Source organism: Pongo pygmaeus, chromosome 13, assembly GCF_028885625.2.
Source record: "Pongo pygmaeus isolate AG05252 chromosome 13, NHGRI_mPonPyg2-v2.0_pri, whole genome shotgun sequence".
In the NCBI taxonomy this organism is placed as follows: domain Eukaryota; kingdom Metazoa; phylum Chordata; class Mammalia; order Primates; family Hominidae; genus Pongo; species Pongo pygmaeus.
This window is the reverse complement of record NC_072386.2, coordinates 100,160,290-100,737,005: the sequence shown is the minus strand read 5'-3', so window position 1 is coordinate 100,737,005 and position 576,716 is coordinate 100,160,290. Positions and strand designations below refer to the sequence as shown.

The following is a 576,716-nucleotide window of genomic DNA, read 5'->3' as shown; positions in this document are numbered from 1 at the left end:
TTCTGCCTCCAGGGTCCCAGCGATTCTAGTGCCTCAGCTACCCGTGTAGCTGGCATTACAGGCACGCGCCACCAAGCCCGGCCTTGGAAGAGAATGAAAAGGATTCAAGAGGGGTCTATATGAGAACTCTCTTTACTTTCTCCTCAATGTTTCTGCAAACCTAAGACTTTTCTAAAAATTAAAGTCTTATTTTTTAAAAAGTGTACACACAGAAATAAAACTAAGACTTTTAAATTTTTTTAAATAAATTAATCTTCTCCCTGGGTAAATCAAGGTTATTTAATTCTGCATTCCCTAGACTACCCTAAATCACCAAAATTTACCTGAAATTACCTCCAACAGTAACAATAGTCCATGGCCCACATTTTGTGAACTCTGCTAAGCTGAAGTTTGAAGAAATAAAATAAAAATAAAAATAAGAGGCCAAGCGCGCCACCCCATCTGGGAGGAAGTGAGGAGCGCCTCTGCCCGGCTGCCCCGTCTGGGAGGTGAGGAGCGCCTCTGCCCGGCTGCCACCCCGTCTGGGAGGAAGTGAGGAGCGCCTCTGTCCAGCTGCCCCATCTGGGAGATGAGGAGCACCTCTGCCCGGCCGCCCCATCTGGGAGGTGAGGAGCACCTCTGCCTGGCCGCCACCCCGTCTGGGAGGAAGTGAGGAGCGCCTCTGCCTGGCTGCCCCATCTGGGATGTGAGGAGCGCCTCTGCCCGGCCACCCCCTCTGGGAAGTGAGGAGCGCCTCTGCCCGGCCACCCCCTCTGGGAAGTGAGGAGCGCCTCTGCCCGGCCACCCCCTCTGGGAAGTGAGGAGCGCCTCTGCCCGGCCACCCCCTCTGGGAAGTGAGGAGCGCCTCTGCCCGGCCGCCCTGTCTGGGAGGTGTACCCAACAGCTCCGAAGAGACAGCGACCATCGGGAGCGGGCCATGAGGACGATGGCGGTTTTGTTGAAAAGAAGGGGGGGAAGTGTGGGGAAAGGAAGGAGAGATCAGATTGTTGCTGTGTCTGTGTAGAAAGAGGTGGGCATAGGAGACTCCATTTTGTTCTGACTAGGAGAAATTCTTCTGCCTTGGGATGCTGTTGATCTATGGCCTTTCTCCCAGCCCCGTGCTCTCTGAAACATGTGCTGTGTCAACTCAGGGTTAAATGGATTAAGGGCGGTGCAAGATGTGCTTTGTTAAACAGATGCTTGAAGGCAGCATGCTCTTTAAGAGTCATCACCACTCCCTAATCCCAAGTACCCAGGGACACAAACATTGCAGAAGGCAGCAGGGACCTCTGCCTAGGAAAACCAGAGACCTTTGTTCATGTGTTTATCTCCTGACCTTCTCTCCACTATTATCCTATGACCCTGCCATATCCCCCTCTCCGAGAAACACCCAAGAATCATCAATAAATACTAAAAAAAAAAAAAAAAAAAAAAAAGAGGCCAAGCGCAGTGGCTCACGCCTGTAATCTCAGCACTTTGGGAGGCCAAGGCAGGCGGAACACCTAAGGTCAGGAGTTCAAGACCAGCGTGGCCAACATAGTGAAACCCCATCTCTGCTAAAAATACAAAAATTAGCTGGATGTGGTGGCACACGCCTGTAATCCCAGCTCCTTGGGAGGCTGAGGCAGGAGAATTGCTTGAACCTGGGAGGCGGAGGTTGCAGTGAGCTGAGATTGTGCCATTGCACTCCAGCCTGGGCAGCAAGAGCAAAAACTGAAAGAAAGAAAAGAAAAGAAAAAAGAAAAGAGAAGAGAAGAGAAGAGAAAAATGAAAAGAGAAGAGAAGAGAAAAAAGAAAAGAAAAGGTGTTGTTTGGATGGTTTCCTATTGATGGCAGAAAGAAATTTTGAATGGTTCACCTTCCTGCCAAATCCCTTCATGACCTGGCGCTCACATTCATTTTTTCCCTCCTCCCATTGCCCACACACCCCGGGCATTATTTCCAAACTCTATGGTCTTCCCTGTGTCTGAAACTTTCTTCCCCCATCTCTGCCTGTCAAATCTTTTTTTTTTTTTTTTTTTTTTAGAGTTTACTTTTTTTTTTTTAATTTTATTATTATTACACTTTAAGTTTTAGGGTACATGTGCACAATGTGCAGGTTTGTTACATATGTATACATGTGCCATGTTGGTGTGCTGCACCCACTAACTCGCCATTTAGCATTAGGTATATCTCCCAATGCTATCCCTCCCCCCTCCCCCGACCCCACAACAGTCCCCAGTGTGTGATGTTCCCCTTCCTGTGTCCATGTGTTCTCACTGTTCAATTCCCATCTATGAGTGAGAACATGCGGTGTTTGGTTTTTTGTCCTTGGGATAGTTTGCTGAGAATGATGGTTTCCAGTTTCATCCATGTCCCTACAAAGGACATGAACTCATCATTTTTTATGGTTGCATAGTATTCCATGGTGTATATGTGCCACATTTTCTTAATCCAGTCTATCATTGTTGGACATTTGGGTTGGTTCCAAGTCTTTGCTATTGTGAATAGTACCGCTATAAACATACCTCTTAATCATCCTTCAAGATCACCCAGCAAGCTCATAATTCCTACTAGCCAGCCCACGCAGTGCTATGAAGCCTAAGCTGGCACTTCCAGGCAGGGAAAAGTGCTCCTTCCCTTCAGTAGCTACAGAGACACGTACACACCCTTGACAGCAGCCATCTTTTTGTCAAGTGTGGTGGATGTTTATGACTGCCCAGAGTTGCCAGATAAAATACATGGTGCCTAGTTACATTTGAATTTCAGTTAAACAGGAGATAATTTTTTACTATGTCTCGTGTAATAATTACCTGAGTGTCCTGTATTTTTTTACTTGCTAAATCTGGCAATGCTATGCCTTTCTCCAGTGAGATTCAGCTTCCTAAAGACAAAGACTGTGGCATTCCAGCTTTGTGTGTGCGGTACCTAGGACATTACCAGGGACTTAGTGAAGATTTGGTTATGAATCATTGCATGAATGACTGCACCGAACTCACCTATGAGATAATATAGGATTTCAACTAAGATCATGAGTACAGTTCTATTTCTACCTAGAAATGCAGGTTTGGAAGGGAGAAAGATCATGTGTTCAAATAGAATATATTCATAATCTATAGACTGGTCCTGAAGGAAGGAGCAAAGGTGTCTGTATTATTCTCTATCTTGTCTTTAACACATAGAATAACAACTCACACACTGCATGGTTTCCCTATACTTCACAAGTCTACAATCTGCTCCCACACAGATTGCATTATGAAGGTGAGAACTTACATTCAGTCCAAAGCCAGGCAGAATAAATAGCAACAGCAGCCAGGAGCGAATCTACTCCATGTTGAGACTTGTTCTGTCTCTATTAATCAGGCTGATAATTAATCACTGTGTTTGGATTTAAAGCTTTCCTGTGAGGGCAGAGTGCAGTAACGGAAGAGTCAATCACAGGCTCTGAAGTTGGACAGACCTAGGTTTGCAGTTATGACTCAGCTACTGCCAAGCTAAAGACCCCTCTGGAGCTCAGCTTTCTTACCTGTAAACCAGGTTATAATGGCTACCTCCAAGAGGTCACTTTGAGTATTAAATGAGGTAAGGTACATGAAGTGTTTTGGATGGTCCCTGCCAATAGCAGGTGTTCAAGAGCGGTAATGATGATGGTGATAAGGATGATTGTATTTTCATTTCTACTTTTCCAGCTAGATTTACAATCTCCTTTAACATATTAACTGCTTTATTTGTTTTTTACTTCCTTTTGTTTTTTGAGAAAGGATCTCCCTCTGTTTCCCAGGTTGGAGTGCCTCAGTGTGATCATAGCTCACTGCAGCCTTCACTTCCTGGGTTCAAACAATCCTCTTACCTCAGCCTCCTGGGTGGCTGGGACATGCCACCATGCCTGGCTAATTTTTTTATCTTTTCTAAAGATGGGGTCTGACCATGTTGACCAGGCTGGTCTTGAATTCCTGGGCCCAACTGCTCCTCCTGCCTTGGCCTCCCAAAGTGCTGGGATTACAGGCATGAGCCACTGTGCCCAGCCTTTTACTTCTTTTATATTCCCCAGAAACCTCTAGTGTAAAATGCAACAAAGAGTAGTTATCCTGTATACATCCAAAAAGACCAAAGTTTAGAAAATTCTCAGCGTTCTGCCTGCCTCAGCCTCCCAAAGTGCTGGGATTACAGGCGTGAGCCACCGGACCACTTGAGGTCAGGAGTTCAAGATCAGCCTGACCAACATGGTGAAATCTTGTCTCTACTAAAAATACAAAAATTAGCCAGGCATGGTGGCGCGTGCCTGTAATCCCAGCTACTTGGAATGCTGAGGAAGGAGAATCGTTCAAATCCAGGAGGCAAAGGTTGCAATGAGTCGAGGTGGTGCCACTGCACTCCAGCCTAGACAACAAAGCAAAACTCCGTCTCAAAAAAAAAAAAAAAAAAAAAAAATTCTCAGTGTTTTAGTGCCTTTCATAAAGCTGAGAATATTTAACCACTGTAGAGTAAGGTATGAACAAAAATTAACCCCTTTGTAGGTGAAGAGTGGACTGCAAATTGTCTTTCCTAAATCACTGATAGACTGAGTTTGAGCAGATAAGAGACATGAAAGAAATAAAGAAGTAGGCACTTCTTAAAATAGAGAAGGACGATTTTGGCATAAAAACTCCTCTTCCCACATTTCCCACCAAGACATTCTATTGGATACACGCCCTAACCACAGGCACCAACTATTGCAAACACATCTCAAAATAGATGGTGGTTGCCCAGCCATTCAAGAAAAGAGTTCGAAGTGATTGATAGTCTACTCTGGGCAAACGAACACTCACCATGGATAAGCTAGTCTCCAGTTTTAGTCCTTATTCGTTCCTAGCTTAAATTAACTGCAGCTATCATTACATTTGTTTTTCCATAATAAAATAACTTAACCCTAGCAAAGTCCTCATTGGCACCTGCCAATGTCACTCCTGCCCCAAAGCCTCTTCTTGGAACTCTGTGGCTTTGGACGGTTTACTTTGCCTGTAAGGTAAATTTTTAACTGAGCCAGCTTCTCCCCAGTGCTAAGTGTAAGTCTAGGAAAGACTACAGTGGTCTATTTTTTCTAGCCATTTTAGCACCCGTTATAGCTCAGCTTCTATGTGTACTCAAGCTGATGAAACTAAGAAGGATCCAAAGGTTGAGGTTTGGCTCTCATTAGCCAGAAAATCCACTGACATCTTCCTTTTTACAAGACTTGGAAACTGAAAGGAACTTGACAGCTGGAAGACATTCAGTAATTGTTGGTTGTGCCATTGCTGTTGTACTGGTTATCACAGCCATGGGGAAAATGAACGTATCAGAATTATTCCATCCTTGTCTCTGTCTTTGATTGGGCCTAGCAATGCCATCTACCCTGCCACTCTCTCTGTTTGGTGAAGAGAAAACCAAGACACAGGAAGGGAGAGGAAAAAGGATTAGCTAAGAGTAATGGCCTGGATTGTTCTATATGCAAAATAAGAATGCAGAATTAGAGCTTCCCAACTTTTCTCTGCTGTTTGCTTATTCGATCACCCTGTGTATGTAGTTTGTATGAGGAGCTTAGTCATCTTACATAATTTAAAGGGGTCCAGATGCCTTAAATTATATGAATAGTTATTCATTTCCCTATGATAAACACTGTCGGTTCCCGGTGGTCTTTAAGATGCAAACATCCTACGTGTACCATAAATCTCTAACACTTTTTTAAAGCTAAGTTCCTTTAGAATAAAAGAAAGAAAGAAATATCTGGAAAACAATTTAAAGTTGGAGATCAAATGGAAGAAAGGTAGTAGTGAAGTGGGGACAGAAAAGGATGCTGAGAGGTGGTGGTGAGGCAGGGACAGAGAAGATACCCTCCACTGACTTTATAGTTTCACCTGTGGGCTACCCCCTGGAAGTGAGGAGTCAGTGGATTCCATTGGGAGCCAAATCTGCCACATACAGATCAAAAAATCTCTGTACCTGTGGCAATTGTGGCTTCTCACAGCATCTGATTGCCCTGTTCTCAGGAGAACTGGAAGAAACAGCTCTGAGTCTACTCTAGGGATATTACTAAGAACATTGCAAATCATACCACAACAGAACAGATTTATCCTGGTTTCAGCAAGAGGAATTCTTCTTCTTCTTCAGAGTAGCTGGTTTTTACTTCGTGGACGCTATGAACCATGAAGCTGAGCACGATTCTCATAGTGGATGCTGTAATGTTCCCTAAATCCCCAGTAACAAGTAGAAGGTCTCAACCACTGCTTACTGTGGCTATTGGCTGCTAATGGCTCTCAGCTGCCCCACATCTCCCAGGAATGACCCCCTTGTCTGATGGGAGTGCTTTGTCTAAAAGGTTATGACACTTCCAAAGGCATCCATAGTCAATGACTCATTTTGGGGTACAAAAGGCCCCCATTCCTTTCAGGCTGGAGACTACAATCCTTAACATGGCTACAGGGCCATATGTGATCTTATCTCCGTCTACTTCTCTACCTTCATCTTACAACCCTCTGACCCCCACCTACACACACACACACACACACACACACGCACACACACACAGGCACACACATGCACACACAGAGACATGCCACACTGGCTTCTTTCTAATAAGGAAAGGTGATAAGTTTGGTTGGGCATGGTGGCTCATGCCTGTGATCCTAGCACTCTGGGAGGCAGAGATGGAAGGATTGCTTGAGGCCAGGAATTCAAGACCAACCTGGCCAACATAGTGAGACCCTGTCTCTATTTTTTTTAATTGAATAAATAAAAGAAAGGCAGTAAGTTCTTTCCTACCACAGGGCCTTTTTTACATGCTGTTTCCTCCTTCTGCTATGCTTCTCCCTGTACCCTGTTTGCCTATTTACCTTTAGCCCAAAGGACTCTCCCTCCAGGAAGCCTTCCATGATTCCTCAGGTTATAAAAGGGCCCCTCGCTTTTACATTTTAACGGCACAATGTAGCTCTCCTGCCACTTACTGCACATTTGCAGCTTGACATTTACTCCCGGGTTTTTTTGTTTTTGTTTTTGTTTTTTTCTGAGACAGAGTCTCATTCTGTCACCCAGGCTTGAGTGCAGTGGTGTGATCTTGGCTCACTGCAACCTCCACCTCCCGGGTTCAAGCTATTCTCGTGCCTCAGCCTCCTGAGTAGCTGCGATTACAGGCATGCACCACCACACCTGGCTAATTTTTTCGTGTTTTAGTACAGATGGGGTTTCACCACGTTGCCCAGGGTGGTCTAGAACGCCTGAGCTCAGGCAACCCGCCCACCTCAGCAATCCAAAGTGCTAGGATTACAGGTGTGAGTCACTGTGCCTGGCTCTCCTGTTGTTATTTGATTAAGACCTATTCCCTTTTATTAAGCTATGTACTCCACAAGGCTTTACTTTCTTTCTCACCACTGTACCTGTCCCCAAATACATGCCAATATCGGGCACGTGGTAGGCACGCAACTTACTCACTAAGTAAGTAAATCAGGCTGTAGTAACCTCCCTCAGCCAGCTGCATTTATACTGACAGGCAGCATAATACAATAGTTAACTGAATATGTGGACTCTGAAATCATGCAGTTCAGGATTAGGTCCTGGCTCTGCCATCTCAAGCTGTGAAGTTTGGGGCAAGTTAATTCACATTATTGTGGCTCAGCGTCCTCCTCTGTAAAATGAGGTAATAGTCCTGTATTTCATTGAATCTAGAATGCCTTTGATTACAATACACACCATGTACTACAAAGAAAAACAATCCTGTTACATTAGAATCCAATGCTTACTCAGGCTTTTTCCATACAAAACTACCATCTGTTCCATCGATAGGACTGGTGAAGCCACATTTCCTAGAGAAATGCTCCACTGTGCATGCCTCATCTAACTCCCAGCTCCATCTTGGAGACTTTCTTCCATGCCGTTGGCACCCATTCTGCAAGATGATCTGAACAGCAGGTGTCAACAGAAGGTTTCAGACAAGAACCAGGAACATATAAACAACAAGTAACCCAACACATGCTGTATCAGCAATGTTCATAATTCACCTGAACTGCTGAAAATATGAACTGCTCTGGCCAAGTGCAACACCCCCAGTATCTCCATCGGCATTTCCACTCTACTGACAGTAATAATAACAGACCATGGCTTGTAAGATGCATCTCAATTTCAGAAAAGTTAAGATATGAAAATAGTCGGTAAATGTATGAACTACAGTAGATCTTAGGTTGTTGTGAGAATTAAGTATATTAAAGTATATAAAGTTTATATATTCAAAATTTGGGATCCATGGAGAGTTCCTTTGGGCACAATCTGTTCCTATGAAACCTTAAACATACAATAACAAATCATCATTATCTCCAAGCAGATATTACTGCCTCTGCCAGGCAGTCTTCCACCAAGTGTCCTCTCTCTTGGCACCTCTAGAAGGACCAAGCCAACTGATGTCTCCCCCAAACACTCAGCACAGCTATCGGAGAAACCTATTCTCTTTTTTTTTTCTTTTCTTTTTTCAGACAAAGTCTCTCTCTGTCGCCCAGGCTGGAGTGCAGTGGTGCCATCTCAACTCACTGCAACCTCTGCCTCTGGGGTTCAAGCGATTCTCCTGCCTCAGCCTCCTGAGTAGCTGGGACTACAGGTATGTGCCACCGCAACCAGCTAATTCTTGTGTTTTTAGTGGAGAAGAGGTTTCACCACGTTGGCCAGGCTGGTCTCGAACTCCTGACCTCAGGTGATCCACCCACCTCGGCCTCCCAAAGTGCTGAGATTACAAGCATGAGCCACCATGCCTGGCTAGATGAATCTATTCTTTCATTCTGTGTAGTAATGGAAACAATTTGGAGCCTGGAGACATTCAGGCTTGTTCAGTTGTGCAGTGGTGGGATTACAACTGCCCACTAGAATATCGGTGCCATCAAGAAAGGAATTTTCACCTGCTTATTCACTGCCATATCCTCAGTGCCCAGAAGTGTGGCTGGCACTTGGCACCAACTGCATAAAGTTGAATGAATGATGGAATAATTTCATAATATTTGCAAGAGTTAATAATGGTGGGCTGAGATAATTCACACTGTAGAGGATATGACTCATAGCTTAGTCAAATATAAAAAAGGCTTTGATCTTTAGTCTCTCCTTTTCCATGGAAGCCTTTAAAATATCCCAGTTTTATGGGACGATCTTAGTGGAAATTAACTTAGTAAGTTGAAATTATATAATTAATTATATACTATGTCAATTATAATTACTTATTGATCCAAGGCTCATCATGGATCACCTGACAACAGTGAAAGGAAAAAAAAAAAAAAAAAGGTAGCAGGTGTTTGGACTTAGTTCAGGCTTGCTCATTCATTAGAGGAGGATTCCCGCCCCCGCACCCCCACCGCCCACCTGGAAATCCTAAGCAGTTTTATTTGGCTCAGAAATTGAAAGCTGCAATCCAAGGGCTTCAGACACCTCTGTTTCTCTTTCTGGCTTCTGGCCTGGAAGATATTTTATTGTTAAGCTGCTTTTCCATATATCTAATCCTATTTATTAGAAGTTGATTTTATATTTTAAGTTTCAGTCTTCTAATGATGCAGTTTTACACAATGGATAAAAAACACAGACTGAAGTCAGCCTCTCACAGCTTGGATCGCAGCTCCATAATTTACTAGCTGTGTGACATTGAGCACATTACTTAACCTTTCTGTGCTTTAGTTTCAGAATCTGTAAATTAGGAATAAGTACTTACATTACTAGACTGTAATGAGGATTAAACAAATAAGCAATGCCCTCAACACACTAAGTGTCACATAACTGGTAAATGAATAAATAAACAAAATACACTTCAGTTCCCAAAAAGCTTTTGTTAACAATTGATTATAAGATAGTTTAGGCATGTGATAGAAGTTACTATAAACTGGTTTATATCAGACTTATATTTGCACATCTAGTAAAAACATAAATGTAGCTCCTACATAAAGGCTTGATTTTTTTTCACAGACTGTTCTGGTGGAGTATGGGCTAAGGTCTTTGGTGGCATACGACAGAAACTCACACTGGCTACCTTAAGCAAAGCCATTAGAGGGGCTGGCTAGAATCAAGCCACACAGAAAGAACACGAATCAGGTATTTCCATTTCTGGGGATTTCAAGAACAGGGATCCATGGAGAGTTCCTTTGGGAATAATCCCAAGAAGATTTTCCCTCTTGCATCACTCCCTTGGAGATCTAAAATCTGTAAGAAATTACACGCCTACCTTCAGGGCTAATGGTTGAGAGCAGATGTGGGACCTGGGTGGCTGATCCCAACAGGATTGCAGGGCATGAAGGAGAGAGTTATACAAAGGAAAAGCAGAATGCTATTCTCAAAGAAGTGGGGAAAGTTGCTAGGCAGGCCAAAGTAGCAGCTGTCCACCATATGAAGAAAAACGGAGGGAGGGCAGTGTTCTCTAAAATCCTGTTTATGTTTGCACTGTAGGCCTTTCCAAAAATTTAAATATGTTTCTCTCCTCAGAAGGTACTCCCTGAGAGGCTGTCTCATGTTCCTCATTCTCCAGGCATTCATGCAAAAAGAGCAAGAATCTGGCAATCATCATAAATTGCTTTCTCTGGCCTAATGAAGCAGATCTCCAGTTGTTTCTGTTGCATTAATTTAAATACTAATCTTTGAAATACAGTTTCATAATATCAATAATTTCTAGTTCAACCAAAACAACATTATGCTAAACTTTCAGAATTCAGCAAATGATAAGGTTACAAAAGCATTTCACATATTCATGAATCTTCTTTTTAGTTGGGTTGGTTTTGGCTGTAAGTACCAGAACACCCAACTTGAAGTTGCTTAAGCCAAATAAAAATGAACCTGTGTACATAACTGGATATCCAGATGGCGAATAGGCTTCAGGGAACTTAATCCAGTGGTCCCAGATCCACACCTGAGCAACTACCAGGATGCTTTCTGCTCTTGTTTTCTCTTTGTGTTCTTCATCTCTGGCTGGAAGCAGGATGGCTACAAAATTTCTAGATCTCGCCACTACACACAACAATATCTGGAGGAAGATAAGATCTTTTCTTTCTTATTACTATTATAAATACAGATGAGGGTCTCACCATGTTGCCCAGGCTGGTCTCTTAAGTCCTGGGCTAAAGCCATCTGCCCGCCTCGGCTTCCCAAAGTTTTGAAATTACAGGCGTGAGCCACCACACCTGGTCAAGATCGTTTCTTTATTCTGGTATCAGGAATAAGGTAACTTTCCCTGGAATCCTCCAGCAAACCTTCCTCTCATCTCATTGGCCCAGACTGGGTCATGTGCTCAGTCTTAAAATAACCCAGTGGCCAAGGCAGTGTCATCTGCTAACTGGCTTGATGAAATTTTATTTTATTTTTTCTTTTCCTTTTCTTTTACTTTTGAGACAGAGTCTTGCTCTGTTGCCTAGGCTGGAGTGCAGTGGCGCAATCCGGGCTCATTGCAACCTCTGCCTCCCAGGTTCAAGCGATTCTCCTGCCTCACCCTCCCAAGTAGCTGGGACTACAGGCATTTATTACCACCACCACATCTGGCTAATTTTTGTATGTTTAGTAGATACGGGGTTTCACCATGTTGCCCAAGCTGGTCTCGAACTCCTGACTTCAGGCGATCTGCCGTTCTTGGCCTCCCAAAGTGCTGGGATTACAGGCATGAGCCACTGCTCCCGGCCTTGCTAACTGGCTTAGATATGGGTTCTTGAACCAGTCACTGGCAAACACACACACACACACACACACACACACACACACACACAAATCATGCCTGGCCCCCATTCACAGGCCACTAGACAGTAAAAAAGAGGAGGGATATATGTTAAAGAGAAAATAGGCATTTGTCTTCCCCACCAGCACCCCAATATCTGGACCTCACTGCTGCCCAGCCCCATGTTTGAGAAATTTAAGATTCAGTAGAAGACCGGGGCCACTTCCCACCAACAATGCCGAAGACACCATGAGCTTTCTGCTCCCTCGAATCAGGGGCTTGTAGCAGAGGCTACACCGATCACACATACCTGACTCAGGTTCTTTTCAGAACCCATGATGCAAAGAGCCAGGAACCACCTGGAAAATCCATTTGAGTGGCAGGTGGTGGCTAGTTTACAGGGACAGCCATGGCAGTAGCAATAGGACATCCAGTACAGGGTTGCCAGATTTAACATGAAAATACAAGAGGTCCAGTTAAATCTGAATTTCAGATAAACAACTTTTTCTTTTTTTTTTTGAGATGGAGTCTCGCTGTGTCCCCCAGGCTGGAATGCAGTAGCACCATACCAGCTCACTGCAATCTCCACCTCCCAGGTTCAAGCGATTCTCCTGCCTCAGCCTCCCAAGTAGCTGAGATTATAGGGACCCACCACCATGCCCAGCTATAGAGACAGGGTTTCACCATGTTGGCCAGGCTGTTGTCAAACTCCCAAGCTCAAGCAATTCACCCACCTCGGCCTCCCAAAGTGCCAAGAAATCCACCCACCTGGGCCTCCCAAAGTACTAGGATTACAGGCATGAACCACCATGTCCAGCCTAAGAACAAATATTTTTAGTACAATTTTTTTAGTATGAGTATGCCTGATATATTGCACAGAACATATTTATGTTCAAAAATATATCATTTATTTAAAATTCCAATATAACTAGGTACCTTGTATTTTATCTGACAACCCTTATCCAATGGCATCCAGTTTCTGGTAGCAGCAGAGTGTTGAGTGGTAAAGGCAGGAGAGCCCTCATCAGACTGGGTTTATCAGGCCTCTTCCAGGCTGCTAAATACCTTCCTGTCTTCTGCTTGGTTTCCAAGCCTACTTATGCATCATTATCAGAAATTCTGTGAGAATAAATCATACAACGTAAGCTTCAGTTGTCTGCCACTATAAACCCTGGTCATATGAACCTCAACATCCTCTATAAAAATGTGATCCTGTCTTATAGCACTGAGATCTGTATAAAACACAAAGTGGGGGAAATTTTTGTTTTAAAGCATAAGTAGCATGGTGCAGGCTTCTGAAGTCTGGGCCTCAGGAGAACAGGGTTGTTTGCAAGTTTCTGCTTTGTCAGTGGTTGAAGGAAATTCATGCAATGCTTCCTGCTTCAACTAAGCTAAATGTAAAATGAAAACAATTCTGCAACACTAGATGACTTAAAAATCAAGGATTGTAAAATTCTGGAATAGATGAAACCTTTCCCTTACTAGGACTGTTCCTTTTCCTTTAGCTCTCTCAACTAATACAACTAAATTCTTCTAATAAATGATAATCTCGTTATTATTAAGTTTAAGACTATGAATACATTGAAAACCTGTAGTGTGAAAAGCATTGTTAATATTTTTGGCTCCTAAATCATATTGCCTTCCTATTAACTGTCTTACTGCCCCAGAATAATATATCTTAGTGGTTTTAATTCCCTTTGGATCGAGGGATGATGCTAATTTACCAGTTGTCATGGAATGGTGTGATTAAGCAATTTAATTAACTAATGGCTGGCAGACTGGAAATACCGTCCTTCTGTCCTCTCTAGATCATGAAGGAAGCATGCTGGTTCTTGATCATGAAATTAGCCACCTAGCACACATGCCAGGGAGTGGTAGGTCTCTTGAGCTAGTGGCTTATTAAGTGAAAATAAATGTTGTTTGCTGAGATTGAGTGGTGCTTCTAAGGTGGACACAGCCTCTCTAGACTCTTCCAGCTTCATCGCCTCACAGCTGGAGCTGCTGACATGGCTCTAGAAACCAAATCTGCGGCAAAGATTCTCCCAATTGAGAACTTCAAATATGAACAAGCTGCTAAAGTATATATGGGTGGAGGGTTGTTTTTCCACCCAGCATCCATCCTTCTTTTCTCACACAGCTTGATTTCCTTACACAAAAGTATTGCTCCCAAACTATGGGAAAGTTTAAAGGAACAGTAAAACCAAAGCCTGCCTTTGCGGGTTTCTCTGAAGCCTCTTTATGCAGGATGCTACAGAATCTTTGATTCTGCAGAATTGCCTCCAGCCTAGTCAAAGTGGAGGAGCAAGTGACCAAGGTCTGGTACAACATGTGGCCATAGTGACATATGTTACCAGTCACATAGTGACTGATCCACTCAATTAGAGTCAATGGGACACAAATAAAACTTGGGCTGGGACTTCTGGGAAAAAAACAAAAAAACATTTTTGCTCTTTTTTTCACTGGATTTGAAGTGATAGAAAGTTAGGTTTGGAACTACAGCAACCAAACTGCTACCACAATGAAGAAGCTTGGCTGAAAACAGGACAAATCAGAGAATGTAGAACAAAAAGACAAAAGAAAGACTAGGTCTTGGTAACATGACCTACTTCATTAAGCCATCACTGAAGCCACACAGTAATCCCCTTTTTAAAGTCCCCTTTTCTAGGTCAGTTTGGTTTCTGGTCTTGGAAAAGAGAGTTCTAACTGATACCATTGGCTTTCCCCCACGTGTAAGGATGAGGCTGCCCTGAATGAATAGTCACAGCCAGGCTCAGGGCCAAGGCCTTAGACTTCTGGATGACGATTAGGCCATCTTATTTAGGATCTCCTGCTAAGGTAGCATATAATTTCAGGCAATCACTTCACATGAGTGTCTCTGTCTCTTTCCCTGCAGAAGGAAATACTCTTACTTGCCCTAGAGACTTGCATGGTCATAATGGGGATAGCAATATGCAAGGAGCAGGTATGGAAAAGCACTCGGTACAACAGGATTCTGTTCTAAGGTAGTATTCTTGTATTTGCTTCCGAAGCAGCCTGGGAAGCTTTACCAAAAGGAGTAGCTTCATTGTTTTTGTTTTTCCTAAAGGGCATGATTTGTTCCAAAATCAGAGCATTTACAAGACAAATTACCTTTGAATTCATTCAACTTGAAGTTCATTTTTTGCTTCATATTTAAGTTTTTTGTGGTCAAATCATGTCTTCCACTAAGAGCTCATGGTTTGTTTTGAAGGAGGAATGGTTAAAAGCTAAATATATCTGTTTGAGTTCTATGAATAATTTAGATACTAATGTTCAACAAGTGTTATTTCACAAAACCACACCCTCAATTTAGGATTACATTGACTTGCTGGTTTGTTTATTTTTCTTGGGAGGAAGGGGCAGTGCTAGATTGTGTTTTGGTTAATCATATTTCTCCAGAGAAGCTGACAATTTCAAAATGCGTGTCTTGAAAAAATGACTAAATGTGAATAACACTACATTTTTTTGTAAATTACAAAAGTGATAAATATCCTATAATTTGCAAAGGTGATATTGAAGGAGAGAAAAGTCTCGGTGTCTTCACAATTGTTTAAGAATTGTGTTAACAAGGCGAGGCACGGTGGCTCATGCCTGTAATCCCAGCACTTTGGGAGGCTGAGGCAGGTGGATCACTTGAGGTCAGGAGTTCAAGACCAGCCTGGCCAGCATGGCAAAACCCCATCTCTACCAAAAATACAAAAATTAGCCAGGCGTGGTGATAGGGAGGCTGAGGTGGGAGGATCACTTGAACCTGGGAGGTGGAGGTTGCAGTGAGCTGTGATCACGCCACTGCACTCCAGCTTGGGCGACAGAGCAAGACTCTGTCTTAAAAAGAATAAAAAAAAATAATTGTGTTAACAACGTGCCTGGTACCATAAAACAACCCTTTTTACTATTACACAAAGTAGTAGCTTGTGAAATCAAAAAACAAGCAAACAAACAGAAAAAGGCCTGAAGTAAAGAGAGATGAAACTCTATGCCTCAGTTCTTGTATTTCTACAAGAAAATGTTGGCTCCCAAGAAGGTCTGATTATAGCTGCACATCTAAACTTGTTCTCCAACCCAGTGCTTTTAAGAATAAAGCTGATATTTTTATCTCTGTCAGTCTGACCCTTGTGTTTTCTTCCTAGTTGATTCCAAACTCATGAAAGGAGGCTGGGGTGTGATCACTTACCTCTTATAAAGCCCCCAAAGGAGGAAAGTGCTTGGAGAGACGACCTGAGGGAAGCCTGGTGTGCCTGGAGATACAGTGAGTGCAGGTGGAAAGCAGAATGAGATGAGTTCATGGGATAGATGGAGACCAGATCATACATGGTCTTGTGGCCATGGTAAGTATTAGTTTTATTCAGAGCCAATGAAAAAAACATTGAAAGGTTTCAAGTAGAAGAGTGACATATGAAGATTTTCATACAGTTGTGTAAAGAAAGGCTTACAGGGGATCAAACACAGTAGAAGGGAGATGAGTTACGAGAGTATGGCTGTGGTCCAGGTAAGAGATGAGGTAATCTTGTTAAAGCCCAATAGGTTCTTCTTGCCCACTGCACAGATAAAGCCAATACACTGAGATAGCAGAGAGTTTAATTATCGCAAGGCAGCTGAGCAGGAGGACAAGAGAGGTTTCCCAAATCCGCTCAGAGGCTAGGGTTTTTAAGGATAGATTGGTGGGTAGAGGGTTAGGAAGTGAAATGTTGTTTGGCTGGGGCAGGAATGAAATCATAGGCACTGAGTTCATTCCTGGGTGAGGGTGACCAGACAGGTGGTATCATTTGTTCCATCAGAATGCAAAGTCTGAAAAATATCTCCAACACCAGTCTCGGGTTTTACAAGAGTGACGTTATCTATAGGGGAAAGTAGAGAAGTTTTAAATCTTTTGAACACCAGCTACATGACTCCTGAGCAGTAAGCACATTAGGAAACCATGACTAGTTATCATTTAACTATGCATAGGTGTTACAGAATTCAGGCCCCTCCAAAAATTCTAATTTTGTGGACTCTATTAGTTTTACAAAGGTGGTTTTGGTCCCCAAACAAGGAGGGGAATAGTTTTGGGAAGCAGCTATTATCATCCTTGCTTTAAGGTTAAACTATAAACTAAATTCCTCCCATAGTTAGCTTGGCCTACGCCCAGGAATGAGCAAGGGCAGTTATCTTGTGAGGTTAGAAGCAAGATGAAGTCAGTTATGTTAGATTTCTCTCACTGTCATAATTTTTGCAAAGGCAGTTCCAGTCTGACTCAGGGCAGTAGTAGTGGAATTTGAAATTAAGAAATGTGGATTAGGTGAAAATATTTTTTGGAGTTGAATCAGTACAATATATTCATGTATTATGTCTGGCAGATACTATTGGTTTTTGCCCCACCAAAATCCAGTCTTCTTTTTCTACAGTACACAGAACTCATGCTTTTTACCTGGGCACTTGGCTACCTAGAACAAAGATTGTATTTCCCAGCCTCTTGTAGCTTGATGTGGTCATGTAATTAAGTGTTTGTTTGTTTGAGACAGAGTCACTCTGTCGCCCAGGCTGGAGTGCAATGGCATGGTCTCAGCTCACTGCAACCTCCGTCTCCTGGGTTCAAGCAACTCTTCAACCTCAGCCTCCCGAGTAGCTGAGACTACACGTGCATGCCACCACACCCGGGTACTTTTTGTGTTTTTAGTAGAGATGGGGTTTCACTGTGTTGGCCAGGCTGGTCTTGAACTCCTGACCTCATGATCCACCCACCTCGGCCTCCCAAAGTGTTGGGATTACAGGCGTGAGCCACTGCACCTGGCCCTTAAGTTTTAATCAATGATAGGGATATAATATGTGCAACCTCTGGGACATATCCCTAAAGAGAGAGGGAATGCCCTCCTTTTCTCTTCCCCCATCCTGATGCTTAGAACATGGACTTTATGGCTAGAGCTGTCTCCTGAGCCATGAAAATAAGGACTAGAGTAGATTGCTTACAAAGATGGTCCCAGTGATTCATCTAATACTTATAGGTAAGCACCTTTGCAATATAACTGTGATACTTTTTGAATAAAGAGATGTAGTCTATTTCCCCATCCCTTGAAACTGGACGGGCCTCGTGACTTTTTCTGACCAGTAGGTACAGCAGAAGTAATACTGTAGGACTTACAAACCTAGACCCCAAGAAAGCTTGTAGCTTCCATTGTCACCCTCTTCAAACACTGCCCTGAAAAGAAGCTCAGTCTAACCTACTGGAGGATGAAAGGCCATGTGGAGGAGACCCAAGTGCCCAGCCGTGAGCCACCAGGAACTACTCCAAATACAAAACTAGATTCTTTAAAAATTTCATTTTCTGGTTTTATTTATTTATTTATTTTTGAGGAGTTTCGCTCTTGTTGTCCAGGCTGGAGTATAATGGCATGATCTCAGCTCACTGCAACCTCCACCTCCCGGGTTTAAGCAATTCTCCTGTCTCAGCCTTCTGAGTAGCTGGGATTACAGATGCCCGCCACCACACCCGGCTAATTTTTGTATTTTTAGTAGAGATGGGGTTTCACCATGTTGGCCAGGCTGGTCTCGAACTCCTGACCTCAGGCGATCCACCTACCTCAGCCTCCCAAAGTGCTGGGATTACAGGCGTGAGCCACTGTGTCCGGCGAATTGTCTGGTTTTATTATTTAAAAGTTACCAGACTTGGAAGTTTACAATGAATCAATATAAAAGCTCTTACATTTGAACTTTTTTTTTCCAAAAATCAAAAGACGAGCAAATCAGAGCTAAATCTAGATTGAAAATTGCCAAAGTGATTTTTTCACTTTCTCCTTACTTTATTTATGTGTTTGTTAGTTTATACAGCATCTTGCTCTGTTGCCCAGGTTGGAATGCAGTGGCCCAACTGCAGCTCACTGCAACCTCCCCCTCCTAGGCTCAAATGATCCTCCCACCTCAGCCTCCCAAAGTGCTGGGATTACTTATAGATGTGAGCCACTGAACCAGGCCTCTCCTTACTTTAAATACCTTATCTTTAGGGCATTTATGCTTCTTATCTATTTGACTACAGTCAAGTTTGATCACTATAGAAGTTAAGCCATGATGGAGAACAAAATTGGTGGTTTAAACACAATTCAAATAATATCAGATTTCGTACATTTTAGCCAGAATGCTTTCAATCAATCAAAAGTTCTTCCTTTTTGCCATTAAAGCTTTACATTTCCTATTAAATATTTCCTAATTTTTTGGTCAGGAGAGTGTTTTTGCAAACTACCAATTGTGAACTCTCAGAAACACTTTCGTTAGCTCAATAAATTTACAGCATCTTTTTAAGAATTAGGCTTTCCAAGCACTTTATTGGAGTAAAGGCATCATTTATTAGCAAAGCAAAGAGGACCTCATATCTGGCAAAAGTTACTTACACTTTTTAATCATGTTGTCTCTTCTATTTCCCTTTGCTGATAAAGATTCTTATTCAAGCACTGACCCTGTTTCCTTAGGAGGAGGGTTATGATAGAACATATGCTTTATAAACATGCCAATTTACAATGATAAAAGCTCAAGGCCAATACAACATAAAAATCTAGTGATAACATGTTACATCTTGGCATATGCCACCTTGACTGTGCCCTCAAAATTGCCAACATCAAGAAAAATTTTGAGTCAGCCAGGCACAGTTTTGGTGGCACACACCTATATTCCCAGCACTTTAAGAGGCCAAGGCAGGAGGATCGCTTAAGCCCAGGAGTTTGAGACCAGCCTGGGCAAATAGTGAAATCCCATCTCTACAAAAAATACAAAAATTATCCGGGCGTGGTGATGTGTGCCTGTGGTCCCAGCTAACCCAGAGGCTAAGGTAAGAGGACTGCTTGAGCCCAGGAGGCAGAGATTGCAGTGAGCCGAGATTGCACCACTGCACTCCAGCCTGAGCGGCACAGCAAAACCCTGTCTCAAATAATAATAATAATAAATTTTTAAAAAGAAAAAAGTGTGAATGTACTTGGAGCATTTAATGACTTTTTTGCAGTCAAGTGATTTTTGAATGGTTCTAAGGTTAGACATCCTTGACAACCATGCATTTTAATGGAACTTTTACATTTTTTTATGTCTGAAAGATCCAATCATGTAAAAAGTCTTTTTTGGGATCAGTCTCTTTTCCTTAAAGTTTATCTGTTCATGGCTGGGCGCGGTGGCTCACGCCTGTAATCCCAGCACTTTGGGAGGCTGAGGCAGGCGGATCACGAGGTCAGGAGATCGAGACCATCCTGGCTAACACAGTGAAACCCCGTCTCTACTAAAAATACAAAAAATTAGCTGGGCGCGGTGACGGGCGCCTGTAGTCCCAGCTACTTGGGAGGCTGAGGCAGGAGAATGGCGTGAACCTGGGAGGCGGAGCTTGCAGTGAGCCGAGATAGCGCCACTGCAGTCCTGCCTGGGTGAAAGAGCGAGACTCTGTCTCAAAAAAAATTTAAAAAAAAAAAGTTTATCTGTTCATAAAAATAATTGTGCATGATTGCATTGTTCATAGAGTGCCACAGAAAGATTCAGAACACCAACACCCATATGGGTAAGGAGCAGATTAGAAATATACACTTACTCGTTAGTAGACATAGATAAGCAAGTTGTCCTCCCACCAGAGCCAGGCTGTCTCCTGGCTTTAGACCAGTTGTTAATGGTACTGGGCAAAGATATTCTTCTGGTATTCACTCCTTTAGGAGTGATAAGGTTTCCAAAGTATGATTACAAGGAACTGGTCTCACCTGGCTTCTATGGGAAAGCTTTCTCTTTCTTTTTCCTTTTTCTTTTCTCTTCTCTCTCTCTCTCTCTTTTTCATTACAATTTGCAAAGCATATTTATTTACATTAGATTATTTGGTAAAGGCAGAATATATATCCTTATCCTTATTTTTAACAGTTTAGTAGTTTTTTAGCATATTCCCAAAGTTATGCAACTATCACCACTATCCAATTCTAGGATTTTTTTTGTTTTTGTTTTTGTTTTGAAACTGAGTCTCGCCCCGTCACCCAGGCTGGAGTGCAGTGGCGCCATCTTGGCTCACTGCAACCTCCGCCTCCCAGGTTCAAGCAATTCTCCCACCCAGCCTCCCGAGTAACTGGGATTACAGGTGCACGCCACCCCGCCCAGCTAATTTTTGTATTTTTAGTGTTTTTGTATTTTAATAATTTTTGTATTTTTAGCCCGGCTAATTTTTGTATTTTTGTATTTTTAGTAAAGACGGGGTTTCACCATGTTGGTCAGGCTGGTCTCGAACTCCTGACCTCGTTATCTGCCCGCCTCAGCCTCCCAAAGTGCTGGGATTACAGGCGTGAGTGCTCCCAAAGTGCTGGGATTACAGGCGCGCCCGGCCCAATTCTAGAATATTTTCAAGGCCTCAAAAAGAATCTGCTACCATACCATTACTAGTCACTACCCATTCTCACATCCCCTGGTTTCTGGACCACTAATGTATTTACTGACTCTCTGGATTTGCCTGTTCTGGACATTTCATACAAATGTGGCCTTTTCTGTGTGGTTCATCATGTTGTGGCACATGTCGGAACTTTATTGCACTTTATGGCTGAATAATATTCCATCATATGAATATATGACCTTTTGTTATCCACTCATTAGTTAATAAACATTTGGGTTGTTTCTATCAAGGCTGTTAAGAATAATGCTCCTATGAACACTCACATGCAAGTGTTTGTGTATACGTGTGTTCAACTTTGTTGGATATATACAGAACAGAATTGTTAGATCATATGGTGACTGTGTTTAACTTATCAAGGAACTATCAAACTCTTCCACAGATCTGCACCATTCTTCAGTCCCACTAGCGATGTAGGAGAGCTCTAATTTCTCCAGATCCTTACCAATACTTGTTATTGTCTGTAGTTTTTATTATAGCCATCTTAGTGGGTACAAAATATCTCATTGTATTTTTTTTTCTTTCCTTCAACTTTTAAGTTCCAGGGTACATGTACAGGATCTCATTGGAGTTTTTATTTGCACTTTCCTAATGTTGACCTTATTTTCATGTGCTTATTGTCCATTTGTATATCTTCTTTGGATAAATGTCTATTCAAATCCTTTGCCTATTTTTAAGATAGGTTATCTTTTTATTGCTAAATCCTAAGAGTTCTCTGCGTATTCTAGATGCAAGTCCCTTATCGGATATGACTTATAAATATGTTCTCCCACACTGTAGGTTTTTTTACTTCCTTCTTCTTCTTTTTTTTTTTTTTTTTTTTTTGAGACCAAGTCTCACTCTGTTGCCCAGGCTGGAGTGCAGTGGTACAACCTAGGTTCACCACAACCTCTGCCTACCAGGTTCAAGCGATTCTCCTGCCTCAGGCTCCCAAGTAGCTGGGACTACAGGTGCGCACCACCATACCCAGCTAATTTTGGTATTTTTAGTAGAGACGGGTTTCACTATGTTGGCCAGGCTGGTCTTGAACTCATGACCTCGTGATCCACCTGCCTCAGCCTCCCAAAGTGCTGGGATTACAAGCGTGAGCCACTGTGCCCAGCCCTTTTTTTTACTTTTCTACAGTAGAATCAATCTTTTTATTTTCTTGATGGTGTCTTTTGAAACACAATTTTTTAAAAATTTTGAATAAGTCATAATTTTATCTATTTTTTATATGGTTGTTCTTTTGGTGTCGTATCTAAGAAATCATTGTCTAATCCAAGGTCATAAAAATTTACACCTGTATTTCCTTTTAAAGAGTTTTAATTTTATGTATTTGATCCATTTTGAGTTAATTTCTGTTACTGGTGTGAGGCGGGACCCAGTTTCATTCTCTTGCATGTCTACGTACAGCTGTCCCAGCATCATCTGTTGAAAGACTCTGCTTTCCCCACTGAATGATCTTGTACCTTTGTTAAGGTCCATTGACTATAGATTTATGGGTTTATTTCTGGACTCTCAATTCTATTATGTCTTTCTTATGCTAGTACCATACTGCGGTGTTTTGTTTGTTTGTTTGGTTGGTTTTTATTTTTATGGATACATAATAGTTGTGCATTAATATCATACTGTTTTGATTACTGTAGCTTTGTTGTAAGTATTGAAATCAAGAAGTGTAAGTTCTTCAACTTTGTTCTTCTTCAAGATTGTTTTTGGCTATTCTGTGCCCCTTACATTTCCATATAAATTTTACAATCAGCTTGTCAACTTCAGAAAAAAAAAAAAAAAAAAAAGCAGCTGAGATTTTGATAAGAATTATGTTGACTCTGTAGGTCAATTTGGAGAGTACTGCCATCTTAACAATATTGTCTTCCAGTCCATAAACATGAGATGTATTTCCATTTATTTAACTCTTTAATTTCTTTTTCTTTTCCTTTTTTTTTTTTTTTTGAGACAAGGTCTCACTCTCACAGGGTCTCAGGCTGGAGTGCAGTGGTGCAATCTTGGCTCAGTGCAACCTCCGCCTCCCGAGTAGCTGGGACCTCAGGCACCCACCACCATGCTCAGCATTTTTTTTTTTTTTGAGACGGAGTCTCGGAGTCTCACTTTGTCGCCCAGGCTGGAGTGCAGTGGTGCAATCTCGGCTCACTGCAACCTCCACCTCCCAGGTTCAAGCAATTCTCCTACCTCAGCCTCCTGAGTAGCTGGGACTACAGGCGCACGCCACCATGCCGGCTAATTTTTTGTATTTTAGTAGAGACGGGGTTTCACCATGTTGCCCAGGCTGGTCTCGAACTCCTGAGCTCAGGCAATCCACCCACCTTGGCCTCCCAAAGTGCTAGGATTATAGGCATGAGCCACCGCGCCTGGCCTTGGCTAATTTTTGTATGCTTTTGTAGAGACAGAGTTTCACCATGTTGCTCAGGCTGGTCTCGAACTCCTGAGTTCAAGCAATCCACTCTCCTCAGCCTCCCAAAAAGCTAGGATTACAGGGATGAGCCACCATGCCCAGGAACTCTTTATTTCTTTCAACAACGTTTTATAGTTTTTGCTGTACAAGCCTTGTACTTCCTTTATTAAATTTATACCAAAATAATTCATTCTTTTTGAATTTTATATATTTAGTTTATATCCTGCATCCTTGCTGAACTTGTTTATTAGTTATAATAGTTTTCAAGTTCCTTAAGATCTTCTATATACACCAAGAAACTATTGATTTACTTTCTGTCACTATAGACTTACCTGTTCTAGAACTTCATATGAATGAATTCATTTAATCCTTAGTGTCTGGCTTCTTTCACTCGTGTCATCTGCAACCGGAGACAGTTTTGCTTCTACTTTTCCAATCTGGATTCCTTTTATTTCTTTTTTTAATCGGATTTTATTTTTTTGTTTTTAGACATGCCCAGGCTGGAGTGCAGTAAAGCAATCTTGGCTCACTACAACCTCCACCTCCCGCCTCCCTGGTTCAAGCGATTCTCGTGCCTTAGCCTCCCAAGTAGTTGGGACTACAGGCACGAGCCACCAAGCGTGGCTAATTTTTGTATTTCTAGTAGAGACGGGGTTTCACCATGTTGGCCAGGCTAGTCTCAAACTGCTGGCTTCAAGTGATCCACCCACCTCGGCCTCCCAAAGTGCTAGGATTACAGGCAGAAGCCAATGTGCCCCACTAGGATCCCTTTATTTTTCTTGCCCAGTTGCTCTGTTGAGAACTGGTAGCACAACATTGAGTGGAAATAATGAGAGCAGACATCCCTGTATTTTACCTGATCCTAGCATATAAGGAGGATTCTTACCCTACCTTTCTTAGTTATGTGCAGCTCTTGAAGCATTAATGTGGATGGCTCCATCTCCTTTGTAAAGAGGACACCAAGTTCTTTTTACTTGTATGCTTCCCTCAGTGGTTCTCCACGTCTCAGCATTTAAGGTAAGTTTGGTAGATCACCCAATTAACTTGTCTATGTTTAACATCTGTATCTTATTTGAAGGCTGCCATTGCTGTAAAAGGCTTATCAACTTTCGCATGCACTTTCACTTAGTCATGCTTAGAATTTTTGTGGCCCAAGTTAGAGCTCTGCTGAAATGTTTCAACTTATCTTTGTTGCCTTATATATTTTTATGTCTTTATGTATTTTAATGTCTTTACAGATGGTTTTTGTGCCTAGACAGGATTATTCAAAGACCACGTTTTACAGTTTAAATAAACTTTATTGAGGGTATTATTTGTATCCATAATAAAATGTACTTCTTTTTAGTGCATTTTTCCATGAGGTGTAGAAAATGTACAGACCTACGTAATCACCAAAAAGTTTCCCACCAAAAAGTTTCCCGTGCCTTTCTGCAATCCTCCCACCCCAACACCAAGAAACCATCGATTTACTTTCTGTCACTATAGACTTACCTATTCTAGAACTTCCTAGGAATGAGTTCATACAATCTTTAGTGTCTGGCTTCTTCCACTCAGCGGTGCTTTTTATATTTACTCATGTTATTGTGTATATAAGCATTTTGTTCCTTTTTGTTGCTGAGAAGTATTCTATTGTATGGACATATCACATTTATTATTATTTCACCTGTTGGTGAACATTTGGGTTGTTTTTAGTTTAGAGCTATCATGAATACAGCTGCTCCCAACATTCATATGCAAGTCCTTGTATACATGTGTTTTAATTTTTGGAGGGTAAATGCCTAGAAGTGGAATTACTAGGTCATATGGTAAATGTGTGTTTAACTTCATTAAAAACAAAAACAAAAAACAAAACTTGCCAAACTGTTTTTCAAAGTGGGTGTACAATTTTATAATCCTACCAGTGAAGTATGAATTATTTCCGATGAGTCCACAATCTTGCCAGCATGTGGTAGTGTCTGTGTGTGTGTGTGTTTTGTTTTGTTTTAATTTTACCAGCCTAGAGGTCGCATAGTGGTATCTTATTATGGTTTTAATTTGAATTTCGCTGGTGACTACGGATGTTGAGCAATCCATCTGTTTATGTGCTTACTGGTCATTCATATATCTTCTCTTTCTTTTGAGACAGAGTCCCAGGCTGGAGTGCAGTGGCACCATCTCGGCTCACTGCAACCTCCACCTCCTGCATTCAAGCGATTCTCCTGCCTCAGCCTCTTGATATATATCTTCTTTTAAGAAGTATGTGTTCAAATCTATTGCCATGTTTTTACCCGTTATTTGTCTTCCCATTATTGAGCTGTAACAGATCCCTATACATTCTGAATGTAGGTCCTTTGTTAGAAGTATGTATTGAGCATACTTTCTTCCAGTCACAGACTGGGAGAAATTTATTTATTCATTTTCATTTATTTTTAAGCAATGGTTTTCAAAGAGCAGAGATTTTTAGTTTTTATAATTTATTCTATTTATTTTTATTTTCTTTAGATGATTGTGTTACAAGTGGAAGAGATCCAAGTTACCCTGAATTATTAGCAGCGAATCTGTACACATCTACAGCAACTTCGTCCTTGCCTCCTCAGGAGAATTCGACTTCATCTCAGGACTTTATAGGCTTGCCTCTTTCCCATGATTCTTCCCTCAGGGTGGGCTGCCTGCCTGCCTAGTGCCTGCCCCCTTACCCTGGGGAATTGAGCACACACAGTGTGTTTAGGAAGTCATATGCATGCCTATCTGAGACTTTCTTCCCTTTTTCGGGAAGAGCCTGCCTGGAATGTCTTATTTTGCCATTTTGTCACTTAGTGCACATGCCCAGGCAGTTTCTCCTCCCGGGCATCTGGATTCATTTAACACTTTAATGTTAACCGCTGTGGATCACCAGGAAATGGCCTCTCCCTGGCACCCTGGGTAGGCTGCCACATTATCGTTTTTAGAGTGGTGGTGTGATAATTGTCCAACTGTCATCTGACATTCCTAGTGGGTGGGTGGAGAGCCCTCTCCTGCCTCACTCATGCCTATCTAACTACTTATAACAATACTTAATATAAAGTAAAATCCACCCACTAGAGCATACATCCCTTCACAGGGGATGCAAGACTGCTAGCTTCCCCCATTTTTAAAAAATTATTTTTTAATTGACAAGTGAAACTTGTATATATTGATGGTGTACAACATATTTTGATATACGTATACAATGTAGAATGGCTAAATCAAGCTAATTAACATATGCATCACCTCACATATTTGTGTGTGTGTGTGTGTGTGTGTGTGTGTGTTGTGAGAAGCCAAATTTATTAACTTTTTCATTTATAGCTAGTGATTTCTGTGTTCTGCCTAAGAAATATTTGCCTACCTCAAGGTTGCAAAGATTATCTCTAATGTCTTCTTCCAGGAGTTCCTTGGTAAATTTTAAGTAATTTTATGGCATGCTGTAAAGGTCAATTTCCTTTTTCTTTCAAAAAAAAAATTTTTTTTTACTTTCTAAAAATCTGTGGGATTTTGGAAGGAGAAAGAAACTGGATGCAGCAAAGGGAAGCACTTGCCTTACCGCCTGGCCGTGACATACGTGGAACATTGTATGTCATGCAATGATATACACTGAGAGGGGCAAAACTTTCGGTTAAAGCAAAAGAAACATCTGGGAATACAGTGGTGCTTGCTGAATCCAGATGATTCCATGCTACATGGTGAAAGGGCTCAAGGGGGCAGCAAGGGTGACCACTGGACCAAATTAAGGGCTATAAGGAGCAGTGATGTGCAGGGTAGGTTACTCACAGGGGTTATTACATTATCTGAAATTTACATTAAAATACTTGGCAATTGAAGTGTGATATATATTTATGCATAAATTAGTTTTTACAATCTAAAGAGTTAACATTTGATGTGTTGTAATATACAGAACATTAGCATAAGGGATGTCAGATATTTTTCACTGGTGAAATGAGGGGTACTTAATGTATGCAGATGGGCTTGAAAACTGCGCTGATACTTCCCACCCTTCATGGACAGAGTATAAGAATTAGCGAACATTGGATATGACTAGGTGACCTCTTTGAATCTCAATTTCCTTCTCTGTAAAATAGGAAAAATAATGTCTATCTTCTAAGGGATATTGAGAGGAATGATAAGACACACCCAGCTCTAGGCTTGGCATTTAATGATTGTCCCACCCAGGTTAATTTGTTCCTTTTCCTTCTACCACTTTTTTTACTGTAGTACTTCGAGCTCCTGATTTTATGTCACTTACCACATTCTCTTTTGAGTCTCCATCTCAACTGTCTTGCTAGACACAGTCTTGAAGCTTAACTAATGCTGGCCTCCCTCTGAAGGTCCCATGGCAAAGCTCATCAAATCTTAGTGTACCCAATCACCTGAGATGCTTTTCAAAAATGCAGATTACAAAGACTTACCTCAAAAGACTGATTCTGTATGTCTGTCTGTGTGGTCCAGGAACGTGCAGTATCATCGAGCACCTTTGGCTATGATGAATTAGGTGGTCAAGAACCACTCAGAGACACCTGGGATGTGAGAAAAACTTGTTTCAGAAATCCTACAATTGCATTTTCTTCAAATTCGAGTTGAGACCCAAACAAAGACAGCTGACCCAGTTCTCCAGTCCCATGTGGAGGCTGGACTCAGCTGGCCCAGGCCTGAAGCAGGCCCATCACGCTTGTTACATGTTTCCACCCTTCTGGGTGACATAAAAACATCATTTTTGCTGGTCCGGCAGCAATCTCCCCTTTTTCTGGTAACCCCCTGGATTTTCCCTACTCTTAGCCCAAAGCTTCAGGCAAGGCTAATAATCCCTTACCGCGCCATGAAAGTGAAAGTCAGCCTCTCAGACATTTACAAGAACAAGGAAGAGGAACACTCTTCCTGTAGAGATACTAAACTAGTAAGAACCTAAGTCTGGAGCTGCCTATTCCACTCTTACATAGAGTGCCTACTTGTGAATGAAACTAAGAGAGATGGTGCCCTGTGACATCATTAGGCCCCTGGGGTTCTTGCTAATCTGAGTTACTAATTCTCTTTTTGCTTTACATCAGTTTGAGCTAGAATTTCTCCTTGCAACTGAAAATTCTGACTAGTACACAGAGCCTCCACATTTCTCTGCACAAATGAACCCTTCCTCTCTGGGCAGTCCCAAATAATTCCCCTGTACCTCAGTCTCCTCAAAGAACATCACCTCCTTGCCACAACTGCAGGGAACCTGCTCCTTGGGACCAGGTCCAGCCCACTTTTCTTTCTTCCTTGCAGGGAAAAAAAGGCCTTTTCCTTTGAGGCTTATGTTACAGAGCTCACTGTTCATTACTATTGTCTTCATTACTTAATTCATTTAAGACTGACACCTGTTTTATAGTCGCTCCTTCCACCCTAGCTCTGCCATCATTCCAGATGGATCTCATCATTCATTTAACAGCCTATAATCATAGTTCATGTAGCATTCACTACACACCAGGCACGGTTCTAAGCATTTTACATATATTTTAGTTAACTCAACCCTTATAATAGCACAAGCTATTATTATGCCCACTTCTCAGATAAGGAAACTGAGGCACAAAAAGGCTATTTAGACTTGCCTAGAGTTACCTAGTCATGAAGTGGTAGAGTAGGGATGAGGACAAGGGAGTCAAATTGCAGCGTCCAGACTGGCCTCCCAGTTCCTTATAACTGTACCATCCTCCACATCTACTCTGCATTGGTTCTGTGGAGGTGGGAGAGAGGGAGTACCTCCTTCACTGAGTCACTGGACATTTGGAAGGTCTTTGGAGAGAAGTCAGCTGAGGATGGCCTGCATTGCCCCTTCCTGGAACTCAATGATTTGTTGTTATCACCCATGCAAATTCACCAACAAACAGATAAAAGTCAGGAAGCTGGGATGCAGCTGAACTGAAAACCCAGCAGCAGAAAAGCAGGTTATAGATTCTGCTCTGGGTGCTCCGTACAGCTCCTCCCTCTCTTTGGGAACATTGCTGCATTCAGGGCAGTCTGTCTTCCCTCCCTATGGGCTGTCTTTCGAATGTATCCCTTGCCTATATCCATAGTCATGCTCCGTGCTCCTCAGCCCCCTCGAAACTTTGCACAATAGATTCAAAACCTCTGGTTTCCTCCCTTCCTCTGTCTGAAAGAGTGAAAGAAGGAAGCCAGGGGTTTTAGGGGGCAGCCAGGCAGCAGTATCACCACCCCTAGGCAATCACACCTAGTTGCAGCTTCATCGGGAACAGCTCAGCTCTGAAAATACAGACCTGGGACTCTCCCTCCCAGCCTTCTGGCTCTCGTTCCTGTGAGCAGCTTTTCAACCTCCACTTCCAGCCGCTGACAGGCCCTCCTGGCTCCACAAGGCCAGCTAACATACCCACCTTCCACAATCCCCAGCCCTGCCAGACGTAACCTGCAACAGGCATTCCTGGATCAATGCAAACTCCGACTTCTGTTCCAGGAGTCTGCCTCTGTTAGAAGAATCTCACACAAATGTGCGTGCTGTGCTATTGTAAATGCTGTATAAGGTGGCCAGGCCCAATCAGTCCCTGCAAGACACCGAATAGTAAGAACTATCTATGGAGTGTTTACTATGTGCCAAGCACGGTCCTTTGCAAGCACTATTAACCCTCAAAATACCACCACCGTGAGATTGAGACCATCATGATTCCCGTTCTACAGAAGGAAACACTGAGACTTTAGGAGGTCAGGACCTTTCCAGGGTCACAACTGCGTAACTAAGTTGCAGAGCTCAACCCGGTGGCACTTCCATCTCACACGCAGCTGTCTGATGGTCAAGAGCTCAACCAGTCCCCCAGTCGTTTCTACCGCACTAAACCGCTGTGTCAAGCTGGAGCAGCGGGCTCAGCAGTGAAAATGAAAGAACAGAAGGAGGTTACAGAGAAGAGAACGGTCACGGTAAATTCCGGAGAGGAGGCAAGGACGTACACACCGAGATACTTCCCGGTCATCGTTACTCAGCACTTTGTGGGGTTCACGGGGCTGGGCAGGCCCCGGCGTGGCGGGCCTTTCCGAGGAATCCAGCCCTGCCTGGGCGGTCCCAGGACTGTCCCCATCTCGATCGTGGGCGTGTTCGATTCAGGCCCGGCGGACGCATCCCCAGGTGACCCGGGAGGGACCCTGTGTCTCTGGGGGTGACTGTCCGTCTCCCCGCCTCCCACCGTCACGCATAGAGCTGACCCCCACTTCCAGCTGGTGTGCGAGCTGGGCTTGGGGGCGCAGGAGCGGAGGCCCTGGAACTCCGCCCCACGCTTGCGCCAGCCCCGCCCCGATCCCGCCTCGCAGGCTCCAGGGGCGGGGCGTGGCCGGGGCGCAGCGACGGGCGCGGAGGTCCGGGCGGGCGCGCGCGCCCCCGCCACACGCACGCCGGGCGTGCCAGTTTATAAAGGGAGAGAGCAAGCAGCGAGTCTTGAAGCTCTGTCTGGTGCTTTGGATCCGTTTCCATCGATCCTTACAGCCGCTCGTCAGACTCCAGCAGCCAAGATGGTGAAGCAGATCGAGAGCAAGGTACGCGCTCCCGGGGAAGGCCAGGGCGCCGGCGCCGCGCGCGGCCTCTGTAACTGGGGAAGGCGGTGGCGGGAGGTGCGGAGGCCGCCCCTCTGCATCGCCAGGGGAAAGGGACGCGGCGTCTCGGCCTGGGACTGAGGGAAGCAGCGGCCTGGGCGCGCCCGAGGCGGTGGAGCCTGCCCTGGGGGAAGGGAGGAGAGGGACGAGGGTCCCCTGGAGGGCGGAGTGGTGGTGCCCAGCGTTTCTCGCACCCTGTTCCCCGGGGGATTGCACGCACGCGGGGAGCGCCCGGGGGATGTGAGAGCGCAGACAGCGTGAGGGGTCCCCACGCTGCGCCTCCTGCACCCTCCCGTCCGGGCAGCCCCGACTGGAGGAAGATGAGGGAATGGAAGGGGTCCGCCCTTGGCCCCCCTTCTGTATCCAGATTCAGGCCCCAGGCAAGGATAGGGAGGGCCCTTGCAGAAGGCACGGGTCGCTGGCCGCCGCTGCCTTTCCGTATGTGAAGTGATCCACCCGCAGCGGGGGTAGTGATCTCCCTTGGGAGCGGGTCTAGGCCGGAGACCCCCGGCTGCCTCCACCCATGCCCGGCCCCAAAGGTGACGCGTGCTGTATCCGCACTAAGGGGGCGGATTGCGGCTGGAGACCCCCTGGCACGTGCAGGTCTGTCCAGGAGGCCCGAGGGCCCCAGGTGACCGCGAGGAAGTGAGGTCCGGGCCGCGCCCACGGGACTCCTGTGGCGCAGCGCGCGTTTCCGGCAGCAGTGGCTTTGGAATGACTCAGTCCCCAAGGTTGAGCCCGGGGGCCTCGGCTGCCCTGCCCGTCCATGATTCACCCTCAGTCGGTAGGTTTTGCTGGAGCCAGGGTTCCTCCTGGGAGCAGCCGCGCCCTGCTGCCTGCTCGCCGACCTATCGGTACCCCGATCGTTGTTTTGTCCTCTTAAAAATGCCCAAGGCAAAACAGCCTTCCCATGTTTGAAAGTTATTGCAAGCCTAAAACCTTCTAGACTGGGAAACCCAGAGCCTAACGCGCAGTGTCTAGTCTAATGTAGCCACTCCAGAAATACTTGTTAAATGCAGCGTCAGAAAAGTGAGTGGAGGAAATTGATACTGTTCGAACGGTAGAAGACCCCTCGCCAGCGCCTACCCTGCGATTACTCCTCCCCACCTGCGGGAAGCAGAGGAGGGCGGGTCCTCGCCCACCTCGGGTGCCCTGACCTGTTTGGTGCCGGGTGGGCTTCGGAAACAGAAGTGTGTCTGCAGTGTGTCCCCGATCCTTTTGTTCCTTTGATTATTATTGACTCTCAGTATTTTTTTCTCATATGTTGATTGCCACTGTCATCTTCTATCTTCCTCTCAATCAGTTTTTTCTTAGTGGGATTCTCATTTTAGCAGCCCTCATGTGTTGAAAAGATCCTTAGTAGTGAATTGTCTTTCATATACTTTTTTCCAAGCACCTATTGTGCGACAAATTATTAGTCCATTCCTGGGGAAGGGAGTGGGGCTGGGATTCTGTTTTCCCGGGTCTGGCAACCTCAGTATAACCCAACTGCTAAGAACCCCCTCCACTGAGCCAGAAGACCTTTGAGTGGTCTATGTTAGTTGTCACAAAAAACAGACACTACAAACAAAGTTGATTAGGATTTCTGGAGCACACAGTTTAGTCCTCCCAGTTGTCAGAGCATGGTGGCACCTTCCTCCTCTACCAGTGACAAAGGTGTACAAGGGTGACAGGAACTTTTAAAAAAGCACTACAGCCTGGGGCCCAAAGGCCCTGATAATCAATTAATCCTCAAAATAACAATCCAAAGTCATTGATCGAAAGTTACACTAATTTGATTGTTATTTGTTCGTTAGTTTGTTTTTTGAGATGGAGTTTTGCCCTTGTTGCCCTGGCTGGAGTGCAGTGGCGCGATCTCGGCCCACTGCAACCTCCACCTCTCGAGTTCAAGCGATCCTCCTGCCTCAGCCTCCTACATGGCTGGGATTACAGGCATGCGCTGCCACGCCCAGTAATTTTGTATTTTTAGTAGAGATGGGGTTTCACCATGTTGGTCAGGTTTGTCTCGAACTCCTGACTTCAGGTGATCCACCAACCTCAGCCTCCCAAAGTGCTAGGATTACAGGCGTGAGCTGCCACGCCCAGCGTGTTATTCGTAAATGTTGAATACATGTTACATTTTCATCCTGATGGGCTAAATTGGCACCATTCGCCATTCAGAACAATTCTGTTTCTGAGGCACTCTGTTGGTGCTTTAGGGCCAACTGGGATCTATTTCAGAGAGGAATGGAATTTCCAATTGATTGTAAATGTGATGAGGAAGAAATAAACACTTCTTTAAAAAAAATGACACCTACCATTTATTGAACTCCCATCTACAGGGCATTTGGCTAAGTACTTCAGAAACCACTCACGATTATTACCCTCAGAGTAGGTATGTTTAGGCAACGAGATCTTAGACTCTTGCTGCTATTTACCCCAACTACATTGTTTTGCTTCCCCCAGATTATTGGTGTCAGTGATGGAGACATTTATTAATCCTGTTAGTTTCTGGGAGCTAGAAATTGTGATTCTTCTTAGTAATACAATCTTGAATAATTTTCAAGCTGATACCCGTTTAGAAGTATCAGAAGAGAATTTGTATATGAAGCCTGCACATACGTGGGGTGTAACTCATGTTCAGTTAGGCTAAAAGTTATTGTTGCATGCCTCTTTTCAGAATTTTAGGTACTTGTGCTTAAATTTGATTCAGAACTGTTTTGGAAAAGCCTTGAGTATGTTTGAAATACCTTCCCTCTTGAAAGTAATCTCGAGTTTTTAATGAGGGTCAATCATGTTAAAAAAACAAAAATGTCTATTCAACCAGACATTGGCATTTCTTGACCTTTTTTCCTGTCTTACCTGGATCTTGCAATAAAGGATGCCTGGTTTAACTTTCTTGAAAATCACATTAGGGAAGGCTTTGAATGAAATTGATCTGAAACAATCAGTGATGATTTGGAAAAACAATTGCTATACTTCTATGTACCCTGCTGCAGCTCTCCCCATGTCTCCACCTCTAGAGGTGGGGTTCAGGGATTTGCATAACTAAAAAATTTATGAAAGTGTTGTCCCACCTTTCTCAGGAACACCATTTGTGAATTATTTTCCCAAAAACATGAGGTAGAAATTAGAAATCTAGAGAAGTAACTATTACTACGTGAGGTCATATTAGTGTTTTCTTGTTGGGTTTTTTTGTTTATTTGGTTTTTTATTTATTTGATTTCTTTCTTTATGAGACCTCTTGTGGCGGCGGGGGGCAGGGAATGTTCATTTTTTATTAAACCTATTTGACCAGCATTGTTTCCTTGAAGAAAACCTAGATTTCAGATATAGATATTTATGTTTTGATTTATCTTAATTGCTCTGGTTTGGTTTTTGGGTTTGGTCAGCACTAACATACTAATGTGGTTAAAATGAGTCCTTTGTTTTGGGAGGCCAAGGCGGGTGGATCACTTCAGGTCAGGAGTTCAAGACCAGCCTGGTCAACATGGCGAAACCCTGTCTCTACTAAAAATACAAAAATTAGCTGGGCCTGGTGGCAGAGGCTTGTAATCCCAGCTACTCGGGAGGCTGAGGCAAGAGAATCACTTGAACCCCGGAGGCAAAGGTTGCAGTGAGCCGGGATCAGGCCTTTGCACTCCAGCCTGGACAACAAGTGAAACTCCGTCTCAAAAACAAAACAAAACAAAAATGAGTCCTTGGTAACTAGAATATTCGGTTCCCAGGGTTACAGTATCTAGATAGTAAATAATTCAGGGAAGTTAGTGGTAAGAGATTTCTTGATCATTTCTACTGAGAATTTAACAAGCATTCCTTATGAAAAATAATATCTAAGAAAAATTTCCTTCATGAGGAACGAAAACTTTCATTTAATGAATGATGAGGATGTAGTTTTAAAATAAAGGGCAAAAATCAAAGGTTGGTAAACACGTGATGTCAACTCTGGAAACCCCATTATGCTTATGTCAACAGTGATGTCTGAGTGTTGAGGTTTGGGGAAGGTAAGTTTCCTGGACTATTCAAAAAATTTTAGATTTTCGTATGGTCTACCATAGACAAATGAGTTTAATCAAGTCATAGCTTTTTTTTTTTTTTTTTTTGAGACGGAGTCTCCCTCTATTGCCCAGGATGGAGTGCAGTGGCACAATCTTGGCTCACTGCAACCTCCACCTCCTGAGTTCAAGCTATTCTCCTACCTCAGCCTCCTGAGTGGCTGGGACTACAGGCGTATGCCACCACGCCCAGCTGGTTTTTTGTTTGTTTGTTTGTTTTTGTATTTTTAGTAGAGACAACGTTTCACCATATTGGCTAGGGTGGTCTCGAACTCCTGACCTAGTGATCCGCCCACCTCGGCCTCCCAAAGTGCTGAGATTACAGGCGTGAGCCACCATGCCCGGCCAACTTTTATTTTTAAGTAACTTGTGATGTTTCAATTGCAAAATCCTATGCCTTTGTGACTTCCAGTGACCCCTTTCATAATCCGTGTTTAGTGAATATCTACCATATACCTAACCTTGACATGGAAACACTTTTAATACAAATGTCTATTTTTATTTTCCTTTTGTTTGGTGTAGAGAGAAAATAGCCAGTTCAGAATATTTTATAAAATAGTCATGAGGACATGAATGTCGGTATACTCTACACATTATATCTTGTTTCATCTTATCAAGCAACACTACCAACAATGTATAGAATTTCTTCAAACTGAGTGTTTTATTTGCCTTGTTCGGGGATTTTTTTTTGGGGGGGGGGGGTGGGCACTAAAAAGGTAGGTCCTGAAAGGGGGACCTCCAGAATGTGCTTTGTGTCATTGTGTCGAGTCTTTTGAAGTTTTAATATTTAACTATTTATTTAATATAAGCTTTTCTTTTGCTGTTAGACTGCTTTTCAGGAAGCCTTGGACGCTGCAGGTGATAAACTTGTAGTAGTTGACTTCTCAGCCACGTGGTGTGGACCTTGCAAAATGATCAAGCCTTTCTTTCATGTGAGTATTAAACAATGTCTACTTTGTAAGAGATTTGTGTTTTTTGGGTTGGTGGTCACAACGGTAGGAAAGAAAGACAGTTAAAGGATTTTGGTTTCGGTGGGGGGGGGGTTTCTTTGGCTGGATCTTTGGTCTAAAAGTAGTAGTATAACAAATAATTTAGGTTTGATACATGTAGCCCATTGAAAACAAATTTTTGAAGTTAATTTTGTCTTAAATAGTTCTTTTTTTCCCCACATTGAAACATGGGCCTTATTTGAAATCCCAGCCTTAGAGTTTGTTATGCCAAACTGTTTTATACTAAGGAAAATTTGATTTAGAGAAAATTTATGTCTCTTAGATCTATATCTCCAAAGATCTAAATTTTTGGATCTTTAATTAGTCTCTACTTTTATTAAGTTTCCATTTAAGAAGCTTGAGTATGTTGATTGCCATTACCTAGTTCTAAATCTTTTCGGATTTTTCATTTTAAATTTTCCAGTCCCTCTCTGAAAAGTATTCCAACGTGATATTCCTTGAAGTAGATGTGGATGACTGTCAGGTACGTAGCTGGAAATATGAGATACTGCTGAACTTTTCACATTGGCCTTTTTCTCTGAATTGCACAGTGCTTTTTTCCATAAATATGTCAAATAATTCTAGAACTGTAATCCTGTCTAAAAAGTTCTATCTCAGAAGAGCAGGCAAGTTAGGAGCTTAATCCTAGCTATCAGGAGCTGTATATCACATACTAAAGTAAACAAAAATAAATGAGTGAAACTTCTGAATCTTATCGGCCACCCACCTTTCTAAAATCCTACATTCTACCTTACACTCTGAGATGCGCAATAAATAGAGATTGAATTTAGCTATGATCATTACATCCATAGGCTCGATGGAGTCACCAAATTATGAGACCGCTTGTAGGGCTCTTTGTGAACTTGCAGTAGCATGAGAACCTGCGTTTGCAAGCCTATTCTAGTCTTGGTTGATTTTAGTCAATTAGAAACCACAAATGTTTTAACAAATAAACACCAAGCTACCTGAGAGAATAATTTGGAAGAAATTCCAGGGTTGGTTTTATTTAACAAATACTTGTTTTGCACTAGGTATATACCAGGCACTTTTCTGGGTAGTTTTTAAGTATCAGTTCATTTAATCCTGAGTGCTGGTATCATCATCCCTATTTTATAGATGAGAAAACTGAAACACAGGTTGTTCGTGAAGTTTCAGTGAGTATGTGGCTGAGCTAGGATTTAAAATGAAGTGGTCTGGCTTCCCAGCCCTTGACCTTAAGCACTACCCATTAGAGGATGTTCTGTCTTATGGTGGGTGTAGATCCGGTGCTTAGCACATGACCACAGACCTAGGAGAGCCTGTTGAGGCGGTATCACTTCTGGACTCTTTACAGATACGTGAGCATTTTCACTTTGCCCCAGTGGAGAAGGAAAGGCGATGGGGGAGGGGTGCAGTGTGGCAACAGAGGCGCTGGACCTGGCTTCCAGTCCTGGCTCACTGGCGTCTGCTTAGGCCAGTCACTCCTCTTCCTTGAGCCTTAAGACCTGCCCCAGCAACCTCCCAAGGTTGCTTATTCATTGAGCAAACATGGAATATCCAATAAAGGCTGAAGGGTCACTTAAAACAGGCATATGGCAGTGCTCTCTAAACATGGGAGGGTGCAACAACCCCAGATTGCGTATTCTTAGCTGGTTTTTGACTCTGTGCCTTGGGCAACCCCTGCCTTGGCTTGTGCTGTCTTCTCCATCTGGCCTGTCCTTTCCTTTCCTACCTGACTAACTCCTTGTCATGAGCTTCACCCCTTCTCCACTTACCGCCTTGTGTGCCCTAAGTACTCAGTAAATCTTGGCAATTATAATGATCTTTATGTCTGTCCTTTACCATTAGTCTCAGTAGATTCCTAGGATCAGGGACCCTGTCTTAATTCACCTTGGTTGCCCTTCACCTAGCACACCTGCCTTGCATGTAGTATAGGTGTGGAATGAATGAATGATGACTGTGATATGGTTGTTAAGTTACTGTTCTAGATGTGTCCCAGAGTTTTTTTTTTTTTAGAAAGAGCGTAATTGCACTTTTGTGAAAAATCCTTATTCCTTGTTTTAATCAAACTTAAGTCTCATTTCTTCTATTAAGGTCAATTTAGCTAGGGGAAAATTGCACCTGGAATAGAGAAATTCTAACTGCCACTGATCCTATCAGATAGCAACTTGATTTTTTTTTTTTTTTTTTGAGACGGAGTTCTCTCTGTCACCTGGGCTGGAGTGCAGTGGCATGATCTCGGCTCACTGCAACCTCTGCCTCCCGGGTTTAAGCAAGTCTCTGTCTCAGCCTCCTGGGTAGCTGGGATTACAGGCATGCACCACCATGCCTGGCTAATTTTGTATTTATACAAAATTAAAACCCCAGTAGAGACGGGGTTTCACCATGTTGGTCAGGCTGGTCTCGAACTCCTGACTTCAGGTGATCCACCTGCCTCGGCCTCCCAAAGTGCTGGGATTATCCACCACGCCCGGCCTTGATTTTTATTTGAAAGTAATAATAGGTGCCAGATGCCATGATAAGCCCTTTGCATGCACTATGTCATTTAATCCTCACAATAACTATAAGAATATTTTTTATTAGCACCCTCATTAAACAGGTAATGGGACTGCAGCACAGAAGGTGAAGTCAGTCTCTTGAGGTAGAGCAATGCACCATACTGTACTGAGGACAGGTGTTCTTACTGCCTTTGGGAAGTACAGTCATGCATCACTTAATGATGAGGATACTTTCTGAGAAATGTTAGGCAATTTTGTTGTGCACACATAGAGTGTACTTACACAACCTAGATGGCATAGCATCCTCTACACCTAGGCTATGTGGTAAAGCCTGTTGCTCCTAGGCCACAAACAGGTAAGGCATGTTACTGTACTGAATACTGTAGGCAGTTATAACACAACAGTAAGTATTTGTGTATCTAAACATAGAAAAGGTACGGTGAAAACATGATATAAAAGATTAAAAAATGGTATGCCTGTATAAGGTACTTGCCATAAACGGGACTTGCAGGACTGAGAGGTGCTCTGGGCGAGTCAGTGAGTGTGGTGAGTGAATGTGAAGGCCTAGAACCTGTAGACATTATAAACGCTGCATGCTTACGAAATTTTATTTTTAAAATTTCTTTTTTCAGCAATAAATTTATTGTAACTTTTTTACTTTATAATTTTTTTATTTTTTAACTCTTGTAATAACACTTAGCTTAAAACACGAATGCATTGTACAGCTCTACGAAAATATTTTCTTTATATCCTTAGTCTATAAGCTTTTTTAAAAAAGACTTTTTAAACTTTTTGTTACAAACTAAGATTCAAACACATACATTAGCCTAGACCAACACAGGGTCAGGATCATCAGTATCACTGTCTCCCATCCCCACATCTTGTCTCACAGAAAGGTCTTCAAGGACAGTAACATGCGTGGACCTTTCATCTCCTATGATAACAGTGCCTTCTCCTGGAATGCTTCCTGAAGGACCTGCCTGAGCCTGTTTTATAGTAACTGTCTTTTTTAAAAAATAAGTAGGAGTACACTCTAAATTAATGATGAAAGTATAGTAAATACAAAAACCAGTAACCTAGGTGTTTATTATCAAGTAGTATATACTGTCCATAATTGTAGTGATATGCTTTTTTAAGTGAAAGCAAGTTTATTAAGAAAGTAAAGGAACAAAAGAATGGATACTCCACAGGTAAAGCAGTCTGTAGCGGTATACTTTGTATGTAATTGCAGCGCAGATTTGTTTGCACCAGCTAATGCGATGGGCTATGGCATTAACCCATCACTAGGTGAGAGGAATTTTTCAACTTCATTATAATCTTATGGGACCACCACATATATGCAGTCTGTCGTCGACCTAAATGTTATATGGCGCACTATAGGTGTGCAAAGCACTCGAGGACTTCTGTATGACAGAGCTCCTCCTTCGTGTCTGCTTGGTGCACCCTCATCACCCTGAACGTATCTTTTTTTTTTTTTTTTGAGACAGTCTCACTCTGTCGCCCAGGCTGGAGTGCAGTGGTACCATCTCTGCTCACTGCAACCTCCACCTCCCAGGTTCAAGCGATTCTCCTGCCTCAGCCTCCTGAGTAGCTGGGACTACAGGCATCCGCCACCACACCAGGCTAAATTTCATATTTTTAGTAGAGACAGGGTTTTGCCATATTGGCCAGGCTGGTCTCGAACTCCTCACCTCAGGTGAACCACTCGTCTTGGCCTCCCAAAGTGCTGGGATTACAGGCATGAGCTACCGTGCCTGGCCTGAAAGTGTCTTTTAAAACCTTGAAGTGACCCTCTGACAAACTGAGGAACTTTAACTTTGCCTCCATAGATTCATAGAAAAGTATGAGTAGTAGCCCTTTTGAAAATGATAAACCAACCTTATTTCTCTGACAGCCAACAGGGTTATGATACTTATTTTATAAATGGTAACCTCCCTCTGACCCTTACTTGGAGTGAGTTTTCAATAGTATGCATTCAATAAACATTCGCCATTTTTATTCCAGCCATTACTGTCCTTGTGCCTCTTACTGGAACCTGTACTTTCATGTTCAGCAGGTGTCCAGCGTTAAAAGAAAAAGTAAAGATTACCTAGAAAGAACTCCTCAACAGTAGTGCCACCCACCATCCTAGAGGTCGTCATAGTGTTTGTAGCTGGCCTTTCTTCCCCTTGAGAATTCTCCATTGGTTTCCATGATTTGGTTATCAACAGTCCTGCCTGCTCGCTTGCTGTCTTGTATAGCTTTTGCTGCTTAGGTGCTGAGTGGTTCTATATTCTTTCCCAGTCCTCTTTTGAGTGCCTGGCTGACATTTTCAATCCCTGTTGGGCTCCAAACCAAACCAGTTTCGTGGTATTGTCCTCCAAACCTTGCCCTCTTATAGCATGAACAATGTGTTGAGCATGGGGTATTATAAGAGTTCTCATTTAGCATTCTACAGTTGAGGAATGTCTGTTACTTCAATTACCTTTGAGCTGTAGAAAAATCTTTAGCTGTGGTAACAGCCACTTCTAGGAGAGGAGAAAATACGGATCAACTAGCCCAATTTGCAATGTTCAGAATTTGTCAATTTTCTTAGGATGGCTTTCAAAGGTTAGAGCATCAGAGTCACCTGAAGCCCGACTTCAACTGTAATGGTTTAAGATGGGGGTTGATGGGGAAACTTGTAGTATCCCTCAGGTGATTCTGATACTGCAACAAGGTTTGAGAATCCACAAAGTCTTTTTATTTTTCCTCCCGAAATAGTCTCATTCTGTCGCCCAGGCTGGAATACAGTGGCATGATCTCAGCTCACTGCAACCTCCGCCTCCCAGGTTCAAGCAATTGTCCTGTCTCAGCCTCCTGAGTAGCTGGGATGACAGACGTGTACCACCATGCCTGGCTAATTTTTGTATTTTTAGTAGAGATGGGGTTTCTCCATGTTAGCCAGGCTAGTCTCGAACTCCTGACCTCAGGTAACCCACCGGCCTTGGCCTCACAAATCAATTTTTAATTAAAAATAAGCAGGACGCTGGGCGTGGTGGCTCAGACCTGTAATCCCAGCACTTTGGGAGCCCGAGGAAGGCGGATCACTTGAGCTCATGAGTTTGAGACCAGACCAGCCTGGGCAACATGGAAAGACCTTGTCTCCACAAAAAAAAAAAAAAAATATATATATATATATATGTGTATATATATATGCACAAAAAAAATTAGCCAGGTGTGGTGACGTGTGCCTGTAGTCCCAGCTACTGGGGAGGCTGAGGAGGGAGGATGGCTTGAGTCCGGGAAGTGGAGGTTGCAGTGAGCTGAGACTGTGCTCCTGCATTCCATCCAGCCTGGGTGACAGAGCCAGACCCTGTCTCAAAAATAATAATAATCAGTAAACCCAGGGTGGAGTTATTCCTTTAGATTACTATTATTTTGTTCTTGAACAATTGTTTTTTATTTTTTTAGACTTTAGCCTTTATATATAATCATTCTGTGTACTCTGCCTTCATAATAAAACTGGAAAAATTATGAGCAGGAAATAAGAGGTACTAGTTCTGAGGAATAGTTAAGATTATAATACTGAGTCCAATTGTAGCAGAATTTTTTGTTTCTTCTTTGTATGATACTTAAAATAGTTGAGAATTTGATTGGATTAAACAGCATATTGGATCACTGGAGTAATCTGATGCTAGTAACATTCTGAATATTCTGCCTGTTAATGTGCCCGTCAAAGGAAGTAAATATTAATAAAACTTCTTCATTGAGAATGTAACCGGTTTGGCTTTTGTACTGCCGTTATATTCATTATATTAATTTTCATATGCTGAAAAATGTCCTCATATGGAAATGTGGGGTACATGACAGGGAAAAGATTCTGGTTTTGGATTACTTCTGTCAAAGCTCAGTACTCACAGTCTTGTATTTAATCCTCTCCCCTTGCTACTTTCCCTACCAGGATGTTGCTTCAGAGTGTGAAGTCAAATGCATGCCAACATTCCAGTTTTTTAAGAAGGGACAAAAGGTACGTACATCTGACGTTTAAAACTCTAACTGGGCAAAAGGAAACCCAGTATAAGTGAATAAATCACTGGAGTGATGTTCCCTTTAAAGATTGAGGCATATCACCAAGTTCTGCTTTTAAGAATTTTTAAATATGCCAAAATTCATTGGCTTAAGTACATAATGTGACATCTACTTGAAAATCAATCTTTCCTAGAACTGTCCTATTTATATCATAAAGCACATAGAATTTCTTAGACTTGGGCAGTTCATTTGTTGTTAAGTATTGTGTAAAAGAAAATTTGTACTTGAGCCTTTTGACTTTTCTCTGATATTTTTTCTTTGTTTATAACTTAAATGAACTGTATGTTATTCAGGGAAGTTTATTTTAAATAAAATTATACCTCTTCTTCCCTCCACCCCTATTCTTCCTTAATTCTATGCTGATATGTTATGTATAAAACAGTGCTACAGTGCTACATCTAATGTCAATTCAATATTCTCTTAACAGGTGGGTGAATTTTCTGGAGCCAATAAGGAAAAGCTTGAAGCCACCATTAATGAATTAGTCTAATCATGTTTTCTGAAAACATAACCAGCCATTGGCTATTTAAAACTTGTAATTTTTTTAATTTACAAAAATATAAAATATGAAGACATAAACCCAGTTGCCATCTGCGTGACAATAAAACATTAATTCTAACACTTTTTAAAACCGTCTGGTGTCTGAATAGCTTTCAAAATAAATGCGAAATGGTCATTTAATGTATTTTCCTATATTCTTAATCACTTTTTATAACCTTGTAGGCCACCGATTATTTTAAGATTTTAAAAATTATTATTGCTACCTTAATGTATTGCTACAAAAATCTCTTGTTGGGGGCAATGCAGGCAATAAAGTAGTATGTTGTTATTTGTTATCTTTTGACAGAGAAAATAGCATTCTCTGTTTTAGCAGGTGAATCCTCTATGCTCTCCAAAAGATCAGCATGACCAAAATTGATGTCCACTCATGAAGGACTTGTTCGTTTTGTTTGTTTGTTTTGCCACGAGGATTGGATCTTGATTCTCCTCGAAGTATCTGAGAAAGTCTAGTTGTATAGGCCAGACATAGGTTCTGTCTTGAGTGGTAAAAGTTGTGGGAAATTATTAGTTATATCATTCAAAGAACATTGTTTCTTGTGTTCTAAGCACAGTAAGGGGTTGGGGGGTTGAATAAATTTTTTGAGTTTACATAATAATGAAGAGCAGAATTATCATATGCCAGGCATCATCTTTCTATTAATTCATTTAATCTTTGTAACAATCCTATTAGATATAGATACTATAATCCCCATTTACCAGTGAGGAAACAAGACAGAGGGTGGTAATTTCCCCAGCATCACAACTAGTCATTGGAGGAGCTGGGATTTGAACCAAAGAAGTCTGGTACCAGAATATGTGCCTTTAACTACTACATTGCCCTCAGTGCAACAATCTGAGTAAGTAGGAAAATGATGGGCCCTTAGTTGAGTTTCTTTCCTCATGTGAAATTAGGATGCCAAACTTAGATGATCTCTCAAAATACTAATGGAATGCCTATTATGTGCCAGGCATCATGCTAGGCTTGGGATAAAGCTGTGACTAAGACACCCTCATCCTCATACAGCTTACATTCTAGAAGCAGAGACAAACTAGTGAATAATAGACTGGTATATTCTACAAGGCAAAACCAAAAACTGGGCGCAGTAATGAGAAGAATAGGGGAACCTGCTGTGCATCAGGTGGTTCCTGGGTTCTTTGAGGTGACTGTAAACAGAGCTGATGGATAAAAAGTACTCCAACCTGCTGAGAGCCAGGGAATCAGCTTTCAAGCAGAGAGAATGACAGACACAAAGGCTTGAGTCAAGAAAGAGCTTGGTACCTTGTAGAATCATCAGAGGAGCATGAAATAAAGCTCGATAGAGTGGCAGGGCTAGGTCAGCCAGGGCATTATTTGATCTAGAGGGGATGAGAAACCATTGAAGGGTAAGTCAGGGTACATGCTTTGATAACAAGAGTTATTTTCGCACCTGTATAGAAAATGGAAACTTAAAAAGTGGAAAACCAGTTAGGCTTGTTTGTTTTTTGAAATGGAGTTTCGCTTGTCACCCAGGCTGGATTGCAATGGCGCGATCTTAGCTCACTGCAACCTCCGCCTCCCAGGATCAAGCCATTCTCCTGCCTCAGCCTCCTGAGTAGCTGGGATTACAGGTACCCACCACCATGCCCAGCTAATTTTTGTATTTTTAGTAGAGATGAGGTTTCACCATGTTGACCAAGATAGTCTCAAACTCCTGACCTCAGGTGATCCACCCACCTCAGCCTCCCAAAGTGTTGAGATTACAGGCGTGAGCCACCACGCCCAGCCCCAGTTAGGCTTTTGCAATTACCTATATCAGAGATAATGATGGGAGGACAGTGGGGAGGTGATAGAGATGGAACGAAGTCTAAGGGCCTGTGAGAGGAAGACCCAGGAGTGAATCTCAGGTTTCTGGCGGAAGCCCTGGGTGGTCGGGGTATGATGTGATGTCATGAGTGAGGTGAGGATGGGAGGGAGAAAGGGGTGGTGGTGAGGGAGTCAGTCTCTGGCCCTTCTGAGTTGGGTGCTTCTGAGGTGCACGTTCCACTGAAGGTGCTGTGCAGGCTGTTGAATACCTAGTTGAGAGCTCCAAGGACAGGTCTGGACTGGGATAGAAATTTGCAAGACATTGTCATGTAGATGGCATTTATAAACAAACATGACATCACCCAGGAAGAGTCCAGAGTGAAGAGGGCTCAAGATAGCCTGAAGGACTCAATATTTGGAGATCAAGTAGAATAGGAACCAACAAAGTAGACTGAAGGGTGGCCAGAGGGGAAAGAAAAACCAGAAGAGGGTTTTATCCTGGAAGAACAGAGGAGAGCATTTCAAAAAGGAAGGAGTATCATTTACCAAATTCCCTTGGAGCTAAGAAAGGTAAGGTTGAGAAAACAAAATGGAGGTTGGTGATTGCAACACAAAATTCCTATGGAGTGATGGGGAAGGAAGCCAAATTGGTGGGAACAGAAATCACACTTCTCATATCTGTCAAGCAATCCGGCCACCTCAGCCTCCCAAAGTGCTGGGATTATAGGCATAAGCCGCTGTGCCTGGCCCAAACTTGTAGTTATAAAATGAATAAGTTCTGGGGAGCTAATGTGCAGCATGGTTACTATAGTTAATAATGCTGTATTGTTTACTTGGAATTTGCTAAGAGTAGGTCTTAAGTGTGCTCACCCCACCCCCAACACACACAGACACAAATGGTAACTGGTGATATGTTAATTAATGTGATTACTATACAGTGCATTCATATTTCAAATAATTACATTGTACACCTTAAATATAAGCAGTTATTGTCAATTACGCCTTAATAAACTAGAAGTTAAAAAAAAAAAAGTATAGATTCAGAGCACAATGGGAGAGATTGGTGTTGGCTCTGTCTTTCCTCCACCATAACCAGTGGGACGAAAGTGAGCACAAGGTTAGAGAGCATTGTCGATTTGGGGATGGGAAGATGGTATTTCCATCTGATAGTCTGTTTTCCAAGCAGGCAGTTTTGAGGAGAAGGTATGAAACTTATCTTCACAGTGGCAAAGCAGAGCGTGGTTTCTGGGCGTAGTTGAGTGCCCACATGAGGTTTGTTAGGACCTCAGAGCCCTGCTGTGTGGGCAGGCAACCGAAGGTGGAGAGTTGAAGCCGGGGCAGGATTGGGTCTTGGTAGTTGAGTCCAGTAGCGAGTGGGGATGCAGAGAAGCTGACAGTACTTTCGAGGGATTGATTATACTGATGCAGTATAGAATCAAGGCTGGAGAAGTAGAGAGGAGAAGCCAAGAAGAGGCTGGTGAGCCAGAAAGAAAGGGATGTCTGAGGATTAGAGGTCTTGACAAGGTCAAAGAAGGGTGGCAGTGGGAGTGACTGAGCAAGCAAACTTTAAGAGGATAGGAGGTGATGAGCAGAGCAAGATTTAAAAACAGATTTGAGAAACAAATTTCCAGGGAAGACAAAGACTAGGGTGACCATGAGAAGTAGGTGAAGTGGGGTAGAGGAAGATTGGAACTCAGCAGGTCAAGGACTTGAGGCCAGGAGCATACATGGGTTTCAGGGAAAGAAAATGGGAATAGGGATGGAAAGAGAAGTCTGTGAGGTGAACCATATTCAGTGAGTGAGGAGGTTGATAGCAGATCAGTAAGGAAGGTAGGAAGTTGGTACAACTTCATGAATGAGTTTCAAAGAAGTAGGAGATTTTGCAAGAAGGAGAAGTGGTTTGGAAGGGGCCTTAGGTGGGGAGGCAAGCAAAAAATCCAGTCACCTCCCGACTTGGGTATGGGGAGTGTAAAGTGTAGGGGAGGTGGAGCCCTTAGGATATTTCTGTTAAGAAAGGAGTTGATGTTCCAAGAACACATTAAAGATACAGAGACGGTTCCTGATCCAAAGCAAACCTCCAGCAGGTACTGTGAAAGGGACTGGGAGGGAGGGTTTGTTCAGGTTAAGGGCATGGCTCTAAATTTTGGCAGCACTTAGAATCAACTATGGAGTTTTCCAAAAACAAAAGTGATGTTGGGATTCCACTCCCAGAGATTTTGCTGTAAATGGTCTTGGGTGTTACCTGGACACTATCTGATGTGCATTCAAAGTTGAGAACCAGCAGTTTAAGGGGTATACAATATGGCCAGGAGATGATGGGTGACCAGTTGATCACCTGTCTCTGGCAGTGATTGTGGTCAACACAATGAAATTCATTGATAGTCTCTTAGCATGAGATGGGAAACGTCCTAATTGTTGCAGAAGGTAGTTAACAGATGCTTTTTATTTCTTGATTCAAAAGCAGTTTAAGAAATGAACATAAATACCGTGGTGTTTCTTCTCATTCATATCGTTTCATAGCTCTTTACTGCCAACCTCCAAAAAATTCACAGATGCTAAACTTGGTTGCTTTGTTATGGAACAAGTGTTTAGAGTAGATGCTTCATAACTTGAATATATTATTACCTATTTAAAATATTAAAGATATTAGAGGTAACTAAAGACCATACTTCATAAAAATCTCAGTAACTGCACAGCACAATTCAATGTCACAAATTCTATTGTCCCCAAAGTGGATTACTAATATTAATAAATCTAGAAATATTATTAGTGAGCACTTTTTACTTGTCAATACATATAGTAATGAAGGTAAATATAGGATTTATAGTTCCATAGAATATAGACTAACTAGTCATTAAAATAAGGCAAATATTGGCTGGGAGTGGTGGCTCACACATGTAATCCCAGCACTTTAGGGGGCCAAGGCAGGGAGATCACCTGGGGTCAGGAGTTCAAGACAAGCCTGACCAACATGGCAAAACCCTGTCTCCACTAAAAATACAAATATTAGCCGGGCTTGGTGGTGGGCACCTGTAATCCTGGCTACTCGGGAGGCTGAGGCAAAAGAATTGCTTGAACCCAGGAGGCGGAGGTTGCAGTGAGCCGAGACCGAGATTGCGCCACTGCACTTCAGCCTAGGAGACAGAGTGAGACTCTGTCTCAAAAAGAAGGGAAGGGGAGGGGAGGGGAGGGGAGGGGAAGGGAGGGGAGGGGAGGGGAGGGGAAGGGAGGGGAGGGGAGGGGAGGGGAGGGGAAGGGAGGGGAGGGGAAGGGGAGGGGAGGGGAGGGGAGGGGAGGGGAGGCGAGGGGAGGGCAGGGCACGGCAATGGAAGGGAGGGGAGGTGCAAATATAGTATTCCGTTACATGACTACTCCAAAATGTGTGGTATAGCACACTACCCTAGAGTTGTTCGTGGTCATCCAGAAGAAGCATGAGCTTAATGGCATGGCAGTTACTTTGGAGGAAGGCAAGGAATCCAACAGCTAGAATTTGAAGCGGAGCAACAGATGAAGCTGCAAGTGAAGGTTGGAGCTTTGAACGCCTTGGAAATAATTTGGTCTCTAGTTCCCTGCATCACAATGTGTTTTATGTCATGGCACACAAAGAAAACAATATTTGAACCCCCCACTGGGTTACAGTGGAAAGGATTTGGGAACATCTATATGTGGCTTAGTGAAAAAAATGACATTTTTACTTTAAACCATTTTAACACAAAAACCAAATGGAAACTATTACAGAGACTGTTAACTACTGAATTTGTATCAAACTTCTGCAAAAATATCTTACCTAACGTTTTAGTGTGAAACTTCAAGCTCATTTTCATGAATGTAACCTCTCTAAAAATGTTTAATTGTGAAATACAGAAGAATATATAAAACACATGCACAATTTTAGAAATATCAGCAAAATGGCTAGCTGTGTAGTGATCACCCAGGTTATGAAATAGAACATTGCCAATGTCTTAAAAGTCCCCAGTGTATACCGATCATACCTTCTTCCTCCACCTGCCCAGAGATAACCCCATATGGCTCTTGTGATAATTATACCCTTGCTTCTTGCTTTTTTCTTTCTTTTTTTTCTTTTATTTTTTTCCTGGAGACGGAGTTGTACTCTTGTTGCCCAGGCTGAAATGCAATGGCACGATCTCGGCTCACCGCAACCTCCGCCTCCCGAGTTCAAGTGATTCTCCTGCCTCAGCCTCCCGAATAGCTGGGATTACAGGCATGTGCCACCACACCCAGCTAATTTTGTATTTTTAGTAACGACAGGGTTTCACCATGTTAGTCAGGCTGGTCTCGAACTCCTGACCTCAGGTGATCCACCTGCCTCGGCCTCCCAAAGTGCTGGGATTACAGGCGTGAGCCACCGCACCCAGCCCATATTTGTATATCCTAAACAAGATAATTAACCTGGTTTTGAATGCTATGTAAGTGGTATCATCCTGTGATCTGCTTCTTGCACTCAACACCATGCTTGTGAGTGTCACTGTGTTAATGTGCATAATTGTAGTTCATTTGTTTTCCCGATCCATAGTATTCCATTATATAGCTGCACCACAATTTGTCCATTCTGCTGTTAATGGACTAGAGTTAGACTCAGTTTTTCTTTACAAAACAAAATGCTGCCACAAACATACTTGATCACATCACTGGAACACATGTGAAAGAGGTTCTTTAAGGTATGTGTTTGGAGTAAAATCTCTGGGTCATGGAGCAGTGCTTCTCAAACATTAACACGTGCATGACATTCTGATTCAGCAGGTCTGAGGCAGGGTCTGAGATTCTGCTTTATTTATTTATTTATTTATTTATTTATTTATTTTGAGACAGAGTCTCTCGCTGTCACCCAGGCTGAAGTGCAGTGACGCGATCTCAGCTCACTGCAACCTCCACCTCCCAGTTCAAGCAATTCTCCTGCCTCAGCTTCCCAAGTAGCTGGGACTACAGGCGCACGATTACGCATGTTTAACAAGCACTCAGGAGATGCCAGTGCTGCTGGTCCAGGAACCACATACGGTGAGTGGAGTACAAATTTGACCAATGTTATTAGATAATGCCACTTTTCCCAGGTACTTACAGGAATGAGTCCCTGCTATTCTACATACTCCGTAGTATCATTAGACTTAAATTTAAATGAACTGAAATCAAATTTAGCGGATGTGTAATTATATTTCCTGGTTTTATCTTGCATTTCTTTCTTTTTTTATTTTTATTTTTTTGAGACAGTCTCACTGTGTCACCCAGGCTGGAGTGCAGTGGTGCAATCTTGGTTCACTGCAATCTCTGCCTCCCAGGTTCAAGTGATTCTCATGCCTCAGCCTCCCGAGTAGCTGAGATTACAGGCATGTGCCACCATTCTGGCTTTTTTTTTTTTTTTTTTTTGGTATTTTTAGTAGAGACAGAGTTTCATATGTTGGCCAGGCTGGTCTAAAACTCCTGGCCTCAAGAGATCCTCCTGCCTTGGCCTCCCAAAGTCCTGGGATTACAGACATGAGCCACTGTGTCCAGCCTAATTTTGCATTTCTGTAACTACTAGTGATGCTGAACATTTTCAATATGCTATTGATTATGTAGATTTTCTCTTTTGTGATCTGTTTAAGTCTTTGTCCCCACTTTCCATTCTTTGAATTGTCCATTCTTTACTAAGTGAAATTGTCCATCTGAATTGTCCATTTACTATTGAATTGTCCATTCTTTACTCAGTGATTTGTAGGCATTCTTTATCCATTGTAGATACTAGTTCTTCATGGACTTTTTGGTTGCAAATATATTCTCAGTGTGGCACTTGTGTTTTCACCCACTTTGTGGAGTTAAGTAAACAGAAGTTCTGAATTTTGATATTGTTGAAACTTTGAGGTCAGGGAGATAATTGCTTTTAATATTGAAAACACTTTTTATGATGATAGCTTATGCCAGACACAATTCCTAATCAAGCTTTAAAATTTTATCTTTGTATTTTCACTAATAACCAATAAAAGAAAACTTTAATCCAGCTACTCACAAGGCTGAGGCAGGAGAATCACTTGAACCTGGGAGGCTGAGGTGGTAGTGAGCTGAGATCACACCATTGCACTCCAGCCTAGGCAACAGAGTGAGACCCTGTCTCAAAAAAAGTTAAAATAAATAAATAATAATTTAATTTTTGTTTGTTTGTTTTTGAGACAGTCTCACTCTATTGCCCAAGCTGAAGTGCAATGGCGTGATCTCAGCTCCCTGCAACCTCCACCTCCTGGGTTCAAGCAATTCTCCTGCCTCAGCCTCCCAAGCAGCTGGGGCTACAGGCATGTGCCACCACGCCCGGCTACATTTTTTTATTTTTAGTAGAGACGGGGTTTCACTATGTTGGCCAGGCTGGTCTCAAACTCCTGAACTCGTGATCGGCCTCCCAAAGTGTTGGGATTACAGGCGTGAGCCACTGCACCTGGCCCAATAATAATTTTTTTAAAAAAGAAAAGTTTAATCACACAAATAGGTGACAAAAATTTAAAACACTTTGACAGCCAGCATCTGATTGTTAAACCAACATCTAGGAAAAAGCCAAGATGGTCGAATAGGAACAGCTCCACTCTACAGCTCCCAGCGTGAGCGACGCAGAAGACGGGTGATTCCTGCATTTCCAACTGAGGTACCGGGTTCATCTCACTGGGGAGTGTCGGACAGTGGGTGCAGGACAGTAGGTGCAGTGCACCGAGCGTGAGCCAAAGCAGGGCAAGGCATCGCCTCACCCGGGAAGTGCAAGGGGTCAGGGAATTCCCTTTCCTAGTCAAAGAAAGGGGTGACAGAGGGCACCTGGAAAATCGGGTCACTCCCACCCTAATACTGCGCTTTTCCAACGGTCTTAGCAAACGGCACACCAGGAGATTATATCCCGTGCCTGGCTCAGAGGGTCCTACGCCCACAGAGCCTCACTCATTGCTAGCACAGCAATCTGAGATCAAACTGCAAGGCGGCAGCGAGGCTGGGGGAGGTGCGCCCGCCATTGCCTAGGCTTGAGGAAGTAAACAAAGCCGCCGGGAAGCTCGAACTGGCTGGAGCCCACTGCAACTCAAGGAGGCCTGTCTGCCTCTGTAGACTCCACCTCTGGGGGTAGGGCATAGCCAAACAAAAGGCAGCAGAAACCTCTGCAGACTTAAATGTCCCTGTCTGACAGCTTTGAAGAAAGTAGTGGTTCTCCCAGCATGCAACTTGAGATCTGAGAACGGACAGACTGCCTCCTCAAGTAGGTCCCTGAACCCCAAGTAGCCTAACTGGGAGGCACCCTCCAGTAGGGGCAGACTGACATCTCACATGGCCAGGTATTCCTCTGAAACAAAACTTCCAGAGGAATGATCAGGCAGCAACATTTGCTGTTCACCAATATCCACTGTTCTGCAGCCTCTGCTGCTGATATCCAGGCAAACAGCATCTGGAGTGGACTTCCAGCAAACTCCAACAGACCTGCAGCTGAGGGTCCTGACTGTTAGAAGGAAAACTAACAAACAGATAGGACATGCACACCAAAACCCCATCTGTTCGTCACCATCATCAAAGACCAAAGGTAGACAAAACCACAAAGATGGGGAAAAAACATAGCAGAAAAACTGGAAACTCTAAAAATCGGAGCGCCTCTCCTCCTCCAAAGAAATGCAGCTCCTCACCAGCAATGGAACAAAGCTGGACGGAGAATGACTTTGATGAGTTGAGAGAAGTCGGCTTCAGATGATGAAACTACTCCGAGCTAAAGGAGGAAGTTAGAACCCATGGCAAAGAAGTTAAAAACCTTGAAAAAAAACTAGACAAATGGCTAACTAGAATAACCAATGCAGAGAAGTTCTTAAAGGACCTGACGGAGCTGAAAACCAAGGCACAAGAACTACATGACAAATGCACAAGCCTCAGTAGCCAATTCGATCAACTGGAAGAAAGGGTATCAGTGATGGAAGATCAAATGAATGAAATGAAGTGAGAAGAGAAGTTTAGAGAAAAAAGAATAAAAAGAAATGAACAAAGCCTCCAAGAAATATGGGACTATGTGAAAAGACCAAATCTACATCTGATTGGTGTACCTGAAAGTGACGGGGAGAATGGAACCAAGTTGGAAAACACTCTGCAGGATATTATCCAGGAGAACTTCCCCAATCTAGCAAGGCAGGCCAACATTCATATTCAGGAAATATAGAGAACGCCACAAAGATACTCCCTGAGAAGAGCAACTCCAAGACACATAATTGTCAGATTCACCAAAGTTGAAATGAAGGAAAAAATGTTAAGGGCAGCCGGAGAGAAAGGTCGGGTTACCCACAAAGGGAAGCCCATCAGACTAACAACTGATCTCTCGGCAGAAACTCTACAAGCCAGAAGAGAGTGGGGGCCAATATTCAACATTCTTAAAGAAAAGAATTTTCAACCCAGAATTTCATATCCAGCCAAACTAAGCTTCATAAGTGAAGGAGAAATAAAATCCTTTACAGACAAGCAAATGCTGAAAGATTTTGTCACCACTAGGCCTGCCATAAAAGAGCTCCTGAAGGAAGCACTAAACATGGAAAGGAACAACCAGTACCAGCCACTGCAAAAACATGCCAAATTGTAAAGACCAACGAGGCTAGGAAGAAACTGCATCAACTAACGAGCAAAATAACCAGCTAACATCATAATGACAGGATCAAATTCACACATAACGATATTACCCTTAAATGTAAATGGGCTAAATGCTCCAATTAAAAGACACAGACTGGCAAATTGGATAAAGAGTCAAGACCCACCAGTGTGCTTTATTCAGGAAACCCATCTCATGTGCAGAGACACACATAGGCTCAAAATAAAGGGATGAAGGAAGATCTACCAAGCAAATGGAAAACAAAAAAAGGCAGGGGTTGCAATCCTAGTCTCTGATAAAACAGACTTTAAACCAACCAAGATCAAAAGAGACAAGGCCATTACATAATGGTAAAGGGATCAATTCAACAAGGAGAGCTAACTATCCTAAATATATATGCACCCAATACAGGAGCACCCAGATTCATAAAGCAAGTCCTTAGAGACCTACAAAGAGACTTAGACTCCCACACAATACTAATGGGAGACTTTAACAACCCACTGTCAACATTAGACAGATCAACAAGACAGAAAGTTAACAAGGATATCCAGGAATTGAACTCAGCTCTGCACCAAGCAGACCTAATAAACATCTACAGAACTCTCCACCCCAAATCAACAGAATATACATTCTTCTTAGCACCACACCACACCTATTCCAAACTTGACCACATAGTTGGAAGTAAAGCACTCCTCAGCAAATGTAAAAGAATAGAAATTATAGCAAACTGTCTCTCAGACCACAGTGAAATCAAACTAGAACTCAGGATTAAGAAACTCACTCAAAACCACTCAACTACATGGAAACTGAACAACCTGCTCCTGAATGACTACTGGGTACATAACGAAATGAAGGCAGAAATAAAGATGTTCTTTGAAACCAACGAGAACAAAGACACAACATACCAGAATCTCTGGGACACATTCAAAGCAGTGTGTTGAGAGAAATTTATAGCACTAAATGCCCACAAGTGAAAGCAGGAAAGATCTAAAATTGACACCCTAACATCACAATTAAAAGAACTAGAGAAGCAAGAGTAAACACATTCAAAAGCTAGCAGAAGGCAAGGAATAACTAAGATCAGAGCAGAACTGAAGGAAATAGAGACACAAAAAACCCTTCAAAAAATTAATGAATCCAGGAGCTGGTTTTTTGAAAAGATCAACAAAATTGATAGACCACTAGCAAGACAAATAAAGAAGAAAAGAGAGAAGAATCAAATAGACGCAATAAAAAATGATAGAGGGGATATCACCACCGATCCCACAGAAATACAAACTACCATCAGAGAATACTATAAACACCTCTATGCAAATAAACTAGAAAATCTAGAAGAAATGGATAAATTCCTCAACACATACACCCTCCCAAGACTAAACCAGGAAGAAGTTGAATCTCTGAATAGACCAATAACAGGCTCTGAAATTGAGGCAATAATTAATAGCTTACCAGCCAAAAAAAGTCCAGGACCAGATGGATTCACAGCCGAATTCTACCAGAGGTACAAGTTGGAGCTGGTACCATTCCTTCTGAAATGATTCCAATCAATAGAAAAAAAGGGAATCCTCTCTAACTCATTTTATGAGGCCAGCATCATCCTGATACCAAAGCCGGGCAGAGACACAACAAAAAAAGAGAATTTTAGACCAATATCCCTGATGAACATCGGTGCAAAAATCCTCAATAAAATACTGGCAAACCAAATCCAGCAGCACATCAAAAAGCTTATCCACCATGATCAAGTGGGTTTCATCCCTGGGATGCAAGGCTGGTTCAACATACGCAAATCAATAAACGTAATCCAGCATATAAACAGAACCAATGACAAAAACCACATGATTATCTCAATAGATGCAGAAAAGGCCTTTGACAAAATTCAACAACCTTCATGCTAAAAACTCTCAATAAATTGGGTATTGATGGGAGGTATCTCAAAATAATAAGAGCTATTTATGACAAACCCACAGCCAATATCATACTGAATGGACAAAAACTGGAAGCATTCCCTTTGAAAACTGGCACAAGACAGGGATGCCCTCTTTCACCACTCCTATTCAACATAATGTTGGAAGTTCTGGCCAGGGCAATCAGGCAGGAGAAGAAAATAAAGGGTATTCAATTAGGAAAAGAGGAAGTCAAATTCTCCCTGTTTGCAGATGACATGATTGTATATCTAGAAAACCCCATCGTCTCAGCCCAAAATCTCCTTAACCTGATAGGCAACTTCAGCAAAGTCTCAGGATACAAAATCAATGTGCAAAAATCACAAGCATTCTTATACACCAATAACAGACAAACAGAGAGCCAAATCATGAGTGAACTCCCATTCACAATTGCTTCAAAGAGAATAAAATACCTAGGAATCCAACTTACAAGGGATGTGAAGGACCTCTTCAGGGAGAACTACAAACCACTGCTCAATGAAATAAAAGAGGACACAAACAAATGGAAGAACATTCCATGCTTATGGGTAGGAAGAATCAATATTGTGAAAATGGCCATACTGCCCAAGGTAATTTATAGATTCAATGCCATCCCCATCAAGCTACCAATGACTTTCTTCACAGAATTGGAAAAAAACTGCTTTAAATTTCATATGGAACCAAAAAAGAGCCCGCATTGCCAAGTCAATCCTAAGCCAAAAGAACAAAGCTGGAGGCATCATGCTACCTAACTTCAAACTATACTGCAAGGCTACAGTAACCAAAACAGCATGGTACTGGTACCAAAACAGAGATATAGATCAATGGAACAGAACAGAGCCCTCAGAAATCATGCCGCATATCTACAACCATCTGATCTTTGACAAACCTGACAAGGACCAGAAATGGGGAAACGATTCCCTATTTAATGAATGGTGCTGGGAAAACTGGCTAGCCATATGTAGAAAGCTGAAACTGGACCCCTTCCTTACACCTTATACAAAAATTAATTCAAGATGGATTAAAGACTTAAATTTTAGACTTAAAACTGTAAAAACCCTAGAAGAAAACCTAGGCAATACCATTCAGGACATAGGCATGGGCAAGGACTTCATGTCTAAAACACCAAAAGCAATGGCAACAAAAGCCAAAACTGACAAATGGGATCTAATTAAACTAAAGAGCTTCTGCACAGCAAAAGAAACTATCATCAGAGTGAACAGGCAACCTACAGAATGGGAGAAAATTTTTGCAATGTACTCATCTGACAAAGGGCTAATATCCAGAATCTACAATGAACTCAAACAAATTTACAAAAACCAACCCCATCAACAAGTGGGCAAAGGATATGAACAGATACTTCTCAAAAGAAGACATTCATGCAGCCAAAAGACACATGAAAAAATGCTCATCATCACTGGCCATCAGAGAAATGCAAGTCAAAACCACAATGAGATACCATCTCCCACCAGTTAGAATGGCAATCATTAAAAAGTCAGGTAACAACAGGTGCTGGAGAGGATGTGGAGAAATAGGAACACTTTTACACTGTTGATGGGACTGTAAACTAGTTCAACCACTGTGGAAGACAGTGTGGCGATTCCTCAGGGATCTAGAACTACAAATACCATTTGACCCAGAAATCCCATTACTGGGTATATACCCAAAGGATTATAAATCATGCTGCTATAAAGACACATGCACACGTATGTTTATTGTGGCACTATTCACAATAGCAAAGACTTGGAACCAACCCAAATGTCCAACAATGATAGACTGGATTAAGAAAATGTGGCACATATACACCATGGGATACTATGCAGCCATAAAAAAGGATGAGTTCATGTCCTTTGTAGGGACATGGTTGAAGCTGGAAACCATCATTCTCAGCAAACTATCGCAAGGACAAAAAACCAAACACCACATGTTCTCACTCATAGGTGGGAATTGAACAATGAGAACACATGGACTCAAGAAGGGGAACACCACACACCGGGGCCTGTTGGGGGGTTGGGGGAGGGGGGAGGGATAGCATTAGGAGATATACCTCATCCTAAATGACGAGTTAATGGGTGCAGCACACCAACATGGCACATGTATACATATGTAACAAACCTGCCCTAAAATTTAAAATATAGTAAAAACAAACAAAAAAAAACATCTAAAATTTTATTTAAAAGAAACGTGAGTTTTTTTCTTTGTCCAACGTAGTATTAAAATTTACTGTTATAATGCTGATAGATTTCAAATCCAATTTTATGTCTTCCAATCAAATTTTTATTTCTTTTTTAAAATTGTATTTTGAGACACAGTTTTGCTCTGTCATCCTAGCTGGAATGCAAGGGCGTGATCATGGTTCACTGCAGCCTCTAACTTCCAGGCTCAAGCCATCCTCCTGCCTCAAACTCCCCTGCCATTCCCTCTAACCTGCAGTAGCTGGAACTACAGGTGTGCACCTCAGCCTTCCCAAAGTGCTGGGATTAAAGTCATGAGCTGCCACTCCCGGCATCAAATCGTTCAAAATGATAATGCAACTAATTCTAAAAATGCACATACACTGTTAGATCAATCACCCTGTAGCCACACAGAGGGCACTTCAGTGATTATTGAGGAAAAGAATCAAATACATGTGAAGACAGAAATTTGGACCAGTAAGCCAGTTTGCAGCATACCCCCTTCCCCAACCAGCCATACCTTGGGTTGAGCTTCTTGGACACCTGGGCAACATTCTCCTTCTGCATCTCTATGGGTAACACATCTGCAGTGGGCAATGGAGGACATGGGCAAACCTGGCCCAACTCAGGCTACCATCCAAGAAGCCTCAGAAGCTGCTTTTACCTGAAGCTGATAGGCCCAGGAGCAGCCTGGATCACTGGCCAATTGATGTTTTGTACCACACCTGTAGCCTGTTTCCCTTCCCTGGGATACAGGCTGGGAAGCTATGCTCTAGTAAAGAAGAAACCTTAGAATACTTTAGGGTGTAGTAAGAAAGACCACTGGAGGCAGAGGATGAATGAGAACAGCTGTTCTCAATTCTGGCTGCATAGTCAAATCTACCAAGTTGCTTTAAAATTATCCTGGTAGCTGGGGCCTCACTTCCAGGGAGTCTGATGTAATTGCTATGGGTAAGGCATAGACATCAGTAAATTTTTTTGAGATGGGGTCTAGCTATGTTGTCCAGGCTAGTCTCAAATTCCTGGGCTTAAGTGGTGCTCCAACCTCAGCCTCCTGTGTAGCTAGGATTACAAGTGTGTGCCACCCTGCCTGGCCAGGCATCAGTAATTTTTTAAGAGTTCTCCAGATGATTTAAATAAGCAATTGGTCATGAAAATTGCTAGATTCGTGTGCTCCAGGGCAGGGATATCATTGGGGAGCATATGCATTAAGCAAGAAACTGGAGGACCTGGACTGTGTCTGCGAAGTTGAAGCAGGAGTGCTGGTGTAGACCAGTATTTTTAGAGTGTAGTCATCCGAACTTCTAACACATATAGGTTCCTCGGCCTCATCTATATAATTAGAATGTCTCGGGTGGGACCCAGTGATCTGCATTTTAAATAAGCTCCCCAGGTGATTCTTAGAACACTGATATTTGAAACATGATAGATAATTTGCAGATAGAACCTACACCATTCTGTCATTACCTACAGGTAATAATATAAAGATTTTAAAAACTGACTTCAAGAATTCACTGGAGTGTCATATACCCAAATGAAATACGTGAATAATTCACCAAAAGGCATGTCTTAGAATAAGCCTCAGTGAAACCAGCAAAAGAACATATCCAGCCAACTTTCAGAAAATTAATAAATCATTGCTATTATAAGCCATGGTTTTGAACTTGTTTGTTACATAGCAATATATAACGAACATAGCTGTGAGTGGTATTCAATTTGCTGCCCATGCGGGAGATGAGCATTACTTCAGAGTACAGAAGGAAATTGAGTGGAAGAAGCAATAGTGTATTAGTCTGTTTTCACTGCTAATAAAGACATACCCAAGACTGGGTAATTTAAACAGAAAAGAGGTTTAATGGACTCACAGTTCCACATGGCTGGGGAGGCCTCACAATCATGGCAGAAGACAAAAACAAGCAAGTCGCATCTTACATGGATGGCAGCAGGCAAAGAGAGAGAGAACTTGTGCAGGGGAACTCCTCCTTATGAAATCATCAGATCTTGTGAGACGTATTCACTATCTCACTCACTATCTCACTCACTCACTCACTATCTCACTCACTATCATGAGAACAGCATGGGGGAAATCCACGCCCAAGATCCAATCACCTTTTACCAGGTCCCTCCCTCAACATTGGGAATTATAATTCAACAGGAGATTTGGGTGGGGACACAGAGCCAAAGTAAAAGTGAGATAGAAAAGAGAATTATTCATATCAAATACATAATTCAGAAGGAACAAATGTAACTCTGGGATGCACCTTGCAAATTGAAATATTGAATTTGAATATTTGAAAACAACTACACATCATTATTTAAGCCTTTAGATCATTGAAAAGAGTACAGGTCAACACCATAACAGAAATAGGTAATATAAAAGTAAAGTTCATGGCCAGGCATAGTGGCTCATGCTTGTAATCCCAGCATTTTGGGAGGCTGACAAGGGAGGATCCCTTGAGCCCAGGAGTTCAAGACCAGCCTGGGCAACATAAGGAGACCTTATTTCTTTTTTAAAAATGTTAAAAATTAGCCAGGTGTGGTGGCACATAGTCCCAGCTACTCAGGAGGCTGAGGCGGGAGGATTGCTTGAGCCTGGGAGATTGAGGCTGCGGTGAGCTGTAATTGTGCCACTGCACTACAGTCTGAGTGACAGAGTGAGACCCTATCTTGAAAATAAATAGATAAGTAAATAGAATCAGAAGAGAAACAAACTGCAACGGAAAAATAGAAAATTTTCAAATAAGAGGCTATTTAAAATTTTAAAACTGGCAACAAAAAAAACTAGCAGACTTTATTGAGTATAACTCATGTAAAGTTCAGAAATAGGGCATTGTAAATTATGAATGAAGATTACTCATGAAAATGAAACAGGTATTTATTCTTACCAAATTCACAACTTGAACTTCAAGTCAGATTCAATCTTAGCAACTTCAAATTATTTGGTAAATGATTCTTTAGCTACTGTATTAGTCCATTATCATACTGCTATAAAGAACTACCTGAGACTGGGTAATTTATGAAGAAAAGAAGTTTAATTGACTAACAGTTCTGCAGGTTTAACAGGAAGCAAGGCTGGGAGGCCTCAGGAAACTTACAATCCTGGTGGAAGGTGAAGGGGAAGCAAGCACCTTCTTTATGTGGTGGCAGGAAACAGAGAGAAGGAGAGTGAGGAGGGGAGGTGCCGCACACTTTTAAGCCATCAGATCTTGTGAAAACTCACTCACTATCATGAGAACAGCATGGGGGAAATCCACCCCCAAGATCCAATCACCTCTTACCAGGTCCTTCCCTCAACATTGGGAATTATAATTCAACAGGAGATTTGGGTGGGGACACAGAGCCAAAGTAAAGGTGAGATAGAAAAGAGAATTATTCATATCAAATACATAATTCAGAAGGAAAAAATGTAATTCTTGGCTGCACCTTGCAAGATAGAGAAAATTATATCCATGAAATCAGCAAATTGGTCAAAAAGTTAGAACCTCTGGAGTGTTACTAGGTTTGTTGGATAAAGATTCTGGAAATTGGTCCTACTCCTTTTGACAGCATGAGATTCTTTGCAGCAAAACAAAGTGTGCTTCAAATTAATCATTACGATTTTTCCTTAGATAAACATAACAGAAAATTTGGTATTTCATCTGTATTAGCCCGTTTTCACACTGCTATAAAGAAATACCTGAGACTGGGTAATTTTTAAAGGAAAGAGGTTGAATTGACTCACAGTTTTGCATGGTTGGGAAGGCCTCAGGAAACTTACAATCATGGTGGAAGGCAAGAAGCAGGCACTTTCCTCACAAGGCGGCAGGAGGGAGTGAGAGCAAGCAGGGGAAAAGGCAGATGCTTATAAAACCATCAGATCTCATGAGAACTCACTCACTATGACGAGAACAGCATGGGGGGGAATCCACCTCCACGATCCAATCACGTCCCTCCCTGTTCACGTGGGGATTTCAAGTCCCTCCCCTGACACATGGGGATGACAATTTGAGATGAGATTTGGGTGGGGGCACAGAGCCAAACCACATCATTATCTAACACTAGTTCTTCTAAAAAGAGAGTATTAAAGCATTACTTTTTATTCTGTTGTTTTGACATCTAGGGTCTTACTGACTGTTGGGAGACTGGCCCTCCACAGCCTAGCCATCCAATTCCTAGGGAGAGTAAAGGACTCGTCTGTGAGCTGTCTTTCATATGCAAACCTACTGATCCAGAGCCCATATCCTACATCCTGCTCTTACACTCAAGGCCACTATCCACCTACCCTGGTCACCCCAGAGCCACGTACCAGGCAACTAGGGACAGCCCCTATACCCCTAGAGACCGCTGAAATTATTCAAACTAGCCAATCCTAAACCTGCTTACCCTGCCTCATCTGTGCCTTCCTGTAGAAACCACAGTACAGGCTCTTGCATATGTTTTCTCCTCACTCCTTTTGCTTCTTGACCAACCCTGGTGCTTACCTGTGTGGCATGTCCTCTTGTATTAGTCTGTTCTCAAGCTGCTAATAAAGACATATCCGAGACTGGGTCATTTATAAAGGAAAGAAGTTTAATGGATTCACAGTTCCACATGTCTGGGGAAGCCTCACAATCATGGCGGAAGATGAAGGAAGAGCAAAGGGAAGTCTTACATGGTGGCAGGCAAAGAGGGCTTGTGCAGGAAAACTCCCATTTATAAAACCATCAGATCTCGTGAGACTTATTCACCACTATGGGAACAGCATGGGAAAGACTCACCCCCATGATTCAATTACCTCCTACTGCATCCATCCGACGACACATGGGAATTATGGGAGCTACAATTCAAGATGAGATTTGGGTAGGGACACAGTCAAACCATATCACCTCTCTTCTTGGAACTGTGAATAACAAACTATCTTTTCAATGGCAGTCATCTCCTGATCTGTTGGCCTTAGCATACCTGAATAATAAAAACTACATTTTAAAGCACAGAGAAAGACCCTGTAGAAACTGGCGTTTTATATTCTAAGTCCAAGGAAAAGCATTTTTGTATTCCCATTATGTGTCTGACAAACCTAGTTTTCAGGATTATCTTTGGCCAAGGTGTGTATTGATGACTACCTAAACTAGATTCTGCACTAGAATTTAGTAATCTAGATTCTTCATTAAAGGAATATGAAACATCACATGTACATAAAAAGGAAGCACATATGCAATTACTAAACCTGGGGGGAAAAGGTGAGTAGGTTAGTCAACAGTTAACAATTGATGATATTGAAAAATAATAAGTCAATACTGGCTAGGAATATTGGCTTAAGTTTCTTGAAAAACAACAGTATTAAGCCAAGCATTTCTGTGTCCTCTTTAAGCAATCTTTGCTTAACTGACTGCACAATGTCTAAAGAAAACAATGGAAAGTACTATAAATGCTTTTGAAATTTGGTGCTAGAATGGCCAAACAGATAAAAACAAGGAGGCAAATGATTATCTCAGATGGATAATATTGATAATGATTGTAATAGGAAAATATTACAATCGTTCTTTACCTATAAATTCAAAGTAGAATTTATAGGTAGAAAAAAATGATTGTAATATTTTCAAAAAAGAAATTTATGTTTGGTTCAATGTGATCATCAGAGACAAATGTTATTTCAACTAACAGTTATTATATGTATTGTTGAACTACCAGAAAAAGAAAACAAGAAAGTTGATGTGAATATTTTATTCATTTTATACCTTTTGTAAAAAGCATAGCTATTGTCTTTAGTGATGTGGGGAGTTGAGCACCTTTCCATATGCTTATTGGCCTCTTTTTTGAAGTACTTGCTTGTGTTCTGACAATTTCTGTATTCGATGTCTATTTCTTTCTTTTTTGGTTTTTTTTTTTTAGAGATGGGGTCTCACTGTGTTGCCCAGGCTGGTCTCAAACTCCTGGGCTCAAGCAGTCCTCCTGCTCAGCCTCCCAAAGTGCTGAGATTACAGGTGTAAGCCACCATGCCCAGCCTAGATGCCTATTTTTTTATTAATTAGTTCTTTATATATTCTAGGTACAAGTCCATTGACTGACTTTTTATATCTACTCAGTGCCTTGCATTTTTAGTCTTAGTATCTGTGATGAGAAATTCAGAATTTTAAAATTTTAATGTAGTCCATTTTATCAATCATATCCTTTATCATTGGTAGCTTTTCTGTCCCATTTAAACCATCTTTTTCTTCTCTGAATAAATAAAAATATTCTATGATTTCTTTTAGAAGATGTATCGTCTTTTTAGATGGGGACCTACAATTTATTTAGAATTGAGTTTTGTTTATGATGTGAGGTAGGGGTCAAGATGTGGATATCCACTAGGCTAAATACTGTTTATTGAAAAGGTCATCTCGGCTAGGCATGGTGACTCATGCCTGTAATCCCAGGAATTTTGGAGGCCAAGGCAGTTGGATCACTTGAGTCCAGGAGTTCAAGACCAGCCTGGGCAATGTAGTGAGACCCCATCTCAAAAAAAGAAAAAAGAAAAGGTCATCTCTTCCTTCCTCATTGCTCTGAAGTGCCACCTTTGTCATAAACATATTATGCTGTTTTATTTCAAGGGAGTTTTCTGTTTTGATATAAATTTGTACATGGCTTGAAATTGACTTCTCTTTGATTTAGATTCCCCTCTCCTTGGGCCCCCATGTGAATTCAATACAGGAGTTGTTTGGGGGTTTAATTATTGTCACTAGATCATCAGAGAGTGTCTTCACGTAGTATATCAATTAGCTTTCAAGTTAAAGTACAAATTCTGATTTCTGGATGGATCAGAACTTTCTTCCAACTCTTACCTCATGCCTTTCTCCTGCAGACTGCAGCTATGAAGATGTCAGGACTGTTCTAGTTGGTTATCTGTCTTCCATGTTCACAAACTTCCTAAAGGCCCAAATTGCTTACCTTTTTGTCACAGTTTTATTGATATTTTCTTTTGCCTTTGACCGTTCAAAAGAATACCCACTCTCTCAGGAGGGCTGAGCTAAAGCTGGGGACACATGAGCTAAATAGAGACACATAAAAGACTTATTCCTTAGGCTAGGCATGGTGGCTCATGCCTGTAATAATTCCAGCATTTTGGGAGTCCCAGATGGAAGGATTGCTTGGGGCCAGGAGTTCAAGACCAGCCTGGGTTAAATGGTGACACCCCTATCTCTACAAAAAAAAAAAAGTTAAAAAAAAAATAGCCAGACATGTTGGTGTATCCCTACAGCCCCAGCAGCTCTGTAGGTTGAGGTGGGAGGATCGCTTGAGCCCAGGAGTACAACGTTATAATGAACTGTGATAGTGCCAGTGCACTCTAGCCTGGGCAAAGGAGCAAGTCCCCATTTTTAAAAAATAAAAATAAAGACTTATTCCTTAGTGATTTTCCAGTGAGGAAGTGGGGAGGCCATCCAGGTCTGTCTCCACCCAGAGTTTCTGGGAAGAACCCAGCAGTTGAGGACAAATGAAAACTTCCATGAGGCTCAAAGTCCAGCAAACATCTAACTTAATTCCAATTCTTAAAGTTCCTTTTGTTCTTGGGCTTATCACATCCCCAAATCCACCAAAACACAAACATAGCCAATTAGAATATCAGAAAGGGCCAAATTAAGTGCCAAAACCCAAGAGGGAAAGTATGCCAAAATGAACAACTTTTACCTGTCTAGTTCAAGTTGGGTAATTTCTATAAGTCCAGGAGTCATTAACAAAACCTCTTGGGACCCAAAAGTTATTCTCCAAAAGACACAGATGCAGCTGAAATCTTTGGTAAAAACCAAAACAGAAACTAGTAGGACTTTTTAATTTCTCTGGTGTGTAGTGCACACATGCAGATTTGTGCACAAATTAACATGCTCTTCAGATGCGTCCAGTGTAGGCGAGCAACAGAGCAGAGGCCCACACTGGGATAATAGCCTAGGCAGAAGCTCACAGCCTGAGTAACAAGGCAGGGCAAAATTTACAGTTCAGATAGCTATGGGTAAAGTCCAGGCTGAAAATCTGTGAAATTGGATTCACTATTCTTTTCTGAATCTGTGTGACAGGTTCAAAGTTCAAGGAGCAGTGCAGACGGTTCACATCTACCTATGTGACAACGGGGCAGAAAACTCAGAGCCGGGAATCTAGGAAGATGGAGACTGGAAGCAGAGCCCTTCCCCTCCCACTACTACTCCAGTATAAATGCATTTCTGCAAACAGACCAGCCAGGACCATGAACAGAAAAAAAGGTTTCTCTGGGCCGGGAGCAGTGGCTCACGCCTGTAATTCCAGCACTTTGGGAGGCCGAGGTGGGTGGATCACGAGGTCAGGAGTTCAAGACCAGCCTGGCCAGCATGCTGAAACCCCGCCTCTACTAAAAATACAAAAATTAGCCAGGCATAGTGGTGCGTTCCTGCAATCCCAGCTACTCAGGAGGCTGAGGCAGGAGAATCCCTTGAATCTGGGAGGTGGAGGTTGCAGTGGCCGAGATCATGCCACTGCACTCCAGCCTGGGCGACAGAGTAAGACTCTGTCTCAAAAAAAAAAAAAAAAAAAAGGAAGAAAGAAGAAAAGAAAAAGGAAAAAAAAAAGTTTATCTGAAAGTAGGTAGCTTGACACGCAACCATTTAAATAGCTCAGTGGTTCTTGACCTTGGCTGCACCCTGGCAAGTTTTGAAACAGGGTCTCACTCTGTTGCCCAGGCTGAAGTGCAGTGATGCGATCTCGGCTTACTGCAACCTCTGCCTCAGGCTCAAGCGATCCTCCCACCTCAGCCTCTCAAGTGTCTGGGATCTCAGATGTGCACCACCACACCCAGCTAATTTTTTGTAGTTTTTATAGAAGCAGGGTTTCACCATGTTGCCCAGGTTGGTCTGAAACTCCTGAGTTCAGGTGATCCTCCTGCCTCAGCCTCTCAAGGTCCTGGGATTACAGGCATGAGCCACTGTACCCAGCACCCCTGGCAAGTTTTAAAAGTACTGACGCCTGGGCTCTACCTGCTCCTGTGATTTGGATTCAATTGGTGTGGGATGAAGCCCCAGTGTAAGTAATTTTTTTAAGTTACCCATGTGATTCTTAATGTGCGGTCTGAGTTGAGAGCTCCCGAATTTAATTTAAGCAACTTAAGACAGCAGTCATCTGACTACAGCTTAAACAGAGAACAGTCCCCAAGAGTGTGGGCCCAAACTGCTGGAAAAGACTTTTCAATGATTAGATTCAGGGTGAGTTGATTAAAGGAATACTCGAAGATTATGCAGCAAAAGATCAAGTTGTTCCTAGGTGTTCACTTATTTTAAAGCTTGTACAAAACATTATCTGACAACTTGACTAAAGTTGTTTAACCTAGTAATTTTTTTAAAGAGGGTTTTGTTATAATAAAACGTGGGGAGAACATCTCATGACTCCAATAAACTCAGGCTTCAATACCATGGGATAAGAGGTATGGGGTAGTGGAATAAACACGAGCTTTGAGAACAGAACAAAGTAGGTATAAAAACCTGTGCTGCCAGTTTTTAGCTGCAGGACCTGAGGTGGTTCACTGAAACTTTCTGAGCCTGGAGTACTTCATCTGTAAGATGGGGATGATAATACCTGTTTTTTAGGAAGCTTGTAAGGATGAAATGGGATGGCGTATTTAAAGCATGTTTGTTGGTTAGACTCTTTGATGTCAGAGCCACCTGGGTTAATTTGGGTTTATGGTGAAGATGCTCAGGGAAGGTAACAGTCATGAGCCCTAGCTGGAATTCCTTGGGGCTACTGTACTGTCTTTGGGATGGGAGGCAGTCCTGGCCACCTCTGCATCAGGCTTCATTCATTCTGGTGTTCTGTCAGAATCATGGTTCATATACTTTCTATGTCTTTTCTTTGACTGTGGATGAAGGGTCTCTTTCCTGTTTTATTTTGAAAGTCCAATTAGCTGGACCTGCTACCCTCCTGTATAGGAGCCCTGCTTACTAAAGCTTCCACCCCAGGCCACTTCACAGGCTGCTGGCTGACCCCAGATGGCTGCTCAGGGAGAGTGGTGAGGTCACATGGCACTGAGCTTGCATGGGGAGCCTTTGTGCTTCCCAGAAGGGGAGTCGATGGCAGGCAAATGTCTGGTCTGGCCTGTCTGGTTCTGTTTGGCGTGTTCCAGCCCTTAGGAGCTCACTAAATAGCAGCTGGGCCAGGCACAGTGGCTCACATCTGTAGTCCCAGCACTTTTGGAGGCTGAGGCCAGAGGACTGCTTAGGGCCAGGAATTTGAGACCAGCATGGGAAACAGCTCAAGTGATCCACCTACCTAGGTCTCTCAAAGTGCTGGGATTATAGGCATAAGCCACCACGCCCAGGTGGCAGTTACAGTACATTGTGTTTTATCATTGGTAAAACTGTTTTTAACTTTTGTAATATCTGTTCTTAGGTATTTTAGATTAAATATTAAGTTTGGTTGTTCCATAGTGTTCCTTCAATATCTTTTATATGATATCTATTGGGGAATAGAGAAGCCTCATCTCTATTAAAAAATAAAATTAGGCCGGGCATGGTGGCTCATGCCTGTAATCCCAGCACTTTGGGAGGCCTAGGCAGGTGGATCACGAGGTCAGGAGTTCAAGGCCACTCTGGTCAACATGGTGAAACCCTGTCTCTACTAAAAATACATAAATTAGCAGGGCACAGTGTCAGGCGCCTGTAGTCCCAGCTACTCGGGAGGCTGAGGCAGAAGAATCACTTGAACCCAGGGGGTGGAGGCTACAGTGAGCCGAGGTCGCACCACTGCGCTCCAGCCAGGGCAACAGAATGAGACTCCATCTGTCTCAAACAAGGACAACAAAAAAGCAGCTGAAACGTCAAAACCCCTTTTTTTGTCTGGCTATGACTCAAAGTCCCCACTAGAGGGCAGGAAACTTACATTTAAGATGGATTTTATGTTGTAAAGGTTAATAAACTGGATAAATTATAATGATTATTGAAATCATAGTCATAGGTAACAATTGTCGCACACTAAGATCCAGGCACTCCTCTAAGCACTTTATATGCATTATAGTATTTAAGTTATTTACTGTATTCTCTTTACCTAGTTCTTACCATAAATTGTAGCCATACAATTATCAGTTAACTTGCTCTTCACTTCTGTCCCCACCACTGGACTGGAAGTTCCATGAGGATAGTGTCTGTTTTATTCACTATTCTATACTTAGTACTGTGTCTGGAATATTGTAGTGGCTGAATAGTACTTGTTGAATGAACAAAAGAATCCTGACTTCAAAACCAAAAGACGGGGGCTGTTATTTTTATTTATTCGTTTATTTTTTAGTTTTTGGGACAGGGTCTAACTCTGTCCCCCAGGCTGAAGGGCAGTAGCACAGTCATGGCTCACTGCAGCCTCAGCCTCCTGAGCTCAAGCGATCCTCCCAAGCAGCTGAGACTATAGGTGCACACCACCATGTCCGACTAATTTTTATATTTTTTGTAGAGAGGGGTTTTGCCATGTTGCATAGATTGCTCTTAAACTCCTGGGCTCAAGTGATCCACCTACCTCGGTCTCTCAAACTGCTGGGATTATAGGCATGAGCCACCACGCCCAGGTGGCTGTTATATAGTACATTGTGTTTTGTCATTGGTAAAACTGTTTTTAAATTTTGTAATATCTGTTCTTAGGTATTTTAGATGAATTATTAAGTTTGGTTGTCCCATAGTGTTCCTTCAATATCTTTTATACGATATCTATTGGGGAAATCTCTGTTCTTTTGTAGAAAATTGATAGGCATTGTCAAACTAAAATAAATAAGGACCTCTTTATAGATTAAGAGCTAATTTATTATCTTGGTAATAGGTATTGTAATTATCTGGAGGAATTTGTGGATTTATATTCAACAAACGCTGACCTCATGCCAGACACTGTTCTAAAGACTGCATCCTTACAAGGTTTCTATTATTAGCTCCATTTTATGGATGAGGAAACTGAGGCACAAAGATAGTAAGAATCTTACCCAATATATCACAAGTAGTAAATTGAACAGCTGGAATTCAAACTCAGGTATTCTCGCTGCGAACTCCAAATATATAATTGCTATGCTGCCTCTAAATTTCACTTAATGATTTTATACAATTATTACAAAAAGCAATAGCTTCATTGGTAATGATTCTGATAGGACACAGAAAAATAAATCTGGGAGAACTTCTGTGCATTTTTTCTAATTGACTTTCAATCCATTTGAAATAATAGGGATGGGAAAAGAATTACAAATAGGTCAGAAGCTGTTGTTTCCTGTCCAAATCTTGTTTCTAGCCAGGGAGTTATTTTGCCAGTACATGATGAAAAATTATAAACTATAATCCAAAAAGACCAAACACACTAACCAACTAAGTGTTAGTGTGTTTCAAAAAGACCAAACACACTAACCAACTAAGACACAAAAGCCAGCCTGCTCTAGGGCAGAGCTCTTGGAATAGTAACAGAAAAGCCAAAACATACAATGCAAAAGTCTTTCGGTATCATCAAAATGCAACACAATTTCAGCCAAGTAAGTTTTGCAATAAAAATAACATACAACAATCATATGACCCAGTAATTCCATTCCTGAGTATATACTCCAAAGAATAGAAAATAGGTATTTAAACAAAAACTTAGCATGAGTATTCATATCAGCACAATTCACAATAGCCAAAAGGTGGAAACAACTCAAATGTCTATCGGTGAATGAATAGATAAACAAAAGATATATCCAAACAATGCAGTATTGTTCAACCATAAGAAAGAGTGAAGTGCTGATATATGCTATAACATAGAATGAACCTTGAAAACATTATGATGAGTGAAAGAAAACAGAACAGAAAGTCACATACTGTATGGTTCCATTTATTTGAAATATCCAGAGTAGTCAAATGTTTAAAGGAAGAAAGCAGAGTGATTGCCAGTGGCTGGGAACAGAGGGAAGGGAGAATGACTTCTTTTTTTTTGGAGTCTCACTCTTTCACCCAGTCTGGAGTGCAGTGTCTCCATCTCGGCTCACTGCAACCTCCGCCTCCCAGATTCAAGAGATTCTTGTGCCTCAGTAATCCCAGTAGCTGGTATTACAGGTGTGCACCACCACATCCCGCTAATTTTTGTATTTTCAGTAGAGATGGGGTTTCTCCATGTTACTCAGGCTGGTCTCAAACTCCTGACCTCAGGTGGTCCACCTGCCTCGGCCTCCCAAAATGCTGGAATTACAGGCATGAGCCACTGCGCCCGGCTGAGAATGACTTCTTAATGGATATGAGGTTTCTCTTTGGGGTGATGAAAATGTTTTAGAAGTAGAGACAGTGATTGTACAACATTGTGAATGTACTAAATGCTGCTGAACTGTTTATGTTAAATGGTTAAAATGGTGAGTTTTCTATAATGTGAGTTTTACCCCACATAAATAAAAAACTCAACCTACAACCAATTTTAAAATAAAATTTACCTGTGTTTTAAGACTATAAAATATTCCATTTTTATGTACAATGACAACCTACAAAGATTTCTGCATCCTTTTGGTTTAAAATGTAACCAATCACCAAGTGCTATCATTTGTTTCTTTTGCCTTGTGTATTTGCTAAGTGGATAGCAAAGATCAAAGAACTTTCAGAAGAGATGTAGAAATTCAGCTAGATACAGCTAAGATCTCTTTGAACATGATAATAATTGAGTGTGCTGAGCTGTGTCCCAAAGATCTATAGAGTAATAAATGCAAAAGATATTTTGGGTGAAAAGACTCCGAATTATGCAGCATAACTTTTTTAAACTTTCCCTCTATTTTCTTGAGTCTTGCTATTGCTTGGTTATTTAGGAATTAGGATGGGTGGCTGTACTGTGGATTGCTTATTTCAATATCCATTTAAATCTTTTATCTTACAAAGGCTGGGGAGCTTTTAAAAGCTACATTTCCCAGATTTCCTTGGAGCTAGGATTCTGGACATGCTTTGGGTTGAGCAATCAGCTGTGCTTTCGTAAGATTCTATGGGCAAAGAGGCAGGATGCAGGCACCCATTTTGTAGGTGTGGTTCATGGCCCAGGTGGTGTAGTTTGGGGGCAAAGAGCTGTCTTGGAAGTTTCCTAATTTGGCAGGTGGTTTTCCTGTTCAGCAGCTTCAGCAGCAGTGGTAGTATACTCATTCATAATCAAAAATATTCCAGTTATCTGTTGCTGTCTAATGAACCATCCCCAACCTTAGTGACTTAAAACAAAATTTATTATTATTTCTCATGGTCTAAGCATAAACTGGGCTCAAGTAGGTAAGTTTCCCTTGGGCTCTCTTATGAAGTTACATTCAAATGTGCACCGGGCTACAGTGATTCAACGGCTCAACTGGGCTGGATTACCTGGGGGCTCACTCTCTGGCAGTTGAAGCCAGCTATTGGCTGGAAATTCACCAGAATTTGGTGGCTGACACACCTACCGTGACACGCCTCACTGTGTTGTTCAGGCTGCCCATGACATGGTGTCCAGGCTCAGAGGAGGCACATCCCAACAGTCAGCATTCCAAACAGCAGGAATCAGAAGCTGCCAGAAGCCGCAGTTAGGGCTACACCAGGAACAGACACAGAGTCATTTCTACCACATTCTGTTAGCCAAATGATACCACTCAACCAACTCACACTTAAGAAAGTGATATAGGCTCCATCTCTTGATGAGGGAATGGCAAGCTCAGTTGCCAAAGGGTACAAGAGATGAAAGATAGTGTTTATCCATCTTTGGAAAAACTACAAGGGTAAGAGAAAGAGTGGTCTGGAGGCCTAATGTTGCTCTTTCTGCTCTGCTAATAATCTTACCAGCACCAGTTCCCCATGTGAAATCTCTTTCTGCTTAAATTAGCCAGACTGGGATCTGTTGACTACACCTGGATCCTGATCAAGGCTGGAGGCCAGGACTTTACTGTCCCCAGGCAAATAGCATTCCAATATATTACTCTGTATGTAACTGGCATAGAGCAGTGACGCTCTGGAGAGGAAAAGCATTTGGAGTTGGAAAGTCCCTTGCTGAGTTTCAAGTTTCCCATCTGGAAAATGGGGATGATAATAATAATAATTTGGCATCTGCCTTATAGAGTTAAACAGATTAAATGAGTCAACACATGCGCAATATTGTCACGTGCTTAGCACCTGGAAGGCAATGCTTGATAAAGTCCGTTTTGCTTGTTTGCTCAGCTCAAGCCATCTTCCTCTCTTTGGTAATCGCTCTGTCTGCAGGCACAGTGAAGTTAAGTAACTGGCCCAAAGGCATACTGCTAAGAGAGGACATCTTAGGCAGGGTGTGGTGGCTCACACCTGTAATCCCAGCACTTAGGCCGAGGCAGGCGGATCACCTGAGGTCAGGAGTTCAACACCAGCCTGGCCAACATAGTGAAACCCCATCTCTACTAAAAATACAAAAATTAGCCGGGTGTGGTGCCACGCAACTGTAGTCCCAGCTATTCAGGAGGCTGAGACAGGAGAATCATTTGAACCCAGGAGGCTGAGCTTGCAGTGAACCAAGATCACGCCACTTCACTGCAGGCTGGGCGACAGAGCAAGACTCCAGTTACTTAACTAACCCAAAGGCACACTTGACTCTAGAGAGCAAGAGGAGAGTAGCTAAGAATAGGGAAGATAAAACACAAACCCGCATAGTCTAGCTTCATAGTTCATGCTCTCAATCCTTACACTGTACCACTTTTTAAAGCTGAGAACTGAAGGTGTTTACAAGTTAGCTAGGGGACATGTGGGTGCTGCCAATTATGGAAATATAATGAAGATACGGTTGAGGTGAAAGTAAGTAAAAGAGTGCTCTAGAAGACAAAGAACAGCACATACCAAAGCTCCAAGGAGGGAAAGACATTGGTGGAATTCAAGAAATTCCTTTAGAGAAGGCTAAAGCGGTGAGAATACTTTTCTCCCCTCTTTCACATCATGGCACACCTAGAAAATGACACTATTTGTATAGATCACTGAAATAAATGCAGAAGATGTTTGTGGCTGGAGACACCTGGCCCAGGAGTTGTGGGTCTCAGTCATAGGCATATCTGGAACCCACTTATAGGAAATCTTGTCTAGAAAGTAGAGAGCAAGGGGAAAGTTGACACAGAGACTGGAAAGGTGAGACAGACCCAAGACAGGCACAACCCCCTGGGCCATAAGAAGGATTTGAATGTGAGTTTGAGTGTATTCGGAAGCCACTGAAGGATTTAACTGGGAGAGAAGCCATGAGATGCAATTTACTTTGTGTCTTTTGGAGAACACTAACTGCTGTGAGGTCAATGGATCAATGGATGAGAGGACACGTGTGGAAGTGGGAGGGAGGGGACAGGTAAGAGGCTGTTGCAGTGGTCTTGGAAAAAGAAATGAGGACAGCATAGGCTAGGTGGATGACAGTGGAGGTGGAGAGAAATACATGGATTTCAGGTATCTTTTTTTTTTTTTTTTTTTTTTTGCATTTTCTTCCTCCTAGTTCAAGTGATTCTCCAGCCTCAGCCTCCCAGTAACTGGGATTACAGGTGCCTGCCATCACGTCTGGCTAATTTTTTGTATTTTTAGTAGAGACTGGGTTTCACCATGTTGGTCAGGCTGGTCTTGAACTCCTGACCTCAGGTGATCCACCCACCTTGGCCTCCCAAAGTGCTGGGATAACAGGTGTGAGCCACTGTGCCTGGCCGGATTTCAGGTATCTTTTAGAGCTTGAATCTCCCAGGCCTAGAGATGGTTTGGGTGTAAAAGGTGAAGGAGAAAGGATAGTAATGTTGCTTCTCTCACAGTGTTCTCATGAGAAATTAAATTTAATTTTGTCCAGATTCCTCAAAAAAGCTAAACATAGAATTATTATATAGTCCAGCTTTTCCAAAAGAATTCACAGCAGGAATGCAAACACACACTTGTATACCAATGTTCATAGCAGCACTATTCCCAATAGCCAAAAGGTGGAAACAACCCAAATGTCCATCAACAGATGAATGGGTAAACAAACTGTGGCCTATCCATACAATGGAATATTATTCGGCCATAAAAAGGAACGAAGTTCTGATGAATGTTTACAACATGAATGGGCCTTGACAACATGTTAAGTGAAATAAGCCAGTCAAATATATTACAAATATTGTATGATTCCACTTACGTTGGGTACCAAAGTCATAGGGACAGGAAGTATAGTAGAGGTTGCCAGGGATGTAGGGAAATGGGGAGTAGGGAGTTATTATTTAATCGGTACAGAGTTTCTGTTTGTGATGATGGAAATAATGGTGATTGTTGCAGGGCACTGTGGATGAATGCAATGCCACTGAACTGTACACTGAAAAATTGTTAAAATAGTCCATTTCATTTACACAAATATTACCATAATGAAAAAATTGATCATTTACACAGAGTGATTAGCACATATCTGACCCATTGCAGTTTTAGCTCAACAGTTATAACTATTGTTTTCATATGTCTAGCCTAGCATCTCTTTTTTCAGAGAGGAATCTCCCTTACTCTTAAGGCTGAGAGCTTTGAATTTTTGAGTCTGTCTGCCCTGAAGCACTTCTTGACATCCTGAGTCCTTCTTCGTCATACTTGGCTCTCCTGTGGACACTGTCATTCATACACCTGCAAATCACAGTCCACTCCATAGGACAAGGTCCCCTCCTCATTGGAACCAGAGAGAAGAGAGCACAGGGAAGCCTCCATCCCTTGCAATCTTGCCCTCTTGGATTCTCTAAGGCTAGATCACTAGGCTTTAGGGATGGGATAATCTCAGAGTGAACTTATTACAAGGGAGAGGAAAAGTGAAAGAACAGGGTAACTCAAGTTTTCCTGGAGTCTCCAGTGGAAAGAACCCCAAACTGAAGTTCTTCACAAGAACAGGATCCACCACTCCTGTCCTGCCCCCACTGTATACTGGGCTGATCCAGCCTGCTGCTCTCAAGCCAGCTCCCTAAGGGATTCCTTCTTCAAGTCTCTGAGTCTCTACCCATCAATGACTGGTCTTTGCATGGACAGGGTTATTGTCTGAGTCATTCTATCTGGAGTGGTGCCCCAGTTGTGAGTGATACCTGTTACCACTCAAGTCTCACAGAATAGCTGGATCCCTTGGATAGGAGTGGACCTGGAACCTCTGGTCTAAGTTATTTTACTGGAAGCTCCAGGGAGGGCTGTAGGGATGCTGGTTCCTGTAATGAACTAACCTGCTACATTAAGCACAGTCTTATCTTTCAACCAGAATGGGACATTTCAGGTTCCATACAGTTTACATACATACAGGAAAACAAAATATTCCCTAGAATAACAAGACATCTTATTCCTACTCCAGCATCTCGAGCCCTGAACAACTTTGAAGCTTATTTCCAGTTCCTCTGGAGGATCTACCTGGATAATGAAAGTCACCCATTTAGTGGCAGCCACCCAGAACAAACTCCAGGCTTGATCATCTTTTCTCATTTATTTCTAAAGACTCCCTGGGATGAGATAGAGTTGCCAATTTTTTCTTATACTATTGTTATTGTTATCACAGACCAAGGGAAAGGAAAGTTTATTCAGTAAGTGCTGTTGAAACAACTGGTCAATTATTTGGAGGAAAAAAACCCCTAGATCCTTGCCTTATACCTTACACAACACTAAAATAAATTTCAAATGGATTAAAGATTTGAGTTTTAAAAGAAAGAGGAACTATATGAACTAAAAGAGGGAATTTAAGCTCCTAAAAGGAATTCAATCAGCAGTAGATAGCTTCAATTTACTTCTCATCAAAATATCCACAAACACGCCCATATAGAAAAAGACAAAAACTGTTAATGCTAAAAGATGAAGGCTGACAAGTAAATGCCAAAATACAGTAGAAATTTCTACTGCCATTATTTCTCTCCTCTCTTCTCTTCCCTTCCCTTCCCTTCCCTTCCCTTCCCTTCCCCTCCCTTCTCTTCTCTTTTCTTTTCTTTCCTTTCCTTTTCTAAGACAGGAGCTCACTCTGTTACCCAGGCTGAAGTACAGTGGTGCAATCATGGCTCATTGCAGCCTCGAGCTTTTGGGTTCAAGCGATCATCCCACCTCAGCCACCTGAGTAGCTTGGACTACAGGCATGTGCCACCATGTCTGGCTAATTTTTATAGATACAGAGTTTCACCATGTTGCCCAGGCTGGTCTTGAACTCCAGGGCACAATCAATACACCCACCTCAGCCTCCCAAAGTGCTGGGATTACGGTTGTGAGCCATTGTGGCCGGCCTACTGCCATGATGTCTACTGCCATGATTTCATGGCAGGTGCAGCTGATCCAGCATGGATGGGTTGCTCTTGCCTTCATGATAGGGCGACCTACCAATAAAAAGGTATAAGGAAGCTTTGGCATCTCTCTTGGTATGTTTTTGAGACAGATTGAGCTCTAATCCAATGTGATTGCTGTACTTATAAAAAGGGGAAATTTGGGCACAGAGACACCCACATAGGAAGAACATCATGTGAAGATAAAGGCAGAGATTAGGCAATGTTTTTGCAAGCCAAGGAATACCAGAGATTGCTAGCAAACCATCAGAAGCAAGGTGAGAGGCATGGAACAGGTACTCTCACACAGCTCCAAGAAGAAACCAACCCTGCTCACACTTTGACTTTGGACTTCTAACCTCCAGAACTCTGAGACATTAATGTTTGTTGTTTAAGACATCCAGTTTGTGGGATTTCATTATGGCAGCCCCAGCAAAACTAACAAACACTACCCAGTGAAGATTTGCCCTCCATCTTCCACGGCTCCCCAACATCAAATGACTAGATCTTGTCTGGTTAATGTCCAAAATGTCTTGTAGGTTCAGGCTCTACTCTGTTTCCATTGCCTCTGTAGACATATTGGGTAATTGGGTAATCAGTAAGCACCGTGATAGGAGAAGATAGAAAGGGACTTAGTTGACCAAATGCAGCCAGACTAGGTCAAAGCTGGTATAAGAGGGAGAGGGTCTGGGATTCAAAAGCGATGTGGAAAAGTTGGGGCTGGCAAACAGAGGGTGAGGGGATGCCTAACTTACCGCTTGGTTGGAAAATGCTGAGACAGCCGAGGCTACGCCAAATGTCCAAGGGGTAGGGCTGGCCAGAGGCCAAGATTCCCCTGGGCTCTGTCCCATGGCTGACTTTGGGGATGGATTTTCACCTGGGGTGTGTGTTGGGGTGTGCGTGGAGATCTTGGGGAGATCTTTGCTACTGGGTTTCTTTAGGGCGTGGCCGCGGGGCACACATCCAGAGGCACCGACCTCGTGAAGCTCCCGAGGGTGTTCTTTGAACTACTGCAAACCCAACCAGCAGGTTTGCTGAAAAGTGGCCACGTTCCAGTCCCAAATGTGTGAGCAGAGCGGGAGCTTAGCACTCCCCAGCCCCAGTCCCAGCTCTGCCAGGAAATGGGAGATTTCACCGTGGCCCTGGGAACTGGATTCTAAACTTTAGGATCAAGCAATGGAAGGACCTGGAATAAGACACCTTCTTGACCCACCTGAAGGGGTCTGAGCAGCTGGGCTTGCCTTTCTCTTTGCTCCTCCTGTCCTCCCCTTACTTCTCAGTCTCCCACTCCCCATCACTCCTTTCCCTGCCTCCTCCTGCCTGTCTCCATCTTCCTCCCTCTCTTTCTTCTCTCACCCCATTAATCCCCCCTTGTCACTATCACCTCCCTCCTCCAGTCTTTCTCCCTTCACTGCCCCTTCTTTCTTCCATCATTTCCTTCTCCTCTTACTGCCCCTGTCTCCCACTTTTCTCCTCCCCACCATTTCTCCCTATCCCTACCTCCTCTTCCCCTTCATCTTTCTCCTTCCCCCTTATTTTTCTATCTCCTTCCTCAGTCCCACTCCTCTTTCCACCCTCCTTTTGCCTGTCACTTCTCCTTCTCCCTCACTGCCCCCTCCCTCTCTCTCCCCTCCCCAGGACCTGCCCCACCCAGCTCTGTTTGCTTTTCTCCCGGATCCGGATGGAGGGGTTGCCCTGCCCATGCCCAGCCCTGCCCCACTTCTGGCAGTTTAGGTCTCACTTAATGGCTGAGGGCTCCAGGACTCAGGCCCCTGGGAAAGGGCCCCCACTCAGCATCCAGTTCCTGCGAGCCCAGTATGAAGGCTTGAAGAGGCAGCAGAGGACCCAGGCCCACCTCCTGGTGCTTCCGAAAGGTAGGGATGGACAGGTGCTGGGGAAGGAGAGACTTACCATGGGAGGCCTGAGTGGCAAGAGCTGCAGGGAGGCAGAGCCAGGGCTTTGCCAGCCCTCCCTCCCAGTGGGGAAGAGCAGGGGAGGTGGGCTCAGGGCAGCTCTGCTCAGCTGTCCCACCTGCTAAGGGAGCCAGGGGCCTCAGCCAAGCACCTGGCTGCCAGCACTGTTCCTGGCCTCTGCTCTGATGTTCTAATCTTGCTAGACTGGTCAGCCTGGTGAGCCAGGCTTGGCCCCCCTGCTAGCCCAGGTATGGTGATAGGAGCTCTGCTTCCTGGCTGGGTCTAACTAAGGCACCTCCTACAAACCAGAGGAATTCACTCTGGAGGTAGAAGACATGGCGTTCCCAATAGCCTGGGAACTGTCTGGTCCAGAGGACATCTAGGGCTCAGAGACCCATGAGGCATCCCAGGCTCATCCAGCCTCAAACATCAGGCAGGGAGGTGTGATTGGACACAGAAACCCCCTCATGGGGAGAAACCTCCTCCCTTTGGGAACTCAGATTTCATTCCTGGAGGGAGTTAGAGGCACAGGGCTCAGAAAGCAAGGGCATGTCAAATCCCAGCCCTTCCTCCTTGAACAGAGGAACAGGTTGAGGGAGAAGGGAAGATGCCCTGAATGGTCAAAGCTGGGCTCTGTGGGATTCTGTGGTTATTTGTAGAGTTCAGTAGACTCTTTGGGCTGCCCTTTGCCAGGCCAGACTGGGCAGGAATCAGGGGCCAGAGGGACCTCTCTGTCTAGGGCAGGAAGTGCGCTGCCTTTTGGGAACAAAAGTGGCACCACTGAGCTGAAGGAGCCCATCTCTCATTACCTGGGCTGTTGCCAACCAATGGAATCCTCATTCCTGGCAGGAGTGAACTGGCACAGTCAAACAGTCACCATCTCTGCAGGGCATAAACTGAAAGGTTCCAAAAGCTCTATCCCACCCTTGAGGGTATTTGTTCATTCAGTTATTCAACAAACATTTATTAATTTAAATCCCTATCAAATGGAAACACCAGGCTTAATACACCTGCAATTCAGACTCACAAATCTAATTGCTTAGTGGGGATGATCCAAAGACATCTCAAATTCAACATGCCCCCAGAGAATTCACTACCCCCTGTGCTCGTCCTTTCTCCTGCTCTTGGTAACTCAGTGCCCCCTTTCCCATCATTACTAGGTGCTAAATTATGGTTCATGCAAGGAGTGCCCAGGTGTGGCTTTCTCCAAGAAGACTTCTGACCTCCCAGCTAGGTCAGGATCATTCAGAGCACTTTCAGCAGTTTGCAGTTCCACATTTTTTTTTTTTTTTTTTTGAGACAGATTCTCGCTCTGTCGCCCAGGCTGGAGTGCAGTGGGGTGCAATCTCGGCTCACTGAAACCTCTGCCTCCCAGGTTCAAGCAATTCTCCCTGCCTCAGCCTCCTGAGTAGCTGGATTACAGGCACCTGCCACCACGCTTGGTTAATTTTTGTATTGTTTTAGTAGAGACGGGGTTTCGCCATGTTGGCCAGCCTGGTCTTGAATTCCTGACCTCAGGTGATCCACCCGCCTCGACCTTCAAAAGTGCTGGGCATGAACCACCATACTTGGCTGAGTTCCACATTCTTTATCTAACTGTGAGAGGCAGCATACTGTGTAATGGAGTGGTCATGTACTGGGTCTTGGAGCACAACCTGAGTTTGAGTCCCAGCTCTGCTATTTACTTAATATGCAGCTTTAAACAAGTTACGTAAATTTTCTGGGGCTCAGTTTCCTCACCTGTCAATTGGGAATAACTGTAGTACCCAAATCATAGGGTTGTTGTAGGAATCAAATGAATTAATATGTATAAAGCTCATCAAGGCTTTATGCACTGATTGGCTGAGGACAAGATCACGTATGTCACATGCATCTAAGTAGGAAGGCCACTTGAAACACTAGCACTGAATGTGAAGGAGTAGGTAATTCTCCAGGGAGAAATCAGGGTAAGGTGAAAAAATAAGGTGAAAATGACACTAAGGAGGCAAAAGAGCAATTAATTGTCCCCTATACTTTAGCAACAGGATAGCTGGTGGTATCTTTCCTTGAGAATACAGGAGAAAAAGGTTTTTAGTAGAGAGAGATGAACTTGTTTTTGAATATACTGCATTGGAGATAGTTGCCTGTAGACCTTCCATCCAGCCTGGATCTCATTTGGGCTGGAGAGCTAGATTTGGGGTCATTCATCTATAGATGGTAGCTGAAGCCATGGGCATGGATAAAACTGTGGGAAATCCATGTGTAAATTGATAAGAAACTGGGATGAAAATTACAGTTCTGGAATACTGAAATATTTAAGGAACAAGAGGAGGAAATGAAGCCAGGGAAGATGGAGAGAGCAGTCAAAATTTGAGGAGAGGGATATCATTCAGCCATAAAAAGGAAAGAAATTCTGCCATACGCTACAACATGGATAAAACTTGAAGACATTATGCTAAGTGAAGTAAGTCAATCCCAAAAAGACAAATACTGTATAATCCCATTTACATGAGGTATGTAGAGTAGTCACATTTAAAGAGACAGAAGGAAAGCAGAATGGTGGTTGCCAGAGGCTGGGGCATGGGGAAGGGGGCGTTATTGTTTAATGCTTATAGAGTGTCAGTTAGGGAAGCTGAAGAGTTCTGGAGATTGGTTCCACAATAATGTCAATGTACTGAACACTACTAAACTGTGCACTTAAAAATGGTTAAGATGGTACATTTTATGTTCTATGTATTTTACCACAATTAAACATATTTTAAGTGGTAGAAGAAAATCAAGAGCAATTAACGTCATGAAGCCAAGCTGGTAGAAGGATTTTAGAGGACCGTGATCCTCAGTGCCCAGTGCAGCAGAAAGACCCAGGAAGACAGAGTAAGCATTGAGACTGGGCTCCTACTAAAGCTAGAAGTCAATGTCTCAAGACATTGGGTTGCATTTAGAAGCTCAGAAATTCTAGGAGCTGATCAATGAAAGGAAGTGCTCCGAAATTAGCTTTCTTCACCCTGTCTTAGCATTATGCAATGGATCCAGGCTCTGGAAATGCAGTTACAAGTAGCAGCGTGCCTTCCCTGATGCAACATAAGTTCCCAGGGGACCTTGAGCTACTTTCAGAAGTCTGTGGAGCCCCAATTACCCCCAGTGATTGGTGTCCAAAAGGAATATGCTTTTGTCACAGTCAGACACTGTGTGACTTGCCTTATGTAGAAAAAGGGATTAGGGTCGGGACTTATATCTGGGCTGGATGTTTTATATTACATTTCACTGAACATTCCTGGCAGCCTTGTAAGGTAGCTCCCTTTTTAAGATCTCCATTTTATAGATGAGGAAATGGAGGCCTAGGGTCTCCTAGTGAGTCAGTGGTGAACTCAGGACTAGACCTCACGTCTGCCTGACTCTGGCTTGATGAGAGAGGCTCCACCAAAGGTCTCAGGCAGTTAGGGTGAATTTCGATTCTTCTTTCCTCCCTGAGTCTCTCTACCACTCTCTTCGCTCTTCTCTCCATCCGCTTCCTTCATCCCCACTGAAGAGAGAAATCAAGGAGGGGCTCAAAATACCCCTTCTCCAATTTGTATCTCCTAGCAAAGTGAATCAAGGGTGAAGAATGAAGAAAGTATTATAGACAACGAGTACATTTCCTTCATCTCCAGTCCCTGACTGACCAAAACCAAAACAAAACAGATAAAAAACATGATATAAAATGTCCCTATACTCTTCAGGCAATTACCCTAATTCTCTTTCACTTGTACAGTGAAGAGCAGGCACCATCCCAAGATGTGGAGGGTACTGCTGCAGAGGGCTCATGGTGATTCTCAGCAGAGGCTGCTCTGGGGTGGGGTCCCTGGGTACCTCCCAGCCTAACTCTTTTTCCTTTCCTCTGAACCGCAGGCTGGGACTGACAGTTGAACAGGCCTGTTCACCTTCAGTCCTTTCCTTCTATACTCGTGCTGGGAGAGGATACCACTTTCTAGGTTCTCCCATTGTGTCTCCCTCCTTCCTTGTTCTCAAATAAGTACATAACATGTTGGATATTTTTAAAGTTTCCTTACAGCTCACGCCTGTAATCCAAGCACTTTGGGAGGCCAAGGCGGGCGGATCACCAGGTCAGGAGATTGAGACCATCCTGGCTAACACGGTGAAACCCCGTCTCTACTAAAAATACAAAAAATATTAGCCAGGCTTGGTGGCGGGCGCCTGTGGACCCAGCTACTCGGGAGGCTGAGGCAGGAGAATCGCTTGAACCCGGGATGCAGAGGGTGGAGGTTGCAGTGAGCTGAGATGGCGCCACTGCACTCCAGCCTGGGCGACAGAGTGAGACTCCATCTCAAAAAAAAAAAAAAACTTTCCTTCATTTCATGCTGGAAAATAATACTAAGGAACTAATGCAGTTACAAAGCCAAAACAAATCTTGAGAGCCTCACACTAGAGTTAGTGTTGACAGGAGAGTAGTTGTTGGCTGAGATGGCTGCAGCTGGTCTTCTGTTTCTTTGGGATCCCTGAATTGGAGCTCAGGGGCTTCCTTCTGACTTTATTCTTCCAACATCATCTCCCCACTCTTGCTCTGCACATTGTCACCTCCAGGGCCTCCTGTGATAACAGGTGCTGGAACAGACAAGTGAACCTAAATGACACCTCTGAGGAGCTCCAAGCTGGTCACACACCTGCTTTCTATAAGGAAAATGCCTTTCAGTCATTCCAATCCCTCTCACTGCCACCAAGAGTTAACAATGAACTGTCCTATTCCACTAGGTAGTTTAAAAAGAAGTCCCCAAGAAAGAAAAGAGACATTGGTCTGCCTCTTCCACCCTAAAGCCAGTTCTGAGAAGCCATAAATGCTGCAGATGGCCTCCCAGAGCAGTGCCTGTGGACTAGGAGAAGGATAATGATTGGTTCTCTAAAAGGAGCTGCTTCAAAACATAACTCCTCCGTCTTCTGCCTTGGGTGGTAAACTCACTAACAGAATCCCAAGACACAGCTGAGCGCAGTGGCTCACACCTGTAATCCCAACACTTTGGGAGGCTGAGGCGGGCGGATCACTTGAGGTCAGGAGTTCAAGACCAGCCTGGCCAACACGGTGAAAATCATGTCTCTACTAAAAATACAACAAGTAGTTGGGCGTGGTGGCAGGTGCCTTGTAATCCCAGCTACTCGGGAGGCTGAGGCAGGAGAATCGCTTGAACCCAGGAGGTGGAGGTTGCAGTGAGCCAAGATTGCACTACTGCACTCCAGCCCGGGCAACAGAGTGAGACTCCGTCTTAAGAAAAACAAACAAACAAAAAAGAATCCCAGAACACAAAACCCCACAGACTCCGTCTTAAGAAAAACAAACAAAAAAAAGAATCCCAGAACACAAAACCCCATAAGTTAAGAATAATCTTTTCCACTGGTGAGCATATGTGAACCCACATTTGTGAGTCTGTGTGTGCTCTTGTTCCTTGCCTTTCTTTTAGTCCCAAATGCTAGTTCCCTATCTCCTCCCAGAGTTCACTCTTTCACTTCAGTGTTTGACCCTCTATTATGCTTGAGATTTTCCATTGCATTGATTGCCACCTGAAATTTTACTATAAATATGCATTTTTGTCTCTACTCAACTAGGACACACCCAGGAAGGTGTGGGTTTTGTCTCAATGTTCATTGCTGTATTCCCAGGACCTAGAATAAATAATGCCTGGCACATATTAAGTGCTCAATAAATATGTGTTGAATGAATGAATAATTGTGTGCGTGTGAGTATATATGGGTGAGGTGTGAAAGGGCATGTGTGTGAGCATGCAAGTGAGATCTTGTGTGTGGACACATGTACACACATGCAATGTACCAGGAATCTTCTGGGGATGGCCTTCCTTCAGCTTGAAAGCAATGAGACCCCCTAAGTGAGAGCCACCCCTGTCCCTTCCAGTGATGACCCTGCTGGTGCTTTCTCTTTTCAGGAGGAAACACACCTGCCCCTGCAGAATCGATGGTCAATGCTGTTTGGATTAACAAGGAGAGAAGGAGCTCACTGTTCCTGGAAGAGGCAGATTCCGAGGTGGAGGGGAGGCTGGAGGAGGCTGCCCAGGGCTGTCTTCAGGCCCCCGAGTCTCCATGGCACACGCACCTGGAGATGCATCGTTTGGTTGAAACCTTCCCCCAGGACACCAGTCATCAAGTACATCATAGGGGTAAGCTTGTGGGATCTGACCAAAGGCTCCCTCCTGAAGGAGACACACACTTGTTTGAAACCAATCAGATGACTCAGCAAGGAAACAGAATCCCAGAGGCTGCCCAGCTTCCATGCCAGCTGGGCAATACCCAAACAAAGGCAGTGGAATCTGGCTTAAAATTCAGCACTCAATGTCCTCTTTCCATAAAGAACCCACACAGGTCTGGCAAACCAGCTTACTATCCATTTCCCCGGAGGAAAACTCCCAGGATCTCCCAAGCTGCCCGGAACCTGGGCTTATATGGCTCAGCCTGAAGCTTTCTATTCTGCCAGATTTCTTGACCTTGAGGCCAGCTATGGCCTTATAGGAGAACCAAGGAGGCAGAGACACACGAGGTCTCTAGCTATGAGCAAGAACTGGACTAACCTAATTATAGGAATTGTGGGAGATGAACTTCACAGTGGTAACATGGTTTTACCCTTCCAATAAGAAGAGACTTCCCAGGCCAAATTGCCCACAGTTTAGGATGAAGACGACTGTCTGGTCAGTGCAGCCCCCTTCTGACATTACTATGAGGTCCTGGATATCCATTCCTTGGGGAGGACCAGTAAAACATCTGCTCCATCCCTGGAACTGGAGAATTTTGGAACATAAACCAGGGACTCTAGCCAACAGAATGCCTTAGCAATGCCCAGGGGTCAATGGGCATGGGCATTCTTGTTTTCAATGTCTTCTGATGATTTCTCACATATTCTGGAGAAGACAAGCTCTGAGAATTTAGACGCTTTTTCTGGTGGCTGTGTCTGGGGGGCCATCTCACTTAGAAGTCACAACACTCATTGGCAGTGATCACATCATTTCAATTTGGGCTTCCCAAAGTATGGTCACCCTGGGTATGAAGGTCAGATCAATGCTACCTACCATTTTGTGTCTTTAAGGGGTCTTTAGAAAGGGCTAATCATCTGTCACTGCTCACTGAGACATGTACATTCCAGCATCATCACAGAGTTATCTCCTTCCTTCCTTCCGTCTCTCCCTCCCTCCCTTCCTCCCTTCCTTCCTTCTTTCTTTCCTCTCTTCCTTCTTGCCTTCTTTCCTGCCTTCCTACCTGTCTATCTTTTCCCTCTCTCTCTGCGAATTAAGTTCTTATTAAAAACTGCCAATCATTGACGATATATAATGATGAGATCCTGAACAAAAGAAGCAAAGAAATGCTCCTGCTTGAAAAATACGCATTCCCTATAGACTGCCTCCTGTTTAGTCCAACTTGGATCACTCAGATCCTTCCTGGGATCAAGTACATATTTTTAAACCTAAGACAAAGCGAAGCAGGTGTCACTTGGGTGATAGGGAAAAGAGCTTGTATTTCCTGGTTAATGTTTAGCTTTTGTAATGCTATTTAAACACACCTAAGGTGCCTTTCCCTCATCTCATGTGCTTTCTCTGTAAAGTTTCACTCCCACCTTTCTTTTCTCCGTATGGCCGTCCAGTCTTGCCCATCTACATCCAGAGCTGTTAACTAGTAGTGTCATTACCTGTGAAAAACATGTAGAAGCCTCATTGAACCACCCAGAAATCCACTCAAATTTGGGAATTGTCATTCCTTTTGTGAATAATTAATACAATTCAGTTGTTTTTTAAATATTCTAATAAAAAAGGAAATTTTCTCAAAAAAATTTGTCCTTTGCTTTTGTTTTTAAAGAAGTGTCCCACAAGTAACGTATCTTTCTATAGGTTTGCTTTTGTTTCCTGTTTTTGGAGATGGAGTCTTGCTCTGTTGCCCAGGCTGGAGTGCAGTGGTGCAATCTTGGCTCACTGCAACCTCTGCCTCCCAGGTTCAAGCCATTCTCTTGCCTCAGCCTCCCAAGTAGCTGGGATTACCGGCATGTACCACTACCCCAGTTAATTTTTTGTATTTTTAGTAGAAACGGGGTTTCACCATGTTGGCCAGGCTGGTCTTGGGCTCCTGACCTTGGGTGATCCGCCTGCCTTGGCCTCCCAAAGTGCTGGGATTACAGGTGTGAGCCACCACAACCAGCCAATAATTACATCTTTTTTTTTTTTTTTTTTTGAGATGGAGTCTTGCTCTGCCTCTCAGGGTGGAGTGCAGTGGCACAATCTCGGCTCACTGCAACCTCCACCACCCGGGTTTAAGCGATTCTCCCACCTCAGCCTCCCCGGTAGCTGGGGTTACAGGCGTGCGCCATCATGCCTGGCTAATTTTTGTGTTTTTTTTGTACAGACAGGGTTTCACCATGTTGCCTGCCTCGGCCTCCCAAAGTGCTGGGATTACAGGTGTGAGCCACCACACCCAGCCCTTTTTTTTTTTTTTTTTGAGACAGAGTTTTGCTCTTGTTGCCCAGGCTGGAGTGTGCAATGGCATGATCTCAGCTCACCGCAACCTCTGCCTCCCAGGTTCAAGCGATTCTCCTGCCTCAGCCTCCCGAGCAGCTGGGATTACAGGCATGCGCCATCACACCTGGCTAATTTTGTATTTTTAGTAGAGATGGGGTTTCTCCATGTTGACCAGGCTGGCCTCAAACTCCTGACCTCAGGTGATCCGCTTTCCTCAGCCTCCCAAGATGCTGGGATTACAGGCGTGAGCCACCGCACTCAGCAAAAGATAAAACCTCCACAACCGCGGCAGGACTCGAACCTGCAATCTTCTGATCCGAAGTCAGACGCCTTATCCATTAGGCCACGTGGCCACCTGATTCTCTAAGACCTTGTTCAAAATGCCAAGAGCCTGGATGGTCTCCACCGATAACATTAGCAGAAGAAGGTTTTCCTCTTCTCTTCCTAAGGTAGAGAAAAAAGAGCTCACATTGTAAATCCTGCATCAGGCAGGCCACCTTTACCTAGGGTTCCCCAGGCTTCCACTTCCCAGTGTGGACTCCCCATGTGGCTGCCTGGCACACACCATGCTTCAGTCTCCCCTGGCAGAGGAGGACGGATCAGGCTCTAGTCTGGGCACTGCCATTGGTAGAGGTGTGACCTTTGTTGGGTGAATTAAAGCCAGAGATTTCAGAGCCAAATCTCAGAGCCACAGATTTCCCAGTTTAACTGAAGGCAATAATCTTCCCCGGGGTGGTGAGGGACGCAGAGGAGTGACGTTTTCCCTAAGCTAGGAACAGAAAAGGTCTTTTCCAAGAATCAATTCAGCTGGATCCAACAGCTTCTTCCCCACTAGGGGACAGGCTGCCCTCACACTATCTCAGTCGGATTCCCTAACTTTTCAGTCACTCTCTGACATTAAAGCCATTCATTTCAGTTGTTAAAGCTTGGAACTGTTCAAATGTTAAAGTTCATCTCATATTCAAGTCAGAGTCAACCAGGCTCCACCTCCTCCCAGCACAGCCTTGATTGATGCCTTTAAGGCTGGAGGGAGAGGCTCATTCCCACACCCTTCTGTCTCTGTTAACACAGATTTTTGACAATGGAGTAGGAAGGATGGAGAGGAAGCACAGATAGCCCTTTATGTGACTGGCCATGGTGTAGTTTTGGTCTCTCCCTTGGCCGTTTACGCTGGCCTGGCTTGTCATCTATAGGCTTGGTATAGACAGATGGTGGCCCTAGTGGGCTCCTGCTGAGGAGGGACTCATCCCAAGCAGCCCGCTAGCATGGTGTGGGGGGCGGGAGGGTACCTTGGGAAGATGGCTATGCCTGGTCAAGCTGCCTCCACCCCATTGCATCAGGAGCCCATTCTTTTTACCCTTTGCCCCAAGTTCATCTACCTCTGCTAGCCCAGCTCGGCCTGTAGACCCACAGGCAGGAGGCATTTTCTGCACCTATGTGAGGTGATCATCCCTGCACCTTCTCTATCTGGCCATTCTATACTGTCTTGTTTCCACTGAAGTCTCCCCTTTCTCCTGAGCAATCATCTAGTGGGGGGATAATGTGTCAGCCCTCCTTCTTGCAGACACTACTTTATTAATTTATTTATTTATTTATTTATTTATTTATTTATTTATTTTTGAGGTGGAGTTTTGCTCTTGTTCCCCAGGCTGGAGTGCAATGACACTATCACGGCTCACTGCAACCTCCGACTCCCGGGTTCAAGCGATTCTTCTGCCCCAGCAACCCGAGTGACTGGGATTACAGGTGCATGCCACCATGCCCAGCTAATTTTTGTATTTTCAGTGGAGACGGGGTTTCACCATGTTGGTCAGCCTGGTCTCGAACTCCTAACCTCGGGTGATCCACCTGCCTTGGCCTCCCAAAGTGCTGGGATTACAGGCGTGAGCCACCTCTCCCGGCCAACGCTACCATCTTTAAAATAAAGGTTCTGCTGGGTGCGGTGGCTCACGCCTGTAATCCCAGCACTTTGGCGGGCCACGGCAGGTGGATCACCTCAGGTTAGGAGTTCCAGACCAGCCTGACCAACATGGTGAAACCCCATCTCTACCGAAAATACAAAAATTAGCTGGGCTTGGTGGCTCGTGCCTGTAATCCCAGCTACTCAGGAGGCTGAGACGAGGAGAATCACTTGAACCCGGGAGGCGGAGGTTGTGGTGAGTCAAGATCCTGCCACTGCAGTCACTCCAGCCTGGGCGACAGAGCCAGACTCTGTCTCAAAAAAAAAAAAAAAAAAAAAAGAAATGTTCTTTTTGCCCTCCCTCTTTCCCCTTTGGCTTTGAGAAGAACTAGTCAAGTGGGCTATGTGTGTATGTGGTGTTTTCCTTTCTTTATTTTTTGAGACAGGGTTTCACTCTGTTACCCAGGCTGGAGTGCAGTGGTGCTATCACAACTCACTGCAGTCTCAACCTCCCAGGCTCAAGCGATCTTCCCACCTCAGCCTCCTGAGTAGCTGGAACTATCTGTGCATGCCATCACAGCCAGCTAATGTTTGTATTTTTTTTTTTTTTTTTTTTTTTTTGAGACAGAGTCTCTCTCTGTCGCCCAGGCTAGAGTGCAGTGGCGCGATCTCGGCTTACTGCAAGCTCCGCCTCCCAGGTTCACGCCGTTCTCCTGCCTCAGCCTCTCGAGTAGCTAGGACCACAGGCGCCCGCCACCACGCCTGCCTAATTTTTTGTATTTTTAGTAGAGACGGGGTTTCACCGTGTTAGCCAGGATGGTGTTGATCTCCTGACCTAGTGATCCGCCCGCCTCGGCCTCCCAAAGTGTTGAGATTACAGGCGTGAGCCACCGCGCCCGGCCATGTTTGTATTTTTTGTAGAGACAGGGTCTTAATATGTTGCCCAGGCTGGTCTCAAACTCCTTAGCTCAAGTGATCCACCTGTCTCAGCCTCTTAAAGAGCTGGGATTACAGGCGTGAGCCATAGCATTCGGCCTTAGTCAGGTGTTTAATTCCATGGAGAGGAGAAAAGGGAATGAGCTCCATACAAACACTGAATGTCCCTATTATGGCTCAGAAAACAGTGCCCCCAAGAGAAGGCCTCAGAAGCAAAAACTTTTCTCTGACCTTCTGCCCTCCCGTCTCTCAGTGCCATTCTCCCCCAGGGCTAGCCACAGAAACTAGAATGCCTCTTCCCTAAGGTGGGTCATAGAAACCAGAACCCTGGCCTGGTGCGGTGGCTCACGCCTGTAATCCCAGCACTCTGGGAGGCCGAGCTGGATGAATCACCTGAGGTCATGAGTTTGAGCAGCCTGGCCAACATGGTTATAACTCCATCCCAACTAAAAATACAAAAAAATACAACACAAAACTCCAGCCACTTTCTAAGTCCAGAACTTCTTTCCTGGGTCTTTTTTTTTTTCCCTCAGTGGCGCCATCTTGGCCCACTGCAACCTCCGCCTCCCGGGTTTAAGCGATTCTGCTGCCTCAGCCTCCTGAGTAGCTGGGACTATAGGCATGTGCCACCATGCCTGGCTAATTTTTGTATTATTAGTAGAGACGGGGTTTCACCATGTTGGCCAGGCTGGTCTTGAACTCCTGGCCTCGTGATCCGCCCACCTTGGCCTCCCAAAGTGCCAGGATTACAGGCGTGAGCCACCGCGCCCGGCCATTTCCTGAGCATCTTGATTCCAGGCAGAATATGTAGAGAAAATATTGCCGCTTGCCTGTGGCTGTCTCCTCGCCCTCCCTCTAGGCATTCAGGCTCCTGGGGGGATAGCAACTTAAGACCCTACCTTAGGAAAGGACTTATTCCAAGGTCCCTGCTCACTCACAAACTAGGACTTCGTTAGTACTTGTGTGTGCATGTATGTGTGGAGGGAGATTCCCCACAGCGGTCAAGGGGGAGGTTGGTGGGGATGAGTAGAGAGAAGGGAACTCCTTACCTCTTTGGGGAGCTAGAGTCAAACTCCCTCGGAATGCCACACCCATCCAGGACATGTCCCCATGGTGGTGGGAGAAACTGCCTCAGAGAGGGGTTGGGTCATGGCCACTACTTAATGCTGTGAAAGGAAATGAAAACTCAGGACCTCGGCCGGGCGCGATGGCTCACACCTGTAATCCCAGCACTTTGGGAGGCCGAGGTGGGCGGATCACGAGATCAGGAGATCGAGACCATCCTGGCTAACACGGTGAAACCCCGTCTCTAATAAAAATACAAAAAATTAGCCGGGCGTGGTGGCGGGTGCCTTATAGTCCCAGCTACTAGGGAGGCTGAGGCAGGAGAATGGCCTGCAGTGAGCCGAGATTGCGCCACTGCACTCCAGCCTGGGCGAGAGAGCCAGACTTGTCTCAAAAAAAAAAAAAAAAAAAAAAAAAAACGGCTAAAAGCTGAGTCATACAATGAAACTGCCTTTCCTTTTGTTCCTAAACAGATAGCACAGATAAACGGTTAAATATCTCCACAGGCAGCTACTCTACTTTCACCTTATCTTATGTAAACACTGATTTACTGATTGAGAAACAAATCCATAATTGACTATTCCCCTACCTTCTCCTTTTCCCTTGCAACTTGTGGATTTCCAGACCCTCCCTTTTTCCCCTCCAGCCGCTTTTCCCCTTTAAATAGTGAAGTCCTGGAAGTCATCTTTGGAGAAAGGCACAGATCACACAGACTGTGTCTGTGATTCCATATTTTTCCTTCTGGGCATATCCTTAACCTTGGAAAAATTAACTCATAAATTGATTCAGACCTGTCTCAGAGCAATACTTTATGTCTGGTCCCTGTTTTGATCTTTCATATTTGAAAAACATTAATTTTTACTTGGTTTTCTTGGGTTTTGAGAGAAGCATCTGCAATTCTTTTAGTCCAGAAAAACTATAAATCGTCTCCAGTGGCACCTCCAGCCTCAGGTTCTTCCTGAGAGGATGCCTCTTCTGTTCATCTTATTTGTTTAAAAATCCCTGCACCCCAGCTTGTGAGTAGGGTGCCCCATAATGAAGGTAAAAAGTCTAACAAGGTGATATCACTTGCTTAAGGTGGCACAGCTAGCAAATTGCACAAGGAAACAGCAAACTCAGGCAGCCACAAGCCATATACCAGAGTCCAAACTCTTTTTTACTATTATTATTATTATTATTGAAGCGGAGTCTTGCTCTGGTCTGTGGCCCAGGCTGGAGTGCAGTGGTAAGATCTTGGCTCACTACAACTTCCGCCTCCCAGGTTCAAGCAATTCTCCTGCCTCAGCCTCCTGAGTAGCTGAGATTACAGGCACGAGCTACCATGCCCGGCTAATATTTGTATTTTTAGTAGAGATGGGGTTTCACCATATTGGCCAGCTGGTCTCAAACTCCTGACCTCAGGTGATCCACACGCCTCAGCTTCCCAAAGTGCTGGGATTATAGGTGTGAACCACTGCACCTGGCCTTTTTTTTTTTTTTTTTTTTGCAGAGTCTGAACTCTTAACAACATTAAACTATCTTCTCCTGACTCCTTCCCTTCACTTATTTTTATAACATCATAGCTGGGAAATCCACCCTCCAAATGTTTTTGAACTGAAACTGCCAATGGTGAAATTGCTGCTTCTAACTGGAGGCCAGAGAGAATCCTGACTTTTCCTAAATTCTTCTTCATAAAACCTCACCTTCCCCAGCCTCTCAGGTGCTGGTTGACCCTCCACATTCTTCACAAACATTCCTTCAGACCACTTCCTTATTGAGAAAGACTCAGTAGTGACTTCCAGCATTTTCTGTCTGCACATAAATTCTGAAAGCTTTCGCCAGCTGTGACTGTGTTTCTCCCACAGCTAATGAATAACACACTTCCTAGAAACAAAAAGTTCAAGGAACTGAACTTGTAATATTTTTTCTTGGCCTTGTGTTTGTGACAATTACATTAAATTTCCCCCTCCAATTCCATCCAATAAGATGATACACCCACTGAAGTTGCCCTCAGTCTCTTCCCAGTAATTAACCATGATTTATTCTGTGTTATTAATCCTTGTATTTCTCCTCTGTCTGCTGGCTGATAACTCCCCCATCCTATGTGAATCCACCCCCTGAATTCCTCAAGTCCAGGATCATAATTAAGACTTGGTAGCACACCAGCCCCCAAGCCCTGGCTGAGAAATAGGAGAAGGAGGAAAAAGCTGGTCATAGCAAATGCTGTCTTCTGCCAACCCAAACCCCAAATGTTTTTAAGGGGGGGGCGAGCTGGCTCTCAAAATCAGTATCAGCCCCAGATCCAGATTAGCACATTTTCTCCCAATGCAGGAACTGCTTCTCTTTACAAGAAATGCAGGTGCGATGGGCATGGTGGCTAACACCTGTAATCCCAGCACTTTGGGAGGCAGAGGCGGGCAGATTACCTGAAGTCAGGATTTCAAGACCAGCCTAGCAAACATGGTGAAACCCCATCTCTACTAAAAATGCGAAATCAGCCGGATATGGTGGTGTGTGCATGTATTCCCAGCTACTCAGGAGGCTAAGGCAAGAAAATAGCTTGAACCTGAGAGGTGGAGGTTGCAGTGGGCCGAGATCTTGCCACTGCACGCCAGTCTGGGCAACAGAGCGGGACTCCACCACACACACACACACACACACACACAAAAAAAAGGGAAATGCAGGTGCTCTCGTGGTGGGAGGGTTCTAAGAGCGAGACCTGTCTCTCTCTTGCCATGGGTCCCTTTCTCTGCCAGTTTCAGATTCCACTTGCTGGATTCTCCCCCAAGGCTGGAGCCTTGCTCTCCTTTTAAAGCACTGTTCATGATACCAGTGGCTGCATTCACAACCTGAGGGCTGCGGGGATGCCCCACTTAAATCCCAGGATCCTCTCTGCTGAGCATTGCCACAAATTAACAAGATCAATGAGAAGACCCCTGACCAGTCAGGCACCACCACCAGTCCCCAAAGGGTGCATGTGCAGAGGAAATTCCAAACAACTGTGTACTATGGTAAAACCCTGATGAGTCCAGCCAGTCTTAGATGGCCTACAAGGCCTCTTTTTGTTTCGCTAGCCTCAGGCCCAGACCAAGGTGGCCCTATCCTCTGAGATGGTGTTTTTCAACATTGATTGCACAAGAGAATCATCAGGAAGCTTGGAAAATATTCAATTAAATGACAATCTCTGAAGTAGATAGGGCTTGAGCACTGGTATTGTTTCTGTTGATCAAGGCATAAACTGTGTAAAGTGTGGGAAGTGTGTTAATCTTGAGTACAGCTTATGTATTAGTTATTATGTATTATATATGTATTAGTCCATTTTCATACTGCTATGAAGAAATATCCAAGACTGGGTAATCTATAAAGAAAAAGAGGTTTAATAGACTCACAGTACCATATGACTGGGAAAGCCTCACAATCATGGCAGAAGGTAAAGGAAGAACAAAGGCACGTCTTACATGGCAGCAGGCAAGACAGCAAGTGGAGGGAAACTGCCCTTTATAAAACCATCAGATGTCATGAGACTTACTATCAGGAGAACAGCACAAGAAAAACCCACCCCCATGATTCAATTACTTCCCACTGGCTCCCTTCCATGACATGTGGGGATTATGGGAGCTACCATTCAAGATGAGATTTGGGGATGGGCATGGTGGCTCACAGCTGTAATCCCAGCACTTTGGGAGGCCAAGGCAGGCAGATCACTTGAGGTCAGGAGTTCAAGACCAGCCTGGCCAACATGGTGAAACCCTGTCTCTACTAAAAATATAAAAATTAGCCAGGCGTGGTGGCCTGTACCTGTAGTCCCAGCTACTCGGGAGGCTGAGGCAGCATAATCGCTTGAACCCAGGAGGCGGAGGTTGCAGTGAACCGAGATCACACCACTGCACTCCAGCCTGGGCAACAGAGTGATACAGTAAGACTCCATCTAAAAAAAGAAAAAAAAAAGGTTGACATTTGGGTGAGGACACAGTCAAACCATATCTGTATCTATATCTACATCTATATCTGCTTATTTTCACAGATACAGATACATACACACATGTGTGACACAGACCAAGATATACATTTTGAGCATTCTAGAAAGTCACCTTCAGTCTCTTCCCAGTAATTAACTACAATTTATTTTTCCATTCTCCTGTTTCTACTTTTTTGCCATATGCATACATCAAGCATTGTTCATTTTACACATCCTTTCGTGGACATTTGCTTCCATTTCTCTTTAAATCTCCCCACCCCTCTTTTTTTACAGATGCCTGTCTGGGTGACCTGGTTTCAAGCATGGGTAGTTTTTGAAAGCTCCCCCTGGTGATTCTAGAATTCTAAGATTCAGCATTGAGACCCACTGCCTTAGGACCACACTGATTATAAACTGAGGCACAAATGTGCTCAATGGATAGAGGCTTCTTTGCGAGGCTGAGTACAGAACTTGTGGGAATCTTCATGTCCCTCCTCCTTTGGGTGCCACTCTTATATTCCACTTGAGTTCCCATGGTGGGGAGAAGGGGTTGGGGAGGGTCCTATGGGGGAGGCAGCCCCATGCGTATTTTATCACACCAGCTCTGTGAGTAGCAGGCAAGGAAGTCACCCAGATGAGTCTTTGAAAAAGACTGTAGGCCAGAAGACCCTTTTTGTCCCTCCTACCAACTGGTAGGCCCTGCTGTATCCTTGAGAACCATCTCAGAGGACCCTCTTTTGGGATGCAGCTTCCTCATCCCAAAGCTTTGGAAAACCCTGAGCTTCTGCACTAGGGCTGACCTGTCTGCCTTTCATCATTACATAGAACCAGAAGTGTGCTGATGACTTCATGTCTTGGAGTTTCTCTAATTTCAGCATTATTCTTGAGACGAACTGGAAGTCATATGAAGATCAGAGAGAATGCAGTGATTACAATGAGGCAGGCTTCAGGGCAAGGGCCTGGAATGATTTGGGCAAGAAACTCCTGAAAAACCTCTCTCAGGTATGTAGCCAGAGGTGACGAGGGTGGGCAAAGAGTTATTTTCAGGGTATTTTTCAGACACTTTAAAAATTTTAGGGTGGTTAATTTCAGAGTGATTTCGAATCCCAACAATTCTCCTATGTCTCACTCACTGACGCTAAAGTGTGTTCTGCAGGCCAGCAGCATCGGTGTCACCTGGAAACATGTCCAAAATGAAAATTCTTTGGCCCCACCCAGACCTGTTGACTCAGAAACTCAAGAGGCGAGAGCCAACAGTCCGTTTTAGCAAGCCCTCCATAGGATTCTGATGCACACTCAACTTTGAGTACCACCATTTGTGATAGAGTCTACCCCCTGCCTTAATGGGTGATCAGTATGGAGAAGTCACATTTGGTAGATTTTCCCTTGCGAACATTTTTTCTTTTTTGAGTTTAAAAAAAAAAAAAAAAACAATCCGCCTTAGTGACCCAAGCGTTTGGACAGACACAGAGAATTGCTTACTAGTTTTGGGGAGATTATGACATTTTTGCAAGATAAGTAACTTTCAGCTCCATTTTCCTATCCAGTCTACAGAATGTCCATTCTGTTGGTCTCTGCTGATGGGGGAAAGGAGGTGGCAGGGTAAAAGATTCACTCCCTACCTATCCCCATAGGAAGGGCACAGAACGTCCCACCCTTTGCTGCAGTAGCCTCCAGGCCTAGGGCTGTGAAGCACGCCTTGTGTTTGCTTGCTGAGTTCCAGCTGGAATGCTTGATGAGGAAGTAAACAGAGTTTATGCACAAAGAGAGAACATGTACTCAGTGTCTCCACATGCCAGACTCTGGTATAAAAGCAACAGATACAGAGGAAGTCACGAGCTTTGTTCTTAAGGAGGGTAAGTAACAAAAATTTAACCACTTGGAACAGGTACAACTTCTGGGATATGTCTGAGTCAGTTCAGGCTGCCATAATTGAATACTGTAGACTGGGCGGCTTATAAACAGCAGAAATTTGTTTCTGAAAGTTCTAGAGGCTGGGAAGTGTAAGATCAATGCACTGGTAAACTCAGTGTCTAATGGGGGCCCGCTTCCTGTTCATAGATGGACATCTTCTGACTGTGTCCTCACACGGTGGAAGGATCAAGAGATCTCTCTGGGGTCCCTTTTTTATTTTCTTTTTTTTTTTTCTGAGGTCTCTTTTATAAGAACACCAGTGCCATTCATGAGGGCTCCATCCTTATGACCCAATTACCTCCCAAATACCCCATCTCCTAATATCACCAGATTGGGGTTCAGGATTTCAACATATGAATTTTGGGATATGCAAACATTTACTCCATAACAGGAGATAATTCATTATAAACAACTTCATTTTTACCTTCCAAGGCCTTGGATGAAATTCATGGCTGGGTGTGTCACTCACAGGAATGAAAACCACTCGTTTCAGTTCAGAACTTAATAAGTCCTGCCCAGCACAAGTTTAAAAACAAAAAAGGCTTCCAACTTCTTTCTCAGGAGCTCTGGGCTGGATGTCTGCAGTGAGGAAAGACGGGAAACTTGGTTAACTGCTCTCCCAACTTGAGCTTCTAGCTCTCATCCCAAGTTACTTAGAGAAGTTTCGTCCTCCCCAGGGTTGGGAGTGTACAATAACTGGGAGGGAGGTGGGGTAGGACCTTACTTGAGTAATACTGTCATGAGATGCATGGGGAAGGAATTAAATGCTGACATTTTTCTTTCCTGGTTTTGGAAATTCACCCTCTAGCGGATGGGATCCTCCCTGGACATGGGAGGAGGCATCTCTGCTTCTCCTGGTTGCTTAGAACCCATCTGCAGCTCCTCCGCATGCAGAAGTCAACCTCCAGCTCGGTTTTGCTCTTGCTCTGCTTCTCACCCCTCCAAGGCAGTGGTTGTAACCAGGATCTAAGAAAATCTTACACCATCCCTCTTAAATGCGAAGCCCCTCTCTGCTCCATGGGTCCCACACTTGCTTTGTGCTCACAAACTCAGGAGAGGAGGCCAACCTCATGCAGCCATTACGGACACCATCAGCTACGACCTGGAGCCCTTTGGAGTTCTCAGGTGTGTCATGTTCTCCAATTTACAAGGAACAAATAAAAGCTGCTTGAGGGGCACCTTTGAAAACCTCTTTCCCACAGCTTGAAATGAGGCAGGCATCCCCTACTGCCCCCTCTTTATGGGGATAGGAATCTCAGCTGACTGACAGTTCTCTCCAACAACCTTCTTCTAATTGCCAGCCGCTGATGCAGCTGAGCTTGAAAGTGATGTATGAAGTTAAACGGAAAATTACCATATGACCTCACAATTCCATTCCTAGGTATACACCCAAAAGAATGGAAAAAAGGGACTCAAATAAGTACATGTACACCCATGTTTTCAGCACTGTTCACAATAGCCAAACAGTGGAAACAACCCAAGTGCCCACCAACAGAGCATGGAGAAACAAAATGTAGTCTATCCATATGATAGGATATTATTCAGCCATCAAAAGGAATGAAGTACTGATTCATGTTACAACATGGATGAACCTTGAAAGCATTATACTAGGAGAAAGAAGCTCATTCACAAAAGGGCACATATTGTATGATTCTATTTACATGCAATGTGCACAATAGGCAAATTCATAGACAGAAAGCAGCTTAGTGGTTGCCAGGAGCTGGAAGTGAGGGGAATGGGGAGTGACCATTTACAGGACACAGCACAGGATTTCTGTTTGGGATAATGAAAAGGTTTTGGAACTAGAGGTGGTGGTTGTATAACATTATGAATGTACTGAATTATCTGCTTTTCAATGGTTAATGTTATGCGAATTTCCTCTTAATAATTTATTACTTTTTTTGTTTGTTTGTTTTGAGACAGAGTCTTGCTCTGTTGCCCAGGCTGGAGTACAATGGCATGATCTCCGTTGACCGCAACCTCTGCCTCCTCAGTTCAAGCAATTCTCCTGCCTCAGCCTCCCGAGTAGCTGGGATTACAGGTGCCCGCCAACGCACCCAGCTAATTTTTGTATTTTTAGTAGAGATGGGTTTCACCATGTTAGACAGGCTGGTCTCAAACTCCTGACCTCAGGTGATCCCCCCACCTCGGCGTCCTAAAGTGCTGGGATTACAGGTGTGAGCCACTACCCCCGGCCAAGTTATTCCTTTTTGTAAAGTTATGTGTGCTTGCCCTCTGGCTCCCCTCTGACCTTTCTGCCTGAATCGTTCTGTCTCATCCACATGGCTCTGTCCCAGGTGCTCATCCCATTTTTTTGTCTGCATTCCTCCTTGGCGAGGTGGTTCATGGCGTCACCTCTCACATCTATGCAGGTGATTCCCTGGGGAATATCTTGCCCTGCTCACTCTATTGAAACCCGGGACCCATTTTAAATGGGCTTCTGGAATGCTATGCTTTAATGTGAACCCCTTGCACCAAATTCACTCCCACATTTTTGCTCCCCAAACTTATTCTTCTCCACTTTTGATGTAGGCTCAGAAGGAACTGGATTAAGCCTACCAATGATAAAGCTTCCAAGGAGGGGTCTGATGTCAGAAGATGATTCATACTTGCCTCAACCCTCCCAGTGCTCACTTTCCTCTGTCTGCCTGGAGTGAGCTTTGTGCTGTGGCACCTCACACACAGGTGGAAAAGATAACCTGAATTCTCTTTGGTGATGTTTATGGAGTCCAGAGAGTTACGGTAGAAAACCCTCATCATACCCTTGTAATGAGACTGTACCTTTCCAGTGTACCAGACTGATGGCCAAGGACCAAGTAAATCACTTAATGGTTTGGGTGACATTATATAAGTATGCAGGTGTATCTAGAAGAATATATGCATTAATTACACATTAATTACCTTAAGTGTTATACTTAAGGTGCTGAGTTTATACTCAGACAGCTTTATTATAGGTAAAGGGTACAATACTGCAACCACAGGAGAGAGAAGAGTATCAAAAGGGATCTGGAGCTCTTAGGCACAGGCTTCTTTGTCTTCCCATTGCTGAGTCACACAAGACATGCTTGGTTTCTAGGTCTCAGACACCATCAGCGTTCACACAGAGAATTTGAGAACTGGAAACCCAGGTCTACTTGCTGGGAGGGTCTCTTCTAGTGAGCTGGTCCCCTAGGCCATTCCAGCTACATGGCCAGCCTTAAAGGTCAACCCAGGCTCCACCAACATCAGATGCATATAATAATTATGATTACTAAACATTGCAGGTAGACTGGTACATCCTTTCGGGAAACTACTCATGAACTCATGGTTAAAACACATTATTTATCTTTAGTGAATGCATTCCATAGTTTTAGCTAAGGTCACTACCGCGCACCAGGTAGCTCTGGAGATAAGCACGCAGTCAATCCAGACCAGCTGAAATGAACCCAGACTAAACCACATGGCAAACGTGTTTGACAGCCACAGCCGTTTTCTTCAGGTCAGTCTGCAAGGCTTGCAAACTCAGAATTACAGAAACTGCCACAAGTACAAACACCCGCATGACCCTGAGAGGCTCTGAAAAGCCCTCCTTAGTTGCCCTGGAGTGAGACATAGGTCACGTGGCCAAGGGACTTCTGAACATAGTCACTTTATTTTTACATGTATTTTTATGTGTCTGTGATGGAGCCTTCTTAAGCACAAGAACACTGCTCCCATGAGATGCAGGATTTGTGGGTTGTGAGCATTCAGATGATAATGGTGTCTGGTGTGCATATAGACGATCTCCTGATCAACCCAGAGGCCTTTCCAGGATTAACGGAAAGTTCCTCTGTGTTTCTCCTATCTGTCCTTGGAGCTATTCTCCTCATAGCTTTTGCTGTTGTAACTACGGGAAGGAATAAACTAGGTGCGGCCTGAATAATGAGGGAGGATGTGCACCCTTAATCAGCTTCTAACGGTTTATGCCTTGGGCTTACTTTGAGTTGTTCTTTTGCCAGCATCTATGGTAGCAGCAGGAACCCTGGCATGGCTGTTCCCTAATCTTCAGAAGTTGGTCAGCTGTCTGTCCCAATCAAGGCAAGGAAGCTACAGCTACTGGTTCAGGGAATGGAACCACCTGTATTTTCAGTAAATGCTTTACCGCACCTTACAGTTTCCTAAGGCTAGGCCATGCTCATGACAACAAGGTTGTGGAGGTAACAGAGCAATCGGGTGGAAAGAGCTTGAGCCTCTAAATGACTGCTTAGAACAAATCTGCCTTCAGACCTCAAATGCTCCCCTTGGGCTGTAACGTGAGATAGAAACTTCTATCTTCTTTCAGCCACTGAATTATTTACTGGGTCTCTTTATTGGCTGTTTAACTTTATTCTACCCAATATAGAAATGGGCACCTTAGTACTGGGGTGATTCTGTAAGATGTGTGTGTGTGTGTGTGTGTGTGTGTGTGTGTACTTGTGAACAGCAGGAGGTCGGGAAACAGACAATGCAACTGCAGGATGGGGAGCTGGAGATTGTTCTTATGGCAGGCCAGAATATTTGCATAACTCAGTAGACATTTGTGATAACTTAGAAGGCAGGCCGCATGCCTATGTGCTCTCCAGACAGCAGCTGGGAAGAGCCAGAATTTTAGCATGTGTTGGCTCTTAGGGACAGTGGGTGCTTTTTTTTTTTTTTTTTTTTTGAGACGGAGCCTCGCTCTGTCACCCAGGCTGGAGTGCAGTGACGCGATCTCGGCTCACTGCAGGCTCCGCCTCCTGGGTTCACGCCATTCTCCTGCCTCAGCCTTCCGAGTAGCTGGGACTACAGGTGCCCACCACCATGCCTAGCTAATTTTTTTTTTTTTTTTTTGTATTTTAGTAGAGATGGGGGTGTCACTGTGTTGCCCAGGCTGGTCTCGAACTCCTGAGCTCAGGCAATCCGCCCGCCTCGGCCTCCCAGAGTGCTAGGATAACAGGCATGAGCCACCGCGCCTGGCCCAGTGGGTGCTTTTATCAGACACTATCAGCACCCCACCCTTATCCCCATGCCTGAGCCACTTCATTGTACACGGCCTAATTTCCAACTCAGTTGTGCCATCTCCCTTCTTGGCACTGGTCTGTGCTGAAGGTAGGCGCCACTGGTCTGAGAAAAAGCAGATCTGGCCCAGGACCAAGACTAGGTGTTTGTTTGCTATTGAATGAAGTTGATGAGAAGGAAAGTTTCGGAGGTAAGAGCACAGGCTTTGGCTCCGACTGCCTGGGTTTGGATCTCTCCTTTCATGCAAGTTAATCAAACTCTCTGAGTGAGTTCCTTCCTTTATAAAATGGAGGTGAAACTAGTTGTATGTATCTCAAAGGAGTACTGTAAAAATTTAATGGAATAATCCATAGCAGACGCTCAGCACAGTGCCTAGTTCAGAGCTAGCCCTTAAGAAGGATGAGCCATGATTGACAGAAGCATGCAGGTATCCTCTGCCATCTGGCAACAAGGTCAGTTTTCTATTTAAATGTGTGTAAGTGCCACATTTGATCTACAGATAGGACTGCACACATGCAGGTGTTCATCGTAGTGTTTTGGGAATAGCTATATGTACATCTCATGGATTCCTGGTTAGTGTGAAGGGTAAGAAAAGTCCTCCTGGCCTCCTAGGAAGGCTCCTAGCTATAGAAGCTGCTTTTACTTTAGGGACCACTGCCACCTCCTGGTCACATTCTATACTTGCAGGTAAAGGTGAGCATCTTGATGTCAACTGAAAACATTGAAAGTAGAACCCTTTCCATTATCTTTAAGTACCTGTAGATTTTAATCCATTAAAGAGGGATTGTAGCCACCTGGGGTTGAAGCCAGCATTTTCCCTGAGCCTTTCAATAATTTTGATTTGATCGTTAACCCTTTCCATTATCAATGAAGGAGCTTCTGCTGCCTTCATGCTTATCTTGGGAGGTTCCTTCCTAAATTTCTCCTTTAGAGCACCTGGAACCTTGTGATCCTCTACTAAGGAGTTCTGAAATAATTCTTGTTTTTACTAAACATCTTATCACCTAGCAGTCTCTCTCATGTCCAGAAGAATACACAGTTAGATGAATCCAATAGTGAGTGGAAAAATTAAAAGCATGCTAAGACAGTACAGGTTCTCACTGGATGGCCTATTTAATAGTTAAGGAAATGCAGGTGTGAAAACATTGCCTGACTTCAGAGCAGCTATGTTCCCAAACTCCCAGTGCTAAGAGAGAACTTAACATACTTCCCCGATTCCAGTTGAAACCATCCTAAGAACCCCCCTTTTTAATTTGTTCCTTATATTCATAGAACTTGACACATAGTAGGCACTCAAATAAGTATTCCTAAATGTAGGAATTTAGAAGGAATGAACTCTAAGGACATCTGTATCAACCTCTCACCAAACACTTCGCATATGACATATGGTTTAATTCTCATGGCAACTTTGTAAGTCAGCAATCTGATCTAAAATACGCAAACTGTCAATAATTCCACAGAAAACATGTCAGGCCCCTAATTTGAGTTCCCTGCCCAATCCCAAAAGTTGAACCCTTGTGAGAAAAGACACCAACCATCTAGCAGGGGCAAATTAAAGTCTGGGATCCAAATCTGGCCTGCCACTTGCTTTTGTACATCCTGAAGGGATTTTACTTTTTGTTGTTGTTGTTGTTGTTTTTGAGATACAGTCTCATTCTGTTGCCCAGGCTGGAGTGCAGTGGTGTGATCTCGGCTCACTGCAACCTCTACCTCCCAAGGTTCAAGCAATTCTCCTGCCAAGTAGCTGGGATTACAGGTGCCCTCCAACACGCCTGGCTAATTTTTGTATTTTCAGTATAAATGGGGTTTCACCTTGTTGTCAGGCTGGTCTCAAACTCCTGACTTCAGGTAATCTGCCTGCCTGGCCTCCCAAAGTGCTGGGATTACAGGTGTGAGCCACCGCGCCCAGCCCAATTTTACATTTTTTAATGGTTGACAGAGATCAAAGAAAAATATTTTGTGATATGTGAAAATCATATAAAATGAAAATTTTAATGTTCAGAAATATAGTTTTACTGGAACGCAGCCACACTAGTTCATTTCCATGTTGTTTATGGCCACTTTCAGGTGACAGTGGCAGAATTGGGTGGCTGTATGACCCACAAAGGCTAAAATATTCACTATCTGACCCTTTACTAAAAAGCTTTGCAAAAAAAAAAAAAAAAATTAGAATGAACCCAGCTAGTCACATAAACACCTGCTCTGTGTCGTTCCTAACCAGTTTTGGGTCAAAAGATATAGAGATTTGAAAACACCTTTGCAAAGATTATGACAGTGAGAGAAATCTAGCATGGCTGGCTCCATCTTGCCCCTAACCTCACAGGCTAGCTGTTATCACTCATTCCTGGGTGTAGGCCAACCTAACTGTGGGAAGAATTTATTTTATAGTTTAAAACAAGGATGATAATAGCCCTTCCCTAAACTAAATCACCTTTGTAAAACTAATGAAAGCCCACAAGATTAGGATTATGAGAGAGGCCTGAATTCTGCTAAGATATAGGTGTAGTTAAATGATAACCAGCTGTTAGGTCCGGGGTCCGGTTCCAGCCCATGCTGAGGTCTGGAGGGAGTGGATGGATAAATGGCAGATAGCTGAAAGAACATTTGGGGGGCCATAGGTAGGCGAAATACAGGTTTATTCAGCAGCTGTCTCATCACCCGCTCTCTTACACTGTCTGCTCTGTCTTGGCTGCTTGTTCTGGCAGTTCCCATGCACAGCTGCGTGGCCAGCTCTCCCTTCAGGGTCAGTGGCTTAACTCTTTCTCTCTCTTGGCACCACCAAGCTGAGCTGTGTCCTGGCTCCCCTCTGTCCATCTGCAAAGGTAGCTTTGACTCTCTCTCTTTCTCGGGGTGTGAGCATCTGTACAGTGTCAGCAGGGCAGTTATACCTTTTACAGACAATAGTGGCATAGAGCCAAGTGATGGCCTTCCCATGTTATGGCTACATAGCTGTGTTTACATTATAACAAGCAGAGTTACGCACCTGCACTACAAACTCGCTGAGTCATACAGGATGTAAACATCCCACCTTGGCCTATCCTTGCCCAAATCACATCCATTAACTTACGCCAGCCATTGTTCTGGAGGCCACAAGATCTGTAACTTCTCCAATCACTCCCATAAGTAACATCACTATTGTAGAACCTAAGATTGGCCTTTGAGATGTTTTTCAGAGTTTTGCATTTCTGGCAACCGACTGACTCTGCCTGGATCCACGTGACTTGTGACTCAACAGTTACTGTGGCCCCTGCCCAGAGGTGAACTCAGTGCACAAGGACCATTTTCCACATCCATATTATTTCATCCCCAACCAGTCAACATTCCCCATTTCCTAGCCCCCTGCCCACCAAACTATCCTTGAAAAACCCAAGCCTTTGGGGAGACTGATTTGAGTAATAACTCTATCTGCTGCATGGCCAGCCTTGCATTAATTACACTCTTTGCTGCAATACGATGGTCTCAGCAAAATGGTTTTTTCTCTGCAGTGGGCAGGAAGAATGTGCTAAGCAATTGCAGATGCTACAAAGACACTTAGAATTGTAACTAGAGGTTTTCCTATGCATCCTAGCCCCCTTACTATTTTTTTTTTTTTTTTTTTTTTTTTTTTTTTCTTGAGACAGCCTCATTCTGTCACCCAGGCTGGAGTGCAGTGGCACAATCTCAGCTCACAGCAACCTCCAACTCCTGGGTTCAAGTGATTCTCCTGCCTCAGCCTCCTGAGTAGCTGGGATTATAGGCCCCCACCACTACACCCAGCTAGGCTGGTCTTGAACTCCTGACCTCAAGTGATCCACCCATCTCAGCCTCCCAAAGTGTTTGGATTACAGGTGTGACCCATGGCACCTGGCCCCTTACTACCTTTAGAGAGATGATAGGCTCCAGGTGTAATAAGCTCAAGCTCTTCCCCAAACCACATTCTTAGTATGAAGAGAAATTGTGTTGTTCTCAACACAATACAGAGGATAGGTGACTATAGTCTCTTGTTTGAATGTATAGCTTTATCACAAAGTTAAAATGTCTTTGCCTCACTGATAATTCTCTTTAGTTCTGTAGTTAAGAACTCTGACTTTGGTAAGACTGCCTAGATATGGATGACTTTATGCGAGTCATCACTGCAACTATTTGTGCTTCAGTTTCTTAACAGTGAAAAAGGAGGAATAACATGACTTAGCATATAGTTGTAATAAGTTGTAGCTGCCTTATTACCACATTTCATCAAATCTCAGATGCCATCAATCGGAATTTGAATTTCTAAATATAACCATTAAGAAAAAGCACTGCTATTTAGACCACAACCCAATACCCTCTGATCACTGAGAATGTTTATTTTGTACCCATTGAATAGCTCCTTTGGGCTTATTTAAATATAGATATTTATGATACATCACTCTTGTGCATGCACAAAAAAGGAAAGTACAAACAAAATAAATTGGCCAAGGTATTCCTAAGACATGTTTATGTTTAAAGTCTAGCTCTCCTGAGTTCTTTTTCCACATTTTTATACACATGATCATCCTCTGTGGCCATGTGTGTTGGTGCAGTATTTCTTTTCTTTTTTTTTTGAGACAGGATTTTGCTCTGTTGTCCAGGGTGGAGTGCAGTGGCATGATCATAGCTCATTGCACCCTTAACCTCCTGGGTTCAAGTGATCCTCCTGCCTCAGCCTCCAAGTGGGACTACAGGTATGTGCCACCATGCCTGGCTAATTTTTTGCTTTTGTAGAGAGGCAGTCTCACTCTATTGCCCAGGCTAGTTTCAAACTCCTAGCCTCAAGCAATCCTCCCGCCTCAGCTTGCCAAAGTTGTTAGGATTACAGGCATGAGCCACTATGCCTTGCTGGCACAGTATTTCTTAAGGGGGTACTCCACTATTGAATCTGGTGTTTCCTTCCAAGTTAGCCATACACATTCTGTAAATTTCGTGACTGGCACTTTCCCACTGGACTAAGCTCATAGTTAAATAAGCAGGCAGCTTCCATCAAACTCATGCTTGCCATCCTAAAAATGATCCAAATGATGAACAAATTATTTACAATAGCTTCTCATTCTTTGAAATGTTTAAAATCTATTCTAAGGCTTGTCCATTCCTCTTGCCTTCCATTGCATGGGTTAGTATGTAAACAACACATGCATGGCCAGCAAGGCTGAAAACTCAATTACGGTGACCCCAATAGAAATAGCCACACCCAAGTTTCCCCTTGCTTAGGGCAGGCCAGATACATCATGTCTGTGCCCACGCAGCAGGGATTGTAAGACACATTCTGATTGCAGAGATAATAAAATGTTCAGAAGTGAGACCCTTAGAAACGGTGGCATGTGATGCTCTTCTTTTATTGCTTCTCCTAGTATTGTCCCTTTTATGATTCTACTTTAACTCAAACTGTCAGAAAGGGTGTAGCAATGAGCAATATGACTGTGGTGCCCAGGATTCCAAAAAGAAACCTTCAGTGTTACCATGCCAACCAGCATCCATCCCAAGAGTTGCCTATGAATAAGCTGGGTCCACCTGCGGTGTGTCAGCCACTGGCAAACACCAGACGCTGCAGGGCACAGAAAAAAAACCCAACCTTGGCTGTACTCCTCCCAATGCCCAGCATTCTTAGGTGTGGAGGTGACAGATGAGTCAATCATAGGGCAACAAAGGATGCATCCTGTGGCCTGCAGAACCTTAGGGAAAGCTCATATCCTTCCTTTGAATTTGGAGGGTCAGGTGAGGATGGGCAGACATTTGCAAAAGTAAAGTCCATTTGAGGGTCCTGTCCAGAGACCTCTGTGCAGGAACTAGTTGCCTGCTTCCAGGTGAGACTTAAAAAAAAAAAAAAAAAAAAGAAAGAAACAGCCAGGCGCGGTGGTTCATGCCTGTAATCCCAGCACTTTGGGAGGATGAGGTGGGTGGATCACAAGGTCAGGAGTTCAAGACCAGCCTGGCCAACATGGTGAAACCCCATCTCTACTAAAAATACTAAAAAATTAGCTGGGTGTGGTGGCACACTCCTGTAGTCTCAGCTACTCGGGAGGCTGAGGCAGGAGAATCATTTGAACCTGGGAGGCAGAGATTGCAGTGAGCGGAGACTTGCCATTGCACTCCAGCCTGGTGACAGAGCAATACAAACATACATTTGTTTGTATTTACCTGTATTATCTATTTAAATATTTTGTTTTATGGCACCACCTATTAACATTCATTTAATGTATTTTATATGTATTTGATGTATGCTGATCAATTATTTCACCACATTTTATATTCTTTCTTCTTTTTTTTTCTTTTTCCTTTTTTTTTTTTGAGACGAGAGTCTCGCTCTCTTGCCCAGGCTGGAGTGCAGTGGCATGAGCTTGGCTCACTGCAACCTCCACCTCCTGGGTTCAAGTCATTCTCCTGCCTTAGCTTCACAAGTAGCTGGGATTACCAGCGTGTGCTACCATACGCATGTTCACACTCATATCTGAGACCAATTCAGATTAAATAAATTAGAATATCTGGGGCTGAGGCCCAAGCACCGGTTTGTCTGTTTATTTATTTTTGAGACAGAGTCTCATTCTATTGCCCAGGCTGGAGGGCAGTGGCATGATCTTGGCTCACTGCAACCTCCGCCTCCTGCGTTCAGGCAAGTCTCATGCCTCAGCCTCCCAAGTAGGTGGGATTACAGGCATGTGCCACCACACCTGGCTAATTTTTGTATTTTTAGTAGAGATGGGGTTTCACCATGTTGACCAGGCTGGTATTGAACTCCTGGCCTCAAGTGATCCGCCTGCCTTGGTCTCCCAAAGTACTGGGATTACAGGCATGAGCCACCACACCCAGCCAGCACTAGTATTTTTAAAATCACTTGAGCTGATCCTAATGTAAGCACAGGTTAGAGCCACTGCACAGGGTGGTAATGCTCAAGGCTTGCTGCATATGAGTCACCTGGGATGCTCTTAGAGCATATTAATACCTGGACCCCAACCCATGTCAATTGAATCCAAATTTTAAAGCTCTCTGGGTGATTCTCATGTGGAGTCAGAATTGAGATGTGCTGCTCTCGACCAAATAAGAATAACTTCTTATTTTGCATCTCATCTCAAATTATGTAACTATGTCCCTCAAACAAACTTATGTTATTGGTCCTTATGTTATTAAGTCCAAACTTATGTTATTGTGCATCAGCCCACACAATAAAAACTTCTTCCAGTGGTCAAATGAATTCATTGATCTTACCCTGAAATTAAAGTCTGAACATACAGAGATATTTTCCTCTTTCCCCCACTGTCTTCTTAATCTGTTTAGCCACAGTTGGAGGGGCCTCATTCGAGAATCTAAGTGGAGTCAAAGTTCTGCTTCACCAAGGCCCACAAAATGGTGAGTTGATAGGCTGCACAAACACACAAAAGCCCCCAACAAATATTCAAAACACCCCAGAACCACATGTGGCGTGTTTGCAGCTTATCAGTCATGTATCAGTTCCCTCGTTTTCAAACCTAAGTGGCAGGCCCAGACCTGTTCATTTCTTATACTCTAGACCGATGGTTCTCAAAGGAGGTCCCTGGACCAGCAGCAGCAGCATCTCCAGGGAGCTAGCTAGAAAATTCTAGGGCTTCGCTCCAGATCTACTGATCAGCAACTCTGGGATGGGACCCAGAATCAGTTGATCTGATTCAGTAGATCAGAAATGGGGCCCAGATTTGTAACAAGCCCTCCAGGTGATGCATAACTCACTCCAGTTTGAGAGCCAGGGCTCACCAGAGGCTCTTTGATATAAACAGCTGAAGACCGCTGCAGAGACTGAATGTTCCATACATGAGCAGACAGAGAAAAACCAAACTGATTTGTGCTTTTACTTGTCTCGGGTAGCAGAAGACTCATTCCAGCTGTTCAGAGTCCACCCACTTTGAACTTAGAACAAAGATAACTCTCCATCCAGAGTTTGGATAACTCTCCCATCAAGGTTAACTGACACTGAGATCACCATGTCTTCGCAACATGAAACAATGTGCATCATGCAAATACTCTTCTTTCTCCCGCAGAAAGCATGTGAATGCTTGGGCAACATTTAGAAATTGCCGGTGTGGCATCTCCAGGTATTTCCTGAGTCCCCATTTTTTCACTTGGTGTCATCTTGTACATTTAAAACCTTTTGCATTCTCCTTTTCGATTTCCCATTTGTTCTCTATGTCCCTAGCAGCTCAATTCTGAATTTGGTGTGGGTTCCGTGTAGGGAGGAGTATAGTCACCGCCCTCTCATGGCCCAGGAATCGCATAATTAAAATGAGCAGTGCTCCAAAGTAACCTCCTGGCCTTGTGTGTCTCACAATGACAGTCTCTGTCACAAATACAAAACAGGGGAGATGAGCCTGGGTAATGGACACAGGCCCCCGTCCCTTCCCACAGATACACATCACAGAGCAAAGAGCCTGCATAACTGCCCTCTACTGGGTAAAGGGTTAATGCCTTTTAACATTGGTAGTTTTGTGGTTAGAGCCTCCCAAAAAATAACTTCTATTGTGAGTGTTGTATCCTCCTCTACCATTGCAGGAGACTTGCTTTTTCACACATGGCCTGAATTTCTTCCTTCCCAGCACACCTGCCTGCCAAATCTCATCCCTACCTCTGCCTGAGGCCTCCAGATGTTAGTAGGGATGGATGGAAACAGGACCAGGACTGAATCCATAGGTGGTCACAGCACCACTGCCCCTGGTTCCTGGAGGCAGCCTGGAGAGCAAGCTTTCTTCCTCATTAGTGACAGAGCTGATGGCTACATGTTGACATGAAGGACTCCTTTTGTTGTATTCAACATAAAGCCCCTTTCCCCAAACTCTTACTCTGGTTTCTTTATTTTCCTACTCCCTCTGCTACCTCCAACTCTTTTTCTTTTCTTTCTTTCTTTTTTTTTTTTTTTTTGCTAGAACTTTATTGTGGTATAATTTACTTAACAAAATTTACTCATTTCAAGTGTATGATTCTCAGTACATTTAAAATTGTGCAACCATCACCATAGTTTAATTTTATCACATCTTTATCACCCTATTTGCAGTCAGTTTTGGGTCCTTTTTTTTTGGCAGCTGGGATGCCTGGGCCGTCTGCTGTCACCATCACCTGGGAGAGATGATCTCAAAGAGAAGAGCCCAGAGAAAGTTCATCCAAAGGAAGAAAGTTCTTTGTTGTTCCCACCAAAACCCCACTCTTCCCCTAGACTTGGGCTCCTATCACAGCCTTGGTTTTGATCCCTGAGAGCCCCTTTCCTGGACAGTACAGTGCGGGGAGGTGGTGCAAGCCCATTTCGACTTCACACACATGTGAAGCTGCCAATGTGCGCTTCTGTGGGAAGAGCGGTTAAGAGCTGGGGTTCAAATGCAAGCACTACCATTTACAAGCTATGCATTGAAAAACTAACCTCCCAGGGCTGCAGTTTCCTACTATGTAAAATGGAAATCAATATAAATATAAATATATGGCAGTCATGGAGAGCCTGGAGTGCCTGTTACCGTCTCAGCGACATTCACAAGTGTTATCCACTGTTACTAGACTTTGATCAAATTTTTAAAGGGGTGCCCCCACTTCCAAATTCAGAACTCTCACCACTTAGAGGTTGAAAGATGTCATCCCCGACAGGTGCCACAGAACACCCCCAGATGCTCAGAACAGGAAGATACGGTTGGAAATCCTGGGGAGAAAAAGGCTGGAAGAGTTACAAATGGGAAGAGAGAGAAAAAGGCAGCTGGAAAGGAAGTACCAGGAAGAGGAGGGGTTGAGGGAAAGACTAGAAAAACTGATGGTCAGGGGTCAGGGCCCCAGGGCTCAGTGATGGGATGGAGTAGCTGAAGGGGGAGGGAGAAAGTAGAAGGGAGGACAGGCGGAAATGTGGGAGGACCCTTCCTGATAAACTTGTGGTCTTCGCATGCTCTTGGAATGAATAAATTTTGTTAAGTAAATTATACCACAATAAAGCTCTAGCAAAAAAAAAAAAAAAAAAAAAGAAAGAAAAGAAAAAGAAAAAGAGTTGGAGGTAGTAGAAGAGTAGGAAAATAAAGAAACCAGAGTAAGAGTTTGGGGAAAGGGGCTTTATGTTGAATACAACAAAAGGAGTCCTTCATGTCAACATGTAGCCATCAGCTATTCCTTGCAGAGGAGAGCCAAATACAGGTGCTCCGAATGTATTCTTTTTTTTTTTTTTTTTTTTTTTTTTTTTTTTTTTTTTTTGAGACGGAGTCTCGCTCTGTCGCCCAGGCTGGACTGCAGTGGCGCGATCTCGGCTCACTGCAAGCTCCGCCTCCCGGGTTCACGCCATTCTTCTGCCTCAGCCTCCCGAGTAGCTGGGACTACAGGCGCCCGCCACCGCACCCGGCTAATTTTTTGTATTTTTAGTAGAGACGGGGTTTCACCGTGTTAGCCAAGATGGTCTCGATCTCCTGACCTCGTGATCCGCCCGTCTCGGCCTCCCAAAGTGCTGGGATTACAGGCGTAAGCGACCGCGCCCGGCCAGTGCTCATAATGTATTCTAAAGGTTAGAGCTAAAAGCTACAGGCAAGGCTGGAGTTTACGTTTCGTCCTGCTGTTTGTCCAGCTCTCGCTGTGGCTTCGAGTCTATGTCCTTAAGAGGCACTTGCAGCTTCTGGCATCTAGCCAGGGTGGCTGGGGGCAGCATTAAAAAGGGGGCTGTGGGAACAGCCTGGTGCAACAGTGCCCCCTTAGCTCGGATTGATTCCTTTGTTGCAAACACGAGGAAGCAGAAGCTGTCACACAGCAGTGGCCAAGTCGGACGCTGGCGTGCCACTGTTTGGCCCAGTCTTCCACCCTCCCTCATGGTCAAACAAGCAGCCATTATTTATAAAAACTCAACACACATTGGATTTTAATGAGAAAATAACTGTATACTTGCATTGAATGCCTCACAATCACTATAAAACCAAAGCAGGATAATAACATTTAAGTGGTTAACATACACAGGAAAGCCAGATACAGAGTATAATTTCCAAACACAGTATTGCTGCTTTTTCCCCCTCCTCCCCCAAAAAAAGAAAAACAAAGAAAAAATAATTTGGGTAAAGAGCAACACAAAATCAAAATTGGCAGCTCACTGAATGCTTAAAATTCAGGAAATTGGTTCTTTAACTAAAATGGAATATATTCACCATCTCTAACACTTAGGCTACGTTTTCAATACATAGTTTAATTAAATCCATTCTTTAGTTGGGAAAAAAAAGGTTTATTTGTCTTCAGAGACAAGAATCAACACTGGTTTAGTGTTCCTTGTTACACTTTATATATATATATGTGTGTGTGTGTATATATATGTGGACATTGATCTATATACGGCTTATATGTCATTGTCTAGGGTGAGCAGCATGCATGGGTACGAAGAGGCAAGTAAATTGCATTGTGTCATCCAAGTAAAACACAGCCCGGCCTCCTGCCACTGACAGACCCTGTTTCCATAATTTCTGGATGAGAAAGCCAAGGCATGTCAGTAGTTAATCAGCTCCGGAGGAAAGTGAACACCTATAAACACGGCAGAATGCAATATTCCCAGAAAGGCTTTTAACATCTACAGAATCTAAACATTTTGTAAGAGATGGGGTTAACAAGCTTGCGCGCTATTTGGGGGTGGGGCTGAGCATCAGAGGCAAAGTTTTTCGTAAGCCTCTTTCTCTCGATGGATTAGGCAGGAATGACTTTCCTCCAGGGGATGGTCCCATCTTCAGAAAGTTAAAAGGGTCCATTTGGGATCCCAGAGCCTAGCACGGTGCTTTGTACAAAGTGGTGGCCCAAGGTTTCTTGAATGAATAAAAAACTCAAGAGCACAGAGAAAATCTGGCTCTCCCAAGTAAACTGTAATTTACACTTTCATGGGATTATAATAGGATCTTCAGTGAGTGGAACAAGAAGATAGACAGCAGTAATCCGGAAGGCAGCATAGGAGTAATAGCAAAAGTTAAGAGATGTAGGGGCCATAGTGAAAACAGCTTTGTGACTGTGGGAGAGTCCCAGAAACAGTATTTCTTTCCTTATCCACACACGGAGCATGGCCCAAGAACCCCCAGCTCTAGAACTCTGTTATTCTTTAAGCAATAAGTGCTCTGGTTCAATCAACTGTGGTCAAAGACCACTTCATCTGCCTCTAAAGCCATTCCGCGAATAGTGTGGCCTCTTAAGCTTTTCTCTTATCTGTACATTCTCTTGTCAAATGTAGGTTTCATGTAGCACATGGTTTCCTTCAAAACAGAACAAAAAACTTTAAGGTAAGTCATAAGGATGGTTTCCTCTTGTGAAAAATGGGGAAGTTAGTCTATATCATGTCTATGGTCTCTACCAGATCCATGAGTCAGAGAAAACATGAAGCACATCACATTTTTTGTGCAACCCATAGAACTATTGAGTAGTATCCTACTCTCTAGCCATCCTAACTGCCACTGTGCCTGGGGCTGTGCAACGATGCTGCCTCCTCTGTTCTTATCCCTGTGTCTGCCTTGGGAACCTCCCCTTATCACTGGGTTCTCAGCCCAGGCATCTGGGACCTCTGGCTAGAAATCCTCAGGTAAAGACGATCGTCCTTCCTGGGTCCTCCCATTTCATGTCGGGACTTCTTATCTAACACGGATCTCATTTTCCTGAAAATGTTAGTCTCCATGCCAGGCTCCCTCACTATAAAATGAATTTCTTGCAACAGGGATCTTACTTGTTTTATGTCCCCAGTGGCTAGCACATTTTGAGAATTCATTCAAAATATTCAGGAGAATCAACCATATAAAGATGGTGCCAATTGCCCATGTGCTATTTGGGCTGCCATCTGTAGAATGTGGCTTCAAGTTAGAGCTTCCCTTGGCAGTTTTAAAGGATCCTTGTTAGCAGGTTCCATTTTTTACTTTGTGCCTACTTCTCATCTGTGAATAAATGTCCCCCCCAAAGTCAACACTAGTCTAATAAAAGAAGCAAAGGAAATGTGCGTTAACATCTACATACAAATTTTGTGAAATTGCTACTTGTTAGAATAACATAATAGAGCTTATGACATAACAATATAAAAACAAAAATGATTTTTAGTGAGGTCTGAGTTAATTATTGCTTTTTTAAAAACCACAGTTTTAAAACAAAGGAAAAAAAAAGAAGGCTGGTTATTTTTTTTTCTTTCTCATGGCCAGAATTGAAAATTTTCTCATCCAGAAATTTAGGGCACCCAATTATTGAATACCCTTATCATATTGCTTTAAATGACAGAAAGATTAAAGCTGGCATCCTCTATAGTATACTAAGCATGAATGTCAAGTATGAGAATAAATAGGAGACTTTCCTAAATGTCAAATTACAAAACCACTCAAAACTTTGTAATTGTGACTCATGCAAATACCTTGTTAGGTCAATTTAATATTACAAATACTGCATCAGCTCGGTGCCTTTATATCCCTTTTCATAAAAAAGAAATTCTCACTCCACTCCTGAAGCCAGCAAACAGCTTTGGAGGAATTACCTGTACACTCAAGTGCCACAGTCACTCCGGAATTTTAATCCACATCCACACACACACACACACACACACACCCTTACTCACGAACATACACATTTTACACAAACACACAATGGTGTACACACACACACATCCACACACATCCCATCTTTAGGATTTGTAGCTGATTCCAAGCCTGCACTTAAATTTCTATTCTCTATTTTTCTTTGTATCATCCTGAAAAACACTGGTTGCTCAGCAAAAATAGTATCTCTTACCTCCTTATTTTGTTCCCATTCTTTCTCCCTCCCTCCCTTTTTCTCTCTCTACCTTCATGACTTTTCTTTCGTGTTTCCTTTCTGATTGATCCAAAAAGAATCCATCATTCTTCTTCCTATTTCTAAGGCCCACTTTATAGTACAAAATAGTTATAAACACCTTTTTATTTCTTATCATCTACCTCTCCAAGGCAGAGTTCGCCTTTTTTTCAATTATTGCTGCTCTAAAAATGCCCCCACCATCTTGAACCAAGTTGTTCGATGTGTACAGATTCTATACATGTATATATTCCCCCATCCCATCATAAAAATAGTTGTTGCCCACTAAATATAGTTTTCCTGTGAAGAAACATAACTGTGAAAATGTGTTCTCATAAACTGCAGATCAGTGAATATTATAAGCAGACACGATCCTAAAGCTAACATCATCCATTTGGTTTGGTTTTCTCTTCCCCTTTCTCAGCCTTCTCATGCAGAATAGATTGTGTTTGTGACATGAAGAAATATTGTCTTAAAATATGGATTTTATGAATTGTGATCATGAGTTGTTCTCAATTAAAAATAATTAAATGTAAGAGAAGTGGAATCATAACTGCCTCTTCTGGGCAAATATGGAGAGAAATGCCATTCATTTTATGGCTGCTGGAGAAAATGGAGTTAATGCAACACCCTCTGATGCTGCGAGCGACAGGTGGGAAACTGGTGCGGGGAAATATCCTGTGCCATGTAGGCTGCACCAGCCTGGGCCCTACTGCTCTCTAAGTGGCCCTATCACCATTGTCCTTCATCGCCCAGAGAGGCTGGTCTCAGTTCCGCCTGTAGCAACTATGTTGATTTGCTTGTAACATGTTTTGTCCTTTTGTTTTGTCCTTTTGGATCTACTGTAGATTGGCCCAAAACCAGACACTGGGATTGAATCACCAAAAAAGTCCTTTCTCTTTTGACTCCTGGGTGTCCAGAGTCTGATGGGTGGCCTTCCTTTTCGTTTTGTTTTCATCATTGTGTATTGTAGCTTCTGGTCTACATAAGGATTGCTGAGTTTGTTTGCACTTTAATAAATAGTCCATTAAAATGCTTTCAGTTGTTAATTTCTTGGTTTCTTGGTCTCCCAAGCACCAAAGATGCTTCCTGGGTTGAAGGAAGTTTATTCGTTGTCTTCTTCCTCCTGGTTGGCATAGATCCCTGCTTCCCAGCGCAAAGCCAGTGCGCTCTTTCTTCGATTAACCCGTGTGGCCTCAAGGACCTGTAAAGAGAGGGAAAAAAATTATGCAGAGTTCATGGATGTTAATTATGAACATAAACCAACTTCTCTGTTTCTTTCTTCCTTTCTCTTTATCAACTTGAGAGGAGAAAGTGATAAAGCACTGTTGGGAGATACGAGAGACGCTGGAAAAAGGGGAATGGGAGGTTCTGGTTATGCATTCATCTCATAGCCAGTATTCATCTGCTACTTGACCCCTAGTTTTCACCATAGAGAAATTTAATTTTCATGAAATGTTCTGCAAGTTTCTTTGAACTAGCCATGATTCTGCATCAAGTTTTCAGATAAAGCAGATCCCTACACACAACAGATCAGTGCTGTCCAACTGAACTTTATGCAATGATGAAAATGTATCTCTGCTATCCAGTATGGTAGCCACTAGCCATACGTGCCTATTGAGCACTTGAAATAGGGCTAGTGTGGCTGAGAAGCTAAATATTTAATTTTATTTCATTTTAATTAATTTTAATTTGAATAGCTCCATGTGACTAGTGATTACCATATTAGAGAGCACACTATATAGATGGTCTTAGTCTCTTCATAAACAAGCAACCAGAAAATAATTCCAAACAATGGGACCAGTGTGGATTCAGTCCATCAAGCTTTGCAAACCTATATAAGCCATGACGATATTTATAGTATAAAAACCTACTTTGGCAAAATTAAACTAAAAAAGCCATTACATGAAAAAAAAAAAGTTCTTGGATCAATAGAAGCAATCTCAGCATTCTGATACAACTTCAGACCCTACATGCTAATCAATGAAATGAAAGGTAACAACATTAAGGACAAGTAGGCTCACCACCACTGAGGGAGAGCCTCCCTTCCTCCCATTCACTAGGGCAGGCCATGGACTCCTAAGAGGAGACTTCAGCCTATCTGGTCCAGTTTCAGTTTGATCAAGAAGAGATTCCAGATTAATGGCATTTAGGTTGCCAACATATGAAAAATGGTTCTATTTCATGACAATGCAGCAAAAACAAGCCCAGGCATTCTTACCAATTGCTCTGGCATTTGCTTAGGATGTATAGTTTCTGATTTTAAAGAAAAGTCCAGTAGAGCCAACATTGGTTGATTATCCAAACTGCAATGAAGGCATTGCTTATTCTAAATATAATCAGTTAGGCAAGGGACAGTGATGTTGGTGATATGGATTGGCTGTGTCCCCACCCAAATCTCATCTTGAATTGTAGCTCCCATAATCCCCTTGTGTAGCAGGAGGGACTCGTGGGAGGTAATTCAATATTTGGGGGGAAGTTTTCACATGCTGTTCTTGTGACAGTGAATAAGTCTCACCAGACCCGATGGTTTTATAAAGGGCAGTTCCCCTGCACACACTGTCTTGCCTGCTGCCATGTAAGACGTGCCTTTGATCTTCCTTCACCTTCCGCCATGATTATGAGGCCTCCCCAGCCATGTGGAACTGTGAGTCCATTAAACCTCCTTTTCTTTATAAATTACCCAGTCTTGGTTATTTCTTCATAGCAGTATGAAAATGGACTAATACAGTTGGCAACTCCAGAGAAGCAAGGAGGTGCAGTTACAGGCAGAGGTCAGAGCCCAGACATAAGCAGATTCTGGGTAGATGGGAGATCAGGGGGTCCATCTCAACCTGCTTCTCTGCACCTTTGCCAAATGAATGGACCACCCAGAGCTTCAATGTATCTCCCTCTGGGAAGCCTCCCCTTTTCCTCCTCAGTCATGTTTGCTGAATGAATGATGCATTGTTAAGCACATAAGCCATGTATGTTTTGCATAATGTGTTTTGTATATAAGCATATCATGGTCACTCACTCAATATCCACAGATATCTAAGAATAACAAATTAGTAGGAGGAAAGCACGCTTCCAAATCTGCTATAGTTAAATAGAGAAATTTTCTAATAGTCTAACGTGTGGTAGCATGGAACTGAAAAACAGCACTGGACTGCACGTGGAAGTCCTGGGCTCTATTTCCAGTTTTGTCCTTTGTTGTTCATCTTTTATCTCACATTTCTTATCTATAACATGGAGAACACAGCTACCCCACTTCACAGGCTTTCTCAGAAGGCACTGTGGACTGTGAAGTCCAGTTAGGTCTACTTTAAATCCTCATGACCTTGGAAAAGTCACTTACCCTTGTGCTTCAGTATCCCCATGTAAAATGGGGATCATAAAAACTACAGCATAAAGTTGGACAGATAAATCAATGAGGCAATGTATGTAAAGTACAGTTCCCAGCGTATAGTAAGCTCTCACTATGATGGAATAATTATTTCTATCATCATGTGAAAGGGATTTATAAATTATGAAGTGGCATACAAATAGGGCATTTTATAAAGAACTCTACATTGTATGAAAGGATCATCTCTTTGCCTTTCAGATTGCAGATACAAACAGAAAGGTTTACCTCAAAGCTAAAAATAAATCTAAAGTTCTAAAAACTACGGTCCCCATCCTCTTGGAATGTTCTTTGTCTTGTTATTTAAACCCTATTTTAATTCTCAAACAACTTGAGCAAATTGAGTTGGTCTGCTCTTTAGGAACTCTTGTTACAAGCCATCTATCGATCCAATTTACACATATTTATTAGTTTCCTACCAAGTATAAGGCACAGTGCTTCGTGTTGAGGATAGAATAGTCCCTTACCTCATGGAGCTTAGTGACCAAAAGTGTAATGGGCAGAAAAATAATATTCATAATTATGGAAATGTTTAGCATAGCTTGGGTTTGGACATCTACTTGTCAAGAGCCCAAATAATTCACTTATACCAACAATGAGCTCTCTTTTCTTAATTCATTCCCCTAGTTTGTACGCCCACTTACCATGGTCATACAATAAATTTCTAGTGAAATCTAAAGCCTCTAGTAATGGCACAGACAAGAAAATAAACATCATTACTGAAATACCTGGCAACCTTGATATAAAGCTGTCTTTGGGTTCATAAGGCTTATGACCCAGGGCTATCTGGGAGTAAAGCCGCCCCACAACTGGTCTTCAGAAGATTCAAAAATCAAGGTATTTGAATAAGCATCTGTTCTGTAATTAATTCAGATGTGTGTGTGTGTGTGAATCTCTAGCAAATTTAGAGCTTTTATGACTTGTTTATTACTGCATATTAACTTTACTTTCTAAAGTTCATTCCTTTATTTTCTGGGCAAAAAGGCACATGTCTCTGGGGCTCTAATAATAGTCATACTCACATCCTAAGTACGATGTTACTGTTTGAGTCCTCACTACTAGTCTATGAGATTTATGCTGTTATTACTCCCATTTTTTATATGAAGAACCTGAAGCACAGGGAGGTTAAGTAACTTGCCCAGAATTAGCCAGTTAGCAGAAGGCAAAACCAAGATTTGAACTCCGCACTCTGGGTGCAGAGTTGATGCTTGAGGCCACCAAACTATATGGCTGCCCAATGGCTGTAAGGAGTCCAGAAGGAGACACATCAGAGAAGAGCAATCAACACTCCCCATGGAAATGGAAAAGGGAAAACAAAAAAGGATCTGATTTAAAGTTTTATTGTGGCTGGGTGCAGTGGCTCAAGCCTGTAATCCCAGCAGTTTGAGAGGCCGAGGCAGGCAGATTGCTTGAGACTAGGAGTTCGAGACCAGCCTGGCCAACATGGTGAAAACCTGTCTCTACTAAAAATACAAAAATTAGCTGGGCATGGTGGCTGCCACCTGTAGTCCCAGCTACTTAGGAGGTTGAGGCATGAGACTCACTTGAGCATGGGAGGCAGAGGCTGCAGTGAGCTGAGATCGCACCACTGTACTTCAGCCTGGGCGACAGAGTGAGACTGTGTCTCAAAAAAAAAAAAAAAAAAAAAAAAAAAAAAAGTAAACTAAATACATAAACAAATAAAGTTTTATTGTTTTCACAAATTCACATTCAGGTCTGGTGGGGAATAAAAAACAATTATCTCTCAACAACCCTTTAATATTAATTTTTCTCTCGAATGCTTAGGGAATTCAAGTGAATTGCTTAACTTTGAAAGCAATCAATATAGAAAACTTTAATTTGGACATATGAAACAAAAGACAGATATGTTAAAGAATATCACCCTATGCATATTAATGTTTATATTTCATCTTCCAATCTGCTTTTAAATTGAAGACAGAGTGGGCCCAACTCTATCTTCCTTGGATATATTTGACCAGATTTTCATTGTTTTAAATGGACTCAAAGGGGAGATGGGCTTAGTCCTAATTCTCAAACTGCCATCCTCCAGATGAGAACCACAATTAGACATTAAAGAAGGTACGGAATGATATTCCCAGTATTCATTTGATATCTTATGAAAGAAAATTACTGATAATCAGCAGGTCAGCTCTATATTTAAATATAATTCTTTGGCTAAATAGAGAGACCAAAACTTATTATGCTACAGGTTAATTCAACCAACTTGAAAAATAATTTACAATATCTAGTAAATGTTAGGATGTATCAGGCTAGTAGCCAGTGCTTCTACTCCCAGATATAGAGAGAGGTTCTTCCATAGGTACATAAAGAGACATGTATAATAACATTCATAAAAGTATTATTTCTAACGGTAAGAAAAACTGGAAACAGTCTACATTTCCATAATAGAAGATTGAATAAATAGTGATATATTCATTCAATGGAATACCATACAGCAGTTACAAAGAATGAACCACAGCCACAGTGATCAACAAGGACACATCTAAAAACAATGCAGACAGAACAAAGTCAGGAGCAGAAGATACTGCAACATGATTTACCATTTACAGAATGTCTTTAAACATGCAAAAATAAGGTGTTGTTTATGTATATACACATTTGTAGTATAAGTATAAAACCATGCATGGAAATGATGAACAACAAGCTCAAAAATAATTACCTCTGTGAGATTGTAGGGGAAGAGGGAACTGGGAGAAGTAACAAGAGGGCTTAAATCGTATTTGCAATATTAATTTCTTTTAAAAATATTAAATATCATGAAATGATAACAATGAACAAAGCTGGGTAGGTGGGTTTTATTATTTTATTATCTTATATTATTCTGAATGCCAGTTCCATGATATCAGGAACTTGTTTTGTTGACTGCTGTATTCTTGGAACCTAGAACAATGCCTGACACATAGTAGAGCCTCGAAAATTGTTAAATGAATGAACGAATGATTCTCTCTACAATTCTGTATATTTGAAATAATTCTTTTAAAATCAAAATAAAATACAGAAATAAAAATATGAAAAATATTGTGCTTTCTCAGCAAAAAGAAAAAATGGACAAAATAGAAAAAAAATTAAAAGAGAAAAATATTATGCCTTCTCATAGCACACATATTTATAGCACATATATTTGTGAAATCTGTGTAAAAGGAAAGAAGACTTTTGGGGACCGAGAACAGTGGCTCACACCTGTAACCTCAATGCTTTGGGAGGCTGAGGCAGGAGGATCACTTGAGGCCAGGAGTTTGAGACCAGCCTGGGCAACATAGCGAGACCCCTGTCCCTACAAAAAATATATAAAGTAATAAATTAGCTGGGCATAATGGCACACACCTATAGTTCCAGCTCTTTGGGAGGCTGAGACAGGAGGATCGCTTGAGCCCAGGAGGTTAAGGCTACAGTGAGCTATGATTGCACCACTCTACTCCACCCTGGGTGACAGAGTAAGACCTTGTCTCTTAAACAAGGAGGCTTTTGGAGAAAACAAGGCTTAGAGTTTCTAAAATAAAAATACACGTTTAAGATTGGAGGGAGGGAGGTCTGGGATGGTTTACGTTTGATAAATCTATAGATTAGGATGGTTCATCTTAAATCTATAGAATGGAGCTTTCTAGCTTTATGTTAAGGTAAACAAAGAATGGGTGAAAATCAATAGCTCAATCTGCATGAGCTGCACTGTTTTCCAACCAGGCCAAGTATACTTGCTATTAATGCCTAAAGAAACTTTAAAAACCAGAATAGCCCATCACTTGTGTCCTCTGGTCCAAACGTCTTCAAGATCCGTGAGCAGGCAAGGTCTTCCCCAGTACCCTCCCACTCACCCCCACAGCACAGCACAGCAAACCACACCATCGTATATCACTGTTGCATGGACTCCAACATTTTGAGGCAGTCCCATAATTCAGAAAAGGCACAAAAAAATACATACGGAGACAAGTCATTTTTCTTGCCATTTTCGTTTAACTCATCAGGAAATGGCAAACCACAGCAGCATGCACCTGGATCATGCATTCAGTAAGACCAAGACAAACAAATTGAAAAGTACCTCGGAAGTCACCTTGCAAGACAGTAACTTAGAAGTGTACTGGCAGAGAGGGAAAAGACCAGGGTTAGTACATGGCAGTGACACACTTACAGAACACCCCCTAGCTGGGAACAGGCACCACACCAGAAGAGGATGGGAGGGGAAGTAATACCAGGAGACCACTCTACACCCATGCCAAAACTTTCTCCATCTGATATTAGTTTATTTATAAGTCTATTCTTTGCAGCAACTAGATACCCTATTGTTCACTAATAAAAATATCAGATAAGCCATACTTTGTTAATTCAAAACGTTGCTTTCAGTTTCTGTACTTTGAATTAACAAGATTCCTTCCCCTCTGTACACAATCAGCTGCCCACCAGCAAGGTCATTGGGGGCCATTTTGGATTTGCTAGAATCTGTAGCCAAACAGCCTTTTCTCTTCCCGTAGGGTTCTCTGAACCCCAAAGCCGTCTTGTAACCTGTTGTTCCATTAAAAGAAGATCCTAATCACAGCAGTTGGTTTGTGTAGTCAGATTCTCTGAAACCGGCCTAAGGGTAGTCTTGCCTAGGGAGACCACACAGCCTCCCTCGTCAGAACCCTGGAGGCCTGGGTAAGTTCCTGAGAGTGGGATCATCCTTTGATAGCAATTTCTGGTGATTATATAGGATTATTAGTATGAGCACTTAGGAACTGAAATGATCCTTTAGTTCCTAAAAGTCTTACTCAAAGTACAGAAAAAAATGGCCTGACTATGGAAAATGAGATAGCAGGACCAATTTGGGACATCCCTCTCCAGAATTATGGTAATGAGCGTACATTTACACTGCTTGGGGCATTTAAAGCATTTATTGGTTTGGGGCATTGATAGCCACAGACTAGTTAGGTGGGATCACACATCTGTGATTGCTGACTGCTTCTTATATATAGCACTTAGGAATTATAGTTCTGTCATGATTGGGCTAATGGCTGGGAGTTGACAAGTCAGGAGCTCTTCTCTCTCCTTTGCATCTTCACTAGGGTATGAGTGAGAACCTAAGAGAGAGTTAGGGAAGCACAAGGCATCACTGAGCTTCCTGTAGCATCTGGGGGAACAGGAGGCAGATAGGCTTCCTTCACGCACTGAGCGAGAGTATGGCCACAACTCTCAATGCATGTCCTGGTCTGGAAGGGTAATGTGTGCCAGGAACTCTCAGCTTTGACGTAGCCCAGGAAAACTGACGAGGTCTTCTCTTGTTCTAAGATGAGACAGAGTGGTTGGATGACCTCTCAGTAATGAAGTCATGGGATGAGAAAGAGAGTGAGAGAGAGCACACAGGAAAACCCCACTGAGAGCAGATCCTGTGCTTGAAGTAAAGATGGGGCTGAACATCCAGGAGGCTATGATTTGGACTCTGGTCAGCATCCCTTCAACTGAGAAAGGCAAAGCAAACCCTCGAGATGTTTATGAGCACCATTGACTCAGTGACCCATCATCTTCACTTTCTGAGGCTCAGGTCAGGTTAGGGAAACAATTGGCTGGAAAAATACTGTTTGCCTAAATACAGTCATGTCACTCAGGACAGACTGATGAATCATAGCTTCCTAGAGGGGTTCTTCATGCCTGAAGGAAAAACATCCAAATAGCCTATCACTTGTGCCCACTGATCCAAATGTCTTCTAGATCCATGAGTGGGCAACCCCACCTTGGAGGCAGTCCCTTTGCAAGGCATCAAGAAGCCCTTTAGAAAACTAGGATTCACTAGTCCATTATGAATTGCATGACTGAGCAGAAATGGTATGAGACCCAGATAAGCAGACATTTCCACATAAGAGAACATTTCCAGATAAGAGAAACCCACAACATGAATAGGATTGCTGCATCTGGGTGTGTGGTGTGTGCACTGCACAAAAGCGTCAGACTAAAGGAATGAATGGCACTAAAGCCCAGTCCCCTACTCTACCCCCCAAATATGTGGCTGGTGCAGGGCTGCATCTTCATAGAGGAACAAGGGTGTTTTTTTTCCTAATTCACACAAAGGCCTTGCATAGGTTGGTAAACAGCCTTGGGTAAGTGCGTAGGGGTGGGGTAATCCTCCTGCCCCCAGAATTAGCCAAGAGGTCCATTAATAAGTAAGGCTGGAGACACTCTTTGGTGACTCCAATATACAGGACAAAGAAATCAGCCCAGGTGGGTGAAGACTGTGGCAACTAAAGGGAGTACTTTGCTCAAGTTCTGAGCTAGGAACAAATATGGCCGGTTGGGGATAACCTTTGGATAACACCACTCCCTGACTCCCATAAGCCAGGGGCCTCGCTGCATATGACTTTTTATAAAGTGGAAAACTGGATAGAGCAGGGCCCTGAGCTGAGTCCCTGTGGACAGGACCCCAGAGGCCACCACAACTCTGATGGGGGCTTGGGGGACACTGAACTTGTTTTGATGGCAAAGATAAGTTTTTCTCACTCAGCAAAACTTCAGCCATAGCTACATTCTATCTTTCTCCTCTGTCTTTCACTCTCCTCAATATCATTGTGTCTAACATATCACACTTTATACACATTCCAATGATCAGCACCTGTCTTGTTTTTAACTCTGCCTTCTCCTTAGAAAGAATAAAAAATAAGAATTATTTTTGCTCAATTCACAAACAACTGTTATTTTCGATGGGCAAACACACGGTTGTGTTCTAATCACGTGACAGGCATTGATTCTCAGGTGTGGTTTATCGTCTCCAAAACGACATGCCAAAATACTGCCAAGTGGCTTACTGGAAAAAATATTGGCAAATGGAGGTGCCAGGGGTGATGCTGCATAACATGGGGGTGATGCTGCATAACATGGGGAGATGCTGGGTGTGTAGGTGTGAGCCACTGAGGTGCTTAGAGGGTGGAGAGTCTAAGAAGCCATGTTTCTCCATGAGAATAGTGTATGTAAATGGAGGCTGGAGATCAGAATTACTTAACCTTTAAGAGAATTAACTTTATGCTTCTACGGATAGGTAAGCCAGTTACACAACTCCACCCCCCAGCAATCCATCTGTTCTCTATTACTATCCTTCTGGTATTAAAGAAAAAGAAAAAATGGAAAAGGGGCCACAGATTGGTTAGGAAACAAATGAATCTTTGTCCATCGCTACAGGTAAATTTCAACACATTCACCAGTGATCGACATAGACACAGGAGAAAAGTTTCCCTGAATTGGAAGGGCTAGGAGAGGGCTCTTATTTGAAGCCTGACTGATGATCATATCTTTGCTTTAGAAGCAATCTGAATTTGTTGTTTTAGATTTGGGTCTCTTAAATGAGCATATAGTGGATTGGTAGATTTTGTCCTGATCCTAAGAATTTTCAACAACAGCAAACTTGTTCTGTTGTAATAGCAATAACAGTGCAAAACATTTGGCTTTGAATCCAAGATCCAGGGATATTAACAGCTTAATTAGTTAGGTCTCTTTCTTTTTCAAAATGTTTATTTACTGGAAAATATAGAGACAGGAGGCTGCCTCTTTGCTTCATAAGTGGAGGGCAATCAGCATATTAAAACGCTCATTCCAAGCAGCTTCATTCATGCAGAGGAAAAACCCAGCCTGGTTGGCATTTGTTAGGTGGCTGCCAGAGTGTCAGCGTGTGCACGAAAGAGCTTCCAGCCCTCTGCCTTTATGAAATGAGTGAGAACTGCCTCTACCCTTCTGTATGGAGTATTTTTCTCTATCATCTGCACTCCAACACAAAAGACATACACAAGTGACCAGTAGAGTGTGCTCAGCAAACACTCACGTGGGTCACATGCTAAGTGGTTCTACTTGTTCTTCCCCATCCACATCAGAATGTGGGGCATCCACTTGGCTAAATTCTACCAAAGCTGCTGATGTATAGAGCAGAGTCGCTAGGAGAAAAGAAACCAGACACCTAGAGCACCAAGTTTCAAAATGATTTAACTTCCAGAAAATTCTTAAGGCAAACTTTATCCTTTCTTCAGGCATGAAGTGGGGCTTCAAAGAAGGGCTGGTAAAGTGACTGAGTAGCCAGGGAAAAATCCTACAGGCTCACAAAAGGAGCTGCTGGCTCCTACAGGCTCACAACAGGAGCTGCTGGCTCCCCTACAGTGAGGTTCAGCAGTGGAAATGTCTGCAGCAGCTACCCAGGGCTGGGCATCATCCCACTGTCTAATACAGTGAAGAGCCCAGTAGAATAGCTGCAGCCTAATACAGCAGCTGAGCCAGTGCTCCATGCAGTTCAGGTGTAAACACAAGGGAAAGCCTGGGAGATGCCAAGTGAGAAGCCAGGCTGCCAGATATCCATTTGCTTTCTTCCTTTCTTTACCACCATATATTTTGAAAGCAACTTTCAGCATCTGGGCTTCAACTCCAGAAATCCTTTAAGTTAGCCAGCTAGGATATAAAAGGCAATAAAACAGCAGGGAATTCTTCCTGTGAACTTCATAGCATTCAAGTTTAAGGTGACCAGATGGTTTATCACCCAAACTGGGACACTTTCGAGAGTGAAAGGCAGGCTGGGTGCAGTGGCTCATGCCTGTAATCCCAGCACTTTAGGAAGCTGGGGTGGGAGTATCCCTTGAGCTCAGGAGTTGAAGAACAGTCTGAGCAACATAATGAGACCTCCTTTCTACAAAAAAGTTAAAAAATAAGCCAGGTATGGTGGCATACGCCTGTGGTCCCAGCTATTCAGGAAGCTGAGGCGGGAGGATTGCCTGAACCCAGGAGGCCGAGGATGCGATGAGCCATGATTACATCAACGCATTCCAGCCTGGGTGACAGAGACAGACCCTGTCTCAACAACAACAACAACAAAAGAGTGAAAGGGGATATTAATAATCACAACACCACAACAGGCGTAAGCCAGGACTGTCTCAGGTAAACTCAGCAGGATCCTCAACCAACCCAAGCTATTTGTGACTTAAGTGCAGTCAGGGGAGGAGGTGATGACTTCAATATGTGCTAAGAGACTGGTGCCAGAAGACCCATAGGAGGTTGGCATGAACCCTGAGGCTGATCTCCAGGCTCCTGGGACTGTGTAGAGCAACAGTTCCTATGTCTCTAACCGGAGAAAGAAACCACAGAGCAAATGACTTCCTTCACAGTTAATTTGAACGTTATGTGCAAAGTTCTGAGGGCTTGGGGGTAGCAGAGTAGCCATGTGGTTTTCAACGGTCACTTTAACTGGCTCTTTGCTGTCAAGCTATGCACATGGGCTTGTTAACAGCCCCAAACACACTCAGTCTTTTAAGCACCGTAACATTGTTAGGGATTGCCTAGAGGGTCGGCTTTGAAGGAACAGCATCTTCATCCTTGTCTAGAGAAATAAAATCTCTACTGGGCAATGGTAGAAATCAGCTCGCAGGTGCTTAGGGATGATTTCAGGGCACTTGCAACCTTCTCTCTGCGTGGCCCTTGCATGCTGTCTTTCTATGCACCAAACATCTTACGCACTAGCCTTGCTGGTCGACTCCAGCTATACTTGGCCGCAAAGGACCAGCTCCCTGCATGATCAACATTTTTTTTTGAAACAGGCAAAAACCCAAACCCAGTTCCAGGCATGTGAAACCACATATTTGAAAACTGATATTGGAACCCTAATGCTGACCAGACAACCACATACACATTTGTGCCTGAACTGGAATGCCACACGCCACACCGATGGCCGCACTCAGAGAAGTGAAAGAGGAAAGGAGGAAAAACTTACACTACTATCATCCATTCTCTCGCGCCTTTTAGATTTGTGTGTCTCATAGTCTTCCATGAGGGTCTGCATCAGATTCTTGGGCCGCTGGGTTCCGGCAGCCTCTTCAGGGGCTAAGTCAGGCTGCAAGCTGGGGCCTTCAGTGGTGGGGGATGGAGGAGGTTTGACTTTCTCTATTTTCCCTGAAACAACACGAAGAGAATACCCTTTCTAAGCTTGTCTGCTCATGACTGCTTTTAGAAAGAAAACTGGCAAATAAAAGAGCAACAACCTCTGACACAGAGAGTGGTACCAGAATGATGGTTAAGTGTAGGCCATTTTATTATATTACAGGGATCAAAGAACTTAAGGTTAATGCACAAACCCATCCAAAGATCTCAAGGACACCAAGTTCCAAAAAGTCAGTTAGATCAAACAGGCCCAGCACGCATTTTGCAAATATATGTTGGACAGACCGACAGTGGCTCCAGTTGTTTTGAGACATGTATTCTATCACAGATCATAGAATTAGACTGTCACAGGTGGTGGCGCCTTGGAGACTCACAGACCCACTTCTTAACAGATGAAAGAGCTTGAGGCTCCGCCAAGGGAAGGCTGTACTCAAGTCATAGGGAGCCAGTGATGGTACCCAGGCCTCCTGCTTTCCTCACCAGGGTCTATCCTCTATAGCAGAGGAAGCCAGTTGTCTGCTGACCTGCCCAGGCTTTTTGTGCGGACAGCCCAGTGTTATAAAACCTTTGAATAAGGATGAAGTTTGTTCTTCTCAGTTCGCCCCGGTCTTACACTGGCCAGCTTTATTCATTTACTTCACCTGCTGGGGTCCTGAAACATTGGGGTTTGAGGCCTCCCAGACCTTAAGAAGTGTACACCAACAAAGGCAGTGGAAAAGGTGCACACCAGCCTTGGGAATGAGGAGATCTTAGCTCTTGCAATGTCCTCCAAGAATCCTCAGGATGGAGAGATGAGGTCAGTGATTAATTCAACAGTGGTTGTGGTGACTCTACACACCCTCACCAAGACCATTTCCATCCCTCCCTCCCAAGAAATGCCCGGCCCTGGCTTCTGGCCCTTCAGGGGGTGGGTTTATTGACACAGAGCCCCAAATGCACTTCTGGGAAGTATCTTCAAGTGCAACAATTATGATTTTTCCAGTTATGCCCTTTGTGGTTGACGCAGCTAGAACCTGTGAACAAGGAATGTGGAGAAAACACACAAGATAAATGGGGCTTGCATGGCCCCATTTGGGAGGGGAAAGGGCCATTTGACCTCTTCCAGTTCCAAGCCGAAGGGGACTCACCTTTCTTCATCTTATATCCCAGGCTTCTAACTTGGCAACTGCCTGATGTAGCAGGAATCACAAGTAAAGCCTGGTGTCCATGTTTCCATGTGGGCTGCTTAGCCCTTTACTGGCACAACCTCCTTCTGATGAGAGATACAAAGGCCTGGAGTCCAGGAAACCCAGGTTTTTAACTCCTGCTCTTCCAGTACTTGGCTATGTGACTGACTACAGATCATCATTTCATGTTCCCACTTCAATCGTGGGCTGATCACTTAAATTCTCCTAGCTTTAACTGCCATAGCGGTTAAATGGGAATTTTGGAAGAAGTTATCTTTGTGGTCTCTTCTAACTCAAACATTTTGCTATTCTATCAAATACATTTGGCAGGATACACCCTTCTTGATTTCTTTTTTAAGGTATTTAGCTGTCACACTTGGGGATTAGGTGGAAAATAGGTTTTAATATACAGAAAAGGGCACTCCATTTCATGGCCACATTACATTAATAACAGTGAAATTTGTTGCTTTGATCTAAATTACCCAGATAACTGAAAAGTCTTTTGATATTAACAGTACAATAATAAGTATTTCAAAATCTCCAAGTTCACTAGAAACCGTTTCTATTTTTTATTGCGGAAATGAGGGAATGCTATAATGACCCCTATAAACATTATAAATATCACCCAGAGTAAACATTTATCAAGATTTTAGCATAATTGGCTCTTCCTTCCTTCCTTAGACTTGCTGAATTATTTTAAACCAATCCCAGACCTCAGGTCACCTCACTCCTGCACACTTAGTATGTATCTCTGAAAATTCCAATTGACTTTTTAATTGAAGGCTTAAGAAACAATATAGCACAGTGGTGAGCGTGTAAGCTCTGGAGCCAGCCAGTGCACTTGAATCCATGACTTGGCAGCCAAATCACTTTGGGCAAGTTACTTACTCTTTTGATATCTTAGTTCCCTCATCTGTAAAATGGGTATGATGATAAGGGTACCTACCCTCAGATAGTTATTATGAGGACAAAGTTAATATTTATAAGGTTAACATTCAGAACAGAAAGCATCTAATGAATCTAGCTACCATTTAATTGGGATCTCAAAGAATAATATGACTATAGGGTGAGATGAAAAATTTCATGCATATTCTGCATAAAATGTTTGCGTCATTTTATGACACAATTACCAGGTTATAGACACCAATTACCAGGTTAATTTTCATCATTTTCCAGTTGACCTCTCAAGTGTCCAGATCACTTCCCACCAGCCATTCTTCCATCGTTAAACACCTAGAAAGCACAGCCTATATTCATTGCTTCTAGCTTCTCCCTTTCACACACAGCACAGTGGAACTCCTGTTTATATTTCTGTGAAGGCCATTTTCACATACTGACTTGAATCTTATCTGGTTATTGAAGCTTTTGTCTTCTCATTTAAGCTATAATGTCATCCTGAGGACAGGGGGGTATGTTCCACCTGTCTATGAATCCCCTTAATTCATTTGAATGTAAACTCCATTCAAGTAGAGCCTTGCCTGTCTGATCATTGCCAGATCCCAGCAGTAGCTGTGGTACATGGCACGAGGTAGGCGATTCATGTTTGTTGAGTAATCAGTAAGTCCATTATGAAATGTACATAACAACCACAAGTAAATGCTTATGGATTGGGACAGAATCTCCCATAGAGAATCAGAGGAAAGGGCTTAAATGCCTTCACCAAAATATGTGAATTAAAACATTTTAGGTTTACAGAATCACAGACTCAATGGCTTTGGAGTAACAAGCAGATTTATATATCACTTCTTTTGTAGGCTTCATGTCATTTGAGCCTTGCAACAACCCTGGAATGTAGTTATTAGGGTGGATGTTGTGACACCTGGATGTCATGACCACAGAGGCTCAGACGCCAACTCCAGCCCAAGTTACATGAGATAGTAACAGTCACAGTCTGGAGCCCAAACCCAGTGTTGATGATGGCTGAATTAAATGATGGAATGTATGCAGAAAGAATGTTGTAAAGAGGGTGAAGGACTACTATAGAGAAGTGGTCAGCCATTAAACATCAAAGACATTTCCTGCTTATTGATGATTTCATCCCTTGAGTAAGTTTTTCCAGTTCTAGCCACTAGAGGTCAGAGAAGTAGCAGGAAAGGAAGGCTGGCTTAGCAGTTCTGGAGCAGGGGCTTCCAGAGACAAGGGGGCTGAGAATGGTCGCTTTGGATAACTGAGCCCATGTTCTGGTTCTATCTACCCCCTTAGGAGAGGCTATCACAGGTCCCCAGAGAGAGAAGACACTATGCCTCATCCCCAGACTTCCGGCCATCATTCTGGTCAGTATCAAGGGAAGCTAGCTCAGCCAGGCTTCTTTGCTGGGCACTGTGATCTCTGATGATCCTCCCCAAGTATGGTTCACACCAGGCACCAGAATTCTGGGTGCCATCTTAGGAATCACACAGGCTGCCAAAAGGCTGGAGAGAAACCTGTTCCACACCTGACAACTTCCTCAGAGGTCCAGAGTTTGCAGCCAGAGGTCCTCTCCATTAGGATGGTGACAGCACTCCGGATGCTCTTCCCCCAGTAGTGGACACTGCGGACAGCACCACTGTTTGGGTCTCAAAGATCATTACATGAATGTGATGCAAATAGTCTGTGCCACAGGCCTGGGAGCTCAATCACATCCTTTTTCATGACCCCATAAGGCCCCTTGAAGTCCCTTGGCCCAGAGGACATGCCCCATTAGACTCCCCAAACCATGATGGTTATCTTTGGTACTTCTTTTTCACTGCTCCAGTGTACATCTCACCCAGCACTTCCCCAGTAACCCCAGGTCCAGCTTCGCTTACTCCCTCAAACTTTGCTCTGCTATCGGTTTATTTACCTGTAATGATTCAATAGCTTGTGATGCCTGAAATTTGCCCCATTTTCAATGAGAACATCCTGCCATCCAGTTCCTCACCTGCACTGAACACTCTATAGAACACTTTTTTTTTTCTTTCATTTTTTTGAAACGGAGTCTTGCTCTGTCGCCCAGGCTGGAGTGCAGTGATCTTGGCTCATTGCAACCTCTGCCTCCCAGGTTGAAGCGATTCACCTGCCTCAGCCTCCTGAGTAGCTGGGATTACAGGCACCCACCACTATGCCCGGCTAATTTTTGTATTTTTACTAGGGATAGGGTTTTACCATGTTGGCCAGGCTGGTCTCGAACTTCTGACCTCAAGTGATCAGTCTGTCTCAGCCACCCAAAGTGCTGGGATTACAGGCATGAGCCACTGTGCCCGGCCAGAATGGCTCTCTTGAAGGACGTCAGTCGCTATCCCTAAACAACAACATGAACACACAGTGCCATGTAGACCTCAGGGCAGATCTGTATTGGTCTCGGCTGATGGCCAGTCCTGACATTTACGGAGCAGGGAACAGGTATAATGTGACCTCTATAATGAACATAAGGAACCACTAGAACAATGTTAGACTGAAATTCTGAGTGGAGAATAGGAAACATTTGAGTTTATTTCATAAATGTGATTATATTTAAACTATTCCATCTGGAGTAATTTTAGACTTAAGCCTTTGAAGGAGTTTGAGGGTAAGTGGCTTCACTTGTTTGACTCCAAAGATGTGTTTCTAACATTGTGTCCTGTGACCTTAGCTTTGTAGGATAGTACTTGATGCCTCAAAGAAAAAAAATCTTTGGTCAAATTAAGCTTGGGAAACACTGGGTTAAAGAAAACAAGGATGGAGAGAGGGATTTGTTTACCAGAGGACTTCTGGTTTTAATGTGAATATGATTGTGAAGCTCTAATTCAGGAATGGGAGTGCAGCATTTCTCAAGTTTAGTTAACCAGAAAACCTCACTTCATAGAATCTATTAAATACCTCAAGAAAAAAAGCCAGGTGCCGAGGCTCATGCCTGTAATCCCAGTACTTCGGGAGGCTGAGGTCAGAGGATCACTTGAGCTCAGGAGTTTGAGACCAGCCTGGTTAACATAGTGAGACCTCATTTTAAAGTAAGTAAACGAATACAGAAGAGGAAAAAAATTTTAAAGTAAGTAAATGAATACAGAAGGGGGGAAAAAAAGAAAAACTGTTTAGGAAATACCGTTGTCTAATGTACAGTAGTTAACCAGCTTCCAAGGAACTTTTCTGGCCCAAGTTCATTTAGTAATTAAGTATGGGCACAAAACTCATGTACAAGAATGTTCAGCACTGTGTTTTTTTAACTACACCAAGATCTCTTCCTATTGAAGAATGGTTAAGTTAACTATGGCTCATTTAGGTAATGAAGTATTATTTAGCCATTACAAATCACGTTTCAGACTCTCAAACTTAGAGGAATGGTTAAGGTCACCAGAACATATTCAAACTATATTAAGAGAAAAAGCAGACCGCAGAAGTAGATATATTGCAGGAGTTCAAGAGTGCAGGCGGGAGAGCCAGACTGCCTGGGTTCAAATCCTAGTTCACCACTTATTAACTGTGCGAAAGAAAGCAAAAGTGCATGGCACTTGGCAGACACTCAATCAGCATAAGATGAACACTATATATTGCCTCCTGTGGTGGGCAGAACAATGGCCTCACCAACAGTGTCCAAGTCCTAATCCCCAAAACCTGTAATACGTTGCTTTACAGGTAAAAAGAACTTTGCAGTTGTGATTAAGTTTAGGTACTTGAGATGGGAAAGCTATCCTGAAATATCCAGTTGGGTCTGATGTAATTGCAGGAGGGAACTAGGAAGGTCAGAGAGAGAGAGAGAGAGAGAGAGAGATCTGAAGATGCTGCACTGCTGGCCTTGAAGATGGAGGAAGGGGCCATGAGCCAAGGAATGTAGGCAGCATACAGAACGAAAGAGGGAAGAAAGTGAACTCTTCCCCAGAGCCTCTAGAAGGAACACTACCCACTGACACCTTGATTTTAGCCCAGTCTTAGTTTGTTTGAGCTGCCATAAAATACCATAGACTGGTTGATATGAACAACACGCACTTATTTTCTCACAGTTCTAGAGTCTGGAAGTCCAAGATCAAGGTGCCAGAATGGTCAGTTTCTGCTGAAGGCTCTCTCCCTGGATTGCAGACAGCTGCCCTCTCACTGTGTCCACACACAGTGGGGAGAGAAGCTGTCTGATGTCTCTTCTTACAAGGGCATTAATCCTATCATGAGGGCTCCAGTCTGTGACTTCATGTAAACCTAATTATATCCCAAAAGGCCCACCTCCAAATACCACCACACTGAGGGTTAAGACTTCAGTATATGAATTTGCGGGACGGGGGTCTCAATTGAGACCAGCCTGGTCTCAATCCTCCTTCTGGATTTCAGGTCTAACTTTTAAAAAGCCAAGAATGGGGATTCCAAAAGTTCTGAAAGTTATTTTGGTCAGATATTCATCCATAGCAGATGAATTTCAGACTTCTGCCTTCTAAAGCTGTAAGATAATGCATGTGTATTTTTAAAAATTATTATTATTAGAGACAAGGTCTCGCTATGTTGCCCAGGGCTTGAACTCCTGGGCTCAAGAGATCCTCCAGCCTCAGCTTCCCAAAATGCTGGGATTACAGGCATGAGCCACTGTGCCTGGCTAAATGCATATTTTTTAAGCTACTATATTTGCGGTAATTTGTCACAGCAGCAATAGAAACGAATGCAAGTATCAACCCAGTATTGACTTCCATGCACCTATGGGCGTGGAGAAAATCTAGAAAGGTGGCTACTCCTAGGGGAGTAGGATTATGAATCACTTTTGATTCTTCTTACATTTTTTTCTACAATAAGCACAAATTAATTTTAAAATATAAAACAAACCAGAAAAGTTTTCTTGTAAATATTATTAGCCCATGCTGAGAAAAGCAGATAAACCTGCTTGCTTTAACCTTTATGGACTAGGCAGATCCACAAGCCCTTCCATCATCCCAGGCAGTGCATACCCAGAGGAGCTCAGAAGGAAAAAAACTGTTCATCTCTGCAATGGTGGTGCTCACAAGACTGTAGCATTGCAAGGTACACTAAGGAGCAAGGAAGCCCAAAGAGTTTCACTCCAAACTAGCTAGTTTAGTCCCATCATGAGTGGGAAAGCATAAATTGGTGTTTCCTGTTTATTTATCATAAATAGTTACACCACTCTGTGGTCCAGAGAAAGCAAGCCATGCCTTGGCTGTGCTTCTGGATTTTCCAGGCCAGACGGATTTCCCTTGGGCATCTGTGGCAGGCTGTGCTGACAGGAGGCAGAGAAAAGAATCTGCAATTCCTCCCACCCAAAGAACCCAAGAAAGGGCTGCATGCACTCAGAATACAGCTGTTATCCCTGACAGCCCAAATCTTCCTTCTGGATTTCAGGTCTGACTTTTAAAAAGCCAAGAATGGGGATTCCAAAAGTTCTGAAAATTTTGGTCAGATATTATGATTTGGGTGATTATTACTCTCTCTATGCATGAAGTCTGAGGTCTTAAATCAAAGAGTCTTTGTTTCCACATTTCTCAAAAGAAAAGAAAAAGCCATCACCCACTCGTATTTAAAAACCAAACTGAACCGAACAAAAGCACCCACCAGAGGACACGCCTAAGCCGGGGCCTCCTTCAATGACCTCCTTTCTTCATACAGCATTGGGATAAGGTTGCAAACATCTAAAGCGACCCACAAGTCACCAGAAAGAAATGAGCTCAGACTTGCATTTTCAATTTCGTTTCCTCTCAGTACAAGGGAACATCCTGCTTGTCAGCCCCAGAGTGCATGGACTTGTGCGGTTCCAGCTGTGACCTGCACACCAAGAGCTGGTCCCTTCTTCTTTCATCTCCTCCTTTGAAGGCCCCAGGGGTGGGAGAATGTGATGATATGAATCTTCAGATTATAAACCTAGCTGAGAAATGAGAAATACCCCTGCTTGGTAAACAAGTCTGAGAAACTGTCAAATATTATTGCTTAAAGGTAAGTCGGTTGTTGGATGAGTTGCTGATATTGGGTTTATCCCTATGAACACAACTGGAAGATGATGAAAACTCTAGAAGGAAAGAAAGAGCTCTGCTCTTACAGGGCAAGCAGAGTTTAAGGCCAAAAAGGAAAAAAGTTAATTAAAACAGTAAGAATGAAAATTTTGGTGAATAGTAATTCTCCACCAAGATCCTTTCGTTAAATACATTTCTACTAGCATGGTGGGCTTGGCTGTGTGAAGATTACCTCCCCCAAAAAGGAAAACATTTTTATGGTAATACATGTAATTTTATTCACTCAGTATATTTAATGATGGACTTTTTTAATCTTTAGTTTTTCGAATCATAGTAGACTACTGAAAACTCATTATTCCTGACCTCAAGTTTCTAAGAGAAATGTTAATTCTAAGGAAGTAACTGAAAAAAATCCCAGCTAGGAATAGAAAGCCATTTTATCATGTGTGTTCTGTTATTCATTTCAGGCTCACAACTGCTGCAAAAAAGTAACTCATAAATAATTCTACTAAGGCTTTCTGGCCTTTTCTTTCTTTTTAGAGACAGGGTCTTGCTTTGTCACTCAGACTGGAGTCCAGTGGCATGACCATAGCTCACGGCAGTGTTGAACTCAAGCTCAAGCAATCCTCCCACCTCGTTTCCTGAGTAGCTAGGACTACAGGTACATACCACTAAATTCAGCTTTTTTTTTTTTTTTTCCTGTAGAAACAGGGTCTCACTATGTTGCCCAGGTTGGTGGTCTTGAACTTCTGGTCTCAAGCAATCAGCCTCTAGGCTTTTTCTTAAAACAAAAGAGCAACTGTAATGTTGTAATGTTGTAATGACAATAACAATAATAACTCTTACTGGGAGCTTTTTATGTACCAGGCCCTGTGTCAACTTTTTTATGAGGTTGGTATAACTTTATTCCTATTTTACTGAGGTTTACAGCGGTGAAGTAAGTTGGTCACAAAGCTAGTAAGCGGTGGAGTCAGGAATTAAGCTTGAGATATGAATCCAGAGAAGTGACTGTCACATTTTAGCATGTATTCTCCTTGACCATCACATGTGATTTTTTTTTTTTTTTTTTTTTTTTGAGACAGAGTCTTGCTTTGCTGCCCAGGTTGGAGTGCAGTAGGGATTGTAGCTCACTACAACCTCCGCCTCCCAGGTTCAGGCAATTCTCCTGCCTCAGCCTCCCAAGTAGCTGGGATTACAGGTGTGTGCCACCACGCCTGGCTCATTTTTGTATTTTTGGTAGACATGGGGTTTCACTGTGCTGACCAGGCTCGTCTCGAACTCCTGACCTCAAGTGATCCACCGACCTCAGCCTCCCAAAGTGCTGGGATTACAGACATGAGCCACCTCGCACATAAATTTATACTTGAGTAATGGGAAATAAAAGAGAGACTGGTAATACTTGTGAGTTAGATACACACACATTTTGGGAAGCCTTTAAGTTTACCTTCAGGGCCATGAGAAAGAAAAAGTCATTACAAGAACCACACATATATTCTTCGGTGCTCTAATTGTCGGTCCCATACACTTTCTCCCTGCCCCACATCACCTCCTAGTCTTCCACCCCATAAGTATGCAGCACACAAAGATCAAATAGATCTGAAATGCCAGTCTCCTTAGGGAAGTACACAGCAAGTAACTATGGCTAGTAAAAGACAGTCATATTCTGCCTTGAACCCCAGCAGTCACAGAGGACATCCTGCTCCCAAGCCTGGTTTTGATTAGTTCCTATTTCTTACCAAGGAACTTGCAAGAATTAGGTTCTTTGATTCACCTCCTCTTTGTCACCTGAAAACTATGCATCTGTTTTTGTGCATGGCTGAGTCTGATTCCTCATAAGATGCTCCCCTAACTAACTTGCAGCATGGAGAGGCCATGCAGAAGTAGGCAATGAGGACATCACATGGTGGCCCAGCACCAGCAGGAGCCAACCCAGACACATGGATCTATCTGAAGACGCAGCACAATCAGCAGGATCAGCAGAACCTGCTTGCACCAGGGAATTCAGCTGGTGGGGAACGTTCTGCTTTTTCCAAAGTTCTGCTGCCCAGAAGCTGTGACCGCAGGCTTGTCACAGAAGAAAGACTTCTGGACCCATGGGATCTCAAGAGTGAGGCTGGGCTGGGCATGGTGGCTCACGCCTGTAATCCCAGCACTTTGGGAGGCCGAGATGGGCGGATCACTAGGTCAGGAGATCGAGACCATCCTGGCTAACACAGTGAAACCCCGTCTCTACTAAAAATACAAAAAATTAGCTGGACGCGGTGGCGGGCACCTGTAGTCCCAGCTACTCGGGAGGCTGAGGCAGGAGAATGGTGTAAACCTGGGAGGCAGAGCTTGCAGTGAGCCGAGATAGCGCCACTGCACTCAGCCTGGGCGAAAGAGTGAGACTCCGTCTCAAAAAAAGAGAGTGACGCTGACAGGCAGGTTTAACCACGGCAGTTGCCTTTTCCAAAACTTTAAGGGTAATATCTAAAGAGAATGTGGAATTCTATACTTTGAAAAGTCCTGATTTCATTGCACACCTTCACCCCTTGCCAAACACAGCTTCAACATAGTCTTTTCTTACCAGTTCTTTTCCAAATGGCATGCATTTTTCAAGAAAACATGCTTGCTGGATTTAGATAAAGAGAACACAGGGAAGTTCTGGGCCAAGGGAGAAAGATCAATTTTCAAAAGGCAAGGAGAATAGTACGTAGTTATGGTGCTCAATGATAATCAGTCAACTAACTTAGTTGACTTTGACCCTAGTACACCAAAAGTGTTCATGTTTAGTTAACAGAATAACGAACACTTATCCCTGCTTATCCTCAAATTTAAAAATTGCTTCCTTGCTTGATTACCCAGTTCTTTTGAAGTTTTCAAGGAATGAACCTGTTTCTGGAGTTAATGGCAGAGCTTCTTCCTGGGAAATAAACTTTCAAAAAGAACTCACAAGAGCAGCTAGGCTAGATGGCTGATGTGGACTAAGTCAGTCCCTTGGCTATCTGCTCAGATCTTTGGACAGCCCGAGCGCTTTTGCCTACTGTAACTTGAGGCATTGGAATTGAGTTCTGAAAGCAGAAAGGAATCATCCTGGGTCACTAGGGAAGCACTGTTTCATGGCCCCTGAAAGTCAAATTTATACACCCAGGCCACTGCAAGAGAAGGACTGCAGAGCTACAGTGGCTCCTAAATGGAGGATCAGGAAGGACCCAGGAAAATGCAGGGGTTGGGCATGAGACTGGGAAAGGGTAGAGGGAATCTGAGCTACAGGTTGGAGAGAGAAGCTATTACTGTATACCTCATAGAGCAGACTCAACAGACGGGAAGAAGGTAGGGGAAAGAAGATGGATTTTGAAGACAAATGAGAGCCTGAGTTTGAAACCAGGCTCTACCATTTTCAAGCTGAGTGACCTTGGGCAACTTAATCTCTCTGGGCTCTAGTAGTAATTCTTTGAAAAAGAATAATAGTACAGGTCCACAACTCTTCACGTATAATTCCCAAATCCAAAAAACTCTGAAAAGAAAGATTTTCATAACTTATTTGGCAGCAAAACCTGACATGAGCTGACATGAGGGTCTCCTAGTCTTTACCCACTTAATGTAACTAATTCTTCTTCTCAAGTTTTAGAGTAGAAATTTAATTTGATCACAGTGTGTTGACCCAGAACTTGCCAGTTGTGTTAAATAACAGTATGTTCATTGTATTACTTTTCTAAATAATAGCATATACTTTATAAATTCTCTAAAATCAGAAGAAGTCTGAATCTAGAAATATATCTGGCCTCAAGGGTTGAGGTAATTTGTATCTTAGAGGGCTGCTGGGAGGATTCAGTGAGAAAATGAGAAATGAAAAGTGTGAAATAACTAGTATTATATGCAGCATTAAGGCCTTGATAAGTTGTAACTACCATGATTAGACTTTTGTAACCAGAGAATGTTTTAGAGACATGGTGGTGGACAATAACCATCTGTGGACACTCCACAGTAAGCTTTAGCTAGCTTCACACAGCCAGAAGGGCTTCTACGAGCTGCACAGTTGGTGCCTGCCTTGCAGGAAAGAGAGGCACTGTGTACTACTGATGGAGAGCTCTCTCATCATCAATCCTTCTGTTAGATGCCAACACAGGGACTTCCCCCATGGAACAATGAGGGCACCTCAAATGAAACTGTGCTTCATGTGGCTCTAATTCAGCATGGCACACTCCACCAAGCTCTGCTTCATGAAGAGTGTGTGGACAGTCACAAATATATTTTTCCTAAGACTTTCCTTTGTGATATTTGCAGATAATGAAGGGGAAAGAACAAAGACCCAGTTAAGAATCTTTATAATAATGTTATGATCACCTCATGTCTAATCTTAATCTAAACAGACAGCAGCAGAAGTCAACACTTCCTGTACATCTTACAAAAGTAAGATTTATAACTATCACATCTTTCCACATATTAGAAGACATGAACAGATACCCCAAGTTGTGGAACTTAATAGCAACCTACACCTTCTCTTTTGCCACTCTCCATAATGTAGGTCTCATGGGGTGAATGATCTGACTTGGTAAATAAATTCAACATCTGGCATGAAAACAGAAACTTTCAAAAAATCAAACAAATCATCACCTAACTGGGTTTCTCTGGCATGCTTAGAACTTGGAAGTGAAACCAGGATATCTAATAATAGACACAGATACTAAAGTGAGAACTGTTGGCAACCCCAATATGAAAAGACATTTGAAAAGGTCTTAAACTGCAACTTCAATACAATGTTTGGATATCCGACCCCCTAATTCTTTCCTCAAGGGTGTTTTACAGCACTGTGTGAGTTACCCCTTCAAATCAGGCTCATGTACCTGCAAAGATGCTTCCTTTATTCTCTCTCTCTTTTTTTTTTTGAGACAGGGTCTCACTTTGCTGCCCAGCCTGGAGTACAATGGTTTGATCATAGCTCAATGCAGCCTTGAACACCTGGGCTCAAGCAACCTTCTTGCCTCAGCTTCCCAAGTAGCTGGGACAAAAGGCATGTGTCACCACACTCAGGTAATTTTTTTTTTTTTTTTTTTTTTTTTTTTTAGAGATGGGGACTTGCTATGTTGCCCAGGCTTGTCTCAAACTCAAGCAATCCTCTTGCCTCCACCTCCAAAAGTGCTGGGATTACAGGCATGCACCACCACCCTGGCCTTCTTCCTTTTAGTCTCTAATTCTAAGTGCCATCAGCAGAGGGCACACATGCACACACTATTGGGAGTATGGCCCCTCTCACATAACATACAGGGTGTTCACCAAGATGGCGCCTCCCTTCGGAAGTGCTCATAAGCAGGAAGAGCTCAATCCAAGCCTATGAAATGGATGCATTACAATAGGAAGACATTTAGTCCATCAACTCACAGTGAAGGCAGGACAGCTTGGGGTTGTGTTCTGATAATTACTCCTTTAAAAACTCTCACTGGCTTCTCACTGACCATAGGGTAAATTCAACCCTTAACATGATTGATAGAGCTCTTGGTTGTCTGGCTCCACATCTATTTCTGTTTTGTTTTAAATCTCTTCCTTTAACTTACTTTTAAATATCTCAAATGTGCCAAGTTCTCTATTCCTTTTGAGCCTCTCTTAGGTGCCCTTCCTTCTCCCCTACACCCTGAGCCCAACTTTACCCCTTCAGTTCTCAGCTTAGACAGCAATTTCCTAAGGAAGGAAGACTTTCTTTATCCTCCAAATGATATGGTCTTCCTTGTTTGTGCTCCTACAGGTCTCTGTGCTTCTCTGTCATAAAATTGCCTCATTTGTTTAATGTTATTTCTCTTACTGAACCATTAAGTTCCCTGAGAGCAGGGACTATACATTTTTATTAACCTCTGTATAAACAAATGTCACTCAACTTCTATTTAAGTGGAGCTTCTTCTTCTTTTAAAAGTCAAATAAGGGCCAGGCACAGTGGCTCATACCTGTAATCCTAGCACTTTGGGAGGCCAAGGCGGGCGGATCACCTGAGGTCAGGAGTTGGAGACCAGCCTGGCCAACATGATGAAACTCTATCTCTACTAAAAATACAAAAAACAAACAAACAAAAAATTTAGCTGGGCATGGTGATGGGCACCTGTAATCCCAGCTATTCAGGAGGCTGAGGCAGGACAATCACTTGAACCTGGCAGGTGGAGGTTGCAGTGAGCCGAGTTTGCTCCATTGCACTCCAGCCTGGGAGACAGAGCAAGACTCTGCCTCAAAAAAAAAGTAAAATAAAATAAAATAAGAACCAACAAGATAATTTCTAGATACCTGGTCATTAACAATGACTATATCCTTTTCAAAACAGAACTTCTATCATTCATTGTCCATCTTTTAAAAGCAAAGTCACTAAAAGCAAAAACAAATGTCATTTCCACACCTGGGGGATGGGGTTTCTGTCTAGATAACTTTTGTATGGAAAGAATTAGAAGATTTCTCCTTCCTTACCACATCTTGGCTCTCAGTGGATTTTACTTGCTTTAAGGTTTTAGTATTCCAGCATGCCACCAGCATGATTTCTACCAGAGAAGTTAAAAATTATATTTTTCATCACCTAGTATCCAATCATCAATCTGAGTCACACAACAAACTAGTGGAGTCACTTCTTCTGGCATGAAATATGAAATGTGCTGCAGGAACTTGGTAATACCTCCATTCACAAAACCACTGAAGCCAGGAGTTCTGACCCTAGCCATGAATTGTCTAGTTTGGCTGCTCAGAGTCATGTGTCAGCCTTCTCCCTGATCATGAACTTGGAGGTTGGCCAGCCAAGCAATACTCCAAAGATTTCCAGGCATGAACAGGAAGAAAATTGTATTTTACATTCCGTTTCTTTCAACTCATGTTGTGATTCTGGGAAGTCCGGGTGCCTGCTTTAAATGTTCTAGAGATAAACATGAAGGAATGACATGTATGCATATCATTATCATGATTGTACTCAATATGACATCAAGATTGGAACAGACTTGCACAGATGAATTACCATCCCCTTGTAGGGACCAGAAATCAATCCTATGGGGGTGGGATATGGGAGAAGAGATCAGCATTAGGATAGAGGGAAGTACTGGGGAGATTGATACTGGGTTGCTGGGATGCCAGTGGCAAGCCTTAGGATGCTGACTTGTTTAAGGCAACCTCGGTCCTGGTGGAGAAGCCTGATGGACAACAGCTGGTGGGGGAGTTAGGAGAAAGCATTGAAATGTCTTTATATTAGACAGTTGTTTATGTGCTAGAAATAAAGTTGGAGGTAATATGGTGAGGAGTTCGATTAAGAGATAGAGCCAGAGAAGCCTGAAAATACTCATGCTACGGTCTGAATGTTTGTGCCCGCCCCCCCATTATTCATTTGTTGAAACTTTATCACCAATTTGATGGCATATATTAAGAAAGTCACTGCGCTCTTCCTCTTCTTCCTCCCTTTCCTTTCCTTTCCTTCCCAAACAATTCAGTCCAAAAGTCACTAGGCCAGGCTGAATAAGATGGTACCTGCTGTAGTGCTGGAGCCCAGGTAGGGTAAGGAAGGTGTTGGTGAAGGCGGGTGGCAGTGGCCACCCAGAAAATGATGTTGGAGCCCAAGTTTGGTGAGGAAAACAGGAGACTGGTTATACTGGAGTGTGGGGGAAGGAGGGCTAGTTAAATAATAAACATATTATAGATAATAAAAACTAAGTATCTTGTTGTCAAGAAGGTGGTCACAAATATGGAAAGGGAGAAAGTATGAATGAACCTTTTATTAAATAAGAATTAAAAAGCATCAGGGCAAACTCATGACTTCCAAGAGAGATGTGTATAATTTCTAATTCTGTACACTGAGAGTGCCTGGGGCTAGCGACAATGCAATAACAATGAGCACAGCTAACACCTAGATCTTTGTTTCTAAATACCATTCTCCATCATCAGAAACTAGTGCTCCTCGGAGAGACGACTGATTTCAGGGTTGGGAAAGTATAAGTTGAAACTGGAATATCTCGTGATGCCAGAAATTGAGGAAGCATTCAAAGGATAACAGGGACATCTCCAAAGGACATATAAGTTAGCTAGAAAGGGATCCTGTGAGCTGTAACTGAACAAGTTGAGGATAAAAATAATAAAAGAAATGGATTATAATCCATTGAATATCATAGGAATGCACTGAATATCACAGGAATCCATGAGATCATACTGACATAAATAAATGAAGTTTGATAAGAAATGGGGTGAAAATTGCAGAATACCACAGTATTGCCCTACAAAATGTATATTAATTACAAAAGAAAAAATTAACTACTGTGCAGAAGGCTGGCAGACACTCCCTCAATGGAGTGATCATAATCAATATTAAGTGATCAGAGTTGACACCTGTCACCATAATGGGACAAACTAATACCATGTGCTACCTGTTTGGATACAGTGACAACACAGCATCAATTTGGTGGTATTCCTACTAAAGATGCACAACCTGAAAATCATCATATGAAAGCATCAGAGACCCACATTAGGGAGCAGTCTACAAAATTGGGGGTGATGGGGCATCATGTTGGCAATTTACTCTCAAATGATTCAAAACAGAAAGACATTTGTACTGTACTTGGGAACTTTTCTTTAGGTTGGAGATTCTTTCCAAATTTAAAAAGTTAATGAGAAGAGTGACCTTGTGTCATTGTAGATTTGATGGAAGCCAAGTGTCAAGATAAGATTAAGATCTGGACTGGAGCAAGATAAGTGTCAACAATTATCCTTTAGGGTAATGATTCTTAAATTTTCTCTGGTGAAGCATCAGTTTTTCCCCACCAGTCCATTATGAAGCAATAGTTTTGTAAAATACAAAAATCCCACACTTGGATTTCAGGACAATATCACATTGCAATAAGAGTTTTCAAATGCTTACTCTCAGTGTCTGAACTTAGAACGAACCAGTAGCAAATGATTCCTGGACTAGCTTGGACCACGCTTTGAGCAGTGTTTTCTATAGTTGAAGATCTGTGGATCCCTGATTGCCATCACATTCACGTGGAAAATAAAAACAACTGGTCACACTGTTATCCATATGGTAGCAATAATAATTAGCACCCTAATTAACATCAACCATCTATACAAAGTATTCAAAAAAGGGACCACCCAGGCAATATGAAGGGATTAAAGACCTGCCTTTGTGAAGAGTAATTCAATTTCTCCAAATGGGTCACATGACAAGAATAGATGCGTCCACCCCTGATTCCAAAGTAGTTGCTTTGTGGTGACTTCAGAAGAAAAACCCAGTTACACAGAAGATGAACAAAAACATTTTGCATGGACCAGTCTGCAATGCCAAGCCATGACTATCATTGCTGGGAAGGGAACCAGCATTCAGAAGGGGTTAGTTAGTAGAGGACATCTCCCAAATCAGATGGGTTTGATTTAACTAGATACTGAGGGTCAAGCTACTGATTCCAACATAGTCCACACATGGGTCCACTCTGATTCTATGCCACAAACAGCCTCTCCTCAGACAAGAGGCAGGCTTTCAAGTAAAAGAGAACAATTCTTTATAATAAACCAAGGCTAAAGCAGAACAACAAAGAAGGAGCTATTGCATCCTCTGGAAAGTGGCAAACTCCATCCAAGCTCAGGGTTCTTCTAGAGGACACTCTGACACTTTTGTTGCATGTCCCTGTATGCTGGAATTCTCATGCCAGTGTCCCCCCAACACTTATTCCAGACACACACAGAGGAGGCTCCACATAGAAACCCATGAGCTGGAATCAACAACAACAGACTGCTGTGGCGTCTGTCTCTCATGTAAGGCACCTCACTTACCTGGGGCAGTTTTGTAGCATGTTCTGGAGGGCAGCGATGGGGCATTCTTTGTCCTGGGGCTCTGCGTACTCTGCAAGACTTGTCTCTGCCTCTTCAGCTCCTCTTCCCTTTCCTGAGCTGCTCGGATCTCTTCCTCGATCATGGACAAAGTCCGCTGTTTCCTGGACCTCAGCTTGAAAGGCCCAACCATCACGTCGGATTCTTGAGTGGCCAGGATGGAGGCTGTGCTTCTCAGCTCAGCTGCCTCTGAGTACTTGCTGAAATAGCTTCCTTCGGGCCTGGTCTCCTCCATGTTAATCGGGCCACTGGACTGCACAGCTGGCAGTGGCTGGGGGGGCCCCCTTTCCCTGAGCGCCCTGTCTTCAGCAGGCAGAATCTTTGGTAATACATCCCTTTTCTCTTGAACAGGAGAAGACACCTGAGGTGGCTCAAACATGCTCTGAGGCTTTTCTGAGCCGAAAGCCCCGGCTTCAGCTTCCTCTACAGTCGCTTCAGGTCCCTGTTGCTCTGCTCCATCCCTGCTGCTTTTGGACACAGCTTTATCCACCTGCTCAGCTATGGCTTGTTGAATGGCATTCTGCACCAGGAGGCCAGCCTGATACTCCAAGGGATCATCAACCGACGGAGAGTCCCCCAGCATGGAGGAAGGGGAATAGAAACCATGATCACTAAATGACTTGGAGACGCCTTCTCCTCGGCCCTCTGAGGGGTTGTCAGTTTGTGGCGTCTGGGGCAGAGAAAAATCAGCCAGTGAATTTTCCTGGAGGGCATTGGTTGTCTCATTGGAGGCCCCGCTGTCACTGATGTTGTCCATGCTGAAATCATTGGATAGGGTCTCCAGGACTGTGGTATCCTGAGACCTCACTGACAATTCATCCAGACCAGAGTCAAGCTCCTCTTGGGTCAAGGAGACATTGACAGATCTTGAGAACTGATCCAAAATCCCATGGTCATCATCCTTGACCACGGTGAGGATGGCCCGGGCGCTCGTAAATTCTCCATCCTCAGCCCACAGTTTAGATAAGGGCCCACGTTTAGAAGGCTCGCTGTAGGGCCCTTCCTTCCCCTGAGGGGCTGTGTTACCCTGGCTTCCTGCTGCCGATGGGGTCTCCAGGGCACCGGGGGATTTCTGTCCCTTGGCGGCTGAGGCACCACTATCTTCTGGAGGTCCCCCAACAGAAGGTGGTCTCGGATTAGTCAGTGGCTTGTCTGAGTTGACTGACCCCAGAGGCCTGTAGAAAGGCTTGATGGAGAACAGCCTGGGTGTACTCTGGCCCTTGGCCACCGCTTGCCTGGAATTCTCCATCAGCTGAAATTGTTTGCGAGCAGCAGAGAAATCTATCTGCTCTGTGACAATGTCCTCCTTTGCTTTGTCAATCATGCTTGCGCGTTCATGAGAAGAGGCAGGGGCTGTGCAGAGCTGCGATGGGGGCTGCTGCTGCTGCTGCAATTGCTGCTGCTGCTGTAACTGCTGCTGCAGCAGCAACTGTTCCTGCTGTGCCCTTCTCTCCTTGCGCTCCTTGTACTTTTTGTGCGACTCCAGATGTTCCTCGTCCAGCTGCTCCTCAATGGTTTTTTCCTGCGGGGGATTCCACCATTTTGCTGCAATGCCAGGATTCTTCTTGACGGCCTGGCTGCGGATGAGCTCTCTCCTCTCCTTTTCCAGCTCCAGCATCTCTTCCGAAGGCCTCACTTTTCTAACGCAGTATTGTTCTTTCTCATGCTCATCATCCTCAAAGAGCTTGGAGGGCTTCTTGTCTTCATGGAAGGCACGCAGCTCAAACTTGGCCTCCTTCTTCAGTGTGGTGAGAGTGAACTCTCCATCTCGGGAAGAACACCGTGAGCTGGTTGTGGAGCTGGGGCTGACAGGTGCCTGCAGGCTGTCCCCCAGCGCATCTTTAGGCTGGCTGGGGGAATGGCCATTTGTTCTTTCTGCCTCTGCCATGGGGTCAGGGCTGCTATTACTGAGCTCGATGTGAGGAGGTGCCTGCCGGCTAGCTGTTCTCTCAATAGGTTCTGGCTGGGTCGCCTCGTGGACAGGGGGGCTTAGGCTGCCCACCAGAACCACTGCACCAGGCTCTGGGGAGGATGTTCCATTGTACGTTCCATCCACAGCAGAATCACAGCAGTTGGCCTCTAGCACCTCATCTAGATAGCGGATCTCTCTGGCGACATCATTATCCAGGGATTCGTGGTGATCAGTGAGGAGGCCATTATGGGGGGGTGAATAGAAAGCGGAGGGGTGGTCCATGGGATGTGGGGTAGAGGTGATTCCAGGAACACTTTTACATTCTGCAACAGACACCTCAATTTCCATGTTTTTGTGATCTGGGGAAAGAGAGCTGGCAGCAGGCTCCAGGAGGGTGGCACTATAGTTGTCTCCCTCGCTTTTCAGCCGGATATCATCCTCAGAAAGCTGGGGAGGCTTCTGGAATAAAGAGTAAACAAAAGTCAGGGTTAAATACTGCATCTCTTATGGATGTGAATGCTGACAAACTGACTCATAACTAAAAGGAAGGAAAATGGAAACCACAGTGACAAATTCTTTTGAATAGAATTTTCCTAATAATCCCTTAAATGTTCATTTTCTTGTAGTAACAGGTGCCCAATCCTCTCTAATTTATCGATTCCAGTTTGTTTACATGCTAGTGCCATTTTTAAATTTTATCTACTAAGGTGGAAGAGATTATATCATTATTGTACCAGAGTCTTCCCAAGTATTTTATAGCAAATGATTGCAGGCTATACAATAGGACTATTAATAGGATTGCAAAAAGAAGGTCCTTTTGTATGAACAGATCTTTAAAACATATGACTCTCTGCCAGATGTAATGCAGTTATTCTGGAGACAACAAACTTTTTGGAAAATCTCTCCAGAATAAAATACTGGAAAACAGTAGATCCCTTTAATGGCAGAACACAGGCTACAGTGCCTCACTGCCATGGCTGTAATTGACGATGTGCCTTATAAACACCATCACCAAAGCCACTGACTGCACAGCTCTGTTTTCTGGGATTGCATCAAAATAATAACTCTTCAGTTAAGAAGTCAGCATTGCTTTGAAAAACTAATGGCCAGTGGTACCTCTCCTCCAGTTTCTTAACTGCTTTATATGTGATATCTTCAGTTTGTGATTCAATAAGAAAACCCTATCTTCTTAATATTTTAAAATCCATCATATTTTTCTTTTCTTTTTTTTTTTTTTTTTTTTTTAAAGGAAGGAGGTTTTTTGTTTTGGGGTCTTTTTTTTTTTTTCTTTTTTTTGAGATGGGGTTTTGCTCTATGGCCCAGGCTAGAGTACAGTGGTGCCATCTTGGCTCACTGCAACCTCCACCTCCCGGGACTACTGGTGTGTGCTATCACCCCTGGCAGATTTTTATAATTTTTTTTTTTTTTTTTTGCAGAGACAGAGTTTCTCCATGTCTTCCAGGCTGGTCTTGAACTCCTGTACTCCAGCAATCTGCCCGCCTCAGCCTCCCAAAGTGCTGGGATTACAGACATGAGCCACCACGCCCAACCTATCCATCCTATTTTTCTACCAGTTATCTAGCCTATGTAATTTTGTTATTTGGCATTAGAAACATTAATTTTCAAATTATAAGATGATTTTCCTTTTCATATCAAAGGACTCTGGTTTATCTTAAAAAATTCCAGTAAAGTGTAAACTTAATTTGAGTTCCCATCAAGGACCTTACTAACACCTAGGTCGGCTTTGTTTCCCTGTCTCAAGTTTATAATGTGCCTAGTATTATTGACATAGGACAATGCAAAATTGCAAGAGGGTCTAATTTTCATTTATCTAAGGTTTCAACAATTTTAAATGCTTAGAATATGAAAACACCACCTTAGGATGATTCTCAGGAAATTAATTTCAAAATCCTTCCCAAAAAAGTAGATAATTATGGATTTGTTCTTGAGACCTAAGAAAACACGGGAGTTCATCGTAAGTGCTCTACACTGCCGTCAGAATGTTGAAAAACTCTCCGAGTTATCCATGAACTGGGGGGTTTCCTTCACTCTTCACTTTCCACATTTCCTTTCAGACTTAAATTATTCTAGTAATATATATGTCTTCTCCATTAACAGGCACAAATAATGAGTGTTCCTCTTTTGTCAACATCTTCTGTTCTCTGATTTTCTTCCAGTCTAGGTCTGGTCTTTGTTAAAGAGTGATACTTAACACAATTAATATTTATAATTGCTAACATCTTTATTTTTTATTTTTGACCATCATTAAATAGTAGCTTTTGCTGCCACTTTCCTTATTTTTTTTTTTAGAGACAAGCTCTTGTTCTGTTGCCCAGGCTGCAGCACAGTGATGTGATCATAGCTCACTGCAACCTTGAACTCCTGAGCTCATGGGATCCTCCTGCCTCAGTCTCCCTTAGGACTACAGGTGGGCATCACCATGCCTGGCTAATTTTTAAAATTTTTTGTAGAGATAGAGTCTCGCTATGTTGCCCAGGCTGGTCTCAAACTCCTGGACTCAAGCAGTCCAGCCAGCCTTGGCCTCCCAAAGTGCTGGGACTACAGGCATGAGCCACTCTGCATGGCCAGCCCTTTTAAAACTATTAACTAAACTTTTTGTTGGATGAGGCACGGTCAGTAACTTCTACTCATATATCACTAGAATTACACAAAATTTGAATGCTGAAACTTACTGGCTGCCATTCAGTTTCAAGTAAACCTAGGCCAAAATTAGCCCACTCCATGGAAAATTATTATTGGAATAAGAAGACAAAGAGAGATTCATGGTACTGCTAAGATGAGTCAGATTACCTACGGCACCCTTACACCGCTGGCTTCTTTTGGCCAATGACTCACTGCTAATATTCTGCATGGGAACAACAGAGCTCTCCTTCTATCCTTTTTGGCTTTGGGGCCGGGGTGGGTGGAGGGGAGTGGGAAATCAGTAGGAAGCTGGTAGGACTGAAATATGGTTAGAAAACACTGCTCTCCTGAAACACAAGATGCTTTAGAATACTTGAGGAGAGGAAGAAGGGCAACGTAATAGTAAAGGAAACTAAAAGGCAAATAATTAGTTCTATAGTTTAGTTAATTAATCCGTTCATTAAACATGAGGGGAGCTTATTCTGCAGGGTCATAATGAAATTAGCAGCAACAATAAGCTCCAGAAGACAACACCCTTAAAAAAAAAAAAAAATTAGTTCCCTGTACTTCCAAGAAAGCCCTAAGTCTATTTTAGAGTTTTCTTAGTCTGAATCAGGCAAGTGAAGAAATTGCTTCTCTTTGTCTCTTGTTGCTAATCACAGAGGAAGGGGTGATGGGGCTTATCTCCAAAGCCATTTCCCAAGAACACTTTTCCGCTCCTCACATCAGCATTGTCCCTTTCTGTTGAATGTTTCACACTTCAAGTGCTCGATGATGAATGAGCAGATGCCTTTCCATGTTTTCTTTTTAGGATTCAAAAATTGTATCAGCTCTTTCCAAGGCACACTTTTTGAACTAGAAATAGTTGTTTTGGTACCAAATTTTTAAAATCTAAGATGACAATTTGACAATATACTTTTGCAATTGTCTGAAAAAAAAATACAAAACTGCCATTATCTTTGAATCAGAAATTATTTTACAAGTAGTTATGTCTTCTGTAATCGGTCAAACTGAGATTTTAAAATATGCTAGTTAGTTGGCAGGGTGCAGTAGCTCATGCCTGTAATCCCACACTTTGGGAGGCCAAGATGAGCGGATCACTTGAGGTCAGGAGTTTGAGACCTGCCTGATCAACATGGTGAAACCCCCTCTCCACTAAAAATACAAAAGTTAGCCAGGCATGGTGGTGTACACCTGTAATCCCAGCTACTTGGCATAAGAATTGCTTCAACCTGGAGAGCGGAGGTTGCAGTGAGCCAAGGTAGTGCCACTGCATTCCAGTCTGGGCGAGGAAGTGAGACTCTGTCTCAAAAAAGGCTGGGTGCGGTGGCTCACACCTGTAATCCCAACATTTTGAGAGGCCAATGTGAGCGGATCACTTGAGGTCAGGAGTTTGAGACCAGTCTGACCAACATGGTGAAACCCTGTCTCCACTAAAAATACAAAAGTTGGCCAGGCATGGTGGTGTACACCTGTAATCCCAGCTATTTGGCAAGAGAATCACTTGAACCCGGAGAGTGGAGGTTGGAGCATTCCAGCCTGGGCGAGGAAGTAAGGCTTGGTCTCAAAAAGAAAAAAAAAAAAAAGCAGCCCGCACGGTGGCTCACCCCTGTAATCCCAGCACTATGGGAGGCTAAGGCAGGCAGATCACCTGAGGTAAGGTCAGGAGTTCGAGACCAGCCTGGCCAACATGGTGAAACCCCGTCTCTACTAAATATACAAAAAATTAGCCAGGCATGGTGGCAGGTGCCCCTGTAATCCCAGCTACTTGAGAGGCTGAGGCAGGAGAATTGCTTGAACCTGGGAGGACGAGGTTGCAGTGAGCCGAGATCGCGCCACGGCACTCCAGCCTAGTCAATAAGAGTGAAACTCCATCTCTCTCTCTCTCTCTCTCACACACACACACACACACACACACACACACAAAAAGGCTAGTTACTTGTTAAAAGTCAAACTTTGGGGGTTCCAGTGTAATTTGAGATGATTCCTTTCCGATACATTTTTTTAAACCTCTAGACACTGGAGGGTGTAAACAGGAAAGAGGCCCTATTTCTTGTGAGCTATATGGCATCCAGTCCCCCTTTCCCCATAAATTCAGAAAATTCTTCCTGACACTCAATTCCGTCTACTCAGGAAGCAGCAGGTTTAACCTCTAATTGGCATGGAAGTATTTAAAGAGATAAACAACTCTGAATTACTGATTCACAATCATGCACCAGAGGTCCTGAGGTTTTGTAAAGTTAGACAACAATGATAACAAAAGAGCGAATTCCTGAGTTCCACTGTCAGCAGTAAGAATTTGCCTTCATGCATGATGGCCTGATGGAATCAAAGCCACCGGCAACTACACCAGGTAAATGGAAATGGGCTGGAAATCCAACCTATCTGGATTGGGCAGGAATCTGGGCTTGGTATCGTCAGATGATGTCTTGTTTAAACCAACAAATGCTTATTGCTGTCTTTGAAGATAAGAAGGTCCAGAATTTTCTCCATGCTTCAAATTAGGTGAACGTGATTCCAGATTCAGATAAGATGCACATTAATTCAATCACCAGGAAAGCCCTTTTTGAAATGAACTATGCCGCAATGCAAAAACAGGAGGATATGAAAGAATCATCAAACTGGGTTTTCTAAGGTCAGAGAAAAACTAGGGTGCAAAGGGGCTGTGGGAGCTTTTTAGATCGGCCCAGCTCACCCTCCAGGTAGAGCCCTAACACCACGACACAGAAACCTGCCCTTCCCACTAAATTCCTAGAGTAGTTAACAGCTGGTTAGGATGTCTACCATTTACTTTCAAATACTTGATCGGGGCAATTTAATACAGCTGTGTGCTTCTGAAATTAGTTTAAATTACATTCCAGGGTCTGACAACCATCCTAACTGGGAATATAAACTCAAGGGATGGTCATCTAGGATCTAATGAGAGAGCCCACGCCCCACAGGTGGCTTCCTCCAGTACTTAGCTCCCTTTAACTCCCAAGAACCCTGAAGCTTTGCTAATTGGCATAATTAAGGTGAGAAATAGGTTTTCATTAGTGAAATTAGTGGCCTGTCAATTAGCATAATGAATGTTAGAAATCCGTGAAATTGGTGGTGTTTAAATTTGTGAATTAGAGATCTTCCTCACCCTTTCATAAAGGGGATATGCCAATAGCGTGAGCCCTTTGGTTTATACACCCTTAGGGATGGTGTTTGAGGTTTGAGAACTAAACAATCTTGTTTCTAGCCTTTGGCTCAGGGGACTTCGGTTGCTTACCACCCACTAAAATGGTAACAGAATCCTGTCTTCATAAAGTTGCCACATCTGTCTTCAGGCAAGGTGGGGTTGGAGCATCTAGAAACTTAGGGAGCTGAGATTTCTTCATAGTGTTTTTTATAAATGTTTATTTAACACAAGTCTGTATGAGTGCCAGAATTTGGTCCCAGAGACCTGTGTTTAATACAACCTGGTAGCCAGGCTGCAACTAAAGTCACCTTTATTTGCCAAAAAGTGTTTAGTAGTTTTGCAAAGCAAATTAGCGTGGCTTAATTTACAACACAGGTGCCTATGTCTCCACCTAAATAATGCAGACAATGTGGTAATTCAGAGTTTGGCATCCCAAGACCAGAGTCTGGAGTCATTTCTTGGCTGTACCTATAAAAGTCCTACCAGACTTTTTGTACTGTAATTATGGAATTCTGCTGAGAATAGAACTCCTTTGTAAGCAGGACTAATAATATCTCCCAAATCTGTTTTGAGAATTAAGTTAGAAAATGTACTTAAAAGTACTATGTAAACTGAAAAACGGTTAATGCAAATGTTCACTATTATTAAGCCATTTTACACTGAGGTTTAAATGACAGATATTATATTCTTTCTGGCAGCAGACTGATTTTCTTTTGGGAAAAGAGCAGGAGATTTTTAGAAGAAAAGAAATCAAGAAGAAAAGATGAAAGAAAAAAGGCCCAGGAAAGACTCAAAGTCAGAACCTATGGCAGCTCTAGTCTCCCTAATCTTCCCCCAACCCCAGATCCTTACATGTGAATTTTAGTTGAAGCTGAACACGACTAGGAAGATACAGTTGTGCTGCAACACACAAAATGTAATTTCACAAAATGTCCTTAAAAGTTAAGTCCTGAAATGCAGTAAGTGGAATGAGCAGTCAAGAACCACCCAGACCTGGGGCTCCAGTCATATGGGAAGCAGAGGAGGGGTCACACATTGGATAAAACAGAACGTGGTCCATCTCCACAACTCAACTAGCCAAATAAATGTACAAGTGAATGAGACAGCCCTGACAAGCCTGTCCTGTGGGCATGCTGTAAGTGTGGCATCCCCATTTTCTGGTTGACACATGTCTAATAGCTTATCATTTCACAGTACATGCACATACATATGTCAGCTGATGCTTGAAACATGGCCCTCTGTTAAGTGGGAAAGGCATGAATTTTATTTCAGTCTTAAAACTTCACAATAAGAGGTATAGAGAAATAGAGGGACGTTTCCCAAGATCACCTGGCTAGTAAGTACCCTAGCCGGGATTTGAAGGTGGGTTCTTCGCATTCTATCCTGATATATCAAAATGTAGTCTCAATAATAGGAGGCTTTTAAAATGACATGGGAAATGGTAAGAAGAGTGGATGGATCAAAAGAAAGTTAGCTTGGCTTTTTGGTTGATCTTTTGCTTGCCTGAATCTCTGCAGATGATGTGAGACTCAAATTTAGCTTTAAAAGTCGATGATCCCTTTACCTTCCTTATTCAGTCTTGGTCAGAAATAGATGAACTCCCTGGAGAGTTAACTCTCTGGAGACATATCTGTTGCTCTACATGTCAGCTAGAAATGTGACTTCTTGCACAGTCTTGGGGTTTCACCCTCTGGGCTGGTCTCTGAAGGGGTTCTGTTTCCTCTGGCCACTTGCCAGAGGTAAAATATTAAGATCCCATGTCCATGTCATTGTGATGGACACTGTGGGAAAAGGCTGCAACTCCTCACCAACACCACAAGTGAGATTCTAGAAGCCTGTTTACATTTGCACAGAAAACGCAACAGCAGGGCCCTGATCCCTGCCCCACTGGGCATAGACATCCATGTGTTCTTTCTGCCCAGGGTACCTAGGCCTACAGCTAGGCATGTCATGAGCAGAAATAACTTTAAGGAAGTGCATTTTCCTTAGCAGGCCTGCCTGAGCCCAGGCGGAGAGCAGAAAGGTGTCCTTCACCACGAGGACAAGGTTCACTGTGTTCACAGCCTCCCCTCTGCCCCACCATCCTCAGGCAGTTAAAGCTCGACAGTGTCCCTAACCCATCTCGACCTCCCAGGCTCCTAGCCTAGATGCACAGTGTGAACCAAATTACTCAAACATCAGGCTGTACAACCAGGTTTCTCTGCTTTGAATAACCCAGATTACTTCCTACTAAAGCCATGACATTTAAATTAGAAATGCTTTTCTCCAGATAATAGGTGACCCGATCCTTTAATCCAGTTATTTATAAGTTCCACCAAAAATATAAACTCACTCTTGGCCTAGGAACAGAGGCATGGCTATAAAACAAAACTTCCTCATAGCTGTGAGATCAGAGAGTATCTCCGTTTTCCCTTCTCATCCTGCCTCTCTTTTGTAAGTCACGTTTTCAGTACACAGGACCCAATGACAATCATGATGAAGGACTGGTTCCACGAGCTATGCATGGCTGTCTTTAGAGAGGTTCTTCCTAAACTTTTAACTTTCTGGCTAAGTCAGGATGTCTCCAGCACGAAGGCAAATGCAGAAGGGGTGAGGGTGGGGTGGGAGGAAGTGCACCTGGCTGGTGTATGATGCCCAGAAACCCAAAAGATGCCCACATCAGCTGAACCTCATCAGCTTTGGACAAACCAGGCAAAGCTGCAGTCAGGAGGTCTGGGGGAGGCTAACTCCCCAAACCGAGGGAACCCAAGGCATAAGGAAGGGGAACAGAAGTTGAAGAGGTCAACACTACCTTGGATCCATAAGCATATCCTGGGACCCTGCAGAGCTATATGCTCTCAGCCTGGGCCATGCGAGGTCCTCAGAGCTCCAAGGTGATGTGCCATCCCCAGCAAGACGCTCACAGACTTGGAGGGAGTGAGTACCAGTTCCCATAAGAAGAACGAATAGCACCAGGGGAAGAATGTGCTGCAGCAATAGCTGGAAATAAACTTCCAGCCCTCTTCAACGGCGCAAACTGTGCCGGGCAAAAAGAATTGAAGAAAGCGCGGTGCACCAAAGTTCCTAAGCAGGCTGGCTGCACCTCCTCTGGCCCTCCCTGCTGAAGACGGCAGGAAAGAGAAGGATCTGGGACTCCGAGTGGGCCGTTCCACCCTCCCCTGAAGGCACTGACAGCAGGAAAGTCTGGGAACTGCTTGCTGCAAGGATTAGACTTGGGCCTCTAAACCCGAGCCTACAAGCGGGAAGTGGAGGAGAGGAGAGGCCCCGGGTGATAACCTGGGCCACATTCCAGCCCTGAACAGGCTTTCCTCTTCCATCCCCCGAGCAGAGCTTCTTCTGGCTTGTAGAACTAGGGGCCCGTGTTGATTGTGGGAAACTGGGAACTAAGCCACTCCCTAAAGAGGCTAGAGCCTCCCCTCCTGGCTGATGGAAGACAGCTGGCCAAACTCCAGACCTCAAGCACTCCTGGGGCAAACGCAGGCTAAATTTGGACCCAGCAGGCTCGGGTCAATGCTGTGAGCCTTAAAAGGGGCAGATACTAAAAACACTTCTTGGTTTGCCTCCATGGATCTCCTGCCATGAAGCCATTACAGCTCAATGTGACTAGGGCAGTTCTAAAAAGAAAACTCAACCCTTTGGAGGCCAGGAGTCCTGTTCCTGCTTCTGCAGGTCCAGCCTTTTTTTCTGAGAGCTTCTACGGTATTGGTCAAAAGAGTAATCACTGTTCTGCTATTCTCTCTGTCTTATGCCTCAGGTACAGGTCTGAAGACGGGATGAAAATACTTCTGGAACTCCCCACCCCTTCACTGGAAACAAGGCTTCCCTGTGTCTTGACCCACATTCCTAGTGAAGGAGACTGGTCAATTTCTCATAGAACGGAGTCTCCCCCAGCACCATAGCTTAGCCTATTAATAACCTCCTCTTAGCCCTGCTGAAAAGTCAGTGGCTCCAATCACATCTGGAAAATGTTAAGGTGTTATTTGATGAATATATTTACAGCTTGGGCTTTCTGTGAAAGAAACTGAAGATAGTGTGTGTGGTGGGGCTCAGCAGTGGGGAGGGGAGGAAAGGAAGGAAGCTGCTGTTGCCTTTTCTGCAGCAGCTGATGAAAGGGTTGTTTCTTTCCGTTACTTGGAGACCCACTTCTTACAGGAGTGACTGGGAGGCTTCCGGGTTTCCCGTGAATGAGGAGAGATGTGAGTTTCATGTTTTCCTCAATGGGGGATACTGAGGGCCCTATCAAGGAGCCCTCGGCCGCTCTTCTCACCAAAGGCCCTGTTCACTGGAGATTATTTTGCAAGGTAGTCCCCACCCCAGAATAAACCAAGCTCAAGGCCACAGAGGGAACTCTGGCTCCTGCAAGCTGAGATTTCTAGGGTAACCGATTCTGCTAAAGACAAAAGCAAGCCTAGTTTTTCAGTTCTTTATAAATTTGCTGTGTCCCTCTTGGTTTAAAAATAGTTCCAGATCTTGGGTTCACGCCTGGTGAGCAGGTCATGGCAGGGATCAAAAGTCAAACGCCACTGTGGACCAGCAGAAGCCACTATATTGAGGCAGAGCCCCAAGAAAAGAGAAAACAGTGCCAGATGCATTTGTGGTTAACCCTCTGTCTACAGATGATTCTGTGCCTATGAATGAAGCTGGTGAGGGTCTCCTTCCATACCCATGGGACCTCCAAGAGACAGGCACCACACATTCCCCCCAAAACCATATTCCCCCAAGCCACCCTGTAAATGTGGTGAGTTCTACAGCATGGAAACAGAAGGCTAGCTGTAGACCACAAGACTGAGTCTCTTGAACGAATGCTAGAGGATGGCTAAGAAACGAGGCACCAGAATCACCGAGTCACTTGGTTCCGTTCTGGAAAAGGGCACACAGATTCTCACAGACACACTTTCACCATCTGCAAAGCGTGGTCTGCCACAGACGACTCATATAGCTTTGCACTGTATGTGCAGGACTGAGCGTCCTCTTTGCCTCTTAGCACAAAAGCTGAGTTTTACAAGATTTGCAAAAAAAAAAAAAAAAAAGAGAGAGAGAGAGAGAGAGAGAGAAGCAAGACACCAGTCTGAGCTCGGCTGCCTACTCTCCAGCAAGAAAGGACCCACAGCACATGACAGACTCAGAAAACCTCCTCCATAAAGACACTGGCCTCAAAAAAGACCCCTGTCCTTTCAAATTAGAAAGAAAAGGACACGAAGATAAGTCAGCAGACTCGGCTTACCCTGCCCAGAGTGCGCGCCTCAAACCTCTTCAGTGAGAACTGCCTTTTTCCAGACAGATTCCTGCGTGCACCCTGGCTCAAGCTGGACAAATTCCTCCTGAGCCTCCTGACGGAAGACTGTGATGTCACCGTGGGCCCTCCCTCTGCTCCCTAAAAGGCCATTCACACAAAGAAGGACTTTAACCTCCTTCGGAGAGGCCTGGCCCCTCCCTGGCTGGCCGGAGCTGGAGGGCAGCGGCATTCCCAGCGAGAGCAGGCCCGGCCTGCTCCTGTCACACTCAGGGCTGAGCAGGGAGGCGGCGTTGATGTGAATCAGTTAGCATTGATGTGAATCAGCTACCGCTGTCTTCTCAGCAATTCAGAGGTGGGCCCTGGGACAAACAGGGAATTGATATCCCAGGGGTATTGAGGCAGCAAAAAATCTGAAAGACCCTGGAGAAATCTCCAGTTAGACAGACTTTTCAGGACAGCTTGCGGTGTGTGCTTGTGCGTGTGTACGTGCAGGTGGTATGTGCATGTGTGCGTGTGTGTGTGTGTGATAACAAATGCTCACCACAGAACATTCAGAAAATAAAAAATATTCATTACCCCTCCAATCAGAAAAAAGTTAATATTTTATTTCATTCCATTGTCATCTTCTCAGAAATACATATTTAATATCATTGAGACCAGACAGTAAATGCAATTCTGTGCCAACTTTTTCTTTTTACTCATATCATTTCACAAGCACTTTTTATGTTATTAAATGGCCCTTGTAAGATGTATTTTAAGTGGCTATATTATAGTCCATGCCAAAGTGGACAGATGCATCTGAAGTCTGAGATGAGTGCTCTAATTCCAAGGAATATCTGGAGGAAGTGGCTGCACCATCCCGTGGCTAACAACAGTCCTCTGCCATTGAGAAAACAGATGCGCATTTGCCTTGAATAGAGACATCAGTGTCACCTCAGAATAGGGCCCCCCGCACTACACTAAGTCTAACCGGGAGCTGGCGTGTTTATCAGTGACCCCTGCCTGATAACACCCGCTGGCTCAACTCTGCCTCCAGATTCCGTCCACCTCGTTCCCTGGAACTCTACGTTGACCTGGAAAATTTGGGGCATAACTTAACGGGCAGAACTAGAAAATCAGTTGGAATTCCAGGTCAGTTCAGTACCATGAAGTACTCACTTTTTCAGTAAGATTTTAGAGGTCAAAGAGAACTGAGATTTACAGTAAACTGGGGAAAAGATGACAAACGCCACACATGGTTCTGTGGGGCCAGCTCATCTCAGGTCAGTTTTAGAGCAGTTTGTCCTGGTGAGCAGCTGAAAGATGGAACAGAGTTCACCTGTGGTCTGCACACCAGCCAGCATAGCAGTCCTCCTGGGACCCTCCCAAGCACACGAGTCAAGGAAGGGATAATCAGAGTAGATGGAGCCCAGGAAGGCTCTTTTGAAAAGGAGGCTAAAAGTAGACTTTACAACCATTTACAGCATCTAAACAACATTTTCCATATGCTAAAAAATTTTCCAAATTTATTTAGAAATATTGGGGAGTTCCTCAGTGACTGACTTGGTGGTATCAAGTCACCAGGGAGCTCCAAGGGAACTCCGAATTTATGTTGCCCCGTGGAATAATCGGAATGTTCTGTTGTGTAGTCAAAGGTACTTCAAGATGCTACTTAGTCATCTAAAGTAAAATGAGGCAGAAATCACACGCCAATGGCATTGCTCTGCTTGAGAATGAAGAACCAGGGAAGGACTTTCCACTATGAGGTGCCCTCGACCAGCGATGCAAGAGGGGTACCCAGGACCCACTCCATTACCACACCTGTCCCTCCAAACCCGTGGGAAGATTTGTTTAAGAGAAAGGTTTTAAATCTGCCCTATTCACAAGAGACAACTGTATGTGCTCTTAAAGTACTATTTTCCAAAGAGTAGGTTTGCAAATGACCTGGCGTCTCAGAGACGCCAGAGTCCGCTACACACACAAACACACATATGCTCCACCCACACACAGGCATACTGTTGTGTGTTGACTTGAGTCATCTCCACAAGTTCTTATGTTGAACTCCTAACACCAAGGACCTCAGAATGTGACCTTATTTGGAGATCAGTCTTTACAGAGGTAATCACGTTTAAGTGAAGTCACCAGGGTGGGCCCTAATGCAGTATGACTAGGGTCTTTAGAATAAGAGGAAATGTAGACACAGAGATGTGCATAGAGGGAACACAACTATTTATAAGCCAAGGAGAGGGGCCTGGAACAGATCGTTCCCTCACAGCCCTCCGAAGGAACCAACTCTGCTGAGGATTTTGTGCTTCTAGCCTCCCAACTGTGAGACTATAAATTTCTGTTGTTTAAGCCTCCCCCCACCAATTTGTGATACCTTGTCATAACAACCCTAGCAAACTAATCTATATACTCACACATACACACCCATGCATTTGTATTTGTGCGTGCACACAAAAACACACATTCACACAGTTCCCTGAGTCTCCCCTCAACCCAAGCTGCAAAAATAGGGTTGAGGTTAGAAAAATACTCTATGGCAAAGTCACAGTTAGGTACTCCAGAAAAGTGGATTATACTCAGAGGCAGAGGGAGACATGAACAACCAGCAAGCTAGCCTGAGGCTGCAAAAGCATAAACGGAGCCATCCCACACTTGATGACAGTGGAGTCTCTGGAGAGAAATGATCAGGGTAGAATCCAGCAGGTTACATCCAGCTGCAGCTCACACCTCTACACCCTCCAAGTGTAGACTCTGAGCTTGGGGTGGGTTTTCTGAAAACAAATTTGCACTGTTTTGCCGTAACCTGATTTCGTTAGTTTCTGAGGGTGGCTTGCCCTGGGGGAAAAGAAGCCATTTTGAAACTTGGTCCTGGTTGACTGGGAAGTAAACTTCAATTTATGAAGTTGCCCAGTAGCCACTGGGGTTTAAAGACAATTGATACCATTATGATCATCATGCAGCCAATATCTATGGTGCGCCTACTGTGTGCCTTGTCTGTGCCACATACCCTTCCATACCTTCTATTTAATCCTCCCATTAATGGCAAAGTGGGGATTATCAGGCACTCTGCAGAGGGGCAGACCCCAGCCAATGGCAGCCACCTACCCCCTAGGGTCACCCCACTGGTTAGGAACAGAGCTCTAGCTAGAAGCCATGAATCCCCAAAATGCAGCAGGGCTCATGGAAGCCGCACCAGGCAGCTCAGGAAGGAGCAGACCCAAGAAGCGTTTGGGCTAATGCAAATAAAAGAAAAAAATCTTAAGGCCAGGACCAGTGGCTCACACCTGTGAAATCCCAGCACCTTGGGAGGCTGAAGCGGGAGAATCGATCACTTGAGTTCAGGAGTTTGAGACCAGCCCGGGCAACGTAGTGAGACCTTGTCTCTACAAAATTTGAAAATTAGCCAGGCTCGGTGGCATGCACCTGTAGTCCAGCTACTTGGGAGGCTGAGGCAGGAGGAACTTGAGCCTGGGAGGTCAAGGCTGCAGTGAGCCATGATCAAAAAAGAAAAAACCTTAAGAAGTGTCTGTAATGTAAGGCAGCAAGAGACGACTTTGAAAGCGTAGGCCAGCTGCTAGGAGCTTTGGGAAGGCCTCATTTCCCTTCTAGGTCTTAGTTTTCTGGTCAGTAAAATGAGATCCCAGGTACATAAACCCTCACAATTCACTTCTCCTAATCTCTGTAAGTTCTGTGGTTTTAGCATGAACTTTGGGCAAAGGTGAACTCGTTTTGAGTGGGCAGAGTCTCAAGAAAGGCTGCAAGAGGATAGGAGCAGCAGCTGCCTTGGAAACCAGGTGATACTTTTGCCGAGAGGGATTTTAAGAGTTCCCAGAAAGAGGCGCGGCTTGTAGACAATCCCCTTGTCAGAACTTTATCTCTTTAACAGAAGGATTTTATTCTGCTAAATGTAACTATCCCATTTGTGACAGTTAGCAGTCACTAGTACCTTAGTGTGACAGAAAGTTCCAAAAACAGGTTTGAAGGGCTAAGGAAGGAATGAGGCCCGCAGGGTAGAGAGGCTGGCTTCAAACACAGTTAAGAGCCAGCCTATTGCCTGGAATTGCAAAGTAGCAGGTGCAGGGGAAAGGGTGGCACTGGAAGGTTCCCCTCCCTGCTTCCTGGCGCTTAGGGAAGCTGGGGCAGCTTTTCAAGCTGCTCCAAGGCCCAATTCAAGGCACACAGAGAAGGAAGCCTGGGCCTCACAACTGCCCTTCCTCCTCACACGCCCAGTCTTGTCCTCTCCCTCCTTATCCTTCAGGTAGGTTCCTCCTCCAAGCCCCGTCACCAGAAGACCCTACATCTCAGCATAGAGCCAGGTCTTTAAAACAATTTGCACTTACATGTAAATCAGATGGGAATACTTACAATTTAAGACAGGCGTTTGTTTACCCAAAGGAATCCCTGATTGGAGTAAAGTGTGGGAAACTAAGACACACTTAGCCCTTAATTTATTAAGGGGAAAATGATGAGAAAAGGCAAACAGAAACAGCAACTCTCTTTAGAAAGGCTTAAAGAACACCCAGACCTGGTAATGCTTCTCCAGTGCTCAGGGCACAGAAAGCTACAGAGCAGAGGGTTGAGAAGAATCCACAAGAACATACAAACATATGGACCTCTCAGCTATGTACGTCATGCACCATGATCTCATTTATTCCCATTAGAAATATTATTTGAAATACTATTTTATACAAAAAATTAAATAGTTGTCAACTCCTGGCCTTCGCCCTCCCCACTGCATCCTGCAGTCTTTCAGTGTTTCCTACAACTGTCTCCAATATTGCCGCTCAAAAAGCAGGCTTTCGGCCCGGGCACAGTGGCTTATGCCTGTAATCCCAGCACTTTGGGAAGCCAAGCCAGGCAAATCACCTGAGGTCAGGAGTTCAAGACCAGCCTGGCCAACATGGTGAAACCTCATCTCTACTAAAAAATAGAAAAATTAGCCGGGTATAGCGGTGCATGCCTATAATCCCAGCTACTCGGGAGGCTGAGGCAGGAGAATCTCTTGAATCCAGGAGGCAGAGGTTGCAGTGAGCCGAGATCTCACCACTGCACTCTAGCCTGGGCAACAGAGCAAGACTCCGTCTCAAAAAAAAGGGCAGGCTTTCAGAGAGAAGGGGGTCTGAAGCCCTAATGTGTGTTGTATTTCATTCCAGAACCAGGTGAAGCTACTGGTGACATTTAAGGGAAAGGCACTGAGAAGTCTAGCAGGCCAATAAAATGTCCCCATCCCCTGATATGCACCCCATTTCTACCCCAAGTCTGTTGAGTTCCCCCGTCAAGGATCTTCGACTCAAGAGATGACTCTGCTGTCTGCCTCAGGCATGATATCTTATCTCCTGCAGGAGCAATGGCACCATCTTGTTGCATTGGGGAGGACAGACTTTTAGAAGACATGTATCACAATCTTATAACAGTGAAAACCTACAGGTGATGAAAATGTGTAGTCTAAGTATCAGCATTTGAAAATTTTGATTTGTATAACTAACAGAATGCTATGCAGCCTGTGGAAAGGATATTTATCATAATTGCATGACAACCTGAAATGATGCTATATAAATAGGTATGTGCAAAAGGGGTGTACAGTTCAAGTCAAGAATCAACTTTGGCATCCGACAGACCTGGGGCCCTTCTCTGTAAAATGGCATAATACCACTGCTAACTTAGGGAGCAGTTGTAAAACATGACATGCTCACCACAGGGCTTGTCATACAGTAAAATGATTCAACCAATGGTGGTTCAAATAGAAATAAACTGGGAAAATATTCACAACGCACGTTATTATAATGGCTTGATGGTGTTAAAATATAAAGGACACTTGCAATCAATAAAAAAGGTCAACAACCCAAACATAAAACTAGACAAAAGATATGGATAGACAGTTCACAAAAAGAAATATAAACTATTCTTAGACATACAAAATGACTCTCAGTCCCATTTATAAAAAAGAAACACAAAATAAAAATTACAAGTTTTCCACCTATAAATTAGTTATCAGCATGTAATGAGAGAGGTACCCTCATCCAACTCCATAAAGTTGGATGGCAATTTGGCAATATGGACCCAACTTTAAAATACACAATGCTTTTGACCCAGTGGTTATACTTCCAAGAATTTATACTACAACCATAGAGGCACATGTAGAAAATGATCTATTCACAAGGATCTCCAATGCTGCAATGTTTGCAATAATAAAAGACTAGAAATAACCTAAATTAATAGGGAACTGTTATTTTCTTTTCTTTTCTTTTCTTTTTTTTTGAGACGGAGTCTCACTCCGTCACCAGGCTGGAGTGCAGTGGCGCGATCTTGACTCACTGCAACCTCTGCCTCCCAGGTTCAAGCAAATCTCCTGCTTCAGACTCCCGAGTAGCTGGGACTACAGGCGCACACCACCACGCCCAGCTAATTTTTGTATTTTTAGTAGAGACGGATTTTCACCATGTTGGCCAGGATGGTCTCGATCTCTTGACCTCATGATTTGCCCACTTCGGCCTCCCAAAGTGCTGGGATTACAGGCGTGAGCCACTGTGCCTGGCCTGATGTTTTCATTAAATGGAATATTATACAACTTTAAAAGAATAGAAGAACTCCCAGCTCTATAAAAATTTATATGTAGCAATCTTCAAAATCTACTAATAAATGCTATGGAACATTTTATAAAGAGCATGTTACCTTTGATGTTAACAAACATGAATATGAATAATCTTATATGTATATATTTTTATTTGTATATATGTAGGTATGCGTGTATATATATTTGCATATTCATAAGCTATCCCTGGAAGGACACATAAGCAACCTATCACAAAGATTTTCTCTGGACATCAGGGGGTCACTGGACATCAGGTGTAGGTGTAGGTAAGCTTCTATTCACTGTGATGTAGGACATCAGGTGTAGGTAAGCTTCTATTCACTGTGTTCTTTTCTACACCTTTCCAATGTTAGAATATGTGCATATATTAACTTCTGAAAAAAGGAAGTAAGCATTTAAAAATACAGAGAGACAGGTGGGAAAGCACTAAAAGGAAATATGGCACTCCTGATGGGTGATTAGGCACCTGGAGGAGATAAATTCACTCTCTAAAAGTCAAGAAGGCTGGGCGCAGTGGCTGATACCTGTAATCCCAGCACTTTGGGAGGCTGAGGTGGGCAGATCACTTAAGGCCAGGAGCTTGAGACCAGCCTGGCCAACATTGCAAAATCCTGTCTCTACTACAAATACAAAAAATTAGCCGGGCATGGTGGTGGGCTCCTGTAGTCCCAGTTACTTAGGAGGCAGAGGCAGGAGAATCACTTGAACCTGGGAGGTAGAGGTTGCAGTGAGCTGAGATTGTGCTACTGCACTCCAGCCTGGGTGACAGGCAAGACTCCATCTCAAAAACAAAAATTAAATTAAATAATAAAATAAGGATATAATTTGTGTGTGTGTGTGTGTATTTCTGTATATATACATGGAATATATATATAATATATATACATGGAATATATATAAAATATATATTCCATTTTATAAAAAGATCAGTTCCCTATTAATTTAGGTTATTTCTAGTCTTTTATTGTTGCAAACATTGTGGCATTGGAGATCCTTGAATATAGATCATTTTCTACATGTGCCTCCATGGCTGTAGTATAAATTCTTGGAAGTAGAACTACACACACACACACACACACAACAACACATATATATATATATATATCTTACACTATATATATATACTTTATTCTATATATATAGTTTGCCTTCTCTCTATAGTTCTGTCTCTCTCTCTATATATATATAGCTTATCTGTGGCTGCTGTGGTTTTAATGTGTCTCCCAAAATTCATGTGTTGGAAACTTAATCCCAAATACAACAGTGTTGAAAGGTGGAACCTTGAAGAGGCGATAAGGTCATGAGGGCTCTGACCTCACCAATGGTCAACCCAGGAATGGATTCATTATCAAAGTAAGACTGGCCCTCTCTTGTCTCTCACAGGTTGTATGCTCTTTTGCCTTCTGACCTTCTTCTATGGGATGAGACAGCCTCCAGAAATGTAAGAACTAAATCTCTGTTCTTTATAAATTACTCAGACTCAGGTATCCTCTTTTAGCAGCAGAAATTAGACAAAGACAGTGGTTAACCCTGGAGAATAGGAATGGGGGAAACTCAGTGCTAAAGGGGTGATGAAAAGCTGAAGTGGAGTCCATAGTTTTTATTTCATAGAGATGTGGATTACTGGCAGGGTACAGTGGCTCATGTCTGTAATCCCAGCACTTGGGGAGGCTGAGGTGGGAAGATAGCTTGAGCCCAGGAGTTCAAGACCAGCCTGGGCAACACAGTGAGACCCCATCTCTACAAAAAATAATTTTAAAAAGTGAACCGGGCATGGTGGCATGAACCTATAGTCCCAGCTACTTGGGACGCTGAGGCAGGAGGATTACATGAGCCTGGGAGGTTGAGGCTGCAGTGAGCTGTGATCACATCACTGCACTCCAGTCTGGGCAACAGAGTGAGACCCTGTCTCAAAAGGCAAACAAACAAGAAACAAAAACAAAACAAAAACAAACAAACAAAGATGCATATTACTGAGCATGTATTAGTATTGTAATTGGAAAAGCAAGGATTGAGAGTATCATACATAAATTAAAAAGTTACAAATTCAAGCTTTAAATACATTTAGACTTTTAAATGGCCAGGGCTCATCTACTTGTTACGTTTTACAGCACCCCTGATCTCCATTTTCCATCCACATATTAAAAAGTGAGGTCTTTAATAGAGCCACAGTGAACAAATGTGTACCAAAACTTGGCCATCTCTTGAGGAGGTTTTGCTTTCTGGCTGTAATTTATTATCTGTTTAGGAGTACTCTCACTCTACACAGCTGTATGACAATATCACCTTCCGTTTTCACTGAAGATAAGTTATTGGCTCACTGCTATACATAGACATTTTCCTTCCAAGAGCTGCCTATTCCCAGAAAAGTTGGGAAACACGCTGTGAGTAACCAGATTCCCCCTTGGGAATCAAATGTCGTAGAATTTCATGAACTATGTCACAGACAGAATATGTCATAGGAAAATCCCACTGAAGAATTTCCCAAGGACTGATCAGTCAAGTAGAGAACAAAAAATAGGAGGCCGGCTTATCCATTATTCTAAGCGATGTTCACTTTTTTGGTTCCATTTAACTTAAATGTACAGGAGAGTGAATCTAGTAATCTCCTCACCTACCTACAAGGTGCGCGTGTGTGCGCGCGCACACACACACACACACATACACACATACGCGCGTTCATTAAATTTGAGTCCCATTTTTTCTTTTAGTATTTTAAAATTTTGAGTAAAGTTTTAAAAATAATATTTTGGGTTTGTTTAATCTAGTCTTCCACAGGCAAAAAGCACCATATCTCTTATTAATGTTTAAAGTGAATGCTGGGGCTTGGAACAGAATGTAACTCTGCACTTAGGCAATCCCAAATTCCATACTGATTATGTATGGGATTCCTACCCTTCTGTTACTTAATTCCTATCCATCCGGTGGAGCCTGAGGGTCTAAGGTCAGTGGTGGACTCTATGGGAGCTGAGTCCAGGGAACAGAACAGGTCTCTCTCGTAGATTTACCCACCATGCTCTTCCCTGCTCAAAGGCAGGTGTTACATGGCAAACCTTCACTTCTCCAAGACAATGTTCACAATGCCAGAGGAGAAAGAAAAACCATCAGAGATGCTTTTTCGATGAAATCATTGGTGAGTTCTAAGAACACTTAACAAAAGGACCTACCACTTTCCAACAGGAAAACGGTTTGATCTGATGGAATCAGCTACCTATTGATTGCAGGGAAACTGGTGGAAGGTTCTAAAAGGTTTAGAGATCCCTGCACAGAACCACCCCACCATCGTGGATATCAGCATCACTGTGAATTGCCACCCACTCTGGGAACTCGTGAATAGTCTTGTCTCAAGTTTCTTCAAAAGCACAAAGCCTCATGTGTAGCCAGGCTGTGCAGCAAACAGAACTCTAATCCAATTCACTCTGACACACTCTGGCAGGAAAAGAGAACTCGAGGAAAGTCCAGATGGTCAGTCTGAGAGTCCTGCTCCACTAGGGTTAAGTGGTAATTCTGGATCAGGACAGGCACTGGGGACACTGGCCTAATGAGAAACAGGACACGGCGGGCAGCCAAGGGGCAATGAAGACTCAAGCCAGGGCCACTAATTTTTCTCCCATCTCATGCAGCAAACGGATGCCACTCTCTACAAGAGATTCTGAGCATGGTACCAAGAGGTGCACTTGTGGTTTGAAGCAAACGATATTTGCCCTTGACAGTGAGGACCTGACCCTGGTTCTGACTGTGATTCTGCCCCAGCCCCGGCCTTTAGCCAGAACCAGGGGAACCACATGGACTCGCACCTCTCTTGCCCACAGCTCTGCTCTCCCAAGCCCACCCTGGAGCAGCACTGCTGGACCACGCTCTGGGAAAAGTTTAGGCAGCCAGACTCTGGGAGCAGCTGAGGGCTGGTCACCTGTTTCCGTCCACTGCTTTTATGGCTCTGAATGCCAGGAAGGAACGTCTGCAGGAGAAGGAAAGCGTGGAATTTCTCCATGCACCACTGGGATGCACGATAAGCATAAGCCAGCAGGGATACGGGGAGCAGTGGGGAGTCATGGGAGGGTATTTTACTTTGTGCAAAGAAATGTGCTCCTTCTCTTAATGCAAAAGAAACCGACTACTACCTTCTCTCATTTACGAAGAATCTCTCTGCCTGACTGTGGAATCCCAGGAACAGAGCCGGGTGGTTGAGAGCCAATAAGTAATACTGATTATGGAAACAGGATGAAGTCTGAGAACCAGAAACAAGGAAGGGATCGCCATTTGCTTGCAAAGGCTCTGCTTCATCCTGTTTACCCTCCAGAGACCCTCTTTGATCCCAGGGCTGCCTGCTGTTGACTGTTTTGCTGCCATAGTTTTTAGACTCTTTGTTCTACATTTGTTTATATGTGGTAAAGTGATATGGTGGGAAGTACACAAATCTAGAGAAAAGAAGGTCAGGGTTTGTGAATCCTTGGGTATCACAAACTGATTGTGTGATGCTTATGCAAAGGATTTTCTCCTCCCTGAGACTCAGGGTCCTCATCTGTTAAATGGGTATAATAAGTACTGAAGTGAGTCAAATAGTGCCCCGCCCCAAAATTCATGTCCACCCGGAACCTCAGAATGTAACATTTGGAAATAGGATCTTTGCGGATATAATTTGTTAAGATAAGATCATACTGGGTGAGAGTGGACCCCAAATCCAATGACTGGTGTCTTTATAAGGGGAAGAGAGGGCATACAGATATATACACAGAGGAAACTCCATGTGAATCTGGAGGCAGAAATTGGAATGATTCATTTACAAGCCAAGAAATGTTAAACATTGCTAGCAACCACTAGAAGCTAGGAGAAAGGGATGGAATGGATTCTCCCTCAAAGCCTCCAGAAGGAACCAACCCTGCCATCTGTAATTTCAGACTTCAGGACTCCTGAACTGTGAGAGAACAAATTGCTATTGTTTTCAACCATGTAATTTGTGAGAATTTGTTACAGCTGCCCTAGGAAATCAATACACCTACCTTCTGAGGCTATTATGAGGATTTCCGAAAAGACAGAATGTGAAGGCAGCTGGCCCCACAATGGGAACATGGTAGGACTTCAATGCCAGGTAGTTCACTGTTGCCCTCTACGCTGGCCACAGGCTAATTATAGCATTTTTCGAGCCTTCTCAGAGGTGGGTTGCCCCAAGATATTCATGCTTTTTAAAACTTGTAGACAGGGCTGGGTATGGTGGCTCACGTCTGTAATCCCAGCACTTTGGGAGGCCGAGGCAGGTGGATCACCTGAGATCGGAAGTTCGAGACCAGCCTGGCCAACATGATGAAAACCCATCTCTACTAAAAGTACAAAAAATTAGCCTGTTGTGCTGGCAGGCGCCTGTAATCCCATACTCCCAGCTACTTGGGAGGCTGAGGCAGGAGAATTGCTTGAACCCAGGAGGCAGAAGTTGCAGTGAGCCGAGATTGTGCCACTACACTCCAGCCTGGGCAACAAGAGCAAAACTCTGTCTAAAAAAAAAAAAAAAAAGTCCAGGTGCAGTGGCTCACTTTGGGAGGCCAAATTGGGCGGATCACAAGGTCCACAAGGTCAAGAGATCAAGACCATCCTGGTCAACATGGTGAAACCCCATCTCTACTAAAATTATAAACATTAGCTGGGCGTGGTGGTGCACACCTGTAGTTCCAGCTACTCGGGAGGCTGAATCAGGAGAATCTCTTGAACCTGGGAGGCGGAGGTTGCAGTGAGCTGAGATCGCGCCACTGCACTCCAGCCTGGTGACAGAGTGAGATTCCGTCTCAAAAAAAAAGAAAAAAACAAAAACAAAAACAAGAAAACAAACAACAACGACAAAAATAAAAACCTGTAGATAAAACAGAAACAACAAAGGAATACCTGTGGCATAAGGGCATATCAACGCAGCAAAGGCTGCAGGCTTATCAACTGCCCAACTGGAGCAGAAGCATACATGTATGCTGTTGTACACAGAAGCCAGGTTACAAAGACAGCCTGTCACAGAGCTGGCAATGGGAATGTATCTTGTCAAACTGGAGAAGAAACAAAGGGCCTGAGAGTTCTCAAAGGTATTAGCAACTTTAGTTGATGATGAGGTGCTCATAACCTTTGTTGAGCATTTATAATATGCCAGGCATTAGACCATGCGATTTTTATGCATAATTACATTTATTCCTCAAAACAAGCATAGGAGGTCAGTACTCTTGATAGCTCTAGTTTACATTTCAGGAAACCAAGGTTCAGAGAGTTTTAAGTGACTTGCCCAAGGGCTCCAGCCATAAGTGCTAAAGCTGGGATTGAACTGGAGGAAAGTCTGTCTCAGGGCCTTTAACCACTATCTTGCCTCTTGTAGATACAAAGGTGGAAACTGGTACAATCTCAACTGGAAGCTTATCTAGGAAGACTGGCCTCAAGATTCTTTTTCTACTTTATCATATACTCTAAACGGGTCCTAGAACTATTTGCACGTGCTTGTTGGCTTAGCTGGTATGCCAGTTTCCTTGACAGGAAATATAGATGATATGGATGATGATGGTAACAATTATTAATTGAATACCTACAATGTGTAGGCATTTACATACATTATCTCAATAAATCCTCATGGCAACTCTGTGAAATAGGGCTAATCCCTATTTTGTGGATAAACACATTGAAGCTCAGAGTTTAAGTAATTTGCCCAAAGACACAAAACAAGGAGGGACAGAGTTGAGAGCCAAGCCCTGGCCTATCCAGCGTTCCAAAGCCCACTATAAAGGAGTACATCTTGACATCCTTTTTGCTCTTCCAAAACACATGATGTGCCATGGCTTACTGAATCTAAGAATTCACTTTGAGCTCTTAGCTGTATCTTGGATGGTAATCTTCAAGGGCTGTGTCTCTGACCTGCACCTGCTTAAAGATGCCTGGAGTTCTCCTCTAAATACTCCAGGTGAGTGACTTTGTCTTCAGCTGAGTGGTTGGAATTCTCTAGATAATGTCTGGCCACTCCCAAGAATGACTGTTTGTCTTATATACAGGTTCGAGCACAACAGCAGGGATCCTACAATAGCAGAGAGCTGCCAGTCTGTTCTGGCCATTGACCCCTCCCCAACATGCAGGGCAGAAGGTGGAGATCTGAAAACAGGAAATGACAGGGGCTGGGTGTGGGAGCGGGGGCTTCAATGCTGCAGGAACACAAGCAACAAATATCTCAAGCTGTGCAATGCTAGAAGGCAGCCGGAACCAAAACGTTGGCTGGAGGATGATGAAGCTTTGTTGTATTTTAAAATGTTCATCCTTCCATTTTTTTTCCTTTAGTTTTTCTGAGCATGCTGGATGCAAAATAAAAATAAAAATAAACACATAGTCCTGACCATGCTCTCCACATTGGTGATCACTTGCAAAACCTCAGATTTGGTGCTGATGGTGCAAAATTCCTTTTTCTCATAGCAATTCATTTTGCCATTAGGGGATGGGGAAGCAAGGCAAAGACTTTATCTGCAAAGGCTGTGGTGGTGGCAAGGGGTTTGCCAGCTCCCAACTTAGTCAAGTCCCCTCGATTTCACTATGCAATGCTGCAATGCACCATTCAGCATGTCATCATTTCGGTAACGTGGCTCAACTTCTTATGAAAAACATTATTTAAAATTACTTCTTGAGGCCAGGTGTAGTGGCTTATGCCTATATTTCCAGCACTTTGGGAGGCCAAAGCAGGAGGATTACTTGAGGCCAGGAGCTCAGGACCAGCCTAGGCAACGTAATGAGACCCCGTCTCTACAAATAATTAAAAGAAATACCCGGGTTTGGTGGTGCATGCCTGTGACCCCAGCTATTCAGGAGGCTGAGGTCAGAGGATCACTGGAGCCTGAGCCATTGAGACTGCAGTGAGCCGTAATCTTGCCATTGTACTCCAGTCTGGGTGACAGAGCAAGACCCCGTCTCAAAAAAAAAAAAAAAAAAAAAAAAGAAAAAAGAAAAAAGAGAAAAAAGAAAGAAAGAAAAGAAAAAAGGAAAAAAAATGCTTCTTGATTTCACTCTGTAATTCAGGTTTAGTAAATTTCTATAAGGCTAATGAATTTCAGAATTGGGATATGAACAAAAACAATATCCTGAGAGAAGAGCTGTTTAAAACATTTAGCCTAATTAGATTCATAGATCTAACTCTCCTTCCTCTCTTGTAAGCCTGGATCGCATCATTTGGAGTATTTAAGAATTCAGGAGCATAGGCCAGGCATGGTGGCTCACGCCTGTAATCCTAGCATTTTGGGAGGCTGGGGCAGGTGGATCATTTGAGGGCGGGAGTTCGAGACTAGCCTTGCCAACATTGTGAAACCCTGACTCTACTAAAAATACAAAAATTAGCCAGGGATGGTGGCAGGTGCCTGTAATCCCAGCTACTCAGGAGGCTGAGGCAGGAGAATCGCTTGAACCCGGAAGGCAGAGGTTGCAGTGAGCCAAGATCATACCACTGCACTCCAGGTTGGACAACAGTGAGACTCCATCTCAAAAAAAAAAAAAAAAAAGAATTCAGAAGCATGAATGCACCATAAACACCACGTCCACATCTAGGACTCCAGAGGTCTCAGGGGTAAAGAAAGTTAGGAGTGTGGTCCAGTCTGTAATCTGAACCCCAGCCACCCTAAAGGGTGCTCTAGATCAGCAGTGCCACTGTGGTTTGCTCTGGGTCTTCCTTCCCCCATCAAAGCTAAGAACAGACTTTTTCTGGGGATCGGAAACTCACCAAGCCCTGACCAGGGCACCATTCAGAAAGTAAAAGAAGCCTAAGATGCTGCCCAACAACTAGGCCCTCAATAAATGTCCCTCGGACTATTTATTTATTCTGATTGAGAAAAAAGAAGTGTATACATTTGTGGTATGCAACGTGATATTTTGAAATACGTATGCTTTGTGGAATGAGTAAATCAAGCTAATTACTATATGTTACCTCACATATGTGTGAGGAGAACACTTAAAATCTACCCTCTTAGCAACTTTCAAGTACAATATATAATACATCATTATTAACTATAGTCACCATGTTGTACAATAGAGCTCTTGAATTTAGTCCTGCTGCATAATTGAAATTTTGTATCCATTGACCAATATCTCCCCAATCCCCCTCCCCTCCACCCAGTCCCTCTCTCCAACATACTGATCTCATTTCCTTTGGATCTATACCCAGAAGTGGGATTGCTGGGTCATATGGTACTTCTATTTTTAGTTTTTTGAGCCTGAACTTTTTTTTTTTTTTTAAAGAAACTTCTAAACCTGGAATTAAGGGGTCTGGCACCCTTTTCCTGTATCTGTCCCCTTGCTGGTACCTCCACATAGGCATGCCCTTTTCTCTCTCACTCCCAGGCAAATTCATCTATTTTCAGCAAGGGTTCAGGTTAAACCTGCTCCCCCTTGAAGTTTCCTGGTGACTGCCCATACCACGGCAGAATTAGCTGCTCTGTGACACCTTGCACGTAGTTCTAGAAGACATGCCAAGCTATGGTCAGAGCTCCCTGAGGGCAGGGTTTGCCTTCAAGAACTATTCATCAGTACTTGTCAGTCGTGGGCTGTCATTACTGCCCTTCCTAGGGGCTAACAATGTCACCAGGGAGGCTTTTGTGTTTCCGGGAGGGCTCCAAATACCGCACCCCTGAAACATGACCTCTGAAACATGACCTCTGAACCTCAGAAGGCTTCTGAAGTTTTTTTTTTTTTTTTTTTAAATGTTTCTTTTCTTTCTGGTTTTTTTTTTTTTTTTTTTTGAGACAAAGTTTCCCTCTTGTTTACCAGGCTGGAGTGCAATGGCGAGATCTTGGCTCACCGCAACCTCCGCTTCCCGGGTTCAAGCGATTCTCCTGCCTCAGCCTTCCGACTAGCTGGAATTACAGGTATGTGCCACCATGCCCAGCTGATTTTCTATTTTTAGTAGAGACAGGGTTTCTCCATGTTGGTAAGGCTGGTCTCGAACTCCTGACCTCAGGTGATCCACCTGCCCCGGCCTCCCAAAGTGCTGGGATTACAGGCATGAGCCACCACACTGGACCAGTTTCTGAAGTTTTAACTTTTAACAACGTGCCACCCTGCAGGTTCGAATTACAGGCTTATTATTGCTAATATTCAATAGTATTGAAAAGTTTTGGGTTTTGAGCCCCATGGAGAATAACTTCACCCTAAAATTTTCTTCTAGCACCACAGACTGAAATCTGTCAATCCTTTACTTCCCCCCACCAAAAAAAAAATTTTTTTGTAAATGCAGGGGCATAATTTTTATACATTTTCTTTTATTGTCATGCAATATATAACTTAAATTTTGCCATTTTAACCATTTTAAGTATACAATGCAGTGGCATTAATTATATTCACAATGTTGTGTAACCATTACCACTATTTTCAAGATTTTTTCATCACCCCCTAGACAGAAACTCTGTACTCATTAAGCTATATGGGACACGATTTTTGAAACATTCTATGAGGCTAATTAGGAAACAGAATCTAGGTAAATGGATTGCACCCCTGTAGCAAACAGGAGAAAAAAGAGTGGTAGGGAGTACAATAGTTATTGATTATATTAGGGTAGTAGAATAACTACCCTATTCCATTTTCTAAATTTTTGGCAATTAATTTTATTATATCTTCTTTTTGGTCTCATCAGCATACTAGAAAAACAAAAGGCAGCCAGGCAGGGTGGCTCATGCCTGTAATCCCAGCACTTTGGGAGACCGAGGCAGGTGGATCACCTGAGGTCAGGAGTTCAGGACGAGCCTGGCCAACATGGTAAAAACCTGTCTCTACTAAAAAATACAAAAATTAGCTGGGTGTGGTGGCGGGCACCTTAATCCCACCTACTCAGGAGGATGAGACAGAATCACTTGAACCCGGGAGGCGGAGGTTGCAGTGAGCCGAGATTGCGCCATTGCACTCCAGCCTGGGAGACAAGAGCAAAACTCCATCTCAAAAAAAAAAAAAAGAAAAAGAAAAAAAGAAAAACAAAGGCACAAAGGAAAAAAAAAAACACAGCAAAATAGCTTAATGTATGCAATTGATATTTTCCTGAAAAGTTGTACGTAAATTAACACTCATCTGCCACTACTTAGAGTTTAAAAAAAAAATCAACTTACTTCACTTGTAAATCTCAAGCACAGAATTACAAATTTGCCTCATGCGCACTGTGCTTACATTCACAATATTGTTCATATCAACTTACTCTTATAAAAATAGAGGTTCTGGTAGGACATGGTGGCTCATGCTTGTAATCCTTAGTACTTTGGGAGGCCGAGGCAAGCAGATTGCCTGAGGCCAGGAGTTCGAGACCAGCCTGGCTAACATGGTGAAACCTCGTCTCTCCTAAAAACACAAAAATTAGCTGGGCCTGGTGGCAGACACCTGCAGTCCCAAATACTCGGGAGGCTGAGGCAGGAGAATCGCTTGAATCCGGGAGGCGGAAGTTGCAGTGAGCTGAGATGGCACAACTGCACTCCAGCCTGGGCAACAGAGTGAGACACTGTCTCCCCACTCTAAAAAAAAATTAGAGGTTCTCCTTTTTATTTCATAAATTAGCAATGTAATCATATTATGACCAACAATTCTCAAAGAAAGTAAAACATACATGTTTAGAAAGAAAACTATTATCATCTCCACCCCTGACTCAATTGATCTAAGATCCTATTTCTAAACTCACATTTTTTCTTTTCTCTTATTTCTAAAATTTACTTATTATATATTACTTGTACATATTTATGGGGTACATAGTGATATTTCCATACATACAATGCATACTGATCAGATCAGGGCAATTAACATATTCATCATCTTGAACATTTGCCATTTCTTTGTGTGGGGAACATTCAGTACCCATCTTCCAGCTATTTGAAACTGTATATTATTGTTAACTATAGTTATTCTATGGTGCTATAGAACACTAAAACTCATTTTTTAAAAAAACCAAACAACTACAATATTTTTGCATCTTTGTTACCTTCTGCCTGAGTGGAGAGTAAGTCTCCCATAAGAATATATCCCCAATACATAATGTCAATCAGTGATTAACAGCTCAGTGACAATCCCTTCCCTGAAAAGTCTGTTTTCAGCTTAACCTTCCATTGGGCTAATTGATGACTTATCTTCCATTAGGAGTGCCTTGCACATCAAAGCATTGTTTGGGAACAGAGCAAAAACAGACTGGAGAGAGGGAGACCTCTTTCACCCTGGGGCTAATTGCTGGAACGGAATATTTCCTAATGGAGATAGGGGCTTTTAGTTTAATAAACAAGCCATTTGTTTGGGAACTGAAATGGCAATCCAATTTCTGGACTGTTGACGGATTTAAATGCACACATCCCCTTGTGCACCCATACAAAGCAACATCGCCTTTGTCCTTCAGACCTCTCAAATCCACTCATGGCTGGCTGGCATTCTCTGCTTTTCCTAACCTCCCACCTTAGTGCACAAGGGTCCTCTCAAGGTACCTGCAATCATGGAGCTGCACTGGGACGATGTAAGCATCAAGCTAAGCACCGATCACCACCCTCTTCTCATCATACTCCTTTGTGCACACCCACAAGGGAGTCCTCTCTTCCCTCTACCTAAAAGGGAAGGTTGCAGCCTTACACATCCTCCCAGCAATAATGATAAGACCAGCTTGAGGTGGTTAAGAGTATGGCCCTTCCCCTCTAGGCCAGCACTCATTTCACATATTTAGAAGCTGCTCTTCTGAGGTTACAATATTAATAGAATCTTCCTTCTGCCAGCTACCTCTGGACCCAACTCTCTGGATTTCTTGTCTCCTGCATAGTCAGCTCTCCCAGGCTATAGTCACAAGTTCTCATTGTGTGGGAGTTGAAGCTGTGACCATCCTGGGTGGTCCCACTTGAGTCTCCATCTCAGAAAAGGCTAACCTGATGGGCCCAAGGTTTTCCTCTCCAAAAATACAAAATCATGTTTGCCGAAGAAGCCAACTCTCACCAATGCAAAAATATGCAGATGTAGCCACTTACTAATTTCTGAAACAACACAGGCTCTTAATGAGTAAGGATTTCTGTATTTATATTATGCAAAGTCAGAGTAGTGAGTTTGGCTCTAACAGAAAGAATATGAAAAAGAAAATAGGAGCACTAGATTAGACAGGATATAGTGCATATATATAAAAAACAGCCTAGACTGCCTTGCTTTATTGGTCAGACGCTTCTTTTCTTACAGCATTACATTTAATTCCAAAAGACATTAGAATGAAAATCACATAGACTTATGCAAAATTAACTAGCTGAGGGAGCTTGCAAGTGTAAAAGGATACTTGTAATAAAGTTAGTTCTCTGTGGATATGCCTGCTGATAAATTTTATGTCCACTCACATTAAAAAGAAAACGAGAGACCTACTTCCCTACAGTAAAGAGCAATGAAAAATAGTGGTACTTAGGCATCTCATTAGCTCTGCAGGTTAAGCACCAATGAACAGCAGGATATAATTAATAGGGTCAAATATCAGGTTTTTTAAATGTATTAATTTGTAGCCACCAAATGGACCTTATTGAAAATTAACTCCTAATTATTTCTAATGACATATATACAGTATGCGTGCACATGTTGGATAAGTAATGGGAGTCCTTTAAAATCATCACCACCTAATGTCAGTGACAAAACCTGCCCAAAACTTTAGAGAAAGATGCAGCTTCTATCAAGTTCACTGAAGTTAATTCAATTCCCAAGTAGGATCTACAAAGCAACCAAGTTTTAAGTAGCAATAATATAAACAACTCTATGTTATCAGGAAACTATAACGTAGGAGCTTCAAGGAATGTATTATGTCACAAGTTCACTCTGCATGCTCTTTTCTGGCAAAAATTAACCCAAGGGCTTTCTTGCAAGCCAGTCTAAAAAGAAGACAGAGAACACATGTGTTTGATCTTCTGATTTATTTGGCCTCTAGGTAAAACTCTTTAGAAAACTAACCATTAAAACATATACAGAGCTCTGCCTGAATTGACAGTCTAGAAAGGGGTTCTAGCCTCGTCCTCTGGCCAACTTTGTTTCTCCTGTAAAATGGGGTTACTCTGTAGGATGACACTATATAATCTAAGAAATAATACCACTTAACCTGAGTCAATTTATCAATCTATCAACTAATATCTCAAGTCTGGAGTTTGAGTTCTAGAGAGAAAAGTTTGAGGTAGTCTCTGGATGCATATGACACACCTGTTACCATTTTGTGTTTCTGTAACTCTAAAAGATAGAATGAATGCTTTGAAGACTTTAGCAGCTTTATGAGATAGCTTGGAGCTATCATCATTACATTTCACAGATAATTACGCAAAGTAGAATTCAAGGTTTGAAACATTCTTACCAGGTACAAACATCTCAAGTGAGTCCAGGTTTTAAAACACATTCCAACTGAGCGAAGAATCAGGTTTTGAAACTGGTTTCATTCCACATCTGTGAGCTTTGGCAGCCCTCTATCTCGAGTCTGCCTTCTTGGAATTCCTAAGCTTGGCCCATTCTGCTGATCCCAAATATTCAGGTCTGAGGGGTTTCTAGGCCAATGAAGCTGATAAACTAAGGGCTTATACTAGCTATAAAAACCATCCTTCAGAACTTGATAAGACGAGGTCTCCAGGGTGCTAATGCTTATTTTTCAAGTCACTGGAACCGAAGCGAATTAATTGTTAACTGTTTTTACCATGAGTCTGTACTGGGAATGCAGAGATTCAAGAACTGCCTTTACAATAGCTTCCACTAAGGTACTATTTGTGCTGTGGGAGAAATCTTAAGCATGACCTCATCTGGACCAGTTTCAACTTAACTTTCAATTTGTTTGGGGCTAAACATCTGAAATCCCCAAAAAATCTGGATAGAATCCAGTTTGCGACCAGATTGAACTCAAAATATGATACCTTACCCACCCCGCAAAAAAAAAAAAAAAAAAAGCAGAAATCTTGTAAGTTTCCTAGGCCGTTCAGTTGCAGACAAAGAGGAAAATGTAGAACTGTGTGGCCAAGTGACAAACAAACCGGCATATGGGGAGCTCTCTGGGGGGCACTCAATAGATTCCACTGTTCCTGGAGGCAGACCCTTGAATGGTCCTAAAGAAGATGTGGCTGACACTGAAACCTGAAACGTTCCAGGGATCACAGCATAGGCCAGAAAGGAGAGGGGGCAGGTGGATCCATGTTCACGTGCCCAAAAGAGAAGTCTGAACAAGAAAGACAGATAGATATGAAGGATCTTTTGCCAGCATAGCAAAGAATTTCTCTCTGTTCAAAGAGGCTCTGGGAACAAAGGCCTATCTAATTCTGGAGGTCTTGGCCTCAGATAGCATCTCAAATCTCAAACACAAATTAGCCTGGTAGGGCAATGTATGTGTGCCATATGGATTCAAAAAAGGACAAAATTCAGGATAAAAATTCCAGGTAAAGTGGAAAAATCAGCTAGAGGAAAAACTGCAAAGAAGATCTGTAGCAGCAGCCATACTCTACGTTTTAATTCCTAAGCAGAATACACATGAGGTCAAAGATGAAGGATTTATCAAGCTGAATCTTTGGAATTCCCCTCTTCTCTCCTCGAAGAGTCCTCCATAGGCTATTAACACTAAGAATGGCCTAAAAGTGTGGAAACTTGAAGTGAGAGGTGACATGCTCTCCTTGTAAATTTACCACCACCACTAAGAAATGTAAGCTGTTCACTTGCTTAGTGTCTCACTTGCTGCAAGGTTAGCACAAGCTATGCAGTGACTATGAGCTTGAGATCTGAGTACTGTGCTTGGTTTGGCTTTATTCATTCATTCACTCAGGCAACTGAATACCTACTGTGCTTCAGGCACTGTGCCGGGCATCGGGGACACAGGGTGGGGACTAGGTAGGCATAGAGCTGCCCTCTCAAAATTTATTGTTGTGAAAAAACAAAACAGAATTACAAACAAATGTAAAATTGCATCTGATAAGCGCTCTGAAAGACAGTGCCTACAATACGAGAGTTTGGGCTACTCAAGGAGGTCAGGGGAGGTTTCCATGAGGAAGTGAAAGCTGAGCTGCCCTCTGAAATGTGGGAAGTGAACTAAGTCACAAATGGTGGGTAGAAGGCTGTTCCAGGCAGGGGAACCAGCATGCAGAGACCCTGAGATGGGAGTAAAAGAAGTGAGGACAAGAGAGGACAATTAGCAATTGAGGCTGAAAATGTAGAGGAGACACAAAACTGTCCTGCAGAGGTGGAAAGAGGCTGGGATGTGACATCACTGGCTTCGGTGGCTAGGATGGGGTAAGGGGCTCCAGGAGGAAGAAGTGTCTGAAAAGGCAGATGGGGCCAGATCATGTAGGTTTGGGTCTTAAATTTTAAGTGTCATTGAAAGAAAGCATAAGGGATTGGGCTGGGGAATGACGTGGTCTTGTTTTTCTGTCCTAATGGTGACTTGCTGGTCTACCTAAGCCTCCACAAGTCTAGGAGTTGAGCATCTGTTTCACTTGCACTGGGCCCTGGCAGTGCCCAATGGGGAGGGGAGGAGTGGAGAGGAGGAGAGGTCCAAGCAAGGACTTTGGGATAACAACTCCATGGCCCCAGAAAAGCCAAGCCTAAACTAATTTATTTACTTTTGAATGTCTGATCTTTTTTTCTTGGCTTAATCTTTCAAAATCCAGCTCTGGAGGTAACACAAACAAAAAACATACAATGCCAACAACACTGGAGGACAAATATATTCTCTGCTTGATATCAAGTTTATACTCTAATATTTAATACATATTAATAAATCCCTGTATTATTTCTAAACACATTACATCTAACAGCTCAGTAAATATTGTCTAGAATACAGAAGTAAGCCTGATCCCATTAAGCACTATTCCATTAATAAGGATATTCCTGCTTTCAGATGGTGTCAGATTAGCAATGGAGGCTGAAAATGCAGAGGAGACACAAAACCATCCTGCAGAGGTAGAAAGAGGCTGGGATGTGGCATCAAGATCAAACCCAGATCAAAAACTGGTTTCAAATCTTGGTTTTGCACCTGTTCACTGTTAAGACAAGCTGCTGGACCTCTTGGAGCCTCAGCTTCCTTATCCAAAAATGAGATGAGAGTGTGGTCCTTGGAGTGTCACAGTGCTAAATGAGATCACATATGCAACATGCACAGTGCAGTGCCCATCAGCAGCAGCTCCCGTAGTAGTAGACACATTGGTGGTGGCAGGAGTAATCTGGGAAGACATCCACAGCTCCTTGGGGACCAGTGATCCAACAGGCTGCCTCGTAAGTGGGTCATATGTTATATCCAAAAGGAAAGGGAACAGTGAAAAGGAAAATGTTTCATACAGAGGATTTCCCAGAATAACCTCTGCTGAAATTCCTTTACTTACATTTGAAAGCATGCAAGCAGCTGCAGATGGTTTCAGGCTGTCCCACAGAAGCCAGCTGTGTTTCCCCTCCAGAGAGGCCGTGGGAAATAACAGCAACAGCTGCCCAATAATTTCCAGTGAAAAAAGGCGGCCGCTGTTTGCACCTGAAAGCACATGGCTTTCTTTGTCTGCCTTGGCCTGGGTTATCCATGGAGACGCGCTGATATATTTCCCTAATCTCTACTTGTCTTTTAGCCCCTGAAAGCGTGTGACTATCTTTGTCTGCCTTGACCTGGGCCATCCATGGAGACATACTGATATTAATATATTTCCTTAACCTCTATTTGTCTTTCAAGCAGATCAGAAAGTAATAAGGAGAGAGAGAGATTAACTCCCAGCAAAGGTTCTGGCTACACTGATGGGAGTAGGTGGCTAAATTTCTGGACATCCACCCTTAGACACTCAGGAGTGGAGTGGAGGGTGCAGGACCCCAAACACACACAGCAAACCTTCCAGGAGCAGCCCCACATCCTGCGCGTCTTTTTAAAATTTCTGTTTTAGCAAGTTTTGATCCCTAACAGGAGAGAAAAGGCTGAAGCGGGGATAAGACCTGGTAAAAAGACACACACTTGTGCAACGGACCCCAGACGCATTGCAGAGGCTTGGTCTCGAGACCAAGAGCTTCAAATCCTAGAAGATGTTCACTCTAATCTCTATTCACATTTATCCTATTCTAGATTTCCAGAAAAAATCTAAACATCACTTTGATACCAGGAGGCATCCCATCTTGGTTCTGGGAACATTCTCCTCTAGGCACTCACCTCCCCAGAAGCCACCCTTGGCTCACTCAGCAGAGGCCTCAGACTCTTGCTGAATCCACAGACCAGAATCTTCAAGTCAGCTGGGGGAATCCACCCCTTTTCCAAGTTGAGGGGGGTTGGGGCCAGTGTCGCATGTCTTTGTCATATGCCCACTGTAAGAATATCCCAGGAATTGTAGTAGTTATCCAGAAGGATCTCTACAAAGACACTTGACACAAATTCTAAACACAATCCCCTGATGCAAAAGAGCCCAGCTGGCCTTCAAGGGGTCGGGGAATAATTTGGGGTTGCTACATATCAGAAGCCAGGTGACATGGTTTCCTGCCTTTCTTAGATACAAGGAGCTTTCCATCTGGGACACAGCAGAGGACTGGCTGTTAAGCCTTCCATTTCCAATGGCCTTTCTCAGACCCCTACCTCACCCCATGTACACAAAGGCCTTTGTGGGGGAAGGGAACCAAAACCTAAGCCCATTTTTCATTAAAGGCTTTTGCATTGCTATGATAAACCACCTCTGTTGCTTCCCCTATGTGACCAAGAAAAGACTAGGTTCAGAGACAAACGCTGAAACACGTAGACAGGTATCAGCTTCCTTCTAGAAGTGCAGGGGGTTGCCACGCATGTCGTTACCACTGTCTCAATCTTCCAGGACGGCAGCAAGGCAGCCCCCACCTTTTCCTAAGCCCAATAGTACCCACGCTGCCTTTTTAAACCTTTGCTTGGGTTAAGGTTGAATTTCTTACCCTTCGTAAATCAGATGTATAAAAGGCTTGAGGTTGTTTGCTGAAAGAAATCTATTCTCCCATTCTCAACTTGATAAAATATTTATGTTTCTATATATATATATAGACACACATACATATGCATATATGTTTAAGACACACACACACACACACATATATATATGCATGTTATATGTGTGAATTGAATAATTTTCCTCTGACCAACCCCTCCCCCTCCAGCTCTCGGCTTTCAGAGCTCAATTATATGCCCCAGATGCTACAGTCCTAGAAAATGAGAAAGGAGGGAACAAAGCTAAAAGGTACTTACAACTGGCTTTGTTCCTACTCACAATAAATATAAATCAATTGAAAGCCCTCTCCATCATAAAAGTGCAAACTGACTATGATTATTACCTGCCATGTCCAAGCAGTTACAGGGCAAGCTATGTGGCCACTTTTCATTTTTCAGATTTTGTTTTCTCGGGACTCCTAAACTGATTCATGCAAAGCAAATGAGATTTCATAATAGACTTTGCTACAATTCCACCCCCTGGGGGCAACCTATTCATTAAATGTCAGTGAGGTAATGCCACCCATCTGCTAGGAAAAGCCTGTGCTGTCTGGGCTGCTGAAAGAAAATGTGCTTCAAGTTCATCTTAGGGAAATGGATGGGCTGGCAGCTTGTACCTTCTTATGTATCCTTCCGAAAGATAGTTGCTCAGACCGCCCAGAAAAACACCTCATTCATAGCTGCCTGGAAACTTGAGTCATTTTTTCCTGATAGCAATTTCACTGGTTCAGGGAAAGCCTTTTCCCTTATCCTAAGTACCAGATGTCAGTAGAAGGAAGAAATCCCAGAAGAAAGCATGTGGCAGAGTACACACACAAGCCGCCAGGAGCAGAAGGCTGCAGGGTAACTCTGGATGCACCATGGTTTCTATTACCACAGAAATTGATTCCGTAGGAAAAACAGCATTACATTTCTAAGGCACTCCTCTCTCCTTATATAGCCTAGATATTTAGACATGGCTGTGAAATCTCAGAATGAGTAACATTTTCTTCCTCATGAGGACAAAATTTGTTATTAGTTTTTGGTAGTGGTGGTGAGCAGAAAAATCTTTAAAGACTGTCCCCTGTCTTGCAATAAGAAGTGAACATTTTTAAATGCCAAAAGCAGGGGAATTGAAAGTAATCACTTAACTGAAAAAATCTAACTGAAAAATATGTGTTTTATATCCAGAGCTGGGGGAAAGAGGAAGGATGGGGTGGAAATGTTGGCCTGTTTTTCATATAGTGAATTGATATAGGTTATTTGTGATATATTTGTCTGAAGTCTTGGAAGATGTGGAGGTGTGTGGAAATGAGAATACCTGTGGAGAGAGGTGGTAAAGTAGAATTTCAAGGTCCTTAGGTCACGTCACAATTCTTTCTTAAGTTAAACTTTGGTTCTATACCAGGACAGAAAGCGACTTTAGTTTGCAATCTGGATTGCGATCTTCATTTGGATCCCTGACAGTTTGCAAAGAGCTTGGCTGATGTGTCAGAGGACTTGAGTTCTAGAACTAACTCTGCCATTCGCTCACCTTGAGCAAGTCACCTGCTCTAGGCCTCAGTTTAAATGAGCTGTGTCCAGCACATAGTAGGTAATCAATTAATTTTTTTAAAACAGCTTCATTGAGATATACTTAATTTACATATCATTGAATTCACCCTTTTAAAGTATACAATACATTAGTTTTCAGTATTTTCACAGGCTTGTGCAACCATCACAGTATGCAGTTTTTGTTGAATAAATGAATGAATGGATTGGAAGTTTAAAGGTAACATGGCTTTAAGTATCAGGCACTTTTTATAAGTGAATTCATGTAATCTCACATCTCCTGCAAATCTATGAAATTGGTACTATTATTATCCCATTTTACAGAAAAGTCAACTGATATTTGAGCTCAGGCAGTCTGGCTGCAGAGCCAGCATTCTAAACCAGTTTGAAAATTCTGTGATTCTGTTAAAAGAGGCTGACATCATGACTCATTTATTACATCATTCATGCTATGAATAAAAATATCAATAGCCTTCCCATTTGCATTTATGATGAACTTGCTGTCCTGGACTCCCCCCCACCCCTCAAAAAGTCTCTTTCCCAGAAAAAAGCAGGAAAAGCAGAAAGACCACTAGACTGTACACCCCTAGGTGCAGGGATGCATCTCCTCATTTTGGACGTATCTTACACACAGTGGAATCACAACAGAAGACTGGCTAGTATGAAAAGAACATTACCTGCCATGCACAATATATGGACCACCCCAATATCCCCACCAAGGGGACAGAAGAAAGAGCCAAGGCCAGGCATGATGGCTCACGCCTGTAATTCCAACATTTTGGGAGGCTGAGATGGGAAGATCACTTGAGCCTAGGAGTTTTAAGACCAGCCTGGGCAACATGGTAAGACCCCATCTTAAAAAATAAATAAATAAATAAATAAATAAATTCAGGCATAATGGTGCATGCCTGTAGTCCCAGCTACTTGGGAGGCTGAGATGGGAGGATCGCTTGAGCCCAGGAGGTTGAAGCTACAGTGACATATGAACCCGCCACTGTACTCCAACCTGGGCAACAGAGCAAGACCCTGTCTTATAAAGACAAAAATCAAAACAAACAAAAAACAACAAAAAAAGAGAAAGAGCTAGGTGCCTTTGGCAGGTTATTAAACAGAATCTAGATCCAAATCACATTAGCCATCACCAGAGCCAGAGGCCTTTGGACCTGATTCTGACATTAATCATGCAGTTTTCTTTTTGGAACAGTAATAATAAATTGGTCAGGATAAACCAAGGAGAAACACCTCACCCTCCATACATAGAAAAGGGTATCATGGAACTGCCCAGCTCACTTCACTCAGACACATGCATGCGCTTGTAGATATCACAGGGTTGATGATTCAGTGAGTTGATTGAACAATGTTGCACAATTAAGCTGGCAGGGAGGAGTGGAAGACTTAGAGATGGACTACTTCAACATCATGCCAGTCCCAGCCCCAAAAGGGACAAGAAGTGGCCTGGCCAAGATGGTCCCACTCTAGGAACTCAATACTTCTTCCTTCTAAGACCCCTAACAGCTATCACTTTTCCTCTGCTATGGCCAAATGTGATTCGGCCTAGAAAAAAGCAAAAGTCCTAGTGCCCAAAAAACAGCACAAGATGGGGAGGAGGCAATGGAAGGGAAGAATTAATGCAATATATTTTCCTGCTTAGAAAGGTCTTCTTCCCCGTCTCCTACTTGCTTTGTGCAATTCCCCAAGAACAAAAACGCAATTCTTACGCTTGACAGCAGGCCATATGTGATCTGCTTTCATAGCTGAGGGTCCACATGAAATTCCAGGGTTAAAAGGAAACCCAGGCAGAAGCCTGAGTGGCTGAAGGGGAGCTGGCTCCCTTCTGTTTCTAAGGCATTACCACCAACCAAAACACAAGCAGCTCAAGTTGAAGGCGGGCCTCCCCTTCAATCCCCAGTGAAACTCATAAAGCTAGCAAGATTGTGCAAAGCAAGGCTGCGGTGTCCTCTTAATCTGAAATATTCAATAACTAAATAGGTTTCCATCCTGCATCATATATTCAGGATGACCCACTTAGACAATGTCCCTATTTACATGGTTTTCAGAGACATCTCCATGGGGATTTTCTGAGGTTTTCTGGCAGTCCCTTGTTCCTAGGCAAAAGTCCCAAGGCACAAGGGAACTGCTGCTTTGCACTTACACTTGGCATAAGAAAAAAAGCCCAGCCGCCAGAAAGGGGACTTAACATTCCTTATTCCTGCTCTCAGAATCGTTGCTTTCTGATTTTGTTTTCTTTCCCATCAAATGTTACCAATCCAGAGTACTACACCTATGGTAGGGGGGAAATGTAATGGTCAGAAGTGAGGGCAGAAGTTTTTGCCAGAGGCAGCCAAATAATGTGGCCAGGCCACCCAGTTCACAATTCAGAATGTAAAATTGGACAATAACTTAGGTAAAAATTGAAAGCAAAAGAACTATGCTAACAATACTTCTTTAATGTTTTCCATTATTTGCTACAGCAAACCCCAAAGCTCTTTTTGCAGAAGAGTGAGGAGACAAAGGCATGGCAAGATAAAAGAGTGATATGGTTTGGATCTGTGTCTCCACCCAAATCTCATGTCGAATTGTAATCCCCATTGTTGGAGGTGGGGCCTGGTGAGAAGTGATTGGATCATGGGGGCAGATTACCTCCCGTGGTGCTGTTCTGATAACAGAGTTCTCACAAAATCTTGTTGTTTAAAAGTATGTAGCACCTCCCCGCCCCCTTCTTCCTGCCCTGGCTATGTAAGGTGCTCACTCCCCCTTTGCCTTCCATCATGTTTTAAGTTTCCTGAGACCTCCCCAGAAGCTGAGCAGATACCAGAACCATGCTTCCTATATAGCCTGTGGAATCATGGGCCAGTTAAACCTCTTGTCTTTATAAATTACCCAGTTTCAGGTATTTCTTCATAGCAGTGTGAGAACTAACTAATACAGAGAGCCTCAAGTTTAAGGCTACCTAGTGCAAAGATGAGTACGGCCTCCAGTTGCCTTGTTCATTGGTCACTATCCTAAGAAAACATACACAATCATCTTTAAACTATTCTCTCCTGAGGAACTACCCTACAGTGGTGCATTGTGGTATTAGACATACAATGATGCAGATCACACACATGGGACTCAACCTAGTGGTGAAGATAAGACTAAAAACAGACGCATCCAACAATGTTGCCAGTGCAGTGGTAACCAGGGTTCTCAACAGTGGTACTATTGACATTTGGGGCCAGGTGACTCTTTGTTGGGGCTGTCCTTGTGCTGTATGAAGGATATTTAGCAGCATCCGTGGCTTCCACCAACTAGTAGCACTCACCTGTCATGACAATCAAAAATGTATCCCAACATTGCCAAATGTCCTCTTGGAGACAAAATAGCCCTCGGTTGAGACCACTGGGAAAGACACACAAGGTATCATGAGAGTACAGAAGAGGAATTCTTAAGCCAGAGAGGCAAAATCAAAGAATGTTTCTCAGAGAACCTGTCATCTGAACTGAGTCTTAAAAGATGAGTCTGGTCAATGGGAGAGGGATTCCAGGCAGAGGAGAGAGCATGAATAGTGAAGGAAACAGGGTAGTGTGATGCCCTCCAGACTACAAACAGCTTGTTGTAAAGTGCAAGGTAGCAGCGGAGGAGATGAGCCTGGAGAGGGAGACGGGCCCCAGATCACAAATGTCAGGTTTGGGAATCTGGGCTTCATTCTAGATGCAATCACTCTTCACATGACTAGAGCAGCTATGCCAGCCTTGAATCTTCATAAATTCTCATTAAATGTCCCTGATAGCATTTCTATCCAAGACAATATTTCTGCTATTTCAGCAATGGTAATGTTGCTAAATTTTTGGTCAATTGCCAATATCTGGTATCTTCTTTTTCTTTTGTCCTGGCTTTTTTCCTTGAAGCCCATTTTCCCTTACTCATTGATCCCCTGACAGGCACAGGACCAGTCCTCCTCATGCCCCATCAACCCATCTTAGCTGAGTCCCGCAGTCACTCAATTTTCACTATTTTCCTCCCAAAATGTTACATCTCACATCCAGTAAACATCTCATAAGCCATAAAATAATCAATCAACCAACTATCAATTCTGAAACTTTGGCTTATTTGGAAGGTAGGTGTTTATAAAAATTATTTAAAAACAAAGACAACAACTGGCTACATGGCCTGAACGTCTCTGCAGAGGACATGTGTTTTCTTGATCTGACATACATGTCCCTCAATTTCCCTTAAAGAACCACCTCTTCTGCCACTCTCTACCTTCATTCTGCACTGTGGTCTAGGGGGAGCTCTCACTCCTTCAGCTCTAGGAGTGAGCAGGTGACCTAAGTCTGACCAATCAGAGCACTGCCGCTCACCCCCACCCCATCCCTGGGGGCCATAAGGAGCAGGAGAAGCAAACAGAGCCCATGAGACCCCATTCTGAGACTTGTTGGAACTGTACGGAATTGAGAAAGTAGAATAAAAGCCAGAAGCTGCTGTCAGTCACCTTGATACAGCAAGCAAGAGTCTACCAGAGAATAGAACCAACACAGAGGGAAACACAGCTGAGTGGGGAAAGAGAGAGGCTGATAATGTCCTTTGAATTTCTGGATCCCACAATGCCTCAAGGCTATCCCTCTACCTTTACCTTTCAGTGATATTAGTCAATAAATTCCCCTTATAAAGCCAGTTTGAGTTATGCAGTGTACAGTCCTTCTACAGCATTTCACTGCCCTTAAAACCACACAGAACTAAGCTCACTTAAAAAAAAATCTAAAGTGCAAAAAATTGACTTTTTTCACTTTCAGTATATTCTTTTTACTAAAGTATTTATTACAAATTTCTTTGAGTTTAAAAAAGCATATAATACATTATACAATTCTACATTCATTAATTAAAATACAAAGAAACAATATTCAGATTGTACAATTTTCCCATTTATAACTCTGAGAAAAGGATAAGTCAATCAGATCTTTTTTTTTTTTTTTTTTTTTTTTGAGACAGAGTCTCGCTCTGTTACTCAGGCTGGAATGCAGTGGCACAATCTCAGCTCACTACAGCCTCCACCTCCGGGGTTCATGTAATTCTCCTGCCTCCAGCCTCCCAAGTAGCTGGGACTACAGCCACACACCACCACACCTGGCTAATTTTTGTATTTTTAGCAGATACGGAGTTTCACTATGTTGGCCAGGCTGGTCTTGAACTTCTGACCTCAGGTGATCCTCCTGCCTTGGCCTCGCAAAATGCTGAGATTACAGATATGAGCTACCGCAACTGGCCAGATCTTATTTCTGACATCTCAGGCAACCTTTCACATGAAAAGTGTCAGACACAGCTGTGCTATTTGTTACAAAAGGGCGTGGCTCCATCTTCAGAAGTGGTAGTAAATTTGATACTCAAACATGCCAATAGAAATTTGAAGCAAAATATATTTGGGGGATCATGGAACTGTTCTCTATCTTGATTGTGGTGATGTTTCCTCAACTGTAAGCATTTATCTAAACTCATAGAGATGTACAGCAAAAAGAATGAATTTCACTACGTGTAAGTAAAAAATAAATAAATCTTGGCTGGGCGCGGTAGCTCACGCCTGTAATCCCAACACTTTGGGAGGCCGAGGCGGGCAGATCACAAGGTCAGGAGATCGAGACCATCCTGGCTAACACAGTGAAACCCCATCTCTACTAAAAATACAAAAAATTAGCTGGGCGTGGAGGCAGGCGCCTGTAGTCCCAGCTACTCAGGAGGCTGAGGCAGAAGAATGGCATGAACCCGGGAGGTGGGGCTTGCAGTGAGCGGAGATCGTGCCACTGCACCCCAGCCTGGGCAACAGAGCGAGACTCTGTCTCAAAAAAAAAAAAAGAATAAATCTCAAAGATTAAAAAGCCCATCTCTCTCTCTCTCTCTCTCTCTCTCACACACACACACACACACCCCAACCACCAAGGATCAGAAAAGCAAAGAGGATCACACATAAGTCAGCACATGTAAATTTCAGAGTTTTGAAAAGGAAGTTACCTCTCTTTAGTTAAGAGGGTTTTTTAAAACAGTCTTTATTGACCGTGGACAATACCTGATCTTTGTGGACTTGAAAAAGCTCACACATGCAGCTCCATTCTTCATTACACTACTGCATTATCACTACACTGATACAGACAGGATTGCAGTTACCTCCCCAACTCTTTGACTTCTAAGAGAAGCACACAAATACAAAACCTGCCCCAAATCCCTGCAAAGTGCCAAGTACCTGACTAGAAGCGGGTCTGAAACGGAGCTCATGTGGTTGTTTTCAAACCCTAAGGCCATTCTTTAGCTTTACCCATGCCGACCTATGTTGTCAGCATGTTCAAGGTCAATGCAAAAATAAATTGAGCTAGATTTTAAAGCATAGCATGTATACCATTCATGCATTCCCAGCTTAACAGCTACGTGCCTAGTTTCTCCACAATGCATCTAACATTATTACTAAGGGGCTGAGAAATCATTACAGCATTAAAACATCAGGTAAAAAAATCCCAGAGAACATTCCTACTGATGCTTTGCCTCCTTGAAAAATGCTATATAAGTTGAAGGTACTAAGGTATTACAGTAATTACTAGGGAAAAATAAATAATTCACAATAAATTTAGAACTTGAAGCAGAACAGCATTTTTATAGACCTAGAGTTATTCTGCTTTAGCTCTCTTAAAGAAATGTTGACCATGGGAACACATCATTAGCTTTTTAGAACTCCCAGAAACTGAAATGTTCGGGATATGCTTTTTCTCTCTGGGTGACTCAATGCCTTGAGTTCATAAATGCAATGTCCCTGAAGAATAAAAGAGAAATGTGCCTTAACAAGCTTGAGGCATGAAAGGTGTAAGTTCCCTCTGCAGCAAGCAAAAGTCCACAATAAAAGTAACTGAGACCTACCGTAAAGAGAGAGAACAGCATCCAGGTGGCAATCATGACCTAACTTTCCTTCAGTTATACCTGATCTTCAGAACCCACTGTGCCTACAGCTTCGTTCCAGTTTCCCTTTCTTCAGTAGGACATCCAATGTAAGGACACAGGAACACAGCCCTCTGCCAGGTCACAGGATTTCAGGTGAAGCAGGACTGAGCTCGCATCCTGTACCTCCCCGCACGCACCTGGTGGACGCTGCCCCAGGAAGCACACAGACTGTGATGTGAACCGGCCCAACTTCTCCGATTCAAAGGTACACTTTGGAAGCATGTTACAGCCTTCAAGGGCAAATGAAACAGGAGTCAAGTGTATTTACCTTTACACAGCTACCAATGATCAGATTACATTTTATCAGATCAATTATGATTTGACAAATACTAGCTGTTACTTGAATTCAAATGTAATAGGATAACATGCCCTGGGTAAGCAGTAGGCAGTTGTGGTTTTTTGTTGTTGTTGTTGTTTTAGTTTTCATTTTTTAAAGTCACGATGACTTATAATGTAAACATCTGAAAGTGACCTTCAAGACTTTTCTCTTCCTGTAAAAGGCTGCTAGCTCTCCACGATAAGGAAGAGTCACCAGACACTGTTTACAGTAAAGAGAAGTAACACTATTGGTTCAAACAAAGGCACATTTACAGAGAGGAAGAAAACCTGTTTAGCAAACAGGCAGGTGCAAAAAGGGATGAGCATCTTGTGAAACATGATACAAAATGAAGTCAAGGCACAGGCATTCCTGGTAATGACATGAGAATACAATTCTAGCCTCCTAAGACACAAAAGTCAAAATCCTATTTTTGTTAAGAATTGTGTTAAGAAGGGATTTTTTTAAACATTGTCCTGTCTTTAAGATTTTAGGTAAATTATGCTCCTGGTGTCAGAGTTAGGATGTCTGGCTCTCTCCTTCTAAGGCCAAGGGGTAACTGTGACCTCATCCACTGGCCCCTGGAATCAACTAGTACTTATCTCCATCTTGGGACTTGCTGTAGCCATGCCATATTCCTTAATAAAGATCTTTTCATGGCTGGTTTTTACCTGCTTTATATTATCTCTAGAGATCATTTTCATTCCACTTTAAAACATTCTATCAGACATAACTAGTCTTGGCTTCAGCCCCAATTTCAACAAGTGAAATTAAAGGAGGCAGTTCTTTGAAATACATACATGTGCTCTCCAACAAGTGATCTAGTTTCCCTTTCTTACTGCTTCTCCCATCCGCCTCCCCAGTGCCCTTTCTCCCCATTGCTCTGCACTGCCCATTATGGTGCTCCTAGTCATAGGCTGGCTACTGACTACTTGAAATGTGGCCAGTGTGACTGAGGATATGATTTTTAAAATTGTATTTAGTTAACTTAAATGCAAACTGTAGGCTGGCGCGGTGGCTCATGCCTGAAATGCCAGCACTTTGGGAGGCCAACACAGGTGGATCACCTGAGGTCAGGAGTTCCAGACCAGCCTGATCAATAAGGTGAAACCCTATCTCTACTAAAAATACAAAAATTAGCTGGGCGTGGTGGCTTGAAGCTGTATTCCCAGCTACTTGGGAGGCTGAGACAGGAGAATTGCTTAAATCCGGGAGGCGGAGGTTGCAGTGAACTGAGATCGCATCACTGCACTCCAGCCTGGGCGACAGAGTGACACTGTGTCTCAAAAAAAAAAAAAAAAAAAAAACGTAAATGCAAACTTTAATAGCTACTTGTGGCCAGTGGCTGGAGAGTGCAGCTATATAGCTCTTTATTTTGAGGCAGGAGAATAGGGTCTAGAGGCAGGGAACCTAAAGCCAATTCACGCTGACTACCTAGAACTGAATCAAAAGGAAAACCTCAACTTTCCACACCAAAGTAACAAAAGGACCAGACTACTCCCTTTGCAAATCCCCCACCCTTTTTTTGCATGGCAGATGAAAAATTGAAAGTACCTCTGATTGCTCCCTTCCCACAACCAATCAGGTTGGCCGTGGGCCAAATCTTCATTTGCATAGAAGTATCACTTTGTAACTTCACTGCAGCATTTGATTGGTTGCTTTCCACAATCAGATGTTTGCATAGGGTGTAGCTTTGTAACTTCAGCCTCTGATTGGTCCCCTCCTGCAACCAATCAGACTAATCATGAGCCCCTACTTCATTTACATAGGGCATACACCAAGTAACCAATGGGAAATCTCTAAAGGGTATTTAAACCCCAGAAAATTCTGTAACTGGTCCCTTGAGCTGCTTGCTGCTTGCGAAGGCACACCTTGTGGCGTGTGCTTTCATTTTCAATAAATCTCTGCTTTTCTTGCTTCATTCTTTCCTTGCTTTGTTTGTGCATTTTGTCCAATTCTTTGTTCAAGACGCCAAGAACCTGGACACCCTCCACCGGTAACAATTTGAACAGCTCTTTTTTGCAATTCAGAACCATACAATACAAATGCTGTTTTCTCAGAGACCTCCTCCCTTGATCAGCACATCTAAGCAGCCCCCTCATCCAACATTCCCTTTCTTCCCTTCTCAGCACTTATTACCACTCCAAATGGCTCTGTGTTTGCTTCCCTCCTCTAGGATCTCAGGTCCCTGAGGACAGAAACCTCATCCATCTTCCTCACTACTGGCTCCTACATGCCTAGAACAGTAACTGGCGTATGGCAGACACTTAGTAAATATTTGTTGAGTCAATGAATGAAATGAACCAGCTTACCTAGCCGGGGTGCTTCCTTGATGAAATGGGAAAAGAGAAATCCATGCAGCTTGGTTAGTAAATGGCTTTTTAAAAGACAGAACTCTGCCCCATGGAACCATGTTCTAGAATTCATTCACAGCATCCAGTTCTTCATTCAAATGACAAGGAAGTGAAGGAGCCTCCAAACCACGATAAGGCTGGAACCTTAGAGGCCATGATCTTCAGACTCTCCAAGAATAGACATGAGGCTTCTCTAATAGAGTGGGGAAGAGCCACCTCTGAACAAATGACTGCAACTGTGAAGACCTGCAAGATTAGTCCCAGCCCTACTGGGAATGAGCTGTGTCAGGTACTGTGCAGTGATCGAGACAAACATGGTCCTCAAACCTTTGGGGCCTCTCTGACACATCAGACACATTAATAGTATTAAGATGATGCATTAGTTCTGTGACCCTCTTGATGGAGAGCACAAAAGAGGACACCTTTTTCCTCCTGGGGTGATCAACGAAGGCTTCTCAGAGCAAGGGCTGATAAAGCTGAGTCTTGAAGTGGGGTAGAGTTAGCCATGTTAGAGAGAAGGACCAGCATGATGGAGAGAATTGGGGGTTGGGTGTGACAGGGAGATGTGAGATAGTTAGTCCAGGCAGGAAGGATAGCAAAAGCAAAGTCACCTGAGGTATGGAATGGCATAGTGTTTACAGAGAATTGCAATTACTTTGGTTTTACTCGATTGTAAAGAGTGAGGTCTGGAATGGCAAGAAATAAAGCCAGAGCAATGGGTTGGGGGTCAAATCATTGACCACCTAGGCTTTGAATGCCGAGGATTTGGGGTCTTCTTCCTAGGGCAATGGGTGAGAGGCTTTAAGAAGAGAGATGAAATGACTGTCTGTTTTGTAATGATCTTCATGACCCTAGAGATTAACTGGGGGCAAAGAAACTGGAAAAGTACATAACACTTGAGACAAATACACTCTGTAGGACAGGGATGGAAAATACTGCCTCTGTGTCCAGACACCTGATGGTGTCAACTGGGCCAAAAGTGATATGGCTGCCAAAGACAGGTTGATAGTCATGTCATTTAGACTGACTTTGCAACTTAATGCATGTGCATGTACACACACGCACCTATGGGGTCATGAGTCCAATGCCCACAGGTACGACAGTAATAATCAGTGGAGCCCCAGCAAGAAATGCCATCTTGAAAAGTCAGCAAATGGTACAAGTCATTCTCTGCAGCTTTTCAAGGAACTGCCTCTATGTAGGTCTGATCAAGTATGCTTTAGATTCAAATCCAGCAAACATTTATTTAGTGCCTACTGTGTGCTGGGTGCTCTCATAGACATTAACTTCTTTAATAATCATAGTATTAAGCACATCTCTTAGACCCTTTATACTGCCCAGACATCTGCATATAGATGGCTTTTCTTTTTTATATTTTAATCAATTTTTACCTTCATTAGATTAAAATGCAAATAGCAAGCACATAGTTTTTAAAAATCAAACAGAGTTTAAGGGTTAAATTGTCAAAAAGTGCCCCACATCCTCCTACTTCTCAGTCTTATGCCACTTGCAACTCTTTGTAGTTATTTCTTTTTCTTTTTTTTTTTTTTTTTGAGATGGAGTCTCACTCTTATTGCCCGGGTGGAGTGCAGTGGTACAATCTCGGCTCACTGCAACCACTGCCTCCCGGGTTCAAGCGATTCTCCTGCCTCAAACTCCCGAGTAGCCGGGATTACAGGCACGTGCCACCATGCCCAGCTAATTTTTGTATATTTAGTAGAGATGGGGTTTCAACATTTTGGCCAGTCTGTTCTCAAGCTCTTGACCTCAGGTGATCCGTCCACCTCGGCCTCCCAAAATGCTAGGATTACAGGTGTGAGCATGGCCTGTAGTTATTTCTTTTTGGCACTTGCCACACTTTTCTAAATATGATGTTTAGGCTATCTTGCTTTCTATTTATCAGTTTTAGGCATTATCCATTGGCATCCCCCTCAGCTTGTCCTCCCAATATTTTTATTTACTTCACAAATTTATTATTCAGTGTTTATTATTAGGTTCATATAAATTTTGTGAACTGAAGACATACAGAGTATATTTTTTTTTTGTCTAATTTTCTGGGGTTTTTTTACTGTGAAGTTAACTATATTCCTGAATTGCTTAGTTTTCTACTTACATATTGTTAACTCGGCCCAAAGTTCCAGAGTGGTGAAACATCACAGTAGTATTTTCTACATCAATACATCAAGAAATCCACCTGTTCCATTTTGTACCAAAGCCATGGGTCTTCCTGCTCCAGTCTTGCTTAGTTGACTGCTAGACTTTATATTCTCTTGAGTTTCTATATCCCTGGTTTCCTGTATCCCACCTCTTACACTTTTTCGACTTACCCCTTCACCTTGCTGGAGCATATCCTCCAGTACCTTTCCCTTTCCTTTCTCCACATTCTCTTTAACTTGAATTACTATTTTTTATTAAAGACATACAGGTCTTTTTATTAAAGACATAGTTCAAAGTGCCTAATAGTTCCATGGATTTTACAGAAAACAACAATTCCTACAGGTCACCACCTCAGCCTGCTTCCCTCCAATTTTTCCACCCAAGAGTGAGTACAATTGGTCCTCTGCCTCTGTGGTTACACAATGTAGACTCAACCAACCACAGATGGAAAATATATTTTTTAAAGTATGGTTGCATCTAGGCCAGGCACGGTGGCTCACGCCTGTAATCCCAGCACTTTGGGAGGCTGAGGCAGGCAGATCACGAGGTCAGGAGATCGAGACCATCCTGACTAACACAGTGAAATCCCATCTCTACTAAAAACACACAAAAAAATTAGCTGGGCATGGTGGCACACGCCTGTAGTCCCGGCTACTCGGGAGGTTGAAGCAGGAGAATCGCTTGAACCCGAGAGGCGGAGGTTGCAGTGAACCGAGATCGCGCCACTGTGCTCCAGTCTGGGCAACAGAGCGAGACTCCATCTCAAAAAAAAAAGAAAAACAAACAAACAAACAAACAAAGTATGGTTGCACTTGTAGTGAACATTCACAGACTTTTTATCATGATTCCCTAAATAATACAGTATGAAAACTATTTACACAGCATTTACATGGCATTAGCTATCATAAATAATCTAGAGATCTTCACAGGTTATACGCAAATACTACACCATTTTATATTAAGGACCATCTGTAGATTTGGGTATCTGAGGAAACTCCTGGAACCAACTCCCCCCCATAGTTACCAAGGGTATCCTTAGTACTTTAACCTCTTTTACGTAATTTTTGGTAACAATTTACTTTGATTCTTTGTGATTTTTCCATTGTTGGCATTATTTATTAACTTCTCAATATGGAGAATGATAATTTAATGGTTTTTCCTATCTACACCCTCACCATATGAGGGTACTCTTCCCAACATAATTATATGGAAACTTTTAAAGATCAGTATTATAATAATGTAACATTACTTTCAGCTAAGCCATATGGTGAATGATGGTCTATTTTCCTTTCCTGAACATCTTACTGTTTTCTTCAGCGTTAGTAACAGTATTTCCCCACCTTTGCTTAGTGTTTTAGCTCTTGCTAATTCAAGCCTAAACTTTTCCATCATATCTCTAAATCTCTTCTCATGACACCAAGATGCCTCACATATTCTATCAACTCCACCTTACAAAGGAAGTCACTTCCTGAGCCTCTGGCATGCTTCGTGAGCACAGCAGTCAGCTGGGAGTTCCCGCCCAAGGCATCTAGAAATTTCCTCGGCATCTAGAAATTTCCTCTGCCTCTCTCACGTTGGATCTCCCATTTGCTCTACCGCTGGTAGTTTTCTTTCCTGGTTTACTCCGTCATCTCAGTGGACCATCTTCTCCGTTACTTTCTGAAAACCTGTTATGTGGGAAATGCATTATCCTACCCTCACAAGAGTGTGATGGAATATACAATTCTAGTTTTAAAATCATGCTCTTCCATGCTATCAGAGGCCTTGTTCCCATTGTCTTCTAGCTGCCAGTGTTGGTGTTAAGAAGTCAAGCCCATTTTTATTCTTGACTCTTTGTATGTGATCTATTTTATCCCCGTGGAAGCTTATAGGTAGGATCTTCTCTTTGCTACCAATGGAATTTTTCAACAAAACTTGGCAAGACAGGTAAGTAGGAAAAAAAAAACAAACCAAAACAAAAAACTTTGCAGACTTAAAAACAAAAATGAAACAGTATCCTAGGCTGTCCATGGGGAAGGCTGAGAACCAACTGATTCATCTAAAGAAGTGCAAAGCCTCAGAAATGTTTCAACATTATTAAAACAGACCAGGCCTCCTTATTTTAGCCATACACACCCCTGTATCCTAATGCCAAAAACCACGCTGCTGTTGCCTCGTTTTCTGTTATCCTTGTGCTTATAGACTTATGCCTTTTGAAAAAAACTCTCCTAAGTGAAATAAGTTAGTACAGAAGGACAAATACTATATGATTCCACTGATACAAGGTACCTAGAGTAGCCAAACCATACAGACAGAAAGTAGAAGGGTGGCTGTAGGGGCTGGGGGAAGTGAGGAATACAGAGTCATTGTTTTTGTTTTTTGTTTTTTTGCTTTTTTTGAGATCGAGTTTCACTCTTGTTGCCCAGGCTGGAGCGCAATGGCGTGATCTCGACTCACCACAACTTCCGCCTCCAGGTTCAAGCGATTCTCCTGCCTCAGCCTCCCAAGTAGCTGGGATTACAGGCATGCGCCACCACGCCTGGCTAATTTTGTATTTTTAGTAGAGACGGGGTTTCTCCATGTTGGTCAGGGTGATCTCGAACTCCCGACCTCAGGTGATCCGCCCGCCTCAGCCTCCCAAAGTGCTGGGATTACAGGCATGAGCCACCACGCCCGGCCCTACAGAGTCATTGTTTAATGGGCACAGAGTTTCAGTTTGGGAAGATGAAAAAGTTCTGGACAAAAATGTTGGCAACAGTTGCACAATATGTTCAGTACTTAACACTACTGAACTGTACACCTAAACATGATTAAAATGGTAGTTTTTATGTTACATAATTTTTACCACAAAACCAAAACCAAAAATTCTCTTTGCATCATTTAAATGAGGTTTTGTTTGGTGGTGGGTGCAAGTAGATGCCTGTGTTCAATCCACTATCTTTATGCAGAAGTCTTTTGTAGACGAGATTTTTCCCCTTATTTCTACTCTTTAGGCCAGATCAGCAGTTCTAAACTTTAGGGTACATAAGAATTATTACAAAGGGTTCTGACACAAAACTACTGGTTGTTTTTATATACTTTATTTTATAGGTGATCTCAAGGGTGATTTTTATACCATATCAGGTTTCACTTCCTACGGTGTTTTAGAGCCTGACCCTCTTCTGTTAAGACGCCACTGCTTGGCTGCGTGCAGTGGCTCAAGCCTGTAAATCCCAGCACTTTGGGAGGCTGAGGTGGGTGGATCACCCGAGGTCAGGAGTTTGAGACCAGCCTGGCCAACATGGTGACACCCTGTGTCTACTAAAAATACAAAATTAGCCGGGTGTGGTGGCACACTACTGTAATCTGCTTGAATCCAGGAGGCGGAGGTTGCAGTGAGCCAAGATCACACCACTGCACTCCAGCCTGGGCAACAAGAGCGAGACTCTGTCTCAAAAAAACAAAACAAAACAAAAAGCCACTGCTTGCACTACCTTGGGATATATTAAGAAAAGTATGAACCAAAGAACCAGAGAGGTGATGTTCTAGACCAGAACACAGGTTCCTCTCTTGACTGCACACATTAAAAAGTTGAAATCAGTGGCAAAGGGCTTTAACTATCAAATAAGAACACATATGGGGGAACTGAGGCTATTTAGCATGGTGAAGAAGGTTTGGTGAGTTGGGGGCTTTGGAGTGAGCATGAGAACCCCACACCAAATCTCTAATATCGTGAGGGCTCTCACAGGAAAGAGGAGTTGTGCAGAATTCTGGGAAGCCCCAGCAGGGACCCAGCACAAGCAGAGAAGCCACTGGGGATGAGATTCCAGTTTAAAAGAAGGGAGAGTTTCCTGTCGCTTGGGCTGGACTGCCACTGGAGCATGAGGCCTGGTGGCTGGCAGGAAGAGCCTTTGGGAAGCAGGTGCTGGGGCCTCGACTGGCTCACCTCTAAGAATTATTTTAGCCCTGGGATTCTCTGTGAAAAGATTCATGTTCATAGAACATTGACCTAAGCAGTAAACAAAACACCACACCCTGCCAAGCCAGAGAGTAATGTGGTATGTTCTATTTTAAGAACATAATCCACTAAGAAACACAGACATCTAAAAAAAGGAATCTATGTTTATAGGCAGCATGCAAGCCACAATTCTAGTCCCACCCCTGCCTTTCCAAAATCTCTCTTTTTAACAATGTAAATTCCAAAACATAAACAACAGTAATTCTCAATGAAATGCTCTGGTGCGAGTTGTGAATTTTTTCCTCCTAAGAAAAAATATCTTTCAATACATCACTTTTCAGATAGGAAAACCTTCAAACTGAACTAAGTTGATTGATTTTTCCAAAATACACACCTTCTTCTATTTACTCAATATGCATATTCTTTCTGCAAGACCCTCAAAGCAATAACTGCATGTTACCAGGCTGAAGCAGTGTCTCTTCCTACTTACTGCATTCACTTTAAATATGTATCTTTCATTCAGTCTCCAGAAGGATTCAAAATATTGTAACACAAACCACGGATTATTGAACTTCAGTTCATTGGTTTCCTCTGAGAAGCTCAAAAATACTTTTAACATTTGGCCGGGCGCGGTGGCTCACGCCTGTAATCCCAGCACTTTGGGGGGCCAAGGCGGGTGGATCACCTGAGGTCAGAAGTTCGAGACCAGCCTTTCCAACATGATGAAACCTCGTCTCTATTAAAAATACAAAAAATTAGCTGGTCATGGTGGCGGGTGCCTATAATCCCAGCTACTTAGGAGGCTGAGGCAGGAGAATCGCTTGAACCCGGGAGGCGGAGGTTGTGGTGAGCCGAGATCGCACCACTGCACGCCAGTGTGGGCAACAGAGTGTGAGACTCTGCCTCAAAAACAAACAAACAAAAAACTTAAAAAAACTAAAAATTCAACTTATCACCTAAGTTAACAATGGGCACAGCTTTTATAGACAGAAGAATCAGAAAATCATTTGGCTGACAGCCATTTCTACTTCTGCCACAGCACTCTAAGCACAGATTTCCTATGTGAGCCACGCAGACATTTTACATCGTGTTTCCCATCTCTTACTACACCTGACATCACACCTCTATGGTTTTGATGGTCTAGAATTATCAACCTTATTGGCAACTCCTATTAAATCTTTTCCTGGTAACATAAGGCATAAAGATGAAAAAAGATAAAATGTATGGTTTCTTCTCCCAAAAGTTCTCTTTCTCTTAGGAAAACAGAAGATACTAGAGACCTTAAAGCAACCTTCCCTGCCAATTTCCATCACTATCATTGGTCTCCTGGGATGCAGTCTTCAAATCACCAGTAGGTTAACAGCGGTGATAGATTACATGTTTATATCCCCAGGGTTGCCTGGCACTATGCCTAGCGTGTAGTAGCTGCTGAATGTACACCGACAAAACTGATGAAGAGAAAGAACAAAGTTGATTTTTCAGATAGGGATCCTCAATCTTCTTTTTTTGTTGTTTTTTGAGATAGAGTCTCACTCTGTCACCCAGGCTAGAGTGCAATGGCGCAATCTCAGCTCACTGTAACCTCCACCTCCCCGGTTCAAGTGATTCTCCTGCCTCAGCCTCCTGAGTACCTAGGATTACAGGCTCCTGCCACCACGCCCAGCAAATTTTTGTACTTTTAGTAGAGACAAGGTTTCACCAGGTTGGCCAGGCTGGTCTCGAACTCCTGACCTCAGGTTTTCTGTGCGCCTTGGCCTCCCAAAGTGCTGAGATTACAGGCATGAGCCACCGTGCCCAGCAACCTTCTAATAAAAATCTATATTTTCTCAGTAGGCAACAAGTACAGAAAGACAGATACATAGAATCATGCTCCGTATATACCTTCTAGACAGATACACAGAATCATGCTCTGTTTATACCTCTGCCCTGGTCATTGGCTGAATCATGATGATTTTTTTTTCCCCAAGTCTTTTCCACACTATTCCTTGTGAGAAAACCTAGGGAGACTGAAGATTAACCTAACATCTCAGCTTGAAGATTTTTTTTTTTTCTTTTTGGAGACGGTGTCTCACTCTGTCGCCCAGGCTGGAGTCCAGTGGCATGATCTCGGCTCACTGCAACATCTGCCCCCTGGGTTCAAGCGATTCTCCTGCCTCAGCCTCCCAAGTAGCTGGGATTACAGACATGCACTGCCATGCTTGGCTAATTTTTGTATTTTTAGTAGAGTGGAGGTTTCGCCACATTGGCCAGGCTGGTCTCAATCCCCTGACCTCAGGTGATCCACCCACCTCGGCCTCCCAAAGTGCTAGGATTACAAGCGAGCTTGAAGATTAAAATAAGCTGTGTGTCCTCATGCCTCACTGTATACCAGAAAGATATATTCGCTTCCTATGAGATGAAATGTTGACCATAACCAGGAGATTTTTGAGGTACTTCATCAAATCATACAAAAGGGAAATAATATTTCTTGGCAGGCTAATAGGGAATAATCACTGAGGGAAGCAAAGTACTGATTTTAAAAGAAAACATCCTTATTCAGCCAAGGTTGAACTGCCCAGGGCAATATTTCAAATTAACTACACACGTTTCCTAAAATTAGTTGTCATAAGCAGTTGCTATTGTTGGACACCTTTGCCGACAAAGATCAGCTAAATGTATTTCGGCCTGAAAGTCAGGAGGCCACCACTGCCATTTTCCACACCATGAGAAATGTTCTTGGAGCAAACACGCCACGTGTATCTACCAGCTGATTCTTTTCTAGATTACAAAGGGAGGTTGTTTACTTTTGAAGGAACAAATTACTCAGCCATTACTGTTAATTATTTGAGTCAACACTAGTACAAGAGTGCAAGTGAAATATCTTCCTAATTAAAACAAAAGCTGTCTAAATTCTCCAGAGTTTTTATTGGAAATTACCCTCAGTGCAAGAGAATGATAATAAAATAACAAACTGATACACGACAAACACTAAGAATATCTGAAAATATGTTTACACCTACATTTGGGGCTAAATGCTCTTTTCCCAATCTGCTTTTAATGTCCTTTCAGAACAATGTGAAACAAAAACAAAACTTAAAAATTCATAAGTGCTAAAATAACACAGTTATTTAAAAATAGATAAGAATACATAAATTCAGAAAAATTCACCATACGAAAATATAGACAGAGAAGCTTTCCTGTATTCAGCAAACAGTGACCAAATACCTAATATTTGCCAGACTCAAGGTACTGGAGTGTTCTTCACTATGTGTAAGAACTCAAAAGAAGGTTGTCGTGTAGCTAATATAAGGAAATGCATGTGCCCCCTGCCAGAATACACCAACTGTCCAAGCCAGGGGTTGATAAAGACAGCCCATGTGCTAAATCTGGTTGCCACTGGTTCTAGTAAATAGTTTTATTATAACACAGCCACGCCTATTCATTTACATATTGTCTAAGGCTGTTTTCAAGTTTGAGCAGCAAAGTTGAGAAATGTAGTTATAACAGAGACCATATGGCCTGCAAGGCCTACAATATTTTCTTTTTTTTTTTTTTTTTTTGAGACTGAGTCTCACTTTGTCACCCAGGCTGGAGTGCAGTAGCGCGATCTCGGCTCACTGCAACCTCTGCCTCCTGGGTTCAAGCAATTCTCCTGTCTCAGCCTCCTGAGTAGCTGGGATTACAGGCGTACACCACCATGCCCAGCTAATTTTTGTATTTTTAGTAGAGACGGCGTTTCACCATGTTGGTCAGGCTGGTCTCGAACTCTTGACCTCATGATCCGCCCATCTCGGCCTTCCAAAGTGCTGGGATTACAAGCGTGAACCACTGCACCCGGCCAAGACCTACAGTATTTTCTATCTGGCCCTTTGCAGAAAATATTTGCTAATGCCTATTCTAAATCAAGATATATCTGTAGGAGAACCATTGAGTTTATTCAAAATTTGCCCAAACAGCGTTGGACTTCCAGGTACCGAGTTATGGAACAGTCAGTGGATATCCTGAAGAGAGCCCTGACCCCTTGACCCATGAGTCAGAGACGTGAGATTAATGCCCAGCCTCACTGTTTAGCTGACACATGGCTTTGTTGTTCACATAACCCCCTTTCTGTCTAGGGTTTCTCATCTGTCAAATGGGAGAACTTGCTCACATCACAAGATGTTAAAGTGTTTTGGTCACTGTCAATGTACAACCTCAAAGTGAATGTACTATTATAGTAATTATGAAAGCTATCACCGAATGTGTACTTGCAATGTGCCAAGTACCATGCTAAGGGCTTCCCATGTGTTATTATATTTCATCTACATCTAATAGGGTATTGCCCTATTAGAGGAGTACAACTACAGTCTTCCTTTTACAGATAAAGGAACCAAGGCTCAGAGAGGTTAAGGGATTTGCTTGTTGTCACACAGCAAGTAGTTAAGCTGAGAATCACACCCAGGATCATCAGGCTCCAGAGCTTATGCTATGAACTATGGAGAGCAATGATTCCAAAACTCTGACTCACTGAGTGGTATCCACCAAATCTATCCACACCATTGAATAGAAGGCCTACTGGAATTGTTTGAGACAAACATCGGTCCTGGGCCTACCACAGGGGTGGTACGCACTGTGTGACAGCCTCCTTCATGGGCTACAGGTTATGAATTGCCCACAAAATAAACATTAAAGCTCTATCCATACAGGCAAGTGAAAGGGAGCCCCAAGCAATGATACTGTAATGTTACCTTGACAGATGCCAGGATCAACTTCAAATTAATAAGTAACCCATAAAAAGTGGCTCAACACACAAAACTCAGAGGTGGCCTTGTCTAGCTGGTCTTCTGTATGCATCTAAACATGATGTATGCATAATTTGGGACCCTATATTTTTACTTAATAAAGCACATCTGACCAAAATATTCTAGATAACTGAAAAATAATGACATAGAATATATTCTGTAAGTTTTTATTTTATACTCCTGTGTTTCAAAAACGAAGTTTCATTTGGCAACTAGTGAGATTTTATTCTTGCCAGTTTCATCCTTTTGAAAAGCATCCTTTTGGAGGTATATATATATACCTATATATATCATATATATATGATATACCTATATATCCTCAGGAGCCTATATACCTATGCCAGTTTACCCAGTATTTTATTTCCAGGATTCTATCAGAGAGAAAATAACCAGGGATGTTTATAAAACATAAATACAAGGATGTTCACTGCAGCCTTATTTATGAAGATAAACATTGGAAACCACCAAATCACCAACATAAACCATTTAGGTAAAATTCGGTGGAATATTTTATAGCTATTAAGGACCATATGTAGAAACCAGACTAATTCACATGGAAGGACAAATATTCTTTACAAATGTCAATGTCATGAAAGACAAAGAAAAAGGACTGATGAGCTTTATCAGATTAGAGGGTGATAAAGAAACAATATCAAAATACAAAAATGTGATCCAGGATTGGATCCTGGTGTTGGGGTAAAAAATACTAGAGGTCACTTTGCAAAAACTGGCAAATTTTGAAAAATAAAGTTTATATTAGGTAATAGTATTGTATCAACGTCAAATTTCCTGAATTTTTTTAACACTTTTGAGACTATATAAAGTAATATAAAGGGGCATGATATCTGCAACTTATTTTTAGAAGGTTCAGAAAAAAATATTAAAAATTATACATCTGTATATAATATAGACATATATAAATTATATAACATGTCAAATATGAGAAATGTTAACAATTAGTGAAGAGAAAACAAAAATTCTTTGTACTACTCTTGCAACTCTTTTCTAAGTTTAAAATTATTTTAAAATAAAAAGGTAAAATATCTGAAATATTGCTACATGGGAAAATGCTTATGCTAAAGTGAGTAAAAACATTAAGATACGGAAGTCCATTGTAGAATAATGTCACAAGAATAGGAGCAGCTTTTACAGGAGCGACTATAGAGGTTAAAAAAAATAAAGAAAGAAAAAAAGAGAATGAGGGCAGTTTAAAATATACATATTAGGAAGAAATAAGTCTAAATGTTAAAAGGTGGCATGTCATTTCTGAGTGGTAAGATTCAGATTGAGTTTTTCTTCTTTTTATACTTTTTTATGTCTACATTTCTATAATAAGCATGCATTATTTTCATAATCAGGAAAAATGAAATATTAGAGGGAAATTACACGTTTTTATGAATTACATAAAGATCTGATTCAGTTTTCAAACAATTTTATGTACTAGCTTGATAGTGGAATTTGAAGATAAGGCATCTAAACCCTAGATAAAATCCTGTTTACAGCAGCAATACCAAATTGGTAAATTTTACAACACATTAGAAATTATTTTCCATTCAAGCCTTAGAAGAGTAGGGGTGAACTACAGGTAGAAGAGTAGGGGTGAACTACAGGTCTGGTGCATGAAACAGCTGGCACACCAACATTTAGCCAGAATTTTTTCAAGATTGTCAATTGACAACGAAAATAATTGTGCCCACATTCAAGACACATTCTTCTAATTCATCTCTTATAGTGACTTTTTTTTTTGAGATGGAGTCTCACTCTGTCGCCCAGGCTGGAGTGCAGTGGCGCGATCTCGGCTCACTGCAACATCTGCCTCCTGGGTTCATGAGATTCGTCTGCCTCAGCCTCCCAAGTAGCTGGGATTACAGGCATGCACCACCACACCCAGCTAGTTTTTGTATTTCTAGTAGAGACGGGGTTTCGCCACGTTGGCCAGGCTGGTCTGGAACTCTTGACCTCAGGTGATCCACCTGCCTCAGCCTCCCAGTGTTCTGGGATTACAGGCGCGAACCACCACACCCAGTCTATGGTGACTTTTTAAAAACTCATTTCTGGTTCTAAAAATTAGAATGCTACATGGTGTGTGTATGTGCCAGTGTGTGTCTTTAATTTTTTTGTGAACTATTGGAGTCTTTTTGCAGACATCATGCCCCATTATTCCTAAACTTCAAGGTACATTTTCTAAAAACAAGGATCTTTTCCACCTAACCACAGTCCAGCCTCAAAATCTTGTAATTAACATTGATGGAATTCTACATGTAAAGCACAGAACTCATGCAAATTTCAATCTTGGTCCCAATGATGTTCTTACCAATAAAATGATCCAATCCAGGCTCCCATGTCTCATGCCTCTAGTCTCCTTCAATTTGGGGTACTTTCTTAGTCTTTCCTTGTCTTTCATGACTTTTACTTACTTATTTATTTGAAATGGGGTCTCACCATATTGCCTAGACTGGCCTCAAACTCCTGGCCTCAAGGGATCCTCCTGCTTCAGCTTCCCAAGTAGCTAGGATTATAGGTGTGAGCTATCATGCCCAGCTAATTTGGGACTTCTAAAGATTATAGACAAGTTATTTTGTTGAACATCCCGCAATTTGAGGTTACCTGATATTTCCTCATGATTAGATCTAACTCATGCATTTGTGCAGGAGTATCACAGAAGCGATGCTGTGTTTTCCTCTGTGCATCTCATCAAATGGTGCACACTGCCAATTTGTCCAATTACTAATGGTGTTAGATTTGATTATTTGATTAGGGTGGTATCTGCCAAGTTTCTCTACTGCCAAGTTACTATATTCCCTTTGCAATTCATATGTATTTTGTGGGAAGACACATGAAGCTGTGTAAATACCCTGGTGGGACAATATAATCATTAAAAAAGGTATCCTAAGTAGCAATCAATATTCAGCCTCCAGAAAAAAACTAACAGAATTTCATAATATGTTTGTTAGTTATATTTAAGAACTATAGTATCCCTGAAACAATTTTTCAGAACTTCCCCAGAGAAAAGACTCTGGGGAGGGAAATCCCATAATGCAGACACTGCAGTTTGCCAAAGGTAAATCTAACGTTTATCTGCAAAAGTCACAGAAGTGGTGACATTTAGATGTGCAACCTTTAATTCCTGGGGAAACTTTGAAAAATAAATATGATTTGCCCTCTAGATATATCCTTGGAGCTGGCTTTCTTGACCTATCTGAACTTTCTTGTTTGTTCTCTTAACAAAAGGCTTTTAACTGAGATAAAACAAGCTAGGCTAACCCTGGCTTGAGTCTGGATCACACACAATGTGATCCAAAGAGTGTCAAGTGTCCATGTAAAACACCCTATAAAAGCTGTTTCAGCCATGGCAATACTCAGCTCAGGTCATGAGGCTCACTTCAAGTGTCCCAGTTGAGAGGGCGTCCAGGAACTCCCAGGAGAGAACAACCTGTAGTCTTTTTACTCAAGCTTCTTATTTCCTAAAAGCTTTGTGTTTGTCTGAAAACACAAGACCAGCAATGACGCATTCTTGCTCAGAACAAAAATTGTCATTAAGATGGACTTGCAGATAAAGGCTTCAGGGCTTTGCACTGAAGACTCATTCTGTGTTTTAGAATTTATGATGATTATTACAAAAGAAATTGCAGAATCAATTGTAATTTTCCTTTCTTATACCTGGCAAGCACAATGGTAGAAACCTTTCCTAAGGCAATGCTTAACAGTTTGGGCTTGGTGTTGTGTGAAGTTTCTAAAAATAAACAGTGATGCATGTCTCCTCTCTCTCATTGCCTCAGATTTCCATTTCCTAATTGAACGATTCTCTTTAGAGAATCAAAATGGTCACGTGCAAAGTTAACCAAGGAAGAAGGGGAGAAAGCAGGCTAGGTAGCCCAGAGGGAAAGGGGCATTTGGGGTATCAACCAAGGTAGAGCTGGGGCAGAAGTCAGGAGACAAAGAATGCCAGTCCACAGAGCAGCCTGAGTATTGGCTACACCCCAAGGTGGGTTATCTGGGCATGCAGGCTGCATTTGAAGGGCAAGATCATGTGGACAGATTGTGGCTCCAGGTGGTTCAGACACCTCTATAGCATTTATGCCGTAAGAACACTGCTCCCTCAAACAAGACACTACTCCAGCATCCAAGGATTACTACGCCTAACTCCAAATCTCACTCAAACCAATGGCTTCTTCATCTACCCCCATCCTTGCAACAAATCCTTAGCACAATTCTCAGAGATGCTAGAGGGCACAGATAAGTAAGTAATTCCTTTAAAGTCTGCCTTTAGTTTCTCTTCCTTTTCCATGCATGACACTATAGGCAAATTCTATCATCCACATGATTCTGGAAAGATCCAAGCTTAGTATCAGGCAGTTTTTTAAGACCTCTGATAGATCAGGGACTGCTCCATTCTGATGGGCCTCTTGCCACCCTTAGCCACAGAGCCAGTCCAGAGAGAGCCCACCATCCCAAGCAACAGTGGGCAGCTTGACTTTGGGTTATAGCCAAGTCCTGTGGAAAGTGATGAAGACTTAGAATTTCTCATTTTCTCTTCCACTTCTTTCTCCCTCTCCTCCCCCTCATTTTTGCCCACATCAACAGTTTGCTTTATATTGGAATGTAATTAAGATTCTATATTTTACCAATAGGCTTAAGATTCTATATTTTACCAATAGGTTTAGGGTTATACTGGTTCAGAGAAAAATTTTGAGAAGGAAAAGTTGGAAATTCCAATAAAATGAGTTAATAATATTAACTACTACTAACTCACCTTTCACTGTTTCCTTAACACTCACTATCTGAACTATCTATAAACACAAAATGGTGAGAAAAATCACAGACAACCAAACGTTTGACTTAGAATGATCTTACTGATCTTGTACATATATGAACAAGTCCTATGAAGACTATATAAGGTTAGTTAATAACAGTGATAGGCAGAGCACAAGTATCTCCCAAATTACCCTCAGGCTCCTATCACTCAATAATACTACTTAAGTCTAAGGGAATTTTATAGACATAATTTTAGCCAAAATTTACCCACAAGAAACAATGGTAGTGCTAATCGGAAAATATGCCCATTTTCTATGTATCAGGCCATAGAGCAATCATTGCACAGGAAGATTCTTAAATGAAAAATAATTGATCTTCATTGAAAGAGAACTGAAAGAAGGAGGAGTTACAGAAGACATATATCCATCCAAGTGACCAAGCATAGAGAGGGAGAAAGTGAACTGAGTTATGAACTGTCAAAAACGTCAATAAGATAGACTACATCCTGGGAGCCATGAGTAGAGGTGGCCCTCAGTAAGTGGTAGGCTTTCCAAAGTCAGAGATCTTTACCCATGTAAAAAAGTGAAAAGCTATATTCCTGTTAGTCATTTCCTTGAGAGGAGAAAATAACATTTGGGACCTCGCTAAAGCAGCCATAAGAATTTTATTTGTATCCTCTATTACATCTCTAACAGTAACTATTTACTAAGTACCTATCAGACTCTAAATGTTGAGTTGAACTATATGAAATTTCTAATATTCGACCATTTGACCTATAAAAGTGGCAATTTCAGATGGGTTCTACCAATTCTTTGTTTCAAAAAAAAAAAAAAAAAAAGAGTCTCGCTCTGTCGCCCAGGCTGGAGTGCAGTGGCATGATCTGGGCTCCCTGCAGCCTCCGCCTCTCGCGTTCAAGCAATTCTCCTGCCTCAGCCTCCCACATAGCTGAGACTACAGGCACATACCACCACGTTTGGCTAATTTTTGTATTTTTTTTAGTAGAGTTGGGGTTTCACCACATTGGCCAGGCTGGTCTTGAACTCCTGACTTCAAGTGATCCACCCACGTCGGCCTCCCAAAGTGCTGGGATTACAGGCGTGAGCTACCACACCTGGCCTCTAATTTCTAATTCGAACCTTGCAAGATGGGCATTATTATTCCCAGTTACAGAAGAAAAAAAACAGAAATGCAAAGAGGAAGAGTAGCACACCCAAGGTCATGAAGACATCAAAAGTGCCATGTTCTGACTGGGGTCTCATAGACCCCAAAGCCAAAGGTCAGGCGCCTCTCTCTATGGTACAGCATGGAGTCATCTGAGTTAGTTCAGGCAGCTAAACATGTATTAAGCAGAACACAGAGCTTCAATCATCCCAGTGAGCCTACTAAGTTTTAAAACAGATTTTCTGCCACTACCCCCAGCTTATCACAATTGACCGACTTACACTTTTCTCAGTCCCCTGGTCTGTAAAAATGAGAGGATCGACTGAAAGAATTGGTGAGGCTCTTTTTTCATTTTCTAAAATTTGAATAATCACAAATAAACAGAGATTTTAAAATTTAGTTTCTAAAACTTTTTAGTTTTTAAATGTAACTTTTAAAATTCTTTTTAAAATAGTCATTGTTCTTTGGAAACTACCCAAACAATATAAAATAGTTTAAAGTAGAAAGAGAAGATCTCCCCTCTCCCCTAATTTCAGTGATCTGTCTGCATTTGGAATTTTGCCATATGCAAGCATGTGACGTTGAACCATTCCCATAGCTTCTCTGAGACTGCATTTCTTTGAGTGCAGAATGGGACTGGACAATGTCAGCTCCGCTTCCTCTCAGGGGAAGATGAATGTATGGGAGTAGGTGAAAGTGTTTCCACTATGGGTTTTGTACTAGGTTGTCAGTACTGCTCTGCTAGGAGTCATGGTCACAAGCTTCTCTCTCTGGAGTTTTCCAGGATGCCCCTCCAGTGGGGACGGCCGCCAACCCTCTTCCTCTCCTGGGTCTCAGGATTACTTAGCAAGCAGCCTCCCTCCATGAGTCAGGACAATAAGGGTTGGGCATCTTGAGCTAATCAAGTGACATTAGAAAAACGGAAAGAGCCGCCTGATTATGATTTAACCGAAGTAAAAATTCTTATAAAACTATCTCTGAATCATGTTTGTATCATTGCTGATGAATCAGACCAGGTGGAAGCCAGTGCATGTGATTGACCACGGGGACTCACTCTGTTGCAGCTCCACCTCCAGCTCACTTGTGCCCCAAAGACACAGGTTCTGCAAAGCAGATGGGTCATGTGGAAGCTGTTGTTCCCTCAGTGCCTCCTGGTTCTCCTTCCTAGTCCTCATCCCAGGGTTTTAGAGTTAAGAATCCAATAAGCAAATGCACACGTCATTTAATCTCAGAGCTGACAGAGGCCCACAAGATGGTCTAGAAATTTACACCCCAGAACATGAACATGAAAACAGCTGAAGGTTCTGCCCCATCAAGAATACGGAAGGGTTTAAATTAACCACATTAAAAAACCACAAGAATGACATGGAGTGGCCTTAACATACTAAAAATGAACCTGTCTCATGATCAAAGGATATTTCTCTTCTGTTCCTGGGACAAACAAATGTTTTGAAGTCAACTAACAGGCATACACAAATGAAAATTAGTATCTGTAGTTTTCAAAACACTTTTTGCAGGTCAACTCATTTGATGTTGAATGGTTGGGAGCAGAATTTATATTTATTGAAAACAGCATGCGCCAGCCATGTCGGACTTGTTACTGAACTTAATTCTTAACAGCAGCAGCTAATCATACGTATTACTGGCCCTATTTTGCAGTTCACAAAACCAAGGTTTTGACAGGTGGAATAACTCAATGGGTTCATTCTGGCTTCCCTACCTCTACTGGGCTCTTTCCCTACAACTTCTTCTTAGAGACCTTTGATCTTGGTGCATCTGTGAATTACACTGTGGCTTCAGAAAATAAAACATTTTGCAAATTAAGTCAAGGTGACACTGAAAAATGTCAGCTCCCTTCCTACACTAGGGTCTCATTTCTATACTGTAAGATCCTTCCATAGTGAACAGTCCCACACTCTCCCAACCAAGGGCTAATTATCTCTGGCACCTTGTTAACCCAGAGGTGTGGCAAACCAAGAAAGAAGTTCTCCTTTAAGAAAGTTCCAGGCTGGGTGTGGCGGCTCATGCCTATAATCCCAACACTTTGGGAGGCCGAGGCAGGAGGATCACTTGAGGCCAGGAGTTTGAGACCAGTCTGGGCAACATGGCAAGACTCTCTCTACAAAAAAATTTAAAAATTAGCCAGGCATGGTGGCGCACACCTGTGGTCTCAGCTACTCGGGAGGCTGAGGTGGGAGGATCGCTTGAGCCTGGGAGAGGTGGAGGCTGCAGTGAGCTGTGATGGCGCCACTACACTCCAGCGTGGGCAACAGAAGGAGACCCTGTCTCAAAATAAATTAAATAAATTTTTTTTAAAAAAAAAGCTCCAATTTTGCCCTCACTAGAGAAAACCTCAGACCCACCACTAGAGCAGAGATTCCTATATCATCTCATTATTTGCATGATATTAGCATGCTGTGTTACCAAATCCATTGTCATTCCCCTCAGCAACTACCACCACCCATATCCCTTATTTTCATGCTATTCAGTTGCCTCCTTAAAGGGAAAAGTACAGAAGCCTCATCAGGAAAACAGAAAAAGAACAGAAAAACAAAATCAGCCAAGTGAAATCTGCTGGAGACTTTGTCCTCCTTAATCCATCATGAAAGTTTACTTAACTAAGATACGAATCCCAAAAGGATTACACATTCCATGTTCTGTCATTCTATCTGCCCAAAGTTCTACTGATACTCAAGATTACCTTACAAAAAAAAAAAAAAAAAAAAAAAAAGAGTTTGGAACATAAGCAAATACAACTCTAAACCCAATCTGGGAAATTCTTACTTGCTAAATGCTCACTTGCCTAAAAGCCACACAAACTGTATTTCAATCACTGCAGCCTCATCATTGTTCTTAAAAGATTTTGTCAAAATGAAAGCATCAAAATTTAAATAGACAAAATTAACCTCCAAGTTTCATGTTTGTTTTTAATGACAAATATAAAAATAAATTTTAAGGCAGCACAACTACCTTACCTACTTCAGCAGATTAAGCAATTGTCAACATAAAGGAAATTGTTGATCAGAAATTCCATTAGAAAGACAACACCAAAATTCAGTTTTAGCCAGCATTTTCAGGGAAATTTTCATTCAGACTAGTAAACAGAAATACAAAGCAATATCCAAAAGAAAGTTGAGACCTTGATACTTTTTGTCTCTCACAATGTTAGCTTACAGCTCAGCAACAGCCAGGGTGGAGGAGGAAATTCCTCTGTTCACACCCACCCGCCATTGATGCCTTTTTTAAGAGGACTGTGCACAATGCATTTAAAAAAATCTATTGTTGGGTGAAGGAGACTCACATGTTTTCTTCTCCTGGCTAATAATGCATTCAATTGCCTTGAAGTCAATGAACTCCTGGGTGGGAAATACCAAGCAGCAGCCAAACAGGAATAGATTAAGTAATGCACCAGCCAGACGATGTGTTTGAAACCTACATTCTAGAAGATTTTTCAACAGTAAAATACTTCATTCAGCAAACCTTTTCAATTTCACTTTATTTGTAACTTTACAAAGTTTTCTTAATTATCATTGCTAGAAAAATGAGAGTATTTCAATATTTGAGATTTAAATAATCTAAATATGAAGTCCCTAATTGAGAGATCAGCCATGATAGCACTGTTCTCCCAAAAGAGACTGTAACCTGGCATCCTACTCTCGGTAATCTGCCCAGAGTTGGAGAAAGCTAACTCCCTCGTCAGTTCGATAAAACAGACTAACGTTAGAATGACTAATAGTCATTCTCCTTCCTCATTCTCTATCTTCCCAGTGCAAAGAAAGCCAGGCCGTATTTATTATTAGCTATTATCTGATAAAACCAAATGAAGAGCTCTCTCTTTCCTTGATAATGAGTCTCTAGAACTGAATACTTCTTTGCTAAAACTATCATAATCTGAAAAGGAGGTAAAATAAGAAAGGCATAATAGGGACCATAAATACCTGCAAAAACTACAGCAAACAGATACTAAAGAATATCTGTGGTCATATTAAAAAGATAAGAACAATATATTAAAAATAGCCAAAATGTTAGTGGGCAATATGTTATCTCCTTTATATTTTAGTACTGAGTTCTAACCGTGTGCCAAGCTGTTTCAATCTTTATCTACTTTTTTTTTTTTTTTTTAAGAGACAATGTCTTGGTCTGTTCCCCAGGCTAGAGTGCAGTGGTGTGATCATAGCTCACTGCCACTTTAGAACTCCTGGGCTCAAGGGATCTTCCCACCTCAGCCTCCCAAGCAGCATGCACCACCATGACCAGCTAAGTTTTTAAATTGTTTTTAGAGACAAGGTCTCACTATGCTGCCCAGGCTGGTCTAGAACTTCTGGGTTCAAGTAATCCTCCTGCCTTAGCCTCCCAAAGTGCTGGGATTACAGGCATGAGTCACCATGCCCATCTTTTACCTACATTTACTCACTTAATCCTCTCAACAACTCTATGAGGTAGGTACTGTTATCTGCGTTTTACAGACGAGGAAACTAAAGCTTACAAAGGTTCAATAATTCACCCAAAGTGACAAGGACAGGAAGTCACAAAGCCAGGATTTGAGCTTGGGCTCCTTAACTCTGCTTTAAGTCCATACTCTCTCTAAGCCATCCTCTTCCAAAAACTCCACACCAGCCATTTTGCAAATCTACACCTACGCTCATAGGATACATCTTGAACTGTTGTCTCATACAACTTTTGCACCATGATTTACTTTTTCATGTATCTGTTCTTTGCATCTTTGCTAGGGATAGTGAACTTCTTGAAAGTAGGGAACTGGGGAACTCTTTTGATGTCTGGAGGACCTCATAGGTGGATTAACCTCTCAAAAACAAGGGCAAGACAAAAGGTGGAAGCAACCCAAATATTGAATGAATGAATGGATATACAAAATGTGGCATATAAACACAATGGGACATTATTCAACTTTTTTAAAGGAAGGAAACTGTGACATATGCTATAACATGGATAAACATTGAGGACATTATGCTAAGTGAAATAAGCCAGTCACAGAAAGACAAATATGTGATTGCACTTATATGAGGTTACTAGAGTAGACAATTTCATAGAGACAGAAAGTAGAATGGTGGTTGCCAAGAACTGGGGAAGGGGAAAGAAGGAAGGGACAGTTATTGCTTAATGCATACAGTTGCAGTTTTGCCAAGTTGAAAGAGTTCTGTGAATGGATGGTGGTGATGGTTGCACAATAATGTGAATGTACTTAATACCACAAAACTGGACACTAAAAAATGGTTTAGAGGGTATATTTTACATTTTATGTCACACAATTAAAATAAAAAACAGGGCAGGCACGATGGCTCACACCTAAGACCCCACACTCTGGGACACCAAGGTGGGAGGATCGCTTGAGCTCAGGAGTTTGAGACCAGCCTGGACAACATGGTGCGACCCTGTCTACAGAAAATTTAAAAATTAGCCAGGCATTGTGGTGCACACCTGTGGTCCCAGCCTCTCAGGAGGCTGAGGTGGGAGTATCATTTGGGCCCAGGAGATCAAGGTTGTAATAAGCCATGATTGCACCACTGCACTCTAGCCTGGTGACAGAGTGAGACCCTGTCTCTAAATAAATAATGATAAATAAATAAATAATAAATAACAGACAAAAAAGGACAACAACTAGAACAAATGTCTACAGAAATGTCTTAATGTCTACAGCCATGCCTCCGTGGGGCTGTCAGGCTACTGTCACGGAAGTGCAGGAAGCTGGCCCTCCACCAGAAAGTCATCCGGCTGGTGTGACACCAAAGCTCACTGATGGGGACAAGCCATTCAACACTGTCACCGCTATGTTTCCACAGCCTTGCAACCTGCAGGTCACCCTCAGAACAAGCCCTTTCTGACAGCTGTGGTAGCAAGAGGAAACATCAAACTCCCAAGAAAGTATGTCTTTAAGACTTCAGCCTCTTCCTGTCTCATAGGCTGGTCCTGTGGAGGGTCCCGATAGCTGGTGCTCAATGCCAGAAGACAAGTCCAGGCATCCATCATTTCCCTTATCATGGGGCCACCGAGGTCCCAAAAATAATGAATGAGGGGTCGTTTCCACCTTGGAAATGTGCCAAGTCCGCATCAAATTGCAAAGGAAACAATACTGAGAAGTGTGACAGCTTGGGATTCCTGCAATGACAGAGGTGGGACAATGAAGGAACTGCCCCAGTTCCGGGGCCAGACAGCTGCTGTGGCAGTAAGAAGCAGTTCAACCCCATATCCTTCTCTTCAAATCACAGTCCTGTGGCCTCTGCTGAGGACATACCACTAACTACACAGGCTTGAACTCCTGGCTTCAAGCAATCTTCGCATCTCAGCCTTCCAACGTTCTTGGATTACAGGCGTGAGCCATCGTTCCTGGACTCACTTGAGCCCTCAAACACTTTCTGAGACAATTCACTACTGGGTGCCTAGGACCCAATGTGTTCCAGACCGAGGCTGGGCTAGGAGGTCGGACAGGAGAGGCGCTTCCGTCTTGGGAAGATGAGCATACACACTACTAGGGGATTCAAGCTGAATTTTCTCTTTGGCTTCCAAAAATTGCCTTCTATTAACATTTTTTCTATCATAATCAATGTCTTCGTTTACTTCCACTCCTTCCTCCTCCTCCTTAGGTAGGCAGCCAGGCTTTTAACTCTTTGCTTCCAGGATCTCATATCAAGGAGATAAGATTCTTCTAGAGTTTTGTAAACATCTAAGCCATCAACAAGATTTGCAAGGTGTTCTAGAAAGGCTCCTTACCCCCTCCACCCCTGGGTGTTTCACTTTGGTCCCTGGAAGTTCCTAATGGAACTGGCAAGGCTTCAGAGAAGAGGGGCTCCAGGCTCCAGGTTCCCAGACTTACCAAGGATTTCCCCGACCTGTCCCATGCCTGCATGAACTGGTAAAGAGCCTCAAATGGGATGAACTGTGTGCACCTCTACCCCAACCCCTGCTCCACTTCCTATGTTGAAGTCCTAACCCCTAATACTTCTGAGTGTGATGGTATTTGGAGACAGGGTCTTTAAAGAGGTAATTAAATTAAAATGAAGTCTTTAGAGTGGATGATTCTAATATGACTGGTATTCTTACAGAAGAGAAAATTTGAGCCAAGCGTGGTGGCTCACGCCTATAATCCCAGCACTTTGGGAGGCTAACGTGGGCGGATCACTTGAGGTCAGGAGTTTAAAACCAGCCTGGCCAACATGGTGAAATCCCGTCTCTACTCAAAATACAAAAAAAAAATTAGCTGGGCTTGGTGGTGGGCACCTGTAATCCCAGCTACTTGGGAGGCTGAGGCAGGAGAATCACTTGAACCCGGGAGGCAGAGTTTGCAGTGAGCTGAGATCGTGCCATTGCACTCCAGCCTGGGTGACAAGAGTGAAACTCTGCCTCAAAAAAACAAAAAAAACACAAAACAAAAAATAGAAATTTGGACACAGATACATACACAGAGGACAGACCATGTGAAGACACTGGGAGAAGACGCCCATCTACAAGTCAAGACCTAGAACAGAACCTCTCCTCACAGCCCTCAGAAGCAACCAACCCTGCAAACACCTGGATCTTGGTCTTCTAGCCTCTGTCAATGGAAGAAAATGACAAGACAAGTCTCAATCATTTTAGATTTATTTGCCAAAGTTAAGAACATGCCTGGGAGACAGATCTACGCCTTTCTCCAAAGATGATTTTGAGGATTCCAAATTTAAAGGAGAAAAGGTGGGATATTGAGAAGCACACAGTTTTCACATAAACAAAAGTGGCAGAGGAAAAAATGTGGAGAATCCGCATTTTACATAAGATAGCACAGACAAAATGGGGTAGGGGAACAAACAGATATGCTTTTGAGTCTGGCAGGGCCTGGGTGACTGCACCTGTATAAGATAAACTATCAATTTGCATTGCCATGGTGAAGTTTTAACAGCTCACCAGGAATTTCCCTGTGGGCAAAATATGGGGAAGGCAGGTAATTTTTCATCTTGTAGCCATCTTATTTAGGAACCAAAGAGGGGAGGCAGGTTTGTACGACCCAGTTCTCAGCTTGACTTTTCCCTTTGGCTAAATGAGTTTGGGGTCCCAACATTTAACTTCCTTTTACAACTATATGAGAAAATAGATTTCTGTTGTTTAAACTACCCAGGCTGTGGTACTTTGCTATGGCAGCCCTAGCAAACTAATATAACACATGTGCTAGAAATCACCATTGAAACCATTGTAGATAGGTGTTGGATGGACCACTTCCCACAACCTAGCACATTCTAAAACCTTAGGCCCTGCATGTAATCCTAGGGTGGGTGTGTCTAAAAATAATAGGTTACATTTTCTTATAGTTGGACAGATTGAAGGCTTGGAGATAAAATTAATTTACATAAGTTTTAAAATGCTATTTTTTATGTGGTACATACACACCATGGAATACTATACAGCCATAAAAAGGAATGAGATCATGTCCTTTGCAGAGACATGAATGGAGCTCAAAGCCATTATCCTCAGCAAACTAATGCAGGAGCAGAAAACCAAACACCACATGTTCTCACTTACAAGTGGGAGGTGAACACATGGACACAGGGAAGGGAACAACACACACTAGGGTCTCTTGGAGGGGGTGGGGAGGGAGAGCATCAGGATAAATAGCTAATGCATGTGGGGCTTAATACCTAGGTGATGGGTTGATAGGTGCAGCAAAGCACCATGGCACACATTTACCTATGTAACAAACCTGTAGGTCCTGCACATGTATTCTGGAACTTAAAATAAAATTTTTTTAATGCTATTTTTTTGTAAGCCTTTGTTTATGGACTGAGATTTATACCCCCAACCATAGTAAAAGGAGAGAACAAGCTTAGTTTGTATTAAGCACTAAGAAGGCAGCATAATAAAAACAGGAATGATTAAGAGACTGTCTCTAACCACTAGCCTATAGGGATTCCAAGCTTGGCTTTGCCACTAGCTGTGTACCCTTGCCCTAAACCCTTGTGTCTGTTTCTTCATCTGTAACAAAAAATTACAATAATATTGGTCTGGCATGTTGGCTTATGCCTATAATTCCAGCACTTTGGGAGGCCAAGGCAGGCAGATTACTTGAGGTCAAGAGTTCAAGACCAGCCTGGCCAACATGGTGAAACCCCGTCTATACTAAAAATACAAAAATTAGCCAGGCATGGTGGTGTGTACCTGTTGTACACATATATATATGTACACACACTATATATATATATAAATAAATATAGAGAGAAAATAAATATATATATTATATATAGAGAAAATAATGGTATCTCTATCAAAGGTTGTTATGGGGGTTAAATACGACAATCCACATATGACACTGAAAATAGGGCCTGACTTTCAGTCAACATTCATTATCAAGAAGCAGCTTAAACTCCCTTTTATAACAGAGTATCTGTGCTTATAGAAGGTTAAACTCACTGAAAACACATAAAAATGTATAGTTTTTTTCAAAGTTAAGTTACACCCTTCTGAACAAAACTTGATAATAATGCATGGATGAAAATGGGCCCATGTTAAAGGTTCGAGGTTTTATTAAATTGTACCCATACATTGTATTATGTCTTCCTCCATTCACTCTGTCCTTGGTTTGGATGCATTCTTCATAAAGCTGCAGTAATTGTTAATTTGTATTTGTTCAAGTATTTGCAAGTCAGTTGTACAATGATTCTTGTTAGCATATTTTCAGGCAGACTTTGAAAAGCATAACTTGTGGCAAAGAGGGTTTAGTGGATCTTGCAAGAGGTGACACACATTATCATGCCCAAGGGGACCCTTGTGGAGTTCATGAGATGTGACAAGGTACTTTAGAAAGTGTGGGCTGGGAGAGGAGGTTACCTTAATGGGACAAAGGTCGCTAAGGAAGAAGACATACAGGCAGAGATTGCCTTCAAAATTAAAGAACTGCACAGTCAGGGAAACAGACCTTCAGACAGCTTACAAGTAGCTTAACTTGTAAGCTTAACTTATTATTTAGAATAAAAACTCCTGCTGTAATCCCAGCACTTTGGGAGGCTGAGGCGGGTGTATCACGAGGTCAGTAGATGGAGACTATCCTGGCCAACATGGCAAAATCCCATCTCTACTAAAAATACAAAAATTAGCTAGGCCTGGTGGCATGCACCTGTAGTCCCAGCTACTCGGGAGGCTGAGGCAGGAGAATGGCTTGAACCCGGGAGGCGGAGGTTGCAGTGAGCCGAGATAGCGCCACTGCACTCCAGCCTGGGCAACAGAGTGAGACTCCATCTAAAACAAACAAACAAACAAAAACTCCTGGACCCATCAACCCTCTTTCCTCATGAGAGGTGATGGAGACAGCAGCTGTCTCAGCACCGGTTATCACCCAGCACAGGAACAATGCAAGCGGGAAAAAACAGGGCCTGTGGGCCTGACCTTGACCAGTTCATCTCACTTTTCCATCTTCAAAATGGAATTAAAAACTATCCAAGGACCCCAAAGAGTAGTTGCGAGGCTAAAATAAAATTACCTGGCCCATCCCAGCACTTTGGGAGGCCAAGGCAGGCAGATCACTTGAGGTCAGGAGTTTGAGACCAGCCTGGCCAACATGGTGAATACTAAAAATACAAAAATTTGCCGGACGTTGTGGTGCGCACCTGTTGTCTCAGCTACTTGAGAGGCCAAGCCAGCAGAATCGCTTGAACATAGGAGGCGGAGGTTGCAGTGAGCCGAAATCGCACCACTGCATTCCAGCCTGGGCAACAGAGCAAGACTCATCTTAAAAAAAAAAAAAATACCTGGCCCACCGAGGGCATTCAATCACAAATTACAATAATAAAAAGCCTAGTAGACCATCTTGCAGATACCTGATCTCTGGTTTTCTTCCTCTCATTTATGTACCTTTAAGACTGATATATTTTAAAAATTGTTTCTAATATTGATTCTCAGATACTTTTCTCAAAACAATTACTATACTAAAAATCGATGACCAGGTGCCACATCTTCCCTTTCTGAGCATAACTGATAATCCTCCATAGACACTGCTCTCATGATCCGCATCCCCCAGTCATTCCCCATAGCTCCCTATTTTTCTAATGCAGAGCCCTCTGGAGCAGATCAGATGGTAAGGTGGAAAAACACAGGCTTCCCACTCCTGGGAAGACACATTCCACTCTGGCCAGAAGCCTAGCACTCTGGCTTCTTCTGCCCTAGTCTCTGAGTCCAAAGGCCAGGCTTGAATGTTCTGCAGCTGGCCAGTCACTGCGCCCACCTCCTTTCACATCCACAGCCCCACATTTCCTTTGCAAAGGAGAGTGGAAGTTATAAAAAGATGATGCATAGAAATTGCAAAAAGATTTTATTTTTCTTGGAATGCCTTGGTCTTAAATCCAGTTTGGGTTCCAAAACTTGTCTAGAATAACCTATTTCAAGGATAATGTCCATGAAAAAGTAGTAGAAAATGACTATTCTAGTACCAACAACTAAAGAAAGCAGGAGGACATAATAGAACAACAACAAAAACACCAACTCTTGTTTTAGAATTCTGTACTTCAAGAAAGAGCAAGTTAATTTAAGAGTAAAAACAAGACAGCAGACATTTTTGGCAACTCTTAAAGGGACTCTCACAACTGGATGAATGACAGGAGCTCTTTATTGGATATAATTTCACTTCAAAACATTTTCCATCGGATGGGCGCAGTGGCTCACACCTGTAATCCCAGCACTTTGGGAGGCCGAGGCAGACGGATCACTTGAGGTCAGGAGTTCGAGACCAGCCTGGCAAACATGGTGAAATCCTGTCTCTACCCAAAATACAAAAATTACCTGGACGTGGTGGCACATGCCTGTAATCCCAGCTACTAGGGAGGCTGAGGCAGCAGAATCACTTGAACCCAGGGGGCGGAGGTTGCAGTGAGCCGAGATTGCACCACTGCACTCCAGCAGGGCAACAGAGTAAGACTCCATCTCAAAAAAACAAAAAAACAAAAAAAACTTTCCATCAATATACAATAAGCATACTCATTTTACTTCCCAGTATTGATACAGGTTGCTTTTCAGCTCAGAAAAGGAAGAAAGAGAAGAAAAAAAGGGAGAGAGGCAGGGGATGGAGGACAGATCTTTTCAGATGTTCTGGGCCAGGATCTAAAGAGAACGGGAAGGAAGGAGGGAGAGAAGATATGTGTCCACCAGTGGAAGTGGCTACAGTGTCGTGGAATGGAAGGAGTTGAGTAAGAAACAGTGAGGCGTGGATCCACGCACGCAGGGAGGAAAAGATGGTAGGAACAGGGCTTTGGCTCCTTTTACCAATTATTCATTTATTTGCATTCCTCCCCCAGCCTCCAGGTGGCACAACTGACCCAGTATATCTTGCTTGAGAACGGAAAGGTAGGACAAAGGCCAGGGCAAGTCTTAGGAATAAAACGAAGAAACAGAAGGCACTGTTGCCAGGCAGGATTGGGAATGGGAGGGAATGTTGCCTTGTAGCACCCTCAATGGTGGGTACTCAGTACATGCTTAGAAACTTTTCCACTGCATCCTTGATATTATTGTTTGAGAGTCTGACACTCTCAAAACTCTAATGGAAATCTTTCATGCTTCAGTTTAAGCTCTTTTTCTCTTTTCAAGTCCCAATAAAAAGATTCCCATTTGCATAGCACACTGCAATTTGTATCAACTCCTTTAAGATCTACTTCCTAGAGATTTGCATACATCTGAGGCTACCGAAACATATCTACAGGACGTGAATTCTACATCTAGACAATTAGACCAGGGTTTTTCAACATCAGCACCATTGATATTTTGTGCAGGATAATTCTTTGTTGGTGGAAGGGGGTGTCCTGTGTGTTGTAGAGTGTTTAGCTGCATCCCTGGTCTCTATACATCAGATTCTAGTAGCACCCTTCCTCCCTCACTGAGATAGACGAATGTTTCGGGTCCAGTCCATGGATTCAAGTCCTGAGTCTTGGCCAGGATGCATAGTGGTAATTGCCAGACTTTCCTCCTCTAAGCAGAGCTTCCTCACACAGTAACATGCTCAGGAATCATTAGGGATTTTGCTAAAATGCAGATTATGATTAAGTAGGTCTGGGATGGGGCTCAGGATACTCTAGTTTTAACACGCTCCTGGATGATAGGAATGCTGCAGGTCCCCAGACCACACTTGGAGTAGCAAGCCCCTACAGCACTGGTTTAGTAAGAAAAGGAGAGGGCCGGGCATGGTGGCTCACGCCTGTAATCCCAGCACTTTGGGAGGCCGAGGCAGGCGGATCATGAGGTCAGGAGATGGAGACCACCCTGGCTAACATGGTGAAACCCTGTCTCTACTGAAAATATAAGAAATTAGCCGGGCGTGGTGGCACGTGCCTGTAGACCCATCTACTAGGGAGGCTGAGGCAGGAAAATCGCTTGAACCTGGGAGGTAGAGGTTGCAGTGAGCTGAGATGACGCCACTGCACACCAGCCTGGCATAGCGAGACTCTGTCTCAAAAAAAAAAAAAAAAAAAAAAAACCAAAAAAAAAACAGTAAGAGGAGCTGGGTAGGAAAACTGACTTGACATTATGTAGCTGTGGGACCCCTGGCTGGTTATGTGACTTCCAAATGTCTCAGTATCTCCATTTGAAAAATGATGGTGACTATAAAGATTAAGTAAAATAGTGGAGGTAGGAGTTCAAGGTTGCAGTGAGCTATGATCACCCTACTGCACTCCACCTGAGTGACACGGTGAGACCCTGTCTCTAAAAAAGTGGAGGTAAAACAACCAACTTACCAGCCGACACTCAAGAAATATTAATTCCCTCCCATTTAGCTCCTCCTACCATCCTGCCTGGGAACCGCAAGAACAAGGAGTCCCTGGGAATTACAGGGAATTCCCTAGAAGGTAAAACTTAGTTCCTCTATGAATAGTGAGTGGAGAGGGAAAGATCTCTTCTCTTTTCATTCCTCTATCTCAACACCCTCTATGCCACTCACATTATAACACTTGTCATCCTTTGGAGGCTATGGATTGTTTTGATAATGAAACATACCATAAAAATATTTATAATGATATATACATTGTGATTCCATTCAAAAGCGATGCCTCCCACTCTTGAGTCCATCTCTGCCCTGCATTTAACACTGATCTGAACTATTCTTTAAAGGAAAAATGATCCCAAACAGGAATCATCAAGTGCTTTGGATATGATCTAAGTTTCCAAATACAGTCTGTTCATTTTTTCCCCCAAAATGAATAAATTCTGCTCATCTGTAATTGTATCTGAGGAAAATTCTTACTAACCTTTGCAAGTATAAAATGTTCTGATGCAAAATACTAATATGCCAAGCTAAAATATGGCTTTGGAATCACACAGCACACGGCACATGGACTCCACCTTGATTTTAATTCACGCACACAGAGTGCCTTTCAATTAGGGTTGAGAAGTACTTTAATTTTCTGGAATATTAACTAAGATTTATTCCTTTGGGAAAGTCATTCCTCCAACCCACCCAAATAAAAATGGCTAAACAATGGTGTCTTTCTCCATTTGTAGGAGGTATCAAAAAACTTATGGGAGGCACCACTCCAGACAAAGTAAGATGCTGTATTATCCCACCATGGGAATGACATCACTGTAATGTAAGCTGACGCAGTCAGCTGCACTGGGAGGCGGGCTGAAAACGGTCAGTTAACCACTGCCAGGAGAATGTGGTTTGGCCTTCCTCACACCTTCTACACACACCTCACCAGGTGGGAGCTCAGGAGGACCCTGGATGAGCTACGCATTAAGGCTGAAGTCAGGCAACTGTTGGGCGGGAAGAGGGGCAAATGAGGGTCCCTCCCTGCCCCCTACTGGGGGATGGCACGGCACCTTTCATGGGTCTGCAGGACCAGTCTCAGCTACTGAAAAAGTCTAGCTCAGTCCTAGCCCCATAGGTTTCCCACAAACGCCCTGGAAAGAGCCATGGAGTTTGGATAGGATGGCCATCTGAGGAATCCTCTCTCTTGCTGGAACTTGCTGTGGTGTGGTGGCAGTTACATATGCACAGTCTTCTAACTCATAAAAGACTAAAAACTTAAGAGTCCTGACAAAATTATCTTCGAAACCCTACACTCAACCAACCCGGGGCACTCCAGGCACAGTGGGGAAACTTCTAGTTCAGCCCTCTCTGACAACCCTGGAAAAACTGCTCTAGCATCACTGTTTATCCATACTCTGCACAATGAGAATCGTTTCCAGGGTCCCTGCTAGGGTCTGAATGTTTGTGTCTCACCAAAATTCATATTTTGAAGCCTAATCCCCAATATAATGGAATGAGGAGGTGGGACCTCTGGGAGGTGATTAGGTCGTAAGTGTAGAACACTAATGAATAGGAGTAGTGCCCTTGCCTTTTCACTAAAAGAGGCCCCTTCCCCAGGCGTGGTGGCTCATGCCTATAATCCCAACACTTTGGAATTGCCCAAAGTGGGCAGATCACCTGAGGTCAGGAATTTGAGACCAGCCTGGACAACATGTGAAACCTCATCTTTACTAAAAATACAAAAATTAGCTGGGCATAGTGGCGCACGCCTGTAATCCCAGCTACTCAGGAGGCTGAGGCAGAAGAATGGCTTAAACCCGGGAGGCGGAGGTTGCTGTGAGCTGAGATGGCGCCACTGTACTCCAGCCTGGGCAACAAGAGCAAAACTCTGTCTCAAAAAATACATAAATAAATAAAAATTAAAAAAAAAACTAAAAAACCAGGATTATGGTTCTGAAAATTGCAGTCCATTGTCCCAATGAGGACCAATTCCTGACTTACTCAAAGTTTAAAGAAGGATCAAGTAATGAAAAATAGAAGAACTGTCAATAGCGCAAGTGCTTCGGGGGTAAGAGAATGTCAGCTAGTCACCCCCAAAGTGGGGGGTGGGGTCGAGGGGAGTCAGGCTTAGAGAATTTCCTTGTTCAAAGCTACTTAATCAGTGTGAAGAATGAACAACTGATCTGCTGCACAACTGCTAGCATTTTAAGTATTAACTTTGCACATGGTGGCTTATGCCTGTTATCCCAGCACTTTGGGAGTGTAATTGTGGAACTACTTGGGAGGCCGAGGTGGGAGGATTGCTTGAGCCCCAAAGTTCAAGACAAGCTTGGTCAATGTAGTGGGACCCCGTCTCTACAAACAATAGAAAAACAGCCAGGCATGGTGGCATGAACCTGTAGTCCCAGCTACTCAAGAGGCTGAGACAAGAGGATTGCTTGAGCCCAGAAGTTCGAGACTGCAGTGAGCTATGATCGCACAACTGCACTCCAGCCTGGGTGACAGAGTGAGACCCTGTTCTAAAAAAAAAAAGAAAAAAAAAATTAATTAATTTAAAAACTGTTTACTTATCATTTTCATCTGTAATGAAGATGAAAGAAGGCTTTGGTTAATTTAAGAACAACCATCTTTGGGAGGAATACAACATGTACAAGGTGCTTCCATATCCATCTGATTTTACACAAGCTTTGAACAGGCAGGTTTTGGTACTTTTTTTTTTGGTTTTTTGAGACAGAGTTTCACTCTTGTTGCCCAGGCTGGAGTGCAATGGCACCATGTCGGCTCACCGCAACCTCCGCCTCCTGGGTTCAAGTGATCCTCCTGCCTCAGCCTCCTGAGTAGCTGAGATTACAGGCATGTGCCACCACACTCGGCTAATTTTATATTTTTAGTAGAGACGGGGTTTCTCCATGTTGGTCAGGCTGGTCTCGAACTCCCGACTTCAGGTGATTCACCCACCTTGGCCTCCCAAAGTGCTGGGATTATAGGCGTGAGCCACCGTGCCCGGCCTGGTATCTCCATTTTTATAGATGAATGAACTAAGATTTTGTTTATGTGACAGACCAAGATCTCACAGAGAACTTGGCTGAGGCACTAGGGTGCTTTGGCCATGCCCTGGTTCTGGATAAAGGGGGCACCACAATATCTGCGTATTTGGCCTTGCCACCCCATCTGCTCCAATCAGGCATCAAAAACAACCACAAAGCCCCTGCCCATATCTAAGAAAAAAAAAAGGGTTCAAAGCATAGTGGCCTTCCCCAGTAAGTTCCACAGGTCTCTCTCCTTCCCTGGCATTCATGTCACACCCCCTTCAATGAGTTCATGCAACCTTCCAAGGCTTAGAAGAAAAAACAAACAAAAAACCCAACCCCTCAAACCTACTCAAAAGAAGCTACATCATCTCATCCTCATACCCAACCTCTGCCTGGTTAAGGACCCCAGCAGCAGCATTCTTTCTCCACAGGGCACCTTCTCCAGTTGCATGGCCTATGCAGGGCACTCTGAGACTGTCACCAAGATGGGAACAAATTCAAGTTACATGTCTCTTTTTTTCTTTTTCTTTCTTTTCTTTCTTTTTTTTTTTTTTTTTTTTTTGAGACAGAGTTCTTGCTCTGTCACCAGGCTGGAGTGCAGTGGCTCCATCTCGGCTCACTGCAACCTCTGCCTCCCAGGCTTAATCGATTCTCCTGCCTCAGCCTCTCAAGTAGCTGGGATTACAGGCACCTGCCACCACACCTGGCTAATTTTGTATTCTTTTAGTAGAGGCGGGGTTTCACCATGTTGGCCAGGCTGGATTCGAAATCCTGACCTCAAGTGATCCAACTGCCTAAGCCTCCCAAAGTGCCAGGATTACAGGCGTAAGCCACAGCACTTGGCCCAGTTACATGTCTCTTGATCCTACTCAAACTTGTCCCCACGAGGACTGGTAGCCCTGGTCCTTCTAGATGGGAGACAGGAGCACGAAAGGGAAAAGGAGGCGAGGACAGCCTGAGTGTGTTCTCAGTCTCTTTCCCTCGTGCTCTGTCTTCTCCAGGCCCTCCTCCATCTCAGAATCTACCTCAACAGGAAAAAGGAACCCACCGCCAAACCCTGGAGAAAGTACATTCTGTTTTATTGTAGAAAGAAAAGAGAGACTCGATCCTTTTCTTTTCTGGCACTTAACTTTCAAGAAAATGGGGCAAACGACAGAAATTAAGTTTATACTGGGGATTTTAGTTTTCTAAAAAGCTAGCCTCCAGAGTCTGCCCTGCAGGAGTTCCACAATTACAGTTCCATAATCCTATAAAATTACAATTCACATCTATGCTAATATGCTGAGACCACCACAAAATCCTGAACTGTCAATGGAATGACAACAGCACATTCACCACCAGTCAACCCATCAAGGCAAGAAGGCAGAAGAGCTAACCAGGGGTTACATCTTAGAAACACTTTCATTAACAATGGGTGAAATACATTTTTAAAACTTAGATTTAAATATCAGGTGTTATGTTACTTGAAGTATCCCATTTCTTTAATACTCTAATCAAATACTACTTAAAATCACATAGACAAACTCAGTAACTTTCTCTTTAAGCAAAATGGTAGATTTTCCTTTTGGAATAGAGATGGTTTTAACTTTCCTATAATATATTCATGAAAAATGTGTTTGAAAGGAAAATGTCCAAAATGTGAACAGTAGTCTTACATGTTCACAGAGGGGATTATTTTACAAAGTAAGATATACATGTATATGGATTACCTTAACTCCCATCATGGTCCATGGTAACATTCTTCACTGAGGCCCAAGCCACCCGAAGTGCTGCTGCGTGAGGCTCATGCCAATGAGAGAAACTGAAGTTGAAGTTGTTCCTTTATTTTTAGCTTTACAGAAATTCTGCCTCTGGGTGTTGAGTTTGCACAGTATAAAGAAAATGTTGGGCCGGGCATGATGGCTCATGCCTGTAATCCCAGCATTTTGGGAGGCCGAGGCAGGCAGATCACAAAGTCAGGACATCGAGATCATCCTGGCTAACACGGTGAAACCCCGTCTCTACTAAAAATACAAAAAATTAGCTGGGCGTGGTGGTGGGCACCTGTAGTCCCAGCTACTTGGGAGGCTGAGGCAGGAGAATTATGTGAACCAGAGAAGCGGAGCTTGCAGTGAGCCGAGATTGCGCCACTGCATTCCAGCCCAAGCAACAGAGCAAGACTCCGTTTCAAAAAAAAAAAAAAAAAAAAAAAAAAGGGTGCAATTTGCTACCCAAACTTACTGAAATTGTTGAAGCTCATCAGGATACTAATAAATTACTTCAAACTTCCAATAGCTGACACAGAATCCCTGATCAACAATCTAAGCAGTGAGTACTATGTTTCTCAAGATCAAAAAACAATCATTCCAAAAGCTAATTGAAGATAGAGCATCAGTTCTACTGGTGTTGAGTCATGTATAAAGTTAAAGACTGGAACTAAACGGTCTATCCTTGGTCTTCAGAAGTAACTTTTTAGCACGCTCCTGTTTCAACTGTTAAAATCCCTCAACACAACCTCCATCCAAATTCAATTTCGTCTTCATTTGAAATATTTCTCATTACCTTAATAAGCAGAGACTGGTAATAACCGTGATAGAAATCTGGGACATGGGTATTTTAAGAGCTCACCAAATCCGTAATGGTTATTGTTTGGATTATTGTAATTATCTAGACAATAATTACAATGACTAGAAAGTCCAAAGTGTTTGCATTTTTGGAAGTAATATTTAATGTTAGTTCTATAAGAAAATATCGAAACTTTCAGAAACAAAGCCAGTGGATTCATTCTCCCTTCATTTGATAACAAAGTTAAGACAACCTACTTCACTTTATTAGCCAGAGGTCCTGAGGCTACTGAGTCAGAATAAGCCACTTATGAAAGTGAAATAACTTCAAACTCTGCAGGCAGGAAGTGGTGCCAACTGTCATGCCAGAACTATGAGATAATGAGTATTTCAAAATGTTTGTCCCATCTCAAAGCCCAGCTATTCCTCTCATCCTAGCATCTCAGCATCCCAGAAAGAAAGTGAAATGAACTCTCCAGCAGAGTCGGTTAAGTAAAGACTGGGAGACAGGCAGCCTTACTTTTGTTGTCCCTGGCTCAGGACTAATTTTGTTGGTGCTGTCCAAGATAATTGCAGGAAACTTGGTGTGCCTCCACTCAAAGGAGAAGATCCCCTTTAAGGAAAGGGCCAGGCTGGGTGCGGTGGCTCATGCCTGTAATCCCAGCATTTTGGGAGGCCGAGGCAGGTGAATCACCTAAGGTCAGGAGTTCGAGACCAGCCTGGCTAACATGGCAAAACGCCGTCTCTACTAAAAATATAAAAATTAGCTGGGTGTGGTGGTGGGCGACTGTAATCCCAGGTACTCAGGAGGCTGATGCAGGAGAATTGCTTGAACCCATGAGGTGGAGGTTGCAGTGAGCCAAGATCATGCCATTGCACTCTAGCCTGGGCAACAAGAGCAAAACTTCGAAAGAAAAGAAAAGAAAAAAAAGAAAAGAAGAGAGAAAGAGCCAAGGGTCAAAATTGGGGAGGAGACAACCGGCAGCGGAGCATTGATTAAAACACTCTTTAGGCCAAGTCTTTATGTTTAAAGAAACAGAGTAAAACTCCTTGCTGGATAAGCCTCATTTCTAGACATATTATTATGAAATTGTATTCATAATGCTGGGGAAGCTGCCAGACTGGAAGAAAGAGAAGTCTAGCTAAATTTAAATTAAGAACATTTCCAGAAAGAAAAGTGTGATGCTTAAATGAACTCTAATCAGAACAAAAGACAAGGAAGCAAATTCCCTGGGATCCCAATGGTGAGAGGAGTTTGTACTCATGCAGTCTCCAGGAGCCTGTGAAACGGGAGTTGGGATAGAAGAGCGCTTCCTGGGAGACATGGACTTGTTCACAAATTCCAAGATGCAATACAGAGAGAGGCATATAGACGTATGAGTAGGTGAAGTTTCTTTTCAAAAAGAAATACTATACGTTTAGGAAGTCTTCCCAAATCACCTGTGCTGCATTTAAAACTGCTACAGGGAAGGGTAGTGATATGTCAAAGTCTGATCTGACCACGCAGCCTATCAGAGCCAAACTCATGCTACCCTACACGGGAAACAGGCTTTCCTGGGTCTGGAGAGGGAATCCACCATCTCTCTAAACGAGTCACCTCCCAGACGCCCTCTTTGTGGGTCGGGAGGGATCCCTCGGGCTGGCGAGCGCCTGGCATCCGCGTTGGAGAGCTCGGCAGCCCGGCTGCACGCCGCCTCGCCCTTTGCCTTCAGCCCTCACCCGGCCACCAGCGCCACAGCTCCCTGCTGCGGGCTTCCGGCTCCCCCGGGCTCCGTTTTACTCCCCTCCTGTCCACTCCGTTTCTCTGGGATTTCTTGGGGCCACCAGTGTCTCCTTGCTCTGGTTCTTGCAGGCGCGTCGCCTCCACGGACATTACAGGCACGGCTTGCCCAATGCTCTCCCCCACGGTCTGCTCTTCCCATACCCCAGAGTGCCCCCAAGAAGGGCCCACAGAGACGCAAACGCCGGCTTCATCCCGGATAAGATACCACATTCTAACTGCTGAGGTCCCAGCCTCAGGCCGAACTTCTGGCTCAGCTCGGACCCGGACCGCGTTCTCCCTCCCAGGGCAGAAGAGGCTGCTGGCTCCTCCTGCATCATCTCCTGAGTTCGGCTCCCTGGACCCTATTCCGAAAGACTCCTGCTGGGGCCGGGGCCCGGCCCTCCCTGACGTCAGTCTCTCTGAAAAGTTCAGGACTTGGCGAAAATGCCCCCGGCTCTGCCACCCAAAAGGCAGGACCCGCGCCTTCCTCGCGAGCTAGAAGGAACTGCTGCACCTCCCAGTGCTCCCGGGGCAGCAGACGCGGCCACAACCACATTTGATTTCACTGCTTTTCCTGAAAAGGACACGCACAGCCCAGCTCTGTGTGTATACAGGGAGAAGCGGAGTCCTGCGTTTATTTTTTAAAGCATATATAAGTGATAAGCATTGAACAAAGGCAGCCAAAGGCTTGGCCCTCCCACAAACCTAGGAATTCAAATCCACATGGCCACAGCCCCTCCACCCGGGCCCTGTCCCAGCACACGCTCCGCTCGACAAGGACCACAAAAAGCCCTTTAAAAGCCCGCGGTGCTTCCGAGGACTCCCAGATTTCCAGCCCTTCCTCGGCCACCCCTTCCTCACACTCGAGGACACTCCAGCCCCTCCCCTCCCCAGCTTGGACACCCACCTCTGGGCGCCCGCTCCCGGGGGTGCAGTCCTGAGGCTCTGCTCCAGCGCCGCGCGGCCGCTGCCTCCCGCTCCGGGGGTCCAGGAGACTCCGGGGAAAGGCGAGCGGCAGCCCCGGGCTGGGGCCAGCGCATCTGCAGGGAGTGGTAGCCTCCGGGCGCGCTGGAGGGCGGGGAGTCCCGCCCGCCTGCTCCCGGGGCCCGCCCCTTCCCCGCCTCCTCGCTTCCCCTCCAGTAGCCCAGCGCCCACGGACCGCCCCTCCCCTCCGCTCCCCTCCCCATCTACCCACACCTCTCAGTGGCTTCGGCGGAATCGATGCACAAACGAAGAAATGAATGAATGGAGAGACTGGAGAGAGGGAAAGATGGAGGGATGGATGGGGCGCGCAAAGCTGAGTATTTCCTAACTCAGGGGAGCGCTGTGTCTGGATATGTGGATACTTGTTAGCGCACGGGGCCTTGGGGCGGGGTGGCGTGTCGCTGTGTGTGCACGTGGACGTGTGTGTTAGTGTACACATATGTGCGCATGAGCGTATGTGGAAGTGTGTGAGTGCCTGTGTGCGCTCAAATGCCAGGAGCTGCTGAGTTCCCACTCAGGCGGGGAAACAGCCCCTCGTCCCTTACCTAGCACCACGACTGTCCTCAGGGTCAGAGCGACCCCCGGAACTGGTTGGGAAGTGCGTCTTTGTGGCAGTAATGGTGTCTCCGCGTGTTTGAGGACTCCCCCGATGGGGTTCAGAGGCTGAGGTGTGGACAGAGATGCTTCCAGCTCACTGGCTCGCCAGAGCCTTCCTGCTGCCCTCCGTGTAGTGGCAGCCGGTGGCCCGGTGTCAGAGCGCGTGTGCTAACAAAGCCAGCGGAGGGGAAGGAGGCAGCTGATCCGCAGACTGGGGCTGTATTAGGCGGGTGGCCAGCCATCCCTCACTCTTGAGATGTCTGAAATTTCAGTCTCTCATCCCCTCCTCCACCATGAATATTTAAATAATGTTAATGACCCTTTGAAAATGAACCGTCTAGAAATCCTGAGAGAGGACACGCACACACAAACAAACATCCCACCTAGAGAGCAACACTTTTCAAAAGCAAGCTGTGGTCTTACTCCGCTGTAGGTGGCGGCATTCATTCTCAGCAGAGGAAGATCACAAAAGTCAGATTTCTTGAATTCAGCTTTGCCCTAGGCACGATTTTCCCAGTAATTCTCTCTCCCCAGCTTTGCAAGTAGCCCTTGCACTCTCAGTTAGGTTTCCACCCTAGGGCAGTCTGCTGTTTTCCCTGCTCCTTGACAAGGCCCTGGGATGCTCTTCTGGGAGTCAATTTTACATGTGAAACACAGCAGGGAAAGACAATAGCCATGGCCTGATTCTACTTTTCTAACCCACAAAGGTCCCTGATTTCCAATACAAAGAAATGATACCCTTGGAAACTACCCGGAAAGCCCATCCAGGCCAAGGGCACCATAAATAGCACCTCCAGAGAAAAGACTTCTTCCCTGCCTTGAGCTCTATTCACACTTTCACCCAAGGAAGAGGATGAAGTCTACAATGGGACATCAGCTGTTCTCAGGGTTCCTGAAGGCTCCTTTATCTTGGTATTTGGAAATGGTTTCACCATCCTTTTTGCCTGTTTGTCTCTTATACTATTGAATTTCAATAGAATTTACTGACCAGTGGTTAGAGATGCCAGAGCTTCAGCCGTGACTCAACTTTTTCTTCCTTCCTTCCTTTTCCTTCTTTTCTTTCTTCCTTTTCATTTTTTTCTCCTCATGTCTCCGATTTAAGGAATTAAATGCTTGGGTGCCCTACATACTGATCTATTTTTAATATTTTAATATCATGTGAAAAACTCACATTAAAATGAGTGTACTTGGATATCACTTATTTATTTATATGGACCATAGACTTGCTAAGGAAGAATTTTAGAATTACATCAGATGTGAGATTTTATAAACAGTATCATGTCAGGTACTTCATCAGTCTCTTCTCGTATCTTCCTAAATTAGAATAAGTGTAAAATTTACAAACATAATTAGTTCCATTATTAGAAACAGTAAAGCAAGGCCAGGTGCAGTGGCTCACGCCTGTAATCCCAGCACTTTGGGAGGCTGAGGCGGGCGGATCACCTGAGGTCTGGAGTTTGAGACCAGCCTGACCAACATAGAGAAGCCCCGTCTCTACTAAAAATACAAAATTAGCCAGGCGTGGTGGCTCATGCCTTCAATCCCAGCTACTCAGGAGGCTGAGACAGGAGAATCGTTTGAACCTGGGAGGCAGAGGTTGCAGTGAGCCGAGATCATGCCATCGCACTCCAGCCTGGGCAACAAGAGCGAAACTCCATCTCAAAAAAAAAAGTGTAAAGCAATCATACCAACTTTATTCTGAATTGCGTCTTTACTAAAACAACGTCAATGCTTTGTTAATATTAATTTTAAAGTTCTAGAATATTCTTCAGAAAACTATTAGGAATATTAATTTAGGAAAAATATATGCTCAATAGATACTAATTTAGAAGAACATTTTCTTTTCTTTCACCTTCCAAATTATTAAAGAGGTAGCCATGATTAAACATTTTTAATATAAAAGGCTTGGTACATACCAGATGCTCAGAAATAGTTGTTTAATTTGTTCAATGAAATCCATGCAAGAGTATGAATGGCTGCGTGCAAAAGTAAACACTGTTTTTAATTAACATTTTCTCATTTATTTTCTCCTAGGCCAGTGGTTCCCAACTGAGGGTGATTAAACTCCCCAGGGGACATTTTGGCAATGTCTAGAGACATTTCTTATTGTCACGATTAGGGGGGTTGCTACTGGCATCTACAGGACAGCGCCCCACCAACAAAGAATTATTGAGCCCTAAATGTCAGTAATGCTGAGGTTGAGATATCTTGCCCCAGAATTTTTCGAAGCCAGTACTAAAGACCACAGATAGTGCTTGTTAAAAAGGCAGATTCCAGCAGGGTGCAGTGGCTCACGCCTGTAATCCCAGCACTTTGGGAGGCCGAGGTGGGTGGATCACGAGGTCAGGAGTTCAAGACCAGCCTGGCCAAGATGGTGAAACCCCATCTCAACTAAAAACCTACAAAAATTAGCCAGGCACGGTGGCAGGAGCCTGTAATCCCAGCTACTCGGGAGGCTGAAGCAGGAGAATCGCTTGAACACGGGCGGCAGAGGTTGCAGTGAGCCGAGATTGCACCACTGCACTCCAGCCTGGGTGACAGAGACTGCCTCAAAAAAAAAAAGAAAGAAAAAAGAAAGGCAGATTCCTGGGCTCTACCTTTATTGAATCAGAATGTGTGGGGCGGGGCCAAGGAAACTGCGTTAACAGCTCCCAGGTGATTCTTAAAAACATGAAAGTTTGGGAAACACTGGCAATGGGCAAGGTTAGCTTTATCACGCACTGCCTGCTTGTGGTTCATCACATTGTATGTGTGTTAACATAATAATGATTATTAGAGCTGAGAATATTTTATAATAAAAGAAGCATATTTACTCTCCTAGATGTACTTTAGGAGCATATTTGAATAAAATAAATGGCTATTAATTATGTGAGAGAAATATAACTCAAACGTGTAAATGTTACATGTTCCCACAGGCCCTATACCATCAAGGGCACAAAATCTTCCATGGAAATCTTTTTAGGGGGACAGAAAATCAAGATTTCTTTCATTGTGGCCTAAGTGTACATTTTTACTCACATTGCCTCTCCCATGCTACTGGCCCACTTTAAACTACACCCCTGAGCAAGAGTGGCCTCCAGGGGACCCAAGAAGTAGAATGTTCTTTCTACAAAAACACACAAAGTAAAGAATAGCTTTCTGGGGAGAAGTTAGCCTAGATACAGGTTGAGAAAAGCTCTTCTCCCTCTCTCCTCAAACTGAACAAAATGAACTAAATCCGGCAAATAATAATGGTCTAGCAGTAGGCACATGCCCCCAAACTTAGAGAACAGTAGAAGCTGAAAAATAGACTTATAAGTGTCTCAGAGAACTGATCTGAAAACCAGAAGGTGGGGGCAAGACAGTGCGTCATAAAAGGGAATTTGCTATTTCCTCCTCCTACCAAGGCGACAGACCAAAAAGTATCAGCTGGGAGTAATTCACAAGTGCTAAATGTGTCCCACAGAAAATAAAGGTTGGCTGAAAATTTAAAAAAAAAAAAAAAAAAAAGTAAGAAAAAGAGGGAAGGCCGGGTGCGGTGGCACGCCTGTAATCCCAACACTTTGGGAGGCCGAGGCGGGTGGATCCCCTGAGGTCAGTAGTTTGAGACCAGCCTGGTCAACATGGTGAAACCCCGTCTCTACTAAAAATACAAAAATTAGCTGGGTGTGGTGACAGGTGCCTGTAATCCCAGCTACTTGGGAGGCTGAGGCAGGAGAAACACTTGAACCCTGGAGGCAGAAGTTGTAGTGAGCTGAGATCAGGCCACTACACTTCAGCCTGGGCGACAGAGCGAGACTTCATCTCAAAAAAAAAAAAAGAAAAGAAAGAAAAAGAAAAAGCAGGAAAAGCAAACAACAACAGAAACAAAAAGACTGGCTCACACTAAACAAATAGCTCTATGTCCCTGGGGCTTTCCCATCAAACAGTGGGTGAGCTCACTGAGAAGCTAGCAGTAATCCCAAGCCCAGGGGGATCTTCATGGGATCAGATGCACCACTGAAAATTTCAGAGAAGAAACAAACTGGGGGAAATATTTGCAACATATATGACAATGAGTTACTATTCCTCATATGTTAAGAGTTTTTGCAAATCAATAAGAAAATTGAAGAAAACTACCAACTCCTTAATAGAAAAAACAAACCTGGGCTGGGTGTGATGGCTCACACCTGTAATCCCAACACTTTGGGAAGCCAAGGTGGGAGGTTGACTTGAGACCAGCCTGGGCAACATGGTGAGACCCTGTCTCTACAAAAAATAAAAAAATCAGCGGGGTGTGGTGACATGCTTGTGGTACCAGCTGCTTGGGAGGCTGAGATGGGAGGATTGCTTGAACCCAGGAGGTCAAGGCTACAGTTAGCCATGATCACGCCACTGCACTCCAGCAGGGTGACAGAGTGAGACACTGTCTCCAAAAAAAAAAACAAAAACGTAGTTTACAGATAAATAAGCAAAACTGACCCTTGAACTTGTGAAGAGATACTCAAACTCTTCATAATTAAAAAAGTGCAAGTAAAATATTGGACTAATTTTTTTTTTTTTGCCTACAATATGAGTAAATATATAAAATACAAATATGTATTTTTGGCAAGGGAATGATGAAAATCAAGTGATTATACTTTATTGATGGGCATAAAGATTGATAATAAATTGGTAAATCTGAAAGATAATTTGGTGATAACTCTAGAGATAGAAAATGTTTATACACTTGAACCTGCAATTCATTTTTGGAATTCAGAAGTTTACAAAATCTCTCAAGTTGGATGAAAGACCAGAGTGGTGGGGAGGGGTCAGTAAACAAGAAATTCCAGATCACAGAGAGGGCCAAAAGAAAATATTTAATATACACTTTTAAAGTTGTTTGAGTGTTATGTTGTGATGTAAACACTTCTTGTAACCCCCTACACTTCTGATAACAGCATTTGTCTGGGGCACCAAAGGGAAGAAAGGGGTTTATGTGTGAGTTGGTGTGGGGTGAAGACCAGGCATAGGAGCCAAAATGGATGTAACAGTAAGAATTCAGAGGATGAACTCACGAGGATAGAGGGAAGAAGGGTGGTTATCAGAGGCTGGGAAAGGTAACAGGGAGGCGGGGGAGTAGGGATGATTAACGGATACAAAAAAATAGAAAGAATGAATAAGACCTAGTATTTGCTAGCCCAACAGGGTGACCACAGTCAAAAATAATTTAATTGTACATTTAAAAATAACTAAAACTATAATTGGATTGTTTGTAACACAAAAGAAAAATACTGGGGAGGTGATGGATGCCCAGTTTACTCTGATGTAATTATTTATACATTACATGCCACCTACTATGTACCCACAAAAATTAAAAAAGAATTTTAAAAAAAGAATTCAGAAGAAATAGGAAATCAGAACAACAAGAGTCTAGGAGAACTAACCCCAACCCATTGTGCCTCAAGATAAAAATCCATAAAAATAGTGGGGTGAGCATCAGACAACCTCCAATACTATGTTGGTAGGAGTGTAAGCAGGAGGACATGGGATATTTAGTCAATTAATTCCTAGAATCCACAAAGATCATTTGCTTACTCTAGCTCAACTAGTGGTTTTACACCATCCATATGGATGATTTGTACGTTTACGGATTTCCAAAGTAAGACATTTCTCACTGATCTCTGGTTCTTACTTAATGGCAAAAAGGTCATCTCTGGATTAAGCATCATTGGCTTTTCTGTAGCAGGCATGATCCATCCGTAGACCTACTGCCCAGGCTGGAGTGCAATGGCACGATCTCCGCTCACCGAAACCTCCACCTCCTGGATTCAAGCAATTCTCCTCCCTCAGCTTCTCGAGTAGCTGGGATTACAGGCACACGCCACCACGCCCGGCTAATTTTGTATTCTTAGTAGAGACCGGGTTTCTCCATGTTGGTCAGGCTGGTCTCAAACTCGCCTGAGCCACTGCATCCAGCCCACATAGACTATTTTAACCATCAACTTTCAGAATGCACATCCAAGACTGGCATATGTTAGTCTGTGGATTGTTTGCATTGACTTATAGTTGTGTTTTATACAATTAAAAACACCCTTCTAAACCATCTTTTCTCCAAGGGGTTGGCCTTTCCCTAAGATAAGGTGGTCAGCTTTTAAGATGTTGTAAATTAGTTGATTCCAAGTTGGCTTACATTGGGAGTAGCTGGAAAACAAGAAAAGAAAATTTCCAGGTTCCTTTCTCTAGGTGATCCAGAGAGCAGGAATCTGTGTTTGCTTAAGCTTTCCATCTGATTCCATGATAGCCTGGTTTGGGAACCACAGGAGGTGGACACAGTCACCCTTACTTGAAGAAAGGACAGAGAAGCAAACACAGCAACAGGGATGATGTCATAAGAGAACACTTGGCTCTCAGACTGTGTTTACTGTGGTTCTTAGCTTAGTTTGCGGTTCCTGCTTTTCCTCTCCAGGGTCTCTGGCTTCCTGTGCCCAAGTAAGTTTCTTTCCTGCCTGTTCCACATTTATTTCCTTTCCCTGCATCCTCACATTTGACCTCTCCTCCGCCAAACCCTTAAACATAAGGAAACGGTGACCTGATTATATTCACTGCAGCTGCTTGAGGCTCTTTAAAAGACATTTAAAAACACCTATAAGAAACATTCCAAAACCCGAGCAACATTTGCCCATGGAATTGTTTACACTGTGTTCCAGACTGTAGCTGGGCTGTGCCTTCTCGACATTGACATGACATTGTACCACCCAAATTGCCCATTGTAATATACATGTAAATGGCACCAGTATACTAATAAAAAAAAAAAAAAAACACTATTCGAAACTAAAATCTTCAACAACAAAAAAGCAGCATGGGAAGACCTGTGTTGGAAAGAGTGAAAAGTGGGTATCTATGTAGGAGAAAGACAGAGTTGGGAAATGAGAAAGAGCCCAGAGGACAGAGTCCCCTGGTGAGGAAAGCAAGATGGCACCTTGATTCCAGAGGCCTCAAATCTTGTGGAATAATGACAAGAATGTAGCCATGTATTACTTTGATAATAAACAGGAGCAAAGTCCTATGAGGTCCAAGTTCTTTGGTTCTTGGCTGAGACTTTTATCTCATTTAGCAACTGAAGCATTTAAAAAATCTAGTAAACACTCCAGAGTTCATGCTGTAATAGAGAGACAGCATACAACAAGGTACTCTTTAAGCATGGCACTGAAAACATAAAATATGCCTAATATACTTGGAATGTACACAGCTTGTTCACAGATAGAATGCTGGAAAACAGTGCCAATAGTGTGGAGTCCCAGAAGACAGCTTTTACTGAGTTAACCAAGTGAATTTCTTCTCATTAGGGACCTGTGTTTTAGATGCAAATGTATTTTTCTTTTCCAGTGGTGCTTAACTTCTTTTCAATTTTAGATAAAACAGGAAATTATTTTTTAGTTTTTGTTAAAAAAAATAGGACTGTAACATTTTCCTAGTAATTTGCAAGTGTTTCCCTCAGAACTTTTAAGCACAGGCTGTTAATTTAAGGGAAGAACCACAAGGATTTTTCAGTCATATTAGGGGGAAAAAGACCAAATCTTGAGATTTTAAATTTTAAGAACTCTGATTCTCTCAGAGATAGTCTCTGCGGTAGTCTCTGATTTGCTTGTCAAATGTTTTAGTATTGAGAACTATCCACTGAGAAATGGGCTTTTTCCTTCTAGTATACTGAACATATTAAATGACTTTCCTAGCATTAATGTAAAGTTCACTGAAGATGATGGGACAATATTATGAAGGCATATTATGTTTACATACACAGAATAAATTAATTACTTCTCTAAGTAACCATTACGATTATAAGGTGTTAAGATCATTTAAATACGGAGAATAATAATAGCTATTATAGCATATTAAAAGCCTCTGTTGGATTGGGACCATGGCCAACATAAAATCACTTTAGAAACCACAATAGCTTATAATACAATCAACTAAAGTACCCATACCCATATTGTTTCTGAAGATTTTCCAACTCATTAAGTAAACACCTTCTTTATAGCTCCCTATCCCTCTCCTCTCTTCTCCTCTCCTTCCTTCCTTTCTTTGTATTCTCCTGTCTTCCTTCCTTCTCTCCTTCCTTCATTCCTTCCTTCCCTCCCTCCCTTCCTTCCTTTTCTTTTTAAACCACTGCCTAGTTAATTTTAGGAGGAAGTATTGCAAACTCAAATACCTTAGGAAGCCAGACAGACAACATAAATGATTAAAGCTTCCAGGTATCAGAAACAGTTTGTGATTCCTATAAAGGGCTCAGGCATTGAGAAGTCCAAGTGCTGACTGCTAAGTAATTCATAGAGTGGTTGAGATGAGATAGGTGAGCACCTAGACAAGAACTGTGGGTTCAGATAGGTGCTGCTGCTGCTGCTGCTGCTACTATGTTTGACTTGGGAATTTTCTTTACATGCTTGGGATGGGTGAAGGCATCTCAAAATGTTAGAGACATGAAAGTTAGAACTAGGAGGAAAGTTACATGTCGCCCAAGCCATTTTTCTCATTTTACGGTATAGCAAAATGTCAGTAAAAAACAGAGAGCCAGAAGACCTAGATTGGAATCTTGACCTGTCACTTACTGGCTGTGTGACCTTAGGAAAATCGCTCAGCCTTGCCATCCCTCCCTTCTCATCTCCTCTAGGACATTATTCCAGCAATTTTATCCTTCCCAAAACATGAATTTTCTTTCACCTTATCAAATATGCTGTGATTTCTTCTATCAAAAAAAATTTTCATGTGCCCACAGTTAATAATACTGTACTAAATGAACACTTTAAGAGGGTAGATTGTATATTATGCATTTTCTTTTTAAAATTATTTATTTATTGAGATAGGGCCTCACTCTGTCACCATGGCTGGAGTGCAGTAGCATGATCATGGCTCACTGCAGCCTCAACTTCCTGGGCTCGAGTGATCCTCCCACCTCAGCCTCCTGAGTAGCTGGGTCTACAGGCATGTGCCAGCATGCCTGGCTAATTTTTGTATCTTTTGTAGAGACAAGCTTTCCCTATGTTGCACAGGCTGGTCTTGAACTCCTGGGCTCAAGTAATTCCCTGCCTTGGCTTCTCAAATTGCTGGGTTACAGATATGAGCCACCACCACACCAGGCCAACGTTATTAGTGTTTTCTATGACAATAATTTTTTTTTTTTTTCTTTTTGAGATGGAGTTTTGCTCTTGTTGCCAGGCTGGGGTGCAGTGGCACGATCTCAGCTCACTGCAACCACCTCCCAAGTTCAAGCAATTCTCCTGCCTCAGCCTCTCAAGTAGCTGGGATTACAGGCACCCACCACCAAGCCTGGGTAATTTTTTTGTATTTTTAGTAGAAACGGGGTTTCGCCATGTTGGACAGGCCAGTCTCGAACTCCTGACCTCAGGTGATCTGCCCACCTCGGCCTCCCAAAGTGCTAGGATTACAGGTATGAGCCACCATGCCCAGCCTACAATAATTTTTTTAAGAGAAATTCTCTTGATCCTACCACTTCAATTCTGTTTCCCCTTAAAGCAAAAGTTCTTAAAAGAGATGTTTTCTTCACCAAGACAGCACTTGTCAAAGTCATCAGTGACCCTGAGGTTGCCAAACCCAGTGGTCATTTCTCCAAACTCACCCGACCTGATCTTTAAGCAGGATTTAACACAGGACATCAGTCAGTCAGTCACATTTGAACTACTTTCTTCATTTGGCTTTCACAACAGTTTCTTGATTCTCCTCAGTGCTCTCTGACCTTTTTTTTTTTTTTTTTTTTGAGACAGGGTCACTCTGTCACCCAGGCTGGAGTGCAATGGTATAATCACAGCTTACTGAAGCCTTGACCTGCCAGGCTCAAGCAATCCTCCCACCTCAGCCTTGGATGACAGGTGTGTGCTGCCTCACCTGGCTAATTTTTTTATTCTTTGTAGAGAGGGAGGTCTTGCTATGCTGCCCAGGTTAGTCTCAAACGGCTGGGCTCAAGTGATGCTGCCACCTTGAGGGCCTCCCAAAGTGCTGGGATTATAGGCATGAGCGACTGCGCCCAGTCTCACTGACCATTCTTTCTTAGTCCTCTTTTAGGGTTCTTCCTCATTTTCCAAATCTTTAATTTGGATGGAGCAATGACTTGGGCTTGATCCCTTCTATCCCTCAGGCCATTCTCTCTGTGATCTCATCCAGTCAATGGCTGTGCATAGGTGAATCCCAAATTTATATGTCAGCCTATTTTCTCCATGGAACTTCAGACTCATACTTAACCTCTCCACTGGATGCCTAGAAGGCATTTTTATATTAACAAGTATATTGCAAATTCTTAATTTCCTCTCAAAACCTGCTCCTCCTATAGTCTTGACTACCTTGTTAAAGATGGGTCATCCTTTTAGCCATAACCACATCACCCCATATTCTACAATATTCTGATTTTTCTCCAGAGCATTAATCACCATCTTTCATATGATAGTATTTACTTGCTTGTTTCTTGTCTATCTCACCCTACTGAGGTGTAATCTACATAAGTACAAGACCTGGTCTCTTTTGTTAATTTCTAGATGCCTAGAGCTTGGCATAGAGTAGGTGCTCATTCAATATTTGTTGTTGAAGCCGGGTGTGGTGGCTCACGCCTGTAATCCCAGCACGTTGGTAGGCCAAGGTGGGTGGATCACCTGAGGTCAGGAGTTCAAGACCAGCCTAACCAACGTGGAGTAACCCTGTCCCTACTAAAAATACAAAATTAGCTGGGCGTGGTGGCGCATGCCTGTAATCCCAGCTACTCGGGAGGCTGAGGCAGGAGAATTGCTTGAACCTGGGAGGCAGAGGTTGAGGTTGCAGTGAGCTGAGATCGTGCCATTGCACTCCAGCCTGGGCAACAAGAGTGAAACTCTGTTTCAAAAAAACAAACAACAAAAAATATTTGTTGAAAAAAAAAAAGGAAAGTCCCCGTGTTCATGTAGCTTACATCCTAATATGGCATGGATAATGAGGTGAGATAAACAATAAGCAAGAGAAGAATGTCATAGATAACAGGAAAGAAAATCAAAGGCCAATTGAATTCATTCATGCACATACATGAAATGTATTATGTGTCAGGAGGTGGTAATTGTTATAAAGAAAAATAAAGCAGGGTAAAGGGATAGATATTAACGGCAGTAGGAGGTGAGTACCATTTTATGTAACGGTCAAGAACAGACTCTTTACTGAGGGAACATTTGAGCAGAGACCTGGAGAAGGGAAGGAAGTGAGCCAGGGAGATATCAAGGGGAAAAGCATTCTAACATAGGGAACAGCAGGTGTGGGGACCATGAGCAATGATGTTTGGAGCAGCCAGGAGGACTTCAGAGCTGAGAAAGGAGGGGTGAGAGAAGACTGGCAGTGAGCCAGATCATAAGGTCCTTGCAAACCTTGATAAGCACTTTGGATTACTTATTTTCCTGAATAAGATGAGAAGCCACTGCATTATTTCAAGCAGAAAAATGACTTGATTTGGTTTAGATTTTTAAAAGATCACTGTGGCTGCTTCTGGGTGGAGTCTGTGTTACAGAAAGGGAAAGGAGTGGCCGGGAGACCACTTAGAAGCTATTGTAATAATCTGGGCAAGAGATGATAATGGCTGAAAGCAGAATGGTAATGGTGGAGTGCTGACATCAATGGTGAAATCAGATTCCAGACATAATTGGAAGTGGAAGCTGCACCAGGCACATGACACATGGCACAAAGCATTGCCCTCAGGAAGCATTCAACACATAATTATCAGATGCATGCCCAAAACCTCTTATTTTCATTACAATAAAGTGTTCTTATTAACTGGTTCAAAAAAACTCACACTTGATCAGGGTTTCTAGGAAGTTTCTTTTAAAAAAAAACAAAGTACAGGGCCAGGCACGGTGGCTCACGCCTGTAATCCAAGCACTTTGGGAGGCCGAGGCGGGAGGATCACGAGGTCAGGAGATCGAGACCATCCTAGCTAACACGGTGAAACCCCGTCTCTACTAAAAATACCAAAAAAATTAGCTGGGCGTGGTGGCGGGCGCCTGTACTCTCAGGAAGCTGAGGCAGGAGAATGGCGTGAACCCGAGAGGCGGAGCTTGCAGTGAGCTGAGATCGCGCCACTGCACTCGAGCCTGGGCGACAGAGAAAGACTCCATCTCAACAACAACAACAAAAAGTACCAACTCACCAAAACAATATATTTATTATATATATTTATTATATATTATATATTATATATATTTATTATATATTATATAATATATTTCTTATATATTATATATAATATATATTTCTTATATATTATATATAATATATATTTCTTATATATTATATATAATATATATTTCTTATATATTATATATAATATATATTTCTTATATAATATATAATATATATTTCTTATATAATATATAATATATATTTCTTATATATTATATATAATATATATTTCTTATATATTATATATAATATATATTTCTTATATATTATATATAATATATATTTCTTATATATTATATATAATATATATTTCTTATATATTATATATAATATATATTTCTTATATATTATATATAATATATATTTCTTATATATTATATTTTTTATGTATATATATACACACACACACACATATATATTTAGTACATTGGGTAAAGTAGTTCTTGAATTTTAGGCAGAAAAAAAGCACTTGTAAAACACTAAACAAACTAGATTTTCCCATAAGTTGATTCCAAGAATTTAGTATTTCATATGAAAGGATCACATTGACCCTTAAATTTCTAACATTTACCATGGGCAAATTCAGTTGGCCTTTCATTTTTCTCTCCCATTAGCTATGGCATTCTTTTCCCTTTAACTCTGTAATCATAAACACAGCTATTTTCAGACATGTCACTTATACAAAGAATATATGGCGGCCGGGCATGGTGGCTCACACCTGTAATCCTAGCACTTTGGGAGGCTGAGGTGGGTGGATCACGAGGTCAGGAGTTTGAGACCAGCCTGGCCAACATGGTGAAACCGCGTCTCTACTAAAAATACAAAAATTAGCCAGGCATGGTGGTGGGCACCTGTAATCCCAGCTATTCGGGAGGCTGAGGCAGGAGAACCGCTTGAGCCTGGGAAGCAGAGGTTGCAGTGAGCTGAGATCACACCACTGGACTCCAGCCTGGGCGACAAAACTGTGTCTCAAAAAAAAAAAAAAAAAAAAAAGGGACTATACGGCTTGATAGTTATTGGATTCTCTCCATAGGGAAAGCATACGCTATGGTCTTTTCTATGCTGTGGATCTGAATTCCAAGTGAATGGCTAGTTGTAAAGTTAACTGGCTCTGCATTCCCCAAGAAACATGCAAAAGAAGCTGGGTGTGGTGGTTCACGCCTGTAATCCCTGTAATCCCAGCACTTTGGGAGGCCAAGGCGAGCGGATCACCTGAGGTCGGGAGTTTGAGACCAGCCTGAACAACATGGAGAAACCCTGTCTCTACTAAAAATGCAAAATTGGCCGGGCGTGGTGGCGCATGCCTGTAATCCCAGCTAATTAGGAGGCTGAGGCAGGAGAATTGCTTGAGCCCAGGAGGCAGAGGTTGTGGTGAGCCAAGATCACGCCATTGCACTCCAGCCTGGGCAACAGGAGTGAAACTCCATCTCAAAAAAAAATAGGAAAAAAAAAAAAGAAAGAAAGAAAGAAAGAAACATGCAGAAGAGCACTTAGGGATCACAGGCAAGAGGTGCCCTGGCACTGTGGTTAGGGGACTATGCTAACCACACGAAGAATGCTAGGAATGAAGGCAGAATCCTCATTCTTCCACTGATTCTGAGCAGGAACTTCCACAGGTTACTTTATCTCCCTGTGCCTCAGATTCCTAGTCTTTAAAATAAGAACAAGTGTATAGTATCTATATCATGGGTTCATGGAACTCAATGGATAAGTTCATGCTTATGAAGGCCACAGAATATACCTTTTAGATTCTCAATTAATATTAGCTATGTGATATTTGTATTAATCTGTGCCAGTCCACTGGTTCATAGCCTGTCCAAAAAACTAGAGTGGTCTTAGATCAGGTCCATTCTTGACTAATTCTTGCTCCCAGGATCATAACTATTTTCCTGTCATTACATTTTAATTAAAATATTTTTTGATTCTAAAAGAAATATTTACTCATTACAGAGAAAGCAATAAACTGTGGGCTCTGAAATATGACAAACCTGGAATTGAATTCTGACTCTGCTCTTCCAGAATTTGTGAGCTTATAAAGTCTTTACCTTCTCAAAGTGTTGATTTCTTCATCTGCACAATGGGACAAAAAATGGTACCTATCTCATGGCATCATTTTGAGTGTTAAAGAGAGTAATGCAGGTAAAGTGTTTAACACAGTGGCTAGCCCACAGTAAACACTGGGAAAAAGAAAGGTAGTGAAGGGAGAGAAGGAAAGAGAGAAAAAGAAAGTAGGAAGAAGTCAATGACTGTTACAGGATAGAAGGTTTAGTAAAAGCCACACAAAGGAGAGAGGTTTGGAAAATGCTTAGAAACAGAATGCATATTTTTATTTAAAAGAGAAAAAGATTTGTTGTGTCTTTTGCAATATCATTTCTCTTAAAAGGGATTTTCCTATGTCACTCATGGGATACACTTAATATAAACTTAGAAATTTTTTCATATTTGGGATTTATTTATATTTTCTGTGCAAGAACCAACTCAAACACACTAAGAATAATAAAAAGAATAATTCTTAGTGGATGAATGTTTGTCTATTTCTCAACTTAAATAAGGTTTTGTCTCCAAAATTTCAAAATGACTTATTCACATTAATTTGAAAAGTCAGGCCAAAAATTTGACCCTGCTTAAATATGGTATGCTACATATAATACAACATTCAATAAATTTATTTATTTATTTTTAATAGAAATAGGGTCTCCTTCTGTCACCCAGGACAGAGTGCAGTGGTAGGATTGTGGCTTACTGCAGCCTCATCCTCCCAGGCTCAAGTGATTCTCCCACCTGTCTCCTGAGTAGCTGAGACTACATGTGCACACCACCATACCTGGCTAGTTTGTTTGTTTTTTTATTTTTTTATTTTGTTTGTTTTTTTATTTTTTATTTTATTTATTGATTTATTTATTTTTTGAGACAGAGTCTCACTCTGTCACCCAGGCTGGAGTGCAGTGGCACAATCTCAGCTCACTGCAGCCTCCTCCTCCTGGGGTCAAGCGATTCTTCTGCCTCAGCCTCCTGAGTGGCTGGGACTACAGGCACACGCCACCACACCCAGCTAATTTTTGTATTTTTAGTAGAGACGGGGTTTCACCATATTAGCCAGGATAGTCTCAAACTCCTGACCTCGTGATCCACCCGCCTCGGCCTCCCAAACTGCTGGAATTACAGGCGTGAGCCACCGCGCACAGCAGTTTTTTTCTTTAATTAGAGATGATGTCTGGCCAAGTTGCCCAGGCTGGTCTCAAACTCCTGAGTTCAAGCAATCCTCTTGCCTCAGCCTCCCAAAGTCCTACAATCATAGGTGTAAGCCACCATGCCTGGCCAATAAGTTGATTTTTTTTAATCCAAAAGTTAACCAAGGCTGTATTATTTGTGGCATAACACAGACATTGAGATATTTTAGAAAAAACTAAAAGAAGAAACTGTCTTAAGCTACAGTATGATGGGTGCAGTAGTCTCTTAACTAATATTGCAGGACACCTGTGTGCTTAATTTCTCCAGATTCAAAGAAAGCTCTACTTTTTTTTTTTTTTTTACCATAAGCTAAGCTTTGCTTATTTACTGAGAAGGCTGTTTGGTTTTATCATACTCATGAATCACTGCAGGAGAATGATAATGAGAAATGTAATCAGAATGCTGACAGGATGAAGACTCATGGGCAAGCCTGAAGAACAACTCATTCTCAAGGATGAAAATCAAATCTTATCCCACTAGGTAAACTCCAGCTTTGCATTGGAAGAATGAATGCAAACAGAACTACATAAAAGCCCCCGTATTGATCAGGACTGTGAGGCAAGGAAGACCTCCTTAGCATGTCTACATACCAGCATCATCTCATTATTCTCCAAGGTGAAGCACTGTGACAAAGTCATGAAGATCTAGTGCTGTCTGGCTTAGACCTAGGCTCCGGCACTCCTTGTCTGTGTGACCTTAGACAAGTTACTTAATCTCTCTGCACCTTGTTTTCTCTGTAAACTGGAGATATCCTAGTACCCACCTCATAGGGTTGTGGTAAGAATTAAATAATAGAATACCCTAAACACCCAGAGCACTACCTGACACATGGGAAGTTCTCAATACATGTTAGCTATTATCTCCTTATTCATTTTATTAAACTGAATTTCACTAGAAAATGCATACTGTTGGAGATCAAAACTCACACTCTGGTGGGGTGCAGTGGCTTACACCTCTAATCCCAGTACATTGGGAAGCTGAGGTGGGCGGATCGGTTGAGGTCAGGAGTTCGAGACCAGCCTGGCCAATATGGTGAAGCCCTGTCTCTACTAAAAATACAAAAATTAGCCAGGCGTGGTGGCGCACACCTGTAATCCCAGCTACCAGGAAGGCTAGAGGCTAAGGCACAAGAAATACTTGAACCCGGGAGGTGGAGGTTGCAGTGAGCTGAGATGGCGCCACTGCACTCCAGCCTGGGCAACAAGGTGAGACCCTGTCTCAAAAAACAAAAACAGAAACAAAAATAAACCTCACAATCTGTGAACAGATGGAAAGTATGATGACAAATCCAATACCCTACCCTCTAGCCCAGATCCCTTTGGGAGATGGAGTGGGAACTGCAACTGCTGGTACCTTTTTCTTTTCAGAAACAGACATAAAAATGCTGAGATCAAATAAATGTCACATCTCCACTGACTCACTTCTGAGGAAGAAGTAGTTGTTGCAATGATAGTAAGCATAAGTGACCTCAAAACAGACCAGCTCGTGGTATGCAGACCTATCAGTGGCCTGCTCTGCTAGGCAATGAATCAAGCATCTTGTATAAGCATGTCATCTTTTTACATACAATTTACATGTATGTCATGATTTTTACCAAGTGTGTTTTTTACTACTAAGTTTTCACTACAATAAAAAAGGCAAGAGGGCAGGCCACTAGAGAATGGGTAGGAGAAAGAGATGGGAAAGGCATTGGATAATTTATCGAGATAGGAGCACTAGATGCTCACTTCAACAATCTTCAGTATTCATATGATACAGAAAGATCATTCTTCCCATTGTTAGGGCTCAGAAACCTATATCCCCAAATATGATGCTTTGATATTCTGAACCTGAAGAAGTCTCAAGGTCTTTCTGACCTCCCCTCACTCCTGTCTGTCAATCTTCTGTCTCTCCCCTAAGCACAGGATGAAATGGTTCTGTGAAGTTCCCTTATCTGCCTAAAATCTTACCCTCCAGAGAAGAAAACAATTACCTCTGGTCTCTTCCTTGAGTTTTCATTAACTGAAACTCATATAGCAGGAAGAAAGACTGAAGTCTGTCAACATATCTGAACAGACTTCTGTCACAAATTGTTGTCTGTTCTGTGGGCCCAACAGACTTTGTCCCAGGTCACTGTTTGTTCTTCAAGTAAAAATCATTTACTGCCCCCCCGCCGCCCACTTCCTATCTCCACACTTCCTATCTCCGTTTCCTCTAAGAAGAAGGGTATATAACCATCTGTACGCCATTGTGTGTAATTTTCTCTCTTTGCACATTAGTAAACTTCTATGCCATTTCTCCCGTTAATCTGTCTAGTGTCAATTGATTTTTCAACGAAATTTCAGAGGGCAAAGGGAAAGTTTTCCCTTGGCCCCTACTCTATGAATCCAACAACTTTTCCTGATAACTACAATCTTGATTTATGAGACCTCTCTGATACCTGACCAGTTGCAGAAGGACAAGGCTTATTGTAAGTGGCCACATGAGTTCTACCCAGGATTTCAGAAATAATTTGCAATCATTCCAAACCCTCAGGGACATGAATGGTAATTTATTCAGACATTAACTAGAGAGACAAACTGGTTCCCTGCCTAAATGAGAACCAGGTTGGCTACCTTCCAGTAGCACTAAAGACCAATAGTTTCTGTCACTGGGTTCTATGTTTGGTTTGTGTGGCTTGGTTCTTTCACAAGTCATAGACTTTGGTACTTGCAAATGAGCCTCGTTGCAAAACTAGCTGGATTGGGACAGATTATTCTTAAGAAATGAGGCTTATCTGCAGACAGGCTCTGACATACTGAACAGCAACACGTGACAGTTTCTAGAGCTTTAGCATCATTAGTCATTCTCACTGCTGGAATGTTCAAAATGTGCATAGAAGGAAACAGACAGATGTCCTCAGGAAGCATTTATGAATGTGTCAGAACTTTTGCTGGGAATATTCATGCCCATGTCATGTATTTTAGGGTGACCACTCAGAGATAGGGGATTTTACCAAGTAGGAGTTGGTAAAAGCACAAGAGTATTTCATCAACATTTTAAAAATTGGGATGATGAAGCTATCTGCAGAAAATGAAATTAGGCTAACACTGATATCCCAACTAAAAAGAAGATCCTAGAATAAGGCTTCCACAAAGTCATGATATACTCAGATTGAGGTAAAGGGTTTTTGTTGTTGTTGTTGTTCAAAAGAAAAAACAATCAAACAAACAAATAGAGGGTAGTGTTTCTCACAGTTTCACTTCGTAGAGAAACCAATGAGGTACAAATCTTGGCATGGATCAGATTTGGATTCCTAGCAAAGAAGCATATCAAGGGATGTCCCTTGATAGGTTATCAGCATATTACAGGTCCTTAAAATATACATCTGTCTGGTTTAAAGCTTAATAAAATACATTGTCATGTTCAAAATGAAAAAAGTCTTTTTTTTCTTTTTTTTAAAAAAAAGAACCCAAAACCACAAATAATCCCAAAGGACAATAATCAAAACACATTATGCGGTTCCCTTCATTTCCTTTTCAACACTCCTCTTGCCTAGGGCCACTGGACTTGGCAAATAGAAATACAGAACACCCAGTAAAATCTGAATTTTAGGTAAACAACAAATAATTTTTTAATATAAGTATGTCCCATGCAATTTAATTCAAATCGAACTGGGCATCTAGTATTTTATCTGGCTCAGCTACCCTTGCCCTGTCCTTGGAGCTCCCCTGCTTTAGCTAATAAAAAAATAAACTTGCACTTATTAAAACCCAAACAGAGAGGCTACAAAGTGTCCTTCCATCTGGGTTCAAAGCTTGGCTCCACCACACACTCACTTTGAGATCTTGGGTAAGTTACTTTACCGTGCCACAGTCACACATCTGTAGAATGGGATTAATAACAGTTTCTCCTTAGCAGAGTCATCTGGAGGATTATATGAGATGGCGTATGTGTAGCACAGTACTCAGCTCAAAGCAAACGTTCAACCCATGTTAGCTATTATTGTTGGCAAGAGAACACGGTGAAGAAATAAAATGGCAAAGAAGAAGGTACCTGAGATTATTCACTTGCCACGAATATTCCTTATCTATACATAGATTATTGAAAGCTGTCAATGGTTGTGACTTCATTTCTTTCACATTTATTTTATTTGACAAATAGGGAGTAGCACACAGGAATAATAAATAACCATTAATGATATAGTTTATTACAGTTTACAACAGAGCTCTTCATATTCATTTTAAAGAAAATTCAAGACAATGATTCTCAAAGACATGTATTATAAAAACCGACCCATATAGGGCCGATATGCCTCCTACCCACCACTGCCAAACCCCCTCTGAGATCCACTACCCTGAATAGTTTCAAGGTTTTTTTAAAAAATCTTCAAAAATATTTCCTTTGGCAAGGAACCAAATTTAGAGCGATCTGTATGTATATACACAATGTAGAAAGGTTTTCTGTCCCAAATGTCTCTTTTTTGTCCAGAGTCCCTGCACAAAACAATCCTTTCAATGTCGTCATCATCAAATACAAAGGGCAACCGGCTGGACACCACTGGCAACAAAAGGCCTTCAGCAGAATGTTTTTTTAAAAGCAAAGGCCAAAGAAAGCTGTAACCTGTGGCCTCTATTCACCACCGGAAGAGTCTAAATGCTTTTCCTCTTTTGTAATACAGAACATCTGCCCTTCTAGGAGGATAATCTGTCTTCCAACAAGTTTTACGTGTAGAGAAGCAACATCCTTTTCTAAATGTGGCTTTCCCATGTCCTTGAATAGAAACTGTACCCTTTTCAAATGGTTTTACAGCCAGAATCTCTAGCTTGCCTAAGGGGTACCAACCTTGTTTCTCGTTCAAGCATAAATGAGAAATATTGAACATGTAAATAAGAATACCAGACTTCATTCTGAGGAAAATTCTGCTGTGCTAAAATTTTTTGTATTCCTTTTTGCAAACACTTAGTTTTTAGTCTTAGTATATATGGACAAGAGGGCAAGATAATGAAAGCATTTAGGATTTAGTTGGTGTATTTGATGAAAATGACAGCCAAATCACAAAATTTTTATCCTAAAGATATTTCTTTAACATGGATTACTTGATGTCATTTTATCCAGTCATTGGATAAACAAAATTCAAGAAAATGATGCAGAGCCAAGCAGGTGTGATTTGGGACTTGCAGCAAGGCACCACCAGCTGAATAAGGCCAAGACATTTCCAGTATGAGGGTCCTGGACAGTTCATGCCACATAAGAAAGGAACTTCTTTAACCAGCAATATCTTTAAAAATCTAGCTTGTAGCAGCTTCCTACTTTATTTCTGAGGAGTAGCCATCTTACTGGCTTTTCTGTTTTTGTTTTTGTTTTTGAGACTGCATCTCGCTCTATTGCCCAGGCTGGAGTGCAGTGGCACGATCTCGGCTCACTGCAACCTCTACCTCCTGGGTTCAAGCGATTCTCGTGCCTCAGCCTCCACAGTGGCTGAGATTACAGGTGTGTGCCACCATACCCAGCTAATTTTTGTATTTTTAGTAGAGACGGGGTTTCACTGTGTTGGCAAGGCTGGTCTTGAATTCCTGACCTCAAGTGATTCACCTGCCTTGGCCTCCCAAAGTGCTGGGATTACAGTAGTGAGCCACCACGCCCGGCCTTACTGGCTTTTTACTATTAACATAATGTATTCAAAATCCCTTTGAGAAGGCAATTAAATAGTAATACATTTTAGGTGTAAAATGTAACATTTAGGTGGTTGACAGGAGCTGGAGTAGGAGAGAATGGGGGGCTGGTATTTAATGGGTAGAGAGTTTCAGTTGAAGAAGATGCTGAAAAAGTTCTGGAGAAGGATGGATGACAATGATGGTTGCAGAACACTTTGAATGTACCTAATGCCACAGACGGGTACCCTTTAAAAGTGCTTAAAATGGTAAATGTTATGTTATATCTGTTTTACCACAATAAAAAATAGGATTGATTAGGCTAATAAAAATAATTAAAGAAAAAAGGCTAAGATGTGAAGGGAAAATAGAAAAGAGAGATAATCGCTGGGTGTGATGGCTTACACCTGTAATCTCACACTTTGGGAGGCTGAGGAAGGAGGATCACTTGAGCCCAGGAGTTCAAGATTGGCCTGGGCAACATAGGGAGTCCTCCTTCTCTACAAAAAATAAAAATTTACCCAAGTGTGGTGCTGCACGCCTATAGGCCCAGCTACACAGGAGGCTGAGGTAGGAGGATTGCTTGGGCCTGGGAGGTTGAGGCTGCAGTGAGCCATGATCGCACCATGCTCCAGCCTGGGTGACATAGTGAGACCCTGTCTAAAAGAAAGAAAGAAAGAAAAGAGTGAGAGAAAGAAAATAAATAGAAAGAAGAGAGATTGATGTGACCCCTGCAGAGGGACGTAGTGGTGGAGAGGGCAGTGATCTTAAAGGGGAAGGGTGAGTTGAGTGCACCCTCCTGCCACAGCCAACAAGAGGGTCCCTCACTCAGAAAACACTGACTGGGCAGCTGCAATGAGAGAGTGCTTCAATTTAATAATTGAACAAACTATGACAAAAAAGGAAATCAAGCCATTAAAAATTAACTGCATACAAATAGGCAATAAGCACATGAAAATAACTCAGTGTCATTAGCCACTAGGAAAATGCAAACCAAAACCACAATGACATACTGCTACACACCCACTAGGATGGTCATAATCAAAAGATGGACAGTAGCAAGTGTTGGCTGGGATGTAGAAAACTTGGAAGACTCATTCATTGCTGGTGAGGTGTAAAGTGGTGTAGATGCTTTGGAAAAGAGTCTGACAGCTTTTTAAAAAGTTAAACCCAGATTCACCATACGACCCAGCAATTCCACTCCTAGGTATGATCCCAAGACAAAGGAAGACCTATGTCCACACAAAGGCTTACATGTGACTATCCACAGCAGCGACTATTCATAGCAAGAATACTTACTGCCAGAAAGTAGAAACAACCTCAAAATCCATCAACTTCTGAATGAACAAAAAAAAAAAAGCCTTTCGGCCAGAAACGCCATCTTCCAGTAATTCGCCAAAATGACGAACACAAAGGGAAAGAGGAGAGGCACCTGATATATGTTCTCTAGGCCTTTTAGAAAACATGGAGTTGTTCCTTTGGCCACGTATATGCGAATCTATAAGAAAGGTGATATTGTAGACATCAAGGGAATGGGTACTGTTCAAAAAGGAATGCCCACTGTTCAAAAAGGAATGCCCCACAAGTGTTACCATGGCAAAACTGGAAGAGTCTACAATGTTACCCAGCATGCTGTTGGCATTGTTGTAAACAAACAAGTTAAGGGCAAGATTCTTGCCAAGAGAATTAATGTGTGTATTGAGCACATTAAGCACTCTAAGAGCCGAGATAGCTTCCTGAAATGCGTGAAGGAAAATGATCAGAAAAAGACAGAAGCCAAAGAGAAAGGTACCTGGGTTCAACTGAAGTGCCAACCTGCTCCACCCAGAGAAGCACTTTGTGAGAACCAATGGGAAGGAGCCTGAACTGCTGGAACTTATTCCCTATGAATTCATGGCATAATAGGTGTTAAAAAAATAAATAAATAAAAGACCTCTGGGCTGTAAAAAAAAAAAAAAAACCCAAGACACTGGCATATTTTTTTTTTTTTTTTTTTTTTTAAAGACAGGGTCTTACTCTGTCATCACCCAGGATAGAGTGCAGTGACACAATCACAGCTCACTGCACTCTCTACCTCCTAGACTCAGGTGAACCTCCTACCTCAGCCTCCCATGTAGCTGGGACTACAGATGCATGCCACCACGTCCAGCTAATTTTTGTATTTTTTGCAGATACACAGTTTCACCATGTTGTCCAGGCTGGTCTCCAACTCCTGGGCTCAAGTGGTCTACCCACTTTGGCCTCCCAAAGTGCTGGGATCACAGGCATAAGCCACCATGCCCAGCCTGGCATATTGATTAAATGAAATATTATTCAGCATTAAAAAGAGTGAAAGGGATAGTGATTGAGGCTACAACATGGATAAACCTCAAAAAAGAAAAAATCATCACCATCCTAAGCCAGATACAAAACACTGCATGTTGTATGACTCCATTTATATGAAATGTCCAGAACAGCCAAATTTATAGAAACAGAAAGGAATGAGTGGTTGTTTGGGGATGGGGTAGAATGGAGATTAACTATAAGAGGGCATGAGGGATCTTATTGGAATGATGGAAATTATTTAAAACTGTGTGTGTTCTAAAACTGGATTGTGTGATGGTTAGTAAATTTATGAAATATTATTGAACGGTACACTTACTTGGGGGAACCATATGGCATGCAAATTTTATCCTTAATAAAGTTGTGTTTTTTAAAAAAAGAACTACAATTTAGAGCCTCTAACAAGTAAAAAATGAAACAGAAAAATGGACCTTATGGAAATGATATTGTAGCAAGGGCAACTGGATATTATGCAATGAAAATTATGGTTATTTTTATTTTTATTTTATTTTTTATCACAGCTCACTGCAGCCTCAATCTCCTGGGCTCAAGCAATCTTCCCATCTTTTGCCTTTTGCCTCCCAAGTAGCCAGGACTACAGGCACATGCCACCACACTCAGCTATTTTTTTATATCTCGTAGAGACTGGGTTTTGTCATGTTGCTCAGGCTGGTCTCGAACTCCTGGTCTCAAGCGATCCACCCACCTTGGCCTCCCAAAGTGTTGGGATTACAGGTGTGAGCCACCACACCTGCCCGACTTCTATGGTTATTGATGTGACTGGCTATGAAGGAGAGCTATTAGGTCCTATGAGAATATGAAACAAACAGTGCTTGTTAGAAAGTGTCACTGGAGCTGGGTGCCGTGGCTCACGCCTGTAATCCCAGCACTTTGCGAGGCTGAGGCAGGTGGATCATTTGAGGTCGGGAGTTCAAGACAAGCCTGACCAACATGGAGAAACCCTGTCTCTACTAAAAATACAAAATTAGCCGGGTGTGGTGGCGCAGGCCTGTTAATCCCATCTACTCAGGAGGCTGAGGCAGGAGAACTGCTTGAACCCAGGAGGAGGAGGTTGTGGTGAGCCGAGATGGCGCCATTGCACTCCAGCCTGGGCAACAAGAGTGAAACTCCGTCTCAAAAAAAAAAAAAAGAAAGAAAAAAAAAAAAAGAAAAGAATGTGCCACTGGAGGAGCGAATATTTGAGCCAAAGATGTGACTATAAAGAGAGAGGGAGAGCAGGAAGAGAAAGGGAGAAGTGAATGAAAGCCAGGGGCTTTTAAAAAACACAGTGCCTGCAAGAGTTTGTCTTTGTTCCAGGAGCCATGGGAAGGCCAGCAGGGCCTTAGCAGAGGGATATTATCAGCTTGATCTTTTCATTTATTTTTTTAGAGATAGAGTCTCAGTGTGTTGCCTGGGCTAGGCTTGAAATCCGGGGCTCAAGCAATCTTCCCACCACCATGCCCAGCTCAGCTCAGCTTTTTAAAAAGAAAGCTACAGTATCCAGGCTCCAAGTAGACCAGATAAAGAGGGCAAGAATGGGTACAAAGAAAGACACAGTGAAAGACAACACTAAAAATGAAATTGAAGTTAAGAGTAAGGAAGTCTAGAAGCCAGGGGAAGCCTGAGGCTTATTCAGTGTTGAAACGGGAAGTAATCAAAGGGCACTGAATAGGGAAGTATCCAAATTCTGCCTCAGATTGGTTGGACAACTGGAGAGCCAAGAGCAATAGTAGGGCTCACATGGCCACCCCCAGACTGCATTAGTATGTGCTAAGACAAGATTTTCTGAAACAAATCATGAAAGTCACTTGGAGCACTTATTAAAAATGCTAATTCTCAAGCCCAGGTCTTCTGAATCTGAATTCTGAAAGAAGTCTGGCAAGCTGTGTTATTGCTGTTTTCTACATTGCTGCAGGTGATTCTCAGGGTCAGGCATTTCAAGAAATACTGATCCATAACTTTTTTTTTTTTTTTTTAATTCAATGTCTGGACAAGCAACAAAACAGAATAGGATATCAAATAGAAGCTAGTTTGAGATACAGCTACCCTTTTCTTCCAGTGAAGGATGATAAATATAGGCTGAAAAAAGTTAGTGGTTCTCCCAAAACAAGAACAGGTAAAAACAATTTATAAGGGTAAGTAGAGTAAAATAAGAAAATTATGTGGATCTGCATAATATTGGTTTATCAGCCTCTATGGCATTAGCACTCAAGAAGCGTAGGTGTGATTCTTGGCAGAATCTGAGTGCATTCATTTCCCAGGGTTGCCATAACAAACTACCACACACTTGGTGGCTTAAAACAACGGAAATTTATTTTCTCACAATTCTGGAGGCCAAAAGTTCCAATTCAAGGTGTCAGGAGGGCTGCACTCCTCTCCCTCCAAAGGCTCTAGAGAAGACTCTTTTCTTGCCTCTTCTAGCTACTGGTGGATCCACGTGTTTCTTGACTTGGGCTGCATAACTTCAACCTCTGCCTCTGTCCCCTTACATGGCCTTCTGTGTATATGAGTATCCTCTTTTGTCTCTTACAAGGACATGTGTCATTGGATTTAGGGCCCATCTGGTAAATCCAGGATGATCTCATCTCAAGATTATTAGTATTATTTTCTGAGACAGAGCCTCATTCTTTCACCCAGGCTGGAGGGCAGTGGCGTGATCTCAGCTCACTGCAACATCTCCCTCCTGAATTCAAATGATTCTCGTGCCTCAGCCTCCGGAGTAGCTGGGATTACAGGCGTGTGCCACCATGCCCACCTAATTTTTTTGTATTTTTTGTAGAGACACGGTTTCACCATGTTGGCCAGGCTGGTCTTGAACTCCAGGCCTCAAGTGATCCACCCACCTCAGCCTCCCAGTGCTTGGATTACAGGCATGATCCACCACGCCCAGCCAAGATTGTTAATTGTATCTGCAAAGACTTTTTTCCAAATAAGTCACATTCACAGGTGTATTATTCCATTTTCACACTGCTGTAAAGAGTTACCTGAGACTGGGTAATTTATGAAGAAGAGAGGTTTTTTGTGTTTTTTGTTTTGAGATGGAGTCTCACTCTGGTCACGCAGGCTGGAGTACAGTGGCGTGATCTCAGCTCACTGCAACCTCCACCTCCTGGGTTTAAGCAATTCTCCTTCCTCAGCCTCCTGAGTAGCTGGGATTACAGGCATGCATCACCATGCCCGGGTAATTTTTATATTTTTAGTAGAGATGGGGTTTCGCCATGTTGGCCAGGCTGGTCTTGAACTCCTGACCTCAGGTGATCCACCCACCTTGGCCTCCCACAGTGCTAGGATTACAGGCATGAGCCACGTGCTTAGCCAGAAGAGAGGTTTAATTGACTCACAGTTCCACAGGCTTAACAGGAAGCATGACTGGGAGGCCTCGGAAAACTTACAATCATGGCAAGGCAAATGGAAGGCAAAGAGGAAGCAAGCACCTTCAAAACATTGTATTCCTTTTTCAGAAAGAAAATTTCTAAATACTAAGATAGACACCTCTATCACAAGAAGAGCAATATGGAAGAAACCCAACTATCTTTGTAATTTCTGCTGATATTTCCCTTGAAAAGTGTCAATGTATCAGGTTTTATTAACAGAATATTTTGTTTTCTCAGGCAAAAGGCAGGAATAGCTGATATTGCAAGGATATATAAAGTAGCTATTAGAAGTAGGAATAGCTGCAGCTAAATGTAAGAGGGGGAGTGTGTGCTTAATGAGCTCCAGGCAGTTATATGCAGAGAGAAAAAAAATAATTCTTTTTATTTAATTTTAATTTTTTTTATTATAGATTCAGGGAGTTCATGTACAGGCTTGATACAAGGTATATTACGTAATGCTGGGATTTGGACTTCTACTGAACCCATCACCCAAATAGGGAACATAGTATCCAATAGGTAGTTTTTCAACCCTTTCTCCTTTCTCTCCTGCCCCTTCTTTTAGAGTCCCCAGTCTCTACTGTTTCCATCTTTATGCCCATGTGTAGTAGTTCCCACCTATAAGGGAGAATATGCAGTATTTGATTTTCTGTTTCTGCATTAATTCATGCAGGATAATGGCCTCCTTCTGCATCCAAGTTGCTACAAAGGACATGATGTCATTATTTATATGGCTATGTAGTATTCCATGGTGTATATATGCCACATTTTCTTTATCCAATCTACCGCTGATGAACACTTAGGTTAATTTCATGATTTTCCTATTGTGAATAGTGCTACAGAAAACATATGAGTATGAGTGTATTTTTGATAAGATGATTTATTTTCCTTTGGGTAGATATCCATTGCTGGGTCAAACAGTAGTTTTGTTCTTTGAGAAATCTCCATACTGTTTTCCATGGGGGTTGAACTAATTTACATTGCTACCAACAGTGTATAACTGTTCCCTTTTCTCTGCATCCTCACCAACATCTGTTACTTTTTGCCTTTTTAATAATGGCCATTCTGACTGGTGTGAGATGGTATCTCTCTTTTTTTTTTTTTTTTTTTTTTTTGAGACAGAGTCTCGCTCTTTTGCCAGGCTGGAGTGCAGTGGCGCAGACTCAGCTCACGGCAATCTCTGCCTCCCTGGTTCAAGCGATTCTCCTGCCTCAGCCTCCCAAGTAGCTTTGGATTACAGGCACGCGCTACCACACCCGGCTAATTTTTGTATTTTTAGTAGAGATGGCATTTCACATGTTGGCCAGGATGGTCTCGATCTCCTGACCTCGTGATCCACCCACCTTGGCCTCCCAAAGTGCTAGGATTACAGGTGTGAGCCACCACGACCAGCTGTGAGATGGTATCTCATCGTGGTTTTAATTTGCATTTCTCTGATTAGTGAAGTGGAGCAGAAAAAATAATACTTTCATTTGGATACAAAGACATGATGGTTATGTAAGGCAATGTGGGGTGGGAGACAACATGATTCCCAAAGGAAAAAAGTCAATGACTGCTCCATAATTGGGAATCCTAAAGGAGAAAATAGAAACAGAAGCATTTTCTGGAGTTATATCCACCTAAAAAATTCACAAATTCCTTAGTGAGAAGGAACTGGCATTAAGAGAAGAACTCTAGAATATTTGTAGGGGTTTATTGATGTGTTTAAATATATTTTTATTTTGCTGGCTGGGTGCAGAGGCTCACACCTGTAATCCCAGCACTTTGGGAGGCCGAGGCGGGCAGATCACCTGAGGCCAGGAGTTTCAGACCAGACTGGTCAACATGGAGAAACCCCATCTTTACTAAAAATACGAAAATTAGCCAGGTATGGTGGCACATGCCTATAATTCCAGCTACTTGGGAGGCTGAGGTGGGAGAATCCCTTGAACCTGGGAGGTGGAGGTTGCAGTGAGCCACGATCATGCCACTGCACTCCAGCCTGGGTGACAGAGCAAGACTCTGCCTCAAAATGAATAAAGAAATAAATTTCTATATTGCTCAACTATTTAAAGTGTATGGTATTTATTCCTCAGAATGAGTTCAGTTCTTATGGATGAAAAATCTTCCTGGGGTAGGGCAGTGGTAAAAGAAATCTTTTCTTATGAGAAATTTTCAGGTATTCATTAAAAGAAAAAGAAAGGGAGATTGAGAATGATGTCTAAACTAGAGGGACCCAAATACAACTTCAGTCAAGATCCTGGTACCATGGATGAGTAGCCTGGTTAAGTAGCAATCTTATCAAATGGGATTTGGACAAGACTTGCTTCTATTAGAATATGCCATTTGTGGCCTGGAGTGGTGGCTCAAGCCTGTAATCCCAGCACTTTGGGAGGCTGAGGCGGGTGGACCGTGAGGTCAAGAGATGGAGACCAACCTGGCCAACATGGTGAAACCCCGTCTCTACTAAAAATACAAAAGCTAGCTGGGCATGGTGTCCGGCGCCTGTAGTCCCAGCTACTTGGGAGGCTGAGGCAGGAGAATTGCTTGAACCCAGGAGGCGGAGGTTGCAGTGAGCCAAGTTTGCGCTACTGCACTCCAGCCTGGCGACACAGCGAGACTCTGTCTAAAAAAAAAAAAAAAAGAATATGCCATTTGCTTTATAAAAGTAAACTCCAGTCTTTCTGACTACTTGAATGTCTGTCTGTACCACATCTGCAGCTACACTGGCAACATGCTGTCTCCTCTCCCACTAGCAACTCATCTCAAAAACTAATTCTCCAGATGATAACAGATTTTGAAATAACAAATCTAAATCCATCAGGTATTGTCCATCACTATTGGCACCCATTCCCCTTCGTCCAATGTGGTCATAGACTCAAACTTGTCAATCATTGCAATAATAGCCAATAAAACACCAACATGTCATTGCAATTTATATTATTGTCTTACAAATTCTGCTAAACGTAGTTATAGTTCTTTCAGCACTGGATAGTTACCACTTAGATTAGTTGACTTTTTGACTAATCAGGCTACTATCCTATCTTTCATTTAGCTTTACTATGGTAACATTTGCTTGCTTTCTCTACCATTTGTAACATAGACAACACAAGTTTAGCCTTCACATTACAAAAGAAAACTTGAGTAAATCCATGCTATATATTCTTTTGTACAACTTCTACTAATAGATCCAGGAGACAAATATCTCCAGTTTGGCTCACGCCTGTAATCCCAGCACTTTGGGAGGCTGAGGCAGGCGGATCACAAGGTCAGGAGATCGAGACCATCCTGGCTAACACAGTGAAACCCCGTCTCTACTAAAAATACAAAAAATTAGCCGGGCGCGGTGGCTGGTGCCTGTAATCCCAGCTACTGGGGAGGCTGAGGCAGGAGAATGGCCTGAACCCAGGAGGTGATCAGTGAGCCGAGTGCAGTGAGCCGAGATCGCACCACTGCACTCCGGCCTGGGCAAAAGAGCAAGACTCCGTCTCAAAAAAAAAAAAAAAAGAAATATCTCCAGTCACAGCTCTATATAAAATAAGACATTACTTCTTATTTTTCAAAGAAAAATTCATAAGTAGCATATATTCAAATTATAATCATTCAAGCAAGAATGTTAGAAAGCCCTCCCACCCCCATCCTTTGTTAACTAATATGTAAGCAGAGTTCTAAGAGAGGAAGACCATTCCTTTGTGTCTAATCCTGTAACAGAGGGGAAATGGTTGAGCCTCTGATAACTTTTGCTACAGATTCTTTAATCTGGCCAGTGCTTACAAATTGATGCATTTAATTTGAACAGTGATAGTTAAGTGGATTTCCAGATGACTCATTTTGTAAACCTTTGGCCATTAGCGTTTCAGCTGGAGTGGGCCATGTGCTGCCTTCCCGCTGACATCAGTGGAAATTTTGAGCCAAGATCAAAGCTACTTTATGCCTCTCTGACCTTTCCTCACAATGCACAGTGGGGCCTGAATTCTCAGCTCAGAATTTTCAGATTTGCTCCACTGTGCCCACTGGGGTTACCATTTACAAATAGCTTACGTGTAGATATTCACTGAAGACCCTACGACAGGCCCATTGGAAATCACATCTTAGATTCTGGTTTTCAAGCAGTTTCCTAATCCAGATCCCAAGTTTCAGACGAGGTCAGGCGTGTTTAGGGTGGTATGGCTGTAGACCAGATCCCAAATTTCAGAAAATCTTATGTACGGTTGCCTCCCTAAGACCTCAGTGAGTAGAGAGAGAACTCCAGCAAGGTGGATTGGTAGTGTTCATTTTGCTCCCAGTAAAACCTGCCATAGGCTGCCTTTACTCTAGAGATACACTTTGAGAATCAACCTGAAGAGAATCCCTTACCTTGATAGTCATGTCTGGGCCGGACGTTTCTGTGGCGTTCAAGGCTGACTCACCTTCCTTTAGCAGCACATTCTCCCACCCGACGCCTGAAAGAAGAAAAGAAGTGCCATTTGAGCCAAGTCATTCAGCTGACATGGATACACAGTTGTTATTTCTCAGATTACAATACCATGTGACTTGTAAAGGGAGCTGATGATGACCTATAGCTCTATACCTATCTTGCAGTTACTGGGCCAGGAAAACTTCCTTTCAGAAGTGTAGTCCTGGAGCACTTCTTTTGTTTTTACCTAATCTCCAATTTAGGATCCATTGTCTAGGAATAGAGAGCTATTCCTAGCCCAGGGTGGAGAAGAGGCTGGGATGAACTCTTCATCTTCTTCGTCTTCTTCTTTTTATTTTTATTTATTTATTTATTGAGACCAAGTTGCACTCTTGTTGCCTAGGCTGGGGTGCAATGGCATGATCTCGGCTCACTGCAACCTCCGCCTCCTGCCTCAGCAATTCTCCTGCCTCAGCCTCCCAAGTAGCTGGGATTATGGGATTACAGGTGCCCGCCACCACATCTGACTAATTTTTGTATTTTTAGTAGAGACGGGGATTTCACCATGTTGCCCAGGCTGGTCTCGAACTCCTGACCTCAGGTGATCCACCCACCTTGGCCTCCCAGTGTTGGGATTACAGGTGTGAGCCACCCTTCTGTTCTTCTCCATGAACTCTTCTTCTTCTCCATTTTAGGCCTCATATTGAGGACTCACTTGGGGCTTTAAAGTGAATCCCAGAACACAGAAATACACACATCTAATTCAATATCCAATAGATATGACTCCAGATTTTTCTGTGTTCTCAATTTATCTACTGGAAATAACTAAGAATGTGTTGTCACTTTTAAAATCTGCCCATGTTCTCTCTCCAAGTCTTTAGAAATGCTAATGTTTCTTTCTTCTAAAGCCACCAGATTGTCTCCAAGAGTGGATATCTGGCAAGACACAAGATTTTGTTTTTTCTAATATCAAAGAAAAGATCAGGGGCCAGTGTGGTGTTTTGAAATATCTTTAAACACAATATAGTAAAATTGTACTAATTCAGATGCAATTATGTATGTGAATAGAGTTAAAATGATCTACATTGGTGAAAAGTTTGAAGAAATGGCAAGATATATGTGTGTGTGTGTATATATACATATATATGTATATATATATATATATTTTTTTTTTTTTTTTGAGACAGAGGACAGAGTCTCTCTATGTTGCCCAGGCTGCAATGCAGTGGTGCAATCTTGGCTCAGTGCAACCTCCACCTCCCAGGTTCAAGTAATTCTCTGGCCTCAGCCTCCCGAGTAGCTCAGATTAGAGGTATGTGCCACCACACCCAGCTAATTCTTGTATTTTTAGTAGAGACAGGGTTTCACCATGTTGTCCAGGCTGGTCTCGAACTCCTGACCTCACGTGATGTGCCCACCTCGGCCCCCCAAAGTGCTGGGATTACAGGAGTGAGCCACTGTGCCCAACTGGCAAGTGTATATTTTTAAAAACCGTAGGTTTATTGCGAGAATAATCATCTCCTTAAAGGTTAATAAAGCAATATTTGATAGAGTTTTTCAGGGTCTCCTTTAACAAGCAAATACAAATTTTATGATTGGTATAATAACTGTTTGGAAATAAGTGCTCATAACCTAATGTATTAAAAAGATTATTTTCTTAAGGAGGTTAAAATTATCTGTGTAATATTTGTTTACATTATTGATTTTCCTAAAAAATACTTTTCTCTAAGTATTTAGATAGTTATCTAAGGACAACTCAAGAACAATATTCATCCCAGAACTGTGTGAATAACCCAAATTCCAAAATTTCAACTGTCTAGCATTATGTTAAATCAGGATTGGCCATCTTTCTTCTGCTTGTCACATAGTAAATATTTTAGGCTTTGAGTTCATAGCATTTCTGTTGCAACTTCTCAGTCTGCCCTTGTAGAGTGAAAGCAGCTACAGACAACATAGAAACAAATGGGCATGAGTGTGTTCCAATAAAACTTTATTGACAAAAACAGATAGTGAGCTAGTTTGTCCCATGAGATGTACTCTACCAGCCTCTGTGCTAAATCAAGAACCCAGAGATGTGTAAGATTGCCATACTCCAGCATTTCTAGTAAGAATCAACTGAACAAAAGGTGATAAATGACTAATAATTGCTTGAAATTACATGAGGCTTTCAATAAACTAATACGAAATTAATTAAATTTTAATGTATTAGCACTGGTTACTTTTTAAATTTTACATTCTGGGTCCTTGAGAGCTTCATTTCATAGGATATATGCACAACGAATTACACAAGACCTGTTTGGCTGTAATTCATTTCATGGTGCAAATAGTTGTCCTCTCTGACTAGGTTGCAGGAATTGGGCCAGAGGAGTGTTGTGCCTTGACCTACACGTTCTTCTCAAGAAATTGCTGCAAGGAGATTGTCAGCTTTATCTTAAATGCAAGTTTATAGAAGAAAAATCTTTGCTCCTACATGAATAGATTATTTCCTTGACATGCTTTGCTTTTAACCGACTAATAACCCCTCCTGGTTTAAGCCAGTTTTGATACCTGTTGGATTTGGCTGGCAGAGAGACACAGATGTTGGACATGTTGGACAATCAGATGATATTTCACTTATGTAAGAGTCTGAATTACTGTTCAGCAATTATTCATTCTCCTCCTCTCCTGCTGTGGGAGAAATGGTCTTCCCTGTCTCACTGATGTTTGCTTTGGCTAAAGGGATGTTAGAGCGCATAATGCAAGCAAAGGTTTGAAATGAGCTTAAGAAGTGAGGCTTACACTTCTGCTACAGCATGAGAAGGACAAGCCCCAGTCAGCCTGCAAAGGGATGAGAGTCCTGGGGAGCAGATCTGGATCCAATCTGCACCTGGAAGCCAAGCCAGGTCTAGATCAGCCAAGCCCCAGCCAACTACATATGTATGACAACGAAAGCCAATGAGTTTTGGGATGGTTTGTCAAGCAGCATTATTGTAACAATAGCTAATAGATACAATCTATAACCAAAATTATATATGAAAATCATTATGGACAAGTACTTTTACCTTCAACTATGCAAATATAATTCTGCATATAAAAGTTTCATTTGGCCAGGCGCGGTGCCTCACGCCTGTAATCCCAGCACTTTGGGAGGCTGAGGTGGATGGATCATGAGGTCAGGAGATCGAGATCATCCTGGCTAACACGGTGAAACCTTGTCTCTACTAAAAACACAAAAAAATTAGCTGGGCGAGGTGGCGGGCACCTGGAGTCCCAGCTACTCGGGAGGCTGAGGCAGGAGAATGGCTTGAACCCGGGGGGGGCGGAGCCTGCAGTAAGCGGAGATTGCACCACTGCACTCCAGGCTGGGCGACAGACTCCGTCGCAAAAAAAAAAAAAAAGTTTCATTCACAAGTGTTGGTTTTCATCTCTATATATTATTTCATTTTGGAAAGAATTTTTTCTCTGCTATTATACAATCATTCCTTTTGTAAGCAACACTACCTTTATTAAAGGCTATATGGCCATAAGAAGGAGATGTGAGACATAAATATATATGTTGTCTCAATATTTTAGTCTTCCATCAAGAAAACACTTCACATTAGGAAATATTTCATAACAAGAGTGAGAGAAAACAGACATAGCATTTTAGTTTAAAAATGCTATTTTAGTTTAAAATGTTTTAGTAATAACATTTTAATTTAAAAATGTGATTAATCCTGATGATAAGTTTGTGAGAACAGAAATGTTATTTTAAAAGCTAGAGGTAAAATTCCTTCCAAGGAGAAAACTATTTTGGAGAACAAAGCAACTCTATGGACCATTTGGGTGTGAAAATGTGGGTCCCATATCACAGAAGGAAGGTAAAAAGGAAGAGGTGCAGTTAGAAGAGGGAAAGAAATTGAAAGAAATTAGGGCAAAAATTGGCAGTAAGAAATTACCAGGAGGTAATAAAAAAAGACTTTTTTTTTTCTTTTCCTTTTTCTTTTTTTTTGAGACAGAGTCTCGCTCTGTCACTCAGGCTGGAGTGCAGTGGCACTATCTCGGCTCACTGAAACCCCCACCTCTCAGGCACAAGCAATTCTCATGTCTCAGCCTCCCAAGTAGCTGGGATTACAGGCACCCACCACCATGCCTAGATACTTTTTGTAATTTTAGTAGAAACAGGGTTTTGCCATGTTGGTCAGGCCGGTCTAACTCCTGACCTCAAGTAATCCAACCACCTCAGTCTCCCAAAGTGTTGGGAAGACAGGCATAAGCTACCGTGCCCAGCCTAAAAAGGACTTTTCAGAACAGCAATGTTTACAAATTCATTTTAAAGTATTTGTTATGCTGTGTCATGATGTAATTCTTCCCTCACTCTCGTACCTACGGTGGAGATCTGCTCTACACCAGTATCTTGTGCTAGAGTTGTCTGTTGGAAGCTGAATGACATCCCACTTGGACTTGAGGATGGAAAGAAGAGAGCAGCTGTGTGCCCATGGGAGCTCGCTGAGAATGTGGAGTTGAAGGAGGACACAACGCTAAGAATCTTGGAGAAAGCACTTAACCCACACACTGCACACAGTAGACTACCGGCCAATTTTATTTGGATACCAAGGGGCAGGAGACCCTGTCTTCTTGAGAACTTGGAGATAGAAAATGACAGACACTTCTTTATAGGAAGATGTTTGTGCATCTGAAAATGCCACTTCCCTTTTCCAAAATGATTTCCATTCTGCCAACATGTAATGCATTGGACCAGTGGGTAGGAGGATAGCTTAGAATGCAGATTTGTAATCCCCTCAGCTCTAGAATTTTAGTAATGACTTTTAACATCGGCTTTCATGTTTGAGTTCCTGAGAAGAGTTTCCCCTCAACTAAGATCCATGGTTTATAACTATAGCACCAATATTTGCACAGCTTAGATGTTCAATTGTAAAAGACAGATATTCTAGGCTGATGTATTTCTATTATTAGTTATACAAACACAGCTTCCTCTGGTTGTAAGGGAAGACCCTATAGAAAGAATCTGACCTAAGAACTTGGGGAAAAAAGTATATATATATATAAAAAATAGAAATATATATAAATCCTATATATATTATCTCCATATATAAATTCATATATATATTCTATACATATAAAAAATTATACATATTCTCTACATATATACATTTATATATTCTAGACAGAGAATATATATGGAATATATATAGAGAGAAATATATAATTTATATATTCTATACAAAAGTATATATATATATATTTTTTTTTTTTTTTTTGAGACGGAGTTTCGCTCTTGTTGCCCAGGCTGGAGTGCAATGGTGCCAACTTGGCTCACTGCAACCTCCGCCTCCCGGGTTCAAGCAATTCTTCTGCCTCAGCCTCCCGAGTAGCTGGGATTACAGGCATGTACCACCACACCCGGCTAATTTTGCATTTTTAGCAGAGACTGGGTTTCTCCATGTTGAGGCTGGTCTGGAACTCCCGACCTCAGATGATCCACCTGCCTTGGCCTCCCAAAGTGCTGGTATGACAGGTGTGAGCCACTGCACCTGGCCCAAAAGTATATATATTCTATAAATATACTTTAGTATTTTAAAATATATTTAAGTATTCTATAAATTTAAGTATTCTATATATTTATAGAACATATAAATAGAATAGAATATATATGGAATAGAATGTATAGAACATATAGAAATATAGAAAATTTACATATTCTATATATAGAATTTATATATGTAGAGAATTTATATAATTATATTATATATTGTTATATTAACTATATATTCTATACATATTATATGTATTATACATATTATATGTATATGTATAATACATATAATACATATTATATGTATTATACATATTATACGTATATGTATAATACATATAATACATATAATATGTATATTAATTGTATATTCTATCTCTATATATACAAATATATATTATACTTCTACATACTGCACTTTCAAACAACCATTTTCCTCTTACATTCCTCTTCTCCCTTTGCTGAAATTCTTATTTATAATGTCTTTGAGAAGAGAAATTATATTTATATTATTCCTATAATCCCTAGCAACATTACTACAGTCTTTATTCCATTTTTAAAATACAAGACCAAACCTTGAGGAAAGAAGAGAATAAGTTTGCATTTCCCTGTGATAAGAGAAATTGAGACCTGTCTACTTGTAGCTGAGGTTATGTTTATAAATATCCATCAGGGACAGTTTTATAAAGACCTCTCAGGAATAAATGAAATCAACCACAATAACTTTTTTTTATTGCTTTTTATACACTCTCTCACCTAGCTGCACAGTCAGAGGAATAAGTCCATTAGCCCAGGCTTCCAATTCCTTAGTGCCAACATCTGTGTCTCCATTCACAGGGCGTGCTCTGTTGACTTACATGGCTGCCCTCTCTGCTACTAACTTCTGTTGGGAAGAGTGCATGTGAGGGCAGACAGAGGGGTACCACCAAAACAAAGGAGCTGAGTTCAGGACCCAGCTGGAGAAACCAAGGACACACATGAGGATCTGCAGGGAGAGGGATTTGGGCTGGTAGCAGGAAGCCATGAGGGTTTGAGTAGAGTAATGTGTAGACAAAATAACTTTGCATCTTTGAACAAAGGGAGACAATGTAACACTAAGCAATGAAGGCGTCAGGCGGCTAAAGAGACCTGGGGAAGCAGCAATGGATGGCATTCCAGAAAAAATCACTGGGTGACTTCCTTAGCTCTGACCTTGGTTAGTACTAAAAATAAAATAAAAGTAAAAGTAAAGGGTCAAAGCCTCAGAGGGAGAGAGTAGCACTGCATGGAAGGACACTGACTGTACTCACACTCCCTGGAATCACCAGGCACCACCACGTGAAAACAGAGTAAGAGAGAAAGACGAGTCTGAATGGACCCGAATGTGCAAGAAAGTGGAAATTTGTTCTTGCTCATTGTCCACACAGATTTTAGATGGATCACTGGACAAAGAGGGTGACTGGTGGCCATTAATGCCGCTCACGCAAATATTCCCAGTTCTTTCTTCTTGCAGACATGTAACAAGATTTCACTTCCTGGCCTCCTTAGAGTTGCTGAGGTCATGTGACCAGTTCTGGCCACTGGGTGTGGGCAGCAAGGTGTCCTACATCAGCAGTTAAATGCTCCAACTCAGAAGTAATAGATGTCTCTGCCGCCCACATCCATTGGCCAGAACTGGTCACATGACCCTGCCCCTCTACCACAGCAACTGGCAATCCTAGATAGTGGCAATTCTGTTAGCCTAAACCCCAGTGCAAGGGCAATGCAGCACAGAAACACAAGCAACCCACCTTGGCCATGTAATATGAGTGAGAACTAAACTGCTATTGTTTGAAGCCACAGGATTGGGGTTTGTTTATTACACCAGCATAGCCTAGGCCAGCCTCATGAGAAGAAGGAGTCTTTCCAGACTCACCTTCCCCATCAACCTCCAAGTCCCATGATAGAGACTCCTTTGGATAAATTTGCTGTGTTCTAGCCTCAAAATCAATCCTGCCATTTAAGTTTTGTCTCCTCAACCAGGTTATAATGGCCCATACTTTCTTTTTCTTTTTTATTAAATACATCTAATTATTATTATAATAATTATTATTAATTTTGTAGAGATGAGGTTTCACCATGTTGCCCAGGCTGGTCTTGAATGGCTCATACTTTCTACTTCTTTTGGGCCACTCTCTGTTTCCACTGTGCCCAGTTGCACGATTTAGTTGTGTTGGGACTCAGAAAACATACCCTAAAATGAAAACCTCAGAAACAACAGTTTTTCTCTGACATTCTTCTGTCCTCCTGTCTCTCAGTCTCATTCTTCCCCAGGGCTAGCCATAGAAACTAGAATCCCTGTTCCCCAAGGGGTAGTCACAGAAACCAGAACCCTTTTTTCCCCCAGCGCCAGCCATAAAACCTGCAGGTATAACTCAAACTTTCCCACCACCTTTCTGTGTAACAACTGGCCATGAAGAAATTATCTGACCTACCTAATTTGACTATAGGTCATAAGACCCCCATTCCAGAAGGGGTCCTGCCTCACACTCAGAAGGAAGGAATGCATGCTTAGAGGATGCATGCTCAAGAAGAATCTAGACAGACAGGCCTTGCTGGGTTTCCTCACTCTGTCTATTAACATTAGATCATATCCTTTTTAGATCTACATGGCTGTCCAAACTTTGTTGAACCTAAGTATAAAAATGGACAATTTCACCTATATCTTTGGGTATTCCTTCTGAAGGCTCCCATGCACATGTTAAACAAATGTATATGTCTTTCCACCAATTAATCTGCCTTTCGTGAGTTGATTTTTCAGTGAACCTTCACAGGGTGAAAGGGAAAGTTCTTTTCAGTTCCCTACAGTGGCATCTCAGGAAAGGATTAGGTTCTAAGGAGAAAAGGCAGAAGTTTGCATAGTCAAAACTCCCCTTGAGAACTCTTTAAATCTCCCAATAAGTACAATATAGTGTCATACCTCACTAAAACCCAAAAGTTCCAGCCTAGGAACAGACCTCCTTTTCTTATGTTAAATACCAGATGATGTTGTTGGCTTGTACTAAGAATCATGTTGTACAAAAATATATATCTTGAAACTCTAGAATTTCTTGGGATTTGTTGATGCTCAGATTTTGAGAGATACAAGAGGCTGAGACCAACTGTGGGAACAGTCATCCTCATACTGTATCATTTAGAATGCTTTTACCTGCAGGTGGTAGAAAGATTATTTAATGGAGGATTAAACAACAGAGGATTGATTGGCTCATGTAACAACAAGTCCCAAGGTAGTATGGCACCAGAGGTGGCTAATTCGGTGGCTCAATGCCCTGATGGCCTCAGTTTGACCTCTCTGCAATTCTCTTGGCTTTCCTCTGATGTCCCAAGATGGACACAGCAGTTCCATGTGTCATTAAAAGGTTCAGAGACAGGAAAAGGGAGGATTCTCCCCTCCTCCCTTTATAAGAAAAAAGAAGCTTTCCCCAAAGCACCCCCTACCCCTCACCAAAGCTGATCCCCCAAAGTCTCACTGATAAAAAATACAGCATAACCCTACTCCTAAACCAATAAAGGAAAGGGAATAGAATCATCAAAACTGGCTTGGAGTTAATGAACCAAGACTAACCCCCTGGGTTGAGGAAGGTCTCAGCCTTCCCTCAGGATGTGGCCACCTGGAGGATGAACAAAGGAATGAAACAGGATCTTGACTAGCAACAAAGACAGGAATATGTAGGTGGCCATCAGTTAAGCACTTAGTAGAGTCAGTCTGTCACAAGAGGATGCACATGTAGATTGGAATGGCAGGCAGAATCACTTATGTTATATAAATTTATATTTTTTTCTCTCTTGTTCTCATTAATTTAGTTAGAAATATACACTCAGGGCCAGGAATGGTAGCTCATGCCTGTAATCCCAGCACTTTTGGGAGGCTGAGGTGGGAGGATTACTTGAGCCCAGGAATTCGAGACCAGCCTGGGCAACATGGCGAGACTCCATCTCTAAAAACAAACAAAAAAAATTAGCTGAGCATGGTGGCACAGGTCTAAGCCTGTATTTCCAGCTACTTGGGAAGCTGAAGCAGGTGGATCATCACTTGAGCCCAGGAGGTAGAAGCTGCAGTGAGCTGTGTTTGCAACACTGCATGACAGAGTGAGATCTTGTAAAGAAAGAGAGAGGAAAGAGAGAAAGAAAGAAAGGAAGGAAGGAAGGAAGGAAGGAAGGAAGAAAGAAAGAAAGAAAGAAAGAAAGAAAGAAAGAAAGACAGACAGACAGACAGGAAGGAAGGAAGGAAGGAAGGAAAGAAAGGAAAGAAAGAAAGAAAAGAAAGAAAGAGAGAGAAAATGGAAGGCAGGCAGGCAGGCAGGCAGGCGAGAGGATAAGAGAGAAAGGAAAGAGAGAGAGATGAAGAGAGAAAGAAAGAAAGAAAAGAAAAGAGGTGGAGCCAAGATGGACGAATAGGAACAGCTCCAGTCTACGGCTCCCAGCATGAGTGATGCAGAAGACAAATGATTTCTGCATTTCCAACTGAGGTACCGGGTTCATCTCACTGGGGAGTGTCGGACAGTGGGTGCAGGACAGTGGATGCAGCAAACCGAGTGTGAGCCGAAGCAGGGCGAGGCATCGCCTCACCTGGGAAGCGTAAGGGGTCAGGGAATTCCCTTTCCTAGCCAAGGAAAGGGGTTACAGACGGCACCTGGAAAATCCGGTCACTCCCACCCTAATACTGCACTTTTCCAACGGTCTTAGCAAACGGCACACCAGGAGATTGTATCCAGTGCCTGGCTCAGAGGGTCCTACGCCCACAGAGCCTTGCTCATTGCTAGCACAGCAGTCTGAGATCAAACTGCAAGGCGGCAGCAAGGCTGGGGGAGGGGCGCCTGCCATTGCTGAGGCTCGAGTAGGTAACCAAAGAGGCCAGGAAGTTTGAACTGGGTGGAGCCCACCGCACCTCAAGGAGGCCTGCCTGCCTGTGTAGACTCCACCTCTGGGGGCAGGGCATAGCCAAACAAAAGGCAGCAGAAACCTCTGCAGACTTAAATGTCCCTGTCTGACAGCTTTGAAGAGAGTAGTGGTTCTCCCAGCACACAGCTGGAGATCTGAGAATGTACAGACTGCCTCCTCAAGTGGGTCCCTGAACCCCGAGTAGCCTAACTGGGAGGCATCCCCCAGTAGGGGCAGACTGACACCTCACACGGCACGTTACTGCTCTGAGACAAAACATCCAGAGGAATGATCAGGCAGCAACACTTGCTGTTCACCAATATCTGCTGTTCTGCAGCCTCCGCTGCTGATACCCAGGCAAACAGGGTCTGGAGTGGACCTTCACCAAACTCCAACAGACCTGCAGATGAGGGTCCTGACTGTTAGAAGGAAAATTAACAAACACAAAGGACATCCACACCAAAACCCCATCTGTACGTCACCATCATCAAAGACCAAAGGTAGATAAAACCACAAAGATGGGGAAAAAACAGAGCAGAAGAACTGGAAACTCTAAAAATCAGAGCACCTCTCCTCCCCCAAAGGAATGCAGCTCCTCACCAGCAATGGAACAAAGCTGGACGAAGAATGACTTTGACAAGTTGAGAGAAGAAGGCTTCAGACGATCAAACTACTCCGAGCTAAAGGAGAAAATTCGAACCCATGGCAAAGAAGCTAAAAACCTTGAAAAAAGATTAGACGAATGGCTAACTAGAATAACCAATGCAAAGAAGTCCTTAAAGGACCTATGGAGCTGAAAACCACGGCACGAGAACTACGTGATGAATGCACAAGCCTCAGTAGCCGATGCAATCAAATGGAAGAAAGGGTATCAGTGACGGAAGAGCAAATGAATGAAATGAAGCAAGAAGAGAAGTTTAGAGAAAAAAGAAGAAAAAGAAACGAACAAAGCCTCCAAGAAATATGGGACTATGTGAAAAGACCAAATCTACATCTGATTGGTGTACCTGAAAGCGACGGGGAGAATGGAATCAAGTTGGAAAACATCCTGCAGGATATTATCCAGGAGAACTTCCCCAATCTAGCAAGAGAGGCTAACATTCAGGTTCAGGAAATACAGAGAATGCACCACAAAGATACTCCTTGAGAAGAGCAACTTCAAGACACATAATTGTCAGATTCACCAAAGTTGAAATGAAGGAAAAAATCTTAAGGGCAGCCAGAGAGAAAGGTCAGGTTACCCACGAAGGGAAGCCCAGCAGACTAACAGCTGATCTCTCAGCAGATACTCTACAAGCCAGGAGAGAGTGGGGGCCAATATTCAACATTCTTAAAGAAAAGAATTTTCAACCCAGAATTTCATATCCAGCCAAACTAAGCTTCATAAGTGAAGGAGAAATAAAATACTTCACAGACAAGCAAATGCTGGGAGATTTTGTCACCACCAGGCCTGCCCTAAAAGAGCTCCTGAAGGAAGCACTAAATGTGGAAAGGAACAACCGGTACCAGCCACTGCAAAAACATGTCAAATTGTAAAGACCATCGATGCTAGGAAGAAACTGCATCAACTAACGAGCAAAATAACCAGCTAACATCATAATGACAGGATAAAATTCATACATAACAATATTAACCTTAAATGTAAATGGGCTAAATGCTCCAATTAAAAGACACAGACTGGCAAATTAGATAAAGAGTCAAGATCTATCAGTGTGCTATATTCAGGAAACCTACCTCATATGCAGAGACACACATAGGCTCAAAATAAAGGGATGGAGGAAGATCTACCAAGCAAATGGAAAACAAAAAAAGGCAGGGGTTGCAATCCTACTCTCGGATAAAACAGACTTTAAACCAACAAAGATCAAAAGAGACAAAGAAGGCCATTACATAATGGTAAAGGGATCAATTCAACAAGAAGAGCTAACTATCCTAAATATATATGCACCCAATACAGGAGCACCCAGATTCATAAGCAAGTCCTTAGAGACCTACGAAGAGACTTAGACTCCCACAAAATAATAATGGGAGAGTTTAACACCCCACTGTCAACATTAGACAGATCAACGAGACAGAAAGTTAAAGGATATCCAAGAATTGAACTCAGCTCTGCACCAAGCGGACCTAATAGACATCTACAGAACTCTCCATCCTAAATCAACAGAATATACATTCTTTTCAGCACCACACCACACCTATTCCAAAATTGACCACATAGTTGGGAGTAAAGCACTCCTCAGCAAATGTAAAAGAACAGAAATTATAACAAAGTCTCTCAGACCACAGTGCAATCAAACTAGAACTCAGGATTAAGAAACTCACTCAAAACCACACAACTACATGGAAACTGAACAATTTGCTCCTGAATGACTACTGGGTACATAATAAAATGAAGGCAGAAATAAAGATGTTCTTTGAAACCAACGAGAACAAAGACACAACATACCAGAATCTCTGGGACACATTCAAAGCAGTGTGTAGAGGGAAATTTATAGCACTAAATGCCCACAAGAGAAAGCAGGAAAGATCTAAAATTGACACCCTAACATCACAATTAAAAGAACTAGAGAAGCAAGAGCAAACACATTCAAAAGCTAACAGAAGGCAAGAAATAACTAAGATCAGAGCAGAACTGAAGGAGATAGAGACACAAAAAACCCTTCAAAAAACCAATGAATCCAGGAGCTGGTTTTTTGAAAAGATCAACAAAATTGATAGACCGGTAGCAAGACTAATAAAGAAGAAAAGAGAGAAGAATCAAATAGACGCAATAAAAAATGATAAAGGGGATATCACCACCGATCCCACAGAAATACAAACTACCATCAGAGAATACTATAAACACCTCTACATAAATAAACTAGAAAATCTAGAAGAAATGCATAAATTCCTCGACACATACACCCTCCCAAGACTAAACCAGGAAGAAGTTGAATCTCTGAATAGACCAATAACAGGCTCTGAAATTGAGGCAATAATTAATAGCTTACCAACCAAAAAAAGTCCAGGACCAGATGGATTCACAGCCGAATTCTACCAGACGTACAAGGAGGAGCTAGTACCATTCCTTCTGAAACTATTCCAATCAATAGAAAAAAAGGGAATCATCCCTAACTCATTTTATGAGGCCAGCATCATCCTGATACCAAAGCCTGGCAGAGACACAACAAAAAAAGAGAATTTTAGACCAATATCCCTGATGAAAATCGATGCAAAAATTCTCAATAAAATACTGGCAAACCAAATCCAGCAGCACATCAAAAAGCTTATCCACCATGATCAAGTGGGCTTCATCCCTGGGATACAAGGCTAGTTCAACATATGCAAATCAATAAACATAACCCAGCATATAAACAGAACCAATGACAAAAACCACATGATTATCTCAATAGATGCAGAAAAGGCCTTTGACAAAATTCAACAACCTTCATGCTAAAAACTCTCAATAAATTGGGTATTGATGGGACATATCTCAAAATAATAAGAGCTATCTATCACAAATCCACAGCCAATATCATACTGAATGGGCAAAAACTGGAAGCATTCCCTTTGAAAACTGGCACAAGACAGGGATGCCCTCTCTCATCACTCCCATTCAACATAGTGTTGGAAGTTCTGGCCAGGGCAATCAGGAAGGAGAAGGAAATAAAGGGTATTCAATCAGGAAAAAAGGAAGTCAAATTGTCCCTGTTTGCGGATGACATGCTTGTATATGTAGAAAACCCCATTGTCTCAGTCCAAAATCTCCTTAAGCTGATAAGCAACTTCAGCAAAGTCTCAGGATACAAAATCAATGTGCAAAAATCACAAGCATTCTTATACACCAATAACAAACAGAGAGCCAAATCATGAGTGAACTCCCATTCACAATTGCTTCAAAGAGAATAAAATGCCTAGGAATTCAACTTACAAGGAACCTGAAGGACCTCTTCAAGGAGAACTACAAACCACTGCTCAATGAAATAAAAGAGGATACAAACAAATGGAAGAACATTCCATGCTCATGGGTAGGAAGAATCAATATCGTGAAAATGGCCATACTGTCCAAGGTAATTTATAGATTCAATGCCATCCCCATCAAGCTACCAATGACTTTCTTCACGGAATTGGAGAAAACTACTTTAAAGTTCATATGGAACCAAAAAAGAGCCCGCATCACCAAGTCAATCCTAAGCCCAAAGAACAAAGCTGGAGGCATCACGCTACCTGACTTCAAACTATACTACAAGGCTACAGTAACCAAAACAGCATGATACTGGTACCAAAACAGACATATAGACCAATGGAACAGAACAGAGCCCTCAGAAATAATGCCACATATCTACAACTATCTGATCTTTGAAAAACCTGACAAAAACAAGAAATGGGGAAAGGATTCCCTATTTAATAAATGGTGCTGGGAAAACTGGCTAGCCATATGTAGAAAGCTGAAACTGGATCCCTTCCTTACACCTTATACAAAAATTAATTCAAGATGGATTAAAGACTTAAATGTTAGACCTAAAACCATAAAAACCCTAGAAGAAAACCTAGGCAATACCATTCAGGACGTATGCATGAGTAAGGACTTCATGTCTAAAACACAAAAAGCAATGGCAACAGAAGCCAAAATTGACAAATGGGATCTAATTAAACTAAAGAGCTTCTGCACAGCAAAAGAAACTACCATCAGAGTGAACAGGCAACCTACAGAATGGTAGAAAATTTTTGCAATCTACTCATCTGACGAAGGGCTAATATCCAGTATCTACAATGAACTCAAACAAATTTACAAGAAAAAAACAAACAACCCAATCAACAAGTGGGCGACAGATATGAACAGACACTTCTCAAAAGAAGACATTTATGCAGCCAAAAGACACATGAAAAAATGCTCATCATCACTGGCTATCAGAGAAATGCATATCAAAACCACAATGAGATACCATCTCATACCAGTTAGAATGGCGATCATTAAAAAGTCAGGAAACAACAGGTGCTGGAGAGGATGTGGAGAAATAGGAATACTTTTACACTGTTGGTGGGACTGTAAACTAGTTCAACCATTGTGGAAGTCAGTGTGGCGATTCCTCAGGGATCTAGAACTAGAAATACCATTTGACCCAGCCATCCCATTACTGGATATGTACCCAAAGGATTAGAAATCATGCTGCTATAAAGACACATGCACATATATGTTTATTGCGGCACTATTCACAATAGCAAAGACTTGGAACCAACCCAAATGTCCAACAATGATAGACTGGATTAAGAAAATGTGGCACACATACACCATGGAATACTATACAGCCATAAAAAATGATGAGTTCATGTCCTTTGTATGGACATGGATGAAGCTGGAAACCATCATTCTCAGCAAACTATCGCAAGAACAAAAAACCCAACAGCACATGTTCTCACTCATAGGTGGGAATTGAACAATGAGAATACATGGACACAGGAAGGGGAACATCACACACTGGGGCCTGTTGTGGCGTGGGGGGAGGGGGGAGGGGTAGCATTAGGAGATATCCTTGATTTTAAATGACGAGTTAATGTGTGCAGCACACCAACATGGCACATGTATATATATGTAACAAACCTGCACGTTGCGCACATGTACCCTAAAACTTAAAGTATAATAAAAAAAAGAAAAAAAAATAGAGAAAAAATGGAATGTTCCACTCAATAAATACAAAAATTTCAGTCTTTTTTAAAAAAAAAAAAAGAAAAGAAAGAATCTACACTCAAATTTGTGTAAGCTAAGTACACAGGGGATCCTGGGACTCAGCCTTCTGCTGCCAGCTCCTCCTTGTTGATGTCTTAGCTCAGCCCCATTGTGGCATCTCCACCTCCACCCTCTGCTGGGAACTCACAGTTCTGATCATGGCCCCATTTAGTGGGACACAAATTAGGGCCTGGGCAGGGAGAGCCCTGACATGTGTCTCATGGTGTTTCCTGGTCGATGCTGCTTCAGCGGGCCATTCTCCAGGCAAAGCACCTGTGGGCAGGAACTGGGCTTATACACAGTTAGTCTCATCCAAGTGTCTGTTAAATGAGAAGTGTTAGTTCTGGGCAGGAAGGTTTGGGCGACAGGAACTTCAGAGAGTGCCGAAGGAGAAAAGAAGAATGCTACAAGAGAGAAGGCAGAGGGCACTGGGAACAGATGGTCCCAGGCCTCAGTCCATCCCCCTAAACTGGAGAGGCAGGAACCACATGGGTGGAGTAGACTAGACCATGTCTGGGTGGTGAGATCCTGAGCACATTTTTTTATTTTTATTTATTTTTATTTTATTTATTTATTTATTTTGAGACAGTCTTGCTCTGTCACCCAGGCTGGAGTGGTGCAGTGGTGTGATCTTGGTGCGATCCTGGCTCACTGTAATCTCCACCTCCCAGGTTGAAGTGATCCTCCTGACCCAGCCTCCCACGTAGCTGGGATTACAAGTGCACGTGACCAAGCCCAGCCGATTTTTGTATTTTTAGTAGAGATGGGATTTCGCCATGTTGGCCAGGCTGGTCTCAAACTCCTGATCTCAGGTGATGCACCCACCTCAGCCTCCCAAAGTGCTGAGATTACAGGCGTGAGCCACCGTGCCCAGCCAGACCCTGAGTACTTTGAAGATAGGGACTGTCCTCCCTGCTGTCCCACCCCAGGCCTCAGTCAGCACAGCCTGGGCTGGCACACAGTGGGAGCTCATTAAATATTTCCCAAATTGAAGTGGAAGGGGCCTTGAGGCTGCCTAAGCTACTCTCCCATCAGGGCAGAAGCCTCCTCTACAAAGTCACCTGATGGATGACATTGCCTTTTCCTGATCATGGTTCTTACTGCCTCACAAGGTGATGCACATTGGGCAGCTAGAATGGACTATCCTTTTTTTTTTTTTTTTTTTTTTGTTTTGAGACAGCGTCTCACTGTCACCCAGGCTGGACGGCAGTTGTGCAATCATAGCTTACTGCAGCCTTGAATGCCTGGGCTCAAGCAATCCTCCCACCTTAGTCTCCTGAGTAGCTGAGACTACAGGCTACCCACCCCCGCCCCGCCCCGGTCAGAAAGTACTATATTAAGAAGAGCTGAGCCACAAACAATTCAGAAAAATAAGATCCCAGATGATGACCTATGTAGCCTGGCTTCTGGAGAGGACATGGTGAGGTACCCTCCGTGGCTATTGAGTGTTCGCTTTTGTTTGCTGGGACTTTAGCAGACCCTTCTCAGCCTTCCAGCCTTCCTATCCATCCTGGTTATTTTCCTCATCACACCCCTGCCTCTACCCTCATCAGCCCACTGTCATAGACACAGCCAAGGAACTTTGAGGAAGTCTGGAGCCTGGCCTTTTGGGTTTCAAGGAGAGATACGAGGCTCTGAGTTGGAAAATAAATTGTCATGGTCTCACAGTCAGTAGCCACTAAGCTGGGACTGAAGGAGACAAGAATGCCTCTGCTTTTCCTAAACCAGACTTCTTCCTGGACAAAATCATATCAACCTCATTTTATAGGAAAAAGATTGGCCCACTGGGAAATCATCTTGCTTGATCACAACAAAAAGAATGGGGTTAGCTCTCTTCCTCACTAGAGTCTCTGCACAGAGAGCCATCACAGTGAGACTTGGCCAGTTATTTCTCTTCTTCCTAATTGCCTTTGGCTCCAAGTAACCCTGTGGATTTTTAAAATCTCACTTTGTTCTTGGAGGATTTCTCAGCAGGGTGGGCATTAAAACTTAGCGGAACTTCAGAACAATGATTTGCCTTTAAACACTTGGCTTTAGGAAGCCCCACCCCAGGATAAGCTGATGGGGCCTGCTTCCTCTGGATGGGAAGCTCTGCCCCGGGTTTGAAGGAGGAGGGCAGGATGCAACCCCGTCCCACCCTCCCCACTCCAGGTGGTGGCTCTTCCTTGGTCCTGAGCTTTTTCTTCCTTGGGATAGCTGTGAGGACCAGTCCCTGGGGCCTCCAAATAGAGGGCAATTCCCTCTCCCTCTGCTCCTCTCTCTGAGGAGAGCTCATTGGGAAACAGGAAGGTCCGTCTTTTGGATAAGTTATTTTTCTCAAACTCACCCATAGGTTATTGGAAACCTCTCCTGCAACCCCAACTATTTCTCCTTGAGTAGGGTAGTCCTCTCTGAGTGCCTCTGAGTGGATGTTAAAGGACCTCAGATATATATATATATATGTATATAAAACTCTCAATGTCTTGCCAGTGTGGCCCCATGTCTTCTCAACCCCCTTGCTCTGTTTGCCAGTGGGGCTGCAATAGTAGCAGTAATGACAGCGAGACTGTCCAGAGGACGTACTATATATAGCCTTTATGTGTATTACCTTACTTAATCCTCATACGACATGATGAGGTAGACACAATATTATCCCCACCCTGCAGATGAGAAAACAGGCTTGCAAAAGTTAAAATGACTGAGCTAACAAGTGATGGAATCAATATTTATTTATTTATTTATTATTACTTTATTAGATATTTATTTATTTTTTCAAGAGAGGCTCTTGCTCTGTCACCCAGGCTGGCATGCAGTGGAGTGATCATGACTCACTTGCAGCCTCAACCTCCTGGGCTCAAGTGATCCTTCCACCTCAGCCTCCTGGGTAGCTGGGACTATAAGTACATGCCACCACGCCCAGTTAAATTTTGTATTTTTAGTAGAGACGGGGTCTCATCATGTTGGCCAGGCTGGTCTTGAACTCCTGGATTCAAGCGGTCCACCTGCTTCAGCTTCCCAAAGTGCTGGGATTACAGGCGTGAACTACCACACCTGGGCCATATGTTCTTATGTACACACATGCACACACACATGCACTCTTAGATATTTATGTGCAGGCTTGTGTGTACACATGCCAACCCACACACATACATGTGCACAGCCCATGCACACACCCACGTGCATGTGCACACACAGAGCATATCTGGGCATGAAGCTGCAATAGCTTTCCAGCTACCACAGTACACTCAGGAGCTTGGACCTCTCTTGAAGGAGAAAAGAGCTTTTCTCCGTCATAGCATCTGAGAGTGGGTCAGAAAACTGGGTGTTTCAACACCCTACTCTCAAAGGTGCATTTTAAACATCCTTCTGTATATGAAGAAGGAAGCGGACTCCAATTGCACAAAATAAGAGCAAAAAAGGATCATGGTACATTGTTTAAAATGAGTTTTATAGGACCCTTGAGGCCCAAACTAACTTTGGAAATGGTTTGTTTTGGCTGGCCTGTGCCAGTCCTCAGAAATTAAAGCCTTTTTAGACAACCATGAGACTTGCAGCAAGTTCAAGGGACTGTTCCTTTTCCCTACTCAAAGGTTAGAGAACTAACAGCTTAAAACTTGGTTTCCTCTCCAATTATTTCACAGATATTGCCATTCAGTGGGGCCCCTTTTCGGGTCCAATAAAAGATCCTGTTATATTCTCCACATACACTAATGATTACGTTTGCCACCCTTATTTTACTAGGCTGGAAACATATTTAACATTTGCTCCCTAAAAATGTGACATAAAATTAAACAAAACCCAAAGTCACTGTCTTGGATCTAGTTTCCATCCAGAGGAGATGTATTGAACAACTAGTCGTTAAAACAGCAGGTGGTGACAGGGACATACTTAGAGTCTTTGTGCTCTTGGAAGGGTCAGCTACCCATTTGGTGGTCTGTGACATTCCTTCTCTTGCTGTATAAATTGTGTCACTAGGCTGAAGGCAGAGTGGAGAGCAAAGCCCTTGGATTCATGGAGAAGCTGGGACCTGCAGCATCTTTCCTGCCTCATCCTTCCTCTCCATCCCCATGGCAAGTGCACCAGTTCAGGCCTCCAAGGTCCTCAGCTCAGATCTGTCTTCCATTCCATGACCATCATTATTTTTCAGAAATGTAGCTGTGCTCACATCACTCCCCATCTGATATGGTTTGGCCGTGTCCCCACCCAAATCTCAAATTGTAGCTCCCATAATGCCCACGCCATGGGAGGGACCTGGTGGGAGGTAACTGAGTCATGAAGACGGGTCTTCCTCATGTTGTTCGCATGATAGTGAATAAGTCTCATGAGATCTGATGGTTTTATAAAGGGGAGTTCCCCTGCACATGCTCTCTTTGCCTGCCGCCACGTAAGATGTGACTTTGCTCCTGCTTCGCCTTCTGTCATGATTGTGAGGCCTCCCTAGCCATGTGGAACTGTGAGCCAATTAAATCTCTTTCCATTATAAATTACCCAATCTTGGGTATGTCTTTTTTAGCAGCGTGAGAATAGACTAATGCACCACCTCAACTGCATTCCTTGCATTTCTGTTGTGTTGCAGGCATGGTGCTTGGGTTGGAGAGATTAAGATGGAAAGACCCACCCCCTGCCATTAGGCAGTCTGGGAGGTGGTTTTCTGTCTGGATAATCTGATTTCCAGCACTGCTTCTTCCTCTCCCTTTTCTTACTACATGAGGCCTCTCCTGGGTAGGTGGCCAGGATGTTCCATTTCCACCCTGAGTTCTGGGTGTCCTGCCAGAGCTTCCTCTCCAGTCCCTGGGTGGGAGAGGGCTGTGGTAGTGTCAGGTCACCTATGGGAGCTCACCCAGCCATTCAGGAAACTCACTTGAATCAAGTAGAAGCCTATAAAAGAGAATATTTTTAAAAGAATTGTCTGGAAAGTTCCAGAAGGGTCTTAGGGTAATCATCCACTCAGAGTTATAAATGGCAGCCCTGGTGGCTTGTAGACATGCTGTGGTATTCTGTTATGGCAAATGAATTCTAGCAAATGAATACACTTGGGTACCACCAGGTCAAGGCATAGAACAAGAGAGCCCCTGACTCGCAGCTGATGGGTGTGGGGCAAAGGTCAACTCTCAGAACCAGGTCCATGGCAGGGCTCAGGATCAGAGCCTCCCAGCAGAGTCAGAGAGCAAGGGGGCTTGAGGAAGGGAGAGTCTAAATGTGAGTGTTGGGGGACAACTCACCAAGCCTGTGGGTATGGGGTGGTGGAGGGGAGACAGCGCAATGGAGAACACAGAGATGACCAAAGCAAGACCAGTGATGCAGGACGGGGGAGTAGGAGGTGGTCAGGATGGAGTCCAGGGACTGGGCGCTCAATGCTCTTGGCAGGCTGTTTGTGAGTGGGGTAAGGGAGTTGGTTTGTTTAGAGGATTTGAGTCTAAACTGCTGTGGGGCTAAATGTGCTGAAAGCAGATGGATCAAGATATTAGTTATGTAGTTTTCATATTGCTTTATGACCCAGTGTTGCTTTCAATTCAAGAGTGCTTGTATGATTGGAAACAAAAAAGCTTGAGGTTTCTCAAGTTTAAAAACTCATTTGGGAGTTTGGCTGGACCCGCTACAGAAGTCTGGAAGCTAAAACACAGATACTGTTTGTCTAGTCTTTTGGGATGTATCCATAACTTAGCATCAAAGTGGATACATCCCAAAGTCTTCCTCTGCCATCATGTGCAAATTCATCTATCTCTGTCCTGGACACAAATGCAAATTTTGAAAGCACTCACAACTCAAAATGACACAGGATCACTCTGATGATTTGATATACGATGGGAATAAAAGTTACCAATGGGAGTTCCTCCTCTCCTCCCTCCCCTCAGCTGCTGAAGGAACCTGGCACTGGCAGGCTCCATTTCTTTCCCTTCCTTACCCTTAAGGGAGAGTTCAGTATTTGCCAGCCCAGTAGCTAGGTATTTATAAAACTGAATTGGGAAAATAAGTAGGAAGAGATAAGCTGGAGAGGCAGGGGGAAAAAGAAAGGAGAAAAAAGACAGAGGCTGAGCTGCCTAGACTTGAGGGAGAGGAGGAAGAGGGTGAGAGAGAGGGAGAGATGAAGACAGATGTGAGGGGAGAAAAAGAGGGGGAGAGAGTAAAAGAGAGAGGAGGAGAAGAAAGGGGGACAGAGAGAAAGAGAGTGAAAAAGAAGAGGGAGAGAGAGAGGGAAGGAGAGAGAGAGAAACAGAGAGGGAGAGAAGAAAGGGAGAGAGGAAGGGGAGGGAGAATGAGGAGAGGAAGGAGAGAGAACAGTGGTTTGAGGGGAGGAATCAGAGTAGACAGTGATTGTTTTGGCCTTTGGCCCTCCCAACACGGACTCCCCCTTATTATGTTAATAGCACTCCAGTTTCCCTTTGGGCTGCTACCCTCTTCTATTCCTAGTTTATGCAACTCACATAGAGGTGCCTCCATTCCTAAGTTTCCTTCCTCAGGAGGTGGTCAGAGTCCCACTGACAAGTTTAGGGATGGGCATGTGATAAATGCAGGTGACAGAGTTGGCCCAATGAGAGCCAACCCTGGGACTTCCCTTAGAATGCTGGAAAAAGGAAACTTTTCTCAATGAGTTTGCCAAATTGCTCAATTGCTAAATAACGCCTGGGAGTCCTGGTGGCCACCTCTTAGGGGAAACACTATGCAGAAGAGAAAGCCCACAGAGAGGAAGGCAAAGCTGGGAAATGGAGTCCAAGCCAAAACAACAACTCCTGGACTTTTGAAACTTGCAAGAAGATATTATCTTTTTTTTTTAAGGCACTTTGAATTAGGATTCTGTCATGTGTGACCAAAAGAGTACTGAACAGAGAGACTCCAAGAGGAGCAGCTGCAGGGGACAGAAAAAGGAATCTTCATTGATGTTCTTCAAGAATTAAAAGGAGGGAGTGTATATTTAGGGCAACTTGAATCTATGCTCCTGGGTTGCAGTCCCCAGGCTTGGCCCAAATAAAATCTCTCTGCTCTCTCTCTCTCTCTCTCCTCTCCTTCTTTCTCTCTCTCTCTCTCTCTCTATATATATATATGAATTTAAAAGAAAAGATTGAAACTCCTTTGAATGGTTTTTGGAAGCTAGACTATGCTTCTGTGCATGTGACATTTCACCAAGACTGTGTGGTCCTCCCAGGTGTGGTCCCAGGATTTAGTAGAGTCATTTACTACAGGACTCATAGCATTAGGAAATGCTATGGTCAGAAGAGATGCTAGAAGTCATCTAGTTGCATTCTCTTTTTTTTTTTTTTTTTTTTGAGACGGAGTTTCACTCTTGTTGCCCAGGCTGGAGTGCAATGGCACGATCTCGGCTCACCGCAGCCTCCGCCTCCCAGGTTCAAGTGATTCTCCTGCCTCAGCCTCCCTAGTAGCTGGGATTATAGGCATGTGCCACCACGCCTGGCTAATTTTGTATTTTTAGTAGAGACGGTGTTTCTCCATGTTGGTCAGGCTGGTCTCGAACTCCCGACCTCAGGTGATCTGCCCGCCTCGGCCTCCCAAAGTGCTGGGATTACAGGCATGAGCCACCACGCCTGGCTAGTTTCATTCTCTCTTTAGCGCTTACACCTCTTCAAGTATTTTGAAAAACTCTGATTACATTTGCACACTTCCAGGGATAAGGAACTCAGTTTGATAGAGACAGCCTGTTATGGATTGAACTGTGTTCCTCAAAAAGATACTTTGAATACAAAAATTAGCTGGTTGTGGTGGTACATGCCTGCAGTCCCAACTACTCAGGAGGCTGAGATAGAAGGATCACTTGAGCCCAGGAAGGCTGCAGTGAGTTGTGATCACACCACTGCACTCCAGCCTGGGCGACAGAAGTAGACCCTGTCTCAAAATAAATAAAGAAAGTAAATAAAATTAAAAAGATATTTTGAAATCGTAACCCCTAGTACCTCAAAATATGATCTTATGTGGAAATAGGATCTTTGCAAATGTAGCCAAGTTACGATGAGGTCATCAAGGTGGGCCTTAATCCAATATAACTGGGAGTCCTTAATAAGAAGAGACTGACAGCCAAGAAGATGGCTACATGGAGACAGAGGCAGAGATGACAGTTATGCTACCACAAGCCAAGCAATGCTTCGGGGCAGAAGCTGAGAGAGGCCAGGAAGCACCCCTAGACCTTCAGAGAGGGTATAGCCCTGCCAACACCTTGATTTTGGACTTCTAGGCTCCAGGACTGTGAGAGAAGAAATTAATTTCCACTCAGAAAAAAACAAGGTTGTTTCAAGCCACCCAATATGTGGTACTTTGCTATGGCAGTCCTAAGAAACCAATACACAGCCCATTCCATTTTTAGCAACTTTCAGGTCAGAATGTTCTTCTTGATACTGAGCTAGAATTTAACTTTATGTAACTACTGGTCCTAGCATGGCCTTCTAGAGTCAAACATATGTCTATTCTTCCTCTACAAAACTGCCTTGAGGCATTCCAGGATGCGATTATGTCCCAGCTGAGACATCCCTTTGTTTATGTTCCTAGGTCATTCACCATCCTGGTGTCATTTAAAGCCTGATGTCTGCAGCCATAGAGCTGTTTGCTCTTTCCTTAGTGGCCACCCGAGCTACGTTGCACAAGCTACCCTCGATATCTTCTTCTTTGAGATGTACACCAGCAAGGCTTAAGATGGACTGCAGCTCAGTATTAGGGGGAGGAGTTACTCCCTCTGAGAATCTTCGAAAGTGACACCTTTTTATTCATAATCTTAAAGATATGTGGTGGCCAAGTGTGGTGGCTCATGCCTGTAATCCTTACACCTTGGGAGGCCAAGATAGGAGGATTGCTTGAGTCCAGGAGTTCTAGACCAGCCTAGGCAACAAAGGGAGGCCCCGTCTCTTATAAAAAAAAAAAAAAAAATTTAAACTAGCTGGGTGTGGTGGTGCTTGCCTGTAGTCCCAGCTACTCGGGAGGCTGAGGTGAGAGGATGCCTTGAGCCCAGGAAATTGAGGCTGCAGTGAGCCGTGATCACGCCACCACACTCCAGCCTGAGTGACAGAGGGAGACTCCATCTTAGAAAAGAAAAAAGAAAAAAGAAAAAAGAAAAAAATGTGATGATGGTTAAGGCTATAATAAAAAGCTCTTAGAGGAAGAAGAAAAACTGAGACATAGAGAAAATGTTGTCAGTAGGTAGCACTTAAAAAAATAACCTGGCTCCCTTCCCAACCAGAGATGCAGAAATGTTGCTCTCTGCACCAGTCCCACCCCAGGCGAGCTGCTTCAAGATCCCCCAACAGTCAGAAACAGAGGTAAGGGGTAATTGCCCTAGGGAGCCCATATCCCTGGGCCCTAACTTAGAGGACTTCCCTACTAGCCCAAGATGGCCCTCTTACACTAGTTGAAAACAAATTACTCGGCACCAAAAGGAAATTTGGAATATGTGGAAAAAGCCTCTCAACGTTGTCTTCTAATTTTTTTCTCCCAGAGTAAAAATATTACCACAGATTTACAGGATTCTGAGCTCACGTTTATCTCACAAGGAACAAAAGGCAAAGTATTCTGGCAAATGTGCCATTTTCTGGCAATGTCACTGACTCAGCTTTACATTCCCACACCCAAATGATCTGTGGCTTTGGTCTGATGCCTATTGCAGTAAAGCGAAGCTGCCTTTGTTCAACCTAGCCAGATGGCTTCACTTTTACTTCGACAGACGGTTGAATTTTTGAGCCATTTTAAAGGTAGCTCTTGAAGCAAGGACTAAGAATCTGAGGAGCTGGCTCTGAACTCTGCCCTGAGACCCTGCTTTTTAGACTAGGATCAACTTGGGGTACCCTTACATAGGGTCACTAATGGAAAGAGCTTTGATGACAGTATACAGAAATATGTGGGCTCACTGTGCCACACCTGTTCTGACACACTGAAGTGCAGCCTGTTGCATCTTCATGAAGACATCTAGCCAATCCCTGAGAAAACAATATATTCAGGCAAGGCACGGTGGCTCACGCCTGTAGTCCCAGTGCTTTGGGAGGCTGAGACAGGCGGATCACTGGAGATCAGGAGTTCGAGACCAGCCTTGCCAACATGGCTGGAACCCTGTCTCTACCAAAAATGGAAAAATTAGCTGGGCTCTATAACCCCAGTTACTCGGGAGGCTGAGGCACGAGAATCACTTGAACCCAGGAGGCAGAGGTTGCAGTGAGCCAAAATCATACCACTGCACTCCAGCCTGGGTGACAGAGTGAGACCCTGCCACAAAAAAAAAAAAAAAAAAAAAAAAAAGAAAGAAAGAAAGAAAGAAAGAAAGAAAAAAGAAAACAGTGACTTAAACAGTGGAAGAGTAGTAAACGTAAGGAGTTTGTTATTCCCAAAATTATTTCCATTCGGATATAAGAATTTAGGAAGTAACTATGTTTTCTCCTTTTGGTGTGTGTTTAGAGAAACAATCTTAACTGACGTGGAAGTTCAGCATTTAGATTAGGAGAGGGATCTTTAGGGACATACTAAGATGTGACCTACATGCCCACGTGGCGAATGGTGGAAGGGGCAGCCATCTATGGCAACTTACATCTTCCATGGGACAAGAATGGACAGACTGTAATGGACCCGCAGTAGGAGAAGCTGGCAGGGTTTTCCTGGGTGGAATCCACACAGCCAGCTGAGACTGGAGCATGGCAGAGCTCGCTCTGTCCTTCACCATGTTACCCCTGACAGCAGCAAACACTCCTGAGAAGAACCTCTTACCACAATAACATATTGAAGATGACCTATTTGGAGTAACAAATATTAGAGAAAAATGTTTTTTGCTGTTGCTGTTTTGTGGTTGAGGCCCATCACTCTGAAGAATGTGACTGTTCCAGGCAAATGGAATTTGGAGGCACAATTCCAAAGGGGCAAGAGCATGAAACAGGACTTACCATCTTGATCACAGGAGAGCAGAACTTTTGAGGAGCAGAAAGCACAACCCGAAAGAAAAAGGGAGGAAATTACTGTACCATCCTCTGGAGTTGGAGCACATTTGTGACAAGCTACGAGTAGATAGTCCCAGCTGCTTGCCTTGCCAATCATTATTGGGCAAGACAACAAGATGGCACAATCTGATGTTCAGATAAAGCTGGGAAGGGAGGGGCCCTTGGGAGAGGGGCATTTGGCAGTTTGTTAAATGGGGTGTCCTTTTCGCTCCAGATTCAATATGTCTTTCAATCCCAAAGTATCTAGAATTTTTGACCTCTCAACACATCTGTATTAGTCTGTTTTCATGCTGCTGATAAAGATATACCTGAGACTGGGTAATTTATAAACGAAAAGAGGTTTAATGGACTCACAGTTCCACTTGGCTGGGGAGGCCTCACAATCATGGCAGAAGGCAAAAGGCACATCTTACATGGAGGCAGACAAGAGAGAATGAGAGCCAAGCAAAAGGGGTTTCCCCTTATAAAACCACCAGATCTTGTGAGACTTATTCACTAACATGAGAACAGTGGGGGAAACCACCCCCATGATTCAATTATCTCCCACCAGGTCCCTCCCACAACATATGGGAATTATGGGAGCTACAATTCAAAGATACGATTTGGGTGGGGATACAACCAAACTACATTACTATCCCTTTACTTCTTTGTTTGCTTGCTTTTTCTTTTCCTTTCTTCCTTCCTTCCTCCCTTCCTCCTTCCTCCCTTCCCTTCCTTTCCCTTCCTTCCCTTCTTTTCCTTCCTTCCTCCCTCCCTCCCTTCGATCCTTCCTTCCTTCCTTTCTTCCTTCCTTCCTCCTTCCTCCCTCCCTCCCTTTCTTCCTTCTTGCCTTCCTTCTTCCCTCCCTTCCTTCCTTTTCTTTCTTTTATTTTCACCTACTTTTAAATGTTAACATCTTATAAGGAAGACTTTTGGAATATTGGCTTATTTAGTAGATATGGTCTGTGACTCAAAAATGTTACAGAATAATGAGTGGTGGCAAATATCCTGGCACAATGACTATATAAAATTGGTTAGAATGGAGTCTTCAAATTCAGTGTAGGTAAAACACTAGAGGAAATGAAAACAAACTAACTCATTCTAAAAAGACTGCATATGACTTTGTTATCACTAAAGAAACATAAATTACAACAACATTTTCATTATACAAGGACCCTTCAAATTTATAATAATAAGCAAAAACATATAGAAACTTAGCTTTGTCAGGGAACAAACACACTTATTAGACTGCAGGTTGGTACTATAAAGCGGTTTTGCCTCTTGAGATAATAATAACCTAGGCCACATGTCAAAGGACATGTAGCAGAAAGCACTCTTACTCTGTAGAACAGAACCCATACTAAATTTATGGTAGAAATCCTATGTCCCTTGCCAGGGACTGGTTTAGGAAAGGGACTGGCCAAAGAAATGTTGAATGAACAATGAAACAGAGACTGATGAGGAATCTCTAATATTTTCTTGCTCGTTAAAAGAGATACAGATGAAGAAACTTCCTTCTCTTCTTCCACTGAACATTGTCATATCTGTGAGGTACGGTGATGTTTATGCTGTGGCAGCCATTTTGTGACCATGAGAACATCGTTCATGACACACATGTTCCCCCAAAGATGGCAGAACGAAAACATGGAAGCAAACTGGGCCCTTGAGGATGTCACTGTGTTGTAAAATTAAACAACTCCATAGCAGCCCTACCACAGGATTTCTTGTTATGGGCAATTATATTGTTTTCTTGTTGTTCAAGCCAATTGAGATATAATTTTCTGTTACTTGTAGCAAAAGCATTCCAGGAAATGATAAAATAGTTTATATTTTTTACTTAATAAGTCACTTTGGAGATGATATATCAAAGAAATGCCCAAAAGATAGCAAGTTTTTATCTCAAGCTGAAAAACGCAGAGACATGTGTACATGAAAATCACATTATGAGAAAGGAAAGCAGGCTGGGCATGGTGGCTCACGCCTGTAATCCCAGCACTTTGGGAGGCTGAGGTGGGCGAATCACAAGGTCAGGAGTTCGAGACCAGCCTGGCCAATATGGTGAAACCCCCTCTCTACTAAAAACACAAAAATTAGCCAGGTGTGGTGGCGCACACCTGTAGTCCCAGATACTCAAGAGGCTGAGGCAGAAGAATCGCTTGAATCCAGGAGGCAGAGGTTGTAGTGAGGTGAGACCATGCCAATGCACTCCAGCCTGGGCAACAGAGTGAGACTCTGTCTCAAAAAAAAGAAAAGAAAAGAGAAAGGAAGGCAGAACATAAAGGGTAGGTGCATGATCCTGACAATGTAAATATTCACACGGCTTCCACCAAAGATCATAAGACAATTCAATGTCATGGCAATAGTTTATTATTGAATGTCCACTACATTATGTTTCTATAAATGATTACTCAAGTTGAAATACTTATTGAAATTTCTGAGAAAAGAGATAGCATCAGGCCACAAATATGAACTGCTGCACAAAATAAATGGCAGAGAAATGTCTATTGAGGAGGGGCATGTGCTTTAGGAAATGCTTCTAGAACTAGTCATTCCAAGCCTATGATTTAGAGCTTTCTCCTCAATGCAGTTATCCATTATAATAACTAAAATATGTGACAGAAGTTTTCAAAACATATGAAACACACAGACTTCAAAGAAAAGAAAGGCAAGAATTGTGATGAGGCGGGTAAAGACTCAGGGAAAATAATACAAGAGAATGTCAATATTTGTTACACAATGAATTTCCAAAAATATGTCACAAGCACAGACTGAGTCTTGTTTTAATTGGCACAAACACAAGGGAAATAGAAAATCTAAGTCAGAGAAGCTGTAGCACTGAAAAGTCTATTTGCATGTGCCTGAAAATCAGAGAAAATGTTGAGAAAGGAAGAACTGGACATAAAGGAAACCTATCAGATCCATATTAGATGAAACAGCTGCAGGAATCTTTTTGTAGGAGGTGCTTATAGCCCTTTATTTTTGGAATTTCTCTTTCAAAGATCACCAATGAAACTGAATTCTGTTACTCATAGTATTGACAGCTAAATTAAGACAGATCAGAAAATCAAGGCCAAGAAAATTACTGTAAAATTAGAAGGTTCATTATGAACTGTAAGAAAATCATTCAGAAAAACACATTAATTACATTCAATCAAATACACTTTTACCCCTAAACTTTCACACAGCTCTATGTCATTCAGTTTCTCAAACGTTGACTCAAGGAACACACTATACCAAGGCTTTGTTAGATATTAGCTTTCTTTGTACCTTGAACCACAGTCTAAGGTTAAATGTTTTCAGATCTGGATTTTGGTAGTGGGTCGCATTTCTTTTGAATTTGATGACGTATTACCAGTTGGAGCCAGTTTAATGAAGTGAGAGAGATGTCAGATTAACTGGGAGGTATGCAGCCGGAATAAAAGAAAACTCAAAGGCCGGGCACAGTGGCTCATGTTTGTAATCCCAGCACTTTGGGAGGCCAAGGTTGGTGGATCATTTGAGAGCAGGAGTTCAAGACCAGCCTGGCCAACATGGTGAAACCCCATCTTTACTAAAAATACAAAAATTGTCCGGGCATGGTGGTGCATGCCTGTAATCCCAGCTACTTGGGTGGCTGAGGCAGGAGAATTGCTTAAACCTAGGAGACGAAGGTTGCAGTGAGCAGAGATCATACCACTGTACTCCAGTCTGGGCAAAAAAGCAAGACTGTTAAAAAAAAAAAAAAGAAAAGAAAAGAAAAGAAAACTCAAGACAGTTTTTTTTTTTTTTTTTTGAGATGGAGTCTCGCTCTGTCGCCCAGGCTGGAGTGCAGTGGCGCCATCTCGGCTCACTGCAAGCTCCACCCCAGAGGTTCACGCCATTCTCCTGCCTCGGCCTCCCGAGTAGCTGGGACTACAGGTGCCCAACCCCACGCCCGGCTAATTTTTTCGTATTTTTAGTAGAGACGGGGTTTCACTGTGTTAGCCAGGATGGTCTCGATCTCCCGACCTCGTGATCAGCCCACCTCGGCCTCCCAAAGTGCTGGGATTACTCAAGACAGTTTTACAAGACAATTAAGCATATTTCACATCGGGGAAAAAGCCCAAGCACATTTTACCTCGTTATGGATAGCAAATGTTTAGTGCAGGGATATCATACAGATATGTCAGGCTTTTAAAAAAGGTAACATGCAAAATATCTAGTTTTTTGTTTTTGTTTTGTTTTGTTTTTTTGAGACAGAGTCTTGCTCTGTCGCCCAGGCTGGAGTGCAATGGTGTGATCTCGGCTCACTGCAGCCTCTGCCTCCTTGATTCAAGTGATTCTCCTGCCTCAGCCTCCCGAGTAGCTGGGACTACAGGCGTGCGCCACCATGCCCGGCTAATTTTTGTATTTTTTAGTAGAGATGGGGTTTCACCATGTTGGCCAGGCTGGTCTTGAACTCCTGACCTCAGGTGATCTGACTGCCTCGGCCTCCCAAAGTTCTGGGATTACAGGCATGAGCCACCACGCCCGGCCTTTTTAAAATTTTTTTCTAAGAGACAGGGTGTGGCTCTGTTGCCCTGGCTGGAGTGGCAGTGGCACGATCATAGTGCTCTGTAAACCTCGAACCCCTGGGGTCAAGTGACCCTCCCACCTCAATCTCCTGAGTAGCTGGGATTAAAGGCACTCCACCACAACCCAGCTAATTTTTCTTTAAAAAAAAAAATTATAGAGATAGGTTCTTCCTATGTTACCCAGGCTGGTCTCAAACTCCTAGCCTCAAGCAATCCTCCTGCCTTGGCCTCCCAAAGTGCTGGGATTACAGACATGAGCTACCACACCTGGCCCAAAGTTTCTAAAATTTTATTTGTTTATTTATTTATTTTAATTTTTTTAACTTCTTTTTTAAAAATTCTTTTGTAGGGCCTCACTTTATTGCTCAATCTGGTCTTGCTTTGTTACTCAAACTGGTCTCAAACTCCCGGCCTCAAGTGATCCTCCCACCTCAGCTTCCCACAATACTGGGATTATAGGCAAGAGCCACCATACCCAGTATCTAAAGTTTTAAAGCATAAATTCTTTAATACTAAAGAGAAACACCTTGTATCATCTTTAGAAGGTCAGTTTTCTATGGAAATAAAATATTCGATCTGCAATAATTACAAATACAAAGAGATCTTCAGGAATATATTTGTTATTTAGAGATGTATTTAAGAGACTAGAGATATACTTCACTGTACTAATTCATTTTAGCTACCCCAATAGTATTATTAAAAATATATAGGGTTAAGGGTCTCAAAGTCAATGGAGAAATTCACTCCAAAAAGTGGTCAAGACTGAAGAAAAAAGATGAAGTCATATACACATTAGGTGAGTTTTTAGCATCTCATCAGAACTATTTGTTCCTAAATTATTTTGCTCCTCTTGATTCTGAAAAATACATTAATTATGATGATTTATTCAATAAATTCATCCCTGAATACTTGTTTTCTATATAAATTATCTCCTTGATGCCATTGAGCATCTGACTCACAAATTTTTTTTCTTTTCTTTTCTTTTTTTTTTTTAAGTCAGGGTCTGGCTGTATTGCCCAGGCTTTAGTGCAGTGGCATGATCTTGGCTCACTGCAACCTCTGCCTCCCAGGTTCCAGAGATTCTCATGCCTCAGCCTCCCAAGTAGCTGGGATTACAGGCATGTGCCATCATGCCTGGCTAATTTTGGCATTTTTAGTAGAGATGGGGTTTTACCATGTTGGTCAGGCTGGTCTCAAACTCCTAGCCTCAAGTGATCCATCCACTTCAGCCTCCCAAAGTGCTGGGATTGAAGGCATGAGACTGCACCCAGCCAGATCTTACATGTTTTACTTACATTTTACTATATTAGTTTCCATTTCTGCAAGCCACCCTAAATGCTTTGTAGAATATGGGGTTAAGAAAACAAGAACAGATAGATAGTGAGGAAAAGAAGAGGGAGAGAGAGGAAAAAAAAAAGGAGGAGTGGGGTGAGAAGGAAAAAGAAGGAGATGAAAAAGAAGAGAGAGAGCATGAATGGAACAAATGGTGAGAGAGGAGAGAGCATAGAAAAAGCAAAGGGATGGTAGAAGAGAAGGAAAGTGGAAAACAGATTCCATTTTATACTATACAATCAGCAAAAAACAACTCTTTAACCAGAATCAGATATTCACATCTATGGCACATTTTGTCAAGGAAAACAATTTAGGTTTCCAGGCTAGCCCCTAACACTTTAATGTGAGTCCACTAGCCTGAAAGCCGGAAATTTTATAGAGGAATCCCCACTCTCATAGAAAGAAAACCCTTTTCCCACCCATTCCTGAATGCCTAAGGAGTTTTAGGGGAAACTTTTGAAGTAGGTGAGGCTACATGCAGTTCTGTGCCCTCTTCTATTTCTTGTTGCTCCCTCTCCGAGACTAATGGGATCTAATCTTCATGTAGCTCAAAGACTTTCAATGGGCAGACAGCTGGCTGGCTCTTTCTTGTCAAAAACCAGACTAAAGACCAGGTGGAGTGGCTCACGCCTATATTTTTAACACTTTGGGAGGCCAAAGCAAGAGGATCACTTGAGATCAGGAGTTCAAGACCAACCTACACAACCATAGTGAGACCCCATCTCTACAAAAAGTTTCAAAATAGCTGGACGTGGTGGCACACACCAATAGCCCTAGCTACTTGGGAGGCTGAAGCTGGTGAATCTCTTGAGCCCTGGAGCTCTAGGCTGCAGTGGACTATGATCATGCACTGCACTCCTGCCCGGGTGACAGAATGAGACCCTGTCTCTCTCTCTCTTTAAAAAAATTTTACTGTTTTAATTTTTGTAGGTACACAGTAGGTATAATATATGAAGTACATTATATATTTTGATACTGGCATACGATGCAAAATAATCACATCAGGGTAGATGGGGTATCCATCACCCAAGCATTTATCTATTTATCCTTTCTTTGTGTTACAAACAATCCAATTATACTCTTAGTTATTTTAAAATGTACAATAAATTATTGTTGACTGTAGTTACCCTGTTGTGCTATCAAATATTAGATCTTATTCATTCTAGTTATATATCTAATCATATTTTTGTACTTATTAACCATACCCACTTCCCCCTCCCCACTACCCTTCCCAGCCTCTGGTAACCATCCTTCTATTCTCTATGTCCATGAGTTCAATTGTTTTCATTTTTAGTCCTCACCAACAAGTGAAAATAAACAAAGTTTGTCTTTCTATGACTAGCTTATTTCACTTAACACAATGACCTCCAGTTCCATCTATATTATTGCAAATGACAGAATCTCATTCTTTTTTATGGCTGAATAGTACTCCATTGTGTAAATGTACCATTTTCTTTATCCATTCATCTGTTGATGGACATTTAGGTTGCTTCCAAATCTCGGCTATTGTGAATAATGCTGCAATAAACATGGGAGTGCAGGCATCTCTTCAATATCCTGATTTCCTTTTTTTTGGGTATATACCCATCAGTGGGATTGCCGGATCGTATGGTAGCTCTAATTTTAGTTTTTTGAGAAACCTCTAAACTGTTCTCCATAGTGGTTGTACTAATTTACATTCCCACCAAGAGTGTTCCCTTTTCTCTACATCCTTGCCGGCATTTGTTATTGCCTGTTTTTTAGGTAACAGCCATTTTAACTGGGGTGAGATGATTCTCACTGTAGTTTGATTTGCATTTTTTGGATCATCAGTGATGTTGAGCACCTTTTCAAATACCTGTTTGCCATTTGTGTCCCTATCTCAAAAACAAAACCAAAACAACAACAACAAAACAAAACCTCCCTCTCAGCACTGTCCCTGTTTCAGTTCCATGCTAGGGAGAAGTTTGCTAAGCAACATCTATGTGTTAATTCCTTATTAGCCTGTTCAGAGGCATTGGCCTGATCAGAATATCTTGATTAAAGCTTTGTGGGCGATGGGGACCAGGTGAGCAGCTCAGCTAGACCTAGGCCTCTGCTCCCTAGACAAGCTCCTGCCATTCAAAGCTGCTTTCATTCCGCTACTTCTCTGCTCTCTCAACCCTTCAAGCCCATCTAAGCAGCTTAGGTGTGCTAATAACATCCATTCATATCTTCCTACAGCATCCTGCACACATCAGTAAAACGTGATAAATATTTGTTGGTTGACTGCATTTGAGGTATTTTTACTACTGCTTTAAATTCTAAGTGACTTTGAAAGGCAAACAAAGATTAAGTTCATGAAAGTGTAGAAGTAGAACCAGAAAATCTGGGTGTTGGCTGTGGTCAGTCTACTTTTTACTGTATCCTACACAAATCTATCCTCCATTTCCTCATTAGGAATAATAAATGAAGATTTATTAAGCACCTACTCCACAACAGGCACTATTCTATGTACTTTAGTGCACTGAAGTCTTCACTGCTAACAACTCTTATGAGGTACGATGCAAACCGCATTCCCATGGTACAGAGAAGGAAATGGAGGCACAAACCATGAAGCTGGCAGGTGCCCCAGCTGCAACTGGGTACCAAGCAGCTTAGCTCCAGAAACTAGGTTCTTAACCACTATATGGTTCAGTCTGTCAATTAAACAGAATAATGTTTGGCAAAGTGCCTTAACGTTTTAGAGATGGGTATAGATGCTAAGTCATTATGGAAATGGCAGAGATGAGAATAACTGAGTAGAAGAATTGGCCTGTATGTGGCAGCTCCAGCCCATCACCATGGGACAGCTTGAGCTACTGCAGTAAGAAGCACCCGAGGAACCTGTTAACCTGTAGGTTTCCAGGCCCTGATCTCAGATGCTCTGATTCAGTATTCTGGAGTGAGACCTATGAGCCTGCATTAGGTCGTCATAGGATTCATTTTGAGAAGGCTCCTTCTAGCGAGAAGTCAGGGCTTTTGGAGGCCAACATGCACAACTTGAGGTTGAATCCCAGCTGGTGTACGATGAGGCCTCCAGAAAGTTACTTAGCGCTCACTTGCCTCAGTTTCCAAAAGAAGCATGCAGAGCTCTTTTCAAAGCCCTTGTATAAATTCTTTTACTTGGCCCTCCCATTTGCTTTGAGGAAGAAAAACCCTCCTCGCAAAAGAATGCAAGCAGTTTAGGATGCATTTGGAGGTCATCTGAGCCTCGATGGCAGGCAAGGTTGAGATCAGCCCCATTCTTTCACTGAGGAAAGCAAGGCTCAGGGTGATTAGACGACTTTATCCAGGGACACTGAGAAGAGGAGGACCCATGGCCCAAAGACTTGTTCTTTCCTTTATACTAGGGAAGCATCTGTTGTTTGCAAAGCTCCTGGAACTTGAGAACCAAGAAGAGTGATGGTGGAGTGGCCTACTGTGGGCACAGGGCACATTGAGGGTTTAGGGAGCTCAGAGCAGGCCCAGCTATGACAGGCACGGGCATGTGTGGGATGGCCTTTCTACCCTTTTGGGAATATCCTGAGGACACACTTCTTTCCTGTGTCCTTTGAAAAGCAGCCTATTCCCAGAGGATGACTGTGTCATCCAGGCCTGTCTGCGTCTGGGGGAGAGTTTAATTCAGCTGAGGATGTATTCAGCACACAGATCTAAATCATATTCTCTAATCAGCTGTACAAATAAAAAGCTCATGTTGTCTCGTTTTTCAATCTATTTTGAATTTAAAGGGAACTTAAGGGTGCTCTTAATTATCATTCACCAAATCCAACAATAACATCAGAAGCCCCCACAATATTGTTCCTACTCATCCCTTACTTTTAAGGGAATGGTTGAGCTGGTTCCTTGATTAGTTCCATTAATGGGATCAGTCATTTGTTGAATACCTGTTGTGCTCCAAGCACTATGCTAGGCATTGAGGAAATAAAGACAGTAAAGACAGCCACCAAATAGAAGCTCCCAGGCAAACGGGCAGAGAGAAAGGTATCCTCAATATGGAAAGTACAAAGATGATGTAAGACACCTTTAAACTTGGTTTACTACATTGCTGCAGAGGTAGAGACAGGGGCTACTGACATTACCAGTGAGGTAAGAGACAGGTGACTGATATCCCCACGTTGCCACACATAAGTTCCTCAGGCCACACTGCCCCTCAGACTCTTAGACAAGTGGGGCTTGAGAGCAAGGCTTGCATTCCTCCTCCACCCTCATGGCTAGACTCTTAGAAAGAGGAGACCTGAGGCTGGGTGCAATGGCTCACGCCTGTAATCCCAGCACTTTGGGAGGCCGAGGTGGGTGGATCACTTGAAGTCAGGAGTTTGAGACCAGCCTGGCCAACATGGTGAAATCCCATCTCTACTAAAAATACAAAAATTAGCTGGGCATGGTGTCATGTGCCTGTGGTCCTAGCTACTCTGGAGGCTGAGGTGGGAGGATTGCTTGAACCTGGGAGGTGGAGGAGGTTGCAATGAGCCAAGATTGCACCACTGCACTCCAGCCCAGGTGACAGAGCAACACTCTGCCTCAAAAGAAAAAAAAAAGAAGGCCTGGAGCAGACAGGCATGTGGAGAAGACTGAAAGGGAAACAGAGGCCCAGTGGCATCTGCCTCCTGTCCTCTCCCAGGGTCAAAATCTGCCACCTCAGTCAGAGAAATGGAGTCAAGCATGTCTCTAGTGACACTATTGAATGGCTGAGGGGGCTTTGCAATGATTGCTCCTTTTTTTTTTTTTTTTTTTTTTTTTTTTTTTTTTTTTTTTGAGACAGACTTGCTCTGTCGCCCAGGCTGGAGTGCAGTGGCATGATCTTGGCTCACTGCAAGCTCTGCCTCTTGGGTTCATGCTATTCTCCTGCCTCAGCCTCCCGAGTAGGTGGGACTACAGGCACCTGCCACCAGGCCTGGCTAATTTTTTTGTATTTTTAGTAGAGACTGGGTTTCACTGTGTTAGCCAGGATGCTGTCCATCTCCTGACCTCGTGATCCACCCGCCTCAGACTCCCAAAGTGCTGGGATTACAGGCATGAGCCACCGCGCCCGGCCTCGATTGCTCTATTTTTTAATACAAAGCTCTAGAAGACACAGCTTAAGATGGCCAAGGAATCTCAGGGAGAATCCCAAGGAAATCAAAGGCAATGACATAAAGGGATAGAAAGACTATCTCCACTTACAGACCCAGAGTCAGAAAATAGAAGGCCACAGTGAGGGGACTCTTCATTCTCAGTGAGATTACCCTGCAAAAGTGAGGTAGAGCCTTGGCCTGTGAAAGCCTGAGTGGATGTAGAAAGAGAGTTCTTACAGGCAACATAAGGAGAGTGGGGACAGTAGCCAGTGAAGATGTAGATGCTCCTTTTCAGGGAGTTTTAAATGCATCTTTGGGAGTGATTGATCCACTAGAAACAAGGTTTGATGCCACCTTAGGGCATTCCATTAATGCTCAGCTTCTTGAGTGCAGACATGTTGTTTAACACACAGTAGATGCTCAAAAGTTGGTTGGGGGTGGGGGTGAATAGATGAGCCCATCCAGAAGAACCCAGGTTTTCTCAAAATATTTGAGATGAAATATTTGCTATGCCTCCTGCTGTGATCCACAGAAATGTCTGCCAACATCCACTGACATCTCTGGCATGACTTGGCCTTTCTAGACTGTGAGCTCCAGGAAGGCTGAGACTTTCCTTCTCCCTTCTCTCCATCTCCCCTCTGCCAACTCAGTACCTGGTCCTGAGAACGCATGCATCCCTCCTTCTACTCACCCACTCATCTCTGAGGCTTTATTTTCCTACCTAATATCTCTTCCTCTCTTTTCTAGAAATGCTCCTTCACTCACTCTGACATTATGGCTTAAGGGAAAGCTAACATCTTCCACAAGCCCTGTCCCACTCTATCTCAGATTGGTATGGGCAGACATCTGAAAGGTCAAGGTCCTGGTCCAGGGATGGACAACTATCTAAGCTAGGCCATCGAGAGCCCTTCCCCAGAATCCAGAAACCAGGTCTGTTTGTCCCTATTTCAAGGTGGGACCGAAAACAGAGCTTGGGAGTCAAAGGCAGCTGTTTGGAGCCTGCCTGAAAGGATGCTGCTGATACCCAGAGAGAGGCAGGGGGTGAAGGGCAGAGTCCCAGTGGCATTTAAAGCCCTGATGAGTTGCGCTTACAGACCAGTGGCACCTTCGCTCTTCCTGTGATCAGGATATGTAAGTCAGTAAATGTCAATTTTTCCAGGTCAGTTCAAATTGGGTTTTGTCACTTGCAACCCAAAGACTCCTGACTAATACATGAAACCAATTATTATTTGGTGTAATTTGGCCCCTGTGGAGCCTAGAGAACCACCAGGAAACACATGATCCTTCTCGCGTTGATAGCTGGAGTTTGTGTCAATTTAAGAGGCACATCAGGCTCAGAGCAGGAGTGGTAGGACATGGGCTGCCTAATTCTGCAAAAACACTAGCATGTGGAGCAAATCATTAAAGCCCACATGAACAGAAAGCAATATTAAGAGCCTAGGCAATCAAGGAAATTGATGCAAGTATCAGAGAAAAGGACAACTGGAATAAAAAGAAGGGAGGTCAGATGTTTCTCAGTAGGTTGATCCTGATCTATATACCAAGAAGGAAGAAGGATGTTCTTTCAACTACCTCCTGTACTTGTATTCCCTGGGGCAGCTTAGGAGGACAGTACTATTGTTGTTGCTGAGAGTCAATGTGATACAGTGGTTCTCCGTGTCTGGTCCCAGGACCAGCAGCATTAGAAATAAAAATTCTTGGCCTCACCTCAGACCTCCTAAATCAGAACCTCTGATTCTAAGGTGGCCTAGAAATCTGTTTTTCTTTTTTATTTTTATTTTTATTTTATTATTATTTTTTAAACAAGCCCTTCAGATGAACTGGATGCATTGTGAAGTTTGAGCACCACTGGCATATTGCTTTTGCTAAGCCTGAAGCTCTGACACCAAGTTTTTGGGTTTTGCACAGACTACAAGATGAGCAGTTCCCACTGGGGTTCACACTGTGGCATCCCCTGGGTTTGCATCCTGGCTCAGCCACTTACTATCTGTATAGCTTTGGCAAGTTACTTAACTCCTTTGAGCCTCAGACTCTTCATATGTCAGACAGAAATAAGAGTAGTACCCATTTCGCAGGTTTATTTGAGGATTTAATGAGATAACACATATAAAGTACTTAGTTCAGTACCTAGTACATAGGGTATAGGGTAAGCACTCAATAAATGGTTATTTGTATTATTTTGCTGCTGTTCTGATTTTAGGGCAACACCTGGGCCTAGGGAAGCCAGAGAAAACCTCTCCAGATATTGCTCTTCTGAAACACTACAGCAATCTAGATTTATTATTTCTGCCTAGCAAACTTCTACTCACCCTTCAACACCCTGCTCAAAGTCACCTCCTCTGTGATGACCTCTCAGAGCTGAGTAATCCTTCCTTCCTCCAGGCATCCATCTCCATCAAAGCCCTAAAACTTCTTCATATGAACCCTGACTCTACCTCTTCCTACTTGTTTGATCTTGGGAAAGCTTCTTCACCTTTCTATGCCTCAGTTTCCTCCTTTGTAAAATGGCATGAATAACTGTACTTACCTATGAAATTGTTGTGGGGATTAAGTGAGGTAATATGTGTAAACTGCTAATGATAGTACTTGGCATATATTAAGTGCTCAGTAACTGTTAGCTCTGTCTCCTGGTGCCTGGCACTCTGTAGTGCTGGATGAGAGGGAAATGATGCGTGAATGGATATGGGGCAGGGCCAGGACTAAGATGAGGTGGTAAGGACTTGGCTTGGGTGTAAAATTTAAGCAGGCACACTACACTCCGTTCCAGTAAAACTTGGAATAGTTTCAGAAAAAATGCTTCCAATAAATCTTTATTTATAAACACAGGCAAATGGCCCATGGCCATAGTTTGCTAATTTGATTTTTTAAAATACTACATTATTAAAATATGATTTATCTTGATTACTGAGGCATGGGGCATGGGACGTACTTGCTTAATCTGCTCTTCCTCCTCCACACCGGCTGACCCTGAATACACAGGCCCTGTGGTTCCCCAACAACGTGTAGCTCTTCATCGCTTTACCATTTATGTCAGAGTTAGCAAGGAACATATGATGGTGGCTGGGAACCACAATTTTTGCAGGTTCTCTGCCCATAAACCTCGGGCTGAGTCAGTTTGCTTGTCTCTCCAAGAAGGGCTCCTTTCCAAGCTCCAAGACTATTTTTAAAGCAAGTCGACACTCAAAGCCCAATAGTGTCCATGTGTAGTTTTCAAATACAATCAAGGGTAAGAAGATACATATACCTACTGTGATGGTTAATTTTATGTATCAATTTGACTGAGCCAAGGAATGGCTAGAGAGATGGTAAAACATTATTTCTTGGTATATCTGTGAAGGTGTTTCCAAAAGAGATTAGCATTGAATTGGTAGACTGAGTAAAAAGATGGCCTTCACCAGTGTGGGTGGGCAATCATCCAATTTGTTGAAGGCCAGAATAGAACCCAAAAGTAGAGGAAGGGTGAATTTTCTCTCTCCACTTAACCTGGGATGTCCATCTTCTGGTGCCCCTAGTTCTTGGACCATTGGACCTGGACTGGGACTTGTGCCACTGACTCCCCTGGTTTCTGGCCTTCTGGGTTGGACTGGAATTACATCATTAGCTTTCCTCGGCCTCCAGTTTGTAGATAGTAGATCATGGGACTTCTCAACCTCCATAATTGAGCAAGCCAATCCCTCATAATATTTTTCTATATGTCTACATACATCTTATTGGTTCTGCTTTTCTTAAGAATCCTAATATACATAAACATGTGTGTATGTGTGTGTGCATGCATATACATATATATTTGGCTTTGTGCTATTTTCTGAAACTTTCAAGGTTGTGTGTGTCCATAACCAATCTGAAAGTAGAGTCATCTGTTTCAAAGACATTTCCTTGGAGATGTGACATTTGGCCAGAGGCTTCCCTATGGGACATATGTGCTCACCTTTCAGATGCCTTTTGCATCCCAAGAGGAACAGTCTGCATCTGTGCTTGCTTCTTGCTGGGGCTTCACCTCTTTAAGAAGTGACCTATTTCCCAGCACACATGCCATCTCTGTTTGAGGGGCAATCACTTACTATGTAATTAGTCGTGCTTGCAAAGACAGGCCTAGTGCTGGGCCCCATACTCTGGTGCTGCAGCAGCAGTGATGAGAAAATGGTATTTCTTACTATTGTGGTACACTTTGTAAACCATGGCAGGGGATTTTTTTCCTTCTTCTTTTTATTACCATGCCACTAAAATGGAAACCGTTCAGGGAAGTGAGAGTGGCATGCATTGGCAGTCTAAGCAACGTGTGTCACTCTGCCGATTTAAAATCAGATCAAATCTGGGTTTCTCTTTCTCTCTCAGGTTGTTGTTGATGTCTCTGGGTCTTTGGGGTTTTTTTTTTTTCAGCGTGCATGGCTCTGAGTGTAGATAAGGCAGAGGCAACGCTCCCAGAAGAAGCCTGAAAAGGGCTTTGGGTCAGACTCACTAGTAGGAAGCACATGGTAGGTTCCTGCCACACAGCCACTAGTTTGTCCAGTCCTGTTAGCAACAGGCTGGGCATATGCCTATCTGCATTGAACTCTTGTGAGTGCCCTTTAGAATTCTGAATCAGAAACTGCCCTTGGCACTCACCCTGCCAGGCAGGGCCTTGACAAGAGCCATGTGACCCAGTCCTCCAGCTCTTAGATTCTGTGCAGTCATCAGAGACATGTCCATTTCTTATGCTCTGAGTCTGGTTGCATGCTGTCTCCATGGACTCTTGCTGTAGTCTGCATCTCCCTCATAGAAGCACATACCAGTCATACTTTACATGTGTCCTGTCTGCCTTTCTCTTCCTTTAGACTCTAAACTCCATGAGAGTGGGAAGAGTGTCTGTCTTGTACATCACTATGTTTCCAATGCCCAGCACAGCGCTAGACACATAGTAGATGCTTTATCAATGTTTACTGAATGACAACATCTATATGAAAATGAGTCCTCAAGAAGCCCAAGGCTGGTTATATACCATTGGTACTGGCTTTGATTCAGGCAGCTGTGCTTGTTACTGGCTACATCTTGGGCAAGTTAGTTAGCCACACCAAACCTCAATTTTCCACTCTGTAAAATGAGGATAATAATACCTACCTCACAGAGTTATCAAGAGACTAAAACTAGATAGCATTCATGACAGCATGTGGCAGACAGTATTACTGCTCCCAATTCTTTTCTGCCTTCGCTGTAGGAGGATTATCTGTCTTCACTCATTGTCAAGAGATCTGCAGTGCTGCTCTATGGGAGGAGGATATTTCCCTACCCCATTGGTGCCAGGCTTGGCCATGTGACTTGCCTTGGCCAATGGAATATAAGCTACACATGCCACATCCAAGCATGACTTTAAGAGCCACTATATGGCTCTCCTAATACCCTTTTCTCTCTGTCATAAGAATGGCATGTTCCATATAGGGGCTGATCCTGCAGCCTGGGTCCAGGAATGAAGACACCTAGAACAGAGCTCCAGTCACCCTGCATGCAGTGCCAAACATGAGCAAGAAAGAAACCATTAGTGGGGTTGCCTGTTGCAGCAGCATAATGTAGAGAGAAGGCCAACTGGTACACAGTGCCTGTCACAAAGCAAGGGTTTAGTAAACCTTTGTGGAATGAACAAACACATGCTGAAGTTTCTACCAGATCAACTGCTCCAGTGCTTTTGATTCTTTTGGGTGTGACATTCAGTCACTACGATAAATTTAAGTGGCACTTTGTGGCATAAAAGAGAAGCAGATTTTTTTTTAACTGAATGAAAGCTGATCCGTTCTATTAGGGTATAGCAGTGCTTGTGGCCTAAAAACCCTATTCAGGGTTTCTTTCATGGATTATTGATTCCAACTTATAGCCTATATTAACTGAGTCTTTTTGCTTATGTGTATTAACCCATTATTGGTAAAAGGTGTATTAAGCCATTATTGGTAAAAGGTGAAAGATTTATATGATCTGAAGAGAAACCAGAGCATTATTAAGCCATTATTGGAGAGCAGGGTGCTAAGTCCATTATATATATTAGCACGTTTAATCCTTGCAATTGTGCAGGAGATATAGGGAGACACAAGTCACGTGGTACCCAGGGGCAAGGTAATGCTTGTGAACTTTGTCTCCTCGCAACACTGCACCAGAATTTGCAAAGGCTAGCATCTTTGTGGCACTCCCTGCAGACTGGTGGTGGGGTCACATGCGCACCCCTTGGCTTCCTCTTCATTATGCCCCTAGTGGCAGGGGTCAGGGGAGGTCCCAACATTGTCCATAGTACACAGATGGGGAAACAGGCATCAAAGTGTGAAGAATATGCTAAAGGTCATCCAGCCAGTCAGCAGCAGAACCTAGACAGGAAGCCAGACGCACCAGACCTCAGAGCACTAACCTCATGCCATGCTGTCTCCCACGTTCATCCACAAAACCATATTCCCTTCTGCTTCTGCTTCCAGACTGAGTCATACTCACCCTAAGCTAGCACAGTCCTTCAGATTGAAGCCACTGTTCCTGCTATATCAGCAGGTTCCCCAGAGAATACTCAAGACAAAGGAATGGTAAGAGACAAGTAGTATTGGGGAAGCTAGAATGAAGCTTTCATTTCCTTCTGATCCACACCTATGTTAGGCCACTCACTGTGAAGCCTGCTGACTTATGCTTGCAGGTGGGAATCCACCCACTACTCCCATACAGTGAAGATGTATTTGTAGGTGAGGCCCTGCATGAAGCACCAATGCTATTCAGAGCTGCTGAAGATATGGTCCCTTGTCCTTAAGGAGTTCCACCTTAGTAAAGGGACAGATGTGCAAACAATGAACTTGATTACAAGGTCTTCTGAACAGGAGTCGAGAACAGAGAATTAGCAGATGTGCAGATGAGAGACGAACTCTGGCGGAATATCAGAGACAGCTTCAGAGAGTAGGCAGCATTTAGGCCTGGCTTGGTAGAATGAGTAATCTTTCAACGGGCAGGAGTTGCAAAAAAGCGTGTCTTGGAGGAACAGCTTGCTCAGGGTGGGAGAAATGGTCCCTGTGGGAGCTGTGTAGTGTGCAGTGGGTCACATGCCTAGAAACACAGGTGGAAATCAGATTTTGGAAGGTCTAAATGCCAGGTCAACAAGATCTGGTTTTACACTCTGCAAAAATGTATCTTGGCTGGGCACGGTGGCTCACGCCTGTAATCCCAGCGCTTTGGAAGGCTGAGGTGGTCGGATTGCCTGACGTAAGGAGTTCGAGATCAGCCTGACCAACATGGTGAAACCCTATCTCTACTGAAAATACAAAAATTAGCCAGGCTTGGTGGTGATCGCCTGTAACCTCAGCTACTTGGGAGACTGAGACAGGAGAATCGCTTGAACCCGGGAGGGGGAGGTTGCAGCGAGCCAAGACCGGTCCATTGCATTCCAGCCTGGACAACAAGAGCAAAACTCTGTCTCAAAGAAAAAAAAAATGTATCTTGAGTCCAGTCTTAAATACCCTGCACAAAACAGGTTCAGACCTGAGAGGCAATTCAAGTCTTTCTTGAATGTGTGGGGCACTGGAGACAAAAGCTCTGAATGGCCTGGGGCTTGGAAACACTATGAACACAAAGAACACAAAGAGCAAACAGACAGACCCCTTTTCTCTGTAAAAAAAAAAAAAAAAAAAAAAAAAAGACTAAGAGTGGGATAAACATGGAAGCCTGAAGTCCAGCATTGGATAAGCAGATGGATTCATTTACTGATATTTATTGAGCACTGCTATGTGCCAGGCAGGGTTCTAGGCATTTTGGAAACATGAGGAAATAAAGATCCCTAAACTCCTGAAGCTTTCATTCTAAGGAAACTTTTATTTATTTTATTTTTTTTACTATTTTATTTTATTTTATTTGAGACAGGGTCTTGCTCTGTTGCCCAGGCTGCAGTGTAGTGGTGTGATCGACCTCCTGGGCTCAAGCAATCCTCCCACCTCACCCTCCTGAGTAGCTGGGACTACAGGTGTATGCCACCACACCCAGATAATTTTTTAAATTTTTTTTGTAGAGCCAGGGTCTCCCTATGTTGCCCAGGCTGGTCTCAAATTCCTAGGCTCAAGCAATTCTTCTGCTTTGGCCTCCCAAAGTGTTGGGATTACAGGCATGAGTCACGGCACCTGGCCAGGAAATTTTTAATATTCGCAGGCACTTACTATTTTCCAAGAGCAACTCTATGTGATTATGCACTTATTAACTTCAGTCTTTACAAAAACCCTCTGAGATAGTACTACTATCCTAATTGGACAGATGAGTAAACTGAGGCTTTGAGCTGTTAACTCATCCTGGGTCAAGGCAGTAAGTGGCAGAGCTGAATGTATCACCAGGCAGCCTGCCCCAGAGGCAGGATCCATAGCCCTACACTGTACTTCTTTTTGCATTGTAAGTGGTTGTAAGAGGAGGCTGGATTTTTGTTTCTTGGCTCACTAGGTAAAGGCTGTCCCTGTTTCCAGCTTCTACCCTAACCCCTTGAATATTCTACACTTCACTAAGCTCCACATTTCTAGAGGTGAAGAGAGACTCACTGCTCCCTCCTGAGTGCTCTAAGGCAGTGCTCCTAAAAGTGAGTGGCCCACCAATCCATGTCCCTCCACAGTTGGTTACTGATTTGTGACCAAGTGAGTACAGAAACGGAAAGAATATGTTTAGAACCCTTAATAACAATTTATTGATCTAATAATAAAAAATCAGTACCTGTATTCTGTATGTCTTTTAAAAATTTCACTTTTCTTATCATTCACTTTCACTGTACTTTACAAAAGTACTGTTCTGAGATGAACTGGAAGCTTAAAAAGAAAAAAACAAAACCTGATCCTTTACCATAGAGAGGGACATTGTTCTCAGGGAGTTCAAGTTCCCTGGGCTGGATAGACTGCATCCCTGAGAACAGAGGGACCCTAAAGGCAAGGTCTAGGAAACATCTGTGTGGGCACTTCCTGTATTGCACTCTCCTGTCCATTTCTAGAAGATGAGTGGGTTTTGTGCTCCCTTGCCTGGGCAGAGGCTACTTTTGGTCAATGGGCCTTCAGGTCTTTTGCAAAAGCCAAAAGTTCACTAAAGAAATGAAGCTAGGCATCCTGGTGGGGTTTGGGGAGGGGTGCACTTTCTCCCAGAAGCAGTAGAGGGGAGGGGCTGTAGGCTGCACTTGGGGTGGGGTGGGGTGAGGATGTGGGAGCGCTACACTGTGGTGTAGGCAGGGAAGCTGGATGCTGATTCCAGGATCCCAGCCTCTGCCAAGGCTCCTGTCTCCAAGCTTGGCTCAGAAGCCACACAGACTTCAGCCCTGAAGGGGCTCTGAAAGCCAGGACAATGCACACCCAAGGATAAATCCAGTGAGAACCAGTGATGGTGGGCCTTCCCCAAGATGAGCATGGCACCTTTGCATGACCTTGGGTGGGAGAGAGTCCCATGAATGACTGAGTTTGAACCGCCTGCCAGACCAGCAGCCTTGGGGTACAGAGTCTGATATCATTTGATTTAAAGAAAACAAAGTGGCATTTCTTGCATAAGTGTGTGGACCAAGATTGGTACTGCTACCCTTAGTGGGTGACATTCAGGAGACAGAGTGAATGAGAAAGATGCTGGAAGGTTAGGACAGAGCGGGAGGCTGTTTCAGGCGAGAGGAGACTCAGTGGCTGAGTGAGGAAGCACAAGGTGTGGGGAGAGCCACAGGCTGTCCTCTTTGGCCCAGACCAGCAGCTGTGGAGCTGCTGAGCTTTTGCAACCCCTGTTCCTTCTTTCTGGAATACTCTTGGCATGGCTGCCTTCCTCATCTTTCAGATGTCAGCTGAAATGTCCGGTCTTTAGAGGGTCCTTTCTGGGAGTCGTGTGTGTGTGTGCGTGTGTGTGTGTGTATGTGTGTGTGTATGTGTACATGCACATTTGTAGAGGTGCAGGAAAAGACTGTCAGATCAGAGGGCCTTGCATTTTACATTCCTGCAGCTGTTCTGTTCAGTTGCTTTCTAGTCAGTTTTCTACTTAGTCTCTGAATTGCCACAGTCTCTCTGTGTCACACTCCACAGTTTTATAGCCTGGAGAGGAATTGGGTCTGGGGTCACTCCCTGGAATCTGAGGATCATGTTCTGTCACTAGAAGAAATCCTGAGATTCTTCTAATGAAGTCAGAGGGCTGACATAGCCAGCCTTTCCAGGGGTCTTAGTGGCAGACTTACTGGGAGTTTTGAAGTGAAATGTAGCTGCCCAGTCAGCGCTGAAAATCGCGGCTGGACTCCTTGGGGATTCCCCCGACAATTCCTGTGCATTGATTTCACATGGAGTCCCCAGAAATTTGGGGGACTGGGAGCTGGGTACAAGTGGTAGATGCTGAAGGCTGAACACAAAATCAGGGCCTCTTTCAGAAACCCAGGTTTCCCACCTCCCTTTGTAGGGTGCAATGAAACCCACCAGAGTGGCCAGAGACAGGGACTTTTGTCTTGGGAGAGCCTTCACTGTTTCCTGTTGATGATATAGCTAGAAGTCTCTGGAGAAAACTTTTCCCTGAGAGATCTAGTCACTTCTGCTCTCAGTTTGGGCTATAAACAGGAAATAGAGAGAGCTGCTTAGAAATGCGATATCATTATAATCAAAATAACTCTTGTTGATTTTTGCTTTCTCCTGGAATTCCAGTTTCCATTTAGTGGAAGAAGGAGGTTTCCCAGCAGATCCAGGCCTTCCACAGCCTATGGGGTACGCGAGGGCCCCAAGTTGTAAAGCAGGCAGGCCAGACCCCCAGGGCCATGGTGGCCTCTGAGCAAATGCAGGAGTCCCTCTCCCTGGCAGAAGTGCCAGAGAGGCCTGTTCTGGGAGAGATTTCCAGAATTCCAGTATCCTTTCTTCTTCAGACCACAGAGCCTCAGTCCTAAATCCTTTACCATTCATTCGTTCATTGATTCATTCATTCCCTCATCAAACAAACATTGTTTGGGTCACTTTTGTGTGCCAAGCACTGTGGTAGACACCAGAACTATTGCAGAGAAAAAGACCAAGTCCTTGCTTTCAAGAAGCTTATAATCTGATGTGAGAGACAGATACTCAGATACTCACACGCCATCCTGCCTGTTGGAGAATAACTTCAAATGGTCTTCATGGTACCCCAAACCCACAAATTTAAACACAACAAAGTCAACTTTCCCTGGTTGGCTCATCCACCACTTTCTGTTCCTCCCAGAGCTTTCTTAAGCAGGCTGTTGTGGTGGTTTTGAGACATGTCTAAACATTCTTTCACACTTCTCCCTTCAAGACGTGGAGTCTTGGCCAAGTGCAGTGGCTCACGCCTGTAATCCCAGAACTTTGGGAGGCCAAGGCAGGCGGATCACCTGAATTCAGGAGTTCGAGACCAGCCTGGCCAATATGGTGAAATCCCGTCTCCACTAAAAATACAAAAATTAGCTGGGTGTGGTGGCGCCTGCCTGTAGTCCCAGCTACTCGGGAGTCTGAGGCACGAGAATCACTTGAACCCAGCAGGTGGAGGTTGCGGTGAGCCAAGATCGTGCCACTGCACTCTAGCCTGGGCAACAGAATGAAACTCTGTCTCAAAAAAAAAAAAGACACGGTCTCACTGCCCTCCCCTTGCATATGGGCTGGCCTTAGTGCCTTGCTTCTAATGCATAGAAGGTGGCAGAAGCGATGCTGTGAGACTTGGAGGCTGGGCAAGAAAAGGTAATACAGCTTCTGCCTGGTTCTCTCTCCTAAGACACAGCTGCTGGGCTGTGAAGAGCCCCTTGCCACATGGAGATGCCCTGGGGAGATGTTCTCGCTGACAGCCCCAGCTGAGGTCCCCACAGCCAGCCAGCATCAACCACCAGACATGAGGGGGAGGAAGCCTTCAGGATGACTCTTGACTCTTGCCCCAGCTACATCTAACCACCACCTTGTGACAGATCCCAAGAACTACATAGCTGAACTGCAAGAGATAATATTAATAATAACAACAACAGCATAGAACATAAATCGTTTTCGTTTTAACTTCTAGGTTTGGATGATTTGTTATGTGGCAAAAGACAACCAGAACAATCCTAGAAACACCGTGATGGAACTCCGTTCCTTAACAACTTTGCTACTCAAGGAGTGGCCGGCAGACCAGCGGCACCAGACCACCTGGGAGCTTGTTACAAACACAGACCATTGAGTACCGCCTGAGACCTACTGAAACAGAACCTGCATTTTCACAAGACTGCCAAACATTTCACATGCATGTTAAGCTTTAAGAAGCACTGCTTAGCAAGACTGTTTTGAAAGTACATTATTTTAAGGTCATGCTTTAAAATATTCAAACACCAAAATATAATGTAACAGACACCAACGTAGCAACCATCCAGACTTAAAAGATAAAAAATAGCAAGCATATATTCTGTGCTGAATACTATTGTAAGATCTTTACAAATATTGACTCCTTTAACCTTCATGACAGCCTTGTGAAAGAGGCAGTACTTTGTCATTCATTGTTATGTGATAGAGGAAGAAACAGGACAGAAAGATTAAGTCATTTACTCAAGGTCACACAAGCTCATAAGCAGCAGTACTGGTATTAGAACATTAGCAGTACTAAATGCAGGGTACCTGGCTCCAGGGTTGAGCTATTCTGCTGAACATTTAACACTTTGCCGCCTCTTCCTTGATATCTTAAGTCTATCAAGGCTTCTTTGAAATTAGTCTCCATTTCTTCCTCTCTTTTGCACAGCCACCATCCTAGTTTAGTCTAGGACTTGTGCAACACTGCCCTGGCTGCTTTGAACCTCTGGTATGGCACCATTCAATCCTTCTTCTACAACACCCCAGATTGATCTTTCTGCCAACACTGATCTTATCATCCTCCCTGCCCAGATAGTTTTAGTGCCTCTGCTCTGCCTGGCACCTAAACAGGTCAACTTGGACTCTAAGTCCCTTGAAACCCCATCCCAACTCTAGTCTCCAACAGAAAACAAAACAGATCACAACATCATCACCGGGTCTCCAACACCACACACAGCAGCTTCATGGTTTGCTTACATATTTCCTCCTGACTGGGTTGCCTTTTCTCTTGCCTGGTCCTACAAACTCCATCTCAAATCCCATCTCCTTGGCAAATCCTCCGTTGACTACTTTTAGTTTAAAGTATGAACTCCCACTTCTGAACTCAGTAACACTTAGAAACATCTTAATATCTCTTTTTAGCTCTTTTCTCCCCCTCTGAATATCTTCAATGGCCAGGTACTGCACGAGGCATTTATTTTTTTATTGTGGTAAAACATACATAATACCATTTGCCATTTTAAGTTTACAGTTCGATAGCATTAAGTACATTCACACTGTTGTGCAACCATCACCGCCAGCCATTTCCAGAACTTTTTCATCATCCCAAACTGAAATTCTGTACCCGTTAAACAATAACTCTCCTTTCTTCTCTCCCTCAGGTCCTCTGGTAACCTTTCTGTCACTACGAATTTGACTAGTCTAGATATCTCATGTAAGTGGAATAATACAATATTTGTCCTTTTCTCTCTGGCTTGTTTAACTTAGCACTATGTTTCATGGTCCATCCACGTTGTGACATATATCAAAATTTCATTCCTTTTTGTGGCTGAATAACATTCCATTGTATGGATATATCACATTTTGTTTATCCATTCATCTGTGGATGGATGCTTGGGGTTTTTTCCATCTTTTGGCTATTGGGAATAATGCTGCTGTGAGCACTGGTATACAAATATCTGTCCGAGTCCTTGCTCTCAATTCTTTTGTGCACGAGGCATTTTAAACTTTATTCTCCAAACAAATCTATGGTAGGGATTGTTAGTCCCACTTCATAGGAAAATGAGGTTCAGAGAAGTTAAGTGACTTGTCCAGGGCCATGTGTCTAGGGCTTAAATATTGTTTTCCCGAGGATTCTGCTTTTACTAATAAACATTTTATTTTCCAGAAGAGATGCGTATCTAACTTAATAAGGATTCCATAATTCAAGGTGCTATGTGTTATCTCTGTCAATGTTGATGGTAATGACAATGGCAAGAAACAGATGAAAGATGACACATCCCTGTGTCCAGCAAAGGTGGACAGGGAGATATCTTCTTCCCTTCCAGCACGAATCTAGATTCTAAGTGTCTGGATTGAGCTAATTAGGTCCTGAACATACCCTTGACTTGAAAATCTGTAACTGTAACACCCAAGGGAAGCTCCATGGCCTGAGAGTTATTTGCCATTTTTTGATTTAGGGTCAAGGAATAGAAATAGCCAGACAGTTTGCTTCCAGGAGCAAAGTTATACTCAAGTCCAAAGCCTTGAGCTCAAGTTCCCAGCTGAGGTATAGTAAGAGCTCAATATGATGGTGACTGATATTTAGGTGGTAGGTAGGCGGGCCAGCCTCCCCAGTGTGACCAGTATTGGGTTTCCTGGGACAGAAGCTTGCAGAGCAAAAACCAAGAAAGTCACAGGCTAAATCGGGATAAGTTGGTGACCTTAACCTAAAGATCATTGTGGAAGGAAAGACATAATTAATCTTGCATCTGTCCCTTCTTCTCTTGTTCCCACTGGTTCAAACCTCTGACCTCCCAGCTGGTCTCCTGTAGTAGCTCCCTCACTGGCCTTCCTGCCTCTGCCTCTGCCTGCGGTAGCCCATTTGGCACAATCTGCCCTGATCAAAACCTTCAATCTTCTTCACCACTAAATCGATTTAGCAAGGGCCAAAACCTCTCATTCCTGTAAGCACCAGACAGGTCATGTCCATGAGAGACACAGCTCTGGTGTAAGACAATAGGAACTGGTAGGGCTGAAGCCAGGCCTACGCCAAACATTTTTGGGGCTTGGAACAAGTGCACAAATAGATGCTGACATACAGTATATCTTAATATCTGAAATCAAATTCAAAATTATTAAATATTTTATGTTCTCTCTTACTAAGTTGGCAAATATACTTCACACTGACTGAGAAAGCCAAGTTCAAATTGTGAGTTCTTGGATTCCTGCCGGTCCCATATTGAGATTTGGTGGTGCAGAGCGAGATTCTGTGGCCTGTTACCTTCTTCCCTTCTCTTCGTACCCTCTGCTCTGTCCTGCACCTCTAGAGGCCTTGCACACCCATGGTGGACACCCTAGCCTGCACCTCAAAGCCCCATCCACACATACGCTACCCTCAAGGCAAACTGCTTCCCTTTGGTACACCCTTCAGTGTGGCCCACCCTTGGGAAGACAGATGCAGAGAAGAGGCCCATGTGAGTTCTGGATGTGAGCTGGGACTTTTCAGGAGACAATTCAGAGTCTCGGGAGGTGAAGCACAGTCAGGGGACAGGGGTAGGGAGCAGGCAAGTTGCCTTTGCCCAAAGACTCCTCACCCCTTAGAAAAGGGTGTGACTAGAGCAAGGCCCTATAAAGCCCAGGGCCCAAGATGGGGGTTGTGCTTGCTTGAGTCTAAGATGATACTGATCAGGCCCATAGGAAAGCAGAAGCTGCATCTAAAGAAGGCAGCTAAACTCAACTCTAGCTAGTTCCCGCCTCCTGGAAATGTGGCTGAGTCTGGCTAGATCTTCCAATCTTTTACAAGGAGATGAAATGTAGGATGTGCTGGTTATAAATTCAAGTGAAAACCAAAGCAAACACCCTTGTGCGAATCAATACAGTAAAGGCCAAACACAATATGTCTATGGGCATGACCTTGAACTTTCAGTTTATAGCTGCTTCCTCGAGGAAGTACCTGTCTCTTTACATCCTGGCATAGAGCCACTTCTTTCACCTTGTCTCCTTCAGTCCCTTCAGGCTGAACAAATCAGACAACCAGAGATAGCCCAAGCTTCCTATTTCAGGCCCTTTGCTCAGTCAATTCCTTCAGTCTGCAATACCCTCCCCTGGGTCTTCTCCTTGCTTACTGAAAACCATACTCATTCTTCAAGAACAAGTGCAAACCCAACTCCTCCAGGATGTCTGTCCTCATAACTCCTAAAATTCCAGACTTAGAGTCAGGAGACCAGGTATGAATCCTAGCTCTGCAATTGTACACAAGCACAAGTGCTCTGAACCTCACATGTAAAATGGGATGATATTTCCATTAACCTTGAAGAGCTACTTCTCATGAAAGTTAAATAAGATAATCTATGTTAAAACATTTGTTGGGAGGCCGAGGTGGGCGCATCACCTGAGGTCAGGAGTTTGAGACTAGCCTGGCCAACATGGCAAAAATCCCATCTCTACTAAAAATACAAAAGTTGGCCAGGCTTGGTCGCACGCTTCTGTAATCCCAGCTACTCAGGAGGCTGAGGCAGGAGAATAGCATGAACCTGGGAGGCAGAGGTTGCAGTGAGCCGAGATCGTGCCACTGCACTCCAGCCTGGGTAACAGAGTAAGACTCTGTCTTACAAAAAAAAATTGGCATGGTTCAGGGCATTTAATCAGTGCTCAGTAACTGCTGGTGGAATAGGAATAGGAATGAGATTTTGAGTATCTTACTTATGCTTTAATTGGGGGCCAGTAAACTTTTTTGGTAAAGTACCAGACAATAAATATTTTAGCTTTATGGGCCATATGATTTTTTCCCCAACTACTCAATAAGGCATCCATAAACAATACTTAAATAAGCGGACATAATTCTGTTCCAATAAAACTTTATTTACAAAACAGGCAGAGGACCACATTTGCTCCAAAGGCCATGGTTGCTAACCCCTGCTTCATACCATTCTTAGAGGTTGTTCCCTGGCTCTCAAAGCTGCTGTTACTATTCTTACTAATAGCTATATTTTAGTTCTGCCGGTATTTACCAGGCGGTATCCAAAACACTTTGTAAGAGATTTAACCCTCACTGCCACTCTACACATGAAGAAACTGGGGTACAAGAGGTAGCAGTCGAACCAGAACTCTGAGCAACTGTGCAGTAATGTGTTCGGGCCTTGGGCAGCACCTGCACAGTCTTGGGTATGCTTCATGGCTGTTGTTGGATGAACATACATTTGCAAACAACTTCAAGTCATGCTCCTCTCTCCCATGCAATGTTGGTGTCAATTATAACTACTGAAAACTTAGTAGGGAATTCTCCTCCACTGATTAGTGTGGGCAGCAGCAAGTGGCACAGGCCAGAAGCCAGTGGGTCTCTATCTGTCTAGTAAATACTGGACTTGATAGTGGTTCTGCTGTTCCTTTTCATTAGTACCCACAGGAATATGAAACTGATCAAAAATGGTGAAGAAAAAAAGGAAATGCTTTGATGTGGATGAGGCTGACTGTCACCCTACAACACTCTGATCCTTCAGAACAGTTTGAGTATAGAAGTCTTGCCATGCCCTCAGCATTGTGTCTGTATCATGGAGAATTGCCAAGGCATCAATAAAAGGAAAGGCTGGTTGCAGATGTGGACTAGTTGACAAAGCAGAGATGCCCATCTCCATGCCAGAGGTCACACGACCATATGGTTCATCATCCCAACTGAACATTACTGAAAATTAGGCTGGGAAAACATGTGCAAACTGGGACATATGGTCACCCTGGTCAGAGAAATCTTTCTAAGTGGCCACTCAATAACAATTCATGCCTGGGCAATGCTGCGCCTGAGAAAAGAGCAACTGGTTCTGCCCTTTCATTCTGCTCCATGATCCCAGCTACAACATCATGAACTATCTACCCCATACCATGTGTTTATACCATGCTAAACTTCACTGGAGAAAATCAAGGAAGAATACGCCTGGTCCCTGGAAGTATGCCTTCATTACCGGTTCCTAGAAGTCAAGTCCATAGTTTTCAGGGTTTAAACTGATTCCTGCAACTTGACATGCTACAGCAAGTTTAATATATGTGCAATGCTATGATTATAAAGTAAGTTTCTGGTTGAATATTAGCTATGTGTTCCAAAGAACTGATAGGTTGCTTTTGCCTGAGCAGGTATAGTATGCATGTTATGCATTGAACAACTCTAAGAGCACCATTCACATTGTACTTGATGTGAATGGAGCCTTCTAGGATTGTGCAGTACGCAACCTGAACAATCATACTTGGCAGCCCTGCTGGGGAGCTCCAGTCTCATTCTCACCAGCCAGAACTGGTGTACTTCAGTAGCCTAATCCTTGCACAGCTGGTCACCCTTAGGATATATGTTTGCCTAAACACTTTTCCCTCAAATAGTAAACAAGCACCCACACTGCAAGGCACAGGAAGACAATTTGTCTATGCTTCTGCTGCTAAACTTGCTTGGGAACTGCTGAGGGAAGTTCAGCCTCAACTCTGGCCTGGTAAGAGAAGACCCATGGCTACCTGCACACCATACCAATCTGTTCTCTTCTGACACATGAGAGAAAATAAAACTACAATTTCCTTTTCTGGCAAGGGCTCCTGTACCCTCCTCTCCCATCCTTCCTACTGACTGTTGGGAGCCAAAAGATAGCATTACATCTTTTTTTTCTTTTTAAAGAAATAGGGTCCTGCTATGTTGTGCAGACCAGACTTAAACGCCTGTGCTCAAGCAATCCTCCTGCCTCAGCCTCCTGAGTAGCTGGGACTTACAGGCACATACCACCGTGCTCAACTTATGCATTATATCTCGATTGTCATTTTTCATCTATGGTCTGTAAGTCTGTGTCTCAGGGTGAAAGTCAACTACCTCAGAGATCAAAGGTGCTGCTACTGATCCATTTTGGAACTAAAAAATTAGTATTTTATCTAATTATACAGAGGAGCCCCACCGAAGGGTCAGCCATATGGTAAAGACAGCAGGAGTGCAGTGTGCAGAGGAGGGCTGATAGCGAAAGGTGGGTGGGTGCAGGGGGCAGTATGAGATGAAAGCACTGCAGCTGGGCTGAGCGGGATGAAGGCTTCTCCAGGGGAAGAGGGGCATGATTCCAAGTGTGCACAGAACAGCATGAGCCAAGTGTGGGGGAGGGGTGAACATGGCCAGTGAGGGCCCGGGTGGGATCCTTAATTAAAAAGAAAAATTTATGTTGGGAATCAGTGGGAACTAAGGTTTGGTGGAGAGGGGTGATGGAGAAGTTGTTGCATTTTAGCAAATGTTGAATTCCAGAGAGAAGGGTTTGATCTTAATTCTGGAGAAAGAGAACAAAGCAGTGATTCTCTGTTCTTACTGAGTAGGAGAGTGCCTTAGTGATGAGGATGGATGCTTGTACACTCACAATGAGAGTTTCCATTACCCAGCCACTGCCTCAGGAAATGATCTAAAAATTCCCACGTCTCCTTCCAACATTCAGTGAGGGAAATTTTCTCCTGGTAGGTGAAAAGACATGAAAACAAACTCTCTTCAGCCAAACTTCAGCTAACTAACCCCATTCAACTTGGAGCTTCTATGCCTAACTTTCTATCCACCACTTCTAAAACTCTTTGGATCAATGGAAATATTTGGAATTTTTTTTTTTTTTTTTTTTTTTTTTTTTGACACGGAGTCTTGCTCTGTTGCCCGGGCTGGAGTGCAGTCACATGATCTCGGCTTACTGCAAGCTCCACCTCCCGGGTTCATGCCATTCTCCAGTCTCAGCCTCCCGAGTAGCTGGGACTACAGGCGCCCACCACCACGCCTGGCTAATTTTTTTGTATTTTTAGTAGAGACGGAGTTTCACTGTGTTACCCAGGATGGTCTCGATCTCCTGACCTTGTGATCTGCCCGCCTCAGCCTCCCGAATAGGTGGGACTACAGGCACCCGCCACCATGCCCGGCTAATTTTTTTGTATTTTTAGTAGAGACGGGGTTTCACTGTGTTAGCCAGGATGGTCTCGATCTCCTGACCTTGTGATCTGCCCGCTTCAGCCTCCCAAAGTGCTGGGATTACAGGCTTGAGCCACTGTGCCTGGCCTGGATCTTTATACTTAAGACAACTCTCTATGGTATACTACAGAGCAAAGAGGCTAAGTGTCTGACCCAAAGACACAGCTGTTAAAGAGCAGAACTGGCTTACTTCTTTCAGATCCAGTTACACTGGACATTCATGGAGCAGGGAGTCACAAGTGAGAACAAGAGAAGGAGCCTGTATTTTGTCCAGAGTTAAACATTGTCTGTGGAGAGAAGCACTGTCAGCCTGTTGCTCACAAACTCAACGTTCCTTTGGAGAAACCACCTAGAATAAGTGAGCAGTGGCACGTGTCTGCAGTATTCTCCCTCGAGGTGGGGGGGTTTGCCAAGTCTCCAAGGAGAAAGTGGGGGCACAAAGATGGCAGGCAAAGACCATTCTGTTCATATATTTAAAGGGAAGATTCAGACTCTTATTTTCAACCATGGGGAACTACAAATTTTGGTCAGGCAGGTATTCCCCCCACTGAATTTCATACACAGGAAAACAGCCACAGGGTTTCAAGACCCTGGAACAAGGCAGTGGTGGGCGGCTTACTAGGAACTTCACAGGGCCAGGCACAGCAGATGGCTGATGTGATGGCTTCTAAAGGCCAGGGACTTCAGCACCTTCAAGGAACAACTCCCTTCCTCTTAATGTCTTTCTCTTTCTTTTCCTTCCTTCCTCTTCTTCCTCTCCTTCCCTTCTTTCATCCTTCCTTTCTTTCTTCCTTTTCTTTCTCTCTGTCCCTCCTTCCTTCTTTTCTCTCTCTCCCCTTCTTTTTCTTCTTCTTTCTCTTTTTCTTCTCTCCTTTCTTTTTAAATTATAGAAAAATACTCCTGAGGTTGGCGTCCACCCAGAATGTCACCCACCATCACGTTGTCTCATTTTATAGATGAGCAAGTTGGGACCAAGAGAGGAAAAATGACTTCCTCTAAGTCATACGATAAAGGCATAAATGAGACAAAGCTCAGCCCATGGGTCCCTTTATACTCAAAAATGCTGCTTCTATCACATCATGTTTTTGTTGTTTTCAGAATAGACCCAAGATCTTAGAATTAAGTGGTTTGGTTGATAAAGTAGTATTATGTGGTACATTTTACAAACTGAATTGCTCAAACAAATGAGAGAAGTAACGTTCAGTAATATAAGCTAGATTGAGTTTTCTAATTTCACCTTATTTTTCTCTTGGCCTAATTTCTCTATCTGTTTCTTTTTCTGCTGTGTTTTTTCAATCAACTGCCTCAAATATATTTCTTTTGTAATGGGAAGGAAAGGAGAAGGGGAAAGCAGAAAGAAAAGTCTTTACAATGTTCCTAACAGAAGCCTTGCAAGGTAGGTATTATTCCCATTCTACAGAAGAGGAAACTGAGGTTTGGTGAATTGAAATTAATTGCCTAAGATTACTCAGCTGGCCAATGACAGACTTGGGCTTTTACTTTGTTCCTGAATCCAAAGCCCATTTTTCTTGGCTTGCAGAATTGAGGCAAGAATCATAAGCCTGGACTCACCGCGGCCTGCCCTGGGCACCCGTGTGCTGCTATTTCCAACACTGGCTGAATCTCCATTAGAATCACCTAGAACCATTTAATAAATGTGCCAGGCTTCACCTTACCAATTAAATCATGATCTCTGGAGTGGGGGCCCTCATAGCATTATATTTTGGAGAAAATGTCCCAGGTTCTAATATATAGCAAGCAAGAAATGAGAACCAGAGAGCTGCAGCCTGGTGCTTCCTGGGAGAATTAATAGGCTTCTTAAAAGTTCAGTTCACCCTGCAGGTGGAAACACATCTCAGCTGAAAAATGTTTAAGTTCATTCAATAGAAAAGAGGAGAGAAGAAAGGAGTGAAGAGAGAAGAGAAAAGTGAAGCTGAGCTGTCTTTGGGAGAACCTTTTTCCACTCATGTCTGCTGTTTCTCTAGTGCTGAGCCAGTTTACAGCTTGCATTGACTAAATCCCTGACTCTTCAAGAGGCAACCAAAAAGTCTTCTGTGCGGGAGTCAGCTTGCTAATGCCCAGGAGGCGGAATAAAGGGTCAAGGCTGGAGTGTTTTATAGTGGAGCCAGCCATTGGGTCCATCAGTCTCCCCATGTGCTTGTATATTGCATTCCCTTCCCCTTCTATCTGAAAACTCACATCTGGCCATGTAACTTTGCTCAAATGACTCAGCAAGAACCCAGTCAGATCTAGCCTCCATTGGTGAAAAATTGCTTACACCAGAGACAGCTCTTTAGCTGGAACAGATGTTACTTTTGTTTGTTTAAACGATCGTGATCTTACTGGAGAGTTTTAAGTTTGCTGCTGATGTACTTGATTCAATCCTTAGAAAAGGAACAGCATGACAGGCACCTGGTGCAACGGAAAGAATTTGAAGTCACCCTGCCTGGGTCTGAATCCCAGCTCTGTGTCTGCTCTTCTTGTGGCTTTGAGCAAGTCACTTTCTATTTCTAACCCTAGTCTCTTTGAAACAAGGAATTAGGATTTTTTTTTTTTTTAAGAGAATGCAAGGAGGCAAGACAGTGTTTCCTAAATTTTGGGGGTAAGTGGGCATGGCATTACATAACACTGACTCACATAGCAAGAAAGTTACTGCCATCTCGATTCTCTTTCACTCCCACCTGATTATATTGAAGAGATGGAGCTATGTCTTTGACATCTCTCTAACCTGGCTATTTCCTTCTTTTAATAGGAGTGAGCTGGTACACACAGAACAAAAATAACAAATGTGATGCCCAAAAGTCTGTAGTTTGAGGAAAAACTGAGTTAAGGTATGTGACAGCACCTCACACTGAGTCTCTGAGCTATAGTTACAATTTAGGCAGTCTTTCAGGAAAAGTAGAAACGCTGACTCTATCTTTGTACTCTGATTGGAAATAAGTTCTTGAAGAAATGGAATCTGATTTGGCAGATTCTGATAGTATGAATAATTCACTCTGACTGCAGAATTTATCTCACTTTCAGGTTGTCTGAGGTTGACCTAAGAACCCTGGCCTGAAGAGAATAGGCCCACAGCTCGTGTTTTTAACATTCAGTGACTTGGAAATTTTTTTTTAAAGTTGGGAAATACAATTATCATCTTAAATGTAATTAGCCTTGACCAGATGCGGTGGCTCACACTTGTAATCCCAGCGCTTTGGGAGGCTGAGGCAGTCAGATAACCTGAGGTCAGAAGTTTGAGACCATCCTGGCCAACATGGTGAAACCCCGTCTCTACTAAAAATACAAAAATTAGCCTGGCATGTTGGCATGCGCCTGTAATCCCAGCTACTAGAGAGGCCAAGGCAGGAGAATCACTTGAACCTGGGAGGCGGAGGTTGCAGTAGGCTGGATCGTGCCACTGCACTCTAGCCTGGGTGACAGAGTAAGACTGTCTCAAAAAAAAAAAAAAAAAAATTAGTCTTTACTTAAAACAAACAAACACTAAATCATATCAGTTTTTTTTGTTTGTTTGTTTGTTTTAAGGCAGAGGAGTCTCGCTCTGTCACCAGGCTGGAGTGCAGTGGTACGATCTCGGCTCACTGCAACCTCTGCCTCCCAGATTCAAGCGATTCTCCTGCCTCAGCCTCCTGAGTAGCTGGGACTACAGGTACGCGCCACCACACCCAGCTAATTTTGTTGTATTTTTAGTAGAGATGGGGTTTCACCATGTTGGCCAGGATTTATGACAAGCCCTGGGAGTAAAGATCTCTGTTTCATTAGTCCTTTGAATTATCAAGCTTCTGTGAGGATTATTGCTCTTAGGAGGATAAAAAAGTGGACATTAGAGAATAGTAGTATTCTATAACCACATGACCTCAGGAACACAATCAAAGACTAAGGATTAGGAAGGGATAGAAGATCACATTTCAATTTAAATAATTATGGGCTGTGCCTCTTGTTATTTTTGCTAAGAAGTAACATGAAGCCTCCAGAACTATTGAGGTGTTGACTACAAAGTTTCTATTTATTTCCCTGGGAATGAAACTTTTTACCATGAAACACAGGATACCCTAAAGTTCCTTACAAACTTACATTGTTCATTTAACCTAAGGTTAATTCATCATTATATAAGTCACATGGGTTCCTCTGTAGCAAAAGCACTAGATTCTGGCATTAGCTTTCTGCTTGTAGCCTGTTCAAAACTAAAAATGCCCTTAGAAGATTCGAATCCCAACATAGTACAAAGCCTCATTCTTCCAAAGAGTTCAGGGGACTTTAGTTCTGAGTCTGCTGTTATCTTGCTAAGGTAAGTCCCATTTCCACCTAGGACTTATTTGACCCAGCCATAAAATAAGTGAACGATGGTAGATTAGGGGTCACATGCTCAAATGCCAGTAGGGGCCAGGCAGGTGATACAAACAAAGGAAGTGGGCCAAGAGTAAGAATAATAGAAGGTGGTATGAATAATAGGAGGTGGTGTTAGTGGTGGTGGTGGTGATGAACAATGGAGTATGGCTTCTCTAAAGTTAGCAACCACCATCAGCTCCAGACAATTGCCGGTGGGGAGAACAGGCTATTATTGCCAGAGACTGAATTCTCAAGAGAAGTCGGAAATATACTTTTAAAATAAGAACTCTCTTAATTTATTATTATTGGCAATGAATTCAAAATGATTTTTAAATGCTGTGCAGGTAAACTAACCTTACTGTAAGCCAGATTCAGCCCAGAATCTGCATAACCATTTTCTGACTTCTGCCCTACATGATCACTTAAGATCTTGCAACCTTAACTTCTAAATAGCAAATCTTTGCTTTTTTGTGCTGTTGATAAAATGGAAGATTTAATACTGTTTGAGAAAAGCAGGACAGAAGCTAGGGCTTGGGGGCTGCTGGGGAGATGATGTGGTCTATTAATAGCTGCAGAAGGGTGATATAGCCTAGATCAAAAGGCATTTGCATAACACCATAGGGCAGCTGTTCCTCTTAGCTGTTATGACAGTGGTGAAATAATAACAATACCATCATCAGCAACAATAACAAAACCCTCTTTGCTTGTTCAGAGACTGACGTGCCACTCCTAGACTTTATAGAGTTGTTTCGGGCAATTTTGTTAATCCTTTTTATGAATGGTGAAGGAAAAACTGCCAAATAGAACAACAGGACTCCTGAGGAACAGATAAGAAAACAAAGTGATTTTACCCTCTGCTTCTCCTTTGGTAAGGAAGTGCTGCAGAGATGTCTCCCAGCCTCCAGGGGGTGGTATAATTAACAGAGCATTTGCTTGCGTAGGTAAAGGTGTAAAATAAGAACTGGTGCCATTGGGTCTTTCTTGCATAAATAACCTCATTATCTAAATCTTTGTGTCTCCAGTCTCAGGGGCATCTCCACACTACTTTCTTTTCTTTTTTTTTTTTTTAAGATGGAGTCTCGCTATATCACCCAGGCTAGAGTGCAGTGGTGTGATCTCAGCTCACTGCAGCCTCCACCTCACTGCAGCCACCACCTCCTCAATTCTTGAGGAGAATTGCTCATCAAGCAATTCTCCTGCCTCAGCCTCCTGAGTAGCGGGGATTACAGGCACGTGCCACCACGCCTGGCTAATTTTTGTATTTTTAGTAGAGACGGGGTTTCACCATGTTAGCCAGGATGGTCTCGATCTTCTGACCCCATGATCCACCTGCCTCGGCCTCCCAAAGTGCTGGGATTACAGGCATGAGCCACTGCACCCGGCCTCCAGTGCCTGGCCTCCACACCACTTTCATAACATAGCCCTCTGTGTGGGAGGAAGTAAAGACAGCTGAGGTTGGAACTTGGCCCTCCTCCACCCCACACGGATTTTTAGCCCTGCTACATTATCCAAAGTACTTACTATCTCTATAACTCAGTTTCCTCATGTATAAAAGGACAGTAACCTCAATGGCTACCTTACAAGGTTGATGTGAGATTAAAGGAAATCCTACCCTATCAGGTGAAATGCCTAGTCTACTTGGTAGTACTGAACTACATTCCCTTCCAAAGTTCTAATTTTCTCATCTAATTCCTCCTGCTATATTTAGAGTTCATCTGGTAATCATTTGCCCTCCATGATGAGAAATAATCCCCAGAATAGAATTATGAGGTTGAACTTTATGGAACTGTCAATAGTCAATATTATGGATCTACAAATGGCAATTTCATAAGGTTCAATGTACTAGAAAAGCAGTCACAAATCTAATGGAGGACAAAGAAGCTTCCCTTTCTATACTAGTTCTGAAACATGCCTGAACAGCTTATAATCTCTATATTTGGGCAGGATGAGGCCCCTGGTTGGGGAACAGACACTTTCTCATTATAACTAAACTAACATTTGTCATCTACTTCCAGCTTACACAGTGCTTTTAATAAATATAATTTCCTTTAACTTCACAACACCAGGGATGAATGTAAGCACACGACTTTCCATATGCTCCTACATTTGAACCCATTGGTATGCTCTAGAACTGTTGGATGTGTAATGTGCTATAATGGTTCCAGCCTACTTAATTACACATTAAAAAGTATTTCAATTAACAAAGAGAATAATGTAAAGAAAGCTGTCATTCACTGTGTAAGATGAATCTGACAAAACATAGCTCCACAAACAACTGCACTAAATGCTTAGGTACATAGGGAGCACCCAGTTCTGGTATCCCCAGCACTTTTGATGAGGACAAGATGTTCTTGCATTTCCTCCACTTTCTATTGGTTGAAACTCTTGTCAATCTTAACCTGGCGGTTTGAGCAATCTATAAAACACCATTCATATTTCCATCTTTAAAGTTACCTTCCATGCATAAAGACATTTAAAAAATCTACCATGGAGCCCAACCAGATGAGAACACCCAACTGATTCATTTACTTAATATCCTCAAAGAAAACCATTTTCTGTGACAGCTCTGCAGGTGGTAGGCATCACATCTTCTCTTCATTCATTCTTTCATGCAATAATTTTTTGAAACTTTTTTTTGAGCACTTACTATGGACCAGGCCAGGGGTTGGCAAATTATAAGCCCATAGGCCAAATTGGACCCAGCATTTGTTTTTGTAAATAAAGTTTATTAGAACATGGCCATACTCATTCATTTAAATGTCATATATGGCTGCTTTGCAGCAGAGCTGAGTAGTTGTAACAGAGATCATTTGGCCCACAAAGCCAAAACTATCTGGCCATTTATTGAAAAACTATGCTGACCCTGTTCCAGGTAAAGAGAGGTGAACAAGAGAAACAAAGTCCCCACGTGTCTTCAGATGCTCTTAAACAGCAGACTGCACTAGATGAACCCTGTCACTTAGCCTAAGGGGCAGCCCAAGTTTGATCACAGTCTGGGCTGCTGCTGGGAGCTTGCAAGGAACAAGAAAAGGATGACAGGTGTGGAGAGAGACGTGCAAAGGGGGTTAGAGGGAGGACATGTTGGGAAATTGGATTAGTGTAGAAACCAACTACAACAGGTGGGCCATGAGGATTCCCACCAAGGGGCACGCAAACTGGTGGTCCAGGTACCACATGTATCAGAATCACCTGGAGACATTATTACAAATGCACACTACTGGGCCCCACCTGGGAATTGGAATCTGAGTTCCAGAGGTGTGACTAAGCTTCCACATTGTTAACAGGTACCCCCGGGTGATTCTGAAGCACACTGGAGTTTGAGAGGCACTGGGTTAGTGTTTAGTTTTAGCGAACAGCGGAAGGTGCTCCCAACACGGTCTGGCCTGAAGTCTGCCAGTGGCAGGTGAGAAGGGGAAAGAATCAGGGCACAGACACACAGAGGTAGATGCAGTGAAAAGGCAGTTTATTGTCTATTAATACTGTACAGAGGAACAGAGAGAAGCTACAAGTACAGCATCAGCTGTCGCTGGCAGTGTCTTTTCTGAAGTTGGTTTTTATTTTGTTTTTCATCTGAAGGAAACAGAACAGTCAAAGTACACTTCAGGTTACAAAGTACAGCAGCTAGCCCAATAAGCTAATTCAGAGTAAGCACGACAGGCTCCCACCCCCACCCCCACCAACCAACCACAAATGAAAGTATTTACAGAGACGTCACTCACCCCGAGTGAGATGCTAAAGCTGAAAATTTCACCAACAACCTACATTCACTGAAAAGCTGCATCAGACACAACATTTTCTGGAACCCCTGTATGATTTTGACTCTCCTAAGTCAGGAGCTTGAGAGGAGGAAAGAATGTTCCAGAACCCTGCAAAGAATAGAACTCTTCCCACCTGCCAGAATAGGATATCACAGAATTGGAGTTGGAGCTACATACAGAATAGTTCGGATCAGGCATTGCCTGGTGGCCTCTGTGTATATCAAGACCTGTCATTGCAAAACTAAGTGACTGGATGTCTCCCTGCCCACTTAATCTCGAAACCGAGAGGTTCCTTAGTAATAAGAGATTAGAGTAAACTGGCTCTCCATTAGCACCTTCAGGCAATTGCATAGTTCTTTCATTTTTGGAGTTGTCTCCATGACAGCAATGTTCACAGCTGGGCTAGAGTTGGGCCTGTTGGAGAGATTCTGGTGATGAAGGAATTTAAACGATTTGCATGGGAACCAGAGGGGTTATTTCTCTTGAAAATGGAGTAGATATAACCTTGTCTTATTAGAAAAAGGGTCTTGATCTCTCGGGTAGAAGAAGGCCTCATCCTGAGGAAGGATGATGCTTAGGAAGAGAGTCTCACAAGAGTGGTAAGTAGTTTCTGAGACATGACAACTCTGTTAGCCAGACAGAGGAGCAGGTGTTGGGAAGAGCTTCAGGAAACTGAATGTGATAGGGATGGGACTTCAGGAATTTGACAGAAACTTGGGGAAAAATATTCAGAAACTCTAAAAATTCAGAATCTCCTCTAAGGATAAAGACAATCTTTTACTGTATCTACTTAACTCTAAAAATATGGTGCAGCCCTGTGTTATGTAGAAGGCCAACTGATAATTGTTTTTGTTTTTTTTTTTTTTTTAGACAGAGTCTCGCTCTGTTGCCCAGGCTGGAATGGTGTGGTGAGATCTCGGTCCCCTGCAACCTCCACCTCCTGGGCTCAAGCGATCTTCCTGCCTCAGTCTCCCAAGTAGCTGGGACTACAGGTGTGTGCCACCATGCTGGCTAATTTTTGTATTTTTTAGTAGAGACTAAACAACACGGTCTCAACATGTTGCCTAGGCTGGTCTTGAACTTCTGGGCTCACGCTATCCTCCTGCCTTGGCCTCCCAAAGTGCTGGGATTACAGGCATAAGCCACCACGTCTGGCCCCTGTAAGATTTATATTGGTGGTTTATCTGCTTATGTATAGACTGAAGATGGTCAGAGGGCTCTGACTCACCGTTTCATATATATTTCTCAAATGCACCACAGTGAGTGGTCCCTTAACCTCAAATGTGGCAATTACTCCTTAAATATGTGAAAGATTTGGACTTTGATAGTTTCTGGGCTTTGCTTGCATTTAAAATAGCTATCTCCTTCCCAAAGATTATTATATATTATTAAAAGTATAGCCCAGAGAGCTATCAAGCCATCTATCTAATCTACCTAATGGCAGGTATAGAAAGCTCGATCTTCCAACCAAGGCCTATTTGGAAACACTGGATCTCATGTAATGGCAGTGCAAGGCCAAGTGACAGGCCCTTTGTTCATGCCCCCAAGGCTTGGCCTAGTGCTATAGGACTCCCCAGAAAGTTACCTTTAATGGAATGAAGAAATAGCTCAATCAAGGGTGTTTTCCAACTCAAGCTCCATAATGCATATAGATTTCATTATAAAAATACTATTCCTTAAAAAAATACATAACTGTAAAATATTCCATTTCTACAGCCACTCCTATTCTCACCCATATCATCCTACTCATCTTAGACTATAACGAATGGGCACATTCCTCAGTCATGGCTCAATCATAGAATTTGAGTCCATCTCTCTTGCTTTTTCAAGCAATGCCAACTGTGCTTAAAAATATGCTCCCAGACCCAGTTGGGGATCTGCAAGTTTCCTTCTCTCACAGTGGGAAGGACTGTAAGGAGATGACTGCAAGAGGTCATGTGCTCCATGTGGCCTGTCTCCCTGAAAGGCAGGGTGTGATTTTTCAGGCTTATATGAGAACACAGATACGTGTTTGGTTGGTAGACGGGCAGAAGTAAATCCCAACCTATGCCCACTTTAGCCCCTTTGGGCCACACCTGCAAGGTTCTGCCTCAATGCTCCTGTAATGAAATTCACAGCTCTGAAGAAGGCTGGGTAGGAGTGGGGAAGAGAATGTTGTGTTAATACAGCTTTGGAATACAACCTGCATTTTTTTTTTTCAAAAAGGACAGAAAAGAAGAACATAAATAGTGATGCTAAGGCAAACTGTCAAATGGCACATCAGTACTATTTTTTGTCATTCATTTTGTTAACATCACAAGGCAGATACATTCTGTAAACATATATACCATACAGTACATTAACCATAGGAAAATAAAAAGAAAGCCACCCTGTAATTCTTTTCTTTCTGTATTTCTATTCTTTTACTCCAGAAGGACTGTCTGAAGTCTAGGGAGAATTTTATGATTTTTGAGATATACTTTTTATTTTTATTTTTTGTAAAAATGCAGTGACTTGCAAAAAATAGCCCCAGGTGCTTATGAAGAGGCAATATGAGGAGAAGACGACCCTTTATACCTCAACCTGTAAAAACTTAGAAAACAGACACAAAATAGAAAAAGTCATTAATTTCAGAAAACATCTTGTTTTCCTGGTTAGTAAAAGAGAGCATTGAAAAATTATTTTTATAAAAGTTAAGGCTGTCCAGATCTTTGATGCAGAAAGTCTGCAGTCACCAAAATTACATATTATATTTTCATATTGAAACCAAGTTCTTTTGTGCAACAGTTCCGACTGTCTTATGTTAGACTGGAAGGGAGAGGGGAAGCAGAGGCTTACTTGAGTTATATAAAAATTATGCGGGGGGAGCTGGTCTAAGGAGCCCTGGTAAAATTCCCCTTTGTAGTCTTTATTCTATACCTTTCTACATTCAAACAATCAGTATTTTGGTTTTTGTTGAAATGGGAATTTTATTAAGAAGTTTGCTGAAGCTATGAAAACACAGATACATATCTGCATTGTGCTCCTAATAAATGACTTTTCTTTTTCCCTAGAAAATGCAGGAAAGTTTTCCTGGCAATATCAGAAGAAGGCCTTTGTGAAGTGAACTGGTGGTAGCAGGAATCAAACATCCCATCTTCCTCATTAATTAAGTTGTTTTATTATACAAATAACTGTGTGCTCTTGCTGTGTTGTACTATCCAATAGAACAAAGGATGTTTTCAGGTTCTATCCTAATCACTGGAGTTCAATATACCTTGATTAAGAAATTGAGGAGCACCTGAAAGATCGTGTATTTATGAAGTTTCTGAAACACCTATGTCTTACTTACGCTGAGAATCTGTGGTTTCGATAGCAAATGTGCATGTGGCAAAAATACAATGTGAAATGGTTCACTTTGGAATGATTTTTATTGTAAACTAATATTGCAGGAGATGAGATTATTTCTTCCAGGAAAGGACCTGTTAGTGAGTAAAACTCTCCAGTGGGTCCAGGGATGAGCAGAGATGACTGAGCTTCTAGATTTCAAGTAAATAAGAAAAAGTCCTCGATGCTTATTCTGTCTATGTCCACCTGCGTTTTATATTGGCAGGGCTAATATTTCTTACAAAGGAAGACCTGGTATAGTAGTTAGATTATGACCATGTTCCCTCCCTCCTCTTTTGCTACCCATTGGTTCAATCGGCATTAAATAAATGGTAATTTTCAAGGGTGTGTTGTGGTCCCTTGAAATGAAATTCTGCAGGAAGTAAAGAGAAATAGTCTGTTTTTACACTTGGCCTCAATATTTTGCTCCAGAGATGATATTGTATCTCTAGGAAACTCTCTCTATATACTTCCCCTCCTTTTATGAAAACTTGACTTTAACCAAAACAAAATATTCTACTTGCTTGTAGATAAAATACATTTATCAGCAGGAAATTAAATGGAATAGGTAGACATTTTAAGCAAATACATGTCTGTTAACATTTCGGAAAGGAACCAAATCAAATTAATAGAATTTGAGTTTCCTGAAAGCTTCTGAATGATTCTAAGATTGCTCAGAAGGCTCAAGGAAACTGTGTTTTAGGTTTGGCCATAAGGGCATTCCTTACCTTCTCTTCCTCCCCATAACCAATATTAAATGACGTCACTGGACACTGTCAAATCAGTTTTAGAGGCAATTATTATTATTTTTTGCTTATGCAAGGAAAATAATATGGGTAAAAGAGATACAAGCTGAAAAAATTCCCCTTAGTTTGTCTTATTGCACACTAAAAGAAAGAAAATATTTTTAAGAAGTCAAGAATACAGGAGTCATTAAGATTTTTCAAGATATGTAGAATTAATCTTTATCATTTTAACCATTAAAGAATCTTTTATTAAATGCCATTGAAAATCTATTTATATACAAATGAGATAACCCCCCTTTTCTTTTTTTTTTCCTCCTCTTTCTATTTAAAAGGGAACTGATTATATATATATATATATATTTTTTTTTTTTTGAGATGGAGTTTCGCTCTTTGTTGCCCAGGCTGGAGTGCACATCTCGGCTCTCACAACCCCTGCCTCCCAGGTTCAAGCGATTCTCCTGCCTCAGCCTCCCAAGTAGCTGGGATTACAGGCATGTGCCATCACGCCTGGCTAATTTTGTATTTTTTTTTTTTTAGTAGAGATGGGGGTTTCTCCATGTTGGTCAGGCTGGTCTTGAACTCCCGACCTCAGGTGATCCGCCCACCTCGGACTCCCAAAGTGCTGAGATTACAGGTGTGAGCCACTGCACTTGGCCTGATTATATGATTTTAAAGGAAAGCCCAACTAATCATTAGCTCAAAAAAGATCATGGTTTTGCAGTTTCATTACTGCTTCTTTAATTATTCTGGTTAAGTAACCAAATACCCTGCATTTTTGGAGAGTGTGATACCACACATAATAAAATTTACAGAGAGAATGCCAACGGCAGCAGGAAAGGCAGCATGTTCACAATCACAGCTCCATGTACACTATCATCATGAAGGGTAGTTACTTGCTACTATAGGTGGGATTATAGGTCTCATCCCATAGAAGTACTGGCTAAGCCTGAATCCCCCATTATGACAAGAAAATGATGGGACATATGCAAATATATATGCCATATTCAAATACACCTTCATTTACTGTGGCTACAAATAGCTTGAATAAAGGTAACACATCTTACTTCAAAGTCCATTAAATGATAAGCTTTACTAATAAAAGTATAGAGAGAACTTGAATTCATATAATTTGCTAATCATTATTCCCCCATAATAGTAATTAGTGAAGAGAACACAGATAATCATTAATCTTTTAGTTCTCGTGTGTAGTGTTGTAGTAAGATGTGCAGATCATTTTCTTTATGAGTAACTAGTTCACTTATGCAAGGGTAGGTCCCTTCAGGGAATTATCTGTCCTGGAAGATTGATTCTGTTTATCAACCAGCAAGCTTAAGGGTTCTACATTCTACTATTGCACTCGCTAACTGTGCTTAAATTTTTAAAACTCACATTGAATAGCTTGAATCTCCAAGTGAGTAGAAAAGATAAGCTATGGTAAACTTTCAGATTATTTCTTTCTTAAGTAAATCATTAAAATAATAGATTGTCCAAGACATTAAAACTGTTTTCTCCCTCTATGTAAATAGGTTTATCTGCATGCCAGTTTATGTAATGTCTAAATGATGCTTCAATGACCACGTACTCAGGAAAATTAAGCTGAGAGTAGCAGAATTTATAGGCATCCAAACCAGGTTTCTCGATAAAATAGCAATTTTATTCCATTGCAGCTGCTTTGATGAACTTGAGATTTAGAGATATTTCCCTCAGTTATTCAAAACCAAGCCTTGGATGAAATAATCTTCAACAGCAGAACTTAGCTCCTTTATTTTTCTCTTCTTTAACTTTTTCTGTTTATGTATAGGCGTAAACAAGATGAGTATAATAAAATGACCCATTTTGTGCTCATTAAAATGCAATTATTTCAGAAAATTAACTTTGAAAAGTAAAAACTGATATTTTTACCTTTCCTATTGAAGTAAATATAATTTCAAGCCAGGAAATTTAAAAAAAGCAATAGATTTAGCACTGAGCAAGCAAAATAGGTCAAATTAGACAGCTTCTATAATAAAATTCTCTCAAGACTATCTTATTTTTTTCTGATCTACTTTCCACAGAAGTTAGACTTGATGTAGTATATCATATGTTTTTTCAAAACTATACACTATGGGACATAATTTTATGAATAATTCATAACAATGCTATAAATATTTGGGCAAATAACAAAGTTAAGATAACTCATTAAAACCAGTAATCATGTTATATCTTTATTTCATTACTATACTATTGTTATTTTATTAAATTGTTTCCCTTTGGTTTTACTACATATGTGGCTTTTGCTTTGGGGGAGTGCTGAGAAGGTATTTCAAAAACTGTTCATTGTATTCTAGATAAAAAATATTCTTTGCTCTTCTGGAATCTCCAGAAGCTAAAAACAAAACAATGCCCTAAGAAGCTCAGCTATGTGCCACTTAGTATTTGTTATGAAATTAAGTGCTTAACATTGAGAAGACAGGTCTTTCTTAATTTTTAAAAGTTTTTTAAAGTTTTTTTTTTTTGAAGGGCGGATAAAGCTACAAGTTGAAGTTAGCTAAAACATTCTCTTTCTCATGGGGCCAGAAAGAAAAGAGTACGGATGCAAGGCTTTGTAATCAACCGGGGACGAGATGAACACTTAATGCATTACAGCACCATCCATGATGAAGTGGGAGCATCATGGCAACCACTATAGGTCGGAAAGACTGTTTTAGAAATATGGTCACTGCAAAGATAGTTCTCAAGATGATCCCCTCATTGAAAATAGATTAACATGACCAGCAAATATCCATGAAAAAAGAAACAATATAAAAATTTACATTTTTTTAAGAGAATAGAAACAAGGCTTGTGAATTTGCCTAAGTTTGGAGATCAATTGCTACTGATGCTTCAAACAATGTTTGTTTCATGTCCTTAGAAATTTTAAAATGGTGCTTCTTATATAAAGGGTTCACTGGTTAAACCATAGAAAGAGAGACAACCGCTGATGGGCAGGTTATGGAATCAGTCCCTACAGTTCAGCTGTGACAAGCTCTGGGTTCTTCTACATCGACTTCATTTCAGTTTTAACAGAAAGAAAGCCATGAATGCACAATACTGTAATCTGGAAGCTTATGTAAGGCAGCAAAAAGCATCACCCTAGATCGGACAGACTAAGTAAGGTCCACTTTTGGCTACACTAGCAACCAGCTAGAGCCAACAGCATTTTGCCACACAAGATATAAAAACAAAGATCCACAGCAAAGGAGGCAAGTGAGAAACCAGGGACATGGCAGTGTGTGACTACGTTACAGGAACACACTACAAAATGAAACCCCCAGTGCCAACGGGTTCAATTCCAGTCAAGTGAGTTAAGGCTACCATATCACTGGCTGATACGAAGAGTCCATTCCAATCGAGCAGGAAGGAAGTGATTCACTCTTGAAGACACAAGGAAAGGTTTAGAGGAAAAGCAAGTTCTTGGAGAGAATGAAGCACACACATGCACGTTGTCTCTCAGGTGAGGAAAAGGAAAAAAAAATGAGAGAGATCAAAGCAATCCAACTGCAAGGCAAGGCAGGTGTTTGCTTCCAGTTCACAGTATTGCAGTTAGTGGTATAGTGAGGTCTACGTGAGTGGTGGAGAGTACAGGCTGCCCAGAAGAAAGGAGAAGAAAGAAGTGGTCACATGACAACACAGCATTGACAGCGCTTTTTCTTTTGGGTACCTGGGGCTGGCTCTGTAGCTAGGCTCTCTTCCTTTCCTTCTGGGGATGAGGGCTCTGTGGTGTCTGAGACCGGCCTCCCAGACACAAGCTCAGCCGCGTTCCCGTCAATAGTGGACACGTCTGTCACTGTCTTCTCCCTCAATGACTTCTCATCATCTTCATCAATGAGGACCAATTCAGCCTTGATGGTTTCATCATAGCCTAGCACCTTTTTCGTCTCCTCTTCATCCTCGATATTTTGGTAGCCCATAAAAATCATGGTGACGGGCTGATCCAAGTTTGCCTCCGGCCCTGCAGCGCTGGGGGCTTGGGCCTGCTGCCCTGGGTTCCCAGAAGAATGGTCTTTCCTAGACTTATGTACCATTTCTAACTTAGCTTCTTTGCAGAGCATGTGTTCCTTGGGATGGCTGAGGCTCCCATCTGCAATCACAGTCCTTTCGGACACGTGCCCTCCTCCTAAGCTTGATTGTCCAGCCTTCTGAATAAGCTCTTCTACATCCTTTGTGCTTAATTTGTGCACTCCATTTTCTACTACGGTGCCTCCTGAGTGCACCTCATACACTACTTTGGTACCATCATCATAGACTTTGACTCCTTTCTGATGGACCCCCTCTGGGCCAATGGTAGATGTAGAGAGAATCTTGGTCTCTCCTGTTTGTTTGTCTTTCTCCACATTAATTTCCATGGCGTACACAGCTTGAATGAAAACAAGAGAAAGGAAGTGCATGTTACAACAAAAAAAGCCAGTGAATGGTTAATTGCCAAACAGACAAAAAAAAAAGGTTTTCTGCCCTTTCTATTCTAACTGCCAAGCATCTTGAGTGTTAGAGTGAGGTGCGCACTGTGAACAAAGGTGGTTATATCTGCATTTTAACACAGCAGTTTAATGCACTGGGAAGACAGATGCACGGTTGCTATATCTCAATGGCACTCACACATTTAAGGAAGATCTGCTAAAATAAGGGCACAAGAGATTTTAGATCTTGGTGTGAAGAATTTCAGGGAGGCTGGCAACATGCAAGTTACCTTGATTGAGGGCTTCCCAGGCTGACAATTTACAAACCCTTGGTTACAATGTGTTCCAGGTCCAAAACTTTAAATAAATAAAAAAAACCTCTTTCATCAAATGTTTTCGTTTTCTCTACATTTCCACAAAGGTTTTTGTAGGTGGGACATGGCTATCCTCCACTGTACTATACAACAGAATATTTTCAACAATTGAAAAGGCATGAGAGCATTCATATTATGTGCCCTGCGAGTACTTCAGTCACTAAGCTAGGTACCTAAAATAAGAACTAAGAAAAGAACAAGACGGAAGTAACATCACATAGGACACTGGAATTTGAAGACAATGATCACAGAAGGCCTCTTTCATCTTCCATGCACAGAGTGCCAAGTCCTGCTGCCCACAATAGCTTTCCCATCTGTTGTCTTCTTTTTGTTCCATTGCTACTAGTCAATGTAAGACATTCACTTCCTCTTCCCTAGATTGTTGGAAGACCTTCCCACCTGGTCTCCCCCTCCCCTTGCCCCTGCCTCTCAGTCTTGTATCCTTTCTAATTCATCCCAAATCTTGCTGCCAGTCTGGGGTTGCTAAGGACAGCTCTTTCCTGTCCTATAGACTCTTGTGACACCTCATACTTCCAAACTGGTTTCCTCACAGGCTTCCTAGAGCACCAGGCCCATAGAGCACCAGGCCCATAGAGCCACCAGGCTCCAGGTGCCCTTTATCTGGATGTGCCACGAACCCATCAAACTCAGCAGCTTCCAAACTGACTCCAGCTTCTTCTGTCAAAACTATTTCACAGTCTCCGTGCCAAATAACAGCAGCACTGCTACCTAGTCTCTCAAGCCAGAGGCCTGAGAATCACACCTGACTTGTTCTTTTCTTCCTACTTTCTTATAGCCAAACACTCACTGACAGTAAATCATTCTACTTCAGATATATCTCATCTGTCTCCTCACCACCATTTTCTGTCACCAAGGCCTTAGTCCAGGCCCTCCTCTGCTCTCTGCACAACAGCCTTGTTTTTTATTTTACCTAACACTTCTGTCTTCTTGCTCTAGTCCAGGAGACTGCAAACTGTGGCCAGAGGGCCAAAGACAGCCTGACCCTGTTTCTGTACGGCCAGAGGAGCTAAGAGTGGTTTTACATTTGTAAATGGTTGTTTTTTTTTAAAAAAAAAAAAAAAGAAGAAGAAGACGAAAAAGAAGAAGAAGAGAAGGAGAAGGAGAAAAAGGAAGAGGAAGGAGAAGAAGAAGAAGAAAGAGAGGGAGGAAAAGATGGAGGAAGGAAAGAGAAAAGAGAAAGAAAACAATGAATGTGTGACAAAGACTATATGGTCCACAAAGTCTAAAATAGTTAAAATCTGGCTATTTATCTAAAAATTTTCCCGACCCCTGCCAGCGTGTGCTCCATCCTGCCCATAGTTACTTGAGTGATAAACCCTCTGTTGGTTCCTTGTGTCTTTCGAAAATAAACACCAAACTCCCCAGCATGGCATATAGTTCCCTTCAGGATGTGTCTGCAACCTTCCTTTCTAGCCTTGTTTTGCGGGCTCTCTCATTCTTTACACATTGTGGCCATAACGACTTCTCACTATTCCCAGGACACTCAACTTCCTCCCATGGCTGCTCATCTGTGTGCCTACTGTCCCTCTGCCTTGATAGCCTTCTGTTGCTCCTCCAGACTTCTAGAGATCAAGCCCATCTGCTTGTCATTGTCTTGAGTCCCTACCTCTTTCTGAATAAGTTCCCTGTGTTAAGAAGATCCAAACTATCTTTTCAACCATATGTTCTAGCGCTCCTTTTCCCTTTAAGCACAACCAAATAACACCATCCCAGACCTAAATATCTTCTGCTTTTGTTAAGATTCCCTTCTCCTGAAATGTCTTTGTTTTGAGTTTCTACATATCCAAATATGGCCCATTGATTAACGCCAAGGTCAACTGCCTCCTCTTCCATAAGCTTTCTTTGATCCTTCCATCTCTAAGTCATCCCTCTCTTAAAATTTTCTCAACACTTTTTCTAAACTTCTCTGAAGGCTCTTAACAATTACCACTCAGTTGTATAATTATTTGTGGGAATGTTTCATCAGCTTCATAGATTTTTAGGATCTTTTGAGGGTTAGTTTCTTGCCCAACACCTATCCATGACGCCCCCTCCCTGTCAGCACCTACCTTAGAGCCATTTGTATAGTAGGTACCAATATACACATCTCTGAAACAAAGGCTAATAATTCAAGAGTCTAATATGGTTGTTGTAATGTAGTAACAGATATTTTGTATAATATGACACCAATGAAATGGTACACACAGTAATTAATGTTTGAACTTGTTTGAAAAAATAACAGCGATGATATTGTTCCATCTGCTTGCATAATAAGATACACTCTGTTCCTGGTTAACACTTAACTAAAAAGATTATGAAACAAAATCCTATGTTTGGTTTTCATCAGATCCATTTTGAAAGTTTCACTTGTTCAGCATAAAGATCTCAAGTTTCTTCAAGTGACACAATGGGAGGCCAACCAGTATTTGTCATAGAGCTGCATGGACACACACAATGACTGTGTATCCAAATAAACATTTATCTCAGTTAGTTCCTGATTTCTCACAAAATGTGCCATCAGAGGAATAGAACAGGCATTTAAAATTTGCATGGACTCCAAAAGCCTGTTCTTGAAATATTACACTTATTTTAAAAAGCACAGTTTGGGATTAGAATATTATATCTTATCACTATTAACACACTCATGGGACACAGTTATAAATAAGGAAAGTAATAATTGTTAGTTTGTAGGTACAATATCTAATTATTCTGCAAATATTCAGTTATCTGTGAACAAATCCACACATTGGCCTGCAATCAATATAAAATATGGAACAAAATATTTCTATTTTTATATCCATATGTGACAGGATAAAAATACAAATTATTAACAAGGGGATGTTTACAGATATCCCTCTCCCTCTGCCCACCAATGAGAATGCTGATCATTGTTGGTCCAATTTTCTGTCATTTTAATCTTTGCCTGTTCTAGAATCAGAGCCTGGAAGAAAGGAGAGATGATGATGAAAAGTTCTTTGCTGGAAAGGTTAAGTATATCCACATAATACACAAATGAGAAAGAAGGAGTTTAGTGGGAGAGACAGTAAAAACTGTGTGAAATATGCATAGAGAAGGAGTATTTTGTGGTGGGAAATGATGCTTTAGAGCAGGTGATATGTGGAGGAAAGAAAAGCGAATATGAGAAGTATTGCTTAGTGGAGATATAAATTAGGTCCCGTTTATTTATTTATTTATTTATTATTATTTTGAGACAGAGTCTTACTCTGTCACCCAGGCTGAAGTTCAGCGGTGCGACCTTGGCTGACTGCAACCTCTGCCTCCCGGGTTCAAGCGATTCTCCTGCCTCAGCCTCCCAAGTAGCTGGGATTACAGGCATACACTACCATGCCTGGCTAATTTTTGTATTTTTAGTAGAGATGGGGTTTCACCATGTTTACCAGGCTAGTCTCAAACTCCTGACCTCAAGTGATCCACCCTCCTCAGCCTCCCAAAGTGCTGAGATTACAGGCGTGAGCTACCGCACCCGGCCAAGGTCCCTTTTAATATCCTCCAGGAGAAATAGTTAAAGAACAGAACACCTTCTTAATGGTTTTTTGGTGTGCAATTTTAAGCTGTATTTCTTTAAATGTGACATGGCTCTGGGACTGAACCACATGTGACATGGTTTTACTAAGGTTACCTATTTATATTTACATGTTGTACAGTCTTCTTCCAATATTCCTAGAATATAAGCATAGAATATTTTAAGAATTTTAATATAATTTTATAATAAAATAAACTTAGATATGTTATGTCACAAAATGCTTATGTATTTTTTTCCTAGATAAAACATAAGGCTTCAGAGGAACCACAAATCACACTTAAGAGTGTGATTCTACATTCCTTTCTGCATTCACTCTTTCCTCCAGTAAGGAGAACAAAGGCGAACACTTTGAGAAGCTCTGGCTTAACCCAAAGGCAATATTTAGTTTTCATGGATACATATATGAGAATGTTACCTAGGCCTTTTAGAAAGCCATGCAAGAGGTGTGAATGTTTAAATGTCATCTTTATGAGTAAGCATTTATATTTTGCTTCAGTTCTCAGCCAATAATATTCAAAAGCATGAACTAGAGTGCATATGAACCAATAGGAAAATAAGACTTACGTTTTCAGTGCAATGTCTTATTTTTGATGCACACAATTATAAAAACACTTCTACTTCCTGTTGCTGCCAAAAGTTTATACCAATGGCCTCTCACACTTATCATCCCTTCACCTCTAACCACAAAGCACAAACCATACTCTCTAACCTGCCCTGTCTTCCCTCCAGCTTCTGGGTCAGAGGTACACTACAATTTGTATAATGATGAGGGTCAAAGGGCTTGGCGCCTTTGTTCATCTTATTAAAAAAATGAGGAGGGAGTGCTGTTGAGGGGTGAGGGCTTTCTGGGGAGCCCTGAAAGAAACCTTGAAACATACATGGACATACAGAAAAGTATTTGAAGGAAAGCTCAGGAAATTTTCCTGGATGAAGGACCTGGGGAAGGAGGAAAAGAAATAGAAGACAATTCAATGGAAGTTTCACTGATAGGCTGGCTGAAATCTGGAAGTATGTTTTTATTAAATTATGTATTTAATTATTGATTTCCAAACCCTATATACTGATGACAATGAGATTGGAGTATATAAAGCACATTTGCTACTCCTTCCAAGAAGCCAGCAAGACAGCTGAGTAATATGCTCTTTTTAAGAATTATTTTATTTTATTTTATTTTAATATGCTCTTTTCATTAAAGAGAATAAGAATGAATGTTGCTAGCTTCTTCAAAGGGATACAGATGAATGACTACATGGATACTTTGATTTTGGGCCTCCGCATTTGGTTTTCTTGGTTCTTGCTCCCTAATAATTCTTTCATCAATAGGGAAACGCCCTGAAGGAGTAGAGACATTAAGTGGAGGTTGAGAATTCCAGTCTCTAGGTTCTGAAAACAACCAGGTGTGGAGCGGAGTGTGAGGCCTCTGGGGAAGGTGTCCACCTAAAAACCAAGGTGGTCGTTTTGAGCAGAGAAGCGATTGCTCTGCAGGGCCCAGAGAGATGGGTCTGAGGAGCAGAGAATGTTTGGTTCTGATTCAAACTTATCCCCCTGGCTCTACACATGCCCGTGTTGCCTGCTGCCTTCACCTTTGGCAGAGAGAAGGCAACTGTAAGGGCTGTAGGGAGCCTAGAGAAGAGGGAACAAGAGCAACTGACACAAGCAAGGCAGGAAGAGCAATGGACATGAATACATTTGAGCATCAGTCCAAGAGCACACAAAACAAGACTATTTCAGGAGGATGGAAAGTTCAATCATTGATTCAGGCTTTTCCCAGCTCAGTTCCTTTCACTCACTGTGATTACGGGAGGAGGAACAGGCTGAGCGCCCACATCTAAAATATAAGCACCACATGCTCCACTGTCATTAGTCAGGGAGATGGGAGGAGGGAGAAAGATAGGATCTGAATTCCTATCCAGATCACACCACATTCTGGGGCTTCATTTTCTCATTTGTACAATGAAAGGTATCCAGCTTTGATATTTTATGGTACCGTGAACACCCTGCGTGGTTCACGAGTCAGTGATGTGTAAAGTACAGTAGGACGGAAGCAGATCATAAGTGTCATCCATGGGGGGTCAGGGTCATCTCAGTAAAAGAAACATCCAGTAGTTGGCATTGCACCTGGCATGTGATAGACAAGCAACGCACATGCTTGACTTATTGAATGAACATACATATGGGTACTTATATCCCTTCAAGCAAATGGTTATACATATAAATATGTGTTCACATATTCTCTTTGGGCTGGAAATGTAAAAATGGCTATTGTGAAGTCAATGACAATAAAAATGAGGAAATTAATTCAGAATGGTTTCTCCCTCTCATCCCAAAGCACAATCTCTAACTTCAAAAATATAGTTAGATAGAAGGAATAAGTTCTAATGTTCAATACAGAGTAGGGTGACTAAAGCCAACAATAATTTATTGTCTACTTCAAAATAGCTAGAAGATTTTTGAATGTTCCCAACACAAAGAAATGATAAATGTTTGAGATGATAGATATCGTCATTACCCTCTTTTGATCATTAAACATTGTATGAATGTATCAAAATACCACATGTACCCCATAAATATGTACATTATGTATCAATAAAAAATTGTAACTCCCCCCAAAAAAAACAGTGATCAAAAATTTCTGTGAATCAATTGTTTTTCCAAGACATCTTAGTAGTAACAAAAATAAGTCAGCAAGAGTGTGATGTTGATGGATAATAAAGGCAAGCCAATTTCTTGTGTCTGATTTTGCTTCTATTTTTGGTCAAGAAGGAGAGTTTTCAGCCTGTAAAGAGCCAGAAAGAAAGTGGCAGAAAGGGAAGTGAAGCCCAGATGAGCAGAGAAGATTGGAAAATAATATAGCACTGCAGGGATACAAAGGCTCTCAGCGCTTTGGGATCAGGGTCCCGGTTCCCTTGTTGAATTTGTCTCAAGAATCTTGAACACCAGGAAAGGTGCTGGAAGCTGACACTCAAAGGTCTGATTTTCAAAAATGAGAATGAGGGGATTCTAAACTACATAGAAGGAGCCTGACATCATGGCTAGCTAAATTCTAAAGTTAATCTTCAAAGAACAGAGATGACCAAGAGCCAGCATGGGTTCATCAAGCAGAAATTATGCAGATTAATCTCATTTTCTTTTCTGTTCAAGGTCTCTGGAAAGAATAGGCAAATTGCATTTGAAAAGATCCAGAGTATTTGGATCATCACAAAATCCCTTATATTACTGTGGACTACACAGAAACATGTGCCTTGGGTGTTAAGACAATTAACTTGTTAGTGGTTGCATGATCATACCCCGAAGATGTCAATTTAGGGTTATCAAGGGCCAAGAGATCTCTAATGGTGTGCCACAGGGCTCTGACTTTGGTTCCAACATGCAACATTTTTAGCAGTGAGATGATAAAAAATAATAAAAGATTGCTTTTTTAGATTTGAGGGGGTACTAAACTGAGAAGCAAAGTGAGGCTATGAGGATACCATAATCATGAGATACAAAGACCCTAACAATAGAGAAGAGGGTTTTCTACATTCAAAACTTGTTAAGCCCTAGATTCAAGTGAAATCTGATGCAGAAACACAATATGTAAACACGAGGATGGAGGAACTGCGTGTGTTCGAAATGGGAGGGAATGTCAGAGCCCTGTCAAATCCCATGACATCACTCCCCTCCCCCACTTCCTGCTGTGGTTCCTCAGTGCCTCCATGAAACCCGCAACATTCTTGAGAGACAATCTAACAAGAAGAAATTTAATAGTCATAGCAAATCTACAAAGGACAGAAAAGTGCATAGCTCATGCTTATTTTTGTCTTTCGAGATTAAAAAAACAAAAGAATTCTGTAGGTCCTTCTATGTATGAGCAGGTGAAGTAGTATATGTATAGCTAGGGGAAACAGACTGAACATTTCAACTGAAATGATTCAGAAACAACAATTCTATGGATAAACGGAGTGAGGCTGAGCAGTGGCACACATGAAATGACTTTGAGGCCTTTAAAAACTGAAGCTGAAAGGCCACATTGCCAGCAAAGTCAGCCACGTGATCTGCAGCGTCGTGCTCTATTTTGGGGGTGAGCAGCCTAGCTCAGAAGGCATTGGGTAGCTCTGAACACAATACATCAAGAAGACTAGCAACCAAGTGAAGAGCGTGCAGAGGGGAGGGACAGGGATGGCGGAGGGTGTCTAAAGGCAATCTTATCATCTCAATACCAGCTGGAGAGACTGGGACTGTGAGCACAAAGGGGATTTAGAGTAAGGATCAGAGAAAAACAGGAAATAACAGTGACTTTCTAACACTTGAAGGGAAATTAGAACTTAGATGTGTTCTGAGTAGCTCCAGGGGGCAGGATAAGGATAAGTGGGTGGAAGATGAAGGCAGACAAATGATGGCTCCATTAGAGGAAGAATTTCTCAATAGTCAGAACCAACCAGAGATGGAATGGGCAACTTGGAGGAAGATTAAACATGAATCACATAGGTGTGTGAGCAGGGTTTGAGGACCTCTTCACAGGGCTGCTATGTCAAGGATTCAATGTTTGGATAAAGGATTGGAATAGATGTCTCCTAATTCTGAAAAGCAATGATTCTAAATAAATTCCCATTTATTTAGGAAGGTCCCAAACCTTCCAAATGCCAAACAACCAGGATATTTGTTATACTACTCAGTAATGACAAGTGATATTTGTCAAAATGTCCCTGAGGTTATATAAATTTCCAAAAGGACATTCCTAAAGCAAGATGGACTGTATCTAGGAGAATTCTAGTGAGTACCCTTGGTTGGTAAGCCACACATGCTCTGTGTAGTCACCGTTAACCATAATTGATCATGAATCTGAACATCCCATTCCCTAAACAGCCTGGACAAAGGAGTTCATCATAACAAATACAATTCCTTCCATAGCTCTGCTTATATGTAATCCCACAGTAGATGCATTTACGCAAATTAACTCTTAACTAATCAACAGAAATATGTAAACTTACTTTGAAAAAGATTCTGATCACATTATACTTTTAAAAATGCATTGGCTTTTAAAATCATGTTTTGCAGGATCTTCAAAGATAAAGGGAGCTGGGTTGTGGTAATAATGTGTATTCCTGCTTACACAGCGCTACAATCACATGCATGTGTTACTCTTGAACTTTAAACTCTTTGACTACCCACACTGCTCAAATTCTTTTTCTCTCTCTTAAAATTATTTCTCATACATTGTCCCTGCCCTCCCATGAGCTGATCCATATGTTGGACATATCCTGTGTCCTTTGAAGTGTGGGAACTTGTGCAGAGGACCTGAGAAGTTGTTTACCTACAACTATCAGGAACCATCAACACCCATGTCTCTAATAACCAGAGGGGAGGTGTGTGACTCTTAAACACATTTTACCTAAGTTGACCTCAGAAGTGTACCTCAGAAGTGTACCCTGGAGTACTTAAAGAGTCCAATGTTAAAGTGACTACCAGTGAGTCCTTTGAAGCGTAACTGCAGGTTGCAGGTTCCTGTTTATCCATCCTGTCACTGTCCAGGAAGATGTGGAACTGGCTCTGGATTGACCAGATACCACTTACAGTCCCAAGCATCTCTAGGACTCTGTGAGTTTGCACATGAAAGTAATCTGCTAAGATGTTTACAGAGATGCCCAACAGATATTTAAATTAGCCAGTGGAGATGACAACTATGTTAATTCTTACTTGCCTTTTATTTTACTTTTGTATTAAAATAAGGAGGGATTCTTTGCTTCATGAAATATTCAGGTTGGCCTATATAAAAGATATCCTCTGGCTTAAACATCCATGATTGTTTTACTTTATAAAATCTGTCATTATGTGATTTATTTTAAATGTACACTTACCTAGAATATACAAAGCAGAATCTGATACTCATATTTGAAGTCACCTATGTTGTAACTAATCATGCAACCTTGGGCAATTCATTTTTCCATTTAACCCCCAGCCCTCAGCACATTTCTGTGTAGATCATAAGGGTTGGTGTACAGATTATTGTTTGCATCCTTCCAGTTCTGATTTCTGAGGCACGTCTGCATTAAGCAGAGCAAAGCATGGTTCTCCCTACACTCAACACTCATAAATGTATTATTTGTAAAATTTCCAATTGTGAGACACATTAGCAAGTAACACGTGTTCTTTAAATTGTTTCTTTTCCTCCCAAATATACCACAGTGGCTAAGAAATAACTCCAGAAATGGGAAGACTTAGGAATATATGTATTCATAATACACAAATAGCTCAGTTCCCAAAGGATTCTGTAAAGATACCACAGGCTTTGAAAATATTTCCCACCCAGCTTCCATCATGGATGGCTCTCTCAATTTGTATATTTCCAATGAGGAAAATGAAAATCCCTGGAGGCAGAATACAGATTAACTTTGAGAATAAACACAGATATAAGGACCACAAACACCAAAGAAAGACTCCTCCAAAGTTGGAGGTGAAATGCCGTATGATTTCCTCAGAACTCCTTCCCATTTGGTCCTCAGTTACCCATCTGGGGCCGTTGCCTGTCTTGTGTGGCCACTGTGAAGGCTGCGTCTGAGGCTGGGCTGAAGGTGAGGTCCCCCTATGTAAGGATAGCAGGGCACTCATCTCATTAATAAAGCTCAGTGAAATGCAAGCCCCTTGGACCATCCTAGCGTCCAAAGGTCCCCAGGACTTACCAGCCGCTCTGCTGGTCCCGTCCTGCCCAGGTGATGGTTCTGCTGTTCGTGAACAGAGGATTGGCAGGTCGGGAAGCTGGGAGGAAATGTAATTTACTGCATCTGGTAGCAGAGAACAGGGAATACAATTAGTCACAGTGTTGGGAGGCCCAGTGGGTTCACTGCCGAGACAGCAGCTTGTCTGCCCTACATAATGGACCGCTGAGGCAGCCACTGAACAGGAGGATCAGGGTAAACAAAGACAAGCATTTGCCTGGTGACTGGTATTCAGCAGAGTAGCTGAGGCAGGAGGGATCCTGGCCAGAGAGCTCAAGCCCCAGGATGGCTCTATGTTTTAGAAGAGTCATCAGAAATCTCTAGATTCTAGGAGGACAATGAGTTCAGGGACGGGGGGAAGATACGGAGATGGGCTTGTGGGAGCCATATCAACTTGGTGGGATTGACAAATAGAAAACATCAAACTAGAAATGTACATTAAACAGTACTGAAAAACAGATCCATTCTCTGAACCAGAAACAAAGCTTTCTGTGTCTGATTATTATGGGGTTCATTCCCTGAACTGGCAATATAGCTTTATGAGCCTGATTCATTCAAAAGACCAATTTTATATGCATTACAACAAATAAACAGACTTTAGAATGGATCTCACGTTTTCAATACTGCAGGATGGTGTTTCAGCTAGAAAGTCCTGAGATTCTAAATGACAACACCCCTTGAGCCCACCATTAGCCCAGTTGCAGGGAATGTTGCTATGTAAAAGAAGGAGCCCATTAGCTTTGCTTGGGCAAATACCTCAACAAGCCTCTTTAGGGAGGTGAGACCTGGGGAACATGAACATTAGCAAGCATGCCAAGGTATCAGAGGAAAGGAGGAAACCCCTGAGGCAAGACAAGACAAATCTGGGTACACCCCAGAAAGAAGTGGGAAAGTGAAAGCAGGAAGATTCCAGAAAGCTGGGCACCATGAGATGTGATTCCTTCCTCGCATCATGACCATATCACAAAATCCTGGAACGTCCATCAGTCATCAATGGTTACATCTAACTGTTCACTGTAGGTCTATACTGAATATCCCACAATCACCTCAAACTCAACATGCGCAAAATGGACCTTGTATCTCTGCCCACCTGCTGCTTCTCCTGTCCTCTATCTTGGCTCATGAGCACCACAGTTCACCTGGGATCCTCAGCAGCACGCTTCACTCTTCCCCCTGCTGGTATCCAATCTGTTCAATAGCCTCTGCCTCCTCCGCATTTCTCATCACTGACCCCTCCTCTGCATCCCCACTCGTACTGCTTCCATTCTAGCAGCTTTCTTTTTCATTTCTTGCTGAAGAGGATTGCAAACAGACACTTGACTAGGCTTAGTTCAGTTCTAGACCAACCAGACCCTTTGGTGACTTGCAAATGAGTCTGAACAATCCAGAATGTATTGATATTAGACCATTATGTTCATAGGCAAAGGTAGAGTATCTCTAAGAAAACAGATTTTTCACTGGGCATGGTGGCTCATGCCTGTAATCCCAGCACTTTGGGAGGCCAAGGCAGGTGGATCACCTGAGGTCAGGAGTTCGAGACCAGCCTGGCCAACATGGCAAAACCCCGTCTCTACTAAAAATACAAAAATTAGCTGGGCATGGTGGCACGCACCTGTAGTCCTAGCTACTAGAGGGGCTGAGGCAGGAGGATCGCTTGAACCCAGGAGGCGGAGGTTGCAGTGAGCCAAGATTGTGCCGCTGCACTCCAGCCTGAGCGACAGAGTGAGACTCTGTCTCAAAAAAAAAAAAATAGATTTTTCCATATTAACCATTTGGGGAGAAGGAATGAGAAAGGAAGATTAGAACAGCAGAACTTAGGGTGGAGTGAGACTCAAGTTGCTTTCCCTCTCAGGTGCCTTATATGTGTTGGAGCTTGGATTCCGGATAAGGCAGACACGGTTGAAGGCACCCCTCACTGCAAGGAAGGAAATTGAGCCTTTGAGATGACGGTGGGCTGGGAGATGGCTGGAAAGCAGCCTGCAGGGACCCCCTAAAGATGGTTTTGGATTTCAGTCAGGGGCTGTGAGTGTAGCCACATGTCTGAAGTTGTGCATTGTTCTCCATGTTGAACTGCACCTCCATGATTCTCTCTTTTTTTTTTTTTTTTTTGAGACGGAGTCTCGCTCTGTGGCCCAAGCTGGAGTGCAGTGGCACAATCTCGGCTCACTGCAAGCTCCGCCTCCCAGGTTCACGCCATTCTCCTGCCTCAGCCTCCCAAGTAGCTGGGACTACAGGCGCCCACCATCACACCCGGCTATTTTTTTTGTATTTTTAGTAGAGACGGGGTTTCACTGTGTTAGCCAGGATGGTCTCGATCTCCTGACCTCATGATCTGCCCGCCTCGGCCTCCCAAAGTGCTGGGATTACAGGCGTGAGCCACCTCCATGATTCTTAAACTTAGGTCACAGACTTCTCTTTCCTTGAATTCCCTCTGTGGAAGGCTGTGGGAAGGGTCTGTGCCCTAAAGCAGCACAAGGCAGAACTAGAAAGAGCAGCAGCTTGAGGTCAGTGGTCCTGAGGGGGTAGGGGCAGGTGGGTGACAATTGTCTGTGGGAAGAATGAAGCAGTAATCTAGGACTAGAGGGTCAGTTTAGGAAAGAAGGGATGATCAGAGCAGATTTGTAGAACTTCCAAGATTCACTGATAATTTCCAGAAATCTGTGGAACGGGATCTTGGTGAATTTGACTTTCTGCATTCAAATAAGATGCAGACTGGAGCCCAAGTGTGATCTCATGGACTGGTCACATGCGTGTCTGCATACTCAATGTTTTAGCAGTTAAAAAACAAAACAAAACATAAAAACTACTTACAGACAGGGAATTTTCCATCTGAAAGAACATGTGATTCCCAGGGCTTATGTCTCAGCCTCCTCCAGGAGACAGCTCCCTGCCAGATGGGAGTGGATGATGGAGTTACCTTTGCCAGATGTTTACTGGCTACAAGCTTGAAGGCTACAGCACTTGGAGGGTTGGGCTACATGGCTTTTGTTAAGAGATAAGGGAATGGGCTGGGCGCAGTAGCTCACACCTGTAAACCCAGCACTTTGGGAGGCTGAGGCAGGCAGACCACTTGAGGTCAGGAGTTTGAGACCAGCATGGCCAACATGGCGAAACCTTGTCTCTACTAAAACGCAAAAATTAGGACTGGTGGTGTGTGCCTGTAGTCCCAGCCACTTGGGAGGCTGAGACAGGAGAATCGCTTGAACCCTGGAGGCGGAGGTTGCAGTGAGCTGAGACCACGCCACTGCACTCCAGCCTGGGTGACAGAGTGAGATCCTGACTCAAAAAAAAAAAGAGAGTGAGAGAAAGATAAGGGAGTGGAGAATGGGGCATCAGAAAGAGGACAGAGCAGCCCCCTCAATATATGATTAAGTACTAAACCCTAAGGTTATATAGACAGGAAGTGTCTGATAGACGAGCACAAAGAGTAACAAACAGGCCTGCCAAACCTTCAATGGGAAAAACTTCTTCAGGTGGCCTCAATTAATAAGCTGCCCTCTTCCTGCCAAAGTCAGAATAGTCTAACACTATTCTCCCCACTGACAGAGAAGGTGGAAAGCAGTAACTTATAGAGTAGAAATTAAAGATGAGTGCTGCTTCTTAGTTCTAATCCTGCTGAAATATTTACAGTAGCTATGAAGAATCTAAACAGCTAAAGCCAGAGAAACAAGACTGATGAAAACTCTTCTTAAACATAACTTAGGCTGGATGCGGTGGCTCATACCTGTAATCCCAGCTACTCGGGGGGCTGAGGCAGGAGAATGGCTTGAACCTGGGAGGAGGTTGTTGCAGTGAGCCAAGATGGCACCACTGCACTCCAGCCTGGGCGACAAGAGTGAAACTCCATCTCAAAATAAACAAACAAACAAACAAACAAACATATAACTTATAGGCAACTGAAGATTGAGGTTTGCGAATAACTGGTATGAAGGTTTTGATGTGGGAAACGCTCTAAGCCACCACAGACTGGTATGGGATGGGAACCTAAGAAGATCCATATCATACACCAAGGACTGAGATAAGCCCAGGACACATATTTTCCTTTGCCTGTTCTGGCAAGAGTTTTGCATCAGCTCCCTCCTCAGTGGGTAAAGAACAGAATTAGCACCAGATATATACTATATGCAATTTATAGTTGTACAAGACATTATGCCTAAGACAGTGAAAACCAACCCACCCAATAGATGAGCATTCTGCTATATAACAACAATGTGTGTTGGCGGGGGAGGAGCGGGGGTGTCAGAATGTATATGACCAGGAGATTCTACTCAAGAATAGAATAAATTGTTCTTGATTGCCCAGGCTATCATGCAATCAAAAGCCACTGGTGATCCAGCAGTGCAGTACCTCTATTTCCTCTGCCATGCATAGAGGGACACACTTAAGGTACCTGAGATGGGGTCATTACACACACAGACACCAGCAGCTATCTCATAGCACCTCATGAGTTGGGATGCTTTTGCTGCTTATCTGCAGTGTCTGTATAGTTACATAATCCTAACTGGACCTGGATTCTGTAATCTGCATGCATCAGAAATTAACTGTGTTTCTTAAGTCATCATTGTTCTATAATAATATCTGGTTAGTTTTTTGTAGCAAGTTGGTTGATTCTAAGAGGGTCTTGGCAACTCGGGGCCTTTGAAATTGAAGAATGAGAAGATAAAGAGACATCCCAAAGTCCCTCAACTGGGATGTGCTTCACCACAGTGTGACTCTATATACATCAATCACATTCTGGGATGTACGTGTTCCCGCCTTCAAACTTCTTTCTTTGCTAATAGATGTGGTATGACAGATCAAGAGGTCACCCAGGCTTGGTGATAACCACAGATGGCAGGAATTATAATGCAGGGTGACAGGTAAGACCACGGAAACTCTTCCCTGGGCCATTTCCCAAGAAATGAGATCCCTAAGACTTTTGCATCCTCTTAAGCCTGAGCTCCCCCATCCTGGAGGGTGGAGTCTGTGGCCAACTTTCTCTGCAGGCTCTTTTCAGTTATGACTAGGCTTCTTACCACCTCTACGAATGGCTTAGGTGGATGAGCGAAAATAATGGGAAGCAATGCAGAAGAAAATGAAGGAAGTTTGAGGTAAAAATGAAAGAGGTGGTGAGAGTTTATGATGCAGCTGCATTTTTGCTTGTTAACAAGTCATAGAGTATGACAGGTCTCCATGCCCCACACAGACTCCCCAGGAACATGAGGAGTCTTTCCCTTCCCTAATTATTATACAGGGTCTTTCCCTTCCCTAATTATCAGAGAGATGTCTAGGGAAATTCCTGATTTAAGAAGGGAAGGGAAAAAACAAGTGAAAGCATAAAAGGCCAACATGCACTCTTTGGGTAGGTGTTCATGGGTCAGTGTCCCACACTGCATCCCAGCCTGACATGCACTGTATTATTGCTAATTGTGTGGCATGTCTCAGGTCTTCCTAGACTCAGGGAAGCCTGCCATCCTCCTCATGCTGTACCCACAATTCCCCAAGGCCACTTCCTCAATCCGTGCTCCACCCCCAAAGCACGGAACAAGTGCCCTGACTTGATCACACCATAGAGACTTCCTAGAAGTATAGTAGGTCCTCTTTTCCTAGAGTCCTTGCTAGCTTGGACATGACTTGGCCCTGCTTACATGCACTCAGAGCATGAAGTTTAATTTAGTATCTTCCTAAAGATCACCTGGGGAGACAAAATCTAGGTCCCCTGCTAGGGGAAAAAAAAATTTAAAAATCACAGGTTTGTTTGTTTGTTTGTTTTGCCAAAGTCAGAACTATCCTTCATGCAAATATCTTTGACTAATCCAGAGAAACACATTTTTTAAACCTTTCCCCGTATATTTCCAAATGACACTGGGAAAACACTGATACCAATTCTTATCCTGGCTCCTGATCATCTTCCTAGTCTAGAGGTTGACCTTTTTTGTTTGTTTTTAATACAAGACCTTGCTATCACCCAGACTGGAGTGCACTGGTGCTCACTGGAGTGCACCATAGCTCACTGCAGCCTTGAACTTCTGGGCTCAAGGGATCCTCCCATATCAGCCTTCCAAAGTGCTGCGAGTACAGACCTGAGCCACCACACCCAGCCCTAGAATGTGACTTTCTAAGAGGCAGGGGAGCAGACAATATCTGGTCTTTCTAACAAGTCCCTGCATTGTAAAGCAGGTCTAGCTGAGGGACAAATGAAAGTAGGAATCATGGGTTTGCAGCTGAGGATATGGAGCAAGGTGAAGGGTGAGAAGTACACAATCTCAAGTTCATCCCCACAGTCCAGGTAAGGAGAGGAGAGGACAGAGGAAAGGTAGGGAAGGGAGAGAAGGCAAAAGACCTGCTCTTGCCACCAGGAAGCCAGGACTCCGCTGCTACCTTCCTATGCTCTGAACCAACTACCCCACACAGGGAGGGAAGTTTTTGCCCAGCCCTGTTTCTATGGAAGAAACGACAGTTGTCTGATCAGAGAGAGACAGAGAGAAAGCAAAGAAAATCCAGAGGCTGTAGAAAGGTTTCCCAAACACCAAATATTTCCCCCAAATTTCTTAAACTTCTCACGTGTGTTTCAACCTGAGGACCTAACCACCAAGACAAATGGGCTCATCCCTACAAGAGACTAGGTCCTGATGTCAGTACACTTCTTTGCTGGGTACCTTTCAAGAGAGGCCCAAGCACTGGGCGTTGGGACTAATGGGAAGGAGAAGAGCCAGGCCAATTTTGTAAGAGGAGAAACAGTGAGCCAAGAGACAGTTCCTGAAGAAGAGAGGCACGGAAGGCTTGGAATGTGGACCTCCTCAGTGGACTGCAACCAGCGCTGCTACTTCTTCTGATGCCTTTACAAATCAACACAGTACCTCTTCCTTAAGCCCCTGTTAATGAAACCCCCTAAGCTGACCAGGATTAAAACATTCATCTACAGTCGGGGCAGAGAGCACTTACCTCCATCCGTACTGGAGAAACCCTGTAGGAACAAAAACAAGGCAGAGCGTTACCCTACATGCGGGGGTGCAATCCCATCTTTTCCCATCTTTAAAGACTTAATCCATCTTTCTCCCAGGCCCAGGCCCAGAATTTGACTGTGCTGGGAAAACGCAATGATCTCTTTTCTTCTGGACAATTTATTTAGAATTCCAAAATTATAATTCCCAATTTATATTAAATTTCTCCCAATAGAGATTTATTTCAATGATCTAGCAAATATCCTTGGTCATGTTGGAGAATGATATCAGAAAATCCTATCCTAAATTGATTTCATTAGATTGCTTTTCTGTCACTCATAGGTACAGCAGAAACAGTTATAAAATGGAGGCAGGTCCTGAGATGTTTGTTCAGAGCCTACTGGTTTTACGGACTCTACTCTGACACACAGCACCATCTGTTTTTTTTGTTTGTTTGTTTGTTTTGAGATAGAGTCTTGCTCTGTCGCCCAGGCTGGAGTGCAGTGGCGCAATCTCGGCTCACTGCAAGCTCCGCCTCCCGGGTTTATGCCATTCTCCTGCCTCAGCCTCCTCAGTAGCTGGGATTACAGGGGCCCACCACCACGCCTGGCTAATTTTTTTGTATTTTTTAGTAGAGACAGGGTTTCACCATGTTAGCCAGGATGGTCTCGATCTCCTGACCTCGTGATCCACCCGCCTCGGCCTCCCAAAGTGCTGGGATCACAGGCGCCATCTGTTTTTATATACAGCAAAATTTCATGTATTTACACTCTTTGTATTTGGAATTCATGTCCACTTCATAGGGTGTTGCTTCTGGCCTTTTTATAATGAAAGACTCAAAAAGCAAACTATAATTAAAGCCACAAAGAGCATGTTTATTCTGCTTCATCAGAATTGGTTTTAGAATTCTAGAGTCCAATAAGAGAAGGCTTTTCAGGCACGAGGCATATCAGGGATCTGGAGAACAGGCAGATGGGGTAATCTAATGACTCTTCCCTATGCCTTGCAGCAGGCCAGATGGTCCCACACCCAAAGATATGTCATGCTCAGCTTCAGGATGGCCCCTGGTCCTCACACATCTGCCCCTCATTTCATAGAGTTCGTGGCTCAGATTTCTCATCAATGCCAACTGGCCTGTTTCCCGGTTGGCACCATTTTGCTAGGCCTTACTTCCCTATGGAAATAACTTCGAGAAATCGTGTTTGTTTTCTTCACCTTCTGAAAGTCCTTGAAGGATTTTTCTGTCTCCTTCAGTTTCTCTAGGATGATTTGCTCTTTGGCAGATATCTGGGACTCTTCACTTTCTAGCGTTTGTATTTCTTGCTCCAGCCTGGAAAACACACAAACAAAGGACAAGTTACTTTATTGTCCTGCCATTCACGGGCAAGAGAGCAGCTCCTTCCTGCTGGGCGATTTGTACCTTCCTGGCAGGCTTTGTTTTACATTACGCTGAGGAGCCAGGCCAAGGTTTTATATTACACAGCATCCTGTGTTTCCAGCTCTGCCACTGGGCAGACATTGGTCAAGGGAAATCAACACAGCACTGCCTCCAATGGTTCACAGCCACCACTATGCAATATGCTTCGATGTCTCCCTGCCAACCCTATGCATGCGCACCTTTCTTATTTGGAGGGAGATTATATTTACATAGCATAGGACATAACATCAGAAGGAAAATAGCTTCATATTCTCCTGGCCGGCTCAGAGTAAGTGCTCTCTCAGGTTGGCCAAAAAGTAAAGGGCCATTCTTGCTCAAAGGAAGTATGTTGCCAAGAAATAGCTGGTGGCCAGTACCCTTGGGAGCCTGGTGTCCTCTCCCTCTGTGGCCTGGATTCTACTGCCAAAAAGAGGGGAAATGAAGAAGACAGATGCAACTGCCCCTGCCTTCTGGAACTTTCCTCAATTTTCACGCCATCCTATGTATTTTATAAAAGGGAAATTTCAGCACTGCCAGGAGACTCGAAATATTCCAGAACAGCAGCTGCAGCTATGATTTGGGGAAAGTCTCAACAGCCATATTATTTCAGTGAAATGATAATAATTACCACCAGTGTTTACTGAGCACTTATTCCGTGCCAGGAACTGAGCTAAGAATTCATGTGGATTATTTTATCCAAACTTCCCAATGACCCTGTGAGTAGGGAATCCCTATTTTACCAACGAGATCAGTAGGGCTTGGCAAGGTGAAGTAACCTAGTAAAGCAGGCTTTCGTGCCACAGAGCCTTGAAGCAAGGATTCAAGCCAGGTGCTCTGACTCTACAGCCTGTTCCTAACCATTGAGCAACTCTTACCACATGGGTTTGAAAGTGTTCTCCACATCCCCCACCTTGTTAAACATTACATATATTGGCATAGTAGGATGGCACTGATATGCAGCAATGTCTTCAGGAACAATGAAGGGATAAATGTTCTCTTGCTAAAACTCTAGACTGCTGTGCCTCTTGAATTATTTAATCTGAATTTATTCATTGGTTCATTCATTCAATCACTCATTCATTCATTTTTTCTTTCGGTCTCTTTCCCCTCTGTTGTGCTAGAAGCTTTGCTGCTGAGTCTGTGTCTGCCTATATAAGTCCGCTCCCTTGCCTTCCTCCTTTTCCATCTCCTTTTTTTTTTTTTTTTTTTTTTTTTTTTTTTTTTTTTTGAGATAGAGTCTCACTCTGTCACCCAGGCTGGAGTGTAGTGGTATGATCATAGCTTACTGCAGCCTCTACCTCTTGGGCTCAAGCAATCCTCCCACCTCAGCTTCCCAAGGAGCTAGGACTAAAAGCACACACCACCATGCCCAGCTAATTTTTAATTTTTTTTTTTTTGTAGAGGTGAGGTCTTACTATGTTGCCCCGGTGGGTCTTGAACTCCTGGGCTTAAGCAATCCTCCTGCCTCAGGCTCCCAAAGTGCTGAGACTACAGGTGTGAGCCACCATGCCTGGCCCTCTTTTTCCATCTTTTAATCTGCTCTCGGGAACTGGCCATTAGACTTAGACCTAAAATAAGGAGTTCAGAGTGGGGTTTTCTGAAAGGTAAGGAACACCAAGATCCAAGCATGAATTTATTTAGCAACATACTGTACCCCTCAGATGGCCTTTCTGTTTCCTTCCTGGGTGTCAGAAAAATGACCTCTGGAGGGATAAGTCTTTGCCGCAATTACTTTGGGTTATGAAGGCAAGCCCTATATCCAAATTAACCTCCTCCAAATGAACACAGCTCTGATATATTTGTCATTTCACTCAGGGTAAAAGTAGAAGTCCTACAGCTTGTAAGTCCCCATGGTATCTAGCCTCCCAGTACCTATCAGCTCCCCTCTAACAACATGCCTATTTCACTTCATGCATTAGTCAAATAGAGCCACTCTTATTTGCCCACATGTACCCCATGTCTTTTCCTTCTCTAGGAAACTCAACTCAAACTCCCAATCATTCTCGAAGTCTCAGCTCAGATGCCACCTGTCATGAGGCATTCACAGATTTCACTGCCAGGAAATAACATCGCTTCCCTCTGAACATTTCTTAGCACATTATTTTGTTTTATCAGAAGTCTGGTCAAGTCTACCATATATTAGAGCAGTGGCTCTCAACTGAGGTGATCTTGTCCCTCAGGGGATATTCAGCAATATCTAGAGATATTTTGGTTGTCCAAAGCTCAAGGGGGTGGGACTGGTGTTACTGGCATCTAGTGGGCAGAGGCCAGGGATGCTGCTAAACATCCCACAATGCACCGGATGGCACCCTACAACAAAGAATTTTCTGGCCCCAAATAGTAACATAAATTATTAATTTCCCCTACTAGATTATAAATTCCTCAGACAGAGGGCACAAATGCTCAATACACCTACATTGAATGAATTTAAAAAGCTGAGCTAAGTTGCACAAAGGTATGGCCCAGCCAAGATAAGACTTTCAGAATTTCGGAGACAAGAGTGAATTCTTCAGCAAGCTTTAACTTGAGAGGCTGTGTGTGGGCGAGACGCAAAGAGAATTTATGGAGAGGGGGCTGACCAATCTAGAGATACAAACATAGAAATATAAAACTTCTTTGCTGTTCCAGATGTTCAGCAAAATCTTCTACACACATCTGTGTAAATTATTTTGGGGAGAGTAAGTAAAGAGATATGAGTGTGAAATAGGAGCAACACACAAGACAGTCACATTATCCAGAAACTGAGTTAATTCAATGAGTAGAGGAGCTCTGGACTAGAGGTTCCCTGTGTAGACTGGATGATACTACCAACCAGGTGGGCTCTGAGCAGATTTTATTTATTTGTTTATTTATTTATTTATTTATTTGAGGTGTGATTATAGGCGTGAGCCACCACGCCTGGTCTGAGCAGATTTGATTTAAATCTCAAAGTACAGAGTACTTTAGCAGATATTTAGGGTGTACAGTAGATTATATTATTCTTGGGCCAGTTGCGATGACTCATGCCTGTAATCCCAGCACTTTGGGAGGCCGAGGCGGGCGTATACCTGAGGTTAGGAGTTTGGGACCAGCCTGATCAACATGATGAAAGCCCGTCTCTACTAAAAATACAAAAATTAGCTGGGCATGGTGGTGCACACCTGTAATCCCAACTACTCTGGAGGCTGAGGCAGGAGAATCGCTTGAACCCAGGAGACAGAGGCTGCAAGGCTGCAGTGAGCCGAGATTACACCACTGCACTTCAGCCTGGGCAATAGAGTATGACTCCATCTCAAAAAAAAAAAAAAAAAAAAAGATTACATTATTCTCAAAAATATTCTCTTCCTTCCTCCCTTACTTCCATGGGAAGAGTACATGCTTCCCCAAGCCACTGATGTCAATCTTGACCATGTGATTTGCTCTAGGCTCATGGTGGATGGGATACACTTCCCAGTCCCTTGACACTGGCCGCAGCCATGTGACCTGCTTTAGCCAATAGGATGTGAGCAGATAAGATACAAGCAGAGGCTTGAAAAGTGCTTGCCCAGTTGAGATTGTCCTCTTGCACCCCTTCCAATGCCAAGACAATAACTTATCTGGGCAGCTGCTGCCCCTTCAGCCTGGACCACAGAAAGAACACACATGGAATAGACCTGCGGCCAACCCATAAATAGGCACAGTGTGCCCTGGCCCTATGGGTTTCAGGGCTCTCAGCTATATAGTTCAGATGCACCTAAAATTAGAGCCACTTGGCTAAGCCTAGCCTCGATCAGCAAATACCCAGCCTACTCACAGAAGTGTGGGCAAGAATAAATGACTTTGGGTTTAAGCCACTGAATTTGAGGGCGTGTTATCTAGCATTATTATAGTAATAATGAACTGGTACAGGTCAAATAGAAGTGTGTATACATTATATATATATATGTATATCCTACTAATATATATTCCAATAATGTACATGCCAATTATATAATACATATACACATATATTTATATGTTATATATATTTATATATATCCCAATAATACCTGAAGCTAAACGATTAGAAAGAACATAAGGCACCCTCTCTTCCCTTCCCTAATCCTCAATCCTCTGAGAAATCTGGAGGGAAACAGGGTACCCCTTCATGAGAATTAAGACTGAAAAAACAGAAAAATGTCAGTGATAGTTGTCTCTGAGTAATGGAATTAAAGGTGATTTCATTTTTAAAAAATAATTTTCAATATTTTCCCAATTTAAAAAATTCATTTGTTACTTATCTAACCAGAATGAAAACAACAAATTCCCTTTTCAAAATACCTCCTGAGGCTTTCTGCTGAGAAGGCAGCATCTCCCAGGCTGTGGCATGAAAGAGGGGCCAGGGCCTCAGCTTCCCATGTGTCTAGTGAAGGGGAAATGGGAGCACCCCAACATCTATTTAAATTCAAAATCAACATTTACAGAGCTTGTTTGGTTGGACTCCGAGCTAGCACTATAGGGGATTCTAAAACAAACAAGATCGTGATAAAAATGGCTGACTAAAACCGAAAATGGCTGTCTCTCAGTAACTCACTTCTTCCAGTGAAGCAACCTCAAGTGGTTAAGAATTCTCTGCGACCTGATGCCCACTGGCTGGCCTGTCTCCACAGCGTGCCCTGGCCCTATGGGTTTCAAGGCTCTCCGCTATATAGCTCAGGTGCTAAAGATTTGGGTCATGATACTGTGTAACTGAGAAGGAACGAAGAGAGAGGGAGAGAAAAAAAAAGGAACGAAATGAAACCTTTGTGATGACAACAACTGAGTTTCAACCCAAATGGAATGAATGAAGGAAATGGAGAGTTTATGTCAGATCCAATAGCAGATTTTTCTATAAATTCACATGTGGCCTTGGGCCAGGCTCTGAGGGTGTGGTCAGTCCAGGCTGCTCTCTTTCTCAGGAAAACCTGAGTCCTGGGGCAAAGCAGCTTCCCAAGGAACAGAGCATCATGGGGTTAACAACAGTCATCCCAGCCAGGCTGCAGATGCCACTGTTTTGTAGTTTCATGACTGAAATCTAATGCAGTCTTCTCTGGAAGAGCCAAGTAGATATTGCTGTGCTAAAAATAAAGAATGGGCAGGAAGTGTAATTTATACGCAAGGTTAATTGAGGATCCGTAGGCTGTGGCAGGTGCACATAACAGCCTCTAACCTGCTTGCTCAGTTCCTTCTGAGCAAAAAGCAAATTGTAGTAAGCCGTAAGGAAAGGTGACACACTGCAGCTGGGTAGGTTTAATTTACTGGAGATGAGGTTGCAATCATGGTCAAATGGTCGTATAAAATCTACCTAACCCCAATAGATCATCCTCACAAGAAAATAGAAAGGAACTCTCGCTCTGGGAAGTCCATCGATCATGCTCTTATTTCAAAGTTTATTTAGACATTCATCCATCTAACTTCATGCAAACACCTTCTCTGTAGCAGGCACTATGCTGAGCACTAGGGATGGAGAAATAAATCAGACACAGTGTCTGCTCATGAGACTTCTTGGTCAAGTAATGCAAACAGCCATGTGAACACATAAATTACAATACAAACCAAAAATAGCAATAATAGAGGAAAGAACAACATGCTGTAGAATAGTTGGTTCTGCCTGGGAGTGTGTGGTGGGTTTCAAGACCACGCTGAGTGGTCTTCTCAATATCAATTCTCCCCCTCTTCCAAACTAACAGAATCCTTATTTGGTTGGGGATGGCAACGTGCCCACCTGAAAAAAATTATGTATCCTAGCTTCCACTGAAGATAAAGCTGGCCATGAACAGCTCTGGCCAATGAGATGTAAGTAAAAATGATCCAAAGGGACTTCCGCACAACTCCCTAAAAGGGAAAGGAGGGCTGGGTGCAGTGGCTCATGCCTGTAATCCCAGCACTTTGGGAGACTGAGGCTGGAGGATTGCTTGAGCCCAGGAGGATGAGACAAGCCTGAGCAACATGGCAAGACAAGACCCCCATCTCTTCAAATAATAAAAAGGTAGCTGGGCATGGTGACATATACCCTTAGTTCTAGCTACTCTGGAGGCTAAGGTGGGAAGATCACTTGAGCCCGGGAGTTCAAGACTGCAGTGAGTGATGATCACAGCACTGTACTCCAGTCTGGGTGACAGAGCGAGACCCTGTCTCAAAAAAAAAAAAAAAAAAAAGGAAAGGAGCGTTGGCTTAAGTGACACTTGCCTTTCCTTCCTTCCTGCCAGGTACAGGGATCTGGTGCTAAAGAGATGCATTCGTTTCCAATTCCTGCTGTAACAACTACAACAAACTTAGTGGCTTACAACAATCTAAATTTATTATCTTATATTTCTGTATGTCAGAAGTCTGACACGGGGGTTGCCATGCTAGAATCAAGGTGCTGGCAGCGTTGTGTTCCCTTCTGCAGGCTCTAGGGGAGAATCCATTTCCTTGCCCTTTTCAGCTCCCTGAGGTCACCCACGTTCCGTGCCTCATGGCTCCCTTCCTCCATCTTCAAAGCCAGCACTGTTGCATCTCTCTGACCTTCCCTGCAGCCACCCCTCCTTCTGATTTCTGCCTCCCTCTTCCATTTTTAAGGATCCTGTGGTTATACAAAGTGTACCCAGATAATCCAGGATACTGATCTCCCTATTTTAAGGTCAGCTGTTTGGAAACTTTAATTCCACCTGTAATTTTAATTCCCCTTTGCCATGGAACCTACCATATTCACAGGTTCTGAGGCTTAGCGTGTGGACATCTCTGGGGGTCCATTATTCTACCTACTGCAAGGGATATGATGCTATAGGCAGAGCAGTAATCCCATGTCCACAGGGGCAATAGTATGTCTGAGTGTGCAGAAAGAGAGGCATTGCCTGGGTCCCAGAGGGCACGATGGAAAGACTACACCACTTCTGGAATGTCTAGCTCCAGATTGCTTGTTATGGGCTTAAGACTCTGTTGTGATCACAGCTGAATGCAATTCTCAACTGATACAGGTGGTGAGAAAAACTTGACAAAGTAGATGATGCATTAACTGGGCCTTGAAGGATGCATTCACCAGGTGGAAAAGAGGAGAAAATGAGCCAGGCAGAGGAGATAGCATGGGCCAAGGCCCAGCATATCACATGTCCCTCCTGTCACTCAGGAGCATGTGGCCTTGTGTGGCCTTTTCGGGTCACAGCCTGCGCTGCCCTCCAGCTTCATAGCTCAGCACGGTGCCTCGGATAGGTTCTCGCCATTCCTGTCCCCACTCCCAATGGCTCACTCATGCTCTCCTTCTGCTCTACTTGCCTGGCTCTCAAATACCTGGCCTTCAAGGCTCTGCTGAGAGCCTACCTTCCTGCAAGGCCCAAACAAACAGAAGGGAAGACAGAGCATGCTGGCTGCTGGGGACCCGTGCCATTCAATCTCCAGTTCCTGCTTCCCAGATCCTCAGCTACTCCTTTGCCCTTCTTACTTACAAAAGCCAATACATTGGGAGGCCAAGGCGGGTGGATCACTTGAGGTCAGGAGTTTCAGACCAGCCTGGCCAATGTGGTGAAACTCCGTCTCTACTAAAAATACAAAAATTAGCTGGGCGTGGTGGCAGGTACCTATAATCCCAGCTACAAGGGAGGCTGAGGCAGGAGAATCGCTTGAACCTGGGAGGCGGAGGTTGCAGTGAGCCGAGATCATGCCATTGCACTCTAGCCTGGGCGACAGTGCGAGATTACATCTCACAAAAAAAAAAAAAAAAAAAAAAAAAAGCAAGCCAATGTATTTTCCCTTTGCCTGGGTGTTGGTCAGTTGAATCCAAAGGAGCACAGACAAATACAACTTGGTTTTTAATTGTTTTACTGTTTGGAGAGGGTCTTGCCTGTCAACTCAGGTGGGCTTCATTTTTCCTTCCCCATCAATGATAATAATAATTATTATAATACTAACAATTCTAATATTGTTTTTGCTAGATACAGTAATATATGTAACAATAATAATCATAAGGATTAGGATTATTGAGTGCTTACTGTGTGCTTGGAACTGTTATGAGTGTTTTACATACATTATAATACTTAATCTTCACAATATCCCATGAAGTAAAAAAATCTGCAACTCCCATGACACAGACGGATGGATACACAGAAAGAGCACTGACTTGTCCAGGGTTGCAGAGATGATGTGCAGCCAGAATTTGGACCCTGGTGGTCTGGCTGGGAAACCAGTACCCTTTGCCCCTATCCTTGACGACCTCCCATGACCACTTGCCCTTTTACCTTCATTCCCTCAAGAATGCACGTTGCAACACAATATATATTTTTCAAGCTCACAGAAGCACAGGTCAGACCGGGAGTAGAAGCCATTGAACTTAATTGCTCTCCAGAAACATGAAGTCCTTGAACTGTCCTCCACCCAACGATTATTTCACACCTTCTTGAACTTCTCCACACATGGGGAGCTCACCACCTCCCATGGCAAGCCAATCCCTCTTAGGACACTTAGGCCTATCGTAATGCCCACTCACAGATTTAAGCAATGTATCCCTCCCTATATCTTTCATTATCTGAGTTCCATCCCTTGAAAGGGCAGAGATCAAGTTCAGTAAACATCATGAATTATAACGGCTCCACTCTGGGAAATGGGAAGATCTGGGGCAAACAAAACTTATTTTCCATGGTGGAGTACAGATACAAAGAGGCCCAGCAGTAGGAGGTGGTAGAAAGAGCAGAAAAGGAAAGGAGTAGAAAAACCAAGGGGAAAGAGGACTCCTGGGACCCTTCATGCAGTGAACTCAGCACCAACTAAAAGAGGAGGTAAGAGAAGCAGTAAAGAAGTGCTCACAAAATTATCAGGACCCTATGAACACTTCTGAAAAAGCTTTAAGCAAGACCAGCGTATTCCTGATGATGGGCTGAGCCTTTATGAAATAACTCACTATTGAGGGACATAGACTAGGGTTACGCCCTACCCTATAGCCAAACACATTGCTACTCAGTTGACATGGGTTTGAATCTCAGTAACTACTCTCAGAATAAAAGGAGATGCTGACCAACTGGCTTAAGGTGCTTAATTCAGACCTGTTCTCTTCTCTGGAACTGCAATTTCATAGTTGAGCAGTCAAGTGGGGTGCCTGTCTGGCCAACCTGCCAAAACAAGAACCTCAGGAGAAGTGTTTGCTGCTCAGAGGAGAGGAAAGCTGCCCACATGTTTATGAATTCAGCACAAGTAAAAGTGGAAAGGGGACTGCTAAGTTGCTCAGTTTCCATCCTCCCCTTCTTTCAAAGCAATGTCATTCCTGTGGCTGAGCTGGGCATATGGCCACACAGAGTAAAGGCCACATCTCTCAGCATCCTTTGTAGCCACATGCTCTGACCAAAGGGATGTAAGTGAAAGTGCTATATGTCAGCTCCTAGAATCTTCTTTAGCCCTTTCTTCTCCAGTTCTTTCTTCATCCTTTGCCTGAAATGCACATGTATGCAGCTGAGGCACTAACTGCCATCTTGGTCACTGTTGACAAGGATCAATCTTTAGGGTTAAAGTGGAACAGGTCTGGGTCCCTAAGGAATTCACAGGGCACAGCCACCAAACAGCTCTTAACTGCATGCCTGTGGATGTTTACATAACTGCATACCTGTGGATTTTTATTGAAGGGAGAAATAAGCATCTTGTTTAAGCCACTGTTATTGTGGGTCTCTGTTCCTTGCATCCACATGGAATCCTAATTAATACAAGACACTTACCACATATTGTTGAATTTGAATGAATGCTCTTAGAATTGTGCTGAGAATTGGGGATCACAGCTAATCAGAGCTTAGAGTCTTATCCATGACTCAGCAGCAGAAGAAAAAAAATGAGCAATTGCAAGGTTGTGAATTCATTACTGCTAATCAACGCTTGTAAATGGGGTTGGCTGGAACTGTGCTTTGCCCCCCTTCTACTCCCCAAATCTCTGCCACATCCAAAGTCTTAGCAGAGAAGTTTCTACTCCTTGCACAATTATAATCACCCATGTCTTAGCATCTCTTTGGTGCGCTATTTGTGTCCGTCTGGCTTCCTGCCAGAGCCTTTGCCAGCTGAATTATATCAGAAAGAGCCAAGACATGGCTAAGTTTACATATTAAACACCTTTCCAGCCTTGCAGTGCAGTGAGCTGATCGCTCCTATAAATAACACTTAACAACATAGAGCTCACCCATGACCTTGAAGTTTCAGTTATGTGGTGGGAAGAGAAGAGTGATCACATGTGGTTCAGAAGTGAGTGTGGGGACAGGGGCTAAGGTGGCAGGCAGCTGAAAATTTTGCCTGCCCAGGGTCCCTCTGCCCTTTTCTTTTAGGAACAATATCCAGCTCCTCCACTGGGAAAAAAGTCTCTCCGGGGTTCCTTGTAGATTTGGTGAAACTATTATTGGTCAGAGGGCTCACATCCCTGGCCAAGGAGTAGAAATGTATCTAAGCTAGGCCCACCAAACTCTTGCCCAAAGATCTTTGTCTTGAGAGAAGTGACTCAAAGAATAAAAACTAATCAGGGGTGAATTCATCCCATAGTAAAACTCTGAAGAGACCACTTCATTAGTTCCTGCTGCCTGGAATTCCAGATCTGTCTGAGACGTGATTATCTGACCCCTTCTTCCATCCTAAGAATATTTAACCTCATCGATCTATCTATCTTATCTATCTATCTGTCTGTCTGTCTGTCTGTCTATCTATCTATCTAATCTGGCTCTCTAGCAATCTATCTGTCCTATCTATCATCTATCTTAATACCTCCATTTCAATATTCTAGGTAGAGCACTGGGAAGAATATTGTTTTCATGAAAATCAATGCTACAAAATTCATTTTCCACATTTCAGGAAGACAGTGCATTTGTTTCTATGGCACTCCCCAAATATTTATCCTTTGTGACTCAATTTGTAAGGAAACAGCTTCCTTTTATTTAGATGAGTCTATCTGGAGTCACGGCAGATCATTTGGTATTTTAATATGAAAACATGTTAATGGCCCTTAAGTAAACAGAGGATTTCCACTTTTCCTTATGAAAGAACAGGGCCTTCCTTGACTGTAAGGTGTCAGTGGAAACTCAAGCCCATTTCCTCCTCTTTTTTTTTTTCTCACGTCATCCCTGAGACAGAAATATGGCAGAGAAGACAAGGGTCCCTTTAAGAATTCCAAAGGTCCAGCTCACATCCTTTCCTGGTGGCTCCCTCTCACCTCCTTCCCAAACCCCATCAAACTTCTTCGGCTGGAAGTTCACACCCTCCATGTTCTGCTCCCACCCCTTTCCAGCCTTATGCCTTCCTGTCTTCAGCCAAGACCTCAAACTGCTCCTGACAAAGCCAGGAAGGGCTCCCCACTCTCAACTCCATTGTCTGAAAACAGATATCATAATAAAAGCCCAAATCAAATTACATCTCTTTAGGAATGTTTTCCTTAATTCCCCCAGCACCCCCGCCCAGCCTGGTATGTTCATTCATTCTGATTCTCCACAGCATTTCTAACTTTTGGTACACTCTGCCTTGTATTAGAGAGTTAAAAATATATCCTTCCCAACCCTACCTGTACCTCCTCTCTCCCAAGTGCAGGCTTATTAAGAGATAGGACTATATATTTTGTGTTACTGTACCTCACATTCTTCCCTGTACATACAAATGCTCAATAAATATTTGTTGAGTGCATAAAAAGCAAAGCTACCCAAGAACATGCTTCTAAAGGATTCTATAGTGAATGTAACTTGGAGATGGTGACAGTAAATGTAATTTTTAAAATCTTGGCTTGGTTTTTCTACTTTCTCCTCAAATATACAAATTTAGATATTCAGTGAGAAAAAAGAACTATATTGGACTTGTTTATGTCTTGATCTAAGTATACAGCTGGGACATGGCAGCACTTTTCATTATTGATGGTGATGTAATCATATTGAAGCCCAAATACAAATAAATGAAAATTTCCCTCTCCATAAGTGTGCTTCAGCCCATGGAGACACCAGCTTTTCTCTCCTTTTCGTGTATATTTACTCCATCTGGAACCACATGACTCACACTATCAGAATCTGTGCAAGTGGATTTCCGTATAGGAAATCATTTCCAGGCTTGAGCTGAGCACTGATTTCTTCGTTGTGATTCCTATTTGAGTCTGTTTCATCAGAAATAAAGAGTTTTGATTACAGGAAAGTGAGATTATTTCATTTCAAAGCAATACTTTTCTCAATAGCTTAAACCCCCCCTTTTCCCCCTAGAAATGTCCCTTTTTTCTAGGAAGAGAAAAAGTCCCATCCAGCCACACCTTCTGACTTCCAGCCTCTGACTCAGACTGTCTGCTGAAGGCCAGCACCTCCACCCGTGCACCTGAGCTTGTGCAGACTGATCTGGGAGGGTACCCCATTAACTATCCCCTCTCCCCTGTGTCTTCACCTCTCTCCAAGATGCCTCCTTCCTGCTAGTCAATAAACAAGAATTATTTCTTTCCATACTGAAAATAAGTGAACTTCTCTTGACCCTGCATCCTGTTCTAGTTGCTGCTGAATCCCTCTTCCAGACTTCCCCAAGGCCAGTCGTCTCTTACTGCCTCAACATCCTCACATCCTGACCCCTCCTCAGCCTCAGTCCCTCTGCACTCACCACCCTGCTGTGTCTGCTCCTAGTCAAGTCCATGCTTCAGCCTCAGTCCCTCCGCCCTCACCGCCCTGCTGCATCTGCTCTTAGTCAAGTCCATGCCTCAGCCTCAGTCCCTCTGCCCTCATGCCTTGCTGCGTCTGCTCCGAGTCAAGTCCATGACTGCCACGTCCAAGGGACCCTCTTTGGTGTGGATCTGTTTGACTTCTTCGTTTTTAAAAACATTGTTGATCACTCTTCCTCCATGATGAAGAGACCATGACGCCATGTTCTCCATATGGGCACCTCTTCTCCTACTCCACCACTTAAGGTTTATTTGTTTTATTGTTCTTATTGATTAACATTTAATTCTTGGCTACTCATGTCCAGCCTCATGCTTTAATTCCTACCGAACATGCTTAAATCTACCCAAACTATATCTTCAGCATCTCTCCTGAACTCCAGCCTCTATGTACAACTGTATTTTGAATGTCTCCACCTGGATGGTCCACATACACAACATATACAAGACCAAACTCATCTTTCTCCATAGAGCTGCTCCTCCCTATTCTCTAGCTCAGATGCTGGTACCACCGTTAATCCACTCTACTTAGGAGGGAAACCTAGATGTTGTCTTCACCTCTGGCTTGCCCCTCGCTTACTATCATCACACACATGTATCTTATTAGTCACCAGGTCAACTAAGTGTCTTATTAGCCACTAAGCCAATTTGCCCCACAGTCTCTTTTTTATAGCTCCTTCTCTTCAGCCCTAGTATAGGCTCTCTCCTAAATGTCTGCAACAACCTTCTAACCAATCTCTCTGCTTCTATGCAGCCCCATCACCCTAAAATCCAGAATGTGCCTAGACACACCACAACAGCACTCCCCTGCTGAAAAGCCCTCATGGGCTCTCTGCTAAAGCTCATGGATATGACACACTCCCAGCCTCTCATTTACCTGCAGAAATGAAGATTTCCTTGTTTGGCTCAATGCCTTTGCTCATACCACCCCTCTGCCTGGATTGCCCTTGTTCTCTCTCTTCCCCTTCCCATGGGTAATTACTACTCATTTTTAAAGCATCTGCTCAGGTATCATCTCTTTATGGAAGTCTTCTTTGGACTCTTCCCATGAAGGTGCTCTTCCTCTTTGCTGCCATATCTCATGGACGTATTTCTACCACCAACTTTATCCCACTGTATTTTAATCACTCATTCATGGATTTTGGGCTCCCTTCTCTAACTCCAGTTTACAAACCTCTAGAGGATAATTACCATCTCTTTTTCATCTTTCTTTGATGATGGCTTCTAGCATCTAGCTGGCCTGTATCTAGCAAGGAATCTGCCTCATTGAAAGTTCTCAGTAAGTGTTGGCTGAGCAAATGACTGTCTCAATGAACATATAAATTGTTTCTCAACTGGAAGTAGCCTCAAGCAGACCTTCCGGCTCAATTCTTTCGGTCAGAAATGAATCTTAAAAGAACAAATTCAAATTAACATCAATCCTGGACTTACTAAAAACAACAGATTAAAAAGAAACTGGTCTTATTTGCTTTCTCTGAAGCAGGAGGATGCAGAAGGTAACTGCTATGTGGCTCTGTACTCTTTACCCCAAGTTCCCCAAATACACAATTTCATCTAACCCCAGGGGTGTGTGTGTGTGTGTGTGTGTGTGTGTGTAATGTACTATTCTTATCTACTATGAGGTACTCTTATTTACTCTCACCTAAATAAAACCATAAGTAGAAGATGCACAGATATGTAGGAGTTGGGCCAGAATGATGGACAGTCTCACCATTTACTTCATTTTGCCCTGTGACTCTCTCTGAGTTCACCCCTTCATGCAGGAAGCATCTGGGCTTTCATACCAGATTGTGAAAATTGTTTATGTGGTGCATTCCTCTCTTCCAAATCCCTGTTTACTCATTGTGCCTAAATCCAGCACTCTGTGATAGCCTTCCTGCTGAGTTAGATTTTCCCATCGGCCTCTGTGTGTGTGTGTGTGCATCCATACAGCCTCAGCCACACCTTTCACAAATGCCCAAACTGGGAATAATCACATTTTTGCCTGTTGTCCACATTGGAGGTTACTCTGGAGAGACTGTTTGTGTTTTCAAGACGCATGAGTTCAAGACGCATGAGTTAGTATCTCAGTGAGTCATTCATTGAAAAAAAATTAATGTCAAACAACAGTGGTAAAATAGCTCACATTTATTGAGCATTTACTGTGATAGACAATGCCAGATGATACGCTAAATGGTTTGTAAGCATTATTCAATTCTTTGCACTTGGTAAAATATCTACTACTGTTATTCACACTTGACAGATGAAGAACTTGAGGTTGAGAGAGTTCAAGCAACTTATGACCTTCCACCAGTAAGTGGCAGAGCTGGGATTCAAACCCAGGTCTGCTCGTAGCTAGAGCCTAGAATATTAACTGCTACACTGCGCTGTGTCCTCCCTAAGAGCAAATGAAACCACTTCCAATTCAAATGTTTTCAGCATTTCCTCTTTTTGGGGTAGATTTTTCTTTTCCAATATCTTGATCAAAGGGAGCTGCTGTGGTTTAAGGAGAAAGCTGACTGGGAGTTCCTGTCACTCCACCCCTTGCCTTGCTTGATCTTTCCATAGGATACGCAGGATTTGGAAATCACTGCTCTATGAAAGCAGAAACAGCATGTATTGCTATGGCATCCACAGTGCCTAGAAGAGTATTTGCACACAGCCTGTGCTCAATCAATATAGTTCTAAAAGGGAACATTCTCTATTGTGGTCACCTACAGCATGGATTTCCCTAAACTACCCAAAAGGACACCAAAGAATAAACAGCACCTCTGACCTTTGAGCCATGGACAGGAGAATGATATCTATCTGGAAGGTAGAGATGACGACTTAATTGTACCTGAAACAGAGACTAGGAAGGTCAGCATGGGGTGCTATGGCAGTGGCTGGGAGGCTTCCAACTGATCCAAACTGCTCTTCCTCAAGAGAACTTTGTCTTGGGTTTTGTTTCGTTTTTTGCTAACTGTGTTTTCTGTGCTTGACATTACCAGGTGACAGCTTCTCCTCAGTGGAGAAATTTGTCATCCCTCTGGGATAATTCCAGAGTTATTGTAAGAATTCCTGCTCCCACCAGATCAAGCCAATCAGGAAGCTCCTCCACATGGGTTGTGCCGGGCTGATTGTTTCCCGCTTGGCCGCTTCCTGCTATTGTTCTCTGTCATGTTCTCAGAGGCGCAACTACTGAACCCTACCCCTTCCTCTCAGAAGCTGAGGGCTGCATCATGGCTTTGGGTCAAGGTATACTCGGCTCAGAGATCAAGGCATCTGGCAGAGAGAGAAGGGCCTGAAATGAAAATAGAGGCAGGCAGTTCCTGGCCCAGGTGACCAGAGCAGAAATTACAGAGCTTAAAACACCCAGAAATATGAGTCTTTCAGGTCTTGGAAGGGAAGTTTGAAATGTTCTGGGTCACTCATTCATGTTTATCGAGCATTATCAAGCAAGTGCTGCGCTATATTCAGTAACAGCTGCCCAGTCTCTACTTTTGAGAAATTCATCATCTCATGAGGGAGGAAGCTATATGAACAGTTACAATGCAGTGCACAGCAGAGCTCAAATTGCAAGACCAAAATGCTGCAGGAATGCAAAGAAGAGAGTTTGAATAACTCTGCTTGCAGGGAGGCAGGGAAGGATTTCAGGAGGTTGGAACATGTCAGTAGGATCTTGAATGATGAGAAAAATGATCAAGGCATAGAGGTGCTCAGACAGCATTTCAAGCTAGGGTGATAACATGGACAAAGGGGCTTTCATGCAGAAATGTGCACGGCAGGCTCAAGTGAGTGAATGAGGACCTCTGTAGGACTGGCCTATCTGAGTGCACTCATGAGGGAAAGAAAGTGATGGGGAGGATCAGGTCCAGGATATGACGGCTCTTGAATGCCACACTAATGAGTCTGATTCAGAAAGTAACAGAAAGCCATTTGAGTTTCTTGTTTGTCTGTCTGCCTGTTTATGTGTTTGCTTTAAGTCAGTGATAGGATTGGCTATGTTCTAGAAAGACCATGTGGACAGATGTGAAAAGAACGGATTTGGATGTGTGAAAGGGGTACAGAGTGAAATCATAAAGAACAATTAGGAGTTGTCCAAGCAAGGGATGGTGAAGCCAAGCTTAGCATGGACTACTGTGGGAAGCAAGAAGGTTCCATTTATTGATTTTTATAGTATAATGATGTTGACAACTTCCTAAGCTAACCTTTTTGCATTCGTGTGGCTGCACAGGCTGGGCTGAAAAAAAAGTTGGCAACATTAAATTGTAAAACTATTGCTGGGCACAGTGGCTCATGCCTGTAATCTCAGCACTTCGGGAGGCTGAGGCAGGTGGATTGCTTGAAGTCAGGAGTTCAAGAGCAGCCTGGCCAACATGATGAAACCCCATCTCTACTGAAAATACAAAAATGAGCCAGGCACGGTGGCACAGGCCTATAATCCCAGCTACTGGGGAGGCTGAGGCAGGAGAATTGCTTGGAGGTTGCAGTGAGCCGATATTGCACCACTGCACTCCAGCCTGGGTGACAGAGCAAGATTCCATCCCCTCTACCCTCACAAAATTGTAAAACTATGACCAGAAGTAGATTGAGGTTGCCCAGTGACTAGAGATTGCCTGGGGTTGGTGGGACCCCTGGATTTTCCTCCTTTTCTTTCTAGCCCACCTCTCAGCCACTTTCATGGGATGGCCCAGCTGTCTCAGGCACCACAGGGCACCTCTTCTTGAGGAAAAGGAGGAAATGCAACGTAAACTGACCATTTCTTCTCTTTTTTTTGTAAAAAAGTTTATTTATTTATTTTTAGTAGAGACAGGGTTTCACTATGTTTCCCAGGCTGGTCTTGAACTCCTGGCCTCAAGTGATCCTCCCACCTCAGCCACCCAAACTGCTGGGATTACAGGAACCAGCCACGATCCCTGGCCTGACTGTTTCTTCTCCCTGTGATCATTTATGGTAACGTGCTGGCCAAGGCATGAATTTGAAGCTTGAGGCCCTAATTTAAGATGTCCCAGGGACTGAAATCATCTCAAGCCCAAGGACAGCCTAGCCCCTTAACCTATTGGGCTGCATTACTGTCCTCACCCGGCTGCAGCAAAACAGAGCTTGGAGTAGCCGACTGAAGGATGGTCATGGAGTTTGAGAAATGCTGAAACTTTTCTCCTGTATGGCTGAGAAACTGAGTCAGCATCTAACACCGCATCCTGCATGTGCTGCGGGTGGATCGCCACCCTGCACTGTTGGTTTCTCATGGGAACAGTCATTGCATTCTCTCTGGCATCTCTCTGCCTTTTTCCTATCTTAGATAAAATAGAGCATTTTGCCTTACAAATGGCAGTGAGAGGGGCCTTTGGGGCCCTTTTCCAGTGGTACAGATGGTGTTGAGGCAGAAGTATCCATATCCTGGCCCTGGCTCATGCACGCCCCCGGGAGGCTGGACAAGGATAATGGCCTCGATGGCTGAGTCCACCTGGCCTGAGTGCAGAGAACACTGAGCTTCAGGAGTTGAGTGGGTGGGTCACTGTCCCAATACATTTATTACGGCAGTTGGAGACAAAAACTTTAGGAAATAAAGTTTAAAATATTCTTTGGTGAACTTTATCCCTATAGACTTATCAGCCCTAATTCTATTTTACAACAGCTGTTATGTCGAGAATGATGCAGTTTTCTCAGTTTTCAAATCCAAAATGTTCTGTGAGGGTAGAATTTTCCTTACACCAGGAGACTGCAAATTGGAACCTCCAAATACAAAATGATTCACACGTAGGGATCAAAGCCTGAGGGGTAAAGCATTCCTTAAGCCAAATTTTAAAAGCCCTTTTACAGCACGAAGTGGCTTGCATAATGTCCAAAGAAAAACAATGCCACTTAAAATCCATCCAGAGACTCATGCTTTTAATTAAAGCCCTCTGTCAAAGAGATGATCTGATAGTCCACTTGAAATGTGAACTCTTGGATACAGAGATAGTACATCGTGTTCCAGAATAACAATTTTAAAAAACAGCCTGCCTCTTCCCGCTGGCTTGGCTTATGTGAAATCAGCACCGGCCACCTCTGTGTTCAGCAGAGGTCCCACCCCTGAAGTTGTCCTACCACATCCATCATTTCTAAATCCTGAGACTAAGGGAGAATTACCTGCTGAAAGCACACAGCAACCTCCCTGGAACCCTCAGCTACAAGAGAGTTCAAGACAGACTAGATTTGTTTTAGAAATAGTACAGGCATCTCGGTATGAGACGTCTCATGCCGAGGCAATGACCTGGGACCCGCATAAATGTTTTCATGTGAATGAATGAATGATCACAAGCCTCCTGAGCACATATGAAAATTATATTCCCATGAAACACAAGTTATAATAATAATAACATTTGTGTAATGCTTTAGAGTTTACAACACCCTTTCACAGCAATTAGGGATTATTTTATTCCCATGTTATAGGTAAGAAAATTGACAGGAAGGAAAAAGGGAATCTAAACACCTTTCATGCTGCAATCTGATTTTCTCCTCATCTATAAAATGGTTATAATGATGCATATGGAATACCTACATCAAAGTTATGAAGCTTAAATGAGCTAATGTTTAAAATATCTCAGAACACTGCCCGCCTCCATGGAGCAAGTACTATTCAAATGTTTGTGCTTCCTTTCTCTTCCAGTGCTTTAAAAAAATTTAATTTAGAAACCAGTCTGTTAAATACAGCATTTATAAGATAAACCAAAACATACTATTTAATAGAATAAATTCAAATTCATCTTAATATGTGCTTTGTGGCCCACAATATTCAGGAATATCTGTAGATTCTGATGTTAAACTGATTTTCCAGAGAATGATAATACATTCTATCATTTGAATGCTAAAAGGAAAATTAAAGTGTTGATTATTGGCTTCAAGGATGGTAAAAATTAAGATTGTGTATGCACATGTGTGTCTACATGTAAAAAAAAAAAAAAAAATCCAGAAAATCTGATGCAAGTTCACTATGTGGGAGCAGCTTATGTGCACATGGAGGGCCATCTAGTGGCAGGTGAAGTCATAGTTCCCTAACTGAGGTAGCACGTGTGGGAATTTAGGTAAAGCTGGAGGAGACAGCTGTGATTCTGCAGATTTGGTATTGTGTACTTAGGAGGAGAAAGTTCATTAAATGTCCACAACACTGAACTCCTTGTTCCCTTGTGGTTTTCAAAGGAACAGTGCACTTGCCCTTAATGCTGTGTGCAAAGATATCCAGCTGAGCCATGTAACCCAGGAACAGGGAGAAAAAGTGGTTGGGAAGGTCCAGGGATTCGGGCCTTCTAGAAGTAGTGGGCCTATGTGAACCATCTTCATTGAGATCATCACTTTAGAGGGGGCACCTAATAAGTGTGTTGCAGTAGGTGTCCCCAAAGACCAATTATGAACAACCCAACCAGTGGCCCTGTGGTCCAGTATGGCCAACCCGTCCCGCTACACATATCCTCCCTGCCACCAAAGGCCAGTCTCGGTGTTGGTGTGAACCCCAAGGCTCATGGCTCTCCTGCTTCTGAAAAGCAGCAGCAAGACCCTGCACAGCATGCTCCTGCAAAGTGCTCTTCCTCCCTGAGGCTGGCTCACCATGCTTCTCCAGCACGTGTGTCCCAGGCCCTTTGCTCAAGAGCAGCTCTTTCACCCGTGCATCTGGTAACCCAGTGACCTGGGCCAGGAGTGATATCTGGCTCATGAGCTCAAGCAGAAAAAGAGGTCCATGAAATCTCTGAGGCTCCAGAGACTGGGGCCTCTGTCATCTCAGCAATGCCAGAAACCAACACAAGGACCTGCATAAAGTAGACCTGGGTATCTGCGGAACTGAGTGGGAACTGAGTAGGGACCGGCATTTATGGGCGTGCACACTTGCTCCCTCATGTTCTCTTCTCACTTGGACCAAAAGGGCATAGATGTGTTCCGTATGGACAGTGAATTCCTCCCAGAGCAGGCATCAGTCATATGTACCTTTGGATTTCCAAAGTCCAAGCAGGGCCAAGGGCACAGTAAATGTCTGGAAACTGACAGTTAGACTCTGGCAGGTGGCCGTGAGGTCCTCTACTCTAAAAGCTAACTGAGGAGCGGCCAAGGCACTGAATACATTCATCAATGCATTCCACCTTTCAACGCACTGAACTCAACAGAAGTAGCACTTACAAAAGAAGTCAATGCTGACATATCTCACCTAACAAAGGGCCACTAGAAGGGCTTCCTGGAGTATCCAGCTACTTTTAGTTCACTACAATGATGGCTCACTGTATGGCCTTTCAGGGGCCCAGTAAATTGAGGGATGGCTGAATTGACTTCATAATGAAAGAATGCTGCTGTTCTGATTATATCCCTCCCATGCTCCCATGGAGTCTCTGCCTCTGGCCAGAGAGAAACAGGAGCTACAGAAGACAAGCTCTCTGATGCTATAAGGAGAGAAAGATGAAAGGGTGCTATAGAAGCTGGGAACTCACTATGTGCTAGGCACTGATTAGACACTTTACATATATTAACTTGATTAAGATTTACAACAGCCAAATGAGATACATATCATTGATTCCCACTTTGCAGATGGGTGAAGTAGCTTGCCCAAGGTCCCATGTAGTTAATGAGATGTGAGGCTGAGATTCAGATGAGGTCAGTCTGATACTGAAAAACATACTCTTTTCGCTGCATCTGTAATAAGATCCTGCTCAGTCTTTGGGAACTCTGGGGAAAGAGAAACCCTAATCCATGATAGAACTCTATTCAGATCCAAGATATTGCTGATAATTAAAAAAAAGAAAAAGGAAAGGAGACAGCAGATGCAGCAATGCTTCTCCCTGGAACTCTCCAGAGCCCTGCGCTGCTTCTGTCTGATTCTTTCTCTGGCCCAGCCACGATGATCTTGGGATTTTTGAATGACTTGTTTTATTTGCTTTCTGGTGTCCTGATCCATCCTCTATTGGTAGATTGTCTTCCTCAGTCTTGCCAAATTCAACCAAAACTAGTGGCCTGCCCAGCTGGTTCCCAGTCTGCCTTTGACTTCTCTACCTCCTGCCTTGCTCTAACTGTAACATTGAACCAGCATCCTAACCTCACAACTGTCTTTATTATACCTCTGAAACTTCTAATAGTGTTCTACAGCCTCTGGGATAAATTCTAAGTCCCTCCACTTAGCATTCAGAGGCCCCTGTGAGCTGCTTCCAATCTGCTATTCTGACTCTTCTCCAGAACTGCTTCTGTGGTTAGGCCTGAGATTATCCCATCTTCAAAGAGACAGAAGATCCTGCAAAGAAGAATCACCCTTTGGCTAGCCATGCCTGGACTGTTTCTCCTAATGGACAGAGTGACTCAGTGAAAGCAGGAATTAACTGTGTCCTCCCTGTTTCCACACTCATGTCCGTTCCCAGGGAGAGACAACATACCAGAGATAGTGACAACCTCTATGTGGAGCTAAGCACCCCTCAGCTGTTTACAACAGGTGGCTGAGCTGAGACGAGCCAAATGAGCTTGGTCTGCATAGAGTATCTGTAACAACCTGCTGACATTGCCCATTCAGCAGTCCAACTCCTAGGTGGTCACAGTTTCCTAATGACAGCATTATCCAGTAACTCAGGCCCAGTTCTGGAGCTGGGATACTACTTGAGGCTGAAAGTGCCAAATCTTCACTGAGGTCAAGGAAGGACCCCCATTTTCCAGTCTGGTTCCACCTAATGATATCCAGGTATATTTGCTCTATCTCAATAGCAACCATTCAGTTCATATCCCAACATGGCTTCATAGTTCATTTCCTATGAGCTTGAAACTCCCTTCCAATTAATTGAGACATATTGAATTTGATTTATCTTTTACTTTTGAGAAGAAGGGACCATCACTGATTTAAAAAATTCAGGTATTAAAGGTTCTGGGTGCAGATCAGAATGTTCTGTCTGAAGTCAAAGTTAACTGTCTTTTGGTGGTAAGAAATATTTCTTGGAAGGAGATCTTCTAATGTCAAATGATGGGACTCAAGTACAATAGAAATGTCAGTCCAGAAGCTTCAGGAAATCTTTGAAAACTCCAAATTAAAAAACTCTAAAGGCTTGTCTCCCATTATTATTGGGTAGATTATAGGTCTCGTGAGGGTAATGACTGTCATTTTCATCTCTGTATCTCTAATTATGCTTGGCCTCCAGAAGAAGCATTTGATTGAATGATGAATACATTTTAGAAAGATTAACTCAGCCAAACACCAGTGGGGTAAAAGCCCAAATCCTAAGGTCCTCCATGGTCACTCCTTTCTTGAATTTCTACTATCTCGAGGACAAGTATGACATCTCTCAGTACTTGTTTACCCATCTATTGGGTACCTAGACCGTCAGATCTGAGAGCAAGGAAGAAGATTTTACTTATTTTCTGTAACTCCAATACTTTGCCATTGCTATGCATGACACTCAATGGATACCTACTTATATCATTTTGACCCAAGTGGATGTTATATCAACCACTTTAGAGCAAGAATTGTTAGCAAGAAGGTTTGTTCATGGCAGTACTTGTCTATATTTCTAGGTAAATGTCAAGAAAACAATCTCCTTCCTTTAGTTTTTTGTCATGATTGCATGCCAATCAGAGTAACTGAGACAAAAGCTGAACTTCCCACTGGAAATGCTTCCAGAGAGAAATATTACAAGCATTTATGTCCAGAGTATCCATGGGCATGTCATCTGTACTTTTGTCATTGTTTTCTCCTTTCTTTATGTAAATATGTATGAAAACCCATTGAGCCTGGCAGTGTACTAAGATCTGAGAATACAAGGGTGAACACTGTAGTGTCTTTACCCCTAGGGAGCTGAGGCTAGAGGAGGATAGAGAAAGAAATCAGCTTCTAATGTACTATGACACAGTAAGCTCTAAGGTAAAAATGCCCACAGGAAACATTAAACCACGGTTCAGGGCTCAGGGAAAGTGGTATCTCAGCTGAGACTTGATGGTTCAGTAGGAGTTAACCACATAAAGAGCAGCTGAAGAACGTTCCTTGGAGAAGGGACAGTAGATCCAAAAAACGGGACACAGAGAGAGCTTGGTACATCCAAGGAATGGCAGGTAGTTGCTGGAGTGGCTGGCAATGGGATGACACAATTATGAGAGACAAGGCCAGAGAAGTAAGAGGAGGTCATATCATAAAAGACTCTCTAAGCTAAATTAAGGAAGTTGAACTTTATCTTATAGTCCAAGGAAAACAGGTAAAGGGTTTGAAGCTGGAGAGTAGCATCATCAAATATGAACTTTGAAAGACACTTCTGCTGGGTGGCAGAAGTTAGGTCAGAAGGACACAACACTAGGGGAAGGGAGACTAGGTGAGAAGATCTTGCGTCAATCCCCGTGAAAGATAATGGTGGACTGGACTAGTGTCACGGAAGTGGGAAGGAAAAAGTGTAGAAGGAATCAAGAATCCTTTTATTATATAAAATTACTGATTAGATAGAGGAGTTGAAAGGGTGAAAAGAAACAAGGACAATGTCCTGATTTCAGACTTGGGCAACTGGGTGCATGGTGATGCTTTTCAATGAGATTAAGAATCAATGAAAAGGAATCGGTCAGAGAAAGTAATGACTAATGAATTTTTAGCATGCTGAGTTTTAGGTGTCTGGGGGATCCAAATGGATATGGTTAGGGGGCAGTTGGCTGTATGGGTAGGTCTGGAGAAAAAATTAGATCAAAGAATGCCTATATTTCAGAAGCCATGGGAACAGACAATGTCACTCAGAGAATGGGAGAAGTGAAGAAAGGAGCCCCAAGTCAAGAACCTCAAAGCACCAATATTTCCCAGATGGACAGAGGAAGGATAGTATCATCTCAAGCAAACAAGGAGAGAGTGTGTTTCAAGAAGAAATAGGGAGCATTCAGCAGCTTCCACTGCTGCTCAACAGTTGATGAAAGTGAGGATTTAGAAGTCTCCTTTGCACTTAGCCCCTAAATAGTCACTGGTGATTTGGCAGGTGTAGGAGAGTGAATGGGACCTAGAGATGCTGCTCCAAATATGGGGGAGGAGGAAGGGAGAGTTAGTGCAGAAGAAAAATGGAGTCAGTGGAGTTTGGGATGGGAAAGTGTTTTTTAACAAATGGCTGTTCCAAAGTCAGTTAGAAATTCCTAAGATCTTCATAAAGTATAGAGACTTGTTTTTTATCGAGACTCCTAATGTTTAATCTTCAGGTTGATTTCTTAAAAGTGCAATAATTCAAAAACAATAGTGAGTATGTCCTAATAAAGAACATTCAGTGCCTATGAATTGAACATGAACCAGTCTGTGCAAGACTGTTTATTATTTATGTGTTTATTTCTAACATATATAAAATAAGAAGCATGAATTTAGCACTCTGGAAAAAAAATGTGTTTTCAAATTTTTTTTGAAAAGACCCGAGAGAGGTCTTTTGAGAGCTGTTTCCTTATCTGTAAAACAGTCTGGAGAGAAAAGTCGGGAGGATGGAAGTGGGTAAGCACATGTTTGTGCACAGGTGAAGTCTTATTTGTACTTGAAATATTGGGAGCTTGACCTTGATGTTGCTATAACCTGGGGCAGGTGCGAAGAATACAACTGTTGCAAGGTGAATAGGGTACCACTGCTAATATGTGATCTTTCATTCATTCTTTCTTTTTTTTTCTTAAACAACAACAACAACAACAACAAAGTTGTTCTCTGATTAATTCTCCTTTGAGAAGAGAGAAATCCACTAATAGATTTCATAGAGCAGTTAAGTAAATTATATTTTTGCCCTCTTTAACTGTAAGTCTTCTTGGTTTGTTAATGTAATTACCTATAATTTATTTAATGCAAATCCTCATACACTGGTGATAAAAAAAATTAATCCAAACAGTAAATGGGTTTCTCCACCTTGTTCAACTGAACAAGCTGGTATGGAACACAGCGGAATCTTGGTGAGAGGAGATGAACAATATAAGACACAAAAGTCATTTCTGAAAATGTGATTAGGAATCCTGCCCTGTCTCAAAACAATTAAACTGTAAATCTATACTTGCTTTTCATATTGAATGAAGTGAATATGATTCGGAGCATAATTCAGAATTACATGAAACCTCCTTCTAATAAATGGCTAGTGAAAAAATTTGGTCTGAGAATCATTCCATTTACTTGAAGCAAATATAGCATTTGGGTCATGATAATAACAGCAGCTATGAACATTGTCAAATATTATTTTTTTTTTCTTTTTGAGATGGAGTCTCCCTCTGTTGCCCAGGCTGGAGTGCAGTGATGCAATCTTGGCTCACTGCAACCTCTGCCTCCGGGGTTCAAGCAATTCTCTGCCTCAGCCTCCCGAGTAGCTGGGATTACAGGCACCCGCCACCATGCCCGGCTAATTTTTGTATTTTTAGTAGAGATGGGGTTTCACCATCTTAGCCAGGCTGGTCTTGAACTCCAGAACTCGTGATCCACCTGCCTCAGCCTCCCAAAGTGCTGGGATTACAGGCATGAGCCACCAAGCCTGGCTGCCAAATACTATTTTAAGCAATTTATACATGTTAACCCATTTGCCCCTCACACTAACCCCCAAAGTATACCTTATGATTATTTCCATTTTGCAGACGAGGAAAATGAGGCACAAAATCTTAACTAATTGGTTCAAGGCCACATAAGTGACGAAGCGAAGAATGTTTACTCTTAACCCTCAACTCTATACTTATGCTAGGTTGGTCCCAGAGCTTTCTGCTAAAACGTTGAGTGGTGAATATTTAAACTTTATGGAAAAATCCACATTTTCCTGTCACTATAATTTGTTACCTAGCATGGGATTCACATCTAAAGAGAGGCAAAAAAAACTTGGAACTAATTACTGGATGAAGCAAAAGATGGCTGGAACTGAACATTTCAGTTAGGATATTTGAAAACCAGTGATATTTCGCCATCTGAAGAGAAGCCTGAGAAGCATCTGCATAATGTTCTTTTGAACATTTAAATTAAATGATCAATTATTTTTTGGAGACAGGGCCTCACTCTGTTGTCCAGGCTGGAGTGCATTGGCATGATCATAGCTCACTGCAGACTCAAACTCCTGGACTTAAGTGATCCTCCCACCTCAGCCTCCCGAGTAGCTGGGACGAGAGGCATGTACCACCACGCTTGGCTAATTTTTGTATTTTTTGTAGAGATGAGGTCTCACTATGTTGCCCAGGCTGGTCTTGAACTCCTGGGCTCAAGCAATCTTCACGCCTCAGGCTGCCAACAAACTGGGACTACAGGCATGAGCCACTATGCCTGGCCTGAATAATGTTCTTTATTAGAGCTGCATATGACTCCACTGCACACAGGACACACTTGGAATCTAAGTGCCCCCTTCCTTAAAATATGAAGATGCCCCTTCTGACTCACCACCAGTATGAAGTCATGCTTCCACCCTGCCAGACTCTATTAATATTTGATATGGTTTCATTGTGTCCCCACCCAAATCTCATCTTGAATTATAGTTCCCATAATCCCCATGTGTCATGGGAGGGACCTGGTAGGGAGGTAATTGAATCCTGGGAGCGGTTACCCTCATACTGTTCTCGTGATAGTGAGTTCTCATGAGATCTAATGGTTTCTTTTTCTTTCTTTCTTTCTTTCTTTTTTTTTTTTTTTGAGACGGAGTTTCACTCTTGTTGCCCAGGCCGGAGTGCAATGGTGTGATCCCAGCTCACTGCAACTTCCGCCTCCCAGGTTCAAGCAATTCTCCTGCCTCAGCCTCCCAAGTAGCTGAGATTACAGGCACCTGCCACCATGCCCAGCTAATTTTTTGTATTTTTAGTAGAGACGGGGTTTCATCATGTTGACCAGGCTGGTCTCAAACTCCTGACCTCAGGCGATCCACCTGCCTCGGCCTCCCAAAGTGCTGGGATTACAGGCATGAGTCATAAGGAGATTTTCCCCCCTTATGATCAGCGCTTCTCCTTGCTGCTGCCATGTAAAGAAGGATGTGTTTGCTTCCCCTTCTGCCATGATTGTAAGTTTCCTGAAACCTCCCCAGCCATGCTAAACTGTGAGTCAATTAAACCTCTTTCCATTATAAATTACCCAGTCTCAGGTATGTCTTTATTAGCACTGTGAGAACAGACTTAAACACAATATTGTCATGGCATATGACAGCACTGACTAAAAGAAAAGCCACTCATTTACAGAATCTCCCTTCCTTCTTTAAAAGTAAGAGAAAGTAAGTATAGTTCGACCTGAAGTAGGAGGCTGAATGAGCCCTCTGACCACATTTTAACCATAGTGGATCTTAACGAATGAAAAACCAAGTTTGACTTCTGCTTTCCCCGATCAAACAAATCTCTCCAGGCTGCCTCTTCTAGCCTGACAAAAATTCTTAGGATGTCCCGAGAGAGAGAGCAAATCTTATTCTCGTTCCTATTTACAGATTGAGCTGGGACACTGACTGATTTTCTCCAGATTACAAGCCAAGACATCTGTGTGGCTAATATTAAAATGTCAGTACCTTTGGTTCCCATCCTTTGCTTAACAGAGCAGCCCCAAGACCAGCAGTCTCCATTGCATGGAAGGCCTGAGATGCCCCCGCAAAGTCATGTTTATGAAACAGCTGCTTTCAAGGAAACCAATCATTCTGAGGGCACTCATTTGGAATCTGTGATTCCCTGTCATGGGCTAAGAATTGCTTTTGCATTAGTTACAGGAAAAGAATGGTAGCTTTGAAAGAACACTGGGTTTTGTGCCAGGAAAATCACTGACTGGCTGTGTCATTCTGAGAGTCCTGTGGCCTGTCCTGGCCTCAGGTTCTTCACCTCTATGATGGGAAGTGGTGTGGGGATAGGCCTAGTAGAAAGACTCCAAGTTCTTTTCTAGATTCAAAGGTAAATGTTGCAGAATGGTGGCAATGACAAGATTTAAACATTTAGGGAGGCTTGGCACAGTGGCTTATGCTTGTAATCCCAGTACATTGGGAAGCTGAGATGGGAGGATTGCTTGAGCCGAGGAGTTCAAGATCAGCCTGGGCAACAGAGTGAGGCCGTGTCTCTCTTAAAAAAACAGTAAGCAAAAAAAGTGTGGTCTTGGGGCACATAGTCATCTTTGCCATTTGGCTTGCTGCAATATTGCTCAAGATTTTATGGTCATGGACAACAGTCTGATCCCAATCCATCACAGACCAATACTAGCACTCAGCCCATGACACATGTAGCTCACCACGTGAGTGCAATGACACTCAAACTTGTCTCCACCCTATTGAGTAAGATGGGTCCATTGATCAACCACTGGGATATCATATTGCTATTAAAGTTTCTAAACACCTTACTGGCAATTTCTGTCTTTGTCACAGACTGGTAATAAACAGTTGCCTGACCAGAAGCAGTCCCTGGACCATACTTTCAATATTACTGGGTTTGGCCACTTTTCTGTAATAAAGCAAGTCTCCTATGGACTTGAGCAGGACATCACTCAGACAACTTAGATGCATTTTTGTTTGTTTGTTTGTTTTTTGAGATGGAGTCTCGCTCTGTTGCCCAGGCTGGAGTGCAATGGTGCGATCTTGGCTGACTGCAACCTCTGACTCCTGGGTTCAAGCAATTCTCCCTGCCTCAGCCTTCCGAGTAGCTGGGATTATAGGTGCCCGCCATTATGCCCAGCTAATTTTTTGTATTTTTAGTAGAGACGGGGTTTCATCATGTTGATCAGGCTGGTCTCAAACTCCTGACCTCAGGCGATCCACCTGCCTCGGCCTCCCAAAGTGCTGGGATTACAAGCATGAGCCACCACACCCAGCCAGATGCTGCTTTTTTTTTTTTTTTTAAATAAGCAACTGGAAAGCAGAAAAGTTAACTTCTTTTTTTCTTCAACTTCTATTTTAAAGTCTGGGGTACATGTGCAGGATGTGCAGGTTTGTTACATAGATGAACATGTACCATGGTGGCTTGCTGCACAGATCAACCCACCACCTAAGTATCAGCTATTCTTCCTGATGATCTCCCTCCCTGCAGTGTTTGACTGGCCCCAGTGTTTGTTGTCCCCACCATGTGTCCATGTGTTCTCATCAGAAGGCTAAACATTTTTTAAAATAACTGCTGAGATGGTTGGGTACAGTCCTCATGCCTGTAATCCCAGCACTTTGGGAGGCTGAGGTGGATGGATCACTTGAGCTCAGGAGTTCAAAACTACCCTGGCCAACACGGTGAAACTCCATCTCTACGGTGTTAATACAAAAATTAGCTGGGTGTAGTGGCGCACAACTGTAATCCCAGCTACTCTGGAGGCTAAGGCACGTGAGAATCACTCGAACCCAGGAGGCAGAGGTTGCAGTGAGCTGAGATCACACCAATGTATTCCAGCCTGGGCGACAGAGTGAGACTGTCTTAAAAAACAAAACAAAACAAAACGAAACCCCTGCTGAGATAACTCTAGCCTCTCACCCTTTTCAACTTGGTCTGCCCACAATTGGTCTGGATTCTTGTCAGATCCATCTATCATATTATCCTATTTCTTCTGCCTTTGGATTTGTTCTTTTTCATCCTCTACTTTAGCTGATAGGCCCAGCAGTCCTGGAATTCCTGCTGAAGGCTGGCAGGTAGGTGGTAAACAGATAGATTAGAGCTGTTCCCAGGGCAGGAAGGAACTGACAGCTGCTGTGGAGATGGGACGCTTCTTGGCCTTGTAAGGCAGTGGCTACCCCTCTCTCAGTGCTGCACTCCTAGCCTCCCTGCCTTCCTCTGCCCTGGACTGCAAAGGTGAGGTGTATCCCTCCAAGGCACCCTTGGACCTGGATGCTCAGCCGGGGCTGAGTTCTGGAATGCCATGCTAATCTCAGGGCAGTGACAGCCCTCTCAGCTGTTTCTGAAAGTGGAGAGGGAGTCTGATAAAATCAAACAATTTGAGATTGTTCATATATTGTACATTGTCATATCATTCTTTTATTTTTATAATAAAAGCCAAAACCTATTGGGCACCAAGTCCAAGATAGTTCTAGGTACTCTTTGCATATATTGACTTAATAGTCACCCCCCCCAATCAAGTTGATCTTTATTATTATTATTATTATTATTATTTCTTTTTATAGAAGAAGAACCTGAAGTAGAGAGAAGCTAAAGAACTTGCCTCAAATTATACAGGCAGCAAGCAGAGATTCTGAACTTGAACCCAGCAAGTATTATGCAGATGTTCATACCCTTAACCACTGCCTTATACCATCTCTGGATATAAATGATGGTTTCTGAACCTCATGGCAATCCTATGGATGAACTAAGGCTGATACAGATAAATTAAATTGAAAACTATTTATTGAGCAACCTCCTAGGTGCCAAACAGTAATCTAGGCACTCAGATATAGTACACTGAATGATGGCCCCAGAAAGATATGTCCAAATCCTAACCCCCAGAACCTATGAATATGATCTTATTTGGATAAAAGGGTCTGTGTAGATGTAATTAAGGATCTTGAGATGAGATCATCCTGAGTTATTTAGGAGGGCCCTAAATCCAATGATAGGGGTCTTTATAAGAGACAAAGGAGAAGACACAGAGACAAGAGGAGAAGCCCATGTGAAGACAAAGACAGAGATTAGAGCAACACAACCACAAGCCAAGGAATGTCTGGACCCACTAAGCTAAGAGAGGCAAGGAAGGATTTGCCCCTAGATGCTCTAGGGAAAGCACAGCCCTGCCAGTATCTTGATTTTGGACTTCTGGCCTCTGGAGCTGTTTTAAGCCATGAAGCGTGTAGAAATTTGTTACATCAGTCTCAGGAAACGAACACAGTAGGTAACCAAGACAGTCCTTACTCTGGTGGAGTTTACATCTGAGAGATGTAATCTTAAGGAGTTATATCTTAGGGATGAACAGAATGTAAATGTAACATATAATGAAAAATGATAAGGAAACATTTACCTAACAACTCAAACCACATTGTCTTCACCCTCCATCCAGGGAGTTTTACCTGGACTGAGTAGTAATGATCACTCCCTTTCATATGCACCCATAGACCCTTTCATAACATCCATCATGGGAGCCACTCCACCATTTAAAAATTGATGGGTGATGGCCAGGCATGGGGACTCACATCTGTAATCCCAGCACTTTGGAAGGACAAGGTGGGCAGATCGCTTGAGGTCAGGAGTTCAAAGCCAGCCTGGCTGACATGGTGGAACCCCATCGCTACTAAAAATACAAAAATTAGCCTGGCATGGTGGCGGGTGCCTGTAATCCCAATTATTCAGGAGGCTGAGACAGGAGAGAATCGCTTGAACCCAGGAGATGGAGGTTGCAGTGAGCTGAGATTGTGCCAATGCACTCCAGCCTGGCTACAGAGTGAGTGAGACTCTGTCTCACACACACACACACACACAAAATGATGAGTGACATGTCAGTGTTCCCCTGCGACCTGTAAAAATCTTCCTCTCCATCTCCTCAGGCCTTACCTGACATTACTTAATAATGGGGGAAAATGGCATAACCTTAATGACCAACAAGAAGGAGGCACATGGAGACCAAGAAGCCAGCAGGGCCATGGTGCATGCTTGTACAGATCGTTGTTGCCCAAGATGCCAGACAAGGGAACAAAGGGAGCTGAAGTCCAGCCAGTGGCTTTCTAAGTGGTACCTACCCTGTGGAACTGCATTTTCTAATTGCACAAAGGAGTCATGTGGCCCAGCAATGGCCCTGAATGCTACTGGTCTTTAAAGATGCCTGATCCTTCCAGCTAGAATCTGGTCAAGCTGGCAGCCCCATGCTGCACAGCATGGTAATGCTTAAAAGCCTTCCTCCAGGCACCCTGGCCAGGGGGACATTCTTTGCTGGCTGAACGTCCCTGTAATTTCACAGGTACTCTCTGTGCACTAGGTGGTATTCAGATATTATTTAATTTTTTCCTTTGCCTTTCTGCATAGGAGGAACAAACACAAGACTCTAGGATCCCTGGAGCGGTTTATTCCATTAGAGATTCTGTTTCAAAGGAGATAAAAACGCTTGGCAGAGATGTGGGAGATGCTTCTGCAGGAAGCACACTGGTATCTCCTCACTCTGCGTGTGGCCTCAGGTGAATCACATTTAGGCCTCCATTCCCTGATTCTTCACTTTGCAAGTTTAACTGAACATGTACTCCAAGTATGCTAAAAAGAGTTTCTCAAAACAAGGACAGGATGACCTCTCCTGATGAACCTACCCAAACCTAAGTCATCTCTTAGTGTGTAACCCTTTCCTCTCACCTGGCCTGAATTTCCCACTGTTAAGGTTTATACCTTTGGATGAGAGATCCAAAAAAATTCTTGATGCCGGAAGTTGCTTTTAGGATAGTAGAAGGAAGATGAGTGTTTTTTCTACCATCCTTGCATGCGTTGGCTAAGGGGCCAAAATCCCATAATCAGAGAGAGTTTGTGTATTTTATCACCCATTCGCTGTCCTGGAGGGCTCCACGCCTAGACCTGAGGGAAAGAGAAGCTGGGAAGGCTGGAGGAAGCGGGCCTTGATGAGCATCAAGCAGCCTCAGGTCCCACAGTACTCTTCCCTGTGGCCTACACAGTGAAAAGGGGAAACACGAAGTGGGGATTGTGCTAAAGAGATCATCTTGGCTCTGGGCCCTTGTGATGGAGGCACCAAATAAGACCTCCATGCTGGAAAATCGCTGAAAAGGACTGAGACACCACCTTGTCTGCTGCCTTCAAAATGCATAATTCATGAAAACTGTGGAAGAGTATGTCAACAGGAAGCTTGATGTTTTCATTCCATCAAGAATGTAGAAGGGTTGGAAATGACCACGTTACAAGCCAGAGGGGCTATGCAAGGTGACCTAAAATTGGAAAAAGACTATTATCAAAGCTTTTTGTAGAGAGAAAACTTGGGGTGTGGCAATCATAGGCCAAAAAGCCTGGAACCGGCTACCAAAAAAGTTGACTTTGCAGAATTCCTTCCATTGCAGCAATTGTTCTGAGGGCTGGGAAATGCATATATTTCCCAAATATGGCTCTTACATGGCCTCAGTGTATGGAAGAAATTCAACTACTATTTTCATAGTTCTGGGCACTATAAACCCAATTTGCCAGACCAATAATGAGATGATTATAATGGATCCTACAAAACCCGAGTGAGGCACGATGACTCTGGTACATCTGGCAGGCCTTCTGCTATTGTTGCTAAGTAACACACATGAAATGTTGAAATGCTGGACTGCAATTTCAGAGTGATTCCTCCCTTACCTGTGCCAGCTTGCAAAGCTGACCACAAACCCTAAGCATCTAGATTTTTTCAGTCAGTGAAGAGGGCTTTTTCTGTGTGGTCCTTGGAGGATAGGGCAGGGACCAGACAGAGGGTAGGAGCTGCAGGGAACAAAACTTTCCTCTGTACTAATTAGAGTTGTTCCAGTGTAGACTTGGGTTTTATTTTGCAAATAAATGAGTTTCCTGTCACTTTCAGGCTTTGGGGAGAGACTGTTTTTTGACTCCCACTCATTATGTTCATTGCAAATTCAAGAATCAGATAGGAGTTGATCCACATAACATGTCAGTTATGCATACTCTAAGATTCTATGGTTTTATGAACTGTCATAAAATTATTGCCTTTGCAAAAGCAGCACAATACTGAATGCAAAAACCAAAAAAGCAACTATTTCTTTTTAATTCTGAACAGACCTTCATGGCTCAGTGCGTAAGAGAAGCCCTATATTTTCAAGTAACTGAAACACTTTGTCATTTTGCACTGAGAATCACTAATGTTATCTTCATAAATCTTTTTAGGGTTCCGTATTCTGAAACTACTTGGTGGTGAGATTCTCATCTTAGTATCAATACACATAATGCCAGGCTTTTGAGCAGTAGTTCTCATCTCAGAGAGATTTTGTCCCCCAAGGCAACATTCAGCAATGTCTGGAGATATGTTTTATTATCATGACTGAGAAAGGGCAATGGTGCCCCTGGAAGCCACTGGGTAGAGGCCAGGGATGCTACTAAACATCTTGCAATACTCAAGACAGCCACTCACAACAAATAACTATCCAGCCCTAAATGTCAATAGCACAGCTGTTAAGAAACCCTGCTGTAGGGGGATGGAAGAAACAACAATAACAACAGCACTATTCTTTTTTTTTTTTTTTTTTGGAGGCAAAGTTTTGCTCTTGATGCCCAGGCTGGAGTGCAATGGCACGACCTTGGCTCACTGCAACCTCTGCCTCCCGGGTTCAAGTGATTCTCCTGCCTCAGCCTCCTGAGTAGCTGGGATTACAAGCGCCTGCAACCACGCCTGGCTAATTTTTTGTATTTTTAGTAGAGAAGAGGTTTCACTATGTTGGCCAGGCTGGTCTCGGACTTCTGACCTCAGGTGATCCATCTGCCTCAGCCTCCCAAAGCGCTGGGATTACAGGCATGAGCCACCGTGCCCAGCCAACAGCACTATTCTTACTGACAGCCTGCTGTTCTTGGCACTTCACAAACACACCTGACCTCTACACATTACAACAGCACTGCAAGGTGGGTATAGTTTTCCCCAATGTACAGGCGAGGACACTTAAGTCCAGAGAGTTTATATGGCTTGTCCAAGATCAAACAACTTGTAAATATAGAACTAGGACTCCAGCCAAGTTTGGTCAAGCTCTGAGGTCCAGCTTTCTAGTGAGTTTGCTATACTGGAGCCCTTTTCAGAAGCACACACTGTTTCCAGCAGAGGTTTAGACTGTACACAGGCTAGAAAGTGCAATCAGGAACAAAGGGCTTCCAAAAGAGACAGAAGGAAGCCAAGCCTAAAATGAAACCTGCACTTCATAAAAGAACCTGAAGGGGGCAGTCTCACCATCACGATGACCACCCACAATAGGCTGAAGACCGGCACCTCCAGGGTCATGGTGCGTCTCCTACATCACGAGGTGCACGTTAGTGTAATTTCACTCAATATCAGAGGTCTCAAAAAAATTTAGCTTAAAATAACAACTTCTGTTGGGATTTTTGAGAACATGCTTTAGAATTAGGCAAAGTTGCGTTCAAATACTTGCTCTTTCACTTTTTTTTTTTTTTTTTTTCATTCATCTTGTATGTCCTTCCATTGAATTTTTTTTGGAGGGGGCAGCAAGTTACTTCACCTCCTGTGCCTCTCTTCTCTCTTCGTCATCATCATCACCATCACTACCTCATGGCAGTATTATGAGGCTTAAATTAGAAAATTAATGAATTAAATGGAGGCAGAAAAGCTAGGCCGCTACCCAGAAGGGAGTGACAAAACAGGAAATATTACACAATATAGTGACACTACTATATAGTTTACTGTATACATAGCATATATAGTTTTATTTTGGAAGGAAACAAAAGAATGGAAACAATAATTGGGCTGCAAATGTGGCTGAACGTGGGGTGGGGACCCCGGCTGGAAGTGCACAGATGTGGAATGCCACTGTGGAGTGCTCCCCTCCCTGCTCAAAAGAACAGTGAATCACGGAGTTAAAAATAGCAAATGTGAAGAACACAATGAATCCCAAGCAAGCATCCTTTGTGATTTCAATGAACGTTTCAGTGGTTGCCTTTTCTAGAACAGTTGTAAGTAACTGTCATCTTCTTGGTTGCCAAACCCCACAACATAACATACAGAAGCTTAATAAGATACATATGCTTATGTCTGACGTCTCTACGTCTTTGGCTTTGAGCTTCCTAACAATATGGAAAATTAAGTGAATTCTGGTATTTACCAGAGACCCACACAGGTACTCAGAGAATTATAGGTCCAATGTGGAAATGAAAAGTACACTTGTATCCTGATTTTTTTAAAGCTGCTTGGCTCTCTCTAGGTTAGCAACTGAGACTTCAATATTTTATTCAATGAATATTTGATGTGACATATTTTAGAACAGACAGCTGTTCTGATGAATTAGTCATCTCTGTGATGAATCAGTTACTTATACCTAGCCTTTTGTTTTTTGAGAACTTAACCTCTTTCCTCCACTCTGACCTGTTTCCAAAACCACTTCCTTCTATAACAGTAACATTTCTTGGCACAGGTACACTGTTGAGAAAAGAGATCTCTAACCAACTCATCAAATTAGAGAAACTCAGAATACCAGAGCTGGAAGATCCTGAGAGATGGCTCACTGAAGATATGAGGAAACTGAGACTGGAGAGAGTGAAAGACTTACCCAAGGTCACACAGCAAATGATCAGCAGAGCTAGAATTAACACCCTGGCTTTGTGACAGCTCATCCCATTTTCATTTAATACTCCCTGAAGTTTCTCATCTTTACTGGGGTTGGTCCGCCCCCAACTGATAAGGTTGGGAGACAAATTTTCCCCATATTTCTCACTAATCAAAGGAAGTTAAAAACCCTGTATTTCAAACACTTTAGTAAAACCCAATGAAATGAAAGAGAATCTTAAGTGGGAAAGTGACAAGGTAAGCAACAAGACTTGATGCTTGGGGCAGACACGAAGTAAACAGGGCTAGTGTGGATCGAACTACCTAAAATCTCCAAGAGTATCAACCCGAGGTCCACATGTGGCCTCCAGGGACCCACCACACACAGTAATGGCATGGACAATGGCTGGCAATGGGCCCAAGCCAGAAACAATCTCTTGGGCTTTCTCAATACATCACTCCAACAAGAAGCAAAGCATACAGAAGATGTGGACATTCAAAAAATTCAAGAAAGGAAACATCTACAGATTTTGCTTTCAACAATTCCAATCTTATTTAGCCTATTTTAATTCTGGTTTCCAGGGAGCCAAAAATATAATCCTGACATCACCCAAGGAAAAGCTGTGCAAAACAATGACAATCCATTTCTCCACTGTGGCAGTCGAGTTTTCCTCTTCATTTGCAGCTGCTTTGGTGTCACCCCTTCAAGACCACATTACTTGGAATTTTAGCAAGAAATCTTGGAAGAATGGTAGAGTTTTCTGGCCTTTGGTAAAGTAGACAGTTTTCCTGACCTGGATCATCTTTAGCCTGGTAAACCAAGGCTGTTTCTAATCCACTTCAAATGAAAGCTTAGCTCTACTGTGGGGCCTACGGAGGAGAGACTTCAGCTCTAAGCCAGAGCTACTCTCACCTACAGGAAGCCCCAAAGCAGGTTTCACATATCCTTGGGTCAAAGTAGGAAGGCTCAGAAACAGTCTGAATCAAGGGTTGGGTTGTCCTTTATCCTTGTGTGTGAGGCCAGTTTTCTTATAAACATGATTTACTTCCCACTCTCCTTGGGGGGTTTCTAGGTATTAAAATGGGATTTCATTTATGGTCTATCCTTTTTTCCATTTACAGCAATCATTCTTGAACCTGACCATACAACAGAATTGTCTGGAACGCCCTTTTAAAAAACAGATTACAGGACTCCTTACTTGGATCACTAAATCCAAATTTCCTAGAATGAGGCCTGGTAATTCTTATTTTTAAAAACCTTCTCAAGTGATTCTAATGCCCAGGGTTTAATATTCTAGTTATATTTTTCCATCCTTCCTTCCTCCATTCCTTCCTTCTTCGGGGGCTGCCCTCAAAAGCGAAGCACCACATATAATAATTCTGGCAGAAGAACAACATTCACCCTTCCAAACCACCACCAATTTATAAATAACATTTTGGAAAAAAAGTCTGTAAACCTGGAACTTCTTGTACAGTTACTGGCACTGTAAAGAATCACAGAATAAGAATTAAAAGGTGATTATGTTCTTTCTTCTAGGAGGTATCTAGGGAAATAGACATCTAAGTAGAAATTTGCATGCTTTATTTGAAGTCTTTGCCATATTCAAAATGGCCTGCACATAAAGAATTAAGACATGGCCTAGATCCTACATACACTTGAAGTTCTGAGTTATGATACCATTATCCTTTTGTTATCTAAACTAAATGACCCAATTTCCCTTAGTCTTTCTTTGTAGAAATGTTCCTTGTTCTTTGGTTACTATTCTCTATTCCTCCTTCAGTGTCTTCAAGCTATTCTTAGTTCAACAACAAGGACGAAAATACCTCCAGGGCACAACTGTACTAATATACTTTATAGTTTGCAACCAGTTTATGTATCTCTTTAGGAGAATCTAATTGATTGCTGGGGGTGACTTAGACTAGTGGGCCCAAATCTAAAGATCTACAGATTAATGTTTTGCCTTGAGTAATGAAGATTTCCCTTAAAATGCCTTTATTTAATGGTTCTGCATCTGATCTTATAGTTTTCAAGATTCCTATTATATAAAGATCAGATCGCAAATTTGATCTTGAAGTCACTTATATTCTCTCTTACTCTCTTCTTCCTTCCTCTCTGCATTCTTGCATTTAGTTAGTTCTCTTTATTTTTATTTTTATTTTTTGAAAAGTAGTCTCACTCTGTTGCCAGGCTGGAGTGCAGTGGCATGATCTCAGCTCACTGCAACCTCCGCTTCCCGGGTTCAAGCGATTTTCGTGCCTCAACCTCCCAAGTAGCTGGGATTACAGGCGCCCATCACCACAGTCATCTAATTTTTGTATTTTTAGTAGAGATGGGGTTTTGCCATGTTGAGCAAGCTGGTCTTGAACTCCTGACCTCAGGTGATCCACCTGCCTCGGTCTCCCTAAGTGCTGGGATTACAGGCATGAGCCACCGTGCCCAGCCAGTTCTCTTTCTTTTTAAATGTCTTTTCTGTAGTTTCCCTAATGCCGGTCCATTTTCCTGAATGCTTGCAGTTTTCAATTCAACAATCATGCTCCTGGAAGACTGAATTATTCATCCCCATTCTTCACCCTTCCCTGATCTGTGTTCCTTCCACTAAAAGTTGGCTGGCTGTCTCTTCCCTTGGTTTTGGGCTTGCTCATTGACTTGGTTTGGCAGATGGCTTGTGGGCAGTCTGAGCCTAGGCCTTGTTTCTGCTCAGCCCTCTTGTACCTCTCCCATTGCCAGAAAGAGACAGCATCATGGTTAGCCTGTTAGTGCAGGGTAAACAAGAGCGGACTCAGGCAACATACAGATTAGAGTCACTTAGGCGAGCTCAGCCCTATCAGCAGAGCCATGCCAGCCAATCCACAGGGACTTTGTAACACCGTAGGGTGCTCATGTTTGCAATGAGCCTTTAGAACTATTCAAATGTCATTCTGCGAGCGAGAACTAAGCTATGTTCAACTACAGGGAAATGTCTTAGGTGACTGAGTGTCCTTTATGGGAAGAGAGATAACAGCTGTTTCTTCCCATGGGATTGAAGATTAAAGACACTAATAACCACTGTGGTAGAGAAAATGCCAGCAAGATGAAGAGAAGCAGAAGCTGACTTCCAGGGTAGAAGAAAGTCCTCCCTCAGGAGGCCCTGCAGAGGAAATGATGCTCACCACAGTCCTGCTCCTACAGAAAGCAGCTCCAGCGAGCACAGCTCATCCCAGCACATATCCAGTGCCCATTTGGCCCAAAGTCATGACTAAGACAGAAGAAATGGTACCTGAATCCAGGCCTCACCACCCACCCCTGTAGGCTATTGTGATTTCCTTCCTCTGGCTTGGGATTCTAGCTCTAAATGGGCGAGACTGCCTGCATACATTGAGTGTGCTCTTTATTCCGTTGACGTAAAGGACGTAAAGGATAAAAAAACAACTTTTTTCTGAGTATAGTCATGACCACCTGAATAATAAACCAGCCCCTAAGTCACAACACCTCCTTCCAATGGTCAATTTACCCAGAAACTGAGTCTCAGTTTAAGACTCTAGCCTCCACATGCAATGGCTCATTCTACAAGTGCGAGTTACCACCTACTGGACCATAATAACAACATATTTGCATTCAAGCCAAGGTTAAACTGCCAATTTGATTGGAAGACCATGTTTCCCAGTGCCATTTAAGAAAAATAGAATAGGACAGACATGGTGGTTCACACCTGTAATCCCAACATTTTGGGAGGCTGAGTGGGAAGAATCACATGAAGCCAGAAGTTCAAGACCAGCCTAAGCAACATAGTGAGACTCTTTCTCTACCAAAAAAAAAAAAAAAAAAAAAAAAATGCTAGGCACAGTGGCATGAACTTTTATTCACAGCTATTTAGGAGGCTGAGGTCGGAGGATAGCTTAAGTCCAGAAGTTTGAGGCTGCAGTGAGCTATGATCGCACCACTGCAGTCCAGCCTGGACAGCAGAGTGAGACCTCATCTCTTAAAAAAAAAGAAACAAAAAGAAAAATAGAAAAGGTCATGTAACTAATTTTACCCTATTTGCCAAATCCTTTCTGCCTTCTGTCTATAATAACACCTACTCTCTCTCTATATATATGTATATGATATCTATATGTGTGATATAAATGGTTGGTAACAGTTTAGCCTTTATCCTTTGTATTCTAAGAAAAAGCATGTGCATGTACACAGGTGTGTGTGAGTATACATACGTATATGTACACACAAACCCTCCAAACTTTTTCTTGGCCAGTTTCCTTCACAATGTTTAGTCAAGCTGCTCTGAAAGCTCTTTAAGACACGTGAGGACCTAAGCAAAGTAGGCACATAGGCTGACGTATGCCTTTGGGATTTACTCGGCTTGCTTTTCCCTTTAGTGACACTATTACAGGTGCCCTCAGAGTCTTAATTTGCTGTTGGTTATAAATGGCTGGTAGCAGCTTAGCTACTACCCTTTGTATTTTAAAAGAGCTCATGCCAGGTGCGGTGGTTCATGTCTGTAATTCCAGCACTTTGGGAGGCCGAGGCGAGCAGATCACAAGGTCAAGAGATCAAGACTATCCTGGCCAACATGGTGAAACCCCGTCTCTACTAAAAATACAAAAATTATCTGGGTGTGGTGGTGCAAGCCTGTAGTCCCAGCTACTCGGGAGGCTGAGGCAGAAGAATCGCTTGAACCCAGGAGGCGGAGGTTGCAGTGAGCCAAGATTGTGCCACTGTACTCCAGCCTGGTGACAGAGCGAGACTCCATCTTAAAAAAAAAAAAAAAAAAAAAAGAGCTCATAAGCTCAGAAGACAGAGATGAAGCTCCAGATGGTGAGATTTCAGGCAGAATTTGGTGGGATGGGTTGGAGGGATAGATTTTGTTCTAAGGCATCTATGCTTACCACCTTCCATCCCTCTCATATCTCTCTGGCTAGGTGTCCTGGGACCTGGAGTGGCTATAGCTCCCAAGTAAAAACCTACATTATTGTTCTTGTGTGAGCCTGGCCAGTTATTGCCCACAGACAGGTTGCTTATCTCCCAGATTGAAGTGATCAGATCCTGGTTGAGAACCATAAAGAAACGACTCTCTGAGCAGCGAAAGCAGACAATACAAAGTTAATTTTTAGAGCACGGGCACATAACCTACAGAGGTGCTCTCACTCAGCACTTCCGCACTCTTCATTTCAATCCCAAGACTGTTGACTACAGTTTTCCCATTTCGAATTGACCAAATACAGCAAATTTGAAAACAGACTCACTACAGCAGCAATAACAGCTAACAACCTGATCCAAAGGAGGAAAAAGATGAAAGCTAATATAAGAACTCAAAGGGAGCACCTAGTGAAGGGGCAAGCTGCTCACAACACCTTGTGGGCCCATGAAGCCATCACTGTGCTGTATTACAGCCCAGTGCAATAATTAGTACTCTTTGCAGCCACAAAAAAGGATGAGATCATGTCCTTTGTAGGGGCATGGATGGAGGTAGAGGCCGTTATCCTTAGCAAACTAACACAGGAACAGAAAACTAAATATTGCATGTTCTCACTTATAAGTGAGAACTAATGATGGAACATACGGACACGTAGAAGGGAACAACACACACTGGGGCCTTTTGGAGGGTGAAGGGAGGGAGGAGGGAGAGAATCAGCAAAAATAACTAACGGGTACTAGGCTTAATACCTGGGTGGCGAAATAAACTGTTTAACAAATCCCCATGATACAAGTTTACCTATGTAACAAACCTGTATTTGTACCCTAAACTTAAAATAAAAGTTAAAAATAAAAATAAAAATTATTAGTACTCTGTGTCATAACTCTGGGTCATCTGGAAAAGTTTAAACAACATCAACGTGCTTTGTTTAGGAAGAAAATTCTGAAGTACAGGAGAAGGTTAACAGTATTGAGAAAGGCCACCTAGAGGAGAGGAGTGGTTACTGCACCGAAAAACTGTAGCAGGGGTTCCCCGGGCTGGAAGCCACCTACCTCTGAATGTTATCTTCAAGTTGCTTGACTCTGAACTCATCCTCTTCAGACTGCCGCCTCCTGGCTTCCTCCTCTTCGGCAGTTCCAGCGGGTATGCCCTGCAGCAGCCATTTCTCCCGAAGCACTTTGGACTGTGGGAGTGAGGGAAGACAACAGACAAGATTATACTTTTCAGTCCACACTGTCTTCTCCCTCTGCAGTGGTGCTGTTCTAGCTCCACCCCTCACCAGCGCTGCCTGAATCGCTGCCTTCACCTCCTCACTAACTTGGCTGCCTACTTCCCTCTAGACCAACACCCAAAGAGATTTATTTCTACATCATTTTCTATTATTAAAAAAATTAAAAACAGAGTGAACTGTATAATGAATGACCATGTAACCTCATCTAGATTTAACAATTATGAACATTTTGCCATATTTTCCCATATATTTTTCATCAAATGATTTTAAAGTAAATAACAACAGTATTTTACCCAACAATATGTCAGTATGAGTCTCTAAAAATTAAGAACATTTTTCTATGCAACTGTAATTTAATTAACTTCCTACGACCACCTAATATCTGATCCATATTAAAGTGTTTTAAAAAGATTGTCAAGACTCTTCTTCAATGACTCCCTTCTTTAATGACTCCCAATCATCTTCAGCAATAATCTCCAAATGTTATAAAAATCATATGCCCCTAGGTGGGCACAGTGGCTGATGTCTGTAATCCCAACACTTTGGGAGGCTGAGGCAGGAGGATTGCTTGATTCCAGGAGTTGTAGACCAACTTGGGAAACGTAGTGAGACCTTGTCTCTACAAAAAATTAAACAATTAGCTGGGTGTGGTGGTGCATGCCTGTAGTCCCAGCTACTCGGGAAGGCTGAGGTGGGAGGATCGCTAGAGCCAGGTAGGTCAAGGCTGCAGCGAGCTGTGATCATGCCACTGCACTCCAGCCTGGGTGATAGAACGAGACCCTGTCAAAACAAACAAACAAACAAACAAAAAAACCATACATCCCATGTTTGCAAGTGTACTACGATACAGTACAGTGGAATAAAAAGCTTTTGTTTCAGGTCGATGGTTTGGAGGCAGCAATTACTGCTTTGAGAAGGGAAATGAAAACAGTTCAAGAAAAAAGCATGTTGAAATTCCCTAAAAGGAAGAGCAAGGAGAGGTAGATGCGAGAGGATAATTTTGATTCCGGTTCCACTTATATGGTCCCTAGATGACTGACGGCAGCAGCTACTAACCCTGTACATAATGGCTGAGGACCTGTGAGCATGCCCATGGGCAGGTCAGTGGTCACCAGAGGGGACCAAGTGAGGATGCAGGGTACATGACCAATTCTTCCCAGAAACAGTAAGCAACCAAAGGAAGAGCAGGAGCAATGGCTATTAAGCCAGCGAACACAGAATAAAGACCTGGCTCTTTGGCTCCCTGGCTCCCTGGCATCACCACTGTCCAGAATTTCATTTGATCTCATCAGGCAGGGTGAGCAAGGTGAAAGGAAAGAACTCTTCTAACAACTGAGAGCCAGGAATGCAGGCTTGGAGCAGACTCCCTGAAGCTCTCATGAGCAAAGGATGCACAATTCCATAGGCTCTCATTTGTATGCGGCATTAAGGGCACTTTATTATGAACCTACGAGTCTTTAAAAATTACCAACACTGGGCCGGGCGTGGTGGCTTACATCTGTAATCCCAACACTTTTGGAGGCTGAGGCGGGCATATCACCTGAGGTCAGGAGTTCGAGACTAGCCTGACCAACATAGAGAAACTCCATGTCTACTAAAAACACAAAATTAGCCAGGTGTGATGGCATGCGCCTGTAATCCCAGCTACTCGGGAGGCTGAGGCAGGAGAATCGCTTGAACCTGGGAGGCAGAGGTTGCAGTGGGCTGAGATCATGCCACTGCACTCCAGCCTGGGCAACAAGAGCGAAACTCTGTCTCAAAAAAAAAAAAAAAATTACCAACACTTAGTATTAGTAAGTTAGACTTCACTAATGGTCCTGATTCACCATTCTATTGAGAAGTTCAGGGGTCATTTGGTGCTGTAGACACCCTGCTCCATGCCCAGGAGCTAGTTCAATCAGCCTGGAATTCCTGCACTTCCAGGATAGACTCTGTGTTGAAAATACATCATCAGTGTGGGTTCAGGTGACCATTGTTTTTATTGATGTTATTCTTGCCTTTTCATTACAAATCTTTTTTTTTATTATACTTTAAGTTTTAGGGTACGTGTGCACAACGTGCAGGTTTGTTACATATGTATACACGTGCCATGTTGGTGTGCTGCACCCGTTAACTCATCATTTAACATTAGGTATATCTCCTAATGCTATCCCTCCCCTCTCCCCCCACCCACAAATCATTGTTTGTAGAGATCTGTTTGATTACTCTTGCAGCACACAGGCAAATTTATGGTACTTGACTTGTAATTTTTTAAGAATTAGGCTTAAAGACTTGAGTTTGTTCACATCCTAACTATACTGTTACAGTGATTATAGACAGGAGCCACCCCCACCCCAATATGCGTAAACAGTTATGCATCACTGGTAACATGCTGCCTGTTGAATGTGCTCTGTATAAACAGTGTGCATCTACCACCAGGGTAGGTATTAAAATGTACAGTTTGTACATTATAGGGCATTGTTTGATAATATAAAATCATGTGTAAAAGAGTGCAGTACAATTTGTTTACGTTGGTTGCCTATCAAAGCTTTGTCAGAGATTCTTTTCCATTGGAAAGTGGAAAAGGGTGGGGCAAATCGGTTGCTCTTTCTACAAAAAATTCAGAACCATTGTTCTCCACAAAAACCTATCAAAATTTCCCAGACAGACCCTGTTTTGCACATTATGAGAGGCCATTTTTTAATCAATTAATGTTTTTATATTTTTATTCAGATATTTAATCTGGTGTAGGCACAAAATAAATTGTTCATTGGTAGCAATTCTGAAGTAGAAGAATGATTATTGCTTTGCTTTTCTTGAACTATAACTTGGCTCTGAAATTTACTCTCAGGAAGAGGGTAGAGACTGCAAGAGGCCATGCTGAACAGTGGCTAACAGCCTGAGCTCTGGAACCAGTCTGCCATTTACCAGTTGAGTGAGCTTGGACAGGCTCCTTTGCCTCACTGAGCCTCAGTTTTCTCATCTGTAAAATGGAGACAATAGCAGTGCCCATCTCAGAGGGTTGTTATGAGGATTAAAGGAGTTTATAGGCTAAAAGGGCCACACACATACTTAGTACTATAGAAATGTTTACTATTGTTGTTGTTCATCCTGTTCCCTTGGCCTCTGCTTTATTTACCTAAGAAAGAACAAGTAAAATACCACCAGAGAAGCCTTCCACCTCTACTGGCTCTGAGACATACTCTATGGCCCTTTCATACTATCCTCAAATTCTTTCTTTTTACATCTGTTCCCCCTGTAGCCTGTGGGTTCCTGGAAGGCTGGGACTGTCCTTTATCCACCTTCGCATTCACTGTGTCACCTAGAATTTCCCAATTCATCCATTTATTCATTCAGTCAATGGAATTGTAGCCCAATTCCCTAGAATCAATGAGTAAATGGATGAACTGGGAAACTCTCAACTTTCCTTCTCTCTAATTATTTGGGAGGGGTAGGGACCACACTTTCAGGGTGCTTCCTGTGCTAAAGGTGACCAAACCACAGATAGTAAAAACCTTAGGATTCTGGGGGACAGACATCCTGGAAGCCTTGGCATTGGTGTGGACCCTTCTGGAAAGGCAGCCGTGGACAGTCCTGGCTGTCTCCACACCAGCAGGGATGCTCTGCAGCCACGTCTTCTTGCAATGTAAGTGGCTGCTCTTGGAATGTTCTCTCTGCTCTTCTTCACACAGTGCCTCCTGCTACCACATGAAGGGTCTAGCCCCTCACTTCTCACAAACTTAGCTGCCACCATCAGCAGGTAGCTCTGGCCAGAGCAGCCTGGTGACTCTGGTCACCCAGAGGTGCATGTCCCTCTACTTCCATCTCTTTTCTTGATATAGGCATGACATCATTAAGAACATCCCAATAGGAGGAGCCAGGAAGAGAGGCTCCAACAGAAAAAGGCAGTAGTGGGGCTGGGTGCATGGCTCATGCCTGTAATCCCAGCACTTTGGGAGGCCAAGGCAGGTGGATCACCTGAGGTCAGGAGTTCGAGACCAGCCTGGCCAAAATGGTGAAACACCGTTTCTACTAAAAATACAAAAATTAGCTGGGTGTGGTGGCGAGCACCTGTAATCCCAGCTACTCAGAAGGCTGAGGCAGGAGAATTGCTTGAACCCAGGAAGCAGATGTTGCAGTGAGCCAAAGATCATGCCCCTGCACTCCAACCTGGGGGACAGAGCATGACTCTGTCTCAAAAAAAAAAAAAGAAAGAAAGAAAGAAAAAAAACTGGAAAAGGCAGTAGGCCTGGTCTCAGAGAATCCTGTTTCACAAAGGTGTTTAGACATTTTTAAGAAGCCAAAAAAGCATAGTTGATTTTCTACTTGGCTCCAAACTCATGCTGTCAGGGGAAATCACCAATTCAAAAGGCTTCCTTAACCGACTCCAGATTCCCCTTATGTTGTCTCCAACATGTCTCCAAATGGAATGGTGTACACTGAGTGCACCATCCAAAGCACAGGGTCCCCTATACTGTGCTGTCTTGTATTGGCTGCCTCAGTGTTTCAGAATTTGGTGGAAGCAGAGCTCAATAGAAATAAAAAAATAAAAATTAAAAAACTTTTCTCTGTTTGTGGCCTTTATTGTCTAAATAACATACGTCAAAAAAAGTATCATAGCTAACATAGTGTCATAGCTTTAGTAGAGATAGGGTTTCACCATGTTGGCCAGGCTGGTCTCGAACTCCTCCCAAGGTGCTAAGGACTGTCAAACTTCACATTTGTCAAATGAATGTCACCATGGCAAGTCAATACAAGGAAGGAGCAGATGGGGAGCTGGCAGCTGGACAAAGGGAACCTTGACAGGGGCTTCTGAAAGGAGGACAGAGGGAACTCCCAAAGTAAATCTGTTTCTTGCTCTACTGGCCTGGCCAGCTTTGGAAAACAAAAAGCAAGAACTGAGTTTCCCAAACTTCAGTATGCATAAGGACCACCAGGAGAATTTCCTAAGACACAGATTCCAGGATCCACCCATGGAGAGGCAGATTCTCTAAGTCTTGCATAAGGCCTGGGAGTCTGAATTTTAACAAGCTCCCAGGTGATGCTGTCATTGGCAATGCCAGACTGAGGACCACGATTTGAGTAGCACAGCATGAGGACCTATGACTATCCAAATGCTTGAACAATACACAAGCTTTCTCAATGGCTGGTCAAAAACCATAATCTAAAAGAACTCCTCATCCTCTCCTTCTGTGTCCCCAACTCAGGAGCAGTGGCTCTCTTAACCTTTTCCTAGGTGCCAAGAACTCTGCCAGTCTCTGAAGTCACAGCTCAGGAAGACAGGCAAGTCCCTACTCTCACCCAAGCCTTCATCCCAATAAACAAGGATGCAAGATAATTTCAGACTATGATGCTGCCTAGGAAGAGGTAGACAGGACAATGTGACAAAGAGGGACAAGGGGAGGACATTTAAAGTGGGAAAGGTCTCTCTGATGACTTGAACATTCGAGCTGAGATCTGAGATCCGGAGGGGTGTTCCAGGTGGAGGGACTGGCAAATGTACCAGCCTGGTGGTAGGACAGAGTTTGGTGTGTTTGCAGAACCGAACAAATGCCCGAGTGGCTGGACCATAGTAAATGAGGTTGGGGTGGGAGGGCAGAACAAACTGAAGATGGAGAAGAAGGCAGGGGCCAGATTAGGTAGGATTCTGTAGCCTTATTAAGGAGTTTGCTGTGTCTTCTAAGCTCAATAGGAAGAACACATTGCAAGGGGCAGGATTACAAAGTACAAGTGATGGGAGTTTATTGCATGGTTCAAGTGACAGAGCATATTAGCATGAAACAGAAGACAGACAGAAGAATTGAAAGGCCTGGTGGTACATTCTGGAGGTAGAATCAGTGTGACTTGTAATAGATTAGATGTGGGCTGAGAAAAAGGGAAGGATTAGGGTGATGCATAGATATTTGGTTTGAGTGAAAGGGTGAATAGTGGTATCATCAATTGGAGACAGGGAAGAGTAGAACAAATGATAGAAAAGCAGAAAATAAAATCTTTCATTTTGGGCATGTTAAGTTTGAGAGGCTTCTAAATGAAAGTGACATCCATCTAAGTGGACATGTCAGAAAAGCAGTTGAACATGGAAGACTGGGATTCTCAATTTGGCAGTCATATATACATAAATGGTATTTGCAGCCATAGTACTGGGTGATGATGGTGACAATAATGATAATTCTTATAGAACTCTTACTGCTTTATGTGCTTTACATGTAAATCCACTTAACTTTCACAAGCATCCCACGAGGTAGGTGCTAACATTAACTGACTTATCCATGGTATCACATCGAGTGAGCTGTGGATCTGGGATTTGAAGCCAAGAGGTACACTCTGCTATCTTGCCTCTGTGTAAGATCACCCAAGAATCCTTTTTGCTCAAATAGGATTTACAAAATCATCAGGTGCCACTGATCCACTTCATAACATGGAAAACTATTTTTCAGCTCCTCTAATGGTGGGTTCCATATTGATGCTCTCTCTCCCCCACTTGCCCCTGAGTTCTCGCAGTCAGGGCTGTATCTTTTATTCATCCACAGAGGCTGACATGTGAGGAATTCTTGGAAAATCATGCACATACACTGTACTTTAGCAAATATAAAATCTTGGATCATTAAAGCTAAAAAAAGATCACAGAGATCATCTAACCCAATGTTTTTCATCTACAGCTAAGGTAACTGCAATGAAGTCACTTTTCTTACTTTCCTTTATTTTTTATTTTATTTTTGTAGAGATGGAATCTATGTTGCCCAGGCTGGTCTCGAATTCCTAGGTTCAAATGATCCTCCCACCTCAGCCTCCCAAGTACTGGGATTACAGGCATGAACCACTGTGCCCAGCCTAGATACCACTTTTTGAGGTGACCCTGGTAAATAGTGAGGCATGTCTGGAGAGTCTGGGTGGGGCAGAGTGGGGAAGTAGGAGGTGAATCAGAACTTGTAATAAGTCTCCAGTTGTTTCCTGGTCAGATGTTTGTTATTTTTATAAAGTCATATCTGGCAATCTTTTTTACTTGCACATTCTGGCTTTGATGTCATACATAGATAAGACTTCCTTACCCTCACTACAAAAATATTCACCTGTGATTCCTTTGTGTACTTTCATGATTTTACTTTTAACTCTGGATCTTTCATTCATTTGTAATCTGGCTGAAGCTGATATTGGCTATTCTAGTGGATGATGGTTGGAATATGGCTAAATTCAATTTTCTTTTCTTTTCTTTTCTTTTTTTTTTATTTGAGATGGAGTCTCATTGTGTCACTCAGGCTGGAGTGTAGTGGCATGATCTTGGCTCACTGAAACCTCCACCTCCCAGGTTCAAGTGATTCTCCTGCCTCAGCCTCCCAAGTAGCCCAGCTAATTTTTGTATTTTTAGTAGAGATAGGGTTTCGCCATGTTGGCTAGGCTGGTCTCGAACTACTGACCTCAGGTCATCTGCCCGCCTTGGCCTCCCAAAGTGTTGGGATTACAGGCATGAGCCACCATGCCTGACCTAAATTCAGTTTTCTAACAGAAAATGGGTTAAACTCAGCATGAGGCAATAGCTGTGTTTGTGTTTTCAGTCATTCATCTGTGACCTGTCCCTCTTCCCCTTCCCCTATCCTTCCCACTCTTTCCTTTCTCTTTCTTGACTCTCAATAAATAAGATCTTGGTTTCGTTTTGAGATTTTGTTATATGCTTCAGTCCACACAGGGAGAAGCCGACCCAAGACTTCTGATAGAAGAAATCAGGTTTTAACTTCCATTCAAGCTCTGGGTATGGAAACAAGGGAGGAGATCTAAGGTTACTTTACACTGTGTACTGTGCCTATCTGTTCAATATTTTAAAATTCGAAATAAGCCTTTCACACATCCCAGTAACAAGGAAAAGTCTAAAATTAGTGCTAAATGTTCAAAACCGGGAAAGACACTGTAATATCTTTGTAGCAAGTCTTCTGATACCTTCAGGCTCTTCAGCAAATGACCTTAGTGGGTTGCCAATAAATATTTCACAGGGTCACAATTCAACCTTTCATCTTTTTTCATTCAGCTTTCTTGGAAGAAAAGGCTGTGGTCTTCAAAATATAATGACAATTTTTATAGCTTGGATTAGAAGAAAACTCTAGTGAGGGTTCCCTGCTCATGAATAAGTAATTCAAAGGCAGTTTATGTATTGAAGACGTGGTATTAGCAATTTGATTCTGACAAGGCCAACTCTGTCAGGCAAACCTTTGTAAATATGACAGTCTCCAAGGAACTCATGTTGCAGTAGGTACTGAGTGCCTACTCTGTGCTGGGACTTTGAACAGACCAATAAAATAGACAAACTTCTGGCAACTCAACCAAGGGACAGAAGGAAATATTAAATTCCTTCTGCTCTAGTATGATATAGTAGCTGATTTATTTTAAAAAAATCCATATCATCACAAGTCTCATTATAAAAACAATAAAAGTAAATAATTGTTTCTATGAAATAAAAAGCCAAGACAATTTTTCAAAAGAATAATGATAGTTCTTGTCTTATGAAATATTACAATATATTAAAAAGCTATAGGGATTAAACAAGAATGATACTGGCATAGGAATGGGCAGATTAATGGAATAAAAAGAATCTATAAATGGTAGACTCAAATGTAAGTCAGAAATATGTAGGTGATAAAGAAGACATTTAAATCAGTGAGGGAAAGGATGAATTAATCAATAAATCACATTGAGACAAGCAGCTCAGCATCAGTAAAAAGTAAAGTTATATTCCTACTGCATACCTCATCTGTAAATAAATTCTAGATGAATTAATGCTATTGAAGTATAAGAAACATAATAGCTAAGAGTTTGAGATGGAGACATTCTTTTCAAGGAAGACTTCAAAGTCAGTTATCCTAAAGCAAAAGAATGCTCCATGGGATTTTATAAAAATTATAAATTTTTGTACAGGAATTAAAAAGAACCCACATAAAAAAGAGGTAAAGGTTAATGTTATTCCAATGCTAATGTTAATATAATTTCATTTTACCCACAGGTTGGTGAGCCCTGTGAACAACGGTTACATATCTTAATCTACAGAAATATATCGGGGAAAAAAGTATAGAAGGATATACCTCTGCATGGGTTCTATCTGAATGGTAAGTATACAGTACATGTTTTTTCTTTATATTTTGCTGTACTTTTTAATTTAGTTTTTGCAATGATTATACATTCTTTCCTTTTGTAATCATCAAAAATAATATAGCTATAAAAATTGCTTACTAGTTCTACTTGTAATGCTTAGAAATTATTACACCACACTACATATAGCTAAGGATGCTTTAAAAATACATCTGAGTTTAATTTGGCCTGGAGTTCAAAGTGTCTTGAGGTTTCCTAATCACTGGGATGTAGCAGCTAGTATTTTACCATTTTATATTTTGGTCTTTTATTGTATTACAGAATTTGCTCAAGGTCCATATACAAAGTGATGATATTCCAATTTGTAGAGTTGCTCACTATATGCTCCTAAATATTGCAATGAGTAAGTCTTCTAAAAATATATATGTATGCCAAAACTACTTTCTTGCATTCTATTTATTTGCTTTGACCAGAGACCAGTGAATCTGTCTAAATAATTCATCTCATTGCATGAGAATAAGGGTCCACAGGCTATCTGATAATTCCCACATGTGAGGATTTTATCTTAAGACACAGAATAAGAGAATTATATAAAGAATATGAAAGTTATATCTTATAAACATGACAACTAACTCTAATGCAAGGAGAATTTTTTTTCCTAGAGAGTATCTAGGATTTTGCAAATTAGTGAAACAAATATTGATTACTGACATATTTCCTAATATTCTCTACTTCAAGGAACTTCAGTAATCACTGTGACATGTCTCCACACGATCTAAATTTTCTGGAGTCCATCACAATATATTTAGAGTAAGAGAGACAGCAATGATGGTAACTGGCATCTCACTAGATGAATTATTCCAAAGGAAACATTTCTTTCAAAGAGAACAGTGGCCTGGAAAGAGCTCGGTCTTTGAAAGCAGATAGCCCAGGAGTTTCTCTCAGGCTCCCTCACTTAGAGTCTCTATGGTCTTGGGCAAATCACTTGACCTCATGAGTTTGTTCCCATACCTGTAAGACAAAGAGAGTAATAACTGTCTTGTGGTCATTATTGAGGGTACGTGTTTAAAGTAACAGGCACATGTTAGGCACTCAAAAAAATGGTGACTGTTACTGACGGTGGCTAACAGGCTACCAGAAGAAAACTGGCTGACTCCTTGGAGAGGCTCACAGAGAAGAAAATATAACCTCCACAAATGTACTTCCATCTAGGGGCGAGGCCACTAGGCTGCAAACTAGATGATTACAGGGAAAAAGTCTCATGCTATTCAAGTTCAGTCACCAGTTTATTGATTTAAAGTGAAACATATTCCTTCCTAGTGCCGAAAGTGATCATATCCTTCAATCAGGCAACCCTTTCCTCATATCAAAATAACTGAATAATTATAGGGAGGATGAATTCAGAACAAAGAGAGGCAAGGTCCTGAGGGAAGTTTCACTTGGGCCTCACTGTGGCCTGAGGACCCTCCTCACCTTACCACTGACCCCACCTCACCAGCATACAGAAATTCAGGACCTCCCAAAGCTGGGGGTCTCTCTGCAGGTAGCACTAGACAACCACTGCCACCTTTGGAACCTCTGAGCTTTCCTTTTTCAGTATTCAAGGCAAATAACTCACCCTCATTCTGTCCACACAAGCCTTTCCCAGAGAGAGACATACAATGCACTCGCCTCCACTTAGTAAGTTACCATCACCTCCAGTCCTCCCCACCTCACCCACCTCCTGCCCTGCAATAGCAAGGTTGCCATGGTGCGAGTGTTGGGTGTTCCCTCAGATAGCCAATCTCATCAACTGTGCGATAATTTTACCAAGATAGCCATAAAGAACTAGCTGATTCCCTTGTTTCCAAGTCCTTGAGAAAAACCTCACTGCTTCCCCATACAAGACCAAGTTCATTTCTACTGTTGTTTCTGTTGATTGGATGGATGGATGAATGGATGGATGGATGGATGGATGGATGGAAAGATGGATGAATGGATGCATAGATGAAAAATGAATATGCAATCCCAGCACTTTGGGAGGCCAAGGCAGGCAGATCATGACGTCAGGAGATCGAGACCATCCTGGCTAACATGGTGAAACCCCATCTCTACTAAAAATACCAAAAAAAAAAATTAGCTGGGCATGGTGGCAGGCATCTGTAGTCCCAGCTACTCAGGAGGCTGAGGCAGGAGAATGGCGTGAACCTGGGAGGCGGAGCTCGCAGTGAGCCGAAATCATGCCACTGCACTCCAGCCTGAGCGACAGAGCGAGACTCCGTCTCAAACAAACAAAAAATGAATAGATGTAATATGAACAGAATATACTAATACTGCACTGCACATCAGCAATAAATGAGCCCTTGGTATCTTATTTGGCATCCAGGATCATGAGAAGGGAGACCAAAAAAAAAAAATCCCTGATGTTTTGACATATGTTTATTCCCTGACTGGATTCAGGGAATACAAAAGCAAAGAACTACATTGAGCTTAAAGTGAGGCTGTCTAGCCCAAAGCAGCCTCTCTTTTTTCATTCGGTCCTCTTATTTAAAATTTCACCTTTAACCAGAAATTCACTGAGGTTTTAGTACATGTTGGTCTCTCACAAGCACCATACTGAATGGACTGTTCTCTGAGCCAGAGACCTAGCTCTGTCCAGATTGACCTTGAACAATTCATTCAGTTCTATTAGGTGTTTTTAAGGCCCCCTCTCTGTGAGAAGAGGATACTAATTTTAGCCCTCCATCCTCCCTCAGGAATGTTGTGGGGAAAGAGCAACAGCACCGGGGATACAGAGCAAGCTCCTACAAAGAAAGATCTGTCAATGAATTTATATGATGAACAGAGAGAAACAGGCAATATCCTCAGTATCATGCTGCTTTTCTTCCTTTTAAGCACATTTCTCTGGTTAAGGTAAATGGCAAAAACTGATAAACATGCTAAGCAGATATAGGTCATGCTATTTTCAATCAGTAACTCGCTTGCTGATGGTTCTCATTTTGGGTATTCATTTAGCACAATCCTGTTTTCTAGAAATGGATAGGAAAAGTAGCCATAAAGGTTTATCTTGTTGAAAAAAATCCAGATAATTCATACCGAGCATCACCCCAAAAGTCAGCACCACCTTCCCACCCAGCCCTCTGAGCAATGCAGCTCTGTGCAGGCAATGCCACAGCAACATGAGGTAAGCAGGAGAAGGTTTTCCTGCCAAAAAGCCCAGGAGCAGTCAAAGGCAAGCAGCAACTCCCGGCTGGCCATTGGAATGTGGTCACATTATTCTCTAACATGTGAAAAGCAACATTCTGCAACCAGTGGGTTCCTTTTGACAGTGACAGAGCTTTCTCCTGAGCTGTAATCAATTACGATGCTTAAGTGCATCATGTTTTAAAGAAAAAATAAACAGCTCTTGTATGCTGTCTCTCTTTCCCTCTCTCTCTTTTTAGATGGTACCATGGAGACCCGTCTGAGTCAAATCATTTCAAAGCCATCTTTGACCAACTGCTTGTTCTCACAGAACACTTTCAAAATTGTTAAAGTACAAATAAAATAAATGAATAATCTGAAATACACAGTGTTGTTCTTTTATCACATCACATTGTTTAATCTCCCTTTTCTCCATATCAAGAAAGGAAATACTAACATTTTTAAGTGAATAAAAAGAACATTCTGTGAAATATATCTTTTGGGGTCTCTGAGCAAACACACCCAGCACCTATGCATGGGAGAAACAATCCTGAAATGCTGCCTCACCCATCCTGTGAAGTATTCTCATCCAATTTCTATATATAGCCACCACACTTCACATGCACAAACCCTCCACCCTGTCCACATGCACACTGTAATCTTATGCTTGCAGAAATTGGAATGCTGTAATAATGCCCTGAATTTGAGAAATTCACAAGAAAAGCCAAGAGATGGTTTCCTGATTGAATGAAAAAGGCTGGTTTGGTTGGCGGCAGTGCCTTCACGGCAGGGCAGGCACTGCCCAGCTCTCCGGAGTGTGATCTGCATGTCTAATAATGGAATAGGTTCCTGGGATCAGCCGCTTACCTTGGAATGCTGCAGCAGAAGTATCTGCTCGTCAAGCTGTTGTCGCTTGCCTTCTATTTCAGTCTGCCTCTTTCTTTTTTCCTTGAAAATAAAGACAGAGAGGCTGTAAGAGTGGGTGGGTGTTGGCTCCAGAAATTTTAAGGCAGAAAGCAGCAGCAGCAGCAGCACACATCTGTACAGACACTTCCAGAGACACCGGGCACACACGCAGTGTCACCTGCCCCACCGTCTCTGGGTGTGTTGCAAGCAGCAGCATTCTCCTAACATGTCTGCTGTAGGCTCAAAGAGTGGGAGAAATTCTCCTCACTCAGCCAGGCTGCAAGAATTTAATCCAAAAGAAAAGACGGTTTCTACACACACACACACAGAGACACACACACACACACACACACACACACACACACACAGAGAACCATGTTCTGTGCAGTGTTAATTTGGACGCAAAGAATAAAAATGTCTCAATCCAAAAGACAGAGGTTCTTACAAACTGCAAACACCATAGAATAAAACAGTGGGAAATTCTGGGTGAGATTTATTTGATCAAAATCATAGACATAAATAAGCAGACGTTGTTTCAAATTTTGTAGGACAAATCACCCAGTTGGACATACCAAACAATGCAAATGAAATGGGTTATCTTTGCTGCCACTAGCCTTGGGGTAGCATTTCATGTGGGTGGGGCAGCTGAGGTTATGATAAATATGAAATCTGGAATCTGTCTGTCCAGGTCCAACTCCCAGCCCTACCACTCACTACCTGTCTGACTTCTGACAAGTTCTTCTACCTCCCTGGGGCTTGGTCTTCTCGTACATAAAGTGGAGATAATAACTGCACCCAAACCACTTGGTTGTGGAGTGGATTAAATGAGATGATGTAACGTCAAAGGCCTAGAACAATACCTGGCACAGAGTAAGTGCTCAATGTTATTTGCTGTTAGTCTTATTGTCATAAGTTTACTTCTAGGTAATGCCTAGAAGCTGGTTGTAAAGGGATATATTTTCCTTGCATTTCCACTATAACCTTTCCATTAGAGTGTACCCTTCATATTTTTCTTCTCTATACTTCTCCAATGTGGACAATAAACATCATATGAATGTGATTCATGAGAACAGAAGGGTCTGCTCTCATGAAGTTTCCTTGTTAGTGTTCTGTTTCCAAAACACACAGGAGTGGTTTGCTGAGACATTTACTATACTGGAGCATTTTCGTTTACTCACATATGCAGGGAGAAACTTATTAGACAAGACATAATGGCATTTGACAATACAACAGCCAAATCCTAGGGACAACAACAATGCGGAAGCCTGGCTGCTGTGCTCGGTGTTAATGGAAGCTTTTATTTTATGTAGTTGCTATGTTTCCAGGGCTATGATTGTACCATTGCTATTCAAATCAATGTAATAATAATGTGTATTACAACCAAGGTTTTCTGTGCAATGCCCAGACCTTACAAAATATTAGCTCATAATCTTAAGCCACTAGAATATGATATCTAAGTCAGGGATATAATCTCCCTGACAAAGTAAGACGCATGAATATTTTAGGAATGTAGTACCATTTACCAAAGAACTCCAATCAATGGTGCATAATTGATGTTACTTAATCCCAGAGTGTGTGCAAGACCATATAATATATGACAGTAGATGGGAAAAGTGAGGCACAGTGGGAACAGCCCACATCCAGCATCTGAGAGATGGCACATGATAAAGCTAGGGCTTCCCGGTCCAGCTGCTATCTCTACATTCTAGAATCTCTCAAGAGTAGACTTACCGGACTTTGTCAGTCATTCCCACTGGCTATCAAGATATGTGTTGTCCTACATTTAAATACAGAACCAAGATGTATGTCATAGATATGAGAGGCTGATGACTCAAGATTTCCACAAATATTAATTGAGTGTCATGTGTTCTCATTACATGTCTTGTCATTTCCAAACCATTCCCAGGCTTTCCCACAGCTGTGACTTTGTTCCATCAGAAAGTCCTCACTCCAGAGTTGCCCGTCATCATATTGGTAAACCATTCTCTGAGCAGAAGAAACCTTACCAGGCGGTACGGGCAGTGGACCTTTACATGCTCAAGCAGCAGGCTCACTGGTGATCACTGTAACTGACATGGTCATGAAGGATGTAGAGTTCAAGTTAGTCCTTTAAGAATGGGTAGGATTTAGGGCCGGGCACACAGTGGCTCACACCTGTAATCCCAGCACTTTGGGAGGCTGAGGCGGGTGGATCGCCTGAGGTCACGAGTTTGAGACTAGCCTAGCCAACATGGCAAAACCCCATCTATACTAAAAATATAAAAATTGGCCAGGTGTGGTGGTGCATGCCTGTAATCCCAGATACTTGGGAGGCTAAGGCAGGAGAATCACTTGAACCCAGGGGGTGGAGGTTGCCGTGAGCCAAGATCACACCACTGCACTCCAGCCTGGGCGACAGAGTGAGACTCTGTCTCAAAAAAAAAAAAAAAAAAAAGGAATGAGTAGGATTTAGGTAGATACAAATGGGCAACACATTCCAGGCAAAAGGAACTAGGTGAACAAGGGTAGAAATGCACTGCATATTCCAGGGACAATGAGGAGGAAAATCTAACTGGTTGTAGGGCTTGCCTTTAGGAACAGAGATCAATGACCCAAAAGATTGGCTAGGACTATACCATGGAGGGCCATGAAGTTTAGATTTTATAGCATGGACAATGCAATGTCATTGCAGGGTTCTAAGCTATAGAATGATACGGTGAAATGACATGTTAGGAACATTAATCTGGCATTCATATATAACATGGATTAATAGGGGCTGATACACTTTTCCTATAAAACAAAAGTAAATATTTTGGATTTTGTGGGACATATAGTCTCTGTCGCAACTACTGAATGCTACCATTGTAGTTCAAAAGCAGTCCTGGACAATATTTAAATGAATGAGTGTGGCTGTGTTCTAATAAAACTTTATTTGCAAACACAGGTAGTGGGCCAGATTTGGCCCACAGGTCCTAGTTTGCTGACCTGTGGATTCAAATATCATTTAAGTGCCTTAGGAGGATGTTCCATTCACCTGGTTGTTCAGTGAGGATGGATGAACTAACAAGCCTCCTAGCTTAGAGTTGTACCAATCAGAATGGAAAGAAAAGGACAAATGCAAGAAACAGAATTGATGAGACTCAAGACTAATAGGATCTGGGGGGTTAGGCAAAGCAGTGTTTTGGCTTTTAGTCACACAGACCAGAAGAGCGCTGGTGCAGGAAGGGGTAACAGTGGGAAAGCAGTAAGGCTGAGCCCATTTGTGCTGTAGTCATACATTTCCCCTGAGGAAACTCCTTATTGGGTTAGAATTTGGAACTAAGCAGTTGTTAGCACATACAACCAGGCAGCGGCATTAGCATGTTTACAACTGCATTCTGACTGATGACCCTGGGCCTGGCCCCATGACAAGGACCCACTGTGCATCCATAGCTATTGCAGGATTCTTTGACTAGCTGAGCTCCCTTTCACGTGATTTTTTTTTTTTCTTGAGACAGAGTCTCATTCTGTTGTCACAGTCTCAGCTCACTGCAACCTCTGCTTCCTGAGTTCAAGCGATTTTCCTGTGTCAGCCTCCCGAGTAGCTGGGATTACAGGTGTGTGCCACCACGCTTGGCTAGTATTTGTATTTTTAGTAGAGATGGGGTTTTGCCATGTTGGCCAGGCTGATCTCGAATTCCTGACCTCAGGTGATCCGCCCACCTCAGTCTCCCAAAGTGCTGGAATTATAAGTGTGAGCCACCGAACCCGGCCCATAGTGATGGTCTTAAAGTCACTTCTAGGTGGACAAGAGGCAACCAGCCTATGCTCAGAATTAGATATGAGTCAAACGACAACAAGTTCGCATAGGACACCATTAAGGAACTCACTTGCAGTTTCTGACACTTGTTTGATGGCTGAGGTCTGAGCTGTGCTCCTCACCTGGCTAGCCCACTGGTTTCCAGATTTCTCTTTCCCTTAACCAGGACAAAACCAGTAACTCTTGGGCCCTTCATTCTCACCAACTCTACAACTCTACCTCTCCTTTGAGCTGCAGATCCCTATAGTGAACTGCCAACTATTCATAGTCACTCCCCCAAACTCAAACACATGCAATCACCATCTCAAGAAATTCCCCACCCTCTACCTTCACACCTGTTCCTTCTTCTATGTTTCATCTCAGCAAATGACACTACTCAAGTCAGAAATCTAAGTCATCCTAGACACTTACTTTCTTGAAAGACCAAGTCATGTTGATTCTGCTGGCCAGTTTCCACATCTTTTTCCACATCTTTTGCTTCCCCACTATAACCTTGAGTATTGCCTTAACACTCCTTCCTTTATCTCCTACCTGGACATGCAGACTATTCCATATTAGCATCTTTAGCACACCACAGAACTTATCTCCAGCTGGATTACTGTAGTGGTTTTCTTATTGGTCTCCCTGCATCCATTCTTGGCTTCTCCAACTCAATCTCCACACTGCTGCCAGAGTGATATTCTAAAATGGAAATCTGACCACCTCCGACCCTTGCCTAAAACCAAGAATGTCTCCCCATTGTCTACAGTGCAAAGAGCAGGTTCCCTAGCATAGACAGGGAGGCTCCTATTTCACAGCTTCATCTCAAGCCATGGCCCCCAACCATGATCCAACCTCAAAGACTACTTACAGTCTCCTGATCTTCTAGGCTGGTTCATGTCCTCTTAGTTTTGCTCTTATTGCTTCCCGTAACAATAATCGATGTCCATTGCTGCTTCATTTGACAAAAAACAATTAATCTATGATGGCACAGTTTAAATATCCATGAAGCTTTAATGAACATCTGTCAATTTTGATCTGCCTAGTATTCTTTCCTTTGGGGAAACACATCTACCCTCATTGTAAATGGCTCTGGCAGAAATGCCAGTCATGGTTTGCTCATTCCTGACACTAGGACTTGTTTGTGAGCCAGGTTAGGCCAATCATGCTACCTTGTTTCTTTGCAATAGCTATTGATCCAAGGGATAGCTAAGTGAACTGAGAAACACCAGTTAGAGATATTTCTAGGGACAGACACATGGATACCGAGAGAGAAGTGAAAAAACATACCACTAGGATTAAGCTGAGATGATGTACTTCTGAGTAGCAATTTTTCCAAGTCACAAAAAGAAATGCATCTACATTGAAGAAAATAAAGTCAACATGCAGAAGGAGGCAGAGTTGAAAGAGAAAAAAGGGTCCCACTACATTGTTTGAGTCCCAGATCTAGTCATGCATGAAGCCAGAACCATCCCCAGGCTTCCTAAATTATATACACTAATAAATCTCCCATTTTCTTAAGCTAGTTTGAGTGATGTTTCTACCACTTACAACTCAAAGAGTACTGACAAATACAGAAGAGTTTTCTGTTCCCTCCAAATAGATTGCATCACTCCCTCCTTTCTCTTCCCTCCCCACAGGCTGTGGATTTTTCTACATTAGACCTCAAGCACTGTAGCACTTTATATACTTAACTATTTACACATCTTCTTTCTCTAACAAACTATGGGCTCCTTGAGGACAAGGATCTTGGCTGACACATCTCTAAAGCCTAGAATATTGCATGATGAATACATGTAATTTATGATTACTGAGTATCTCTGAGTGTACTATCCTCTTTTTTCTCTCTTCTATTTGTGTTCCTGTTTGTCCATATCCCTCATTCAAATGAATTACGAATTTGTACTCATGACTTCAATAGAAGCAAAATACATTATTAAAAACACATTGGCCATCAGTCCATAAAACCAGAAGTGTCCTAATGCTAAAGACATTAACCCACATGAAATAAATTATTGTTGCTATGCATATGAGGAAAGAGTTGAAAAGGCTAATTCTGGGAAAGAATCATGGAAAGCTTATTCTGGGGAGAAAGGCTGGGGGAAGTGGAAATTCCAGGGAAAAGCATAATGAGCTGACAGTAGCAACCATTCGGGGCAGTGTGCCTCAAGAGACATCTGGAATGACGTGATCTCAATCCATTAGAAAGACTTCCAGATTCCTCCACTATCTGGGAAGGCTAACAAGCCACTTTCATTTGCTTTCTATAAATTATATATTTTCCTGGCAAGTATTTTCTGGAAGGATTATAACATGATGAACACGTAAACTATTGTTAAAGAGCACCCGTAGAGAATGAAGCACATTCTGTTCAATAAATATGATAAGAAGACAGATATGGTAAGTACCTGTTGTTAGGAAAGCCTATTTCCACCTTTTTGCTCCTTGAGACTCCCTCTTCTCTCCTGCTTACTGTGCTGCAACTGGAGCACTAGGGGATGCCAGGCTGTGGCTGTGGACAAGGTGGGTGTCCCAACTGAGTGTGTGAGAAACAGGGAGACAGGGAAAGAAGCTAAGCAGGGAAGGTAGTCAGAAGCAGAAATAGGGTGTTTCCTTTCCTCTACTGAACGCCCATTCTAGCTTGCGCTGATACCTCGCGCCCCAGGGCGTAGCAGTGGGAAGCGACCAGAAGACCTACTCAAGGCCCTGTTGCCATCATGAGATCACAGCATTTAGACAAGAGGAGGGTAAAGAGAATATATTAAATTGTAAACGTTGCAATCTTTATTCTTTCTATTGCTAGATGAAGATAATTCAGCTTTGACTTCCTTCCATGTGAGCTAAAGGGAATCTTGTGCCCTTGCCCCAAACCTTTTAAGTGACTTTTTGCCAGCGGGTTCCTAGGCTTTTGCAATGAAGAATAATAGAAAGAGGTAAAGTACTGAAAAACTGCGAGAAACAGACTGTTTTATATAGTTGCACTTGGAAAGGGAATAGGTGGGGGATGCTATTTAGGGGGAAAAATGATCGAGAAAAGGAAAGAAGAGATGAAGAAGTAAAGCACTGAAAGGGGTCAGAGACAGTTTAAAGTTCAAGAGTTTAAAACGAAAAGGCTGAGAAATTAAGGCCAGGAAATCAGGAAAAGAGAACCTTGAGATATTTTACTGTGGCTTATAACATGAATCCCCTCTGATGTTCTCCAGAAGATTCCAGTAAGGATACTGAAATTACTTCGGCCAACTAGCCTGTGTTTCTTTGAATATAACTTCATGCTGAAACTGGATTGCCAGGGTACCTAGGTTTTATCTGGGTTACACCAAGAAATAAGGTGACATTTCGAGAATTAAATTATGAAAAATCAACTTGCAAGTGGGGACCCAACAAGCTTTTTCTATTAAGAAATCACAATGTCATCTCAGGCATGGTTGGGTTATAATTACCTTTTTAACACTACTGCAGATTCAATGCTATTTATACATCTGAGGGGAAAAAAAAAAGAAAAATAGTCTGTCTAAAAACTGAAAACCTGAGTAATCAAGCATAAAAAAAATTGAAGAGGTGCTCACTCAGCTATGTCCAATCGCCTGTCCAGTTAACAAGTAATGCTGAGTTTGCTCAGCAGACACATCCCTGTTCGAGATCAGTTATCTCATCTCAACACCATCAGATATTAAAACTCACTCTCCTGGCTCTATCTTCAAGATCACCAACCATAATCCTGATTTCTATTCAGGCTTCCTATGTAGTTAGCTAAATGGAGAGATGGTACTTGCTAAGACCCCTGCAGTGTCCATCCACTGAAAAATACATAGACACTTGGGTTTGTAGATAAGTAGCTGAAAGCTAAGTTGGCATGTGATTTTCTGATCCTACAAAACTAGGGAACAGAACTCAGAGCCAGTTTAAATGACAGCCTTAAAAGGCTTGGTCAGAAGAACAAGTAAGGTAGGTTTTCTACGTTGTTCTGCCTAGCCGTGTACCCATTTAACCTTCAACATCACCATGTGAAGTGGATAATTCCACAACTCTATTTATTCCTCATCCCTCAGTTTGGACCAGCATTTCCATTTATATAACTTCTCTTTTCTTCAACTGATTATTTGGACTTGAGCTTGCCATCTATCTGTAAAAGAGGGAACTGCCAGCTTTGTATTGTTTTCTGTAGTTATTTGCTTTTAAATGTTTTATTGACATATGATATTTGTACACATTTGTTGGGTACATGTAATATTTTGTTACATGCATAGGATGTATAATAACCAGGGTGTTTAGGACATCCACCATCTTGTGTATTTATCATTTCTTTGTGTTGGGAACATTTTTAGTCTTCTCTTCTAGCTATTTTAAAATCTAAAATATATTGTTGTTAACTAAAGTCACCTTACTGTGTTATCCAACCTTAGATCTTATTCCTTCTACCTAACTGTATATTTGTACCCATTAACCAACCTCTCTCTTCCTCCATTACACACACTCCCTTCTCCACTTCTTGTAACTTATCATTCTACTTTCTACCTTCATGTTTCATTTGTAATAGAAACAATATGGTCAAGATAACTTTTAAAAGAAAAAGAAGACATTGATTAGTTCGAGCCTCAACACTTGCTTTTAGAAGGGGTAATTTAACACCCAAAACCTTAAGAAACATCCCATAGACTTTAGATGCAATATTATCATTAATTTCACCCAACAGTTAATATATCTGGCCTATTAGTGCCAAGTCAAATGCACAACACAGCAGAGTTTCCATTTAGGGTCCTTTATAGATACTTTATAGCCCATATGGGTTATATCTTAAGTCTATTTTTTAAGGTCTGCCCACGGTGTGACCCTTTAAGTAATTATTTAACCACAGAGCTACACTTTTGCTTAGATGGTCATAACATCAAATTCTTTGCTAGGAGTGCTTCCCTTTGGTTTCCTCTAAAGACCAAGAAGGGAAGTGGTCTGATATGGGCTCTGATGAGAAAGTCAGACCTGCTTTATGACACCACATTGATAAGCCCCTTGTGGTGGAAAAATCCAGCACTTTCTGTACAGGTAGGCAGAATGGTAGAGGACTCTGAAAAAGTCCCAAATGCCAGGAATAACAGAATCAAACTCTCCCAAAGAATGTGATCTCCATCTCATCCCTCTCCGTGTGTTGCCTTATTCCCACCATGAAGTCTTGTGAGCAGAGTCAGGAGATCTCGTATCAGGTAGGGGCTCTGCCACTAACTCCCTGAGTGACTTAGACAAGTCCCTTATTGTTTCTGGGCCTTGGATCCCCAGCCTGTGAAATGAGTAGGTTGGGCCAGCTTAGCTCTAAGGTTCCTCCAGCATCACTAACATTCCACAGTGCTAAGGAGAACAACGACTTCACACGTTCCAGACTGTCACATATGCCCTTCCTGAGTTATAAAGTAATTCTAGCAAACATTTACATAGTGGTCACTGTGTGCCAGGCACTGTTCTGTGTGATTTAACATGTTTAATCTTCACAACAACCTAATGAGTTAGGTACTATCATTATCCCCATTTTACAGAGGAGAAAACTGAGGCACAGGAAGATAAAGAGACAGGGTCATGTGGCTAGTAAGCATCAAACAATTGGAACTCTGTCTGAAGTACTGAAATAGAACTACCTGCAAAATGCTACTGCAGGATTGAAATGAGATACAGCAAAGATGGAACTAAGCACATCACCTGGTAGAGTGCAGGGACTTAATAAATGAAGGTGCTTCCTTTCTACCTAGCACCAAGTTTTTGGCTTAGGATTTTGTCCAAACAACTGCAATTTACTCATGCAACAACAATTCAGTTGTGTAGTGGTTGAACCTAATAATCCCAATGATGGTAGTGGCATAAACCATAATGGTAAGAATAATAATGGCAACTGAGTTTATTGATGCCTTGCTATGTCAGGCATTATAGTAAGAACTGCCCTGCAGTTTTTCACTTAATCCTCATCACACTTTGAGGTAGATACTTTAATATCTTCCGTTTTATGGATGAAACAACCAAAACTTAGCTACTGTAAGGGAAGTGCCCTTGAGCTAAGAAGTGGCCAAACAGGGGTTGAAACTTAAAACAGTCTCACTCCAGAGTACTTTACCATGAAAAGAGACATGTTCAGAGCTACTAGCTTTTGGCTCTGAGTGAATTCCACTTAGGACACATGAAACCTATTACACCGCCTCCTCCACATTTATCTGCCAAAAGCCATCCAGAGCAAATGAGCTGTTGAAAATGCAAAACATCTTGATGTCAAATCCCTCCAATCTCCAAAAAAAGGAGGCCTCTTACATTTGTGAGCATTTCTCAGTTTCAAACAAAAATAGGTCAAGGCTGTGTTGGAACCTTCAGCAATGTCTGGTGAACCAATATATTCGTTTCTTTCAATCCCTGTAGAAGACTTTTCCATGGGGATCGAATAGTCTAATGAAAAGAGCAAATGCAAAATATTTCTCTCCCATTTGAACTTTTCATCTGAAAGGAACTACTGCAGACGAGGCAGCGGTTGGGAAGGTTCTCAATTTACCAAGAATGGAGGAGATGCTCTAAATCCAGGATCTCTGGATATCAGAATATGGCTCCCTGAAGTTGGAGGACAGGAGGAGGAAGGGGCAGAAGGATCCACTGGGTTGATAGGCCTGTCTTAGGAAGACGTGCTGGGCCTGGAGGCAGTATCAGGGCAGGAAGCGGGGGTAGACACTGCATGGACCTTACAGTAAGCAGCAGTCCCATTGGCTGCTCGCGGTTCTCAGTACCGCAGGCCACAGAACAGGGGAGGGGATGGGGCACGACTGAACATAGCTGTCGTGGTTGGAAATGCAAAACAAAATAGTGTGCACAAAAATAGAGAGAGAACACAATGTGCAGCATTCTGATGACAACAAAGGAACGCAAACTCCAAGAAATTAGCATAATTCCAAACAGAGACATACACTCCTTTTCTGACTTTGACAAATCATGTTTTTGTTTGTTTCTTAGATGCCAGTATCTGGTGAACATTTCTGATCTATGTTCATTTTTTAATATAGAAAAGTATAAAGAAGGAAACACCAATTGTCTATAACCTCCCTGCCTAGATAAATGGAGTAAGCATTACAAAATATAAATAAAAGTAATAAACGTGCAGGGTAGAAAAATTCACACCATCCACACAGGAATAAAATGAACATTTGACTCTCTCTTCACCTCATCCCTACCAGCTTTGTTCCTTCAGGCAACAATTCCTATTAGTCCTTTATGTATCCTACAGGAAAAAATGGATACACCAACATGTTATAAGTTGGGGTCTTTTATTCTTAATACAAAAGACCTGCCCTTCAGCTTTCTTTCTCCACTTCGTGATGTATCTTAGAGATTTTACTATTTCATTCAGCACATGGAATCCCACCACATTCTTTACAACTACGGCATGGCGATTCACAGATGTAGCTTAACTTACTTTACCAGTCTGCTGCTAATAGATAATTTAGGTGGTTCTCAGTGCTTTGTTTGCAATTATAGACAGGACTGCAATGAATCTTCCTCTATGTTCCTCTTAGACGTACTTCTGTGATTCCACATATAGGGTGGATTTCTACCAGCAGAACTGCTAAGTCAAGGATTTGAACACATAAAACTCTAATAGGGACAAACTGCTCTCCAAAAAACAGTTTCTCAGGGTTTTAAATGATACAATTGTGAGCAGAAAATAAACTCAACCAACTAATAAGAGTTTTGACAGTTTTTCCTCTTGCTAGCTATATCTTTAGGGCCCAAGGGGGTTTTAAATGAAAGAAAGTATCTACCACTTTGTTAATAATTGCAATGTTTTAAAAACATATTGGGGTAATTTGTCATTATCATAGACTATTACTCTATCTTTTCAGGTTAAAAAAATGATAATTTGCTACCTTAAGAACAGAAGTCTATTATAACTCCATCAGTCTCCCATGAAGAATCAACACTGTACTTCCCTTCTTTGCACTGCTAATGTTAGAATTATCACATAGCCAAGTTGTGGCCACTTGTCTATAAGGAAAGAGGATTTAATCCTTTTGTGGTCATTGCTGTCCTCCAATGGTTTAAAAGTACAAAATTTTTCATCCACCAAAACAATTTCTAGATGGACTCAGGCAATGTAAAAAGTGAAAATATGAGAAAATATAGTGACTGTCTGACTTTAGGATGGAAGAGGACTTTAAAAACATAACGCATAGAAAGAAACCACAAAGCACAAAACTGACGAACTTCATTACACCCTCCCCAAGGGCAGAGATCATGTCTCTCATTCATGGTTTCTCTCTCTTGCCTAGAATCAAGCCTAACACATACTGGGCCTGAATCACTATTTATTGATGAATGAATGACTGAAAATGTATAAATAAAACACAGCCATTAAAGATAAATTCTTTTAAGGCTGGGAGCAGTGGCTCATGCCTGTAATCCCAGTACTTTGGGAGGCCAAGGCGGGCGGATTGCTTGAGCTCAGGAGTTCAAGACCAGACTGGGCAACATGGTGAAACCCCATCTCTACAAAAAATGCAAAAATTAGCCAGTCATGGTAGCACATGCCTGTAATCCCAACTACTCAGCAGGCTGAAATGGGAGGATTGCTTAAGCCTGGGAAGTGGAGGTTGCAGTGAGCTGAGATTTTGCCACTGCACTCCAGCCTAGGGACACAGTAAGACCCTGTTTCCCCCACCCCAAAAAAAGGCGGGGGGCATTGGGCATGGTGGCTCACGCCTGTAATCCCAGTACTTTGGGAGGCCAAGGCGGGCAGATCACAAGGTCAGGAGATCAAGACCATCCTGGCCAACATTGTGAAACCCCATCCCTACTAAAATGCAAAAAATTAGCCAGGTGTGGTGGCACACACCTGTAGTCCCAGCTACTCAGGAGGCTGAGGTAGGGGAATCACTTGAACCTAGGAGGCAGAGGTTGCAGTGAGCCGAGATTGTGCCATTGCCCTCCAGCCTGACAACAGAGCAAGACTCCATCTAAAAATACAAAAACAAAAACAAAAAAAAAAACATTCTTTTAAAAACTGACTACAGAATAGCATGTTCAGTATTGTATCATTTTTATAAAAAGTAAATGCATGTGTATGTACATGCATATAAATGATCATGCTACAGCTCTACCTCTGGATAGATGCTAAATATCAACATAGGTTGTATCTAGATGGTAGGATTTGAAATGCTTTCATCTTTGCTCTTTATATCCTTCTGTGTTTTCTAGTATTTCTAAGTGAACCCACCCTATTAGGTAGGCTAACATGCAAAATGTAATATACCAAGCTCAGATTAAAGCAAAGCCACTCCTTAGACACCCTGATCCTCAGCATCTTCTGAGAGAATAACCATCACCAGTGACAGTTGCCTGTGGCCAGAGGGATGTTTCTGAGAGGCTAGGAATAGGAACCCTTGCATATTTTGTAGTTTAAACCTAAATAGATATGTTTCCTAATTCAGAATCCTCAGCTGATGATGGCATATCCAGGGTTCCTGCTCAATGCTACCTCTTCCTGCCCTTCTCCTTATGTCTCCTCTTTGGTGGTGACCAAAGTCTAAGACGATGCCCCCAGGGACAGGGAAGTGGCTCTGATCTGCTAGTGGTGACCCCAGTGGTTCAGCAGGCAACAAGGGAAAGGTACTTCTTCTCACTGAGGACAGCAAATTTCTAGTAAAGACGTACTTTAGGATAAGGTAATTAAATAAGCAAGACAAAAGATTGCTGCTGGTATAGGGACAGCTCCAAGGGTCCTGCCACCACCATGTGCTTGGCTGAGCCCTACTCTAGTCCTAGAAGACTAAGAAGAGCCTCATAGGGTTGTTTGAGCCAGTAAGAGCCCACCTAGGATGCTCCAGTAGGAAGCTCCAGTTAAAGCAAGAATCAGCACCAAGTTCAGAGAAGCCAAGCCCCAAACAGCAGAGCTCAGCTTTAGGTCAAGAACAAATACAACAGATTATAGTTTAAAAACTGTAATACCCAGTGTCAAGTATAGTGAGGGGAAACTGGCTCTTTATCCCCTGCTGGTGGTGGTAGAATCTTTCTAGAGGATAATTTGGCAGTCATATAGAATAGCAAACACTTTCAAGTTTATATGCCATTTGAACAAGACATTTCACTTCTAGGAATTTATTCTAAAGGAGAAATTATGCCAATGAGCAGTGCTTTTGCTTAATGATATTTACTGCAGCATTGCTTTTAAAAAAGAGAAAGAGAGACTTAAGTATTAAACCACAGGTGTTTGGTTAAATAATCTATGATATATCTGCACCATTATGCAGTCATTACAAATGAAGCTGTAGAAGATTACATGAAATAGAAAGATGTGCTCAATATAGTCAGTTTAAAAAGCCAAGAGTATGCTCACTATAATCTCACTTTTATAAGAAAAAATACAGTTATGGAAAAGATTGGAAAGCTATACACTGAAATGCCAAAGGTTTTGTTACTAGCAATATAACTTGAGTTGAGGGGTGCTGATAATTGCTGTTAAACAGCATCATCCTAATAGTAATTGTGAAAAGGTACTGGGGGTGGGAGTGTTTACAAGTGCCACACACAGTTCTGAGTGCTTTAAATGAACTACCTCATCAACCCTCACTGTAACCCTGGGGGGAAGCTTCTATTATCCCTCCATTACAGATGAGGACATTGAGGCTGAGACAGGTTAGGTAACTTGCCCCTAGATCCCCCAGTTATGAAGTGTTAAGACCAGAATTCAAAGCTGTTGGTCTGGCAACTGGGACCTAATTAAACTAAAGGGCTTTTGCACAGCAAAAGGAAACTACCAACAGAGTAAACAGACAACCTACAGAATGGGCGAAAATATTTGCAAACCATGCATCTGACAAAAGACTAATATCCAGAACCTATAGGAACTTAAACAAATTGACAAGTAAAAAACAACCCCATTAAAAAGTGAGCAAAGGACATGAACAGACACTTTTCAAAAGACATACAAGCAGCCAACAAACATATGAAAAAATGCTCTACAGCACTATTCATCAGACAGATGCAAACCAAAACCACAATGAGACACCAACTCACACCAGTGAGAATAGCTACTATTAAAACGTCAAAAAACAACAGATGTTGGTGAGGTTGCAGAGAAAAGGGAACATTTATACACTGTTTTTGGGAGTGCAAATTAGTTCAGGCCCTGTGGAAAGTAGTTTGGAGATTTCTCAAAGAACTGAAAACAGAATTGCCATTGGACTCTGCAATCCTATTACTGATATATACCCAAAGGAAAATAAGTCATACTATCAAAAGGGCATGTACTCGTATGTTCCTCACAGCACTATTCACAAGAACAAAGACATGAAATCAACCAGGTGCCCATCAACAGTGTATTGGATAAAGAAAATGTGGTACATATACACCATGGAATACTACACAGCCATAAAAAAAGAATGAAATCATGTTCTTTGCAGCAACATGGACTTGTAAGTGGGAGCTAAACATTGGGTACACACAGACACAAAGGTGAGAACAACAGACACTGGGCATTCCAAAAGGAGGGAGGAAGGGATAGGATCAAGGGTTGAAAAACTACCTATCAGGTACTATGTTCATGGCTTGGGTGACAGGATTATTAGATGCCTAAACCTCAGCATCACACAATATACTCATGTAACAAATCTGCACATGTACCACCTGAATCTAAAATAAAATATAAATAAATAAATATTCTTTAATTTTTTTTTAAAAGCTGATCATCTGGCTTCAGAGTTTGTGCTCAGAACCACTTTGTTTTACCTATTGATGGGGAACCAGGTAGGATTAAGTCTTGACTTCAGTGGTTTCCATGTTGCTTTCTCGTGGCTAGTTCTGTTGCTTGCCATCAAGTATAGCAGCATTTTAAGGAAGTGAACAAAGAACACACAGCTTTTTACCCACTAATAGAGGTGACCCAGTTAAAGTACTTAGTCCTTTAATTTCAGCATGCTCAAGTTAGCAAACCGACAATGACTGACTGCTTTGGGGGTTTACTTTTCTTAACCACCAGGGTCCAGGCCACTTAGAAGTGAGTCAGAAGACAGCAGGGGAACTTCATTTATTGGTGTGATTATACTCCATCACCATTGTCGCTCTGGCTTTGACTGTGGTCATGACGGTGAAGTTCAGGAGAAGTGCACCATCATCTTCATGCAGGCAGGTTGGTCTTTATCATGCATCAAAAGTGGGGAGCAGTCCTTCCATGGTACTTTGCTTCAGTGTGGTACTTTGCTTCCCTTTGGTATCTACCATCAGGTAGATACATGTGTGTCTGTCTTCACAGTAGTCTGGAGGAAGATTCAAGACCTCTGGCTATTAATACCATGTAAGTGGTGCCCTGACCCCATTATTTCTAATGTCTGACTTCCAGTCTCATCCAGTTCTTAACATGCATGAGCCAGTTGGATCCCTCCACATCTTGACCTCAATTCTGCCCACAGTGCTCAAACCTGGAAGACCATTAAGATCACCTGAGGATCATTAAAAAGCACCAAGCCCAAGCCTCACCTTCAGAGATTTTGATCTTATTGGGCTGGGCACTCATGTCCCTGCAGCATGTGGCCCACTCTAGCCACCTCTACAGTTCCCAGGAAGTTCCTACTGGACTTTGGGCTCTTCCCCCCCTCTGTCTAGTCTCCTGGACAGCTTTCTCTTCCAGGTCTGCCCATCAGTACTGCCCTGCTCAGAGCAAGCAGTGAGGAGCTACTAGGCCCTATCTCCTTCCGTGAACCTTCTTAGATGGCAGAAACAAGCCCATCTCCAAGAGGGAAGCACTCTCCATGCTGTGAGATGCATTCCTATTCTCCTCCCTCTCATTAGGAGCTCCCACCCATGGACCAGATGCTCTCCAATTTTCTGCCAGTCTTTTACCATGTTCCAGATTCAAGTTTGGATGAACAGGAATTTTCTGGCAAGGGTCTCCCACACAGACTTCAGCATGTTGGTAGTTGGTAGAAATTCCTTGTAAAATTTAGCTTTATTGTAGGGATCTAAGAGAGGGGAACTCTGCGTTTCTATCCTTCCCCAACCTTCTCCTTGAACCCTTAGGGCTCCTGAGAGGAGTTGCTCATACTGGGGTATTTCCTGCACACAAAGGTGGATTGGTCCCTGCTTCAAATGGGCAGACCCATGAGCGTGGTTCTCTGGGTCTTCCTCTTCCACCTGTGCCACAGCACAGCAAGCTACCCAGGTGCTTCTCCCACTTGAATTCACTGTCCTTTCATGTAGCTGCGGTAGTCAGACTCAGGTTTGGGTTGGCAGTGGTTCAGGAAAGAGGACAGTCTCACCCAAACCCAGATAACAGGAGATTGGCCATGGAGAGGAATGGATGGCAGGCAGGCAGTGGGGGTCCATACTAAGACTGGCTCAGAATAATGTGGAACTTTGCTTCCCTTTGGGCCCCATATGTATATCTCTCTTCGCTATAGACTGGAGGAAGATTCAAGACCTCTGGCTATTAATACCATGTAAGCGGTGCCCTGACCCCATTATTTCTAATGTCTGGCTTCCCGTCTCATCCAGTTCTTAACACGCACAAGCCAGTTGGATCCCTCCACATCTTGACCTCAATTCTGCCCACAGTGCTCAACCCTGGAAGACCGTTAAGATCACCTGAGGATCATTAAAAAGCACCAAGCCCAGGCCCCACCTTCAGAGATTTTGATCTTATTGATCTGGGCACTCAAGGCTGTAAACACCACCAGGTAGTGTTTTTTGTTGTTGTTGTTGTTGTTGTTGTTTTTTGAGATGGAGTCTCGCTCTGTTGCCCAGGCTGGAGTGCAGTGGCGCTATCTCGGCTCACTGCAAGCTCTGCCTCCTGGGTTCACACCATTCTCCTGCCTCATCTTCCCAAATAGCTGGGACTACAGGCGCCCACCACCATGCCCGGCTAATTTTTTGTATTTTCAGTAGAGATGGAGTTTCACCGTGTTAGCCAGGATGGTCTTGATCTCCTGACCTCGTGATCCGCCCGCCTCGGCCTCCTAAAGTGCTGGGATTACAGGTGTGAGCCACCGCGCCCGGCCACCACCAGGTAGTTTTAATGTTAGTCAAGGTGGAAAATCACTGCAGGGCACATGCAATCTCATGGTCCAGGCTGATAGCATTTGCTGCTGCTTAAGCTTGTTTGAGCTCTTTCTTTCTCAGTCTGAAATAAACTATTGGGTAAATTTTGTTAAAAGCCTCAGCACTGGGTCAGCCACTTTTCTATTTTTACAGTTAAATCCTTGCTTTCTTTGCTCTTCAAAGTCTGGGCTTTAGCCACAGGTCACTGAAATTTTTGACTTAGGGCAGGTAGAGCTTGACTCTACCTAGCATGTAGCTCTCAATGGTCAACGCTGCTCCCTTGTTGCAGTATTTCTCATCCTCGCCAGCTGACATCTGATTTCTCTTCCCTTCCTTTTAGGCCCCTTCTCTTAGGATTAGACTACTATTTTCAACCCAAGGACATGGGTGATAAACCAGGTCAAAAGGGACGAAGTTGGGGGTTGGATCTCAGAACCACAGAAAACGCCACCAAGACAGGTCAAACCAAATCTGGCTTTGAACTAGGATAAATAAGTTTTGTGCTTCAAAAATGTGTTTAAATGTCTCAATGCTACACTAAATTTCAAAATTCAGAAAGGTAATATTTAAGAAAAAGCTCATCCCTGAGAATGAGTTTCTTTTATGCAACCTCCATGAATGACACCTGGTGAGAGCTGAGAAAAACTAATTAACATGACCTAAGCAAGTCCTCCACCAGCTTTGAATCGCAGGCAACAGATCCTGCATCCATCTCCAAAGCCTCATGAGATTTCTTATTCGGTCTTGCTCAGTGGCTGATGACAACCTGAGACAAGGAGAGGGAATCTGTTCTACTGAGGGCCCGTGAAACCCATAGGTCTCTCTGTACTGGCTCAGCCTCCCTGGGGTACACCTGTTCTATCCTTCTCCTGGGAACTTTCCATGATCTTACCAGCATTTATTTCAGGGAAGTTCCTCATCAGGGGGAAAACTGAAGAACCAACGCTAATATCTGATAAAGGCCTAATGTAATGAAAGGTTTAAAAAATAGCCCAAGAATGAGAAACCACAAATATGGCAAATGGTATGTGTTTCTCTCTCTCTCTCCTCTCTCTCTCTCTCTTCCCGTTTATTTGTTTTTGCTTTTTGTTTTTTTGAGACAGAGTTTCACTCTTGTTGCCCAGGCTGGAGTGCAATGGCACAATCTTGGTTCACTGCAACCTTTGCCTCCCAGGTTCAAGCGATTCTCCTGCCTCAGCCTCCTGAATAGCTGGGATTACAGGTGCACACCACCATGCCTGGCTAATTTGTTGTTGTTGTTGTTGTTGTTGTTGTTGTTGTTTTTAGTAGAGACGGAGTTTCACTATGTTGGCCAGGCTGGTCTCGAACTCCTGACCCCAGATGATCCACCCATCTTGGCCTCCCAAAGTGCTGGGATTACAGGTGTGAGCCACCGTGCCCGGCCCTGGTTTTGTTTTTTGACATGTGAAAGCCAACTAACTTGTGAAAGAAAAATGCTATCCAAGAAACAAAATTTTTTAAAGTGAGGCCAACTAGTAATGGGGAAGACGCCTATCTTCAAATCACCAGCTGGGTGCCTTATGCTTAGGCTGGTTTTGAGATGTCCGCCTCCTTCAAAACTTACTGACGAATGCCAACGCAGAGTCCTGGGGCTCTGGGCTCTGCATTTGATCTTTGCAAGATTCCTGTTCCCAGGCAGAAGGCTGACAGTGCCACAGGTAATCACTAGATACTGGGCATTACAGTTTTTAGGAAATAACATACTTTGTGAAGTCTCTGAGTGACCCCCTCCCTCTTTCTTTCTCTCTGCCCCTTCTCCCTCCTTGCTTCCATCCTTGCCCCTTCTTGTCCTCTCCTCTCCTCTCTTCTCCTCTGCTCTATAGGGAGTCAGTCCTCTTAATCTTTATCCTCTAGTGCAGGAGCTGGCAAACTTGTCCTATCAAAGTTAACATTATAAATATTTTAGGTTTTATAGTCTCCATTACAACTACTCAAGTCTATAATTGAATCAACTTGTTCTGTCAACATTTTTTTTTTTTTTTTTTTTTTTTTTTTTTTTTTTGTGAGACAGTGGCACAATCACAGCTCATTGCAGCCTCGACCCCCTGGGCTCAGGCAATCATCCCATCTCAGCCTCCATCACAACACCCAACTAATTTTTTTTTTTTTTTTTTTGGTGGAGATGGAGTATCATCATGTTGCCCAGGTTCATCTCAAACTCCTGGGCTCAAGTGATCCTTCTGTCTTAGCCTCCCAAAGCGCTAGGATTACAGGTGTGAGCGACCACACCCAGTCTCTGTCAATTCTTGTAACACAGAAGCAGCTATAGACAATACATAAATGAATGGGCAGGGCCCAGGCTGCAATTCAGAGCCCTATTAGAGAGCACCAAGAACTGACTACTGCCCTCAGCCCTGCCACGACATGAGCTCTAGGAGGCTGCAGTCTCTCCACAGGTGTGGGTGTGTGTTGGAAGTGGTGGTGGCTTGAGTGGGCACAAAGATAAGTCACAGGGACAGGAGACACAAGAAAACAGTAAGTCTCACAAATCCTGAGACAACCACAAACACGCAGCACAGGAAATATCTTCCAGGGCAACTGCTGTCTCCATTTCCCACAGCTGAGAGCAGGAGGACTGGGTTCAAGTCCCAGCTCCACCAGACAGTGCTGATGACCTTGGGCAAGTCACTGGACACACCGGGACCTCAGTGTGCACATCTGTAAAAGGGGTTGAACAAAAATCTGCACTCCCCTGCTCCCAGGGCTGAAGAAGAGCCATAGGAGATTAAGAAGTATCATCAATATAGGGGCCTTTCAGAGTGCAGGTCAGTGACACTCACAGGCAGATGTCTGCATGTTTGTGACCCCACCTGACACATTTATTCAAGATACATTTACAAACTCAACTCAGCTGACTTATTTCATAGGAACAAGTTTATAAGCCAATGGGTGGGGGAAAGAACGAGAGGACGAGAGGAGTGTATTCTATGAGTTCTAAAACCATGATCCTGGCTATTAATTTTTCTGTAAAAGGTGGACTTACTTATAAAAAGAATATAGTCTGCTCTTTATCCACAAGAGTCAAAAATGGTGGCACCAAAAGTCACCTACAGCCAGGTGGGGCAAGGTGCTCGCAGGCTGTCTTCATTTCTAGGGCTGCTACACAAATAACCACGAACTGGTTGGCTTAAAACAACAGATTTTTTTTTTTTCCAGATGGAGTCTTGCACTCTCGCCCAGGCTGGAGTGCAGTGGTGCGATCTCGGCTCACTGCAAGCTCCGCCTCCCAGGTTCACGCCATTCTCCTGCCTCAGCCTCCTGAGTAGCTGGGACTACAGGCACCCGCCACCACGGCCAGCTACTTTTTTGTATTTTTAGTAGAGACGGGGTTTCACTGTGTTCGCCAGGATGGTCTCGATCTCCTGACCTTGTGATCTGCCCACCTTGGCCTCCCAAGGTGTTGGGATTACAGGCGTGAGCCACCGCACCCAGCGAAAACAACAGATATTTATTCTCTCACAGTTTTGGAGGCCAGAAGTCCAAAGCCAAGGCGTAAGCAGGGCCACACTCCCTTTGGAGGCTCTAGGGGACAAGTCATCCTTTGCCTCTTTAAGCTTCTGGCAGCTGTTGGCATTCCCTGACTTAGGGGTGCATCCCTCTAACCTCTACCTAGTGGTGATCACATTGCCTTCTCCCCTTCTATCTGTCAGATCTCCCTATACGTCTCTTATGAAGACAGTAGTCATTGCATTTAAGGCCCAGCTGGATAGCACAGGATGTTCTCTGCATCTCAAGATTCCTAATTGCATCTGCAAAAAAAAAAAAAAAAACCCTTCTTCCAAATAAGGTCACACACATAGGTCCCAGGGATTTGATGTGGATATATCTTTTAGGGCGCCATTGTTGGTCTACCACAAACAGGTGTTACTGACATAGCCATCTCCCCACTGGCCACATTGCTGGTGGAACGGAATGCCATGTGCCTGGTTAGGTCATCAATCACAGAGAGCTTGTGGAAAATGGAAATTGTTCAAATGACGAAGTGCTGTCCTGGCCAACATTCAACAGAGACTATAAATTTCAAACATCAAAAAAGCACATCTGATGCTCATTGTGCTGTTAGGCTGGTATTGGAGCTGCTACAGAAGGAAGGCAAAGAAATATTCTTCAACTAGTGTGCTCTTTATTCCTGGAGGAAGGAAGGGAGTGAGGGAGGATAAAGCAAGCGGATTCTCACTGAGTGCCATATGCACCTGGAACTGTATGGTTATTCTATCTGAGTCTTACAACACCACCAGGAAGACTGCATGGTCCTCACTTTGCAGATGAAGGGACTAAGGTTCAGATGGGTTGAATGTCCAAAGCATTGAGGGAAGAATGGGTGGCACTGGTATTCGTACCCAGCTCTGTTTCCCCCAAAGCAGAGGCTTCAGTGATATGGTGCAGTAGGCCTGGTGCCTTCTCCGTTCTAACACCTGAATCCTAAATCACACAGCTTGGTGTGGGCTAAGTGTGGAGGCTCGAGCAAGAGCCACAATGGGCAGAGACTCCTTGTATGATGCTGGACGCTTACCAGGGTGGCTGTTCTCCCATTGGGAGCCTTTTAGAATTATGTGGGTGGCAGCCATGAGACCAATCTGCCACCCACCTCCCTTTCTCTTGAAGCAGGTCCCTGTTTTCATAAGCCCTAACCTTGGTGCCATGAGCTTCTTTCCCAGCCTGAGCTTGGATTTCTCCTTTGCTAGTCTACCACTCAGGTTCCTGTGCAGGACATCAGAAGAATTGGGGGGACAGAGAAGACCTGCTGTCCTACCCAGCTGCCACTTCTTCCTCCTTCCTCCTTCTCATTCCTCCAATCTCAACTGAAAAGTCATCACCCTGATCCACCCAATCTAAAGGAATCATACTGCCCTCCCACACGGCCCTCTCTATCCCATCAATGTATTCCTTGCTTATTTGTGCTTATCACAATCTGAAATTATCTACTTTAGATGTTTGCTGGTTTTTATCCATCTCCTCCTTCTGAATCTGAGACTTTTTGATTGTCCTGCTCTATATCCTTTATGCTTAACCTGGGCATCTGTTGCATGGTAGACACTCAATAAGTAAATGAATGACGGCTGGGTGTGGTAGCGTGCACCTGTAATCTCAGCTACTTGGGAGGATGAAGTGGGAGGATCACTTGAGCTCAGGAGTTCAAGAACAGCCTGGATAACATAGCAAGACCCTGTCACAGTAAATAAATAAACAAATGAATGAGTGAGTAAACACACACATCCAGTAAGTTCTGTTTCCAGCAAAGACTGAGCCCAGCTAGAGTTCTCCCCCTCAGGTTACAGATTACATACCCACTGAGATCTCCACAAACATTATTTCTGTAGCCTCCTGGATTGAGTGGGTTTTCTTTTTCTCCCTAGGACTACACAGTAAGGGTCACCCAGGACAGACTGAACACACAATTCCTCTGCTCACTGGAGGCCTCTAGCAATTATACTGAGAAGCACCACAGTAATATTAGCGCAACCTAGCCCATAAATCCTGAAAATCCCTGAATCTAGATAATGGAGCAATTTGTTGCAAGTCAAGCACTTTGTGGCCTCCTCGGAGCCATTTGGGGCAGTGACTGCTCTCTCCTAAACTGTGAAATGTCCTTACTCCAGCCTTAAGCTGCTGCCCAGGAGATAGCTCTTAGCTAAAAGGTGATCAAAATATTCTCTCAGTTTTGACACAGCACATGGTGAGAAACAAAGCAAAAGTCTGGGCCCAGAAGCTCCTGGGCTTGCCTTTCAGGCCAGTGCCGCTTTTCAGGAGGATAAAGAACGGATAAAGCAGAGGACTCTTCAAATGCACTTAGTAAGCAGAGGCGGCTGTAGTGGCCTTACTGGAGAAGAGCGTTCAAGGTGTAAATTGGTTATTTTATTCTGGATGCTACACTGCATCTTCACGAATGACTCCTGAAACCCCCCTACAGAGTGCACGTGCGTGCATGCACACACACACATACACATCATTTTCTGGCATTTGTTATGGGGGAACAAGACTGCCACCAGTGACCCAGGGGTTCTACAGCACAGGTGAGGTATGACGAGAGCATGGTGGGCATGTCACATGTGAGTTGTGTGGGCTTCCCTCTCGCTGACATCCATGTAAGTCCCAGGTGCTTGAGTGGAGCAGCACACAGAGAACAGCAGGGGGTGTGCAGCAATGGGCAGGGTGGGTTTCAAAGACTTACATGTGCACAACTGTACACACACACATGTGCAAGCACGTGTACATACACACATGCTTGGCATTTCTGTTTCTTAAATATACCTTTTATTTTGGAATCATTTTACATTTACAAAAACAGTACAGACATAGTGCAGAAACTCTCCATCTATCCTTACCCAGCTTCCCATAATCCTAACATCTTACATAACCAGGACGCATTTGTCAAAACTAAGAAATTAACATTAATACAATACTGTTAACTAAAGACTCTGGGTTGCACTATTTTTTTTTCCCCACAAGTGTTCTTTCTTTGCTCCAGAATCGCATCCAGAGTCCTGCATTGCATTTGGGGTATTTCCATTTTGACGATTTGCAATGGTACATCTCCTCAGTTCCTTATATAGCTGTCAGACCAATGAGACTCTGAGATTTCTCACTTTCACCATTAGTTTATGTTCCTCTAGTAAAATTACTTAACCTTTCTAAGTCTCCATTTGCTTATCTGTAAAGTGGTGCCAGTGGCAGAATTTACTCTACATGGTTGCTGTGAAAAGTAAATAATTCCAGAAAGCACTTAGCTGAAGCCTGGGAATACTACTTGCTCAATAAATGTTAGCTACTGCAACCAGCTCTGATTTGCAAGAGGAGCAATCATATCCCACAAATAAATCATCAAAAGGCAGTTTGAGAAAGAGACCCCAAATCTGCAAAACTGTTGTTTTTGTCTAGGACCAACCAAAGAATCGGGTGTGGTTGCAGAGGTCAGGAACTGCAGATTTAAATCTTGGCATCTCCTTCTTGGCTGTCTGGCGGTTGGATGTGAGCCGTGACAACTGTGTAGTGCTGACAGAAGAAGGCCACTGATAGGCAGCCAGCTGGCCTCGTCCGGGCTCCTACAAATGTCTGGAACTCGGTGTGAACAGCTGGGATGGGGCCAGGCTGAGGTAGTGCTGCCAGCTAGTTTGAGATGCACCTTGTTCCAGAAATCAAATCAGCCACTCTCCTTTAATCAGCAAGGTCCACACACACACTACTGACTTTATTCCAGGGAGAAAGAGGATGGAAACAAGCATTTACTGAACATGTCTCATGGGCCAGCCCCTGCACACTTATTATGCAGAGTGGTCTTCAAATTTTTTTCACATACTCTAATCTGTAAAATATTTTGAGCACATACCATGTGTGTATATATATATTCATACATGATAAATACAAGTAATATACATGTACTACTGAACTAAGTGTACATTATAGAATATGCATCAAAATAGGCATTTAAAACACATAATTTGTAATAACATAATGAAATAATGTGTTAAATCAAATAAAAATCAATAGTGCTATTAATGAGAGGAGATGTAAATCTTTCTTTCATTCAAAAGGTCTTCTTCATTTTTTTTTTTTTTTTTTTTTTTTTTTGAGACAGGGTCTCACTCTGTGGCCCAGGTTAGAGTGCAGTAGTGCCATCATAGCTCACTGCAGCGCCTAAGTCCTGGGCTCAGGTGATCCTCTTTAGCCTCCTGAGTAGCTGAGACAACAAGCATCCAGCTAATTGTTCGATTTTTTCTTTTTTTTTTTTGAGACCGAGTTTCGTTCCTGTTGCCCAGGCTGGAGTGCAATGGCGCGATCTTGGCTCACCACAACCTCCGCCTCCCAGGATCAAGCGAGTCTCCTGCCTCAGCCTCCCGAGTAGCTGGGATTACAGGCATGCGCCACCATGCCTGGCAAATTTTGTATTTTTAGTAGAGATGGGGTTTCTCCATGTTGGTCAGTCTGGTCTTGAACTCCCGACCTCAGGTGATCTGCCCTCCTTGGCCTCCCAAAGTGCTGGGATTATAGGCGTGAGCCACCGAACGGTTTGATTTTTAGTGGAGATGGAATCTCACTGTATTGCCCAGGCTGGTCATAAATTCCTGGCCTCAAGTGATCCTCCTGCCTTGGCCTCCCAAAGAGCTGGGATTACAAGCATGAGCCACTGCACCTCACCTTGATAATTTTGAACTTCTTGGGCCAACTTCTTGTCAGATATCATTAGTCTGTTTTTTTTCCACATCTTATTGGGGCTGATTCAACAACGATGACAACAAAAACTTCTTCCCAGTGAAGTGTTAACTGTCATTTTTTGGTTTATGTGGATATTGTTCATTATAGATTTTAATTAGCTTTTAATTCGTGAAAACTTTTTAAGTCACTTCTTCAGTTTGTTGAAACAGGGTTTGTTGAGTTTAAGCTGGATAATGTATTCTGTGTACCCACCTCACCGGAAGTGGCAAATTGCAATCAAACATCACAAAGGCTGCAAGGGAATGAATGAGGATAGAGCTCCCAACCCCTTCCCATTTGCAAAGTCCCTTCTTTCTTTGAGGACATGCCCAGAACATGCAGCTGATGTGGATGTCACGGTCCATCCATACATCAAGTATGTGTAAAACCTAATTTCTTGTTGAGTAAAAAATAAAAATGCTAAGGCTTTCTACTCACACTACAAAGGATGGTCCTGTACACTCCCCAGGGGCATTCACCCCACTTTGGACTCTAACACTGCTCTGAATTGTCACAACAACCCTCTTAGGGAAGTGGATAAAGGCCTCCCCATCTCACATGTGAATGGGAAACTGTGGCTCAGAGAGTCTGTGCATGTCATCCACCAGGTAGGTTTTCAAGCGGGGTTTAGACCCTGGCCTCCTAACACCAGCTCCAGGCCTCTTTTTTCCCACCTCCGCTCTATCCCTCCAACTTCCCCTCCATCCCCCCACCCTCCCCTCTTTCCTTCCACCCTCCCCTCTACCCTTCCACCCTCCCCTCTATCCTTCCAACTTCTCCTCTATCTCTCCACCCTCCCCTAAATCCCCCCACCCTCCCCTCTTTTCCTCCACCCTAACCTCTATCTTTCTACCCCCCCTTTCCCTCCACCCTCCCCTCCATCCCCCCACGCTCTCCTTTCTCTCCACCCTCTCCCCCATCCCCCACCCTCCCCTCTTTCCCTCCACCCTCCCCTCTATCCCTCCATCCTCTCCTCTTTCCCTCCACCCTCCCTTCCATCCCCCCACCCTCCCCTCTTTCCCTCCACCCTCTCCTCCACCCCCCTACCCTATCCTCTTTCCTCCTACCCTCTCTTCTTTCCCTCCACCCTCCTCTCCATCCCCCCACCCTCCCCTCTATCTCTCCACCCTCTCTTCCTTCTTTCTTTTTTTTTTTATTATACTTAAAGTTCTAGGGTACACGCGCACAACATGCAGGTTTGTTACATATGCATACATGTGCCATGTTGGTGTGCTGCACCCATTAACTCATCATTTACATTAGGTATATCTCCTAATGCTATCCCTCCCCCCTTCCCCCACCCCACAACAGGCTCTGGTGTGTGATGTTCCCCTTCCTGTGTCCAAGTGTTCTCATTGTTCAATTCCCACCTATGAGTGAGAACATGCGGTGTTTGGTTTTTTGCCCCTCCGATAGTTTGCTGAGAATGATGGTTTCCAGCTTCATCCATGTCCCTACAAAGGACATGAACCCATGCTTTTTTATGGCAGCATAGTATTCCATGGTGTATATGTGCCACATTTTCTTAATCCAGTCTATCATTGATGGACATTTGGGTTGGTTCCAAGTCTTTGCTATTGTGAATAGTGTTGCAACAAACATACGTGTGCATGTGTCTTTATAGCAGCATGATTTATAATCCTTTGGGTATATACCCAGTAATGGGATGGCTGGGTCAAATGCTATTTCTACTTCTAGATCCCTGAGCAATCGCCACACTGTCTTCCACAATGGTTGAACTAGTTTACAGTCCCACCAACACTGTAAAAGTGTTCCTATTTCTCCACATCCTCTCCAGCACCTGTTGTTCCCTGACTTTTTAATGATCGCCATTCTAACTGGTGTGAGATGGTATCTCATTGTGGTTTTGATTTGCATTTCTCTGATGGCCAGTGATGATGAGCATTTTTTCATGTGTCTTTTGGCTGCATAAATGTCTTCTTTTGAGAAGTGTCTGTTCATATCCTTAGCCCACTTGTTGATTGGGTTGTTTGTTTTTTTCTTGTAAATTTGTCTGAGTTCTTTGTAGATTCTGGATATTAGCCCTTTGTCAGTTGAGTAGATTGCAAAAATTTTCTCCCAATCCGTAGGTTGCCTGTTCACTCTGATGGTAGTTTCTTTTGCTGTGCAGAAGCTCTTCAGTTTAATTAGATCCCATTTGTCAATTTTGGCTTTTGTTGCCATTGCTTTTGGTGTTTTAGACATGAAGTCCTTGCCCATGCCTATGTGCTGAATGGTACTGCCTAGGTTTTCTTCTAGGGTTTTTATGGTTTTAGGTCTAAAATTTAAGTCTTTAATCCATCTTGAATTAATTTCTGTATAAGGTGTAAGGAAGGGATCCAGTTTCAGCTTTCTACATATGGCTAGCCAGTTTTCCCAGCACCATTTATTAAATAGGGAATCCTTTCCCCATTTCTTGTCTTTGTCAGGTTTGTCAAAGATCAGATGGTTGCAGATGTGTGGTATTATTTCTGAGGGCTCTGTTCTGTTTTATTGGTCTATATCTCTGTTTTGGTACCAGTACCATTGCTGTTTTTGTTACTATAGCCTTGTAGTATAGTTTGAAGTCAGGTAGCGTGATGCCTCCAGCTTTGTTCTTTTGGCTTAGGATTGACTTGGCAATGCGGGCTCTTTTTTGGTTCCATATGAACTTTAAAATAGTTTTTTCCAATTCTGTGAAGAAAGTCATTGGTAGCTTGATGGGGATGGCATTGAATCTATAAATTACTTTGGGTAGTATGGCCATTTTCACGATATTCATTTTTCCTATTCATGAGCACGGAATGTTCTTCCATTTGTTTGTGTCCTCTTTTATTTCGTTGAGCAGTGGTTTGTCGTTCTCCTTCAAGAGGTCCTTCACATCTGTTGTAAGTTGGATTCTTAGCTATTTTATTCTCTTTGAAGCAATTGTGAATGGGAGTTCACTCATGATTTGGCTCTCTGTCTGTTATTGGTGTATAAGAATGCTTGTGATTTCTGCACATTGATTTTGTATCCTGAGACTTTGCTGAAGTTGCTTATCAGCTTAAGGTGATTTTGGGCTGAGATGATGGGGTTTTCTAAATATACAATCATGTCATCTGCAAACAGGGACAATTTGACTTCCTCTTTTCCTAATTGAATACCCTTTATTTCTTTCTCCTGCCTGATTGCCCTGGCCAGAACTTCCAACACTATGTTAAATAGGAGTGGTGAGAGAGGGCATCCCTGTCTTGTGCCAGTTTTCAAAGGGAATGCTTCCAGTTTTTGTCCATTCAGTATGATATTGGATGTGGGTATGTCATAAATAGCTCTTATTATTTTGAGATACGTCCCATCAATACCTAATTTATTTAGAGATTTTCACATGAAGTGCTGTTGAATTTTGTCAAAGCCCTCTTTTGCATCTATTGAGATAATCATGTGGTTTTTGTCGTTGGTTCTATTTATATGCTGGATTACGTTTATTGATTTGTGTATGTTGAACCAGCCTTGAATCCCAGGGATGAAGCCCACTTGATTGTGGTGGACAAGCTTTTTGATGTGCTGCTGGATTCGGTTTGCCAGTATTTTATTGAGGATTTCTGCATTGATGTTCATCAAGGATATTGGTCTAAAATTCTCTTTTTTTGTTGTGTCTCTGCCTAGCTTTGGTATCAGGATGATGCTGGCCTCATAAAATGAGTTAGGAAGGATTCCCTCTTTTCCAGTTCATTGGAATAGTTTCAGAAGGAATGGTACCAGCTCCTCCTTGTACCACTGGTAGAATTTGGCTGTGAATCTGTCTGGTCCTGGACTTTTTTTTGTTGGTAGGCTATTAATTATTGCCTTAATTTCAGAGCCTGTTATTGGTCTATTCGGGGATTCAAATTCTTCCTGGTTTAGTCTTGGGAGGGTGTATGTGTCCAGGAATTTATCCATTTCTTCTGGATTTTCTAGTTTATTTGCATAGAGGTGTTTATAGTATTCTCTGATGGTAGTTTGTATTTCTGCGGGATTGGTGGTGATATCCCCTTTATCAATTTTGTTGCATCTATTTGATTCTTCTCTCTTTTCTTCTTTATTAGTCTTGCTAGTGGTCTATCAATTTTGTTGATCTTTTCAAAAAACCAGCTCCTGGATTCATTGATTTTTTGAAGGGTTTTTTATGTCTCTATTTCCTTCAGTTCTGCTCTGATCTTAGTTATTTCTTGCCTTCTGATAGCTTTTGAAGGTGTTTGCTCTTGCTTCTCTAGTTCTTTTAATTGTGATGTTAGGGTGTCAATTTTAGATCTTTCCTGCTCTCTCTTGTGGGCATTTAGTGCTATAAATTTCCCTCTACACACTGCTTTAGATGTGTCCCAGAGATTCTGGTATGTTGTGTCTTTGTTCTCATAGGTTTCAAAGAACATCTTCATTTCTGCCTTCATTTCGTTATGTACCCAGTAGTCACTCAGGAGCAAGTTGTTCAGTTTCCATGTAGTTGTGCAGTTTTGAGTGAGTTTCTTAATCCCGAGTTCTAGTTTGATTGCACTGTGGTCTGAGAGACAGTTTGTTATAATTTCTGTTCTTTTACATTTGCTGAGGAGTGCTTTACTTCCAACTATGTGGTCAAGTTTGGAATAAGTGTGATGTGGTGCTAAGAAGAATGTATATTCTGTTGATTTGGGGTGGTGAGTTCTGTAGATGTCTATTAGGTCCACTTGGTGCAGAGCTGAGTTCAATTCCTGGATATCCTTGTTAACTTTCTGTCTCGTTGATCTGTCTAATGTTGATAGTGGGGTGTTAAAGTCTCCCATTATTATTGCGTGGGAGTCTAAGTCTCTTCGTAGGTCTCTAAGGACTTGCTTATGAATCTGGGTGCTCCTGTATTGGGTGCATATATATTTAGGATAGTTAGCTCTTCTTGTTGAATTGATCCCTTTACCATTATGTAATGGCCTTCTTTGTCTCTTTTGATCTTTGTTGGTTTAAAGTCTGTTTTATCCGAGACTAGGATTGCAACCCCTGCCTTTTTTTGTTTTCCATTTGCTTGGTAGATCTTTCCCCATCCCTTTATTTTGAGCCTATGTGTGTCTCTGCACATGAGCTGGGTTGCCTGAATACAGGACACTGATGGGTCTTGACCCTTTATCCAATTTGCCAGTCTGTGTCTTTTACTTGGAGCATTTAGCCCATTTACATTTAAGGTTAATATTATGATGTGTGAATTTGATCCTGTCATTATGATGTTAGCTGGTTATTTTGCTCGTTAGTTGAGGCAGTTTCTTTCTAGCATCGATGGTCTTTACAATTTGGCATGTTTTTGCAGTGGCTGGTACTGGTTGTTCCTTTCCAGGTTTAGTGCTTCCTTCAGGAGCTCTTGTAGGGCAGGTGTGGTGGTGACAAAATCTCTCATCATTTGCTTCTCTGTAAAGGATTTTATTTCTCCTTCACTTATGAAGCTTAATTTGGCTGGATATGAAATTTTGGGTTGAAAATTCTTTTCTTTAAGAATGTTGAATATTGGCCCCCACTCTCTTCTGGCTTGTAGAGTTTCTGCTGAGAGATCCACTGTTAGTCTGATGGGCTTCCCTTTGTGGGTAACCTGACCTTTTCTCTGGCTGCCCTTCACATTTTTTCCTTCATTTCAACTTTGGTGAATCTGACAATTATATGTCTTGGAGTTGCTCTTCTCGAGGAGCATCTTTGTGGCGTTCTCTGCATTTCCTGAATTTGAATGTTGGCCTGCATTGCTATGTTGGGGAAGTTCTCCTGGATAATATCCTGAAGAGTGTTTTCCAACTTGGTCCTATTCTCCCCGTCACTTTCAGGTACACCAATCAGATGTAGATTTGGTTTTTTCACATAGTCTCACATTCCTTGGAGGCTTTGTTCATTTCTTTTTACTCTTTTTTCTCTAAACTTCTCTTCTTGCTGCATTTCATTCATTTGATCTTCCATCACTGATACCCTTTCTTCCAGTTGATCGAATCGGCTACTGAGGCTTGTGCATTCGCCACGTAGTTCTCATGCCATGGTTTTCAGCTCCATCAGGTCATTTGAGGACTTCTCTACACTGGTTATTCTAGTTAGCCATTCGTCTAATCTTTTTTCAAGGTTTTTAGCTTCTTTGCGATGGGTTTGAACTTCCTCCTTTAGCTCGGAGAAGTTTGATCGTCTGAAGCCTTCTTCTCTCAACTCATCAAAGTCATTCTCCATCCAGCTTTGTTCCATTGCTGGCAAGGAGCTTCATTCCTTTGGAGGAGGAGAGGCACTCTGATTTTTAGAATTTTCAGGTTTTCTGCTCTGTTTTTTCCCCATCTTTGTGGTTTTATCTACCTCTGGTCTTTGATGATGGTGACGTACAGATGGGGTTTTGGTGTGGATGTCCTTTCTGTTTGTTAGTTTTCCTTTTAACAGTCAGGACCCTCAGCTGCAGGTCTGTTGGAGTTTGCTGGAGGTCCATTCCAGACCATGTTTGCCTGGGTATCAGCAGCAGAGGCTGCAGAACAGCGAATATTGCTGAATAGCAAATGTTGCTGCCTGATTGTTCCTCTGGAAGCTTCATCTCAGAGGGGTACCCGGCCTTGTGAGGTGTCAGTCTGCCCCTACTGGGGGGTGCCTCCCAGTTAGGCTACTTGGGGATCAGGGACCCACTTGAGGAGGCAGACTGACCATTCTCAGATCTCAAACTCCATGCTGGGAGAACCACTACTCTCTTCAAAGCTGTCAGACAGGGACATTTAAGTCTGCAGAGGTTTCTGCTGCCTTTTGTTCGGCTATGCCCTGCCCCCAGAGGTGGAGTCTACAGAGGCATGCAGGCCTCCTTGAGCTGCGGTGGGCTCCACCCAGTTCAAGCTTCCCGGCCAGTTTGTTTACCTACTTAAGCCTCAGCAATGGCAGGCACCCCTCCCCAAGTCTTGCTGCCACCTTGCAGTTTGATCTCAGACTGCTGTGCTAGCAATGAGCGAGGCTCCGTGGGCGTGGGACCCTCTGAGCCAGGCGCGGGATATAATCTCCTGGTGTGCCTTTTGCTAAGACCGTTGGAAAAGCGCAGTATTAGGGTGGGAGTGACCCGATTTTCCAGGTGCTGTCTGTCACAGCTTCCCTTGGCTAGGAAAGGGAATTCCCTGACCCCTTGCACTTCCCGGGTGAGGCGATGCCTCGCCCTGCTTTGGCTAACACTCAATGTGCTGCACCCCCTGTCCTGCACCCACTGTCTGACAACCCCAATGAGATCAACCCTGTACCTCAGTTGGAAATGCAGAAATCACCCGTCTTCTGCGTCGCTCACACTGGGAGCTGTAGACTGGAGCTATTCCTATTCGGCCATCTTGGAACCGCCCCCACCTTCTCTTCTTTCCCTCCACCTTCCCCTCTATCCCTCCACCCTTTCCTCTATCCCTCCACCCTCCCCTCCATCTCTCCACCCTCCCCTCTTTCCCCCCACTCTCCCTTCTACCTCTCCACCCTCTCCTCTTTCCTTACACCCTCCCCTCTTTCCCTAAACCCTCCCCTCTTTTCCTACACCCTCTCCTCTTTCCCTACACCGTCTCCTCTTTCCCTCCACCTCTGCCAGTGTGGGTCCCCTCTGCTTCTCAACCACTGGGGCCGTTAAACACAAATGCCAGGTGTCAAAAAACCACAGCCGAGCAGTCAGGCAGCAGTCAGACTCAATGGCACTGTGACAGCGGAGGAATCTAAGCGCAGACCCCTCCTAGCATTCAGTAGAAGGTGTGTTTGTGTGAGAAGTATTGCTCATCCTTGAAAGTTTTGAGATTGAGGGAATCAAACTGAATCCTAAAATAAACGATTAAAGGGATGAATTGAGCGAAAGATGGGTGAGAAGCTGGATGGTGCTGTGGTTGAGTCCAGGCTCTAGACTTGGGATTTAAGTCCCAGGTCCATTCTCGTGGCTCTAAGACCATGTTTGCTAAGACTCAGTTTTTGCAGCTGTAAAATGCTGAAACGTTGGTTGTTCTGAAGATTTAAGAGGTCCTTCACAATACTCAACACAGTGCCTAGCATGTGGTAACACTTAGCAAACAGAAGCTGTTGCCTCTGTTTGACTTCCCAGTGTGGTGAGCTCAGGCAGAGCTGTGACAAATTCATCTCAAACCCTGACCCTGAAAGCCAGAGCCTTGGGCTGGACCCTCTATTCTCCAACGCAATCCCCCAAGGTCCTCACACTACCAGGGGTCAGCCTCAGACTCCACACAACTTCACATCCCAATACATGATGATTGGGAAGTGCCATCATATTTACCTACAAAGGCAAGCCTACTAAGACTCTCTCACCGGCACATCAGTGAAAGAAATAAAAGTATTTTCCTTTATAGAAAAAAAATAAGGGTAATTAAAGTGCTTCTTAAATCCCAACTGGTTTCTGCCTGTTACAAAATGGCCCTTCTTTCCCTTTGGTTGATGTCATGTCAACTTCATTTGTACGTTAAAATATATAAACTTTGTATGCTGTCAAATGACACTCTTTTCTTTTCTGTTTTGTTTTGTTTTGTTTGAAATGGAGTCTCGCTCTGTCACCCAGGCTGGAATGCAGTGGTGCGACCTTGGCTCACTGCAACCTCCACCTCCCAGGTTCAAGTGATTCCTGTGTTTCAGCCTGCCAAGTACCTGAGATTACAGGTGCATGCCACTACATCCTGCTAATTTTTATATTTTTAGTAGAGACGGGGTTTCACCATGTTGGTCAGACTGGTCTCGAACTTCTGACCTCAGGTGATCTGCCCGCCTTGGCCTCCCGAAGTCCTGGTATTATAGGTGTGAGCCACTGTGCCCGGCCATCAAATGACATTTCTAAGAAAGCATCCCCCTTGGAGGGAACTGGTCCCTTAAGGAGGTAGCAGAGGTATGGACTGAGTAGAAAGACCTAAACTGGACAGAGGCTCTCAACTTGGGGCAGTATTACTCCCCAGAGGTCAGGGGTATTCAGAAACATGTGGCAATCATTACTTTTCTTGATTGTCACAGTGACTGTGGAGCACCACTGGTACTCAGCGTTGGGAGGGCAGACATGCTAAGTACCCTGTACTGTTTAGGGCAGTCCCACACAGTGAAGAATTGTCCCACCATGTTGACCAATAACTCCCCAACTGAATCATGCTTGGAACATCCTTTGAGGCTCAAGGGGGTCTTTAAACTAGGTGATCCCACCGACCAGAAGCTGGGACCACTGACTGGGCCTTAGGAAACAGGGTGGAGCCAGCTCGGCCCTGAAGGGTATTCTTAGCTGGATTGGGAGCTCCATGTCAACACATACCATGGCCAATTCACCTTTGTACTCTACAGGGCCACCATGGTGCTCACTACACAGCACATGGCTGGGAACTTCATGTTTTCTTTTTTCTTTTTTTTTTTTTTTCTTAGAAAGAGTCTCACTCTGTCGCCCAGGCTGGAGTGCAATGGTGTGATCTCGGCTTACTGCAACTTCCGCCTCCTGGGTTCAAGCAATTCTCCTGCCTCAGCCTCCTGAGTAGCTGAGATTACAGGTGTGTGCCACCACACCCAGCTAATTTTTGTATTTTTAGTAGAGACAGGGTTTCACCATGTTGGTCAGGCTGGTCTCAAACTCCTGATCTCGTGATCCACCCGCCTCGGCCTCCCAAAGTGCTGGGATTACAGGTGTGAGCCACCGTGCCCAGCCAGAGAACTACATCTTAAAAGGTGAGTCAGTTTGTCCTCAGTGGGATGGACTAGCTGAGCAACAGCTCTCGCATGAGGAAAACAAGAGAGCCCCTGTCTTGAGGACAGAAGGTGCTGCAGGGGTGAAAGGAGCCCAAAGGCCTAGAGTAGTATATGTCCAAATGCAACCACTGGCACGCAAGTTAGTGCCAAAAGTGTTCAGTGCATATTCCACTGCCCCGCTGGCCTCTCTGAGGGTGGGGCTCAGAGATTTGCATTTTAAACAAACTCTTGCCATTTGAGAACCCCAATGAAATTGTGTCAAATAATCTGTGACTGGGGAGTGGTTTTGTTGGGATAAAGGGAATTGGGTCTGATAATGTTCTTTGGCACTATGGCTGAGTTTTCTGGATCAGAAATTTGCATTTTGTAAAAGTCTTCTAAGGCATCTGGGTGTTCTGTTAAGGCATGACGATGAAATTAGAAATTAGATTTCTAGGTACATTTTTCTTAACTTTCAAACACTGTTTCTTCTGAAAGCAGCAACCAACCTCAGATTATTGTCTGGCAGGAAAGAGGGGTTAATGTAGCCCTAGGGACCAAAGCTGAAAAGTTCCAAAGAGCTAGTAGCTGACATGAATGGAATGCTTAGTGTGAGCCCAGCGCTGTGCTGTTCTGACACAAATGGCTCGTTCACACCTCACAACACAGCATCCTTGTGAGGTGGGTACAGTTATCGTCATCCCCATTTTACAGACAGTGAAATTGATGCTTAGAAACATATATCTCAGCTATGTTTACACACTAGTAAGCGACTCAGAGAGGGCTTGAATGTAGGCAATGAGACTTGCCAAAAACCTTAAGCCTGGAACACTTCTGGTGTGTATAGCCAAAGCTGTCCAGCACATAGACACTCTGCGTGTGACCTCCTGAGAGGATCAGAAGCTTGATTCTTTATGCACTGAATCCTTTATGCTTGTTCAGCCTTGCCAATTAGTGAGCCTTCCCCTTGCCTCCCTGTCTGTGAGTGGAGGGCAGGAACTGGAATTGGGATGAAATAGAAGAATCTGTCAGTATCCCCCTCAAAAGAAAACATTTATAATCTGGATAGTTTGGCTTCCAGTGTGTGACTTTAGAATTCGTAAGGCTCTACTGCTTCAAAATAATTGGCTTTTAAAATTTAACTGATAGCTCAAGTCACTTAAAATGAGAATCTTTTAGATTGTTTTTTTTCTACTAAGAAGCAAAATAAACAAAAAAAAAGGGACTAATGCAGCAATCAGAAAGATAGAGTTCCATACTGACTTAAATAGTTGGCCCATCAGAGGAATGAATTGATTATTTTATGCACTGTAAAGTTTAGTATTTTCCACTGATGGTCAAGAAATGCTGGACATGTCAATTATCAAGAACTAAGAGGCCTGGGTGATTTTAGACTTCCTTATTCTGTTACTCTGACTGCATCTGTCACTAGTTTGGGGGTGGTCCAGAAAGGAGCCCAGTGTCTAAAGGCCTGCAAACGACTCCCAGAAGATTCAGTAACCTCCCTCAGGCAACTGGCTCTGCTGAGGATGTATTCATTGTGATTTGTAAAAGTTATCTGGCTTCACTGAATAGGTATCCACACAACAGGACAGGTGGTAGCCTAGGGGTGTCAAGTATTTGCCTATGTTATTTATCAAAAAGCACCTCAAACCATCAACATCTTTATCTCCCCTGTGCTAGAACTGTGAGAGGCTGAAAGGTGAATGAAGCACACTCTCTGGACCCTGGTGGGGAGTACTCATCAGTCAGTGTCCTAATAAAGGCAACCTTCAGCTACAGAGAGGCACACATTGCTGTAAGTGGGAGGGAGAAGGGACAGCAGCCCTTACATGGGAGAATACATGTGCCCTATTTATGCGTGTGTGTGTGTGTGTGTGTGTGTGTGTGTGTGTATAGGGGAAGTATTAACAACCATCAATGGGAAAAAAGAATGCACTAGAAACCCCTACTAAAAATCTCACCTCCAATTGAATAGCTCCTACTTCAACAGAACTGGGTTTTCTCCCCAAAGATCTGGGGACTCAAAGACTTATAATCCACTCATTCTCCTGTTGCATGACCCCTAAATCTGCTGTTTCAATCAAATCTAGGGTCGCATGAAGGTTTACCCTTTGCCAATTTTAAGAGACTGCAGAGGGAAAAAATACAGACTTTGGGTTGGGTCAGGCCTGGATTCTAGTGTAGACTTCGTCAATGCTGACTGTGTGACCTTCAGTAGCACCTGGGCTTCCGCTGCATCACTGGTAACATGGGGAGTTCTTCCTTCCACTTAGGATTGTCATGAGGATTAAAAACAGCACACACCATAAAGCAGACACTAAAACCAGTCATCCTCTTTCTCCTCCCTCTCCCCCAAGGCCATTCATTCTGTTATCCCAAGCCAGGCTTAGAAATATTGGCCAGGGCTTTTCAGTTAAAATTAAATAAACATACTCCATTCTCCTGAAGTGAGTAGAACCACTGCTTGGGCTAATATTATTCTTTCTTTTTTTCCTCAATAGGTTTTTTTTTTTTTCTCCTCTCTCTACCTGAAGTAGGAAAGGCAGGCACGAAAAGGCTATGTTGACAGTTGGACCTAGATCAGAGCCTAGGCCTACATGTGTTTTGTTGATCAAACATTAGCACCAGCCCCTGGTTTGGTGAACTGACCAGATCCTCTCCCGCCCCTGCTCTCAACCCCCAGGCACATACAAAACAAGTTTACAAAGCCTGCTGACCCTATGGTCTATTTGGACAATGAATTTTGTGTCTCTCTAAGAAAGTTGCATTTGGTTCCTAGTCAATGCATAAAGTAAAAATCGTCTATAATCAAAATTACTCATGAGAATCCCTTAAAATGTTCATAAAGTATCCAACAACACTGTCTCACAAAGAGTCCATGCAGGCACATTTTTCTCCTACTAAGGACTGGGTCATCACTTCTTTTGACCATCAGATAAAGAAAGCTTGCTTGTGTTTAGGGACCACAAGGCATGAAAAACATACCTGCATCTTGAAAGACTAAAATCATAAACAGAGGCTAAAAGAGATTTCAGGTAATTCATGTGTCTCCCACCTCATATTCTCCTGCGGCACATGGATGGAGAATCGCCCATGCTATTTAAGTAGGTAATTATTCTCCTTCTCTCAACTTTGTCTGTGCTTTTCGTTTGTCTGCCTAACTGAACTCAGGTTAAATGTCAGCCTCATTAAATTCTAAATCCAGGTTATTTTGCATTGCATCTTTTTATAAAAATGAAGGATTGACTGATTTTTTAATAAGTGAACAGGGTTACCAAGCCAAGTTGGTAATATCAGTCCCGAACCTTAATTGAAGACAATGAGAATTGCATAAGCATGCCTCAAATGACGCTCTGGCCAGGAGAGAGGATGTGTAGCCCTGATAAAGAAGAGAGAGAAAAGACAGCAGACTAGATAGAAAACTGCAAAATGGAAGACTTCTGTGTGTGCAGAAAGGAATACTTCATATTTTTTCTTCCTAGAATTTTATGGCAGATGGAGAACTTAGAAATCTGTTTTTATCCTCTATTCACAATGAGCAGGATAGTCCTAAGATATCCTGAATTACATTCACCACAAGCAACTACTATGTGCTGGGCTCTTTGCTCCAGGGTGCTGGGGAAACAAGGATAAATCAGTCACTCTCTAGTCCTTAAGGCTCTCACAATCTAGTAGAGGAAAGCAGGAGAGGAAATAATAAATGCACTAAATGCTGTGGATATAACAAGACATACTTGGATGGAATGCAAAGGATGAATTCTTGGAAGAGGTTGCCATGGGGTTTTATAGGGGAGGTGATTCCACAGGGTATGTGCTTCCCTGACCCATAGAGAAGTGAGGTGAGCGTCTCAGAGAGAGACAGCCTATGCAAACAACCAAGTTTAATTTAATCAAACATACAGAATTTTCACTATCTTAAAAATTATTTAAATAAGTAAACAATATTTCCTCTGTATGCCAGTTAGCAGCTATGAACAAGAGCTGGAGAAAGCAAACTCCTATGTAATCAATAACTAAAGCACTATAACATGAATCATATTTCCTCTGCCCCACCTCACATTCTGTGATAAAAGAGTCCACTATCAAAAAACCTCTACACCCCAACATCACACGGTCGCCTTTTGGCAATGCCCTTTCAAGATCCATTTTCTAATTACAATGAATTGAGCTTATTTTAAGTCTGTTTCTGAAGACTCACTTTACTCCCCTTTCATTATGAGATCCACGTGCTGATATTATTCTACTCTTTCCTTTCCATGGGATCAGAAAACATGAACTCATTTATTCATGTCAGTGTCACAACATTCACTTTCTCTTACAAAAAGCCAAAGTACGATGAACTCATCTTCTTTGTGAAAGAAATTCCCATTTTGTAAAATAATAGTAAAAGTCAAACAAATATTTCTGGGTAGTGGTACAGATCTACCCCAATAGAATTATTGTATGACTATCATTTTTATATTACAGAGCACACTTAAAATGAGAGAGCAGATGGGCAGGAAGCATGCTGTTACTCACAAATCATCATGAACTCACATGAACAGACCACTTGTTTGCATTGTCAATAAATCATTGACCAATGCTTGATGAACAGAACGCAACTAGGCTGTACAATATTGTGCTGATTCAAAGAGCTTCATGCATGGATTAGTCCTGAGAAGACACACATGCCCACTCCATTTCTGGCATATAAACTCAAAGAATAGGAATAGAATGCATTTTGGTCAAGTCACATTTGAAAAACTGGAATGAGGATGATACATCTCCTTATTAATTGGGAGATAGCCTGGTAAGCTGCCACACACATGGAAACATACACACATACACACCCCAAAGAAACAAACCTAGATGCCCAAAAGAAGGACACCACTTCTATCTCACCCCATTCTAGAGAGGTAATGCAATTCAAATCCCCTAAATTCCCTCAACTACAGTATTTTAATCTGTAGAATGCCAGTGACACTACTGACCTCTGAAGATTAAAATGAGGATTAAAGGAAGTGACATATATAAAGTACTCACTCAGCACACAGCACACAGGTAGGCAGGTACTCAATAAAGGCTAGCTCTACTTCTCTTGCCCTTTATGGATTAACTATCCAGTTATTTCTTACAATGTTTGGTCTTTTTGAATGAATAGCATATAATCTTTGAAGGCAGAGACCTTTTTTCCCTTTTGTTTTTAAACTGAAGTTTTACACACTGTAAAGCTGCAAATATAGTTAGGGTGGTTTTTTTCAGTAGCAGTGCTCTAGCCCCATGGGGCTAAATCCTCACAATCCTGTTTCCTTTTGTCTGTGACTGTCCTGAGTGGACCTGTGAATGAGTGCCTGCCAATGAGATAAAGCAGATGAAGGAAAAGTCTACTGGGGGGAGAATGGATTCTCATTCAGTAGATCATCATGCAGTCCAGCAACTCATAATTTTTTTTTTTTTTTTAGACAGAGTCTCACTCTGTCACCCAGGCTGGAGTGCAGTGGTGCGATCTCGGCTCACTGCAACCTCTGCTTCCTGGGTTCAAGCGATTTTTCTGCCTCAGCCTCCTGAGTAGCTGGGACTACAGGCGTACCCCACCATGCCTGGCTAATTTTTGTATTTTATACAAAATACAAGACTGTATTTTATTTATTTATTTATTTTTTTATTATACTTTAAGTTTTAGGGTACATGTGCACAACGTGCAGGTTTGTTACATATGTATACATGTGCCATGTTGGTGTGCTGCACCCATTAACTCATCATTTACATTAGGTATCTCTCCTAATGCTATCCCTCCCCCCCGCCACCCCACAACAGGCCCCGGTGTGTGATGTTCCCCTTCCTGTGTCCAAGTGTTCTCATTGTTCAGTTCCAACCTATGAGTGAGAACATGCGGTGTTTGGTTTTTTGTCCTTGCAATAGTTTGCTGAGAATGATGGTTTGCAGCTTCATCCATGTCCCTACAAAGGACATGAACCCATCCTTTTTTATGGCTGCATAGTATTCCATGGTGTATATGTGCCACATTTTCTTAATCCAGTCTATCATTGTTGGACATTTGGGTTGGTTCCAAGTCTTTGCTATTGTGAATAGTGTCGCAATAAACATACGTGTGCATGTGTCTTTATAGCAGCATGATTTATAATCCTTTGGGTATATACCCAGTAATGGGATGGCTGGGTCAAATGCTATTTCTACTTCTAGATCCCTGAGGAATCGCCACACTGTCTTCCACAATGGTTGAACTAGTTTACAGTCCCACCAACACTGTAAAAGTGTTCCTATTTCTCCACATCCTCTCCAGCACCTGTTGTTCCCTGACTTTTTAATGATCGCCATTCTAACTGGTGTGAGATGGTATCTCATTGTGGTTTTGATTTGCATTTCTCTGATGGCCAGTGATGATGAGCATTTTTTCATGTGTCTTTTGGCTGCATAAATGTCTTCTTTTGAGAAGTGTCTGTTCATATCCTTCCCCCACTTGTTGATTGGGTTGTTTGTTTTTTTCTTGTAAACTTGTTTGAGTTCTTTGTAGATTCTGGATATTAGCCCTTTGTCAGATGAGTAGATTGCAAAAATGTTCTCCCATTCTGTAGGTTGCCTGTTCACTCTGATGGTAGTTTCTTTTGCTGTGCAGAAGCTCTTTAGTTTAATTAGATCCCATTTGTCAATTTTGGCTTTTGCTGCCATTGCTTTTGGTGTTTTAGACATGAAGTCCTGAATGGTATTGCCTAGGTTTTCTTCTAGGGTTTTTATGGTTTTAGGTCTAAAATTTAAGTCTTTAATCCATCTTGAATTAATTTTTGTATAAGGTGTAAGGAAGGGATCCAGTTTCAGCTTTCTACATATGGCTAGCCAGACAAAACTGTATTTTAAATTCAATTTTAGAGTTCTGTTTTATTTGACTGCTAGTTTTTGTTTTTTTTTTTTTCTTTTATTATTATTATTATTATCATTATTATACTTTAGGTTTTATGGTACATGTGCGCAATGTGCAGGTAAGTTACATATGTATACATGTGCCATGCTGGTGCACTGCACCCACCAACTTGTCATCTAGCATTAGGTATATCTCCCAATGCTATCCCTCCCCCCTCCCCCCACCCCACAACAGTCCCCAAAGTGTGATGTTCCCCTTCCTGTGTCCATGTGTTCTCATTGTTCAATTCCCACCTATGAGTGAGAATATGCGGTGTTTGGTTTTTTGTTCTTGCGATAGTTTACTGAGAATGATGATTTCCAGTTTCATCCATGTCCCTACAAAGGACGTGAACTCATCATTTTTTATGGCTGCATAGTATTCCATGGTGTATATGTGCCACATTTTCTTAATCCAGTCTATCATTGCTGGACATTTGGGTTGGTTCCAAGTCTTTGCTATTGTGAATAATGCGGCAATAAACATACGTGTGCATGTGTCTTTATAGCAGCATGATTTATAGTCCTTTGGGTATATACCCAGTAATGGGATGGCTGGGTCGAATGGAATTTCTAGTTCTAGATCCCTGAGGAATCGCCACACTGACTTCCACAAGGGTTGAACTAGTTTACAGTCCCACCAACAGTGTAAAAGTGTTCCTATTTCTCCACATCCTCTCCAGCACCTGTTGTTTCCTGACTTTTTAATGATTGCCATTCTAACTGGTGTGAGATGGTATCTCATTGTGGTTTTGATTTGCATTTCTCTGATGGCCAGTGATGGTGAGCATTTTTTCATGTGTTTTTTGGCTGCATAAATGTCTTCTTTTGAGAAGTGTCTGTTCATGTCCTTCGCCCACTTTTTGATGGGGTTGTTTGTTTTTTTCTTGTAAATTTGTTGGAGTTCATTGTAGATTCTGGATATTAGCCCTTTGTCAGATGAGTAGGTTGCGAAAATTTTCTCCCATTTTGTAGGTTGCCTGTTCACTCTGATGGTAGTTTCCTTTGCTGTGCAGAAGCTCTTTAGTTTAATTAGATCCCATTTGTCAATTTTGGCTTTTGTTGCCATTGCTTTTGGTGTTTTAGACATGAAGTCCTTGCCCATGCCTATGTCCTGAATGGTAATGCCTAGGTTTTCTTCTAGGGTTTTTATGGTTTTAGGTCTAACATTTAAGTCTTTAATCCATCTTGAATTGATTTTTGTATAAGGTGTAAGGAAGGGATCCAGTTTCAGCTTTCTACATATGGCTAGCCAGTTTTCCCAGCACCATTTATTAAATAGGGAATCCTTTCCCCATTTCTTGTTTTTGTCAGGTTTGTCAAAGATCAGATACTTGTAGATATGTGGCATTATTTCTGACGGCTCTGTTCTGTTCCATTGATCTATATCTCTGTTTTGGTACCAGTACCATGCTGTTTTGGTTACTGTAGCCTTGTAGTATAGTTTGAAGTCAGGTAGTGTGATGCCTCCAGCTTTGTTCTTTTGGCTTAGGATTGACTTGGCGATGCGGGCTCTTTTTTGGTTCCATATGAACTTTAAAGTAGTTTTTTCCAATTCTGTGAAGAAAGTCATTGGTAGCTTGATGGGGATGGCATTGAATCTGTAAATTACCTTGGGAAGGATGGCCATTTTCATGATATTGATTCTTCCTACCCATGAGCATGGAATGCTCTTCCATTTGTTTGTGTCCTCTTTTATTTCCTTGAGCAGTGGTTTGTAGTTCTCCTTGAAGAGGTCTTTCACATCCCTTGTAAGTTGGATTCCTAGGTATTTTATTCTCTTTGAAGCAATTGTGAATGGGAGTTCACTCATGATTTGGCTCTCTGTTTGTCTGTTATTGATGTATAAGAATGCTTGTGATTTTTGCACATTGATTTTGTATCCTGAGACTTTGCTGAAGTTGCTTATCAGCTTAAGGAGATTTTGGGCTGAGACAATGGGGTTGTCTAGATATACTATCATGTCATCTGCAAACAAGGACAATTTGACTTCCTCTTTTCCTAATTGAATACCCTTGATTTCCTTCTCCTGCCTAATTGCCCTGGCCAGAACTTCCAACACTATGTTGAATAGAAGTGGCGAGAGAGGGCATCCCTGTCTTGTGCCAGTTTTCAAAGGGAATGCTTCCAGTTTTTGCCCATTCAGTATGATATTGGCTGTGGGTTTGTCATAAATAGCTCTTATTATTTTGAGATACGTCCCATCAATTCCTAATTTATTGAGAGTTTTTGACTGCTAGTTTTGCAAGGTGTCTTGTTTTGTAAATTCTTTGGAAATGTGTACTAATTCAGCTACATTACGTGTTGATCAGATGACTGGCCTAAGAAGGTAAACACTTTTACATTTGAATTCTAAGCCATCGATCATCTTGGAGCACAACTCCTCCACAGGCTGGCAACTCTTAGAGGAATATCAAAACCTTCTTTCCTTACTTAAACATGACATCGTTAACAGCAATCATAAGAAAAGAAAAACAAAACAGTATCCCCAAGAGATCTGACCTTGCATTTTATATTTTGAAGTAACTACATGGCAGACACAGCTGTTAAATCTCTTAATAGATGAAAATTATGTAAATATTTCTGGATCCCTATCATGGCTCACAAACATACATACATCTGCCTGTTTTTGAATGACCTAATGGCTCCATTTAGCAGTTCCAAAAACCAACCAGATATTGATGAAAACTAAAAGCAACATAAGGAGACTTAACCAAAGGGTCCATCTGTAGGGAATATTACAGCCCCAAAGATGGAAAGGGCCAAATATGTCATTAGGGCCTCACACAGGGTCTTTGCTAATATGCTCTGTGAAAGCAGAACTATCCTATTGTCTCAGCTCCTCAAATGATAGCCAAGACTTTGGAAAGAAGAAATGACAGTATCAGAGGTTATGGTCACAGAGGCAGTGGTGATCAGACATCACTCCTGTCCCCACCCCTAGCAGTCTAGCAGGGAGCAGAAAGGATAAATAAGTGAAGGAGGTGAGAAAGAATTTCAGAAACTGTTATGGTGGGGACTGGGAGGAACAACTGACATTATTTTCATGAAGAGAGGGGCATGTCATTTACATTCCCACCTTATCCTTCTGCCAACTAGTGGCCTTGGAAACCCTTGTGGCAGACACAGTAAAAAGTGTGCTTCAGCTGGTCGCAGTGGCTCACACCTATAATCCTAGGGCTTTGGGAGGTGGAGGTGGGAGGATCACTTGAGCCTAGGAGTTTGAGAGCAGCCTGGGCAACACAGTGAGATCCCGCCTCTACAAAAATACAAAAAACAGCCAGGCATAGTGGTATGTGCCTGTAGTCCCAGATACTTGGGAGTCTGAGGCAGGAGGATCACCTGAGCTGGGGGAGGTTGAGGCTGTAGTGAGCCATGATCACACCACTGCACGCCAGCCTGGGTGCCAGAGTGAGATCCTGTCTAAAAAAATAAAGTATGGCTCAAAGGCTTTGAAAGAATATACAAACTGGAGCAAAATACTTCTTTCTCTTTGTTAAGATCACAATGCGAAAAATACTCATTTGTATGTAGCACTCGAACTTCTCTTTACTCCCCCCACCCCTACACAAACACAGATAATCATGCTAGGAAATGGGCCAGTATCTCCATTCTGTAAATGTTTTCTGAGACCCCTTGGATTTCCCACAGTAACAGGGAGAGCCAACTCTCTGCAAGGCAGACAGGTTGAACATGGTGGGGCAGCCTGATTGGGAGAAGGTTCTTCTGAATCTCCAGCCACAAATTGCCACTCTGTGGTCTCCATGGTGGTTTCACCTTCCAACACTAGACAGGTAACACACCTATCCCCCTCCCACAATGTGGTCCTTTAAATAATTGAAAGCTGCCTCTGTGACTCCCAATTTATACAGAAAATGAAGACTCAGACAGGCTAAGAACTTGTTTAAGACTCTAGAGTTGTTTAATGGTGAAGCCATGACTGGAGGCTCAGGTCCAGGGCTGTTCCCACCTCAACACAAGCCCTAGGATCCTGCAACTCAAGTCAGAACCACATCTTCCCATGTGGGTTCAGGCAGGGTCCATTTGACCATCTCTAGTTAGATGTGTAGCCATGACAGGGATTTGGGCATGTGTCTGTGTGTAGACTTGGGCATATTAGATAGCTTTGGCCATGTCTGTCCTGCTCAAAATGTGTCCCTTTTCGCTGGAAGTTAATCTGCATCCAGGAGCCACTATGGAACAATATGACCTCTGGCCATAGCTGATATGAACAGAGTCTCTCTGATGTGACTGGGCTGGTGACATGAAAACTTAGACACTATGGGGCAGCCCTATTTGATTGACCTCATGGACCAGAAAGCAGAGGAAGCTAGGTGGAGGAAGAAATACAGAGGCGGACTATGGCAAACAGTTTGGAGATTTCTCCAAGAACTTAAAACAGAGCTACCATTCGACCCAGCAATCCCATTACTGGTTAGCTACCCAAAGGAATATACATCATTCTACCATAAAGACACATGCACACATATGTTCATCACAGCACTGTTCACAACAGCAAAGACATGGAATCAACCCAAATGCCCATCAATGGTGGACATCAATGTGGTACATATACACCATGGAATACTACACAGCCATAAAAAATAATGAGATAACGTCCTTTGCAGCAACATAGATAGAGCTGGAGGCCATTGTCCTAAGTGAACTAACACAGGAACCGAAAACCAACACAACATGTTCTCATTTATAAGCGGGAGCTAAACATTGAGTATACCATGGACAAAAAGAAGGGAACAACAGACACCAAGGCCTGCTTGAGGGTAGAGGGTGGGAAAAGGGTGAGGTCCGAAAAAGTACCTTCAGGTACTATGCTTATTACCTGGGTGACAAAGTAATCTGTACACCAACCCCCCGTGACATGCAATTTACCCATATAAGAAACGCACACATATACCCCTTGGACCTGAAATAAAAGTTGGAAGAAAAAAGGAGGAAGAAATACAGAGGCAGGATCTGGGAAGGAGAGAAGGAAAGAGAGATGGATGGATGGATGGATGGATGGATGGATGGATGGATGGATGGATAGGGAAGATGGGAAGAGAGATGAAAGACAGAAAAAAAATCCAGTGACTTTTTGATGCTTTCCTTAGGCCTAGTCACATTTCTGTTTTTGATTCTGTGAGGCACCCCTGTGCCCTTATAACAATTCCCTCCCCTTTTTCCTTGAGCTAGCTCATGCTGTCTCTATGCCTTAGAACCACAGACTCCTAACTAATACATTTCTCATGTAACATGCAATGATAAGTCTGGTATTATTTTACCCTTCACATCTGATTAGCTGTGTGGGCAGTGGATGAATAAGAGAAGGGCATCCAGGTCTCAAAGGAAAAACATTAACTTATGAAAAACTGTTTTTTTCATTACAAAAAATTCCTTGGGTCCCAAAGTGCTTATTATAAGCAATGGAATCTGAGGCATTTTATGTTTTTGACACGACAAGATCAGTTTACAAAGATCCCTAAGAGAATGGGCTCCCCATGAGGCAGAGTCACGTCCAGCGGGGAGATGAGGAGGAAGCAGGGCTGGAGCCTTGGGCAGCACAGGGCAGCTCCTTGTTTCATGGAGCCACCAATCCCTTACTAGTCAGGGGACACAGGGGAAGCAGCCTTGTCAATTTGCTGGGGTTCTATAACACCCTCCATCCATCCTAGAGTATCTTTTATATGGTGATGTCTTGAAAGCAGAAACATGCCTTTCTCACCACTATATTCCTACCACTTCAAATATTCTCTAACACAGAACAGGTATATAATATTTGCTCAATGAATGCATGAATGGATACACCATGGACTCTGAGGGATTCTGAAATGAGGTAGACTCCAGTGGCTCAGTTACAAAGGCTCTATGGTGGTGGGTGGACATTCATTTGACCAGGTAATATGAATGTGCGTTCAGTCAGCCATTCAAAGACAATTATTATTATTATTTTGTTGTTGTTGTTTTATTATACTTTAAGTTCTAGGGTACATGTGTACAATGTGCAGGTTCGTTACATATGTATACATGCGCCATGTTGGTGTGCTGCACCCATTAACTCATCAAAGACAATTATTAAGCACCTACTCTACAGACTGAGACATCAAGTGGCCTTGCTGTGGGTTGCACCTGGTCCCACCTGGCAGCTCACAAGGCTGCCACCTCCACTGACAGTGATAGAAGTTGGGAATGGAACCCATGCCTGGTATGGGGACAGGAGAGCACTTTCAGAATGACTGGAAATTGAGAAGACTAAAATAGATCTACTTATTAGACTGAAATCAGGATGCTGTGTTATATCTAGAAGTTCCTGGGCATAGTTGGGTGCCCAGCTGGGAGAAGCTTCAGGCAGTAGACTCTAAAGTAAATGAGTTCCAGCTTGCTCCACTAATTGAAATATTCAGGTGGCTTCCATGGCTGCCCCAGGACAGAAATGGTAATGAAAACCAGATCTACAAAGCCATCGGTATATGTTGTGCAAAATGCTGTTCAAAGGAAAAGGTCATATCCACTCCAGTGCCTCTAGTGACTTTTTGGTGCTTTCCTTAGGCTCCAGTCAACCCACAGATTCTCCCAACGACTACAACTGAAGGAGACTTGGAGTTTCTGATGTATTGGGCATAAGATCTGCTCACAAGCGAGAACTCAGATGCCAAGGAAGCAGCTAACATCACCAGCCCCTGTGGCAAGTCACTTTGAGTGACTAGAGCTGGTGGCATCTTGAATAAGAAATGTTTGGGTCATTTCCTTTTAAGGTTCCAAGAAACTCTGAGATCTGTTGGCCCTGAACAATTTTATCTCCTTTGCTCAAGGGCCTTAAGCTAACAGTTGGGAGGAATGGGGCTAAGACTGAACCCTAGAACATTGCAATAAACTAACACAATGGACTGAGGTGACGGCATCTCACCTCTGGAGCATCCCAGACAGACATACATGAGGGGACTCGCTGGGTGGATTTCCTCTCCAATTCTCTTTTGAGAATGTCTTCAGAGTAAATGTGCAACGAGACTGAGGATTCAGGTTACCACTGAAACTTCAATCACATTGGCATGTTTGCTTCCAGGTGGCATAAATTAACTTTCAAAAATTAGATTTCAAAGAGTTCTAAGTCTGACTAACTTAAATTTTTTAATTATATAAGTAATATACGAATCCAATTTTGATATTCAAATTCTAATAATACAGAAAAGACCAAAGTTCCTTTTCCTCACCTCCTTTACATAAGGTATGTGTAAGTCTATTTTCTTCATGTTGGTACATACTGATCTATTTTACTATTTGTAACTGCTGCATCATACTCCATACTCCGAACATATCATATTTAACCATTTTCCTGTTTTCCTATTGAATTGTTCCCAATTTTTCATGATTATAAACACCTTCTGGTCCTTGTTTCTTTGTGCTCATGCTCTCACTTCAATTTTAACATTTTAAAAAGCTTATTTTTTGGTGAGTGGTGATCTCACAATGCCAAACAGATCATGACAGTTTATTTCAACTCAGGGTTGCTGATCTTTATATATGCAGTGCTATGGAGAAAGAAAAAAGAGCTTAATACATATAATACACACACACATACATAATTAGGCCTTTATTTACGTGTGTGTGTGTTCAAACCCCTGGGTGGTTGGCAGAGCTCAACGATGTATGTAGAAGGAGCAGCCACTGAAATGTGTGTGGCCCTTGCATCCTGTGCTTCTGAGGGGCCACTCTGTCCATGATAAGGTAAAAGAAAATGATAAGGTAAAAGACATGAATGGACATATAAGATCAAATTGGCCACTTCAAAATCTCATTCCCTAACCTGAGAACCTAGAAAAGAGTTATTGCTCTTCCCAGGTATCCCTCCCACCTAAGCAGCTAATGAGGCATTATAGAAACTTGGCAAGTCCTTCTGGAATCAATTTGGGTCTTTCAACCTTTTTGCTCGCCCCCCTCTTCATTTCTCATCTGGATTACACAAATGTAAAAGCCTTTATGAAATTTCCTTTAAGATGAATTTTTAAATGTATTCTATGTCTTGAGTAAATTTAGTTATGATTGAATAACTCAGAATTAAACTATGTTGGATAGAATATTACAACCCAATGTCAATTTGCCATCACCTATATTAGTCTAAAATAATTTTTCTTATAAGATGCTCTGCAGGAGTTTTCACCTGTGGGGGAAGGAGTCAAATATTTCAGCATTATTAATTCATCTGTTCGCCTCTCATTTCTAAAGCAAAATGTAATTTTTCTCAAATTGGGACTCTGCAAAGGATTTTTTCCAATGCAAAGATGACTTCATGTCATTCTTAGTTTCTCCTTTTGACTGGTTACAAAAATGAACTTGTAACCTACATGGTCATTTCTATGGCAACTGGATGTTCCAAGTGAAATACTGAATTTGGAGTTCTCTGAAGAACTAGAAAGAAGAGAGTCTGTGCCACAGACAACATAAAAGCTCACGTTTTAATGATATTACCAGGCCTGTCAATGTAGGTGTTCACTGGTACCTAAGTCTTATTTTGAAAGTACAGTGAAATAAAGTGTCAAAACCATGCCAGGCACGCCTGTAGTCCCAAATACTCAGGAGAAACCCTTAATCCCAGGAGTCTGAGTTCAGCTTGGGCACCATAGTGAGACTCCATCTCTAAAAATAAAAAGTAAACTATACATGGCTTAGCATTTTTGAGGTTTTTCCTTAAAATTTAGCAGGTAGTATGTTTAATGAAAAGTTTTTATGTTTTTTTTACCTTCTTATCAATACAGATACAGAAGCATCATAAAACCAATGTTTAGCTAAATGAATTTTTATAAGGCAAACACCTTTGTAATCACCACCCAGTTAAAAATAAATAGAACTTGCCAGCCACTTCCAGAAGCCTCTCCATGTGCCCCATGCCAATTTTAATCCCTCTTCTTCCACTCAAAAATAACCACAGCTTCAGTTTCCATGTTATTGATACCCATAGCTCCTATGGTTATAAGATGCTATGATTCAGTCATTTTTTTTTTCACCATTAAAAGATTATTTGTATTCAAGGGCTGACTTGCCAAAAAAAAGAGATTGTGTAGTAAGCACATTTTTCGAAAGGCTTATTCATACCTTTTCTGTTTCGCTGCTACCCACATATAATAAACACATTCATTAGCGTACAGTATTTTTAAATTCCTTGCCTCATTCCAAAAATATGTGCGGGGTTGAACACACGCTAAGAAATTCCCTCCACTAGGAGGCGCTACATCCCTTATGTCCTCAGACAGCTGGGAAGACTGCGCTTAATGTAACTCAGTTATCAGCGCATTTCTACGAATGAAGTCACAGAGGAACATGTGGGAGATCCACTTAACGACTTCTTTACCTTGCTGCATATCACGAAAAGGCTCACTGGTTGCCAGAAGTCCTGGTGAGTGGCAGGTTCCAAGAGTGAACTGATATTTCAACAACTACTTTTCCACTAACAACCTAAATCCGTGAAATTGAGGGAGGGGGCCAGGAACATTTGGAACAAAGGGGCCCTGTTTCCAAGCATAAATAAAATACAGCTGGTTTACAGCTGTGCTACCTTCCTTGCTGCAAGTCATAAAACAGAATGAAACTTTCAGTAGTCACCACTGTGAGGTTAGAAAATTCTGAGCATCACTCCGGGCTCTAAGGTGACCAACTATTTGCTTTCTGAATTTCGTTTTTCAACCCATAGACACTGTACGGCTCATCAGAGAGGCAGATTTCCACTGCAAATTTACACAAGCCTAGACTGTCTACTTTTACACGATGATTTGTTGTTTGCTTTTGTTTTTCAGATAAAAAAAAATCTGAGGAATAGAGCTATGAAGACATCTGAACTATAATTATAGGGGTTTGAATTTTTTAGATTAGACATGCTACCCTTGTGACTCACAGTGATGTGCATTTCCCTGGTCTGATAATCAGCATACCAGGCAGGCTCAGATGCCCAGCATGTATCACAGATAGTAGGACATCATGCATATGCATGGGAAACTCCGAGCTCAAAATTGGCCTCAGATCGGACCAAAAGGCCAGCAACTGTGTCCAAGTAGCAACTCAACATCCACAAAGTGCCAACTGGAATGTTTTCCCATTTTAAGTGGGCACGGCAATCTAGACGTTAACCAATAGACTTATAAGAATAGCTTGTAATGATTAAAGAGGCTTTATAATACATATTTTATTCCTATCATTTCATGTGCCTAAGATTTATTCCTTAAAATACTGACTGATTTAGAAAACTCAGTAGGGGTAAATAAATTTGGTTGAATAAAGTTGAAAATAGACTACATCCTATAGATTTTTAAAAAATATTAGAAGAGTATTGGTACCACCTCCAGGCAAACTGGTAGTTGTCCATTGCATTTCAGACTCACTGAATATGGGCTTTAAGCCAGATGGCATTAGGATCAGGAAGTGGGTTTGGCACTTTTCTTACTCCTTCATGTCATTTCCAGACCATGACTCCTCTGCCCTCATGGAAAAAGTCTCATCTGTTCCCTTGTTCCCTCTCTCCTTAACTGTGTCCCCAGCTGATCTTCTGGTCACTTCCGTACATCCACTGATGACTTCATTCCTTGGCTCACAGGAGCTATATGAAATCCCACCATCATCCGGGGTGACTTCAGTGTTTGTGTTAATGACTCATTCAACCCTATTCCCACAGTTTCCTGAAAACCTCAACTCTGATGACCTTGATCTTCATTCTCCTCAACCATCTGTCCTCAGGGCTGAAATCTGGCCTCATCACTAAATGTGGAACTGTTTAGGTGCAATGGCCCAGACTCCAACCACAGCCTCGCCTCTTTCCCTGTCTCTCACTGGCTTGTCCTCACACCCCTGCCCTTGGGTCTTTTCAAATCTTCTAATCTCCAGCTTCCTCTATCTTATCCCAGTCCATCATAGCCCTCCTGTCTTCATTTTTATGTCTTTTCACCTAAGATCATGTGAACAATCCATTCCAATCACTGCACTGTCTTCCTATACCCTCAACAATCTTGCCTCCTTGTCCTTTGGCTACATCCAGGTATCTGGCAGAAATCCCAAATGAGAGCTAAGCACAGTCTCATTTCCCAAGATCAAACACTTACATAAGGTGCCCTGGAGTGTACGAGAACGACACTACAAATCTGTGGTCTCCAACCTTATCTGAGCTCTCAACACTGTCCAGGGATCTTTGTACATGTTCCTTGTCAACTCTCTAGCTTCGGTTAAAGATACTTTCTCCCCAGGACAAGCCCATACTTAGCATAAATAGAACATCAATATCTTTTTTGTTTGTACATAAAAAGGCTAATAACCAGTACCTTGAATTCCATCATGCGCTGACCTCTCAGGGACCCCATACCATCATTTATCTTCCAATCACCTGCATTTCACCTCTTTCACTATTTTCTCCTAACTCTTTCACCTAAGAATTTAGACTTCCTCTTCTTAAAACAATCCATGCAAATCCTATGCCCTCTCTAGCTAAGACTTACTTCTCTTCTTTCTTTCACAGCCACACCACTTAGGGAGACAAAGACTTCATTCATTCCCCTGACTTCCTCTCAGCTCAACTCCACACTCCACAACCTTACTGAACCTGCTTTTCCATTTTTGTGAGGGCCACCAGTTACCTTCTAGTTGGTATGTTCAATGGACACCTTTTAGAATGTGTGCCATTGCCTGTCAGTGGCATTTGGCACCATGCATCACTCCCTCCTTCCTGGAAAATTCTTTCATCAACACCTACCCTGCTGTTTCTGCCTAGCCTGACTCCCCTTCTGCTTCCCTGGCTGCCCTCAGCACGGTGAGTCACCAGGTTGACCTTATATTTTGCATTCTCTCCCTAGATAGCCTCATTCACATCCATGGCTAAAGTTACTACTCAATGCAGATTGACTGAAGTCCCAAAACCAGATCTCCTTCCTGAATCCCATATCTACATGTTGTTTCCTATCAGGCATCTCACATGTATATTCCAAAGGTATTATGATCTCAACATGTCCAAAATAAACTCATCACCTTTCCCCAAAATATGTCCCTCTTTCCATGTTCAACATCAACCATCCCCTTGTCTATGCTGGAAACATGGCTATTAACTTTATTTCTCCATACCTCTCACCCTTTACTCAATCAGTATCAAGTTCCAGCAATTCAACCACATAACTATCAAATCCATGCCTTCTTCACCATCTCCACAGCCACTCTCTCATGTCAGTCTATCCCTATTTCATTCTTGGATCAATATCAGGATAGCCACCTCTGAGTGGTCTTACTGCCCAATCCCCATCCCTCCCAATTCAAATTACTTCATATACTACAGTGGAGTACTCTCTCAAAAATGCATATCCAACTAGATCACTTTCTGAGAGATTCCCATGACTCACAGGATAAAATCCAAACTCTACCTAAAATGGCATACAAGACAGTCCATCTCTCCATCATCCTTTCTCAGCATTCTCACCATTATCTCAAACCTTCCAATCCAGTTACAGGGAACGGCTTATGCAATGATATAGCTTAATGGTTGATAGATGAGTCTTGGTGTCAGATATACATGTGTTCAAAATTAAATTGCCCCTTACTGGTTTGTGATCATGGACAAGTTACTTCTGAGAACACCACATGCTTCTCTATCAGAGTACTTATTGTCCCACACCACCTTCTAAATCCTCCGTACTAGCTCATCTTTTCCATTGCACTGTCCTTGAATCCCTAGCACACAGCAGGCCATCAACACTTATTCTGCATATGAGTGAATCAGGAGAATGAATGGATTCTCCCAGTGACAGGAGGCTCACTTCCTCTGAGGTCTAAATATGGCATCTTTGCATCTGTTTGTTACAGAGTTCTTCAGATTCATCATCCAGATTCTTAGAATCCTGCCACAATCGTTCAGGCTCATATAGTAAGTCTCTCCCTGTACTTTGATGGCTCTAGATTTTCTTCAGGTGAAAACTATATCATTGACACTTGTGCATTAAGTATATATTTAAAAGCACGTGCATTTCCATTTCCATGTATCTACCGATAAGAAAGTATAGCCCTGCAATAGAACCATGCAGACATTAGATGACGGTACAAGTGTGCACTATGTGCCTTCTTTTGTGTGGCATTTGCTTACCCACTGTGTCCCAGTGTGAAACTGGGAGCTTCATTCTCATCAAGGGCATTACAAATCTTCACTGCAAAGGGTAGTGGGAGCTGGAGAATGAGTCAAGTCAGCTCAGCAGTGGTATTTGCACAAATTCAAAGGGCCGAAGGTAGGGTCAAAGTCAACTGCAGGGCCAGGAGTTCAGAATGTGGGAGTGATAAGTGCCAAAAGAGCACATTGGGAACCAGCAAGAAGGATGAACCATCCTGTGGTCACCACGGCTGACTATGATCAGTTTGGGTGCAGGGTGTGGTGTGTTACACTGCCTTGTAGACCCTACATAGGACAGACGAGTAGAGTTGGGTTCCTGGTTCAACCTAGGAGTTATCAGCTTCTTGAAAAGTCCAGGACAAGATGAGTTAGGCTCTTAGTTCTTCCTAAGAGTTATGGGCTTCTTGAGAAGTCTAGGATGGCTGGGAGCAGCTCCCATAGTTATGGGCCGGTCTAAATGCAGGCCCCTAAACCTGCAGCACAGACAGAAAAGAGCCATCAAGGCTCTACTTCAAGACCCATGCTCTGGGTCTTCCAAGTCAAGGCCCATAACAAGCCCTATCCTCTTACCATTTCTTATCCCTACCTCCTTAAAGGGAGGGCAGAAAATGGGAAAAATGCTGACGTCATGGTGTTAGACATTAAAAAGCAGCAGCTTCAGCAAAAAGCCAAGCATTTATTAACTAAGAGATGAACAATGCAACCAGAGGCTGTTACAGATTGTTGGCAACTGGAGTTTAAATCTGACCACTTATTCTATAGATGTGATTTACACATCTCATTGGCTTCTGAATTAAATGAGTCCCAATTCATTAGGGCAAGCTGAGAAATGGGCAATCTTTTAATGTTGTGTAGCTCTCTCAGCTCTTGACAAATCAAGCCTCAGCAGCCACACAGTGGTTTTCCTTTCACTTCCTGTGGGAAAACTGGGGTAATCTAGGTCATTGATAGTCTGCCACTTGATTTACAGCAATGACCAGTTTCTAACTTGGCTTTATCTGATCTGCTCTGGAAATGTTTTCAGCTGCTATGGGCAGTCTTGTTAAATTGTGCAGACCTGCAATCATTTTTAAAAATCACTCAACCATCAAAGATTTGATTTGGTCTGCTTAATCTGTGCTGACCTCACTTCATTTTGCAAGGCCAGGACCTCTGTATCCCAACCTACTGCTGAAGGCTTCCAGCAGCGTCTTTTATTGCATTTTCCCAAGCACTTCCCTATCTCTTATCTTATGCTACTGAGAGAACAGGTACTGCCACTTCCATATCAAGGATGAGGTGACTCAAACATGGGAAGATCACGGAGCAAGGCAGTGATGCTGCTGGATTAGAATCAGGACTAATGGCCTAATACAGTCTCATGCCACCTTATGACACTAATGCAACATGCTCACCTGCCCTAGGGAAGAATAAAGCTGGCAAGGCCAAGAGAAAGACCTGTGGTTTCCATTTGCACTGTCCTGATTTATGTTAAGTCTAGACAATGAGGTGAGGGATGAAATAAACATGGATTTTGCCAAAGTGAAATAAACGATGTGCTGGCATTTAGGCCTTCCATCTGCGCTGTGGGAAGAGAACAGATGTTCCTCATCAGCCGCGCTTTGCTTCTTCTGCCCCTTCCTTTCCCAAATTTTGCCTCTGGATGGGTCAGTACCCCCACCCTCAGGCTCACTCCTATCCAATGCCTGAGCCAGCCCAGACTGTGGTGCAAAGAGTTTGCCCAGCAAAGAGACCAACCCAGGTTCTTCCCTTTCATCTGGGCTACTTCTGCTGCCTCTGCAATCTCACAAACGACCCTGACCCCGAGAAACAGACCCAGCAACTCAGGGCAGGGCTCTGGGTTCCATGTTGTCCCTCCTTCGTGGTTCTGTCTGTAAGCTGCCTCCTCCCTTCTCCCTTCTCAGAGGAGTGTTCACCCATGGCAAGATGTCCCCAACTCCTGCCAATTCTCCTTTCCTGGATGGGACAGATCCTGGCTTCAGATGGCCAGCTGCCCTCTCCCTGTCTCCCTGTTGGCAGTTTATGCCCCTATGACCAGAAACCTCATAGGTCAACAGTTCTATTATTGTGACCGAGACCGTGGCTTTGTTGGCCAGTGGCACCAGCTGCATATTCAAGTTCAGCCTTTGGGGCAGGGCCAGTGACCACTGGGTCACCTGTGGCCTCCCTGTCCCTTCTGCCAACTGCACTGGGATTCATCTACAGTGCCTTATATTTGGTTTCTTTCAGGTATACCATGACTTGCTTTAAGAAAATACAATATACCCGGGTACAGTGGCTCATGCCTATAATCTCAGCTATTTGGGAGGCTGAGGCAGGAGGATGGCTTGAGGCCAGGAGTTTGAGACCAGCTTCAGCAACATAGCAAGCCACTGTCTCTAAAATAATTTTTTTTAATTAGCCAGGCATGGTGGCACACACCTGTAGTCACAGCTACTTAGTTGGCTGAGGCAGGAGGATTTCTTGAGCCCAGGACTTCAAGGCTGCAGTGAGCTATGATCATGGCACTGCATTCCAGCCTGGACAACAGAGCAAGACTCCATCTCTAAAAACATAAAGAAAAAGAATATAATAAAAACAGCAACATAGCAGATAATTATTACTATTATATAGGATATTTAACATATAAAAATGTACTATAGATTTTTTTAACATACTAACTTTCCACCATGCATTAGAAATGTGATTGAATTTATAATAAGGAATCCAGTTTGTTAAGTCAAATAAAGCATAGCACTCTTTCTACCACCCCTTCACTGCCCTGCACCCACCTCATGTCCCTTTCTGACCAGCTTTCAGATTCTATGATCAATAACCATCATCATACCACAGTCCACATCCTCAATTGCCTTGCACCCCTCACTCTCTGTCACGCTCAGCTGGCAAAAGCCAAACTCAGATTAAATCCAATACTTTGCCTACCTGTATTTGCACCTATTGAGTTGAAAACACTGGAGACACACCCAAGACCTGATTTCTACTGTCTGCTCTTATTTAAATTCAAGATCCCTAATCACAGGGGAGCCGTTGGAGGTATCCAGAAATCTGACTGTATTGCCTTAGATCAATTACTCCTGAACTGTCCGAGAGGATTATTTCACACCTTCTCTTCTCTCCTCAAATTTCCAACACCTCTTCCCCCTCCCTCCCTGCCAGCTGATGACCTTGCTTCCCATTTCACTGAGAAAATGGAAGCAGTCAGAAGGTTTATCCACAGACCAAGCCACCAAGGGCTCCCGCACACCTGCACTCATTCTGTGGGCTCTGCTATCACTCCTGCACAAGAACAGCCTCTCTATTTGTGCACTCGATGCCTTCCTCGTTTCCCAACTCAAGCGCTTCCTTCTAGCAGTTGTCTCATCTGTCTCCTCCCTCATCAATGTTTCCCAGGCTCTAGATCATTCTCTGCAGCCCTCAAACATACTGTCATACCTCTAAAAGTATCCCCTTCCAAGCCCACACTCTCCCTCATCTACTACTCCGTTTTTTTGTTCCTCTTTACAGCAAAACTCCTTGAAGGAGTCAACACTCCTGCTGCCTCCTCTCATCTCATTCTCACTTAAATCCAGACCTCCCAGTGTTCACCTCCACCTCTCCATCTAAACAGCTCCTGTTCAGGGCACCAGTAACCTCCTTGCTACTAAATCCAGTGGACAATCCTCTGGCCTCAGATTTCATGGCATGTCAGCAGCATTTCATAAGGATGGTCACTGCCCCTTTCAAGAAATACTTTCTTAAATTCTAGGTCCCTAGTTCTCTTAGTCCTCTCCTAATTCACTGGCCAGCCCTTCTTGTTTTCATTTCCTAGTGCCTCACCATCTCCTGTAACAGTCCAGAGCTCTATTCTCAGACCTCTTCTCTACCTACCTTAACTCCCATGGTGATTTCATCCAACCTCCTAGCTTGAAGTACCATCCAAACATTGATGATTCCCATCTTTATACAGCCAGCCAGACGTCTCTTTTGAATTCTAGACTCCTAAATTTATCTGCATGCTTGGACTGAATGTTTATAACCTCCCCACCAACACCAGCCAAATTTATATGTTGAAAACCTAATTATCAATGTGATTATATTAGGTAGGGCCTTTGGGGGTGTATTAGTTCATTCTCCCACTGCTGATAAAGACATATCTGACTGGGTAATTTAAAAAGGAAAGAGGTTTAATTGACTCACAGTTCCACATGGCTGGGGAGGCCTCACAATCATGGCAGAAGGGGAAGTAAACATGTCCTTCATATGGTGGCAGGAAGAAGTGCCCAGCAAAAAGAGGACAAGCCCCTTATAAAACCAACTCACTCACTATAATGAGAACAGCAGCATGGGGTAACCACCCCTGTGATTCAATCATCTCCCACATGATCCCACACAGGGATTATGGGAATTACAATTCAAGATGAGATTTAGGTGGGGACACAGCCAAACCATATCATTCCACTCCTGGCCTCTCCCAAATCTCAGGTCCTCACACATCAAAGCATAAACATGCCTTCCCAACAGTCCCCAAAGTCTTAACTCATTTCAGCATTAACTCAAAAGTCCACAGTCCAAAGTCTCATCTGAGACAAGGCAAGTCCCTTCCACCTATGAACCGGTAAAATCAAAAGCAAGTTAGTTATTTCCTAGATACAATGAGGGTACAGGCATTAGGTAAATATACCCATTCCAAATGGGAGAAAATGGCCAAAACCAAGGGGCTACAGGCTCCATGCAAGTCCAAAATCTAGTGGACAGTCATTAAACCTTAAAGTTCCAAAATTATCTCCTTTATCTCCATGTCTCACATCCAGGTCACACTGATGCAAGAGGTGGGTTCCCATGGCCTTGGGCAGCTCTGCTCCTGTGGCTTTGCAGGGTAAAGCTCCCCTCCCAGTTGCTTTCACAGGCTGGCATTGAAAGTCTGTGGCATTTCTAGTTGCACGATGAAAGCTGTCAGTAGATCTACCATTCTGGAGTCTGGAGGGCAATGGCCCTCTTCTCACAGATCCACTAGGCAGTGCCCTAGTGGGGACACTGTGTGGGGGCTACAATCCCACATTTCCCTTCCACACTGCCCTAGCAGAGGTTCTCCATGAGGGCCCCACCCCTGCAGCACACCCCTGCCTGCACATCCAGGCATTTCCATACATACTCTGAAATCCAGGAGGAGGTTCCCAAACCTCAATTCTTGACTTCTGTGCACCTGCAGGCTCAACACCATGTGAAAGCCTCCAAGGCTTGGGGCTTGCACCCTCTGAAGCAACGGCCTGAACTCTACATCAGCCTCTTTTAGCCACAGCTGGGACACAGGGCACCAAGTCTCAAGCCTGTACAAAGCAGCAAGGCCCTGGGCCCAGCCCAAAAAAACACTTTTTCCTCATAGGCCCTCTGGGCCTGTGATTGGAGGGGCTGCCATGAAGACCTCTGACATGCCATGGAGATATTTTCCCCATTGTTTTGGTGATTAACATGTGGCTTATTGTTACGTATGCAAATTTCTGCAGCTGGCTTGAATTTCTCTTCAGAAAATGAGATTTTCTTTTCTATCGCATCATCAGGCTGTAAATTTTCTGAACTTTTATGCTCTGCTTCCCTTTTAAACATAAGTTCTAATTCCAAACCATATATTTGTGAATATATAAAACTGAATGCATTTAACAGCACCCAAGTCACCTCTTTAACAGTTTGCTGCTTAGAAAGTTCTTCTGCCAGATGCCCAAAAATCGTCTCTCTCAAGTTCAAAGTTCCACAAATCTCTAGGGCAGGAGCAAAATGCCACCAGTCTCTTTGCTAAAACATAACAAGAGTCACCTTTGCTCCTCATCTCCATCTGAGACCACGTCAGCCTGGACTTTATTGTCCACATCACTACCAGCATTTTGGTCAAAGCCATTCAACAAGTCTCTAGGAAGTTCCAAACTTTCCCACAACTTCCTGACTTCTTCTGAGCCCTCCAAACTGTTCCAACCTCTCCCTGTTAACCAGTTCCAAAGTCGCTTCTACATTTTCAGGTATCTTTACAGTAGCACCTCACTCTACCAGTACCAATTTACTGTATTAGTTTGTTCTCACACTGCTAATAAAGACATACCTGAGACTGGGTAATTTATAAAGGAAAGAGATTTAATTGACTCACAGTTCCATATGGCTGGGGAGGCCTCACAAACATGGCAGAAGGACAAGCAAACATGTCCTTCTTCATATGGTGGCAGGAAGGAGAAGTGCCCAGCAAAACAGGGAAAAGCCCCTTATAAAATCATCAGATCTTGTGAGAACTCACTCACTATAATGAGAACAGCAGCACAGGGGTAACCATCCCCATGATTCAGTCATCTCCCACATAGTCCCTCCCACAATATGTGGGGATTATGGGAACTACAATTCAAGATGAGATTTGGGTCGGGACATAGCCAAACCATATCAGGGGGTGAATTAGTGCCTTTATAAAAGAGGCTCCATTGGTTCATATTGATTTTCTCCCTCCATGTCATTGCTAGTGATTAAATCATTCATCCTTTTCCCAATAGATTAAAGCACTACCTTTGTCTATATTACATGCTCATAATATTGGAATTCTTTCAGACAAAAAAAAAAAAAAAGGTCCCAGAGAGCTGCCTTGCCCCTTCCACCATGTGAACATATATATAGAAGGTTCCATCTATGAACCGGGAAACAGGCCCTTGCCAGACACCAAATCTACTAATGCCTTGGTCTTGGACTTCCAAGCCTCTAGAACTATGAGAAATAAGTTTCTGTTGTATATAAGCCACCCAGTCTATGGTATTTTGTTACAGCAGCACTAACAGACTAAGACACTGACCACTCAACACTTCCACCTAGGTATCAGATCAACATCTCCAAAAATTGAACTTAACATCTCCAGAATTGAACTCCTATTTTCCCTTCACAGCAGGCCTTCCCATGGTGATCCCCATCTCATTCCAGTGAAACTCCATCCTTCTAGTTGCTTACCTCAAAACCTTTGGCACATTCTGGACTTTTTTTTCTCTCTCACATTCCACTTAGATCTACTGGATGAGAAAAATCCCCTGAACTATACTATCAACATCAATCCAGGATTCACCATCTCCTCTGCTGCTAGCTTGGCCCACATATATCTCTTTTCCCTCTGAATTACCACAATATCCTTCCAACTAGTCTCTCTGCTTCCACGCTTGCCCACTTCCTTTCTAACTCATCTCACCACATCAGCCAGAGTAATCTTCCTAAAAAATAGGTCAGATTGTGCAATTTTTGTGCTCCAAATCTTCCACTGGATTCTGATCTCATGTCAAGTAAAGGCCAACATCCTTACCACAGTATATAGATGCCTTCATAATCCAGCCCCAGCTACCACCTCTTTGGTCACATCACCTACCACTGTCCTTCACCCACTCCCCACCTGCCACACTAGGCTTTCCTTTTGCTTTTTGAACACACCAAGTATGATCTCAGCTCAGGTCAGCACTTGCTGTTCCTTCCACCAGAAGTGTGTTTCCCCCAGATATCCACATGGCTCACTCTTTGTTTTTTTATCACAGTTCCAACACTAGCTTATTAGTAAGGTTTTTCTTGAACATTCTATGAAGGTATCCCCCTCCCCAGCACAACCTAGTCTCTGTACTACAAACTATACAAACATAGTATATATTCAATAGTTTATTCATAAATTATTCTTCCCTAGTCTCCCACCAGAATGCAAGCTCCGTGAGGGCAGAGACTGTCTTGTATTGACCATGAACATTCTCAGAACCCACAAATATATCTATAACATAGAAAATGTTCAAAAAATATTTCTTGGCTGAATTACATAAACTCAGACGCATGTTTATTTATCACACATGACTTCACAGCTTTAAGCTGGACTTCAGATAAAATGAGTTAAACTAGTAAAACTGTTTTGGAAAGACCACTTTTGCAAATAAATCAAAAAGAAAATTGTTTTTACGTTTACTTCATTTTATAATTGGGTAATGTCAAAGATAGAACTTATACCACCTTTTACCTAAGGAACATGCACATTTTGTTGATACAAAAGAAGAAATCCATGGCATCAGGAAAAATAATAAAGTCATGTTAACAGGCACTGAGGAAATCAGATATGTAATCTTAGATGGGGCTGGTATATGGGCCTGACCCAGGTAATGGCTGGTCTCAAACCCAAGATAGAGCTTTTCCATGGCCCTGGAGTCAGGAGCCTGGGAGGTGAATTCTTCCCATCTCAGGCAACTACTCTACTACAGCCACATTTCAGGCTACTATGTTTGATCTGAAGCAACACTGGAACAAGGTTCCACCATACAAAGGATATCCTGGGTGCTTGGGGAAATATTTCAGCAAATGAACCCTAATTTTAAAATCATGGAGATGCCTAGATGGTACAGGTCACCTGGTCTACTTTACCAAATGCGTAAATTACCTCTTCTGCCTATATACCAAGTATCTATTCAGTCTCTGCATCTTGGGAAAGGTTGCTCACCATCCCATGAAGTAGTTAATTCCAAATTGGGGCAGTTCTAAATATTGAGGAATTTTTTCCTTATCTTGCATTGACAGCTGCCTCCCTGAAACTGATAGCCACAGGTTTTGGGCTTGATCCTACTTTTATAACTAGTTGTACATTTGTGTTTCCAGCGCCAAATGAGATGGTAGTAAATGGAGCACAGGTTTTTAAATCCTGCTTTTCACCAAATAAGCAATCAGACTGGAATTTCGGGAAAAAAAAAATAATCAACTGCTCTTTGACACAGTAATTCTAATTCAGGTCATTTTATTTTAAGAAACCCATATTCCTCCACTACAAAGGCTGGAAAGTTATCAACTCACCTTCCCAGATATTTTTGAGCTAGGGTGATCACATGGCTTAGTCTGCAGATGGGAGTGATTCCCTGTTTTCTCTGGGAGAGCCCTGTGCTTGGCTTGCAGCCACCATCACTAAGAAAGACAGAGCTGCAAGAGGAGGTTCTCTGATGGCCTCAATGACCCCTTATCCCCTTGTCTCAATGTCTTCTTCCATGAAAAAAACAAACAAAAACCCTTAAGCTGTTTCTTCCCAGGTTTTCAGGTACTTGCAGCCAAATGTACTCCTAAAAAACAATTACATAGCCAATTAAAATTATGTTTATGAAGAGCTTATAATAGCATGAGAAATTATTTATGAAAATGTGAAATGAAAAAAGCTTGATGCAAAATTTATAGAGAGTATAACTACAAATACATAAAATCTTTGCCAAAAAAATTCCCCACATGTGTTTGGTGATGAGATTATGGGCATTTTGCTTTTCTTTAAAAATGTTAACATACTGATTGAGTGTAAGGCCCCGTGACAGGCACATTTAAGTTATTTTATTCTTTCTACTGTTTTGTACATTTCACTTTCTTATTTAGAATGAAGAAAATATTATTAAAAATAAAAAATCCTTTATCCTGGAAAATCTAAAGGAAAAATCAACCAATTATGATTTTGGTAAAACACACAGAAGTAAAATTTGCCAGTCTTCTTTTCCCCACCATCATTAGCATTCTGATTTGTCAGCTAACCAGAAAAATGTGTACGTAATAGAAGACTAGCAGGAAATTAACAAATTAACTTCAACGACCAAAAAGCCAAATGAAAACTGCTTGATTTCGTTACTCCTGCAAAAAGAATGATTGTCAAACAATGAGGGGAAAACAACTAACGTCTATGATTTCAGCATTACAAGGAAGGGCTGCTTATTTGCCATAGAAATAATATTTTGGAGGAAAAAGCTATTAAAATGCAGATCCATTCAAACCCAGACTGAGATTACGGCTTAGAGTTAATTAAATGAACCCCAATTGTGTGCAAACTGAATTGAAAATGTAATCAAAGTATACAGATGATATTGTTTCTGACCCACCGAGATGCCATGCTGACTATCTTATTTCCTCGATACCATGCTCTGTTTTGTGAAAAAAAACTGCAGGAGGTGGTAATGTGTTTTCTCCAGTGATGAGGTGACACAGACAAAACAACATCCAGGCAGGTGATGATCTCTGCTTAACTCAGGATAAAGCAGGAAACTTGGCTGCATCCTGAACCTGAAGCCCCTTGGGGAATGTGCCACCACTGGGCCATTCGATTCAGCTGTCAGAGCCTGGCTGGGAGTTGCCTTTCTCTGGAGCTACCTGGGAGAAGGTGGGGACTTTCAGGATGCCCAAAAAAGCTGTTAAGTGGCAGTCTTTGATTTTCTTTGGACTCTCTGGCCTGGAACATAGCCATGGGGCTCCCAAGTTCCAAGGAATATATTTACAGCCACTGCCTTTGTTTAGATGACAGTTAACCTCATCTACTCCCTTAACTCTGCAGGAGCACATACCCGTCAAAGGCAGACACAAGGAATTTCAAGCCACTGTCTCTACCTTGTCTTCCCAAGGTGTCTACTAGGGTGGAGGAGAAGCAGGTGAAAGAGGAGAATTAGGACTATGGTGTCGGCCCACTTCTGTTGATGCTAACTTGCTTTCCTGCCTCCTGCAACTGGTTCCCTCAAGAGCCACATCAGTTTGTTGAGCTGATGAGAACTGACCAGGACATATTTCCTACAGAACTCTTGAAGCTTTCCAGGTCTGATTACTACTTGTAAAATCACCAGCATCTCAGGGGGGAATGTAAATGCATTTCCAAGGTAGACCTCTTTCTAGCGTGGGTCTAGATGATCTTGAGGGCTCCTAGCTTGCCTAAGACACACCCAGAAATGAGGCTCCACGAGACAAATTCACCAAGAAGGTGTGCTATTCAACAGGTGGTGCCTACCCTGGTTAACAGCATTTTGATTAAAATGGTCAGGCAGAACCTACCAGATCCAAGTGCCAACACATGGCTATCCCCGATGAGCACTATTAAAGGACTTCATGAAGCTAGCAAAAGGATGTGTGAAAAATTACTAAACCAATAATTCACAGTGACAATTATTAGATTTCTTCAATTCTAAGATATGCTATTGTGTTTCCCCTCACATTATAATGTTACTGAAATAGCAATGCATCTTACAGTTAATGTGTACATTTTAACGTGTTAGTGTTTTTTTTTTTTTTTTTCCCAAAAACCTGTTCTTGGAAATAAATAAATAAGCAAGCAAGCAAACAAACACAGACTATTCTGATTCTAGTTTCTTCCTATTCTGGAACTAGCAAGCATCCTTAATAATAATGAACTGCTGAGGTTAAGAGACTGGCCTCTGTGTTAAAAAGACCTGGATTCCTACCTTTCCTGATCCATCACAGTAGTGTGCACCGAGATACCTGCTTTTGCATCAGCATTCCTTCATGAACAATCTATGTGGCAGAGAAGGTTAATGATCCATCTAAATTTATGCTCTTCCTCCCCTAGGATGGAGGCAGCCCTGGAAAGTGACCACCCAGCCAGGTACCATGTTTTCAAGCTTTCTTTGCACCTAGATGTGGTCATATGACTAGTTTTCCAGACTATGAGAGGAATGATGTGGGTCACTTCCAGACCAAGGCAGTTAATAAGTGAGTATACCTCTTCATCCTCTCTCATTTGACAGGCTGGAGGCAAAGGATTCTGAGGCCCTGGGAGATAGCAGAGTCAGAAATAGTAGAAACCACATGGAGGAAAGCTGTCCGCTGGCAAGGAATACCTGCATTAGACTGTTAAATTGCTGAAAGTATGGGGGTTTATTTATGCTCTAAATTATATTTTTCCCCTATATAATTTCAACACAGCAAAGGTCTGGCTGGTGTCTGGGACTCTGGGGTGTGACAACCCACTGCTGGCTACATAATTTGCAGGGCCCAGGGCAAAATGAAAATGCAGGGCCCCTGGTCCAAAAGTTATTAAGAATTTCAATATGGCTATGGAGCATTTAACAAAGTGAGGAACCTATGTGACTACAGAAGTCACGTGCTGATGAAGCCAGCGCTGCTCTGACCTGAATACCCAATATCATGTTAGTTATACAGCATTACTTTAACTGTAGCAACCCCATTTCAGATGTCCAGAAGAGGCTAAAATTAAGACTAGGATTATTGCTATGCATTTTTACAGAAACACGCTCAGGGCCTTCTTGCTCCGTCCCACAGTGAGAATATATGGGGTATATTTGCATATACAGACTCTCCAAAGCAGCATTTTGACTGAGAAGTGTTGCTCATTTGGGTTGTTCAATGGCATTTTGTGTCCAGCTGGTCTGTCATAAATTGCCCATTCATCAGGAACTTGATCTGGTTGATTTTGGGGGGATCACCCCTCCCCATGGTCCCTCTCATTAGTCCAGGAAAAGGCTTTGTGAGACTAGAGCTGCTTGTTGACTCAACTTCTTACCGTGATGCCCATTTTTATCCCCTTCCTGCAGGCCAAGTACCACTATAGGTCAATTCACTAACCCTAACATCACACAAGGAGTATGTTAGTAGATGCAGTTCTCAGCCCTTCACACACACACATACACACACACACACACACACACACACACACACATCAACACCTGGGCAGCTGGCCCAGCTCTGGCCTCGGCATTCTGATAATCAGCTTTCAGAATGACCCATCCCAGGTCCTGGAGTCCTGGCTTTAAAGCCCTGGCCTGTGGCTAAGGTCCATGCTCCATGCTGACAGGCCACCAGCCAACACTGGCCTGAGCTTGCTTTTTTGCTATTTATTTTTTTGAAAGTAAAACAAAAACATTTTAATTTTATCAAATGAATCTGTGTTGGTGATGCACCTGCACTACCTTCCATACACTGTAACTGTCCAACTCCATTTCAGCTCAATCATCTGGAATCCACCTTTCTAAGCAACATATTTCTATTACTATTTCTTGATGTTCCAGTTTTAGATATTGTCCATGGACTTCCTCCTGGACCAATTTCTACCTCATCCTCCTGCATGGCTGGGTTCTAGGTTCTCCCTTCACCACCATCCCTGCGGGTATCTTCCCCATTCTCTTGTCTGAGCTTGCTTTTAAGGAACTCCTTTCTCCCTGGAGGGACCCACAGCCCCACATGGTGCTATACTTTTAGGACAACAGGTCTGTCTGCTGAGCTGAAATGTTTCACGGCAACTGAGGGTGTGTATGTGTGCAACCCCCAAATCTACTCCGTCATCTTGCTTCTTTAGCCTTCCCACCACATCCCCCAACCCCACCTCACCATCCAGTTGTAATTAACCAGACTGGGCTAATTGAAAGTTTTACTGCTATACAGCTTGAGTTCTTCAGGCTGATTCCTCATCTCCCACTCATCACCACCACACTGACACATAAGCCAGTTGCCTGTATCAAGGCTCTGAGTCTTAAGACGTCATTCTTCCCTCCAAGGCAGTTAGGATCCTCTATTAAAGCACGCAGAGTTTCCAGTGACTATAAAAGGAAATTGTATTGAATACTCCATTTCTTACAATTGTTTAATCAATAAAAGATTACAAATACATCTGTAGAAATAAACAACAACAAACCTCTGAAGATTTAAAGATTCTATTTTGAGTAAATACAGAGAAAGATAAAGCTAAGATGACAGGTAGATGCTACTTCAGTACTACCATTGCTCAGCTGGGAGCAGTAGCTACCTGTAGCATTGTGTTGAAAAGGATCCTGAGGTCAAATCTGAGCTGAGCAAGAAATAATTCCATGATCAATTAGTGATACATAGGAACAAAGGGTGGCAACATGTGAGTCGTTTAATTGCCAAACCTGGAGGGGTCATTTGCATGGGTTTGGAGCCAGACAGATCTGAGTTCGAATCTGGGCTCAGCTACCTGGTCTTGGGCTAATGTTAAACCTCCTCAAGTTAACAGTTCCTCTTCTGTTAAAACAGTGATAAGAATTCCTCTAACAGAGTATTATTGTTTCTATAAAATGCGGTAGTATTTGCTAAACACTTACCATAACATGTAGTATATATTAAGTACCTAATCACAGAAGCTCTTACAATATTAGTTCTTTGGCCCTAAAATTAGTTCTTAAATATAAATGCCTTGAAATATGCTCCTCTGATTTAAAAGTGGGTTTGTGTTGATCTCCATCCTCTTTTCAAATCAGTAAACCTTGTACTGGCACATGGGAGGTGCTGGGTAACAATCAGGTGATAAACACAGGATTTCTGCCCAGCAGTCTCTCCACCAACAGCACATTCTGTATGGCAGGCAATGGGGAATCTGAGTGGCTCTGACTGAATTCTTAGCTTTCCCTAAAAATAAGCTTATAGTCTGAGTCACCCCTTTCTTCCCAGGCTCCTCTGAAAGTTGAACAGGATGTCACAAAGGCCAGAAATAGCCTCCACATTCCAACTCGAAATTGGTTTTCCATCAGCTCTAAGGCTTTCCACTGAAGCCGGGGAGGATGCTTCTTCTGGGTTTCAGTATAAAGAGAATGCCTTAAACAGTTAAAAAAACTAATGGTGGCCAACGCGGTGGTTCATGCCCGTAATCCCAACACTTTGGGAGTCTGAGGCAGGTGTACTGCTTGAGCCCAGGAGTTCGAGACAAGCCTGGGAACATGGCGAAACCCCACCTCTACAAAAAATACAAAAAAATTAACCAGGCATCGTGTTGCATGCCTACAGTCTCAGCTACCTGGGAGGCTGAAGTGAGAGGATCACTTGAGCGCAGGAGGTCAAGACTGCAGTGAGTAATGGTCGTGCCATTGCACTTCAGCCTGGGCAACAGAGTGAGACCCCATCCCAAAAATAAACTCCCCAAAACTAAAGGTGACCCCTCTATGGAAATAATGGTGAGCCACTGAGAAGCCTTGAGGAATGTACCAGCACTGGCAGGGATGGGCAGTCAGGAACCTGGAGCAGCTCCCTGCCTCATCCTGCCTCCACTCTGCCACCACAGCAGTCTCTGATAAATCACAGGTCTTCAGTGGCTCTCAGCCTCTCACAGACCACATCTTTGCCCCACTTGGAACACCTGGTCTTCTGTGGTCCAGCAGCCCCTGCCCATCAACCTCACTTCTCAACATCCACGAGCCACACTGAGCTTCACGTCACTTCCTGACACTGTTCTGCTCCATCACAAACCTCGTCACTTTGCCCATGCTCCTCCTTTGATCTGCATACTAACAGAATTCTCTGGCCCTGGCCACCCTCACCAGACCTAGGCTGCTTTTTGCCCTCTTGGGGAGGTTAGGAGGTGCTAGGACTGGATCCTAGAGCACAGCAAGGGGATCCATAAGTCTTTGAGACTCAGGTTGCATGGTCTGCACAACAGTGACCTGGAGGGGAAACGGAGGGCAGCAGGGCAGGTGGCTTGGAGCAGTGGAAAGACAGCTGACATAGAGACATGGACAATGTGGGCTCTGGCCACAGCCCGGATGATCTTGAACAAATTACTCAGCTGAGGTTCTGTTTTCTCTGAAATAAAATGCAGAAAATAATACCTTTCCTGCTCCTTCAGGCACAAACAAATTGATAGAAGGAGAGAATTCTGTAAACTCTAAATAACTGTGAACATATGAGGAATGTTTTGTTTATTATCAATGGGGAGTAGTGACACAACACTGGGTACTGAGCAAAAACACAGACAGGACTGGGGGCGGCTCAGTTGACATTTTGAACTCCTGTGATGTAGTTTACAGCTTTGCCCAATGTTTTTAACTGGCTAGGTGAGGGTATGTTTAATACTCATTATGCCTTAGCGTGAAATGTGGTTCTATATCTTTCCTGATAAAAGGCTTTGACAGGAGACAGAGGGTTATGGGATACATGAGTGTGTAGACAAGGCAGAGGTTTGAGCCATTAATGGCAAATGGCACCCATTGTTTACAGGCCCCTTAGCCATTCCCCTAGGACACAATTTCTACTGCCATAGCCAGAAGCAGAGTAGGGTACACTTGACCATTACTGCGAGATGCAGGTATCATCTGACAGCATGTAAGGACCCTGTCCCCAGAAAGATATATTGAAGTCCTAACCCCCAGTACCTCAGGATATTTCTGAGACAGGGTCCTTTCAGAAGTCATCAACTTTTGTCATTAAGGTAGGCCCTATTCCAACATGATTGGTGTCCTTATGAAAAGGGGAAATTTGGACACACAGGCAGACATATGTAGAAGGAAGACGATGTGAAGAGACATAGGGAGAAGTTGGCCATCCCCAAGTCCAGGAGAGAGGCCTGAAACAGATCCTTCCCTCACAGCCCTCAGAAGAAACCAGTCTAGCTGGACATCTTGATTTCAGACTTCTAGCCTCCAGAACTATGAGATGATAAAATTGTTGTTGTTTAAGCCACCCAATTTGTGGCACTTTATTATAACACCCTGGAAAACTAATACAGAGTCTTTATAACAATCTAGGGGAAAAAAGAACTGGGGAAGCCACAACAGTCCAAATTAGGAAGAACACTGATGTGTTTACCTGGTGAAAGCCACAGATACTAACCCAACTCTGGACATTTTGGGACCTGATGGCCTATATGCTCAAAAGGAACTAAATTAGAGATGGCCCGTTTTTGTTTGTTTATTATGAAATTCACTTGTAGCAATAATGAATCTGCAGGCCACCTGCTTCCCACACATGCCCTTGCCCTGGCGGTTCACAGCCAAGTTGTGCAACAGGGAGGGTGACGGCTTCTGCAGAGCTGCTTGAAGCTGGTGCATGTGGTGGGTGATTGCTGGTAAAGGTCCTAGCAGTCCCACTGCTCACTGCTGCTTCTGAGTTCAGAACCAGGAAAGGTTCTAACTCTGTAGACTTCCAGGATCTAGGCAAACCAAACTGCAAGTTCATGCTGTAGCTGGAAATTGTGGATTCTTTCCATGCGGAGGGGAGACATCAAGAGTGAACTGATCTCAAACACAGTCCGAGCATCCAAGAAGAGCCCCTGATAAAAAAGGTGAAGTTGGCAAGCAACTGTTTCAATTCAAAAAGCATTCAGTGAGTATCTGTGATGTGCCAACTTCCCTCTCTCCTCTGAAGTTCAGGGTAACCCCAAGCTGGGCCTGGAAGCTTCCCTTCCTGTGCTAAGCTGAGTGAGAACTTCGGGGCCAAAGGACACAACCCAGCTGGGAGAGATGGAAAGTGAATGCAGAAGAAAGAACCTGGAGAAATTTGCTGGAGAAGAACCCCAAGAAGGTGACAGAGGTAGCATCAGGCAAAGGAAAGGAGGAAACCATCAGAGCAGGGGCCCAGTTACAAAAGAAAGAAGAGAGAATTCACGGCGTTTGGGGATAAGACAGAATTTGGGGTACCCAGCTAAAGGTTATTTTTACCACCCCCTAGATAACATTTAGCACCACCTTCAGTTATGAATGTAAGCGCAAGCCCCAGGTAGATCATTAGTACCTATACGATATGGTTTGGCTCTGTGTCCCCACCCAGATCTCATCTTGAATTGTAATCCCCATAACTCCCATGTGTCAGGGGCAGAACCTGGTGGGAGGTGATTGGATCATGGGGGCAGTTTCCCCCCTGCTGTTCTTATGCTAGTGAGTGTGTTCCCATGAAATCTGATGGTTTTATAAGTGTTTGACAGTTACTCCTATGCACATGATCTCTCTCACCTATTGCCATGTAAGATGTGCCTGCTTCCCCTTCCACCATGATAGTAAGTTTCCTGAGGCCTCCCCAGACATGCAGAACTGTGAGTCAATTAAACCTCTTTCCTTTATAAATTACCCAGTCCCAGGGGAAGTTATTTACAGCCGTGTGGGATTGGACCAATATACTATGACTTTATTAGGAGTAGGAATCACAGACTTTTTATGTAACATTACAGTTGTTGGAGACAGCTCAAAATATCACTTACATTCACCAATAATTTGCAATTAGAGTAAGTATTAAAACTGCCACTAGATTTTACTTAATAACAAAGCATGTTATCTATAACTTTTCTAATATTTTGCTGACTGTATATCAATCAAAGCCCATGTTATCTATCACAGTTTTCTAATATTTTGCTGACTGTACATCAATCAAAGCACGTTATCTATCACAGTTTTCTAATATTTTGCTGACTATATATAAATTTCATTGGTTATATTTTTAATCCTAAATATTTCATTTTGTGCATTTAAGCACTATTCTGAAAAGGGACCCATAGGTTTCACAAGACTGCGAAGGAGTCTAAGATACAGAACAAGAACTCTGCTAAAAGTCACTAAACTTGCTTTGACACTATGCAAAATGTGTTGTGACAGGCAGAGAGTAGATAATGGTGAATATGACATAGTCATTGGCCTCAAGAAGTTTACAGTCAGGCGGGAGAGACAGACAGGAAGTTATATTCTTTGCCCCTCTCTTTTTGTTCCCTGACTTCTATTCCCATGAACAGAGTACAGCACCTCTACTTGCCCATATGCCACTCTGTGATCTAGAAAAGGTGCCCCTTCCTCAAAACCTGCTGGAAAATTGCCCTAACAAATACACAAGGCTACAGGGACCTTGTGTGAACAGTGCCCTGGCACAGGGCTCAGCAGTAAGGCTGAACTACAGCACCAGCCTAAGGCCTGACTATAGTGAATCTCCACAGAAATGTTAGGTAAGAAGGTTCCTTATGCGTGTATGCCAACTCCCTCATCTCTTGCCCATGGAAGACAGCTCTAATCTATCTTGATGTCCTTTGTCCAACACCTAAAATGCAGCTTCAAAGATCTTCCCACGGCGGCACTATAGATGGACACTTTCTGTCAGTTAGAGTTCACATAAGAGCTGAAAATCATTTGCCAACCCAGGCTTAAGGCTTTACCATATTTTTAATTTTATTTTTTATTATACTTTAAGTTTTAAGGTACATGTGCACAATGTGCAGGTTAGTTAAATCAATATTGTTGTGAGGGATTCTAGAAAATAAAAAAGACTTTGACATTTAAAGAAATTAATCCCTAATGATGACAGTGAAGACTTAAAGGGATAAATCCCTAATGGTAAAAGAATGGGAAGTACATTTGGTCAGGTAACCTTTATGTTATACTACATCAGTGATTTTCAAAGGGGTTATTTTGTTCCCCAAAGGATATTTGGCAATGTCTGGAGACCTTGATTGTCACAATGAAGAGTGGGGGGTGCTACTAGCATTTAATGGATAGAGACCAAGGATGCCACTAACATCCTATAATGCAAAAGATCGGCCCCACAGACAGCAGAAAATTATATATCCCAAAGTGTCAATAGTACTTCAGTTAAGAAACCTTACACTATAGGGTTGGCTTCCCATTCTCCAAGCAGCTGCTCAGAAGTAGCCCATCTAGAGAGTTTCAGGATCAAGCATATGTATGACCAGAAAAGCAAAGGCTGTCCATCTGCAGTGAGCAATTGTGAGTGTCCACAACCCTATCCACTTCAGCATGGCCACAGGGCTGGCGCAAGTACTGCAGCAATCATTTTTTAACCTGATTTCACAATTATGGCTCTGCTATCTTCCAAAATCTTGAGCAATTAAAAAATATTTATTAAGGCACCAAAGTCCCTTTGGAAATTTCCAGGCAGACCAGACTCAAAATTGTAGCTGGTATTTTCGAGTAAGAAATGGAAGAGGGCAGAAAGGAAGTACTTAATGATTCAGAGACACTAGGATCGACCCTGCTACCACTGGCCATGGGCAACTTTTACCTGGTGGCCACTCTATTTGTAAATCAAGGCAGTGGTCCCAAAGGTTCCATGAGGTAACTGAACAGGGAAGGCTGGCCAGAAGCCACTCCTCTCTGGATCCCTGCTTGGACTCAGGGAATGTGGCTGGTGTGCTCTCTGACCTTTAGTCTTTCACTAAGTGTGCTTAAAGTTACGTGGAGAGAGAAAAGTGAGGGTTCAGGCAAAATCCAGGGAGTAAAAAAAAAAAATTCACCTGGAAAATCTGTAGTGCTTTCCCTCAACCCTCAGTCCCTGTCAATAGAAAGAAATGTTTTTAATTGTATGGACTTATTTTAGATGGGCCAAACTGTTACCTCTAAGAGATCAGATTTTCTGGTTTTCAAAAAAAAAAACAAAAAAACAAAAAAACAACAACAACATGCAGTTGGCTTAGATAGCAAAGGATATAATGAGAAAATTCCACAGCAGCAAAACTCACATGCCAGCTTCAGTAAACAAAACCTCTCATCATGGTAAGCCCAGAAAACAGTGAAAAGGATGTCTGAGATGCTTTATTGTTCTGGACTGTAAGCAATGAGGCAATAGTGATTTCTTTAGATAAAAGACTCCTGGAGCCTTCATCGCAAATACAGCCATTGAAATACGCCATGTAGAAAGCAGGGGTTGGCAAAGTTTTTCTCCAATGGTCAGATAGTAAATATTTTTGGCTTTACAGGCCATAGAGTCTCTGTTTTAATTATTCACCTCTGCCATTATAGCACAAACTTAGCCATAGACAACACATACATGAATGGGCATGGTTATGCTCTGGTAAAAGTTTATTTATGGATGCTGACATTTGAATTTCATACAAATCTCATGTGTCATAAAAGATCCTTTTTTGAATTTTTTCAAACTTGTAAAAATATAAAAACCAGGCACTGCTCATAGGCCTTATGAAAAGAGGCTGCAGGCTGAATTTGGCCCACGGGCTATCGTTTGCTGGTCCCTGGTCTAGACCGAAAATTGGAATTTCAACTCATTTTTCATTCTGAAGCTGCTATCTAAAATCAATTTTCCTTCTTGCCTCCTTGTGATTCTGAAATCACACTAGTAAAATGGGAAAATGAAACAACAAACAAACAAGACAAATAAATCAGCCATCACACCACTCTCCACCAAAGTATCCAGGCTGGGAAGGATCTGGTTGTGATCACTGTGTGACTCATCTTCTACCAACCACAAGGCACTGTCCTGCTCAGTGCAGTATAAGATATATGGCTTGCTGAAGGCTAGCATTCCAATGTTATTTTTAAACTCATCCAGTTTGAGCAATCTCTTTGTTTAGTCTTTTCAGACTTATATTATTCAAAGGTTGGGCCAGAGAAAAAGGGTAGAGGAGGGGCTGTAACATGAACCAATTTCTGAAATCCAGTTGTCCTCCTTCCTTGAGCACATATTAGATCATTTCTTGTTCTCAGGAAAGGATATAACCAGTTGGTCACAAAATATTTCTTGAAAACCCATTTATGTGTATAGAAAGCACTCTTATCCTTCCAACACTTGCCCTATCTCCCTATAAACATGCTACTATTTAAAATCAAAGCATATAATCGCTTCTTGGCCTTTGGCTAAGATTAAGTGTAATAAAATCAAAGAGTATTTTCACCCTTTGGTGAAACACAGAGAAAGTAGGTTTTGAACTTACATGAGAATGTGGCACGAAGGTGAAGAGGATGGGCTTGCCAGATAAAATATGGAATGTCCTGTTAAATGTGAATTTCAGATCAACAACGAATAATATTTTAATATAAACATGGCCCCATGGAATCACTGGGCATCCTATACGTTTAGTTGCTAAATGGAACAACCCTAGTAGGGGATAGTAAAAAGATGACCCAGGCTGGAGCAGAAGATATGTACTAGGAAGAAGCAAAAACTTGTTATATAGGTATGGTAGGGTGCTCATTATGAAACAGTTCCCCACCAATGGCTAGGAACCCAAGTTTCATGTTCTGGTCAACCCTCCCACCCTCAACTGATTCTTAGGGTCTTCAAAGTCAGGGTATAAGGTAGCCCCAAGCAGAACTACTTAGATTCCAGTTAGAGTTTTAAAATCAGGCTTCCTGGGAGACTTTTGGGGTCAATGGAACTGTTCTGTTGCCTGAGTGTACCAGTGATTGCACAAATCCACACCTGTGTTCAAATTGAGAGAGGTGTACATCAAGAAAGTCAATTTTAGTGCTGGGAGCAATGGCACATGCCTATAATCCCAGCTACTTAGGAAGCTGAGGTGGAAGGATCGCTTGAGCGCAAGAGTTCAGGACCAACCTGAGCAACATAGTGAGACCCAGCCTTCCAAATTAAAGAAATTTAATAAGTCTATTTTTCTCTTCATTCATTTTCATTTTTTTAAAAGAGTGCTTGTAGTTTTTACTTCTTACAGAGAACTCATGAGTTCATCCAGCATGTTGGATAAGGAACTGATTTAAGTAGCAGCCCTGACTCTGACCCAAGACTATGGTTTTCTTATAGGGTATGGATCCCAGAGGGCCCTCACTGCTCTTACAAATGGCCTTCTTGCAGGCCCATCCCACCAAGGCGCCCAACATACCTAAGTGTGTCTACATCTCACATAGCTTTATGCTGTACCACCCCCCCAGCCCCCATTCCCACATACTATTGGCTTTGTAATTAAATAACATAGGTTGTGACATGCAGACGTGGAAAACTGGTGGCCCAGGCTGTGGGTAGAGGGGGAGGGTCATTGAGACAGGGAACAAATCAAGCCCACACCGTGTTAAAATCTGTGTTATGTTTGGTTTGGCCCATACAGTATTTAAATTGTTGTGAGCATTTAAACATCAACAGACTTCCTTCAAAATTGGATTTCCAGGTTCTTTAGGAAAAGCAGGAGACTCTGGGCTCAAACTCCCACACAGTACCCATCAGCTGGAGTTGAGTGCTCTCTGTCCCCTCAGGAGTCTGCCCTCTCTTGGCTACCACAGTCCCAAAAGCTCAGCCAAGTCAACCTGGTACCTGTGCACACCTGAGATCTCACCCCCCTAACATAAGGCATTCAGCAGGGTGGCTGGCACATGGACCCTCTCCAGAACTGGAAGCCCTTCCCTCTATCCCCTTAAGAAAAGCTACATGATGAAGTACCATCTTTCCCTTGCTTTCTGAAGCCTGGGGCGCCCTATCTCCCTATAGGGGAGAGGGCCCACTTCTGCTGGAGGAAGCCTGGAAAAGGCTCCCTCCACTGCCATGCCAGGCTGCTTCCTGCTTTTCTCTGTGGACTCAGGCTGAGAGGGAATGAGAGATAGAACCATCCAGAGGCAAAAGTAGGAACATGTCAAGTAGAGAGAGATGATGGTGGAAAGAGAGAAAGGCAGGTAATTAAGCAGTTTACATTACTTTCAACTTTGCCTCCTCTTGTCTGTATTTTTCAGAGTCAATATTTTCTCTTCATTCTCCCTCATCGCATCCAATACTGATCTGACATATATCATTCTCACTCCAGTGTAAATAAGGATGGAGAGTAAACAGGCTACTAGTGTCTTATCTCTAGTCATCAGTAAGATTGGAAAGTACATTCTACTGCTGCCTCCAGGACCTCCTCTGTCTTCTGACCCATTCCCGCCAAACCTATCCCACCTATTGTTAAATATCCTTTGGGTTTTGTGGTGAGTTTTATTTGATTAACAACACTGAATTTTGAACACACATGCTCAGACATCAATGTTCATGAACAAGACTGCCTGCATACCACCTGGAAAAGAAAAAGAGGCCATGCAGGTTACGGGAGCACTGCTATCCTAGAGTATGCTTTTGCTTACCTGGATAAGCAGGACTTCCTTTCAGCATCACTCATATTGGCCTTAAGCTTTTTAGATATGTCTCACAGTTCCACTGGAGCAAGGACATTTTCAAAGCACTTCCCACCCCAGTAGAAACAGCACGTGATATCAGCCCAAGATGTATGTCAAATCACGCCACAAAAACTCAGTGTTTAAGGCCAATCAGGTGTCTGGGGAAAGCCAGCTGACTGAGTTCATGCCACCCAGCCAAGAGGCACCTTTCTTAAATCCTGGCCTCTCCCTCTCTCTCATGTCACATGCAGGACACACACACTATCACAGTTGCCCAAATCCTAGAGCCCCATCTGGTATTTATTGGCCTCAAAGTTGTCGACATTAGCACTCAAACACAGACAAAGAAAATCCCCTGCCTGCCACCAAAGGGGTTAAGTTTTCAAGCATGTTTTTCTCTTAAGAATAACATTTTTTGGTAACCCTCAAGGTTTTAAGTTTCAGCCCTGAATTTAAAAATAAAGTGAATACTTAGATGACTGGTTATAATTTAGCAGAGGGGGAGAAAAATCCCACCCACCTAGAATAGTAAGTAAACCAGTATAATTTTTTTTTTTCCAGGAAAAAAGTAAGAGTAGGTTTTACAAATGCCTTCAAGATATTTGGTATTGCACAGGCTGTCTAGAGCCTAAAAGCCTGCAGGGTAATGAAATAGGCTTCCACAAGGGAAATGATGGACAGGAAGATGTGCTCTGACGTCTGGCCCACAGCCTTTTCATCTACAGCTGGGGCTTTTATCTTGGGCCTCACATGGCTTTTCTTTCCCCTTCGATCTTATGCAAAAGAAAGGTACAGATTCCCTATTCTTTTCTTCTAGCTAAACTTATATGATCCTATAGAAACAGTGATACTAGGGTCAAAGAGTAATCCAAAGTATTTCTAATATATGTTCAAGCATTATGTAAATAGGCTGAGTCTTGTCTCTATGTCTGTCAGTCTGTCTCCCTTTCTGTGTGTATTTAATAATTTCCTTTTGAGCATTTTAATTCAACAAGAGACTAATGAGAAATACTGAGATAATAATTAACCAAGGCACTGTAGCTCCAACATGCACTGCCCCACACCACCCTCTGCTCCTGCCGGCATTTCCTGTCAGAAATAGATCTCAGCTGTGTGGTCTTCTCCCAAACCCAGAGCACTTATGAGCAACCTTTCCTCTACAAACTCCTCCGTGCTGTGTGGCCCATCCCCTACAGTCTCCATGTTCTCTTAGGCCTCATCCTATACAGTGCAGCCTCTGTGCTTTGTGTTTTAAGATATACAAGAGATCCGGTGAGGCAGAATCCTTCCAAAAATGAAGGGTTAGCTCAAAAAATGCATGGTACAAAGACAAGTGAAGGAAGTCTGCATGACATCCTCGGAAGAATAAACTTGTCCTTGATATGCCAATAACTAGTCTTACTTGTATATACACAGACTGGCTTCATAAAATATTAACCATCATTAAATAAATGAACATCAGTTGCTGCTTCTCCTGGCATCCTATTGGAGTTGCCCATGTGAGAAGCAATCACATCGTGAATTAGCACCTGCAGGCTGGAGAAGGGGCCACCAGGCTTGATGGGCTGATCTGCTATGGGATGTCTTCATCTACAGCACCATCATATGTATGGCACACCTCTCTCAATGGGGCTGTCATGATGTTGCTGGATATCTTCTCTACCGCATGACTTCTTATCTCACTGAGGTGTCCCCTAAGGCCTCCCCAAGGGAATTCTGTAGCCCATAGTTTCAGTCAGTCAATCCCAGGCAAACTCTCTCAACCTGCCCAGCCAATCACAGGCAAACCTTCCAAACCAGTGTTGTCAAGTAACAAACAGATATCTCGCTTTATTTAAATAGATTAAAGCAAGTTCCCGAGATAAGCAAAGACCTCTTCTTGATTAGCCAATCTAATGTGAGAAGGACACAGCTACACAGGGTGTCACTCTTACCCAGTCTGGAGTGCAGTGGCAGCGATCATAGCTCACTGCAGCCTTGAACTCCTGGGCTTAAGCGATCTTCCCACCTCAGCCTCCCAAGTAACTGGGACTATGGGAGTGCGCCACCGCACCCGGCTTGCATGACTTCCAAACTGGGCTATGTTTAAGGCTCTCATTAATCAAGACTAAATTTGGCCTTTTATTCTATTTCACCTCTTCAGAATACAAACACCACACAAACTCCTGGGTATATCACAATGGGCATGTGATGCATATCAGGACCCAGGTCATAATCTTCCTTTACTATTGACCTCCTACACTTCACCAGTCGTTTTCAAAGTGTGTTCCCCAGAATAGCAGTTGCAGTTTGGAACTTGTTAGAAATACAAATTCTCAGGCCACATCACCCTAGACCTACAGAATTAGACACTCTGGGAATGTGCTCTTGCAATCTGTGTTTTAAGGAACCCTCCAGGTGGTCCTAATGCACTAACGTTTGAGAATCACTGTTCTATACCATACATGATAAAAAACACCGGTCAAATGGCAGTTGCTGCTACTATGAGTCCTGAGCCCAGCAGAATCTCCCTACAATGTCCATTACTTGAGGCTAATAATAAATCAGGATCAACTCAAACATCCTGGCTGACATGAGATAGGCTTGGGCTTCATATCAGGTTTGCATTTCAGATTTGCATACCTTGAGTATAGTTCTTAAAGATTCTTTTCTAATAAGAGGAATTTCCCAAATTAAGGTGCTGACTTGATGTGGTTTAGATTTGTTTTGGTTGAGTTAGAGAGCAATTACCTATCTAGATGTGAGTATTCTGAGTTTTAATAATGTCAGTGATTTTCAAGGGCTCATTTAATGTCAAAAGATATTGCAAATAAGCACCATTTATCCAACGATCCAAACATCTGGACACCAAACTCACAAAGCTCTGGTGAAAATGCAACCCGATATTACAACATTATGAAAGATCTCGGGGGTGCTGATAGGCTTACTTCACAGTATCCTTATGAAATCCAAATAAATCAATGCATAAGGAAAGCATACTGTAAAGTTCAAAGCTCTATCTATATCTAAAGGTCACAAAATGTCGGCCTCTTGATCAAAAGGAATTGTGTTGTGACTGCCAATCTTTTTAAAGTTTTTAAACTAGTTAATACTGTTCTTTTTTAAGTGGGAGATCTCACATTTTAAAAATCAGATTTCTGGCTTCTCTTGAAAATGAGTTGATGTAACAACATAAGACCCACATTCTCACAAGGCATAAATTAACTGCATCTTAACTGAAAGGTGGCATCTGCTCTCTAGGGACCAATACTTTCGACTCAATCTGTGTCCCTCATTTACATTGCATGCTGGCCCCCTGGCCTGTTGAGTTTACTACTCCTGCTCACTACAAATAATCCATTTTATTATTATTAATACTATCTTCATGCATTGAAAACTCAGGAGTTACATTTATCTGATTTCCTAGTATTTATCTAATTTCCTAGTTTGGCAAAAATGTTGCGGCCAGCAGAATTCTCCTTTCACTCTTTGTGTTCACTTTCTGTTTAAAGATGCATGAGTTATGATTTGTTGGTTTGCTTATTATAAATAGGAAAGTTTGTGAGTGCTTAGTGCATGCTTTCTCTAAGCATTTCCCAAGAAACCTCTAAAAGAACCATCATAACAAGACCATGAACTGAGTATGATCATTAGCCCCATCTTACAGGTGAGGAAACCAAGGTACAGTGACATCATACAGATACTAATGGAAAGGCCAGGACTTGCGCCAGGCCTTCCTGACACCAAAATCCATGCTGGTAACTACCCTACCAGACTGACAGCCCTTGGGACCACCATTTCTGTGCATCAATGTCCATCTGCTGTCTCAGTCAATTTCATACCACAGAATGACCAATTCTTACTGCCAAGCAAGTTCATCAACATTCCCAAATGGGATCAGTGGTGAAATGTGGAGAGTTCAAAGGGGCCAGCAGTGGCCCCAAAGCATTGAGTAGCCCCCAAAGAAATATAGAAACAACTCTACTGGGCCCTGGTTTTCCTTTAAATATTGACAAACTATAACCCACAACCCCCCTCGCTTAGCTTTTTCTATGATGACTTTTTTTTTTCATGATAAGTGCTCTATTTCTCAGAGCATTTTAAAGTTTGTCAGAGTAGCTGCTCTTTGTCCCAATAAGCTGAAAACTGAAATACTCAGAGGTACAAATAAGTAGCAGGGAGGTGTGTGACCCTTACGCATGCTGTGTAAGGCCTGCCTTGGCACTCCCAGACACAGCAATGACCCTGCATGGGCCCAAAGTGTCACCTATCCAGTGGGCAGCTCCGCAGACTCAGCCAAGTTGAACCCTTCCTCAGCACCGATATCCCATGCAAATGATTTTTTAGGCCTTAACATGGAATTTTAGAAGCATGGTGTCATCTGCATCTCTGAGATAGAAGATAACAGATGAATGACCAGGATCTTAAATTCTCCAGTTCTCTGACAGCTGCATACCAATGACACAAGTCCACAAGGAACATGGATGGGGATGGTCCACACATGAATCACAGTGTCTGTTTCTATAGGGCTTGGGTTTGGGTCTCTAACCCCTCTGAGGGATCCTTGGGAAGGTGGACTGGATAGTATGTAAATCATTGCAAGGACTTTTGCCCATGCTGGGCAGGTCGGCCTAAAAGGCCTGGACCAAAAGCAGGGTGGTGGCCTCCTTGGCCACTGGCCCCACACTCCAAGTCTGGTACTCAAGGCTGTAAAGCTCCCAGGCAAGAAAAGGCATGGAGAGGCAAATCCAACGAAAAGCCAATGAGCACTTCTCTGTAAGCCCACGGCACAGCCAGCCTAGGCCAACAACGTATACCCAGGTCTATGCAGGACTGAGAATAGAATCAGATGAAAGCCATAAACTCACTAGCTGACCCCTTGGTGAGAGTTTCAAGAATGAAAGAGGCCGAAAGTGAAATCCTAACAAGGGCATATTCCATAGAGACACATCCAAGCTCACTCCTCTCCTCCCAGCCAGAAGATTTTAGTCCAGCAGGATCTTAGTGGCAGTTTCAGCCCATATCAAAGCACCCTTCCAAGGCTGGCTGTACCACTAACACAAGTGATATGGTTTTGCTGTGTCCGCACCCAAATCTCAGCTTGAATTCCCACGTGTTGTGGGAGGGACATGGTAGGAGGTAACTGAATCATGGGGACATGTCTTTCCCATGCTGTTCTTGTGATAGTGAATCAGTCTCACGAGATCCGATGGTTTTACAAAGGGGAGTTTCCCTGCACAAGCTCTCATTTCTGGTCTGTTGCCATGTGAGATGTGCCTTTCACCTTCTGCCATGATTGTAAGGCCTCCCCAGCCACGTGGAACTATAAGTCCGTTAAAGCTCTTTTTCCTTATAAATTACCCAGTCTCGGGTATGTCTTTATCAGCAGGGTGAAAATGGACTAATACAAGCATTGGGAGTCAGGCGAGGTTGGGATTTACTACAACTCGTCCACCTCTATCTGTGTAAGCTTGGATAGCTCTGAATACTCACCTGTAAAGCGTATAAGATTTGCCCTACACACCTCAGGAAGAAGGTAGCATATACAAGGTTTTCATAAATTATAAAGTACTGCACAAACGCAAAGATCATTTTTATTACTTCACAGAGTGGGTTCTAATTAAATGACAAAATTCCCTAAAGAACAGCATAGGTTAGATTAGCATTTCCTATTTCCGCACATATATAAACATACTCATGCTGGTCCCTGGTGTAGCCTGAGCCTTGTCCACGTGGCTCTTAGGAGTTTCACCCAAGACAATTTCTATAACATTTAGTTATTTTCACCATGCCCAAAGAAAACTATCTTCCTCTCCAATGTGCAGACATAACAGCACCCTCCCACAAGGTTAGTTTCCACTGAGACACAACAGCTTCTTCCCCATGGGAATGTTACTCGTTCCATTAAATTTTACGTTGGGTGTTTCTATGCACTGAATCCAGGCTTGAAAGACTCTCAAAAGGAGGTAGGCCTCCTGGCTTGTCTCAAGCTTTCCCATTGCAATGGAATCAGTCTGTGGCTCACACTCAGGCTGCTGAGACCACCTGCACAGTGTGCTCATGGGAAAAGTGCGAGACGCTGCCGCCATCTTGGGTGGCAGCTCAGGGCAGCAGTCAAAGCAAAGGCTCCAATGGACTGCTGCAGGCAGCATTCAAATCCTGGCTTTGATACTATCAGTTTAATGTTAGACCAGTTCTAGAACCTCCTCACCTATAAAATATAAGTAATACTGTAGTGCCTACCTCATAAGCTTCTTATTAGGATTCAATGAGATAATACATGCTGAAAAGCATTTCAGTGTTCATTCTGAGTTTGTGTCTTCAGCTACTGACTTAACTTCTTCATGTTTTTGCCTTTCCCTTCCTCACACTAAATGTCCTGAATAAATAATAATCAAATAACGAATAAACAAATGCCTCCTGGTAATTGGGAAGGTTATGATGTTATTTTATATTTTATTTTACCCAATTTTCAGGACTTACTCTAATGTCTTCTTTTTGGGGAATTGTTTCACAACTCTGAGATTGGTTTACATGTTCCTCCTGGATGCTCATTTTCATAGTATTCCTGGATAGTAACTGCTTATGTGCTTTTCTATTTCTTCCATTAGACTATAAATAACGTTAGGTGAAAAACAAAAAGTATTTCACACTGTGCCTTTCTGAATGAACAATATTCAATAAATGGCAATTGTTGTTATTAGTCCCTGGGATTACCATTCTCACTCATGCTGTTTCAGAGGCTTTTTACCATGTTCTAAATGTAAAGTTTGGGGAGTATCCCTACAGAAGAAAGGAGCATGTGAGTGTAGAGATCATTGCCAAAGATAGACTTACTCTTCTTTTGGCAGAAATTAGGATAAGAGCCATCTTTTCTCATTGATTACTTCCTGGACCCAAATGGAAGATTCCATTGAAGCACTGTAGTTTCTAAGTATTTAATTCAGTTTTGTTGGGGGGGGCGGATATTCCACAGATGTTCATGTGACAAGTATCTTAGGTCTCAGGACATCTGTCCTTCAAGAAATTATGTGCAAAAGGTGAAATAAAGGTTTCAGCCTCAGGTGGCTGAAACTTGGGGACACCAACTTTTCAATGTTGCCAATACCTTCCCAGAGGAGGCAATCTGTAAATACCTACTGAACAAATGGATGAATGAATCCTCAAGTCATATCTCTGCCTCTGTCTAAAGCAGTTAGAGAAAGTGATGGTGGGCAGGGCCCTGACTTTCAGTCAGTTGAAGGAAGGGATAAAAAAAAGCTGTTCAGACCGAGTATAGTGGCTCGTGTCTCTAATCTCAGTGCTTTGGGAAGCAGAGGTGGGAGGATCACTTGAGGTCAGGCGTTCCAGACCAGCCTGGGCAACGTGGCGAAACTCCATCTCTACAAAAAATTTAAAAATTAGTTGGGCATGGTGGCACATGCCTGTAATCCCAGCTACTGGGGAGGCTGAGGTGGGAGTATGGTTTCAGGATGCAGTGAGCCGTCATGGCAGCACTCCAACCTGGGTGAGAGAGTGAGACTGTCTAAAAAAAATAAAGTCATTAATACACATTCTACTTCAGAGATGTTGCTTCTGAACCCCCACAGGACAAGACAGCAATACAGACAAAAGCTAAGGGCTCTGCTCAACACCAATGGCAGCTACCTGCCAGGTGCTTCACCTCCATCCTAACTAAACCTTACAACCAGCCCAGGAGGTAGAACTCATGAACCCATTCTACAGATGAAGGAGCTGAGACCCAGACTAAAGACTGCCCAAGGCCCTGCAGACTGGAATCCCCGTCAATGCTCTGCCTCTGAGAGAGAAGCCCAAGTAGGTGAAGATGTGAGGACCTATTCTCTTCTTCCCTCACATCTCCAGAGAGACTTCAGGAGTGCTAGGTTCTGGGGGCAGGCTTGTGATCTCCTCAGGGTCCCCTGAGAACTCCAGGAAAGTGATGAGAGAGTCAGGGTTTGCAGAATTCAGAGAGTAGGCACTAGACCAAAGCATAGCATAAAACCATTTACCGATGTGGCCATAAGTCCCCCCACCCAACTCCCTCTGTCTCTTAATTGGCTCTCTCTCTCTCTCTCTCACACACACACACACACACACACACGCTGTTAGCAAATCTGTCCTGACAACATTATACAATCATCCCTCAGTATCCTCAGAGAATTGGTTTCAGGACCCCCTTGGATACCAAAATCAAAGGATGCTCAAGTCCCTATAAAATAGGATGGTATTTGCATATAACCTACTCACATCCTCCCACATACATTAATCATTTTCAGATTATTTATAATACCTAATACACTGTAAATGCGATATAAACAGTTGATTATACTGTATTATTTAGGGAATGATGACAAGAAAAAGTCTGTACATGTTCAGTACAGACTCAGCTATCCATTATTTTTTCCAATAGTTACAATCCAAGGTTGACTGAAGGCGTGGATATGGAACCCATGGATAGGGAGGGCAGACTGTATAGGTGCACATTCATGAGAATAATCAACAGCTCCCCAGATACACAGGACAAACTCAATTCTTCAATAACTGAAGAGGCACGAGTGAGTATTTGGGTATATTCTTATACACTCAAGAGAATTCCCAAAGATTTGCCTAGATCTTTCTTGGAAAATCAACTTGGCCTCTGCTGGGATTACTCAACCGCACTTGGAAAAGGGTAGCCCCAGTGTTAGCAGCTACTGGCTCCATGTTTGGAAAGCAAGTCCTTTCATGGAGTTCAGCTGTTCCTCAGGCATCCAGTAAAGCTGGTTGTGCAAAGGCAGAAAATGTGACAACTGTTGGAAGCCTTCAGCAGCGGCCAATGGGAACAGCCACTGCATCAACAGTTGAAGCAGCCTATTATCCAGTTCACACAAAACACCCACCAGCTACATGGCACCATTAACTCAATGTCACCATTCTTATCAAGTTCATGACACACTGGCCATGCTGCCTTGCCACCAACTTTAGAAACCACAAATAACTTCACAAACCATCAAAATACACATGCACAGGGGGAAAGAGAAAGAAGAAAAAACAACCCTTCTGAGTTCAGAGCACCACATTCAAAGACTACCTAATAGGCAAACCATGGCATTTCAATATTGCCAGCAAACATCTCTCTCACTTCAGTGGTGAAGTCTCCAAGACATTTCAGATTTGAGGCATTTGAGAAAGAGGGTCTCAGAGCCATGGAGACCATGTCAAATGCTTCTAAAAAGCGAAGGGTCTGTGTGCATTTTCCCAATGAGGAATCTGTCCAAAAAGGTTTTGGAAAATGCTTTAATATACTTTGGTTCCAAAACATTACACACTATTTCTCCAACAAATTTATATGCGTTTCCAGAGAACTTCCGAACTGAAAAAAAAAAAAATGTATTTAGGTGGAAGAATGTCTGGAGATTCTTTTATGCCAATATGTTAACGGACCTTCTTTTTTAATTGTTACTATTTCATATGGCAGCAGTAATCATTCCCTCATCCTCGAAGGAAATATATAATCCAGCTGTGGTGGCTCCAGTAAAAATACCACATCTGTGGATCATTGGCAACACTGTGTTAAGATTGCTCAAATCTAGGCAGTCTCAGAGAGTTCTTTTTTAAACCCAAGATGCACATGGGTACACTTTTCTGAAAGTGCCTACGAACTTTGCCAAAACTGACTGCTCCTTTGTAGGCTGAAAATAGGTTTTCAGATACTTCACACCATAAGAAGGAGGCTCTCATGGAATATTATAACCAGGACCCAGTTGTATGAAGTCCCCAGACCTCCAGGGTGGTGGCTTGCGCCAGTGCCCTTGTCAGTATCAAACAGAGAAGGGAAAACTAACATTCCCGGTTTCTGGGAGGAGGTTCTACCGCGTGGCTGGCTGAGTCGCTGACTCCTGGTTTTCCACTTAACAGGAGGACAGCTTCCGCAGAAAGGATGGCAGCCACTGTTCAGGTCACCCTTCTCTTGGTTTTCCAGGCTATGAAGTCAACGTATGCCTGAGCATTCGGTCATAATATTCCTGGAGTCGTCCCCCCCACCCCAAGCCTCTGTTTAGTCCTTCCCCAAAGCCCAGCAGCAAGCATCTTATTTTTAAGCCAATCTTCCACATTCAAATCCTCAGTCCAAAGCGCGCCCTTCGGGGTTTCCATCTACAGACATAGAAAAGAAAAAGCAGCCTAGCTGAGCCCTGACAGAGTTTTAGCCCCCGGAACATATGACCTGCGGCTACTGTGCTGGCATGCCGCTTGCCCCGAAACCCTCGGGGGCCCCCTTCCACCCCAGACAATAGAGCAAGAAAATAAAATGAAAGTGGACTTACTGCTATGGCTTGCAGCCTTTCCTTGTGCAATTCCGCCTCTGCCATCCTGGAGAAGGGCACACAGGCAGGGGAAAGAGGAAAGAAAAAACACACGCTGTAGTCACCCAAGGAAACTGATGGGCACCCCGGGGGGCTTTGCTAGAACCCGGGAGAACGCCGAGGGACGGCTGGGGATCCGCTCCAGAGGCGGCGGGCAGAGCTGTGCGCACGGCGGGCTCGCCCGGGCTCAGCCTCTGGCCCCCGCCCTCCCGGCCGCCTGGCTGCGCCCCAGCGCCGCCGCTCACTGCATCTCCCGGTCGCCGCCGCCGCCGCCGGCCGCGCCAGCCGAGGACGTGGGACGCGGGCAGCCGCCGGGAGGGCGCGCTAGCCCGGCGCTAGTTCTCCGCCCTGACGTCTCGGTGCCTCGCTCCGCCCCTGGAGTGTGGTGGACCCAAGGCGGCGGTCCAGGGCGGCTCCGAGCGATCGCCGCCGCGGGTCTCCAGGGCGCAGACGGAGGGCGCGCGAGCCAGTGGGCACCTGGGGCGCGGGCGCACGGCGAGCTGCTGGGGCGCACGGCTGGCGTGGCGCGCCCGGGTGGACACGCGCTTGCTGGGGCGGAGGCAGAGCGCAGTGGCGCCTCCACCGGGCAGATGCCAGTGGAGAGGGGCGTCTGACCGAATGTGGGACCCGAGCACGTGCTGTTACGTGGGGGCTGGGGCCACCGAGTGTTCAGGGCACCTTCTAGCTCAAGCCAGACGCTTGAGCTCCACGTGGAGACATTTACAATTTGGGAAGGGCTGCCTTGCCCAAGTGGCCCACATGCTTAAGATGACCAAGTTCTCAGGGTAGGGTATATCTCCAGAGAAGCCACCCTTCTGGTGAGGCGATATGTGGCCTTAAAAGAAGCCGAGAGTTTTTAGTCCTGGGTGCTAGACTAGACTTCACAATGTGTTAGCTGTGAAATCTCAGGCAACTCGCTTAACCACTCTGAACCTCAGTTTCCTCATCTGAAAAAAATGGAGGATCACATAGGTGTCATTAGAGACGAATGAGAGACAGTATGTAAAGGTGCTTTGTAAAGGGCATCACAGACATCTGCTCTTATTGTCATTATCCTGTGACATTCTGGATTGAAATCCTTTCAGGGTCTTCTGTTCATTGCATCTGAAAGGAAAAGTAGGATCCACTCACTAAAATATTTCACCTATTCTTTACTAAAACAGGATACCATGTGGTACTAATGTGAGTCTTTTGTGACAGGTCCTGGACTGGATGTAAGAAGTGGATCAGGCCCAGTCCAAAAGGAGATCAATGCCAAAGACAAAAAAAAAGCCTCTTCACATTGAGGCAGGACCTGCTAGAATTCCCAACATTCATATGCAAACGTTTCTTCATCAAATGAAATAAACACCGAAATAACTAATATGGCCTCTTTAGATCCACAGGATTTAAAGGCATGTTAAAAGAGATACACATCAGGCCAGATGCGGTGGCTCACGTCTGTAATCCCAACACTTTGGGAGGCCAAGGCGGGTGGATCACCTAAGGTCAGGAGTTCGAGACCAGCCTGGCCAACATGGTGAAACCCCTTCTCTACTAAAAATACAAAAAATTAGCCAGGCGTGGTGGCAGGTGCCTGTAATCCCAGCTACTTGGGAAGCTGAGGCAGGAGAATCACTTGAACCTGGGAGGCAGAGGTTGCAGTGAGCCGAGATCACACCATTGCACTCCAGCCTGGGCAACAAAAGTGAAACTCTGTCTCAAAAAAAAAAAAAATGCACATCAAATTTTCCCAAATCACCTGTTTCCTGAATAAATGCTTCCATTTCAACTAAATTGCCCTTTCAATTTTCACAGAGGTTCACCTGTCACTGATGAACAATTACTCCTCTGACCAAAGATGGAAGCACTCACCAAAATTATTTACTGATGGATTGTTTTCCCATCTTTTTCATAACAAGTGTAGGTGGGGCTGATTGTTTAATAAATCCAAGCCAGTGCCAGATTCTACATCCCACTCCAATATATCAGAAACTTCTACTTTCTGGCTAAGCCCATCCTTTTCTTCAAATGCATCCTTTTTTCTTCATTTCCAGCACAAGCCCCAGCAGGACAAGTTATTTAAAGGGGGTTTGCTCACAAATAAATAAAGCTGTTATTGCTTCAGCAGAGTGATTGTAGAGAATACCAAGATGAGGAAAATGAGACCAGAGAGGTTGAACGACTCAGCTACAGTTATAGAGCTGAGATTTAAACTCAGATCACACTCACCAGAGCCCATGCTCTTAACCATTAAGCACCAGGCTTGACCAATGATATGGAGATAGAAGCAGGCCCCAGGAATAAACAATTGAACCAGAAATGGTCCTTCTACTCCCAGCTATACAGATATTTAAAAGGTATGATTGAGCACAACAGTGTGAATGTACTTACTGTCATCAAACCATATGCTTAAAAGTGGTTGAAATGGTAAATTTTAAGTTTTGTATTTTTAACCACAATAAATTTTTAAAAGGAGTGATGGAATGGGGAGATGGAGAAGGAAAAGGGCCTGGGCACCCTTTGGAAGTGATCAGTTGGAAATATCTGAACTCTGAATAGAAGAATCAGGGTTAGGGACACACATCCAAGTGTCATCTACTTTGCAGTTACAGCTGAAGAAATGAGAACAGCCAGGATGAGAAAACAGAGCAAGAAGAGGAGAGAGCCCAGCAAAGAAGACTGATAAAGCATCATCTGAAAAGTAGAAGGAAAAATCCAAAGGGATTTGCACCAAAAGCCACAAAGAAGGAAAGAGGTTTTCAACAGAGTCATATGCTTCTGAAAGGTCATGGGGGATGCAGATGAAGAAGAGGCCATTGGAGGGCTGTCAGGAAGCCATGAGTGACTTGTGTCCAGAAGATGAGCTTGGAAGCACTTACAAGAGTTGAGGAATGACTGCTGCCAAGTGAATGTTGAAAATAAAACAAACAAAAATGGGGATGAGCGAGAGATCAGAGAAGCAACCATGAGTACAAACTGCTTCTTTCAGCTCTTCGGATGTGAAAGATAAAGGTGGAGAACAGGAACATAGCCCATGGGAAGCAGGGTCTAGTGGAAAGGGTTTTTAGGTCAGGCAAGACTTGGATGTTTGGGGGTCAAAGCAAATTAGACAACAGGGAAATTAGGCCAAAGACACAGTCAAAAAGGAAGGTGAATATTAGGCAAAGTCTCTAATTAGTCGAGAGGACATTCAGATGAGCATCACATTAGCCAGTTAGCCTTGGGAAGAAGGAATAACGAAGCAGGGCAGGAGGAAGAAATGGATAAAGACAAGAAGAAAGTTTGAATTGAAGTCTCAGGAGGGAAGTTAAGTGAATTTGCATCAGATGGACTGGTTTTCCCAATTGAACAAAGAGTCATTGATTAAGACTGATGGCGTAGGGTTGGGGCTTCAGAAACGTAGAAATTGTTTGTAAAGAAACTGTGAAAGATGAAAAAGACTAAAACATGGTTCCTAACCAGAAATCTGCATCAGTATCTCCTGAAGACCTGTACAGAATTAAATTTCTACGGGGTGAGATGGGAGTCAGGGATGGGTTTAGAACCTTTGTACTAATTGAATTTACTAGGAATAGACTAAAGACTCATGACCAATTGTGTGTACTTCCTAAGTGATTTTTAACTGCCCTGAGACCCACAATAAAAAAAGCTTGTGTTTATTCAGTGTTGCGGATTATCAAAGCAGGTATGACAAAAAGCCAAAGAAGAGAGGAAATTCAAAATGCTTCTGGCCAGGTAGGAAGTGTAACAGACTTGTTCATTTACACTTTTTTTTTTTTTTTTTTTGGCTGGCCAATTTGTGTATGCCTTCCCGTCCTTGGGGAATTCCCATATTCAAGCCATAGTGAGAGGCAGAGCCACATCCTGTGGTAGAAGCTGGGAGGTATCAGACACTTGTTCCCCAGATCCCCCTGAAGCCATGGTATGGCAGGCAATCTGGGCTCAGTCAGGCATGTGTGCCTGCCAAGAATTTTGGAGACTAGCATTTTAGAGAATTCCTTCAGGCTATTAGCTCACCTTTGGTTGTACCCATTGCCCAAGCTTCCTTCTTTGGATGTTCCATCTCTCCTGTGAGCTATCTAATACAATTTCATTTCATTCTTTTTCTGCTCCTATCAGCTAGAATCTATTTCTGTTGCTTGGGACCAAGAACCCCAGGTGAAACAGGAAGGCACATGAAATGACTGCCTGATGGTTGGCCAAGGAGCAGAGGGAAAATCTTTTCTCCTCTTTCAGCACTTCTTTCAACTTTCTAAATTTTAGTATTTTAAAATCTTTGAACCCATTACAAACACAGGCATTTAAAACCCAAACTATGCTATTTATTTAATAAACTTATATTGTATAATTATTTTATATTAGATGTTAGGCCATGGCCTGGTATTAAGAAAAAAAATCATAGTCTAGTGCCACAATGATATTGGTGACTATTTGCCCTCCAAACATTAAAAATCTGGAAATATACATCACAATGATGCATAATGTATGTAACAAATCACTGGTTCTTGCTGGGACATTAAATTGTGTTGCATAAGCACCATCTGTACTGTTTAGTGGTTTTTATGATAGATGCTTCATTGCAAAGCATTATACGAAAAGGATACTGAATGCTAGATATGCAAAATAGATGTTTTGTTAATAAAAATTTCAGAATCTATTTTAGAACATGAGTCCTTTGAGAATCACAAACGATCATAGCCAATTCCCTTGTGGGGAAAACGAGAGCTCTGTATACCAAAAGGGAAATGACTTGCCAAGGCCCGTTGTGTGAGTAAAAGTCAGTCTTGTTGAGCAAGAGCTACGAGTGTGACATTTCCCAGCAACCTGAAGCTTCCCTTGGACAAAAGTAATTTTGAAAGGAATGCCAGGATCCCCTCAAATGTTTATATTTGTGTTAGTTCTCTTTTGCCTGGGATCTTTTGAAAATAAATGGTCATTTAAAACATATGTGATAGCTGCACAGAATCAAAAGAAGGAGAACATTGCCTGTGGTCCTCTTGGCTCCTGTGGTTGTTAGCTCTTTGGGAAAGTTGATGGGATTTCAAGTATATGCTATTTTTCTCCATGGGATCCAAATGATAGATTCATTTAGGGAGTCCCCATGGAGCAAGAAGACAGAGAAAGAAGTCAGAAAACAGCACCATTGTGAAAAATAAACTAGGCTGAATGTTGCTTAAGGTATATAGTGGCTAAGGTCTTTACATAGCAGATTGAAAATGAGCAATTGGAAATCTGGCTAGAAATGAATATTAGTATTTCACTGTGATGGCTTCCTTTTCTCTTGGTTAGCTTTGGCAATGTCAGTTGATCAACATGAGTCCCTAGAGGAAACTGGGTAGATAAGGAGAGTGTACGGGAATCAATTAGAGCCGAATGGTTAGCGATCATTCTACATTTACTTTGTTGTGGTAGTATGGACAAATCACATAATAGATTAGAAGGACAGTTTCCTTACATTAAGATGGAAATGAAAATATATGATGTCCAGTCTCACTGGGTTGTCATATCTGATGAGTTTAAATACTGTGTTATTCAGATGTTGGTCCAGAGTAGTAGTCCTGTTAATGACAAAAGTTTTGAAAAGTGGGATTAGGAAGTAGGAGGTAGATATGACACAGAAAAGACAGGAACTCTGAAGACAAGTTGGAATCTCAGCCCTCTCACAGGGATGTTGTAATAAATAAGGATAACAGATGTAAAAGGTTTGTGATTGGCCATGGTAGGTGCTCTGGAAATGGTAATCTTGATCACTCAACCCAATCGTTGCTTCAATAAAAATGCCATAGACCAAGTTAAGTGAATGACTTGATTTTATCCACCCTTTTATGTAGGCTTTTTTTTTTAAAGGGGTGAGCTATCGGTATTCTTAACATTCCTCCCATTAGTCAGTACTTCTCATTTTCCATCTTTTAAACAAGAGGATTCTGCCCTATGTCATTTATTATCTAGAAACGTCTTTACTAGACTCTGCTTTTAATGATTCTTAGACATCTACAGTCTTATATTTTACAGTGGGTCAATCTAACAATTATAAATAAGAAGGAATTAAAAAATTTAAGAGGAGATAGATTAAATCCTAGGAAAATATGAGAAGAACAGCTTAATTTTTGAGCATTAGGAAGAGAGCTACATGCCTACATATTGAAGGTGCTCTGTGGTAGAAACAATTCTAGGTTTGGCTATGAATTAGCTACAAACTAGAAAGTCTTTGGGAAGGCCAGGTTCTACCCCAGCCAGGTTATCTGATGCCAGTAGACACAGTCGGGTCATTGGCTTCTCAGAGAGCTTAGGGGCCAGTCTAGTTTACCTTAGCACAATGACCACGATGTGCCCCGTCAGCTTGGAATCCCTTTTGGTAGTGTGGCCATCAACACTTTCATTGTTAACCATGTTTCAATTATGCCGTGTACATTCTGCAAGTCAGCACTGCTGACAAGAGAGAAATTTCCTGCGGGGTTGGCAGTGGAGGGATGGTGGCCTGCCCACTAAATCCTGTCCACCCTGCTGGCTGGGGAATGAATAATGAAATTGGGAAAGCCTAGCTTCAGCTCCTACCACCTACGGATGCTGTGCCTGCCTGACACCTTTGGGAATGACAGAGGTCTCAACTGCCTGACCACCCCTTGCACACCCTCCATATATTGACTAAATGGATCCTGGACCCCTCTGAGCCTGTCTCACTGAGAAGTAGCCAGCCAGTCTCAAAAATTGCTCATTACTAATGTGTGACCCTCCCAGCCAGGGCCTCCCAGACAAACTGCCTTTCCCCAAAGCAGCTCATGGTAGAGTGGAATGAACATAAGACAAAGTATCAATCCTAGGTCCTAATCCTAACTCTGCCACTTACTGTGCAACTTCGTACAAGTCACTTGCCTGCTCTGAACTGAGATTCTCTATTTGTAAAATGGGAATAGGTTTTCCATCTGTAAACTGGGAACAGGGATAGCTAACTAGCCCCATTAGATTCTTATAAGTTTAAAGTTCGTGAATGAGAAAGTGCTTTGAGAACTACAAATGCTGTGAGAGTGAAGAACTACAGTGAAATAAAATATTTCAAAAGTAGGGCTTAGGGACATACTGACTGGTTGGTGGGAAGATGTTTAGAAGGTGTTGCAGGCCAGGTGCAGTGACTCATGCCCACAATCCCAGCACTTTGGGAGGCTGAAGTGGGAGGATAGCTTGAGGCCAGGAGTTCAAGACCAGCCTGGGCAACAGAGTGAGACCCCACCTCTACAAAAAAAAAAATTAAATTAGGCAGGTGTGGCAGCATATGGTTGTAGTCCCACCTACTCAGGAGGCTGAGGCAGGAGGATCATTTGAACCCAGGAGGTCAAGGCTGCAGTGAATCATGATCATGCCACCGCACTCCAACCTGGATGACAGAATGAGAACCCTATATCAAAAAAAAAGAAAAAGACTTTGCAATATTCTTTTTTTTTTTTTGAGATGGAGTCTTGCTCTGTCACCCAGACTGGAGTGCAGTGGCGCGATCTTGGCTCACTGCAAGCTCTGCCTCCCAGGATCACGCCATTCTCCTGCCTCAGCCTCCCAAGTAGCTGGGACTACAGGCGCCCGCCACCACACCCGGCTAATTTTTTGTCTTTTTAGTAGAGACAGGGTTTCACCGTGTTAGCCAGGATGGTCTCCATCTCCTGATCTCGTGATTCGCCCGCCTCGGCCTCCCAAAGTGCTAGAATTACAGGCATGAACCACTACACCCGGCCCAACCTTGCAACATTCTATAGCCACTGTAGACTCAGTGCACCGGGAGAAAAGGCTGTGCTAACACATAAGATAAAATATGCTTTCAAGTTTTTGGATGAGTTTCTAAGATGATCAAGCCAGTAAATGAAAATGCCAGCACCACCTGGGGCTCTCATTCACTCCTTGATGTTTCTCAGTCACTCCAGTGATTTCTCCTTCATGGGGTCTGAAGATCAACAGCCCCACATTCTGATCTACATATCTAATTAGCTTAAATACATGCAGAAAAGAGTGTAGCAGTCAGAGGATGAGATGGGAGAAACAGAGATAAGCAGAAGAGAAGGAAACAGAAAAACTTGGATCTTTTGTCAGTTGTGTGTGTGTGCCAAACCTATATTTGAATGCTGTTTGGTCTGTGTTTACTTTAATGTGTTCTTCTTTCTGCATTCATTCAGAGCTAAATTTATCCCACTAGAGGAGAAGGCATACTTGGGGAGGTGGGGGTGGAAAAAGAGCAGACACAAAGGCGGCTGCTTGACTGGGAGCCAGGAGCCTTGTGGAGTTCCCTGGAAGAAGACGGTGGGAGCCAGCACATAGAAGGTAGCCACTCCAGAGGCTCTGTGAGGAACCTGTGCAGACTTCACAAGGGAAGGTGTTTCCACAGAAGCCTCTGCGTCCTTTGCTTTTGAGAAGGGAGTGACCAGGAACAAGACTTTAGAACTTGTAAATTAGAAAAAGCAGTTCCATAACTCCCATGAGCTCCCAAATCTGGCCCAACCCTTCAGGAAATGAAGACTCAGCAGCTCTCTGGGCCTCCCCAAGGAAAACAGTGTCTGTCCCCATGGAAAGAAGAAGGGCAGCTGGCAGGGCCACTTCTGCTGCAAAGGTGATCTTGCTTTCTATTGGAGGGTCATGCCAGTTGTTTATCTGCTGGGGTAATGCCTCTGGGGTGGGAGGGGAGGAGAGGGAGGTTGTTGCATTCCACCTTCTGGGTCAGATTAAGTATTGTGCCCCTAAAACTGGAGGCAGGATCATTAATGCTCCCTGGGCTGTGACCCAGGTGCCTCCTGTTGGTCCTTCATGATTTTCTTTCTTCCCACTCAGTTATCATCTTTCCTCCTCTAATTCTTTACTTCTCACTCCCCCAGAGTGAGCCCTTCTTACACTGTTTTCTGTCAGTAGACAAGTCATTGAAATTGAGATAGCTTTTCCTGTGATCAGAGAGTTCTCTGTTAGAACTGAAGACCTTTCTGTAGAACAGGTAGTCAATTTCCATCTGGGACTCTGTCCATCATTATGAAACTTCCTTTCGTTGATTTGGGGGAAGGGAGATTTCTAGGATTCTGGGATGGTTCTCCTTTGTTTTAGGCTCAGATAAGTCACCACAGCATCTTGCCAGAGCTTTACCCTGTATTTGGTGTCTAGTACCCTCCACTCCTCCCCAGAGAACTTGACACCTTCTTCATCTGTTCGTCCCATTCCAAATTTGGTGCTTTCTCATACCATGAGCTATGCTTGGAATGCAGCTCCCCCTCCTTCTTCTAACTTTCCAAGTCCCTTCTTGTTAACTTCACAGAGTTCCAGAAATCCCACCCCCTCTGGGTATGCTTGTCAGTCCCTTTGGGAAGGAAAAGTGGTTATCCCTCCTAATTCCGAACATAGCGTGACTTGCAAATTGAATGCTCAACTTGTCACTCTTTCAGTTAATTCTAAAAATTATAAAGTCACAGCCTCGAAGGAGCTCTTGTCAGATTAATTGGTGTCCCATAAGCCACCATGATCATTGTTTGCATGTGATGAAACTACTTAAGTTGGGAGGAAGCATAGATTGGACAAACCTGACCTTATCTTCCAGCTCTTACCACTTAATGACCTTGAGAAATTTACTTGACTTCTCTGAGTTTAAGCTATGCTGTCTGTAAAATGGGAAAGACAACAGTATTCATTTCATAAGATTATTGTGACGAACAAATGAGATAATGTATACAAAGCTCCTGGCATATTGCAGATGCTCAATGAATTCTATTTTCTAATTATGAGCATAATCTTATTTATCTGTTGACATCCGTATCCTTCTGGATGTTGACACCTATATCCTTCTGGATGTGTTTCTACGTGCCTGTGTTCCAGTAAAAACTCCTGAGTGGCATGTTCAGCCCAGCACCAGTTGTGCCCATGTACCCAAGATGGCCCTTCAGACTAGACCAGCATTTGCTCATGAATGTTCTTGACTGGTTGCTAACCTGGTCATTGCCTCTCACCTGTAAAATTTGCAATCCAAGGTCTTTTGATGCTGTACAAACATTTTGTAACATTTTGACTATGCCAAATTCTGCATTTATTATGAAAGGTGGAAGACAAAAGTACAAAGTGTTCTACTGTGTGGTTTTTGCTACCATCCAGAACAGTGATTCTAAGCGTTAGGGGAGAAGAGTTCACAGAATCCTTTCAAGAATCTGGTAAGAAGTATAGACTCCTTCTCAGAGCAGTGCACATGCATACTGCATTTCATATATAGTTTGTGGGGTTTCAGGAATTCCTTGAATTCTTCCAAGGACATTCTTAGAAGACTCATGGACTCCTGGTTTAAAAAAAAAAAAATCTGCTCTGGGTCTTAGAATATCAGAGCAACTGAGAGGAACAAGAGAAAGTGGGTTTATCTTCAAGACCCAGAAGCTCCCTTTGGGTATGAATGGAAGAGCACAAGAAGTCTGGCCAACTCCTACCCAGCCCAAGAGCCCCTCTGACCTAGCCAACCATTGGCTGTCTGAGCTCTGAGAGCTGTCCTTCCCTAGTTCTTTTCGCTGTTGATGGCACAGAAAAGGCACAAATGCCAAGGAATCCCCTCTCTGGGCTTGGGTTACTGCCACTGTCTTTCTCCCAACCAAAGCTTCCTCTGACTCCATGTCTACCAAGCCTTTAGTTCTTCTTCTAGGGAGAACAGCCTTCACCCGATCTCCCAGAGAAGGTACCTCCTTTGCATCTACATACAGTGTTATCCTTTCAATCTATTCTTGCCTCCCAGGATAAGCTTGAAAGTGCTTTCTATTCTAGGTGGAAACCAAAACAAAAATAGATTTCAGGACCCCAAGTTGTAAATTCATTTAAATAAAACATAGCACTATGTTGAAACAGAATAAGAAAACGGTTTGTCCACATCACCCTCAAACAGTGTTAGGTCCATCTCGTCAGGCACCTTCACAAATATCCTCCAATATTAAAAATCCACTTTCCAAAAGCCTGCCTGGCTTTTCCCCCCAACCACTCTTGGGTGAAGTCATTTTACTTCCAGTTTGGAAGTTCCAGCCAGAATCTGAGCTTAGTCCAAAACTATTGGACTCTGTGGCTTCCAAGGAAAACAGACTGTCGCTGATTTAAAGACACTGTTAGGTTGGTGCAAGCCAAAACAAATGGAGCAGGCTTTTCATTAATAAGAAGGAAGCAGCCCTTCCAAGGTGGTGACTTAATAAAGCAAGTGACACATGGGCATCAGGTTTCAAACCCCAGCACCAGACAGACTCAAGATTTCACACTCGCCCTCTGAGCCAATAAAACCCTAAACTTGATAATCCCACTATTTAAAAAACATTGTAACAGCCCCAGCCCACAGAGAAAACGTTTATTTGCTAAGAATATGATCACTGGTGGGAAAAAAAATGTGCAAAGGTACACTTTTGCCATTTTACTTTCGTAGGAGTAAAAACTAGTATTTTTACGGGTTCTGATAAGGCAGAAACAAACTAATGCGAGTAAAAACTACTATTTTTATGGGTTCTGATAAGGCAGAAACAAACTAATGCAAGTAAAAACTTGAAAGTTTCCAACAGTCTTTTTAAATTAAATAAAAGTATGAATAGAAGATTGAAAAGGATAGTCTTGAACTTAAGTTGTTTTTAAATTTATTTATTTATTTATTTATTATAAATAGAGATAGGGTCTCACTATGTTGCCCAGGCTGGTCTCAAACTCTTAGGTGCAAGCAATCCTCCCACCTTGGCCTCCTGAAGTGCTAGGATTATAGGCATGAGCCACCTTGCCTGGTCTATTTTTAAATTTAATACACACTTACATGGTGCTGACTATATTACTGAATTCATTCAAAGTGCTTTACATATATTAACTAATGTAATCCTCACATCAGCCTATGAGGGTAGCACTATTATTATCCGAATTTTAGAGATGAGGTAACTGAGCCACAGAGTGCTTCCAGTCACACAGCTTCTAAGTGGCAGATGTAATAATATCAGGTGATGAGCTTACTGTTTGCAGTACGTGACTGTGTGGAACTATTTAAGTATCAGGAACATTTAGCAGTATTATAAAAAAAATTGTATATTTCAAAATAGCTAAAAGAGAGAACTTGAAATGTTCCCAACACATAAAAATCATAAAAGTTTGAGGTGCTGGATACCTCACATACCCTAACTGAATCATTACATATTTTATGCATGTAACAAAATATCACATAAACCCCATACATATGTACAAATATTATGTATCAATAAAAATTTTAAGAATAAAAAAATGCATTTGAAAGAGGCAAAAGGGATACTTTTTTTTTAAGTACTTGGACTGTCATCCTCTCTAAGGAATAAGGCCTCAGATAACAAACATTAAAAGGACAATCAACTGAGCTGACTTCCCCATCCTTCCTTCCTTCTTTCCTTCCTTCCTTTTTTCTCCCTGCCTGCCTGCTTTACTCCCTCCTGCCCTCCTACTTTCCTTTCTCCTTCCTTTCTCTCTCCCTCCCTTCCTTCCTCCTTCCTTCTTTCCTTCCATTTCTTTCTCTTTCTTTCCTTCCTTTCTTCTTACCTTTCTTCCTGCCTGTCTTCCCTCCCTTCCTCCTTCCTTCACTCTTTTTCTTTCCTTCCTTCCTTTCTTCCTACCTACCTGCCTTTGCTCCCTCCTTCCTTCCTTCCTTCCTTTCTCCTTCCTTCTTTTCTTCCTCTCTCCCTCTTTTCCTTCCATCCCACCTTCCCTCCTTCCATCCTGCTGCATGTATTAGCCCACACTTTGAACCAGGCATTGTCCCATGTGCTAGAGATCAGCTTCCTTTTTTCCACCTAGAATCCACAGAAGGGAGAGAGACATTAAGAGCAGAGAAGTGCACACTGTAACTCAGGAATGCTCTGAAGCAAGCCAACACTAAGGGCAGAGAGTGGCATGGGGGTGATGGTTTAGGTATGGGAGGAGGAAGTGACAATCAGAGAGCCTCGAATGAAGCCAACGATGGAGTCATGTCAGGGCAGAGGGAGCGAGGGGAGGGGTTCGGGGAGAGGAGGCCAAAGAGTGGCCCCACCAGATCTTGGCCTTGGGAGGGGTTAAGCAAACTGCAAAGTAATGTATTTACATTTTAAAAGGTCACTCCAGCTGCCAGGGATGAGGCAGGGAAGAAGATGTAAGCAGGGAAACCAGCAGGATCCTGCAGGATTCATGTGAGAGACCTGCAAAATGGTGTGGTAGGGGTAGACGGTGCAACAGCCCCCAAAGACGCCCACGCCCTTATCCCTGGAACCTGTGAATGCATCATCTCCAATGGCAAAAGGGACTCCAAGGAAGTGGTATTAGGGTGGGCACAGGCTGGTGGGGCGGCCCTGATGGAACTAATGTTTGGACAAAGCCAGGAGACCTTCACTCTGGGGTTGGAGGGGGCAGTAGGAGGGGGCAAAAATCCAAAGTCAGCTGAGGAGGGGCCAGAACACATGAGCAAGGGGAACATGGACCCCTCGGGTTCCAATCACAGCTTTGAAGCTTACAAGGTGAGTTTGAACTTGAGAAAATCACTGCATTTCTCTCACATCAGCTCTCTCAATCAGAAAATGAAATTAATAGTGCCTAACTCATATCGGTGTTTTGAGGGTAAAAGTAGATAATCCATGTAAATCCCCTGGCACTGTGCCTGGCAGGTACTAAGCACTCTCATAAATGCCAGTCAGCAGCATTCTCACAAATGGAGTCAGGGACAGTGGCTAAGAGCACTGGCACTGCAAGGCTCCGGGTTCCAATGTCAGCTCCATATTTATTGGTATGGGGGAACCCTGGGCAAGTTACTTAACCTCTCTGTGCCTCAATTTTATCCTGGGTAAACTGAGGACAATAATATCTACATTATGGGCTTCATGAGAAGGTCTGTGTTGGCTTTTATTATTCTGCTGATTAAGATGATAAATAATGCACAGATTCTTTATGAAATGAAAACCTAGAGGGTAGATTTACTACATCAGAGTCTTTGTAATCCGCTATTTAAATGACTCACTATTTCTGCCTTATAACATGCAGCAAAAGGATGATAAGGCTAACATGAAATCCATGCACAATAAATAAAGATGCTGTCAGCTTTGCCTTAAGGGTGATTTCACAATGCTGTGAACTCTATGATGCATAACCAGGCAGTGAAGGCGTTTGCTTTGAGGAAATCGCAATGAGTCTGCAAGAAGATGTAGAGCCAGCCTTTGAGAATTAATAGCCTATGCCTATCAGTTCCCATTTTAATCTTCTACCCCTCCCTTGCCCAGTCTAGCTGTGGGCCTCTGGGTCCCTACACCTGAACCACATTTAGGGTCAGGGACCTTGGCATTTAATGGTGTTTGGAAAACACTCAAATCATTTGTGCCAAAAACAGGGGTGACAATACTATTCCCACTGGGCAGGGTCATTGACTCGGCAGTTTGACCTACACAAGTGGCCCTTTTATGGGCAAAACATTGACCCTGAGCTCCACAATCTAAAGAGCTAAGTGCTCAGTGCATAGCGTGTCCTTAAGTGGTTTCCGAAAGGACTCCCCAGACAGTAGGGAAGGTAATGCATGTACACTTGACATATCTTATCAGAGAAGTCCAAGACAGCCTGCCTGCCTCTCCTCCCTGGGACATTAGTGAGGAGCTGGGGGAATTCCAGAAGGAAGGCATGTGACACTCTGCATGTGACAGGCCTGGGTATAACAAGGAACCATGTGGCCTCCATCACAATTGGCCACTGGGTTGATACCAAGTCCCCGACCATGTTGTGCATTGCATCTCAGGCTCAGGAGGTTTTACTCATCCCCTAAAACCTGATGACTCATACTGTGGTCTGTGACAGCAGCAGCATCAGCATTACCTGGAGCTTGTTTGAAATGCAGATTATCAACACCCTGAATCAGAATCTGCATTCTGAAATTCAAATTCAAATTCTGATTCTGACCTTCTGAATCAGAATCTGCATTTTTTACAAACTGCCCTAGTGATCTGTGCACAATTCAAGTTCGAGAAGCACAGATCAAGAGCCTACTGGGTCTCAACTGTGACTGCACATCAGACTTTTAAAGGCGGGATGCTCTAAAATTATACCCTTACCCAATGCCCACTCCAGACTAACTATATCAGGATCTATTTGTACATTTCCCAGGTGATTTTACTATGCAGCCACTATTAAAAACCACAGATGTCATTGATGATGATGATGATGATGGTGGTGGTGGTGGTGATGAAGATGGCAGTGATTGCAGGTAACATTACTGAGCACTTACATGTGCTGAACTCTTCTTACTAGTATTTAACTCATTACAATTCTGTGAAGAAGTACTAGCATTGTCTCCACTTAAGAGATGAAAAATTGGGGGGGAGGAGCCAAGATGGCCGAATAGGAACAGCTCCGGTCTACAGCTCCCAGCGCGAGCGACGCAGAAGACGGGTGATTTCTGCATTTCCATCTGAGGTACCGTGTTCATCTCACTAGGGAGTGCCAGACAGTGGGCGCAGGTCAGTGGGTGAGCGCACCGTGCGCCAGCCGAAGCAGGGGCGAGGCATTGCCTCACTCGGGAAGCACAAGGGGTCAGGGAGTTCCCCTTCCAGGGGTGACAGACGGCACCTGGAAAATCGGGCCACTCCCACCCGAATACTGTGCTTTTCCGACGGGCTTAGGAAACGGTGCCCCAGGAGAGTATAGCCCGCACCTGGCTCAGAGGGTCCTACGCCCACGGAGTCTCGCTGATTGCTAGCACAGCAGTCTGAGATCAAACAGCAAGTCGGCAGCGAGGCTGGGGGAGGGGCGCCCGCCATTGCCCAGGCTCGCTTAGGTAAACAAAGCAGCCTGGAAGCTTGAACTGGGTGGAGCCCACCACAGCTCAAGGAGGCCTGCCTGCCTCTGTAGGCTCCACCTCTGGGGGCAGGACACAGACAAACAAAAAGACAGCAGTAACCTCTGCAGACTTAAATGTCCCTGTCTGACAGCTGTGAGGAGAGCAGTGGTTCTCCCAGCACGCAGCTGGAGATCTGAGAACGGGCTGACTGCCTCCTCAAGTGGGTCCCTGACCCCTGACCCCCGAGCAGCCTAACTGGGAGGCACCCCCCAGCAGGGGCAGACTGACACCTCACACGGCCGGCCAGGTACTCCAACAGACCTGCAGCTGAGGGTTCTGTCTGTTAGAAGGAAAACTAACAGAAAGGACATCCACACCAAAAACCCATCTGTACATCACCATCATCAAAGACCAAAAGTAGATAAAACCACAAAGATGGGGAAAAAACAGAGCAGAAAAACTGGAAACTCTAAAAACCAGAGTACCTCTCCTCCTCCAAAGGAACGCAGTTCCTCACCAGCAACGGAACAAAGCTGGACGGAGAATGACTTTGACGAGCTGAGAGAAGAAGGCTTCAGACGATCAAATTACTCCGAGCTACGGGAGGATATTCAAACCAAAGGCAAAGAAGTTGAAAACTTTGAAAAAAATTTAGAAGAATGTATAACTAGAATAACCAATACAGAGAAGTGCTTAAAGGAGCTGATGGAGCTGAAAACCAAGGCTCGAGAACTACGTGAAGAATGCAGAAGCCTCAGGAGCCGATGCGATCAAATGGAAGAAAGGGTATCAGCCCTGGAAGATGAAATGAATGAAATGAAGCGAGAAGGGAAGTTTAGAGAAAAAAGAATAAAAAGAAACGAGCAAAGCCTCCAAGAAATGTGGGACTATGTGAAAAGACCAAATCTACGTCTGATTGGTGTACCTGAAAGTGACGGGGAGAATGGAACCAAGTTGGAAAACACTCTGCAGGATATTATCCAGGAGAACTTCCCCAATCTAGCAAGGCAGGCCAACATTCAGATTCAGGAAATACAGAGAACGCCACAAAGATACTCCTCGAGAAGAGCAACTCCAAGACACATAATTGTCAGATTCACCAAAGTTGAAATGAAGGAAAAAATGTTAAGGGCAGCCAGAGAGAAAGGTCGGGTTACCATCAAAGGGAAGCCCATCAGACTCACAGCGGATCTCTCGGCAGAAACCCTACAAGCCAGAAGAGAGTGGGGGCCAATATTCAACATTCTTAAAGAAAAGAATTTTCAACCCAGAATTTCATATCCTGCCAAACTAAGCTTCATAAGTGAAGGAGAAATAAAATACTTTACAGACAAGCAAATGCTGAGAGATTTTGTCACCACCAGGCCTGCCCTAAAAGAGCTCCTGAAGGAAGCGCTAAACATGGAAAGGCACAACCGGTACCAGCCACTGCAAAATCATACCGAAATGTAAAGAACATCGAGACTAGGAAGAGACTGCATCAACTAATGAGCAAAATATCCAGCTAACATCATAATGACAGGATCAAATTCACACATAACAATATTAACTTTAAATGTAAATGGACTAAATGCTCCAATTAAAAGACACAGACTGGCAAACTGGATTAAGACTCAAGACCCATCAGTGTGCTGTATTCAGGAAACCCATCTCACGTGCAGAGACACACATAGGCTCAAAATAAAAGGATGGAGGAAGATCTACCAAGCAAATGGAAAACACAAAAAGGCAGGGGTTGCAATCCTAGTCTCTGATAAAACAGACTTTAAACCAACAAAGATCAAAAGAGACAAAGAAGGCCATTACATAATGGTAAAGGGATTAATTCAACAAGAAGAGCTAACTATCCTAAATATATATGCACCCAATACAGGAGCACCCAGATTCATAAAGCAAGTCCTGAGTGACCTACAAAGAGACTTAGACTCCCACACATTAATAATGGGAGACTTTAACACCCCACTATCAACATTAGACAGATCAACGAGACAGAAAGTCAACAAGGATACCCAGGAATTGAACTTAGCTCTGCACCAAGCAGACCTAGTAGACATCTACAGAACTCTCCACCCCAAATCAACAGAATATACATTTTTTTCAGCACCACACCACACCTATTCCAAAATTGACCATATACTTGGAAGTAAAGCTCTCCTCAATAAATGTAAAAGAACAGAAATTGTAACAAACTGTCTCTCAGATCACAGTGCAATCAAGCTAGAACTCAGGATTAAGAATCTCACTCAAAACCGCTCAACTACGTGGAAACTGAACAACCTGCTCCTGAACGACTACTGGGTACATAACGAAATGAAGGCAGAAATAAAGATGTTCTTTGAAACCAACGAGAACCAAGACACAACATACCAGAATCTCTGGGATGCATTCAAAGCAGTGTGTAGAGGGAAATTTATAGCACTAAATGCCCACAAGAGAAAGCAGGAAAGATCCAAAATTGACACCCTAACATCACAATTAAAAGAACTAGAAAAGCAAGAGCAAACACATTCAAAAGCTAGCAGAAGGCAAGAAATAACTAAAATCAGAGCAGAACTGAAGGAAATAGAGACACAAAAAACCCTTCAAAAAATAAATGAATCCAGGAGCTGGTTTTTTGAAAGGATCAACAAAATTGATAGACCGCTAGCAAGATTAATAAAGAAAAAAAGAGAGAAGAATCAAATAGATGCAATAAAAAATGATAAAGGGGAAATCACCACCGATCCCACAGAAATACAAACTACCATCAGAGAATATTACAAACACCTCTATGCAAATAAACTAGAAAATCTAGAAGAAATGGATAAATTCCTCAACACATACACCCTCCCAAGACTAAACCAGGAAGAAGTTGAATCTCTGAATAGACCAATAACAGGAGCTGAAATTGTGGCAATAATCAATAGCTTACCAACCAAAAAAAGTCCAGGTCCAGATGGATTCACAGCCGAATTCTACCAGAGGTACAAGGAGGAGCTGGTACCATTCCTTCTGAAACTATTCCAATCAATAGAAAAAGAGGGAATCCTCCCTAACTCATTTTATGAGGCCAGCATCATCCTGATACCAAAGCCTGGCAGAGACACAACAAAAAAAGAGAATTTTAGACCAATATCCTTGATGAACATTGATGCAAAAATCCTCAATAAAATACTGGCAAACAGAATCCAGCAACACATCAAAAAGCTTATCCACCATGATCAAGTGGGCTTCATCCCTGGGATGCAAGGCTGGTTCAATATACGCAAATCAATAAATGTAATCCAGCATATAAACAGAACCAAAGACAAAAACCACATGATTATCTCAATAGATGCAGAAAAGGCCTTTGACAAAATTCAACAACCCTTCATGCTAAAAACTCTCAATAAATTAGGCATTGATGGGACGTATCTCAAAATAATAAGAGCTATTTATGACAAACCCACAGCCAATATCATACTGAATGGGCAAAAACTGGAAGCATTCCCTTTGAAAACTGGCACAAGACAGGGATGCCCTCTCTCACCACTTCTATTCAACATAGTGTTGGAAGTTCTGGCCAGGGCAATTAGGCAGGAGAAGGAAATCAAGGGTATTCAATTAGGAAAAGAGGAAGTCAAATTGTCCCTGTTTGCAGATGACATGATAGTATATCTAGAAAACCCCATTGTCTCAGCCCAAAATCTCCTTAAGCTGATAAGCAACTTCAGCAAAGTCTCAGGATACAAAATCAATGTGCAAAAATCACAAGCATTCTTATACATCAATAACAGACAAACAGAGAGCCAAATCATGAGTGAACTCCCATTCACAATTGCTTCAAAGAGAATAAAATACCTAGGAATCCAACTTACAAGGGATGTGAAAGACCTCTTCAAGGAGAACTACAAACCACTGCTCAAGGAAATAAAAGAGGATACAAACAAATGGAAGAACATTCCATGCTCATGGGTAGGAAGAATCAACATCATGAAAATGGCCATCCTTCCCAAGGTAATTTACAGATTCAATGCCATCCCCATCAAGTTACCAATGACTTTCTTCACAGAATTGGAAAAAACTACTTTAAAGTTCATATGGAACCAAAAAAAAGCCCGCATCGCCAAGTCAATCCTCAGCCAAAAGAACAAAGCTGGAGGCATCACACTACCTGACTTCAAACTATACTACAAGGCTACAGTAACCAAAACAGCATGGTACTGGTACCAAAACAGAGATATAGATCAATGGAACAGAACAGAGCCGTCAGAAATAATGCCACATATCTACAAGTATCTGATCTTTGACAAACCTGACAAAAACAAGAAATGGGGAAAGGATTCCCTATTTAATAAATGGTGCTGGGAAAACTGGCTAGCCATATGTAGAAAGCTGAAACTGGATCCCTTCCTTACACCTTATACAAAAATCAATTCAAGATGGATTAAAGACTTAAATGTTAGACCTAAAACCATAAAAACCCTAGAAGAAAACCTAGGCATTACCATTCAGGACATAGGCATGGGCAAGGACTTCATGTCTAAAACACCAAAAGCAATGGCAACAAAAGCCAAAATTGACAAATGGGATCTAATTAAACTCAAGAGCTTCTGCACAGCAAAAGAAACTACCATCAGAGTGAACAGGCAACCTACAAAATGGGAGAAAATTTTCGCAACCTACTCATCTGACAAAGGGCTAATATCCAGAATCTACAATGAACTCCAACAAATTTACAAGAAAAAAACAAACAACCCCATCAAAAAGTGGGTGAAGGACATGAACAGACACTTCTCAAAAGAAGACATTTATGCAGCCAAAAAACACATGAAAAAATGCTCACCATCACTGGCCATCAGAGAAATGCAAATCAAAACCACAATGAGATACCATCTCACACCAGTTAGAATGGCAATCATTAAAAAGTCAGGAAACAACAGGTGCTGGAGAGGATGTGGAGAAATAGGAACACTTTTACACTGTTGGTGGGACTGTAAACTAGTTCAGCCCTTGTGGAAGTCAGTGTGGCGATTCCTCAGGGATCTAGAACTAGAAATTCCATTCGACCCAGCCATCCCATTACTGGGTATATACCCAAAGGACTATAAATCATGCTGCTATAAAGACACATGCACACGTATGTTTATTGCGGCATTATTCACAATAGCAAAGACTTGGAACCAACCCAAATGTCCAACAATGATAGACTGGATTAAGAAAATGTGGCACATATACACCATGGAATACTATGCAGCCATAAAAAATGATGAGTTCACGTCCTTTGTAGGGACATGGATGAAATTGGAAATCATCATTCTCAGTAAACTATCGCAAGAACAAAAAACCAAACACCGCATATTCTCACTCATAGGTGGGAATTGAACAATGAGAACACATGGACACAGGAAGGGGAACATCACACTCTGGGGACTGTTGTGGGGTGGGGGGAGGGGGGAGGGATAGCATTGGAAGATATACCTAATGCTAGATGACGAGTTGGTGGGTGCAGCGCACCAGCATGGCACATGTATACATATGTAACTTACCTGCACATTGCGCACATGTACCATAAAACCTAAAGTATAATAATAATAATAATAATAATAAAAAAATAAAAAAAATAAAAAAAAGAAAAAAAAAAAAAAAAAGAAAAAAAAAAAAAAAAAAAAGAGATGAAAAATTAAGGAACTGCCTAAGGTCATATAGCACAGATGTGGCAGAGCCAGAATTTGCAATTTTAACCTCTCCACAAATCACTGAGCCTGCCTCAGGCTGACTTCATCAGAATCTCTGGGGGTGGAGCTTAGGTGTCCACATTTTAAACTTCTGCACCAGGTAAATCTAATTCATACTAAAGTGTAAGATGTGAGAACCATGTTTTATCCACTCTCAAAGGGCCTTCTTTAATTTAAGGCTTTAGACATTAAAAAGAATCAGAGCTATAATGAGTTTGCTCAGCAGTTACTCTTGGCATCATCTATGGGGCAGTTCAGATACATGGCTGTTCATTATTTATATGACAAATATATGAATCCTGAGTATCCACATTCCTTCCTCACTAATAACTGCTCAGGTCTTCTCATCACAGATGGTCCTAGCTTTGGTCCAGGTTTCACCTTGTAGTTCCAAATGATTCCTGACTCAGAGTTTTTTTTTTTTTTTAATATTCATCCCTTTATACATTCATTCATCTACCCATGCATCCATCTATCCATCCATCCCATCCCATCCATCCATGCATCCATCCACCAGTCATTCATCATTCAACACCTTCCACTACTGGACTGGCATCGGTGAGGTAGAGTTGAATAAGGTGTAACTCTCAAGGGGCAACAGAAACATTAACAGACATTTGGGAATCAGTTGATACAGTTTGATGACAGGGGTGAGCTCAAGAATCAGTGAGGATAAGGAGGCAGTTCTTGGGATCTAGGGGAACTGCCAGAGAAGGGTCCAGGAAGGCATCTCAGAGGAGATGAAATAAGAACTGAATTTCAAGGATGCATAGGCTCTCAATGGGGGCTAGCGGGGAGGTAGTATATAGGCAGAGAGAACAAGCTGTGCAAAGGCCAGGAGGTATAAAAGAGCGCAGTGTGTTTAGAGTTCTGGGAGCCACCCTGTTTTGGAGAAGGATGTACAAGATGGAGGGGGGTGGGAGATGGCCCTGGGGAGATGAGATAAGCTCCAGGTTGGGTCTAGTTCAGCATGTCAGATGTTCCCCTGAAGGTGACAGGGAGCCACTTTAGGGTGTAAAAGAGGAAGATGTTTTGGAAAGCTCACTGGGGCTACTTTACTGAGAATGGATTGCTGTGTGAAGACTGCAGGCAAGGAGACTATTATAAGAGTATAGTCAAGAGACAATAGGAGCCTGAATTGAAAGTAATAATTATGATGACTGTACCTGGGTGAATAGTGGCTGTCCAAAAGATCTGTCCAAGTCCTACCCCTTGTACTTGTGAATGTGACTTTACTTAGAAATAGAGTCTTTGCAGAAGTAATTTAGTTGAGGATATTGAGATAAATCATCCTGAATTTAAGGTGGGACCTAAACCCAATAACCAACGTCTTCATAAGAGAAAGAGATTTAAGACACACACACACACCCAGAGGGGAAGGCCATGTGGAGACAGAGGCAGAGATTGGAGCAATGTGTCCATGAGCCAAGGAACTCCACCTACTTCCCTCCCACCCCCTATTGAGGGCCTTTGCATCTCTGAAATTCCAGCAGCTGCCAGAAGCTAGGAGAGAAGCAAGGAGCAGATTCTTCCTTAGAGCCTCCAGAAGGAACCAACCCTGCTGACACCTTGATTTCAGTCTTCCCACTCCCAGAACTATGAGAGAGTGAATTTCTCTTGTTTTAAGCCACCCAGTGAGTGGTCATGTCTTACAGCATCCCTAGGAAACTAACATAGCTAACAAACTAATATTAAGTACCCTGTGAATGCTTCACAAGTGTCAATTCATTTGGCACCCCAAACAATTCCTAAAGTGGATATGGTAGTATTATTCCCATCTTTCAGATGAAGAAACTGAGGCACAGAGAAGTTAGGTATTTGACCTAGGGTTGCAAAGCAAGTAGGAGGCAGGGCAGGGTCTTACCTACCGACAGTCTGGGAGTATAGCCCGTGGTCTCAGCTCTATGGAGATAGAGAGAAAAGGGCAGATTTGAGGAGGCGGGGAGGATGAATAGGGCCTGGCAATGGAGGGTGGGCAGGAGGAGGCCAGCCTTCTGGGTTTCAGGCTTTTGTGGTCCCTCCGCCCTCTGAGTTTCCCTCAGCTTCTGTTTTTCATGCCACAGTGACCCCCGGAATATGTTAACCTGTCCAACTCTCTAGCCCTGCTTTTGGGACCTGCTTCTCAAGGAGTCCTTTGCTCTCTCCACTTATATCCTTGAAAGGGCTCTACCCTTGTTGACTCCCTGAAAGTGCTGCCCTCTGGTCTCTCTTGGCTTCTCTGTCCACATAGGCACGTGCCTGGCTCTGATCATGTGGCCAGCTCTGGCCACATGCTCTTAACAGCTTTGAGCTCTTTCCTGACCCGAAAATCCTAATGTTTACTCTGGTTTCTGTTCTCAGCATTCCCATCTCTTTCCTCCCCTCCAACCCCCTGGGGAATGGGAAGGAGGGGCATTGAGATAAAGGGAGGGTAGGAAAGCCATGTCTGCCAAGGCAAAAAGTCACTTCGTCTATGTCATTCTCCTATTTTCCTTTTTAAAATGTCCCATTATCTCAGCTCCAAGGCAAGAGACTTCTTAAAAGTATATAAAAGTAGCTTTTGCCCCTTTATAATAACTTAGGGTTTTTTTCCTGCCTCACAGTGAGTGACTTACATTGGCCTGGGTTGCAATGACAAAGCACAAAGGCTGCTGTATTACTGCCACTTCCATGTGGACATTGCCATTTCAAGAGATTGCCAGCTCCGATAATCCCTTCTGTGGGTCTGGGGTGGCAAATTTGCCAGTGAGGATAATCAATCAATTAATTTAAAGGTGAATATCTATACTGCCCCACACATCTAGATTAATAAAGACTTTTCTTATACTCTAGGATGGAATTTCATTGGAAAGTTCCAGGGTGTTAAATAGACAAATATTTAAATTAAAAGTGGAAACTTAGACCTAGAATCCAGGTGTCACTAGTCTTCCACTGATCAAAGTTTATTGCCAAAAGAGGAGCCATCTTGGAGACATAATTATGTAAAAAGAAAATGAGAAATTCAAAAGATCAAAAACTTCCCAGGAACCTAAAACACTTTGAAGACCTCTTTGGGAACTACATAGGTTTATATGATACAATACCATTAAAAAAAAAAATTCTATCCATCTAGATCCTTGAGGAATCACCATACTATCTTCCACAATGGTTGAACTGATTTACACTCCCACCAACAGTGTAAAAGCATTCCTATTTTTCCACAGCCTCTCCAGCATCTGTTGTTTCCTGACTTTTTAATGATTGCCATTCTAACTGGCATGAGATGGTATCTCATTGTAGTTTTGATTCGCATTTCTCTAATGACCAGTGATGATGAGCTTTTTTTCATATGTTTGTTGACAGCATAAATGTCTTCTATCTTATTATTGGGTATATACCAAAACGATTATAAATCATTCTCCTATAAAGACACATGCACATGTATGTTTATTGCAGCACTATTTACAATAGCAAAGACTTGGAACCAACACAAATGCCCATCAATGATAGACTGGATAAAGAAAATGTGGCACATATACACCATAGAATACTATGCAGCCATAAACAAGAATGAGTTCATGTCCTTTGCAGGGATGTGGATGAAACTGGAAACCATCATTCTCAGCAAACTAACACAGGAACAGAAAACCAAACACCGCATGTTCCACTCATAAGTGGGAGTTGAACAATGAGAACACGTGGACACAGGGAGGCGAACATCACACACCAAGGCCTGTCAGGGGTGGGGAGCAAGGGCAGGGAGAATATTAGGACAAATACCTAATGTATGTGGGGCTTAAAACCTAGATGATGGGTTGATGGGTGCAGCAAACCACCACGGCACATGTACACCTATGTAACAAACCTGCACGTTCTGCACATGTATCCCAGAACTTAAAGTAAAATTTAAAAAAAAATCCTATCCTTGTTTTCAGACATCACAACAATCCACAAAGTGATAGATATTGTCACAATTCCTGACCTATTCATCTGCCTTCAAACATTCAGATTGGTTTTAGGAAAGCAATAATATTATTTTGTAAGGAATTTTCCACATACCCTGTTGGTTTGTCAGCATCTTAAAATGCCATAAGATTAGATTTTCTTTTCATTTTAAAACCATTTTATGTATAGCCTGTTTTGCATTCAAATAGATCACTTTATGTTTGATCATTACTCCACTGGTCTAGATGAAGAACATAAGAAATGATTAGCTGAAGGCTACCTCTGGAGTGGTCCTTAATGAACATAAACCATATTCTTTATTCAAATGACAGACAATCCAAAAGGTGGTACTCAGTCACACACCTTAATGCATGTGTTGGGATAATGTGCCCTGACACAAAGTTATAGGAATTGAGAAATCATTTGTGTTTTACTTTGAGTAAAAAAAGGAAACTTTAAAAAATGAGAAAAAAAATGCAACCGTTGAGAAAAACTCCCAGTAAGCTCTTGGGGAGGAAAATTGAGTGCATTTGTACTCTAAGGATCCGAAGGATAGATACTTGTTTCGTGAGTTCATTTAACAATATTTAATGAACACCTCTTACACAGTGGGCTAACACAGTGCTAGTTTCTGGGTTTACAATGGTAAGTGAAAGCGAGAAGCTCTTCCTTCCAGAGCTGACAGGTCTTCTTGTTAACTCTCTCTTACTAGAATTTGGGGAACAGGAAACCTGAAGGAGTCCACAAAACAATGTCCTTCAAATCAGAGTTTATTCAATGCTGATTTTTCATTTTTCTATGGTTCTGTTTGGGGACAAGTCAGTCAAATAACTTGAACCTCAGCATCCTCATCTGCAGAACGGGAATAATAACAGTTTGTAAAGTTATCGTGAAGATGACACAAAATGCTGGAGACATTGGACGTGCTCTATAGAAAATAATTTCTAAACAATAAAGAATATTATAATAAATATTAAAGTTTCCTTCTGTGTTTTTCTCAATTTCTGTTCTCCCTCCCTTTTCCTCTTTGTTCCTTCCTTTTGACCACTGACTAACCACTGGCATGATTTTGGTGAGCAAGTCTACTTAACCTAAATTCCACAAAGCAATGAGTAAATTATTTCCCGTGTTTAATTTCAAAGTACTGCGGTTTAGAGTAAAAATAGACACAAAATGCTACAGAATGCATGATTCTTTTCATACAACATTCTGGAATAGGCAAAACTGTAGCGGCAAAAATCAAATCAGTGATCAATAGGGGCTGAGGGTGAAAAGGGTGCCTTGACAACAAAAGTACCAAGAGAACACTGTGGTGACGGAAATGTTCTGTATCTTCATTTTGGAGGTAATTATGTGCATGTATACATTTGTCAAAACAGGTTTAACTGTACATTTGAAAAGAGTGAATTTTACCATATATAAATTACACCACAATAACTTTACTTCAAAAAAGAATACTTCGCCTTGGGACCTTTGAGCCTTTCATTAGGAAAAATCTATGATCAATATAGGAAATTGGCAGTGCTCCTGGAAATACTCATGTACATAACTAACTATAATAAAAGACAGAACATTGATAATTTCCCTAAGAGAGGTACAAAGTTCTCTGGGAATTCAGAGGCAAGAGAAACAACATCCGCCCAGAGAAACCAAGAAATATTTCATGGAGGAGGATGCATTTAAAATGGGCCTAAAAGATTACAATTAATCACTGGTTGGTTTTTGTTGTTGTTGCTGTTGTTGTTGTTGTTGTTGTTGTTGTTTGTTTGCTTCTCTACTGTCACCAATATCTTAGATTCTAGCACCTGTTTATAAATTGCTTGCAAAATTTGTTACAGGTTTGATTATTTTTCTAATTCTAAAAGGTCTTGTATTATGATAGATGCATTTGCCAGAGACTAAATGATTCACACTATCTTGCACCTTAAAGAATCACCGTTTTGATGCTATGTTTTCTGAGTTTGTGGTGATTCTGGAATTGATTAATTTTTACATGTACACTTACAAAACATTCTACCGTTCTATGAAATGAAGAAATGTGCAATGAAGAAATGAGGATACAGCACATCTAAGTGTAAGAGGCTGGGAATGGGGTTCCAAAAATCTGGGTTCTATAATGCATAAATGACTCCATACATCAAGAACAAAAAGATTAATACCCCAAAAGAAGAGAAGGGAAAACTATACCAGCAGACAGGTCAGGAGAGAAAATACACTGGCTCTCAAACTATGAAAAGATGTTCTATTTCAATATAATTAGTGAAAGAGTTACTTCTCTTTCTATTAACTAGTAAGCAAAAAGACCAACAGCTCAGTTCTTTTAAAAAATGAGTAGAGGAACGAAAAGCTCACAGAATAGAAAATACAAATAGCTTGAAACACATGAAAAGATGCTTAAACATACTCATAACAAGAGAAAGGCAAATGAAAGCTGCACTATCTCACATTGTACCCCATAAGTAGGTACAACTATCATAAGTCAATTAAAAACAAATGAACCAAAGAGCCAACATGAGACTCAAATTGTAGGAAAGAATAGAGGAAGGGCAGAATCTGATCCCCATCCTTTTACTTTATCTTTCTATATCTTTAAATGAGAATACATGTTAAAGCTGGGAGAAGCTGAGATTTCATTAAACGGCAAATGTACATGGTGGATGATTAGTTCACTTATAGAAATAAACTACCACTTCTTTGCACATCTGAATAGGACTATGAGAAAATTTCCAATTCCACTGCAAAAAAATACAAATACATTATTATTTAATGAAATATTTGTCTTTACATTGATACACACACACACAAACTGCACTCTCTTGTATGCATTGGGCTGGCAAAATGTACCAAGTTTGCTAGTAGTGTTAATGATGATATAAGAAAATCAGCTAATAATGGAACAACCCTTTATAGAGAACCATTTGGCAATGTCTATTAAAATTACAAATGTACTTTGACCCAGCAATCCCACTTCCACAAATTTTATCCTACAGATGACCCACGCTCAAAATGATATGAGAACATTACTCACTGTCGTACTATTTCTAATAGCAAATGAATGTACATCCATAGGGTTAAAAGAGTTGTTGTATATCATACAATAGTACACAACTTCTCTGTAACACAGAATGGAAAAACTCTTCATGCACTGATGAGGAGCAAGCATGAAGACATATTATAAATCAAAAAGTCAAAATGCAGAATAGTGTGCAGTATGTTAGTATTTAGGTTAAAAAGGGGAGTGATTGGAGAATGTATGGCTGTTATTTGCTTGTATATACTTGGACTATCCCTGGAAATATATGTCACCAACTGGTATTAGGGTTTGTTTATGGGAACTCTCAGAGGGGTTGGGAGGGGGTTAGGATGGGTAAAGCAGTTTTTGTGGATATAAATTTTTGTGCCTTTTGAATTTTGGGCCATGAGAATATATTACCTACTTGAAAATAAATAAAAAATGACGTAGATAAATCAATGAAATACATAAAAAGTTACATAGATAAATCAATGAAAAAAAGAGAAATCTGGGATCTATCCCTTTTCTATCACTAAGTCTTATGACCATAGACAAGCCTATACCTTTTTGGTGAACCTTGGCATGCTTTGCTGTAAATGACGAAGTTGATCTCTAAGATCTAGTAAGCTCTCGAAGACCTCGTGTTGGTTTTCTTGAGGGCTGAGTTGGGATGTGAACACGGATTCTCTCTTCATGATCAGTGCACACAACTGTACGTATTGTGGACTATCAAACTTAGGGGCACCATTTATATAACTTGCTATGTGATAGACACTCCTTGGAGTTGTGCAATGCACAGCTTGAACTTCTGTATGGGGCAGACCTGCCTCTCTCTTTGCCTTTGGATTTTTTCACAAAGGACTTTGTGACCATAGGAGACTTTTAGTGGTGGAAACCGATGGTTACTTCATATGTGGTAAGGGCACCAGGCATCAAAGCCTTTTATTTCAAACAAGGTTATTATATATTAAACCATGCATTGGTATGAAAGAAGGATATACAGTATGGAATTCTTACAAAGTATTCTTTGCCACTAAATGTTCTCTTGAAGCAACATGATGCAACTGGAGGTTATTATGTTAAGTAAAATGATCCAGGCACAGAAAGGCATATCTTGCATTTTCTCACTCATACATGGGAGCTAAAAAAGTTAATCTCATGGAGGTAGAGATTAGAATGATAGTTACTAGAAGCTGGGAAGGGTGTGTATGAGGGTAGGTGGGGATAAAGAGTGGTTGGTGAATAGGCACAAACATACAGATAAATAGAAAGAACACGTTATGTTCAATAGCAGAATAGGTCACTTATGGTTAACAGCAATGTATTGTATATTTCAAAATAGCTAGAAAGAGGACTTGAAATGTTCCCAAAACATAGAAACTATAAATGCTTGAGGTGATAGACATCTTAAATACCCAGATTTGATCATTGTTTTCAATACATGTTCTCAAAATATCCCATGTACCCTATAAATATGTACTCATCAATAAAAAATTAAAGATGGTCAGAATTACTAAAAGCTAACCATGCATAAAACAATCTCAAGTGATTCAAAGCAATCAGTATATGATGAATCTTGAAATTCCAACTGGTGGTGAAATAATGGGATATCCAGTAAAGTGCATAGAGCATCTGGTTAACTTCTGGGGAAAATTAACCACAGTTAGAATTCATATCCCACAACTGGCACTCAGATAAACTCCATATGGATTAGAGAGTTAAGCATAAAAAGTAAACACCTAATTTCAGGGTGAAAAGTGACTTTTGAGTGTAAAAGGAACAGGACATATCCTAAAAGAACAAACTGATAAAATTGGCCAAAAGCCAATGAACATGTTTATAAAAGATAGCACCACAATCAAAATCAAAAGGCAAGCAACAAAATAGGAAAACATATCCACAACATCTGTGTGTAACAGATCAACAGTTCAGCCCTTATGAATCAATAAGAAAAAAATGAAGATTAATAGCAGAATGTGGGTCCAATCACACATTCACATACAAATAAATACCTGTGGCAAACAGACATGAGAGAAATGTTCATTTCACAGATACCCAAAGAAACACAAAATGTGATGTGTTACTTTGACTATCAAAGTGGAAAAGATTTCAAAAGCAATCACACTCAGCATTAGTGAAGGTTTGAGGAACAGACTTACATACTGTTGGTATCCGTATGTATATAAATGGTGCAAGTCTTCTGGTGAACCATTTGGTGATGTGAATCAAAAGTGTTATAACTATATATACCCCTTGAGTTAGGTGATTCTGCCCCTTGGAATATCAGTAATGAACATAACTGAGATGGGAACAAGGGTTTATGTATAAGGAAGCTCATCAAACCATCATGTGCAGTGATGAAAAATCAAAATCAATCTGTGTGCTCATCATGGTACATCTCTGTGATAAAAGATTGTGCTGCCATTTTTACAGTTTTTCACCAGGTATGTATTGATGACGATTACTCTGTGCAAAAGCACTGTTCCAGGGATTTTGAAGTCTTCATCAGGTTTACATTCTAGTGAGGCTCTCCTCACATATAATAAATAAATAAATAAATATTTAACGTTACATAGTCGTGAGGACATTATGGAAAAGTTAAGCAGGGTAAAGGGATACTGAGGGGGTGGAGGTGGGGGCTGGGGACTATTTTATTTTGATTTTCTATTTTTTGTTTTGAGAGACAAGGTTTCACTCTGTTGCTCAGGCTGGAGTGCAGTGGCATGATCATAGCTCACTGCAGCCTGGAATTTCTGGGTTCAAATGATCTTCCCACCTTACAAGTACAAGCCACCACACCTGGCTGTGGGCTGTTTTCAATAGAGTTGTCAGGAAATATGTTCCTATTCTCAAATGACAAGGTGTGAGCCATGCAAAGATGAGGGAGAAGAGGTTTCAGGCAGAGGGAACAATGAGACCAATAGTCTGGGATGGGAACAAGCTGGACACATTACAGAAAGAGTCTGAAGGTCACTGTGGCTGGAACAACATGAATGGAGGGGGAGTGGTGGGAGGTGAGGAAAGAGGAACTGGCAGGACCAATTATAAAGAGGCTTGTTGGTCAGGATAAGGAATTTGGATTTTAGTTGAATGAGAAGCTGTTGGAGGAGTGTGAGCAGGGAAGTGGCATTGTCTGGTTTACATTTTAAAAATATGAGTTAATGGGTGCAGCACACCAGCACGGCACATGTATACATATGTAACTAACCTGCACGTTGTGCACATGTACCCTAAAACTTAAAGTATAATAATAATAAAAAAATAATGATAATAAAATAAAATGAAATAGTGAAACTAAAAAAAAAAAAAAATACTTGTGGCTGCTATGTATGTGGGAGTGGGGATGGGTGAGTGAGAGAGGAAGCAGGGAAACCAGGTAGAAAGCCGATGAATTTGTGCAGCTAAGAGGTGATGGTGGCTTAGATTCGGGTGGCAGAGGTGGAGACTCTAAGGAGCCCTTGGTGTTGGCAGGAGAGCCAGCAGAACTTGCTTATACACAGGCTATAGGGCAAGAGGAACTAGAGGCAGCAATGGTGCCTAGGTTTGGAGTCTGTGCAACTGGTTGGATGGTGGTGCCATTTATTAGGATGGTGCTATGGCCTGAATGTTGTGTTCCCCAAAATTCATATGTGGAAACCCTAATCCCTAATGTAATGGTATTTGGAGTTGAGGCCTTCCGGGAGTAATTGGGTCATGAGGGTGGAGCCCTCATGATGAAATTAGTGCCCACATGAGAAGAGACACAAGAGAGCTTGCTTCTCCTCTCAGTTATGTGAGAATGCAGCCAGAAGGCCATCTGCCAACTAGGAAGAGAACCCTCATCAAGCTGGCACCCTGATCTAGGACTTCCCAGCCTCCACAACTGTGAGAAATGAATTTCTGTTGTCTCAGAAACCTCAGTCTATGGCAATTTGTTGTAGCAGCCCAAACTGACTAAAACAGATGGGAAGGAGGAAGTCAATGACAAAATGCAAGATAAATAAGTTCTAGAGATCTGCCATAGAACACTGTGACTATAATTAACAACACTGTATACTATGCTTAATCTGTGAAGAGGGCAGATCTCCCATTAAGTGTTCTTACCATAATAAGACAAAAAAGAGAGAATGAAGAAGTTGAATTTGATCATTTCTAAAATTACTTCTAGTTCTCAGCTTTTGGATTCTGTTATAGGATTCATAGTAACCAAAACAATGCACTTAATATAAGTTCTACTTTGTAGTCCTGCTCAGTTCCTAACTAATGTGATCTTAGAGAAGTAGCTTAACTGGTCTTGATTTTTACAAATAAGAGTCCAAGCTACTTTGGATACCTTAGAAGATACTTTTTCTGTTTTATCTTTCATGCCACATGTTTTGTATTTGGCACTCCAATAAAATCTAATAAAGGAAAAATCAAGGGAAACCATTTAATGTACAGGAAGTGAGGAAGCAATGTGCAGAGTACAGTATCAATCACTGAAAAGTTGTGTATAGGCAGGTCTATTTAAAAGATGGAAAGGTCACATGCCAAGGTGTTGACAGTAGTTATACCAGGGCAGTGAAATTATAATTACTCTTTTCTCTTCTTTAGTCTTTTCTGTATTTTTTTCAAACTTTCTACAATAAACTTGTATCATTTTTGAACTCCGAAAAATGTAGTATCCTTGATTTTTAAAAAGTTAAGAGCTGAATTCAATTACTTTTAATAAGTGAAGAACTCCAATGCCTGGATGGCTTTTAGTCTTAGTTAATCCTTTTTATAATTTAGTAAATGATGGGCACAATCTCTAACTGCCTTGATGAGTTAACTTTAAGTAACTCTGAGATATATAGATCAAATTCCCCATGACATACGGAAAAGCATCCAAAATGAATCTGAACAGTGCTTCCACACACACTTGCAAAGGTGCTGGAAACAGGTCAGAAACTGTCAGCGTGGCTTGCTGCAGGCAGATCATCAACTGCAAACATCTTCAGAAACTCACAGAAAGCCCAAGGGGAAAGAAAAGCCTGTTTTGTCACAAACTGTCTTTCAGTAGTAGGGAACAGCTTGACAGGTTTCCAATGGCTTTCCTCGAGTATACTTTTGGAAGCTGGAAAAAGAAGACAGCAAACTGAGGAAGGAGGCACCCTCTTTTTCCCCCTCCCCCATTATTAGAGCAGAACTGGAACGGTTTTGGAAACAACCACTAAGTACCCCAGTCACTCTGATTCCCTAAAGCCTTGATCCCTCCCCTGTGCTTCAGCGTTCAGTAGTAAAATCTCTAAGACTCAACTTGGGTGGGAACTTCCAAATTTCTCCTCTCTGGCTTTAAGAAAGCCACTGAGAAGCAATGGAGTATGGTAAAATGAACTTGGGCTTTGAACCAAGAAGTCATGGCTACAAATCCTGGCTCTGGTATTTTCTCTTGGAAACTCCAAGTGGCATCTTGGTTCACCAATCATTATCTTGAGGAAGAGGGACACTATGACCAGGATTGAAATGGAGTGAACTTCATCTAAAGCCAGAAAACAGGCAGTTCTTGAACTTGTCTCTCCTCTTCTTGACCAGCTAGTACTCCTCATCATTTAACCTCTGTAATATTCCAAAGCCAGTTGCTTTTTCTCTCTACTCACTGCTACTCTTTATGTTCAGGACCTCATCTTTTCTCAACTGGATTAATAAGATTGCCCAGCTACTGGTCTCTTGCCTCTAGGTGGCATTTTCCCCAATCCATCTGTTGCATCGCAATCAGAGTAATCCTCTCAAAATGAAGTGGTTCTTATCATTCCTTTATATAAAACTCTTCAGTGCTTTCCTCTTGTTCTTAGGAAAAAGCCCCAAATCCTTAGCACCACCTTCAAGGTCCTTCATAATCGGATGGCTGCTTCCAGCTTCAAGGTCATCATTCCCCCTCATCCCCTTGGGCTTCTCCCATTCTGAGTTATTTGCAACTTACCAAACATTCCACCTGCTCCTACACCTCTAGGCTTTTTGACACACCATTCCCTCTACCTGAAATGTTTTCTTCAATCCCTCTTTCTCTTTTCCCATGTCAAGTCATCATTTAGCTCCTTCCTACCCAAAGTAGCATTGGCCTCACATGGGAGCTCCTTAGAAATGCAGACTCTCAGGACCCATCCCAGACCTGAGTCAAAATCACCAGTATAGCAAGATTCCCAGGAGATTCCTGTGCATGCGAAAGTTTGAAAAGCTGTGGCTTGCTAATTCCTACTCATGGTCACTTCAGGCTCCACCTCTTCCCAGAAGTCTTCTTGCATTCTACCTTCACTCTAACTGGTTTTCATTGAATGCCTTTCTCCAATGTCCCATTATCCTATGTGTTTCTCTCCATATTAGTTACCACACTAAAATTTTCTGGACTCTTCTGCTACCTCCACCAAGAGATATGCACTACAGTACCTAGCACAGACCTAGCAATACATAGTAGGTGCTCAATAAAGGTTTTTTGAATAAACAAATGAATATATGAAAGGACCAATCAGGCCAAATAGAGTGTGAGTAGAAAAGGTTTGCTTAGTTATCTTTATGACTTTTACTTTTTCTTAGACTTAGATAGCTCACCTTTCTGGTTCTTGCTACACTTCCAATGGCCAACCACTAAGAAAAAACAAGGGTATCCTTGGGAATAGCTATTCTCCCCATATTCTCTCAGGCCAATACCTGCAGGCATTTGAACAAATGAGTTCTCCCTCCTGCTCTTTACTCGGTGATGGATTCGGCTCAGCTTAGAAATAAAAGCTTTGGGTTCAGATGACATTTTTGAAGGGCCAGAAATTCCCTAGAAATCCTAGCTTCATCTTGCTCTATGAGATGGGTCTCATGAACTGACTCAACTTCTTTAATTGAAAGCATGATCGAACTGTTACTCAAACTGCTGCAAAACTCCAACCACATGGAAGAAGAATGAGCTAGGAAAAGCCCAAGCGCATGAGGTCTCAGAAACGATTTACTATTATGTGCACATATGACTTTTAGGAGTGAAATGAAGGGGATGCTAGCCAAATCACAGCATGGCTGGAGTTCCCTCTAGAGTCTGGCCAGCACGGATGGCAAAGAAAAGCAAACAAAAGAAACATTCTTTTTACTAGTGAGTAAAACAAAGACCCTACTGAGAAAACTGAAGTGAGCAGGAGAGCTGTAAAATCAACAGAAACGGGGGCTGTCTGTGGAGCAGGCATCTGGTTTCAATGTAAACATCCTTAAAATGTTTCAAGAACGAATGCACATTTGAATAATTTATTATTAAAGTGGGGTTTTTTCCCTTATGGATATTTAGGGAAGATTCAAACTGAGGATATCCTTGTATATGCCCAACTCAACTGCAGTTCCCCACTCAGTTTAGACATTTTCTGAGTGGAATACTGAATGAAAATCATTTGAAAGCAAACAAAACGGAACTGAAAATCTAGGGTTGCCTGGCTGGATTCAGGTATATTTCGGAAAGACTCACATGGACATCACACTTAAGTAGATTGTACAGTTTGCTTAGGAAGTCAGAAGCAGGGGTAAGTGTGGGATGCAAGGGTCTCTGCCTGCATTGGGTCCTATCTGGTATTTCTTCATTGGGAAAGGAACTTGTCTTGAATTGCACTTTTTGCCTCAGATCATTAATGTAACCATAAAGATCTGGAATATGCTGTAGAACAGAAATTGCAAATTAGTGACCAAGGCATGGTTTTGTTTGGACCATACTATATCTTACAAAAGAATGTCTTCAGTTGATTGCCAACATTCTAAAAATTTCTTCATGGTAACAATTGGCTAGATCCAAGTAGCTATCATGACCTTTAGAAAAAAAACAAATTATTTTCCAGAACTTGCCTCAATCCCAACCCCTCTCATCTAGCCCAGAAATTTCATACAGGCTAACATCCTGGTATACACACAGACACACACACATACATACACACACACACACACACACGTCCTAGGGCAGAGCTCTGAGGATGAGAAGGAAATGAGTTTTGTCTCCACTGGTTGGCTACCCTTGACCATTCTAATTCAGGTATCATACTTAGTATTGCATGATTTTTTTAAATGGTAGCAGAACTTTTTTTCCTCTTTTTTTCTTTACATTATATTACTTTTGCAGAATTATATGAATTTTGCAATTGTATATATTTTATCTTTCTTTAATAAGGAATCAACATGCCAGTATATAACAAGGCATCTCCAGGCTATTCCAACAGGCTTTTGAAATTGGCCATGTGCCCCCGCCATATTGGAACTAATTTCCTGTGCTTGAGCAAGTCCCTATTGCTAGAAAATAATCACTGGACTAAGAATCAAGAGACCCTAGTCAACAGTCTTTGTCTCAAGTCAGGGAAGCTATAGGCTTTTCTTGGCATTTCCTGTTTCATGGAGTTTCTTTCACTCCTTGTCTTTCTGTCCTTAACTATAACCATCCAGGGGTTTACCTACAATCTCAATTTCTGTATTTTTCAATATTGGCGACACTGAAATCACTACTCTTGATCTCATGCAGATGGAGGGGTATAATTTTCACTCACGGGAGCAATAAAGTCATGTCAGTGATGTCTACCAGCCCAGAGCTGTTTAGGTTCTAAATGCCAAAAGACAGCCAGAAATTGAAGCCCATGGTCTCCAACATAGATACCTTTGATATTATCTAAGGCTTCTAAACATCCAATGATGAAAACAGGTTGACAACGAACTCCTTGGGAGCAGCGGACTAAAACTTATCAGCCTCTGAATTCCCACATCCTTCTCACAGTGCTCAGCACTCTGCCTTGTGTGGAAGTGACTTGTGGCAAATGTCTGTCAAATTAAGAAGATGGAGATCACACATCTGATTTTAGACAACAGCAAAATGGTCCTGAATTTTTCTATAGGATTGCATAATATTTTAACTTTTATAATAAAGTATATTCTAGAATTGTAGGTGCTTAAAACTCTCAGTTCCCAGAAAATACTTTTTGGGCTTTTTTTTTTTTCTGACCTATGAAAACACATTTGCACTTACTAGGGCAATTCACATACAGCCAACCTCAGAAATCATAAAGCTCAACATTTCTTAGGTAAGAAAATCAGCCCCAGATGAGAAAAAGACTTGCCCAAGAGCAAGCCAGCAGCAATCTAGACAAGAATGATATCTCTTGATCACTAGTCCAGTGATTATTCCCCAGCACTAGGGACTTGCCTAGGCCCAGGAAAGTGGTTCTAATATGGTGGGGCACATGACTAATTTCAATAATCTGTTGGAGTAGCCTGGGGATGCCCTGCTAGATACTGTGAGAGACCTGGGTACTTCTGAAGGGCATCATGATCTGTCAAGTGGACTCCTTCTAGAAGGACTAACGGGCAGACCAAGGGACTAAAGACAGAAATACAAGAGCTGCTCCTATCGCCTCATGTTTAAAGCCGATGCCCCAGTTGTCTTAGAACCCCTAAGGGAGAGCACATCTGATACGGGCTGAATTGTGTTCTCCCAAAATTCATCTGTTGATGTCCTTATCCCCAGTATCTCATAATGTGACTGTATTTGGAGATAAGGTCTTTAAAGAGGCAGTTAAGTCACAATGAGATCATCAGAGTGGGCCTTAATCCAATATGGCTGGAGTCTTCATAAGAATAGGAAATTAAGACATAACCTTGCACAGAGGGAGGACCAGGTGAAGACACAGGGAGAAGATGGCCATTCACAAGCCAAAGAGAGAGGCCTCAGAAGAAACTAATCCTGCCAACACTTTGATCTTGGCCTTCCAGATTCCAGAATTGTGAGCAAAAAAGTTTCTGTTGTTTAAGCCACCCAGTCTCTGGTACTTTGTCATGGCAGCCTAGCAAGCCAATACAACACCCTCTACCCCAGCATCAAAGTGTAATTCCCAATTTCCAGAGCAAAATTGTGTAACTGTCAGCATCATGACAGATAGGACACATGACAGTACATGCAATCTGCCATTTAACTTAGGAAGCATCGTGATTCTATTTCCAATACAATGATGTCAGCATCACACATTATTTGATCAAAGTAGAATAAAAGCAAAGGTAAACTGGGATTGCCATCTTTTAGACTCCTGACCCATGTTATTTCACTCCTCTTCTGTACAAGAGCTGCTCCTATTGCCTCATGTTTAAGGCGGACGCCCCAGTTGTCTTGGGACCCCCTGTAGTGCGTCATTACCTGCAAACCCTAGTGTCCTTTTGGGAATGAGAAACTGGGCTGTTCATGTGCCCTCAACTGCAGAAGGGCAGCCCAATTCACCAAGTCCAGATGGAAAGAGTATAGGGGGTATTTGTGTTTGCCATGGATCATATTCTCTCTTCCTCCTCTGCATGCTTGGTCACTCTGCTACAGTTAAAAAAAGAAAAAAACGAAAACACAATTCTACTTCATTCCAGTGGTTAATCAACTAAGTATCCTAGAATAAACTAAACATATATGTAAGAAGGTGGCCACCAGCTTCCAAGAGCATAAAAATCAGTTTCAACTGGTAAATATTGTGTTGAAACTGTCGACAGAAAAAATTTTGATAGAGTCATTTGTAATCTTTAAAATTATGGAGATATAGCCAGCTGGGCTCAGTGGCTCATGCCTGTAATCCCAGCACTTTGGGAGGCTGAGGCAGGCAGATCACTTCAGCTCAGGAGTTCAAGACCAGCCTGGGCAACATGCCAAAACCCTGTCTCTACCAAAAATACAAAAAATTAGCCAGGCCTGGTGGTGAGCACCTGTATTCCCAGCTACTTGGGAGGCTGAGGTGGGAGGATCCGTTGAGTCTGGGATGTGGAGGTTGCAGTGAGCCGAGATCATGCCACTGCACTCCAACTTGGGTGACAGAGTGAGACTGTGTCTCAAAAAAAAAAGAAAAAAATTATGGAGTTACAGTATTTTAGAAATGAGAAGAACCTTACTTCATGATTCAATATTTCTTGGCCTCTAACTCATATGCATCAGTTCATGAAATCACATTTGATTATGCCTTCTACTCAGAAATGCTGTTTTGTAATCTCCAAGTGACTGGCAAGAAGAACTATTTGATTCTTTGGTTCTTCTTATGAGTATATATAATTTTATATCAAATTCTGCATGGATGCCAAGACAGGAACCCCAAGAACGTCAAGGCAAATTTGCTAACCATTACTAGAAATTGAATAGAATGTATTTTTAAAAACATTTCTAGAGTAAAGCATCTGTTTAAGAAGGCATTTGTAATTTAAAAAAACCTCAATACCAGTGACTTTTTAACTGAAAATCAGCGTGGTGGCCTGGGGCTGGCCTGACATCAACCACTTGTAAGAAAAGGGCAAAGAGAAATGAGCCTGGTGAGTCCATCTGCTGGTGGCCTTTTTGGGCACCTGTAAAAACAGAGCTAGACTTACAGATATTATACACAATATAAAACTATAGAAATATTGGCTTTTATTATTATTAGCAATAATATTTATTAGAGTATATTCACATCAGCATTCATGGCCCTCCACAATATGGCAGTAGCTTGTGTTTGTGGTGTAATTTTCCCCCAACCCTCTTACCCATACTCCAGTCCAACTGGACATGTCCCTGTTCTCTACTCCATGCCTTTCTCATGTTCTTTCTGACATCTCTGCCACACCCACTGCCTTCTTCCACCTGTGCCTGTTAAAATCTTCACAAAGCAAGACTGCCTGTATTTGAACTCTACGCTGCTGCCAACAAGAAGCCACAACTAGCCACAACTAGCTGTGTGACTTTGGGCAAGTTTCTTAGTCTCTCTATGCCTTGGTTTCCTCATCTGCAAAATGAAGATAAAATAGGACTATCTCATAGGGTTGTGGTGATGATTCAGTGAGACAGTAGATCTAAAGCACTTACAGCAGTGCCTGAACCAGATCCACACCATCCTCCCTTCAACCTCCTGGGGATATCATTGGTGTCTCTCTCAACTGGGCTAGCACACTAGACTTTGAGTGTGAGGACACTTCTTTATGGTTCTAATAATTATTGATCAATAATAATAATAAATATATTTATTTCTGTTAGCTCTGACCTTAAGATTGAATTAAATTAAATAATAAAATATGAATGTGTATGATCAAACACCTACTTTGCAGCTTGCATTTTGCACCATTTCTTCTATTTATTTGGGGACCTATTGTGCCCTGTGCTTGTTAACTAACTTACCAGGATTAATGGGAAAGACATTCCCCCGTGCTTTCTAAAATGGAGTTATCTGGCTAGCTTTTCTAAGTGACTCCTATTCCTCCAAACCTGTTGGCATTCCCAAATTCATTATCAGAGAGCAAGCCTAAAGAGCAAAAGTTCAAGTCAGATAGGACATCCTGGGACCAAGAGCAGAGTGGATTTTTGGCTGTCATCTGTTCCCTGCTGGCTGACACTCTAAGTGGTTGTCATTCTCTTGTGCAGAAGGAAAAATTCCATATAAGGCAAGGCCCGAGCAAGTCATTAAGCAGTCTGAAGTGTTCCTCCTGGGCTGTGAACCCTCTTGGGAGAGAACAGCACACCCCTGGCAAAGATTACAGCACACTTCACGGCAAACTTGTGGAGTAACAAAGCACATATTGTTACCTCTGAATGCCAAGCTCTGCAGGCTAGTAAAAATACATATTATACCTTTTTAATGAGATGAGGGGAGTTGGCTTCTTTGCAACGTTTTGGATGGAGTCATAACATAAATAAACTGTATTCTGGGGTCTGAATTTATGAAGCCCAGAGCCAAGCTGCATGGTTACAACTAGGGCAACCCAGGCCATTGTGTAAATCAAGTGCAGAAGCCAGGGAGTTCTGGCAGCCACGCCACTGTGTGCTCATGTGAGGAAAGACTCCATGAAACACTTCCCAGATGTGGTTATTGTCTGCCACCTTTTTCTAAATGTGTTTACTATTCATAGTCTTGATGACTTCTGCCTATTTTTATTATTGCTGCAAATGTGGCCACTGAATAACATTTTGAATAACCTAAAACAGGACATGGCAAGACAGGAAAGGGTGTGTGTGTACATTCTGGCTGGTGAATTCATGCCTATTCCTACATACACAGACACACACACACACACACACTCACACACACACACACACAGAGCCACTGGAGTCGACTTAAGAGATCAGAGAAGAAAAGAAGTGAGGCAGCATTCACTCCAACCTAGAAGCCAAGCCTCAGAAGAAATGAGAGCCTGGAACTACGAGCCTTATTTTTATTTTTTTTATTTTTGAGACAGAGTCTCACTTTGTTGCCCAAGCTGGAGTGAAGTGGCACGACCTCAGCTGACTGCAACCTTTGCCTCCTAGGTTCAAGCGATTCTCCGGCCTCAGCCTCCTGAGTAGCCAGGATGACAGACTTGTGCCACCATGCGTGGCTATGAGCCTTATTTTTAAGTGGAGTCCATACCTTTCGCTGGTCATGGCAGTGGTCTAAATGATCTGGACCTGATGCCCTGCCATTCTATGAAATCGCTGGGCTCTGAAAATGAGCAAAAAGGAAGCCTGTGTTCACTGTTGAGGCTGATTTAAATGCTGAATAAATGCTGAAAAGTTGCTTGGTGCCTGTGCTGAGAGGAAGGAGCTCTGGAAGCCAAAAATTATTGGGGCTGAGGGCATGCATGGACTTAGAGGGAGCTCATGGAGAAGATGCCTTAGTCCTAGAGTCTTCTGGAAGAAAAGAGAGAGCAAGAAGTGCGCCAAAATCTGCTGGGAGGTTGGAGGGTCCTAGTGTTCAAAATCTTAATGCTGGATTTGACAGACATCATCATGATCAGGAGGTTTCTGCTCCACATGAAGTCAAAAACAGGTAGTGTTCCCAGAGGCTGTGAGGTCCTGATGTTACTATGAGAACATCTGGGGTGCTTAGAACATTCCTGGAATCCCAGTTAATGCACTAGAGCAAATTATATTAAGGGGCAATAAAGCCTTGTTTAGGAGGACTTGCAATTGTTCTTTGCTTGGTTTATCTCAAATGAGATGTTAAGATAGTCGCTGTCTTAGACCCTCTAGTCCTCCAAACATTTATGAAATCATAAAACAGTCACGTCTAGCAGGGATCTAGTGACTCTCTGGAAACTTTCCCCTTTAAAGATGAAGAAAATTAGGCTCCGAAAATTGCCCACTCCATGCAGCTAGATGATATCAGCTGAGATCTGCAAGATATTTTTCTTTCTCTTTGTCTTAAAAAAGTCGTTATTCATTTTGCCTGGAGTATGACAACCATATTCTTTGTTTTAGTACAGAAAATTGTTTCTTCAAAGTCTTTATAATTATTTCTGTTTCAGTTATTCTTACTAACTCAAAATACCTATAATTTTGAGGTTGGAACTCCATTCTCTGCCTTCCACATCTAACAATATCTCTCCTATCACATGGATAGCTTTTTCCCTTTTCTCTGCATTCTGAGAGAGATTTCCAGTTTATCCTCTCCAATCATTATTCAGTTGTTCTCTGGTTTAGTTCAGTTATTTGTTGACTCTAATACGAATTTCAATTCTGCTCTTGAGTTGTTAACTTTCAGTCAGATTTTATCCATTTCACATTTTCATTTTCACCTCACTCTCACTCCCATGCTTATGACCTTGTGGTTTTCCATTTCTGTTTTCTTAAAGGCCATATAGAACATAGACAAATGAGAACAGCCACCTACTCAATAAGAAAAAAAAAAAAAGCAAATTTTGTCATTTGCTGGAATTCATTCATTATTCATTCATTGAGTTCCTATGACATTCCAAGCAGTGTGCTGGGCTCTGATGTTAGGAATGTAAATAAAAGAAAGATATGTCTCCTGTTATCAAAGTGTGTGGGCAGATGTATATGCCTATGTGTATTACGATGTTGCACACAAACAACCATAATGCAAGGTAGAAAGTGTTGCCTACCTGAGGAAGGCTTACATTTCAAAAGATATTTTGAAAATTTTTGAAATTTTCTCCTGGTTCATTAAATAGACATCCTGGGGTCTGCAACACTTTTTTCACTGATTCCAAGTAGTCTTTCATATAACTTACTTCTTCAATATAAATATTTAAATAAGGTGAGCTTTCTTGAGACTTCGAGGCAGCAGTCATACATGGTACGGGGTTGGCCTCATCAATGCCGGCCCTCCATTTGTATGATGATCTCACACCTGCAGCTGGAGAACAGGTGTTTGCGCAGCTTCTAACCTAACTCTAAATTCTAATGCAGCTCTGCACCCCTGAGGGGGCATTGCTCCTACCCGTCATTGTCTGATTCTTTGAGACGCTGACTCAACACCCTGTGCATGAAAAGCTACAATCCCATCATGTAGAATACTTCTGCCATAAATCTTTCTTCTTGGATCCACCTAAGTGCTGGAACTACACTTCCCAGGATGCAGTTAAGCTTTACACATGCTTCAAGGGAGGGAAAAAGATCCCTCCCTTTTTTCATCCTACTGGATTTGGGGAGTTGTGGAGGTTGGGTGAATAGAGAAAGAAGGAAGGGTGAATGGGAAGCAGCCTTTTGCCTGCCTTAAAAGGAAGCAGCTCCCTGAAAAATGGGAGGGGAACTCAGCTTTCTGGCTGGAAAGACCAAGGGGCTCTGTAAATGGAAAACTCCAGGGGAGGCATAAAAGCCTTTCTCCACTCCCTCTATCTCTGCTTCCCTCAGGGAGGCGGCTCCTGGGTCTTGGCAATAGGCTGTCTGACAAACATGCTTTTTGTGGCTGTGGTGAGATTTTTTTCTTGTTTCTGAGCCTTTCTGGAAATTTTCAAGGGAAGTTGAGAGCGCTGCAACACGGCTGCTTTCCAGATGCCATTTCTGTGTTGTCCACATATGCTTTTTAATCTTCTCTACCCCAAATATGGCATATAGAAGTGAAAACAAAAATAGCAGCTAAGTTAACCATGTAAGGGGCCAGCATAGGTTTATGTGGTATATATAAGAAATATATAATCCTGCATGTACATTATCAATGACCCATAAATCTGAGACTAACAACCTCAAGTGGAAATGGTCATAGTATGTGTGGGAGCCATATAGAACACAGACAAATGAGTACATTTGACAAAGAGTACATCACATGTACTCATTATTTGATCAAAGTAGAATAAAAGCAAAGGTAAACTGGGATTGCCATCTTTTAGACTCCTGACCCATTTTATCTCACTTCTCTTTTGTACAAGAGCTGCTCAAACATAAGGCTCATAGTTCCAGGCTCTCACTTCTTCTGAGGCTTGGCTTCTAGGTTGGAGTGAATGCTGCCTCACTTCTTTTCTTCTCTGATCTCTTCAGTCGACTCTAGTGGCTGTGAGTGTGTGTGTGTGTGTGTGTGTGTGTGTAGGAATACATCACATGTACTCATTTGTACATGTGAGTACATACATGTGAGTACGTCACAGAAAAATGAGTACATCCACAGGCTACCCAGGAAAATAAAAAGCTATGTCATTTGCTGGAATTCATTCATTCATTCTTTCATTGATTATGGTTTGCCAAGCACTGCTCTAGGTACTGAAGTTGAGGATAAAAATAAAAGCAAAATGTAGTTCCTGTTCTCAAAGTGTGTGCAATGTGCATGCACATGTGTATTAAAAGTGCAATAGACAACTAATATGCAAAGTAGACCACTATTATGCAAGACAACTATTATTGCCTTGAGGAAAATTTAAAACACCCCAGCAACTTTCTTCTCACTTGGAATAAAAGCAAACTCCTTCTGCTGAGACGATTCAATGGGAAAATACAGTGTTTTTAACAAATAATATGGAATTGGATATCTGCTTCTTTCCTCCACCTTACAGCATTCACAAAAATTAATTTAAGATGGATCTTAGAGCTAAAACCTAAATGCTAAGACCTATAATGTTTCTACGAGAAAATCCTTTCACGATCTTGGAGTAGACAGATATTTCTTATACAGAACACTGTCCAGAATGATTAGAACAAAAACAAACAAACCCACCAGGCATAACCAAATGTCAGTGAATATATGGAACAATGGAAGCTCTTACACTTTGCTGATGGGAGCATAAAATGGTTCCATCACTTGGGAAAACTGTTCAGCAGTTTCATATAAAGTTAAAACATCTGTCACCCTATGACCCAGCAGTTTCAATGCTAGGTATGTACCCAAGAGAAATGAAAACTATATGCACAATCAGACCTGTTCAAGAATATTCACGGCAGCTTTATTGAAAATAGCCAAAACCAAGAAACAATCTAATTACCTATCAACAGGAAAATGAATAAACTTGTGGTGATATAATTACACAATGGAGTACTACCCAGCAATGAACGATGGATATTTGCAACAACACGGGTGAATCTCTAAAACATTCCATTGAGTGAAAGAAACCCAGACTCAAAAGCATGCATAATTTCATTTTTACAAGTTCCAGAATAGTGATAGAAATCAGAACACTGGTTACCTCTGGGCTGGGAGCAGATGGAGAATTGACAAAAAAAAAAAAGAAAGCATCACAAATAAACTTTCTGAGGTGATGAAAATCCTCTATGTCTGGGTTTGCATGACAGTTGCAGAGTATAAAATTGCCAGATACCTTGAAAACAAATTTGAGATCTGTGCATTTCCTTGGATGTAAATCATACCTCAATTTTAAAAACCTAGTTTTTTTAAAAAGCAAAAGTCTGACCGGGTGCAGTGGCTCACGCCTGTAATCCCAGCGCTTTGGGAGGCCGAGGTGGGCAGATCACGAGGTCAAGAGATTGAGACCATCCTGGCCAACATAGTGAAACCCCGTCTCTACCAAAAATACAAAAATTAGCTGGGTGTGGTGGCACGCACCTGTAGTCCCAGCTACTCAGGAGGCTGAGGCAGGAGAATCGCTTGAACCCGGCAGGCGGAGGTTGCAGTGAGCCGAGATCGCACCATTGCACTCCAGCCTGACAACAGAGTGAGACTCCGTCTAAAAAAAAAAAAAAGCAAAAGTCCTTATATTATTCTATAAAGCTCTATATAACCTGGTCCCTGCAACCTCCCCACACCTCATCTTCTACCATTCCAGACCTCACTCACTCCACTTGGTATTTCTTAGCTGTTTCTTAGACATACCGAGCAGTCTCCTAGCCTCAGGAGCCAGTCCTTGTTGTTGCCTCTGTCTGGAAGTTCTTACCCCAAATGGCTACATGGCTTGTTTCTTCCCTTCCATCAGGTCTCTGCACAAAATGCCACCTTAGCAAAGAAGCCTTTTTAACCATCCCAATCAGCACCATCCACACCACATTCCCTGTCCTCACTCACCCTGCTTATTTGCTATAGTACTCATCAACATCTGACACATAAAAAATTTATACCTTTGTTTATTATCTGTCTCTTTTCCCTGGAATGAAACCTTCTTGACCTTGCTTTGCTCACTGCTGTTTCCCAAGCATCTAGAACAGTACCTGGCATGTAGTAAATACCCATTAGGTAGCTGTTTAATGAATGAGTGAACAAATGAATAGAAAGTGATGATAGATTAGATGAAAGCTGTCAAATTGGACTGGTATACTGATTTTCTATTGGACTTCTCTTTCAAATTGCTGGCCAAAACACTTGCATTTTAAAACACAAATAAGATGAATCACAGACGTGTTTCAAGAAAAGTAAACAACCTACTTCAAAGAACTCTATGATATTTTCAAAGGCCTACGTGGCTAGCTTTGACAAGACCTTAAGATGAGAAGTCACAAAGCAAGATGACACATGAGAGTATATTTTGTGTTCCGGGTGGGAAGGTCCAGGGCCTGAAAAGCCCTGGGAGTTGCCCATGTTCTGCATCCCTTCCCTTGGGTGTCTACAGAGGGCCAGGCATGGAGTTTCTGAGCTGGCATCACTTGAATTACAAAATCATGGCCACTTAGAACTAGAGACCTCAAAGTTATTCTTGAAACTGTCTAATAGAAATTAAAAAGAGAAAGAAGAAATTCCTGAGCTTGGGGTATATGATAGAACTGGCCTGGAGTCTGGCTCTAATTGGATTCCAAGACCAATTCTGCCACTAATTAGTGGTGTGACCAGAAATAATCATTGAAAATCCTGGAGCTTCTGTTCCCTCAACTAGGAAAGAGCAGGTTCAACTAGGAGACCTCTAAGATCCATTTCTAAGTCTTGAATGTTTTGAATCAGTGATCTACACACCTATATACCAAGGAATAGTTCAGCTTTGGATGACTAAAGCCTTCAGTCATGACATCTATTTTTTTTAAATGGGCATATTACAAATGAGTTTCCTATTTCTTTTTACAATTGATGGCATTCTCTAAAACATGACACCGCACTTGCGTTTCCCCATCTTTCTTAGAGTACTGGTTTAAGTAAATGGATATAACAACCTGTACTTTCTTAAATAAATTCCAATGCTTAGATGTTGTCCAAGTCAATGAACTACTTGAATTAACAAAACCCGTCTATGTCAGCAAAGTCTGGTGCTCTTTCTGAATTGATGTTTTCAAAGTAGATTTTCATCTGGGTCTAGCTATGCATCAGCTATAAAATTGAGAAAATAATTTTAACCATTTCTTATCCACAAGTTATTGTGAGAATTAAATGAGGTAATACATGGGAAAGTTTAATAAACTGTATTGTTCAAATATGAGACAGTATTATTATACTATTGGACTTTGAATGCCAACCAAGAGCCAAATGGAAATTCTGAGAGTTCAGAAACAATTTTTGAACCTTTAGGCACTTGGAATAAAGAGTAGATAAGGTGTTCCACCATTTGCAGTACACAGGGAAAGAATTTAATTAATGGCAGGGGCTCTGTGGAAAAAACTAGAGATTTTTTAAATCAAAGACGCCAAAATTCAAATCCCAGTTTTTGGGCCTATTAGTTGTGTGGATTTGGGCAAATTATTTAGTATCTCTGGGAATGGTGTAAAGAGTCTGAGGATTCTCAACTCTTTGGAAGTAAAATGTAGACATTTGATTGTCCTAGCAACTATTCTCTGTTGACTCCCTTTTTCTTCTGGATAGAAGACTACCATAATGACAAATGAGTCAGATCCTAATGCTTTCCAGGAATTCTGTAAGTGAAATGTTTTTAAATGTCATTTTTCAATCACATTTCTATACACAACCATTGCTAGTGTATAGAAATAGATGTTTTTATATTTATCTTTTATCCTGAGACCTTGCTAAATTCATTTATTGGTTCTAGTAACTTTTTTGTAGATTTCTTAATTTCCTACATAAACAATCATTTTTCTGTGAATAAAGACGGTTTTATTCTCTTTTCCTAAGTGTACGACTTTTACTTCTGTTCATTCTTCAAAAAGAGCACACCAATCAGTAAGCCCCTGGTGGCAGCTCTCATTTCTCCAAACTGTAAGTTCTCAGCGGCAGGCTCTGGGGGCAACTGTGAGAAAGTGGGTTGAAGATCTCACTTGAAACTTTACACCACTGTTTCCTTATCTTTAATAGAGGAATAGTAGTTCTACTTCCCAGATATACTGTGAGGGAAACATAAGAGTATATAAAGAAATTCATAGCAAGTGCAATAGATTATATATAGTTGGTGCTCAGTAAATGAGTATCACTTCTTTTTTTTTCAATATTGGTATCAGGAACACTTTCAGTTTAGAGGCCAAATATATGATTGTCTGTGCCTTTTGCCATCTGGAAGACTCAATAAAGATTTTCCATGCCAAGGCATCAAAGCCATGCTAGTCAGGTTGGTGTCCATCCACCTAATGTCTTTTGTTTCCAACACCCAAATGTTATGATGGTTTCAAGAAAACACAGTTGGAATAAAACCTTCAAACTGGATGGCAACTGCCCATTTTAAGATTAGTAATAATGTTTGAACAGAGTTCTTTAATTTGGTTCTTTGAAAGCACAAGCCTTGGAACCCTATGAGTGAACTACTTACAGATTTGCTAAACAATGTAGGATGAAAAATAACTAATTGACTGTGTGCTAACTAGTTATTGTTCTCTTTGGACTGTCAATTACTCTTACTATGAGGTCAGTAGATGCACCTAGCTAAAATTAGCAAAGCCCTAGTTCCAGTCCTTGTCCTGTTTTCCTTCAACCTTTCTTTCTTCTGTGCCTGGCTTGCTTCTTTTCATCTGTGGCAGGTCTCCTGGCACGCTTCATTTCCATTTACAGTGGCTGCCGCTGTCTCTAACATTTCACTTGCCTCTTTCTTCTTCCAAATACACACTCAGCAGAGTGAGTGACGCTTTGTACAATCAAGCTGAACCTCACCCTTGGCCACATGGCCATGGAGTCAGTGAGTTTGTTAGTCACCTCCCATGACTGCACAGTCCTAACTGTGCTGTCACAGAACAAATAGATCCATGGGTCACTTCTTTCCCATCATGATGACCACTCAGGCCACCCAGTTTGCTGGACCTGTAAGTTGGTCATGCTGACCACTGGTGCTCACATTTTTCCTACCACATCTCTGGAAGCCACTGTAATCACAGCGTTTCCAGGATCCCTTTGGTGCCTTCTGATCCAGAACACTCATCCCTATTCCTCCTGTGCCTCCTAGGATTTGGGATGAGAAAGAACGCTTCCTGGCAAAGACTTTCCTAGATGATGCCTCCCTAGCGATAAAATCGTCTTACACTATGATGTCCTTATAATCAATTTTCGAATGTTTTCTAGTTCCCAATGATGTTAAAGATTAGAATGGCCAAGGCTAATATACAAAAGAGATGGCTACAGTGGTAGTGATTCAGTTCCTTAAGGCTATTTCCTGTCAATTGCTCTTGGGTTGCACATTCACACCATATGTTAGCTGTAATCATGGGAAGAGATGCTTTTCTCCAGCCTCCAGAAAATGGCAGTCAAATACAGACCGGAATAATAAACACTGGAGACTACAAAAGGTGGGACGGCGGGAGAGTGGAAGGTTGGGGTGAGGGTTGAAAATCACCTGTTATTAGGTACAGTGTTCACTATTCACGTGATGGGTACACTAAAAGCCCAGATGTCACCACTATGCAATAGATACATTTAAGAAATCTGCACTTGTACCCCCTAAATACATAAAAACTTAAAAATAAATTAAATTTTAAAATATATAAAAATAAAAGTAAAAAAAGAAAATGGCAGTCAAATATTTTCAGTCATGAAGCAAAAATGGCTCTACATCAATGCCTTCTACTAAAACTAAAGAAAGAATAACTAATCTTGCTTAGACTATTGTTTGGCCAATAGTGACTGAGTGGTGATCTGAATTCACTTTCGGTTTGGAAGATTAAGCCCTTTCATAACACCTAGACCATTCTTGGAACATGTCTTCCAATAAATCATCAATTCATTCAATTTAAATGTAAATGATCAATTTCTCTCACGTTCATTGTCGCTACAGAAAACTTTTATAGTGTGTGTTTATATGTACATGCATATATTCACAAATTATATGTATTTATAATAATTCACTTTTTTGTACAAGACTAGCCCCCCAGGACCTATTTTCCACATATAAATATACAAAGGCAAGACAAAAACACAGGGGATTTTAACCGTCGTGCCTGTGAAGAAGTCTGATCCTAGATGCTGGAATGGTTGGTGATTTTCCAGACTTCAAGAATCAGTGTGAATTTGGCCCCAAGCCCATAAGCAGGCAACTTTCTTATGCTGGGACATGACCTCAGCATAGACTAAAGATAACTACCGTGGGAGAAACGCCTGCTTGGCTTTCTTCTTCTCATTTGGTCCTAGTCCTTAACATCTGAGAACCAGAGAAATGGCCTGTCTTCCCAAGCCTGTTGCACACAAACAGAAGGCAAACCCAAGTTACAGTCTTAAGCAGCAGGGAAAGAAGGATTCTTTTTTCTGTTTCTCTTCCTCCTATCAGCATGATGAAAAGGTGCATGAAGGCAGACCTACCATTAATGCCTGGAACAAAACTAACAAACATCCCAAGGAAACTCTATTAAGTGAAAATCAGTATCTACACCATCTTCCCTTTTCCTCTGGGCACACAAAGCTCCTTTATAAAGAGCAGTGCAAAATGAAAAGAGGAAACTTCTTAATCATGCAACAGATATTTCAACCAAAAAATCGTTTCTTGATTCCATAATTAACTTACTGTGTGATTACAGGCATTTCATTTAGTCTTTTTCTACCCAATTCCATAGCATTGAAGATTGAAGTTACTGGACTCAGAGCTCACAGCTCCCTGCAGGACAAGATTTGAGCTGAGAGTTTGTCCCATGAAACTGCCTTTAACCCAGACTCCCCAGATGCAGGAAGCCTTTGAAACATGACCTCCCAGAGCCCCTCAGAGAGCATGTATCCCAAGTGTGCGAATATGCATATATACACAGTGTGTCCTTCCCTACAGTGCTAGGAGATCATAAAAGATGGTGGGCCAAAAGCTCTACTTGAGTTTGAGTTGCTGGAGAGCAGGCCCAGCTTGAGCTACAAAGGAACTTCAGGAAAATACCCATGAATCTAGTATTCAAGGCAGTAGCCAGGCCCTGAGGGTCTAGCCAGAGTCAAAGACACAGAGAACTGGAAGAAGACACTCTTTCAACTATGCTTGGATAACAAAGTTAAGGATATCATTTGCCTTGTCTTGCCCAAGGTAATATTTGGAGTTGCTATTATTTCTCAATGCTCCTTGAGAAACAGCTTGGCCCACCAGAGAGTCTCATACTGGAAATTTGTTTTCTTCCCAAGTCAGTTGAGCAATGTAAATACGTCTGACAAGATGGCAGTGGAGAGGCTTTGATCTATTTCTCCAGGGAGGGGAAGAGGTTTCAATCTATTTCTCCAGGGAGGGGAAGGTCCCTGTGATTATTTGGCAGAGGGACCCTCTTTCCACATGCTGCAAATGCTTTTGGCCATTTTGCAAAGTAACCTACAATCTGGGCAATACTAACACATTGGAAACTGTGGGAAAGTTATCTTTACTTTTCTTCCTTTGGGATAGCTAATTGGTTCTAACACATGGATCCATTGCTGAAGATGTCATGTTTAATGAAATTAAAATGTCATGGAATCTGTTTGATGAGACTCTCCTGCCTCTTTATACACTCTAAAGAACTCTTCTCTTGACTCCAACTATTAAAATTCCTAAATCAGGCTGTCCAATTGAATTGTCTGCAAAGAGGAAAATATTCCATATCTATTACATCAATGTGGTAGCCACTAGACACATGTGGCTATTTTGAGCACCTGAAATGTGACAAATAAAGGACTAAATTTTAATATTATTTAATTGTAATTCATTTAAATTTAAATTGACAAATGTGCCTATTGGCTATCTATTAGCACAGTTCAATGTTAGTTTCAATATTTAATTTGTAATTTACTCTCTTTATACTAGCTGCAAGATGCCAGTTATGATGCATTTCTTGTTCCTAAGTGATAGTCTAGATTGATTCCTCAGGATAGCTGAAAGAAAAAAATGACTACAAATTCTTAAAACATTTAAAGCCACTGCAAGAGGAGGAAGGGGATTATTGATCTAAAATGGAAATAATCCAGTAGTGGGAATACTTTAAATGAAATGAAAACAAAATGGACTGTAGACTCTGCCAAGAAAAATGGAAGTTAGTTATAACTATGGTCTCCCCCTCGGGCTCACTTTAAGTCAAGGTTAAATCATCTAGAATCTGTTTTAGTTGTTCTTTCATCAAATTACTCAACAATGGCCACACCTCTCCTATGCAGTGGTGCATTCATCATTGGATGTATAGTTAGTTGAGTTACCTGGAACCATATTCCAGTCTCCTACAAGTCTTCTTTGGTGGTGCAAAAGAAATGTAACTCTGACCAAGTGGCTGACAGCAGCAACTTTCTATTTCCTGCTATTACAACATCAAAAACAAAAGTCTTTCCCCAACTCTGTTGCACAATCACTATTCGTGGTAGCAGTAAAAAGAAAAAAGAATCCCTGATGATTTTCAGATTGATTCCCCCAAATGATTACATTAAATGCTGTGATTAAAATTGAGGGAAAAATTACATTTAGAGAGAGTTCCCTTGTCTGGGAGATAAAAGCCATAGGCCATAGGGTTATAAACTGTCAGCCTTGAAAGGAACTCAGGCTGGTTGAATGTCATTCTACAAACAAGGAGATGGCCCTACACACAAATTGAAAACAAAGCAAGGACTACGGAAGGGAAAAGGCACACTTCATGAGTCTCTGCTTTGTACCATGCCAGGGTATTTCCACATGTGTTCCAGCCTCTGTTCTCACTCCGCCTAGCCATTAAGCCAGACACAACACTTCCTCCCACTCACCATTCAGGATCTACTCACCCTAAAGTATTGTTAACCAGTGTGAGATTTCTTGAAGATTCTGTAGCAGAGATAGAGGCAAGAGCTCTCATTATACACCATACTTTGAACAATCTAACAAATGTTCTTTGGTCACTTCTCTTCTCCCCAACGACCCTCTTTGACCAAGCCAGTGGGAAGATAAGGTAAGGGATATATTTTTCCCTCAACCCCTTTCCAGGATGCATCTAAATTACTCTATTTCCCATTCTAGTTTCCTCATTCTTCCTTCTAGGCCTCTAAATCCCTCCCCTCTTCTTATATACATTACTGGAATCATTCTTTTCAAATCATTTCAATGGCTTCCCAGCCCCTATAGGATATAATCTGAACCACTAACTGGAGCCTCTTAACATTATCTGGGTCCTGTCTACCTCTCAGAACTCACTTCTTACCATGCATGCCTCATTCTACTCCTGATCCCTTGATCTCCCTGGGGAATTTGTCACACATACCCACCCCATGCCCACTGCAGGGTCTTTATACCTCAGCAACCTCTGCCAGGAACACTCTTCAACCCTGAGTTTTACACAACTTGCTCCACCACCTCAGAAAAAGGACTTCTCTGAGCATCTTGAAAGGGAGACCTTCTCCCTGCTACCCTTTCCATTACAGCCATTCTCTAACCCCTCCCCTGACTTTCTTTTTCTCCATAACACTCATCATTACCCGCATTATATGGTTTTTCTATTTGACTATTTCTTTATTATCTGTCTTTCCCCAACTAGAAGGTAATCACTGTATCACCAGGGTCTTTGTCTGCCTTGTTCATCTATATCCCAAATATCCATGTGTTGAATGAATGAGTGGAAACAATTTAGCTCTTTCCTAACCAGTCTAACCTTGCGTGCCCACCACCCATCAATCTGATAAACAAACAAAAAGTCTTCCAACTACTGTCATCCACCCATTCTTAGGTGACAGCAATCAATTATAAATAAAAGCTATTTTCCCCCAAAGATACCTCATTAATCATCACAGAAACCTTGTCATGGATATGTTATTATAAATAATGAACATGCAGGGACACAGTGAAGACACAACTGAGCTTTCAGACTGTTTGACTCCAAAGCTGGTGCTATTCTCATCACAACACACTACCTTCCCAGCCTTCTGAGGCAATATACCTGAGAGCTTTGGGGAAACCACAGAGCTAGGTACACATGGAAGGAATGCTATTCTTATGTGCAATGTCTTTCACTTCCATTGATCTGTACATTGGTCTTTGCACAATTTCCAGCCCTGCACATAATGAAGCAGGTAATTTGAATTTGCTTTGAGGAAGACAGGTCTCGTTGGGGTCTTCCTGTCTCATTGTCCTTCCTGCCAAAGTGGCTCCTGCTGAAGGCACGAAAGTACCCAGCTTCTCAAATCGCAGACCTGGCTGAATTCTGGCCAGGATGTTATTCGTGGCACCATCCACAGTCCCCATCCAGCTCTGTGGCTGGAGCAGAATCAAAGCCAAGGTCATCTCATACATAAGCATCTCAAGCCAAAACAAGACAGAGATCTTACCCTCTCTTCTCCCCTGACACACATGCAACACATATGCATATTAACCGGCACCATGGCTAACTTCAACATTTCCTCACCTGAGAACAGGTGTAGGAGTATAACATGCTTATTCTATTCCAGTTTATATTACAAAATTTTTCACAATGTTCAGCATTTCATAAATAATACTATTTACTTATAAATTATAAATTATTGTTTATAGTCAAGAAATACTACTATTAATAATAATAGCATTGGTAATAAATTAGATGTAACATAACTCACCCCTAATGTCCACTGAGGTAAAAGATAATCAGGCAATCAGACTATATAAAGAAAAGCATATTTTAATTGACAATTTCACTTCAATTTAAACATTGTAGTTCACCATTCTTTTTACTGAATTCAAAAGGTGATTATGTTAGGGTATTGGAGCCATGACTAATTTTTTTCTTCAGTTTACTTTTCTTCATTTTCAGAAGAGTAGGAAGATGAGATCAACAGGATAACGAATAAATTTGTTGAGAACCAAACTACTATAATAAGAAGTTTGACAACTGCATTATTTGACACAGAAAAGAGCAAAATCATGTCCAGTATAAGTCGGTTCATTCATGCAGCCTTATTGATTCCATTATTTGCTGGCAGTAGAGGTAGAGATGGAACCATTAGGAAAAAATCAGGAATTAAGACACAATCTCCTCTGTAATTACTTCAGAGTAGTTCAGCATAGACAGTGTGTGTCTGTATGTATACATGTATATAAGTTAATGTCAATATACACTCCAGGTGTAATTAGTTTAACATCTGCATTTCCTAATAAGAAATTCACACAATTCATGCTTCAGGATGGTTGGTTAGCATTTGACAGTCCCCAGTTGGAAAGCAAAGGCAAGCACTTCAGGAACAGTTATCTAAATATGCACCAGATGGTTTGTTAATTAGTATAAGGGATGTTACGTTACCCTTTTTTTTTTTCCATTGGCAAATGAGTGCTATTCAAGATATGTTGTTGGTTAGAAAGATTGCAGACATCTCCACCCTTGCTTGAGTAGGGAATATGCTCTGGTGTGCCCAGCAGCCTAACATATTTGGAGATTATCCCCATTCTCTTTTGCGACACATCCCATTGGCCTGAGAAGAGAGTGATTACCATTCCTTAAGGACTCTTCTTATTCATATCCTAAACTTATAAAAGGAGATAAATGTGTTTAATGGTTTCTAAGACACATTGATTTCTAAAAATTGTCTTAGATTTCTTAAGCCAAATCCAAACTGTCAGAAGTACACTACTGGCAAAAACACAGCAATCAGCCAAAGACCAATTGTAGAAGAATTTCCCACTTTATCAAACACAGATGGTTAATGTATGTTCCTGACCAATCCTTGAATCCTAGTGATGCAGCCTCAGGCAACATTCTAGAATAGGTTGACATTATGCAATAGCCTATAAAACCAGCACGGGGGACCTTGCCAACTTCTAGAAATGGTTCATCACCTCACAAAGGTAATTGACCTAGTATAATGCTTATGTTTTGGCTGAAGTCCAGCTTCTGACCAATATTCACAGCAAGACATTTATGAATTGGGATTTTGTTTGCACTTTTATTGTGAAGGTTTGTCATTCATAACTTTGTGCAAGATTTTCCTTATAGATTCCTGCTATGAATTACTAGAAGCTTGAAATCCATGTCTCCATTCCTTTGTGCATTGTTTCCTTGACTACAATTCTTTTTCTCCTATTACTCCTCTTTCCTTTCATCAAGAGAGCCCCTACTCATTCTTGAACACCCAGTTCCAAAAGTCTCCTTTGCAAGGTAACTTCCGTCTCCTCAAGACATTTGCTCACCACTTTAGCACATTTGTTCACTCAAGAAATAATTAGTACATGCTTGTTGTATGCAAACAATGTGATAGTTTCTAGGAACTCAGCAATGAGCAAACAGGTCCAGTCCATGCTCTTTTATTAATTTGGAAGAAAATCCAGTTAACATAATTTAGAACCAACCTATTGCATTCTCACCCACAAATTTCCACAATGCAAGTTCCTTTCTTTAGGAGACAAAGGGTCCTCTGGGGCAGGAATGTATTTCCTGGCAGCCTACTTGCACAGAAATGTAAACAGGTCCTTCAAAGATACCAAACCCTAGCCTAGGAACCATCCTGCATTCTGGGAGAATATGCGCCTTGTGGTTTAAATGCATGCACCTTCAATTAATCCTCTGTTTAAGCTGCAGTCTGTCATACCGCACTGACAGAATTACTTCTGGCCTCCTCTACAAGGGGCTGATGGGGGAAGTCTGATCATATTTATTTCTTCGATTAATTAATCTAATTAATATTTACTTCCTCAATCAACTGGTGAGGAAACAGGAATTGAGGAAAGTTGAGTGATTTGCTCAAAGTCAGATGGCTAGAATCATAGAATCATCTAATGTCCACTGCCCGTGGAAGCGATCCAATCCTCATGATGCCTTTGGCTATACTGGCCAGTTTATGCCTGTGATCACCTGTACTTATGTTTTCAGAGAATTAATCAGTGGTTTTAAATGTTAGAAAACTGTGTATTCATTTTAAGTACCCAGCACCCACTTTAGGATACGTCAAGTTGGAGGGGCCTACTGGAGGCTCAGGTGGCCATGGGAGGTCAGTAGCAATGTACCTAGCACATTAACGGAGGAAAGGCTTTATGAGGAGTCACTCTCTGGAGAGCTTATCAACTGCCTGCCTGTCATCTTTGATAAAGGGACCATTAAATAGCATGAAATATGCTGCAGTAAAAAAATCTTGAAACTGTCCTCATAGAAACTAAAAATTCCAACAGGATTTGAAAAAACGTAGCAGCCAACAGAGACCAAAATAAATCTCATCAGGACTATCTCAGTTTAACATGTTGTTAAAATATCCCAAGACCTTTCTCAGCACATATATTATTCAAAGGTCAAAAAATTCTCTGTGCAAATACCTAAAATATCCACAGGATGTTTCAGTAAAATGCCACATTAAATTATTTCTCCAGTGCAATTCAGGGCTTAGGTTCCTGAATGAGGAAATAGGGGGTGAGTGTGACATACAAACCTCCATGTCCAGCCAGCTTATGGGAGCCACAATGGGGGTGGTGTGGTTTTAAAATCAACCACAATAAAAAAAATTTGAACTATTTTTCTGCACATTCCTGAATTAAAACTTATCCCTTGGATAAGGTTATGTATATTTTCACTGGTAACATTAACTAAAACAAGTTTAGATCAAGTAAAATTCTTGAGAGTACATATTAAAGAAGAACTAACACCCAAAGCTTAAGTGAAAAGGGTTGGGACTGATTCATCAAAGCTTCAGCGTGCAGGGATAGAGCTGGCTTCAGGCACAACTGATTTTAGGGCTCACTTGCTGCATCAGGATGAGATTTTTCTCAGCTCGCTTCTTTTACTTCTTCCTTCTGTGTGTTGTGATCACTTTCCACCTGGAAGTAGGAGCAAGATGGTTGCAGCAGCTCCAAGCTTCAAATCCTCTCAACTTCACACCATTGATTAACTATGAGATGTAAGGCAAGGCAGTTGCCAAACCACTCTGCATCCCTGTGTCTACATCTGCAAAATGGGAATGCTATAATGCATATAAAGTGCTTAACACGTAGAAAATGCTTAATGAATGTTGTTATCATAACACAATTCCCTAATAACAATAAGGACTGTCCATTTTCCTGATAGAAAGTTCTAAAAAGATATTCTAAGCTATCCAATCTGCAAGACCTGAACACATTCTTACCTAGAATACCCTTGCTTCTCAAGAAGCTTCAGCTTAACATTTTAATCTGGTAATAGAAACTGTAGTGGAGGATACTCAAGAGAGACAGGTTGACACTGTCGCGTGTATTTGAATTCCTGAATAGAAAGCCCTTTGCGGAGGCTCAAGCGATTTTCTCTGGGATGGACCTGGCACTGATCTAAAGGGGTCACCTCTGAAATATGTGTTTAAATTTTTTTAGAAGAACATGTAGTTAGTTAGAACAACAATGGAATCATTTTCAGGTAGACTGTTGCCGTAGCAAGGAATGCGTTGCCAAGCATGAAGCTGGGCATCTCAAAAAGAAAGAGATTAAAAACTTCACTTATTTGCAATTTCTTCTGAACATTTAAACATTAACTACAGTGCATGAAAAATATGACCACTGAGTGATTTGAGAGAAAGAGGTTGTAGTATAAGCTTTCACTTTGCTATTCTACCTTTTATATTCCGTTTTGCCTCTAGTAAAATGGGCTAGTGCCCCAAATCCTGAAAAAAGACTCATTCTTGATTATTGTCATCTCTACCCGCCTCATCATTGGCCACCTGCATCAGAACTCCTATTCTCAGCTCTGCTGAAGAGATCATAAATAAAGTATTTGGGGCTCTGTATAAAATAAGATAATTTTTTAATGTTGTTAATGGAATTTAGAAATTATCTTATTCAACTTCTTCAATTGATTGGTGAGGAAACAGGAATCCAGGAAAGTTAAGTGATTTGCTCAAAGTCAGATGGCTAGAATCATAGAATCATCTAATATCAGGGCTCATTTCAGACTAATCATGAATATAAAATTCCCTCCCAAAGTATATTATTGGCTCACAGCAATCCTGTAAAGTTGGTGGGGCAGATACTATCATAGAAGACTTAAAGCATATGGCCAAGTAACCTGAAAAAATTCAAAGTCCTGGCAAGGAAGGAAAGAGAATGGGAGGTTGGGAGGCAGAGAGCAAGAAAACAAGAATAATTTAAATAGAGAAGTAAAGCACACTCTAATCTAGTTAGCAAGGTTACTTGTCTGTTAACATAAAATTTCTGCGATATGGTTAGATAGTGCAATGCATGTATCCCAAAGTGGTTTTTCACTCTCTGTAATGGTTCAGTGAGGTGGGCTGGTGAAATCTCAAGATCCCTCTAGATTGTCCTGTCCAATGGAACTTTCTGCAATAACGAAAATGTTCTAGATCTCACTGTCCAATTTGGTACCCATAGCCACATGTGGCTTTTCAACACTTGAAATGTGGCTAGAGTTGCTGAGAAGCTGAATTTAAATTTTATTTACTTTTAATTAATTTAAATTTGAATAGCCATGCATGCCTAGTAGCTACTGTATTTGACTATACAGCTCTAGATGAATGAAGCTTCCCCAAGCATATCAACTTGATTTAACCTATACTCTTGTTTTTCTTTGGGAGAGTATGCTATAATGGGTGTTGAAATCAGATTTCTACACACATACACACATATATATGGCAGTACCAAAAATACCTATGTATTAGTGAGGATTCTTAGTTGAAAACAATGGAAAGCAAACATTTAATTTAAGCAGGAAAGAGATTTGTTAAAGAATGTGAAGTCACTCACAGACTCTCTGGAATGGTCAGCAACCCAGGCGTGGAGGCTGCATGGCCAGAGAAGTCCCAGTCACACTGCAGAGCTGGTCTGGAGGAAACACAACAGCCCCACCACTGAATGCGGTACAGAAGCCTGCTCTGCTGACCCGGCAGATGCTGGGCACTGGTTGCCTCCACCGGGAGCCCTGAAATTGCTGCTTCTGAAAACTGGAGGCATTGGCTGCCACCACCACCACCAGAATGGATTCTACGTGGCACCTGCTGCTTTCAGTCACTAGCTTCTGACTGCAAGTCTCGGGCAGGGGCAGCTGATTGACAGAGCCCAGGTCATATGTCTATGCTCAAGTGGAAAGGGAGGCTGGAATAACAAGAGTCTGGCTTCTATAGAGGGAGGCAGACTCATAAGTCAAGGAGTTCCCCTAAGAAAAATAAATGTCTGTTACACCTGCCTTGTAGGAAAGAAGGCTAATGTGTTAAAGGTACTAGTCCTCCTGGGTGACGGGCAGAGCTATAGAATTGAAAACATGGGGGCAGATTAAATGCTGGCATATGAGGCACTACCTGCTACCATGGGGAAATTAAAATATGTCAAAAAATTATAAGAGGGTATGTTAGCAAAAGGGAGTTTTGTGAGAGAAAATAAAACAGCTGCCACGATGAGAGACTGTGTGAAGTGTGACATTCCATTTTGCTACTTTTTCATGTCACTCCAATAAAAACTTATTACTTTTTAAGACTTTTTTTGGAGTTACATGTGTGTGTTGCATAATTGGAATTATTGTACATATTGTACATATTCTTGCTTTTTTATGTACTCTTTAATGCAACACGGATATCTTTTCCTTTAAATATGCACACCTCTATGACATCATTTTTAATGCCTGTATAGTATTCTAGTGTACAAATATATCATACTTTAACCAATCTCTTAATGATACTTTACAACTTTTTCTTACGAGTCATACCATAATGAGCATCTGTGTACTTTAATCTCTGTGCACTTGACGAGTTATTCCTTTAGGTTAAATTCCTAGAAAAAGAATTGCTGTGCTAGTAGTGACTAAGCACACCTAAACATTTTTATTTATATTTGCAGACTGTCCATGCAGAGTTGGGACTAAGATGACATGAGTGAGGCACTTTCCCTTGGACACAAAATTTAACGTGCCATAAACAAACTTCAGTAATCAAAACAAATATTTTGATACAATATTTTTAAATCAAAATTCATGCAAGACAAGTCCATGATGAACAAAATATCGACATTTGAAATAAAGGTAGAATCAATATTATTGATTTTTCCTTTTACCTCAAGCTCCAATATTGTTGGCTTGACACTGTTCCCACCATGTTCTTGCCAACCCTAGGCTCCTACCTTTCATTCTTATCATTCTGATGGGAGAAAAATGACATCTCATTTTAGTTTTCTTCTTTTGATTGCTATTGAGATTGAGCATCTTATATGTTTATTGGCCATTTTCATTTCTTCTTGTATAAATTGTCTTGTTCATAATGATTGTTTACTTTGTCTATTTAGGTGTTCATATTTTATTGATGTGTAAGAATTCATTTTATATTGAGAATAGTAATCCTGCTATCACATACTTTGCAAATATTTTCCTAGCTTTTCGTTTTTCATTTAACACTGTTTTTTCAGGATCGATGCTTTAAATACTTATATAGTCAAATTTGTCTCTTATGTTTTGAATGCCTCTGCTTTTTACCTGCAGAAAGACCATTTTATTGTGATTGAAAATGAAGGCTTTTGAGTCAGACAGCCTGGATGTCACTCATCAGCTCTGAAACCATAGGCATGTAGCATAATCTATGTATGCTTTGTCACATATAAAATGGGGATAATAACAGGACACTCTTCACAGGGTTTTATGAGAATAAAATGAGTAACACAAAATGCTTAGAAAAATGCCAGGCACATAGTAAGCACTCAATAAATGTGAGCTACCACCACTGCTAACTATACACAAGATTTGTTTTTAGATACTTGATTCTGTTCAATTTCTGTGTTCCTGCTCTAGTACCTTACTGTTTTAGTTACCATAAATTTATTTGGTGTCTTTTGATCTGGTTAAGCAAGCTCCTTTCTCATTTTTGTTGGTTTTTCAAGTTTTTCTTGGCTATCTTCATTCACTTGTACATATAAATGAATTTTAAAAGCTATTCGTCAAGTACCACAAAACCTCACTGGGATTTTAATTGAAACTGTGTTACATTTATATATTACTTTAGGGAAGCATGACATCTTTACAATATGAGTCTTCCTGCCCAAGAACATGATGTTTCCCTTTATTTAGTCAAGTCTTCTTCTTTTTACTTTTATTAAGTTTTATAGTTTTTAAAGATGTACATCTTGCACATTTTAATTTTACTTGGTGTTTTAAATTTTTATTGCTATTTATTTTATTATTGGACATTACATATATGTATAAAGAGATGATGTCTGTATGTTTTCTGGAAGCCTTCACATTGAGCCCCTTTATATACTTCCATTTGTTTTCCAGTTGATTACGTGCTTATCCAAAATGAATGTATGACCTAGCCATTGAGCTGCCTAAAGTCCTTCAATAACCCTTTAGGTCAAAGTCCAAACTTCTGGTCCTGACATACATTTATTAATCCATTTCCAATATTGATTTGTTTTCCTATACAACAAATATATATTTAGTACCTGTTCTGTGCCAGGCACTATGGAGCACCCGGGATCCATCAATAAACAGACAAAAATCTCTGCTGCTAAGGACCCTACGCACAGGAGGAATTTGTTTTAGCTCATGCCTATGGATCCACCCTCACCACCTTTGCTTTTTTGCAGGTGCTGTGTACTTTAGCCATATTGAATTAGTTGGAATTCTCCTGAAACACCTTCTTGTTAAATGCCTTTTTCTTTTTCCACTTGTTTCCACTTGAAAAGTTATATATATATATATATCCTCATGACTCATGTCAAGGACAGTATCCCCTTAGCAGCCCTCTCGGGTCTTCTATGCAGAGCACAGAGGTCTCACTTCCATGTTGTACTATCTTAGAGACAATTTCTTCAAGTACAATTGTTATTTGATTCGCCTATGAGTTCCATTGTTGGCAGGAATGGGGTCTTGGTCATCTTTTGCTACCTGGTAACATGGTAGCATGGTGATGTTCATTAAATATTTGGTAAAGACATAGACGCATTGAGTTGGTGGGGGGACACAGCATGATCGCACATGTCAATGTATGGCTACATAAGGTCGGTGCTGGGCAGTGGTATGGGTCATCATAATTAGACTTATAGGAGCCAGGGGAGGAGATCTCCATGGCTGAATGGGTAGGCCTGGTTTCCTAGGGGAGATGGGCCTTTAAGCGGATACTGAAGAAGTTTGAAGCTTTTGTCAGCTCTTTCTACCCCATTTATTTTCCTTCTCTCCACAAAAGGGTCTAAGATCAAGGATGTTGCCCTAACAAATTTTACATGCCCAGGGAATACAAAGTGAGGAAAGGCTAAGTTGAGAGTATAGCCTGCAGCTGCAGGCACAGTGCTTTTCGCGGAGGTTCCAGAAGATGTGAGTTGGGTAGAATTGGAACTAGAACCTGGCAACTTGGCTTTGAAAGGACCTAAATGGAATCATACATGCGACAGGAGGTGCTTGGTGGGCAGAGCAGAGGGCTTGTGCAAGGGAAAATGTGATATTCTAGAAATATGCCTGATAATATAATCAAGGGCAGATTGTGAGGGGCTTTCAAATGCCAGGTGAAGAATTTTAAAATTTGAAGTGTTTTTGTTTGTTTATTTATTTATGAGACAGGGTCTCACTCTGTCTACCAGGCTGGAGTGCAGTGATGCAACCAAGGCTCACTACGGCTTCAGCCTCCTGGGTTCAAGCGATCCCCCTACCTCAGCCTCCCGAGAAGCTGGGTCTACAGGTGCATGCCACCACGCCTGGCTAATTTTCGTATTTTTTGTAGAGATGGGGTTTTTCCATGTTGCCCAGGCTGGTATTGAACTCCTGGATTCAGGCAATCTGCCTATCTTAGCCTACCAAAGTGTTGAGATTACAGGTGTGAGGCACGTCGCCTAGCTCCTATTTGTATATTTATCTGTAACAATTTACATGGCTCAAAAATCAAAAGTTCCTGGAGGAGGGAGGGATAGCATTAGGTGATATACCTAATGCTAAACGACGAGTTAATGGGTGTAGCACACCAACGTGGCACACGTATACATATGTAACAAACCTGCACGTTGTGCACATGTACCCTAAAACTTAAAGTATAATAATAAAAAATAAATAAATAAATACTAACGAAGGGAAATAAAAAAAAATCAAAAGTTCCCATAGCATATTATAGTGAAAAGTTCCCCTCCCACCCCTATTCCCCAGTTACCCAACTCTCCACTCCTGAGGAAACTGATGTTTCTTATGTATGCTTCCAGGGATATTAAGTGCATATTACAAGAAATTGGATATGTATGTGTGTATGTGTGTGTATTCTTTTTTCACAAATTTTAGCTGTTTTCATTTTACAATATAGTTTAGAGGTCATTATCATTAGTATATAAAGAATTTCCTTTTTAACAGCTGCATAGTACTCCACTGTAGAGATGAATCATAATTTATTAACAGTCCCCAATAAATGGACAGTTAAATCACTTCCTGTATTTTGCTATTACATACAATGCTACAATAAATAATTTTTCAAATAGGTCATTTTGCATGTTTGACTCTATTTGTAAGATAAATCCTGAAAGCACTCATCACCAGGTCAAAGAATGGGCTAATAAATTTGGGTTCCAATCTGTAATAGGGATGCATTAAAAGTTAATTGCCAAAGCATGCATGTACATACAGCATTTTAAGAAATCTAATTCACATATAATTATTTAGATATGACAGATGATGGAAGAGGAAGGAGTCTAAGGTTACTTTAAGTTCATTAATTAAAAGGACTGGCACAGCCAACACTTTAGCCATAATGGAGCATATTTTCACCCAAAGACTGTCTACTTTCCCATCTCCACCGCCATGTAGGCTTTCCACTAGATCTCAACCAGACAATGGAGAAAGAAGTGGATGTGGGGGGCTTCATGCATGGGAATTACTTTAAAGAACCAGGGAGATTAGAGACATCCTTGGATAGATATTGATAGAAATAGAAAATTCTAGAGATGAAGTTGGCTAATTAGCCAACGAAAACCCAAAACATACCAGCCCCAAAATAAAGGAAATCTCTGATCTACTAATTATCTGAGAACATTTTAAGAAAAATATTAATCTGGGGGAAATAAAAAGATAGAAGGTAGATTTTTGCCTCAGTTTCCTTGGAGTTGGAAGGCCTGGAGTTGGAATATTCTGACAATGGATTAAAATGAGAAAATTCCCAATATAAAGTGATCTCTGCAGGCTTTGTCCTCAGAATCTGCCACCTCAGATTTGAACCATGACCTTTACTGCTCCCTGTCACTCAGCCATGACTTGTGAAGGGAGATCAAGGTCTTGCTGAGCCTTCACAGTGTGAGCTCAGCCTACAGATGCCCAGCTCCTTAGGAATGGAAGACAGACGTCAGCTCAGCTCAGCTGACTGATTAGCTGGGAATCCTCTAGGGAGCATACTTTGGCTAGAATCCTGTAATTCAGCCATCCAGTTAAACTTTTAAGTGAATAAAAGTCAAATACAGCACCAGGGCCAAAGCTATGAGTTGGTGTGATGACAAGCAATCCTTTAGGAAGACACAGGATCCTTGAGAGGTAAAAATACAGAGCCTGTCTACATTCTGCTCTCCCTCTTGGAGAGCAAGCTCTGAAGTATTTAGTGGTGTGTGTGGTGGTATGTGCCATAGTAAAACTCCGCTAGGGAAGGGACTTAACCTGTTTTGCTTACTGCTCTATCCCTAGTGGTTAGAACAATGCCAGGAATACAGTAAGCGCTCAGTAAACATTCATTGAAAGAATCAATGCGTCCACTGTGAATGAGTGAATGAGTGAACAAATCCACAGCATGTGGGTTACTTTGCCTGCATTTGTGTATATCCTTACACAACACAAATCAAATCTATATGTGGATATCCATTGGTCTTACGTTTTTCACACATGAAATGACTTTAAATCACTGTGTAAGTAGCTCTAAATGAGCCCTATAGATTTTGCTAGCTCCTTCTCTTTGCCAGCTCCTTCAATATTAGTGTTCCCCTGAGCTTTATCCTTGGCTTCTTCTCATTTTCTCTTTCAGAGAAACCTCATCCATGGCTTCAACTCTCATCTATATAGGCTAATGACTTCCAAAACTCTCTGCAGCCCACAATTCCCTCATGACTTCCAGCTCTGAGGATCTACCAATAGTCTCAATATCTACATTCAGATGCTTCAGAGGTATCTCAGAATCAGTGTGTCACCAATTGTATTTACTATCCACCCCCTTCACATTATCTGTTCCCTCTCACTCATTCTGAATTTTTTTTTTTTTTTACAAGAACTAAAGAATGAAAATAGAGGCCAGGCACGGTGGCTCACGCCTGTAATCCCAGCACTTTGGGAGGCCAAGGCGGTCGGATCACCTGAGGTCGGGAGTTCAAGACCAGCCTGGCCAACATGGTGAAACCCCATCTCTACTAAAAATACAAAAATCAGCCAGGCGCAGTGGCATGTGCCCATAAGCTCATCTACTCAGGAGGCTGAGGCAGGAGAATCACTTGAACCCAGGAGGCAGAGGTTGTGGTGAGCGGAGATCACGCCACTGTACTCTAGCCTGGGTGACAGAGTGAGACTCCATCTCAAAAAAAAAAAAAGGAATAAAAATATAAAGGCATGTTATCTTTAGTAGCTATCATGTTTATTGTGTTACATGTCACTCTCCATTCTAGAGAAAATTCTGGTCCATAGTCAAGAGCTTCCTGACTGTTGGGCTAGGCTATGCCATTACTGGGTTATAAGTTGTTACCTAAGAAATCAATCCTCTCAGCCCTTGGAGGATCTAGGAAGAGCTTAGGGAATCTAAGCATGAGCCCATGGAGGAACTGGGAATAGTTTAGAGAATCTAAGTATGCCCCAGGTCTAGGCATCCTCATCTGTTTACCCCTGTTTTCTATGTGTGCCACATCATAAAGCAGATTTGGAAGCATTGATCTTGTATTTGATCCTCCAACTATCCGTGAATTCTCACCTATACATTTCATCAACACCATAGTGAACATTCATACTGGTGACCCTCTTCCACAGCAAGTTCCTAACTGCCAAGTGAATCATCCAATAATACTCAGTTAAACTCCTGAGTGTTTAGGGAATTGGATTTTGTTATGGAATCAGAATCTAGAATTTGGGGAAATCTTGAGCCACTTCTTTATCTCTAACTATCTCTTATTTACAAGTGAAGACATCAGGGCTTGAGATAAAGTTGCTTGCCTTGGAGGATACAAAGCATTTGTAGTAGAATTAGCCTGAGAAACTGGAAGTAGACTCTCAGCCCAGTGCTCTCATGCATTGTACCTTCCTAACCCACTCACTAGAGCCCTCTTTCACAACTGATCTCTTATTTTAGAGTGAACACACAGTGATTGTCTATTAACCTAAACACTTAGACTAAACATGCTTTGGCCTTTTCATGCTAACTAACAGAGTTTTATTGTTTTTGCTCCTTGATATCTAATTTCTAGGCTCAATCAGTGATGAATTAAGTAAGTTTCAAAAATTGTTTATTTTTTTATGAGAGATGATTAAATTCCAGAGTTTGGCCTTGAGTATGAAGTGACTGTTTTTATTTTACTCCTGTTAGTATATTTTTCCTTGCCAGAACAATGCATTTTTTTCCTCTGTTTTAACTCTAGAAGTATGAAAAAATCATTTTGAAATAGTTTATTTTACATTTGGGAATGTAAATTGAGATATGATAAATACAAAAATCAAATAAGAAAGGAAAACACCATTGGAAAAGGGACCACACATGGATACCAAAGCCAAGGGTGGGAAAGTTCAGGCTCCCGGAGCAAGAAAAAACATCAACCTGAGTAGAGCATTTCTCCACTCCTGAAAGCCTGGGCATTTAGGAGCGCATTTAGAAGTTAAACAAGCCAGTTTCTCAGTTGTGACAAATGTACTTGGTATTGTTAAGATGTTAACAATGGGGAAACTAGGCAAGGGGCATATGAGACTTCTCTGTACTACCTTGCAACTCTTCTGCAAATCTAGTATTACTCCAAAATAAAGCTTATTTTTTAAATGTTAAAAAAAAAAGAAGTTAGACAAGCAAGTGTTCAGGGCCCAGCACAGTCCACATCCAGACAGTGAGCTTCTCAACATTGTAATATAAATCAACTTAGTGCAAAGTAAACAAGTAAGGAATGCCTTATAGAAGTTGATAATTACATTGCAAACATTTTTGTGTAATATCTAACTTAAATATTGAAAAAGAAGGTAATTGGGGCTGGGCATGGTGGTGCACACTTCTAATCCCAGCACTTTGGGAGACCAAGGCAGGCAGATCTCTTGAGCTCAGGAGTTGGAGACCAGCCCGGGAAACATGGCAAAACCCCATCTCTACAAATACAAAAAAATTAGGCAGGCATGGTGGCATGCACCTGCAGTCTCAGCTACTCAGGAAGCAGAGGTGGGAGGATCACCTGAGCCTGGGAAGTTGAGGCTGCAGTGAGCCAAGATCGCGCCACTGCCCTCCAGCCTGGGAGACAGAATGAGACCCTGTCTCAGAAAAATTTTTAAAAAAGAAAGAAAGAAAAGAAAAATAAGGTAACTGAAGGTCTAGCCAACACTAATCTTCAGCATTTTTAGTCAAAAAGGCCTACATCAGTGAAACTAAAGGCAAAAACCACCAAAGTTTATGGCCTCCCTCTCTCTCTCTCTCTCTTTCCACATATCTCCTTTTATCTCTCTTACTTTCTCTCTTTCACATCTACAAGATTCTCTTCTTTATTAGTTCTGGTGCCCACAGTGTACCTGGATTTGTTTCTATGACTTTGCACAAGGCAAACTCCATGAAATGCAATCATTTGAGACTTCAGACTTCATGGAAATATGTGCTTTTCTGTCGAGGGCTTAGGCTGCCCAACCTGCAAGCTCTCCTCAGGGAAAGGCTTTGTAGGACAGGCTCCTGCTGGGCTTGTGAGCCTAGCCAGAGATCAGACACAACCTTCAAAAGCCTATTCCCACCTTTTCATAATTGTTTCTGCTTTTCAAAAGAAGAAGACCTTGTATGGCGTCTAGTGCTATCTTTACATGATGACTCATCTGCCTCTTTGGCCTGTACTTTCCTGTTTCAATCAGTCTTGTCTCTCCAACTGTTTCTGCTACTCCTTCATGTGGTGTCTGGTACATTGCCTACTCTCTACCCCACACACCTTCCTGGCACAAATGAAGATGATTTGGGAGCTGTTCCTCTAGCTTCCTGTGAGCTACTCAGATCTTGACTGTTTGGTATATCTCATGGGCCTCCCACCTCCTGAACTCTGAGCCAGCCTGACCAAAGCAGATAGGCCATGAACTGCCTCAACTCCACCCCTAGGCTAGACCCAGAATCAAACAGGCTTCCCTAGAAGGATCCTTAGAGTGTTGGGAGAAGCCTAGGAGTCCAAGAGCTTTAAGCTGGTGTCCTCATTAACTCCCTTCTCCAGCCTTCAGCTTCTTTCATCATGACCTTCTATGTTCTCCAGGCCCCTACTGGGTCAAGAGTTATGACACTTAACCCTAACTCTTACCAGTGCTCTCTGTGGGAGCCAAACCTTTCTCCCACAACCAGCCTGCCACATTGGATCTCACTGAATTGTATAGCTTGCCCAAACCAAGGCCAAATTTGCCCTGTAACTTTCAATACTAGATGTTAAAAAAAACCAGACATCCCATCAGGAGTTAGTCCTTCTGGCAAGCCAGCCCTGCCCTTCTGATTCCCCAAAACCTCATTTTTCTTCACTTACTCATAATATTGCTAGGATACCCGCATAACCAAAAGCCAAACCTATCCACATCACCCAGCTGGTTTTCTAGATGTACACATGTGGGCCCTCTGTCTCATCCTCCGACTTTCACATATCATTGGTTAGGCTCACCTTCCTGTAATTGTTTCTGTTTTTCAAAGGGAGAAAGGCATTTGATGGGACAACATGCATTACTTTGACCTACTTGGCTACCACTAAAAAATATTCCTTCCCCCATCCCTGACTAAAGCCTTCACCCATGACCTGGTTTCCTCCTTGGAAGGAGGAGTCTTTCCAGGTACCTGCCAGCTTACAGATGCCAGATTTAGCAAGTGAAATACAGAATGCCCATTTATGTTTGAAATTCAGATAAACAGCAGTATAAGTATAGCCCATGTGATACTTGACATTTATACTGCTGTTTATCGGAAATTCACTTGTAACTGGGAATCCTGTATTTTATCTGGTAACCCTTCTCTAGCCTAATGAGTGGATCCAGACAATAGACAACCAAAATAGACTCCTTGGTTCTGGACATAGAGTTTATCTGTCTATTTATCTGGATTCAGTGGCTACAGGAACCATGCACAGTTACGCCTTCATCATGTAATTTTGACCCTCAATAATATTATAAACATAGGAAGAGATATTAAGATTTTCTTGGGTATAACACGACATAAAGAGGAGAGAGTTACCACATAAAACCCCAGTTATCACAATTAAACTTTTTATTTTTCCAGATTTTTACACAATGCTCACTCCTAGAATTGCCTTATGGAACAGTTTTGGCTTATTTAAAATCTTACTTCTGCTTTGGCTGAGATAAGAATCACTCACATAGGAAAACATTCAGGCATTTCTTCTATGATTTCCCAGCTGCAGATGCTAAAATGTTCTACCAGTTCCAGTCAATCTGGCAGAAAAGACCAGGTCTAACGGCATACGAAAAACACTTCAACATCACACGGGCACCATAGAGGTGGTAATACATAGAGAAGAGTATATTTGCTTAACAAAGAAGAAGAAAGAAGGAAGAAGGAAGAAAGAAGAAAAAGAAATTGTCTGTCTAAGTATGACCTCTAATGGATGTGAAATAGGCTAGAACAACTGGGGCCACAATGAGTGTTTAAGTACTTGCGGAGGTGAATTGTCTCTCTGGAAATAGCACCAGAAAGTCCTTTCAGAAGGAGATCCTTTTTTAACCAAACTGAAAGGAACATGATGGGCATGGGCAGAGGAATGAGCATTTCAGAAGACAAAACAGGACACACACATAAGGCAGGGGCTGGGCTGGGTTACATTGCAGGGAGTGGACAGCAGGCTGAGTGGCTGGATTGGAATGGAATGCTCACATGTAGTCAGAAGAAGAGCTAATGAGGATGCATCCCTGGGAAGAAGAATGGAGATAAGCAGGGAACGTTGAACAACTGCCCAGCCCTCCTAACCCCTCTTAAGATCTGTCCCTGGGCAGGGAGAAGTAAATGAGTCTGAAGTGAATAATTCAATGTCAAGTCACTTGTATTTCATGCCTCCCTGGTGCCACGGACTGGCCTTCCC

The 576,716-nt window shown here is 42.6% G+C and overlaps 4 protein-coding genes, 1 long non-coding RNA gene and 1 other non-coding gene across 15 annotated transcripts; 3 read left to right on the top strand and 3 right to left on the bottom strand.

The window, feature by feature from the left end:
• Window positions 1-25,011: 25,011 nt before the first annotated feature.
• LOC129043724 (uncharacterized) lies at window positions 25,012-30,674 on the bottom strand. The gene is made up of 2 exons (XR_008504508.2): window positions 30,332-30,674; window positions 25,012-27,917 (listed from the first exon to the last, which is right to left on the bottom strand). It is a non-coding gene; the product is annotated as an uncharacterized LOC129043724 (long non-coding RNA).
• Window positions 30,675-30,694: 20 nt separating this feature from the next.
• On the top strand, window positions 30,695-43,144 carry TXN (thioredoxin). The gene is made up of 5 exons (XM_054500617.2): window positions 30,695-30,906; window positions 35,825-35,929; window positions 36,411-36,470; window positions 42,386-42,451; window positions 42,941-43,144. The coding sequence occupies exons 1-5, from the start codon at window positions 30,883-30,885 to the stop codon at window positions 43,001-43,003; spliced, it is 318 nt and encodes a 105-aa protein (XP_054356592.1). The 5' UTR covers window positions 30,695-30,882; the 3' UTR covers window positions 43,004-43,144.
• Window positions 43,145-77,761: 34,617 nt separating this feature from the next.
• C13H9orf152 (chromosome 13 C9orf152 homolog) lies at window positions 77,762-86,371 on the top strand. Its single transcript, XM_054501858.1, has 2 exons — window positions 77,762-78,534; window positions 84,483-86,371. Exons 1-2 carry the CDS (start codon window positions 78,342-78,344, stop codon window positions 85,007-85,009), a joined length of 720 nt encoding a protein of 239 aa, XP_054357833.1. The 5' UTR covers window positions 77,762-78,341; the 3' UTR covers window positions 85,010-86,371.
• Window positions 86,372-87,330: 959 nt separating this feature from the next.
• TRNAR-UCG (transfer RNA arginine (anticodon UCG)) lies at window positions 87,331-87,403 on the bottom strand. Its single transcript has one exon. It is a non-coding gene; the product is annotated as a tRNA-Arg (tRNA).
• Window positions 87,404-116,491: 29,088 nt separating this feature from the next.
• On the bottom strand, window positions 116,492-505,456 carry PALM2AKAP2 (PALM2 and AKAP2 fusion). Of its 10 annotated transcripts, XM_063650271.1 has the most exons (12): window positions 504,863-505,454; window positions 415,556-415,636; window positions 402,294-402,424; window positions 359,564-359,678; window positions 358,350-358,371; window positions 355,150-355,272; window positions 351,390-351,491; window positions 340,077-340,772; window positions 266,617-266,702; window positions 146,593-149,020; window positions 128,635-128,813; window positions 116,492-116,735 (listed from the first exon to the last, which is right to left on the bottom strand). In XM_063650271.1, exons 1-12 carry the CDS (start codon window positions 504,905-504,907, stop codon window positions 116,637-116,639), a joined length of 4,107 nt encoding a protein of 1,368 aa, XP_063506341.1. In that variant the 5' UTR covers window positions 504,908-505,454; the 3' UTR covers window positions 116,492-116,636. The 10 variants fall into 10 exon arrangements, with proteins under 10 accessions (XP_063506341.1, XP_063506344.1, XP_063506342.1 ...); XM_063650274.1 differs by lacking the exon at window positions 128,635-128,813 and having other exon boundaries at window positions 504,863-505,456; XM_063650272.1 differs by lacking the exon at window positions 355,150-355,272 and having other exon boundaries at window positions 504,863-505,453.
• On the top strand, window positions 257,970-258,453 carry LOC129043614 (large ribosomal subunit protein eL21-like). Its single transcript, XM_054500352.2, has one exon. The coding sequence runs from the start codon at window positions 258,028-258,030 to the stop codon at window positions 258,451-258,453; it is 426 nt and encodes a 141-aa protein (XP_054356327.1). The 5' UTR covers window positions 257,970-258,027.
• Window positions 505,457-576,716: the final 71,260 nt, after the last annotated feature.

Coding starts and splice junctions, on each gene's coding strand:
- TXN (XM_054500617.2), top strand. CDS start 30,883: ATGGTGAAGCAGATCGAGAGCAAG. Junction 35,930..36,410: donor TGATCAAGCCTTTCTTTCAT/GTGAGTATTAAA, acceptor TAAATTTTCCAG/TCCCTCTCTGAAAAGTATTC. Junction 36,471..42,385: donor TAGATGTGGATGACTGTCAG/GTACGTAGCTGG, acceptor TTTCCCTACCAG/GATGTTGCTTCAGAGTGTGA.
- C13H9orf152 (XM_054501858.1), top strand. CDS start 78,342: ATGGAGGGGTTGCCCTGCCCATGCCCAGCCCTGCCCCACTTCTGGCAG. Junction 78,535..84,482: donor CCTCCTGGTGCTTCCGAAAG/GTAGGGATGGAC, acceptor TTCTCTTTTCAG/GAGGAAACACACCTGCCCCT.
- LOC129043614 (XM_054500352.2), top strand. CDS start 258,028: ATGTTCTCTAGGCCTTTTAGAAAACATGGAGTTGTTCCTTTGGCCACG.
- PALM2AKAP2 (XM_063650271.1), bottom strand. CDS start 504,907: ATGGCAGAGGCGGAATTGCACAAGGAAAGGCTGCAAGCCATAGCA. Junction 415,637..504,862: donor AAAGGCTGCAAGCCATAGCA/GTAAGTCCACTT, acceptor TTTATTTTCAAG/GAAAAAAGAAAGAGGCAGAC. Junction 128,814..146,592: donor ATGCTACAAAACTGCCCCAG/GTAAGTGAGGTG, acceptor GTGTTGTTTCAG/GGAAAATAGAGAAAGTCAAA.